Source organism: Homo sapiens, chromosome 17 (genome assembly GCF_000001405.40).
Source record: "Homo sapiens chromosome 17, GRCh38.p14 Primary Assembly".
Classification (NCBI taxonomy): Eukaryota; Metazoa; Chordata; class Mammalia; order Primates; family Hominidae; genus Homo; species Homo sapiens.
In genome coordinates this window covers 69,565,411-69,993,921 of record NC_000017.11, presented here as the reverse complement: position 1 = coordinate 69,993,921, position 428,511 = coordinate 69,565,411, and the positions used below count along the sequence as shown (strand labels likewise).

The following is a 428,511-nucleotide window of genomic DNA, read 5'->3' as shown; positions in this document are numbered from 1 at the left end:
TTCTCTCACATTCCTAGAACTGGGCCTTGTGGCCCAGGTATTATTTATTCAATATCCATGCAGAACTTTACCACTTACAAACTATTTTCATAAGTATTACATCAACTGTTCATCGAGATAAGCCCATGTTATTAGTCTCAGATAAAGGATAAAGAAACAGAGGCTGTGAAGTTTGAATTGACGTACCCAAGGTTAGCTACTAAATGGCAAATTCTGGCTTTTGTCCCTTGACCTCTGACTACAATTCCCAGTTTATTCCACTCTGCTGCACTGCCTTTTTAAATTTAGTTCCAGATGATTAAAACAGTGCTAACAAGCCACACTTTCAGTCCTTAGAAGGACCAGCTACATTCATTCTGCTCCTCATAATGGCAAAATGCCTTCTCTTTCTCTCAAAAATAGGTATGTTACTGGCTACAAGATGAAAATTATCTGCCAGTAGGAAAATTCCCATGGAAAATTCAAAGTCTCCTTTGGTTAATCATGGCTCAGCAGCGCATCCTTATCTAAAAATCAAGGTTTGAATTGCAGTTAGGAGTGTTACTAGCAGCAGCAGCAAAGACATAAGCTGACATTCAGAAACATTTACTGCATAGTCTACCCAAGCTTAATTGTTCATTCCTTAAAATAGCCGAAAATAAAAGGACTTTGGCAAAATCCCTTATGATAAAAGCCCAGACTCAAAGCCTTGTTAGAGATCAGAACAGATGGCAATATTAGTTAACAGATTTGTTTTTTGTAAACTGCTCTCTGCTTAAAAAAATATTTAAAAGTGATGCAAAAGACCTACAATTTACCTCTTTGTGAATGGTCATTGGTGGAATTCTATCTGTGAGGTCTGTTGTTGGTTTGATCCAAAGGCCAGTGAATGGCAAATGGCATATATGACAATCTCTTTTGAAATGGAGCAGAGCATTTTCTATGATGGAGATCAAAGGCGCTAGTACAACAAGTCATCAAAGTGGGCACCTGTAATAATACAAAAAAGAGTGATTGAAGTTTTCCAGCCCTTTTGTTTCACATTAGTCCATTTGAATAGTCATCATTAACATTTCTCTCCATATTTGTCTCTTTACTTAGACCTATTAGTATCATTGAAGCTATGAGAGCTTAAGAATAATTTTATAACAAATAAGAGATTGTTTAATGTTGCCAAACATTTAATAAGCTTCTAGAAAATATTCTGTTTTAGTTTGGCTCAAAATTTCGCCCAAGATGAGAGAATTTGTGTGATTGTTCGTGGCTTGTTTTTCTGAACCTACATTTTAAAAGACAGCAGCTTTGGAAATGAAGTTTGATCCTATGATTCAACCTTGGAATGCTCTTGCTGTGTGTCTGTGTGTCTTTTATCAGGGCCCTTGATTAGAAAGAGAAGAGAATGGAGCCCTTTTTGTTCCATCTCTCCCTGTTATTATATTCATTATTAATCTTTCCCTTTCTTTCTGCCAATTAGGACCGGTCCCAATATGGCGGGACCTCCAGAGTACTACCGCTGTCTCTCATGCATGATTCTTTCCAGAAATCCCTTGGCTTGAAATTCAATCCTTTTTTTTAATGAGAAAACACAGTACCACTGAATCCCAAAGCATTCATATTTAAATCTTCCATGACCTAAAGACTTATCAAGAGAAAATGAGAATGATGCTATTTTTACCCTTACCTAAACACATGGGCTCACTGCATGCCAAAATATTTTAAATACTTAGCCCTTGTTTCTTGACCTTGTGCAGAGAAGCTTCTTATCATAGTGTCACTTCAGGAGAATCAGGCAGAGGGACTTGGGTTCTAGTGCTGACTTCACCATTTACAAACTCCGAAAAAATTCAATATATTATGTAACCTCTTTTAAGGCTGTTTTCTAATCTATAAAATAGCAATAATAATCATGGCTTCTTGAGGCTGCTGTAAGGGTTGAATGAATAGTATGCAAGGCCTCAACCCATCATCTGAGACATGGGGAGTCATTGAAAGTGTTATTATTTCATGACTGAAAATAGCATATTTTTCTCCAATTGTCTTTTTCAAGTATTCATCAGTTCCCTTTGGTTTTCCCTCATTCTTATTTGATCAACTTTGCCATAAACATCTGGATTCTCTATCTAAATTGTACAAAGGAAAAGTAAAGAACTGAAAAAGGACCAGTTTATTCTAGTCATAAATTTACTTTGTAAATTAGGTTTATCTTCATTGATTAATGATGGGGGTTCAGGACACACTACTCCAAAATACGTCCCCTTGACACTTGAGAAGACTGCAGAAGTAAGATCTCTCTGACCTTCTCCCAGACCTTCCCCTTTGCAGGAGGTCATAAAAATTAGGAAGAGTTTGTTAGAGTTCAGAAACCAATATCCCCAAAATATGCCATTTTTACATTTATAGAGTACCCTTGACATAACTAACTCCATTTTATATTTCATAGGACACTTTGCCCTCAAGGGTAAGATGTTTTGCTTAATAAACAAAAAAATAAAGAACTGCATCTAACCAGATAAGGACAAAAACAAGTACACTCTTCCATGATCATTTCTCACCGGAGGACTCTTTAACCATAAAGGAGCAGGCCTTCAGCAGCCCAGATCGGCCATCTTAACTGACACCACATTCCAGTCACCTGTGCTAAGAACTCAGCATCTGCCACCAAGGCTCTGCCATATCAAAGATTCTTCCTTGCAATATCCAGGGACTTCCAGGCCCAAACCAGGACTCCTTTTACTTCTTCACTCCCCCTGGATCAGTTCATTAATGCTTTCTCCTCTTTTTCCTTTTGATGCTAAATATTACTTTGTTGTGGAATGTTTAATCTATAACATTTACACATTGATTAAGTATACTATTATGTATGGTTTGCAATATTGACAGACTTGTGGAGTGGCCTGAGCCTGTGTGTCTGCAGCACTGACTACCAAGTGAACGGGAAGTACTAAGGAGGGTTACCTCCTTGGGAACTCATTGCAATGCATGACTTTTGTGATTGAAACAGTATTAATAAAAGCCTGACATTGTCAAAAGACATAAACATGTGTAGAACTAGTTATCTCTAACCTTTCACTGCTCATGACAGACATACTGAAATGAAGAAGCTTCAAGGTCTCTCTGACAACTTTCCCTCCATACCATCCCTCTCGTAGAAGATGAAAGTTCCTTTAGCTGCCTAAGATCCAGACCCACCAAGCAGAATAATTGTTTTTTCTTCCTCTCCTTGTTATCTCATTATCTATTGCAGAAAAGACCAAGAATGTAACTGCACCTGAGCCGATCCTTTTACAAGTATAATGATGGTCTCCAAGAATTATTAAAATTCCAAAGAGAACTACTGCTTATAAGTTAATATCTTTTCCTGGATCCATTCATTCTCCCTAGTAATTCTCTCAACAGAATTCTTCTTCTCTCCCCTCCCATAATCTGTTTTATTAGGTTCCAAGCATCCATTCTTTCTGTAGCCTCAAGATGGTATATACGATTTTGCACTTCGTTGGGAGGTAAGATCTTTATTCTTAAGGCTCTCATGTGCACACATTAAATAAATTTGTATGCATTTTCTCCTATTACTCAATCTACCTTATGTCAGTGATTTTTCAACAAACCTTTTGGGGACCAAGGACCTTGGCTTCCATAGTTATTGTGCCTTGGGCAAAATCACCAAAGCCTGTCTGTTCTTCTGGAAGCCTCAATAAAAAGACCCAGGAACTTAAGAAGCCAGCAAAAGGGGTAAGAATTTCTTACCAGCTATGGTCCTGCTCTCTCTTTTGGTCAGTCCAGTAGAGTAGATGGTAAAAATTACTGTTTCTCTCCTCTGCAAGGTTTTTATTAATGAGAAAAGGGGGCCTGTGTGACTAGTCTTGGGGTATAGCAACTCTAGTGTACTTTTTGGCATTTTGTGATATGAATATTTATATTGTTTGATCCCTTTCTTCCCAGAAATCTTTTTGTTTGTCTTTGTATTTATGTGTTCTGCCATAAAGAGGGGTACTGGTTGAGGTTCTGTCTCCTCTTGTTTATGTCCTTAAGAACTCGACCTGTGATCAAGTGAGCGCTTTCTCTGTTGGTTCCCACCATCCGTGGGGCATGATTTCTGGGTCAGGTCAGGTGGCCAGTCTGAAAATGGCTGGGAATCCGTGACTTTTTCTGTTTCAAGCGTGTCAAGCTCTTGGGAGTTTGTCATAAGAAGTGCCATTCATAAAGGGGCTTTTGTCATCTTGACCTGTGCTGCCTGGTTAGTGCTGAGCAAGTCTAATCACAGGAGGGCCTACCCAATGTGACAGATTAACTGGTCTGTGACTCACAGCCCCCAACAAATTTCGGGGTACAGGAGGAAAACACCATTTTTAACTGTCTATAGCAAAAAGAATGTTTCACTCTCTCAGCCTATTTCTGGGAAAATGGGGGAATCTTTGATCTTTGGAATCACTTCTTCTCTGAGAAAGGGTATTGGATTGAGTTGCTATTGGAGTTAAGTACACCATTCAAAATTCAATGGCTAAAAGATCCATTCCTTAAATTAGACTCCTAAAAATGAGAAATAAAATAAAATAAAATAAAATTTTAGAGATCCCTTATTCCAAACAATGGGAAGATAGTATTAAAAGAATCATATTAGTGTCATGGCAAACCTTAAAAATTCTTTCAACTAAATTAAATAGCAAAATCTGAGGTAAAACAAAGTTACACTCACACAGGCCACTTTGGATTCCATGCAACGTTCACAGTGGACACTGCTCCATTTTGTAGTCTGTTGGTTACAATTCCCATTGTGGCTTAGGTTAGCTTCCTGCTCAGGGAATTAGTCCCTCTTGATTTGATATTTGTGTGACTCTTGGGATACCAATTCATTATTAATCTTTTTTCCTTCCTTGGACAGTATTTGATTTCCCATCTTCTTCCATCTGTGGGAGGCACACGATGTTTTGGGGCCTTTGTGTGTAGATGAACAGCTGAGAAGCTGAGACCCCTAGAAAAGATGGCTGGAGAGACATATGAGTTGTACTCCATTTGTAGCTGGTGAAACTTTCCTTTCTTTAAACTGTCTTTAGAATGGTTCTGGATTTTGTGCAAAGGCCAGAAATATCAGCTGTTTATCTTGGCTAAAATCGGGTAATAAGATACTTGAAAAGATGTTTTAAAGAATTTTAGGGTTAAAACTCAACTTAATTAAAAGCTAATATCCACACTATATTATACACTATATATAGTGTATAGTGTATAATATGTACACTATATATATAATATATACACTATATATATACACTGCATATAATATATACACTATATATAATATATACACTGCATATAATATATACACTATATATAATATATACACTATATATGTATTATATATATTATACACTATATATATAAAATACACTATATATAGTGTATTACATAGCATGGATATTAGCATGGGTATATATACATATATATAATTAAAAGCTGATATCCAAGACAAGTCACATATGTGTGTGTATATGTATATTTTACACACACACATATACACACCCACACACACACATATATATAAATACACATATATTTTTAAGGTCATTCTGCTTTTCTCTTTAAATTCTGTTTCTGGGATTTTTTTTTTTTTTTTGTGAACTAAAACTTTCCCCCCACAAAAAAAAAAAACAAAAATAAAAATATGTGCTTGTATATTTGTCTGTTCAAACACTGCTAATAAAGACACACCCAAGACTGGGTAATTTATTAAGGAAAGAGGTTTAATGGACTCACAGGTCCACATAGCTAGGGAGCCCTCATAATCATAGCGGAAGGCAAATGAGGAGTAAAGTCACATCTTACATGGTGGCAGGCAAAAGAGAGCTTGTATGGGGAAGTCTTATTTATAAAACCATCAGACTCGTAAGACTTATTCACTACCATGAGAACAGTATGGGGAAAACCGCCCCCATGATCCAGTTATCTCCACCTGGCCCCACCCTTGACACATGGGGATTATTACAATTTAAGGTGAGATTTGGGTGGGGACACAACCAAACCATATCATTCAGCCCCTGGCCCCTCCCAAATCTCATGTTCTCACATTTCAAAAGCAATCATGCCTTCCCAACAGTCCCCCAAAGTCTTAACTCATTTCAGTATTAACTCAAAAGTTCACAGTCCAAAGTATCATCAGAGACAAAGCAAGTCCCTTCCACTTATGAGTCTGTAAAATCAAAAGCAAGTGAGTTACTTCCTAGATATAATGGGGGTACAGGCAGTGGGTAAATATACCTGTTCCAAATGGGAGGAATTGGCCAAAACAAAAGGGCTAAGACTCCATGCAAGTCTGTAATCCCAAGGGGCAATCATTAAATCTTAAAGCTCCAAAATGATCTCCTTTGACTTCATGTCTCATATCCAGGTCATGCTGATACAAGAGGTGAGCTCCCACAGCCTCGGGCAGCTCCTCCCCTGTGGCTTTGCAGGATACAGCCCCCATCCTGGCTGCTTTCAGGGGCTAGTGTTGAATGTCTGCAGCTTTTCCAGGCGCATAGTGCAAGCTGTTGGTGGATCTATCGTTCTGGAGTATGGAGGATGGTGGCTCTCTTCTCACAGCTCTACTAGGCAGTGCCCCAGTGGGGACTCTGGGGCATCCAACCCCACATTTCTCTTCCACACTGCCCTAGCAGAGGTTCTTCATGAGGCCCCACCTCTGCAGCAAACTTCTGCTTGGACATCCAGATGACAGGTATGCAATGCATATAATAATCACATCAGGGTAAATGGGGTATTCATCTCCTTAAGCATTTATCCTTTGTGTTACAAACAATCCAATTACATTCTTTTAGTTATTTGAAAATATACAATTAAATTATTTTGACTATAGTAACCCTGTTTTGCTATCAACTACCAGGTATTATTCATTCTTTCATTTTTTTTAACCCATTAGCTATTTTCATCTTCCCTATCAACCCCAACTACCCTTCCCAGCCTCTGGTAACCATCCTCTACACTCTATGTATACGAGTTCAATCGTTTTAAATTTTAGCTCCCACAAATAAGTGAGAACATGTGATCTTTGTCTTTCTGTGCCTGGCTTATTTCACTTAACATAATGATCTCCGGTTCCATCCATGTTGTTGCAAATGACAGGATCTCATGCTTTTCCGTGGCTAAATAATTCTCCATTGTGTATAAGTACCACACTTTCTTTATCCATTCATCTATTGATGGACACTTAGATTGCTTCCAAATCTTGGCTATTATGAACGGTGTTTCAGCTAACATGGGAGTGCAGGTATCTCTTCAATATATTGATTTCCCTTCTATTGGTCATATACCTAGGAATGGTATTGCTGGATCATATGGTAGCTCTATTTTTAATTTTTCGAGGAACCTCCAAACTATTCTTCAGAGTGGTTATACTAATTTATATTCCCACAAACAGTGTACAAGCATTCACTTTTCTCCACATCCTCACCAGCATTTGTTATTGCCTGTCTTTTGGATATGGACAAGTGGGGTCAAATCAAGTTTAAAAGCTTCTGCAGAATGAAGGGAACAATAAACAAAGTGAAGAGACAATGTGCAGAGTGGGAGAAATTATTTGCAAACTACCCACCTGATGAGGGATTAATAATTAGAATATATAAGGAGCTCAAACAATTTTACAGGAAAAAATCTAATAATTTGATTTAAAAAATGGGCAAAAGATTTGAATAGACGTTGCCCAAAAGAAGACATACAAATGTCAAACAGGCATGTGAAAACGCATTCAACATCATTGATTATCAGAGAAAAGCAAATCAAAACTAAAATGAGATATCATCTCTCCCCAGTTAAAAATCTTTTGTTAATTTTGTTTATAAATTTTCTAATTTAATTGCTTTTTTATTAGTCAAGTGCAGTAGTGAGAAGGGGGGAATTGTAGAACAAAGAGTAAGATCCTTAACGAACTGTGAACAATCAGTTGAGATACTTCGCTATCTTCAGACCAGCCTGCTTATTTTTCTTTTAATGTTCAGCTTGAGAGCTCTTTATATATTCTAAGTAGAAGCCCTATGTTGAATCTTGTGATTTGCAAATATTTTCCTCTAGTCTGTAGATTAACTTTAGATTAACTTTTCATTCTCTAAATGTAGTCTTTCACAGAGCAAAAGTTTTTAATTTTTATGAAGTCCAATAGAGTAATTATATTCTCTTATGAGTTGTGCTTTTGGTGTCATATCTAAGATCTTCTCATCTAGCCCTACTTCCTAAAATTTTTCTTTGTTTTATGCTAAAGTTTTTTAGTTTTACATTTATATTTAAATCTATAATACACTTTGAATTAATTTTTGAATGAAGTATTAGGTTTAGGTTGAGACTCAATTATTTGCCCTTGGACATCTAATTGCTTTAACATCATCTGTTGAAAGAACTGTTCTTCCACTGAACCGCTTTTATAACCTTTGCAAAAATCAGCTGGGCATATTTGTGTTGTTTAGTTTCGGGTTATCTCTTCTGTTCCATTGATCTATGAGTCTATTCCCCCAACCAATATCACACTCTCTTGATTATTGTAGCCATATATTAAGTCTTAACATTGGATATAATAATCTACCCAACTTTATTCAATTTCAAAATAATTTTACTTAGTCCATGGCCTGTGCCTTGAGATATAAATTTTAAAATAAATTTTACTATATCTGCAAAAAAATTTTTTTGGAATTTTGATATGAATTGAATTGCCCCTGTTGATGAAGTTGGAGAGAATTGACATCTTTATTATGTTGAATCTTTCTATCCATTACAAAGTCATCTCTCCATTTATTTAAAGGTCCTTTGCATTTGTTCCTTTGGGTTCTGTCATTTTTGGCATAGAGGACCTATGTGTACATTAGATTTGTATCTAATTATTTCTCTCTTTTTTGAAATAATTGTAAATAGTCTTGTATTCTTAATTGTGTTTTCCACATATTCATTGCTAGCGTATAAAAATATGATTGATTTTTGTGTGTTGGTCTTGGATCCTATGATCTTGCTAAACTTATACATTAGTTCTGGGAGTTTTTAAAAGATTGCCTGGAATTTTCTATGTATACAATTAGGTCATTTGAAATAGAAACAGTTAAATTTTTTTCCATTCAAACTGGCTATAGTTTGAATGCATCCCCCAAAGTTTTTGTATTGGAAACTTAATCCCCAGTGCAACAGCGTTAAGTGGAACCTTTAAAAGGTGATTAGGTCATGAGGGCTCTGAATGGATTAATGATGTATTGCGGAAGTGACTTAATTATCTCAGGAGTGGACTCTGGATAAAAAGGATGAGTTTGGCTCCCTCATATCAACCTTCCCCCATCCCTCTTTCTCTTTCTATCTTGTACTCTTGCCCTTTTGCCTTCTGCCATGGGATGATACAGCAAGAAGGCCCTCACCAGATGTGGGCCCCTGCACCTTGAACTTCTGAGCCTCCAAAACTGTAAGAAATAAACAATTTTCTTAATAAATTATCCATTCTGTGGCATTCCGTTATAGCAACACAAAATTAACTAACACAAATTTCAGTGTCTTTATTTCCACTGTGTGCCTTATTGCACCAGTGAGAACTTCCAGCACTATATGGAATGAGAGTGATGATAGCAAACATCTTTGCCTGGTCCTGATCTTAGGGGGAACTAATTCAGATTCTCACCATTAAGTGTAATGCTAGCTTTTGTGTTTTCTGTAAATGATCTTTATCAATTTGAGGATATTTCCTTCTATTTTTTATTTTTAGAGAGGTTCTTTAAAATTATAAATAGGTGTTAAATTTTGTCATAGATTTGATCTTCATCAACTGATATGATCATGTGATTAGCCTGTTAATATGGTAGATTATATTGACTTTTTTTCAAACATTTAAAAGCATTGCATACCTGGAATAGATCCCACTTGGCTATGTTGCATAATTCTTTTTTACATATTTCTGGATTCAAGTTGCTAATATTTTGTTTAGAAATGTTATGTCTAAGTTCATGTGAGATATTGATCTATAGCTTTTTCTCTCGTACTGTCTTTGGTTAAAATATCAAGGTAATTTTGGCCTCATATAATGACTTGGAAAGATGCCGTGAAAAATTTCTATTTTTTGGAAGATGCTACATAGAATCAGTGTAAGCCTTCTTTAAATGCTTGGGAGAACTCTAAATATTGGAGTGACTTGGATCTTGGTCATAAAACCTTGATTCTTTTCTGTCTACATTCTGTCCTTAGGAAATTTAATTTTAGTCTATTTTAAAATATGTTTCACCTGCCAGTAAATCCAAAATTTATATCCCCAGCTCCATTCCATTGCACTTAGAATAAATCAAACTTTCCCAACCATAGAGTATCAAATTCCTCACTGGCCTCATTTTTAACCAGTTCTTAAGCTAGGTCCCTGTTTGTCTGCTAGGGTTGCATAACGAACGACCACAGGCTGAGTGGCTGAAACATCAGAAATTTATTTTCTCACAGTTCTGAGAAAGGCTAGAAGTCCAAGATCAGGGTGCCAGCAGGGCTGGTTTTTGGTTCCAGTGAGATCTTCCTTCCTGCTTTGCATATGGTCTCCTTCTCACTGTGTCCTCACATGGTCTTTTCCCTGTGCATGGAAAGACAGACAGAGAGAGAGAGAGAGAGAGATCTGGTGTCTCTTCTTATAAGAACACCCATCATATCAGATTAGTGCCCTGCTCTTAGTCTTCATTTAATCTTAATTACCTCCTTAAAGGCCATATCTCTAATGCAGTAACAGTGCGGATGAGGGCTTCAACATACACATTTTTAAGAAACACGGTTCAGTCCCTAGCAGGACCTAATCTTACTTCCTAGAGTACGCACTTTGATTTTCTTCTCTAAATCAAGGACACCCAGCCCATTCCTATCTTAGGAATAGGATTTTGTGATTACAATTCCTGAAGTAGTCTTTCCCTGAATCGACATGTTTAGATCATTTTTATTTATTATATCTCAGCTCAGATGGAATCTCTCTAGTGAGTGTCACGCCCTGACAGCCCAAGCCAAAGTTTTCTCTACATCTTGGTCATTGTTTTCTATCCCATTGCCTTGTTTAATTTTCCTTATATAACTTACTGCCATCTAAATTATCTTTTTCTCTTTATTGGTTTACATTCTTTGTGCCTCTGTCTGCTACACTAAAATATAAGCTTCTTGAGGACAAGAACTGTTTCTTTGGTTCACCTCTATATTCTGCGTCCCTTGTCCTGTTTCTGGTACATGGTAAAGGATAAAAAATATTTGATAAAGTTTGAATGAGTGGGTTTGGTTTAGTCAATGCAGGCAGATTGCATGAGACCTATTCAATATATGGGTTTCACTGTGCTTCATGGTCTTATGAAGTCCTGAGAAATGAGCCATGAATAAGAACCTCTGGCTTATATTTGTATTTTCAAAAAGATTAGTGAAAATAACTTTATAATTTGTTGATTATAGAAAATATATTTAAGGACTTTAAATTCCTATTTCCTAGGGTTCAGGGGGAAAAAAATCATAGCAATACTAACCATCTTAATTTCCTCTAGTTTCCCAAATCAGAAGTGAGGACAAATAGCACAACTTCATTCTTTGGATTTTTCTTTTCTAATTTATCATCCAGAAAGTGCAAAGGACAATGGGTATTCATCTCCATATATACAATCTAAACAGTGCATGTGAAAGGAGAAGAGAAGAAAAATATATACATATACCACATTATTTGCAAAAAGGAATCATATTCCTTACCCACAGAGTGTCCTCCGTTGTGAATTTTATGATTAATCATCCATGCACCTGAACGTAATTGGCCTTGTTAGTACTTTACTTATATTTGGCTTCCCTTTACCTGCAAGATAGTTGTTAATGGATGAAATTTGTTCTAAGTGAGGTGATAGGGCTTCAATCTTTGAATAAAATCGGGATTCATAGGAAATTTACATTTGCATCTTTCAGAGTTATGAAATATTCAGGGGCTTGTGAAGAGTACAGAATTCCATTTAGATTGAAGTCAAAAAATAGTTTATTTTTCTTATGCTCCGTAAGAGATTTAAACCTTTAAGAGATTATCTGCATGAGAAGCTTTGCTAAAAAATTCAATGCTTTCTTGAAAACACATGATCAGAAATGCTGAGGAAAGATACAAAAACTTTGCTGGGTGGTCATTTTCAGGTTATTAAACTCTTAAATCATGTATTTTTAAATGATTTATATTTGTGGAAATTTCAGTAATAAAATAAAATTCAGAAACATCTGCTTCAACAAGCACATTCTCCTGAATTCAGAAAACTGAAATAATTCGTGAGCCAAAGTCTATGTTCACATATTTTCTATTTCAAATGTAAATTAAATATAACACTTGGGAGATTATGAAGAATGTAATTTGGCCCAGAGAAAGTGACTGCCTCAATTGAACGTTCTTTCTTAGACTGAAGCTGCGTCCGTGTTCCTCGGTAGGCAGCAGAAACAACATAGGTCACTGTGTGATTTCCCAAAACCAGGAGATCTTTTGCATGGCATGCTCCCCCAAAGTGAATAATGGTTGGCTTCCAGAGCTAGATTTTTTGAGGACATTTTTTTTGTAGCACATCATAAAAATGCAACCCAATCTTATTACTTACCTTAAGTACATTTCTTGTCAGATTCATGGCTTTGTTTCCGCATATTGCTTCCCCAACTACTTCTCCGGGTGAGGGGTGAGCCCTCTCCTCATGATCAATATATCTATATCATGGAAGGAAGAAAAAGGTGCTGGAAGAAGAAGAAGATGGAAAACCCATCCTGATGAGACAGTTGTTGGCTAGCTCTTGAGGACAGCTGTACATAAGACTGTATTATCAGCAAATATATTTTAAAATAGTGACATGATCACACATGAAGCTGGCCCAGCAAAACACTGTTCCTGAACTAAGATCCAAGATCCCCTGAGTGATGTAGTAAAGGCAAGAAATTGTTTCTATCAATAATGAACAGACAGCCAACACATTAAAATTGGTTTTCAAAATATAACAGACATACACGGTACGTTGTAAGAGTTAGAAAAAAAAATTACGTTTAAGCCAATCTTCACTTTCTTTTAGTAGACTAATCAAAGAGCTTAGAGAATTGCATATGAATGACAAAAACTATCTATAAGAGAATATAAATATATATATCCATATATCCTAGATAACTAACATATTAAGCCTTAGAAGTAGTAAAGTATTATTGTTTTGCAAGATTTACAGTAACGATTCTGATCCAAGGGCTATATCCCCCCCAGGGGCCATTTGACAATGTCTGGAGACATTTTTGGTTGTCACGATTGAGGTGGGGCTTGGAGAAGCTACTGGCATCCAGTCAATAGAGGCCAAGGATGCCACTAAACATTCTGCAATGCACAGAACACTCCCTCACCCACATAAAGAATATTCTGGCTCAGAATGGCAATAAAGTCAAGACTGAAAAAATCTGATTTAGATGTATTACTTGGGCAGACATACAAATGAACTTTTAAGAAGTCTTAAGTCTATGGCTGAGTTTATTTAGAGGGAAATATCAGATACCTGCAGCTAAATAAAGAACATTCTTTCCACCTTAGTTCTCCAAAAAATCAGTCAATATATTCATGTTCCCACGGCCACATACTAAAAGATATATTTGTTTATTTAATTTCCTAGATGAGGGAGAATAAGAAAATTTCAAGTTATCTCAATTTCCAGAGGACCTCAGCAACTAGGACATTATACCTCTCATCTGAGGGAAAAAAAGGGCAAACGTTTCAGAATTTTTCATTTTTTTTTTTTTTTTTTTTTTTTTGGCAAAAACGGAAAGGCTACAAATGCATTCACTTTCGAACTGAGATGTAAGGGCATTTTATGAGTCTTTTGAATGCCTCTCCAAGTTTTTCAGGAGTTTCTACATTGAAAGGCTATAAACTTAGTTGCAATAAAATAGACATTATTTTTAATTGTTTCCTCTCAGCCTTATCATATATATGTACCAAAAAAAAAAGACTGGCATGGAAAATCATTATTTACAGTTCTGAACAGCTTTCATACTGTCATCATTCTGTAACGTAAGGTGTTTCTGCATTGAAAGAAAATATACTGGGGCAGCAGTGTGAGGGAAGAAAAGCTAAAAACTACCAGGTGTTCTTGAAACCTTGTACAGATACTTATACAAATAATGTATATCTTTTGTAACTTCACTGATTCCAGGTATCATTATCCATGTGGAAGACTAGGCTGGAAGAGCTTGTCTCCAACTTTGAAGGTCAGTGTTAACCTCACCACATCCAGGCTCTCTGAACAATTGAGGCTGCCTAAAGAATAGTTCCAGGAACCAATTTGATTCGCTTTTCCAATATTAAAATTTGGATTTTTTTAACTGAACATGCCAATTCCTAAAAAAAACAATAGCATAAAAAAGAAAACCAGGGCTTCTTGAACTAAATATCTGGAGATGCTGAACCTGCCCATCAATGAGTTGGGCCAAATATCTCTGAGCTTGAAGTTTTGTAAATAGATAATTATTTTAGCTGGGGATGATTCTTTTTGTCTATGTGTTCCCCTTGTTCCATCTAAACTTTTGGCAATCTAAATGTATATTTTGCAGGTTAGTTCACTTGATAATAATGATTGCACTATACTTCTTATTTGATTGATAGGCTCAGGACTTAAAAAACTGTATGAATGTTCCATTTTCAGCCGCTATAGTCACAGTATATATTATCCGGGTAAAATTCAACTGTAAATACAATCTTAGAAGTTTTCCTGTTGTAAAAGATTGGGAATTTCAGGAATGCATGATCTGAAACTATGAGCCATGGTATTATGTCTTGTTTGCTTTCATGTATAAACTAAAACAAAGCAAAACAAAAACTGCAAGAAGAAAATAATATTATATAAATAAATTTAGTAAACCAAGTAAACAAGTGATTTTCTATTTTCTGGCATTGTCACTTCTCTCTTTATCTTGTTTATTACTAAAAATGATATTGTGTTCCCAAAGAATTTCAGAATAAAGAACAAGGTGAGTGACTTAAAGTACAGATAATACTGTATCTTACAATATGTGAAAATTGTTTTATAATGATTGGTTTCTTTTCGTTCAGACTTCAAACCAGGGCACCAAACAAGACCTTCAAGGTTCAGAACAAAGTCAGTGTTGACTGACTTTGAAAGACATATAAAATTTGAAGGACAATAAAATTGAAAGACAATAAAATTTTTTCATCACTGAAATATGAAGAAACATAAAACTGAACATTCATGTTAGAAATGTTTAATCACAAAAAGATCATATTCACAGTTTTTCCATTAATTTGTTTCTGTGGAATCTTTGCTGTATAATTTGTATCTTGGTTACTGATTTTCATTTGACTGAAAAATAATTAGAATACATCTTTAAAACCACCCATTGAGGTTCTTTCACATGAGAGGCAAATAATTTAATAATGACTTTCTAGCATAAGCTGCATTCCAAGATGTTTACTTGACCTGTTACCCCCCATGGGACCTGTATAATCTCCCTCAAAAAGTATGTCTTTGGTCTCAAGACACAGTCACAGGAGCACCAGGTGAATGTGTGGGAATGGTTCATGCTAACACACTTTCAGTCCTGGGAATGTGATCAAAATCACACACCATTAGCTGCTTGGGAGTTGCTGTCATCTGTCTGTAAGCATCACAGCAGATTCAATCTGATATTGAAACTCATGAGGCTGATAAAGCCCTTTTCTGCAGCAACATGCTAACTAGAAGAAAACAGATCAGGACTTGCGTGTAGCAACTTGAAAAGAGAAATAAAACATGTTGGGACACACTTGATTGTTCCAAAGGCTTTGAACAGAAGAATTCACCCACATATTGGGTTGTAGCAGGATTAATTAGTGAAGCTGCTGTAACAAAGCATACTTAGAAAAAAATGATGTATGACAATCTCCCTCTCCTTTTCCTGTTATATATTCATAAAAACAGAGGAAAGAGCGCAGGTGCCCCACGGTTCTAAGTGTCTTTGTTCACTTTATGTTAAAAATGAATCAGGAGGGAAGGCATCCTTCATTTTCAGTTAGTTATAGTTCATTTTTATTTTCATTTTTCATAATGGGCTTTTATTAATCATCTTCTATATTTTGAATAATTTATCTCACTAAATTCATCACATAAAGGAGGAAGCCATGGATCTGACAGCTTAGGGTGACAGGCTAAGCCTTGGGTTAGAATTGCATGAGTATTTCTCTTTCCACTATTCCACAGCTACTTTCAAACAGGTTAAAATTTACCTTTCTAAGACCTTTGTCTTCTTCACAGAGGATAAAATTTTTCTGTGTCATTGTGGAGCTTATTTGTGCATGGAGAAAACTATAACCTTCTGGTGAATTACATTAAGAAATTAGATATAAATCTAACTCATACAAACACCAACAGCAAGTGGAAGGCAACTAACCTTGGTGAGAGCCCTGCTAGATATTTCACTTCCCAACATCCCTTTAATTTCTGTCCTTGTTTCAGAAGTGAAAAAACCAGATGTTTGGGGCAATTCAGAAGTCTGTGGAAGTTGAAGGTGTTAATCAATGGCACTCAGGTCTGCTTATTCCAAAGTCTCTTCTTTTCTTTCTACACCACAAATTCTCCTATGTAAAACTAAAAGAGGGCAACACTAATTCCTGGATGCCTTGTTCTGGCAGAGGCACTAAATCACATCATAGAGCATCCAATTACTTGGCGATCTCCTTGGACTTTAGAAGCCTGCTCTTCCTTTGTCCAATCCACAGCATTGTCCACACCATTGAAATCTTACAAATGTTTTTCCATGGGTGGATTTTGAGAATTTCAACATGTAAATTTTATCTAATTGTTGATAGGACTATAGTATGTGTTTACAAAAAAAAATTATTTAAAAAAATGGAATTCCTTTGGGTTTATTCATTATATTCCTATAGATTGTTTTTTTTCCTGCAGAAACCCAGTAATAGAACCTAGTCTTTCTCTGGGAAGTCCCCATCATACATTTGGTACTTGTTCTTTAAAAAGGAACAACCATTAAGGGTAATAAGAATGGGACTAAATGTCCGCTATGAAAAGATTCTGGAGACCGTGTCAGTGCTTTCTTAAAACATTCCCTTAACATTCCTCAGAAACTATTATTTTTTAAGGCAATAACATGCCATTTGAAGCAAAATTGTAGTAAAAAGCTTTTAATTTGTTATCTTCTTAAAGTGCAAGAAAGGTAAAGACAATTGTTAAAAACAGAGTCAAGCCTACCGATGCATAAAGCTATGGTTTGAAATTCTGATAAAAACAATTTTTGTCATGCTGGATCAGCTAACTTTAATCTCATAAGTGTTCTTGATCTAAGTCTAAATAAAAATAAAATGCTTCAGAAAAAGAAAACACCCAGCATTAATAGTTCTTCTGAAACATTTTTAATTTTTTCCATCAGGTTACTTCCAAGAGAAACTATTCAGGATTTCCAAGTAACGAAGAATCAAGCTAGGTAAGTCCTACTCACGGAATTTCAGGAAAACTACCAGAGGGAATAAAAAGTGCTCTTAAATTTCAAAGGCACAAGTTTTTCCCCACCAACTCTAGCACATTGCATGACCTTATAACCAAGGTCATGCAAATAGATGGTCCACCAGAACAGATTATCACAGTGGCTATGCAATGTTTCTAGCTTTTTATGACAATCTTGGCCAAAGCAGGCTAGATGGCAATAAGAAAGACTAGAATTGTTGCATGGCTAATTTTCAATCATATCCAGACTCTTACTTTAACAAGCACAAATATCCACACAGTAAATTATCCATTTCACATTTATATTCTTCAGATAATTAAAGGCATTATTTTTATAAAGAGAAAAAAAGTTCCTCTTTGATCCTCTATTATAAGCTCAAATGTTGGGAATAAGCAAGAAATTGGAAATGCCTATTCCAATAAGTGATGAAATTCTTTATCTAAAACTGCCTTTGTATCCTCTTCCACCCATGCATGCAATTGACGTCATCATTGTCACAACTTAGCTGGATTATCAAATTTATTGCACATATATTCTATTTTATATGTAACTGCAAATGACAATGTTTCTAAATTTGCTACCACTGCATGACAAGAACACCACTTCTTTCAAATTGAAATAACTTTTGACTCACATACCTGCAAGCATATCTGTCTATCTATCTATCATCTATCTACCTACCTTCCTATATATCTATCTCTGTAGAAGTCATTTAAAATTTGTATCAACCCTATGGGAAAACACTATTATTTTCTGTATTAGTGAATGAAAAAATTGAGTCACGAAAGGTAAAGTAATTTGCTAAAGGTACTACAACTAATAAATGGTGAAGCTTGGAATCAAAATTCTGTGATCTGACTCCAAAAGTCGAAGTCTTTAACCACTTGTAATTTTGACTCTCATTATGATATGTAGGTACTCTATTACAGCAATTAATGTATAAAGTAATTTTTAACTTCTGCACAGTGGTGCATCCCTTTATGATGAGGATACATTCTGAGAAATGTATCATTAGGCGATGATGTTATCTAAACATCATAGTGTGTACTCGCAAAAAACCCAGATTGCATAGCCTACCATACCCCTAGACTATATGGTTTAGCCTACTGCTTCTAGGCTATAAACCTGTATAGCATGTTACTGTTCTTAAAACTGTAGGTAATTGTAACACAGTGGTAAGTATTTGTGTATCTAAACATAGAAAAAGTACAGTAAAAATACACTATTGTAATCTTATGGGGTCACTGTTGTATATGCAGTTTATTGTTGATGAAACAAAATTATGATACATAACTGTGTATGTTTATTTCCCTAATAGTTTGTAATGTCCTCAAAGAAAGAAACATTTTCATTTCTACATGACCAGCAGCTATCATAGGGGCTGGCACACAGGTAAAAGAGATTTTTTTAAATAACTATATAAATAGTCAACTAAACTAGTCACATTAAAGTCATTTTTGTTTCTCTGATAGCTCTGGATTTTCAAGGTTGAAAAAAATACTATTTGTCAAAGCCAGCCTACCATATTGTTCTCCCAATGATCCTTATCTCCTAATATTGTATAGTCCTTCCATATACTGTATCACAGTTTGTGTGACCAACAGAATATGGCAGAATTGATAGTTGGTACTTCTGACACTAAGTTATAAAAGGCTGAAGCTTCCCTCTTGGACATCTCTCTCAGATTTCTCATCCTGGGAGAAACCAGCTGCCAGGTCTTGAGGAACACTCAAGCAGCACTGTGGGGAGACCCATGTGGTGAGGAACTGGAGCCTCTGGATAACACTCAGCAGAAACTGAGGCCTTCCAACAACCCCATGAGTGATACTGAAAGCAGATCTCCCAGCCCCAGTCAAGCCTTCGGATGACTGCGGCCCAGTAACAGCTTGAATGCAACCTCACAAGAGACGTTGAGCTAGAAGCAGCTAGCCAATCCACTCTTGGATTCCTGACCCTCAGAAACTGATAATAATAAATGTTTGCTGTTTTAAGCTGCTAAGTTTTGTAGTAATTTGTTACAGAGCAACATGTAACTATCATATGTTAATATTAACAGTGAGATGGTGGCAAAATACCAACCCACAATGTGGAAGTGGCTTTAGAACTGAGCAATGGGCTTTGACGAAAGGGTTAGTGACAGTCTGTAGTGCCTCGAACACACCGTCAATAGAAGCCTTGTGGTTTTTCCTAAAGCTACAGGTGAGGGCTCACAGGTAAATGAAGCAAATGTTGGAAACTAGAGAAAGAGGGAATTCATTATGTTGTAGTAAAAAAATTAGTAATGCTTTTGCCTGAAGTTATGTGGGAAGTAGAAAAAGTACTCAATGAACTGAGTGATCAATAAAGATATATAGATATCAATAAAAATAGATATTTCAGCAAGTGATAGTTATATTAATTATTGTTGTAACATAGTAAAAGAAATCTTTAACAGGAAGACAAAAGGGCCACTTCTGTGGTAGATTTTGATACTCTTCAAAATATTTACTGCCTCACATTGAGATGTCCTTCTCTCTTGAGGAAGAGTTTTACACCTTCATCCTGTTGAACTCTGACATGTATATGTGACTTGCCTCAGCCAGTGAAATATGAGTGTGGTAGTGGCAAACACAAGTTTTAAGAGCTAGAACGTGCTTCACTATGTTTATTTTCCCTAAGGTGAAATAAATAGATAAGATTTACTCCATTAGTCTGGGTCCTGGAATGAAGAGTTCTAAAACCAGTCAGCAATGGGGATGTAATGTAAGCAAGAAATACATGTTTGTGGTTATAAGCCACTGTCATTTGCTTCCTAACCTAGTGTCTCCTGACTGGTTCAATTTCAGACAAGAGGTAGAATTGGAGGATCAGGAGTACTTTGACTCATGGACCATTGGAAGAAGACACTACAGATAGATAATATTGCAGAGACAGGGGCATCAAGGTGTATGAAATCATGAGAGGATCATGGATGTCTAAAATGTAATGCAGAAATTAGAGCAGAAGCTCTAACCCAGCTGCCATAAATTAGAAATCAATGCTTATATTTGTATGATATGATACTCAGATCTTATTGTTTTCTGGCAAAACTTGATTGATATACCACTTGATATGGTTTGGCTGTGTCTCCACCCAAAATCTCATCTTGAATTGTAATCCCCATAATTCCCACGTGTCAAGGGAAAGCCCAGGTGGAGGTAATTGAATCATGGGGTTAGTTTCCCCCATGCTGTTCTCATGATGGTGAGTGAGTCCTCACAAGATCTGATGGTTTTATAAGGGGCTCTTCCCCCTTTGCTCAGCACTTCTCCTTCCTTCCACTTTGTAAAGAAGGTGCTTTGCTTCCTCTTCACCTTCCGCCATGATTGTAAGTTTTCTGAGGCCTTCCAGCCATGCTATGAGTCAATTAAACCTCTTTTCCTATGTAAATTACCTAGTCTCAGGCAGTTCTTTATAGCAGTATGAAAACAAACTAATATACCACTGAACTCTAATTCCTAAAAATCTGAAATGTTAATAACCTAATACCCCCAACTCTATGTTCATTTTAAAATAGTTGACCACAAGGTTCCAGACAAAATTCACAGTCTTTTTAGTAATAAAGAATTAACAGAAGAAAATTCTCAAATATTATATTTAATAGGTTTTTATTTGGGGGGTTATTTTTTAGTCATTTTTCCATGTATAAGTTAGTTTGACTGGGTCACCTATTCCACCTTAAGAAAATTTGCCCACCTATTATGATAAGGAGTCACTGAATTATAAGGAATAGAATAATATGCCCCAATTTTACAATACAGAGTTAACGACAGTATTTTAGAAGATGAAGGTTAAGTCCATGAAAGCACAGGGAAGGAGATCATTGGAATAGTTTAAGGGAGATATGTGGCATTCGTAACCCAAGAAACTAGAGAAGTAGGAAGAGACATTAAAGAGAAAAGAAGCAGGAGAATTTAGTCATTGGGTGGAAATGTTTATGACAACATTGTAGGAACATGAAGTACAATATGTATCACTTGTGGGAGATTAAATTGTTATTCAGGAATGGTCATTCCATTCTTTCTCATCTCTCAGAGAGGAATAGGCATTAGCAATACTTGGGCATGTAACTTACAATAATGGGATGGGAATGGCCTACATTCCAGGCCTAGGCCTTAAGTGGCATTTTTTTTTCTCTCATCACCTTTGGGACCTTTCATCCCACATCATGAGAACATTCCCCATCCAGCCTACTACTCTCAAAAGCTGAGAACACTTGGAGCAAAACTGATCCAAATACGTGGCTGGAACCAAAGACCAGCTGATCTCAGCCAAGATGTACCCTTCCCACCCAGCTGCCGTAACTCAGAAATCAATGCTTATAGTTGTATGACACTCAGATCTTAATGTTTTCTAGCAACATTTGATGGATAAACTACTGAACTCAAATTTTTAAAAATCAGAAATATCAATGACCTACTACCCCCAATTCTATGTTCATTTTAAAATAGTTGACCACAAGGTTCCAGACAAAATTCACCGTCTTTTAAGTAATAAAGAGTTAATGGAAGAAAATTCTCCAATATTACGTTTAAAATGTTTTTATTTTGGGGTTTATTTTTAGTAGTTTATCCACGTGTAACTATGAAGAAAGACACGTAATTGCACTTGTTCAGATTTCACCTCAAATCTGAGAATATGGATTTTAAAAATTATTTTAAGTTATCACGAGAAGCAACAGCATAAAGCCATATGAGAAGTACATATGTGAATAATAGTTTTACTTAGTCTTTAAGAAACAAGCTTAGGTGAATCAATTATATATTTCTGGGATATGGTCAAGGTTCTTGTCCAAAACCCACTAAAGGAAGCACTTTTAAATTTTCAACCTTTACATCATTTTTCAAAGTTCTCTTTGGCTCTCTTATTGGTTTGAAATAAGGCACATAATGTTTTCATCTTTATTAGTCCAAATAAGAGCAAATAAAAGAGTGATAATATATAGGGAGATAGTTTATTTGCAAACTTTCAAAAGTGGTTTACTTTAATACCCAATTCATTTGCAGATTATAGTCTAGATAATAAGTGCATATCAAAAACTGTAATAAAAATTATCGAATGGTTTGCAAGATATACTCTCTTGTTTGAATTAAGCCTACTTCAGGGGGTTGTGATTTTTCCCTTTTTATCTAAATGCTCATAAACTGGATAATAGCCCTGGTTTGTTTCTGAAATATTTTATTTGGGTTTTGTAACTTGACAGAAATGGACTACAAAGAAAGCAAAGTGAACTGCTGTAACGTATGTTTAAAATCTATGCCAATGATACCCAGGTGATACAAAGGTTACTAGAACATGCCAATTGGTTGGAATGAGCATTGAATTGATTGGTTAACACAGTATCTTGGGAAAACAATTTTGTCTGTGATATATGAGGAAGCCTCAATTTGGTGCAACCTCCTGTTTAGATGTCCTACATGTTTGTGGGTTGGTGTCACCAATATATTGTCCCCCTACTGTTTAGCTTTTTTAGTTTGTTTTTAATTATGGAAGTAACAAAACAGCATTATGGGAAGATTACAAATAATGTAAAAGAATTTTAAATCATTTTAACATCACTCCTATTTTCATTTTTGTGTGTCCTTTTCAGTCTTTCAATAGAGCTTTTTAATTAATTACTAAGTGCCAGGCAATGCTTTAGCGCATGTAAGTCTCATGAAAACAACAGAAAGTATTATCTTCTTTTTAGAGAGATAAGTTGGAGACTTTAAATAATGTCCTTAAGGTTACCGAGCTACCAAGTTCCAGGGCTGTGATAGACAACTAGCTGTTTTATTTCCTGACCCAAACCTCTTAAATATGTACCTTACATAGTTATAAACATAGTGTAAATACAATTTTATGTCTCATTTTTCCAACTCAATGTTGTATTATATTTTCCTGCACAATAACATAGCTCATTATTTTAGAAGGCAGGTTTTCTTTAATTTAGATATGCCCTTTCTTAACTATTCTCCTATTATGAGATATTGGATTACTTTCAAATTCTCATTTTCAAATTTTATAGTTTTCAAATTAACACTATAATTACTATCTTAACGCACCAAGCTTTTACATAATTTAGTTGTTTCTGTTTTCTTCCCCTAGAGGCTAAAAGTTTGGAAATTCTGAAGATTTTTTAAAATGTGTAACATCTAAATGGGACTTTTCCATTGTCTCAGTTTGGGCTACGATTTCAAAGCTCAAAAGTGTATGCAATAATTACTGTACCTTCTGAAGAGAGATGCCCGATCTTTTAAATGTGAGCTGCAAAAGGGCTTTCCCAAAACAGATTCAGCTGCTCTTAGTCCATCACCTGCCTTCCCTTATACAACAAAAGGTAAGCATTCATTAGGGGAATTGATCAATTATTTTTTTGGAACAGTTGTCAGCATTACTCAGCATTTCTCTTTCCTTCCTTCATACTTTCTTAACTAACCTCAGGCCAAGTGAGGGAATTTAGATCTTGATATGTGAGGGATTTGGAAAACAAAGAGGCCAGCTCTTGCCTGCAAAATTTAAAGACAGGAGATTGGCTGGAAATAGTCTTGATGGCTGAACACGGAGAAAAAGTGGAGCCAGTGTGGACCCTACAGAGGGTAGCGAGGCATAAATTACCTAGAAAGGATCCCAACATGTGGCTTACCTGCGAGGGCTAACAGACAACAGCACTAAGAGGCTATAGAAAGATTACCCAAGAAGCAGAGGTTCAGGTGGATGGCATTCATAGCCAGCTAGTTGGGGCACTGCCCAAGACAGTGAATAATATAGCAGATTGTTTTCACTGGCTTTTTTGAAGAACCTACAAAATATCTTCAGTAGGAAGACAGCATTTAGGTATCTGTCTGGCTCCAGATTACAACTGTGTTGATTGATAAATAACTTTTCCACCCTGGTTTCTCTTATCTACCCAACATCACCAAGACGGGGTCAAGAAATAACATCTTGAGTAAGGGAAGATGAAAGAATAAAGTGGGAAAATAATGAAGTATCTACTTTCCTTACTGTAATTTTCCAAGTCCCACATCAGGGGTCCAGGGGAGAAGCTTAAAAGAGGATGAGACAATAAAAGATTTTGTGGTTTGGTTTTGTTTTGTTTCTTAATTTTGACTAGGCTTTTGTACATCAGCTCTACTGGTAATCAGCTCTACTGATTAATTTATCAGAAGTTTTTGTCGGGGGGCAAGGATGGAAAATTCAACACAGAATTTAACAGGCTGTTGCAGAAGAAAAATACAATCATTTCACAATTTCATCCACTAAATTCAGCTTATTCAATCAACAAATACACACGTTTTCAAGTTGCATCCTAAAACAGTTTTACCAATTTATAACATCATCATCAGTGAAGGATAATCAGGCCGATGATACTCTTGCTAGCTTTAAACATTCTCTTTCTGTGTTTACCATAATTTAATATGTGAAATAACATCTTAACTTATGATACTTTCTTATTATTAGCATAATTAAACAGTTTCCATTAGCATATCTGCTATTTTTATTTGTTCATTTATACATTTACTATAACATCGACCAATAAATTATTGTTAATTATGCTAATTATTTTCTTATAAATTTGCATGAGGCATTAAGAGATGAACTCAATCCCCTATGTAATGTAACTATCACTGTAATATGTGGTTTGCATTTCAACAGAAAATAAGTTTTTACATTAGAAATTTTTTAATGTATTGAAATTTCAACTGTGAATTTTTTCTTTAATTTCAACTCTTAGGAAAGAAATGTCTATTTGTTTCTCTATTCTTTTGTCATGAGATTTCTAATGTTTAAATGTTTGATTTATTTTCCATCTAAAGTTTATTTGTATAAAGCTCAGAATCCGATCGGCATGAGTTGAGTATAACAAATTGGCTGGAAAAAGCCTGTTGTTTGTAGGATATTTCACTTTTCATCAATATTCATATTCTATTAATATTTTAAAGCCCAATTATTCTCACTCTCTAGCAAAGGCTGAAGTGACTTTTAACAATAGATATTCTTTCCAAAAAAGAAAAAAAATCCAAACAATTTCTCCCTTTGTAAGTATAAAACTGCCTAAGCTCAGCCTCTCTTTTTCTGCCACATCCAGCCTCTTCCTCCCACCCCCACCACCATTAGATTTTACACACCATCCATTGTCAGGGACGCAAACTCCTCTACAGTTTGTTAATGTCCAAGAAAGGCCATCACCTCTGAATCATTTTTTCCCCACACATAAATCCTTGAGCCAACAAAGAAAAGTGGTATTTTTCCATTTCCATAATTCCTGTTATTTTAAGTCTATCCCTTAACCAAAGTGGCTTTTTGTTTTTTTTTCCTTGATAACTCACAGGTTCAAATGTAAAAATTTATTATTACAAGGAACAATTATGAGGTTCAAAGCATACTGTGTGCATTCCATGCTCCTAGCTTCTGGTACTGATATACGGAATAAAATACTTGTGGTTGTCTACTTGCATGAAGTGGATGGGATCCAACCACTGGTGGTGAGAGGCTTAATGAATGTCTGCCTTCGTCAGACCCAACAGGGATCTAGCATCATGGGAGGTTGCCCAAGTGCCATACTGCAGGCATCTCAAAAACAAACTTTTGACCATTTAACTTATTCTTTCCAGTTACTCTTCAACGTCAACAATAACAACCACCAAAGAGGAAAAAATGGCTTTGCTTCTTTTCTTACTTTAAATATTGTTCTGGATTTTAAGATTTCAAGATATCTTCCCCAAAACATTGAATTAGACAAACCACTGACCTTTTTGAACACCTTTGGGTTTTGCTTCTTCAGGGCAGCATGTTCAGCACTTTTTTTTTTTTTTTTTTTTTTGAGACAAAGTCTCACTCTTGTTTCCCAGGCTGGAGTACAATGGCGCAATCTTGGCTCACTGCAACCTCCACCTCCCAGGTTCAAGCGATTCTTCTGCCTCAGCCTCTCCCAGGTAGCTGGGATTACAGGCGCCTGCCACCATGCCTGGCTAATTTTTGTATTTTTTAGTAGAGACAGGATTTCACCATGTTGGCCAGGCTGGTCTTGAACTCCTGACCTCAGGTCACCACCCGCCTGACCTCAGGTCACCGCCCGCCTCGGCTTCCCAAAGTGCTGAGATTACAGACATAAGCCACCGCGTCCAGCCATGTTCAGCATTTTGATAACTCCCTGCTCATAAAGTCTTCCTTATTTGATGAGATACTTCATTTACATAGTAAAACCAAACAAAAACAAAAACAAACCACAGCATTCTTAATAGTTACTATTTTCTTGCTGTCTCTGTTTTCTTTTGTTTTTAAATAAGACTAGACATAGTAGTTCCCTCTTCTGTGCTCCTATATAATGTTTATAACTGCATAATAGAACAAAAAAATGTGTTTTAGTTACTTGTGTGTATGTTTGCCTCTTCTGGAATACTGAGAGCTTTTTGAGGTTACAGATATATCCTGTGCTTTTTCTTTGCATAGCACATAACATAAAGTCCAATACATAATAGGTAGTCAATAATGAGCTTAAGTAAATGAATTGCCTCTGATTTGTGTATGATAGTTGGAATGCCTCAAGATTTTTAAATCGTCTGCACATTGATATCATACTATCAACAGATCTTTTGCTGTTAAATGTTCAGTAACTATCAATAATAGTTCATAATGCTCTAAGCAATACCGTCTAACAATATAGCTGAATTTGGCATACCCAGATACTTAGTTTTGTACTTTTTGGTGTGACAGAGACTGCACATATGCACTAAAATCCATTGCCATTTCCCACTGGGCACACACACACACACACACACACACACACACAAATACATTTTCTATCACACTTTGCAATTAAATATGGCCATATGACTTAATTGTGACCAACAGAATGTGGGCAGAAAAGATGTTAATCAATTTCAGGCCCATTTTATCACAATATCCCACAAGTGATCCTTGTTGTTTTTTTCCATTTGTCCCTGAAAAGGGAAGGATCCCAGAACCTATAATGCAGCCTTAGGATAGAGATCAGATTAAGGAAATAAGTATTCACAAATATTATTTCAGATAGCCTCATGGAGGCTGATAGATGAGGTTGGAACAATGAAGGTTCAGGTCATGTTGTTTCATGGCAAAACATATGGTAAAACCACTTCATACATTAAATAGAAAGGCACAACACACCTCATGAGCCTATAAGCCTGTAGTTTTTGGACGTGAGGACAAGAGATTGATATGAGAGTAACAGTGCCTATTTGCTACTATTGGCCTTTCTTAGCAATGTATTACAAGAAAGAGATGAGCACAGACAAAAACAGACTTATTTTGAAGCAGAAATTGAAATGGATATGTATCCAGAGATCAATAACTTTTAGAGTTAATAAACCTGAGTGCTTCTGCATCCTAATTAAGATAAATTGAAAAAGGCTCTGAATGACAACAATCAAATAAAATTATTGTTAAAAAACAGACAATTTAATATAAGGATTAGACTAAGGAAACAGTATTCAAAAATATTATTTCAGATAGCTTCAGGGAGGTTGGGAGTGGCTTAGAATGGTGTATATGAGGAAGCAAAAAATAAATCAGTCATGAGAATTATCACATTGAGAAAACTTCAAATGTAGTTATTGGCACATGTAATTGACTAGAAACAAGACAATTTCAATGTCTGTTAGTTTGGGGAAAATTGTTTCCCTAAGGATTCTATGAGCATGGACTGAAAGTATTGACTTCTTAAGCTTTAAGATTAGTGCTGGGTCCCCCAGCTTTTATCAGCACCAAACATAATCTCCAATCCCACTTCCTGAAGGTCATGGGAAAGATAGACAAAGAAGAATCTCTCAGAGGCTGGAATCAGTAACCATGGAGAACAGTGAAGAAAGGAGATTCTAGGGAGCATAATTTAGGAATAAACGAAAGATTTTTTCCCAGCCAAATAATAGGACCCTTAATATGTGCCTAACATGATTTCAAAATTGCTATGGTTCAGTAACAGCTGCATGCCTCTCATTTTTTCCTTTACCAAACAGGTGTCTAAAATGTTTTCCCGTATCTATGTATCTTCCCTGCATGGTATATGTATGCATGTGTGTGTTTGTTTGCATGTGTGTGTGTGTGTGTGTGTGTGTGTATAAATATATATCATTTGTAGGCTCAAAGAAGCCACTTCAATTCTGGTCTAGAGAGATGAGCATCACTCAAGGATGCTGGACTTTAAGTTTTCTGCAATGACTTGTTGGGACCTTTAGTTTTCCACCTTCAGAAAGGACACCCGTGTGTTCCATGTGTGGCAGGAAAAATGGAATAGATGTTTGGTGAACAAATGGACAGAATTGGCACAGACTGACTAGCTCTTCATCAAATGTATTTTCTTCATGTCCCAAGCACATAGATAGACTATATTTCCTAACTTCCACTGTACTTAGGTATAGCCACATAACTGAGTATTGTCAATGAAAATATAGGTAGAAATAATTTTCACTGCCTCCAAGCCTGGTGCATAAAACCACACACACAAAAGCCTCTCTCTGTTTCTTCATGTATTAACCGGACAGGGAAGGCTTTCAAGCTCAGTAGGAAGGCAGATGCAGAAGATGAAAGGAGCCTAAGTCCCTGAATAGTCACTTAGAGGATTGCTCTACCAGAAACTCCCAATGTTAATAAGAGATAAACTTATTATTTAGTTAAGTCATTGATATTTGTAGCTTTTCTCTTACACTCCATGTTAAGCAGAATGATGACACACCCTCAAAGATGTCCACTTCCTTATCTTTGGAACTTGTGAATATATTAAGTTATATGGCTGAATGGGGGAAATTAAGGTTGTAATGGAATTTAGGTTGCTTGACAGCTGATATTAGAAGAGAGGGGTTATCCTGGGTTATCCACGTAGGCTCGATGTAATTACACGGCCCTTAAAAATGGAAGAAGGAGCAGCAGAGGAGATCACAGTGATGCCATATCAGGACTCAACTCACTGTTGCTGGCTCCGAAGATGGAAGATTGGGGATAAAAGCCAAGGAATGCAGGTAGCCTCTAGGATCTGGAAAAGACAAGGAAATGGATTCTTCCTTAGAGTCTCCAGAAGGGAAGGTAGCCCAGCCAACACCTTGATTTTGGTCCAATGAAAAACACTTCAGACATCTAACCTAAGAGCAAGAAGATAATAAATTTGTATTATTTAAGCCTCTAAGTTTGTGGTAATTTGCTACAGCAGCAATAGAAAACTAATACACAGCCATTAACATTACATTTATAAGTTTAAATTAAATGGCATTGTATAAATCCCTCATGCATCTCCTCCTTTCAGCCTATCAAAACATACTCTCAGATTGTTAGTTCATACTCTGTATAAATGCCTAAATAAGATAAAATTAATACCTCCCAAAGAGATTTGAACTTCAAGGGGAAATCAAGTATTACAGTTAATGCATAAATCTCTACCAGATGGAAATTCAGTCTGGCCTAGAGACTAGGAGAATTATTATTACAGCTAAATGGCAACATATAGTTCTCTTACTTTACCTTCCAATGTTTCAGAACCATGCTTTCTCTGATTTTAGATTACCATTTGTTAAAGAGTAAGGAAGATGGCTGGGCGCAGTGGCTCACGCTTGTAATCCCAGCACTTCTGGAGGCCGAGGCGGGTGGATCACCTGAGGTTGGGAGTTTGAGACGAGCCTGACCAACATGGAGAAACCCCGTCTCTACTAAAAAAAAAAAAAAAAAAAAAAAATTAGCTAGGAGTGGTGGCACTTGCCTGTAATCCCGGCTACTCAGGAGGGTGAGGCAGGAGAATCACCTGAACCTTCAACCCAGGAGGCAGAGGTTGCAGTGAGCTGAGATGAGCCATTGCACTCCAGCCTGGGCAACAAGAGCGAGACTCCGTCCAAAAAAAACACACCAAAAAACAGAATAAGGAAGCTACTAAAACTGGGGAATTGAGCTCTAGGATATCTAAGCTACAACAGAGATGGTTTATCTGAAAACAAAAATTACTTAACCACTCTAGCTTGTTTTCCTTTCTCCAAGATGAAAGGCATTAGAGTTATACTAACTGGCCTGGTAGATCTCTGTCTGTTCTAAGCTGCTGTAAAGCAGATGAGTCTATATTTCTCTAATGGCTCCCACGCAAATTAGTTTATTAGCAAATATAAATTTTTACATGTTTGACTTTTTCCCACTCTAATTGTTCTTATGACTGATATCCAACTAAGAAGAAATGTGACAATAGTGGGTAGTGACAGAATGACCATTTAGGTATTAAAATTCTTTCTTCACTTAATTGTCAACTGGTTAGGAGAAGTGGGATAACTTTCTCTTCTGACGGAGGGAAAAAATGACCAAGGTATTGTAAAGAAAGTTTAATCAGCAGACATCAGACTTGGTTGGAATCATACACATGGTAGTAACAGTCAAGCAAAGATGGAGGAAAGATAATAGACAGCATCTGGGAAATGGTACTGAAAAAGAAGTGGGACACAAAATCTCCATTAGCAGAGAGACAACAGTAGTCTTTTTGTGTGGTTTACTGTTATAAAATTCTGAATAGGAATTCTGTTTCACAGCTGTTAAAAGAGAATTGAAATACAACTGTGTCCAATAATTGAAAAGCAGCTGTTCATTCGCCATGTCTAAAAACAATTGTATAGGAGAAATTGGCTTGGCAGTACAGCAAAAAAAAAAAAAAAAAAAGTGTAATTATTTTTAATTGCCAAAGTGGGGAAGCAATCTGACAGTGGAATAGGACATTGTATGACATCATGAAATCTGCTTTTCTGAGAGTTGAAAAATGGTTAACATTTTCTCTGCCTGATGTGCTATCCGAAGGCAGGAAGGAGTCCCAGTTCATCCCTTATAGGCCCTTAGAGAGAGCATTGTGATGCCAGTTTCCTTTTTTTGTCTATTTTTCCTCCATATATGTACACATATTGTGCACATAACTGATATGTTTTCTTAAGACTTCCCTTTACAGTAACTATTTCCCACTCTGCTGCAGACTAACAAAAACAGAAAACTAAAGGGAAATCAGTGTGAGTCCTGAAAGTTGTGTCCTGCAGTAGGGATTCTGCATAAAACACAAAGAGAGGACACAAAATACGCCACTTTTCAAGTCACATTTACAAAAGGCTTCTCTTTTATCATAATTCACTCGCCAAAAATATAATTGGACAGTCCTTTAGCATTCTGCAGTATTTCTCAGCACCAGCAAAGAGACAGTAAGGAATTTTTCACCAAGAGCCATGAGTAAAGAGAGCTTGTAGCCTTCTACAAGGATCTGGTTGCTCTGAATGGTCAAGTAATCGTGGGAAGTTTATTGTCAATGCCCGGGTAGCAACTCTTTCAACTATGTGATGATCCGCTTTTTTGCTTGCTTTCTATTAAAAAACTGTATTTGATTCTGTGCAAATTCATAAACCAAACACAAAATTCAGGGGTTAAAGAAAACAGTTCTGTAAACAGATGAGACAGACATGCTAATACATTGGAAACATGCTATTTAAATTCAGACTAGTTAAACAGGATGCCCTTTTGTCACTGACCAAATTGTTAAATTGGTGCCTTGGCAAGAGCCTTTTGTACTCTGAAGATTCCCGGGATCCAAACCTCTGTGGTATTAAAACAAACAGAGTAAATATTTTCCTTGAAGTTTACATCCAAGATCTAAATATTTCCAAGCATGTCAAACTCACTTTTCTCCACCGCTCCCTGCAGGGTCCGTGTAGACTTCGGCTGCCAAAGAACCCAGTTGAACTTGCCTTGGGAGGGGCTCCATCCCTGAAGACAAGCAAAGCTCAGAGCCAGAAGCAGGGTGTCTTGCAGCTGTGCTGCTCTGCTTGGCAGAAGGAACTCACGCAGCAGCAGGTGTGCTATCTGCTGACTTCAACACACAGAGACGGGGAAGGCTCTGTCCTTGCTGCTTGCTCCCTAAGCTTGAATATCTGCCATTCCCTTTTACCTATTTGCAGAGAAGTGCCAAGAACCTACCCCGGAAAACCTGCATTTCTCTTCATTAGCTTTAAGTGTGCAAGTCAGCTTTCTAGCTACATAACTTCTAGCTACATAACTTAAGCTAGTTGCAACTGCAAAATAAAGTGATTCCTCTGCAGAATCTAGCAGAGAATATTAACAAACTCTGTTTCTTCTCTCTCTCCCTTGTTTCATATTGTTTTCCATCCAACATGCAGCTGAAGTTCTCTTAGAAAGAGACTACAAAGAACCACAATTGAGTACCACATCAGTATTTTTTTTGGACCTTGTATCTTGGGGACTTACTCTGAAAGTGTCCCAGCATAATCGCGAAGACAATGCTCTGCTCTTTCTTTTTTTTTTTTTTTGGTAGTTACTGACAGTAAATTTTCAAACTGCCATCTCAAATTCAGTGTAATTGAACTCAACCAGAAATAATGAATATAACTGTGGGTATCAATACCTTTGCCTTTAAACTCAGTGAGGTACTTCAAAGTACCTCATCCCACCTCTAAGAAATGCACTTACATTTACCTGGAGTTACCTAATATAAATGAGCCCAGTGCTGCACTGGCCAGGCCTTCCTTCACTGAAGAACTTGTTGCTCTTCAGCTGTTGGCAGATGGCCATAAGCTGGCTGCCCTTCCAAGGATTGCCTCTGTTACAGAGAGCAGCCTTGCCCAAGGACACATCCCTTTGCAGGGAGCCCACATCCAAAAACTGATCAAGGAGGGAGTGTAAGGGCCTGTTCATTGCAAATCAACCTGAGAAAATGCTGAAGGGTCATTCTAGCTCTAGAAATCTCTATGAGATTCCCTGAAGCTGTGATGGGTCTCCGTGGAAGCTCAACTTCTTTCTCTGCCCTGTCTGCTTCCTTCCCCTAACTCGAGAGGTGTTGAATCCAAGGATGCACCTTAATTAACATAACGAGCTCTTAATTTCATCTCAGATTCGGCTTCCCAGGAACCCTAATCTTTGCCACATAGGCTCCTACAAAGCCCATTTTGGGGGGAGTCATGTCTGCATTTGATGCAGGCATCCAACCAGTCAAGTATTTGATTAAATAGGTACAATGTATAAATTTATATCCATAGGAAAATGAGGAAGGAATATTTACTTCTATCTTGGTAGAATATATAGTCAAGTTAGAGAGTTAGCATAAATATATGAAAACGTAACTCATTATATAACAAATGATAAGTATCCAATGGTTACATGGCATTGGGACTTATCAGAAGGGAAGATTGGTTTTAGGACAAACTAGTTGCTGGTTCTTTCAGGAGCAGTAAGTTTATTGTAACCCATTATTATCTGCAGGCTGTTCTTCTATGAAAGTCATCCCATCAGGACATACAAGAGTCTTCACCCTAGAAATGAGATTGATTCTGAGTAGCCTTCCTGCTGCTCTGTACCTCATGGTGAAACTGTCAGACAATTCACAATGGCAGTAGGTAAAAAACATACTTCCATAAATACTTTTTCCATGAGATCTGCTATCGTTGACCCTCTTCTTCCTGGGTTGCTTAGGTTCCCAGGGACTCTCCACTTTCCCCCTTCAAACTCCAAAGCATTGACCCATAATGAAGGTGCCTTGCCCCTCTTCTGGCTGAGCTGGTTTGCAGGGTTGGCCCTGCCAATCCAAATCCCCAAAGCTGGGTCTTGCTCTCACCTGTCTTGACTTTGCCTTTCTTGACATCTTCATTGTTTCCATTTCTACTTCTAAGTTCTCATCTCCATTTTGCCCCTTCTAGATTCTATCAACCTGCTGTGATCTCCCATCTCCTATGTAGAACTAACAGAATTTGCTCTGCCTTTTTACAAAATCACAGTCCAACATGGAGGCCTTGGGCAAATCATTTAATCTCATTCATCTTCAGTAGTCTCATTTACAAAATGAGGATACTAATTCCTACCTCCTGTAGATGAGAATGATAATGATTAATGAACTGACTTGAAAGCAGGAGTCTCCTGGGAAGAAGTAAAAACAAAACATAAACATAAAATCCTTGCCAAAACCATTACCTAGATTTACTGTATACCAAGCACTGTGTAAAGTGTTATATCATAATATATAACCCTCCAGTAGAAATTCCAAGGAACTGTGACAAAAAGTTGTGTCACTTGGGAATTAAAATGTGATTTATCTTTGGTTACTCTGACTCTATTCCAGGTGTAATCTGAAACAACACCCTGCCCATTCTTGCACAAGATCTCTTTCCTTTCTTTTTCATTCTCAATCCTACCCCATTCTAAGTTAAGCCTTAGCAATTTATAACCCGTCTAAAATGCTGCCTAATTGATTTTCATGACTCTGATTGAATGTATCTGCATAATTCCCTTGCCCCCTCAGGCTTGGAGCCAGGTGGAGAATAGTTTCAGGAGGGCAGTGTCCTATCTGCTAGGATGGGGCTCTTGTTATCCATAGTAGAAATAATAGCAACAAGACCTGAAGTAGTATCCTGGAGCAAGGCCACCATCAAAACTGTGATACAAAACAAGATTGCTAATCTGAGGAGGACATAAAGCATAAAACATGGGCCAATACTAAATCAAAACAGAGCATAAATAAGGACAACCAATGAACAAGCTATATCTAAACACATATGAAAAGGTTAAGTGGGAACTGTTTTTAAAGTGGAGAATATATGACTTTTTAAACACTTGCAAAAGCCACACAACCATCATTACAACCTAATTTCAGAACATTTTTAATCACCTCAAGAAAAAAAACATATCCATGAGCAGTCACTCCCTAGTTCCCCCTCGCTCCAGCTTCTGGCTATCCCTACTCTACCTTCTCTCTCTGTACATTTGCCTATTCTGGACAATGTGCTTCGACTTCTAGTTGGCATTGTTCTGCCGGATGTATTGAAAGAAATTGAAATGTGGTGCATTCTTTCCTGTACACCTCCATCGATAATTCGCGTCATATCTTACTCCAATTTTGCTATCCCTTTCATCAAGATTTTAACACTCTCTTCTCTTCCCTTCCTCTCCCCTTATACAACTGTTTCCGTTGCTCTTTGGTTTGAGGTTAAGATGCTTCAGCCTAAATTCCATCCAACAATTTTGCGCCCCCCTACTTCCACATGTGCCCTTTAATAGGAATCCCAAGTTTACATATTATTTACGACTAGATCTAATGCCACCTCCTCCACCATGTTTCCCTAGATCAATCCAAGAAGTTAGCTCTTTTTCTTTTATGATCTCCATCTCCTAGAGGACTCTGCACCATTCCTTGCTGGGTACAAATATGCACTCCTCTGCTGTAATTATTCCTCCCCCTTGACTGTAAGTTCCTTGATTAATGGTACCATGTTTCTTTCTCACCCACAGTGCTGACACATTGTGAACAATAGTAAGTGCTTGCTGAATAAATATACAAATAAAAAGGAAATCGCATGAAATACCCAATGTAACCCCCACTTAGATAAGTGTTACATAGAATTCTGGAATTAAAGACCAAGATAATACCGATTACCATATAACAAATACAGTGATTTGTCTAGATACTTCTAAACTTTGGATACAATAAAATGCGTTAGCGAGCATTATAAATTGTTGGAATACACTTAAAGGCACCTAAATTAATGGGAAACTTGTAACTTAAAAATAATATAATCATTAATTTTAAAGTGAATGAAGACCATTTGCCCAGTGACTTCAGATTGTTATTCTACTGAGATTTAGATTTTGATAAAAATTTGTAATGAAGAATCTGTATTCAATAGTTTCTCCCTTCTTTTCAAGCTATCTTCTTCAACCCCTCCATTCTATTTCCCTTATGTGAAAATGATAATAAATTGCCATAATAATTCTTCCCATATACACACAAATCCACTTATAACCTTCATTTTTCTCAACACAATTTGTCAGCCTGTCTTCCCAGCCAGTGTGTTTTGAAAGTGTGAAGTTCACCCAAACAGGTTTCTTTCTTTTGACACACATCTTAAAATGTCATTGATTAATTTATTGTGCAAACATTTAATGGAAATCCTGTCTTGTGTGAAGCACAGTGTTATAAAAAATTAATATGCTGAGGCCTCTGTCTTTATGGTTCACATGGTTTTGTAGTGGATCAAGATGCCTAAACATAAGTTAAAGAGAGATGCATGCAGAAAAGAGGTTTAGGTAAAGTGTCTGTGAGTTCAGAAAGTGTTTGGATGGTGAAACAATTGAGCTGTAATAAAACTGTCTTTTGACATGCTTGCTTTTATCTGATAGACACTATGAATCTGATCGATTTTCCTTTTTGGTCTGCCTGCTAGGAATCTCAGAACCATTTTTTGTGGTCCACCTTTAACTATAGTATAATTTGACCTACGGTATAAATTTCATGCATCAATGGAACCCCTTACTTTTTCTTATTTTGCCACTTTAATTTTTTCTTTGTCTACTTTTTGGTTTTTATTTATTTTTACTTTTATGTCTCTCTTCAAGCTACATAAAATACGTGTGTGTGTATGTGTGTGTGTGTGTGTGTATATATATATATATATATATATATATATTTTTTTTTTTTTTTTTGGAGATGGAGTCTCGCTCTGTCGCCCAAGCTGGAGTGTAGTGGCGTGATCTCGGCTCACTGCAGCCTCCGCCTCCCGGGTTCAAACAATTCTCCTGCCTCAGCCTCCCAAGTAGCTGGGACTACAGGCGTGCACTGCCACACCTGGCTAATAAATACATGTATGTATATTTTTAATGAGGTGAGACATAAGTACTGACTAAAAATAATTCTGAAAAAGGCATACTAAAGAGAGCTATAGAATTGCTTGATTGCTTGACCCTCTTCACTCTGAGTGTGTGTGTGTGTATATATTTGCACCTGAGACTGGGCAATTTACAAAAGAAAGTGTACAAAAGAGAGTTTAATGGACTCACAGTCCCACATGGCTGGGGAGGCCTCATAATCACAGTGGAAAGTGAAAGGCATGTCTCACACAGCGGCAGACAAGAGAAGAGAACTTGTGCAGGAAAACTCCCCTTTATAAAACCATCAGATCTCATAAGACTTATTCGCTATCACAAGACTAGCAAGGGAAAGACCTACCTCCGTGATTCAATTACCTCCCACCGGGTGCCTCCCACAACACATGGGAATTGTGGGAGCTACAATTCAAGATGAGATTTGGGTGGGGACACAGCCAAACCATATCATTAATTTTGTATAAATTTAAGGGGTACAAAAGCAGTTTTGTTACATGTATAGATTCCATAGTGGTGAAGACTGGACTTTTAGTGTAACCACCACCTGAATAATATACATTGTATACATTAAGTAATTCCTCATTCATCACCCCCATCCCATGCCCCCACCCTTCCAAGTCTCCATTGTCTATTATTACACACTCCATGTACATGTGTACCCATTATTTAGACCCCACTTACAAGTGAGAATGTGCACCTCCACATATGGCTTTTTTTTTTTTTTTTTTTTTTTGGTGGGATGACATCTCACTATGTTGCCTAGTTTGGTCTTGAACTTGTGAGCTCAATTGATCCTCCTGCCTTAGCCTCCCAAACTGCTAGGATTACAGGCATGAGCCTTCATGCCCAGCCCCACATTTTCTTTATCTACAGTTTTATTCTATTGTGATGGTTAATATTGAGTGTCAATTTGATTAGATTGAAGGATGCAAATTATTGTTACTGAGTGTGTCTGTGAGGGTGTTGCCAAAGGAGACTAACATTTGAGTCAGTGGAATGGGAGAGGCAGACCCATCCTCAATCTGGGTGGGCACCATCTAATCAGCTCCAGCATGGCTAGAATACAAGCAGGCAGAGGAACCTGAAAGGACTAGACTGGCTGAGTCTTCTGGCCTCCATCTTCCTCGCATGCTAGATGCTTTCTGCCCTTAAATGTCAGACTCCAAGTTCTTCAGCATTTGGGCTCTCAGACTTACACCAGTGATCTGTCAGGGGCTCTCAGGTCTTCAGCCACAGACTGAAGTCTGCACTATTGGCTTTCCTACTGATGAGGTTTTGGGACTTGCACTGGCTTCCTGGCTCCTTAGCTTGCAGCCGGCCTATTGTGAGACTTCACCTTGTGATCGTGTGAGTCAATTCTCCTAATAAACTCCCTTTCATATATTCATCTATCCTACTAGTTCTGCCCCTTTAGAGAATCCTGACTAATACAGCTATCTGTTATCTGTTGACAGAAACTTAGGCTGATTCCATACCTTTGCTATTGTGAATAGTGCTTTGATAAACATACAAGTGCAGGTATCTTTTTCCTTTGGGTAGATACCTGGTAGTGGGATTGCTCGATCTAATGGTAGTTATATTTTTAATTCTTTGAGAAATCTCCATACTGTTTTCCATAGAAGCTGTACTAATTTACATTCATTAAAATGATCATACTGCCCAAAGCAATCCACAGATTCAATGCAATTTCTATAGAAATACCAACATCATTTTTTTACAGAATTAGAAAAAACAATCCCAAAATTGATATAAAAACATAAAAGAGCCTGAACGAGCAATTATTTTTTTCTGTCATCATATCTTTCAGCTGAAAACTGCAAAGGTTATTAATTAGAGAGGAAACACTTTTATATACTTATTCATGGTGTACTGATTCAGATAGCCTAATTTGAATTGTTTGGTGTAATCATAAAGACATATTTGAATGAAAAGCAAAATAACCAATTCTAGGACATGAAAACACTAAATATGCTATCTATGCTCACTTTTTCTAGCACTCAAATACTAATCTGTATAAAGTTAAATTAATCAACAAAAGGTAACCTATGTAAAAGGAAAAGGTAATATATATAGATGTAATTTACATTAATGTCTCTTGAGTGAATCATTGAGTAAACAATGTTTTCTGAGTCGACGTTACTATTTAGAGTACACTGGCTAGATATTTTGCATACATTATTCAATATAATGCCCAGATCAATCTTAAAGGCATATATTATTATTCTCATCTTAGAGAGAATAAACTGGGTTATAACGAAATTTATAATAGTAATAGAAGCCCTGTTCTCAATGTTTTGCATGAGTTAATTCTTTAATCCTCTCACAAAACCAATGTGGTCAGATCTATTTATTTTTATTCTCATTTTATAAATGAAGAAATAAGGAACAGGGATATTACATAAATCACCCCAGGCTATACAGTTAGTCATGGAGCTGGGTTCAAACCCCAGCAGTCTGACTCCAGAGTGTTTACCCTGAACTAAGTAATTTCCCCAAACTGATTTTACTAAACAAATGGTAGACATTCATGTTTTACACTAAAATTTATACCATGCTGCCTCAGGATTCAGTTCAAACCACACACCTACTGTCTACATCTTTTCTGTTGGTTTCAGACAGAATTCGTTACTTCTTTTCCTGGGTTTCCCTAGAGATAGATAGATAGAAAATAGATAAGAGATAGACAGATAGGTATAAAAAATAGAATAAATACAAGTATACATGAACAGCACTTTCTATATTTTCTTTTAATATGTATATGTACTTTTTTAAAATAAGATTTCCTTAAATGTAGGGATTACTTAAGAATGAAATCTCTCTTTTAAAATTAAATATATTTTAAAAATATAAATAAGTCAATGAGTGAATAAAATAAAAACTTCACAACATTTACATTTGGCGCATTAAAATTTCATCAGTACCTGAAATTCTGCAATGAAAGATTTATTATTTTGGCTTAAATCCTTTTATCGCTTGGAAAGAAAAGATTCTGACAAGAATTGCTATATCAATTCATATCTGTCTTTAATGTTTTATTATAAACACATTTACTAGACCTTTTCCTAAGAATAATTTTGATGACACAGAATACAGACAGAACAAGAACACACTACATCTTTCATAAGGTCACCAGAGAGAACCACGGAAGGAAGTTAGGGACAATTGAGATGGATACCAGAAAATTAATTTTGAAAACTAGAACTTTTGGGAGGAAATCTCGACTTATTAACATTCTCAAATCTTATCCAAAGAAATATTATCTACAGATAAAATCCTTCTCTGAGTAAGGAAAGTAAGGAATGACAAATTGGGGGGGTGTTAGGTAGGTTAAAGTCAACAGACTCATAAGATTTCAAGTTGTTATAACCTGTACTGTCCAAACCTGGCCTGGGCAACAGAATCAGCTGTGGGCACTTGAAAAGAATATCTTACCTTTGTCCCAATAAATTTCATTTGAATCTCTATATGTTAAAAAAAATAAAAATATGGCCGGGCACCATGGCTCACGCCTGTAATCTCAGCACTTTGGGAGGCCGAGGTGGGTGGATCACGAGGTCAAAAGATTGAGACAATCCTGGCTAACATGGTAAAACCCCGTCTCTACTAAAAATACAAAAATTAGCTGGGCATGGTGGTGCATGCCTGTAGGCCCAGCTACTTGGGAGGCTGAGGCAGGAGAATTTCTTGTACCAGGGAGGTGGAGGTTGTAGTGAGCAGAGATGGCGCCACTGCACTCCACCTGGCAACAAAGCAAGACTCTGTCTCAGAAAACAAAAACAAAAAACCCAAAAAACCCCAAAAAACTCCTCCATGTGATTCTAACATAAGAAGTTTGGTGACAGAAAGCAGACCTATGTTTACACACCAATGTTTTAGACTGAGCATCACCAACCTCTTATTGATAGTCTATCCAACATGGACTGGGGGTGGACTAACTCTTCAAATATCTCTCCAACCTTCTAATGTCAATTTCAAGCCATCAAGACCCATGGTAGTGGTAGTGTTGGTGATATATGTGGCACCAGGGCCAGCCTCATGGGCATGCAACCTGTGCAGTCACACAGAGCCCTATAGTTAGAAAGGTCCTGTGCATGGTCTAATGATCTACTGTCACTATTTTTGGAATTCTTAATTTTAACAAAGGCCCTCTCTCTCTCTCTCTCTCTCTCTCCTTCTCTATTTTATTTGTTGCATTAGGCCTCACAATTACATAGCCAATCTAGGTGGCTCTCATTAAAGGGTAGGGGGATAGGTGGAACATTGGTGGACAATAATCATTAGCAAATTTTTGATCCAATTAATTAGATGAACAATGCAGTCACTAGTTAGGTGTTACTACATATCCAGAGGATTCTTGAGTGAGTCAGTTCATTTAGCGGACTTTATCTTGATCTTCAGAAAGAAAAGAGAATATTGGAGTAGATGACCCCTAATACCCTACCCAGTTCTAGTACTGTGGCAGAAATTGCTGTATGTTCAGCAAAACCTGTTTCCTTTTATTCCTCGACATACAGCAAGACTACATGTCCCAGCTTCCCTTGCAGATAAATGTTGCCATGTGTATTAATTCGTTGGGGCTGCTATAACAAAGTATCACAGACTGATACTGTGTTAAGCAAGAGAAATTTATTTTCTCACAATTTTGGAGGCTAGAATTCTCAGATCAAGGTAGTGGAAGGGCTGGTTGGTTTTTTAAGGTCTCTCCCCTTGGCTTGTAGATGGCTGACTTCTACCTATGTCTTCACATTGTCTTTCCTCTGTACCTATCTGTGTCTAAATTTCTTCTTCTCAGGACACGAGTTATATTGAATTAGGTTCCACCTAATAACTTCCATTTTAACTTAAGTACCTCTTTAAAGGCCCTATCTCCAAGTACTGTACAGTCATGTTTTGAAGTACTGGGAGTTAGGACTTCAACATATGACCCTGGGGGAATAAAAGTCAACCCAATACATCATACAATGGAGTTTTGACCAATAAAACATGGGCAGGAGTCACAAATACTACTTTCAGTTCAATTCTACGTACACATTATACACACAGTCCTTTAGTCTCTTTTTCCCTTTCCAGATGACCAGGATAGAGACCACCCTCTGGGCAATCTTGGAAGCCATGTGGTAAAGCCACACAATGGAAGGATCCTGGATCCCTGAGTCACTACTTGGAGAAGAGCCACTCCACCAGAAATGCCCACACAGAAATATGATATGAATGAGAAGTAAGTGATTATTGTTTTAAGCTCTGCAATTTGGGGGATTTTGTGTTATAACAGCTATACTATTATAGCTAAAATAATCAATCAATGAGGATTCAGAGAAACCAAGGTATCATATTTGCTTTACCTCAGGTAAGCAATTACTAGTTAATAAGCATTTACTCAGTGTTCAGATCTGTTCTCAGTGCTGTAAATTACAAAGAAATAGAAAGCACAGTGTCTGATTTCAATATTGCTTGTAAGGCACAGACCATAAAGACACCATTAAATGCTGAAGTGTGGAGAAGTACCTCTCTATTTGACAGTTTTTTAAAGTAGTTGATCTATGAAGGCTGAAGGATGAGCCATGAAAGGCTTCATTTGATAAGTTGAACTTTGACCTTCAAGGTAGCCTGGGAGGGATTTAGATAAGTGATGGGTATCCCAGCAGGGAGGATGATCATGAGCAGAAAGTCAATGTAAAAAAAAAAAAAAAAAAGCCAGGCATCAGTGGGAAATTGTGAAAATTCTGCCCAACAGAAGCAGAGAATCCTGCTGAGCTGTGCTGGGTAATAAAGAAAAGCAAGTCCCAGCCAGACTCAGGACAGACTAGAGAGCTAGGTAATTATTTTAAGCTGGTTTACTTCAGTACAATCCAGCCTCCAACTTGATTGGGAAAATCCTTCAGAAAATTATCATGTCTTTTTCTTTTGAGCTTTTACTTGGTGTCTTTTTCCCTTGGGCACTTTTTTTCTAGAGTCTGTGAACAGACACTAGGAGAGAGTTATAATGCACATCCCCCTTTCCCCCTCCCAAAATGGCTTATGATCTCACTTGTCTTTTGTTTTTATTATTTTTATTCTGCTATCAGTCTAGTTTCTCACTCACATTTTAATCTTAGGGGTTTTACAAAACTTTTCCTTATTAGAAATGAATTCCTCCCTTTCCTCATAGATAATGCAACTGGGGTTAATTTGGAATTCTTAAATAAAATATTGTCATCATCATCATCACTCCTGGCTTCCATTGGTGGCTACTTTAACTGTCTTGCTTCCCTCTTCTATGGGCCATTTGTTAGAAGACTCCAGCCAGCATTTCCTGCAGCACTCAGTAATCCTACAGTAATAGTTTTTCCATTGAAAAATACCACCAAGTACAATATTTCCAATGGAAATACCGCAAGAACAGTGTTTCCACTGAGCATACCGCAAGTAGAGTGCTTTTGTGGTATCTAAATTTTGAGATGAACTCGTAATGCTCATCTTGGATTCATTATAACTACAGCCCCTACTCTCTGGAAAGCACTGAAACAGGGATGGAATTTTTATTTGTAGTTAAAAAAATTCAATAAAAATAAAAGTTAGGTGATGCCAAGACAATTTTGCACTTGCTTATGTGAGTAAAATATAAATAGATTTAGCAAGTAAAAGAAGGGGGAAAAACTTTATAAAAATGTGCAGAGAGGATTAACAGCTGGCAAAGCAAGGATATGTGTATATGTGTGTGCGTGTGACAGATAACATTTAAAACAGCTCAGCAGCTGGGAAAGCAACAACCTGTAAAAACACTTAACATTTACAGCCACTCAGTGGCTGGAAAACCAACTTCTCATAAAATCGATTTAACATTTTTGTCGCTGGTGAAGACATTTAATGCATGCATGTTTATATATCTGTGTTTATACTGCAGCCCCATGGACTTCAGTGGGTTTTAGTAAATCATAAACTGGAAGAGAACATTTGAAACTATGGAGGGCATATAATATTTTTGCACCATTGGTCAGAACAATGACTATCAACACACATAGAGCTCTGTTAGATATGTTGGTAAGTGTGCCTAGAGTCCAATCAATGATAGTCTCTTTATTAACTTTTGTATTTGTACCATCTCACTGATCTGTAGTGCCCTACTTTAAAAAGTCATTTTAAAAAAAATTCCAGTTGGAAGCATTTTCTTATTTTCCAGGAGTTTAAGAGTAAGCCTCTTAGATCCTGATCTGCCTGCAGTTTGGCAAACAAAGTTATCTGTCAGGATAGTCCAATTTTTTCATTTCCCTTGTTATGTCTTAAATCAATTCAGTTAAAGAGAGTTACAATTTTCTTTTTTTTTTTTCTTTCAGCTGGTTTGGTTTGGTTTGGTTTAGTTTTGTTTTTTCTCTGGTTAGTTCCAGGTAATGAATTCAATTACCAACTGGTCAAAGAGAATTTCTTTTTTTGGTGGGGTGGATAATTTTAAAAAGTAAATGGAATTTTTAAAAATGTTCTTAAAATTTCTAAAGTTAATAATTCTGGAGCAAGTAATACTGAAAAGATGCCAAAATGCTAACACATAGGCCACTATTTTATAGATATGTGACCTTGGAGATGGAAAAGTCACAACACCTTGAACCCTCAAGTTTCTATTTTTAGGATATAAATCATCGTACCTGCTTTTTACCCACATCTCCAGATCGTTTTGAGGCTCAAATGATATAATATGTAGAAATATGTTCAGTTGATGTCAAAGTACTAGCCATAAAATATTATTGTAAAAATTATTAATAAAACTGTAACTCTCAAGCTTCACACATTGAAAACTTAAGCACATTTTAAGTAAAGCTTAATCAGAATTACAATGATGTATATGGTTCTAGACTCCCATTAAGTGACCATTTATTTGTCCCTCTGGAGGATGAAAGTTAGAGAAACTGGAAAATTAAGAGATAGGTAATAGATTAGGTTTGTGAAAACATAATTACAGGTTTTGTCATATTAAAAGTAATGGCAAAACTCGCAATTACATTTGCACCAACCTAATAGATAAGCATAAAACGATTCACTCTAAATCCAGGTGAGCATTTTCATCTGCTTCCTTCTCTAACCAGAGCCCACCCCTGAACAGACGCATTCATGTGGACAATTGCTCATTCACCTATTTCACACCCATTTCATTTTACTTAAAAAATATTTTTTGTTGTTGTTTGGAGAGAGAATTTGTGTTTATTTACAACAGTGTTTTCTAAAAGCAACACTGAGAGGAATAAGATCCTAGACTATTGTAACATTTCACTGTGTTGGAGCAAGTATGATGGAGCTGCTGCTCTTCTTCTTCTCTTCTTCTTCTTCTTCTTCTTCTTCTTCTTCTTCCTCCTCCCCCTCCCCCTCCCCCTCCCCTCTCCTCCTCCTTCTCCTCCTCTTCTTCTTCTTCTTATTCTTCCTTCTCCTCCCCTTCCCCTCCCCCTCCTCTTCTTCTTCTTCTTCTTCCTTCTCCTCCTCCTCCTCCTCCTCCTCCTCTTTCTCCTTCTCCTTCTTCCAAGGATAGAACTAAACAAAAAAAAAAAAAAAAAAAATGGACGGCAAACTCCTTTCTCCTACAACTCACGGACTGGAACCCAAATGACATTGTTACATTTAGTGTTATGATCTTAACTAAGGTTTTTCCCCCTGAAAATGAATAGAAACCCTTTAACAGATAAATAGAGAATTGAAATTTCAATTCTAACAATTCCCTGAATTTCTAGGCCACTGACTTGTCCAGATTAAAAACATATAACTCATTAATGTTTAAAATATAATGGACATTAAGACTAGAACCTCTAATTCTAGCCAAGTATGCCCAAATCCAAATCCATCCCCCTTTTATTGGCTTTATAACTGAATTAGGTTCAAGTGGTACTACAAATAAAACATGTAAAGGAAAATAAAAGTTATAAAATGTTAGTCATTTGGGAGAACTCCATAGAAGCCTTAATCGCTTCTAATAGAGTGGAAATAAAACAAAGATTTGGAGAGAGCTGTTATTGAACTTGCCCATAACTTCAGAAAGATACATATTGTGTGTTCAAGAATAGGAATGCATTTAAACTTCATATCAAGAAAAGAGCAAACATTAATGCCTTAGTGGTGAAGTCTGGATATTTTAACCTCATAGAAAACAACAACAAAAAGAAGAATGTTTTAAAAAGTTTAAACTAGAAGGCTGTGAGCTAATGCCACAAAAAGTCTTAATGAATGCCTGGGTTCTAGGTCCTTAGGCAGAGTTTCCAGAGGACCCCAAGCTGCTATTCTTTCTTCCCTCCCTGGTGATATCCAAATAGCGCAGGTCAACCACAGACCCCAGCACTGCACAGTCATCCTTCCTGTGCATAAGTGGCAAGGCCTTTGATAATAAAGAAACATCCAGCTCGGAGTGGTGGCTCATGCCTGTTATCCTAGCACTTTGGGAGGCCAAGGTGGGCAGATCACTTGAGGTCAGGAGTTTGAGACCAGCCTGGCCAACATGAGGAAACCCAGTCTCCATTGAAAAAAATACAAAAATGAGCCAGAAATTGGTTGAACCTGGGAGGCAGAGGTTGCAGTAAGCTGAGATCGTGTCACTGCACTCCAGCCTGGGCAACAGAGTGAGACTACCTCTCAAAAGAAGAAGAAGAAGAGGAGGAGCAGGAGGAGGAGGAGGGGGAGGGGGAGGAGGAGGAAGAGGAGGAGGAGGAGGAGGAAGAGGAAGAGAAAGAGGAAGAGGAAGAAGAGATGTCCAAAGCTCAACAATTGTAAACAAGAAAAATCAAGAGCTACTACGGCAGAATCAGAAGGAAATGAGAATGGAGAGTCAGTAGCACACCTGGCCCCAGCTTCTTCCCATTCCACTGCTGCTAAGGCCAAAGAGAGCTTCCTTTAGACACACGAATGCATTAGGTAATGGGTTAATTATACTTAGGCTTCCTAGATAGATGTTATAAAATAGTATATTCTTGGAGAAGCTAAATTTAAAAGGTAGAGGAATATGGAAGATGGTTGTATCCTCTTATTGATACTTCTATGACTTAAGGGAAAATAAAACTGTCATTATAGACAGGATATAAGTAATCAATATTTGCTAATGATTGTAATTAGTTTAATATCCCACATCTCAAACGTAAAGCGTTCAAAAAAATCTAAATGGTGGCCAGACACAGTGGCTCATGCCTATAATCCCAGCACTTTGATAGGCTGAAGCAGGTGGATCACTTGAGGTCAGGAGTTTGAGACCAGCCTGACAAACCTGGTGAAACCCCATCTCTACTAAAAATACATTTGAAAAAATGTGCGTGGTGTGTTGGTGGGCACCTGTAATCCCAGCTACTCAGGAGGCTGAGGCAGGAGAATTGCTTGAACCCAGGAGGTGGAGGTTGGAGTGAGCCAAGATCACACCATTGCACTCCAGCTTGGGTGACAGAATGAGACTCTGTCTCAAAAATTAAAAAAAAAAAATCTAAATGGTAAATAAAATGTTATTGAACAAAACAGGCAATTTACCCACTTGATGGATTGTTCTTAATTTATATGGTATTACTACTGGCCAAAAAATTCAAAATAAGCGAAGTACAGAGAGGAAAGCAATTGGCAGTATAAAAATATGAGGATAAGAAACAGCAAGAGGCTGTAGTAAAGATACAGTTGGATCTGGGAGAGAAAAAAGGAGCTTAAAAAAAAGAAGAAAAGGGCAGGGGAGAGCAGAGGAGAAACTTCTGGAAAAAGATACTCTCTTGGCAAGATGAATGGAAAATAAAACTGCAGAATGAAAGACTGCTTAAAGAGCAGTCCCTAATCTTCTGCCAACACAGGCTAATTTGTATTTCTGGAACTAGCAGAAAGGATGTCAGCTGAAGCTCATGTTAGAGTCACCTTGCAGCAAATGTTCCACTGCACATGTGCATTCAAGAGGGAGTGGGACGAATTTAGGTTTCACAGAGTGAAGAATGACTTTAGGAACTCCAAACATCCCATTCCTGAGCTTCGACTTCAGAACATATGCTCTCGCTTTCTAATTGCACATAGGAAATAAAGAGAACAGGGTCTGGGCTGTCAATTAAAATCTAAATTTGGCTCCATGTGAAGAGAAATAGCAATCATCCAGCTGTAAATTCTTCTTTAATGAGGTATGAAGAACTAAGCTTGTCACCAAGAAAAAATTTCCAGTGGAGAATTCTAAGAATTGAAAGAGGTGAACAAGCTACACACACTCCAGATTACCATTCTCATTCTTCAATTTGTTTTGGTTACTGTGAAAAGGAATCGGTTTAGGTTCTTCTTTTTCCATATTGTTTTCCATGTCATGATAATGACTATTAGATTGTAGATCCCTAGAAAGTAACTCTTCCTTTAGTCTTTCTTTCCTCCTTTCTGCCTTTCCTTATGTGCTTCTTCTTTCTCCTGCCCTTCTTTACAGCTTTCTTGTAAACTTCATTGAAAGTATAGAAAAAACAGTTTGCTGAATTTTCACAAAATAAGCCTGTAAGTATAATCAGCACTCAGATCACAAAATAGGAAATTTCTAACATTGCAGAAGTTCTGGATGTCCCCTTCCAGTTACTACCAAAGGTCAACATTGTTCTGAGTTGTAATAACATAGATGAAATTTGCCTACATTTGAACTTTATAGAATGAGAAACACCTAGTCTATTTTCTTTTGGGTTTGGCTTCATTTTGTCTGGCATTATGTTTGTAGGCATAATCCACGTTGCTGCCTGTCACAATAATTTGTTCATGCTTATTCATTCTCTATTGTATGGATATACAGCAACTTTATTTATAGACTCTTCTATTAATAAAAATTATCATATACATTTTTTGGTGAACATGTGTATGTACATCTTTTGGGTATATACTTAGAGAAATATAATTGCTGAATTATAAAATATAATTTTCTCAGCTTTAATAACCATTTGAATGCCCTCTTTGTCAAGTTCTTATTCAAACCTTATTCTCACTTTTCTATTGTATTTTTGCCCTTTTACTCTCTTAATGGTTTATTTTGAATGAACAGAGTTGTAATTTAATGTAGGTTGATTTACCCACCTTTTCCCCGTTATGGTTAAGGAGGTTTTTGGGCCTGATTTTAAAAAGCTTTGCCAACTTGAAGATCACAAAAATACCTTCCTGTTTCTTCTTCTAGAAGCTTTATTTCATTTTAGATTTAGATCTACATTTCATCTAGAGTTGACTTTTGTGTACAGTGACTTTAGTGAGGTAGAGGGTGGAGTAGAGACAATTGCATTCACGTAGTTAGTCAGCTGGACAGAGAACTGAGGGCACCTGTGACGTGATGTAACTATTTGCTCCAGGGAATTCTTGCAAACCAATTTCTCCCTGAAAAATACTTTCTTTAAGTACGAGAGTACCTCTTCTGTCAGGATAATTGATTTCTTAACAGCGCAAGCAGCTCATGTATCAAAAATCAGTTTCCTTATCGAGACTTATTTCAAGCCTGTCTTTGTGTTGACCAATCCTAAACTCCTATGAATCTGAATTTTCCTAATCTCAGTCAGTTCCTAGTCTTGAAACGTCTTGCTTTAACCACTTAGACCCAAACCCAAAGTCCCAAATACTTCTCTCTGACTTTTGTCAAATAGAATCTAATAAACTTTGCTCAATCAGTGAGTTCTTTGATGGTCTTTTTAGGAGTTGACAACAGAGAAGAAAGATGTTTATCTACTTAGAAAACCAAACTGACTTGGGCCCAATAACTGAAAAGGCCACTCTTTCTAAACTCTACTGCAGTCTCTCCTTTGTAAGAAATCAAATAACTGTAAATGTGTGTTCTTTTTATAGGCTTCTCATTTTGTTCTATTTGTCTACCTTACACCAATACCACACTTTCAAAAAACATTACAGCATTATTACTCTTAATATCTGAAACTATGCATCCCCAACTTGGTTGGTGTTCTTTGAGATTTTCTTGGTTATTTTTGGCCCTTTGCATTTCCAAATAAATTTTGGAATCAGCTTACCAATTTTCAGAAAGCACATCCAGTGATTGCATTCCACCTATTGATCCGTTTAGGATGAATTGTAATCTGTAAACTATTGACTCTTCCAAATATGTATATATTAATTTAGGTCTTCTTTATTTCTCTCGCTGATGTTTTACAGCTTTCCGTATAGACATTTTGTACATTATTCCTAAATATTTTGTTTTGGTTCAATTATAAATGGAATCTTTTTTATTCTATTTACTTGTTGTATCCAGAGACCTTGATAAAATAGCTTCTTAATGTAAATTCTTTATCTGTACATTTTTATGTACTGTCTACTTACACAGTCATGCCTTTGTGAATAAAAACAATTTTCTGTTTCTCCAGTCTCCCTGTGTGTATGTGTAAAAATTTTTTGTTGGCAAAGTGGCATTTTTTCTTATTGCAATAGGTTTGATCAATGTGTTTTGGCTAATCTTTTGTGGAATTTACAGTTGACAGAGGCAAGGTTTATCTAGCTCCTTTGAATTTCCATTTATAAACCCTGGGATTAGAAACAGAAGACCTTAATTCAAGTATGTTATAAGATAATTTTCAGAAGGATAAAATTATGACTTTTGTAAAAATATACAATAAACATTTGTGTCAATTTTTTAACTCATTAACTAATGAGGAAACTCATAAGATGTTAAAATCAGTCCAAAAGAAAATCTAAACACAGATGCAAATACAGGTAATCACAAGTTCTGAAATAATTTTGCTAATAGATGCAAAGTGGATCACTATCTACCAGTAAAAACAGATAATATTTGAATGATCTATTCTACAGAGTAGAAGTCAATTATAAACCTGCCAGACAAAATTCATTTGCCTGTAAACACACAAGAATCATTTGTGTTCCTTTCAGTTTTCCATAATTTACAGAGTTGTAAAGTGGCTGAGTCGATAAAAGGCTCAGATTCCTTTACAAAAAACACTCAACATTTCATTGAAAGGACACCCACAGATCACATATCCACTTTCAAATCATTTATGGTTGTTCCTGACAAATATAAAGAATATATGATTTGCAATGTAAATTAACACCTTTGAATCTCAACTTTTCCATCTGTAAAATGAGAATGATAATTTTATCTCACAGGGTACTGTGAAGATTCAGTGAGATGATGATCATGAATACAATTAAAATATATAAAGATATATAAACGCAAACCTATTATTTAAATCTACGATAATACTAATCCTTATAATAACATATTTGCTATAAGTAGTAAAAATTCAAACTTATTTCAGTTCTCCATTAGGCTGCCACATATTCCTCATTACAGCTTTCTCAAGTCCATAAAAATTCTCCCTTACTGTTTGCAATTCTTATTCTATTTGTCCATATAGAAACACCTTTGAGTAATAAACTAAGGGTAGTTCCTGTGGAGTAAGGCATGATTAATGAAATTAATGTGTATTGAGAATGATTATGACCCAACGATTGTGTCAGGGTTCCTACGCTGCTATTTAATTTAATTCAATTTAATTTAATTCTTACAACAATCCTGTAAGATATTTTTCTTCATTGTAAAGAATGAGAAACTAAAAATTGGCAAGTTTAAGTACTTATTATGAAATAATAAGTAGAAGAGTTGTTTTACAAATTAAGGCTATACAATGTCAAAGTCCATTTCATTTCCCTGTGCAAAGCACAGGGAAACTAAAAGAAGGTGAATTTGTAAACATTGGATGTCCTTATGCCCTTTCAACTAAAGCAAATTAAACCAATCTAAGTACCTTCTAATTTCCTTCTCCTTGAAAAGAAGACATATACTTTCTGAAATTCCAAGTCACTAAGGGTAGAGAATGACCTTAAATTGCCAAAAGGAGATCTAGTAGAGCCAAATCTTGCAGAATCTTTCTTTGCCTTCTCATTACCAGGAATGCAGCTCATTCTCAATAAGTGTATTTCTGATGTAATTGTTAAGTTCAAAAAATATGTTTCCAGTTATCATTTGCTTATATACGGATTCCCAACTTATTCTGTTGGTTTAAATACGACTTATTTCTTAATATATACTAGCTAGAGAAATCTGCACAGAATTATGAAAGGACTATACTAGTAAAACGTTGATCAGAGTTCCAATATTATAGTTCTTTATTTCAATATTTCTGCCACTTTGGCTTATAAATGTCTATAGTGATACTGTAATGAATTCTAGAAGATGGTTTTATAGATAGAGACCTAGACATACAGATGCAGCTATAGATGTATACATAGATAGTCCTGTATATTGACATATACACATACATATATACATATGAGATTACAGGTTATCTTAGAATTCTACAGAATGCCTTCAGGTCCTTCAGTCAGTACCATTTTTATGAGGATTCTAGAAGTTAGAAGTTCTGCTTTTATTTTTATTTCCATGAAGAAGAATAAAGTAAATGTAAATGTCTTTTCCAATTGACTAACTAAATTACTGTCCAAATGAGAAATAAAAGGCAGCTGGTTAATGGGCATTGTCCCCATTATTTAATGGTGTGGGAGCTTTATAATAACAATATAGGGTCATAGACTATGATGTAAAAGACACCATAAATGTCACACAAATTCCTTTATACTGTATATTCCTTCTGATCATAAGAGTAGTTTGTGGCCTGGCACAGTGGCTCACGCCTGTAATCCCAGCACTTTGGGAGGCTGAGGCGGGTGGATCACTGGAGGTCAGGAGTTCAGGACCAGCCTGGCCAACATGGTGAAACCCCATCTCTACTAAAAAATATTTAAAAAATTATAGCTGGGCATGGTGGCAGGTGCCTGTAATCCCAGCTACTCAGGAGACTGAGGCAGAAGAATCGCTTGAATCCAGGAGGTGGAGGCTGCAGTGAGCTGAGATCACACCACCGCACTCCAGCCTGGGCAAAAGAGTGAGAATCTGTCTTAAAGAAAAAAAAAAAAAGAGCAGCTTGCACCCTCTGAAGCAGTAGCACAGGCTGTATGTACCTGGGCCTGTGTGAGCCATGGCTGGAGCTGGAGTGGCTGGGATGCAGGAAGCAGTGTCCTGAGGCTGTGCAGGGAAGCAGGGCCCAGGCCTGACCAAAGAAACTATTCTTCCCTCCTAGGCTTCTGGGCCTGTGACGGGAGAGGCTGCTGCAAAGGTCTCCAAAATGCCTTTGATGCCTTCTGCCCATTGCCTTGGCTATCAGCATTTGTCTTCATTTTAGCTATAAAAATCTTTGTAGCCAGCTGGAATCTCCTCCCCTGAAAGTTGGGTATTCTTTTCTACCACATAGCCAGGGTGCAAATTTTCCAAACTTTTATGCTGTGCTTCCCTTTTAAACATAAGTTCCAGTTGGGGGTCATTTTTTTTTTGCTCATGCATATGAGAATAGGTTGTTAGAAGCGGCCAGGCCACATCTTGCATGCTTTGCTGCTTAGAAATTTCTTCTTGCCAGATACGCTAAATCATCATTCTCAAATTCAAAGTTACACAGATCCCTAGAGCAGGGGCACAATGCAGCCAACCTCTTTGCTAAAAGTGATCTTCGGTCCAGTACCCAATAAGTTTCTCATCTCCATCTCAGACCTCTTCAGCTTGAACTTAATTGTCCATATTACTATCAGCATTTTGGTCCCAACAATTTAAAAAGTCTCTAGGAAGTTCCAAATTTTTCCTCATCTTTCTGTCTCTGCCCATTACCCAGTTCCAAAGCCATTTCCACATTTTCAGGTATCATTATAGCAATGCCCCACTCTTTGATATCAGTTCTCTATATTAGTCCATTCTCATCTTACTATAAAGAAATACCTGAGACCAGGTAATTTATAAAGAAAAGACATTTAATCGACCCATGGTTCTGCAGGCTGTACAGGAAGCACGATACTGGCATCTACTCAGCTTCTGGGGGCAGGAGGCTCAGGAAACTTACAATCATGGCAGAAGGCAAAGGGGAGGCCAGTAATTCACATGGTCAGAGCAGGAGAAAGAGAGAGAGGGGAGAGGTGACACATACCATTAAACAACCAGATCTCATGAGAACTCTATCAAAAGAACACCACAAAAGGGATGGTTCTAAATCATTCAGGAGAACTCCATCCCCATGATCCAATCATCTCCCACCAGGCCCCTCCACCAACACTGTACTCTCTCCAGCTTATATTATACCTGGCCTCCCCTAATGCATGAACAATTCTAGCTGACTTCTTAGCTGTTTCTTGCTCTATCTGTCCCATGTAACCAAGTACTTGGATATATAGTGGCCGGGCTTGGTGGCTCATGCCTGTAATCCCAGCATTTTGAGAAGCCAAGGTAGGAAGATTGCTTGAGCCCAGGAATTCAAGAGAAGCCTGGGCATGGTGGTGTATACCTATAGTCCCTGCTTCTCAGGAGGCTGAGGTGAGAGAATCGCTTTGGCCCAGGAGATTTAGACTGCAGTGAGCCATAATCACACCACTGCACTCCAGCCTGAGCAGCAGAGAAAGACCCTGTCTCAAACAGAAAAAAAGAAAAAAGCACATGTATATAGTGCCCAAGCAAGTACCAAATTCTGTGCTAATCAGGGGATTCAACAGCAAATCTTATAGCGGAAAACAATCTTGAAAGTTATTGTAATTACTTACTAAGACAAGCCTGCTTTAATGCACATAGTGATTTATTCAATTGTTTAAATTTGACTTATTAGATTTTTAAAATATGTGACTTAACTCTACACCTTTGATATTTTATATAAAGTCAATGAATCAGAAAATAATAGTTCCTAAAATTTGTCCGGAATTTATGATGCTCTTACTTAATGGTCCATTAAATAATTACCTACTCTGTTCTCTAGCAGAGATTTCTATGGTAACAACCCTGCTCAGCAATTATATAGCTTATTCTTAAACACTCCCAATGTTGAAAAGTACATTTGCTTCCAAATCATCATCATGCAATTTTTGCAGGACTCAATGGGGCATGGAATCATTTAGGATTCTAATTAGAATAATATTTACATTCCTTTATCAATCCATATTCCAGGGCAATCTATAATTGTTAAATTATAATTGCTGATCGATATTTGTTTACCTATAATTGTTAAATGATTGCGATGTTCATCTCTTGCACCAGTCCTCGCCTCTGCCAAGTAGAATAAGCATCCAACTACTCATCTCTCCACTGTAGCTAGCAAAGTTCAATATGGGTAGGACTGCTAGAGGTTTTACCCTCTTCCCCAAAAAACCTTCAGTTTGAAAAAACCATCACAAATACTTTATGCCCAAATAATTATTCATTTCTCATTGACTCACATCTGCTTTCCGTAGTTGAGCTTTTTATTGAGTTTTATACTCTTGTATTCAACTGTTCAATGCACAATTTTGTGATTTTTATGAGAATCTCAGCATTATCTTTCCTACCCTATAACCCATTCTTCCTCATTCATTTTTATTTCAATCAATGGAACTAATGTTCCCTGAGCTGGAAACCAGATACCCATTGTAAGGCAGCCTTGTCCCTCAAGGGAACATTGAATCATAGTCCTGGTTATGCTACCTCCTAACTGCTTAACTATTTTTCAACTTCATCTTCATTCTTTTGCTCCAAGCTTGAGTTTGAGGACTACCACCCAACTGATCTCTTTGCCTCTGGCCTTGTTGACCTCAAATTGTCTTCCACACTCTTCAATAGCCACATCTAAGGAATGACCTTGATCATAACCTTTCCCTATCACCTACTATAGGATAAAACCAAGCTCCTTAGCATGACATAATAATTGCTTTCAGGTATTCCCCCTATGTATATTCCATTCATGTTTATGCCACTTCGTGTGCTACTTCCTGCCTTGAATTTATATCCAAATACCCAACAAATTTCAGTCTTTCCCATTCCTTGACACAAGCACACATATACATCTCACATATTTATTTGCAATATTTTTTCCTTTGCTTATGTCACTTTTAACTACAGTACTTTCTCACTTCTTTACTCTTTCTCTCTTTTTTGAGACAGGGTCTTGCTCTGTTGTCCAGGCTGAGTGCAGTGGCACAATCATGGCTCACTGCAGCCTCAATCTCCTGGGCTCAAGCAATCCTCTGGCCTCAACCTTCTGAGTAACTGGGACTACCGGCATGCACCACCACATTGCTTTTTTGTTGTTGTTTGTTTGTTTGTTTGTTTTTCATAGAGATGGGATCTTGCAATGTTGCCCAGATTGATCTCAAACTCCTGAGCTGCAGGGATCATCCTCACCTTCAGCTCATGCCTGTAATCCCTCCAAAGCACCGGGATTATAGGCATGAGTCACAACTTCTGGCCACTTTACTCTTATTAATCCTCTTTCCAGTTTTAATTCAAGTGCCATTTCCTCTAGGAAGCCTTCCTTGATTGTTCTAAGTTAAGTTAGGTAGCCCCTCTGTAGCATTTTGATATTTGACATTTATGCCTCTGCCACCTCCCTTTTTAGATTAAATGTACTTCTCAAGAATAAGGATGTTTCTTTTTTTTTTTTTTTCCTTGAGACACAGTCTTGCTCTGTCAGCCAGGCTACAGTGCAATGGTGCAATCATGGCTCACTGCAACCTCAAACTCCTGGGATCAAGCGATCATCCTGCCTCAGTTTTCTGAATAGCTGGTACTCTAGGTATAAGCCACCATGCCTACTAGACTCATTTTTTAAAAATATTTTTGTAGAGATGGGATATCACTATGTAGCCCATGCTGGAAGAATGAGATTATTTCTGATTTAATCTTTATCGTCTCCGAGCCTACCATGGTGCTTAGAGTAAAGACTCAGCAGATTTTTGTTATTGAGTGAAACAAGTTCTGCAACTCTTGATTATTTCTGGGGTAGTCATCCTTCTTGCCCAACCAGATTCTAACCAACCTGGTCTCTTATATTCCCAGGATTTACCTGGCCTGCCAGCCCCAGAGTGCTGGATACTGGAGGGGTCCTTTTCTGTATTCCAGCTTATGATCTTCTCTCTTTTCCATATCTCTAGAGTCTGGAAATTTCTGAAGATCTGTGCTTTGTTTTTGACAGAATTTCCCTCATGATCTCAGTTCATAACTGTCCCTCCAGTGCCATACACCATGGTTAGATGCTCTTTGTTTTCAACAGCTGCCCCAGTACTAGAGCTTCTGAGCCTTGCTGAGTTTTGTCTTCTTTTGTTCCTTGCCCTCTCTTCCCAATGCCATCAGAACTGCAGTCATTTTCCTGCCATCCCAGTAGTTTCCTGCTAAAGTCTATAGCTTGATTCTCTGCTCCTCTAGAATTGCCACGTGTATTAGTCCATTTTCACACTGCCGATAAAGACATCCCCGAGACTTGGTATGCCTTCCACATGGCTGGGGAGGCCTCACAATCATGGCAGAAGATGAAAGTCACGTCTCACATGGTGGCAGATGAGAGAAGAGAGCTTGTGCAGGGAAACTCCCCTTTATAAAACCATCAGATCTTGCGAGACTTATTCACTATCATGGGAATGGCATGGGAAAGACCCCCCCCGCCCCCCACCACGATTCATTTACCTCCCACCAGGTTCCTCTCACAACACATGGAAATTGTGGGAGTTACAATTCAAGATGAGATTTGGGTGGGACAAAACCAAACCATATCACCACGTGACTGTCACCACACTGCCACACATAGAGCTAATCCTGGATGCCATGCCTACTTAGGCACTCTTAGCTAAGAGTGAAAAACCACATCTTCTGTACCTGTCATCAACCAAACTTTTCCTAAAGTCGTGATAGCTTTTGGAGGCCTCTATCTTTTCTAACTTCCCACAGAAAACCTTCAGTATTGCCAAACAAATCTGCCTCAACCATAAATTACACTTAACATTATCTATATAACCCTGGCTAGATCAGCATGGGTAGGCACTTGAAACATAAATTGGTTTTACACCTGGATTTGCTCTGAGAGTATGGGCAGCTTTTTTTTTTTTTTTTTTTTTTTTTTGCAATCTGCTTGTATTCTACCTTACCAAGTTGCAGGGGTGTAAAACTTCTGTCACTTTTACTGACTAGTTTATCTGAGTGGTAATTAGGCTTCCTGTGGAAGTAGTTTCTCTGGTTTAGAGTCTGGGTGAAAGATGAATTTCCAACATTAATTAATCATCTGAACATGCTTGTTATAATATTATGAGCATTGTTAACAACCAGCCCCTATGGTAGGAAAAAATAACACCTTTTAGGACTAATCTATTTCTACCACAAGATATATCTTAAAAGGTGTATTGAAAATGTATTACTTATTTCCAAAATACCTGCAAAGAAATAACTTAATGTTTAATTCACATGTGAATAGGACTATTTCTTAGTATGAGATTACTCCCTCCTGATTCCAGACAATTTAGTTGTTGGTTAATAGTCTCTTTTTACTAGATCTTCAGTATTTCACCCTTATTAAAGAAAGAAATACCTAACATACATAATGAAAAGTTATGTGCTCTAGCAGCTTGTTTTTGTCCATTCCTCATTTCATATCCACCTGTAGCATGTGTTCTTTTGGGTAACTATGATCAACATTCTCTGATCGCTTTTGGTGAAACAGACTCTCACTAGGGAGACCAACTTGCTCCACACACAAGTTTTCATAGCTCAAGTTACCAAATAATTTTAATATCACAATTATGCAACACATTCTGTAATCTTGTCAGAGCCATGATATTTCACAGCCTGAAGAAACTCTCAAGATCACCTAACACACTATCCATTTCTTAGATCAAGATATTCAGGAAGGTGAAGTGACTTGCACAATAAGCTGGCGGTAGAATAAGAAGTCTTCTCAGGGCCAGGCATGGTGGCTCATGCCTGTAATCTCAACACTTTGGGAGGCAGAGGTGGGAGGATCACTTGAGACTAGGAGTTCAAGACAAGACTGGGCAACACAGGGAGACCCCATCTTTACAAAAAAAATTAAGAAATTAGCCAGGTGTGGTGGTGCATATCTGTAGTCTTTGCTACTCAGAAGGCTGAAGTGGGAGGATTGCTTGAGCCCAGGAGTTTGAGGCTGCAGTGAACCATGATCACACAACTGCACTCCAGCCTGGGTGAGAGAGCGAGAAAACAAAGGAAGAACATTTCTCAGATCTCCTGACCCACCTACATCCCTTGTAATTCATTTATTTTTTAATCCATTCACTTTTCTATACAAATACTTACTAAGTACTACTTTATGAAGTGGACCCTTCCAGAGCTTTGAAAAGACGAGGAAGAGAGATGTGACTCCTGCCTTCATTACCTGTGCATTCTAGGTAATTCGGCTAAACACACAACGTTGGTTTCTCCATCAATCACAATAGAAATGTAGGTGTATAATACATGATGAGGTCAATGAACTCTTAAGACTTCTTATAGCACAGATAAGGATCCACTCAGAACTATTGCCTTTTGTGGATACATTGCCCTCACTCCTTCTAAAGCATAACACTCTCTCTCCATCTTCCAATTCTAACCTTGAATTAAATCCCCATTATACTATAGCTTCCAACTAGCATGTAACCCTCTCATCTAATTAAGAACTTATTCGGGACAAGGACTTCCATACTCCTGGTCCAAACAGTCATAACCAGTAAAGAAGAACATTTTCTCTGGGGATGAAAGTTCACCTCCCTTTATACAGTGGTTCTCAGTGGGTGGGCAGTTCTGCCCTGCAAGAGACATTTAGCAATGTCTGGAAACATTTTGGGTTGTTACAACTGGGGAAGGGTGCTACTGGCATCTAGAGAGGGGAGACCAGGGATGCTGCTGAACATCCTACAATGCACAGGACAGCCTTCCTCCCTGCAATAAAGCATCATGCAACCACAAATGTCAGTTATGTCCAGGTCAAGAAACCCTAGGAGCCACCTACAAAAGGAAACCGGAAGTGGAATCATGCAGTATTTGTCATTTTGGGTTGCCTATTTCACTTAGCACAGTGTCCTCTGGGTTCATCCATGTTGTTACAAACAGTAGAATTTTTTTTATCTGAAATAGTCAAACTTATAGAAACAGAGGACAGGATGGTGGTTGCCAGGATCTGGAAGGGAGGGGGAAGTGGAAAGTAGTTTAATGGGTGTAAAGTTTTATTTATGCACAATGAATAAATTCTAGAGATCTGATGTACAACATAGTGCCCTCTATTTCACCAATATGGCATTGTGTAGTCAAAAATTTGTTAAGAGGTTAGATCTCATATTAAGTGTTCCCACATACACATGCAAAAACACAAAGGGGAACAATAAAACGTTTGGAGGTGATAGATACGTTTAATATTTTGATGATATCATGGGAATGTGTATATGTTCAAACTCACCAAATTTATACACTAAACATGTAATTTTGGGGGGATATCAATTATACCTCAATAAAGCTGTTAAAACCAAGTAACCTACAACCCAGGAAGCACAATTGTCCCTTCAGACCCACTCAGGATAATTGATTTCAATAGAATCAAATGCAAAGCCTTTAGAGAATCTTCAATCACCTTGATTGTTCTAGTTTCTTCCCTAACAAGGAACTGGAATGTTATTTCACTCAAATATATACTCATACAAAATAAAAAACTCTAACCATTAACATGCAGTTTATGTGCCATCATTAAATTTCTTGGTAGTCTTCAATAACTTATGAAAGTATTATCAATATTAGCTACATTTTCTGTTTTCAGTGTGAATAAATAAATTACAGGTTCAATGACTACCACGTATAACAAAGATACTTTCCCCGCAAATCTGGAAAAGAATTTCATAGGAAACCAAAAATAAAGTATAAATTATCCCTGAAGAAAAAAGATAATCTCATTTTAAAATATTTTAAATCAATCCAAGATATGAAAGACTAAGGTATATGCTCTAAATATTATCAGTTCAGCTTTTTTACTACTCAAAACCTTTATGCTCTATTTAACAAAAATATTAACAAAATCGTAGTGTCATGGCAATATAATTAACAAAAATTAGTTATTTTAAACCAATAGCTAAGGCAGCAAATAATTGTCATATAAACATCTCACCCAGTAAAAAGTATGATATGCATAATCATAACAACCATCCCTTATTGAAGTCCAATCCTGTCTCCTTCATGGTCTCCAAAACTAAGGCTCATAACTTTGAGAAGTAGGTTATTATTTTCTCCAGTTGAATTATAACAATATAGGTTTGTTAAACAGATTGACTAATGTATTCGTTCATTTTCACACTGCTACAAAGATGCTGAGACTGGGTAATTTATAAACAAAAGAGGTTTCGTTGACTCATAGTTCCACATGACTGGGGAGGCCTCAGGAAACTTACAATCATAGTGGAAGGCAAAGGAGAAGCAGGCACCTTCTTCACAAGGTGGTAGAAGACAGCAAGAGTGAGTAAGTGCCACACTTTTAAAACCATCAGCTCTTGTGAGAACTCATTCACTATCAGGAGAACAGCATAGGGGAAATGGCCACCATGATCCAATCTCCATCTACCAGGTCCCTCTCTCAGTACATATGGATTACCATCTTGATGAGATTTGGGTGGGGACACAGAGCCAAACTATATCAGTTAACATACCCACGTCATAACGAAGGAAAACCAAATGCAGCTAAATATAGCTCAAAGTTTCACACCACTTTCTCTACATCCCAGTGTTCCCAGAACTTCACTTTCAGATAAAGTCTCATCTCTTGCCATTAGCATTTTACAGAAGCCAAAAATGACCTCATCTGTTCACCCTTCCTCAATTCTTAGGTTGCTGTTACATATCCCATGCTCTTTCTTAAGAGTCTTCAGGCTAAAGTAGACTAGAAAAACAAAAGTCTAACAGGGCCAGGTATCTAATTGAGTTCAGTCATATTAACTCACCAAACACTGCTTAATTTTGTGTCTACCTTCTTCAGAGTGGATGATACCATCTTATTGGGAATACTAGCTGTACCCATCCCATTCAGTCAGTGACCTAGAATTGCCTTTGATCAAAAGCAAACGTGGTTTGTGGAACTGACTGTTTTTAGATGCCAAAAAACAAATACGATGATTTTTCTGGAGCTAGACAAACACTGGGAACGCTTACTAGCAACCACAAAGTTAGTGTATTTGATCTTCCATGCTTGACGTCAAGACAAGGTTTTTAAATATCCTAGTATTTGGCTTGCTCTCAATTTAACATTTGAGATGTTTATAGATATTGTAGTTAATAACGTTGACACATACAAGGAGAGAGGATCACTTATATGAAGAAAACATGCAGTTTTAAATAACACACAAGTATGAAATGCAGTACTTTTCAACCGTGACACACAATAGGCAGTAACAGGGGAGACTATTCTTTAAAAATGCAAATGCCTGATTCCCACCCAAGACCAATTAAATCAGAATCCCTGGGAATGAATCAAATTCGGGAAGCAGTGTTACTGTTTTTAAACTTCTGGGATTGATTATAATGGACAGCGAGTGTTGAAAATGATGATATCAGAGAAGGTTTGGGACTGGCAGTTTGTGTGCATATATCAGTTCTGATATTACCAACTGCATAGACTTTGATGAAACCCACAAATTCTCCACCTTTATTTTCCTTACCAATGATGCGGCATAAATGGCACATACCACGTATTGGTGTTATAAGGATTAAGGCGAGATATGAAATGCACCTGCCACATAATAAGGGGTCAATAGTATTATGATTCTAAGATTCAAACATTCTACACATATTCTCTTAAAATTAAAGAACTTTATTTCTGAAATAAGTGAAGAGAGCATTCTTAAGAGGCCTAACTCATGAACCGCTCATCTGTTTCTGCTTTCTTTGTCTAACTGGGTGAGCGATCAGGAAATCTACTCTGCTTTCATTTAATCTGAAATCAAGTCACTTCGCATTGAAGGACAAAAGAGAAAGGTGCTCACTCTGTGTTTATGTGATTTCTAGGCCAGAGGCGGAACAGTTTGAACATTCCCTTACCATCATATATGCTCTTTTCACAATCCTGAACAGAATAAGCTCCTATTAACCACAGAAGTGGATAATGACCGCATCAAAATATCTCCTACAAAGTGACTGCTGACGATGAAACTGGAAGAATGCTAAACACTTTTCACTCTTTCATTCATTAATTCCTCACATTATCCTAGATATATCATAGGTATGAGCTCAATTTCACCAACAAACTTCTCCCAATTAGAAAGTGACATATTCTGCATCTGAAGCCATATTTCTTTGATGCACAAATCCCTCTTTTTTTTTTTTTTTTTTTTTGAGACGGAGTCTTGCTCTATCGCCCAGGCTGGAGTGCAGTGGCACGATCTGGGCTCACTGCAACCTCCGCCTCTCGGGTTGACGCCATTCTCCTGCCTCAGCCTCCCGAGTAGCTGGGACTACAGACACCCGCCACCACACCTGGCTAATTTTTTAATATTTTTAGTAGAGACGGGGTTTCACCATGTTAGCCTGGATGGTCTCTATCTCCTGACCTCATGATCCACCTGCCTCAGCCTCCCAAAGTGCTGGGATTACAGGTGTGAGCCACCGTGCCCGGCCAAACCCATTCTCTTAACCAATCAATCACACCTTGAATTAAAAGAAACACAACACAGCAAGAATGAAAGTGCCTACCCAGTCAACATCTTGCCTCCTAGGTTTTCTGCTTTGTGGGTAAGCTAACCTATGCATTTATGGCTCTGTAGTGGTAGGAGTTCTCAAGTTTGTACAAAATGGTCTCCAGGGATGATTATTAATATGCAGATTTCCAGGTTTTCTCTGTTAGACATCCACAAACTTGAAGTCTGAGACAGGAGCTCTGAACCTGCATTTACAGCATTCATTCTAGGTATCTCTAAGACATGTTTTTTTTTTTATCATATTTCCTTTAAGAAATACCTTTCTAAATGATATTCTATGGATTTTATTTTATTGGTCGAAACTTACTGTCATAAAACAAAAGCCTCAGGCCAAAGTGGTCCTGCTGTCTGCTTTTATAAATAAAGTTTAATTAGAACACAATCCCTCCTATTTCTGCATCATCTATGCCTGGTTTTATGACTGCACAGTTGAATATTTGCAATAAAGACTGCATAGCCAACACAAGCAGAAAATATTTTCTATCTGAACACTTAAAGGGAAAATTTGCCAGACCCTGTCCTAAAATGACTCTACTGCTAAATTTTGGCAAAAGTGTGGGCCACTGATTAATTTGGAAATATTTTCTATATCTAACATCATCTGAGTTGTTCAGCTTCTGGGATTCAATGAGTATATAAAAAAATATTTTATGCATGAAAAACTTGTCATTCATTATGACTTGGAACATGCTTGTCAAACAAGTACCTAGATGAATTATATTATCTCCTTTTCCTACTTTTTGATTAGCTGCAAATTCAAAGGCAAGGGACACAGAATTTTCCCTAACTCTCAGACCAAGAAAAGCAGGTGTTCTCTGCAAGACAAATGGAGAAAAATCTGAAGAATCCATTATAATTCCTCTTAATTTATTTACTTGAAAAAAAAGTTAGTAAAGGCACAGACCTTTCCCTGTTGCCATACACTTAAAAAAAAAAAATCAAGACTAAGGAGAAGAGCCAATTGACATTGGTAGAGGTGACTCCTTCCAGTTGCTGACTATTAGGAAAGTTAACCCACCTCTTCCTTCCCAACCCATCATTATGTAAAGGAAATAGTTGCCACATTATGTCAAGTTCCTTTGGACCAGAGAGGGAGAAAGGGACAAATCATCAAGCCAGAGAAAAGAAAAGAAGATGAGTAAGAAGCAGTCAAGTGACCAGAAGGTTGTAGTTTGAAGTATCAGAGAAAGACAATGACCAAGAAGAAATAGATCAATTTGCATTCAGAGACTGTAAATGAGGACCTTACATGGTATAGGCATGCAAAGGATGCTCAATGTTTGTTGAATGAATGCACTTAGAAAAATAAAGTTGAACTGAGGGTTCCAAAGAGAAAAGTAATGCAAGGAGTTTAAAGAAGGAAAATAAAAACATTATTTTTACACATAATCATCTAGTATCATATGAATGATCTCTAAGTATTTTCCCACTAGGGAAAATAAAAGCCCAAATTCCTCACTTCGAGCTCGGGTTCCTGGAAGAGCTAAAGGCTTGACCAGGTCTAGACTACATTTTATATGCAGACCTTTGCCAGCTCCTCTGGCATAAGTGGCTGGGTTCCAGTGACTGCTGTTGCTCTCTCCACATTGGCTTGGTGTGTGCGGATTTCTCCATCTGGTTCAACAGGAAGTATGTACTGTTTGCAGGATGCTATTGAGCTATTTTTAACAGCTAAGCTACATACAGGTATTTATGACTCTAGATCTGATTTGGAGAAACAAAATATTTGCCAATGTGAGTGCAACGAATATTTTTAACAGCCAACCATATGGCCTTGAGATGGAAATGGTCAGGGTGAACAATTGGAACAAGGCTCTTTCCTTAGCACTGCAAAAGCCATCGTTTCCTTTTGCCAGGCTGGAGTGTCAGAGACTGAGAAATGGTCATTGGCTGGCAGAAGTGGGGCTCTTACCTGGAAGAAATGGCACTGATTTTTAACCACTATTTTTCATACCAAGGGGCTCATAGAGATCCCGTTTTTGTGTATATGAGAACTCAGAATCCTACAAGGTTTGTGTTAGTCTTCTCCAGGGAACTGACAGGATGTGTGTGTGTGTGTGTGTGTGTGTGTGTGTGTGTGTGTGTGTAAACACATTTATAAGGAATTTTGATTCACATGATTATGGAGACTGGCAAGTCCAAAATCTGCAGACCAGTGTCCCAGTTTGGCTACAAATGCCAGACTCTGCTGCAGAAACAGGAAGAGCTGATGTTTTAATTCAAAGGCCATGGGGCAGGAGAATTCTCTCTTACTTGGAAGAGGATCAGGCTAATGCCTTATTAAACGGACTAGATGAGGCCCATTCACATTAGGGAGGGTAATCAGCCTTATTCAGTCTACCAATTTAAATGTTAATTTCATCCAAAAACGCCCTCACCAAAATACTCAAAATAATGTTTGACAAAATATCTGGGCACTCTGTGGCCCAGTCAAGTCAAGTTAATGTGTGAAATTAACCATTACAGGGTTCATGCCAATTGGATGGTCAAGTAAGTATTCTGGGCCCAATGCTGAGGCAAATTGTTTAACCTCAGCAGAAACTTTGATTTTTGCATTGTAACCCACATCCAAACCATTAAAAAAATGGATATTTTGAAAACAATTTAGCCAATTTACACTCCATTAGGTGGTACAGTACATATAAACAGAACATAAGAACATTTTCAGAGTTTTTTCAATCTTTGTCTTTTTTTTCTCCTTAATATTCAATACAACTAAATTTGAACAGTTTGGTGTTTTTATACACTCTTTGGGCTCTCTTACCTCTATACTTTTTTCATACTGTCCTCATGGCTTAGAGGGCTTTATCCTACATTTCTAGATAGTTTATTCATTTCTTCGTTCATTCAGATTTGCAACTCAAATTCATTTCTCCACTAAGAAACTTCTGAACTTCCTCACTAAACAACAAAAACAAAACAATTCTGACTGCACTGAAACCTAATGCTAAATGACGAGTTAATGGGTGCAGCACACTAACATGGCACATGTATACATATGTAACAAACCTGCACGTTGTGCACATGTACCCTAAAGCTTAAAGTATAATAATAATAAAATTAAAAAATAAAAAATAAAAAATAAAAATAAAAAAAGAAAGACCACATATTTCCACCTTTTGAATTCCATTTTTCTTTTTCTTTTTTCTTCTTTGATGTATTTTTAATATCCAAACTAAGTCTGTAAGCACTTGGAGAACAGAAATAGTATATTATTATCTATATATCTTTTCTAAGACCTAGCATAGTGCCCTAAACCTAAGTACTCAATGAAAATTGAATGAGTAAATGAATAAATAAATGTGAGTGAAAATGAAGTGAAATAATGTTTTTTACTAAGCAGTTATCTTAATAAAATATCACACGCCTCCTTGACTTCCTTTTCATCCTCTGACTTGCATATGCCTCATGAATCCTGGCAAGGTTTTGGAAGGCATTCAGCCTGCTAGTTACTACAACTGCCTAATCTTACCCACCCTTGCCATGTCCATCCTAAGTCACCATCAGAAATGTCTGTTTAACATTTTCATACTGCAACATAAGAGATAGCATATTTCATATCTGGTGAAATGAACTCACATAAAATCCATCTATGTCTCTTTAATTGGATTATTTTGACCTTTAAGACATTCAGGCACATCTCCTACAACTAGCTGTGTTCAGTTAAAGGAATGTAAATTATAAAATTATAAGGACACATCTATTTTTCTTTTAAGTTTTTCAGATTCACATTAAACTTTTAATTATCTGAAAATATACTATTTTAAGTCTCCTCTTACTGCCTTTGAAAGCAAAGAGAAGGTGCCAGGTCTCTTAATTCTTATATATAAGCAAGCCACCCACAAGGATATAAGAACTATCTTCATTAAGTTTTGTTGGAAATTCAGGTTCTAATTTAATATTGAAAGTGCACTGGTGGCAGTACCAGAGGATTAAGTGAAATTATTCCTAGAATGAAATGATGGAAATTTCATTATCCACCTGACTTTGATCTTTGCTACCGCTGAGCTAAATGAGAGAGTGTGAGAGAATATATATCCATTCAGTTAGACATACATATTAGCTGTAACTGCAACTCATTTTGAATACATTTTCCAAGAACATCATAGGTTCTAGGTAGAGAATGATGTTAATCGCACGGGTTCTCACATCATACCTTGAGGCACCTCAAGGTAGCGAGAAAAACATTAACCTGACTCAACCAATCCGCCATGCATCTTTGAATTTACAACATTGAGGAAATTAATGTAAAATGAATCACCAGAAACGTGAGAGAAAATCTCTGAGACCTTGGGTTATGCAAATGTTTCTTAAATTAAAAGGATAATGCATAAAGAAAAAAATGGATATACTGGACTTGAGTAAATTTTGTCTTAATATCTGCTTTTTAAAGGACATTGCTAAGCAAATGAAAAGCCAAGACATTGACTGGGAGAAAAATCTATGCAAAATATTCATGCAATAAAGTTCTTTATCCAAAATATATTTAAAATCTCTCAAAACTCAAAAATATTTTAAAAACCCAATGAGAAATGGGCAAGAGATTTGAACTGTTATTTAGCTATAGAAAATATGGAGATGTAGTTCTCCTTGAAAAGGTCCTTCACATGCCTTGTAAGTTGGATTCCTAGGTATTTTATTCTCTTTGAAGCAATTGTGAATGGGAGTTCGCTCATGATTTGGCTCTCTGTTTGTCTGTTATTGATGTATAAGAATGCTTGTGATTTTTGTACATTGATTTTGTATCCTGAGACTTCACTGAAGTTGCTTATCAGCTTAAGGAGATTTTGGGATGAGATGATGGGGTTTTCTAGATATACAATCATGTCATCTGCAAACAGGGACAATTTGACTTCCTCTTTTCTAATTGAATACCCTTTATTTCCTTCTCCTGCCTAATTGCCCTGGCCAGAACTTCCAACACTATGTTGAATAGGAGTGGTGAGAGAGGGCATCCCTGTCTTGTGCCAGTTTTCAAAGGGAATGCTTCCAGTTTTTGCCCATTCAGTATGATATTGGCTGTGGGTTTGTCATAGATAGCTCTTATTATTTTGAGATACGTCCCATCAATACCTAATTTATTAACAGTTTTTAGCATGAAGGGTTGTTGAATTTTGTCAAAGGCCTTTTCTGCATCTGTTGAGATAATCATGTGGTTTTTGTCTTTGGTTCTGTTTATATGCTGGGTTACATTTATTGATTTGCGTATATTGAACCAGCCTTGCATCCCAGGGATGAAGCCCACTTGATCATGGTGGATAAGCTTTTTGATGTGCTGCTGGATTCGGTTTGCCAGTATTTTACTGAGGATTTTTGCATCAATGTTTATCAAGGATATTGGTCGAAAATTCTCTTTTTTGGTTGTGTCTCTGCCTGGCTTTGGTATCAGGATGATGCTGGCCTCATAAAATGAGTTAGGGAAGATTCCCTCTTTTTCTATTGATTGGAATAGTTTCAGAAGGAATGGTACCAGTTCCTCCTTGTACCTCTGATAGAATTCGGCTGTGAATCCATCTGGTCCTGGACTCTTTTTGGGAACTACAAACCACTGCTCAATGAAATAAAAGAGGATACAAACAAATGGAAGAACATTCCATTCTCATGGGTAGGAATATTCAATATCGTGAAAATGGCCATACTGCCCAAGGTAATTTATAGATTCAATGCCATCCCCATCAAGCTACCAATGACTTTCTTCACAGAATTGGAAAAAACTACTTTAAAGTTCATATGGAACCAAAAAAGAGCCCGCATCGCCAAGTCAATCCTAAGCCAAAAGAACAAAGCTGGAGGCATCATGCTACCTGACTTCAAACTATACTACAAGGCTACAGTAACCAAAACAGCATGGTACTGGTACCAAAACAGAGATATAGATCAATGGAACAGAACAGAGCCCTCAGAAATAACGCCGCATATCTACAACTATCTGATCTTTGACAAACCTGAGAAAAACGAGCAATGGGGAAAGGATTCCCTATTTAATAAATGGTGCTGGGAAAACTGCCTAGCCATATGTAGAAAGCTGAAACTGGATCCGTTCCTTACACCTTATACAAAAATCAATTCAAGATGGAATAAAGACTTAAACGTTAGACCTAAAACCATAAAAACCCTAGAAGAAAACCTAGGCATTACCATTCAGGACATAGGCATGGGCAAGGACTTCATGTCTAAAACACCAAAAGCAATGGCAACAAAAGCCATAATTGACAAATGGGATCTAATTAAACTAAAGAGCTTCTGCACAGCAGAAGAAACTACCATCAGAGTGAACAGGCAACCTACAAAATGGGAGGAAATTTTCACAACCTACTCATCTGACAAAGGGCTAATATCCAGAATCTACAATGAACTCAAACACATTTACAAGAAAAAAACAAACAACCCCATCAAAAAGTGGGCGAAGGATATAAACGACACTTCTCAAAAGAAGACATTTATGCAGCCAAAAGACACATGAAAAAATGCTCATCATCACTGGCCATCAGAGAAATGCAAATCAAAACCACAATGAGATACCATCTCACACCAGTTAGGATGGCGATCATTAAAAAGTCAGGAAACAACAGGTGCTGGAGAGGATGTGGAGAAATAGGAACACTTTTACACTGTTGGTGGGACTGTAAACTAGTTCAACTACTGTGGAAGTCAGTGTGGCGATTCCTCAGGGATCTAGAACTAGAAGTACCATTTGACCCAGCCATCCCATTACTGGGTATATACCCAAAGGACTATAAATCATGCTGCTATAAAGACACATGCACGCGTATGTTTATTGCGGCACTATTCACAATAGCAAAGACTTGGAACCAACCCAAATGTCCAACAATGATAGACTGGATTAAGAAAATGTGGTACATATACACCATAGAATACTATGCAGCCATAAAAAATGATGAGTTTATGTCCTTTGTAGGGACATGGATGAAATTGGAGATCATCATTCTCAGTAAACTATCGCAAGGACAAAAAACCAAACACCATATGTTCTCACTCATAGGTGGGAATTGAACAATGAGAACACATGGACACAGGAAGGGGAACATCACACTCTGGGGACTGTTGTGGGGTGGGGGGAGGGGGGAGGGGGGAAGAATAGCATTAGGAGATATACCTAATGCTAAATGACGAGTTACTGGGTGCAGCACACCAGCATGGCACATGTATACATATGTAACTAACCTGCACATTGTGCACATGTACCCTAAAACTTAAAGTATAATAATAATAAAATAAAATAAAGAAAATATGGAGATGAAAAATAAGCACATAAAAATGCTAAGCATCTTTATTTCTTAGAGAAATGTAGACAATTAAAGCCATGATAAGATACCACTACACATGTAATTAGAATTCTACAACAAGAGGCCGAGCGTGGTGGCTCAAGCCTGTAATCCCAGCACTGTGAAAGGCCAAGCTGGGCTGATCACTGAGGTCAGGATTTCAAGACCAGCCTGGCCAATGTGGTGAAACCCTGTCTCTACTAAAAATACAAAAATTAGTTAGGTGTGGTAACACAAACTTGTAATCCCAGCTACTTGGGAGGCTGAGGCTGGAGAATCGCTTGAACCCAGGAGGTGGAAGTTGCAGACAGCCCAGATTGTGCCACTGCACCCCACCCTGGGCATCAGAGCAAGACTCTTCTCTAAATAAATAAATAGTTTAAAAAAAAAAGAATTCTACAACAAGAGAATAACCATAACAAGTGTTGGTAAGGATGTGGTGTTGTTGGAAATCTTGTATAGGGTAAAAATCCAAAATGATATAACCACTTCATGAAACAGTTTGGCAGTGTATGAGAAAGATCAACATACACATACTGTATGATCTAGTCATTTTACTCTTTGTATGTACCCAATATAAATTTAAAATATGTCCATACAAAAATTTGTGCCACATTTTCATAGCAGCTTTATTTGAAATAACTAATAATTGGAAATAATCCAAAGGTGATTATACAGGTGAGTGGATAAACAAATTGAGATATACCCATGCAATGCACTACAACTCAATAAAATCAGCTATTGATACATGCAACAACATGGGTGAATCTGAAAATATTAATGTTGAAGAAAAGAGGTCAGTCAAAAAAGACTACAGATCTTATAATTCCATTTGTATAAAATTCTAGAAAATGCTGTAGGATAGAAGTCATATCAACGGTTGTCTAAAGATGTGGGAGGGAAGGAGAGTTAGGAAGGGAAATCATTTTTGTCCCTTTATAATCCGTAGAGGGAAACAAGGACACTTTAGGGGTGATGATTATGCTAATTCCTTTATTGTGGTGGTTTCACTGATGTATAAATATGTCAAAACTTAGCACATGTAGGTATGTTAAAATTTCTATCATTTATAGCACAGCACAACTGTTAATATAATAAAAGATAATATTTGGGAGTTTTGGACTCAGGAATAATATATCCAGCCTACAAATTTTAGTCTTGATGAGTAACAGGAATATATGAAGAACAGATATGTACAAAAATGTTTGAAAGGAATAAATAAGGCTGGAGACAAAACTGATAATAAATCTCCTTTAAAATAAAAAGTGAATGAGATCAAATGTTTTTAAAAAGAAAACAAGAGAAGAAACGTGATGTGAAATTCAGAGAAGGTGATTTTTGAAATGGCTCAGAAACTGTTGTTGGCAGTGCATGCTCATAAATAATTTTTAATCAAAATGTAAAAAACTAAAGACAGATATGAAAGGTCATTCCTGCTATGTTGACAACAACAAAAGACAAGACCCAAACCAACAAAAACAAAAACCCAGCATACTTTTGAATGGGCTTAGCGAGGAGTGATGGACTAAAGGAAGCTTTGGTGAACTGAATTCCAGAGAGAAACAAGCCCTCCATAAGTGAGCTAGAGTCACAGCAGCTTCCACACCTGCAGGAAGGCTCCTGGGCTGGGTACAAACAAGGAGGAGCAGGTGCATTGTAGACAAGGGATCCCTTTGGAGGGATGAAGAGAAATCAGCTGCCTTACATAACAGTGAGGGCTAGTGAAAAAAAGAGCTTCAAACACAAAAACAAATCCTTTAACCTTACAAGAGCTCCATCCCAGTTGCAAACTGTGTGGGGAAAAAAAAAAAAGCAGTAATTGAGGGTGGGCTAAAGGGCAAAGAGAGCTCACATAGTCCTGTGCATTCTTGCAGTGCTTGGATTCCAAAGTCCTGCCAGAATGGAATCTAAAGGTGAAACTGTATGTCAAACACCTTCGACACCATAAAAGGTGATGATATTGGTGGAGCTTTGGGGTTGGGCTTGCCACAGATGAAAAAAATCTAATAAGAGTTATGGCTCCCAGCCCCACTTTAGGAGGAATTCAAATGATCAACCCCTCACCTTAACCAAAGAGAATGAAGAGACTAGCTACTCCTTGAGAAATGCACAAATCATTTTTTTAAAGATTCTTTAGTCTCCACCATTCTTTCATACAAAATGTTCAAATGCAATAAAAAATGATGACACATGCAAAGGAACAAGAAAACTTAACCCTTAAGTTCAAATCAAGGAAGAGCAGTCAATAGAATGAGAATCACATGTGACTCAGTCATCAGAATTAACAGATAAGCACAAAAAAAAAACTACAGATACAAAATAATTTATAAGAAAAGATGAGTGTAATAAATAGAGTATTTCAGGAAAGAAATGGAAACTAAAAATGAACTGAATGGAAATTCTAGAACTTAAAAATATATTTGTTTGTATGGGTTATTAACAGCATAAATGCTGAATAAGAAAGCATCACTACAGTTGAAAATAAATCAATGGAAATTGCCAAAAATAAAGAATAGTGACACAGATGTTTTAAAAAGATAATCAGAACATTAGTGACCTGTGAGATAATATCAAACAGTCCAATATACAGAAGATGAGAGATAAAATGGGGTAGAAAATAAAAAATATCTGAAGAACTGATCAAAATGTTCTAAATTTGATGAAAAATATTAACACAGTTCAAAAAGTTTCATGAACATAAGCAGAATAAATACAAAGTAAATCACATCTAGGCAAGTTGCTGAAATAAAATGATAAAAAAAATCTTTTTTTTTTTTAACTTTTAAGTTCAGGAGTACAAGTGCACGTTTGTTACATAGGTAAACTTGTGTAAGGAGGTTTGTTGTACAGATTATTTCATCCCCCAGGTGTTAAGCCTGGTAACCATTAGTTGTTTTTCCTGATCCTCTCCCTCCTTCCATCCTTCACCCTCTGAAAAGCCCCTGCGTGTCTTGTTCCTCTCTATGTGTCCCATGTTCTCATCATTTAGCTTCCACTTATAGAATTAAGAACATGCAGTATTTGGTTTTCTGTTTCTGTGTTAGTTAGCTAAGGATGATGGCCTCCAGCTCCACCCATGTCCCCAAAAAGAACATGTTCTCATTCTTTTTTATGGCTGCATAGTATTCCACGTAGTACATGTACCACATTTTCTTTACCCAGCCTATCATTGATGGGCATTTAGGTTGACTCCATGTCTTTGCTATTGTGAATAGTGCTGCAATAAACATATGCATACATGTGTCTTTATAACAGAATGATTTATATTCCTTTGGGTATACACTCAGTAGCAGGATTGCTGGGTCAAACAGTATTTCTGTTTTTAGGTCTTTGAGCAATCACCACACTGTCTTCCACAATGGCTGAACTAATTTACACTTCCACCAACAGTGTATAAGCGTCCCTTTTTCTCCACAATCTCGCCAGCATCTGTTATTTTTTTGACTTTTTAATAGTAGCCATTCTGACCGGTATGAGATGGTATCTCATTGTGGTTTTGATTTGCATTTCTATAATGATCAGTGATGTTAAGCATTTTTTCATATGATTGTTGGCCATATGTATGTGATAAAGAGAAAATTTTAAAAGCAGCTAAGAAGGAAATCTATATTTTACATGCAGAGGAACTGTGATGGCAATAACTATATTATCACTCATCAGAAACAAGGCTAGCCAGACGATAATGAAACAACAATGTTAACATGCCAAGGCAGAAGGAAGGAAAAACAAAACAAAACTTTGTCACTCTAGAATTCCTTGTCTAGCTAAGAGAACCTTCAAAAAGGAAGGTAAACTGAAGATATTTCACATAAACAAAACTTGAGCAAACTTGTCACCAGTCAACCTGCAGTACCAAACATATACAGGAGTTTCTTCAGGCTCAGGGGAGCTCATACTGGTGGAAAATCAGGCACTGGAAATATTAAATAGGTGAATAAAGATAGAAAAGTCCATTTTATCTTTTTATTTAGAACAGGTAACTTACTGTTCTAAAGCAAAAATAGCAACAATGTACTATAGGGCTTACATCATAGGTAGAGTTAATTAAATCAGTAAATAAGTAAGTAAATTCAGTAAGTAAATAAAATTTTTTGTAAATTAATGACAACAGTAGCACAATGGATAGAGATGAGGTATAGGTGACAATATGCAATGTAATGATAATTGAGAGATGAGAATAAATTAATTGTGCATATTATAATTTTGATATCAAATACGGAGAAAGAGAGAGAGAGAACAGGCAGGAAAAAGAGGCACCTCAAAAATTTAAAGCAAAGAAAATGAGGCTAGTAACCTAGTAGATGAGATAAAATGGAAGATTAGAAATACATGATTGATGGCTGAGCATGGCGGCTCACGCCTGTAATCCCAGCACTTTAGGAGGCTGAGGTGGGTGGATCACCTGAGGTCAGGAGTCCAAGACTAGCCTGGCCAACATGGTGAAACTTCGTCTCTACTAAAAATACAAAAATTAGCTGGATGTGGTGACGCACGCCTGTAGTCCCAGCTACTTGGGAGGCTGAGGCAGGAGAATAGCTTGAACCTGGGAGATGGAGGTTGCAATGAGCCGAGATCGTGCCACCACACTCCAGCCTTGGCAACAGAGTGAGATTCCATCCCTGCCCCTCCAAAAAAAAAAGGAAAGAAAGAAATACATGATTCATCCAAATGTAAGACTCTAGCTCATTAGTTTCTAACAATTTTTATAACTAAAAACATTGCATGTAACTCGAATTTATACCCAACTCATCAAAAATACTGATGATTTGACAATTCATTAGAAGTCTTTTAAATCCTTTGAATTTTCTGAGGTACACACAATAATGTGTTAATTTATTTATGAATCCAAGTTCTAAAATATGCAAGCAAACTCTGACTTTCTACTCCATGTCCTAGGAAATGGAAGTGACTTTATAGGCAAGCAAGTACTTCATAAGATCTACGAATGCTACATCTTGGTAAAATAGATCTCATCAAGGTTTAATCCTTTTCCTATTTGGTATTAGGAGGAGAAAAGTACGGTTTTGATTATTTCTTTTTAAATTGTTCTTTGGGAGGGCACCAATATCTTATTCCCAGAAAATGGATAAAATATATCCAACTGTAGGCACTTTTCTCCTACATAAATTGAATTGTGGCTTATTTGATTTACAAAATTTTTAAAGGAAAAAAAGACAAAGATACTGTAGCTACAAAACTAGTTTTTAAAGGATTGAAGGGAAATAGCCTCAGAATAACCCTAAATGTTCTTTGATGGTGCATTCCCAAGGAAAATTTTTTAAAAATAAATAATTGTATATGTATTTGGTTAGTGCAAAAGCTGATTGTCTTTTCAGACATCCTTCTTGATGTGGTTGGAAATTGGAACAAGTTTGGAAAGCAATTTGACATTTTACAGTTTAGATATTTCCTCCTTTGCTTTCTACTTTCAGAAATGGAACGCTTCATGATAGAGAGAACAGCCAGAGGCATGAAATTCAACCAGGAATAAATATTTTAAACTACAGGTAGCCTGTACCCTTCTGAATTATATCTCTTCATATGTTTTGTGCATTTCTTTCCCTTGTTGTTCTATCCAATTTCCTTTGAAATGTATAGCAGGGCACGATGAAGAAAATGTTTTACAGTATTTCCAGAGGTACCAATGAAAAATATGTTTTGTATATTCACTACTGTACTTTGATTTTTTTTGGTTGAACCAGGAAAATTACATTGATTTGGTGGTTTTTCTGTTTTGTTTTGGTATAAAATTACTTTTTCCAAACAAGTCAAGAGGAGATGAAAGAAAACAATATTCTATTAACGTAGTATTATTCCTTTAAATAATCATCAGAAGAAACGTCTAAAGTGTTTGTGGGGAAGTAAAAATTGCACCCTACATTACTGAGGATTTTGCATGCCAGAAAGCTTAACTTACTTACCATCCCATTCAAATACCAAACAAGAACCCATGGAAAATGTTCAACTTCTGCAAGGGGAAAGTCAATTTCAGTGATTGAATGGGCCAGGGACTTGTCCAGTTTGTGTTACTGCAACCAAAATGTACTGCAGATGTGTCTTTTGTATGTTAGAAAGGCCTTTCTTTCTAGTACTTGAGCAGATTTAACTGAGCCATGAAGCTCTTTCAAGGATTTCTCCTTGTCAAGTATTCCAGTTGCTTCATTGAGAACAAAAGCGGTGAGTTAGCATTCCTTTATAACCTCAGCATGTGTCTGCCCATCCAAGGGCCAGCCAAAACCATCTCTTCCCATCTCTTCACACCTTCCTTTAAAAAGGTTTTTTTAAGAAGAAAATAACGGAATTTATTGTATTTTTTAAACCTAATGAATGACAACATATTTGTCATTAAAATTATTCCACTGAGCTACATGGATAACACTACAATAATAATGCGATAACAATAATCACATTTTGCTCCATACTTTATTCTAGAGACTGAACCATCTCTGAATACATTTGCTTTGTTTCTCAACACTCCTCCGTTTTACAGAGGATTGAATGAAATCTTAGGGAGGTAAAGCAACTTGCCCAATCAAGTTCGTAAGTGGCAAAGGCTGGACTGGTCCTTCAACATGTCCAATTCCAAAGCCTATGCTTAAATTGAAATTTAATGCAGAAACTCCAATCACCTTGACACGTTCTTACACTTTTCAGAAACTAACAGCCTGTTTAGATTAGGACAAATCATCAAATGTCACAAGATAGAATTTCCATTTTATCCACGAAAAATTAAAGAATTTTTAACTTATTGTATTTCCTGCTTTAATTGTATCTGATTCTGATGGCTCCATTATTCTGTCTCCACTTTGTATAAATGTACACATTCTGCATTGCAGAGAAATTAACTCAGACTCAGTTGGAATTTGTGATAATTTGACTGAGACTGGATGGGTTTAAATTAACTTTCCTATTATCTATGAAAAAAGAACTTTTGAAGAAAGTTAATACTATGAAAATGGTTTCCTGAAGTTTAATCTACCTAAGAAAATATAGCAATTCTCAAGAACCTGGCAGCTACAATTTGCATATAAATGATTAGTTCTCAAATATCTCATATGAAGTTATCAAAGACGGTTCCAAAACCTTGTCAGCACTCAAATATTAGTTCAAGTTAGCCTAAAGAACTTACAAAAATAAAAATTAAAGAGCTCACCTATAATAACACAAGCTGTCCCCTTTCCCAATTATTTTCAATTGGTAAAAGTGTTTTACAAATTCACTTGTTCTCTACATTGTTTGTTTTCAAGTCATGTCTTGTGACCATCTTTGCAATTAGTGTATGTAGCCTTTAGAAAGCAGGAGTTAGGTACTTTTAAAAATTTTACTGATACATAACAATTGTATATATTTAAGGGGTACATGTGATTTTTTTTTTTTTTTGGTAGAGATAGAGTTTCCCTATGTTGCCCAGGCTGGTCTCAAATTTCTAGCCTCAAGCAATCCTCCTGCCTCAGGCTTCCAAAGTGCCAGGATTACAGGCCAGAGTCACCATCCCCAGCCCACATGTGACATTTTGATGCACACATACAATGTATAATGATTCAATCTAGGTAACTGGAATATCCATCATCTCAAACATTTATCATGTATTTGTTAAGAACATTCTCATTTATTAAGAACAGTCCAAATCATTTCTTATGAGTGATCTTGTTTGTTTTCACTTGTTTTAACCTAAGAATTTGACTGAGAGACAAAGATTCTAATCAGGCTTTGCTTTTAATGCAGTTAGAATTCAGGCATATTATTTTGTCCCTAAGCCTATTTCCAGTAAAAATAGATAAAATACCCAACTTACATGCAGCGGTAGAAACAAATGATATTAAGCAAATGAAAGAATTTAACACTGGACCTGGCATATTAGTAACAGCATCATGAGAGGAGTTTGCTTCTCTCCATCCTTCCCTTGTACACTATACAAGTCTCAGCATCCACGTGCAAGAAAGATGGTTGTACAGTGACTGACCCACAAGTGCCAGATGCCTATATCTACCACCTGGTGGCTGGCTGTGTCTTCCCCGCTTCCCAGTTCAAGCCCTGTCCTGCCCCTTCTCTGTCCCAACCACGCCCTCTGGAAAGGACTCTCAAAGACTCAGAAGGGTCTTGGAGTCTTCGAGAAAGAACAAATCATAGGCTCTAGGACTAAAATATAATGGCTAAAACATAGTGATACAATCATGGAGGAATACCTGACAAAGCTCTTCCCCTGTTCCAAAGTGCAGGCCCCAGGCACCATGAAAAAATGAGGAAAGGGAAGCATGAAACTAAGCCATTTCAGGGAAAAGCATTATTCATTTGCTGCCTGGGACCCTGGGGCTGTGACAGAAACTGTATCTTTCCTCTTGAGCAGGCCTAAGGGATTGGTTAAGTGACCATGCACATCCTGCCAATCAGATGAGAGAGAGTCTGTTAATGAGGTTCAGTCTGCAAACCCTCTCCCTACCTTTTTTTTTTTTTCTTTAGACAGGGTCTCACTCTGTCACCAGGCTGGAGTGCAGTGACACAATCTCCAGCTCACTGCAGACTCTTCCTGGATTCCAGTGATTCTCAGGTTCCCAGCAAATCCCAAGTAGCTGGGTCTACAGGCGTGTGCCACCATGGCCAACTAATTTTTTTGTATTTTTACTACAGACAGAGTTTCACCATGTTGGCCAGGTTGGTCGTCTTGAACTCCTGGCCTCGAGTGATCTGCCCACCTGGGCCTCACAAAATGCTGTGATTACAGGCGCGAGCCACCTGTGCCTGGCTTCTGCAACCTTTTTAAACAGACACTTTCAGAATCTGGGAGGTGTTGTTCATGCCATTGCTATCAGGATGCATGGCAGATTCATGAAGAAGTTTATAAAGATGTAGACCTGCAATGTGATTTGTGCCTCAAATTCTGGGATGTATGGATAAGGACAGACATTAGGATGAGTCAAGGAGAGCTTATTTGCATGTCAATTTGAGCAATTAGGAAACCTGCCAGTGAAGTTATAAAAGCTGCTCTTCCCTAGGGCAAATAGCCAATAGGAATAGGGTAAAAGGCAGCAAACTAGAAATCAGATGCTTATAGGTCGTTGCTCACATTAAGCTTTGCAATCAATGTAATTGCACTGAGGTAGGAACTATTATCATCACCATGTTCATCCTCCTTCCTCCATCCATCCTCCTGCATCATCATCATCATTGTCTTATTTGATCTACAGACAACATGGTGAAGAATTTGAGACCTTGAATCCTGTAAGCCATAAGCTCAAATTCCTGTGGCTGGTACTGTAGGAACACTTCTGGTTTAAAGAAGGCAGGCCTGGCATTTGAACTTGCTTCTGTCAATCATCACAGCTATGTCTGTGGGTACGTGGGTTACTGTCTTACGACATCAGTTTTCTCTGAAACATCAGAGGCTTAATGGAGAGAATAAATGCACAAGATCTAGAACTGTGTCTCACACAAAGAAGATACCCAAAGAAATACCTTCCACTTATGCTTACCCCTGCTAGCTGCCTTTTTCTCTTCCAGTGCACAGAAGAATTGTGAAAGGAATAGGAGTTGACGGCATACAATAGTATTGCTGCCAGTGCTCAAAGTTTGGAGGCCCAGTCTTCCTCTTTAAAACACTCAAGGAAAGTAAGAAAAGAGATTGTATAAACAGCTCTGATTTTCTTGTCTCTTGCTGCACTTCTGAATTTCACCAGTAAAGAAGTCCGAGAGCCAGTGCAAACTGAAACTGCTTTCTGATCTGTGATCCAGCACAAACACAGGGACCAAATTATATTTCCAACCAATCAATCCAGGTCCTCTGAAAAAGAAAAGCATTTCCCCAGACTGATGAATGAACTTGAATTAAAAGAGAATGCCTTACACTGACAGGTGAGCCAAGGAATTCACAAACCACAAGACAGGGGCAAAAGTGTCTACCCCCAGGATAACCCTGATTTGCTCTCAAAGCATGAAAGAAAAGACGTAGTACAATGCTTTTAAAGAGCAATGTTAAGGTACCTTTATAAGGGACTGAATATCTACAGACATCTTTAAATAGAAACATCGGGACCTCAAGAAACATAATTTATCATATCCATTTTTGTCTATAAAAAGGATTCTTTGGCAGTCTGCCACAAAATCAACATATTCATATCACTCGGGATCTATTAATCTGACAAAATGTCAGCAATACAGAATGATTTGGGGCAGATATTTGGCAGCAAATATAAATATCTCCAGACTAATGTGTGGGGCTGGTGGTGGGGTGAAGGAAGATTCTGTTGGAATCTTTATAAGCTCAAATATCTGGCACTTATAGAATTTTCCTACTTGGCTACCAACAGAATAATAATATTAGTAGGACCATTTGTACCAGAAAGATACGCTGCTTAGCTCTTTTCAAAAAATTTTGTGGCCGAGTGCGGTGGCTCACGCCTGTAATCCCAACACTTTGGGAGGCCGAGGCGGGTGGATCACCTGAGGTCAGGAGTTTGAGACCAGCCTGGCTTTCATGGTGAAACTCTGTCTCTACTAAAAATACAAAAACTAACAGGGCATGGTGGTGGGCACCTGTAATCCGAGCTGCTCGGAAGGCCTAGGAGGGAGAAAATCTTTAACCCTGGAGTCAGAGGTTGCAGTGAGCCAAGATCTCACGACTGCACTCCAGCCTGGGCAACAGAGCAAGACTCTGTCTCAAAAAAATAATAATAATAAAATAAAATAAAAATAAAAAAATTGTAAAACCTAGAATGTTACATAATAACTGCAGTAAAATCAGAAAGTAAAAATATTCAAAAAATAAAATGAGGCCAGGCCCGGTGGCTCATGCCTATAATCTCAGCACTTTAGGAGGCTGAGGCGGGTGGATCATGAGGTCAGGAGATCAAGACCATCCTGGCTAACATGGTGAAACCTCGTCTCTACCAAAAATACAAAAATTAGCCGGGCATGGTGGCAGGCACCTGTAGTCCCAGCTACTTGGGAGGCTGAGGCAGGAGAATGGCGTGAACTTGGGAGGCGGAGCTTGAAGTGAGCCGAGATGGCGCCACTGCACTCCAGCCTGGGCGACAGAGCAAGACTCCATCTCAAAAAATAAATAAAATAAATAAATGAATAAATAAAATGAAATAACCTATAATACCATTAATCCAGAAGTAACAACTATTGTCATTTTGGTGTATATCCTTCCAGACAGTTTTATATGTGTAACTATCTAGATTTCATTATTTATTACTAATGGGTCACCATATTTGTCTTATAAAAATGGAATCTTACTATATATACTCTTCTACAACTAGCCACTCAAGACCATCATAGAAAACAAAAATTCAAATAAACGAAAAAGAAAATGTTTTAAATCATCCAGTTCTCCAGTACTTGGTATCTGTCTTCTCTAATATTTTCAACACGTTTTTAATACATTGACTAAAATATTTTGTATAAATGTCATTATTCTGTAAGACGTGTTGTATTACCTCATTTCCTCATTAACCCTATACAATCTTTCATGTCAAAAAATGTGAGTATATGTTATCATTGTTGATGGGCTACTAGTCCATCTTTGAATATTTTTTGCATTTTTAGAAAAGATTTTTAGGTCAGAAAATATATAATTCACCTCTGCAAAACGCTGTCAGATAGCAAGCATTTCCCCTTCACCTAGCTAGTGTTGGACCCTATCATTCATTTTATCATTGTCAGTTTCATAAAAGAAAAATGCCATTTGCTAAATAAATCAAAATTCACCCTGAAAGATGTCCATGTTCATATGTTTAACAAATGCTTCTACAGCCTTTACTGCTTTTATTCCAATAAAATGCTTTTATACCCAAGCATCATTCTAATACTCAATAGCTATTAATTAATCTAGTTCTCCTAACAACCCTATAAGATAGATGCCATGATAATTTTCTCCATTTGATAAAAGGGGAAACCAAGGTATGAAAAGCTGAGGTAACTAGATTGGGAGGATACAACTAGTAAGCAAGGGAGCTGGAATTCAGACCAGGCAGCCTCTGACATTCACCTCCAAATTTTGACACTTGGGTCCCTCACCCTTGTCCTTGGAGCAAACAAAATCTCTTCACAAACTGGTCTCTTTTAGTGTCAACAAAGCACTTACCAAATATTCCTCAGTGGATTTTCCCTTAAATGATGATATGGTTTGTCTGTGTCCCACCCAAATCTCATCTTGAATTGTAGCTCCCATAATCCCCACGTGTTGTGGGAGGGACCCCGTGGGAGGTAATAGAATCATGAGGGCAGGTTTTCCCCACGTTGTTCTCATGAGAGTGAATAAGTTTCATGAGATCTGATGATTTTATAAAGGGCAGTTCCCCTGCACACGCTGTCTTGCCTGCCACCATGTAAGATGTGACTTTGCCCCTCCTTCGCCTTCTGCCATGATTGTGAGGCCTCCCCAGCCATGTGGAACCGTGAGTCCATTAAACCTCTTTTTCTTTATAAATTACCCAGTCTCAGGTATTTCTTCATAGCAGTATGACAATGGACTAATACATATGATAACAATGTCCTAAGGCCAAGAGGGAAGCTTGGAAAATAAACAGGGGACAAAAATGACTATGATTACTATGATTGGGTTACAAAATGATAAATTATCCCCTGGGACTGGGTTACTGTCATTCTGAGCAAAATTCAGGGTTCTGTTTGCAAATAAAAAGTGAGAGTGGTAGTGATGACTATTGATTAACCAACAAAAGGTGTCTGCCACCACGGTTGTCAGTGCTTAGTGTCAGCAGTGACAGGTGCACATCTTCTGCTGGCCTGGGCTGCAGTGATAGCAACAGTGGACAGTGGTGGCAAACAGAAAGAGGAATCTCTATGCAAGAACACGGGGTCCTCCAGCTCAAGAAGAACATACCAGAGTTCTGGTTCGAGTTTCAGGATGAATGAAAATGGGACAGGCCTTTTGGTATAAGCCAGTTCTATGTTGTGCGTGCAACATTCCAAATGGAGGAATGGGACTCTCACAGAGTATGGAGAGCCTGAGAAGGGGCTGACCCGGAGATGAATCACACTAGTACATGGAAAGGCTAGAATGGCACACAGCAGAAGTACCATCAAGGGGACATTAAACTGGCAATAAAAGCAGTGTCCTAAGTGGTATGCTAAGCTAAGGACAAAACTAAGAATCAGAATCTATGTAGATGGTTTGAGGATGACATTCAGAAGACTAAACTTGGCTGAGTGTAAGAAGAGACATGTCTTAAGTTCAGATATCTAAATGGGCCAAAGTGAGAATTTTAACGGATGTACAAGGCACAGGTCAAAATCTTGGGTCTTTAATGTATAGGAAAAAGGAAGCACAAGAGAATTCCAAGCAGGAACAGCATCTCAAGTTCAAAGACAGGTACATCTGCATGCTAATGTAGACCAGAGCTGTGTGCCTACTGCCCTGGATTGTCAATAACCAATAAAGTCTAGACAATATGAGCTCCTTTCCAGGGCAAGTCAGGGCTCTGCAGATGGGCAGCAGAGCTTCTCTCCAGGGAGTGTTCTTCTTACTCATTGCTCACTGCACCCATGTGCTTGCTGAGGCTCCTGTGGTTTGCAAGCCTGGGTGACTTTTTCAAATGATGCACCTTTTTCAAAGCTGTGAGCTGGAATTCATGCAGTGTCCTTTTCATTTGCACCCTTGCCTGCTCAGTCTTACATAAAACCTGATTACACAAACCTATTTTGCTATTCAAGGTGCAAATCTGCTGCCCAAAGCCCTAAGGAATTTTCTTCATGCTTAACCAGTAAGGAACTTAAGCAAAGAGATTAATGAAATGATGTGCCTCTTTCTCCAATCTTAGGTCATTAAAGCTATATAGTAACTAAACAAATCATAAATATGGCAAGATCTTTGTCCCCAAGACAGAAAGAAAATCCAGATCCTAAAGAGCCATACACACAAACACACATGCACACAAACACACACACACACACGTACATACACTTCTGCTAATTTAAGCCAGCAGGGAAGCTTTTCTTCTGTCACTCACCCTTTCATACTTTACTTTTAACCTTTAAAGGATCAGAATATGTTTCTTATTGGAAAATGTAAAAATAAATCCATAGAAATGTCCCCCATGATTGAAAACAGAAGCTGGCCATTAACACATCCTCGTTGGAAAATAAAAGAAAAAAAAAACTAATGGAAAGTCAAATGAAATGGAACACCACCAATGCATTTTATCAACTGCATGCTGAGAAACCACACCCAACACATTTTATCAAAGGAATGACAGACATGCCGGACTGTTAATTACCTACAGGTTTCTCTTCTAAATTTATATCCCTCATGGGACAAAGGCTGAATGAAGAATATGCTGGCAACAGAGAGAGTGGTGGGGAGGAAGGTGGGTTAGCCAGTGACTCAAAAATCCATGAACCTTCATTTCTTCATCTCTAAGTGAGCCAAAGAACAACATGCCTACATAGAGTGGAGTTGGTACAATATTGGCAAGGTTATGTTCTTACAATCAAAACAACCTGATATCAGCCCTGAGCTTGGCTTATTTTTGTTGTTTTGCCTCCAGTTTTAAAGAAAAATCAAGGGAAAAAAGAAGTCATGAAAGTCTAAATTAGTCTCATGAGAGCCACACATAGCTTATTTTTTACTCTATTCTGTCTCTACTACTTGGGGACTAATCTTGGTTCCAGAGGAGCCTACAGAAAGTATTCATAAAGTCTTTCTTTCTTTCCTTTTCTTTTTTCTTTCTTTCTTTTTTCTTTCTCTTCTTTCTTTCCTCTCCTTCCTTCCTTCCTTTTTCTCTCTCTCTTTCCTGAATTCCCAGATATAAACAGAATTTAAAAGTCAACGTAAGATGATAATGGTCTTTTGAGGATATTTATTTATGGTTGATAACAACAGCAACTTTTGCCAGTGGCTGTGAATTTGGGGAAGAGTGCAGCTGAAAAGCTGAGCAAAAAGAAGAGTGTTTATACATGTGGGTGAATGCAGATGTGTGGTGCAGGGAGAAGACAAGGAGGGAGAAAGTGATATAAAAATCTTCTTGCTCATTGGGGATCTATTATGAGCATGCATTCAAATAATGGAGTCTAACAGAAGGTGTTAAGCCTGGGGGGTACTGGAGTTTTGTTCTGCAAACTTCTCTTTATCCATCATGGTTACCATTATTACCAATGCACACTCTAACTCTAACTGGTTTTTGGAACATAATGTGAGAAATTCCTTGAGAATATCTGATAATTGCAATCATAAGCAAGTGTGAAATACGGATTTTTTATGGAAAACCACAGCACACTTCATTTTCCTCACTTCTGGGAGAGAGGGAGACACATCTAACTCTCAAAGTGCCTTGATTCTAAGGTCAGGAAGGAGTTTTCTATCATTCCTCCTTTCAAACAGACCTGTACAAGTATCTCTCAATTTTTCCTCTTAAGAAGCAGAGGCTCTGTGGGCTCTGCTCTGTCTGGGTTTATCAGGTTGGCCTCTTGCTTGGAGCAGATATAGCTTCTTCCATCAGTGGGAGCGGGAAGTTGGGCGCCGTGAGATGGAAGCAAAAAAGGCGCAGCCAACAACAACAACGGAACTTTGTGTCAACACTGTCCTGTGCTGATGTGAATGAAATATAAATATTGCGCAGTAAGCCCTTTTTTAAAATTCTTCAAAATATTACACTCTTACATTACGGATGGCTAAGTGGAGGCAGCAGCCTTCTGTTTCATCCCAGCAGAAGTTAATAGTAGTCCAGGAGCTGGAAAACCAACTTCAGAAACACTTAATGTTTAGATCCACTTAGTGGTTGGAAAAAAAAACTTTAGAAAAAAAAAAAAAATGTTTAAGAGCTGCTCCAGCAAGTGGAAACAGCAATTCCTTGTAAACAAACCTTTAACATGAAGCTATTTCTCAGTGGCGGAAAACCTAACTTCATAAAGTCGGATTTCTGAGATTTTTTTTCAGCTCCTCGGAGACTACAGAAGTAACCACATTCTGTCAGTTGATGCATCAAGTAAACAAATGCGAACAAGAGATTTTTCCATATCCTATGTCAACTAATTGTGTGTTGGATAAAGCACATGTGAATCTTAGATACACGTTAACTGTGGGGAAAATCATAAAGAAAATTAGTTATCATAAAAAGCACCCATGCTTTCAGCTTCGTAAGCTACTCCATGAGGGACACGGACAGTTTTAAATGTGATGTAAGCAATTTGGGGGCTGTTTCCAGATATATCTCTCCCTTTCCAGCTACCACAGTAGTTCTAATTAACCATGTCAGTCCTGAAGTTCTGGGTCTGACCGCAAGTTGAAAATTCTCTGCTCCTACCACTACCAGATCCCAGAGAAGCAGGGCGGTGTCATGAGACAGGCCAGACCCCACTTAAGAAATCATGCCCCTAACCTCAGAATCCTAGGCCCTGTCTCTATGCAGAATAGAAACAATTCAGGTTTATACATTGAGTGGCACTAGGATAGAACTCCTTGCCGAAAATCTCATTGAAATTCTACGATTAGAAATCAATACTATTCAATTTTGCTAAAGAGCTACTCTTTAATGGAAAATATCCTTAGAAATGCCTTCATTAGGTTGTAGCAAAAATTTCTTGTTGTTCTACCATTGTGCTAGCTTTACCTATTTTCTGCTAAGCAAATAAGAGCAGGTTATATAACCTAGCTGTGCCTCAGTTTTCCGATCTGCAAAATGGGACAATTATACCTACTGCACAGTATTCCTGTAAATAATAAATAAGATTTATGTACGTAAGAAGCATTGAGCTTAGTGCCTGACATGTAGTAAGTGCTCAATACAAGGAGGATGATGTTCCCTGAATTTATTTAATCAGTTGTTTTTAGAAAGTATGCTTAGCTCTCAAAGAAAATGAGTATTTTTCTGGAAAACGGGTCAGTGTTTAGGAGAGAGTTAGGGAGAGTTGCCTGTCTTGAGTTCAGATAAGTGGTATTCAATGGGGTAAACCCAAGTTAGAATCGCTGTTTTATTATCTGAGCTTGAATTTCCATTTTGAATACATATTGCGTATGTTTATATAGCAGCACACATATATAATATATAAGTGAGTAAAGCAAACACATATTGTGTACTGTTTTTTTTCCAATGGGAACATGTTTGGAGATGGGAGACATCCAGATAGCAACCACAGGTCTTTCGTATTGAGGAACACAAAGCAAAGAGGGAAGGGGGTATTGAGATGTAAGTGTTGGGAGACAGTCCTAGAACACAACGAAAGAAGCAAGTTCAAAAATAGACTAACCAGAGGTTCAGATGGGTCAGGGTCTTAGAGATCATTTGGTTCTGTACCCCTGGAGCTAAGGAACCCAAGTTTCAAGGCTGAGAAGTGATGCATCCAAGATCACCCAAGAGCGGAGGTGGGTATTGAATACAGGTGTGCTTCATCCCATTCCCCAGCTGTCTTTCATTACCTCATTTTACCTAGTCATTCTTTGACCTAGCACTGCTTTTATAAACAAACCCAAACAATGAAATGGTTCTTAAATTTTAACTTGTATCAGAATCACTTGGTGGGCTTGTTGAAACATTGCTGGACCCTTCCCCAGTATGTCTGATTCAGTGGCTTTTAGGTGAGGCCCAAGAATTTGCATTTTTTTTTTTTTTTTTTTTTTGAGATGGAGTCTCGCTCAGTCACCCAGGCTGGAGTGCAGTGGTGTGATCTCGGCTCACTGCAAGCTCCGCCTCCCAGGTTCATGCCATTCTCCTGCCTCAGCCTCCCGAGTAGCTGGGACTACAGGCACCCGCCACTATGCCCAGCTTATTTTTTTGTATTTTTAGTAGAGATGGGGTTTCACCGTGTTAGCCAGGATGGTCTCCATCTCCTGACCTTGTGATCCGCCCATCTCGGCCTCCCAAAGTGCTGGGATTACAGGCGTGAGCCACCACGCCCAGCAAGAATTTGCATTTCTCACAAGTCCCCTGGTGACCATGGATGTGATGCTGGTCTGGGGACTCCACTGCCACAATCACTGGCATATGTTTCAAAGTTAGCTGCCTATCATTGGCCACAGATCTTTGAAATGAAAAGAATTGTAATTTAGAAGCCCAGCCAGCTAGCTCAGTTGGTAGAGCACGAGATTTTTTTTTTTTTTTTTTTTTTTTTTTTTTGAGACAGCCTCCCTCTGTCGCCCAGGCTGGAGTGCAGTGGCACAATCTCAGCTAACAGCAATTTCTGCCTCCCAGGTTCAAGCGATTCTCCTGCCTCAGCCTCCCAAGGTAGCTGGGATTACAGACACATGCCACTACACCTGGCTAATTTTGTATTGTTAGTAGAGACGGAGTTTTACCATGTTGCCCAGGCTGGTCTCAAACTCCTGACCTTCTGACCTCAGGTGATACACCCGCCTTGGTCTCCCAAAGTGCTGGGATTACAGGTGTGAGCCACCGCACCCAGCCGAGGTTCTTAAAATAATTTTAATTCAATTCTAATAGAGTAAATAAAATGGTGTGGTGGGGAAAATTTATTTCTGATGAGAAAGAGAAAGGAAAGAAGAAAAGGAACTTCAAAGTATTAGACATGCACTGTAGATGGGGCACCTTATAAGGTGCTGTGGATACAGCAGTGAGCACAATTCTTTGGCTGCTATTGTGGAAAACAGACAATAAACAATATAAATAAATAAATCATATGCTATGTGGTAATGATTAGTGCTAGGGAGGAAGATAACAAAGGAAAGAGGAGTAAATAGGGGGCACGCAATTTGAATTATATGGTTAGGGAGGACCTCACTTAGAAGATGCAGTAAAGCAATGAAGAAGTTGCCCTGCGGCTATCTAGATGAAGAGTTTTCCAGGCGGAAGAAGCAGGCCTGAAGGCTGTGAGGTAGGAGCTTGCCTAGTGTGCTTGACGGAGAGGTAGAGGGGCACTGGCTAGAGAGGAGTGCGCAGGTCAGAGAACCAGAGATGAGATCGCAAAAGCAGGGAAAAAGGGTTGCAGGAGAGGAGGCAGATCATTGGCACCTTGAAGGTCATTGTAAAAACTTTGTTTTTTTCTGTGAAAGGAGAAAGCATGAAGAATGTCATGGTCTCACTTATTTAACAGGGTCTCTATGGCTGCTGGGTTGAGAACAAACTCAAGGACCTGGGAGACCACGTAAGGAGGCTATTGCCGTAATCCAGGTCAGCTACCATGGAGGCTGGAGCTTAGGTGTTAGTGTTACAGAGTCCAAGGACTTGCTGCCCGGTGCACTAGAAACCAAAAATATGACATTGGGTTTTTGAGAAAAGAAAAGCTTTTCATTGAGCTTTTCAAGGAGACAGGAGTTTAGCTCAAATCTGTCTCCTCATGCTGGTTTTACGGCAGTCATTTTATTACAAAAGGTTTACAAAGTGGATTCTGGGATTCATCTATGATGGGTAGAAGCAAAGGGGAGGTCTGGAAAGTCTTCTAGCACATGCACTTCTCCATGCTACCCCATAGATTGTATGTGTAAATTTGAGGGTGGAATTAGTATAAAACCTGCAGTGGAAATTTGGGTTGTGATGTCAACAAGCTGGTTCTGTGTGCAGACTCTAGCTGGCCAAATTGGTTTTAGCCAATTTTAGTCAGTTTTGACATCTTGCAAGCAGAAGGAGTTTCAGCCTTTCGGCAAGTTGTTTTTCTTTTCCTTCTCTGCCATCCTGCAAACTCAAGAATATTTGCTAGTCATTTTTTTAACTCTTTGGGGCACGGTTTCATTAGTGATCGAAATGAGAATTGTTCAGATTCCGGATGCTTACTGCATACAGAGACAGCAGGTTGTGCTGACAGATTGGTCATAGGTGTAATAACAAGAGAAGAATCAAGGAGCACACTAAAGGTTTTTCTCTGAGCAAGTGGAAGTATGGAGTTGCCATTTCCTGAGATAAGCCAAGACCAGTGCAGCTCCTGACGCACACCATGGACCAATAAATGTGAGATAAGTAAATCTCAGTTTTAAAGGATGAAAAATCGGAAGCTCATAGAGGTTAGTCTATTTGCTTGAAGTCATACCAAGACTAGGTGGCAGAGCTCGGAGGAAAAAAACAGGCCAAAGGTCCGTGTTTCTCCATGCAGCCATCTAAGATGTTCCCAAAGAAGTGAACCGGGGCCGGAGGGGGAGACCAATGGGCGGTCTGGTTTCCATTCTCAGCATATCATCGTTTCCCTTGCCCAACCTGGTTGAGGATCGGTCCAAGGGTCACAAACCAGCAACCTGTTAGCCTAATAAGAACTGCTGACATGTTTTGTTTGACTCGCACGGCTTTAAAAAAAACAATTCATGTTTGAATGCCCTTAAACTGGGCTTGTATTTTCCACTTCAGCCACAACACACACCGCTCCCTCTGGCTTAGAGCGGCGTCCTTCGGGATCCTGCCGGGTCCCTGAAGACATTTGATTTTTCAATCGGTGATTCAGACCAACAATCCAGTGGGAATTTAGCTGTGAGGCAATGCAGTGTGCTAGAAAAAAAAAAAAAATCATAATATCAGACAGCTATAGATTCACACCCAGCCTTATCATTTACCATGTGCGTGACCTTGAACAAGCTTTTCCTCTCCTTCCCCATCTGTAAAGTGGAGAGAACAGTATCCACTTTGCACTATTGTTGGGAGACCTGAATGAGAAAAGCTATATAATGTACACAGCATAGGAAACACTAAATGTATGGCCATTATTATAAAGCAGGGATCAGTAGGCTTTTTCTGTAAAGAGCCAGATATTTTAGGCTTTGTGGGACGCGTGATCCCTATCAGGACTCCTCAGCTCTGCCTTTGTATTATGAAAGCTGCCATGGAAAATACACAAATGAATAAGCATGGAAAAGAAAATCCCAGTGCAATTATATTTACAAACACAGGTGTGGGGGGTGGGGGAGGATTGGGGCATCATTTACTAATCCTTGTTATAAAGTGCAATGGTCTAAATGTTTGCATTCCCCCAAATTCATACGCTGAAATCCTAAAGCCCAGGGTGATGGAATTAGGAGGCCAATTTTAGAAAGGTGATTAGGTCAAGGGGGCAGAGCCCTCAGGAATAGGATAAAAGAGACCCCCAAAAGACCCTCACCTCTTCTGCCATGTGAGGGTACAATGAGAAGAGAGTCATTGTATTAGTTCATTTTCACACTGCTATAAAGAACTGCCCAAGACTGGGTTTTTTAATAAAGAAAATTGACTGACAGTTCTACATGGCTGAGGAGACCTCAGGAAACTTACAATCATGGCAGAAGGTGAAGAGGAAGCAAGAACCTTCTTCACATGATGGCAGGAAAGAGAAGAGTGAGTAAGAGCAGGGAAAACTGCCTTATAAAACCATCAGCTATTGTGAGAACTCACTCACTATCATGAGAACCACATGGGGAGAACTGCCCTCATGATCCCATCACCTCCCACCAGGTCCCTCCCTCGACACCTGGAGATTGCAATTCAAGATGAGATTTGGGTGAGGACACAAAGCCTAACCATATCAGTCATGTATGAGCAAGTAGGCCCTCACTAGATATTGAGTCTGCTCGTGCCTTGATCTGGACTTCCCAGCCTCCAAATCTACGAGAAATAAATTTCTGTTGTGTATAAGCCTCTTTGTTGTGATATGTTTGCTGTAACAGCCCAAACGGACTAAGACATAGAGGATTTTTATACCCCTCCTTATTCTGCTCTGTCACTTCCCCTCAATACCTCCCCACACCCCAAAGGAGCCCTTTAGTTATGGGGCAAAGACTTTTATACGCTTTTGATATAAGCTGTAAGGTGACATTACAATGATACTAGCTGCCATTTTCAAGTGTGCCCACCAGAAATGAGAAAGAAGGAAAAATCTTCAGTGGTCTTATTTCTTCCATGAAATAAACCAAAATTGATTTTCCTAGGGAGTGAGGCATCTCCAGCAAGGCCAGCCTTTCTTGGGTCAGATGTCTGCAATTACAAATTGAAGTGCTCTTCCCTGGACTTCCAGAATCTTAGGGACTCAAAGGCTTCCACGGGAAAACTGCTTCTCCCCAGCAGATTCAAGGACTCAAAAGAGATGGAGCAAGGTCTCCTGAGTGAAGCCTGCCCAGCGGCTCTGTCCCAACATCTGAAGGAACAGGAAGCTTCTACACCCTTGGCATTGAAGAGCCTCTGAGCAGCGATATAGCCACATTTCCCATCCTTTGACCTAATCAGGGCTTTGATTTGCAGGCCGTGAGGGAGAGGCTGCTGTGTTGTTCCCACTGGGCTATTTTTGGGACCTGGCATCAGAGGGAAGGACAGAGTTAGCAATCGGTACTCCTGGGCAGTGCTGAGCAGGACCTCTGCGTAAGCCCCGTAGTAAACTTAGGTCATTTCCTCTTACAAATCTCCAGAGTTAAACAGCACCAGAAACTCTGAACGAGGGTCAGATATGGAGGAAGCCGAAGGCTTCATTTTTATCAAGAAATCTTTTTTTTTCTCTCTACTTGCTTTCATCTCAAATTATCAGAAATAAAATTTGTAAAATAAAAGAACTTGCGGCCGGGCGTGGTGGCTCACCCCTGTAATCCCAGCACTTTGGGAGGCCGAAGCGGGCACACTATCTGAGGTCGGGAGTTCAAGACCAGCCTAACCAACATGGAAACCCCGTCTCTATCAAAAATACAAAAAAATTAGCTGGGCGTGGTAGTGAATGCCTATAATCCCAGCTAGTTGGGACCCTGAGGCAGGAGAATTGCTTGAACCCCGGAGGTGGAGGTTGCAGTGAGCCGAGATCATGCCATTGCACTCCAGCCTGGGCAACAAGAGCAAAACTCTATCTCAAAATAAATAAATTAATAAATAAGTAAAATAAAAGAACTTTCATGTTTTGGGAGAGCATAGAATGGAGACCAAATTAATACACAAAAGGACGAAACCTTGGGTTGGCAGGGAGGCAACAAAACCACTGAAACACTCATTGAGTTTCACTAACTCTTTCATTTTTTACCCAGGTATTAGCAGTTTGTTTCTAATCTAGGAAAAATAGGCTAAACTCGGCAAAAGGTGGTTCTACCTTCCTTCCACACTATGGGCAACAGTCCTAATGATGAGGGAGGTTACTAAGAAAGGAGACATCCTGAGTTGTCCTATGATACCCCTCAGAAGAGTCATCAGAGACACCACAGACTGCCCGTCATCAGGGCTGCCTTCATCAGTGTACATGCTGGACAGTCACACAGGAAGGATCTGGAAATCAGAAGGGCTCCGTGCTTGGTTTCCTGCTCTGCCATCACATCTTGAAACCCTTTATTATGTTTGACCTGTCTTCTCTTGCCCTTCCTTTCTTTTTTTTTTTTTTTTTTTTTTTTAAGACAGTCTCACTGTGTCACCCAGGCTGGAGTGTGGTAGTGTGATCTCGGCTCACTGCAACCTCGGCCTCCTGGATTCAAGCCATTCTTGTGCCACAGCCTCCCAAGTAGCTGGGATCACAGGCGTATGCCACCACACCCAGCTAATTTTTGTAATTTTAGTAGAGATGGGGTTTCACCACATTGGCCAGGCTGGTCTTGAACTCCTGGCCTCAAGCGATCTGACAGCCTCAGCTCCCAAAGTGCTGGGATTACAGGTGTGAGCCACCATGCCTGGCCTGTCTTCTCTTGTTCTTCTAAAACAGTGTTTCTCAACCCTTTTTTCCCCCATTTTCACTCTTCCAACAAGGCTTCTTAGGCATTTTTTTAACTAATCAATCCTCCCATGAAATTGTAATATAAGTACACAGTATTTCTGTTTATATATTTTATGTTTATGTTTCATACATTAAAAGAATAAGATTTTTTTGTTTCCCAATAAACAAATTTTTTTCCCTATTGGGAATGATATTGCACCCAGTGAGAATGCAAATTCAAGATCTAGGTAACACAACTCAACCACAAGCATCTATGCAGGAACACGAGTGAAAGTAATAATAATAATAATAATTAATATTAATAGATATATGTTATTGAGTCAGGCACCATTCTAAGTGCTTTACATTTATTAACTCATGTAATACTATTTTAAAATTTTATTCTAATACCCATTCTGCAAATGAGAAAACTGAGGCACAGAGAATTTAATAACTTGCCCAAGGCCAGTCACATAGCAAATGACAGAGCTGGAATTTGAACATGTGTTTCCTGGCTCTGGAACCCCATGAGAAGTGCAGGTTCAATTATTGAGCACACACCAAAAGGTGTACATTTCTCAGTATGCAGTATGCCGTTGGTAGACAGAGACCTTTTGAATAAAGACACGGTGACAGCTCATTGGCACGTGCTGGTAAATCTTCAACTGCACTAAAGCCTCTGCAGAAGAAGCAAAAGCTCTCCATGGGCCTAATGATGCACAATGTTCATGGTGATTTCTAATACTCGAAAAATGCTAAGTTTTCCTCGAGACGGGAGGTATGGATTTACAGCAAAATATTTCCAGATTGTCTCCTGGGACATGAGTTGGCCAATTCTTCTTTGCTTTCATTCTCAAAGAAATGCTGCAGGGCTTGAATTGGAAGAATCTTGAGTTTGGGGTTTTAACAACTTGTATGAACCTGGCAAAGTCACTTTTGGGAGCTTCAGTTTTCTCTGTAAAATAGGTGAATTAAATAATCTCCAACATTCCTTTAGGCTCTGAAGGAGACTTCGGTTAAACATACACAAAAGCAACAAAAACACAAGCAAAATAATTGTCATTACATAATTCTAGCAAATGTTTACTATGGGACTTGTAACCATAAATGGCAGAGTGAAGCAGTTGACACAAATGAATAAACAATTAGACAAAATCAGAGAGGGGAATAATAGAAACTCAGGGAGCATGTCTAACCAAAGGGGGTTGTCAATAGCCCACTCCTGCGGGCTGATGTCAGGTGAGAATATGGCCCCAGTGTCTACTCTGATTCTTTTTTTTTTTTTTCAAATGAAAGTGAAAGGCCGGACTCGGTGGCTCACGCCTGTAATCCCATTACTTTGGGAGGCTGAGGCAGGCAGATCACGAGGTCAGGAGTTTGAGACCAGCCCGCCCAACATGATGAAACCCTGTCTCTACTAAAAATACAAAAAATTAGCCAGGCGTGGTGGTGGGCACCTGTAGTCCCGGCTACTCAGGAGGCTGAGGCAGGAGAATCGTTTAAACCCATGAGGCAGAGGTTGCAGTGAGCCAAGATTGTGCCACTGCACTCCAGCCTGGACGACAGAGCTAGACTTTGTCTCAAAAACAAAAAAAGAAAAGAAAAAGAAAAAAGAAACTGAAAAACTAAATTCTGTGCACTTTGCTAATTTGTATATGTAGTCAACTGTGGTGGGCAGACCCAACAGAAGCTCCCATGATTCCTGATACGTTGTGTGACCCCCTTCCTTGGCTGTAGGATGAACTTGTGACTTGCTTCTAGCCAAGAGAATATGACCTAGAGGGAAAGTCTTTTTCTGGATGTAATTAAGATTCCAAGCCAGTTGATTCAGAGTTAATCAAAAAGCAAAGAATGATGGTGGATGAGCCAGACTCAATCAGGTGAGTGCCCTTAAAGGAGAAACTTGTCCCTCCCCGAAGTGAGATGAAGTAAGCAGCCATGGCAGAAAAGCCCACAGGACAAGCAACTGTGCCTCTAGGGCCCTTGAGCAGCTTCCGGCTAGCAAAATGTTAGAATCTTCAATCATACAACTGATAGCTGCACAAAGTGAATTTCATCCACAACCTGATTGAGGTTAGAAGTGGCTTCTTCTGGCCGGGCGCGGTGGCTCATGTCTATAAACCCAGCACTTTGGGAGGCCGAGTTGGGAGGATCACAAGGTCAAGAGATCGAGACCATCCTGGCCAACGTGGTGAAACCCTGTCTCTACTAAAAATACAAAAAATTAGCTGGGCGTGGTGGCACGCATCTGTAGTCCCAGCTACTCAGGAGGCTGAGGCAGGAGAATTTCGTGAACCCAGGAGGCAGAGGTTGCAGTGAGCCAAGATCACACCACTACATTCCAGCCTGGGCGACAGAGTGAGACTCTGTCTCAAAAAATAAAAAAAAGAAAAAAAGAAGTGGCTTCTTTCCCCTGGCGCCTCCAGATGAAAATGCAGCCTGGCCAGCCTCTTGGGTTGCAGCCTGGTAAGACCCTGAGCAGACTCGGCTAAGCCGTGCCTGGACTCTTGAGCCGTGGAAATGATGAGATAATAAATGTATATTGTTTTAAGCTGCTGAGTATGTGGTAATTGGCTACACAACAGTAGAAAACTAATACAGCAGCTTATTCAAATTTCCAAAAACTCTCTGTAGGCCCAACAAACCTGAAAAAGAGATGTGGTCCACGGGTAGCCATTGTGTGCTATGATTGCAAAGTGTCCCTAAAATGTTACGCATTGCATACAGTATTAGTCATTCAGAGATGAAAGGCAGAGTAGTGAGACAGAGAGAGAGATTTCACAATTCAAAACATTGTGATAACTGCAGGACCCTGGACTGTGGGAAGATGGACCTCAGGGAGAAACAGCTATTGGAACCTAATTGCAAACTGCATGAAAGCAGGAGCTGGCATTTTCCCATCTGATCTGGGTGCCTTTTAGAAGAACTGCCTTATCTCCAGTTTCTGTTTCTTGCCTCATCCTTATTATTTTCTTTTTCCCCATGGCTCTATCTGCACTTTGCTTTAAAATTTACTCATCAGTGATTCCCAGTTTTGTTTTTTGTTTGTTTGTTTTCTAGACAGAGCCTTGCTCTGTCGCCCAGGCTGGAGTGCAGTGGTACAATCTCAGCTCACTGCAGCTTCTGCCTCCCTGGTTCAAGGGATTCTCCCACCTCAGCCTTCCAAGTAGCTAGGACTACAGGCGTGTGCCACCACGCCTGGCTAATTTTTGTATTTTTAGTAGAGACAGGGTTTTGCCATGTTGGCCAGGCTGCTCTTGAACTCCTAACCTCAAGTGATCCATCCACCTCGGCCTCCCAAAGTGCTGGGATTATAGGTGTGAGCCACCGCACCCACTCTGGTTCTCAGTTTTCTTAAAACAGACAAAGGTATTGCCTTTGAGCCCAATGGTAAGAAAATTAGGCTTATCCCTTACCTTGTTAACTCAAGAGTATTTACACAGTCTTTCAATTTTGTTATCAACTATCCAATGTTAGAATTTTCCTAGTTCAAAGATTACAACAGGATGGGGAGAGAAGAGGTGAGGTTTGGGCAAGTAACACGTTCTTGGTGAGAGGCCATGTTCCCTAAACTTTCAGATGGCCAGCACTGATTGCATTATGACATCTGGAAAATTGGGACCAAACTTCAACAGTGTGGCTTGGAACCAGGCATGTAGATTTTCTGAGCCCTGGTAACTTTAGGCCTAATTACCCCTTGTCTGATCTCAAAAACAAAAAGCAAACTAACTGGACTCCATGTTTCTACTGATCCCTCCACAAGTACCTTCTCAGCACATCAGCTGAAGTGCTCTTCTTCAAATATAATTCAGATCATACGTATCCAGTGGTGCTCTATCATGTTCAGATTAAAATCCCAACTCCTTCCCGTGGCCTAGGTGCACTGGGCCACTACCTACTTTCTATCCTCTCCTAACACTCTCCCCTCCATCTCTCAGCTCCTGCTGTACTGCCTTTCTGCTCATGTAACATGCCACAGTCCTTCCCACCTTGAGGACTTTCGCACATAGTGTCACATCTGCCTGGGACTCCTTCCCCAGAGAGTTGATGGCCTGTTTCCTCTTTTCATTCAGGTCTTTGCTCAAGTGTCAATTCCTCAGAAAAGTCTTCCCTGACGCCTAATCCAATACCCTTTCTCAAGCCTTCTTCTCTCCACTGGCCTGTTGTGCTTTGTTTTTCCTCAGCACTTATCACAACCTGAAATCACATCATACATTCTTTTTTCCCTTTTTATTTGTTGTCTATCTCCCCTACTAGAAGATAAGCAGGAATTTCTTTTTGTCGTATTCACCAGTATCTTACCAGTACCTTGATAAGTGTCCAACATATAGTGGATGCTCAATAAGTACTTATAGAATTAACAAACGTGAGAGATAAGGAGACTGTATCAGTTAGTCATCAGGGTCTCTCTGTAGCTTCAAGTATACTGGTCCCGTCACCACATTCTAGAAACAAATATCAGCCTTGATAATGAGCCAGTATGCACTGATATGAGCATCTCAGTATAGTAAATATTTCTCAGTATGTAAATATTTCTATACCACTTGGTAAACTAGCTGCTACCCTGAATCCCCTTACCATATCTTCTGCAGCCTCTTGAACTCACCACAATCCCACAATTAAACTGTTAACCTTTGGGCAGAGCAGAGGGCCCCTTGTTTTCTGCTCCAGATTAAGGTCGATGTCCATTCCAGTTGTTCCATACCTGAGATGCATTGGTTGTTAAGTATTTTAGCTATGATTCCTGATGGTAGCTGTGCTATTGAAAGAAGATGACACATGGAGGGGCACCCAGTCACCAAACAAAGAAAGGGAGGATTGAAAAGAAATAAAAGGAAAGGAAAAAGCTTCCTGAAGCCAAGAGCAGCTATCTTTCAATGTGGTGGAATAAAACTTGCACCGTCACTCTGTTTGGGGAACAATAAATGGGAAATCTGGAAAATAAATACAAAGTACACACTTGTTTTTTGCACTACCAATACCACATGAAGAGCAGAGTAATTATGTATTCGAATATCATTGCTGGGAAAAACTCTGTGTGACCCAAAGTTCAATACTCAAACACATTGGTTCCAGGCAGGATTGCTTTTCATGGTAGTATACCCTTTCTCTTCTACTGCCTTGCTTCCAAAGGAAATTAGATACTGCTCCTATTTACCAGAATGGGAACTAATAAGGGCGTCTTCTTGATTATAGAGCTACAAGATCAGCACTTTCCCTCTTGCTCATAAGAAACCACATAAAGTAAAACAACAGAAACCTGTAAGCATGTCCCCAGCTAATCACCCTGACCCAGCAGCAACTTTCTAGAGGAAGGAAAGTGACCAGAGTGAAACAAGTTGATATCAGCACCATCTTCATTTTTTTCATGCTGCGTCTCCCGGTCTGGATAGATCCAGATGGACTCACATGGCGTCCCAGCCCCTACAATTGCTTTACCAACTTCTCCAGGGTGGTGAAGGAGGAGATTAAAAACAATTCAGTGTTCTCACCCCCCAAATCTCGTGGTCCAGAGACTAAATCTAGACTCCTACATTGTGTTCCAACTCCCCACTCCCTACCTAAGTCTCCTTTATTCACCAAACTTCTATCCAGGAGGTCAAACGGATGACCTGAGTCTCTTTGGAAGTTCTTTCCTCTCTCCAACTCACAGCATCCCTTACATTTTTTTCTATTTTAGGGCATGGTACTGAGCTTTTGCCTTGGGTCAGTGCTAAGCAAACCAACATCCATATTTATCCTTGTGAGTGAAGGCCCTATTCCAACCCCTGGATTTCATAGCTGGCATCCTATTATGTGACCTGGATTTGTCAATCCCCCTAAATGGGATAAAATCCTTAAAGTCAGAGTTCCCACAACACCACCTACAACACACCTAGACTGCCCACCACATGTGCTCTGTCATCCAGAGTGGACTTTCTGGTGTGACTCGCTGGATCTTAATTTGGCTTTTTTGTCCTTTGGAACCTGGACTTGGGACTGCCCAGCTGCCATTACCAGGATCAATCTCCCCAGCAATCTCTTAGCCCTGTCTCACCTGCCTTTTCTCAATAAATAGGTCCCAACGTGATTCTAACTTTATGAGCTCCCCAGCAGCCCCTTGCCTCTAACATCCCAACATATTTCATCTTCCAGCCCCTTTATTCTGGACCATGAAGCACTCCATCTACTTGAGTTGATAAAACACACCTTGAGGATTTTTACCAGTTGGGAGAGCCCAAAAATTACTCATAATTTTATTACTTACAACCTCATCCCTGAAAACAAAAAGGGAAGATGTGCTCTCCACACTATTAACAGACGGGCTAAGTGTCATTGTGTAGCCCAAGCAAAAGTTGTTTACCTCTTAGTGCCTCAGATTTAAGTTTTTATTTGTTTCATCTTGTTACGATAAAATGTGACTGGAGCATTCTGCTTTCACATATATTTATTTAAGAGGATTTTACTCCATTATGTAAAATAAAACAAAAAAGATCAGTTGGGGGGAAATGTAACATAAGTCCATCATTTAGTAAACTTTTCCAATTATATCTATTTGACTCTGACTTTCTGCCCAGATACGAATGGAAAGGTTTTTTGTTTGTTTGTTTTGTTTTTTGTTTTTCCATTTAAAAAGCAACTATTGGCCAGGCGCGGTGGCTTACGCCTGTAATCCCAGCACTTTGGGAGGCCAAGGCAGACAGATCACCTGAGGTCAGGAGTTCAAGACCAGCCCGGCCAACATGGTGAAACCTCGTCTCTACTAAAAATACAAAAAATTAGCCGGGCGTGGTGGCGGGTGCCTGTAATCCCAGCTACTCGGGAGGCTGAGACAGGAGAATCGCTTGAACCCAGGAAGCAGAGGTTGCAGTGAGTCGAGATTGCACCACTGCACTCCAGCCTGGGCAACAGAGAGCGAAACTCCATCTCAAAAAAAAAAAAAAAAAAAAGCAACTATCTTCCACTGAAAATAGTGCAAACCAAAAATGTATCTTTTTTTTGTTTTGTCTAGCCATATTTGCTGTCTTTATCTCACAATGACCTTTCCCCAGCATATTTTTCTGTTTCTCTTTAATTAATGCCCAGTTTCTAAAAATAAAATGGCTAGTGGATCTTTGGATAATATTATTATTTCATTGGTACATACAATCAGGAAACGTATTTCTGTTTATACTCTTAAATCAGTTGAGAGTTGTAGATGAAGCCACATTCTGTCAGCACATTTTTTTTCCCAAAACCTGGAAAATGTAACAAAATCCAAAACAGCTGTAGGAAGTAGAGTATACACTCCATTTGCACTCAGCAGGAGAACTAACAGGAGGTAACGGGATAGTTTCCACATGAAAAAGTTACAAAGAATTTAACCTGTAATGAAAACTCTGATAATCTCTAGGAATGAAAGGTGCTTGGATGATGGGTTAGGGGTTTTTCATAAGTTCAAAGATCTGGTTTTCCCTATAAATGCTATGCAGGAATCGGAGACGTCCATGTGGTCATTGTTAACGTCTGATGGCCAACAAAAGTTCAGGCTTCATCATTAAGCCATTAAACTGTGACTGTGTGTGCATTTTAAGACTATGGATTACCTGCCCAAGCCTGTGTTTTCGAAAAGCATAGAAAGCAGAATCTCATCAGCTTATCACCATCTGCTCCAAGATAGAGACTCCGGTGCGTGGGTGTCAGTTTAAAAGTAGTTTCCTCTAAGATTCATTATGTGAAGCTCCTATAGCCTAGAGCTTCTCAAACGTTGGTATGCACATGAAGAATCTCTGGACCTTGTTAAATGCAGATTCTGATTCAGCTGGCCTGGGTGGGATTGGACCTGAGATGCTACATTTCTATCAAGCTTTCAGGTGGTCTTATGCTGCTAATCCGTGGGCCACCATTGGGGTAGCAGGAGCGCAGAGGATTTCTGCCACAACACCACTATCACATCTGTGGTAGGCAGTCTCTGAAATGACTCCCAGTGATCCCACCTTCCTGATATTCAAGCCGACATGAAATCCCCTTCACTTGAGTGTAGGCTGGACCTATTAATAATGACTCACTTCTACTGAACTGAATGCGGCAAAAGCAATGGTATGTTTCTTCTGAGGTCAGGTAATAAAAAGACTGTAACTTCAGTGTAGGTGTCACTCTCTCTCTCTCGAACCCCTGCTCTCGATAAAGCAAGCAACTGTCTACGTTGTGAGTGGCCCCTGGAGGGTCCCATATGTCTCCAGCCAATAGCTAGTAAGGACCTGGGCCATATGAGCAAGTTGGGAAGTGGATCATCCACTAGTCAAGCTTTGAGATGAATACAACCTCTTCTAACACCTTGTTTGCAAGCTCAAGAGAAATCCTGAGCCAGAGGTACCCAGTAAGGCCATGCCCAAATATCTGATACAGAGAAACAGAGAATAAACATTTATTGTTTTAAGCATCTAAATATTGGAACAATCAGTTATGCAGCAATAGATACTAATACAGCATCACTCATAAAACGCTCTTTACAAAAGTTAAATTTTTAAAAATCGGTACTTAGAGAATATTTTATTAGCCATGACTAAGGGCCAAACATTTTGGATGCTCAAAATCCACACTTTTGTCACCCTGCTTCTGAGGGTATCCATGCACCACTGAGGCTGGACTCATCTTTCCTGATCGCTTTGAAATTGGGATTGAGATTTATAGACTCTCTTTACTTTGGGATTCAAATCAGTTTAGTTAGAGCTAACTCAGAGAACAATTAGTTCAGGATCCTTTTATAATGTGAAATCCTGATCTTTTGAGGATAGCTTAAACCAGAACGCAGTGTGGGATATGTGAGATATGGCCCTCTAGTCTACCAACTTAGCAGAAACTCGTTGATTTTCTAGAGCTTTCTGAGGCAAGAGCAAAGTAATTCCACTGTAAGAAAGACAACGCGTATGTACAAAAGAGGCAGGGCAGAAGAGTTAAAAATAAACCAAAGATAGCTGTTCGCCGCCTTATTGACTTGCTTTTGATTCCTGTTCTTGGACACAGAGGTTCCCACCCCTTTGTCTTAATCTGCACTTGAACTGACCTAGGTTCCTCATGAGGACTCAGTTTCAGAGAACTGAAATTCTCTGGCTCTTAATTTCAGCTTGTGATATCTGCACTTACTTTTTTCTATATTTACCTTACTTTCGTGCAATCAGATTTTTTAGAAGGGAGGAGAGATCAAAGAAGAAAGATGTATTTGGAAACTTAAGGCAAAATTGTGATATGTTTTGATGGCTTGAAAGGATATACTATATGTATATCTGATTTCAAAATATGCCCACATAACTCTTTTCCTTTCCGTGTCCATGGATATGACAGCAGCTTACTTAATTATTACCACATCTGGACTATGCTGCACTCATTAGTCTCCAGTCTCTTGATTTTCTGAATCACAGTGTCACTCTTCTGCACCCCAAAACTTGGACAGTGCTGCAGGATCCATAGGTTAAGCTCACCGTTCACATCTCCCTAGATGTCCCATTCAATATACCTTTCCAACATTATCATCCATTGCTCTTGTCCTTGGACCGTTCAATCCCGCAAATCCTTTTCTATACCATTGTTCATGCCATTCCCCCTTCATATTCCATCTCTCTTTTCTTCCCACATAAAAAAAATTATCCTCAAATCATCCAGATCTAGACCAAATTCTGCCCACTCCAGGCCACAATGGTATCTCCCTTCTCTGAAGAAGGTGTGTTTAGTTTGTATGGCACTTGCTTAGAATCTTTCTTTGCCCCTTCCTTCCACTGTTGTAGGCAACTGTCATTTCCCTCTTGCATCACTACATCCTCAGGTGCTCATGTATTATTATAATGCACTGTCATTCAAGTGTTCACAGATTCCTTTCACAAAGAAATTGTTAGTTCCAAGATTAAAGGGACGCTGTGTTTACGTTATTTACTTATTGATTAAACATCTAATTTCTCACATTTTAGAAACTCACTTAATTGATGCTCAATCAATATTTGGAGGGGGGAATCTAATTTATTTTTCCAAATTTTTTTCTTATTAACTTATTTTAATTTTAGTTTTAATTTAAATATGTATTTATTTAGCTTATTTTTCCAAATGTCTTGAGCCTACCCAGAAACTTCTTTCTTGTACTAGGTAGTACAAAAAACACAGTAACTAAATCAGTGACTAAACAAGACCATGAAGCGGCTAAATTATGTATATTTTAAAAAATCTGACCACACTCAAGGTGACTTTTTTCTGTCTACATGCTTAATTAGCCTATCTCATCAGACTCTGTATTTACCGGTGTGTGGGCACACCTACTTCCATGGATTTCAACCTGCCTTATCTACAGATAACAGTCAAGTTTAAGGAGAACGAAATATCTCACATTCTGAATATACTGCTTTAAAGCTTAGATTCACAGATTGTTAAAACTAGAAATAATCATCAGGACTTGTTTTCCCGTATCCTGATTTTATTGAGGACTGGAATGGCTGTGGCACTTGCAAATACTCATAGGGATATGCACAGTAGGGCATGAGCTCCTGATTCCCAGCCCTGGCGCTCACAGCCTCTCTGTGCTACTCCTGGTCCTCCAAACGCCAAGATACACCATTTAATCTTTTTTTTTTTTTTTTAATTGAGATGGAGTCTCACTCTGTCACCCAGGCTGGAATGCAGTGATGAGATCTTGGCTCACTACAACCTACGCCTCCCGGAGTCAAGCGATTCTCCTGCCTCAGCCTCCCGAGTTGCTGGGACTACGGGCATGCATCACCACACCCGGCTAATTTTTGTAATTTTAGTAGAGACAGGGTTTCACCATATTCGCCAGGCTGGTGTCAAACTCCTGACCTTGTGATCCACCCGCCTCGGCTTCCCAAAGTGCTGGGATTACAGGCGTGAGCCACCGTGCCCGGCCACAATTTGAATCTTTAATAAGCCTTTATGTGAGGATATTATTGATAGAAGCTGAGAAAACTGATGTTAAAGGTAAGTCCTGGGAGGATTTACTAACTGGCGTCAAAGGCTAGGATGGCAATGTGTATTAAAATAAGTCTTTGAAAAACAAACAAAAAAAGGCCTTGAAAGGCAACCAGAATGAAAGGGCACCCACTTAAAATATGAATTATTAGTGTCCACCCTACTCACGCCACACAACTGCTACACATGTGTATACACGCACACTCACAGATGCTGATTTTGGCACTGTGTGGCCTTAAGTATTGATTGATCAAATTGAGCTAGGAAAAAAAAGTCTACAGTCCTGAATTTTTGATTTGTCAATCAAGGAAAGGGAATTATGTCATTATTCAACAGTGAAGATTATGTTCAACTCATTTATGTACATAGACAACTCATTTATATTGACTTATTTTAATACACATTGCTGTCTTTTCCTTAGACGCCAGTTAGTAAATCTTCCCATGCTATATGACAGCCAGTCCTGGAGAAGAAGAAAATCACCTATCCCAGGAAAAGTGGGTAGGCACTGAGAAAGAAGAAAAATCAACACACAAGATGAAGGCCATGGACCTTTGAAAGGCTGTTGCCCAAATTGAGAAGGAAATCCTATTTTTGCTTGCTAATTTCAGGGAGAAAAAAAATAAGGCAGTGTAACTATACATAAGGTGAGTGGGTTTTTGTTGTCGTTGTTGTTTTTGGACATAGAATCTCACTCTGTTGCCCAGCATGGACTGCTGTGGCACAATCTGCATTCATTGCAACCTCTGCCTCCTGGGCCCAAGCGATTCTCCTGCCTCGGCCTCTCAAGTAGCTGGGAATACAGGTGCATGCCACCATGCCCGGTTATTTTTATTTTTATTTTTTTGTATTTTTAGTAGAGAGTGTTTCACCACATTGGCCAGGTTGGTCTCAAACTCCTGGCCCCAAGTGATCCACCTGCTTTGGCCTCCCGAAGTGCTGGGATTACAAGTGTGAGCCACCCCACCTGGCCGAGGTAAGTGCAATTTTAAAATCCATGTCACAAAGGATTTTCTGGGATCAGTTTGCCCTGCTTGTATGCTTAATGTTTGATATAGAGCTAATTTAATATTTTCTGTAGGTTATGAGACAATCTCAATGATGGACTACTTGTCCGCCATTTGAAGAAGTCAAAGAGGATTAGGACACGCATGCATGCATACACACACACATATTTTCAAACTGGTATCACAACATCTCAATAATTCATAGTGAAATTGAGTAAAAGTCCACCAATACAAGTGTGACAAGAACATCAGTAGTGACCTTAAATACCATCATTTTAATCATTCCCAAATACATCAGACTTAAGGATTAATTTATGTCAATCCCTGAAATTGTATTATTCTCTTTATCTGTTCCTAAAAGGAAACAAAATAAAAATTCCCCTCCTTAACTCAAAGACCTCAGAAGATAAAACTATGGAATTTTCCCTGACCACCTGGAAACCTTGGGCATGTCTTCAGAAATACCATGTTCTATCGCCATCTGCCACCAACAAGCAATCAGGCACATTGTCACCCTGTCGCAGGGACATGTGTGTATATATGCCTCTGGGTGAGTACGCATGAGAATCTGTGCGTGTGAATGTACATGTGTGTACATGTGAGTGTGTGCAGGGGTGTGTGAATGTGTGAGTGCATTAAGAAAATCTTCCTAAGAAGGAAATGGAAAATTACTGGTCTAGATGGAAACTAAAAATAAAAACTTAACATATGAGAGGTGTTTTTTTTTTTACAAACAGAAACATTTTATGTATGCTACTTTGCTCCAAGAATTTATGCCACAAAGATTCCTGTTTTATTGAAGAATATCATTTGTCCCCAGAACAATGTGAATTTGAACGATGGTAAAAGGGAGATCTCAATCGTTTCTATCTTGGCCCCCAAGTCCTGTGACATCTGATGGTAATGTAAGCGTCCTGGAAACAGTAAACTATCTCATACATATTTATATTGGAAAATGTACCCATAAATATTCAGTTTGAAGCCCCCATCTGTACTGTTCTTCTGAGGTAGGTAAGATTATGCTAATCTCATACAGGTAGCCACTAAAGTGCAAAGTGATTGGTTTAGCAAAACACAACTATTTTACTTGCAAAATATTATATTTAGAGAAAAAGCTCTGGATTAAAATCTTGACTTCACCACTTACTAGCTCTGTGATTTGATTAACTTCTCCATGCCTCAATATCTGCTTTCCAAACATTTAGTTGATAGTATGAATACCTGCTTTACAACATTATGGGTAAAAAATGAGTTAATGCATGATAATTTTAAGCTCTTAATAAATGCTTATTATTATTACTGTAATTACTACAAATTTAGAACTAGCAATAGTACTTTTGACGCCTAGTCCTATATCCTTCACATTGGCAATGTGATATTGAGTGCCTTAACACTACAACCTACAAATATAGTTGTTTTCAGAGGAAGAAAACTTAGGTAACAGTCAGGCATTTAACAAACATGCATTGAGTGTCTCCTTGTGGCTTGATGAGTGTTGGAAATGGTGAACAAGATAGACATAGACTCTGCCTCTTTGAGCTATTGTTTCTGTAACCTATAAGAAACTTATTTATTGATTCTACTCAAAGAGAACAATGGTGGATACATTGGGATTTTAAAACATCATTCTTCAGTATTAACATCAAGTACATGGCTTAAGGACCATTCAGGTATGCTCGATGTCCTTTTTCTAAATCTCAAGTACTTAAAGAAAAGGTAAGGTAAGAACAAGATCTCTAAGGTGGCAAATATTTCTTGAATTCATCAATCTTTTCAAGCTCTTTTTCTTTACCTTCAAAGAAACTTATCCAGCCAACCAAAACTTTTCAATAAGAAAGTGTGGTGCCCCAGAAGAAATACAGAATGATTTTTTTCTTTTTCTAGAGGTTTACTGCTGATTGCTCTAAAGATAGGGGAAGAAGTAGGGGAGGAAAATAACCCCAAATTCTCTTTGGATCAAGATGAAATGCTCTAGCAACATGAACCAGAGGGAGGCATCTAAGGGAAATGGTAATAAGCAACTCTTCATTGTTTTGGAACAAGTGTGCCTTCTTTGCTCACTAACAATCTATCGTTGAGTGCCACGGTGCTGTTTCATATCAAGATTGCAAAAACCATTACAAGCTGCATAGGTATTGGAGGCTCAACCAGATGTGATGAATTTCCATTGTTTTACTTAGTGCATGGAAAATATTACTAATGGCTGGTGTCAGGGGAGGCTTAACTGACCCCAATTGGCCAAACTCATCTGGGCGCATTTCTGTAAGTCAGACCCTTTAAATACTCTCTCCTGTTATTTCACAGGCCCCTCTCCCGTTTTATGAGATGTTTGACTATATAAAGCTCATTTTAGTAAAGGAGAAATTCCATGACTGCATGAACAGGTGGTCTGGGAACCTGGGAGAGGAGAGGGATATCTTTCCTTGAGACCGAATTTTATTTACAGCCAATTCTTGATTATCTTTGGACACACAAGACACACTTGAGCACAATGAAGAAAATAAAGTCTGAAAAATTCCATTCAGTCTTTTTCCCTGCCATTATCTTCACAAGAACTGCTAAAGGTTACAACAATTACAAATCTAATTGAGCAAAATTTCATCTCCTGTTGCAATTCAGGAGATGAATTCACTTCCTATTCCGTTTTTCCAATGCATCAGCTGAGCTACAATCAAGCAGTTAGAAGAAAAAGAGAGAAGGCCTTTGAAAATCCCTTATACCTATACCTAGAGTTGACATTCAAGTTTTGATTTTAATATATGATTTGCACTTTGAATTTTCTTGGAGATATTGATAATAACACATATCAGATAAATACCTGACTTCCACTTTCTTAATATATCAAGGTTTCCAGAACAACCCAGTTCTTGCTACAGTCACAGACCTGTTCTTTCCTTTTAGTTTAGAAGGCTTCAGAATGTGTCAAATTCTTCATTTTCTGCCTCTAGAAGTCTCATTTACAAAAGACATCCTCTTTTGTAAACTTGACATTGTCTTTAGATATTAGCTCATCAAGACCCAGAGTCCAGTTTCAGTTTAGAGGAACATGGAAAAATTTAAATACTTTTCTAAACCTTGTGTAACTTTATCTGAACTCCTGTGTCTTTATGTGAACTCTTCTTATTGGCAATGAGTTGGAGATCCCCTGAGTATAAGTTTCCTTGTAAGAAGTTTTCTGGCATCTAAAATTTAGCCTTGAAATTATAAGTTAAAGAAAAGGTTAAGACAATAAAATGTGACTATGAATTTGGAAATGAACAACATTTTAGTGAGCTTCCTATTTTTTTTTCTTAAATGTGCAGCTCATTAAACAGAATTTTAGTGTGCCGTGGCATTGAATTTTGAGACCTTCTTAACAGCTATTACATAAATGTACAATGGGCATTATTTAAAAAAAATCAAAACTCACACACCTCTAGCCTCTGAATGATGGTTTTAAAATATAGAATAGGAGTATCATTGGCCAGGCGTGGTGGCTCACGCCTGTAATCCCAGCACTTTGGGAGGCCGAGGCGGGTGGATCACGAGGTCAGGAGATCGAGACCATCCTGGCTAGCACAGTGAAACCCTGTCTTTACTAAAAATACAAAAAATTAGCCGGGCGCAGTGGTGGGCGCCTGTAGTCCCAGCTGCTTGGGAGGCTGAGGCAGGAGAATGGCATGAACCCAAGAGGCGGAGCTGGCAGTGAGCAAAGATCGCGTCACTGCACTCCAGCCTGGGCAACAGAGCGAGACTCTGTCTCAAAAAAAAAAAAAAAAAAAAAGAGTATCATTAATGAAAAACAAAGCCCTTCACCATGCATGACAAGTACCTGCTTTTGCTGTGCAGTTGATGTATTTTCATTGGCTTCTTAATTGTTTCTGTTAATAGTGTGGGTCCCTGCAAAAGATTACTCGTTGCTAAACTGGGTACTCAACTGGAGGTTTTGCCTCAATATTATGAAAGTTGACAGAACTGAAGAAGGGAAAGAAAACAGAGTGACTTGTCTCAAGAGAACCACTACCAAGGCTGAAAACATCAAACGTCATCACAAATAGTTGGTCTGAATTCCGCTGGGTCCTGCAGTCTTGTTTTTAAATGATCCTGAAAAACCAAGGTCTCAGAGCCGGCTTCAATACTTAGAGCATGGGATGAGTTTAAAAACTGAAGGGAATAAATGAATGTGGCATGGAAGAAAGCCTTACTCGAGAAGTACCATGAGTATTTCCCAGGGCATGCTGCTGTCAGAAATCACTGCAGAAATATAATGGAATTTCTAATTTGCTTTAATTAGAAAAAAGTAAACACCGCCCTCAACATGTCATCATGTTTATATAGAAGCCCAACCAGCTGATTTTCTGCTGGGATGGCCCTGGAACCACTCAATTAAATCTCAGGGCACAGTTTCTTTTTATGAATGAAATACCATTAGTATGAGGCCAGAGAATTTTTTTTTTCATCTGCTTCATTGGCTGTGTCTCTACAAGGACAAGTGACCAAACACAGCACCTTCCGATTTTAATTAACCAATTATAATTTCCAAGACTAGATCATTTAGGATTCTTCTTTTCAAGGCATTTACTTTTTTATTTTATTTATCTATTTATTTATTTATTTATTTATTTATTTAGAGATGAAGTCTTGCTCTGTTGCCCAGGCTGAAGTGTAATGGCATGATCTCAGCTCACTGTAACCTCTGCATCCTGGGTTCAAGAGATTCTCCTGCTTCAGCCTCCCGAGTAGCTGGGATCGCAGGTGTGCACTACCATGCCGATTAATTTTTGTATTTTTAGTGGAGGTGGAGTTTCACCATGTTGGCCAGGCTGGTCTCGAACTCCTGACCTCAAGTGATCCGCCCGCCTTGGCCTTCCAAAGTGCTGGGATTACAGGTGTGAGCCACTGTGTCAGGCCTGACTTCTTTATTTTAAAACTTTCCACTTTGCAAGACTAAGGAAACAAAAATACTTTATTTCTAGCATCCAATGATAACAGCAAAAAAATAAAAATTAAAAAATAAAAGAGAGAAAGAGAAGTTTACTTCTTAATATTTCAGGTATTTAATAGTTTTATAAAGTAAAACCGTAGGACTGTCAGATCCCATGAATTAAAATATTGATAGAATTTCTGTGGAGCCGGAAAGAACCTTGGAAGTTATCTTCATGTTGCAGATTTTACAACAGATGCTCATTTTTCATAAATGTCATTGTTGAAGATATGGCCATTTAAAAATAGCTTTGAGTCAGCCCTACAGTTTTTCAGATCTATGAAACATGAATCAGAGTTGAACAAATTGGGAATTTTTTTGTTTGAGAAGCTTAGAAGTATTAATAAATAATCCTACACATTTTTCCCATGAAAAAGGAATGAGACTATGGCAAATATTTCTAGTAATTTAGAGCAAGGTAATATTATAAATTGTTATAATAAAAAGTTTTTCTGTTATTAATATGAAAGGAAGCAATAGTATTATGATTCTCAAAGTCCCTCAAACACCTGCATACTTTAAGCAAAGTGACAAGAGATAAATCTAATTCTGGAATGCTGGGGACTTTTTCTCCAACTCATCAGCTCTACACCTATTTCAACCTCAAGGTGAGTACAGCTGTATTATGTGCATCCCAGTGGGGTATGGGGAGGGGACCAAGGGAGCTCTTGCAATGCCCAAGTTCAGTCATTGAGATTTGCTAAACACACGTGAACAAGATCCACACTTGGGTTTTGGAAACACTCTCAACCAACACCTCTGATCTCAAAGCTGTGTTTCATACAAAAGACAGGGACAATTGCCTTTCGAATTGTCCTTTGCCTAGTTAATTTCAGAACTTCAACAAGTCACAATCATATCACCTTTTTTTTCCATTTTTTTTAAACATGAGGAATACTAATGTTTGCCCTACATAAAAGGTTCTTGCAACTCAAAGATCCACACATGGGCATGCACATTCATAATATTTGTATAGTTTCTTTCAAGTTTTGAATACTCCATCAGTGCAGAGGTCAGGTCTGAAGAAAATTGGGCCACCCAAAAATGAAAGATAAACAATAAACAAAACAAAGCTGAATATCTTTTATAAGAAAGTACATATAATATTCTTGATATATTTCACATCACCTTCCAAGTGTCTAACCTACACATGTGTACTTGAGTTCTGTTCATCTTTCATTTCAAAATCCAAAATGGACTTAAATTGAAAGATTCAAGAGCCAAATTTACCTAGAATAAGTGATAAAAACAAGACAATGGAGTCGCTTCTACAGGGGCTTTTGTGTATAAAATGAAAAGTGAAGTTCCACCTATCACACACACACACACACAAAATTATTTTTTAGCCTGTAGTATTCAAATTTTATTTTACTTCCCATATTGAATCTTAAATTACTTCTTCCCTGAGAAACAGTAATAATCTTTACTGGTTTTATGGCAGAGTTGATTGTATCCAAGGCAAAATGCACCATCCATCAACATCAGATCTTACCACTTTTGATCGTCAAGCACATTGCGTCTTAATTTATCGGGACTGTCAGATCCCAAAAGGGCAGCTTGTAAAATTTTTTTTTAACCACCCTTCACACTAGACATCTCCAAACATCTTGCTTGGGAGGAGAAGTTCTTAAGGCATTTCTCCAGATAAATCAGGATAAAAATCCAGAATTAGACTACATTTCTGGTCTTTGAGCCACACAATCAGGATGAGTGGGGAATACAGTGAGTGCTTGATATTTCTAGAACCATGAGTGTACTAGAGATACGTGGGTGATGGCTAGTGCTCCGCGGCCCACACCGTCACTGCAGGCCAGCTACCACCTCAGATGGCAGCTGCTTATGTGAAGGACCAGCTTGTGTAAATCCTGATACCAGCTCTTTGTCAGTGCCTAATGGTTATCTTCAGCTCAACATGAACATATCTAAAACTATCACCTTCTCTCTAAAACTTATCCAACATTCCCCATCTCAGTAAATGTCCCCAGCACTCATTCAGTTTTACAAGACAGATGCCTGGTAGATTTCTTAACCTTCTATCCTTTTTCACATTCAATCCATGACCAACTTTTTATGTTCATTTTTCTGAGTTAACTATCATATTTGTCTATCTCTTTCTCTATTGACTGTCTCATCATAGTTAAAATTATCTTCCTCTTTCCTAACTTTTCTTCATGTACCAGTCTAATTCCATTGCAGTTCCCTGTAAATAGGGTGACTGTATGTCCTAGGTTGTCCAGGGCAGCAAGAGTTTTAATACCCGTAGTCTCAGCATAATTAGCAATGACACCACTTTTTATTCTCCAAACTGCCCTGATCTAGATAATAAATTATGTTATTACAACACATACAAACAGTGTCTCCTTTCAAAACTGCAAGTCTAATTATACCATTTCCTACCTAAAACTCTTTAATGGTTTCTGCTAGTCCTTGGAACAAAGTCTAAACTCCTTGACCTGGTTTTTAAAACTCTGATTAGCCAGGGTTCTACCTTACTTGCCAGGCTCATCTTGGGTAAATCTTTAGCTGCCTCACATTCTAGGATTCTGTATTTCTCCTGTGATCATTCTAATCTCAATTTTTTTTGAATTTCTTGGTGGTTTGTTTATCCCATAGAGTTTATAACTTAAATGCACAGATGATATCTAACTGCTCATTATTATATTCTCAGTACACAGTGCCTATTAGTCATTCAAATATCAGGGTCATAGCAGAAAAGAATACCTAGTTGCAAACATACAATTAAATGAGAGATAACAGCCCCAGCAACCTGACCCTATTTGGTCAAAGTCGGATGACAAAGGATGCTATATATAGCCAGAATTCAATTATAAAATTTTATGCAAATGTAAATAAGCTTCACCAAAAAGAGAAAATGGATGTCATCATTATTAATTTATCCTTGTATTATTATATATTTTCATTATTGTCATGTCATCACTAAATAGACATCAAATGCAATCATTTGTCAATTATCTATATGCAACATCCTCTTAGAATAATACCACAAGTATTTTACCACTTGGCCTTCCAGCATTAGAAGATAATGGCCTCATCCTACACAAACTTGATATAACTTAATTATATGAAGAAAAAACAATGAAGAAAATCTGCTGCTTAAATTGCTATATATTCTAATGCATTTTAAGGTCAAATATGAATTTTCCTTTTTTATTAAAAGTTAAACATTAAACAACATTAAAAATGTCATAGAAGCATTAAAGATGCTATTCCAGATTATATATGCAATGAATAATGCCCCTTTTAGTATGTCTTATTATTACAGATAATTTTTTACATATGAATACTTTAAAAACACAGATCAAAAAGACAATTGTTTTTGATCTGGTCCTAACGAGATCAAAATTACTCTATTCTTTTTGCAGAACTCCAAACTCCATCTTTGCTGGCTGGGAGCTCTCTAGTCTGCCAATGAGCTGACACCAAAGCCTTCTTTTCCCAGTAGCTCATCATTCATCATGATCTTTAAGATGGCATTACATGTCAACCTATATATTTCTGGTTCCAAAAATAAATATTGCTGGTAAAGTAACAAAAACAAAACAAAAAAAGCTATCTACACATTTTCTTCTCAAAACATATGCCAGCCCTTTCTCAAGACTGCAGAGGCTGAGTCTTGAAAGAATACCATACCTAGATCCCTGTAGCACATTTCTCAAATATGACGACCCCACTCTAAGGACGCTTGCTTCTGGTCAATTCTCTGTCTTTCATGTTCAAGCACTGAGAAAATCCAGAAAGAAGACAATGAATAATGAGTAGTATTATTTCTTAAATAAAACACATCATTTTTCATTTCCTCTTTAATAGTTTTCCAATGGGAATTGAGTCATTAACAAAAGAATTGTTCTAGGAGGTGTCATGACAAAAATTTCCTGCATTATGTAAGAATAACAATAGTATGAACCAAAGTATGCAAAAAAAGCTCTTACTACCAAGCCTGAAAGCTTTTGAGTAATTGACAAGTTACATTTTTGAGATATAATTCACATATCATGAAATTCACCCATTAAACTATATAGTTTAGTGCTTTTTAGTATTTTCACAAAATGGTGCAACCAACACCAATGTCTAATTCCAGAACGTTTCTATCACCCCCTAAATAAGCACTGTACTCATGAGCAGTAGTTCCCCATTTTCCCCTACCTCAACCCCTAACAAACATTAATCTTTCTGTCTCAAAGGGTTGGAATATTCTGGAGATTTCACATCAGTGGACTCAGAATGTATAACCATTTGTGCCTGGCTTCTTTCACTTAGCACACTGTTTTCAAGGTCGGTTCATGGTGCAGCATGTGTCAGTACTTCTTGTTATGACTGAATAATCCCATTGTATGGACATAGCACATTTTGTTTATCTGTTGATCCATTGATGGACATTTTGGTTCTTCCTAGTTTTTTGGCTATATAAATAATGCTGCTACAAACATTCATGTCCAAATTTTTGCGTTGACATGTTTTTCAGTTCTCTTGGGTATATACTTAGGAGTGACATTGCTGAATCATCTGGTAACTTCATATTTAAATTTTTGAGGAACCACCACAGTGTTTTCCATAGCAGCTGTACTATTTTACATTTCCACCTGCAGTATATGAGTTCCAATTTCTTTATATCTTCACCAACAATTGTTATTTTCCTTTTAAAAAAAAACAATTATAATCATTCTAGTGGGTTTGAAGGGGTGTCTCATTATGGCTTTGATTTGCATTTCCCTACTGACTAATGATGTTGAACATTTTTTCATGTTTATTGGCCATTTATATATCTTCTTTGTAGAAATATCTATTCAAATACTTTGTCCATTTGTCTATTTTTAAATTGGGATTTTTATATTTTTATTGTTGAGTTGCAGGAATTCTTTACATATTCTGCATGTTTGTCCCTTTTGATATACATAATTTGCAAATATTTTCTTCTGTTCAGTGGATTGCCTTTTCACTGTCTTGATGATATCCTTTGAAACACAAAAGTCTCAATTTTAATGAAGTCCAATTCATCTATTTTGTTGTTGTTGTTGCCTGAACTTTTGGTATCATATCTAAAATCAGTTGTCTAATCCAAGGTGAAAAAGATTTATACTTTTTTTCTAAGAGTTTAATAAATTTAGTTTTCACAATTAAGTATTTGAGCCATTTGGGGTGAATTTTTGTATATGGTATGAAATGGTTTGGCTGTGTCCCCACCCAAAGCTCACCTTGAATTGCAATAATCCCCACGTGCAATCCCCACGTGGGGCCACGTGAAGATAACCAAATCACAGGGGTGGTTTTCTGTATACTGTTCTTGTGATAGTGAATACGTCTTACAAGTTCTGATGGTTTTATAAATGGAAGTTCCCCTGCACAAGCCTTTTGCCTGACTCAATGTAAGATGTGCCTTTGCTCCTCCTCTGCCTTCTGCCATGATGGTGTGAGGACTCCCCAGCCATGTGGAACTGTGAGTCTATTAAAACTCTTCTCCTTTATAAATTACCCAGTCTCAGGTATGTCTTTATTAGCAGCGTAAGAACAGACTAATACATGGCATAAGGTAGGAGTACAACTTTTCCCAGAGCTATTTTTTTGAAAAATCTATTCTTTCTTCATTGAATTATCTTGGCACTCTTGTCAAAAATTGACCATAAATATAAAGGATTATTTCTGGGCTTTAAAATCTATTCCATTGATTTATATGTCTCTCATTATGCTACCACTTCCTTTTTTTGATTGTAGTTTGTAATAAGTTTTGAAATTGGGAAGTTTGATTCCTGCAGCTCTGTTCTTCTTTTTCAAAATTTTTTGTCTAGTCAGGGTGCCTTGCATTCCCATATAAATTTGAGGATTCACTTGACAAATTCTAAAAATAATGGTAGCTAGGATCTTCAGAGTGATTGTATATCATCTATAGATCAATTTGGGAAGCACTGACATCTTAAAAATGTTTTCTTCTAATCTATGAACACAGGACATCTGCCCATGTATTTAGGTATTATTTAATTTATTTCAACAATGTTTTATAGTTTGCAGTAAACAAGTTTTACAGTTCTTTTGCTTAATTTATTTCTAATTGTTTTATTCTTTTTAATGTTGTCATAAATGGAATTATTTTCTTAATTTCATTTTTGAATTATTCATTTCTATTATATGGAAGCACAGCTGATTTTCATATATTGATGTACCCTGCAACATTTCTGGACTCATTTATTACCTCTAATAGCCTTTTATTAGATACCTTAGAATTTTCTATATACAAGATCGTGTTGTCTGCAAGTACAGTTTTATTTACCCTTTCTAAAATGGATGCTTTTTAAAAATTGCCTAATTACCCTCACTAAAACTTTCTGTATGTTAAATAGAAGTGACAAGAGTAGATATCCTTGTCTGTTTCTGATATTTGGGAAAAAGATTTCATTCTTTTTTCATGAAGTATGATGTTAATCGGAAGTTTTATCAGAGTGAGGAAGTCCCTTACTCTTCCTAGTTTGAGTGTTTTTTGTGTGTGTTTTTTTTTAACATAAATAGTTGTTGAATTTTGCCAAGTGCTCTTTCTGCATCAATTGAAATGACCATGTAAAGAAGTTTTCTTTTATTTTATTAGTTTGGCCTATTACATACTGATTTTCATTTTGTGATCCCCCTTGCATTCCTGAGATAAATCTCACTTGATCATGTCATACAATCTTTTTTATATATTGCTGGATTGGTTTGCTAGTATTTTGTTGAGTATTTCTGCAATTATATTAATAAGGGATATGGTCTGCAGTTTTATTTCCTTGTGATGCTTTGTGTGGTTTTGGTATTTGGTATAATGCCCTCATCGAAGGCGCTGGGCAATGTCTCCTCCTCCTATGTTTCTTGAAAGAGGTTGTGAAGGATTGATATTCATTCTTTTTTAAACACTTGGTAGGATTCATCAGTCATTCTTGTCATCATGTCCCAGGGTTTTCTTGTGAAAAATTTGTTATTACTAATAGTCACTTTATTGTTATAAGTATATTTAGCTTTTCTATTTCTTCTCAAGTCAGTTTAGGTAGTTTTTGTCTTTCTAGGAATTTGTTGACATACAACTGCTTATATTCTTTTTATTTCTCTAGGTTCAGTAGTAAGTACTCCCATTCATACCTGATTTTGATCATTTACATTTTCTCCCTGTTTTTCTTGGTCAGCCTACCTAAACTTTGTCAATGTTGTTGATTTTTCCAAATAACCTACTTTTGATTTTATTTATGTCCTCTATTGTTTTTCTATTCTCTATTTACTTCTACTTCAATCATTTTCATTTCTTTCTTTCTGTTTACTTTGCATTTAATTTGCTTTTGTATTATTAGCTTCTAAAAGGAGAAAATCAGGCTATTGATTTGCGATCTTTATTATTTCTTAATATAGGCATTTACCACTATCAATTTCCTTCTAAATGACTGTAATAGCTGCATTCTGTAAGTTTTAGTGTGTTGTGGTTTTGTTCTCATTTGTAAAAATAATTTATGTTCTTTATGCTGTCTCTTTTGGCTTTTTGGTTATTTAAGAGTGTTGTTTAATTTTCCTAAATTTCCTTTTGTTATTAACTTCCCATTTCATTTTCTTATGATCAGAGAACATGCTTTGTATAATTTTAATTTTTTTACATTTATTGAGACATTTTATGGCTTCACACATGATTCATCTTGGGGAATGTACCTTCTGCACATGAGAAGAATGTAATCTCAAGTTTTTGGGTAGGGTGCTAGCTATATAGATCTCTTTTAGCTTTGCTATTCAGACATTCTATTTTTTACTGGTCTCTGTCCAGTTATTCTAGCCATTATTAAAAGTGAAATATCAATGTCTCCAACTATTAACGTTGAACTATTTATGTCTTCCTTCAATTCTCTCAGTATTTGCCTCATGCATTTTGGAACTCTGTTGTTCAGTACATATATGTTTATACCTAGCATGTCTTCTTGATTAACTCTTTTATCATTAAAAAGTATCCTTCTTTGTCACTAATGACAGTTAGTCTTAAGGCACATTTTGTCTGATATTAGTATAGTCATTACAGCTCACTCTGATATTAGTATAGTCATTGCAGCTCACTTTGGCATTTTACAACTCTGACTTAATCTTCACTTCCTGCTTGCATAGAGTCTCCAAGTAAGCCAGAAGTGAGAACTCAGACTTTCTAAGAAATTTTCTGGAAATTTACAAAATTCTATGTAGACCTATTGCCTCCTAGAGTCTCAGAAATATGTTGGAGGTCTTCCAAGTCTCCATGGATATCTCATTTTCCAGCTTTTCTTTTTCTTTTTAATTCAGCTCCTTGTTTGGCCCAACTGTTATCAATGCCTCAGGCATCTGCAATGATGAGTAATTACTGCTGATTGTTTTCAACAAATGCCTTGAGAAAAAGGCCTTTCACACTGGCCAAGCTTTGAGTCAGGTCAAATAAAAACAAGTGCTGTCAATTGCACTTCCAGTGTACTGCCCTACAGAATCAAATAAAGCTCAGGGATTGGGGTTTAGGGGAGCTCCACACTCATTCTTCCCCTTCTAGTGGTTTCTAGGCTGCTAGTTGTCACCATGATTGCAGGGCTATGTTTTCAATGCTGCTGTAAATCCTGGAGGAGAGGATTTCACAGGGTAACTTACAACTGCACATAGATTGCTGTTTTTCCAAGAGATGCAGCAGGTTTTTTTCTGAGTAAATGCTCCTTGGATTTCTGCGAGGTTTCCCAGGTCTGGAAAAGCTGATTTTGGAAATTTTGCCAGTGTTCTTATTGTTTTTATAGAGAAGCAGATTTTTAGAAATCTTTACTCTTCCATTCACGCTGATGTTACCCCCATTACAGACATGGAGGTAGCCTATTCCTAGAAATTTTAGGAAAAAAAAACCTTGTCGCCAAGTAACCTGGAAGCCTGGTGTATGTTTCTATGCCTTCATTTCCAAATATACTAAAAATAATGCAAGTGACCTCTTACAGGTGAGAAAAGGCACTAATTTAATTGGCAATTAAATTCCCTTAACTGACTTTGAGTAGGAATTACTGTGGATAGAAATGCGAGAAAGGTGAGCTCCAACTTGGTTTCTGTTCTCAGAAAGCTTTTAGTCAGTTTTATGTGCTTGTAGCACGTCTTCTATGGGAGTCCACATATTTCCATTTTAAAAAGTTTGTGGTGTCCATGTTCCCAAGATGTTGGTTTGGCAAGGCGTGTGAGAAAATCTAAAGGGCAAAGTGCAGAGATGAGAGTTGTCAATTATTCAATCAAGTTGTATAGACACCAATGTGGACTCTTCTGGCTTGAAAAGGCAGGGAAGAGTTTCAACTTGGAAGGTGTTTTTCTATTTGAACCTGAGGATCAAGATTAACATCTTCTCTTACCAATACGTTCTGGATAGTTGTATTTTATTTTCAGGCTTTGATAAACCTGGAATGCCACTGCTTTATGGGTAGCCACAAGGCTGGACTTCACATGAGAATTCGGCTTTTGTGAGTCTAGCCTTAGCGCCTTTTCTTTCCCTTCTCTTCATTTTGCAAATGAACGTAAACAATTCATTTCCCATTTGAAAACCTACCTATAAAATCAAGGAAAAAAAATGTGTTTAAGTTCCCTTAACTAGTATCCTCTACAGTTTCTCTTAAGTCTTGATTTATATTGCACAATAAGGTAGGCTTTTTCCAAACTACATTAGGGTGATAAATACAACAATGTATTTTATCCTAGAAGAAGTTAATTCCTATCTGGTAGCTTTGATAAATGTGCTTCTGATACCTCTTATTCTAATTATGCAATAAAATAACTAGGCTTTTTCAATTCACTTTTCTCAAGCAAACTTTAGCTTACTGTCAGAGGCATGTGAACCAGAGCAACTCCATCTTGAATAGGAGGTGGGTAAAATGAGGCTGAGACCTACTGGGCTGTACTCCCAGATGGTTAAGGCATTCTAAGTCACAGAATGAGACAGAAGGTTGGCACAAGATACAGGTCATAAAGACCTTGCTGATAAAACAGGTTGCAGTAAAGAAGCCAGCCAAAACCCACCAAAACCAATATGGCCACGAGAGTAACCGCTGGTTGTCCTCACTACTACACTCCCACCGGCGCCATGACAGTTTACAAATGCCATAGCAACATCAGGAAGTTACCCTATATGGTTTTAAAAGGGGAGGCATAAATAATCCACCACCCCTTGTTTAGCATATAATCAACAAATAACCAGGGCAACCAGCAGCCCTCTGGGCTTCTCTGTCTATGGAACAGACATTCTTTTATTCCTTCACTGTCTTAATAAACTTGCTTTCACTTTACTCTATGGATTTTCCCTGAATTCTTTCTTGCAGGAGATCCAAGAACCCTCTTTTGGGGTCTGGATTAGGACCCCAGTAAAATTACCACACACCACTAGAGTAATTGACTTATATTCTCTGTCCTCAAGATGGGAGGTTCTTGAGAACAGGAACTTGGTTTTATATTTCATTATATCTCTGATATCTAGCATAAAACCTGGTGCATAATACGTGTCAATAGGTGTTGAACAAATTGTTGCAATTAAATTTAGTAAACATTGATTGAGTGCTTGCCATTTGTCAGCTAACGTTTTAGTAACGGGATACAGGGATGTGTTTAGATTCTCATTGAGAAAAGAAAATATAAGTGCACAAATGACATTAAGCAATGGTAGATGATGCTAATTCCTGTGAAAAACGTAAAACGGATAAATGGAGTAGAGAGTAACAAAAGGAGAATTGGGAGAGTTCTTTCAGTCCAGACAGTTAGAGCCGGCCTCAGTGAAGAGATAACAGAGGAGACAGATTCATGATCGTAGGGAAGATTAATCCAGGCAGAAAAAGAAACAATTGCAAAGGCTCGGAATTGAGCCTGTTTTATTATGTCACACCCAACATGGAATTTCTTCCTAGAATTAGAGGAGAGGAGAGAATTTTTAGATTATGCATTTCTTTAATTTTTTTAATTGCAAACTTCTACTGCTGAAGAATAGGAGCTCTCAGACAACAGGATATTTTGCCAAGACATGAAAACAGCTTTGCTCCTGGAAAATTATTTTAATTGTTCTGGTGGGAGGTATTGAAAAAATATTTACTGGAGATTCACTTTAGGGCCACAAAATTAAAACAGCAATTTAGCAACAGGATCATAGTTAGTGATGTTCGGAGACGTATTTGGTTGTTTCGGTTTATTTTATTTTATGGTAATTTAGCTGAGGTAGCTTTTATTTATTCAGAAATATTTACCCCTTTTCATTAATGATATGTGCTCTTACAATGAAATTTTTTTTTTGCTTTTTTTTTCTCCCAAGTACATCTTAATTAAAGTTTAGCCAATTTTATGCATTGAAAAGTGTAAAAGTATTCCCTGAGCTGAAATTCCTCTGAAAGAGTGGAATAGAGCATGCTTCTTACTGATCCCAAGTGTTCCAAATTCTGACCCAAATAAGACCTTTGGGGGTTCAAGCTCATTTACATTTCATAAAATGTAACTTCCTATTTCTGGAGAATAAAAGGCTTTGAAAGTCACAAGGAAACGGCTCAAAAGGCATCCAGGGCATGAAATAGCTTTAACAAATCCTGCTTGATGAGTTAAGTGTAAAGGAATCAGAAACATATGGATTACATTTCCCATAAAATACACATAGGCTTAATAGCGAAGAAGAAAAAGTGGCTGTGGCCCAATGTGATTCAGGTTTTTTCGAACCTAAAACATTTGGAAAATAGTTCAAGATGGTTAATAAACCCCAAAGCAAGCCCAGTCTGTCCTTCCTACTGTAGGGAGGAATGTGCTGGATTTCAATGCAGTACAAGAGGGTGTCTGCTGGATTACTGACAACTCTCTTTGTCACACAAACAGTACCTCCTAGGGAGACAGAGAGAAAGGCAAGGCAGGTTTGCACTTGTCTGAGATATGCAGAATACTTTGGACCCCACTGGCAGAAAGTGCATGTTTCTTGGTCCTAACTCCTCCTAACAGCCATAACCTTCTGACTCGGTCATTTCAAGTCATGGTTATGGAAAGCCTCCTCCTCTCCTTTCTTTCCATGGCCACCTCCATCCTACTCACTCACCCACCCCCTGTAAAAAAAAAAAAAAAAAAAAGAAGAAAAGAAAAAGAAAAACATCAACATTTCTAAAATTGTTCTTTAAGAGATTGTTCTAATCTGAGCTCATTTAGGAAATGAGGAGTTTGAATAAATTGCATTCCCAGGCTTAAATTACTGTGTCATTCTTGGTGACACAATGAACCCTTTCACCTAGCATTGTGTCCTAGGAAATTACAATTCCTGCCTTGAATGGACCTGCTAGAGAACAAGCAGAGGGTCAGTTGCAGATCATTAGTCAGAGGGGATCCAGAGCCCATGAGTCAGGACCTCTCACTGTTGCAGGAAGCAATCCTGACCACTTACCCCCAAGTCTCTTCAGGCCCACTGCCCTGGGGGAGCTACCACACACTGCAAAAGAATGTCCACACTGTGACTGCAGTGTGGGGACCAGAGACGCACTGAGTCAGGCCTGCTCTTTCAGGTGGAGGTCAATGCTGTTCTGTCAGGCAGAACCAGTACTCCTTTGAGATGCAAGATTTTGAGGAAGTGCTTTCCAGCAAATGCTCCACTTTCTTCAACTTCACAAATTCTTTAAGGTTATCATCTACTTTCCATTTTCACAATCACAACCATTATTCGGGGATTCTTATTCTACCCATTATGTCCACAGTCTTCAACTTAAAGCACCAATCCAACCATATCACCTTTCAGTAACTCTTTCTTCAAACATTTGGTCATCTAACTACTGACCTGTCAGATTCTTACCAAAAAAAATGACCAAGTAATATTGAAACCTGGGGAAGCCTTAGCATTTTCAATCTTAGAAGGCAACTGAAAACAACCTACAGTGAGTAGTTATGTAAATGAGGTGTGTTTAGATTCTGAAGATGATCAGACCAGGCTATCTTTGCCAGACTTCTGCAGGGACTCTGGAGTCTAGAGAGAAGGCAACTGAATATCCATGTGCTGCCTTAACCTTGGAGTCCTCAGGATTCTAACTTGCAAGTTTTCTGCTTAGAACTCAGCATTTGGGGCAATGGCTTCCAGCATTTTTTTTTTCCTTTTCCTTTAAGTTCTGGGATACATGTGCTGAACATGCAGGTTTGTTACATAGGGATACATGTGTCATGGTGGTTTGCCGCACCCATCAACCCATCATCTAGATTTTAAGCTCCGCATGCATTAAGTATTTGTCCTAATACTCTCCCTCCCCTTTCCTCCTACCCTCCGACGGGCCCCGGTGTGTGATGTTCCCCTCCCTGTGTCCATGTGTTCTCGTTGTTTAGCTCCCACTTATGAGTGAGAACATGCGGTATTTGGTTTTCTGTTCCTGTGTTAGTTTGCTGAGGATGATGGTTTCCAGCTTCATCCATGTCCCTGCAAAGGACATTCTTTTTTGTGGCTGCAGCATTTTTGAATATAAAAAATCTTACAGTTCACTATATTCACTTCCCCATTTTAGATCAATACTCAAGACCGAAGGCTTTCTAGTTATCTAGCCTTCCTCATCTTGTCCGCAGGATTATCTGTACTTTCCTGTCATTAGACACCTCTTCCACAGATTACCACTCACTCAAAGCCACCTCTGCAACTCTGTGTTGTGTCTTCTGCCTGACAGACTCTTCCTAGTGCTACCTGCAATATCTGTTCCCTCTCTTCCCCCAGTGCATAAAGCCACTCCTTAGCAAGTTTAACTTCTTCACTTTCTCTCAAAATCTTGTGCCTTCAATTTACCCGGCTGGATGTTTTGTTTGTTTGTTTGAGACAGTGTCTTGCTCTGTCGCCCAGGCTGGAGTGCAGTGGTGTGATCTCAGCTCATTGCAACCTCCGCCTCCTGGGTTCAAGCGATTCTCCTGCTTCAGCCTCCCGAGAAGCTGGGACTACAGGTGCCCGCCACCACACCTGGCTAATTTTTGTATTTTTAGTAGAGATGGGGTTTCACCATGTTGGCCAGGCTGGTCTTGAACTCCTGACCTTGCGATCCACCTGCCTTGGCCTCCCACAGTGCTGGGATTACAGGCGTGAGCCACCGCACCCGGCCTGGATGTTTCTTTACTAAACTCATCTCTACCTGATGCGGTTTGGATATTTGTCCCCTCCAAATCTCATGATAAAATGTAGTATCCAGTGTTGGAGGTAGGACCTGGTGGGAGGTGTTCAGATCATGGGGGTGAATCTCTTATGAATGGATTATCACCACCCCCTTGGTGATGAGTGAGTTCTCACTCTGAGTTCACATGAGATCTGGTTGTTTAAAAGTGTGTGGGCCCTGCTCCCTCTCTCCTTTTCCTGCTCTGGCTGTGTGATACACCAACTTCCCCTTTTCCTTCTGCCATGATGGTAAGCTTCCTGAGGCCTCACCAGAAGCAGAAGCTGGCACCATTCTTCCTGTACAGCCTGCAGAAGCATGGGCCAAATAAACCTCTTTTCTATATATATTACCCAGTCTCAGATATTTCTTTACAGTAATGCAAAAACTGGCCAACACACCACTTGACATATTGTGTACAGGTCAGCCATCTCTTATTCTTATTCTTATTCTTTTTGTTTGGGGTTTTTCTTTTCTTTTTCTTTTTTTCTTTTTTTTTTTTTTTTTTTTTGAGACAAGGTCTCACTCTGTCACCCAGGTTGGATTGCAGTGGCACCATCATGGCTCACGGCAGCATTGAACTTCTGGGCTCAAACCATCCTCCTACCTCAGCCTCCTGAGTTTCTGGGACTACAGGCATGCTCCACTATACCCAGCTAACTTTTTGCTTATTTGTAACGATGAGATCTCCCTATGTTGCCCGGTCTGGTCTCGAACTCCTGGGCTCAAGCAACTCTCCCACCTTGGCCTCCCAAAGTGCTGGAATTACAGGTGTGAGCCACCATGCCCAGCCACCATCTCTTATTCTAAACATATAAATCCAAACATCCTTTTGACAAAGTTCTCTTTTTTTGCAAGTTCTCTTCTTTTGCAACTCCTATTAACATCTAATAAAGACTAAGTTTATCCAAGTTAGTAAGATAACGTGCAATTTATGAATATGCAGTATATATACAATATTACTTTGCTACAATTAGCAAAACAGCAAGAGGATTGTAGGTAGGTATGTCTGTGTATTTGAATATCATTCTATGTGATTTTCCTCTATCTCCCTCCAACTAGAATGTAAAAACTTTATGGATACTGTAAATTAGCTTATTTTGTTTACTTCTGTATACCCAGTTTCTAGAATAGTAAGCCCCCCAAAAATATCTTTCCTGAATGATTAGATGAAATCCATTCTTCCATGGGGGTAATCCCATAGCAAAATAAACTCCTACATCTTTAACCTTTCTACTCTATATTTCTCTGCCTCACTGTGGTGATTACGACCTGATTCTCCCAGAGGTAAAATTTCTTCTGCAGATCTTCCAAATCCATGAGTTTATCTGCCTGGGGTAAAACCTCTTTTCCCTTTGAAGTTCCTGCATTTGACTCTCCTCTGCCCTGCCATGTTGTCCTCATCAATCCACTCCCCAGTACCCACTCTTCCTTCATCAAGGACTTTGGCATGTGGCTTTCCATCTTCATTGCCATCACAGTTCCTACCAACACTCTGCGAGTCTCCAATAGGCACAGGGATGACACCTCTGATGCCCGGCCCTCTTGGTTCCTCCACACTCTCAGCACTCCAGTCCCCTTTCCCTGCACACTTCATTAGCTCCTTGTTCCCACAGTCAAATGTCATCCTTATTACAGTAAATGCCACCGATACTTCTTGGACGGACGCCTACAGTTTTAGCTCCCTCTCGGGTGCTTCTCTTTACCTGTACTTCCCCTGCATACAATCTCCAACCCTTTGAGCCTTTACTTATTCCCATAAGCCCCTCCTTCCTCACTTCCTTCCCTATGCAGCTCACTGTTCACCAGCCCAGAGACTTCTGTGAACCCCAAAAATCTGAGACAGGTCTCGGTTAATTTAGAACGTTTATTTTGCCAAGGTTGAGGACATACACCCATGACACAGCCTCAGGAAGTCCTGATGACATGTGCCAAAGGTGGTCGGGGCACAGCTTGGTGTTAATACATTTTACGGAGACATGAGACATCAATTGATATGTGTAACATACACATTGGTTTAGTCCAAAAAGGTAGGACAGCTTAAAGGAGGGGCTTCCAGGTCATAGGTAGATAAGAGACAAATGGTTGCATTCTTTTGAGCCTCTGATTAGCTGCTCCAAATACATAATCAGATATGCATTTATCTCAGTGAGCAGAGGTGTGACTCTGAATAGAGTGGGAGGCAGGTTTGCCCTAAGCAGTTCCCAGCTTGAGTGATTTTGGGGGCCCAATATTTATTTTCCTTTCACACTTCTTTGTCAGTACCTTGACCTCCCTAAGTTTAATGTTTTTGCTTTTTTTGTTTGTTTGTTTGTTTTCTGTTCCAGCCACCCAGATAAGTCAAAATGTCACCTTTTTCCCTGCTTAGAGAAAATTATGCTGTCTTACAGGTTGATGCCTTAAAAACACCTAACCTCTAACCTCAAGCCCCTAACCTCAAGGCATGCCTGATGCTGTCCAGCTCTCTCTTGAATTTCTTTATTCAGCCTTCATTTTCCAAAGGAACTATTTAAACCCTCTTAAGCCCTTCAACATTTTAACCCTGTCATTTGCCCCAACACTATGCAGGTAAACACATCTTCCTGTTTCACAGAATAGCCAGCACACGGGAGCTCTTGACTTCCTTCTAGGCTTAGGAGCTAACCAGGGACAGATTCTCTTCATTCCATTCTAAAGGAAGAAGTGCTGTCCCCAACCTGCATTCTAAAACCCAACCTTTGATCCTTCTGATGGGCTTGGTTATCTTGATTATTTCATTTCTCTTCCAAGTTGTTAACTTCTCCATATATGTTGGCTCCTTTTCAATAGCATTTAAAGATGGGCAATCCTATCTTACCAAGACAAAATAAACTCTCCTTGAAACCCACAACTTCTGCCATACGCCTCTTATCTCTGCTCCCTTTCATTGATAAATGTCCTTAAAAGAGTGTTTAGAGCTGGCCAGGTGTGGTGGCTCACACCTGTAATCCCAGTACTTTGGGAGATCCAGGCGGGCGGATCACCTGAGGTCAGGAGTTCAAGACCAGCCTGGCCAACATGGTGAAACCCTGTCTCTACTAAAAATACAAAATTAGCCTGGTGTAGTGGTGCTTGCCTGTAATCCCAGCTACTTGGGAGGCTGAGGCAGGAGAATCACTTGAACCCAGGAAGTAGAGGTTGCAGTGAGCCGAGACCATGCCACTGCACTCCAGCCTGGGCAACGAGAGCGAAACTCCATCTAAAAACAAAAAACAAACCAACAAAAGAGTGTTTAGAGCTGCAATAACCACCCCCTCACTTTCCAGGGGACCACTTCTTCCTCCTGGAGCTCTCTTCCCTTGCAATCTCCACATTTGCCACCTGCTTCTCTAGTTCGTCTACTCAGTGTCCTCTACAGCTGTCCTCTTCTAACCCTGCCTGTCTTCCTGATGATGGTGTACCTCAGAACACCATTGTAGCAGAGACACATCTGTTTGCATCCCACCAACAATTTCAAGGTCACCTTGACATTTCCACAATACCCCCTCTTTATCCACAGCTCATTACAATGAACATTTTCTAAATGGCAACCAGAATTCAAAGATGAAAAAAAAAAAAAAAACATGATCGCTGCTCCCAAAAATCTCACAGTCTAGTGGAAAAAGCAAAAATGTACACATTGAATTAGTGTACATAGCGTGTGGTAATCAGATGATTTCCTAGCTACCTAAATTGTAGGGTAATTATGCAGATTAACCAATCTTGTTTCCACATTTTAATGACTCAATTTACAAAATAAGCTTTCATACAGTTTCTCAGGATTACAGTTCAAACAAAAAATTTTTTGTCTTTGAAAGTTATTCCTACTCATAGCCTATTGCATTAGTGAAATAACTATTTATTTTTACGTATGACTAAAAGATTGCCACACATATTCCTAAATTAAACAACATACTTTTCAAAATATATCATTTTTGTTTCTACTTTGCAATTGGAAACAGATAATGAGACAAATTTAGAAACTAGTTGGCTGGCAAACTAATTTATCTGTCTCCTATATTAGCAAGTTTATAAGAATTTTGACATACCATAACATATGTATGTATTCAATCAAACCAAATTGGCCCATCAACAAATAGCAGCATGGGTTGAGAATAGCACTGAGCGTTGTTACAAATTATATTCCTGAGAAAACATTAAAAACAATTCTGAAGAAACTAAGTGAATGAATTACAAAAAAGAAAACATTTATAAACTAAGCAATAATATTTAATATTTGTTATAGAATTCCTTTCCAATGTTGTCGTAAACTAGCTCCAAGCAAGCCATCAAGCCAAGCTTTCAGTTTTTGCCATCTTTTTACATCTTTAAAATAACGTTTTCCTTAAATAGGATCATCATTTTACTCACCTTTTTTTTTTTTTTCCTTTCGTTTTGGAGAGACAGAGTCTCACTCTGTCACCCAGGCTGGAGTACAGTGGTGTGATCTTGGCTCACTGCAACCTCTGCCTCCCAGGCTCAAGTGATTCTCCTGCCTCAGCCTCCCGAGTGGCTGGGACTACAGACGCATGCCTCCATGCCTGGCTAATTTCTTTTGTATTTTAGTAGAGGTGGGGTTTCACTGTGTTGCCCAGGCTGGTTTCGCACTCCTGAGCTCAGGCAATCCATCCACCTTGGCCTCCCAAAGTGCTAGGATTACAGGCGTGAGCCACTGCACCCGGCCATTTTACTCACTCTTAAAGGATTAACTTTTAGTGACAGATATATTGTGTTCACTTGAAGAACAGAAACCCAGAGCCTAGAGGCTGCCTGCAGAATAGTCTAGCAGGTCGCTTTCTCTAAGAGATTGATTTGGATCTTTAAAGATAGGTCTCATCTCAACTTACTTCCTTTTCATGTACACTACCATGCATGTCACAATATATAAAAGGTTAGTGTCATGCCTTTTATCTAAAACCACATTTTTGACTTTATGAATTACCTGTTAAACATGTAAGCAATGCTACTACAGAAGAAAAATGATCATTTTGTTTCACTCAAGAATAACTCCAGATAATAATAATTATAAATATTAGATAATACTTTGGTGTGTTGATGATAGATGGATAAAATAGATATATAAATCAATATATAATATTTACCTATATATCACTATATGATTTACACCAATATATAAATATGTAATATATACCTATATATTATATATAACATATTAATATATAACATATAACATGTTTTTGATGGTTAATATTGAGTGTCAACTTGATTGGATTGAAGGATGCACAGTATTATTCCTGGGTGTGTCTGTGAGGGCATTGCCAAAGGAGATTAACATTTGAGTCCGTGGACTGGGAGAGGCAGACCCACTCCCAATCTGGGGGGGCACCATCTAATCAGCTGCCAGTGCCGCTAGGATAAAGCAGGCAGGAGAAGATGGAAGAGCAGATTTGCCCAGTCTTCCGGCCTTCATCTTTCTCCTGTGCTGGATGCTTCTTGTCCTCAAACATCAGACTCTGAGTTCTTCAGCTTTTGGACTCCTGGACTTACACCAGTGGTTTGTCAGGGGCTCTCGGGCCATTGGCCACACAATGAAGGCTGCACTGTCGGCTTCCCTACTTCTGAGGTTTTGGGACTCAGACTGATACACTACTGGCTTTCTCGCTCCTCAACTTGCAGACAGCCTATTGTGGGATTTTACCTTGTGACCATGTGAGTCGATTCTCCTTAATAAACTCCCTTTCATATGTTTACAAAAAGAGTGGAACTCTGCAAAATATTTGAAGAGATTTATTCTGAGCCAAATGTGAGTGACCATGGCCCATGACACAGCCCTCAGGAGGTCCTGAGAACATGTGCCCAAGGTGGTCCAGGCGCAGCTTGGTTTTATACATTTTAGAGCGGCTTGAGACATCAATCAAATACATTTAAGAAATACATTGGTTTGGTCCAGAAAGGCGGGACAACTCAAAGTGGGGAGTGGGCGGGGGGCGTGGTGGGGGTGGGGTGGGCGGTGTTCCAGGCTGTAGGTGAATTTAAACATTTTCTGGTTGACAATCGGTTGAGTTTGTCTAAAGACCGGGATTAATAGAAAGGGAATGTTCAGGTTAAGATAAAGATTGTGGAGGCCAGAGTCTTCTTTTTTTTTTTTTTGAAACAGAGTCTAGCTCTGTTGCCCAGGCTGGAGTGCAGTGGCGCAATCTCGGCTCACTGCAAGCTCCGCCTCCCAGGTTCACGCCATTCTCCTACCTCAGCCTCCCGAGTAGCTGGGACTACAGGCGCCCACCACCATGCCTGGCTAAATTTTTTGTATTTTTAGTAGAGATGGGGTTTCCTCGTGTTAGCCAGGTTGGTCTCGATCTCCTGACCTCATGATCTGCCCCCCTTCGGCCTCCCAAAGTGCTAGGATTACAGGCGTGAGCCACCGCGCCTGGTCCAGAGTTTTTTTGAAGTCTTATAGTGGCTGCCCTTAGAGACAATAGATGACAAATGTTTCCTGTTAAGTTCTTAATCTTTTTAGGATTGGAAGAACCTGGGAGAAAAAGATCTAGCTATATTAATAGAGATTCTTTACAAATGCAGATTTTCTCCCACAAAGAACAGCTTTGCAGGGGCAAAATAGGGCAAAGAAACATGTTTTGGGGTAAGATATTTTGATTTTCTTCCTTGTCTGATAATGTTATGCCAGAGTCAGGTTGGAAAATAAGTCATGATATATAGGGTTAAATAAAACCCATCTGATGAGAATTTATGGTTTGTAGGGCCTGACTCCCCAGACCTCTTAGAAAGGAATTTGGGCAAGATAAAAAAAATCAGAGTTTAGTCCATATATGTATATATATATCTTCTATTAATTCTGTCCCTCTAGAGAAACCTAATACAATGTTATATGTAATATATACACACATATATAAATGGATACACACACACATACACACACATATGTATATACACACGTCTCCATTTCATAGATGAGGACACTAAGGCATAGAGAGACTGACAAACTTGCCCAGAGTCATGAAGCTAGTATATTGTGTTGCTGGGATTTAAACCTAGGCTTTCTGGTTCCAGAAATAATGTCTTTCTTGTTCTAAAAGTGTCCATTTTCCTTGAATATTTAAGCAAATATAATATCTCTTAAGTTTTATCCTTCTCGGAAGTTTTATCAAACTTGGGAGCAAGTTAGCTTAGCTGAAACCGACTTGTCAGGATCAGCCAACTTGGTTCTATTATTGGTTTTGGTTTGGTTGTGCTTGTTTATTTATTGTGATGGTGGTAATTGTGTGTGCATATGTTATTAATGATGGTGAATTTTCTGTGAAGCAAAAGAAGTTTGCATTTCAGGGCCTCTTATTTGTCTGGGTCTTTTCTGTAATCAAGGTCCCTAGTAATATGGTCACATGGTCATGTTTTCATAAATTTTATAAAATTAATATATTGTGACTATAAACAGTTTAGGCCACTGTGTCTATCCACTCTGATTTCTCTTCATATCAGTTGTTAAGTGGCCATAGACATTTTGGTAATTCAAATAAGAAGTTAAAATCAAAATACAAAAAATCTGAGCTGTGGGTTTGGGGGCTATGTAGATAATTCAGTCATGTCCATGTATGCCTAAATTATTGCTAGACATCCCTACATAAGAATAGGTTCCAGGAAAATTTCTACAGTCATCTCTACTGACTACACAATGTCATCACACGAAGAATGAGAGCAGAGGTTTAACAGGAATAGAGCCAGATAATAGGCAATATAAAGTCCTTCCAAATAATAGAGTTCAATATGTGAAAGAAAACATGATGGAGTTTTTCTCAATATCACAATAAGCCTAAAAATGTATATGCATTATTAATAATTAATTAGAAACAAAACTGTTCTAAATAATAATTTTCACAAAGTTTGCCTTTCAAGTAGGATATAGTATGTTTGGCAAATATTCGCTCCTACTAAAACAACTAGGGAGAAAAAAGGATAAATTAGAAAATTATATTGTTAAAGTCATCAGAAAACTATGGAAGCAATGAGAACTAGATGCAGTAAAATTCCAAACAGAGAAGAGCCCTTCCTAAGAGGGCTGGCAATCAATAGTTGTTTCTTCTGTGAGGGCATTTGCAAGTTTGGGCAAAAGCTGAGGCTCAGGCTTGGCACAGGTGGAGGAATTCCACTGCAGAAAACCAAGACGAATAATGCTTCTGAAAACTTCCGAATGGTAGATAGAGATCTGAAAGAGCGCAGACACATGACCCCAAAGGACATTTGCTGAGTGCTGAGGCAGTATAGGAAGTGGGGTGTTTATCTGTTCAGGGTGCTTAGGTGACAAAATCCTTCTATAAATACAACAGATTTGCAAGGTTATGAACCTGTTTGGGTGGAAGGTTAAAGGGCTTAATTTAAAGGATCCAAAAGATACACATTATATTACTGAAGAAGTAGAGACTCATTAGACTTTTCATCAAAACCCTGGTAAAGCCACAGTCAAAAAGGATGGGGCTGAAAGGGAGAGTAAAATTTTGCTCAATTTCTTGGTACTTAGGATAAAAGGTCCTGTTTTAAACCATGGCTCATCTCTTCCTCAAGATGTTTGACAGATATTGAAGCTACATGGGGCTGGAGGCTAAATAGTTAAGCTCAAACTCAGAAAAATTGAATTGAAGGGTTTAAGGTCTGAGGAGACACACATCTACCAAGATCACAATCAGAAGATCAGCGATATAGCAGAGGTGGGCTGAATCTATCTAAAACTACAATCCAGTTCTGACCAAGCTCAATTACTGATTAGATTTAAATGACCTGGCCAGCCACTGTGGCTTATGCCTGTAATCCCGGCACTTTGGGAGGCCGAAACAGGCAGATTGCTTGAGCTCAGGAGATTGACACCAGCTTGGGCAGCATGGCAAGACCCTGTCTCCACTAAAAATACAAAAAACTAGCCAGGCATGGTAGTGCATGCCTGTAGTCCCAGCTACTCAGGAGGCTGAGGTGGGAGGATCGCTTGAGCCTGGGAGGCGGAGGTTGCAGTGAGCCAAGATCACACCACTGCACTCCAGCCTGGGTGAAAGAGTGAGGCCCTGTCTCAAATAAAATAAAATAAAATAAATGAAATAAAAAAACCTTCCCCTCATATTATCTTCCCAAGAAAAGAAAGAACAATTCCCCTTGGGGAAAAATGACATTATAGTCATTATTTATAGATTTTTAAAATCTGTCATAAAATTTAAATTTAAAAAACCAAGAAACAAGATAATTTACCTCATAGTCAAAAGAAAAATTAAGCAAGAGAAGTAGAACCTCAGTTTATCCAGATAGTGAAATTTGTAAATAAAAATATTAAAATAACAATTATAGCTATGGTAAAACAGAGGAAAGGATGGTTAAAATAAAGAAATGAATGAAAAGATGCATAATGTAATAAACAACTTGAAGCTATAAGCATCAAATATACCTCCTAGAAATGAAAAATGCAATTATCTGAAACAAGGAATCCATTAGAACAATCTAGGCAATGCAAAACAAAAAAGATTAGTGAACTCAAAGACAAACCAATAGAAAAACATTCAAGCTGAAGAATGGAGGGGGTAAAGCATAGAAACAACAACAACAAAAGAGAAGAAAATTCATATGGGAGACATTCAATTGTAACATATTGTATTTGGATTTCCAGGAAAGGGTAGAAATGGACCAGTGAAGTATTCAAAGAAATAATGCAAATATTTTTTGGACTGATGAAAAGGAATAAATTGCAGACTTATAAATTCAGTAAACCCAAAGCAGGGTACCGTTCTTTTACTCTCTCCCTCTTTCTGTCTCTGTCTCTCTGTCTCTCTCTCTCTTTATCTCTGACACACACACGCACACACACACACACACACAGAGACACACTCCTAGGCAAAAGTAGGTTAAAACCATAAAGATCACATGGAAAATACAAAACATGAGCTACCAATATCAGTAACGTGAAAAGGGACATCACTACAGATGCAACAGATCTTTTAAAAATAATAACAGGATAATTGTGAATGACTTTATGCCAGTGAAATTTCCAGTAAAGTAAAATTTAAAAATTAAAAAAAAATCACAACCTATGAAACCTGACAAAGGAAGAAATTTAAAAATCTGAATTAAATATGTAATTATAAGACCTTCCTATGAGAATGACCCAGATCTGGAATGATTCACTAGTGAATTCATACATACATTTATGAATAAAATAGACCAATCTTATACAAACTTTTTTTAGAAACTAAGGGGAATAAAGGAAGTACTTCCTAACTCCTTTCTGAGAGCTTGGGACAAAACTTGATTCCATACCCTGAAAAGAAAATTTTAAAAAGAAATACTACAGACTAATCTTACTCATAAACTTAGAGGCAAAATTTTTTTTAAAAATTGGAAAAGTGAATTCGGTAATATGTAAAATGAGTAATACACCATTTAAACAAGGCTTATTTCATGTAGCCAAGAGTGTATTAATATTCAAAACTTAATGTGATTTACTTAACAGTAATATTCAAAACTTAAAGTAATTTACTTACAAAAACTTAATGTAATTTACAACACAGTAGAAAATCATGCAATCATCTTAATGAATGCAGAAAAAATGTGACAAAATTTAACACCTGTTTATGGTTTTAAAAACTTATAAAATCATGAATAGCAGAAAGCTTGTTTAAACTGATAAGCACATCTACAAAAAGAAAACCCCTCATATTTAATGGTAAAATATGGAAAATTTTCCCCAACAACAAAAATGAGGCAAAGACTATTACTATTTATGTTCAATGTTGAAACAGAGATCTTGGCCATTTGAACAAAGCTATAAAAGTAAAGAAAATAAACACTCAAAAGGCCTATTATAAAACCACAGTAATTAAGACAATGTCATATTGGCACACAAATAGACAAAATGACTAATGATACAGAATGGCATTGATATAGACCAACTCATGTATGCTTCCTGATTTATGACAAGGCAGCACTGCAGTGAAGAGGGGGAAAGGTAGCCATTTCATTAAATGGTGCTGGGTCAGTTAGATAACCATATGGACAAAATGAGTCATCCCAGAAGGTTGGAAAGCATGGAGCTGTTGTGACCTGGCTTGTTATTGTTACATCAGCCAAGTCTATTGCATAGTCTCAGCCACCCAGTGTTTCCAGCTTAGATGATCCAATGTTGTTAAAATAGTAAATTTTTTTTTGCATCAGGATGAACATATGGTGGTCTCTTCCCTGTTCATCAGGATGTACATACAGTGGTCTTTTCCATGCTCACTTCAGAATTCTACTTGAAATTATTTCAAAAATTGCCTGAGTACCTGCAGTGTTCTATTATAAATTTGGCATGAAAGAACAAAAGAGAGGGAATAGTATCAAACAGATACACACAAAGTGAGTAATATTTGTCTTGCCAACATAGACTGCACAATGAAAGAAAAAAAAGGAAGAAAAAGAAAAGAAAAATTTGTCAAATTTCCATGAATTTGGAATTCAATCTGAACCATATGTAGCTCCAGATTAGGTCATATTCTCATGATAAAATTACTAATTTTGTCTTCAATTTTGTCTGCTACTCAGTATTTCCATGATCTCTTATTAGCTGATCTCATGCATTATTTATTTGGTCTGTATCATTCGAAGATAAGGGACTTTGAAGCCCTGAAGTTTCACCAGGAGGTTTGGTACTCAGTGATTAAGGTACAAGTGGAAAGGTAAGAGAGTTGGGTACAGTGGCACACAGACTCTGGAACAAAGTCCCCTTACTTGCTAGCAGTGTGATCTTGGGCAAGTTACTTCCTCTCCCTGTGCCTCAGTTTTCTTGTCTGTGGAATGAGTTTAATAATAGGACCTACTTCATTAGGTTGTTGAGAATATTAAGAGAGTTTGAGGTTAAGGCACTTAATATATAGTGCCTGACACATAATTAGTCCTAAAAAGATATTAGTTACCATTTTTAGGTTGTAAGAACCATACAGAAAATTCTTGTCCTTTAGACACTGGCTTTTTCTAATTGCATATTAACCCAGGCTTTCCACAAATTGTGGTGATTTGGAACGAATTAGTATTTGCCCCTTTAAGCTCAGTTTTCCCATTAGCAGAGGGCAACTATGCCTTTCTGGTTTCCCATCAGAGGCCAGTTGAGAATAAGAGGCAGTAGAGCAGAGTAGCAAAGATCTTAGGCTTTGGAGCCAGTGGCCTTAGTTTAAAACTCCTCTGATGGTTTCCAGCTGTGCTACCTTGCAGTGAATGATCTAATTCCTCTTCTCATCTTTAAAATGGGGACGTAATGGCATCAACTTCATAAGATTGTCAGGAGAGTTAAATAAGAATGCATTTAAATTGTTTAATGATCAGTTTATGTGATTACTAATAGTCATTGTGCTATTATTATTATTATTATTGTTAACAACATTGGTCCCAACATAGAAATGCTTTGAATTCACTGGTAAGGATGCATTTGAATAATTCAAAGAACATTATTATCTTTCAATTTTCAATAGCAGAGACTTCTTTTTTTTTTTTTTTTTTTTTTTTTTTTTTTTTTTTTTTTTTTGAGATGGAGTCTTGCTCTTGCTTTGTCACCCAGGCTGGAGTGCAGTGGTGTGATCTTGGCTCACTGCAACCTCTGCCTCCTGGGTTCAAGTGATTCTCCTGCCTCAGCCTCCCAAGTAGCTGGGACTACAGGTGCGTGCCACCACACCCAGCTAATTTTTTGTGTTTTTAGTAGAGACGGGGTTTCACTGTTTTAGCCAGGATGGTCTCGATCTTCTGATCTCATGATCCGCCTGTCTTGGCCTCCCAAAGTGCTGGGATTACAGGTGTGAGCCACCGCACCCAGCCTGAGACTTCACTTCTTTTAGCATGGTGTTGGTTATGCTCCAGGCACTTGAGTCTTTACCCAATTAAGATATTCATTGCAGACTCTTTGCAGTTATTTGTTGACACAGGTAATGTACAATATTCAGGCTCTCACCTAGTTAAATATTAGACGTGGTCCATAAAATATGTGTATAAACCAAACTCTCTTTAAAATGTAGTGTATCATTCATTTGCTCCAGAGTTTATGGACTATTCTTACAGAGGATCAAAGCTGATGATTTATATGTAAATAATTGAAATTAATCTTATTACCTTGTGATTTTAGGCTTTCTCCCAATCCCTATTACATTTCCATGACTCTCCTGATACTGATAGTCCAGTACTTGACTATGAAAAAAATACAAAACAAAATAAAATAACAAAACAAAATAAAAACAAACACCTCACAGGGCTCAGTTCTATCAGCTGATTATGCAGCAGATGTCCATGAATAACAGAGAAGAAGAAAAAGAAGAATAAGGAAAAAGAGGTTTCACAATTCCAAATGGAGTTAATTAGGAATGAAAGTTGCAATGGAATGGAGTGGGAAAGTCACCTGGACTTACCAAGGGCTACCCTAAGAGGGTGTCCAAACATCATTGAACTTCTCTCCAACTAGTCTCTAGACGGTTGTTAGCACCCGATTCCCTGGTAAGACAGCAGTGCAGTGGGTCATCAGTAAGACCAGAAGTTCTACAGACAGTTATAAATTATGAAAGTAGAGATTTACTTGAAAGAGTAAGCCAGAGTGGCCTCCAGAAATTTTTGAAACATCACATTGGAGCAGACAGTGAAATCTAGTAGTTGTTAGTAGCATACAAAGGGCCTGAAGCAAAGTAATCAGAGAAAAAAATTATAAGGTAGTGGGTATATTGGCTCAGACCCAGTAACATAAGACATTCATTACACCGAGACACTGTAAGTCTCTGAACGCTCCTCAACTCTCTCAGCTGTTAATATAAGATGAGAGTGAATGTTTGGGTCAATAAAATTATCTGCTATTTCCATATCCAAAAAGCAGACGGGGCTCACTAGTGGAAAAATGTAGAGGTTAACAGTGAGCTTTTAAATAAACAATTTGGCCTTATGTCATTCTATGCATAAGTCTTTCACTACCAGCAAAGAGTGGCTCCTTCAAAAAGTTACTGAGCCTTTGAGTTTTTCCAGGACAGAGGAGGCTGAATTTCTCACAGGTTCAAATGTCAGCCACCACTTGCAGAAAGGGTATTTGAAGGATGAGTGTTGTATAACCACAGGCTGAGGCTCAAAAGCCAATTCCAGTTAAGCCTGATAATAGTTTTTGACATTTAGTGACACTTTATCCTTCAAAAGTCTTGGGTAGCTAAACTGCTTGCCTGCATTTTCTGTTTCTATGGCAACTGGAGATTTTAAAATGTTAATCTTAGTTGACCTCTTTTATTCTTTTTTATTTTGTCTCTTCCCTAAAAATTCAGCCCAGGGCTAAATGATTATCTGTTCTCTAGCCTCAATTAAATTTTCATCTTACAGTATTGCAGTGGTCTCCCAAGTGGGCTACTTATACTCCAGATTTCCAAGACAATTCATTGTGGGTATAGAAAGAACATATTAGAACTTCTATTTGTATTTATTTTTAACCTAAAAATAAGGAAACTACATTTTACTAAGTCTTAGCATTAGTGTAGACAGGCATACGCAGTGATTTCTTGAATCAGAAAGGGCTGTGCTCAGCTAGAAAAAGTGAGGTTTCCTACAGAAAGGGGAAGTGTTCTGCAGAACTGGAAGAAGGCTGACCGTGGCAACCTTATCCTCATGTTTTCTTTTATCTTATTGCAATTTATCACAATTTACTTGCTTCTAGTTATGAATTCTCTTATCTAGTTTTAACTAAACTAATCTTCACAAAATGGACTAGTAGCTCATACAATCCATGCAAAGAAACCATGGCTTGAAAATGCATTGCTAATGCAAACACAAGAAAAGAAAAACAACAACAACAAAAAACAGAGCCAAAACAGGACAGCATGGGATAAGAATGCAATTCTGAAGCCAAACTGCCTGGCCTCGCATTCCTGACACTGCAATATGTTAAAGTGACTTTGGGCAAGTTACGTAATTTCACTGTGTACCAGTTTCCCCTTGTCACATAAGAATGTAATATGAAGTTCTCATCCTTACAGCAATGGTTTGTTGGGCAAATTAAATGAGCAAAGCCCATAGTGTATAGTTAATGCTTTAAAAAAACAGCTTTTATCATTATTCTAAGAAGGGCAAAAGCACTGATGATCTAATGGTTTAGATCATCTAAAATTATCAAGACTAGTTGTAACATGGGTTCCCATCTACTATCATTAACAATAAACCTCTCACTATGGTTATGTAGGCATGTGACATAGCTAAATAATAGCATGTATCTGAATATGCATGTATGTATGTATGTGTGTACTGATACATATATACAGTCATGAGTCACTTAGCGATGGGGATATGTTCTGAGATATGCATTGTTAGCTGACTTTACTATTCATGCGAATATCATAGAGTATGCTTACACAAACCTAGACTGTATAGTCTACTACACACCTATGCTATATAGTAAGGCCTATTACTCCTAGGCTACAAACTTCTTAGGCCTGTTACTTTAGTGAATAGCATCAACAATGAAAACACAATGGTAAGTATTTATGTGTCTAAACATTCTATCTAGAATTCTGACATTTCTAGAATGACATTCCATTCTATTTCTAGAATGTCTAGAAGACATTCTATGTCTAAACATAGAAAAGGTACAGTAAAAATACAATATAAAAGAAACCTGGCCGGGCGTGGTGGCTCACACCTGTAATCCCAGCACTTTGGGAGGCTGAGGCGGGCGGATCACGAGGTCAGGAGTTGGAGACCAGCCTGGCCAACATGGTGAAACCCCGTCTCTACTAAAACTACAAAAAATTAGCTGGGTGTAGTGGCGGGCGCCTGTGGTCCCAGCTATTCAGGAGGCTGAGGCAGGAGAATCGCTTGAACCCATGAAGCAGAGGTTGCAGTGAGCTGAGATGGTGCCACTGCACTCCAGCCCAGGTGACAGAGTGAGACTCTGTCTCAAAAAAAAAAAAAAAGAAAGAAAGAAAGAAAGAAATCTGGTACACCTGTATAGGGTAGCTCCATTATAATCTTAGAAAACCACTGTTACATATGTGGTCTATTTTCGACCAAGACGTCATTACGCAATACATGACTACATCTGTGTGTATACACACACACACACACACACACACACACACATATGACAGAGTGAAAAGCATCTGGAACAAGAAAACAAACCTACAATTTTCTCACCATTTCTAAAGTCATACAATGCACAGTAAATTGTACAAAATCTCACTGAACTTGATAATGAATGTTTAGAGGCCCCATTTACTAGCAAATGACTAAACAGCCATATTCCATGGGAACAACTGTGTTGTTCCCAACAGTGTTAAAAACAGCTAAGATAATACATAGAAAGCTTTTCTTTTTTTTTTTTTTGTCAAAAGGTTCTTTTGGCACACACAGAGAAATTTAGCTAAACATTTGAAGAACCAACTGTTAGATTACTATAAAAGTGATTTGCTATACATCAAAGGAACTAAACCACTTTAGCATGTCTTTGCTGAACGTACTTGATAGGTTAAATTCCAATAATGATACATGCTTTTTTGAATCAATAAAGGCAAGATGCAATTGAGAATATATATTCTCAATGATAAATGACTACTTAATTTAAAAGAAAAAGTTTATGGGAATGCCACGTAAGAAAACACTGAGGAAGAGGATGCTTTGAATAAAATCTTGGGAATAAAAGATCATAAAGTAAGCTCACGAAGACAACGTGACACTCAAAATAGATTCACAGCAGAGAAATTGGAGTCAAAAGTGTACAAAGTAGTACCAGATGTCTTTCCTGAGCTTATTTTTACAGACGTAATACTTCTAAAACATAATACTTCTAAACTATAAATTATTTTGTATCATAGTTTAATTATTTTTAGCCAGATTTAAAATAATTGCCATATTTAAATTTGAGTTATGGGATTTTTGTTTACAAAATTATATGCCCTTTTCCGTGTTAGCAAATGTCTAGCAGGGTTCTATTTTGTACATTAGGGACACATTCTCAAACATGGGTCAGAATTATTACAGACCATTGTTTAAAGGGCAATAGAAATTCCACATTTAATAAATTTTAAAGAGACTTACTCTTTTTTGAGGAAAATGGTCTATAACAATTCTCCACAACTTGTTTTAGTATTTAACATTTGCTGGATGAAAGACATTTCTCATATCGAGCTTAAATCTCTCATATGCTACATTTTGAGTGCATTGTTTTAGTGTATTTTTTTTAAGTTGTACATTGTCCTCATGAGGAAAAAAATTCACATACCTAAGGGAGTGCTATCCTTCATTAAATGTTTTTCTGGGCTTCACTAAAAAGAGATCACCTTAGGCCAAAATATTGAGTTTTAACTACAAAGATAGAAAGCAAATGTGAAAGTCTGCATACCGATATTAGTTTGAGGGAGTTATAGAATCAGGATCCTTTGAAGGAGCTGCTCATGGTACAACATAGCTTGGTAGAGCCATGTAGATTTGGAGCTGTAGTTGACTGTGTATTTGTACCAACATCTTGGCAGCCAACTGCATGAGCTTTCACATGTCGGCGCAGCATAACAAAGACAGAGACTCTTTGGTAGTTCTGGGTAGTACATTCCACATATTAGGAGTAATCTTGAAAGCAGGTGAATGTTGCTTTCTCTGGGGGATAAAGGAAGAGGTGCGGAAAAGAGAAAAAAACGGTGCAATTTCTATTGCTGAAGTTTGAAAAGTGAACCTGAAAGACATATGCAAATGGCCAATATCCACATCCAAAGATGCTCAACATTACTAATTATTAGGGAAATTCAAACCAAAATCACAATGAGATATCATTGCCCACCCATTAGGATGGCTATAATAAAAATAAAAAAATAAATACATAAAAGCAAAAACAGACAATAACGATTGTTGGTAAGGATATAGAGAAATTGGAAGCCTTGCAAACTGTGGGTGGGAATGCAAAATGGTGCTACCATTAGGAAAAACAGTACGATGGTTCCTTAAAAAAACTAAACATAGAATCACCACATGATTCAGTAATTCCACTCTTGGTTACATACCCAAAAGAACTGAAAGAAAACCCTCAAAGAAATATTTGCACGCTTATGTTTATAGTAGCATTATTCACAATAACTGAAGATGGAAGGAAGCAACTCAAGTGCCCACAGTTAGATGAATGAACAAAATATGGTATGCACATGCCATAGAATATTATTTGGCCTTAAAAAGAAAGGAAATTCTGATACATGCTACAACATATATTAATCTTGAAGATATGTTAAGTGAAATAAGTTGGTCACAAAGGGACAAATACTGCATTCTTCCACTCATACGAGGTATAGAGTACAAATTCATAGAGACAAAAAGTAGATTTCCAGGGTCTGAATGTGAAGACAGAAATGAGAAGTTATTGCTTAATGAGTACAGAATTTCAATTTTTCAAGATGAAAAAAGGTTCTAGAGATGAATGATGGTAATGGTTGCACAACAATGTGAATGTATTTAATGCCACTGAACTGTACCTTTAAAAATGGTTAAAATGGTACATTTTATGTTATGTATTTTTAAAATCACAATGAAAAGTAATTTTATAAAAGTCAACCAGGTTTTCTAAATTGCATAGTGTGTTCCTAGCTAATTTTACCGATGCCTTGAGTCACACATTAGAGATCACTTTCAAACTCATTTTTAGTGTTTTCATTGGCTTCTTCATTCAAAAATGAGCATTTATTGAACCTTTTATTAAGGATCAAGGACAGAAGTTGATTTTAAAAGGAAATACAATTCTGATTAAGACACAGTCCCCAGTAATAAGAGAAAAAGCAAATGAAGAACAGGATTAATACTTGGAGAGTCACCCTCACAGTTTGCAATTTTATGTACATTATTTCAGTTGTTCTGACTCAGGCAATTATAATTACACTCTTTGGTTCATGAAACTGAAGCTCAGAGAAGTCCAGTAACCTGCCAAGGTCACACAACTGGTAAGAAACAGAGCCAGGACTCAAACTTGGTGCAACTCCTAAATCTTTGCTCTTCTGTTACACCAAGAACTCTTAGATCCATCCTTGATTCCATCCCGCCTGGGCAAGTCACCCTATACACATGTTCTAAATCCATTAGATCATTTTGGGCAACGTCTTCCTCTCATATTGGATTTGCCTTCGAAAACAGGTTGCAAAGATTCTACTTAAGCTTGAGAACCTTTGGACTTCTCACTTCTATCTCATTTCTAAAATCAAAGCTAAAGATACAGCCTCCTTACATAAGAATCATCCATGATATTCCATATTGGCTCTCATTCAAATTCTTATTTAGGCATACCCAGGATCATGTGTTCATTCATTCATTCATTCACAAGGATTATTATGTTTTTGTAATTTCCCCAAGCATCAGAGTCTGACCCCTAGTGTATTAAAACCTACTTAGTACAGGCCATGTTCTAACTAATAAAATACTTTGCTTCTTTAAGCATATAACATCTTGTTTAACGAATAATTACAAGGCTGTTATGAGTTTCACAAGTTGCATGGTAATTATCTAGATTCTTACCTAATCACCCCAAATGCATACTTGCTGATACATTTTTAAAAAGATCTCTCTGTAGTCAATTATCACCCTCAATTATCTTTAACTAATCAGAATGCACCAATGAATTTTGCATCCATAATTCCTAAGGCAAGCTGTCCACATTTCTATCTTCCAGTTTCTGTGACATTCTGTTTAATTCAGACCTTTGCTGCCTAATTCATGCCTTTCTTCGCATCAAGGTTACTAGCTAAATTATTTCTTAAACTCCTAACTGACCGTTAATCTTAACATAGGCCTTCGGGTCTAACCAACAATGTATCAGGAAGCCTGAGTGTCATATTTCAGCAGTATTCTCTTAGTTTACATCACAGACACAATTTGGGGGCTTGAAGAGGAAAAAAGAAAAATAGCAAATTTAGGATGTTTAATCTTAATAACTAGTCCTAAAAGCAAGAAAAAAAATAATGTTTGAATGTGGGATTACATAGAAGAAACTATTGGTGTTCTGATTTTGGAATTAAATAACAGAACATTTATGAGGAAAATGTGGTTCACAGTGAACTATAATGAACATTTGGGATGCACCCATTATTAAGTATTGCTTTTAAGTATTGTTAATGTCCTTCTGAGATGACACCTCGATCCACTGTGAAATTGGAAAACTGCTATGGAATAGGATTTTGAAGCCTCCTGTTTTTTAGTACCTGGTGCAGAAAGAGCCGGCCCACAGCACAGATTGTCAGCTATAACACCTTTTTTTTTGGTATTAACCCATTTTAATGAAATATTCGGAAGAGGCAGATCTATAGAGAAAGAAAATGGATTTGTGGTGACAGGGTCTGAGCGGCAGGGGGAAGTGGAAGGTACCTGCTTAATAGATACAGTTTCCTCCTGTGGTTACGAAAATGGTCTGGAACTAGACAGTGGGGTTGGTTACATAACATTGTGAACCTACTAAATGCCATTGTATTGTATACTTAATATGATTATTATGATACGTTTTGTGTTCATGTGTATTTTTTTAAAAAAATTTTATTTCCATAGGTTTTTGGGGAACAGGTGGTATTTGGTTACATAAGTAAGTTCTTTAGGGGTGATTTGTAAGACTTTGGTGCATCCATCAGCCAAGCAGCATACACTGAACCCAATTTGTAGTCTTTTATCCCTCGCCCCCTTCCCATCCTTTCCCCCGAGTCCCCAAAGTCCATTGTATCATTCGTATGCCTTTGCATCCTCATAGCTTAGCCCCCACTTATGAGTGATAACAAATGATATTTGGTTTTCCATTCCTTAGTTACTTCACTTAGAATAATAGTCTCCAATCCCATCCAGGTTGCTGTGAACGCCATTAATTCACTCCTTTTTATGGCTGAGTAGTATTCCATCATATATACATACCACGGTTTCTTTAACCATTTGTTGATTGACGGGCGTTTGGGCTGGTTCCACATTTTTGCAATTGCGAATTGTACTGCTATAAACATGTGTGTTACAAGTATCTTTTTCACATAATGACTTTATAGCACCTTTTTGAACTAAATAATTGACTTTGGAATTTATTTTTGTTGGTGTTGCAAAGGAAGCAACTCAGATCCAGCATTACGCTCCCTCTGAGCAGAGCATTGAGGATAAAATTGACTAACAGAAAGACTACACTAGCCTTGGCTCCCTGGCATGGTAATTGGTCGACCTAGGGCCAAGTTGTATACAGTCTTTGAGCTATAGACTTTTCAGCATGGCTGTAACAGCTGTGTGAACTTGGGCAAGATATTTAACATGTTTGACTCTGTTTTCTCATCTGTAAAATAGGGCTATTTATGTAGAATCCCTAGTTCTTTGATCAATGTGAAAATTAAATAAGATAATACATGTAAAGATCCTACAAAGTAAAATTATGCTGTTAATAAAATATTATTATTAATATAGTATAATAAAAATATTATTATGCTCTTAGTAAAGAGCATAATAAGAAAGTAAAAGAGCATAATAATATTTTACTTACTCAAATAATAGAATTGGTATAAAGCTCAAATGAGTTTTGGCATCCATAAATGAGGAAATAATCAATGTGTTCTATCCCATAGGATAGCTGCGAAAATAAACATGTTAATATATGCAAAGCATTCATAACAGTGCTGAGCACATGGAAGGTGCTCAGTTAATGAGGTAGTAATACTTGATCTACCTTGCAGGGTTGTTACAAAGGATACAAGAAGTAATGTATAACTTTAAGTTACCTTGAAAATTTAGAGAAACACATAAAAATTATCTAACCAAAATGTTAGTTTTGAGGCTTTTGCCGGGTGTTTTATGTTCCCATTATTTTTTAAGAAAGTTTTATTTTGGTTTTAATTGACAATAATCATACACATTTATGGAGTACAATATGATGTTTTGATACCGCTACTTTTCAAAGTCTTTCTTGACAACTAAATCTGTTTAAAAACTAATGTTATGACTGAGAATTTACAGATATGGATTTTTTTAAACTGTGCTCAGAGGAACCCCCTCTGTAGCTGCCAAAGAGAAAGATATAGGAGGGTGTATACATTAACCACATCCACAGTAATGCTGCACAACAAACAAAAACCCAAATAGTGGCATACAACAATAAGCATTTATTTAGCTCATGCATCTGTGATCAACCAAGGGCTGGCTTATCTCACTGGACTCGGCTAGATGGTTTTATTGACCTTAAATGGAGTCACTCATGCTTCTGGGTGTTAGCTGGGAGTTGGATGCTCTAAGCTGGGGTCTCAAGAGCAGGTTGGCTGGGGCAGCTCTGCTCCATATGTGCTCCATCTTTCTCCTGGGCTAGCCTGGTCATGTTCTTCTCATCATGATAGAAGACATATAAGTGAGCAAACATTTTAAATCTTTTGTCATTTAACATTTACTAATATTCTCTTGGTCAAAGCAATTCCACAGACAAACTTAAAGTCAAGTTTTAGGAAAACGCAGTCCACTTCTTTAATGGGAAAACTTCAAAGTCACATGGCTAGAGTCAGATATTCAAAGAGAGGAGAATTGAGGCCATGAATGTAATTTATCATTGTAGAAGAACATGGTGACTGGCCAGACCTTTGGAAACCCCACATCTGCTGTAATAATTTGTATGTTTTATCGGCATATACATGTTGATAACATATAAATTTAATTAGGAGTACCCCAGCTATAAAAGACTTGAACACAGTTCAGAGAAATTTTAAAAACAAAATTAACATATACTATTTGGATGATATGGAATTAGTACTAAAAAAAATAAGCTTTGATAATGAGGGCCTAGCCATATCCATGGGATGTTCCACTGGAAAATTGTTGGGAAGTTAGAAGAAAGTGTAAAAGCTCAGGGCATTGGCCATCTGGTAGGGTAGCGCATTGAACAATGAAGAAAGGCTAAAAGTGAAAGATGATTAGCAATTTTTAAAAAGCCAAACTTTGGCCCAAAGACAGCCCTAAAGGCAATTTTCTGTCAAACCTATCTGGCCATCTAATGTCATTAAAATGGAAATGCTGATGGTATTTTCAGTGAAAAAATTTTCCTCTTGAGATAAATATATAGCTACCTCTGCAACAGCTGAATTTTATTAAGGAAGTTCCAAAAATATTAGGTTGGTGCAAAAGTAATGGAGGTTTTTGCCATTAATAGATGCTTACCTTCAAAGTCAGAATGTTCAAGTTTATTCTCTCTCTCCTTTGGGCACCTGGACAAATAAAGGCCAAGAAAACCAAAACAAATGATAAAATGAGAAATGGGCAAACAACCTTTTGTTCATTCAGATTCAAAAAAATCTCTTGAACTGGTTTCAAAATATTTGATTCAGAAAACCTAAACCATGTTTGTCAACTGCATTCTTGTTCTCATTTAAAAAGAAAAAGAAAAAGACAAAAGGGCCTCCTATCTTCCCATGAGTATAATGGTGGAAATTCAACCTGTATGTTTTCTGATTCATTTACACTTATCTCATCAAAATATTTTGTAAGAGCTGAGCTCTTTGGTGGCCAAAGATGTTTTGTGGTCCTTTTCCCTTGCAACAGAAATATTGTGGTTTATCATCAGCTTACACAAATTCAAAAGAAGGTTGAGGAACACTCCTAAATTTATTATCTCATAAGGCTGGAGTGAGTTATAAGCTTGGAAAATCTGTTTTCCTAAACTGGCTTCCTCTATCTCATAATTTATCATAATATTTCAATTCTACCTGTACGGTGCTGATCTCATTTTCACCATTCACGTTAGTACCAATGCTCTCACTGATAAGGACAAACCAAATAGCAAAGGATCAAAGTCTCAGAAACGATCCAGGAAAGAAAGGAGGAGGCTTTGTGCAAAAATTTCCGAGAAATTTTGGAGGAATATGAATGTTTTGGAGTGTAGTATGATTCTGTAGTCAGATTTCAAAGGTAAAGAGCATGTCTTCTATTCATCAAAACTCAAACGGAATGGCTGGGCTTTTCATTACGTTTTGGGGCCCAGAATTAATGCCAAAACCTAATATGCATTTATCAAAAGAAAAGAGAAATTTTTCCTTTGTTTTATGTAACTGATCTGTGGCCCTGTCCAGTGAGGTGAACAGCTTTTACTAATAACATGTCAGGGGGAGATTTTAGGGAAATGCAAACAAAGTCAGAATAGAAATCATTCTACAGGTAGAAGCAATAGAGAACATAATTGAGCAATGGTACAATAAGGGAGCAAACCCAGGTTATGAGACACCATATACATGATTTTTCTATGCAGCATATACTGCTGAAAATTAAGTCAAAATATTTATGATGAATTCATTTATATTATTACTTTGTCTTATGATATTCACTTAGAGTAAGAAAAGCTTAATAACAGGTAGACAAAGTCAATAGTGATACAATTGTTGACTTTTCTTCTTTTATGTTACCCATCCATTGATAGGCAATGCTCTTAGTCCTACATTCTCAAAAATCATGTAATCTCTGATCTTGAGTTGCTACCTTTTGTTATTTTCAAGCCTAACATTGTATACAAGTCCCCATCCCACATCTTCAGGTAACTCTCAGTAATATCAGATAAAAGGGTTCCTTTGGTTTTGGACTGCATCAACAAAAGAAGCCTTCTTCAAAGCTGGTCAAGTGACTTTCTTTGCTCTTTTTCCCACGAACTAATTTTCTTTGCTCCAGTGATGAATAAAGTTAAACTCAAAGTTTCATAACAAGAAAAATTCAATGATGAAAGTTATCTTCTCATCCCAGGTATATTGTTTCAATTTGGTGAGGAGCACTGGGGACAGCAAGTTTGCGATTCTTTTTTTTTTTTTTTTTGAGGCAGAGTCTCGCTCTGTCGCCCTGGCTGGAGTGCAGTGATGCCATCTCGGCTCACTGCAACCTCCGCCTCCTGGGTTCAAGCAATTCTTCTGCCTCAGCCTCCTGAGTAGCTGGGATTATAGGTGCCCGCCACAACACCTGGCTAATTTTTTGTATTTTCAGCAGAGACGGAGTTTCACCATGTTGGTCAGGCTGGTCTCAAACTCCTGACCTTGTGATCCACCCGCCTCGGCCTCTCAAAGTGCTGGGATTACAAGCATGAGCCACCACACCCGGCCTCTTTTTAAAACACCATCCACACAGAAATCAGGACTTTGGAGGCATGAATCCACCAGAATGCAAGCACTGTTTGTTTTGTTCAGTAGGGTACCTACAGTATCTAGAACAGCGTTGCTATGGTTTGAGTTTTCCCCTCCAAAATTCATGTTGAAATTTGATCCCCAGTGTGGAGGTGTTGGGAGATAGGGCCTAATTGGAGGTGTTCCGGTCATTAGGGTGGATCACTCATGAATAAATTAATATCCTCCTATGGGAGCAAGTGAGTTCTCACTCTCATGCATCTGGATTACTTAATGGAGAGAGAGTTGTTATAAAAGTGAGTTCAGCTTCCAGAACTTTTGCTTCCTCTATCAGTGATCTCTTTGCACACCTGCCCACTTTCCTGCTTCCACATCGTGTTTTGACCCAACATGTGCCCTTCCCCAGAAGCTGGCCAGATGTGGTGCTATGCTCTTGAACTATTGCAGCCTGCAGATTCATAAGCTAAATAAACCTCCTTTCTTTATAGATTACTTAGCCTCGGGTATTCTCTTATAGCAACATAAAACAGACTAAGACAAGTGCCTAGCTTATAGTAGGTGCTCAATAAATACTTGTTACATAAAAAAGTTAATTCTAAGAGAAATTCCAAGGAGATCAACAGGTCAGTACCCACATGACCTTAGAGCTTAAACTTCTTTTCTCATTATAATTTCCACCACCCAGCATTTGACCATGAGTGCCCTGGAATTGACCCATCCTCATAAGCCCTCTTCCTTCTTGGGTGTTAAATGACAATAAGGCTCTTGCCATTCCCTGCTATTTCAGACATATACTTTCAGGGCTGCATCTTGGATCTTGTCATCATCTCAAATTCTTTCACTTTCAAAATCCTCATTCATGAGTTCCTTTTCTCCCAACTTGCTTTACAGTCACTTCCACTATGACAGCTTTTCAACTTCATCAGGACCTCCAGTACCCTGGACCACCTGCATTTCCAAATCCATCCATCCCTTTATTCAGTTCCTTCTATATACAGCTTCAACTCCTACTTTCTGTTTTATTTTTGCCTACTGCCAAGCAACCAAGAGATGCTAGGAAAAATACTGCATGATAGGGCAAATATAATCCATTAAAAATATATGGTCACCCAATTTAAATGGACCCATAACCTTGCTCAGCAATTCTACTACACTCTTGGTACTGGAAATGTCACCTAAAGACCAACAACATCGGTATCACCTAGGAACTCAACAGAAATGAAGAATCTTGGGTCTTATCTCAGATCTACTAAATCAGGATAGAAATTTTAAACAAGATCCTCAGCTGATTCACATGCGTAAGAAAGTTTCAAAGCACTATACTAGACCATCTATTATCTTTTTCTCTTATGTAATCAAGATCTTCATCTCAGCTGGATTCTTCCCATGGAAAGAAGACATGCTCAATGCCTATAACTACACATCTCCCTTGAACTACTGTTCTTTCTCTTCCGTCATTTATGGCCAGCTTACTCAAAAGAGATATGTATAATCACCAACACCATTTCTTCCTCTAACACTCCTCTGAAGCAAATTCCTGTCTGGCTCCAATTCTTATCACTTTATGGAGACAACTTTTGATAAGTTTGCTGGTAACATCCATGTCACAATACCTAATGCATGTTTATCAGTTTTTATCTTACTTGATCTCTGATGAGCATTTTGACATTGTTAACGTTTCCTTCCTTTTCTAATAGCTGTCTTCCCTCCACTGCTACATCACACACTCTTGGTTTTCTTTCTATCCATGTAGTCACATACTCTTTCTCTGTCTCTTCCATAGGCTCACTGCCAGCCCCTCAACATTGTATTTTAACATCTAGCAGAGTGCCTGCCACCAAATAGTAAATCAATAAACAATTATTGGATGAATGAATGAATGTGTTCTGTATTGAAGAGGTGCCTATTGTACTCCAGAGGCCACTCTTCTATTTGCTATTTGTCTCTACTACTCAGTTTGAAACATAGCCCCCTGCTGTTGTGTATTAACCTTAAATCTTCTATATTTCTTGTCTTTTTAATTAGGTATTACATTTCTTAAGGATAATGCACTGAGTATTACAAATCCTTATTATTTACTCTTTTAAAAATCCTTCATAACCATTAAAAACATCCTTTTCTTCAGTAGCATTGATAGTGCATGGAAAGGAGAGAGAGCCTGAGAAGATGAAAAAAGTTATTCATTTAATTTTTCCAGAAAATTGTTTGAGAAATAAAAGCCATTGGCCTGTGTTGTTGAATGATACATGCTAAGCCATCTTACAGATTTCAGACCCATAGATATTGTAATTGAAATAGATTTGAGCAATCATCCACCCAACCTCTTCATTTCCAAACTAGACAATGGAAACCCAGACAGACAAAATCATCTGGTACATGCAGCAGTTTTTGTAAGATAAAATGGATGTAACAGAAACAGTATGAGCTATTCTTTAAAGTCTGTCTCTGAAAATCATAATGAAAACTTTTTTCTATCAGAAGTAATTCTTTCACAATTCTAGGAAAATAAAACCAGGCAAGCAAACATATTTGGCACCCAAACTAAGTTGGGCTTTCTAAAACCAGGTACGTTTCCCTGAAAGCTTTGGTGTCTATGTAGAAAATGTTTGATTTGGTAGTAGGTAGTAGGAATATCCCAGTACGTATGCCTATTTCTTCAAATTGTTGTTTTCTCATATACCTAATAATTAATTAAATTTACAAAGGATAACCCGATTGAAGTAATGTTGATAATTCTGCATCATTGTGAATCAGTGTCTGTCACTCTTCTGAACTGCGTGGAAGGCTGAATCATATGGAAGCAGTAAAAACTTCACCAAAAATGTATTGGTGAGATGTTCTCACTTCATTTTCTGAAAGTATGGATCCAGTATCCAATACAATTTCCATCAATGTTGAAATTCACCAGCGAAGGAAGAGAGAATATTACACATCTGCACTGTAACAGCCTCGCCACTTAAAAGGTGACCTGTGCCACCAGTGGTATCTGCCTCGTCTGGAAGTTTGTCAGAAATGGGACCTGGAAATCTGTTCTTTAAAAGCCTTTCAGGCAATTCTTGTATATGCAAAAGCTTCAGAAACACTGTGTCGAAACACAAGTTTCTATAACATCAATTAGCTCACCATGTGGAGGTTGTACTGATTCAGATGCAGTTTTGTTAGGCAATAGGAGAAAGAAATAGTGAAATGAGAATCATAAACTTTAGCAGAAAGGAAAAAATTCCCTCAGCTCATCTATAGAAGAAGTAGAAACACTTTCAGAAAGCTCTATTATTATTATTATTTTCTTTTTTTTTTTTTTTTTTTTTTTTGAGACAGAGTCTCGCTCTGTCACCCAGGCTGGAGTACAGTGGTGCGATCTCACCTCACTGCTGCAAGCTCCGCCTCCCGTGTTCATGCCATTCTCCTGCCTCAGCCTCCTGAGTAGCTGGGACTACAGGTGCCCACCACCACGCCTGGCTAATTTGTTGTATTTTTAGTAGAGACGGGGTTTCACCATGTTGGCCTGGATGGTCTCGATCTCCTGACCTCGTGATCCACCCTCCTTGGCCTCCCAACAGAAAGCTCCATTTTTAAAAAAATTAAAAATGAATGCTTCATTCAGGGCCTCCTTCCAGAAAAACACACACACTGACCTTAAAAAATTAAAAATGAACGCTTCATTCAGGGCCTCCTTCCAGAAAAACACACACACTGACCTTGGCAGTTGCATTTCCTCCTGTTCTCACCTTTAAGCAGCCCAGCTGATCAGAGCTCCTCTTCCATTTGCGTTGCCTCACTGCCTGTGTTTCCATTTTACTTACTCTGTGCATTTTTAATATTCTGTGAAGCAGCTCCAGGCATGCTGAGTTGCTGCCTGCCAGTGTCCAAGGTACCAATATTCATTTTTGTGAGTGTTCTGGTTATAAAATTGCATAAGTTGTGTGTGGTCTCCCCAGCTCTATTTCCCCCAAGAGTCTTGTTATTTTTACCATATAATTTTGCACAAAAAAGTTTTTTTTTAATTTTTCAGGAATACAAATATTGTGTATAGTAGAAATCCTAGTGCTTATATGAAATGTGAATAATTTTTTCTATAATAATAAACTACATTGATAAAAAATCAGATCTTACTTTTCTACTAGTCACATAGAAAGTTAATAGCTGCCATAAATGACTACTAATTCAAATAAGTGTTACTGTTAAATCGTGTATATGTATACTCATATCTTACCTGAATATAGCTTTTGAGCTTTGTTCCAAGAACTGTAACATCAGAATGAAAAACTTAAAAGTCACCTTATTTAACATTTTGAGACACTTAGAAACATCTATTTTTTTAATCTAGATGTTTGCAAACACACAGACACAACTGAAAAAACACTTAATAGAAAAACGGATGTAATGCAGTTAACAATGTCTGTTAATAAGTAGGCACCAGGAGGAATGCAGAATTTACAAATTGAGCACTCCAGGTTAAAAAATATAACTGAAACCAAAATGGAAATAAAAATAATATTCAATATTATATTTGAACGAATCAATATCATTCAAAGAAATCTAGTCATTTAGATCTTGCACATCAGAAAATGAAGGCTAAATTTTCTTAAAAGTTACTTGTTCTGGCAAGAATATACCATCCGTATTTCCTTAAAGTGTAATTTAAATTTTCTAATTGAAAAAACTTGTATATATTTATTGGGTACAACATGATGTTCTGAAATACGCATACATTGTTGAATGGCTCAACTAAGCTAATTAACATATGTATCATCTCACATATTTTTTGTAGTAAGAACATTAAAAATCTACTCAGCCATTTTCAAAATACAATACAATATTATTAACTATAGTCACCATGTTGTACAATAGATTTCTTGAATTTATTCCTTCTAACTGAAATTTTGTATCATTTGGCCAACATCTTTCCAACCCCCGACCCCAACCACTGATAATAACCACCATTCTTTTCTCTAACTCTATGAGTTTAACACTTTCAGATTTCAAATATAAATGAAATCATGTGGTGTTTGTCTTTCTGTGCCTGGCTTATTTCATTTAACACAACGTCCTCCAGATTCACCAATACAGTCACAAATGACAGAATTTCCTTCTTTTATAGGGCTTCACACTATTTCATTGTGTATATGTGTCACATTTTCTTTATCTCTTCATCCACTGATGTACACTTAGGCTGATTCCATATCTTGGCTATTGTGAATAATGCTGCAATGAACATGGGCGTGCTGATATCTCTTCAAAATATGAATTTCATTTTCTTTGGATATATATTTAGTAGTGAGATTTATGATGTTAGGGATCAAGTTCATTATTCTGCATGAGGATATACAGTTTTTCCAGCACTGTTTATTGAAGAGACTGCTGTTTCCTCATTGTGTGTTCTTGGCACCTTTGTCAAAAATCAATTGAGCATAAATGTGTACATTTATTTTAGGGCTCTCTATTCTGTTCCATTGGTCTATGTGTGTTTTTTATGTCGGTATCAGACTGTTTTGATTATTATAGCTTTGTAGTATATTTTGAACTCAGGTGGTATGATGCCTCCAGCTTTGCTCTTTTTGCTCAAGATTGCTTTGGCTATTCAGGGTCTTTTGTTGCTGCATATGAATTGTAGGATTGTTCTTTTTCTATTTCTGTGAAGAATGTCACTGGTATTTTGATAGGGATTGCATTGAATCTGTAGATTGCTTTGGGCAGTATGGACATTTTAACAACATTAAAGATAACTTTGGATAGTATGAACATTATAACAATATTAATTATTCCAATCCATGAACATGGGATATCTTTTCATTTATTTGTGTCTTCTTCAATACAATTCTTGTTTAATTTACTGTCAGGCTAGTCCGATTGGTAGATTATACAATATAATAATTTACTTGAAAAATAAAAGAACCATACATTTTAATAGATCTAACAATCCAGAAGAAATAATTTTATGATTCATGGAATTAAGAACATTTTGGCCGGGTGCAGTGGCTCATGTCTGTAATCCCGGCACTTTGGGAGGCCAAGGTGGGTGGATTACTTGAGGTCAGGAGTTCAAGACTGGCCTAGCCAACACGGTGAAAGCCAGTCTCCACTAAAAATACAAAAATTAGTCAGGCATGGTGGTGTGCACCTGTAATCCCAGCTACTCGGGAGGCTGAAGCAGGAGAATTGCTTGAACCTGGGAGGCGGAGGTTATAGTGAGCCGAGAATGTGCCATTGCACTCCAGCCTGGGTGACAGAGTCAAATTCCGTCTCAAAAAAAAAAAAAAAAAGGAATGTTTTGTGTTGGAGGCAACTTCAGAGACTCTCTAGTTCAACATTTTTTCCTTAAGGATTACTTAAAAATGTTTCTGACAGATAGTGACCCAGCTTCTTCTTGAACACAAACACTACAGATTTGTGTGTGTGTGTGTGAGAAACTCTATTTGGGGGAATGCTTCATTTCTTAGTTTTTCCTTCCATTAAGACAAAACATGACTCCTCATATCTTCTAGTTATTAATCCTAGTATTACTTCTTTATAATGTTACATTGATGAATCTAATTCTTTTTCCATAGATTGCTTTAAGTGTTTGAGATAATTATGATTAGATTCCTCAGCCTTTGAATTTTTCAACTGTCCATCATCTGTCTCTATTTTTTTAAACTATAAATAATGTTCAGTCATCACCACCTGCTAGCCCTTTTCTGTATGTGGTTCAATTTAAAGTCAATGTATTTCTAAAAATGCAGCATTAGAATTAAACACAAAATTAAAGATGTGATCTTTCTGATAGGGGGTACAAATATTCTGTTATCTGCCTACTTCTAGACTAGTAAACTTCCATCCAAGCTGTTTAGTGTTAGCTGTTTTTAAATTTACCATATTAAAATACTATTCATAAGTTCCTTACAGTTATCTAAAACCTCCAGGATTATTACTAAATTATTATAAATTATTACTATGCTATTAACTTTCTGATACTGTGTAAGTTAATAGCCGTTTGTAATGCTATTAAGGATATTGAGACTGTCTTCTCACCCATCCACCCCGCTAAAAAAAAGCTGAAAGTGGTTCATTAAGAAAACTTATTTTGGGCTGATTATCTTCCCTACTCTTTTTCTTGGAACGAGGCAATGTAGACGGTCATGTTTTTTCCCACCATATAATTATTTCATGCACATTACTTTACCTGGCCTACAGAAATATCCATGAGGATCTTTACTAAAATATTTGTATAAATAAGATTTAAAGCATTTGTTCAATCTATCAATATAGTATTACTTGAAAGAAAAGAAAATGGGAAGGAAGGAAGGAAGGAAGGAGAGGGAGGGCAGGAAGGAAGAAAACAGGAGGAAGGGCAAACATGTGTCAGGTTTCAAAAGATTGGATGTTAGTAAACCCTTAGCAGCCCCTAAAGATCCTCGCTTTCTTTCTAAGTGTTCATTAAATAGGCAGTTTAAAAAAAAAGTTAAAGCAAACACATAAACAAAAAACAAAGAAAACAAATAAAAAGTTAGTACTTTTTATAAAGCATCACATTTCCAGATTAATAACCTTGGTTAAAAACTTTGCATTCTTGTTCATTTTCAATTTTTGTACTCAAAGAAGTATAGCCTTTGAGAAAAAGGATACAAAAGTCACAGACAAAGGTAAACCTCCTAGGATCACCCCTTGAAAGAGAAAGCCAAGCCCTCACCCCAAAATTCACTTGACCGCCACTTTTGGACAGGGAACTGAACTAAAGAAGTGACTAAAATTGCAGTAGGTAGAAATATATTAGCAAGCAGAACTATTTGCACATTGTATGTAGCCAATTAGTTCGTATTCTGAATAGCACTTTTTGAAGAAGAACAAGTCACAGTATCATGATCTTTTCTTTAGATCCCTTTCATTTGTCATTTTTGCCTTGGGACAATCTGAGCTAATCCTCAATCAAGGCAATAATGTTAGATAATGTTTGTGATTTTATTTCTCAGGTAAAATTTCAAATACCTAACATAATACATATTATATTTAGGATTATTAAGGAGATATAAAATAGCATTTAGGTCTTGTTATCTGATTCTACATGTGATTCTTAAAGAACCCAGCTTTGCTACCAAAGGGAGGAAAGTATTTTATTACTTAGAGAAAATTCAAATTTGAGTCTTCTCAGTGCAAAGTCAAGTTGAGGGTCATGTAGTCATGGGAGATTGGTTGATGGTCAAGAAGGCTTTCAAAGTTTTAGAATTATGTAGAGAGTGTGTTGACTTGTGTGAACTGAAAATAGCAGGACACAGATTATAGATAAAATATAATAGCAAAATGATGGTTAAGAACTTGTACTATAAAGTTAGACTATCTCAGTTTAAATCAGAGCTTCACTACTTACTTTGTCACACTAGGCAGGTTATTTTAAAATCTCTATGCCTAAATATACCCACCTGCAAAATGGGATAATAATGCTACCAACCTCATGTATTGTTCGGGGGATTAAAATGATTTAATGCACATAAAGTACTTAAACAGTATCTAGTATACCATAAACATTCAATAATGGTAAGCTGTATTCCTACAATTTTAACCATGTAACTTATGCTTTTAAAAAGAGTAGACAGAAAGACATATAAATCTGTGTACAATGTTTTGCAATGTCTACAATGGTTTATACAATAAGTTCCAATTGTTTATTCAATGGCTTTTGTAATTGTGTATAAAAGCACATGTTGCTTTTATAATCGGGGTAGGGTAGATGGGTAGGTATTTAGCAAAAATGTTTGTTATTCTTCTTTACTCCAGAGTTTTGTCTTTGGGGTTATATGTGTATTAAGATGATATTTAATGATCGGCTTTGTCAGTGGTAACTAGGCACAACAGCAACAGAAAAAAAAAAACCAGCTTATGCAACTCAAACTCACATGAGACTGATTTGTGTCAAAGAACCAACAGAGTAATTTATGAGGCTCTGACTGCCAAACAGACTGATATTCATGTTGGCTATTCAACACATTCTCTTCTTAGTAGAGAAATTTACTCCAGAAATGACATGAAGATCAAGCTGCCTGGTGAGTAAGAACTGGGAAGAAATCTACAGCAATAGCCCCGCTCACGCAACCAGAGGTTCTACCAGTTAGTTAGGATAACTTCTTCCCTGAAGGGCCATGAAGACATACTCCTTCAGTCTTTTCCAAGTTTTCTTTTCAGTTATTGGATAATATCAACATCAGTGTCTTCTGTTTACTTCAGAGAGAACAGCTCTAATCATTTGTCTTCAATTGCAATTGACCTCCTATCAAGAAAGCTGTGACTGTACCTCCTAAGACACTAATGGAACCCTTGGTTCACCATGGTTCCCAAAGAGTAAAGATAATGTCTCTAAAGAAATGATCCTATCCCATTCATTATTTGCTATGCTGTGCCATAAGATGTATCGCTAAATGTCTTTACACATAATCACAAAATAGAGAATTAAAGATATCTCTAACAAAGATATACAAATGCACATGGATGGAAATGTTTATAAAGTGATGAATTCAACAACAATCTCAGTATATCTGAGTACCTTCATTATTTCCAGAAGCTCTACTAATCTTAAATTCTGCAGATGCATAAAAATTTATTCTGAAATCTGAAGGTGTTGAATTCACCTCATGAACTCACCCTACCTGCCTTCCATCACAGACCACAGATTGAGCAGCTCATCCTTCTAAAAGATAAGAATCTGAAAATCCATACACTTGATAGGAGAAAGGTACAAATGAGATGCATGGAAAAATATGTCCACAGACAAATTAACTGACCAAAATACAATGGGAGGAGAGAGAGGTTAACACTGGCCCAGTGAGATTTCAGCCTCAACAGCGTTAGACAGTATACTGAAATATTACAACAATGATATGGCTCATGCTGAATCACAAGAAAAAGAATATCTGAGTAATTATTCTGAATGTTCTTCATTTTAAAAAATTACATGCAGAAATATTCAGAAAATTCTGGAAAATTAACACTATTTTTTGTATGTTTGTAAATATTTCCCAAAAAATCTCCAGGATGTATGGTCTTCTCATTTTTGATTTGGTTAAATATGCCAGTCACACTTCAACCAAAGCTGTTTGCATATTACACAAATAAATCTTAATACCCCCCACACACTTGCATTTGAGAAAATGTTCAAATACCAGATGAAGCCAACTGTTAAATAACAAATCATAATATTTGTTAACTAACTTTTAAATTGACCTGCTGTTTTTCCCCTCTAAGCTAAATGAGTTCCCTGTATCATTATTTTGCATGTGCTCGAGAAACACATTGTGTAATGTCTACAAAAACATGGCTGAAGGTTTTTAAGTTCTTAATTTTAAAAAAACTAGTGACACTACTGGAGAAATAAACATGATGTCTAGGAACGGGCTCTTTTAACAAATATGAGGAACAATTTTCAAGTTGTTGTAAGTGATTCAAAATTCTCAACTTACATAACACTGATCACTTTGCAAAGAGTTTAGGAAACATAACACATTCAGCTTTGGACATTTCACAAGGCAAAATGTCAGATCCCCTCAAACCAAATATGATAAAGGCAAGCACTTTATTTTCCATAGATCATAATACAAAACAGTTCATGGATTTCAAAGGGAAACTAGGGGTCCCAGTGTTTTTGTGTGTAATGGGCCAGATGCTGCTTCTGTGCCCAATTTTGGGGCAACCTCCCTGAGAGATTTTTATGCAATTCCCTAAACTGGATGAATATTTGTTCTCCTAGACTCTCACACCAGTTTATTTTCCCAGTGGTAAAAAATATTTTTTGTGTGCCTACTTGTGTACTTCATCTCTTCCTTAGTAGATGGGATGCTTTTAACAGCTGAAACCCTGTCCTATTCATTTATAACAAGGCTTCCTAGAGGTTTTCCATTGGCAGAGATATTCAGTAGTTTACCTTTCAACCCCCCAGCCACCTCATGCTTCATTTTATTCCTCGCTCATTTTGATATCTTTGTACATCCTGCTCCTCTTCTCCAAAAGATTGCTCATTTCCCACACTCTATTAGCCTCGTTCACACACATACTCTACTTCAGCACTTCTCATGTTTACGGTACTTTGTTCATACATCTGTCTCCCCGTCTCCAATTTGTTAGCTCATTGATGATAGAAAACAAATAAAATTTTATTTCTCTTTACCTAGGGCCAGGTGCATAGTGGTCATTCAATAAGAAAACAAGTTACTATAATGGTTAAGAAATCAGGCTCTGGGATCAGACTAGACATGTAAAACTCCAGGCTTTGCCCTTTCTAGTGGTATGAACTGGACCATTTAAAAAATTTCACTAAGCCTGTTTCCTCATCTATAAAATGGGGCAAGTTATAGAGTCTACCTTATAGAGTTGTTGGGAAAATACAATGAGAAAAAATAAAGCAGTTAGGAAATGCACAATGACTCTTAGATATTAATACATTCATGGAATTAAATGTAATTTCATAACCTCTGCCAAATCACCTATACTCTAGGATGCTATATCCTCAATAAAAAATAATAATATGAAGGGTATAAAAAACTTTTATTCTTATGCCATTATAAAAAAATTAAAATGTTATTAGCTAGAAGACAGGACCAGCTACTAAGTAGTTAATACATGTTTAAAATGCTTTCAGCCGGGCGCAGTGGCTCATGCCTGTAATCCCAGCACTTTGGGAGCCTGAGGCAGGGCAGATTCCTTGAGCCCAGGAGTTTGAGACTAGCCTGGGCAACATGGTGAAACCTCGTCTTTACAAAAGATGCAAAAAAATAGCCAGGCATGGTGGCGCACACCTGTAATCCCAACTACACAAGAGGCTGAGATGGGAGAATCTCTTGAGCCTGGGAAGTCAAGGCAGCAGTGAGCGAAGATCGTGCCACTGCACTCCAGCCTAGGCAACAACTCTGTCTCTCTCTCTCTCTCTCACACACACACACACACACACACACACACACTCTCTCTCTCTCTCTCTCTCTCTCTCTCTATATATATATATATATATATATATACATATGCGGTCTGTTTTAAATATTTTAATTAAGACAAATTATTTCCTTCACTTCAAATTTGCCTTAAAAAAGAAAGAAGAATATATTAAAATAAACCAATATAACAAAGGAAGTCCATTTTAAAGCTGTATGTTACATTTCTGTTTTCACCATGAAGGAATAACTGGCACCAGATTGATCTTCCCATCACAGAAAACTAGAATGTAGAAAAAATGTATTTGTAAAATGGCTTTCAAACATTTGGCAGCTGGCTGGGAAGGACTGTGGTCTTCAAGAAAAGAGAAACAAATGAAATGATTTCTCTGATCATCCTGGCTTTCTATCTTGCTATCTTGAAGGCTTTACTGAAAACCAGCACATAGCTCAGATACCCAGAAAGGGCATGACATTCTCCATAAGCTGGAGAGAAATGATGAGAGGGAAGGGAGGGAAAAGGAGAGGGAGGGAGGGAGAGAGGCAGGCAGGGAGGGAGGGAGAGAGGGAGAGAGAGAAAGAGAGAGAGAGAGAGAGTGAGAGAGAGAGAGAGAGAGAGAGAGAGAGAGAGAGAGATCGATCTCGGAACTCAGGAAAGCAAAAGCAGCTAGAATTTGTGGAGCTATGTACCTGAGAAAACTAGGAAAATACCTCCAGAAATCTTCATAAGAGTCTTCTTAAGCCTTTGGCTGAACTCTAACCTGCACGTGCATAGGGTGAGACTCTGAGATTGGATAAAAAACAAGCAGTTGGAAAAGAACAATTATTTCTGGAGCTTAACAAGTAGGAGTTATATCTGTTCTAACCAATCAGTGTAAAGGAAACTTGTTGATCACTAGGGCATTCAGTGGACATTCATGAAAGACTATGTTTCAGAGGAGGACTAAATTAAGCCTATACCCAACTCTACATAAAGTAATAATATAAAGCATGTGGAATAGTATTAAAAAATTCAAGGACCAAATATACAGAAAAATCTGCAGACTTAGAATAAGCAAAGATTTCTTAGCTAGGGCATAAAATGAATGAACAATGAAAGGAAAACAATATGTATCAATTAGACTTCATCAAAATGTAGAATTTCTGCTCTTGAAAAGACACTGTGAAGAAAATAAATGGCAATTTAGAGACTAGAATAATTTTCAATATATCAACAGAGAGGTGGAATACAGAGACTAGATAATCTTTAGAAGATTTGTATCCAGAATGCATATATTTATATATACATAGTCAAATATTACAAATGGCTCATTAAAAAATAGGTCAAAGATTTGAACAGATATTTCACAAAACAAGATAAAGGAATAGCCAATAAGCATATGTTCAATATCATTAGCTATCAGGAAAACACAAACCAACAGTGACACTTCACACATATATAATGGCTAAACTGAGAGTCCTGAGTGTTGGCAAGGGTATGGAGCCATCCAAACTCTACTATATTGCTAGTGGAAAAATGATAAAATCACTTTGGAAAGCAGTTTGACAAGTTCCTGTAAAGATGTACATCTATACATTTACCATGTGACTTGGTAATTTTAATCCTAGAGAAATAGAAACCTATGTCTACACAAAGAATTGTAATTCAATGTTTATAGCAGATTTAAACATAATAGTCAAAAGTCTGCAAACAGTCAAAATGTCCCACCTCAAGGGAATAGATGGCAAATTGTGGATATTCATGACATGGAATACTAGTCAGCAGGAAAAAAGGAACAAGCTACTGTTTTGTGCATGTATCTTGTACAGGAATGAATCTCAGAAATATGCTGAGCAAAAGAAGACAGAAGCAAAAGAGTACATACTATATGATTCTATTATATAACCTTAGAATAGGCAAAACTAATCTAAAGTTATGTAAATTAAACCTGATTGCTAAAGGTGGGAGACTGCAAACAGTCATAAAGAAACTATTTGCAGTGACAAAAATATTCTGTACCTTGATTTAGAAGGTGGTTATACAGATGTATACATTTGTCAAGTTGAACTAAACATTTAAAAGAGACACATGATTATGTGCAATATTGTAAGTTGTATTTGATTATCTATAAGCTATAGTTCAATAACATTAACATTTAAGTTTTCATGAAGAAAATCCTCTTGTGTGAATAAAGAAATAATCCTCTTGTATGAATAAAGGAAAAAATAATAAATAAGATTTTCTTAAATTTATCTTTTTTCTTTTTCTACAAAAAAGGCATTATATCATAGCTATTTAATACAAAGCTTTAGGAATGGAAAAGACCTGTGGTCAAAATCCTAGCATTGTACTTTACTAGATACAGACTTTTGGCCAAGTTACTTTACCTCCCTATACCTCTGCTTTCTCATCTGTAAAATGTGAATAATATTACCTCCTGGGAGAATTATTGTACAACTTCATTGAGACAATGCCTCCAAAGCATTTAGCACAATGCTTGCATATAAGTACTCATTACCTATAGCCATTATTATTTTAAATGCCATTATTAGTTATTTCATCATAGCATGATTTCAGGAGGAACTTATAAGTAAGCATATACGTCAAGTCTATTTATCAAGCCAAAGTAAATAATAAATAATGACTTGATCTTATAATGATATCAATAACTAAAGGCTTAAGCAACAGCTCGAACTTTTAATATCACTTGTTTGCCCCCACTGAAATTACAATCAATGAAAGAAGAATATGGATTTTGATTTCTGAACAAACAAGAATTACTCAGCAGCTCAGTATAACAAAACATAGAACTTCATCTCCAGCAGAGGATGTCCCTGTTGCTAACTAGAATTTTCACACCTTAATAGCTGCAGTGTCTAAAGCTCTTTTTTAGATCATTGTATTAATGTTGCTGGCTTAGATGTCAATTCAATACATGGCATGGAAAAACATTGTCCAACGCAGCGTTTCTTACCCATGGGAGTCTATAAAGCCCAGGGCTTTTCAGGAGTTCTGCTACTTACCTGAAACTGTAGGCAAAGCTGGGCAAATGTATTTATGAATGTATTTTGAGGATGTGGTTATAAGTCAGACATTTAAAAGAGTCTATGAACCAAGCAAAGATAACTTAAAGCATACTTGAGAGACAAACACATTAGTAGCCCTGAAGGTTCCCCAGAAAATATCCAGGAAAACGTCTGAACACCACTATTGTTTTCCTATTTTTAAAAATGGAATTTCATTTGCTATAGTAAAGTGTCTTGGAAATTCCCTTGATGTTGATGATACTAGATTAGTCCATGTGACTGAGTGATCATACGAAGGGTAGCCCCAGATTAAAAGCATTGCATAGAACAAGCTGATCGGAAAGGAATTCTATTTTTAGCCTCCAGCTTTGTCATATGTCTAATTTTCCCTGTGGTTACAGTGGCCCGTTGCCAGTGTCCTCTGAGGATGACTGGGCTGAGGAAAATAGGGATTCGCTTCCTACTGCTGACCACCAACAAAGGCAGGATATATTGGAAATCCTGGCATGAGATGCTATTCTTTATTATGAATATTATTACGTTATTTCATTATTTTTTAGGTGCTGAAGGGCACAGTCTATTTTTGAAACACAGAGGAAGAAAAACAGAAATCTCATATGCTACAAATTTGTAGACTTCAGAACCCAAACAGGACTAACATGCTTTCTCCTTCGCCTTGGAGGTGGAGGGGGTGCTTTGAAGGTTGTCCTGGCATGTTCTAGGCTCTGGACTCCTAGAAAGTTTAGTGACATAATGGGCACCTGTACCTTCATAGGGTTTATCTACCACCCTGTGAAAGTTGTCAGAAGGAGTCACTAATGTTAAGAAAATCCTGACAGATAGGGCCAGTGAAGGCCATGAAGAGAGGATTCTCACACTTGTATGCTTGATAACAACAACAACAAAAATGAGACAATCCACAACCTTCACAAAGACCACAATAACTTTACACAAAATATACTTCTGCCAGGACATCTGCCCAGCAACTGCCTCCCTAACCTCGACTGTCGTCACTCTTGTTATTGATCTTTGTTACAAAGGATAATTATTTCAAAACAATTAAGTAATACTCCTGAGTTTTTCCCTTTAAAAACCTTTGTCTTCCTTTACCTCCCTGAATATGCACATATTTACTATGGCATGCATATATTCCCATCGCAATATTTTATTCCCAAATAAGTGTTTTCTTTTAGAAAGCCTCTGTTTGTTTTTTAGGTTGGCAATCCTTTCAAGTGCATATATCTTACCAAGACTTCCAATAGATTTTCCATTTCCTGTTCATCCATTCCAATAATAACAGTATCACCCATATAGCTGACCAGTGTAATGTGCTGCAAAATACCAAGGTGACCCATATCCCTTCAGACTTTATTCTGATTATGGGAGGAAAATTAGTTTGGCCTTGGGACAAGACTATAAATATATACTGTTTTCTATCCCATGCAAATTTGATTCTGTACTGTTTCTGGTTGTCCTTCCTAAGAGTGATGGAAAAAAAAATGTATTAATTAAGTCAGTGGTCACATGCTATGTACCAGAAGCCATATCAATCTGCTCTAGCAAAGATACAGTATCTACCACCACTGCTGCCATCAAGAGGCTTCTAGTTGATGGAGTCTGTGATATCCTACTGTCGTTCAACAGAGTCTGTGCAGCATTGTAGCAGGCCCGAGAATGGTGGGTTAAACAGAGACATGATGGGGATCATCATTCTTGCAGCTTTTAGCTCTTTAAAGTTGGCATCAATTCTGTCATTCCCCCTGGAATTCAGCAGCATTATTTTTCATTTACCTCGAGTAACATTTACTGCTTTTGGTAGACAGATCTGAGTTTTTATACACACATAAATTTTTGTAACTATACTGTATGTAGGATACAGGATAATTCCAACACACCGAAGAATTCTCTTGTGCCGTCTCTTTCATTCCAATCCCCCACAACATGCACACATAGACACATAGACACATATCTAACCTCTAACCTCTGGCAATCACTGAGCTATTCTCTCTCTTGCCTTTTCCAGAATGCCATGTAAATGTAATCATACACAAGTAATTTTTTGAAACTGGATTTTTTCACTTAATAAAATGCATTTAAAATTAACCCAAATTGCATATAACAATGATTCATTCCTTTTTCATTGCTGAGTAGTATTCTATTGTGCAGATGCACCATAGTTTATCCGTTCATCTACTGAAGGACATTTAGATTGTTTCCAGTTTGGTAAAATTATACATTTTAGAGCTGTTTTAAACATTTATGTACTGATTTTTATGTGAATCTATTTTAAAATTTTCCTGGGTTAATGTATTTATCATCTATTGCTATGTAACAGATTATGCCAAAACTCAACAGCTTAAAACAATATGAATTTATTTCTCTTTATTTCTTTGATCAGGAGTCTGGGCATGGGATGGCTGTGTCTTCTACTTCAAATCTCTCACAGGATGCAATCAAGTTTTATCAACTGGCCTAGGGAAGGATTCAATTCTTAGGTCTTCCATGGTGGTTAGTAAGACTGTTCCATGTGGCTTTTGGATGGTCTGAACTCATTCAACATTGTCAGTGGGTAGGTTTTCTGACCTTCAGTTGCATATCCAATTGGCATGTCCACTTCTCTGAGCCTTTTGAACCCTTCCTCTACCATTTTCCATGGCAATCCTGGCATTGCTACTTCACTTAGTAGTGGCTATCACCTTTTACTTGTTTTCTTTTCTTTCTTTCTTTTTTTTGAAATGGAGTCTCACTCTATCACCCAAGCTTGAGTGCAATGGCGCCATCTCAGCTCACTGTAACCTCTGCCTCCCAGGTTCAAGTGATTCTCATGCCTCAGACTCCCCAGTAGCTGGGATTATAGGTGTGCACCACCACACGAGCTATTTTTTTGTGTGTGTATGTATTTTTAGTAGAGACAGGGTTTCACTGTGTTGGCTAGGCTGGCCTCAAACTCCTGACCTCAAGTGATCTGCCAGCCTCAGCCTCCTAAAGTGCTGGGATTACAGGCGTTAACCTGTAAAAGGAGGCCCGGCTTCCTTTTACTTGTTTCCAAAAGTCATTCTAGCAGCATATTAGTACCATCTCCCAAGGTTGCTACCAAGGTATAAAATCCTACACTACAGGAGGGATATCCTGTATCAACACACTCTACTTCATCCAACTTTACATATTATCCCCCTTGATCCACTACCCTCAAGATCCAGACCCAGATATACTACCCTGGCTAGGTCCTGCAACTCCTTCTGTCCATAGTCAGTGTCTTCCTTAACTAATTTATCACTTCCTCAGCTGGGCCAATGCCACATTGCATTTCAAATCTATTAGTCTATTGGCTAGCAGAAGAGGTGAGAGTATCATCTGAGATTAATCAAATGCAGATAAACCTCATCAGTAAAAAGTGGGCTACTTCTGCAGGGCCAGAATGTCCAAAGAGATTCAAGACACTCATGTGCATCAGCCCAGGTATAACCAACCCAACTTTCAGGGTCTCACTCTTTCCCAATAAAGGCCCTGACGATGGCATAATAGATCTGTTGGGATTAAGAACTTGACTTTCTCTGGAGCTTAGCTACTCTTGAAATTAAGTTCTATGTTATAATCACCTTTTTCTGTCCACTAGCTAGAGATGTGAAACTTTATATGTTGCTATGGAGACTGGCTTTCAAGCTTTACCTTATATTGATTATTCATCACAGGCTTTTTGTTATTTTCTAATAAATTGATAACCATCATAAATAAACATCCAATTCCACAGTATTTATAATTAATACCCTCCTCCAACTTCTAAAATGGATAAAACAGTGTTTCTCTAAGGACATTTTCTTTCACTGATTTCCCATCACAGTCAGCTTCCTGGGTCCACTTTCAGTGCAACTTCTAATACCAACTGTCATAGGTCAGGTTCACTAGGAAATAAACATTGAGATTCTGAGTTTTATGTGTAGCAAGTTCATTGGAGAATAAGGAAAGCAGGATTTGGGATAGAGAAGTGTTTAACTGTGAGGCAATGCAAGAGATGCCTCAACCAATCCAGTCGGGGGTTTTAGAACTTGGAGAGTCCTTCAGAGTGATCCCCTTGGAGCAAGAGGACAGAGCTTTGTGCTCTTATGTCAACCAGTCATTGGATATGGGTCAACCACAGGGATGGAGCATAACCTGGGATGAGGCAGTTTTCTTACACTGAGGACAGTTTCTAGAGAATAACTATGCTGCTGGCCATTAATGGGCAACACCTCTGGCAGCTAGAAGAATGAGTTCCTTGGTTCTGAAGTGGGGGTCAGGGCAGTGTTTACTGAAAGGCAAAATCCCAAATTGTTTTAAGTACTTATAACTTATGCAGATGGAGTTAAAGAATGTAATAGAGAGCCTTATTTCCATTGGAGATTTGGGAATTCCTCTTGACAATAGGCATTTACACTAGGGGGTAGGGGTGTTGAAGGTAAAGCATGTGTGATGGTCCTGGGGTAGGAAGAGCTGGGCAACTCGAAATCTAAGATTTCTGGAGCACTGATTTCAATTGGGAGAGGATGAGAGTAAAGATGTAGGAAGGTAAAGGTCACATGGAAATTTATAGACCACTTAAGAGATTTTGGATTTTATCAATGGCAATAAACTACTGAAGAGATTAAAGCAAGAAAGTGTCATTATTATTACTGCAGTTAGAAAAGCTCACTTTAGCTAGCTATTGTATGCCAAATGAATTATAGAGGAGCATAAATAGAAGTTAGGGAACTAAGAGAGTTTGTAATAACCCAAGTTAGAGATGTTGATTTAGTGTGACAGAAATAGGTTTGGAATAAGTGGACTGATGTGATATGGATTTTGGAAGAAGACTTGTTGCTTAATTACAAATGGAGAATGAGAGAGTGAACCTTGTTAGGAATGACGTCCCAGTCTCTTCCTCCTCTGTAGCAAAAGAGAATGAGGAGAAATGACCTATAAGATGAACTAAAAATAAAGAATTTTACATTATGTATTCCCTCATAAAGATACTAGATTGGTACCAAGAAAGAAACAACATAGTTTAAGGACATTATTTTTTTCTAGACTCAAATTGGGCAGAAAAGAAAAATATTTTGTCTAGCTGAGCCACAAACTGTTTCACCTTCACTTTTGAAGAAACTTTAGGCCGGGCACTGTGGCTCATATCTGTAATACTAGCACTTTGGGAGGCTGAGGCGGGTAGATCACCTGAGGTCAGGAGTTCGATACCAGCCTGGCCAACATGGCAAAACCCCGTCTCTACTAAAAATACAAAAATCAGCCAGGCATAGTGGCGGGTGCCTGTAATTCCAGCTACTCAGGAGGCTGAGGCAGGAGAATCACTTGAACCCGGGAGGCTGAGGTTGCAGTGAGCCAAGATCACGCCACTGCATTCCAGCCTAGGTGACAAGAGCGAAATGCCTTCTCAAAAATAAATAAATAAATAAACAAACAAACTTTAGCAAATCCATGAGGTTTTCCTTATCTGCTGGTTTGTTTAGGACTAGGTTTGGAGACTTACTGTAGGTGGCATTTAGAGAGATTTTATGAACAAACGTGATCCCTGCCCTCTAGAAGCTTATTAGAGAAATGAAGTTATCTATACACTGGATGTGTAGTGAGTATCCTAGAGAAGGAAAAAGAGGAGGGAAGGCATGGGCTGTTCTTATAGCTATCACTCCCGTGTTTATTTCCTCCTTTCTATTTTTTTTTTTAAGAGAAGATAAAAATGTTTTTTAGTGAAAGAAAAATTGCTAAAAGGCCATACTGAAAAGTACATAGAAAAAAATGTGGCTTTAATGGCAACCAAAAATATCAAGTCCAAAGACTACACTAGTGTTACAGGATTCTTGGGGTGTCAATTTTTGGCCAGAAACCTCTGTGGCCAGTGGCACCTTGGCCCGGGTTTTTCTCGGGCCTGCTGGGTTCGTTCTGCCCACTTAGCCTGGTGGGCTGCGCTTAGCTCATGCTACCAGTCTGGATCCCACGCCTGCCAAGGGCAAGTCAACCACAGAGCGGCGAGGGGTGTGTGAGTGAGCATGGACTCTGGCCACTGCATAATCAGACATGCCAGGTGCTGCAGTGGGGTGGGCAGCTCCAGGTGCTGGCATGGGTGCCAGCTCTCTGTGAGGCTGTGGCTGGATCAGACACACTGCAAGCAGCTTCCACAGCTAGCACTGGGGAACGTGGTGGTGCACAGAAGCTTGGAGATGCCAGGAACCACAGGATTCCAAAGAGGGAGTCACAGCTCTGGGGAGTTCCCAGATCTGGGCTCCCCAAAGGGCTGCAGCTCTTCTTTCCTTCTCTTTACCCACAATGTGGTAAGCAAGGGACATGTTTCAACCCTGTTTGTGTTATAGCTCCTTTAGCCCCACCATTCAATGGGTTCTGAGTTCTTGTCCTGTGACCATGAAGAATGAGGTACACAGAGAAGTGGAGGGTGATCAAGGTGAAGAGGACCATGTTGAGTGATAGAAGAGCTCAGTGGAGACCTGCAGTGGGTAGCTCCTTTCTGCAGCCAGGGTGTCCCAAAAAGTGTTCGGCTCCTAGCAGAGAAGAGACCCTGAAGTGAGAAGCTCCTCTCTGCAGGCAGGTCATCCTGTCATCTCTGCAGCTCTCAGCAGAGAGGAGGCCCTGGAGAGGGTAGCTCCTCTCTGCAGCTGGTTGTCCTGACATCTCTGCAGCTCTCAGCAGAGAGGAGGCCCTAGAATGGGTAGCTCCTCCCTGCAGCTGATCATCCCAATGTCTGATGAGGTCTATCTGAGCCTGGAGCTTTTATGGGCCTTAGATGTGAGGAAGTGCATGCCAGTTGGTCCATGAACGGCCATGGGCAGGCCCAGAAAAGGTACCACAAGTTCCTACTCCAGTCTGCAGGACTGGCAACCCAGGCACCAGCCTTGAGGCCCTCCCTGGCCTGAAGGTGAGGCCTCACCAGGGACCCAGCCCCTTCCACCCAGAAACCTGTTAGCCTCCTGCTGCTGTTCATGGTGCCCAGGCTGTAGGTGCCAAGGGGTGCCTGAAGGCCAGCACCAAGCTGCTCTCAGTTTCCCCTAAGCTTCCTCCCATGCCCATTGGTGCCCAAAGTTGGCACCGTTGGGCCAAGGTGCCAGGGAGCTGGTGTGTCAGCACTGCCCTGTGTGTGCACACCTAGCCAGGCTGCAACAGTGCCTGAGTACAGCCTCGACTTTGCTTCAGAATCGGAGTGGATGCCAACAGCAGGGAGAAGCCAGGCAGTGGGAGCAGGCACTTCTGAGCCTGCAAGTGAAGGGGGGCTTTCCCAGGCCCCCAAGAGTGCAAAGATACCTGGGTTCACAGTCATGGTTTGGGCAGGTGCCACTGTGCAGGAGTGAGGCGGTGGGTGGCTAGAGTCGGACTCCTGCCTGCTCCGTGGAGGTGGAGGCCTGGGTCTACAGCCATGACTTGGGTGGCTGCAGCTGCACCTGGGAGGGTGGGCCTCCTGCCTGCTTCTGGGCCCCAGGAGCACAGAAATGCCTGGGTCTGCAGCTGTGGCTTGGGCAGCTGAAGCAGCACCTTGGGAGCCTCTGCCCTAACACAGAAGGGGCGGGGCTTTGCTTGTTTCCAGCTACCACTGGCTCCATAGACTATGCAGCCAGGCCGCACCTCCCTGCTGCAGCTGGCATGGTGGCAGCAGCTGCTCCAGATGGCCTGCCACTGTCATCACTAGAGTTTTATGTAATGGCACTTACGAGGTTATGATTTGTTTCAGGAGTTTTCTAGGAGTTGAGGTTCCCATCAGAAAACTCAGAGGCCAATAGACCTTCAGCCTTTCCAAATCCTGACTCGGTGCATCAAAGCACACGTCCAAGCAGGCTCTACCCAGCCTTCTCTTCACAAACTCTGCAGATGAATGAGTAGTATGAAGGGGAAAGAAATAAAAGGACCCGAAGTTAGGTTTATACAGTGCATGTCCAGGAGTCTACTTAGGCAGTATTAAAGGCACTGTAGTCCAGTTTTCTCAAATCCCATACTCATTCTACAACTGGCTATCTACGTAACCTCAGAAAAGTTCCCTAAGCCTCCATTTTCTCATCGGAGAAATGAGGACAATAATGTTGTTCCATTAGAGTTCCTACAAAGATTAAATGTGACCACTGATACAAAGAGTAGAGGCTTGCTCCATCAAGGCTTCTCAATACATGTTAGCTGTTATTACCAGTACCACTAGGCAGAGAAGGAGGATACAAAAGTAGTAAAACAGAGTCCTTGCAATTCATTAAGGAAAATAAAACATTCATATAAAATAATTTTATGGCCAATAGAGGTAAGTCACCATAGGACTCAGCGATATCAAACCAAAAAGGTAGGAATGAATAAGTGGAATGTTTAGGATTTCCAAGTAGTGACATTTGGTCATATAAATAGAAAAATAAAGAAGTTCACTCAACACATAATATAAATTATTCACCAAGTCACCCAAGAAGACCATAGATATTCAATAATGTCAATTACCTCTACATCTATGTTCCAGTTACTATAAGTGGTTTCATAGACTATCTTACAGGAGAAGAAAACAGGTTTGGGGATAGAATGAGTTGATACACAACAGTATTTTCTGTGAAATAACTATTAACTTGGTAGCAGCGGGATTTCTCTGTGACCTTGGTTGCTTGCAATGCATGAAGAACAGGAAGTTAATTAGCAAATGAGGCAGAGAAAAAACCATATACTGATTTTCTTTTCTACATGTGCTCAAAGGTTAGTAGGAGAGGGGAGAAAATGGACTGACAGTCCCGTGATGGTGAGCCAGACCACTCAGCCTTTGCTGTTTGGAGCAGCAGCTGTGGCACAGAGTGAGCAGCCTGTCACCAGAAGAATGCAGCAATTCCTGGGCATAGAAAAAATGTTGTGAAAGTCTCTTTAAGGGAAAATGTACACCCAGCCATTGAAAAAAAAAATGGAAACAAAACATAAATAGATTCAGAAGTGTGGTATTTTGATTGCTGAAGTTTAGGAAATGTGGAAAATAAGAAAATGGAGATGAAATTAAAACTGAAGCAAATTATCCTTTTTAATTTATCCATATACAGAAATTAGATGCTGGTGGACTCCCAGGGAAAGTTCAGATTCCCACAAATGATTCAGAGTTTGGTTTTAAGTAGCAGCCGATAAAAAGGAGCCATGTGGCTATTTTGGTGTTCGTGGTTAAGGGAGGCTTCAGGGCTACAAAACAGTCCAGTTTTTAAACCACTTTAAAATAAATAATAGAAAATGACTTTACCAACTTACCCAAATCTGTTGACATTGTTTCAGAATTCCTTAAATATCTGTGTGTAAGAAAATTCTTGTGAACTTAAAGTGACGCTTTTAATAGTATTAGTTATTTTTTGTTAAAGTGCCCAGGGACCTTGATTGCCTGTGAGATCCAAAGACTTACAATGGGCTATCCTTTCAGTAGAATCAGGAAAATCACCATTTTAAGAAGAAATTGAATTTTTCCACCTTAAAAATTCATGTACTAAATTGCATTTACAGAGATTTGAAGAGTGTTGTTCTACTGCATGTAGAAAGCCACGCAAATGATTTTGCTGCCTTAACTATTTGCCATCTCTAAGCAGTTTCACAAGGAGATTGACCTGGGATACACACCCACTCACCTGGCAGAACTCTGAATGGGGGTACTTACAGAAGGCAGCTACTATAAAAATGTTGGATTTAAACTGTTACATGTAAATAAGAAAAAGAAAAAAATGAAAATATTTTCAAATGTACTAGAAAATGAAAGTTCTGAGTGCACTAAGCTAGCTTCTTAAAAAGTTGTTTTGGTAAACAGTAATTTCAAAAGAGGCTTGAGGAGGTCCATACCATATCCCACCTCTAGAATTGCAGGATCCTCCCAAGTCAATAGGGTTCACTCGCTCGGTAAGGTATCTGGAGTCAGGACACACAGGAATCAGCCTGCTGTTCTCTTTTTCATCTCAAGGAAAGCGAAGAAAGTGCAAAGTTATTTCACTAGTCCCTGGAAGCATGCCCACATTTTTACGGAAACATCTTTAGACACGAGTCTCCAAAAAGATAAGAAGTTCTTATGCATGACTCTTCTCCACTCCTTTATCCCACTCTGAATGTGTACATTTGGAAATGATTGAAAATATGCCACAAATGTGTTTTTGACCTGGATGTCTTTGAGTTGAGGCATCCCTCCTTTGAACAAGTGCCTAAGACACGGGTTGAGCACTGTGGGTAAATGTAAATATAAATACACACTGTCCATGCATATTATGTAACATTTACATTTACCTATGGGAACCAGATGAGAGGGCAGACTGAGGATCTTAAAAGGAGATACTTCTTGGAGACAATGACTTCATAAAGAATATGTGAAGGAAATATCACAGGCAGGATAACAAATTTTGTACTTCAGAAGCCTGATGTCAATCAGCCTTAATTAAATCAAGACCTCAGGATTTCTGATGTTTCTGTGAATGAGTGAGCAGTAGATATGTTTTAAATATTGTAAAAAGGTTCCTTAAATAAAGACTTTTATGTCAGTTCAAGGCATGAAAAAGATTCAGGATATATCCAAGGACAGTTTTCCCAGTGGGACATACCACATCAATCTTTTATTGTTTCATGTCAACCTGTCTTCTTTTTTGTTTTGTTTGGTTTTATTATTATACTTTAAGTTTTAGGGTACATGTGCACAATGTGCAGGTTAGTTACATATGTATACATGTGCCATGCTGGTGTGCTGCACCCATTAACTTGTCATTTAGCATTAGGTATATCTCCTAAAGCTATCCCTCCCCCCTCCCCCCACCCCACAACAGTCCCCAGAGTGTAATATTCCCCTTCCTGTGTCCATGTGTTCTCATTGTTCAATTCCCACCTATGAGTGAGAATATGCAGTGTTTGGTTTTTTGTCCTTGCAATAGTTTACTGAGAATGATGATTTCCAATTTCATCCATGTCCCTACAAAGGACATGAACTCATCATTTTTTATGGCTGCATAGTATTCCATGGTGTATATATGCCACATTTTCTTAATCCAGTCTATCATTGTTGGACATTTGGGTTGGTTCTGTCTTCTTATAAATATTGGTAAATAGTTAACTGAGACTCAGAAATAAAAGAAAAAATATCAAAATATAAGATTACAGGCTATGTTCTAGAAATGCCACATCAAAACCATAGACAAAGCCAGCTTTACAGCTGTGAAATCATACTTAAAAAATACTTTATTTTAGTCACCAAACTCACAGATAACTATGATAATTTTGTGTAAATAGTCAATGAACACATAAGTCACCTCTATTGACTCAAGTTTATTTCCCAATTTCCATCGGAGCAATGGATGGATGATATGTGCTTAATATTTGTTAATTGTGATTGAGTTTGATTAACAAGATAAAATAGCGATTGAAAGTGAAGTTATTTTTTGTCTGCACCCATCAACTACCCATTCTCCAACTGACTTTATATGATCAAAAATATGTAAAATGTGAATCTCAGTTAAAATTGAACATAAGGTCAGGCGCCGTGGCTCACACTGTAATCCCAGCACTTTTGGAGGCCGAGGTGGGTGGATTGCTTGAGCCCAGGAGTTCAAGACCAGCCTGGACAACATGGCGAAACCCCATCTCTACAAAAAATACAAAAATTGTGCAGGCATGGTGGTATGCACCTGTGGTCCCAGTTATTCAGGAGGCTGAGGTGGGAGGATCTCTTGAGCACAGGAGGCGGAGGTTGCAGTGAGCGACGTCACACCATTGCACTCCAGCCTGGACAATGAGAGTGAAACCATGTCTCAAAAAAAAAAAAAAAAAGGAACATATTTTCCCATCCAAACATTAGCCCTCTGCCAAACTTAGAAGAAAGTGCATCTTATTCTTCTACTATAGTCTCCAAAGGCAGCCGCAAGATTATAGTTCTGAATGTAGACAGAACTGAGAACATTGTGTTCACTTTTCTGTTCTCTTCATAATCATTGCAACAGGGATAGTTATCAGTGAGAAATAGCTGGACAATCAAATGACAGTAATCACAAGAGTGTAAACAAATCAAGGAAGGCAGGAGGGTGGGGAATGAAAAATGAGGTTTTTTCTTTCAGGGAGTTCATGCACTTTTTGAACATCAGTTGAGTTTAAATAAGTGGATTAACAGGACACCAAAGATAAAACCTTGAAGATTGCTAAGGTCTCAAATAATGTCTCAGGTCACACACGGATAGAATCAGCAGGAGAAAATTTAATCATATATAATAGTTAAATTTTCTGTGTGTGTGCATGCGTGTGTGTGTGTCTGTGTGTCAAGTCAACACCAAATCTCAAAGAAATTTCTATGACTTCCCTTTCAGAAAATTTCTTACCACCTTTCTTCTATGAAGTGTTAAAATCAGTATTGTCTAAATAATTTTATTCCAAAGAAAATTGGTTCTTTGGATTGAAATCAATTGGGGACACACCAGTTCCCTGAATATCAAGACAATTTTGGCTAAAATGGGAAAGATCACCTATTATTTTTATGTAACTAACCAAAGAAACAGGTGGATGATTATGAAAATATCAGTAGCATCCAAGAAAAATAATAATCCAACATTTTAAAAGAAAGCCCAAGGAAATTCTGACACCTGAGTGCACGTCATGCGCAAACTCTATTTCCCCTTCTGCCTATCTGCATTGACATTTTACTTCACTTTCAAAGGCCCCATGTCTTTCCTCTATAGCACAACCAAAGCACCAAAGTTCATTTGCCTTCTAAATATTTCAAATTTACATTTCAACAAACGAAAACCATCAACAGAGTGAAAAGACAACCTACATAATGGGAGAAAATATTTGCAAACCATACATCTCGTAGTGGAATGAATCTCCAAAATGTCATATATGTAACTCCTACAATTCAACAGAAAAAAAGAAACCTAATAACCAGAATTTTTTGAGGAGCTAAGGGCTTGACTAGATAGTTCTCTGGAGAAGACATATTAATGCCAACAAATATATGAAAAATGCATATCAAAAGCACAATGAGATATCCTCGCACATCTGTCAGGATGGCTATTATCAGTAAAACAAAAGACAACCAGTGTTGGACGAAGATGTAGAAAAATTGGAACCTTTCCACACTATTGGCGGGATTACAAAATGGTGCAGCTGCTATGGAAAACAGTGTAGAAGTTCCCCCCTTAAAACAAAAATAGCACTACTATATAATTCAGCAATCCCAGTTCTGGATATTTATCAAAAATAATTAAATTACAATGTGGAAAAAATATTAGCACTTTTATGTTTATCGAGCACTACCTCATAGTAGTCAACATTGGAAATGACCTAAATGTCTTTTTTTTTTTTTTTTTTTTTTTTTGAGATGGAGTTTCACTCTGTTGCCCAGGCTGGAGTGCAGTGGAACGATCTCGGCTCACTGCAAGCTCCGCCTCCCGGGTTCATGTCATTCTCCTGCCTCAGCCTCCCGAGTAGCTGGGACTACAGGCACCCACCACCGTGCCCGGCTAATTTTGTTTTTGTATTTTTAGTAGAGATGGGGTTTCACCGTGTCAGCCAGGATGGTCTCTATCTCCTGACCTCCTGATCCACCCACCTCGGCCTCCCAAAGTGCTGGGATTACAGGCATGAGCTGCCACCTCCCGGCCCCTAAATGTCTTGAGAGATGAAAGGCAGATAAAGAAATGTGGTATATACATACAATGCAATATGATGCAGCCTTAGAGAAAAGAAGAAAATTCTGCAAAGACAACATAGTTGAACTTTTATGAAATAGGCCATCCACAGAAAGACGCATACTGCATGATTCCATTTCTATGAGGTACCTAAAATAGTCCTATTGATAGAATCAAAGAGTGAAATGGTGGTTGCCAGCTGCTGAGGGGAGAAGGAAATGGGGAATTATTAATCAATTGGTATAAAGTTTTAGTCAAGCAAGATGCATAGGCTCTAGAGATCTGCTGTACATTGTACCTAGAGTCCATAATAATATATTGTACACTTAAATTGTTAAAGGAGTAAGATGTCATGTTAAGTGTTCTTATCACAATAAAATGAAATAAAATTTACATTTGATTATGATGGAAATGAGATATTACAGGGTGAGTAGCTGATACCTAAAAATTCATGCAACTAAGTAAAATTTTGAAGTATAGTGTATGTTGAAGTATTTTCAAATCATTATAAAAACTAAGGAAAATGATACAGAATGAAAGTTGGCTAACAATTTAAATGAAAATCACATCCTTTAAAGACAGCAAAAAGAGATAGATGACTAAAACATAATTAAAGACTAATCATTTTAATTGCTTCTGTCTTATGGCTGGGCAAAATGAAGTGAATCCATGGAATTGTCAGGAATTCATAATCAAATTAACATCTTTGCACTTGGAGAGTTCATTGCATGACCTTATACTTCTTCATTCCCAAAGTCTGAAACCATGTCTCTGTTACGATGAAGCACAGACTTGGCCCCTGCAGCATTTTGAAATGTGTTTGGTCTGAACATGCACAGGCTATCAGAGACCCAACCTTAAAACCACAGAGGATTCTAGAATAACCTAATGCTTTCACCTGTCTCTAATCAAACCCTTTCCACATATCCAGAGTTTGGTTTTAATTTTCTAGTGCAATCAGGGAAAACTGTTGAGATTTTATATTTTTGGTCTCTACACATCAGCACGAATGGTAATACATCATCATTTCAGTTGGTTTTTATTATTAATCACCTTCCTGCTTACAAATGCCTCTTGTAATTTGTGTTCTCCAAAAGAATCCAATAAAAATAAAGAATGGGGTGAAGTAAGCAGGCTTCTGAGAAACAAAGCAGATTAAACGCTGTGCTTTCATGACCAGTAAATATTTTCCAACAGCATATATGTTTTTGAGTTGTTATAAAAGAACTCATAGCAATCATTGGAACTCATAGGGGCTCTTTGTTTGTCTGCAATTACATTCTCCTGAACTAGTGTAATACTTCTACTTTGTGGAGCCACTGTTTTGATCGTTCTGGTGAGAGGCCTGATTCTTAAACTATAACATTTCACTTGTAGATGTTTGTGGTTTCTAATATTAAATCAATTGAAAAATTAATATCAAGAGCAACTAATTTTGGTTTTGTCTCTCTCCTCTGTCTATCTGTTTCTTTTTCTCCTCCTCCTCCCCTCTCTCTCCAGATACCAACGTGCCTGTTGGAAGCAAAGTGAAATGTCTTATTAAAGTGACTTTTTTTCTATATTTTAATCTTACATATAACTTTATACACTCTTATGATGATTTTACATTTAAGAGTACCTTATATGGCATTAGTTCCTTATCTTTAGCTGTTTCATCCCGCCCATTACATTCATCCAAATAAGATTAATTAAGTCATTATTATATGCAAGTCATCCCTCACTAGCAATTGCGGGATTGACTGCAGGATGCCTGTAGATATCAAAATCCAAGGATGCTGAACTCTAGTATATAAAATGGCAAAATATTTACATATAACCTATGTGTACTCTCCTGTATACTTTAAATCATCTCTAGATTACTTATAATACCTAATACAATGCCTACACATGACTTCATTCACAGGGATTCAACATAGTAGTACGTTTAGCATGGCAAATTCAAATTTCACTTTTGGGAACTCTGGAATATTTTTTCTAAATATTTTTGGTCTTCAGTTGGTTTAATCTGCAGAACCCATGTATATAAAGGGCCCACTGTACTAGCACTGGGTGAAGCACTGGAGACGTAGAAGTATAAATAAGGTATCACTGACCTCCAGGAACTTACAATCAATCTCCTTCATAAGCACATCTATTCAAGAGAAGCCTTTGGAGAATGCAATTATCTTACCTCCATCAGCTTCTAATATATAATCAGGCACTTACGGGTTTATTAAAGAAGAGTGGTAGTGATACCAGTGTGCTAAGGGAGGTCCTCAAACACCAGTGGGATGTCAACCCCAGTGGTTTCAAGGCTCTTGACACCATCGTGAGAAGGAATTCAAGGATGAGTCAGAAAATAGTGAAAAGTATGGAGATGTATTGCAAAATGAAAAGTACACAAGAAATAAAGAGGGGTGTGGGTGCACTCAGGAGAGTGAGTTGTGCAATGAGGTTTGAGGTTTCTACCTTTATGGGTTTGTTTAACCAAGGAGTGGAATATTTATGAAGATTCTTGGAAAAAGGTAAAGATTTCTTGGAAGTACAGTGCCACCCATTTTTACACTAGATATACGTGTTCCCAGAACTGTCCTGGTGCTGGTGGGTGTGTAATTGAGAATGTTAATGAGCAGATAATGAGGTCCTAGGTGAAACCTAGGTCAAATCTAGCACTATGTAGGGACCAGTCAGTCTTAGCCAGCTTGGCCCACACTCTGGTTTTTTAGGGGTTTATCAGCTATTACCTAACATACACAGCTATTTCACCGGCTTCCTTTTGCTAGTCATGTAAAACTGCTGCCTGAAATTTTCTATTCTCCTGCAATCACCCTGTATTATTCCTGTCTCAGTAGAGTAAAATGATAACTCACTCTTACCCTCACGCTTACATCATATGCATTTTTTCTGGTAACCAAGTGGTATCGATGCTGTCAAATTATTATACATTATATCATAACATGTAAGGTATAGTGACAAAAACTGAAGTTTGGAGTCAGACACAGCTTTTGATGCTGAATCTGTATTTTTGTTTTACCTGGGCTGGCGCTGCCTTTAGAAGGAGTCATCTGTACTTGATTGTACTTCACTATCTAATTCTAAACTCATAAGCAATCAAAACTCATTTTCTCCCTGATCATATCTCATGTTCAAGCAAATCCAAGTATTTTCAGCCTCAGGAAACACACCTTAACTTCTAATCTCCATGACTTTGCTCATGCTATCTCTTCTGCCTAAAACATCTTTCTAATCACCTGTGTCTGGCTACTTCTTGCTCATTGTTTAAGATGATGCCTAGATGTCACCCTCACAAAAATTTTTTTTAGTCCTGAAGATTGATTTTAGTACCCTTCCTATGTACTCTCATAATAACTACCAATTCTTTCTCATTGCAGTCTAAATGAAAAAAAAGTGATTTATTTATCTTTTCTACATAACTTCATGGTTTTCTAATCTCTATACATTTGATTTCTAATATGAAGGTAAGATAATCAGCCTAGAATCAGTAGGCCATATATAGTATCATTATTTTAATAACAATGATGAATTTGCCTAAGCCAAATATATACCCAATCAGCAGGCTTAAGGAAGAGGAGTGGCCTCAGAGAAAAGGTAAATATTTCAAAGAGTCCTACATAGTTCCAGCTAAAGAGAAATAAATCTCTAACTAGATAGTAGATAATGTAATTTCGACAATGATAAAGAAATTGTATTATCATGATAACCAGAGTAATCTCAGAAAATAGCAAAGACTAAAACTGCCCATGAAGACATAATGGAGAACTAAAAGAAGTCTGTTTGCGTTACAAATTCATCAATTTTTAGAGGTCGTTCAAAGTTTTTATTACACAAGTTTAGAACCTCAGGCCAAGAGATGATATGATATTCGGAACTGCCTACTGTTTTGATGAATTATATTAGTCAGAGTTATCTGGAGAAATAAGATAGATAGGATACATATTATATATCCTATTTTATAATATAAAATAAATAGGATATAAATATTAAATATTATATAAATATTTTATACATAATGAAGATTATAATATACAGTATGCATAGAACCAATAGTGTGAATGTGTGCATATACACATGAGATTTATTATGGGAATTGGCTCACAGTCTTATGGAGGATGAGAAGTCCCATGATCTACCATATGCAAGCTCAAGACCTAGGAAAGTCAGTGATGTAATTCAGTCTGACTCAAAAAGCCTAGGAACAAGGGAAGATGAGGATGTAAACCCCAGTCTGAAGGCAGGAGAAGGTGAGATCAGATGTCTCAGCTCAGTGAGCCAAGAAAAAAAAAAAAAAAAGCAAATTCCTTCTTCTTCTACCTTCTGTTTTATTTCTTCTTTTTCAATGGATTAGATGATGCCCCCCGCCCCCGCCCCATTGCGGAGGGCAATCTACTTTACTGAATCCACCAATTGGAATGGTTGTCTGATCTGGAAACACCCTCACAGATACACCCAGAAAGAATGTTTACTCTGAGCATCTCATGGCCCACTCGAGTTGACACATAAAATTAATCATCACATGAATTCGACTTTGTTTCACAGGCCAAGCACTCTACAGTATCAGCCTCAACACTAGGTCATCATAAACAAGAAAGGTACCAGCTAATACTCAACCATTTCAGTGGTTCCTACTCTTGGCTGAATGTCAAAATGAAATTGGGAGTTAAAAAATAACGGATTCCTGGATCACATCTCAGATCTTACAAGATGAAAATTTCTTGAGCGTAGACACCAAGCCTAATACTTTTTAAAGTTCCAGGGTATATTCTTATATATCTTTTCTCACCTCAGTCACTGGACCAGCACTGGGGAACCCTCTTATATCTGAGACACATTTTGAGACACAGCCCTAGAAAGAAACCTTAAAGGCATGAAGTAAAGAAAATAGGTGAGGGTCAAAATCAGAAAGATCTATCAAAATGGTAACAATAAACAGTAAATTTGAAATTAGTAAATAGATATCTTTTACATGGCTAAAAATAAGCCTTCGTATTTTAATAAATTGTTTTTATGAATGCAATGAGAAAGCTCTCATAGATAAGGTCTCAATAGCATGCAATACTACAATATAGAGGAAGTTATATGAATATTTGTATGCTAAATTTGTCTCAACTCACAGATACAATGGTGTATGAAATACAATACAGTACTTATTTTTCCACTTCGTACACACAAAAATACAGGATTATTGGCATGTTAAGGTTTTCCTTCCATTTTCAATTGATGGTCACCAAAACAGCTGTAAACAAACTAATCTTTCAGAAAAGTTTTTAACAAAGCAAAAAAAAAAAAAAAAAAAAGGAAGAAGTCTCACTCAGAGAGGCATTCTCCCAAATTACTAAAATTATATTCATTTCAGAATTAAATACTGAATCATCTATTGTGCCAGCACATTCAGCATTTCAGGCTTAATGTGATTGTATTTGTTTACAATTCTTGTTATTACAAAACATAATGCTACTGAGACATGTTCTAACATTTCAAGCAATGTCTGGACATTACCCCCGTAGTCACAGACTGGCTACAGTTTCACTCATAGCTGAGTTATGTGCTATGCCAGCAAGAGTGGTCTGTTTTCTGAGCAGTAGGAATCTACATTGCTTGTCTACATTTTTGTAAATTTTCTCTAAAGATAATAATTGATGGCTACATGTCTTCAGCCCAATAAGAAGAAAATTGGAGAATCTGTTCATTTTAGGCAAAAACAATGATGCTTGATGCTTTAGTCAAGGTTGTTTATGACCTTATTTTATTTAATTTATAGTGCATATAGGTTATCAGTCTATGTTATTATATGACAAAATTAGTTGACAAGACATTAGAATACTGATCATCAATCAAAAAAGCAACCCAAATAATGAATACCTAGATATGCTAGTTAGCTTGGGTCACCATAACAAAATACCAGAGACTGTGCAGCTTAAACAACAAACATTCATTTTCTCAAAGTTCTGGAAGCTAAAAGAATGAGATCAGGATGCCAGCATGGTTGGGTTCCGGTGAGGGCTCTCTTCCTGCCTTGCAGACAGCCGCCTTTTTGCTGTGTCTTCAAGTGATGGCGAAAAGGAGGGGAAGCAAGCTTTCTAATGTCTCTTCTCATGAGGACATTAATCCTATCATGAGGGCCCCACATTTTTGACCTTACCTAACCCTGATTACCTTTCAAAGGCCCCATCTCCAAATACCATTTCATTAAGGGTTAGGGCTTTCACGTAAGAATTTGAGGGTGAAACATTCAGTTTATAACCCTGCAGTATATCAACAAGGCCACCCAATTATAGACAGATTATTGGGCCAAAATACCCAGGCTACTATTACTCAGTGGAGATTGAGGTAAGGATTCATGTTTAACGGCTTTAGACAAGTTAAGCCATGTTCCTGAAGAATGGGTAATCCATTTGATTGACACATGCTAAGCAGAGAGATTTATCTTAAAGGGTTTTAAACATGACTCTCATGGCCTTGGCCAGATAATTATTAATACTGCATAGAAAAGGAAAGCCCGGGCCGGGCGCGGTGGCTCACGCCTGTAATCCCAGCACTTTGGGAGGCCGAGGCGGGCGGATCACGAGGTCAGGAGATCGAGACCATCCCAGCTAAAACGGTGAAACCCCGTCTCTACTAAAAATACAAAAAATTAGCCGGGCGTAGTGGCGGGCGCCTGTAGTCCCAGCTACTTGGGAGGCTGAGGCAGGAGAATGGCGTGAACCCGGGAGGCGGAGCTTGCAGTGAGCCGAGATCCCGCCACTGCACTCCAGCCTGGGCGACAGAGCGAGACTCCGTCTCAAAAAAAAAAAAAAAAAAAAAAAAGAAAAGGAAAGCCCGGAGTGATTCTGTTAGAGAAGCAGAAAAATAGAGCTCTGTCCTGCCATTTTCTATAACAAGGAGAAAAGGTGGCCAAAAATTAGCAGAAAATATTAGATGAAAACAATGGCTTCCCAGGAACATGGTTAATATATTCAATATAAACCTTACACAGGTACATAAGCAAAGATTACGAATGCTTTAGTAGTTAATAAGTGTCCTGAGCAAGAATTGTGTAATTGTATTAGACTAAGTGGACTATCATAACAGATTCCAAAAATCTATAAGAAAATTTCAGTTCTGGCCTGAACTGTATCTGTAATGTTAATAGTTAAGAATTATCACCAAATTTCTAGGAAGGAAAAACTGAAGATTCATAATAGAAAACAATTTCAATGCCAAAATTTTCTTGAGAAAGTTGAGAATATTTCTGAAGTATAAATTCGCATATTAAATTATGTATAGTTTCAATTACAAACTATGCTATTAGTGAATGTCAATACATTTCTTTCACCTTGATATGAAGTCCTGAGTTAAAATACCACTCTAACATTTCTTATCCATGAATAGCTGCATCAGGTGAACGCTTCCTATTAGATTCAATTTTTAGGAACCCAGAGTGAGCAAAAACAAAGCAGGTTGCTCTCCTTACAATTTTTTTTTACCCAAACTTATTTCATATTTATATGATAATAACTGCTCAAAATAATAATGTTAATAGTAAGGATTAAAATAAAAAGTGCTAACAATTCTAATTTAAAAACAAAACAAAACAAAACAAAACAGTGATGCCGATGATTTAGTTGTAAAAGATGCTGGTGGCCAGCGATAGAGATGTCTGGAATCCTACTACATGCCTAAGTTGCTATCTGAAGACAGCATACTGCAGAGGTTAGCAAATACTCTTAGATTATAACACTCTCAGTGTTTCAGAAGCTTTTTCAAGGCAACGATAGGCCAAAAGAAATAGCAATTCCATGTACTAAGTCAGGTTTAAATGACTTAGATATAGTCATCTATAGTGTCTAATAGATGTTGCTGTGTTTCTCTAGAAAAATTAAAATATCCCAAAGTAACTCCAGGAGTTTGCTTACATTATCCAAGAGTGTCTCAGTACACAGTTTGAGAACCATGGGTATATTGCATAGGTTAATTCAGGTTTTCGAGCCACACTACCTGGATTTGAATCTGGTCACCACTAACAATTATATATGTAACCTTGTGCAACTTGTGTGACTTGTAGTTAAACTTTCATACTTTGGTTACTCAATTATAAAATGGATTTGATAATAATACTTTATGGAGTTGTTATTATGATCATTCAATCAATAAAATCTATGTACAATTAAAATGCCTGGAACTTAGATCAATAAATATTAGCTATTTTGTTATTATTGAGCATGATATATCAAATAATATTCTCATTCTTGTGATTGCAATAGATTTATAGAATACAAGAGATTCTTAGAAAAAGCTGTACATAAGAATGGATACAAGTTTTCACCTCTCCCTTATTTGTAACAAGCTGGAGTTACAAAGTTCTGAAGATAATCTTACCAAGGGATTCTCATGGGTATTTCCTCCCAAAACATACCAGAAGTGGAACTAAGTCTTCCATGCTGTTCCTCCTTGAAATAAAATTCTTGTGTATTTTGTTTTTTGTTTTTTTTGAGATGGGTTCTCTCTTTGTTGCCAAGGCTAAAGTGTAGTGACATGATCACAGCTCACTGCAGCCTCTACCTCCCCCGGGTTCAAATGATGCTTCCACCGTGGCCTCCCAAAGTGCTGGGATTATAGGCGTGAGCCACCACGTCCAACCCCTTGTTTTAATTAGTGCTTGAGTCATGCAAATAGTTGGAGTTTCCTCAACTATAATGTCTCTATATCTTTAGCATCTAATTAAATGCAAAAAGAAATGCAAGAAGTTAGCCAAGCTTTTGACTGTAGACGTGAAGATTTTCCAGCCCACTCAATGAACTAGCATTTCACTCCTGCACTTTTATCAGCAGAAAAAGGTAGTGAGATTATGATGCCTTTGAAAAAAGAAATTGCCAATAAAGGAAAAGAGTAAATGTAGTGAAATTTTGCAGATATGTGTGTAGTTCACTGCATGTACTTTGTTTTGTTTAACCACTTAATTGGTTTATAGTTGTAGGATATAGCTTTAGAGAATGGAAAGCACATGAATTCCAAAGTGTGGTCATTGCCTAGCTCATTTTTAATACTAACATGATCTTTTGGCAATTTTATGATGATATAAGCTATATATTTCTATTACAAAGATTGTCTTTTTAAGCTTTGGCAACTGGTTTACAATCTTCCTCTTCAAATTAGGAACCCATAACATTTGTAACAACCTCATTATCTGTATTATCAACCACGGTAGATTAAATTATTTGTTCACCATGTTTCCGTAGAAGCAAAATGTACTTATTTTGCCCCATTGGTTTTGGGGTAGGTCCTGTAACTTTCTTTGACCATTGGAATTTAAATGAATAGGAGGTATACTGCATATGGGCTGAACCTCAAGGTACAGCTTTATTGTTTGATTCTGTCTCATTCCTTTTGTCCTGACCAACAGAACAGCATATTCCAAACACTGGCTGCTTAACGGGTTTGCACACAGACCTGAGCCCAGCAGAGCCAGGTCATAACCAACTTCATCCTGACATCAATGAAAGAGGATGTCTTTTTTTGCAAGCCCCTGAGATATTGAGGTTGTTTGCCACCACCGCAAGAGTTGACTAATACCCATTAAAACTCTACTTGAAAATTACTCTAATCTCCTCTCCCTTCACGGCATTCATCTCTATTATTCAAAAGCTTACTATACATGTAATCATTATTCCCCAATTTCTTTACTTCTGAAATTTTAATTTCCAGGATTTTACTCCCTTTCTTACTACAATGTCCTGACTCTTCAGATTCTCCAACTTTTTCACTTCTTTGCTCCCTCTGCATGCAGCCTTAAGATGAATTGAGATTTCTGTATCTTTAACATCTCATATTTTATTCACTCCATTACCCAGTTCATGGGCCCTACTTCTTCCTCTTCCTAGCCTGGTGCCAATGGTGCTTCCTTCTATACTATTTATGCCATTAACTCTCCAGGGAACAATCCTACAATTGCCCCCTCTCTTTTTCTATATCCATTCTAATTTATTCTGGAAAAAGTCCACACACCTATTTCTATCAATGGTTACTATTCTAGTTACTATTGCTACATGTCGAACTGCTCACACGGTTTTATTTATTGTATCCTTTGGATCAAGACGTTGCCCACACAGTTTTATTATTTATTGTGTCCTTTGGGTCAAGAAGTCAGGAGTAGGACTCAGCTGAGTGATTCTTCCTAGTGTTGTGTAGTTTATTGGTTACAAATAAGACATAAAGCCAGCCTGAATTCATGAGGAGGAGAGTTAGACGTTACCTTTTCAAAGGAGGATGGCAAGTGTTACTGAACCAAACTAGGTTATTTTGTCTGCACTCATTGGAAAACCAAACACCAAAGCACCAGTAAACTGGGAAGGACATAGGAAGAAATGCTCAAATGTGTCTCCTTGAGCAGGGCTGGGTCAGGTTTTATAAGCATAGGCTGAGATGTGATTTGATTGGATCTCACAATGAGGTGATGCCAAGAGGCATGATCTGACTGGATCCTCCCATGGGGTGACAACAAGGCTCCATTTGATTGGATCCTGGGTTCTGCTATAGGGCATCTGTTTTGTAATTCAGTCCCCACTCAATGTGAGCACTTACATTCTACCCAGGGTGCACTCTTGGTTCATCTGGGCATGCTCAGGTTATGTGACCTTCAAACTGGGGGCACAGGGCAACTGAAAAACATCTCACTGCTTCATGACATAAAAGTTGAACCAGATTGGTCTGGTGTGGTTACACAAGGCCACATCTCAACATTGCACGTAGAATGGTTAAAATTGTTGAAACCATCTATGGAAAATACAAAATGCCATTCTAGCCCCCCAAAAAGTGGATAAATGGCTTTAATAAGTTTGAATGATGATATTATATTCATCTCATATTTGTCTCAAAATTATTATGCTTATAATTTATTCTGCTCATAATTATTTGGGTCATAATCTCATTTCCTAACAAAATTTAAAACAAATGTTAAGTAACAGTCCCGAGTATTGAGAAAATCAGTAGAGTCCACTTATTTTCTAGGGGCATGGGAACAGCAGGCCACACAGACAATGTTCTACAGGTCAGGAGATCTGAATTAGAGCAAGTAGACCTGAATTTGAATAAAAAATAGCAAAGAAAAAATAACAAATCTGTGTAGGAGACTTTATTTTTATATTACATCTCATATTAGAATCAGCGGGGAAAGTCTCAATAACTAAAACGTGCTTTCTTGAAGGCTTGCTTTCATTACCTTACATTCATGACTGATAACTGTGTGTCCCATCACACCAGGCAATTTCACACACACCATTTCATTTAGTGCTGAGTTGCGTCAGGTGAGAATTATGATCCTGACTTCCATCGAAAAACATTGTAGTGAAAATAGAGCATGTAGACACACTGTAGTGTGTAGTGAAAATAGAGCATGTAAACACACTGTAGTGTGTAGTGAAAATAGAGCATGTAGACACATTGCAGTGAAAATAGAGCATGTAGTTAGTAAGTAGAAAAATAAAGATTCAAAAATGACACCTTTGTGACCCAAACCCAGTGCATGGTCTACAAACATAAGATTCATTCTGAAGAAGATGCAGAGAACTCTGTGAGTAGTAACACTAAGAGTGACAGGATTATATACACAGGGTAGATAACAACTGAAATAGCATAGTAGCAACTGCTAGAGAAGAAGTACTCTCACTGACCCACATGAAGGGATTTCTGGGCTAAAGGGATGCATGTTCAAAATAAGATTGCATATTCATGAGCTAGCCCTGCCAAAGGGCTGTACTAACTTATTTGGTCACAACTGTGAAGGAGCGTGCATCTTTCTCCCACCCTCACCAACACAGAGTAGAACAAATTATTTTCTAACATGTATCCATCTCCTAGACAAAATATATCTCATTTTATTTGTAGTAAATTGGCTATTATTGATAATGTGCACCTTATGTTTATTAATCACGTGGATCTCCATTTTTATGTATGTATACTTCATTCTTCCTGGTGCTCTAGTGAGAATACCTCTCCAGCAGCACACTACTGAGAAATGTCTTCCAAGTCCAGTATCTCAAAGGAAGTCTCTCTTCATCTCTGAGAACAGTGGGCCATTCAGTCTCCCTACACTTTCCAGCTTAAAATATTCATAACCCCCCTCTAAAACTCCATACAAAGAAAAGCCTCACATCTCTCATCACCCTAGTGTTACAGATCTTTGGGGTGTCACTTTTCTGACTGGAAACCTGTGGCCAGTCGTGCCTTTGCCCAAGTTTTGCTTGGGCCTGCTGGGCTCATTCTGCCCACTCAGCCTGGCGGGTGGTGCACAGCTCACGGTGCCAGCCTAAATCCCATAGCTTCAAAAGAGACGCAAGTCAGGTGTGGAGCAGCAATGGGTGTGTGAGTGGGTGTGGGGTCTGGCCACTGTGCAGTCAGACCCACCAGTTGCCTGCCAGCTACCATGGGGCAGGCAGCTCCAGGTGCTGTCATGGCACTGGCTCTCTGCGAGGCTGTGGCTGGACCAGGTGGACAGCAAGCCACTTCCCTGGCTGGCCCCGGGGAATGCAGTGGCACGTGAAAGCTTGGAGATGCCAGGAACTGCAGGGCCCCAGAGAGAGAGTCACAGCCCTGGCTCAGGGAGCTCCCACGTCTGGGCTGCCTGAAAGGCTGCAGCTCTTCTCTCCTTCTCTTCACCCACAATGTGACAAGAAAGGGGCATGCTTCAGCCCTGTTTGTGTTACAGCCCTTTTAGCCTCACCATTCAGCAGGCCCCAAGTTCTTGTCCTGAAACCAGGAAGAATACATTATGCAAAGTGAAGGGTGAGCCAGACAAAGAGGAGCTTCATTAAGCAATAGAACAGCTCAGTCTCCTGAAGGGGGCAGCTCCTTTCCACAGCCAGGGTGCCTTGTTGAGTGTTCAGATCCTAGCAGAGAGAGTAGCTCTGCTCTGCAGGCAGGTTGTCCCAACAAGTGTTCACTCCCAGCAGAGAGTGTAGCTCCTCTCTCCAGCTGGTCATCCCACCATCTGTGTAGCTCTCAGCAGAGAGGAGGTTCTGTAGTGGGTTGCTCCTCTCTGTAGCTGGTCATCCTGATGTCTGCAGCTCACAGCAGAGAGAAGTCCCTGGAGTGGGTGCCTCCTCTCAGCAGCCAGTCGTCCCAATGTCTGCTCAGCTTTGGCTGAGCCCAGGGCTTTTATGAGCCTCAGAAGGGAGGAAGTGTGTGCCAATTGGTCCAGGGGCAGCCATGGGCAGGCCTGGAAAAAGCACCACAAGTTCCCACTCCAGTCTGTGGGACTGGCATCCTGGCCCCCAGCTTTCAGGCCCTCCCTGTCCTGAAGGTGGGGCCTCACCAGGGACCTGTTCCCTTCCACCCAGGAACCTGCCTCTCTCCTGCAGCTGTTCATGGCTCCCAGGCTGTAGGTGCCAAGGGGCACCTGTAGGCCAGCATTAAGCTGCCTTCAGCCCCCTCATCAGCTTCTCTCCTATGCTCATCAGCATCCCAAGTCCGGAGGTGGCCAAGGCAGCAGAGGTCTGGCATGTCAGCATTGCCCTGAGCATGTGCACACCTGGCTGGGCTGTGACAGTGCCTGGGCTTGGCCCTGAATTTGCTCTGAGATTGGAACGGACACCAACAGCAGGGAGAAGCCAGCAGTGGAAGCAGCTACTTTCGAGCCTGCAAGGGTAGGGGGAGCCTTCTCAGATCCCCAAGAGTGCAGCAATGCTTGAGTCCACAGCCATGGTTTCAGCAGTTGCAGCTGGGCCTGAGGGGTGCAGGACTCCTGCCTGCTCCTAGCATCCCCAAAAGCACAAGGAGGCCTGGGTCCGCAGCCACAACGTGGGCAGCTGCAGCTGTGCCCAGAAAAGTGGGGCTCCTGCTGTTCTTTGGAGCAGGAGGCCTGGATCTGCACCCATGACTTGAGTGGCTGCAGCCCTGCCTGGGAAGGTTGAGCTCCTGCCTGCTCCATGCAACAGGAGGCCTGGGTCTGCAGCCATGGGTTGGGCAACTGCAGCTGTGCCCAGGAGGGTGGGGCTCCCACCTGCTCCTGGGCCCAGAGAGCACAGGGGTTCCCGGGTCCGCAGCTGAGGCTTGGGTGGCTGCAGTGGCACCTGGGGAACTCTCGCCCCAACTTGGAAGGGGTGGGACTCCCACATGTCCCTGGCTCCCACTGGTTCCATGGAGCAGGCAGCCCCAGCCATGCCTCCCTGCTGCAGCCAGCATGATGACAGCAGCTACTCAAGACAGCACACCACTGACATCAATAATCTCTAAGACTCCAGCATGAAGCCTCATCCATCTTCACCTGGAAACATATCCTTAATCTGCTAATCTAACCTTGTATCATGTCATCTTCCCTATAGTCCCAAACTCTTACTTTGACGTATGGAACTTGTGGCCCAAGCATGGGTAAGCACCTCTATATCTTCAATCTCTATTCTGATTTGTTCTTTCACCTTTTTTCTCCTAAGTCCACTTTAGGTCTCCCTGAGAACAGTGCCAGCTTGGCAGTTCTTTCACTGAAAGTTGATTTTTGTTTAAACCCCAAGTACCTCAGTGTCTGGAGGTGAAGGGATTATGCTTTCTTCCCTCCTAGTTGTCTCTTCTAAACTCTTTTCTCTCCTTCCTCCTTTTCTTTCCTTCCTTGTTTGAATTGAATGCAGCCAGAACATACCTATCCCCTGCCTTTATTATCATCATCTATGATCTCTCTCTCTCTCTCTCTCAATTTCTCTCTCTGTCTCCCATTTGTTGGATATTCTATTCATTGATTCACTATTTTCCTCCTTACTCCTACTTCTGTCGTTCCTGTGTGACTTCAACATGAATCCACGTGAATGCCTCATCAACTACCTTTTCCCCTCAATCTTCACTCCTTTCCTTCAATAATCTTTTCTTCAGCCTTACTTCAGCACTCCCAGGGTCCCAACCTTGGTTTTGTCATTCCCAGTAACCTCATGGTCTTCATAATTTTACTTTTAAGCACCCTACTTTCTCATTTCCATGCCCTATTCTTCAAACTTACTTGTACTTGTTTTCTCATGCCAACCATTCTGTGTGTGGTCAGCTAAACATATACTTTGTTGATCCAACAATCTTTTTGTTACTTTTATTATACCTTTCTGTGTTCGTCTGCTAGTGCTGTCCTGACAGTATCACAGACAGGATGGCCTATGCAACAGAAATTTTTTTTTTTCTCACAATTCTGGAGGCTAAGACTTTGAGGTCAAGAAGTCAACAGGGTTGGTTGGTTTCTTCTGATGCCTCTCTCCTAGGCTTGTAGATAGCCATCTTCTCCTTCTGTCTTCACATGGTCTTCCCTCTATTTGTGGCTGTGTCTTAGTTTATACTTCTTGTGAGGAAATGTGTCTTTTTGGATAAAGGCTTTTCGCTAATGGCCTCATTTTAACAGACTTGCTTTTTTTTTTTTTTTTTTTTTTTGAGATGGAGTTTTGCTCTCGTTGCCCAGGCTGGAGTGTGCAATGGCACGATCTCAGCTCACCGCAACTTCTGCCTCCTGGACTTGCTTCTTTAAAGGCCGTGTCTCCAAATACAGTCACATTCTGAGGTACTGAGGATTTGCATTTCAATGTAGAATTGAGTGGGACACAATTCCACACATAACACTCTCTCATCTCCACAGTTCCCTCTTTATCCAGCTTAGATTCCATGTTCTGTCCCTTCAGTCACTACTTTGCGAAATCCATCAGCCCCTTGCCTCTATCTTCCTCTGCTACAATAACCTAGGAAAACCCCAAACTCTGTGAACCCTGTTATTTCTTTATTCCATACTTATGCCCATGTAGTATACCTGGCAGGAAATGTATACACACATACATACAGCCACGCCATTTGGCCTCCATTTAAATTAATAACCACGGGTCATATAAGCACTTAACACTAAGCATCTTACCACATCTAGTGTTCTTCTGAAACAATTCGTTTATACTTTTTTGTATCACCTCAATTTCCACCACCTTCTTCTCTCACCACGGTTTTAGCCTCCAGTCTCGCCTCTAACTACGCTGTAGGGGAAAATAGTTATACTTTGAGGACTTCCTTAAAGAATACCACCAAGTCTAGTGGCCTATGCATGTCTGGTGGACACTGCCCGCCATACTCCCTGGCATAACCACATCTTACAGTCGGCCCTTCCGCTTCTCTTCTGGGTTCCAGCTCCTTTTACCTAATCACCAGTGAGGCTCCTTGGTTTTAACTGACCTCTCTTTCATTATCAATTTCTTTCTCCCTACAGGGTCACTTCCATCAGAGTATCAGCAAGTTTAGAATATTTTATTTTTCGGCCAGGAGCAGTGGCTCACACCTGTAATTCTAGCCCTTCAGGAGGCCAAAGTGGGCGGATTACGAGGTCAGGAGTTCAAGACCAGCCTGGCCAACATGGTAAAACCTCATCTCTACAAAAATACAAAAATTATCCAGGTGTGGTGGTGGGTGCCTGTAATCACAGCTGCCTGGGAGGCTGAGGCAGGAGAATCACTTGAACATGGGAGGCAGAGGTGGCAGTGAGCTCAGATTGTGCCATTGCACTCCAGTCTGGGCAGCAGAGCGAGATTTTGTCTCTTAAAAAAAAAAAAAAAGAATATTTTATTTTTCAAAGTGTCTTGCCCTTTATGCACTGCCACATTTTTTCTCCCCATAAAAGTAAAATTTCTGAAAGAATTGGCCATTGTGGACTTCCTTGTAACCTAATCTCTCCTTAACCCTCTTTGACCAAGACTCCATCTCCACCACTCTACTTAAACTGCCTTTCTTAGGGTCACCAGTGATGTCTGTGTTGCCAAATCCAGGAGACACTTTGCTGTATTCATTTTACTCAGACCACAGTAGGAATTTACACAGTTTGCTGGTCTTAGTTACTAAAACACCACCTCTTCTCGCTTCTGCGATACTCATGCTCCTGGTTTTCCTCCTACCTCACTGACTACTCCTGCTTAGCCTCCTCTGATGGCCACCACCCCCTTCTGCTCAGTCTTTAAACCTTTGAGTGCCCCAGGGACTAGTCCTAAGCCCCCTACTTTTCTCTTTCTATACTTTCTTTGTAAGTTTTGTCTCCAGTTCCAAGCCTTTAATACTACCCTTCTGCTGATAACTCATTTCTCTAAGTGTTTATCATTTCCCTAAGTTCCGAATTCAGATATCCAGCTGCCTGATGCATATCCATACATGTGTCTAAGAGGCCCTTCAAGTTTAGTATGATGTAAGCATATTACAGGTTAAGAAAAGTATTCCTAATCCATAACCCCACTTCACAAAACTCCTTGGTCCAACTCCCCCTCGGATTACTGAAATATACTCTGATTCATTTCCCTGTCCTCTCTCTTGACCCCAAACCTCCCCCAAACACACATAGCAGCTGGGACAATCCGTTTAAACTCACGATCTCAATATAAAACTCTCTGTTGGCTTCCCAATGCGGTAGGATGTTAGCCCTAACACTTTACAATACATACAGTGCTTCACATGACCCGGCCTTGACATGCATCTCAACCTTAATCCCCTGCCGCTCTCCCCACGTCCTGACATACAGGAAGCCAGACATACTGGCTTTCTTCCTGTCCCTCGAACAGGCCAAGATCTTTCCTATTTCAAGGTCTTTGCACTTGTTTTTCTCTCTACTTGTAGTGCTCTGCCTTCCATTTTTATACATGAGTACATATTTTCACATTTGGGTCTCAGCTCAAATAGTCCCTCCTTATTGAAGTTTTTCTGTCCACTCCCTCTAAAGTGAGCTACCAATTACTTTTAAAATAATCACCTTATGTTATTGTTGCCATAACACTTATAATCTGTTGATTGTTTGTTTGCTTATTTATGATGTTCCTTGCTTCGAAAAATGTAAGCTCCACAAGGAGAAGGTTTTTTCTTTCTACCCCTGTAAATCCCCTGTGCTTAAGCTAATACCTATCTTTCTGTATAAATGTTTATTGATTCAATGAACAAATAAATGAAAGAACGAATTCTGCCTCAAGAAATTTATCCTAATAAGATAATTGAACTACACATACAAGGATGTCTATGATAGTACTATTCAAAAGTAGCAAAGAATTAGAAACAATCTAAATGACCAACAGATCAACTCCATGACTTGTATATTACCTATGTCACAGAATAATGAATAAAAGAATAAGAATTGAATAGATTTATATTTATTGACTCGGGAAAATGTTAACTAGATATTGTTGAATGAAAAAAGCTATGTAACCAAAGCCCAAAGTGTGCACCCATTTATATAAAATTATGTCTACACAACATTATATTGAACTATGCATTAATACAATGTATGTACGGACAGATGTCCAGAATTATGTCTGGAAACATTAACAGTGATTATCTTTGAGAAATCTGGGACTGATTTTTACTTTGTTCCTATACTTTTTTGAATCATTTCAATTTTTATATGAGCATCTATTGTGTTCACAATTAGAAAAACAAAGACTAAAATTTCTACTACTAGCCTTTGGCTCATCAGATTGACAATCCTAGGATTTTTCCAAGTAATTTTTGAGAAAAAAAAAGAAGTTTTTCAATATACTTCTTCTAAAGATCTCTATTTAAAGTTTATTTTTCCTGTCTTGCTTTTCTTATTGTTATTTGAAATGTGGAAACACTGTAAGCATTGCAAAACAATAATAATAAAATAAATCAAAAAAATATTATTAGGCTAAGCTTTTCAAAGTGTATTTTAATGTAGCATCAAGCATGTTCCCATTTTTATTACTGATTATAATGTTCAACAGTCTGTGACACAACAATTCAGACTTCTTGGCAGACAGACCCCTGTTTCCATTTCTTTTAGTACAAGATGTAGGGTGTGGAAACTTTCTACTTCCTTGGAAACTCTTCTGAAAACGGGTTTTCACTCAATGCAGCCTCTAAGTGTTTAAGAGGTGACTGAATTTCTGAAAGTGGTCTGACTGTTTTAGTGCTGCTGGCAACCACTGTAACTTTCACACTATGTGAAAGGGGGAAAAATCCATATTATTAAAAATTTGCCCTAGATCTCTTTCCCATTTCCTTCTTTTTTTTTTTTTTTTTTTCATACAGAGGCCAAAATATCAGGATAATTTTTCTATGGAAACATTTAAGCTCAGCATCAAAATATTTGCTTATATGACTACACCTCTGAATAATAATGATCATATTAATCACTTAATTGTTATTGAAAAGGCAGCTACAAAAAAAAAAAAAAAAAAAAGATGCCTAAATTCCATGCAGGTTTTTCTTTTCTTTTTTTTAACCTCTGTACTGCCAAATAGAATATCCATTTCTATTCAATTTCCTGAGGCTCAATAGGATACCTAAACCCTATATATTTTTTATGGAAGAAAACAAAACAAAACAAAAAACCACTGCCTTTAATTAACTTTTTAACTGGGAAAAATATATTATAGCAATTTTTTTCAAATTAAAATAGTCTCTGTCTGCTCCTATCATTCAGAAGTTGGCTGGTGTATTAGTCCATTTCAGCTCCTATAACAAAATACCAAAAACTACGTGGCTTGTAAAAAACAGATATTGATTTCCCACAGTTCTGTAGGCTGGTAGATTTAGTGGCTGGTGAGGGCTGTGACATTCTGGCTCACAGAGAGTGACTTGTTGCTGTGTCCTTACATGGTGAAAGGCATAAAAGGGCTCTCTGGGGTCTATTTTATAAGGGCACTAATCTCATTTATAAAGTCTCCACCCTCATGACCTAATCACCTCCCAAAGTTCCCACTTTCTAATACCATCACCTTGGGGGTTAGGATTTTAACATACTAATTTGGGGGGAACACAAGCACTCCGACCATTGCAGTTGGCTTCCTAGGACAAAATCCTAAAACTAGGCAACTTTTATGTCTGATCTGGATGTAGCTATTTGCTTTGCTGGAGTAACAAGTTAGCGTTCCAACTTCCTAGAGAGTCCTTTTGCATTCTCTGCTGATGGAGTTCAGGAAGAAGCTGGCCATGAACTTTTGGGGACACTGTCTCTGTCCTCAAAGCTATCTTTCCCACTCCCTTAGCAGGGGGAAGAAGATAGGTAGACTGTGGTGAAGGATCCAAATTATCCAACATGTTTTAGGGCATAATCAGAGATGGAATATAGGTTTCCATCTGTGTGTATCACTGATTTTTTTTTCAATTCCAAAATCTCATCAGCTCCTATGACTTTGATTATCAAGTCATCATTGATGCACTATACATCTTAATCCCCAGCTTCATTTCTCACTTCATTCCTGAACTTCAGGCCCATGTTGACAAATGCCTTCCTGAAAATTCAGCTCATCACAAATTGAATCTGTCATGTTCTCCACAAATTGGATTGCTCTCTTTTGAGTTCTCTATATTGGTTGATATGCATCACTCAATATCCATCAGTGCTGATATCTAAAATTGAAACTTAAAAGTCATGGTCAACTCCATCATGGTCAACAGACCTTCCTCAAGACCTGTAAATTCCACCCTGGTGATGTCTCTGGTATCTATTCTTAGCTTTTTATTCTAAGTGTCATTTTCACAATCAAGTCCCCATTATCTCTTGTCAATTCCAAGAATTGGCAGTCTCTGGCCTGTAGGCCAAACTTTAGTCCACTGCCTCTCTTTGAAACAAAGATATTGGACTATTTGTGGCTGCTTTCACATTACAAAGTCAAAGTCGAGTAGTTGTAACAGGGACTATGTGACACATAAAGTCTAAAATATTGACTATTTAGCCCTCACCTTCATGGTCTAAACCATAGCAAAAGCCTTCAAAAAGTTTACATTGCTTATGTAAAATACTCAATAGGAGGAACCAATAGATAGTTACGCAGAGAAAAGGAAAGAAACAAACACAACCTTTCAACCCACAATAACCACTATAAATCTTTCTGTGTTTTTCCTGGGCACATAATATTATTCTTTACAATAATTGAATCTTATTGTACATACTATGTTTCCCAAGTTGAGTCTTATCTCTTAGTAATATTAAATGAGTTTTGTCCTGATAAGTTTTTACAGTTATGTAATATTCAATATTATAAAGATTTTAGGGCTCTGAACACTTTCAATAGGCATTTTCAAATTACTTTCTGGACAGGCTGTATATTTACATCACCACCAGGATTGGGACTTAAAGCTAAACCAAGTTTTAGCCTCTTCAATTCTAGCTAAATATAAGCATCACTTTTTATGATATGGTAACTCAATGCTATTTTTATTTTTACCTCTGTGATTAATAGTAAAATTGAGTATTTTATAATATGTTTAATAACCACTTGCATTTTTCTTCATGTGAATTGATTAGGCTTATTATTTTCCACTTTGCAATTTCAGTGAACATCTTGACCTTAATTACTTACTAGTATTTCCAATAAAACAAAAATAATCGTGGTCCACAAGATCACAAGGTAATGTACAGTGATGCACAATATCAAGATTCTAGATATGGTTCTTCTCGATTGACAGACTTATGAACTAAATAACTAGTTGTCTTATTGTATTAGTCAATTCTTGCACTGCTATAAAGAAATACTTGAGACTGGGTAATTTACAAAGAAAAGAAGTTTAATTGATACACGTTTCTGCAGGCTGTACAGGAAGCAAGACACTGGCACCTGTTCCACTTCTGAGGAGGCCTCATGAAACTTACAATCGTGGTGGAAGGCAAAGGGGGAGCAGATACGTCTTACATGGAAGGAGAAGGAGCAAGAGAGAATGAGGCGGGAGGTGCTGCATGCTTTTAAACAACCAGATCTTATGAGAACTCACTCACTATCATGAGAATGGCACTGGGGGGATGGTGCGAAACCATTCATGAAAAATCCACCCCCATGATCCAACCACTTCCCCTCAGGCCGCATTTCCAACATTGAGGACTACAGTTTCACATAAGATTTCATGAAGACACAGATCCATATCCATATCACTTATCCACAGACACCCAATATATGCAACAGTCATTGTTAATAAAACAGCAATAATAATGTAAGACTTTACATACATTTACTCACTTCAAATCTCACAACAGTGCCATGAGCACGTATCATCCCCATTTTATAGATAAGAAAACTGAGGCACAGAGCACTTAAGAGATCCAAGGTCTCGCTTGGCATCAAAAGCCATCCTTTTAACAATACACTACGCTGCCTCCTATGCTGATAGTAAAAGTAGGAATCCTCTGTTTATCTTATTAGCCTTAAATATTGTGGACAGTGGCCCTTTAATTTTTTTTTTGTTATATGTGTGCTTGAAGGAAATTTTTTGTTATATAGAAATTTCCTATGAATACCTATGAATACATAGTTAAATATAATCATATTTTCATATTTATTTTTTCTTTCTTTTTCTTTTTCGACAGAGTCTTGCTCTGTCTCCCAGGCTGGAGTTCAGTGGCGCGATCTCGGCTCACCGCAACCTCCGCCTCCCAGGTTCAAGCAATTCTCCTCCCTCAGCCTCCCAAGTAGCTGGGATGACAGGCATGTGCCACCAAGCCCAGCTAATTTTTATATTTTTAGTAAAGGCAGGGTTTCACCATGTTGGCCAGGCTGAGTCAAACTCCTGACCTCAAGTGATCCGCCTTGGCCTCCCAAAGTGCTGGGATTACAGGCATGAGCCACAGCACTTGGCCACGTATTTATTTTCTTTCTTTCAGATTGTTTAGAAAGACATGCCCAAGAATAGAATTTACTTATTTTTTTCTATTTTGACTATAGTTGTATTTTCAAATAATTGTTACATATCTCTGATTGTAGAAAACTTAACTCTACGTTGTCAATTCCAAATCATCACTCACTGAGGCATCATGTGTATTCTTAAAATCTCAATCTAGTCATGCAACATAGCTTCCCCAAAATCTTCAGTAACACCCCAGATCATACAGAAAAAAAAGATAATTTTTTTTTTTGAGATGGAGTTTCACTCTTGTTGCCCAGGCTGGAGTGCAATGGTGCATCTCTGCTCACCGCAACCTCCGCCTCCCGGGTTCAAGAGATTCTCCTGCCTCAGCCTCCCGAGTAGCTGGGATTACAGGCATGTGCCACCATGCCTGGCTAACTTTGTATTTTTAGTAGAGATGGGGTTTCTTCATGCTGGTCAGGCTGGTCTCGAACTTCTGACCTCAGGTGATCTGCCTGCCTTAGCTTCCCAAAGTGCTGGGATTACAGGTGTGCACCACTGCACCGTCTGATAATTTTTGTTTGTTTCTTTGGCTTTCAAGATCTTGTAGGATCTAGTTCCAATCTACCTCTAATACTCTCCTCACTATTTCTCCAATTTTCACTAGATAAGCTATTCAGCATTTCCAGAAGACACCCCATATTTCCTATCCTCCTGCCTTTTCTTATTACCTGTTTCATTTTTAGAGGATGACCTCCCAAATTGGACACCTTATTTGCCATCAAGCTCAAATACTGTATCTTCTCTGCAGACTTCCTGAGTCCTTACTAGGAATTATCTCTTAGGTTGTCATTTCATGGTATACATGATTATTGCATCAATTACATGGAATAATAAAGCCCACCCCACATCCTCACAAATGTTCATTAGCTCCCAAAGGGCAAGGACCAAATCCTACTCAGTTATCTTTCCATTACAGAGCTCAGCAAATGAGCAAATACTCAATAAAAACATTGTGCAAATCAAATGGAATGAAAATGCTTGTGTCAGTTCACTCATTTGTCTCTAATGCAGTTCTTTCATCTCCTATTTTATCTCTTCTCTATTCACATCATTGTGTACCATATGTGAAGTTATCTGCAGCAGCATTGTAATGCATTATTCATATCCTAGAGCCCTTTTATGGAACGATTAATTTGAGGAATAAAAATATTTGGAAGTTTTCAGCTTTCTCTTTTACTCACATTTTGACTAAAAACGTTGGATAGCTATTAGCAGCAGGACTCTTAAAGGTAATGACATCTTATGAATGTGAATAAACTGTAGTCTAAGACATTTTAGGCAAAAAAGGTGTTTTGAAAAGCTGACTTTTCCTGAATCAAGTTGTTTTAAAAAATACCCACAATAACATGGTCATAAATATTTGCCGGCTGAAAGCTATACCTCTATGAAAATTGAGTGTTCAAAAAAAATGCTGTATGTATTTTTCAGGAACCTGAAGTCGTACTTACCTTATTTCTTTTATTAAATAGCCTAGTAACAAAACGTGTACTCCTTCAGAAGATGTAGGGTATTAGTTGAAGCTGTACTAGGCTTCCAGAATTGCAGTTCTCTTCCAGCAGTACTTCACAATTAGTATTCAAAAGCACTCATATAATAAAATAGAGATTATCTTATTTGAAAATACTATTTATGTCTTTTTCTAAAGAGGGCTTCCTTTTAAAATTAAGCATCAATCTCTGAAGTGAAATATGCATGTAACGGGCATAAAGCAGTTAACTGGAAAATCTTTTGTGACCACAAAACAATTTGGGAATACTAAGAGAGCACACATGTGAGAGCATCTTGCAGTCAAAATTCAACTAAGATGAATTTCAAAACTACTGTAGACAATAAACATCCTTCTCCCAACTTCAGCAACAGATATTTTAAAGCAGTAAGAATACTTTTAGGAAAGTTTAGCAAAAGAGAGTAAGTAGCAGAAATGGACATTTCTGCATTGCACTCATTGGATACATTTCAGGATCTCTGGTTCGGCACATGAACTTGCCACAGCCTCTTTCTTCCATATCATCATCTTCTACCGTTCACCCTTCATTCCACCCACACCAGTTTGTGCTTTTCTTTTTGCCTCAGCGTATTTTGGACTAAAAGGGCCAGAGACATTACAAAATTAAAAGAGGGTTTGGGCCTCTGAATTCTATCGACAGGAAACAGGCTGAAAATACTACCACTCAATTGCAAACACAGGGCAATGCTCATTGAAAAGGAAAGATGACCGGGTGTGGTGGCTCACGCCTGTATTCCCAGCACTTTGGGAGGCCGAGGCTGGCAGATCACTTGAGGTCAGGAGTTAGAGATTAGCTTGGCCAACGTGGCAACACCCCGTCTCTACCAAAATTAATACAGAAAATTAGCTGGGCATGGTGGCGGCTGCCTGAAATCCCAGCTACTCGGGAGGCTGAGGCAGGAGAATCGCTCGAACCCGGCAGGCAGAGGCTACAGTGAGCCAAGACCGCACCATTGCACTCCAGCCTGGGCAATAAGAGCAAAACTCCATCTCAAACAAACAAAAAAAAAAAAGGAAAGAGTACTCAGAGGTCAGAGCCAAGAGCCATGGAGAATCATTTCTAGGATAGAGGACTAAACCCTAACCTAGAAAGCCATAACTGTGTCCAGATGGATTTCAGAATCACTATGGACTAGGGATGAAAGTGTCTTCCAGTTTCTTCCTTTTTGAACTGGAGTGACTATAGCAGTTATCCTATGCCTAGCCCACATTCCATCATTGTATGTTGAGTGTGTGGTGAGCAGATAATTTGTCTTCATTGTTCACAGGCTCTCACATTGACAAAAACTGTATTAGAGGATTTGTAGTCAGTGAACTGCAAGGAGCCTCATGGACTTGGATCTAATGCACTTGGACCTGATTTGGATTGTGGGATCCTGGACCATGAATTTGAGCATAATGCCATAACAGAATGAGATAAGGGGAGCCTTGAAGAGGATAGGAGTTTATCTTACCAGTGAAAAGGTTTGAATTGTGTGGCCAGAGAGCAGACTGTATTTTCAGAAAATGTCCACAGCAATTCTTCCAGGCCAGAATCTTGCCAACCCACCAGAAAGCAGTAAAGCTGTATTTTCCCTACCCTTGGAGCCAAAGAGCCTTTGTGACAGCTTCAAAGAACAGAATTTGGTGAAGTAATGATGCAAAACACCTAAGGCGAAGTCATAAACAGATACAGCTTCTGCTTGACTCTCTCTCTCTCTCTCAGGATACTTACTGTTAGGACTCAGCCACCCTGTTGTGAAGAAGCCCAGGCCACACATGGAGAGGCCACATAAAGCTGTCCCAGGCAACAAACCCAGCTAAGTTCTCAGTTGACAGCCAGCCTCAAAGGGCAGATGTATGAATGAGCAGCCATTAGCAACTGCTAAATGCCCTTAAAGACTCTTCACTGGCACTGCTGCTTTTGGAAAGCTTTCTCTTACGCCCATGATCTGGTGTGGATTCCCCTCCTCTGGGTCCCTAGCATCCTGTGCCATTTCTAGTGGCACAAATCACACATACATTGACTGTTAGGTTAGTATCCATCTCCCCCATCAGAAATAAAGATCTTATTGACAATACCTGCCTTTTTTATTTATATTCTCAGCACTTAGCATAATGCACAGTGGATAGTTGAACAATGGTAAATAAATGTGTTGGACCAATGAGGTAATAAATATAAAACCAGAAATAATAAAAATAGCGTAAGTGATTAACTAAGATAGTTGAACGAGGACACCAGCAAACCATTAAATTTGTTTTTAGTAGACAGACAGTCTGAGCGCACTCTGCAAACAGACAATAAGACTGATACCAAAGTCTGAGGTACGGATGAGAGAGGGATGCCAAAATGACCAACTCAGTGTTTGCCGCCAAGGGGTTTTTTATACCTTGAAAGATCATTAGGAGTCCCAAAGAGATTTTGTTTGCGTGGGTTAAGATTTTCGGTATCTGCTACATTAAAAAATTAACACTGAGAATTACAAAATATATTTGTTTACTTACTCATCTTCCAATAACAATAAGAAACCAATTACATGCTAATATAAATAACATTTTATGAAAAATAACTATTATTCAAAAATAATTTAGTGAGAAGAGTGGCATTGCTTTATAATTTTGAAAATTCCTTTAATGTCTGGCAGAACAGAGAAAGCCAGATTCTCATACCAGCTTGGGCATTCCAACTGCTATGATATATTGTTTTGGTTGACGTATATAAAGAAAATCCATCCACACACAGCTATGTAGTTGAAAAAATTAACTTTCTCAGATAATTGTGATACTTACTTTGATACCTCATCAAAACCCAAGTGATAATTTCCTAAGGGTTAGTTGCAATATGGAATCTAAAACAATATTAATGACCTTTCACTCTCAGTTATATTAAAATCCGTTGATCTATCCTGCACTTTGAATCGATCTTTTAGTTGTCCACAAGTTTGTAACATCATATATTGGTCATTTAGAAAATGTTGATTCATTGAGTTATACAGATTCTTCAAGTATTAACATATTTTATAATTCAATATCAAAAATTCAAGCTTGACACTTTCCCAGTATTTAAAGACTTAGCTGATAAGATCAGAAGTGATATTAACAATGATTAACAAATATTAACAAGGATATTAATAATGTTTAACAAATATTAACAATGATTAATATTAACAATGATATTAACAATGATTAATAGTAACAACGATTAACAATGATATTCACAATCATTAATATCTCTGATTGTATCAGCTAAGTCTTTAAATACCAGGAAAGTGTCAAACTTGTAGTAACAGGCATGGTTTTTAGAAATTCTAATTTTGGTTGAAAATCTGAATTTTTAACATTAGCATCAGATATTGTTAATTGTTTCCCTTGAAGTGAAAGACTCACTTGATCCTTTTCAAGAAAATGTCACTTAAATACTCAAATCTGAATATCCACAGTTTATCTCTCAGCTGTTCTTTCAAGTAAAAATTGTGTTCTGTGAACAAAAAAGTGTCTATTCCAGCTCACAGCCCAAACTATCATGCACATACTTCTTCTTGAGACAATCATCATGCTTTGGAATGCAGCAGAGGTGCTTAATGTGAATTTCCCATTTCATCACACAGACTATTGGGGGCAAAGGTAATCAAACTTTGAGATGTAATAAAGTCAATAATTATTACAGCTTTATCAAGGACATTTGTTAGTAAAACCGATTGCTTTCTTTTTTCCTTCCTCCCTTCCTCCCTCCCTCCCTCCCTCCTTTTTAAATTGTATATTATTGGTATTGAGGTTTCAGCATCAGTAGCTTAACTCTCCATTGCTTTTGCAACACCAGTAAAAATGTCAACAGAATAAGAGAAAATATTGTCTCAGTGTTAGAAAAATAGTTTCAGCCTCACAAACCTCCTGCAAGGACTTGGAAAAAAATATACTTTTTGCTTCTTCTTCCTTGCCCAAGGCTCCACGGAACACACTCTGAGAACCATTGTACCATCTTTACACAGTCCTCATTAAGAGCTTTATTTGTTTTCTAGCATTGAAAAAAGGGTAAATTGCAGAAATGCTATGTAGTTAAACCTCAGATTTTAAAATTCAATGTACCTGTCATCATTTTTAGAACAACATTCACATAACTCTGTTAACAGAAATTAACATTTGCATCTCAACTAACTAATTTGATGTGAACAATAATATTATATTAAAATACAAACAGAGAAACAGGATAGGGAAAAAAGAAAGACGAGTAAGTCTGCGAGTTTGTAAATAATAAAGAAATTTGATACTGGCACCTTATTACAAAAAATGTGCTAATTCTTCTCAGATATTAGGTATTACTATATATACCTATATATGGGTGTATGTGAATGAGTCTAAATAGACATATAGTTGTAACCATATGTAAGTTTGCGTACAATTCCTCCCATAATGTGAGTTCAAATCTTTTCAAGAAGACTCTTTCATCTTTACACAGTTGCAAGGTAAAGTGTCTGTATTGGTTTAATTGTGTTCTCCCTAAATTTCCATATTGAAGTCCTAACCCTTTGTACTTCAGAATGTGACTCTAATCCAAGATGACTTGTGTACTCATGGAAACAGGAGATAAAGACATAAACATACAGAGAAAGGATCATGTCTTCTGTGAAGACAGACGAAGTTGACTATTTACAAGCCTGAAAGAGAGGCCTCAGGAAAAAAATCAACCAGGCTGACACCTTGATCTCAGACTTCTAGCCTCCAGAATTGTGAGAAAACAAATGTCTGTTGTTAAAACTTCTCAGTCTGTGGTATTTGTTATGGCAGCTCCAGCAAACTAACACAGTGTCCTTCAAGTTAGTTGAATAGAGGTAGTTCAGTGGAGCAGACTAAATAGACATGTATTATGCCCTTAGTGTTCTCATCCGGTAAGACCAGTTAAGGGAGGATACTCAGAACCAGCGGAACTTCACATTTTGAAACCTCCAAACTCTAAACCTCAGCTGAAACTTTTCCAACATGGAAGTTTCTTCTTTGGGGAAGTGTATTAGTCCGTTTTCACACTGCTAGTAAAGACATACCCGAGACTGGGAAGAAAAAGAGGTTTAATGGACTTACAGTTCCACATGGCTGGAGAGGCCTCACAATCATGGTGGAAGGCAAGGAGGAGCAAGCCAAGTCTTACATAGATGGTGGCTGGCAAAGTGGGAGCATGTACAGGGAAACTCTCGTTTTTAAAACCATCAGATCTCGTGAGACTCATTCACTATCACGAAAACAGCACAGGAAATACCCTCCCCCATAATTCAATCACCTCCCACCAGGTTCCTCCCACAACAGGTGGGAATTGTGGAAGTTATAATTCAAGATGAGATTTGGGTGGGGACACAGCAAAACCATATCAGGAAGTAAGCAAGTTCTCATATATAGTATTTCTCTGACAACTCTGTTTTGTTTGATCACAAAAAGAGAATCCAACCAGAAATATGCCATGACTTTCTGTCACCTATTGCTTCTCTCCTATCTACTGTGATCTCTAAATTACTTACATTTAATGAACCAATGAGCTTGAACCTATTTCACATCTCTCATTCATTCATTCATCGTCTTTGTCATTTAATAATTTGAAAAACCTACCGAGAGCTAACTAGAATTAAAGAACTATTCTATATGCTGGCAATACAATTAAAAACATAGTTCCTGCCATTATGGAGCTTACATTCTATTAGGGGAGACAGAAGATAACAACAATATCAATATCAAAGAGAATAATATGCCAGCTACTTAGATTTTTCTTTTTTAGACAGAGTGTCGTTTTTGTCACCCAGGCTGGAGTGCAATGGCATGATCTTGGCTCACCGCAACCTCCACTTCCCAGGTTCAAGTGATTTTCCTGCCTCAGCCTTCTGAGTAGCTGGGATTACAGGCACCTGCCACTATGCCCGGCTAATTTTGTATTTTTAGTAGAGACGGGGTTTCTCCATGTTGGTCAGGCTGGTCTCGAACTCCCGACCTCAGGTGATTCACCCGCCTCAGCCTCCCAAAGTGCTGGGATTACAGGCGTAAGCCACCGCGCCTGGCCTCGCCAGCTACTTAGATTCTATGAAGAAAAGTAAATTATGCATAGGATGGAGACCAGGTGAAGCAATCCTATGTTACTTAGAGAGGCATCTCCGATGAGGTGAGAGTTAAGCCCAATCTGGAAGGAAGTACAGGTGCAAGTCAGGCAGATATCTAAAGAATTTCATTCTAAGTAGAGGAAGCAGAAACTTCTAAGGCCCTGAGGTGGAATTTGTGGAAGAATTTGGGGACACCTGGATTAGAGTATGCAAGAAAGAGAATAACAAGAAAATAGGTTTGAGATATTGGGAGTTGGCTTTGGAGGTTACTCTAAGGAGCATTTGATTTTTATTCTTAGTGAAATAAGAAACCATAATGCAGAGAAGTGATCTAATCTAACATTTTCTTAATTAATTAATTTATTTATTTATTTTGAGACAGAGTCTTGCTTTATTGCCCAGGCTTGGGTGCAATGGTGTGATCTTGGTTCATTGCAACCCCCACCTCCTGGGTTCAAGTGATTCTTGTGCCTCTGCCTCCCGAGCAGCTGGGATTACGGGAGTGCACCACCATACCCAGCTAATTTTCATATTTTTGTAGAGATGAGATTTTGTGGTGTTTCTCAGGCTGGGTCTCAAACTCCTGACCTCAGGTGATCCAGCCTTGACCTCCCAAAGTGCTGGGATTACAGATGTCAGCCACCGTGCCCAGCCTCTTAATTTATTTTTTTAATTGACACATAATAATTGTACATACTTACCTGGTACAATGTAATGTTTCAATAAATGTATACATTGCATAATGATCAAATGAGAGTATTTAGCATATTCATCACCCCATACATTTATTATTTCGTTGTGGTGAAAACACTCAAAACCCCCTCTTCTAGCTATTGTGAAATATGAAACACAATATTGTTAACCATAGTCTCCCTACTGTGCAATGGAACATCAGAACTTCTTCTAATTGTAACTTTGTACCCCTTAACTAATCTGTCCCTATCAGCCCCTCCTCTCTCCCTTCCCCATCCTCTGGTAACCGCTGTTCTACTCTCTACTTCTATGAGATCAATTTCTTTTGCGTCCATGTATAGTGAGATCAGCTGGTATTTGTCTTCCTGTGCCTGGCTGATTTCACTTCACATAATGTCCTCTAGGTTCACCCATGCTGCCACAAATAACAGGATTTTATTCTTTCTAACGGCTTGCATTTTCTGGCCCAGTGTGGTGGCTCACGCCTAATAATCCCAGCACTTCACGGGGCTGAGGAGGGTGGATCACTTCAGCCCAGGAGTTCAAGACCAGCCTGAGCAACATGGTGAAACCCCAACTCTACAAAATACACTGCACTCCAGCCTAGGCTACAGAGTGAGATCCTGTGACAAGCAAACAAACACATTTATAAAAAGAATACAAAATAAAAATAAGAGCCTGAATAGTATTCCACTGCATATATATACCACATTTTTTTATCCATTCATCCATTGATGGACACTTAGTTTGATTCCAAATTTCAACTATTGAGAATAGTGCTGGAATAAACATTGGAGTGAAGTTATCTCTTTCACACACTGATTTTATTTCCTTTGGATATATACTCAGTAGTGAGATTGCTGGATCATTTGGTAGTTCTATTTCTAATTTTTTTAAGGAACCTCCATACTCTTTTCCATAACAGCTTTCCTAATTTTCGTTCCAACCCCTAGTGTATAAGTGCTCCCCTTTCCCCACATCTCTCCCAGCATTTGTTATTCTTTGTCATTTTGGTAATAGCCATTTTAATTGGGATAAGGTGATATCTCAATGTGGTTTTAATTTGTATTTTCCTGATGATTGGTCATGTTCAGTATTTTTTTCATATACCTGTTGGTTGTTAGTAAAAATATCTCCTCAGGACTTTTGCCCAATTTTAAACAGGATTATTTGCTTTTTTCTGTTATGGAGTTAGTTGAGTTCCTTCCATATTCTGGATATCAACCCTTTGTCAGATGCATAGTTTGCAAATATTTTCTGCCATTCTGTACATTGTCTCTTCACTTTGTTGATTATTGTCATCATTTTTTGTTGTGCAGAAAGCTTTTTAGTTTGATGGAATCCATTGTCTATTTTTGTTTTCATTGTTTGTGCTTTTAAAGTCTTATCTGAAATATCTTTACTCAACCCAATGTCTTGAAACATTTCTCCTATGTTTTCTTCTACTAGTTTTATCAGTTCAGGTTTTATATTGAAGGCTTTATCCATTTTGAGTTGATTTTTGTATGTAGTAAGACATAGCTTCAGTCTGCATATAGATATCTAGTTTTTCCAGCACTGTTTATTGAGGAGGCTAATTATTTCCCCAGTGTACATTCTTGGCACCTTTGCCAAAAACCAGTTGGCTATTAGTGTATGGATTTATTTCTGTGTTCTCTATTCTGTTCCATTGGTCTATGTATCTGTTTTTATGTCGGTACCATGCTGTTTCTATTTCTGTACCTTTGTAGTATATTTTGAAGTCAGGTAGTGTGATGCCACCAGCTTTGTTCTTTTGGCTCAAAATTGCTGTGGTCATTCAGGGTCTTTTGTGGGTATAGGTGATTTTAGAATTCAAAAATCAAGCAAGAACACACACACACACACACACACACACTCAAAAACAGAAAAGAAAACTACAAGCCAATATCTCTGATGAATATAGGTGCGAAAATCCTTGACAAAATACCAGCAAAACAAATTCGACAGCACAGTAAAAGATCATTCACTATGGCAAGTGAGACTCATCCCATGGTTGCAAGGATGGTTCAACACACAAATCAATAAATGTGATTTATCATATTAACAGAATCAAGGACAAAACTCATACAACCATTTCAATAGACATAGAAAAAGCATTTGATAAATGTCAACATCCCTTCATGATAACAAAACAAAAAAACTCTCAACAAACTCAGAATAGAAGGAATATACCTCAGCATAATAAAGGTCATATGTGACAAACCCACAGCGAACATCATACTTCACTGGGAAAAATAGAAAGCTTTTTTCTAAGATCTGGAATAAGACAAGGATGCCCACTTTCACCACTTTTATTAACATAGTACTGGAAGGTCTAGTCAGAGAAAGAGAAAGAAATAAAAGACATCTAAGTTGGAAAGGAATAAGTTAAATTATTCCTGTTTGCAGACTACATTTTCTTACAGATAGAAAACTCTAAAATTGCTACTATGAAACTGTTAGAACTAATAAACAAATTCAGTAAAGTTGGAGGATACAAAATCAACATGCAAAAATCAGTAGCATTTCTATATCCCAATAGCAAACTCTCTGAAAAAGAAACAGAAAGCAATTCCATTTACGATGGCTACCAAAAAAAGATACCTAGAAATAAATTTAACCAAAGATGTGAAAAATAACCTGCAATGAAAACTGTAAAACCTTAATGAAAGAAACTGAAGAGGATATAAATAAATGGAAGACAATCTGTGTTCTTGGCCTGGAAGAATTAACATTGTTAAAATATATGTACTACCCAGTGATCTATGGATTCAATGCAATCTCAGTAACATTCTACACAGAAATGACCTAGCTTTTTATTAGGACCCCTTTGATTGCCATTTAGAAAATGGACCAGAGCTGAAGCTGGAAGATCGATTAGAAGATTTTTGCAACAAGCCAGGTAGGAAAAATGACAGTGGATTTCTGCAAATCTCATACTTGCTTGACAAGGGTCACCTTGGACCCTTTACAAACTTTGATTTAATCATTCCACATTGTATACATTTATCAAAATATTGTATTGTTGCTCCATAAATGTGAGCAACTATAATTTGTCCTTTAAAATATTATCCATTTAAAAAATAGACAAATAAAAAATACAAGACTTGCAACATTTGAAAAAATTTGGATTCAATACGCTTGAGATGGAGCTCAGCAATTCATGTATTCAATAAGTTTCTCAAGTGATTCTTCTCACTGGGCAAATTTGGAAGCACAGGCTTGGAGCAAGTGGCGAGGAGAGAGGCAGAAGACATCAGAATCTGGATAGATATTTTGAAAGTTGAATAGACAAAAATAGATGCTGACATGACAAAGGACAAAACCAAGGCTGATTCCAAAAGCTGGGGCCATTTAGAGCCACAGAACTGGGCAACAAATATGGGTTTTCTTTTGGCAGAAACATTTGGGGAACCCCTAGCAAGGACAACCTACCTAAAAATTTTAAAAGATTTGCTTGAATCCCCACCTCCAATCCACTGAACCCAATAATTTGTATTGACTCTTGACCCACCCTATCCATCACATCCACCCTGCTTAGAAGCATGGGCGAATAGACAAGGCTGAGGAGCTTGTTGGAGGGGGTGGAAACAATGGGTTCAATAACTTACAATAACTTTTATGCATTCTTCAGGCAAAGCAAAAATTATCAAATTAAGTGACGTTTAGTAAAGCATTTTCTCACATTCTTTTAAAACTAATCTCTTTTTCTTATTGTGAATCAACACATTGGAACAATACATTAGAATCAACACACTGGAATTCAATCCATTACTATCAATACACTGGAATAAACCATGTGATGGCTGATTTTTGTCAACTTGACTGGGTTAAGAAATACTCATAGCTAATACAACATTATTTCTGGATGTTTGTGAGATTGGCATTTCAATCAGCAGACTGGGTAAAGAAGATCTGCCCCCTAACGATGCAAATTAGCAGCATCCAATTGTTGAGGACTCAAATAGAACAAAAGACAGAGGAAGGGCAAATTCTCTCTCTCTCTCATCTTCATCTGGGATGTTGTTTTTTCTTGACTTCAGAAATCAGGGCTTCAGGTTCTCAGGTCTCTGGACTCTGGAACTTAATAGCAATGGTCCCACCAGTTCTCAGGGCTTTGACCTCACACTAAAAGTTACATCCTTGGCTCCCCACGTTCTCAGGCCTTCGAAATCAGGCTGGATTACACCACTGGTTCTCCTGGTTCTCCAATTTGCAGACGGTAGAAGGTGGGACTTCTAGGCCTCTGTAGTCACATGAGTTAATTCTCAAAAGAAATCTCCTCATAGATATGCATAGATCCTATTGGTTCTGTTTCTCTGGAGAATCGTGACTAACACAAACAATAGTACAAGTTGCTTCACACTTTAACTTTGGGTAACCTTCTTTACGTAACAAAAGCCTGACTGGACAAACTAACTGAGTAGTTAAACAAATAATTCCTTTTTCGCATAGGAAATAGCTAAAATTCTTCTTCTAACCCAAGAGAAAGAAACCTTAAATTTGATATGATTTAAAAAAGAGATTTATAAAGTGATTCATGTTTTCCTAGTGAAGAAAAGTAAACTTATCCATTATAACTCTGATATATCTTATTTATGGAGAGGCGCTCATTGTTTTGTTCCTCTGTGTCTTTCTGTACAAAGGCCAACGCAGTTTATACCATCAAGAGCTGTCTTTCTGAATGTAAATCACATTTAATGGTATCACTTACACATAGAAAGTTTTCCATTTTCTTTAACTTACAGAAAATAAGATGAAAAGAAAAAGACTCCATTTCCCAGAAGTCATGATCAAATTTCAGATGACTTTTTCTACTCCATAATAAGCAAATATCAAATTTAAGCCAGAGAATCATCTGAAAAGGCTTGGCAACATTATAAGAGATCATAGTTTTGAGGAGCTTGTTGGAGGGGGTGAAAATTCCAAGATTGATAACTTACAATAGCTAGTACGCATTATTCAGACAAAGCAAAAATTGTCTAAGTGGTGTTTTATAGAAAAATTGTTATCAGGTTAGTTTAAAATGTTGAATCTCTTTTTCTAATTGTGAATCAACACATGTTTACATGCAGATATCCAAATTTTACACTTGATCATAGGAGTAGCTAAAGACAGATTACAACATTTTATTCCCAGAAGCCATTTTTCTTCCATTGCATTGGCAATCTCTTCAAGTTTTTGTGGGGCTTTTTAAGCAGATGCTTTAAGTTGCAATTTGAGTTACCGTTCGCATTTCATTCTACCATTGATTGGTAGATTCCAGGCACCCAGAATCTGCTAGAACATTCCCACCTTTCATCACCTTTTGCTAAATATTTGATGGACACGAAAGCATCCCATAATAGTAGAGAAGTAATCAGCTAACAAAAGGAAAAAATTATCCTTCCCAGCATCATTCCCTTTTTAACTCTTCCATGGGCATGTGCTTCTTTTCAAAATTCATGAATAAACAACATGCAGGCCATATCAGCCCTGCCTTCTAGGAGCATTTATCCATTCCTTTCTTCAACAAATATTTAGCACCTTCTCTATGCTAGACAATTTCCTGAACATTGAGGGCCTAGTGACAAGAAATAAATTTGTTACCTTTACAGAGATTATATGCTGGTGAGAAAATGGAAAATTAACAAATAAAAGTAAACAACAATACAATTTCTGATGGTAATGTGACATGACAAAAATAAACCATAATCTTTTTAATTTTAATTTAATTTTGTTGTTGTTGTTGTTGTTGTTGTTGTTGTTGAGACAGAGTCTCGCTGTATTGCCCAGGCTGGAGTGCAATGGCGTGATCTTGGCTCACTGCAACCTCTGCCTCCAGGGTTCAAGTGATTCTCCTGCCTCAGCCTCCCAAGTAGCTGTGACTACAGGCACCTGCCACCACATCTGGCTAATTTTTTTTTGTATTTTTAGTAGAGACGGGGTTTCACTATGTTGGCCAGGTTGGTCTTGAACTCCTGACCTCATGATCTGCTCGCCTCGGCCTCCCAAAGTGCTGGGATTACAGGCGTGAGCCACAGTGCCTGGCCTAATTTAATTTTTTTTTTTTTTTTTTTTTGAGACAGGGTCTTGCTCTGACACACAGGCTGGAATGCAGTGGCTGGTATGATCACAGCATGATCACGGCTCACTTTCCAGGTTTAAGCAATCCTTCCACCTCAGCCTCCCCAGTAGCTGGGACTACAGACACACACCACCACACCTGGCTAACTTTTTTCTTTTCATAGAGACAGTGTCACGCTGTGTTGTCTTGGCTGGTCTCAAACTCCTGGGTTCAAGCTATCTGCCTGCCTCGGCCTCCAAAAGTAAAAGCAGAATTTTAAAACAGAGAAAGGCCATTAGTGAAAAAGTGGTGAAATTTGAATAAAATCTTCGGTTTAGTTAATATTACTGAAACAACATTAATTTTCTGTTTATGATTATTATACTATGGTTAGGCAAGATATTAACGTAAGGGGAAGTGGGATAAGTGGTATAGAACTCTCTTTTTACTATTTTTGCAACTTTTCTCCAAGTCAAAATTAGTTCAAAATAAAATTGAAGCAAAAATAAACAAAGTAGAATAAGAAGAAAAAGAGTAGGCCTGGCGCGGTGGCTTATACCTGTAATCCCAGCACTTCAGGAGGCCGAGGAAGGAGGATCACAAGGTCAGGAGTTCGAGACCAGCCTGGCCAATATGGTGAAAGCCCGTCTCTACTAAAAAAATACAAAAATTAGCTGGGCATGGTGGTGGGCGCCTGTAATCCCAGCTACTCAGGAGGCTGAGGTGGGAGAATTGCTTGAACCTGGGAGGTGGAGGTTGCAATGAGCCAAGATCGCGCCACTGCACTCCAGCCTGGGTGACAGAGCAAGACTCCATCTCAAAAAAAAAAAAAAAAAAAAAAAAGAAAAAAAAACAAAGAAAAGGAAAAAAAAAAGACTACTATTATAATCCTTGAATTATACAAGGAACAAGAGGTTTCCAGAGTTCATATGAGTCATCCGTGGCAGAGTTGGGAGCAGGATGGGGAAGATTTTAAAGAAGGAAACAAATATAAAAGACAAATATAAACAAGCTTCTATTAACTATAGAACTATGGTAGTGCTGGTATTTGAAGTAGGAAGATACGTATGAATAGATACAGATACTGATAAGGAGATAGATGTAGTTGTAGATGCAGACATAACCTGTCCTGTAAAAGGTAAAACTATTGAGCCTGCACAGCATTTTCACTGATATGCAGTCACACGATGGCTATTAATTTGCGGGCAGAGGACAAAACAGGTATAACTAGACTTCTTCTAATGTGAAAAAGCAAAGGAGAAAAGGGTGCACTCTGAAGAATCCATTAAGACATAGAACCAGAGCTGTGTGTATGCTAAAAGAAGTTAGAAGTTCACGGTTAAGGAACAGAAAACCCTAAGTCAGCCTTAGTCAAAGCCAGGCAAATTTTTTTAAAGAAAAAGCTGCAGGGTTTAGAAGCACGGTGTTAGCCATGCAATCAAAAAGATGTGTATGAAGGACATGGGTTTTAGAGTTAGAAGCCTCACTTCAAATAGCAAGTCTGTTACTGTCTTGCCTTGGTTAAGGTTTCTAACTTATCTGAACCATAGATTTTCAACTGTAAAATGATCATAATAATTATAACCATTTCTTAGCATTGTTATGATGAATAATATGAGAAGATTTAGGAAGTGCGCCTACACAGTATCTAGAAGTTTAGTAACTGATAATATCCTTTTGCTTCCCACCTTCTCCTTACCAATCACACGTCTGTATACCTCTCCTATTCCCAGAACTTACACCAAATTTTCAGAGAGCAATGCTTGCCATACAGCAAAAAATGACATGATTACAGAGGCTCTGGGGCAGAAGGCCAAGAGAAAGCAAAGGTGCACACCTCATAGATTCTGACAGAAACATCCTTTTCTTCCAGATAGCTACCAACATTGCCACCGACATTGAATCACATATCACGTGGGGCACTGCAACGTGGTTTTTTACCATGAAATTTATAGTGTTTGTTGGCTTTTTTTTTTTTTGAGGGGGGGAGTTGTTTCTTTTCTACCATCTCAGATTAAGAATGCAAGAAAATAATGGTGATTAGTTTGTACAGGGATTTATTTTATGTTAATTCCTGGTTTTCCAAGTGTTTGATCAAATAAGAAAAAATGTGATAACTCCCCAGAATAAGAAATTATTGTGATATTATACTCCTGTGTACATAAGGATGTTCCATGCTACATATCAGAAAAGATGAATTTAACACTAAAAAGATGAAATGTTATGTGTAAGTCCTCACTTCTAATTAAAAGTACAAATTTCAAATATAAGAGCTGATATGAAATCAAATCTCCTTAGAGAAACTAATTAAGGCAGCACACCACCCCATTTCATTTCTCCAAAAATATGTTTAGTGCCCCCTCAATTACGATTTTCATTCATAAAAATAACAGATGAAGTAGGGAGTTGATACAGTTACCTAATTCATTTGGACTTCAAACTTACAGAACAGACAAGACCATGTAAAATTCCCATGAAATAGGGGCATGTCATCCATAACCCACAGAAGTGATAGCTTTCCATTCCCTACCACATGCATCATTTTTGCTATTCTCTTCCTTCCCGTATAGTCTTCTCCTAATCTCACCTTTCGGGCTAAGGAGTATAAATGGAAATTAGTGTATAATAATGGGAATAATCTCAGGAGTTCTATTTGTGTAAATGAACATGTGTGAGAATGTTTGGTTTTTGGCTATACAAAAGAGAAATGCAGATGGCACAGGAGAAAAAAAAGGACTATTTTTGGAAATGGCATTTTTTAAGTTTGAGGCACACAAAGTGTTCCATGGAATCCTTACAAAAATATGAGAGATTGAGAGATCAAGGTTTGGGAGAAAACCACCTGCCATCACAGACCTTTATTTCTTCTTGACAACTCATCAAAACAGAGGTGCTGAGGGAATGCAGGGGGAGCAGAGTTGGCAGTGTGAGGAAACAGACAAGGCAGAGGAAGAGAAGACATGATTGTGGTTATTTTGTGATCATTGTTGGTGCTGCTGCCCACCATTGAGTCTCACTCCAGTGGCAGGAGCACCCTGTATTTGCTTTAAGGGGAGTACACTCCCTTACTTTCAGCCTTCATGTTTGTGGTGGAGCTAATACCAGTTCTCAGCTCCAAGAGTGGAGAATGACGCCAGGTGAAGGCAATCAGTGCATTTCATCTCCCAGGCCACAAATTCAGATGTAAGCACCTACCCCAGGCTAGACCAACCAGAGCCCCAGGCTCCATTTGGAGATTCTACTTGAGCTTTTGAGGAAGTCAACTCTCCCTTCAAAATTTCCCAAAATATCATGTTGGGTAGTTGCCACCACCAAAGTGTGACAATAAAGACATCCTAGAGAAACTGATGCCGGCCTTTGAGCCTAATTCAAGTGATGCAATAAGGTACAGGCAGACCTCAGAGATATTGTAGGTCTGATTCCAGAATACTGCAACAAAGTGAATATTGCGATAAGGCACGTCACACAAATTTTTGGTTTCCCAGTGCACATAAAAGTTATGTTTACACTATACTGTAGTCTATTAAGTGTGGAATAATATTGTATGTAAAAGCACAGTGTACATATCTTAATAAAAATAATGCTAAAAAATGCTGATCATCATCTGAGCCTTGAGCAAGTCATAATATTTTTGCTGGTGGAGGGTCTTGCCTTGTTGATGGCTACCGATTGATCAGGGTGATGATGGCTGTGGCAATTTTTCTAAATAAAACAACATTGAAGTTTGCTGCATTGATTGACTCTACTTTGCATGAAAGATGTCTCTGTAGCATGCAATGCTATTTAATAGCACTTTACCCACAATAGAATTTCTTTCAAAATTGAAGTCAAACCTCTCAAATCCTGACACTGCTTTATCAACTAAGTTTATGGAATATCCTTTTCCATATTCCATATGCCATTTCAAGTACGTTCACAGCATCAGCAGCAGCAGTTTCCATCTCAGGAAATCACTTTCTTTGCTCATCCATAAAAGCAATTCTCCCACCATTCAAGTTACATCATGAGATTGCAGCATTTCAGTCACATCTTCAGGCTCCACATCTAATTCTAGTTCTCTTGCTATTTCCACCTCATCTGCAGTTACCTTGTACACTGGTCTTGAACCCTTGAAAGTCATCCATGAGGTTTGGAATCAACTTTTTCCAAACTCTGGTCAATATTGATATTTTGACCTCCTCCCACAAATCATAAATGTTCTTTTTTTATATAATTTCAACTTTTATTTTAGATTTAAGGGTAAATGTGCAGGTTTGTTACATGGATATATCACACAATACTGAGATTTAGGGTACTATTGATCTTGTCACTTAGGTACTGAGCAAACAGTCCAAAACAGTTTTCCAACCCTTGCCTCCCTCCCTTCTCCCCGTCTAGGTGTCCCCAGTTGCCATCCTTATGTCCACAAGTGTCCACTGTTTAGCTCCCACTCATAAGTGAGAATATGTGGTATTTGGTTTTCTGTTTTCACATTAATTCGCTTAGGATAATGGCCTTAAGCTGCATCCATGTTGCTGCAAATGACATGATCTCATTGTTTTAATGGCTGTGTATTAATCTACACATTTTCTTTATGTAATCTACTGTTGATGGGCATCTAGGTGGATTCCATATCTTCACTATTGTGAATAGTGCTACAATGAACGTATGAGCATGTATTCTTTTGGTAGAACAATTTATTTTCTTTTGGATCTATGCCCAGTTAAATAGGACTGCTGGGTTAAGTGGTAATTCTATTTTAAGTGATTTCGGAAATTGCCAAATGGCTTTCCACATTAGCTGAACTAATTTACATTCCCACCAACAAGGTATAAGTGTTCGTATTTCTCTGCAGCCTCACCAGCATCTATTGTTTTTTGACTTTTTAATAATGGCCATTCTGACGATTATGAGATGATATCTCATTGTGGTTTTGATTTACATTTCTGTGAGGATTAGTAATGTTGAGCATTTTTTCTTATGTTTATTGGCTGCTTGTAAGTCTTCTCTTTTGAGAAGTGTCCACTCATGTCCTTTGCTTACTTTTTAATGGGGTTGTTTTTTGATTGTTCAATTGTGTAAGTTCCTTACAGATTTTGAATATCAGACCTTTTTTGGATGCATAGTTTGCAAATATTTTCTCCCATTCTGTAGGTTGTTTGCTTACTCTGTTGATAGTTTCTTTTGCTGTGCAGAAATTCCTTAGTTTAATTAGGTCCCATGTGTCAATTTCTTTTTCTTTTTTTTTTTTTGGCAGTTGCTTTTGAGGACTCAGTCATAAATTATTTCCCAAGGCCAAGGTTCAGAATGGTGTTTTCTAGGTTTTCTTCTAAGATTCTTAGAGTTTGAGATCTTACATTTAAATCTTTAATTCATCTTGAGTTAATTTTTGTATGTGGTGAAAGATAGGAGTCCAGTTTCCTTCTTCTGCATATGCCTAGACAGCTATTCTAGCACCATTTATTGAATAGGGAGTCTTTTCACCATTGCTGAGGTTGCCTTTGTTGAAAATTATATGGCTGTTAGTGTGCAGCTTTATTTCTGGGTTCTCTATTCTGTTACATTGGTCTATGTGTTTGTGTTTCTGTACCAGTACCATGTCTATTTTGGTTATTTCTACCCTTCTATTAATAGTTTGAAGTTGGGTAATGTGATGCTTCCGGCTTTGTTCTTTTTGCTTAGGATCCATTGGGCTATTTGAGCTCTTTTTTGGCTACTTATGAATTTTAGAATAGCTTTTTCTAATTCTGTGAAAAAAAAATGACATTAGTAACATGATAGGAATAGGATTGAATTTGTAGATTGCTTTGAGTAGTATCGTCATTTAAATCATATTAATTCTTCCAGTTCTTGGAATACTTTTCCAATTTTGAGTCATCTATGATTTCTTTTACCAATGTTTTGTAGTTCTCCTTGTAGAGATCTTTCCTCTCCTTGGTGAGATGCATTCCTAGCTTTTTGTTTTGGTAGCTTTTGTAAATGGGACTGTGTTCTTGATTTGGCTCTCAGCTTGAATGTTATTGGTGTATAGAAATACTACTGATTTTTTTATACATCAATTTTGTATTCTGAAACTTTACCAAAGTAGTTTATCAGTTGCAGCAGCCTTTTGACAGAGTCTTTAGGGTTTTCTAGGTATAAAATTATATTGTCAGAGAAGAAAAATAGTTTGATTTTTTTCTTTTCCTATTTGGATCCCTTTTATTTCTTTCTCATGCCTCATTGTTGTGGCAAGGATTTCCAGATCTATGTTGAATAGGAATTGTGAGAGTAGTAATCCTTGTCTCTTTCCAGTTCTCAAGCGAAAAGCTTCCAGTTTTGCCCATTCAGTACAATGTTGGCTGTGGATTTGTAATACATGGTTCATATTATTTTGAGATATGTTCCTTTGATGTCTAGTTTCTTGAGGGTTTATATTATTAAAGTATGTAGACTTTCTGTATGGAAAGCTTTTCCTGTATCTATGGAGATCATCATATGGTTTTTGCTTTTAATTCTGTTAATGTGGTGAATCACATTTATTGATTTGTGTATGTTGAGCCAACTTTGTCTTCCAGAAATGAAGCCTACCTGGTCATGGAGAATTAACATTTTCATGTGCTGCTGGATTTAGTGTGCTAGTATTTTATTGAGAATTTTTGTGTCTATGTTCATCAGGAATATTGGCCTGTGGTTTTCTTTTTTCATTGTGTCATTGCCAGGTTTTGGTATAAGGGTGATGCTGGCCTCATATAATGAATTAGGAAGGAGTCGCTACTCTTTGATATTTTTTGCAGTAGTTTTAGTAGTATTGGTACCAGCTCTTCTTTGCACATCTGATAGAGTTGTTGTTGTTGTTGTTGTTGTTAGTAGTAGTAGCTTTTTTTTTATTACTGGTTCAATTTCAGAAATTAATATTGGTCAGTTCAGGGCTTCCATTTCTTCTTGATTCAATCTTGGGATCTTGTGTGTTTCCAGGAATTTATCCACTTCCTCCAGACTTTCTAGTTTGTGTGCACAGAGGTGTTCATAACAGTCTCTAAGGATTTTTTTGCATTTCTGAAGGACTGGTTGCAATGTCACTTTTGTCATTTCTAATTGTGGTTATTTGGATCTTCTCTCATTTTTTCTTTGTTAATCTAGGTAGCAGTTGATTGATCTTGTTTATCCTTTCAAATAACCAATTTGGGGTTTTGTTGATTCTTTATATAAATTTTTGAGTCTTAATTTCATCCGTTCTACTCTGATTTTAGGTATTTCTTTTCTTCTGCTAGCTTTGTGGTTAGTTTTCTCTTCTTTTCCTATTTCCTCTAGGTGTGACTTCAGATTGTTAATTTGTGATATTTCTAACTTTTTGAGGTAGCCATTTAATGCTATAAACTTTCCTTTTAACACTGCATCCCAGATATTTTGGTATGTTATGTCTCTGTTTTAATTTACTTCAAAGAATTTTTTAATTTCTCCATTGAAAATGAAGGAAGAAATAAACATCTTAAGAAGAAATCAATCAGAGCCTCTGGAATTGAGAAACTCACTTAAGAAATTTCAAAACATAATTGAAAGCTTTATCAATGAACTAGACCAAGTAGAAGAAATTGTTTTACAGCTTGAAGACCCATCTTTCAAACTAAGCCAGTCAGGCAAAAATAAAGAAAAAAGAATTCAAAAAAATGAATAAAGTCTTTCAGAAATATAGGATCATGTAAATCAAAACCTACAAATTATTGGCATTCCTGAGAGAGGTGGAAAAAAGAAAACAACCTGGAAAATATATTTGAGGGAACAATTTTAAGAAAATTTCTCCAATTTTGCTAGAGGGGCAGACATCCAGGTACAATAAATCCAGAGAACACCTGTGAGATACTATACAAAATAACCATCACCAAGGCATATAGTCACCAGACTGTTCAAAGACAATGCTAAAGAAAAAAAACTTACAGGCAGTTAGAGAACAAGGTCAGATCATATACAGCAGGAACTCTATCAGGCTAACAGGGGACTTTCAGCAGAAATCTTTCAAGCCAGGACAGATTGAGAGCATATTTAAAGCATTCTTAAAGAAAAGAAATTCCAACCAAGACTTTCATATCCCACCAAACTAAGCTTCATAAATGAAGGAGAAATAAATTCTTCCTCAGACAAGCAATCCCTAAGGGAATTCATTACTACTAGACAAGCCTTTCAAGAGGTCCTTAAGGGAGTTCTAAATATGGAAACAAAAGAATAATACCCACTATCAAAAAAACACACTTAAATACATAGTCCACAGACCCTATAAAGCAATCACACAATGGAAACTACAAAGCAACTAGCTAACAACTTTGTGATAAGTTGTTGTTATCACACCTCAATATTAACCTTGAATGTAAGTGGTCTAAACACAGCACTTAAAAGGCACATAGTGTCAAGTTGAATAAAAAATAGGAACCATTCATCTACTGCCTTCAAGAGATCCATCTCACATGTAATAACACCCATAGGCTCAAAGTAAAGGGTTTAAGAAATATCTATCACATAAATGGAACACACAAAAAAGCAGTGCTCACTATTCTTATATTAGATAAAACAGACTTTAAACCAACAACAGCAAAAAAGGACAAAGAAGGGCATTACATAGTAATAAAAGGTTCAATTCAACAAGAAGGCTTAACTATTCTAAATATATACACCCCCAACATTTGAGCACCCAGATTCATAAAACAAGTACTTCCAGTCCTATGAAAGGACCTAAACAGCCATACAATAATAGTGGGGGATTCCACCACCCCACTGATAGCATTAGACAGTTCATCAAGGCTGAACACCAACGAAGAAATTCTGGACTTAAATTCGACACTTGATCAATTGGACCCAATAGACATCTACAGGGTAACTCCAACCCGTCAGACACAGAATGAACATTCTTCTCATATGCATATGAAACATACTCTAAGAACAACAACATGTTCAGTCATAAAGCAACTCTCAATAAATTCAAAAAAACAAAACCATACTAAGCATACTCTCAGACCACAGTACAATAAAAATAGAAATCAATACCAAGAAAATCTCTCAGAACCACACAGTTACGTAGATATTCAGTCTTGCTCCTGAATGACTTTTTGGTAAAAAAAAAAATGAATGTTTTTAATGAAATCTAAAATGGTGAAGTCTTTCCAGAAGGTTTTCAATTTACTTTTTCCAGAACCAACAGAAGAATCAATATCTATGGTAGCTATAGCCTTACAAAATGTATTTCTTAAGAAACAAATTTTGAAAGTCAAAATTACTCCTTGATCCATGGACTACAGAATGGATGTTGTGTTAGCAGGCATGAAAACATTAATCTCCTTGGAAATTTTCAGCACAGTTCTTGGGTGACTAAGTGCATTGTCAATGAACAATAAATTTTGAAAGACTTTTTTTTTTTCTCAACAGTGGGCTTCAAATATTCAGTAAATCATGCTGTAAATAGACATGCTGCCATTCAGACTTTGTTGTTTCATTTACAAAGCACAGGAAGGGTAGATTTAGAATCATTCTTAAGGGCTATAGAATTTCTGAAATGGTAAATGAACATTGACTTTGACTTAAAGTCACCAGCTGCATTAGCTTCTAACAAGAGAGTCAGCCTGTCCTCTCAATCTATGAAGCCAGGCATTGACCACTCCTCTCGAGCTATGAAAGTCCTAGATGACATCTTCTTCCAATAGAAGGCTGTTTTGTCTACACTGAAAATCTGTTGTTTAGTGTAGCCACCTTCATCAATGGTCTTAGCTAGATCTTCCAGACAACTTGCTGGAGTTTCTATATCAGCACTTGCTGCTTCACTTTGCACTTTTATCTTATGAAGATGATTCTTTGATTAAACTTCATGAACCAATATCAGCTGGCTTCCAACTTTTCTTCAGCTTCCTCACCTCTCTCAATTTTCGTACAATTAAAGAGAGTTAGGGCCTTGCTATGGATTAGGCTTCAGCTGAAGAGAATGTCATGGCTGGTTCATCTCTTATCTAGACCACCCAAACTTTCTCTTTATCGGCAATGAGGCAATTTTGCTTTCTTATCATTTGTGTGTTTGCAGAGTAGTGTTTTTAATTTTAAGAACTTTCCCTTTGCATTCACAGCTTAGCTAACTGTTTAACACAAGAAGCCTAGCTTTTGGCCTTGCCTGGCTTTTGACATGCCTTCCCCATTAAGTGTAATCATTTTAGCTTTCAACTTGAAGTGACAGGTGTGCAATTCTTCCTTTCACTTCAGCATTTAGAGGCCATTTGTAGGGTTATTAATTGGCCTAATTTCAATATTGTTGTGTCTCAGGGAATTGGGAGGCCTGAGGAGAGGGAGACCAATGGGGGAACAGCCAGTCATTAGAGCAGTCAGAACACATATAACATTTATTGATTAGGTTTGGTGTCTTAGAGGGGCACAGTTTGTGGTTCCCCAAAAGAATTACAATAATAACATCAAATATTATTGATGACAGATCACCATAATAAATATAATAATAAGTTTGGAATATTGTAAGGATTACCAAGATGTGACAGACGGACATGAAGTGAGCATATGTTGTTGCAAGAATAGCACTGACAGACTTGCCCGATGCAGGGTTGCCACAAACCTTCAATTTGTAAAATCACATATTATCTGTGAAGTGCCTTAGAGAAAAGTGCAATAAAATGAGGCATGACTGTAGTCATAGTCGTAGACTGTAGTAGTTCGAATCGTTTCTTTTGGTTAAAGCTAATTTGAGTTGGGTTTTCTAACACTTGTTAGAGAAACAAACCATATTCTCAGAACTCCCCAAGTGGTACCCACTTCAATTATTCAGTATCATCAGTCTCAGGAATGATCATATACCTCTGTGGTCATAGTGAGTGCAAGCACCTTCTACAGACTCCTGTATTGGGATGAGGGGGAGGTGCTATTAAGGACTCTAGAAATCTAAAAAGTAGGATGTCTTGGGAAATTTGAAGTCCTTAAATGGAAATATAAAACATCAAAGACCAATTCTGCCTGACTCAGATGTTTCCCTGGAGCCAACTCAGTGTCACAACTTAATTCAAATTGCCAAGAGAAATAGCTGTCAAAGACACGTAGATTCTTAATAGCAAACTGGGACTATGTGACATTATAAGATCTGTCTATGTCTGTTCAATGGGTTTAAAGCCCAAATGAATCAGATAATTAGATCAACTCTCTGCTCTAGCTGAAAACCCTGAACTAAAAAAAAATTAAAGCTCTCATATATAGTAGAAATGAATTTCCTAACCTTTAAAATGCCCTAGCATAAACAACATAATTGCTGAAGGTGATGGTTGAAAACAAAGGTATAATTGAAGAAGTTTAGTGATTAGTATCACTGAAAAATTGGGAGCATTTCTTTCTGTTTGTTGATGTAAAACTGAGTTAGGCAAATTGAAACAGCATTTTGCAATAAAAGTAGAAAATTTAAAATTGATGTTAAAATACTGATCCTTTGATGATTGTCTTTGAAATAATAGCACACATGGAACAACAGAAAATTAAAACATCAAATATTAAAAAAAAAAAAAAAGTGGCCAGGCACAGTGGCTCACGCCTGCAATCCTAGCACTTTGGCAGGCCAGTATGGGCAGATCACTTGAGCTCAGGAGTTCCAGATGAGCCTGAACAACATGGCAAAACCCTGTCTGTAATAAAAGTACAAAAATTAGCTGGGCATGGTGGTGCATGCCTATAGTCTTACCTATTTGAGGGGCTGAGGCAGGGGGATTCCTTGAACTTAGGAGGTCAAGGCTGCAGTGAGCTGAGGTGGTGCCACTGCACTTCAGCCTGAACAACAGAGTGAGACCTTGTCTCAAAAAAAAAAGAGAGCCCTGAGGGTGAGGACAAGGGTTCTGTTACAGAAATCTAGTTCATAAAACAAAAAGGCAATTTGGTAGATTGTCTCCTAAATGGTCACCATCAATTAATTCCTTTCCTCCCTGTACATATGTGCCACATCCCGTCAAGCTCATTCCTTCCATCTCCTTGAATCTGGTCTGGCCTTAGTGACTTGTTTGACCAATAGAATATGGTAGAAGTGACATCCCAGGACTTCCAAGACCAGGTCACAAGAAGTCTTGCAGTTTCACCTGGGCCTTTTCATGCTCCCTCTATGGGAAAGCTTCTTCTGGGAGAAGCCAGCTGCCATGCAAGAAATCTGACTTCCCTGAAACCACCATGCTGTGAGGAAGCTAGTCATGTGAAAAAGTCACATGCAAAGAGAGAGAGACAGAGGAGGAGAGGGAAGGGGATTGTGGAGGGGCAGGAGGGGAGCAGGGAGGGGAGAAGGGAGAGGAAGAGAGAGGGGAGGGGAGGGGAGGAAAGGGGAGAGGGGAGATGAGAGGGGGAGGAAAGGCGTAAGGATGGGGAGGGGAGTGGAGGGGAGAGAGTAGAAGGGAGGGGAGGGGAGAAGGTAGAAGGGAGGGGAGGATAGAGGGGAAAGGGAAGGGAAGAAGGGGAGGGGAGAGGAGTGGGGAGGGGAGGGGAGAGAGGAGAGGGGAGGGAAGAGAAGAGGGGGAGGGGAGAGAGGAGAGGGGAGTGAAGAAGGGGATGGAAGAGAAGAGGGGGAGGGAAGAGGGGGAAGGGAGAGAGGAAGGGAGGGGAGGGGAGGAAAGAAGGGGGAAGTAAGAGGAGAGGGGAGGGAAGAAGGGGGAAGGAAGAGGAAAGGGGGAGGGGAAGGGAATGGAGGGGAGGAGAGCAGAAAGGAACGGGGAGGGGAGGAGGAGGAGGAGGAGAGGGGGAAGGGGAGGGAAGAAGAGAGGGAGGGGAGGGAAGAAGGGGGAGGGGAGCACAGAGGAAGGAGGGGAAGGGAGGGAAGGGGGAGGGAAGGGAAGGAAGAGGGAGGGCAGGGGAGGGGAGCGACTGGGGGAGGGGAGGGGGAAGGGAGTAGAGAAGAGGAGAGGAGAGAAGAATGCCTGGCCAGCTTTACCTTTTCCAGCCATTGCAATTCAAGTTCCAGACACATGAGTTAAAAAGCTATTGTGGACATTTCAGCACAGCAGATGTGTTATAGAGAAGAAGTAAGGAAGGCAACCACCATCCCATACCAATATCCTAGTCTAGCCATCCCAGCCAACTCCAGCCATTAAAGCCATAGCCATATGCCACCTGAGGTCCCAATCAGTATCGAGCACAGATCAGCAATCCCAGATGTATCCTGCAATTCCTGACACACAAAGTGATGAATATGATAAAAATGATCGTTGTTTTGTACCACAGTGTTAGAGTCATTTGTTACACAGTAATAGGTAACCAGAGCAACAACTGTCAGCTGAAGTCAATATTGTTCATCTGAAATTAGCACTTTCAAAATTGATGGCTCATGAAGGTCTAAAATATGCATCAAGAAGCAGGAGAGTCATATGTTTAACAGAAGCAAAGTCAAAAATGAGGTACCAAGTTTTTTAAATGGTCATATTGCACTTTGTTAAAGCCAAGAGCAAATAACAGAGATCTTATAGAATATTTTAAGGAATAAACAAATAGAAAGCAATACTTACAAACCTGAGTTCTGAGACTGCGTCTTAAAATATTAAAGATTATGAAGATCATGCAATCAGCAATTGATGACTTAAGGAACAAAAGCTTCTCACCATCTGTTTCAGTTAATTTGGCCAAGTTAACACATCTGAGATTAAGTAGTTTTGCCAACACACACTTTGTTTCAGATTTTCTAAACTTACACTACCTCTGACCTTTATGATTAAAATCTAATTAAAAATGTAGTTATTTTTAAAAGATAAAGATGGTGTAATTGTCTCATCTATTAAAGTTATGACTAATTGTTAACCTTCTTAAATTGCTGATTCACTGCCATGCCTTTCATTTCAACCTTTTCAAAGCAAAGTCCAAAAAATTCAGATTGCAAAACAAACTCTGCTGAAAAAGAAATGCAATTCACTTTCATTGCATGATCAAAGCAATTTGAAAGACTTTTACAGATTTACGGGTCTAACCTTCAGAACCATGAATTAACTGAATCTTTGATTCACTTACCCAACTTTTCAATTTAAACTTATTAACCAAAAATATGTATTTTACAACTGCTGTATGCCTATCCCTATCCTAAGTGCCATGAAGAATTATAAAAGAATTAGAAAGCATTGCCTCTTGCTATCTTATTGGGAAAATAAAACTGTGAACACAAATCAATCTAATAATAACATGAGACAGGTCTGCTTTCTTCCAGGGACATAACTTACCTACAGATGGAAGAGGAAAATCATATATGCAGATGGCAATCTTGTAACCCACTGAATACCACAAAGTTTTTCCCAGTGTTTTCTCTGGATACTAGTTGGCCTTCTCTGCTAGGCACAGAAGGATCCTTATTTTTAAGTAAGTCCCTCTCTGCTGTTACCCTGGATCATAAAGTTGCCCAGTGAGAAACAGCTGTCACCGAAATTCCAACATTTCAGGCTTCGTTCTTGAGACTTGATTTGGGGCCCATGTGAGGACCCACCATGTTCTCTGTCCATGGTCCTCAGTATAAATGCCATGTCTGTTCTGAACCAGGCCTCTTGTCAATCTTGGCTTTAAACTTTTCAAGAAGATGACTCAGTGTCTCTTTGATGTATTTCCCAGGGAGTCTCTAAAGTTAATTCTTTGTACGCCACATAACTGTATGTGAAATTAGGTCACAGAAAAATGCTGTGCAAATTTGATGAAAACACTTCACAGCCATACTCACATAAAGCACTAACAAATACAATTTTCTTAGTTTTACTTGTTAAAATACATAAAGCATTTTAGGAAGGACTAGGTGTATTTGAATTGCATTTGGCTTCTAAAAAGAGTTAGGAAAGATTGTGTATTTGCTCCTCAAATAAGGTTTTTCTTTGTTAAGTGTAAGTGCTTTCAGAAAAAAAAAAATCCTAAGCAGAAGGTGAAAATAAAACAGATTAATTAGTATTGTTCTGATGCCCTTTAAAATACCATCTACCTTGTCTCCAACCACTTGGCTCAAAGGCTTCACACAGAGCCCCCACTGTACAGTACTCCCCAGAAATGCTGAAACGCCACTGAACCCCCCAACTACATATTCTCTCCTAATTTCTAGCTCATTCCTCTCTCACACATGTGTCATTGAATTAATGTTTTTTTCTTTAGAACCACCATAACCTCAGATTCATCTCTCCAGAGATCAAAGATAGGCAAATTAAGAATGTCAAAAGACTTTGCTGAATGCAGCTCCTTATAAAGTATGTCAGGATTAAATGTTCTAAAGCCAAGATTATCTAGCCCCACCTCCACCCTCCAAAAAAGGAAAAAAGACAAGAAAAAAAGGCACCAATCCTTTAACAGCATCTGTGTATTTACGGAGAACTTACTTTGCTTTCTCATCCATCCGATTCAAAATTGTCCATGTGGATTTTAGTTTTGTGGAAGAAAGCTCATTTTTTTTGAGACAGTACCCCTAAATGTACACATTTAAGCCCCTGACACAGACAATTTGTATCATTAAAATACTTCATCTGAAGCACAGGGCTTTGATTCTTTGATTTGATTTGACCTGTATTTACCTCTTGCTTTCCCTGTCTCCTTTTCTTCCATTTAGCTACAATTAACTATAACATGTCTAAGTCTTCTTCATTCCTGGGCTAGCACGTCCAAGTATGACCATCCATCATTCCATTCCTGTAAGTTTTCCTGTCTCTTGGTATCCACTTGGGTAAAACTTGAATTAAGAAAAGTGATTTTTGTTTTACATCATTGGGCATCTTCTATTGCTTCTTTAAAAAATGATTCTTAGAAGTCTTGTGTACCTCACCCCAGTTATGCTGTTATATCTGAGATATTTTTCCTCTCCAAAACTAAACTGAGTCTTTTAAAAAGGAATAGAGACCTTTGTAGAAAAAAAAAAAATCTATGGTCCCAAGAATGGGTAAACATTCCAGAGAGGTTCTTGTTTTTCCCCCTACAGGTCTGCCCATCCCTACAAATTGCATTCTTGTAAGAATACTCTCAAAGTGAGTCACAACAACAAAGTAAACAGAGGGTTTCTCAACGTGACAGAGGAAGAATTTTTTTGTTTGAATTTGCATGTTGTTTATATTTTCAAGCAGGAACTGGAAGAAAGAGGTTTCACTCTCATTGAGGATATCCAGTCATGAGTTCTTTTTAAGCTTTGCTGTTGGCTCAATTCCCTTCAGCAGTGCATATTTGGACTGGGGGACTATGACTCAATTTCCCTTCCTTTCACCTCACTTACTCTTTCATCCATCTTTCCCAACACGCCATGAGGAGATTCTTTGCCAATGTTCATTCCAAACTTCTGTTGTAGCCACATCTCTCCACCAATCTATTCCTACCTTCAAAAGTCCAAGTTTCCACCCTTTCAAAGTTCCTCATAGCCCTTCCTCATTCTCTGCTCATACGCATCCTCTGTTGCTCCCCTCGCACACTGCTACCCCAGCTAACCTCCTCTGTGTGTCTTTCTTCTTGCCTAAAACAATATTTTTCTAAAATTCCTAATTCCTTTCCCCTTTATTATTTGGTCTCCAGGTCCATAAATAACTATTCTGAATTTCACCTCTAAGAATAATTCTTAGAGCAACACCTTTGCCCTCAATTATTATATTTTTCATATTTTTGCCAAGTACATAAAATACTGCCTTTTATGGCTAGGCTTCCCATATTTCTTAAATCAATATATAAATAAATCATGTTTGTCCTTGTTGTTGCCAATTTTATCAACAATTCTCTCTCCTTGGGTCAAGAATAATGAGAATTCTGATTGTATATCCTACTGCCAAGATCGACGTGTAAGGAACACATTTGGTATGTTATAGTGAAGCATGGCTATGTAGTAGCCCAGAAGACGAGAAAAAAGGAGTTCTGTACCTGGTCAGATTTGAGAGAAAAGGGAAAGGAAGGGAGGTGTTAGATAGAGAAGCAGGAGGACAGGATGAGAGCAACATGGTGGGAAAATGACTCAATCTAAAATAATTGTAATTCCCAGTCTCATTTTAGTCAAGTGATCTGTGCCAGAGTTGCAAGATGTAGTAGAAGGACATCAACATGTAAGGAATCCTGGTGAGGCATCAGGCATAGGAGCCCAATTCAAAGTATAGAAGAACTGCAGCAGAGAGAAGTATAACATGGGGGAAATTCTGGGTCATTCAAAATAGAAAACTTTAGGAAGCCTCACAGGTTATGTTGGGGTGGATGGGATTGGGACTGGCATTTATTTAAATACTTCTTAGGTCAATATCAATATTAGGGATGTACAGTGAGACTGGTCCTATATATGAGAAAATTAGTAAGCCCAGCTTTGGAACTAGGAAGCATAGAGAAAAAAAGAGAGTGAGACTGACAGTAACTTTGATTACTCAGACATTTCATGTGCAATGTGTGAAAGAGAAGAAAATCTTCTGTGTCATTCAAGCCCTAGCTGCCATGCGTTTGTGGTTTAGTTTTGGGGAGATTACCACTAGGGCCTCAGTTTTCTCATTGGTCAAATCTGGTTGTTGAGTCAGGTATTCTCCAAGGGTTTTCTAATTTCTAGAGCCCTCTAAGTCTGTGAAGAGTCTCTCTAGCCCTGTTTACACCTCAATCCAATTCACCATCTCAGCCAAACTAAATTAGTGCTTAGAAAGGCTTTGCTCTTTCTTTGACTATTCTTTGGTATACATGGTCCTGCCTAGTGTTGTGTTGGTAAACACTTAACATTACCTGATTTAAAATGTTTCCCAACTTTTATGGTGTGAAGATTCCCATCATAGCCAATGTCAAGCTACCAACGTGAGGTCAACTGACTGCATGGCAGTGCCCCACCATATAGCATTTCTGCCACATGAATACATTAGGCATCAGTAACCTCAGTGACTAGTTTTGAGTATTCTTTACCTTTGTCTTTAATATCATCTATTTATATAATTTAACTTTTAATAAGGGCTCACAGTTCTCCCTCCTCCCCCCACACTGCTGAGTTCAGGTGGGTAACTTACTACAAGTCTGGCTCTCTATATAAGAAAATGAACAAATCAAGCTTTGGATCCAGGAAACACAGAGTGAGGACAAATGAGAGCAAGACTAATAGTAGCTTTGGTTAACGGGTGGTTGTATTCCTCTGGTTCCATTTCTTACTCTGTAAAATGGAGAGAGTAAGATTTGCCCTTTTGCCTAGCTGGATTTTTTTAAAGTTCAAGTGAGAAGAATGTGAAAAGACATTGAAAGCCAAAAGATAAATTATTATTGTTGCTATTATTTTCTCTGTTTGGAATTGAAAGTTTCCATTAGAAGTCTAAGTCTGACACAAAATGGTAATATAAAATCAGGAATATTAGAAAACCCCCGTGTAGTAGAAAGCAGTTAATCAACTCAGAGAGGCTGAAGACCTAGTTTCATCCACTTGGTTTTAAAGCTCTATGATGCTCAATGGTTTGACAGAAGTTTAATTTGAGCTCAGAACCACTGCTATAAAAAATACCACACTGGATGCACCTGTGTTCATTGTATTAAAATAAAGACCAAAAAAAAAAAAAGAGGGCTTTTTGGCATTTCTGTATTTCTGGCCATTTTCTAATGATTTATGCAGCTGCTCACTGAATAGGAAAACTTATTTAAGGAAGTAACGGTTAAGAATTAAGGGAAAAAAGAGAAATCTGGAGGTAGTGATAGAAGCATTATTTTCAAGATCTTGGTAACTTTGTCAATGTTTTTGTTGTTGTTGGACCATTATGGTACCAGCTTACTGAAAATTAAATAAGTAAATGATGTGTGATGCTACCTGGATGAAAGCCAGGCTCATATGGATGAATGAAATATTCAAAATGATATCCTGACTTTTATTAAAGTAAAATATGTTGTGGAAAACAATTCTAAGACCATGAAAACCATTATCTCATGTTCAGTCACTTTGCATGATTGAAACTGATGGTGAAATTTCACTTGGAAAAAGTTACGATCATTCGCTGTGTTTCTGTTACTACCCACATATAGGTGGTAGGTTACCAAAAAAATGTAGTACAGTTTGAACAAGAGGTAACAGTTTATAGAGCTCCTCCCAATCCACATTTGCAATAAGCAGGGTAGCTTTGATCAAATGAGCAACTTCTCACAACTAAGTCAAATACGTAAGATGTATATTTGATAAGAAACCATGAAAGTGGGAAGAAATGATAACTATGTAACATTCTAAAAAGGCTTCATGTACTAACAGAGCTCCATGGGAAACAGTCTCTGACTCTATTGAAAAACATTATTTATTTGAACTAAAAGATTAAAACCTTTTTCTTGGAACTTAGAATAAAGTATGCTTGTTTATTTTAATAAAGGTCCTAAGGTTTCTGTGGGCATGGCATTTTTGATTGATATTTTTGTTGCACTGTATCTAAGGAAAGGCAGTACAACACGTGGCTATGTAGGCTTCCAAATGCATGCTTAACCCCTGGAGAAGGATCAGACAGAGGTGGTGTATGTACAGCCCAGGTGCTTACTTCTCTTAAGCAAAATGAAATTTAATAATAGGAAGAATTCTGATGAAAATTTAAAAGTTGTGTTTAGAACGTAAAATAGGAGTTGATATTGATAGTGTGACTTTTTGAGAAATGGACAAAGGAAAATATGTGTAAGACTGAATTAAGGCAGATTAATGGGGAGGCAGGTATATGATACACAGAAATGGGTTTTGGAGTTAGTCAAACTTGGATTCAAGTTACTAGCACTGTCAATTACAAATTAGATGACCTTGGGTTAGTTAGTTGACTAAACTGTCTTGTTTTTAGCTTCCTCATCTACCAAATGGGAATTTAATGTCCAACAGAACAGGACAATTATGAGGAATCAATGCAGTGATAATTGTGAATTACCCAAAACTTGGTCACTATGAGGATAAAAAGAAATTGTATAACAATCTCCCACTTGCAATTTCTGTAGAGTCCATGGGTATGAGGCACCCACCCTAGAATGAAATCGAAAAATACTTGAGCTAGGTCACATACAGTACTGTGTCTTTCTATAAAGAATGGGATAGTTGAAAGTGATTAAACGCAACAGTCTGGAACTAAAAAATGGAAAGATTGGGCAAGATATTAAAAACAAACCAACCACAATAACCTCCCAAGTCGTAACAAGAATTGGGCAATAGAAGGGTAGCCTGAGTCACCATGAGGAAGATGCAACGATAGGTTAGAAAGTAGATGAAACCACTCTGGAATGACTACAGATGAAGACTGCTTGAGGTCGATGATATGAAATGGATTTTCCAATCCCAATCTAGTTTATTTTTATCTTCCTCATGAAAAGTAAAATAATTCACATGACATTTTGATTGAGACCTTATGAGTACCATTTCCATTGTGCAAGACAGGAACGTTTAGGGCAGAAAGCTTTTGCCAAATAGTAACAGAAGATGGCCAGTATGAGTGAGAGTCAAGACGAGAGTTGAGCAAGAATTTAGTGAATTTGAGAGAAAAGGCCACCAGGGTAATCCAAATCAAAATGTGTCACTGTCATCATTAAAGTCTCCTTTCATTTGTGTCACTCATAGACTTAATGAGGGAGGAAATAATAAAAGCCTAGAAGTCAGGACCTTTATCAATGCCCTCTGGTCTGTATTGTGGGGTTACCCTTCAGGGAGTGTCTGCATATTATATACTAAAACAAAGCCCTAGGCAGCTCTCAGATGCCCCCAAAGCCTCTGTTTCTATAGCAATTCCTGAAATCTATGGGAAATTGCAAAATTAATAAATTTGGCTTACAAGTCACTAGCTGTGTGTCCTTCAGGATTACTACTTGGTACCTGTGACAATCTAGATGAGATTTTAAATTCTCTAAAAAAAGTCCAAAGACCAACGTAGACCCAGTTTTAGACAATCTGTTCCTAATTTTTCTTTGCCCGTGGAGGACTGTTAAGAGTTTTATAAAAGGATTGCCATTTCAGTAATGGCAAGCTCAGACAGTTTACGTCTCCAATGTATGGTTGAGAGTGAGAATAATTAGAGTTATGAAAAATCAGTCTCTTCCATCAATTTCCAGGTACAAGCTGTACCATTGTTGGGCAATTTCATAATCTCATTTGCACATCTGTGTTTGTTTAATGTTTGAGTGTGCTTGGATATGCTGGCCATCTATAAATCCCCATCCATTAGGTAGCCTGGACTTTCATTAGGAGATCCAAAGACCTAATGAAAAGAATATTTTGGTACCAATTCTTTGTTTACAGAGAGCATCTTTTTCTTTCCCCCAAAGAGCTCAAAGTACTTTTCATTAAAACATTACTGCATGTCTATGAAATAGGTAGTAGGTTGGAAGCAGAAGCTCTATATTTTATAGATGAGCAACTAAGCCTCCAGCCAGCATGACAGAATCCTTAGAAGACAGAACCCAAACTTCCAAGCCAGCTAAGCTCAGTTGTTTTCCACACAGTCACTTAGTAATACACAAGCCAAACAAAATTTAAGTTTAGACTAACTGCAGAAAAATGAAGACTTAACCTGAAAAAAAGTGTATTTCCAAAGCATTTCCATGATGTTTCCTTTTCAGATGTGTATTTTTAATGCTATTCTATTAATAATAACTATCATGGAGTTCTCATTTACCTTTCAGAAGTAGGGAAATACCTCTATATACGGTAGGGAGATAAGACCTGAAAAATCAATCATAAAAATGTGAGAACAAAAACACAATTCTAAATACTCATTTTCAGGGAAAATTGTTATTAAGACATGTTTTATAAAACACATCTGATAATGTTCACCATATGTATGCAAATGTGTGTGTGTGTGTATAATTGTAAATGTAAGAAGAAATGGCTTAAGATAAAGTAGGGAAAACTTCTGTTTGATACAAGAAAAATATTTCAAATAACAGAATGACAACCACTAGAACAAGTTACCGAGAAAGATTGTAGGCAAATCCGCCCTTAGTATTTTCAGGGCTCGAGCAATAGTAAAAATGATGCTTGATTTAAATATTCTATTCCCCAACTTTGACAAATAGACCTTTGTAATCACAAAATAAGAAACGCATTAAGTTATGGTTTGTCATAAGACTAAGAATTGACCAAATATCTAAGAAGATTGAGCATGGACTAATGGAGTAAAACATAAAATGTAATTGTATTCAAAGTATTCAAGTTTGAGTGTATTTTCATCTAAAACTAAAATTATATGTAAGATATAAAAAATAAATTGAATATATTTTTTAAAAGTCATTTTTCTTTAAGAATTCAAAATTATAGAGTAAGCTATACAAATAAAATTACAAATTAAAAATATTTTTGTAAAAATGAAATTATTTGCAATTCTAGTATTTGGGACCTATCTAGTCAGCATTATAAACACCAGTATCACACATCATGCATGCTATTTACATATATGCAAATTTAAGAATAATATGGATTGTTTAATATAATAAGATAATTTTTGAGCTAATCCTTGCAAATCTTGCACTAATTTAAGAGTTTCTCTGGAATCGCAAATTAAAACATTAAGAGAAGCAAGAAAATGAATAGTTGGCACTGTTGAGAAATGATATTTTATCATGTTATAATCTAGTATTCCTATTACATAATGCATCATATTATTGGACAAATTAGTTGATTTGTCTTTCCTCTAAATCAAGCCCTTCTACTGCTCAAATTCTCCCTGCACTCTGAAGCAGTGTCCATCTCTGATGTCAACAGGGTTGCAATCCACAAACCTGCATGGCCTTTGGACACAACTTCTTTTGTTTTGTGGACACACAGCAAGGAATATAGAGGAGCTTTTCTCTGGGATTTGGACAGTGTTGGTTAAAAGAGTAGATGTTTAGGATTATTGGTCACACTATGCCAGCACCAAGTGCTGGACCCAAATGACAAAGAATCCTGTGTGTTCTTTAATAAATTTTGTGTGTGTGTGTGTGTGTGTGTGTGTGTGTGTGTGTGTGTGTGTGTTATGTAGGACCCTCTAAAGTTCAAAGCTCAGAAGAAACCTTTTGCCTGGGTCTCAGGATGTTATTGGTTATAGAGTCTTAGCACCATCAAAACTTTCAAGAAGCTTTTTATAGAGCCATAAGTTATTCAAGAACTTTTGTAGGGCTAGGGGAGAGGAGAACCTCCATATTAATGCTGATTTGTTTTTCTCCTTATAACTGGATATGTGGGCAATGCACCTCAGATCTATAAACCAGGTTGCAGGACTAAAACATTTGCATGCAATCTATATAAGGATCTTTGTAAGATTTGTAAAATGGGTATGGTGAGGTGTCCTGGTTTAATGGTAGCAAAGGAGAGATCCTGTTTTATTTTAATCAATTAAGACCATACTCCATGATAACAGTGTATACCTAAATTCAAATCTCTCTGTACATCCACAAAACACCAGGTAGGTCAGCAAGCAGAGTAACTAAAATCTACCATAGTTCATGCCTCTAGCATAACGATAAAACAGAAATGCTACTGACTCTGATGTTCATATAAGTAGATAAATATCCATTGAGACCAGTGGTGAAAGATCTGGAGTCATGCCCGAGCAAAGAATCAGGTGAGGGCTATGTAATAAAGAAGAAAGTGTAATAGGGTTCAAGTGGCGAAAGAAACCAGACAATGTCACTCACAGAAAGAGAGGAACCAGTCCTGAGTGGGAAAACAGAGAACAGTTCTGACACCCGAGGAATCAGAATTCTGGCACTGCAGCTTCTAAAGGAAGAATACTTGAGAATGTGTAAGATCAGAAGTGGCCCTGTGAGAAGGCAGCACTCCTTGGGGAGAAGGAGGTGACATATAATGGAAAAGCTTAGTATCTCTATTGGATCAGGAGAAGGGAGGGAGTGCTGGACAATTGGGATTCTGGGCTAATGAAAAGCATTCAAATGGAATAACATGCTAGTTCAGTAGGATGGTTTACCAAGTACATTCTAAGCAATTGAGTAGAGAAGATATTCCAGATGCATGTAATATCATCTGGAATATCTTCCAGAGCATGTAGATGGCCAGGGTTGCTCTTGCCTGCTAAACACACAGCATACCAAGTACTGTGATGTCAAAGAGTAATCTGCTTTATTTTCTCTTTTATACTGACAACTTTTGGGATATTAGACATTCAATAGACGCTCCTAAAGAGATGATTTGAGATGAAGTAATAATTATTATCACTTCAAATCAAAGGGACAGTAGGTATAAGCGAACCCATTTATAATCCTCTTTGTGTTTGTTTGGTTTTTTTCATTTGTGAGAATTCTGACACTAGGACAGAGAATAGAAGCATCCCTGCAATCACAGAGCAAGTAATCAGATAGTTAGAACTTTGAACAACAAGAAAAAATCATCTGCTCCCTTCTGAACCAAATTGTCATTTTCTGTCATAATGACCTCAGAATTCTGCTGATAGAGGAAATAAAACACTTTGGACTAGGGTTCTTTCCCTCTTAGGAAAAAAAGAAATCTGCTTCCAAATTCTGCCAAATCAATGTTGATCCAAAATCCAAGAGAAGAAAACCCAACGTACTTGGAGTATTTTAAAAAGACATTTCTACTTTTGTCTACCCACCCCCACCACTTCAAAAAGCAAACACATTTGAAAAAATCATGAGAACAAAAAGCACTAGCACTAGCAGGTTATACAAGTTGCTTCTGGATATATTTTGCCTAGAATTCTGCGTTCTTTTAACAGATGTTTGACTTCCAGACAGTTTTATTTTGCAAAAAAGCTTGGATGAGAGCTCACATTTATACACATGTTACCTTTGACCCAGCTGTTAGATAAACCTGGAACTTATTGGCAGTTTCATCACCTGCCATTACTGAGATCAAAATGGAAATGATCTTCTCCAGAATCAGTTGAGAGAATGATGGGGAAAGACAAACTTTCGCCTCTTTCTTCCTTATCCACCAATTCAAGAGTGAAAGAGCAAAGCGTCCATCAGCAACCAGGCTTCCCAGCTAACTATAATGACAAGCCATCAAGCTCATCATGGGTCAGAATGAAAATAAGGGTGACTTGCTATTCTCCTTTAATGTCTGAGACAAGAAAATGGCAGTAATTAGGGCTGGGAATAATTTGATTTAGACTGAAAAAGGCAAGCTTCTAAATACATGAAATTTGGAACCATTGAATGGATCCAAGATAAAATGGAAAGCTTCTTACCCCAGGTCCTTTAGCAGAGAAAGAAACCATATTAGTCAGCAATAAGAAAGAATGAAATCTTGTCATTTGCAGTGTCATGGATGGAAATTAAGGACATTATCATGAGTGAAATAAGCCAGGTTCAGAAAGACAAATACTACACGTTCTCACTCATATGTAGGAGCTAAAAATGTAGATCTCATGGAGACAATGAGTAGAATGGTGATCACCAGAGGCTGACAAGGGTATGTGGGAGATACGGATGAAGAAAGGTTGGTTAATCAGTACATGCAATTACATAGAAGGAATAAGTTCTGGTGTTTAATAGCATAGTAGGACAACTATATTTATCAATAATGTATTGTGTATTTCCATATAGCTAGAGGACAAGTTTTGGAGTGTTCCCAACACAAAGAAATGATAAATGTTTGAGGTGATGGATAGCCCAATCACTCTGACTGGATCATGATACATTGTATGCTTGCATCAAAATACCACATGTACCTTGTAAACATGTACTCTTATGTAGATAAAAAATTAATTTCAAGGGGAAGAAACCAGAAAATAAAAGATGACAAGAAAATAATGTAAAATGAATATCTAATATGTATTGATTACTTACTAAATATGAGATACAATGATAATTATGTACATGCATTATTTCATTTAATCATTACAATTATCTTTATAAGGCTGATATTACTATTTTCCAAATGTCCATATAGGAAAGTTAAAGCTCAGGGAGGTAAAACAACTTGTCTAAAATTAGAGCTGAAACTCAAGTCCAGAACTTTCTGATACTACAGGTTATAATGATTCTCATTACTATATCCTATGGGGGAAAAAAAAGACTACACACAAAAGACTGAAAAAAAATTTATAAGACAAACAATTGGAGAAAATATTGGCAACATGTGACTGAAGAATGGTTAATATTCTTAATTTATAAAGAGCCTTTAAAAAGCCATAGGTAAAAAGTTCAGCAATAGAAAAAAATAAGCTAAGGGTGAAGGGGAAAGCAAATATGAAAAGAAGAAAGAAGGCTGGAGCAAGTTACCACAAAACAGTGGATTCAAAGAGCATAAATATATTATCTTAGAGTTCTGGAAGTGAGAATCTAAAATGGGTCTGCAAGAGTGTTGATATGGTTTTGCCTTTTCCCTCCCCAAATCTCATCTTGAATTGTAGCTTCCATAATTCCCATGTGTTGTGGGAGGGACCCAGCGGGAGGTAACTGAATCATTGGGGCAGGTCTTTCCCATGCTGTTCTCATGATAGTGAATAAGTCTCATGAGATTTGACGGTTTTACAAGGGGGAGTTTCCCTGCACAAGCTCTCTCTTTGCCTACTGCAAAGAGAAAAGACTTGCTCTTCCTTGCCTTCCACAATGGTTGTGAGGCCTCTCTAGCCATCTGGAACTGTGAGTCCATTAAAGCCTTTTCCTGTATAAATTACCCAATCTTGGGTAAGCCTTTATTAGAAGCATGAAAATGGACTAATAAAGATGTGTTCCTTCTGGAGGTTCTTTGGGAATCTGTGGCTGGCCTTTTCCAGCTTCTAGAGGATGCCCACATTTATTGGTTCATGGCCCCTTCCTCCAATTGCAACAGCATAGTATCTTCTCTCACCTCTGACCTCTGCTTCCATCCTCACATCTTCTTTCTATAACTCTTGCCCTCCTCTTTTCCCCTTATAAGGACTCTAGAATTACACTGGCCCCAACAGGGTAATCCAGGATAACCTTCCCATCTCAAAATCCTTAATTCAATCACATCTATAAATTCCTTTTTACTATATAAAGTAACATATTCTTTATTATTATTATTATTATTATTATTATTATACTTCAAGCTCTGGGATACATGTGCAGAAAATGCAGGTTTGTTACATAGGTATACACGTGCCATGGTGGTTTGCTGCACCCATCAGCCCGTCATCTACACTAGGTATTTCTCCTCATGCTATCCCTCCCCTAGTCCCCCACCCCCTGACAGGCCCTAGTGTGTGATGTTCCCCTCCCTGTGTTCATGTGTTCTCATTGTTCAACTCCCACTTATGAGTGAGAACATGCAGTGCTTGGTTTTCTGCTCATGTGTTAGTTTGCTGAGGATGATGGTTTCCAGATTCATCCACATTCCTGCAAAGGACATGAACTCATCTTTTTTATGGCTGCATAGTATTCCATGGTATATGTGTGCCACATTTTCTTTATCCAGTCTATTATTCATGGGCATTTGGGTTGGTTCCAAGTCTTTGCTATTGTGAATAGTGCTGCAATAAACGTATGTGTGCATGGGTCTTTATAGTAGAATGATTTATAATCCTACAGTAACCAAAACTGCATGGTACTGATACTAAAACAGATATATAGACCAATGGAACAGAACAGAGGCCTCCGAAATAACGCCACACATCTATAACTATCTGATCTTTGACAAACCTGATAAAAACAAGCAATAGGGAAAGAATTCACTAATTTATAAGTGGTGTTGGGAAAACTGGCTAGCCTTATGCAGAAAACTGAAACTGGACCCCTTCCTTACACCTTATACAAAAAATAACTCAAAATGGATTAAAGACTCAAACATAAGACCTAAAACCATCAAAACCCTAGAAGAAAACCTAGGCAATACCATTCAGGACATAGGCATGAGCAAAGACTTCATGACTAAAACACCAAAAGTAATGGCAACAAAAGCCAAAATTGACAAAGGAGATCTAATTAAACTAAAGAGCTTCTGCACAGCAGAAGAAACTACCATCAGAGTGAACAGGCAACATACAGAATGGGGAAACTTTTTGCAATCTATCCATCTGACAAAGCGCTAATATCCAGAATCTACAAGGAACTTAAATAACTTACAAGAAAAAAACAAGCAACTCCATCAAAAAGTGGGCAAAGGATATGAGCAGACATTTCTCAGAAGACATTTATGCAGCCAACAAACATATGAAAAAAGCTCATCATCACTGGTCGTTAAAGTAACATATTCACAAGTTCCAGAGATCAGGACATAAGCAGTTTTTTTGGCGGGGGGAAAGGTGGGGGAAGTATGATTCAGTCTACCACAGTTGAAACCAAAATCTTTAAAACAGCAAAGAGACGCCATTTTTTGCCAATTGAATTGGCAAGAATACAGAAAATGAATACATTCACACTCTATTGGTAGGAGCACCAACTGGCACATGTTTTTTGAAAGGCAATGTGGCACTATATATCAAAAAAATTAAAATTCTACTGCCCCTGACTCGGAATTCAATTTGTTGGAGTTGATCATAAGGAAATAATCATAGCCATTAGCCAAGGATGATAACATAATTGGCAAAAATCCAAATTGCTTCAATACATTATGGTTTATCATTCAATGGTACTCAAAGCTGTTTTTAAAATCATAATGTAGAAAAATACTTAAAGATATGGGAAATGTCATTTTATATGAGAAGGGCTATAAGCAAAAAGATATATTTCCTTTTTAAGAAGAATATTAATAAATAAAAATTTGCATATTTGAAGTTATTTTTCTATTCTCCAGCTTTTCTTCAGTAAGCATGTAAGACTATTATAATGTAGTAATATCAACGCTATTTATCAAAGAACCCTCTTCAGCTTGATACCGAGCAGGTAGAGTTTCTGTCTTGCCAGGTACCAGGGAGAAGGATGTGATCACCTTCTGGGTCCTGACCAGCCTTGGATTTCTCTAATTTTCCTCACTATCAATAAAGTCTATGACAGTTCATGAGGATGAAACACTAGAAGCCAGGAAAACAGTGGAAAGAGAAAGGACCTTGAATCAATGACCTAAATTGGAAAGTCAGTTTGGCTATTTATGAGCTGTGTGATACTGGACAATTTATTTAACTTATCAGAGCTTTGGTTCATGAGTTGCAAAGTGGTTCTAATGATACTTATCTTCAGGATTCTCATGAGGAGTACATGAAATTATGAAGAATGTAGAAGTCACACACAAGTGCTTTGGGGTGAGGCAGCTGGTATTCAGAGCCTGGGTTTTTCCTTTACTGAATACATGGATAAATTAAGTATGATTTTGCCCTTTCTTTCTCAGCTTTCTCCATTTTTTATAGAGCTAATAATACTTAGAAAATAAATGTATAAAGCACTTTAGAGTTTAGCACAGTGTCTGGTCTCCCATACATAGTGAAAAAATAATAATAACTGATATGGTTTGGCTGTGTCATCACCCAAACCTCATCTAGAATGGCAGTTCCCATAATTCCCATGTGTCTTGGGAGGAACCAGATGGAGATAACTGAATCTTGGGGGTGGTTTCCCCCACCCTGTTCTCATGATAGTGAGTTAGTTCTCACAAGATCTGATAGTTTTATAAGGAGCCTCCCCCTTTCCTGAGCACTCATTCTCCTTCCTGCTGCCCTGTGAAGAAGGACGTGTTTGCTTCCCCCTCCACAATGATTGTAAGTTTCCTGAGGCCTCCTCAGCCATGCTGAATTGTGAGTCAATTAAACCTCTTTCTTTTATAAATTACCCAGTCTCAGGTATACCTTTACTAGCAGAATGAGAACTAACACAATAGCAAATATATCAGATATTCAGGCAATTATCATGTTTTTGTTATTTCTAATTATTATAATGTTACACAAGCATGTTTTGACAGTTCTTGGTTAACATCTTGATGACAAAAATCAGGTTACTTATGTCTTGTTTTATTTTCTATTTTTCCTACTGCCTGTATAATTGCAGAACAGGTTACTCATCTCTTTATCACTTAATTTTGGAATAGCCAAGCGGCTGAAGCTTCATATTGGTCAGATACATGGCTTGAGAAAATATATTCTTTCAGACTCTCTACAAGTCTTCCTTCTGTGTCAATGAAGATGTGAGTGTTTGGTATAAATGTTCCTAAATTGGTTACCCATGGTAATAAGCCTAAGAAATTGCTTATGGAGATCCCTGCAGGAATAACTATTATTATACTCTCTACCTCCATGAGATCAATTTTTTAAGCTCCCACATATGAGTGAGAATATGCAATATTTGCCTTCCTACATCTGGCTTATTTTACTCAAAGTAATAATGTCCAGTTCCATCTGTGTTGCTGTAAATGATAAGATTTCATTCTTTTTTATGGCCAAATAGTATTCTATTGGCTGTGAATAGTATATATTGGCTATATATATAATATATATCACATTTTCTTTGTGCAATCATCTTTGATGAACACCTTTGTTGATTCTATATCTTTGCTATTGTGAACAGTGCTGCAATAAACATGGGGGTAAATGCAATAGCTTTTCAGCCTACTATTTTCTTTATTTTCTCCCAAAATATCCCCTTTCATTCTAATTCTCACTCATTTTCAACAGTAATTTTTGCAAAATTTGGCCAAGCCATTTCCAAGCTATCTCTACAGAGAATCCTTGAATAATTCCCCTTCATGCTTAGGATGAAAATTCAAACTCCTTATAACAATATGCAAGGTTCTTTAGTAAATCACCAGGTCATCTATTTAGTCATATTTCCTATCATGGTTCTTCATGCATCTTACCCTTCAGAGTTGCAAAATTACTAAAACTCTACAAGGCAATTTCAATGTCCTGGTCTAGGATGCTTTTCCCAGTTTCTGACTCTTGCCATAATTCACCCCAACATTTACATGACTAATTTTGAATTGTTTTGCAAGTCATCTCAGTTGCCACCTCCTCTATGAAGCTTTTCTCAAAGAAGACTCTTCTTGAATAAAGTCTCACTTCTAGTCATGAACATTTGCACAGACTAGAGAATCACTGTTAATAAAATTTTCTGTGATGATCATAATATTCTACTTCTGTCCTATCTAAAATGATAGCCACTAGCTACATGTGGTTGTTGAACACTTGAAAGGTGACTATTGCAACACAATTGAATTTTAATTAGATTTAATTCTAATTGATATCCATTTAATTTTAATTGATGACACTTATCTTGGGCTGCACAGGTCTAGAGGATAATTAGGTACTTACAGTCTATATGTGACCCTGGATACTTTCTACAAGTTGCAGCCATACCTTCTTGGAGCAATGTTTTCTCATTATAGGGGGCCTCTCTGACTTTGCAAAGGGATAGACAAAATCTTTAAATCAGGAACCCTTTTACCTTAAGGAGAGTTCCCATTTGCCAACTGTTGTTCTGATCTCAACTATAGGTTCTTCCTGAGAGTATGCACACTTGGCCAGAATTGCATAGACACACAGGACATCTAGTTGCCCGTTCTTATCTTACTGCCCAGGTGTGCCTCAAATTCTTGTTTCTTTGTCATTTCAGGTGGCTTGAAATTTGAAACACCATATGAAGGTTGGGGAGTCTCAGGGACAGCCCAGCTGGGGATCTGAAGTTGCTGGAGAAGATTTTGCCTAGGCTGGCCAGCAACTGGCAGACAAGAGTCATCCTTTCACAATGCTGGAGACAGTAGACCTTCTTCAGGACCACAAGCAAGTCACCATCTCTGGGTCACAGCTTCCTCAATTAAAAAGTTAGAAGATAGAATCACATTGCCTTTGAAGTTCCCTTTACCTCTAATAAAACTTTACCAATAGCCACTCCTAGGTTTTACCCTATTTCCATTTTAAGAAGTTTTCTTTTCCACACAAAGTAAATCTCCTTTCCAGATGTGCTTTACATTGGAAAGAACAGAAGAGCTGAGAACAGAAAGATCTAAGTTTAACTCCTGCTCTCTACTTCTTAGCGTTATGATATCTGTTAGGTTTCTAGCTCCATTTGATTTGTCTGGAAAATAGGATGATAATGTTGTAGGAAACAATGGCACTTAATGTCCTTAGTATGAGACACATAGTAAGTACTAAATAAATATAGTTTATTATCATTTGTGTTATGGGAAAACCACTCAAGTTTACAGGCTTTCCCCTAATGCACAAACTCCTATTTTTTCTGGTTATCTTTAATATCTAAGAAATCTGAGATAACCAGTTTGGGGCCATCATTTTATTTCCACATTTGAAAGATTCTTCCTTTGTCTACTTATGATTCCCAGCACTAGCTGTGCAGTCCGGACCAACAGATAAATTTTCTTTCAAGGGAAAAAGGGTATTTACAAAACAGAAAGAAACCATTTGAGAATGGCTGCCTCCCTTACTCTTCCAAGAAAAGATGGGTCAACCCCTTGATTCCTGTAACTTAAAATTATAAGTCATGTGTATACTCAACATTTAATTATTATTCTGAGCTCGATTTAGTATTATACTCAAGCATGAGACCTGGATCACATCAGCAAAGTCGAAAAGCATAATGTCTATCTTATTCAAGATACCAGACTATGGAAGAAATATTTAAGATATACTAGAAGGCACAGGGTTCAAAAATCAGGCCTGGAATCTTTCATATGACTGACATTTGTAAGAATTCCCTCACTGCTACTCTACCAGAACTAAGATCAGGATATTATCAAAACCCAAGATGGAGATCTCTCTGTTTACCTTTCATGACTTTTTCAAATGTCATATGGTTCTCCAGAGAAGGAAGATTTCAATGAACAGAAAACTGGGGACTCTGGGAAGATGAGCCCTACTTATCTGGCAAAGTACTTGAGAACCCCAAGATACGCTAACTTTACCAAAAGAACAAATACAGTCATTAATTCTGGGTGGAGGAGAGAGAGTGCCCTCTGCACCTAGGACAGAATTAGCCATGAAAACCTAGGCTGCTTACAGATTAAAGATACCACTTAGCTCTTACCCAGTGTCTGAGCAACATGCTCCCTGTGTTGTTATTAATGAAAATTTCCAGGTAGCTTTTTCATCCACAGCATCCCTGGCCAGAATAGTTGATTCCTACCTGTCCCAGCTATAACCCAAATCTGCATTGACTGCATCTATGGCCCAAGTCCTGCTAGTAAACCTAATTCGCACTGATGCCTACCTTCCCCACCAGGCCTTTGTGTCCAGTGTAGGCTCAGCCCTTCTAAATTTCAGTGTGCTGTCCTGGTACCATCACACAGCCCAAGAGGTAAAAGTTCAAAGCCAAGATTTCTTCTAACATTATATTCAGATAAAGCAAAAATGAATTAATTAGATCATATTCCAACACCAGTTTTAATACTTTGTTATAGATTGAGTACTCCTGGAAATGAGAAGTTAACAATAACAGTGGGGCAGGCCAAGAAGGACCATCCCTGAGGATGGACTCCTGCCCACTCACACTGCCAAGAGTGTTAGCACACAACACCCCTGTTCCCTCAACCTCACCTCCCAAGATGTTGATCTCAGTCCTGACCCTCAACACATCTGGCTGAGATCTGATTGCCCTGGGCTTTCTGAGAACAGCAATCTGAAAAAAGAACACGTCGTCCAACAGTTTCATGGCAGGCAAGAATTTTTGCCTTTGGCATCGTTCATAGGCCATCAGAAGATTTAAAGATCTTTCAACCCAAATGTACTGCTCTGACTTTCCCACTTTTTCAGAACTCCCTTCTCACACTGTGCTCTCTGGCTTCCATCCCCCAACACTCCACTAACACTGTCCTTTCCAAGGTCATCAGCGACCTCACTCTAAATAAATCTCAAGGCGATTTCTCTGTTCTCATCTTCCTTCACCACACCCTTCTACTTAAAAGTCTTTCTTCTTTTTCTTTGCAATTTGCAAGCTCTTCTGTTCTTTTATCTATCTATCATCTATCTATCTATCTATCTATCTATCTATTTGTGTGGGTACATAGTAGGTGTATATATTTATAAGGTACATGAGATACTTTGATACAGGCAAGAAATGTGTAGTAATCATGCAATCATGTAATAATCATGGAGAATCGAATATTCATTCCCTCAAGCATTTATCCTTTGTGTTACAAACAATCCAATTATACTCTTTTAGTTATTTTTAAATGTACAATTAAATCATTGTTGACTATAGTCAACCTCTTGTGACTAGTAGGTCTTATTCATTCTTTTTTTTTTTTTTAGTACCCATTAACCATTTCTACCTCCCCCCAACCCCCACACTACCCTTCCCAGCCTCTGGCAAACATTCTTCTATTCTCTATCTCTATGAGTTCAATTGTTTTGATTTTGAGATCCTATGTTTGTTGCAGCACTGTTCACAATATCCAATATTGGGGAACAACCTAAGTGTTCATTAACAGATGAATGGATAAAGAAAATATGGTACATACACACAATGGAGTACTATTCAGCCATAAAAAGAATGAGATCCTGTCATTTGCAACAACATGAATGGAACTTGACATTATATGAAGTGAAGTAAGCCAGGCACAGAAAGGCAAGCTTTATTCTCTTGACTCAACATCTTTTTGCCACCTCTTTCCTCTTCCTTTACTCCCTTATTTTTCTCTGACACATTTGTGCTATAAATGTCTTCCCAAGTATTAATCTTTTTTTCTCCCTGTACATGCACACCCTCACCAAACACTTCTATGGTAAGACCACTCAGAGCTCCCTAGAGGAACTTTCATTTGCCACCATCCACAGCTCTGGCCAGGCCCTCTGCTTTGGCCACCAGTGTTACCAGGCCCTTTCTGCCTTGGTCACAGGGCTACAAATCTTGATCTGTCCACACTTGGACAGAGCAAACTGTGACAAAGAGAAAATGCTCTTGAACAGGGCAAGAAGCCCTCTGGCCAGAACTTGGGGGAAGGCACAAATCTGGTGTGCAGACTCCACAGGCAGGGGAAAAACCAAGCCCTTTTATTTTGCAGCTGGGAGACGGGTATCCTGGGGCAAGTTCTCAATCCCACCTTGCTCACCGCCTGGAAACAGACTCAGGGCTGTCAGGGCACAGTGGGAGTGAGACCGGCCCTTCAGTTTATGTGGGAGCTGAGTAAGGCCTGTGACTGCTGGCTTGCCTTCACTTCCCTGACAAACTGCATGACTCAGCAGAGGCAGCCATAATTCTCCTAGGTACACAACTGCACTGACCTGGGAACCTCACCCCATCCCTCACAGCAGATGCAGTAAGACCCACCCAAGGAGAGTGTGAGCTCAGACATGCATAGCCCTGCCCCCACCTGATGGTCCTTCCTTACCCACTCTGTTAGCTAAAGACAAAGGGTATATAATCTTGGGAGTTCTAGATCCCCGCCCACCACCGGTTCCTCTCCACACTGCCACAGCTGATGCTCTCTGGAAAGTGCTGCCTCCCATCAGAAGGCCAGCCAGCATGAAAATAGAGCATTAAGCCACCAAAGCAAAGAACCCTCATGGAGTCCACTTCACCTCACTGCCACCTCCACCAGAACGGGTGATAGTATCCACAGATGAGAGACCCAAAGATGGTTCACATCACAGGACTCTGTGCAGACAACCCCCAGTACCAGCCTGGAGCTGAGTAGACTCACTGGGTGGCTAGACCTAGAAGAGAATCAACAATTATTGAGTTTAGCTCACAGGAAGCCACATCCAAGAAAAGTGGGAGAAAACTACATCAAGGGAACATTCCATGGGACAAAAGAATCTGAACAACAACCTTCAGCCCTAGACCTTCCCCCTGACAGAGCCTACTCAAATGAGAAGGAACCAGAAAACGAATTCTGATAATATGACAAAACAAGGCTCTATAACACCCCCTAAAAATCATACTAGCTCACCAGCAATGTATCCAAACAAAAAAGAAATCCCCTTTTTACCTGAAAAAGAATTCAGGGGGTTAGTTATTAAGCTAATCAGGGAGGCACCAGAGAAAAGTGAAGCACCATGCAAGGAAATCCAAAAAATGATACAAGAAATGAAGGGAGAAATATTAAAGGAAATAGATAGCTTAAAAAGGGTATTCAATTAGGAAAAGAGGAAGTCAAATTGTCCCTGTTTGCAGATGACATGATTGTATATCTAGAAAACCCCATCGTCTCAGCCCAAAATCTCCTTAAGCTGATAAGCAACTTCAGCAAAGTCTCAGGATACAAAATCAATGTACAAAAATCACAAGCATTCTTATACACCAACAACAGACAAACAGAGAGCCAAATCATGAGTGAACTCCCATTCACAATTGCTTCAAAGAGAATAAAATACCTAGGAATACAACTTACAAGGGATGGGAAGGACCTCTTCAAGGAGAACTACAAACCACTGCTCAATGAAATAAAAGAGGATACAAACAAATGGAAGAACATTCCATGCTCATGGGTAGGAAGAATCAATATCGTGAAAATGGCCATACTGCCCAAGGTAATTTACAGATTCAATGCCATCCCCATCAAGCTACCAATGCCTTTCTTCACAGAATTGGAAAAAACTACTTTAAAGTTCATATGGAACCAAAAAAGAGCCTGCATCACCAAGTCAATCCTAAGCCAAAAGAACAAAGCTGGAGGCATCACACTACCTGACTTCAAACTATACTACAAGGCTACAGTAACCAAAACAGCATGGTACTGGTACCAAAACAGAGATATAGATCAATGGAACAGAACAGAGCCCTCAGAAATAACGCCGCATATCTACAACTATCTGATCTTTGACAAACCTGAGAAAAACAAGCAATGGGGAAAGGATTCCCTATTTAATAAATGGTGCTGGGAAAACTGGCTAGCCATATGTAGAAAGCTGAAACTGGATCCCTTCCTTACACCTTACACAAAAATCAATTCAAGATGGATTAAAGACTTAAACGTTAGACCTGAAACCATAAAAACCCTAGAAGAAAACCTAGACAATACCATTCAGGACATAGGCATGGGCAAGGACTTCATGTCTAAAACACCAAAAGCAATGGCAACAAAAGACAAAATTGACAAATGGGATCTAATTAAACTAAAGAGCTTCTGCACAGCAAAAGAAACTACCATCAGAGTGAACAGGCAACCTACAAAATGGGAGAAAATTTTTGCAACCTACTCATCTGACGAAGGCCTAATATCCAGAATCTACAATGAACTCAAACAAATTTACAAGAAAAAAACAAACAACCCCATCAAAATTGGGCAAAGGACATGAACAGACACTTCTCAAAAGAAGACATTTATGCAGCCAAAAAACACATGAAAAAATGCTCATCATCACTGGCCATCAGAGAAATGCAAATCAAAACCACAATGAGATACCATCTCACACCAGTTAGAATGGCAATCATTAAAAAGTCAGGAAACAACAGGTGCTGGAGAGGATGTGGAGAAACAGGAACACTTTTACACTGTTGGTGGGACTGTAAACTAGTTCAACCATTGTGGAAGTCAGTGTGGCAATTCCTCAGGGATCTAGAACTAGAAATACCATTTGACCCAGCCATCCCATTACTGGGTATATACCCAAAGGACTATAAATCATGCTGCTATAAAGACACATGCACATGTATGTTTATTGCAGCACTATTCACAATAGCAAAGACTTGGAACCAACCCAAATGTCCAACAATGATAGACTGGATTAAGAAAATGTGGCACATATACACCATGGAATACTATGCAGCCATAAAAAAATGATGAGTTCATGTCCTTTGTAGGGACATGGATGAAATTGGAAATCATCATTCTCAGTAAACTATCGCAAGAACAAAAAACCAAACACTGCATATTCTCACTCATAGGTGGGAACTGAACAATGAGATCACATGGACACAGGAAGGGGAACATCACACTCTGGGGACTGTTGTGGGGTGGGGGGAGGGGGGAGGGATAGCATTGGGAGATATACCTAATGCTAGATGACGAGTTAGTGGGTGCAGCGCACCAGCGTGGCACATGTATACATATGTAACTAACCTGCACAATGTGCACATGTACCCTAAAACTTAAAGTATAATAATAAAAGAAAAGAAAAGAAAAGAAAAATATAATCAAAAATTCAGGAAACATTGGACACACTTATAGAAATGCAAAATGCCCTGGAAACTCTCAGCAATAGAAGTGAACAAGTAGGAGAAGGAAATTCAGAGCTCAAAGACAAGGTCTTCCAGTTAACCCAATCCAACAAACACAAAGAAAAAAGAATAAGAAAATATGAACAAAGCTTCCAAGAAGTCTGGGGTTATGTTAAACAACCAAACTTAAGAATAATCGGTGTTCCTGAGGAAGAAGAGAAATCTAAAAGTTTGGAAAACATATTTGTGGGAATAATTGAGGAATACTCCCCTGGCCTTGCTAGAGATGTAGACATACAAATACAAGAAGCACAAAGAACACCTGGGAAATTCATGGCAATGTGCCTAGGCACATTGTGATCAGGTTATCCAAAGTTAAGACAAAGGAAAGAATCTTAAGGACTGTGAGACAGAAGCACCAGGAAACCTATAGAGGAAAACCTATCAGATTAAGAGCAGATTTCTCAGCAGAAACTCTACAGGCTAGAAGTTACTGGGGCCCTATCCTCAGCCTCTTCAAACAAAACAGTTATCAGCCAAGAATTTTGTATCCAGTGAAACTAAGCATCATATATGAAAGAAAGATACAGCCTTTTTCAGACAAAAAAATTGCTGAAAGAATTTACCACTACCAAGCCACCACTACAAAAACTGCTAAAAAGAGCTCTAAATCTTGAAACAAATCCTGGAAGCACATCAAAACAGAACCTCTTTAAAGTATAAATCACACAGGCCCAATAAAACAAAAATACAAGTTAAAACGCAAAAACAAAAAACAAAAAAACCAAAGTACACAGGCAACAAATAGCACAATTAATGCAATGGTACCTCACATCTCAATACTAACATTGAATGTAAATGCCCTAAATGTTCCACTTAAAAGATGCAGAACTGCACATGGATAAGGACTCACCAACCAACTATCTGCTGCCTTCAGAAGACTCACCTAACACATAAGGACTCACATAAACTTAAAGTAAAAGGGTGGAAAAAGGCATTTCATGCAAATAGACACCAAAACCGAGCAGGAGTAACTATTCCTATATCAGACAAAACAAACTTTAAAGCAACAGTGGTTAAAAGAGGCAAAGAGGGACATTATATAATGGTAAAAGGCCTTGTCCAACAGAAAACTATTACAATCCTAAACATATATGCACCTAACACTGGATCTCTCACATTTATAAAACAATTGCTAATAGACCTAAGAAATGAGATAGACAGCAACACGAAATAATGGGAGACTTCAATGCTTCACTGGCAGCACTAGACAGGTTATCAAGGCAGAAAAGTCAACAAAGAAACCATGGATTTAAACTATACCTTGGAATAAATGGACTTAACAGATATATACAAAACATTTCATTCAACAACCAGATAATACACATTCTATTCAACAGCACATAGAACTTTCTCCAAGATAGACCATATGATAGGCCATAAAACGAGCTTAAATAAATTTAAGAAAATTGAAATTATATCAAGTACTCTCTCAGACCACAGTGGAATAAAACTGGAAATCAACCCCAAAAGGAACCTTCAAAACCCTGCAAATACATAGAAATAAAATAACCTGCTCCTGAATGAGCATTGGCTCAAAAACAAAATCAAGATGGAAATTTAAAAAATTGAACTGAATGACAATAATGAAACAACCTATAAAAACCTCTAGGATACAGCAAAGGCAATGCTAAGAAGAAAGTTCATAGCCTTAAACACTTACCTCAAAAAGACTGAAAGAGCACAAACTTGAATTCTAAGGTCACACCTAAAGGAACTAGAGAAACAAGAACAAACCAAACTGAAACCCAGCAGAAGAAAGGAAATAACCAAGATCAGAGCAGAACTAAATGAAATTGAAACAAAAAAAATACAAAAAATAAGTGAAACAAAAAGCTGATTCTTTGAAAAGATAAAGTTGATAGACCATTGGCAAGATTAACCAAGAAAAGAAGAGAGAAAATCCAAATAACCTCACTAAGAAATGAAACAGGAAATACTACAACTGACACCACTGAAATACAAAAGATCATTCAAGGCTACTATGAACACCTTTATGCACGTAAACTAGAAAACCTAGAAGAGATGGATAAATTCCTGGAAAGATAACCCTCTTAGCTTAAATCAGGAAGAATTAGATACCCTGAACAGACTAATAACAAGCAGTGAGATTGAAATTGTGACTAAAAAATTACCAACAACAAAAAAAAAAGTCCAGGACCAACAGATTCATAGCAGAATTCTACCAGACATTCAAAGAAGAATTGGTACCAATCCTTTTGACACTATCCCCAATACAGAGAAAGAAGAAACCCTCCCTAACTCATTCTATGAAGCCAGCATCACCCTAATACCAAAACCAAGAAAGGACATAACTGAAAAAAAAAACTACAGACCAATATCCTTGACGAACATTGATGCTAAAATCCTTAACAAAACACTAGCTAACCAAATCCAACAACATATCAAAAAGATAATCCACCATGGTCAAGTGGGTTTCATACCAAGGATGCAGGGATGGTTTAACATATGCAAGTTAATAAATGTGATTGACCACATAAATATACACACATAAAATCACATGATCATCTCGATAGATACAGAAAAAGCATTTGACAAAATCTAGTATCCCTTTATGATTAAAACTCTCAGCAAAATTTGCATACTAATGTAATAAAAGCCATCTATGACAAACCCACAGCCAACATAATACTGAATGGGGAAAAGTTGAAAGTATTCCCTGTGAGAACTGGAACAAGACAAGGATGCCCACTGTCACCACTCCTCTTCAACATAGTACTGGAAGTCATAGCCAGAGCAATCAGACAAGAGAAAGAAATAAAGGGCATCCAAATCAGTAAAGAGGAAGTCAAACTGTCTCTGTTTGCTGACAATATGATCGTTTACCTTGAAAACCTCAAAGTTTCCACCAGAAAGCTCCTAGAACTCACAAAAGAAGTCAGCAAAGTTTCTAGATACAAGATTAATGTACACAGATCAATAGCTCTTCTCTACACCAACAGCAGCCAAGCAGAGAATCGAATCAAGAACACAAACCCTTTTACAATAGCTGCAAAACAAAAAATAAAAATAAAATAAGTAGGAATATACCTAACCAAGGAGTTGAAAGACCTCTACAAGGAAAACTACAAAACGCTGATGAAAGAAATCATAGACAACACAAACAAATGGAAACACATCCCATGCTCATGGAGGGGTAGAATCAATATTGTGAAAATGACCATACTGCCAAAAGCAATCTACATATTCAATGCAATCCCCATCAAAATACCACCATCATTTTTCACAGAATTAGAAAAAACAATTCTAAAATTCATGTGGAACTAAGAAAGAGCTCACATAGCCAAAGCAAGACTAAGCAAAAAGAACAAATCTGGAGGCACCACACTATCTGACTGCAAACTATACTGTAAGGCCATAGTCACCAAAACAGTGTGGTACTGGTACAGAAATAGGTACATAGACCAATGGAACAGAATAGAGACACAGAAATAAACCCAAATATTTACAGCCAACTGAATTTTGACAAAGCAAACAAAAACATAAAGTGGGGAAAGGACACCATTTTCAACAATGATGTGGGATAATTGGCTAGCCACATGTAGGAGAATGAAACTGGATCTTCATCTCTCACCTTATACAAAAATCAACTCAAGGTGGATTAAAGACTTAAACCTAGGACCTGAAACTATAAAAATTCTAAAAGATAACATTGTAAAAACCCTTCTAGATATTGGCTTAGGCAAGGATTTCATGACCAAGAACCCAAAAGCAAATGCCAAAAAAAAGAAGAGATAAATAGCTGAGACTTAACTAAACTAAAGAACTTTTGCACGGCAAATGGAACAGTCAGCAGAGTAAACAGACAACCCACAAAGTGAGAGAAAATCACAATCTATACATCTGACAAAAGACTAATATTGAGAATCTACAATGAACTCAAACAAACTAGTAAGAAAAAAACAAACAATCCCATTGAAAAGTGGGCTAAGAACATGAATAGACAATTCTCAAAAAAGATATACAAATGGCCAACAAACATAAAAAAATGCTCAACATCACTAATAATCAGGGAAATGCAACTCAAAACCACAATGCAATATCACCTTACTCCTGCAAGAATGAGCATAATAAAAAAATCAAAAAACAGTAGATATTGGTGTGGATGCAGTGAACAGGGAACACTTCAACACTGTTGGTGGAAATGTAAACTAGTACTACCCCTATGGAAAACAGTGTGGAGATTCCTTAAAGAATGAAAAGTAGAAAACCATTTGATCTGGCAATCCTACTACTGGGTGCCTACCCAGAAGAAAAGAAGTCATTATACAAAAAGATACTTGCACATGCATGTTTATAGCAGCACAATTCGTAATTACAAAATCATCAGACTAACCCAAATGCCCATCAGTCAACGAGTGGATAAAGAAATTGTGGTATATTTATATGATGGAATACTACTCAGCCATAAAAAGGAATGAATTAATGCCATTCACAGCGACCTGGCTGAGATTGGAGACTATTATTCTAAGTGAAATAACTCAGGAATGGAAAACCAAACATTGTATGTCCTCACTGATATGTGGGAGCTAAGCTATGAGGATGCAAAGGCATAAGAATGATACAATGGACTTTGGGGGAAGAGTGGGATGGGGCGAGGGATAAAAGACTACAAACATAGTGCAGTATATACTGCTTGGGTGATGGATGCACCAAAATCTCACAAATCACCACTAAAGAACTTACTCATGTAACCAAATACCACCTGCACCCCAATAACTTGTAATATATATATATATTTTATATATATTTGTATATATATGTAATATATATGTAATATATAAATTATATATAATATATATCATATAAATATTAAATATATATTATTAAATATATATAATATATTTATATATCTGTTTTATATATATATATAAATAAAAGAAAATGCCCTTTGTTTGGAGATGAGTGATCCTACCTCTCTAATGCTGTCTCTGAACCCGAGTCAATTTTTAACTTCAAAATGAAGTTCAGAGCCTGCTTCACTGGAAATTCACATCTTGTCCATCAGCTCCTTCAAACTAAAATTGATACTGATCTTGACTTGTTTGCTTTAAAGCCCCTTTAGAATTGTTTTCCTCAGTTGCTTTTCATTCTGCTTCTTTTTAACTTTAAATTTGGCACCTCCTTCTTGACTTGATTCATGCTTTCTTTGCATAGAGTTCACCACGGTCTTCCTCCACCAGGGTCATGATAGTGCTGGAAATAGAGTCCTTGTCTTTATTGAGGAGGAAAAGTAGGCATCAGCTAAGTACTCCCTACAAAGTCATCCTACAAAGTCATCTTGTAGGATGACAGATTGTGATCAGAGTTAAGAAGGAGATTTACAGATGCTGTTTGAGGGAGTGACAGGGTAATCTGAGTAAGTCTGGAAATTAGGGAAGAGAGTAAGCATGAGCTGAGATTTGAAGGATAAGAAGCAGTTAACTTTTACAGAGACCAGTGGGAAGAGCATTCCAGGAAGCTGGAATGGAATGTGCAATGGTCTTGTGGCAAGAAGAATCACATGCATTAGACAATCAGAAGAAAAGACCAGCAGAAAAGACTGAATTGTGGAGAATGGGTTTGTGAGTGCCTGAGAGATGATACTGGTGCCAAATCAGGTAGGACCTTTTCGGCCATGCTAAGAAGGCTGACCTCAGGAAGCACGTGTGATCTTTATCCCAAAGATAATAGGATAGTATTAAATTAATTTAAGCTTGTCATGATTAGAATTGCCATGTATATAGAACAGATTGAGGATAGGGGAAAGGGACCCAGGGACGGATGCAGGGAAATCAATTAGGAGGCAAGAGATACAGAAGGCACAGTAACCACTTTTGAGGTTCTCTGAGTTTATATGGGAAAATTATTAGCAATTAATAAAGCAAGACTGCACTTCTCCCACTCACAAGGAAAGATTAAATGATCTGTAGTAATAGAAATCACTATCTCCAACATCAACTACAAAGTTAACTTTTTATGTATTTTCCTAGTAATTTTTCCCTTCTGTATGACAGAAATAACCCCTTCCTTAATGTCCACACCTAAATATTAAAGTATAATTACACAACGATCATAAGAGAAAATGCCATAAAAATATGTGACATTGCTGCTGCCTGTGATGACATTTCAAATTGGAGCCTGCACTGGAGATAGTAACATATTTAGGGAAACTATGTACAAAAGCAAGCTGGAAACTATTGTGTCTGTGTTCTCTTAAATGCAGCAACAACAGTAATAATGGTCTCTATAATGCCACACCTGAAAGAGAAATTTGGGGAAATAGCCAACCTTGGCTAGGAAGCAAATTGTAGAGGGTGGTACAGTCAGTTTGTCCAAGGCTGTGGAAGACTGGCTCCTGGCTGCCCACAATCTCATAGTCACATGTTGCTTCAGGCTTCAACAAGCTTAGTACAGTCATAGGCAGGAAATAGCAAAGTCAAAGGGATTAAGTGACTCTGCTGCCTGCATGTGTGTTGGCCCTATAGCAGACTCAGGAGCTGCCAACTGGCACTCGAGCTGCAGCTTCCATCTTAAAGAGAAGCAAGCTGTCCCCTTACACAAACCCAAATTTCCCGCTTCTGAATTAACCTGTCCTGGAAAGCCATCCTTGGCTTTGCAAACATTGGTAAAAACACAGCCCATCTTTTCTCCTCTCCCCACTGTGCATCTGCAAATCCCTACTGGGCACAAATGCAAAACAGTTGCCAATGTCCTTTTTGGGATTTGTAGGGCAAGCAGCCAACTGGCTGCCTGTAGGTTATTCACACTGCAATAGGGAACAAATTTCTTGCTGCAATTATCCCTAAAGTTCTACTGTTTACCCCAGGAATAAACTAATTGCTGCTGTAAAACACTGTTTCCCACACTGTCCGGCACACATCTGTAAATTCCAAGAGGAATGAGGGTGAGCAGGTTACCAGTTCAACACTTTTGGGAAGGAATGGAGATTGGCCAACTGGAATTCAGCTTATTATTCATGGTGGAATAGAATTTGAGCTTCTTATTGCAAATACTCTTGCATGTTTCAGTGCTTACCTGTGTACTTAACCCAACTTGGATCTCAATTTGTAATATGCCCTTGTTTACTACTGGCTGTGAACTGGAGGAAATGAAAAATAAAGACAATATGCACACCTCGAATATTTACTGAATACCTGCTAAATGCCAAGTAGTGTGTTTGGTGCTGAAAATTGTCCACGGGAATTTTATATTACTTAAAGAATTCAGTAAGGTATACTTTTTCCATCACCATCAACTATTTGACTTGTAAGTGGAGATTTCATTCCAAATAGCTTTTCAACTTCCCTTCACTAAGCTTCAGTCATCAAGCTTGGTGGTCTTCTTATTCCCAGCCAACATTTCATACAGTGTTTACTGAAACCACCTTCTGAAGTAGCTCGCCTTTAGAATGCTTATGCTTCTGTCCCTTTAAATAGACTATTGTTTTTGCCTGGAATACCCTTCTCCTGCCTCTCTGACCATGAAAAGCCTACAAATCTTTGTAGACCCATCTCAAGTATGAGGAGGCAGGGAGAGACACTGATATCCCTTAAGGGTGTGGTAAGAAATTTCACAGGCAAAGACTAAAATGAATACAGAGTTGCAAAGATTGGAACTGGGAAGCCCCTTAGGAATCTATATTTTTAAATATGCCTTTCAAATATTGTGATCTGTTTCTCATCTGCTTTCTGTCTGCCTCTCTTCTGATTCTTCTTTTAGCTGACCAACCACCTCTGATTGCACAGTGTCCAACATAAACAATAGCCTCATGGCTTTATCATCTTCAAGGCTCAGTGATCACCATTAATGATTACATTCTCTGTGTTGTTTAACTAATGTTTAAGGGAGATTCTAATGTGTTCCTGGTCTATAATGGCTCCAGCCTGGACCAGTGTCTCACCCTGGATGAATTGCCTATGTCTGGGAAACTGGGTTCCATGGTACTAGCCAGCTAAAGCTGTCATTTCAGTGAGACCACAGACAGGTTCACGGAGGAAGATTTTGTGAGCAACGCAGAAAACAGTCTGTTGTGTAACTTACCACACTTATGTTGTCACTAATGGATGTGTCTTTCTTCCCCCCACACACACTCCAATCTATTATGCTATAGATGCCTCTCCAGAGCCATATGTTATTTTTCTGCTACAATATCACTTGGCAGAGTCCTTGGCAAATAAATAGATTTTCAATCAACATGTGTTGAGTAAGCCTTTTAAAAATATAAATTGGATTAAGTTGCTCTTTTTCTTAAAAACTTCAGCGACTTCCTACTGTATCTAAAATAAAATTCAAATTTCTTTCCATGACCCCAAAGGCCCTGCAGGTTCTGATCCCTCCTACCTCTCCAAGTTAGTCAGGTGCATCTCCCCTACCTCTCCAAGTTAGTCAGGTGCATCTCACCTCTTCATTCTCAGTGGTCCCACTAACGGAATTTTTTTCCTTTTATTTCCTCTAACACATAAAAATTGTTCCAGGCTCAGCACCTTGACAAATATTGCTCCCTCTGTCTGGGATGTGGTTCTGATCTTCTCAGGGCTGGCGCCCTCTCAGTTCCCCTTTGGGATGCAGCTTAAATTTTATATCACCAGAAAACCCTTTCCTGACTCTCCATGTTTCCAACACCATTCTCTATCATTCTGCTCTGTTGGGTTTGTTCAAAGTGTCTATCACAATTTTGGATGGTTAGTTCACTTATTTACTATCTTTACCCTAGGTTAGACCATAAAGGCCACAAAGTTGAGGGCATATCCCTTTTGTTTTCTTCCATATATAACAAGCGTCATATGGTGCTTAACACTCAATACATATTTGTGAATGGATGAATGTATCAGAAAAAAAGTGGTTCCAATTCTCTATTGCTCACTGATGGTGATTTTAGGCAGATAGCTTTTCCTTTCTAAGCTTCAGTTTCTTCTTCTGCAAAATCAAGAGATTCCAGAACTGACAGAATGGTTATTTCTCTTCACCTAAGAACTTCTAAGGCTTTCTCTTCTGCGATGCTTTCCCAAGCTAACCGATCTCATTCTGGGCCCACTGAATGCCTAACCTGAAATACTATTTTGCAGTGGTTGTCTTAGTTACTGTAAGGTCCCTGGAGACACGAACCGGGGGCACTTGGAGAAAGAGAGAAGGCTGGGCCACATAGAAATTTTGAGAATCCTGAAGAATCTTTTAAGAATGAAGAAATACCCAAATATGGTAACAAAAAGTGTCAGAAATGTAACCATTTTAATTTTGATGAAAAAAAACTGTCAAAATTTCCTTCAACAGAAGTACTATTCAAATGTTTACTGAGCATTAACTACATGCATTAAAGACCATAAAACATTTTTCATCTATTATCTCATTTAATGTGACATTTGGGGGATCCCATTGAACGATGACTCTCAGATGCATACACTTGTAAGTCTCTATCCATTTGGAGTCTGACTTGGCCCTGTGACTAGCTGTGACCAATAGGATGTTAGCAAGAATAATGCAGTGGAGGTTTGAATACGTGCTTGCACACTGGGGCTTGTCTTCTTGAACTGTTCCTCCATGAAACCCAGCCACCATGCTGTTACTAAACCCAAAAAGCGACCTGCAAAGGCCCACAGAGAGGAGAATCAAGGGCCCTGGTCCATAGCCCCAGTAGGGCTCCCAGGCCACAGCCAGCACCAATTGCCAGCTATGTGAGTGAAGACATTTGGGGCCTTCCAGACATCCCACAGTGACACTCCATGAAGCAGGACTGCCCAGTCAATAATCTGTAGAATCATAAGAAAAACAATGATTTCTTTTTCTAAGCCACTAAATTTGGGGGTGATTTGTTACTACCCCAAGCAGTCTCAAGACTAGATAGTATCTCACTTATACAGAAGAAAAACAGACTCAAATGGCAAATGATCAAAATCCGATTATTATTTTAATTCTGGTTTATATTTGCCACCTTCTCTGGAGACTAGTGAAAGACCCTTCAAAATAGCTGATTTACCTAGAGCTCCAATTGAAGAGGAATCCTTGTATGGATCACATGACCCAGTTCCCTCCACCTCAAGCCACAGGTGACTAAAACAAATTGGCAACTAACTCAAAAACAGCCAAATCATCAGCTGGCCAGCAACCTACAGTGTGGCTTGGAGTGCAAGTCAAAATAACAAGTCAGACTAAACCCCATCAGGTTTCCTGTCTGAAGAATTTTAACTGAAAATTCTGAATGACTAAGGCAGCTAAGCAGTAGAACCTGAAGTCAACATGACAGCATGTGTTAGGCAGAAATATGACATATTGCAACACACCAAAGTTATGAGAAAGCATAATATAAAGTAATATGAGCAAGCAGAAAGTATAAAGAAAAACAATATGTAAGAATACAGGTGAATATTGTATTGATTGATACCCAAAAGCAGAAGGAGGCAGAGGGAGCTGTGCAAAGACACAGAAAAAGGAAAAACAGCCATGTGTCAGGGCCTCCATATGACCCCCCATACCTGCCTAGTTTCCCAGTGGTTTTTCAGTTATGAATTTAATTCGTTGTCTTTTAATGAAGCCATCTTTCCTTAAAATAATTTGAGTAATTTTCTGTCTCTTGCAACCTTGACAGCCAAACTAAAACAAATTTCAAACAGGAAATAATTTCCACCATGAAAAATTTACCTAGGAATGATTATGATTTTTTCTAGTTCCTTTTAACAAGCATTTATTTAATTTTTAACAAGCAGGCTTTTGCAATTGTTAGATAGAGATAACGGAAATGGGGAACCCTGAGAAAAATTTATGTCCCAAGATAATTTCTATCCAGAATGACTTTAAGCTATGCAGAATAATTTGAGCTATTTGATTACCAAAACGTTCAATTTAGAGTTCAAGGCCCCAGCACCTTCTTCAGACACTTGCAACCAACAGCTTCTCATTTGACCCAATTTGCCTTGTGAGTTAGTATGCACATAAGCATGATAACCAGCCCCCCAAAATTTATATCATCCATGAGTAGCTGTATCAAACTTTACAAGTCTAGAAAAGAAATGAATAAACTAGTCAAAGGAAGAAGGGAAATGTTAGTGCTGCAAAATAAGTTAATTCTACAAACAATTTTTTATATAATTTTAAACCTGATTTTGATTAGAAGATTTAAACCCTTAGAATTATTTACTTTGGTTATTCTTTGTCAGATTTATGAAGTTCTGTCTTTAAAAAATGTGTATATTGCTGAAAGATTGTAAAATTTAATAGCAAACAGATTACGTACTTAGGAATAGACTAAGCACAATTAGCACTCACATTCCTCCCACTCCTATAAATAACTCAGTTTCCTTTCCATGTCTGCAAATTTCATTAGAGTAGTGGAAAAAAAGAGGGGGGGAGAATAAAAAGGGAAAAAGAAAAGGCTTCTGATTCTCTTTTACTGCAAAGTACAGATCCAATCATTCAATCGGGGTCTTTGTACAGCCCTAGGAAGGGGCACAGGGAAGGAGTGGGGGCAGAGTAAAATGATTCTGTCTCTGGGTCTTTGGGGAGAAACTTTTCTACATGTGGCTTTGGAATTAACCTGCTAAAAAAGTGTACTGGCCTTTCCAGCAAGCAACCTGCCTCATGGACTTCTCCAAGATGAGCTTCAGTGATCTCAGAACAAAACACTTTGTCCCTTGCATAGTTTCAAGTTATATTTACTTTAGAGATTCTACTTAATTTAGCAGTTTAGTGTTAATCGTGTCTATAAAAAGAAAAAGACTGAGACAGGTGTTAGAGGAAGGTATCTGGAAGAAGTGAAATTCTGGAAGCATGAAATGTACAAGTTCCTTCAGAGACTCTTGTGCCCCACCCACCATGTCACTCCCCTCTAGGGAAAAGTCTGTGCCTAAACATATTTTAAGCACCTGGGTTTATGTTCAGTTCTTGGAGAGGTCTGTTTGTGTAAGGTGAGGTGGAGAATAGAGAATTTTCTTCATTTTTGTACTGTGTGAAGGAAAAAACTCTCTGTTTTCATAATCTGGATATTTCAAAACACTCTTAGGTGAAAGTTTGTATTTAAAACGTGAAAAAAAAAATCTAGTTTAAAAGTGGGTAAAGGACTTAGTAGATATTTCTCCAAAGAAGAGATAGAAATGGACAGCACGTATATGAAAAGATTCTCAACATCAGTAATCATTAGGGAAATACAAATCAAAACCACAATGAGATACCACCTCATACCCACTGGGATGGCTATTATTAAAAAAAAGGAAAAAAAGAAAAACAGAAAATGACAAGTGTTGATGAAGATGTGAGGAAACTGGAACCCTCGTGCATTTTTGGTGGGAATGTAAAATAGTGTAGCTGCTGTGGAAAACAGTATGACAGTTCTTTAAAAATTAAAAATATAATTATCATATGATCCATCAATTTCATTACTGGATATATACCAAAAAAAAAATTGAAAGCAGGATCTCAAAGAGATATTTACATATCCATATTTATGGCAGCATTGTTCACAATTACCAAAATGTGGAAGCAACTCAAGTATCTACTGACAGACAAATGGATAAATAAAATATAGCATATACATATTATTCAGCCTTTAAAAAGAAGAAAATTTTGTCTCATGCTACAACATGAATGAATCTTGAGGAGATTTTTATAAGTGAAGTCAACCAGTTACAAAAAGACAAAAACTATATGAGTCCACTTATATGAAGAACCTGGAGTAATCAAATTTGTAGAAAGTAGAAGGGTGGCTGACAGAGACTGGGGAAGGAGAGAATGAGGAGTTGCTGCTTGATGTGCAAAGAGTTTCAGTTTTGCAAGATAAAAAAAGTTCTAGAGATTGCTTGTACAACAATGTGAACTAATTTAATACTAGTGAAGTGTATGTTTAAGCATGATTATGATGGTAAAATTTATGTTATGCCTATTTTTACCATAATTAAAATTTTTCAAAACTATTTAAAAGAAGTAATTACCATAAAGTTACTAGAAGATTTTTATAGGACCCACTTTCTGAGAAGTAGAGTCTGATCCCTCATGATAATTAGAAAAATCAATAAATCAAGGTTTCTTTCTTCTTCCTCTTCCTCTTCTCCTTCTCCTCCTCCTTTATCTATACTCGCATCCCACCCCCTTCTCTCTCTCTTTCTTCTTAGATTTTCTATTTCTGCTCTGTGGCAGACACTCTTTAAGATGACCCTCAATATGACCCCTGGCTTCTAATAGCCACACACTTGTGTAAGCACCTTCCCTTGAGTGTGGGCACAACCTGTGTCTTGCTTCCAATCAATAGAATATTGCAAAGGTGATGGGGTGTCACTCCTAAGATTACATTACTGTATATTGTAACTCCTGTATTGCTTGCAGATTCTTCCATTGCTGGCCTGATAAAGCAAGCTGCCATGCTGTAAGCTGCCCTAAGGAGAGACACACATGGCAAGAAACTGAGACTCTCAGATGACGGTGAGCTAGGAACTAAATCCTGACAACTATGTAAGAAAGCTTGGGAGTGGACCTTTCTCAGAGGAATGTTTGGATGAGACTTCAGTGCCAAGCTGACATCTTGATTATAGCCTTGTATAATCAGAAAACTCTAAAACAAAGAACCTAATAATCCCTGCCCAGATTCCCAACTCATAGAAAAAAAATGAGATAATAAACTTATATTGTGTTAAGCTACTAAATGTATGATAATTTGTTACAAAGTCATATATAAAAAATACATGCTCTATTCCCCTCCACAGACTAGCTCCCTTGATAGGATTTTAGTTTTTATGAATATGCATAATGTGATTTGCCCCAGACCTTGTCAAGGATTGCCTCAGCTCCACTATTGCTTCTCGTAAGCAACCTAACTGATCTCTGGGTCTCAGGTCCTAGTACCTAGGAGCATCAGCTAGCCCAACTAGGATCACACCCATTCACCATGGCAGATGAGCACCTGCAGCTAACAGATCTGCCTTCCCATCAGTCATCAAGACTGTAATTGAAGGCAGATATTTTATAAAAGGGAGAGTGGCCTGAAGGCCCTGACCAGTGTCTTCAGCACGTTATACTGGCCCTCTCTCTGTTTTCTTTTGAAATGAAGTTGAGGGTCAGATTATTGTAAAAGTTGTCCTGAGACTTCAGAATTCTTCCATATAGATGGAAGAAATAGTATAAATAATAGTAATTATCTAAGCTTTGCAACTCAATAAATAAATTTTTAAAACTAAAACTATATAAACAATATATACAGTATTTAATCTAGCAACTAAAACCCAACATCTCTGACATTTGCAGATTATGGTGGCCTTCACAGGTGCCTGAAACTAAATTTGCATCCAAACTAAGTTTTCATATTGGAAAAACACTAAATAGTGAAATATTCCCAGTGCGAGCAGTTCAATTTCAGTTAGAATAATTATTTGTAACATTTATCAAAACCTTATTTTGCTAAACATAAATACTGAAAAACCATCCAATAAACCTCTGTATAATTATTTTTTCTTTGGTATGTATTTTCATTAGCTGCCTGAATTTTTTTGAAACAAGGTTATATTTATAAAATAAAGGGAGAAAAGTTATTCTCTTTCTCTAAAGTCTTGTTATTGGGCCATCAACAAAGGATCAAGAAGATATTTTGGAATTCTAGCCAGTGGAGCAGCAGAATTGAAATGCTTGGGACCTTTGGCTTGCCTAAATGTCTTCTAAGCTACTCGTGAGTAGAAATCAGCTGCATATATTAGCAAGTGAGATAAGTTTTTCTTAAATCAGGAGGTAAATTGTTAAATTCTTTGGTGTTTCCAAACATGGAGCAGACTTCTATCTCTTCTCCAAAAAAGTTGCATAATTAATAAAATTCATATCATTGAACCAATTCTTTGCTCTCTTTGCTTGCAAAAGTCAAAGTTTATTTTCCTACTCTCCCTTTGAAGAAAGACGCTTGTGATAGATGGTGGATGACAGTCCAGGAATCCGACCAAAATGACAGTACACGCCCTATAAGCAGCTGTGGGTTGGCTATGATTCTGTTTTTTGTGCACATGTAGTACAATGCAGCCAATGGAAAGAAATAGTCACATTTGATCATGCCACTAATCCAGAAGGCATTTGCTTTGGGTGTCAAAGACACACAAGATGCAGTCAGTAGAGGTCACTCCAGCTTACAGAAATGGGAAGACAGGTAGGACAACTTTGATAAACTAGTTTAAAACTTCTCTGCATATATGTCTAATTCAACTGTATCTAATTTTAACCATTTAAAAATTGTGGTACATAAAGGTGGGCCATGGAGAGAAGGCATGGGAGGGTGGCTTAGTTGATGTAGAGCATGTACGTGCAGATGGGGAAGAGAATCAGGTCGGACTCCATATAAGGAGGTATGCAAGAGTCACCACCGTGCCCACCTTCTGTGTTCCAGTGGCTTGGCTTGCCCGACTGCTCTGGGTACACCAGCATCCTCGCTTGGTCTGCACGAAGCCCCACAAGGGGTAGTCACTTACAAGTGGTGGCAGGGTTGGGATGGAAGACAGCTGTGTTTGCTTTTTCCTTCCCACAATGAGTAGTCTCTTACAGTCTGGAGAAGAGATGGAACCTCAAATCTGAAGGTCACCACCTATGATCTCATTATTGGTAATTTACCTAAAATCACATAATTCAGTGGTGTGATACACCCATACCCATGATCTTGAACCTTTTGTAGATTTATATCTACAATATTCAGCTGAATCCCAGGTTTTGTTGTTGGTTTTGTTTTTCCTTTTTTCTCCCCTAAAGAACTGATGTAACATAAAAAAGGTATTTTTTAGCCAGTGGCTCGAACTAGTTGAGAAAAGATGAAACAGTATCTTATTATATTTGTAAAATGGTGAATGTAGTGCAAGCTCAGCATATTTGGGGTCCTTTGTTGAAAAAGGCATGTGCCCTGGCCCCATATCAGAGGAGTCTGATTCAGTCCATCTGGGCCTGAAGCCCAGAAATCTGTATGTAATACAGTGCCCTCAGGTGATTCTGATGCAGCCAGTCCAGGGACCCATATTATAGAATTAGCATTTAGAGCCCTCCACCACTCCCACACCATTAGATTATTACAGAAATATAATATTCTGGGCTTTTGAAAGCCTGTTGTTTGGGAGAGTTCCCCTGTTCATTATTTCCTGATTCTACCAAGTCAGAGAAGGCAATCTATAGCCCCTGGCAACATTGTTGACATCTATCCTTCCTCCCTATTCCCTTCCCTCTTTTACTTTCCATTTCTTCTATTTTTGTTCCCTTCTCAAACTCTTTCTTGTTTTTTATTCTTTTATTTCTAATATATTTCCCATGCTTCAGCCATGGGACCATATGGGTTTTTCTGATATAGCTGCCTAGTCAAAGAGTGAGCTGGCCTAGAGTGTTGGTGCCCTAGAGTGTTGCTCTAGAGTGCTGCACTCTGCTGCCCTAGAGTGTTGGTGTAAGGAAATGCATTCTCAGGAGTAGAGGGATGTATGGTCCCAAAAAGCTATTGTGAGGATCTGGCATAAACTTCAGTGGCTGCCATTGCATTGTCCAGTGTGTCACTCTCTCACTGGGATTCAATGAGAAGTCAGGAAATTATTCAAACTGATGACCCACACAGTTATAGTGCCAGGAGTCTCATCAGAGTTTCTCCATAGCAAAGGTGTCCAGGACAAAAATTCAGCCTAAAATCGGTCCAGCTTTCATCAAAGGCAGAGTTCCAGAGCAGGTAATCACTGGGAGGCAGCCTAATATCTGTTGAAGGTTGTGGACAATTGGATTATAAGGGCCAAGTCCGGCTAAGATCACACTAGCAAACTGAGCCAGCCACATTCAAGGGGATGAGAGAAAAGGATGGAAGACTGCCAGTTGAACCCTGCTGTGTGTCAGGTGCCATAGGATACATTTGCATAGGTAACGCCCCATGTGATCCTCATGAGGGACCTGTGAGGGTGAGTGGTTTTGTCCTGTTTCCCAAATGAGGGACATGAGACTCAGAAAGTAAGTATAATTCACCCAGGGTGACACATTTACTAAGTGGAGTGGACTAGCTCCAAATTCAGAGCTCTTTTTATTCCATGACACTCTCCCTCCAATATCTCAAAGGTTCTGGGCTTCGGATTACCATCAAGTATTAAAAGAGAGATGGCGGGGGGATGGGGGGAGTTGCCTTGTTCAAATTCACTCCTCTGTGAGGATATTTTGGATTCTTCTCACATCACAAAATTATGGAGCTAGAAAGGATCCTAGTGGTAATTTAGCTATAATCCTCATATTTCAGATGAAGAAACAGAGACCCAAAAAAGACAAAGTGCTTTGCCCAAAGTCACATGGTTACTGATAGATCTGAATTAAACCCAACTCTTCTAATGTGCACTTCAGTATTTTTCTTCTTGTTGCAGCGTTTTCCAAAAGACTATCATACACATTTTGAAAATACATCAGAAATTAAAATGTGGCCATGTAAACTTTTCCCCAAGTTTCTATCCTAGTCCCAGCATGAAACTTGCTTAGCATCTTTTGAAATACATGCTCTTAAAATCCCATTATGTGAAGCTGTGTGACTCTGTCTCTAGGTCTCTGTTCCAGTTGGAACTATCTAGAATTGCTATAAATTCTATTACTCGTTTTAAGGATCTTGCCACATAGATGCTCCCTGCCAAAGCTTGACCTCCCAAATTAACAAGACATTAGTCATAGAGATCTCTAACTTTAGGGAAGTCCTATGCCCCTTTTATGTGAATGTCGCTGGCATCAATAAAATGGGAAGCTTACATAGTGGTACCTGCCCTCTCTAACTCTCAAATCCCAAGACAAAAGATGAGAGAGGGAGGACTTAATGATCTTCTGCCACTTACTCTTCCTCACTCAGTCCTTAATCCCTGCAGGGAGTCAGCCTTGAGATAGATAGATAGATAGATAGATAGATAGATAGATAGATAGATAGATAGATAGATAGATAGACAGACAGACAGACAGATAGATAGATAGATTTATATATGTTTGTGTGAAGTATATACCAGGCAACTCCTAAAGTTAATCTTCTCTTGCTCCTTTCCTATACCTTATTAGCAGAAGGGGTTGGGAGGCTGAGTATATTAGATGTTAAAATCCCTGCAGGGAGTCAGCCTTGAGATAGATAGACAGATAGATAGATAGATAGATAGATAGATAGATAGATAGATAGATAGATTTATATATGTTTGTGTGAAGTATATACCAGGCAACTCCTAAAGTTAATCTTCTCTTGCTCCTTTTCTATATCTTATTAGCAGAAGGGGTTGGGAGGCTGAGTATATTAGATGTTAAAATCCATGGGATTTAAGTATAACTCTTGCATGAAAATGATAGCTTTAGCATCTGTCTTTTAGCCCAGTATGTGCATTTCTCCTTCCCACTTGTTCTAACTTGTAATGACTAACTTGATGCATATATTTCTTAGTAGTTGATGGACTCCACCAATACAGAGACCAACCTGTCTGATGTTTTAAGAGACAGCGTTTTGCTCTGTCACCCAGGCTGGGGTGCAGGTACATGATCATAACTCAGTGCAGCCTCAACCTCCTGGGCTTAAGTAATCCTCTCACTGCAGCCTGCTGAGTAGCTAGAACTATAGGTGCATGCCACCACACCTGGTAAATTTTTATTTTTTTTATTTTTTGGAGAGATGGGGCCTCACTATGTTGCCCAGGTTGGTCTCAAACTCCTGGCCTCAAGTGATCCTCTTGCCTCAGCCTTCTCAAAGCACTGGGATTACAGGAGTGAGCACTGCACCTTGCCCTGTCTGATCTTTTGATAATCAATCTTCAACACCTAGAACAGTGTCTAGAACTAAGGAAGTAGTTAATAAATACTTCTTGAGTGAATGAATAAGTGACATGGCATAACATGGTATGACACAATATTGAATAGCAAAATGTATTCACTAATCCCACATGATCAGTGTCTCAAAACCCAAGACTCAGTTTTCCCAAATTAGCCCACGTTCAGTGAGTAAAACAGGTTAACACCACTCTCACTGCTAACTAGTGTCAGATCTAAGAGAACTTCATAAAGATCTTATAAAAAATTAATCAAGCATCTCTGAAGTCAGAGATCAGGCAATATATAATAATTAAATTAGAACAAAGAGAAAATTTCCAACATGCAGTTGAAATTCAACAAGCTGATTCGAGGAAAGAGAAAGGAACAATACTCATTTTCATGTTAGAAAAAAATTTACATGTATTTCATATGATTATAGTTATATTAATTTTTCTTCTCCATATTTTATATTTTAAATGTTCTATAGTAACCATTTGTTACCTGGGATGGAAAAAGAATAAAATGTGTTAAGAAATAAAAAGAATGAAAGGGATGGAGAGAGAGAAGAAGAAGAAAAAGGAGAGAGAGACAGAGAGGGTGAGAGAGAGAGAGAACGGAGGGTGGAAAACACCTCATGAGATGAAAAAGGACAGTCTATTTCCCCATGACTGTAAAACCACTGATTGAAAATGGAGAAAAGTCAAATCAACTGGTTGTTTTGTCTCCATGACACTAAACACTACTGGTTTTACTTTTTCAAAGGATATCTTGAAATGATTAGCTATTTTGGCATCATGGAGACACACCACCATGTAAACAAGGAAAACAACATATGAGCAACCAAGGAGGGCCATAGCCCACGTTGAATGACTTAAAGACACCACAAAACACATTGGTGTATCCTCATCTTGAGAAATTGACACAATTAATTAGTTTCTCCAGAGAATCAATATGGTTCAGTCAGTGGAAAATATTCGAGACTTAGGAATCTGAATCCCTGGGTTCTATTGTCTACCCTTTCAACAAGTAAATCTGGGAACTAAAGCAGGTGATTTAACCACTCTTCCTCTTCTATGAAAATTAGGATAATAGCTTCTGTCTTATTCATTCTCACACTGTTGTAGGTAGAAGTGTTTAGAAAATTACATTTTGTAAATTAGGGAAAAGTGGCATTTTAAATATAAAATAGTTAATATAAAATGGTTGCATAAGTATGACCTTACCATGTGCAATCAATTGGATACTTTAAAGTGCTCCTCATGAAATGATAATGTGAAAGTCTTTATAGTTGTTTGTTAACATTTGTTTCACAGAGAAATGGCAACGGAATTAAGTGCAGTAGCTACAAGTTAAAAGCAGTATATGGTCGACAGACATGAACAAAGCTATAACCCTACATGATTGGCTACAGATTATTAGTTTCTGGAGCACAAGCTTTGCACTTACACTCATTTGTATTCCTTTAGTATGGCTTTGATATAGTAAAGTAAGGACTGAATGTTTTGACACTTAATGATATTTAAAATATCTTAATAAAATAAAAGGGTTAAAGTAGCCAGTCTCTACTATACAAGAGGATTTTCAAAAGGTATTTTATCTGAGGACAATGGTAAGGAAGTAGGTAGCACCTTAGTGATTCATGTCAAAAGGAAACTAAGAAAAATAGGTTTTCCCTGCTGCACCTGACCCGATAGCATCTCATTAAGCCAGTCCAGGTCACGGTCGTTCCTGACGTCATCTCAGGACAATCTTCACAAATGTGTTTGTGTGTTAGGCTCCTCCACGGACCAACAGAAACTGATGCCCACGACTAACCAGATGCAGCGGCAACCACCCCTGCTTTCCACAAAATTCTGTAAAATGCTGATGGAGCAGGAAATAGCTATAAAAGTTCCCCTGAAATCCTCTAGGGATGTCCTGTAACATTTTCCATGGAAATGTCATAAAATATTCCATGCAATTAGTTTCACTTAAAGAAACATTTGTCAACTTGTTTTACCTTCTTAAAGGTGACTTTTTTTCTTTAAATATGTGTCATGTATAAAAAGGTTTTTGTTGTTTAACAAAATACATCAACAGCATTACCACCGTGGGATTCTGACTGACAGAAAGATAACAATGGCAAGATTAACTTCAACAAAAACCAAAGTAAAATACCATAAATGAGGAGCAGAGTTGGGGGTGGTGGAGTATAGAATGTGGACGAAATTTTTTTAAAGATTTTTTTAAATCAAAGTCCTGCCTTTTTATGGGGCTATTTTCATTTTCAGAAAATATGAAATTACCTAAGAATAGAAAGACTCACTGTTATCCATGTAACCCTAGAGAATTCATATGAATTAAAATTTATTCCCAGGCTCCTAATCTGACATTAAGAAAACATGCTACAAATCAAACTATATTTTCCCAAGAAGACAGTAATGTTACCATGTCGTCCCCACATGCTTGGGATGGAAAACAGGTGTATGGGTGAGGTTTCCTGAATGCAGCTATTTGACGCTCAATCCCCAGGTGGCTCATCTATACCCTGCTCCACACATAGGTCACTCCAAAATCGGCATAGAGTAATTTTCCACTGGGAACCCCAGGGTTTTCAGAGTGACTGTGGAAATGCAGGATTATCCCACAACACTTTCCCTCCCTGAAGCCATGACACCTTTATATGTCTTTCCATTTCACCAGAAAGTCTGCCATCTGCAGGCCCCCATGACCTTGCCGGGTTCTGCCCAACAGCAACCAAAAGCTAAAAATTCCCCCGTCTGGACTGATTGGGTTGTTTGATTAGTAGTTGTTGCTCAAATGCCTTCATTTCACCAGTTTCCCAAAAGTCTTCTTGCTCTTCTTCTGCGGTTCACCTTTACCGTATAAGGGGATGATATGACTAAAAAGAATTATCCAGCTTCAAAAGGCATTTTTAAAAGTTTAGAGAGATTGGAACAATGGAGAGGGGGAAAAAGAGGTAGACGAAGGAAGAAGTACCAGATAGAAGTCTTAGACTCTGTGTACACAGTCTTTAGAAGGAGTCACTGTTGAGCAAGGTGCAGGAAAACTGGAAATATAACTTATACACAGAACTGAAATCAGTCATCAAAAGACATGGGCAAAAGACATACATCAAAACTTACTTTGTGAAGCAAAAGCAGACTTAAGGATGTGACAAACCAGGAGATACCCATCTGAGGTGAACAAAGGCAACATTTAGAAGATATAGAGAAAGGTAAGATTTATTAAGAGAATGAGCTCAAAAGTCATCATGGGCACATAATTTTTTCAGACAAATTTCTAGAGATTAATCCCATGTCTGCTTTTAGGTTCTTGGAGGGAAGAATAGTATGAGGCACTCTCTGTACTACCAGATTCTGGAACAGAAGTGACTGGCTTTCCTTCCCATTTAAAAACTTAATGAGACTTTTAAGGCCTATTATTGTACTTTTCTTATTTGTATGTTCATATCAACAGGCCCCAAATCATTTTAGTCCTCCCAGCATGCTGGACATGGAAAGTTCTTTTTATCAAGGTCATTAATGAATTCACACTAACAAAGAAGCTTTATCTGTGTTACACTCAATATTTGCAGAGGCAAAATAGTGAGCTTCTCTAGAGAAACCCTAGCAAGTGATAATCAAAAGTATCGAGGAAACAAATGAGAAAAGAAGATAAGTTGGGCAAATCACATTCGTATTTTAGAAAAGCGAAGTTGAAAGAGACAGATTTAAGGCGAACTCAGAATTATACAATGGAAAAATACTGCACTGAAGATTAAAGGCCTGCCTGGCAAATAGATAATGCCAAATTTGATGAGAAAATACATTACATTTCCTTTTCTTTGAAATCTTAGTTGATATTTTCCACTTTAACTGGAAAGAAATAAGCTCTAAGATGTCAGTCAACACTTGGAAAGAGAGGCCTCCCTTTCCAGATACAAAAACATGGAGGAAATGCCTAAATGTTTTTTCTATGAAGCACAAACCCCTGGAAAGTTCAAGATCAGCTCACAGGCTGTGAAAAAAAAATCTGCTTCGGGCCTTTTGTTTGGCTGTTAACATTTTTTTCTCTCTAAGGAAAACTGCTGAAGGGGCTGGAAGCAGGAGAGAGAGGTGGGTGAAAAGAATATACTTTCCCTCTGCTTTTCAGACAGGTCCTCTCCCTCAGGGCCTTTGCTTTGATCTTGCCTTTGTATTTACTTGTTACCTGGGCTTTAATTTACCACCAGGTAACTGCTGACCTTGCTCTGTCTAACCTACATAGATTAGGGGAACATGCTCATGAACTTAGTCAAAATAATCTCAGGAGACCTGAGACATTTTCTCACTACTCTCACCTGGACCGTCTTGGATCACTGGACCCTTTGCTTGTCATCTATAACTCTGCAACTAAACTGAGTTAAACTCTCAGCTCTCTGTTATTTTCCCCCATTTTAGAAGCACCACAAAGATTAACCTGTTCGTTTCCAGCTGGATGCTATGTGCTCTGTGATCAGAGTCAATTTCATATATGTGCTACACAAGTCTCCAATCTTAAAAGGGCTCTGCTGATGGTTCCTTGAAATTCTTAATGTTTGAATAGTTGCACACAAGGCCAGCACGAGGCCCTGCAAATTATACAGCTGGTCTTGTGTGTAACTCTTTTTCCCTGCCTGAAATCCAAAAGCACAATCACATTCCTGATGTGACGTGACAAAATCCAGTCTAATGGGGTAAAACATGCATTATCAGTTGAGAAAGCACCTAGATTAAAAAGCTAAGCATAGCCAGCTGCAACTCCAGCCACACAGGCTGTCACGCTTGTTAAATATTCAGGAGCATGCACTCATTTGCTTGGTCACTGCACTAAGCAAAATAAAGGCCTCCAGTCATGTCACATGCTAACATCGAGGAGAACCAGAGACTACGGTTTGTATTAATTGAAAAGTCATGTCCGGACTTCAGCCCTTGCTTCCAGAAAGTTCAGGGCAAAACTCATGAATTCCAGGAATGCACGGAAAGAGAATCAAAGAACAAAACTGGATTTCTACCTAAGTTTAGAAATCAAAGGCTACTGATCTAATGCTTTAGCTGAAATCTTTTATTAGAAATGGCAATAAAACCCAACTAAACAGCTAGAACACAGATCATGTTTTATTCCTTTACATAATCATTTCTTAACTTCATGTTGACAAGAACAACGTGATCATGAGTTATATTATTTCCTGGCTTAGAGTAAAAATGCCTACCTTTTTACAGCTGGGGAATGATTTGTCACCCTTCCTCTCCATACCACACTTCTTCTCTTCCACCAGAAACCCATTATCTGTTGGAGGGACTGAGGCAAGGAGCTGAATCATATATTTTCCTAGTGTCCTTTACTTGTTACATCTGTCTTGTTAAACACAGAATGGAAACTGTTATGCTTTGGCTCTGTGTCCCCACCGAAATCTCATCTCGAATTGTAATCTCCATAATCCCCACATGTTGAGGGAGGGACCAGGTGGGAGATGATTTGATCATGGGCACGGTTTCCCCCATCTGTTCTTGTGATAGTGAGTTCGCACGAGATCTGATGGTTTTACAAGGCAGTTTTCCCTGCTCACTCTCTCTCACCCACCACCATGTAAGATGTGCCTCTTCCTCTTCCGCCATGATTGTAAGTTTCCTGAGGCCTCCCCAGCCATGTGGAACTGTGACTCAATTAAACCTCTTTTCTTTATATATTACCCAGTCTCAGGTATTTCTTTATGGCAGTGAGAAATCTGACTAATACAGAAACCTATGAGGCACTTGCTTCTGAGGGACCCAAGGGACCCAAAGGCAGGTTTCTATTTGAAGAATTTAAGACAAAATTGTTGTGGCAAGATTTTCAGAGGGGGTCAACTACATCTACCAACCTTATCACACGCTTGTACCTCAAACTCTTAGTGTAGACCTGTGTTAAAATCACAGCCCCATAATCAAACAAATTCAGACACCAACTGGATATTAGATGGTAGTTTTTAAAAATCATTGTTTTAATTTAGGTATAAAGTGATGTTTTCACTATACATTAAACAAATATTTCTCTTTTGGAAATATATAATGAAATATGCTATCTATAACACATCATAGCATCTGCTATGTGGGGAAGGACTGGAGTAAGGCTGGTAGAGATGAATAGAATTGTTTATGAGTTAATAATTTTTGAAACTCAGCGATGCGTTCAGGAAAGTTAATTGTGATGTGCTTTCAACTCTTCTATGCATATGAGATTTTCCATAGTGAAAATTATAAAAAATATATTTTGATGTGTTACATGTTATTGTGGTCCTGATGCTACCATTTCTCAGCTGTGGAATATCAGGCAAATAGCTCTCTGAGCCTGTTTCATCTGTGTACTTTTCATAGTCATAGCTACCTCTTGGAGTAACGAGAAATGAATGAGATAGTATGTATGAAGTGACCAGCAAAGGGTAGTTACTCAGTGAAGGAAAAGGCATCTTCATCGTGGCCCGATTTCTTCTTCCACTCCAGATCATCCTTCAAGTAGAGTCTGCTACTGGCCCTCAGCTGAGTGTATACCTTTCTTTTGTCTGCTGGTCAGCCAGAGTCTAGACTGAGCTCCAACTTCTGCTTACTTTATGAAATCAGATAGGACTTTAAGAATTCAGCTTGCCGAGTGGAAAGATAAAGTCTTAATCTCCTGTGTGAGCTCCCTTCCAACTCCCACCCCTTCCAAAAGAACACAAATATACATTTGGATTTTCCATAAACAAGAGCACGTGCCAAACAGGTTTGTGTAGATTGCAGAAAAATGTTCTTTTGATTCAGATCCTGAAAACACATCACTGAATGACTGTACTAAGAAACAGCATTCACCAGTTCAAAGTTGCAGCTGCCTGCAAAGAGCTAATACAACAGATAAAGCTATAGAAGTAACTTGTGACTATTTTAATCATGCTGACCTGAATATTTTTAAATTAATACTTTTTTTTTTTAACCAAACACAGCATTGAATCTCCCTGAATGTTAATGGCGTAAACCAAGCTTGTCCAACCTGTGGCCTGAGGGCAGCATGTGGCCCAAGACAACTTTGAATGTGGCCTCACACAAATTTGTAAACTTTCTTAAAACGTTATGAAGTTTTTGTTTGCAATGCTTCTTTAGCTCATCAGCTATTGGTAGTGTTAGTGCATTTTATATGTGGCCCAAGACAATTCTTCTTCTTCCAATGTGGCCCAGGGAATCCAAAAGATTGGACATCCATGGCTATAAGCAAAAGTGAACAGTGACCTAACGGTGTTTGCGTAGTGGACCTTCTACTATGCTGAATTTCCTTAAGGGAGGTAAATCATTGTAAACAAACACTGTGTTCTTCCAAGAGAGTTGGTAGAGAGAATTGTAAATGGAAAACTATCTCAGGTTAAGTTACACAGAAAAGGTATTTTTCCAGCGTTTTAACCCTAATTTCATCTTTGGAGGATTGGAGTATTATTTTCCCTCACACAGCATCTTCTTTCTGTATTCTAGCACTGTGCTGGGTATTGAAAGTAGAAAGACAAACAAAGTCCTCACTTTAAAGAAAAATTACGCAAACAACCAACATTGACTAAGGGTTTAATGTGTCCCAGGCATTGCAAGGAACACTACATTTATCCACTCCTTTAACAAATATCAAGCATCTACTTTGTGTTAGGCAGTGTTCTGGCACTGGGGATGCCGCAGTGAATGAAATATAAAATTGCTTCCCACGTGGTGCAAACAGTAAGAAAATAAAATGAATTTACTTATTAAAAAATTTCTATGAGATGGTGCTTTATAATTCCCGTTTACAGATGAGGAAATTGAGGCACAGAAAGGTTGAGTCATTTCCTTAATATTCTAGCAAACAGTAAACCTGGATTTTGTATCTAGTGATTCTCTCTCCAGAACCCAAACTCCTTATTATTCTATTGATGATTCCTCTGGTTCTGTTTTGCCACCCAAAAATGGGCCCAATGAGACTGGACCCAGTGGGGTGCTGCAGCTAGAACACCATGCCACCCAGAGTCACACCTGGACAAATTACTAGACTAATGAACTGGGGGAGATATTTCGGAGGCAGGGTCAGGTCTGCTAAAACCCATCCTGGCCACTCTGCTCATCAACCCAGGCCAGCCTCACCAATTTGGCCTTCTGCCTCTGACCTTTTGCTTTTCGTCTCAGTCATTATTATCATGTAATCTTAAACCCTTAAAGATGGGAGAAATCTGAGATCATTCTTAATCTGGTTTAAACTGAGAATGAGCCCGTGGTTGGCATCTCTCTTCTCAGAGCTAAAATTAAATCTGCAAAGCCCTGTATCAAATTTCTAATTTTTTTTCTCCCTACCCTTTCTGCCACTTTAATCTCTTAACCCCAAATCACAATTGGTGCAACAGCTTGGGGCCAAGCCACTTCAATCAAATTCCTACTGGTGATAGGTTTTGCAATATACCAAGACTGCAAGGGCAATTAACTTTGGCAAAATAAGGGTCACACCTAATTTCCTGAGAAACTCATAAACTTCATGTAATCCTGAGTAACTGGACATCTATCAAAGGGTTCATACAGTAATTCTCTTGAGAGATCATTGTAATCTGCCAGTTTGATTAATTCCCCAGAAATATAAAGCTGAAGTTGATAAGCTTAGCCCTCATCCTGCTGCACGGAGAAAAACTTGAGCTGTGGCAACCTTCTAAGACACTGCTTAGGCCCTCCTTTCCCGTGGGAAATTGTTTTCACACTTTTGTAATATTTTCCATTGACTCTGTGCTCAGGGGAAGAATCTGAAGCTGTATAGACACAGATTCACTATGTTTACTTCTCAGCTTCATGAGATCTCCGACTTCACCTTTAAACAACACCCATCTATTTGGTAACTCCAATATTATGAAAGAACTGGTGTTGGTATAAAGATGTGAGTTTCCTTGTACATATTGTTAAAGTCAAAGAAAATCATCCAAATTGTGATAAGAGAGAATATACGCCAGTTGAGCTCTCTGCTGTCAGACAGCGGAATAAAGACATGATATGAAACCAGGAAAGATACCTAGAAGCCCACTGCCTCCTTGGCTTGATGCTTGGATGTTCTGGTGTTCGCCTATTACTTGATTCCTCAAGGTTGCTCAGAAACTTACACTTCTGTGTCACCAGGAGACACTTTGAATATTTTGCTACTGTTCCTCATTCAGCTTTGACCTTCCTAGCAGATAAAGGACAAGAACATACCACATTTTAGGTATTCACCAAATAATCTCAACATAGGCTGTTTGCTCAAGCAATTAGAAACATCTGTGCTGTTTTCAATGTGTTTTTGTTTGGTTGATAGTTTTGCTGGTAGTGGAGGGGGCTGTGTTTTCTTTTTTTAAATTTCTTTCAGCAATTATACAAACCTTGATACATTTCTTCGTCAAAGGATTTGAATCAAGTATTAGGAAATTGCATGGAATATTTTGGGCATCAGCTCCTTCTACCAGGACTGATCCTTAAAATCAAAGGCAAAAACTGCTCTATTCCCTTTTCATGCTTGTTTGCAGTCTGTTTGTCAAATTATCTGTTTGTTTTTAGCAAAGGCTATTAAGAATTATTTTTAGTTTAGATACACAGACCCTTCTTAAAATGTGGTGATGTTAGTTTCCTGGATACTAGATATGACATTTGCAAGTAGACATTGGTTTTCCACACTATATTTTTTAAAAAATTATTATATCATTACCCATGATTTATTCCACTCCAAGGGGCCTCCCAGGCATTAGTAAGTGATGCTTGCCCGAGCCAACTTTTAAAAGTCATAATGCCCTTCTAGTATTTATTCAGGGACATTCCATCTATTCTTTCCCTGAAAAAAAAAGACCACATTGCTTTTCTTCTGCGTTTAATAGCCCAACACAAATCACTAACCAGTGTTAAGGCTGACAAGCTCAGCGAGGGCCGTCCATTCAGCAGCCAAGCTCAGCAAAGGTGCATCTTCCACAGCAAACAAAGGGCCCAAAATTGAAAACATCTGCTGGCTGCTCTGGTCCCAATCTGTTAATATTGTGAAATGAATGATTAAAACCACTTCATTAACTGTAGGTACTAGAAATGCTACATATAGGTGCATTATCACTCAATGTGTGGTTTAATTTAATGTCTTGATTCCACTGGGAAAATGCCTAATCCATAGGCTATCAGTGATTTATCACTATCCTCAGATATCTACAGTATTGCTAACATTTTTTAAGTTAAAACATTCTTTGTCAATGATGTTTAAAAGGAAATGGTATGGAGCTGGTTAGTGGAGGAGAAAATGTAGGATAGAGGATTACTAGATATTGATGGCTTGCTTACAAAATCATACGGGTTTTTTTTTTTTTTTTTTTTTTTTACAATATACAGATCTGCTGCTTTGGACATCAATGATGATATTTTGCACAAGTTAGTCACCTGCCCTTGCTGCTGACTTTGCTTTGATTCACCTCTCAGTTGACTCATTGATTTTTGGACTCCAGTGCAAGCAACAACAAACTATGAAAATACCAAGGTTTAAGGCACTAGATGAATTAGTCAATGATTCTCTATTACTGCCACCGAGGCTCTGAGCAAAATACAAAGTATAGAAGTGTAGATTCCCCAGTTCAGTTTGTGTATTTGATCAGTTTCTCAACAAAAGCACACTTAGCCTGTGGGCATGACAATTATTTGTGTCATCTTACTGCAACTGTAGGATGTTTAGTATTCATGGCCCCAGAACCAGACGGTAGTATTCCCCTCCCAAATGCACGCACACCTACAAACTCAGTCACACCCCGCATTTCCAAAATCCTAAATATCTCACTCTTTCTGCCATCTTGTAGCTGTCCAAAGTACACACCCAAAATACTTCATTCTCCCATGTTTTCCCTCCCTTTTCCATGCCCCTTCCCCACCCTCCTCCCCGCCAAAAAATTGCCTAAGTCCTGGTAAAATGCCTCAGCCCAAATTGTTCACTATAATATTTGTTGATTTAAGGATCAATACGTGTTCTGATCCTTGCCATTTGTAAAGATAAAAGCAATTTAATGATCCAATTAAATTAACTCACAGTAAGGTCTCAATGACTAATAGACGTAATCTTTTTAGGGGTAATTACACATGAAGAAAGAATAGCCCCAACTACAGCCTTCTCCCAATGCCTGTCATGCAAGACAAAAATCATGAACTCAAGACTCCCTTTATGAAAGGTTGATGACTCCCGGTACAGTGGAAAACTCAGGAAACCCTCTTTTTGACTACAAAAAGTTTATAACAAAGAGATTTCATTTCTCCAGTGTCATCAAAAACACCATATCCAGATTAGTGTTATTATTTTCCCATTCTCTAAGAGCAAAGCAAAGTTAAAACTAAGGGAGAGGAATAAGAGGACTTGGATTTTCTGGTTGTACCTTGATTCTGACAAGTCTTTCTGACTTGTCTTGTGACAAACTAACCAGAAACCCCAGACATGTCTTCTCAGCAAATCTCCTAAGTTTTTATTTTATTTGGCTGCAGAAAAAAAGCAGTTTTATTTAAGTTTTTAGGTTTTACTAAATGCAGTCCCTCTTCCCATAAAAATTACAGCAAAATTCAAAGTCCAACGAAACGACAAATGGTGTTGCATAAATTTTAGTACATAAATTTTCGGAGGGAAAAACAGGTTTGACTTTCATTTTATAAAAATTTCATAGTCAGGACTTTCTTCTTGTGGAATTGCATTGCTGTCTTCAGCATTACCTCACAAATACTCAGAGAAAACACTGGTGCTCTTAAAATGATTTGAGTTATTTGTCTTTCTTGGTACGCCTTGGTACATCATTACGTTGAAGGATTTAATTGCAAGTGAAGAAACTCAGTATGTTCTCGGAGTTATTTTCCATTTTTCCCTTAGCATGGGCATTTTACTTTGACGTCACTAACAGTCAGTGAGAGCAGAGACAGGCAGTGGTTAAAAGAAACCACAACTAGCGGAAAATACACTGATACTGTTTCTTTTGTAGTTGTCATTCATTGGTGGTGTCATTCATCATGCACTATTGTATAAGTAGTCATTTTTAGCCCTACTGTGCAAGAACAGAGGCAGATTATGCTGTTATTCCTCGAAAACTGGTACAAGAAAGAAGGTTCACAGCTCCCCCTTGGAGCTGCTGATGATAAAAACCTGTTCACAATGTTTAGCTGCAGCTCTGTGACTGGCTCGTTTGAGGAAAATTCATCTTAATAGTGCTATTTTTGGAGACATTTTTGTAAAAATTACTTTAATCATTTATTTCTCTAAATTCTGTGATTTTTGCCTTCTATAATCCTTTGCAAATGGAAATTACAACTCACTAGTTAATTAAAATATTATTATTGGGGCTTCAGTATAGACAGCAAGAAAGATATAACACATGAGAATTATTTCCTTACTGTTGTCTTATGTCAATATATGTGTATACATGTGTGTGAAAAAAATAATTTTTAAATCATATTGTAAAAACCCTAAGTTGAGTTTTTTTTAATCAATAGAACATCATGTTTAATATAGCTGATAATTGACTATTATGCATCTCAAGAGAGGAAATTTCTAGTGCTCTCATTACAAAGTAGGTGAAGTATTTGAGTGGATAAATATGTTAATTCACTTAGTTTCCTCATTCCACTTTATATTGAAAAAATCATAACACCAGTTTGTGCCCCATAAGTATATGCAACTATGATTTGTCGAATACAGTTAAAAGTAAAAAACAAAACAAAAAATCCCTCTAAAAAAGAACCTGTGGAATCAACTTAGCTAGTTCTCATTCTTCTATTTATACCCTGAGTCATCAAGTTCTATGCTTTAACATGTTTTAAAACATATCTTGAGTTCATTTAGAAATGCCAAAAATGTATAATTACAAAATGAGCAGCAATGTACCAACCACCCAGCTTAAGAAATAAAGTGGGCAGGGTGAGGTGGCTCATGCCTGTAATCCCAGCACTTTGGGAGGCTGAGGCAGGCAGATCACCTGAGGTCAGGAGTTCAAGACCAGCCTGGCCAACATGGTGAAACCCCATCTCTACTAAAAATACAAAAATTAGCCGGGTGTGGTGGCAGGCAGCTATAATCCCAGCTACTTGGGAGCCTGAGGCAGGAGAATAGCTTGAACCCAGGAGGTGGAAGTTGCAGTGAGCCAAGATCGTGCCACTGCACTCCAGCCTGGGTGACAGAGTGAGACTCTGAAAAAAAGAAAGAAAGAAAGAGAGAGAGAGACAGGGAGAGAGAGAGACAGAGAGAAAAAGGAAGGAAGGCCGGCCAACATGATTGAAGCCCCAAAGAACCACTTCCCAATTATATCTCCTCTCTGTCCCTTAGAAGCTAATTATTGTCCTGAATTTGGAATTTATTATTCTAATAAGTTTCTTTATACTTTTGCTACCCACATCACACAATGCGTGTCTCTAAACTATATGTAAGTGGCACGCTTTTACCTTTATATGGCATTATACCATATATTTTCTCCTGCACCTTGTCCTTTTTGATGCTCTATGCTGTATTTGTGAGATTCATCGTAGTACAGTACATTCTTAGTATGGAATAGTATATAGTAGTGAAAGAAAAAGTGTAAATGATGTTCTGTATTTGTTCTTCCTCTGCATTGTAATGACCAGTGCCTTATTGCAGCCTCTCTGGCCTTTATACTTGGACCATTATCACTGCCTCAGGTCTCTACCTACTCTAAAGTAACTTCCATTATACTGCCAGGCATGTGCTTAGAAACACTACTTTCAAGATACTAAAGTGTGCAAAAATATTTAGTGAATCTCTGCTCTTTAGCACATCAGGGCCAAGCTCCCATGCCTAACTTTCAAAATGTCAGTGCCATGCACACATCCTTCAGCCCACCCTGAAGGTCACCTGCAGCATCAGGGGGCAGTTGCCACACACATTCATGGTTTTCTGCCTCAACTGTCTGCACCGCTTCCTGCCTGTGGCTCTGGCTACAGGTGTGAGCTCAGCCTGCAGGAGGACCGGCCAGGTAAGTTATTGCCCCAGGCAATAAGGAAGCACAGAAGCTGGTAAATATACGGTGGGGCCCAGGTGAGAAAGGCCCACCTGTGTCCTGGCTGAGGGTCTTCAGGGTTCTTTAGGGCCCGAGGATTCCTGAAATAATGGATCACCCACCTATGCTTTAAGACATGCTTTAATTTTTTTTTTTCTGGAAGCCCTGTGACTTCCCTAAAAACTGAATGAATTCTAGAACAGACCTGCGGTGCCAATGGGTCATGTTTGGTTAGAAGGTGATAATCTACAGAATTCTATGGATTCCAGGTACTATGGACCTATTCCGTATGGACTAATAAGAGGACGAATCTTCTTTAAGATTTGGCCTCTGAGTGATTTTGGATTTTTACGTGCCAGCCCTAATGGCCACAGATTTTCTGACGATTAGTAAGTATTTATTCTTTTGACTTAATTATTGTCTCCTTTTCATGTGAATTTATTACTCCCGTTGAAATCATGTACTTACCAATAAACTATTTGCTATTCAAAAAAAAAGAAGCTGGTAAATAAAGACCCAGCTTTTTTGCCCACAGTGGAACACTCCTGAGATATGCTCTGTGTGGCCTTTTAGAAAGTCTCTAGGATGATGGAGCCCCAGTTGTCCATAGTGATAACCCATTCATTCACCTAAACTGTATTGGCTTTTCTCCCTTCCTGTCTCACCTCCCCACTGTCCACGTGTGCCTCACAGGTTCACCTCCCACAAAAACTACTTATACTTGAGTCCTTTCCTGAAGGTGTGCTTTTTAGACAATTGCTACCAAAATTGGCCCTTGATAGTTACCCTCAGGATAAGATTCTGCAATTGAATCACTTGCCAGTCAATGGCAAGGGGCATCCTCCTGCTGATGGTAAGTGTGGTCATGATAAGCCTGGCGGGCTGCAGCCTCACACTTACTAAGATGCTCACCTGTGGTGGGTCAAGTCCAGGTAGAAGGTATCATGCGTTTACTCTGGCACTGGAAATTTATAACACTAGCTTATGGGAGTTCTCTAGCTCTGGAAAGATATAAGAGCAATGTAAATTGTAAAGATTCTAGAGTTAAAATAGTTTTTGTCAAATGTCCTAAGCAGCTTAAAGAAAGAAAATTACAGTCTGGAATAGCTAGCCATCAACTCATGGCAAGCTATAGGAGCCAGAAAGCCTACAGGCATCTACAGAGTTGTAGGGAAACCTACACATCCTGCAGCCAGCAGACAGACTATGCTGAAAGGCATGCCTAAGCTTTGATCTTAAAAGTGGCGGAGTTACAAAGAGATTGAATTCACAGCTTACAATGTTCCCTAGATAAAAACCCAAAGGGCTAAAAAGGTAGCAGTAGGACCTATAAACTTAAGTGGAAATTTTGTAGGCTGATGACCTTAGGAATTTTGAACTACCTAAATGCCCTTAGGAACTTTGAACTTTGGAGTCTGATGAACGCTCCAGGTGTTCAGAAACAGCACCTTGCCCTTACTAGTAAAGAAGAGCATACCACGACCTGAATACTATCGCCTAAGACAAAAGCCATGCAGGATGGTATTTGACTGCTCAAAAATGAGCCTTGGCTCCCCTCATTGTTTCTAGATCAAAAACTAGGGTCAATTCTCAGTACAGCCCAGGTGAGGAAGTGCATTGCTGCTGTGGGAGGAAATGAATTATCACCAAAATAGCTGAGGGATATGGCTTCTCTGTACTTGGGATAACCAAGAGAAAATGCCTGGAAATTGAAATGAGGACACGGGACTAAGGATGGTGAAGGGCACAATATAAGCTTGGATAGGAGTTAATTTACTGGTAAAAGGGAACTTTTGTTTGACTTAAAATTTAACCTCCTGGCAAAGACTCCTCGAGCCTTTCCTAATACATTGCTGGAATAATAGCCCCTTGATGACTGGAGAGGATAATGGCCTATAGCAAATTAGGTGGAGATGCCAGAACAGGCTTAGCAAAGTTTTAAAGGGATCAGAAGGTCTAGTTTTAGCATCAGCTTGGGGTTAATATCCTAAATGTTGGGGTATTGTCCTTCAAAATGTGGTATATATGTTGATCAGACAGCCCATTATATGGTGCTATCTCCCCAAGAGCTAGAATATATGGTCTTGGAACCAAAGTTCTGCTTTATCTTATTAGAAATTAAAACTGAGATACTTATAATAAATTTATTTCCTGATTTGTAGTGATATAAGCCTATTACATGTTAATAAAAATAACATTTTATTAATAATAACTGTATTTGCCTAAAAAAATTTAGTGAGAAGAGTGGATTGTTCTGTTTTATAAATCTGTCATGTCTGGCTTGATTAAAGACATTTAGTCTTTGTTAATAATGTAAGGACCTTCTATTCTGCCTTTCATTGCCCATGTAATGTAACTGTTGATAAAACTCATCATCGTAGAACCAACAACACATCCATGATGTTGTTCTCAAGAAATTCAATCAGCTGAGAAATGCATGGGAAATGGAGAAGTGAAACTTCAATAGAAGACTTTCAATTGACTTCCTTAGAACTCAACTTATGGACTCCATAAATGATCTATTTCTATTTTTGTTAAATGACTCAATTATTAATTTACAGATTATTTGCTTCTGTAGTCACTTGCTAAAAAGCTGTATTACAATTATTCATTTACATATTTATTAATCATCATGAGTTTATTTACACATCTGTCAAGCACATAATATATTCTGGATGTTCATTTTCAAAATGAATAGTGCATCATTTCTACTTCTGAACAGCACCAAATCTAGCCAAGGTAATAGACTGCAAAGAAATCATAACAGTAAGTGGATATAGATTATACTAGCCATAGGAACAATGGAAGCCCATTTAACTCTACATTTAATATGTAAATGGTAAACATTTAACGCTACCTGGAAAGGTCAAAGAAGGTTTTGACAAGGAAGCAGACTTCAAGATGAAATCAGAAAGGACTAGTAGATTATTTTTCAGGTTGATAAGATAAAGAAGATGGCAAAAGACGTTTTATGAAGAGTTAACAGCAGGTACGAAATCATAGGGGCTTGAGGGACCACTGCAATTGCAGACATACAAGCAATTTTGTGGTTGGGATATAGGGAGAGAAAAGAGGGAGATGGGCACTGAGAAGATCATAAAGGCCTTGCACAGCATAATGAGGAGTTCCTACTTTGTCCTGTAGAAGTGGGTTTCATGACCAGGCATGGTGGCCCATGCCACCTGTAATCCCAGCACTTTGGGAGGCCAAGATGGGAGGATCGCTAGAGCCCAGGAGGCATAGGTTGCAGTGAGCTGAAATTGAGTGACTGCACTCCAGCTTGAGCAACAGAGCAAGACCCTGTTTAAAAAAAAAAACAACTTAATTTTATAAGAAAGAAGTGAGTTTCACATCTGCCCACACATTAGCCTAACAACAGCACATGCATTTGTGAAATTGCTAGGGTATGAACATGCAGATATTCTTTCAGATATTCCTTAACTTCTTACACAGAACATAATGATTGTCAATCAATAAATTTACATTGTCTAAAAAAAAATATGTGGTGGGACAGTGGTAGCAGCAGGAAAGAGAAGGTGGACATGGTAGCAAAAATATACCATATCACAGCCCCCATCACAGCAGGTGAAAGAGATTTACAAGGTACTCCAGAATGTCAAAGGATGTCAAGATGCAAGATCGAGATTGCAAGAGCTCAGGCCACTGCTGTTTCCTTACATCTGGAGTGGGGTGGGTGGGACTGATACAAATTCTCACACAGACCTACACTCAAAAATTCACAAATGCCTATTCAGTCTTCCCCAAGTTAGCTATGACCACTAGAAGGGACAGGTCAGGAGTGGTGCCATGGGAAAAAAAGAAAAGCTGCTCTGTTTTTTGTTCATGCTCCATAATCAATAACCACATCACCATGGTGTGCTGCTCTGTGCCCCATAACATGGTCCCTTATTTTAACTTTAATGTTCCTCAGACCCTTCCAATTTACCAATAATAACATTATAAGTTTCTAATGATTCAGTAGATGTTTCTATGGAGATCTTTGTAAAAATTTCTTCAATTTGTGAGGCCAAATAAAGAATATAGACATGCACTTTTGGGAGGCCGAGGTGGGTGGATCACCTGAGGTCAAGAGTTCAAGACCAGCCTGGCCAACATCTCTACTAAAAATACAAAAAATTAGCCAGTTGTGCTGGCATGCACCTGTAGTCCCAGCTACTTGGGATGCTGAGGCAGGAGAATTACTTGAACCCAGGAGGCGGAGGTTGCAGGGAGCTGAGATCATGCCATTGCACTCCAGCCTGGGCAACAAGAGCAAAACTTCTCAAAAAAAAAAAGAATATAGACATGAATAACTTAAATACATGTCATATGAAAATATTGAAAACAAAAAAATTAAAGATTATTCATATTCCTATCATTTTTAGTAAAATAATACAAGAAGTAGAACTATCCTCCATGTTCATACTATGATGGTGGTTAATTTTATGTGTCCAGTTGACTGGCCACAGGGTACCCAGATTCAATGTTATTTCTGGGTGTGTCTGTGGAGGTGTTTCTGGATCAGATCAGCATTTGAATCAGTGGACTCAGTAAAGTAGACGGCTCTGCCCAATGTGAGTGGGCATCATCCAATCCACTGAGGTTCTGAATAGAATAAAAAGTGGAGAAAGGAAGAAGTCATTCTTTTTCTTTCCTCCCTCACAGTTTGAGCTTGAACATCCCATCTCATCTTCTCCGGCCCTTGGACTGGGATCTACGACATTGGCTCCCAGGCCTTTGGACTTGGCCTGAGTTATACCACTGTATTTCTAGGATCCCCAACTTGGACAGCTGATTCTAAGTCTTCTCAGCCTCCTTAATCTGTGAGCCAATTTCTCATTATAAACATAAACACACACACACACACATACACACACACAAACACATACATATCCTACTTATTCTGTTTCTCTGTAGAATACTGACTAATACTAATCATTTAGGACAACCTCCTAATATTACTCTATTTATAAACATATATCTATCTAAGCTCACATGCATTTTTTAAAAGAAAGAGCAACAGCAAAAAGACTGTTTTATACCTACAGACATGTCCCATCCTATATTTTTTCCTCCTGATGATTTAATGTACATACTTCCAGGTCTCTGTACAGTAATCCCCCCTTATCTGCAGTTTCTCTTTCTGTGTTTTCAGTTACCCACTATCAAACAGGGTCCAAAAACATTAAATGGAAAATTCAAAAAATAAACAATTCATAGTTACAAATTGCATGCCATTCTGAGTAGATTGATAAAATCTCAAGCCGTCCCTCTCTATTCCACCTGGAACATGACTCATCCCTTTCTCCAGCATCTCCACACTATAAACACTACTCACCTGTCAGTCACTTAGTAGACACCTCAGTTATCAGGTCAACTGTCCAGGTATTGTGGTGTTATGTTCAAGTAATCCTTGTTTTACTTCATAATGGTTCAAAAGTGCAAGAGTCTTGTGCCTAATTTATAAATTATACTTTAACATAGGTAGTAAGTATGCATAGGAAGAAACATAACGCATAGAGGGTCTCATGTTATCCAAGGTTTCAGGCATCCACTGAGGGTCTTGGAATATATTCCCCATGGATTAGTGGGGGACTATTGTACATAGATGTGCCTCTTCTGAAGATTCAACTGATTATAAAACACTGTCTTTGGGGCTTAAGAAATGGGGGAGAAGAAATGGAGGAAAGAGAAAGAGATTCATTGAAAATAAGAATTCTTATATGATATTTACTACATAAAGTATCTCATTTTGTTGCTACGTAACTATACATATTAGTATCCCAGATTTATCAATGAGGGAACTGAGGCATAAAGGAGCTAAACAGATATTAAATGATAAGGTTGGGTGGGATAAATCTTAGGCAGTGTGATGGTTAGTATTGTCAATCTTGATAGATTGAAGGATATAAAATATTGTTCCTGGGTGTGTCTGTGAGGGTGTTGCCAATGGAGATTAACATTTGAGTCAGTGGACTAGGAGAGGCAGATCTGCCATTAATCTGGCTGGGAACCGTCTAATCAGCTACCAGCATGGCTAGGATAAAAACAGGCAGAGGAACTTGGAAAGACTAGACTGGCTAAGTCTTCTGGCCCTCATCTTTCTCCCTTGCTGGATGCTTTCTGCCCTCAAACATCGGACTCCAAGTTCTTCAGCTTTTGGACTCTTGGACCTACAGCAGTAGTTTGCCAGTGGCTCTCTGCCCTTCAGCCACAGACTGAAGACTGCACTGTCAGCTTCCCTACGTTTGAGGTTTTGGGACTCGGACTGGCTTCCTTGCTCCTTAGCTTGCAGACGGCCCGTTGTGGGACTTGACCTTGTGATTGTGTGAGTCAATACTCCTTAATAAATTCCCTTTCATATATACATTTATCCTATTAGTCCTGTGCCTCTAAAGAACCCTGACTAATACAGGCCGTCTGTTTCTAGGATCTTAACAATCAATCTCGGTACTGTTCTACCTTTGAAAAAGAAAGTAATCAATATATCTGATATTATGGCAAAGAAGAAGTCATATCACACTTGGATTTAAAAAGAGAAAACACTTAAGATGTATTTTGGCAAACACTCTCAGTACATACAGGTTTGTTTGTTTTTAAGAACTATTACTAACAGCCTTCAATGGAACACAGTCTTGTGAACACTATTCTGGAAATCCATGTGTTATAACGGAATACTCGATGCTTGTTCAAGCTCCTGCTTTTCACCTTTCCTTGAAGCCTCCTAGAAGTTTATCATCTGGGGCTCTTGCTCTGGCCTTTGAACTAAGGCTGAAAGTTGGGAAACAGGACATTTCAGGAAAACCTAGAAACTGTGTTTCTCAGAATATTAGGACTGTCCAGAGGTAGGCAGTGCTCTCACCAAAAACCGTCACCTCCCCTGGAGTCCTAGCTCCATTCTAGACTTTACAAGTTGAAAACAAAGAAACAGTTCCCTCTTCTCTCTAATCCTCAAAAGGTTGGCACCCAGAAAACCTCTGGGACTGAATAGAGAAGCTTGGTGGGATACAGGTGAATTCAGAACCTCTTAGAAACCAAGACTTCAGGTTGCACCAGTGCATTGGTGAGTTGATTCTCTGCTGGACTAAAAGTGAGTGTATTAGTCCGTTTTCATGCCGCTGATAAAGATATACCCAAGACTGGGAAATTTGTAAAGAAAAAGAGGTTTAATGGACTCACAGTTCCACGTGGCCTGGGAGGCCTCTCAATCATGGTGGAAGGTGAAAGGCACGTCTTACATGGTGACAGACAACAGAGAATGAGAACCAAGTGAAAGGGATTTCCCCTTTTTATAAAACCATCAGATCTCATGAGACTTATTCACTACCATGAGGACACTATGGGGGAAACCACCCCCATGATTCAATTATCTCCCCCGGGTCCCTTCCCACAACACACGGGAATTATGGGAGCTACAATTAAAGATGATATTTGGGTGGGGACACAGCCAAACCATATCACTGAGAAACAAACATAAATTTGAAAAAATTGTTCTCAATAAATCCTGGCCAGAGCCTCTCTTTCCTGAATATCTCATATTTTGAGGGAAGCAGAGTACAAGTAACAGGATGACAAAAAGAGCAAAATAAAGAAAAAAGAGGAAATGACAGGGATAACTGATGCATGGGTGGGAGAGAGACAGGGGTGGTCAGAGAGAAGACAAAGGCAAAGAAGAGGTGTAAGAAAAGTCAGAGAGGAAGGAGAGTGTAGTGAGTATTTGGGATTGCTTATCAACTTACATTTCTCCCTTTTTCCTGGTTGGCAAAAGCCTCATTTTGTTAAGGTATCTAATTATTACCGCCTCCATCCCACCCCACATGTATGATTCAAAAGAGGGTCGGCTATTCCTGCTGAGGGGGAGCCCTGATTGACACGGGTCAGTCATGGTGATACTGTTTTCCTTGCCAATGATGAAGTTCAGGGCAAAGTTCTACTAACTGATGCTCCAACAGAGGCCTGCCATGTGGCATCTGCAAAATGTTTCCACTCTTAAGGAAACACAGAATGAGACAGTCCCTGATATGGTTTGGCTGTATCCCCACCAAAACCTCAACTTGAATTGTATCTCCCAGAATTCCCATGTGTTGTGGGAGGGACCCAGGGAGAGGTAATTGAATCATGGCAGCTGGTCTTTCCCATGTTTTTCTCATGAGAGTGAATTAGTCTCACAAGATCTGATGGGTTTATCAGGGGTTTCCACTTTTGCTTCTTCTTCATTCTCTCTTGCTGCCACCAGGTAAGAAGCACCTTCTGCCTTCTGCCATGATTCTGAGGCCTCCCCAGGCATGTGGAACTATAAGTCCAATTAAACCTCTTTTTAATCCCAGTCTAGGGTATGTCTTTATCAGCTGCATGAAAACAGACTAATACCGTACATTGGTACCAGTAGAGTGGGGTGTTGCTGAAAAGATACCCAAAAATGTGGAAGCAACTTTGGAACTGGATAACAGGCAGACGTTGGAATGGTTTGGAGGGCTCAGAAGAAGACAGGAAAATGCGGGAAAGTTTGGAACTTCCTAAAGACTTGTTGAGTGCCTTTGCCCAAAATGCTGATAGCAATATGGACAATAAGGTTCAGGCTGAGGTGGTCTCAGATGGAGATGAGGAACTTGTTGGGAACTGGAGTAAAGGTGGCTCTTATTATGTTTTAGCAAAGAGATTGGTGGCATTTTGCCCCTGCCCTAGAGATTTGTGGGACTTTGAACTTGAGAAAGGTGATTTAGGGTGTCTGGTGGAAGAAGTTTCCACTTAGCAGCAAAGCATTCAAAATGTGACTTAGGTACTGTTAAAGGCATTCAGTTTTATAAGGGAAGCGGAGCATTAAAGTGGAAAATGTGCAGCCTATGTGATAGAAAAGAAAAACCCATTTTCTGGGTAGAAATTCAAGCCTGCTGCAGAAATTTGCATAAGCAGCAAGGAGCCTAATGTTAATCCCCAAGACCATGGGGAAAATGTCTCCAGGCCATGTCAGAGACCTTCATGACAGCCCCTCCCATCACAGGCCTGGAGGCCCAGGAGGACAAAATGGTTTTGTGGGCCAGGCCCAGGGTCCCTGAGCTGTGTGCAGCCTAGGGACTTGGTGACCTATGTCCCAGTTGCTCCAGCCATGGCTGAAAGGGGCCAACATACAGCTTGGACTGTGGTTTCAGAGGGTGGAAGCCTCAAGCCTCAGTGGCTTCCATGTGGTGTTGAGCCTGCAGGTGCACAGAAGTCAAGAATTGAGGTTTGGGAACCTCTGCTTAGATTTCGGAAGATCTATGGAAACACCTGGATGCTCAGGCAAAAGTCTGCTGCAGGGGCAGTGCCCTCATGGAGAACCTCTGCTAGGGCAGTGTGGAAGGGAAATGTGGGGTTGGTCAGAGGCCCCACATAGAGTCTCTACTGGGGCAGTGCCTAGTGGAGCTGTGAAAAGAGGGCCACTGTTCTGCAGACCCCAGAATGGTAGATCCACCAACAGCTTGCACCATGCACCTGGAGTAGCCACAGACACTCAATGCCAGCCATGAAAGCAGCTGGAAGGGAGGCTGTACCCTGCAAAGCCACAGGGATGCCCAAGACCATGGGAACCCACCTCTTGCATCAGTGTGACCTGGATGTGAGACGTGGAGTCAAAGGAGATCATTTTGGAGCTTTAAAATTTGATTGCCCTGCTGGATTTTGGACTTGCTTGGGCCCTGTGACCCCTTTGTTTTGGCCAATTTCTCCCACTTGGAATGGCTGTATTTACCCAATACCTGTACCCCTATTGTATCTAGGAAGTAACTAACTTGCTTTTGATTTTACAGGCTCATAGGCAGAAGGGACTTGCCTTGTCTCAGATCAGACTTTGGACTGTGGACTTTTGGGTTAATGCTGAAATGAGTTAAGACTTTAGGGGACTGTTGAGAAGGCATGATTGGTTTTGAAATGTGAGGACATGAGATTTGGAGGGGCCAGGGGTGGAATGATATGATTTGGCTGTGTCCCCACTCAAATCTCAACTTGAATTGTATCTCCCAGAATTCCCACATGCTATGGGAAGGATCCAGGGGGAGGTAATTGAATCATTGCGGCTGGTTTTTCCCATGCTATTCTCATAATAGTGAATTAGTCTCAAGAGATATGATGGATTTATCAGGGGGTTCTGCTTTTGCTTCTTCCTCATTCTCTCCTGCTGCCACCATGTAAAAAGCACCTTTCACCTTCTGCCATGATTCTGAGGTCTCCCCAGCAATGTGGAACTGTAAGTCCAACTAAGCCTCTTTATCTTCCCAGTCTAGGGTATGTCTTTACCAGAACATGAAAACAGACTAATACAGCCCCTTTCTGCCTCTGGCTATTGTCACATCTGGAGGTGATGCTTGAATCTGCTCCTGCCCTTCTCCCACCACAAGGAAAATGAGCTTTAGAAAGCAGGCTTTACTGGCAGTGACAGAGATGGAAGTATGGAAGAACATTGGATTCTAAAATTAGCTTTTCCTGCAACCATAAACAGCTCCAATGTGTTAGTGGCTTAAGGCAACACACTACACACTTTTCTTTCCCTTTGTCATGTGAGGGCTGTGGGACTTCTGGCCTCCATTCACCCCCAAGTGTCTTCTCATTTCAGACCCAGGCTAAACAGCAGCCACTACTGAGACCTGCTGCTCTCAATATCCAGAGGCAGAAAGGGGCTGTCTCATTCTGTGTTTCCTTAAGAGTAGAAACATTTGGCAGAAGTCGTAAGGCAGCAGCTTGCAAAGGGAACTGGGGCCAACCTACTCCAGAAAACTTTCTACATGGATGTGTCATGCTTGCTGTCTCCCTACTGTCCAGAGCATGTTATGTATGGGCTAAGCCCAAAGTCAATAAGGTGAGGGCTAAGGGGGTTGGTGGGGGAGTGAAGAGAGTGGAGAATCCTCTTCCCATAAGGACAGGGCAAGTCATGTGACCATAGGCAGAAACATTTAATCCTCTTACAGAGAAGAAATAAAAATTTGGGAACAAAAATCCAATCAGCCAAAGTCCTTGGTGGCATTATTGAGCCACTAGTGAAAGTACCCCCAGGACCCTATTTCTGGATTTCCACTTCTGTGAGATAAGATACTTCCTTATTAAGTCTGAGTTTTCTGTGATTATGCTTTTTTAGAAAAGAGCACCTTAATTATGCAGAGAAAACACCAAATGATTTGCTCATATTCAGAAGTGGAGGAAGAAAACGCAAACTGTCAATGGACCAGGCAAAAGACAAAATGCTAGGCACTGATTCTCCTTCCCAAACAGATCAACGCTTTTCTCTCCAACTGTGAAAAGAAAGACAAGGCTTCCTAAAATGTTGGGGTAGTTCTGAGGCTAGATAATGAAGAACAAATACAGCCAGGAGGTTCAGGCAGTATGATGGGTGTGTATGAGTTTTTACAGGTTTTGTTCCCATTCAGTTAAGTACATGTATATGTGCCAATGAATCTGAGAAAGAAAGAAACTCAAATTGACATTATTTTTCCTTACCAGTTCAATCAGATATATCTTACAAGAAGAAAAATAAAATGTATCTCTTTATATCTTCTGTGGAGTCCTAATTAGGAAAAAAAAAAAAAAAAGTCAGGCTGGTGGGACCGAGGAAAAGCAAAAAGAGAAAGCAGATAGGCTATGAGTCTGTCTTGCCTTTCTTCATGGTCCAGGACATGCCCTCCTGCACAAATAACTCACCATCTTCCGGCGCCCAGCTATCACCAGACCCACGGCTGATAGAAAATTGTAAGTTAGCTCACTGCAACCTTGGCGTTATCAGTATTGCACAAAGCCCTCTTCAGCACACAGCACCATCCTATAAAATCCCCAGCAAGCCTTCGTCTCCTCACAGTCAGCCCCTCTCTTACTCATCTGCCCATTGCACCCTTGCAACATATTTTCATACTTTAATAAATCTTTCTTTTTCTTTTTTCTTTTTTTTTTTTTTTTTTTTGAGATGGAGTCTCGCTCTGCCACCCAGGCTGGAGTGCAGTGGCACAATCTCGGCTCACTGCAAGCTCCGCCTCCTGGGTTCATGCCATTCTCCTGCCTCAGCCTCCCAAGTAGCTGGGACTACAGGTGCCTGCCACCACGCCCAGCTAATTTTTTTTGTATTTTTAGTAGAGACGGGGTTTCACCGTGTTAGCCAGGATGGTCTCGATCTCCTGACCTCATGATCCGCCTGCCTTGGCCTCCCAAAGTGCTGGGATTACAGGTGTGAGCCACAAACGTGCCCGGCCAATAAATCTTTCTTTACCTACAACTATCTTGGTAAATTATTTTACCACCCACTCCATCGGCCTCAGATAGTCATGAACCACCTGCAACATTTTCCACTTACCCATTCCTTCATTTCAATATGCTCCAACATGGTCTCTCTGCCAGGCTAAAAAAGTATATAAATATATATCCATACATATCACTAAATATATAATTGTAGTTATATGTATGGTATACGCATATATGTAGATGGATTGATTTTTATATCTGTGTATGTGTTTTTTAACATATATGTACAATTTACATGAGAGAGGGCAGATTTTAGAGTCTATCTGATAAAACACAATCTTTTTTTATTATACTTTAAGTTTTAGGGTACATGTGCACAACGTGCAGGTTTGTAACATATGTATACATGTGCCATGTTGGTGTGCTGCACCCATTAACTCATCATTTAGCATTAGGTATATCTCCTAAAGCTATCTCTCCCGCCTCCCCCCACCCCACAACAGGCCCCAGTGTGTGATGTTCCCCTTCCTGTGTCCATGTGTTCTCATTGTTCAATTCCCACCTATGAGTGAGAACATGCAGAAAACACAATCTTATCATACGGAGTCTGGGAAGAGAGGTAGACCTAAATGATCTGCTTAAGCTACTGCTACAACCTAAAATGGCCTGGTAAGAACTTTTACTGAACTCACTGAAAGAAAAAAAAATTAATGAAAACATTCGAGCTGTACAAGAGGACAGAATCTAGGGAGTTACAACAATCATCTTTTGTTTCATTTTGCTTTATTATTTTTCTTTCTTTTTTTAAGAACATTGAAGCTGTGACCACAGAGGTGATTGGAGAATCACAGCCCTCCTGAAATGATATCCAAACAGAAAATTTTCCAATACATATCCTAAAATCACAGAGCATGTAATTCCACATCAGCTCCAGGAAAGCAGCATCTTTGCTTAGGATATGGAAATTTGGAAGCTCATTGCTATAATCTGTGGTTATGATTTCAAGCTCCCCCAGTGATGCCGGGAATCAAACCACAGACTCCTAGTGCTAGGAGCCTTTATTGTAATCCAATAAAACCTTAACAACTAGTCTTCATTTTTATGATAAATTAAGGGCCTCATTTGCTTTAAAGCAGCCCCTCTGCCCTGGAGTTTACCTCACTGTGGAAGCAGTCCTAGAGAAACACTCAATTCAGATGGGGTAAAGACGGTGGGGGAAAAAGAGCCCAGATTCCCCACCTTGGTTGGTTTCATGGGTTCAGAAACTTCAAAACAAGTGAAAAGCTCTCTTTCAAAAGAACTGATCTTTTAGTATGAGACTGTGCTTGGGATTTTTGACAATGTCTTATGGACACTGACTTCTTAACCTGGCACTTCAGTCAGTCACAGAATGTCACCTTGAAATCATAAAAGGGACATCTGGAACTGAGGCCATGTGTACTATCCACCCACTTTCAATTTAACTTTTTTATTTTATTTTATTTTGGCTAATTTGAATTTTTATTCAGAAGCTCAAATTCTGCTCCAAGTGCCACTATTTGCTTTGCTGTTATGTCATCTTTGTGAACTAATTTGTTGCAGAATGACCTTTAAGTCCAAAACAAACTTAAAACAAGGATCATATTTATTTCACAACATGAATTCCTTTCTAAGATCCAAGGCACTGGGACATCAAGCTACCCCAACATCTACATGTGTGTTTTTAAAGAATTCCAAAGGTCAGCTTAGAAGGGTCAAAAATGTTTAAAACCTACATTAGAGAGAAAATAAATTATGGCAAATTTGAAATGAAAAGTTTTTCAAATTTAAATTCAAGGTCTCAATTAAACCTTCCCCAAATTAAGAACAAAGTATAGGCAGCCATCTTTGCATCTCCCAATTATTCCATAACCAACACCTTAAAAAAAAAAAACATTTTAACGTTGAAGTTTCTGCATTTATTCAATTACTAATTAAATGTATTCATGTCATGTATTCATTCATGAGTAATGCATGTAGTAGGAAATGAATACGTTACACCAAAGAAGTTTCAAGACCAATATTCTAGTTCTAGGCAGCCAATTCACCAGCTCCGTATTCTCAGAAAATCAATCATTGTGAGAACTTAAAAATGAGGTAATTACTCTAGAGCTGATCTTTAGAAATAAGGTCTCCTTTTCAATACTACTAGTCTATTATTGAACACTAAGATTATCGATTAATATTAAAATTTGAATTTTAATTATATAAAAACATGTTAAATAGAAACATGGAGAAAACATTACTAAAGCATGCTCAGTTATCTATGAATAATCCAATTCACATTTAGATGATTCGGAGTCACTTGTAAATAATTATAATAACGGCTAATAGTTAATGCTCACTCTGTGATAGGCGCTGTTTTGTCCTAAATGCTAGACACACATACACTCATTAATTCTCATCCAAATCATGAGTTACATTCTATTAATATCTCTCATTGTACAGATGAGGATGCTGAGAAACAAAGAATTGAGTACCTGCTTATGTCTCATATTGCTATAAAGTTAGCCAATATCTAAATCCAGAAAATTTCATTCCCAAGTCTATGTCCTTAATCTACATTTAATGTCCCCAGTAAGTGAAGGGGAACTAGATTAAAGCAGTAAATATTGAATATGTTTCAGCAACACAGTTTATTCTGAATGCATACATTTAAATACCTATGTTTCTATACCATTCATATTTGGAGGAGATGTTTGTGTTTATTCAGAAAGTAGACAGTATAATGTATAGCTCTCCAAGCTTATCTCAGAAGCCCATTGATCCCTAGTAAACATGTCTTTTCTTCTGTTATTGACATATTTTTGGATGAAAGTATTCATAAGATAACTCATTTATAAAACACATACCACTTGTCAGGCAGTATGGATGGCAGTCTACAAACATGGTCCAAATAACTGGTGTCCCTGCATCAATGCTCTCAGTTAGTCATCTCTTACCCTCACTCTGGGCTTGGTGATGTGACCTTCCATGGCCAGTGAAATCATAGCAGTAGCAAATGGGATACTACCAGACTTGAAAGGTACTTACTCATTGGGTACTAGCATATCCTACTGTTCCTGGAAACACTGCTGGTTGGTAAAAAATTAATGGTCAAGTCTTCCCTGTTACCCCAACTGAAAACAAACCAGTCACCAGATATGTGAGTGAGGCCATCCTACACCAAAATATTCCAATCAAAAGACCCACCCAGACAATCCAGAGATTCTTAAGAAATAATACATGTTTGTTGTTTTAATCTACTAAGTTTTGGAGTGGTTTGTTATACCAAAAAGGCTAAATGATACATGCATTATGCCAAGTCCTTAACAAACATCATCTCATTTAATCCTCACAATAACCAGGCAAGGTTAACATAATGTGATTATGTTGTTTTCAGTATAAATAAAGTTGTGTCAATGAGGTACTTTAAATGTAGTTAAATTGCATGGGATCATAGAACTTAGTGTATCTCAAACCATAAGACACAAAGCATTTACTCATGACATTTGTCACTTAAGAGCTACACTGAGGTTGATACTACAAAGGAAGAATTCTATATAAGTGTATCCTGCCCCATTTGCTTGTTTCTTACCATGCTAAACTTTGTGTAAAAATTATACTTTGAATAATTTCCAAAAATCATACTTTGGATAATTTCTCAGTGAGTAGTAAATTGGACACTATGATTACTAATTCTTTGGCAAATTAAAGATGTTAACTTTCTGCAAATGCTGAACTGTGGCTGATATTTTGACTCTGCTTATGTATGATAGCAACCCTAGTGCAGATAATTAGTTCATCTATCACTACTGTTATATTCTAATTTCTAAAATGTTTTTTGTCAAATACCAATTAATATTCTCTCTATAGCTATGATGTCTCAAAAAAGTAAACATAATAAAAATGTTTTTAAAAAGATAAAATACCCTAATGAATAAACTATAATAATAAATCTTATGGGGCCCAAAGGTTCATCATTGACATTTATCGCATTAGTTAAAAGTAAATCTAAAAGATGATCACCTATTAGACTCTTTTTCTAACATCCTTAAACCTAGCAGTGGCCCTAAAAATAAATATTCATTTCCAGGACTTTCATTTTAATATTCCTAGTTATATTAAAATGAAAAGGAAATGGAAAATGAAAGCCTAAGAATATGGAAGAAGGAGACAAAAGAGTTTGAGGGAGAGAAGGAAGATGAAAATGACCTCGTGGCTAGCATGAAACTCAATGTTCAGCTCCATCTTCTATATCCAAATATCAGGAATGGCCAGTGATAAATTCAGCCCCTGGGAACTCAGCCCAGTTCCTACTGCACTTGTTAGTAGGTAGAAACTTGATATATACATTTAAAAACCTGGAAACTCTTTTATGCACGCACAGCTTTTCCATGTCCAGTTTATTCTCAATTTTATGATTTTCAATAAATGGGAGAAGAAAAAAGGAGAAAGAAATGAACTTATCCAAGCTGTGAAATTTTAAATATTATAAAATGCTTCAAAATTAGTGGTTTGAATGAGGTTTATACTGGTTTATGCTTTTTTCCTTTCCACCATCTCCCCAACAAAAGAAAATCCCACATTGCTGATTCCAAGGAGGTAATGTTTATTTAAAGATAATTGACAGCTTCAGCCAATCATTTCCCTTCTCTTTCCAAAGGAAACAGTGGATTTTGTAATTCCAGATGCCTTTCTTTACACACTGCAGCAGTCATATGATTTTTCAGTAGTAAATTGGACATTATTATTACTAATTCCTTGGCAAATTAAAGATGTTAATGTATTAAACTAGAGCACAATATTTTTACTTTACAATGTATTCGCAATTAGTAGCTTTTCTTGCTCTCCCTATGATTCTAACTTAATTATCAGTTGACATATCAAGTCCATTTTATTTAAATAGAAATTCCATTTGAAAATAACATGTATTTTCTGGGTTTTATCATCCCATCAATATTTGCTCAACTGAGAAATCAAAACTTTCAGTTTAATTTGGTTGTATTTATAATCCTAACTATTCCACTCCAGACCCTCTTAAAATAATAATTGTTAACATTGTTGATATTAATAACAAATTATCGTGCTGACAATGGCTGTCTCATCATATTGGTCTCCCCACATTTGGTTCTCATCCTGCCTTCTCTTTTAGAAATGTAATTTATCATTGTCATATATTCATGTAGTATAAAAAATTAAATGGGTCTACAGAACTCATTTTGAAAATCCATGTATTGTATTCCCATTCCCCAGAAGCAACTACTTTACACTCTCTTAGATGTTTCTTTTGGTATTTACTTTCCAATATCTGAGCAACAAATAATATTATTTCTTAATTTTCAGTTTTAGAGATCTGCCTATTGGCTTTTGCTATAAGAGATATAAAATCTTAGCTATATTTTATTTTATATTTATATTTAATTTTATATTTTATAACTATCACTCTAAAATCTGAGGTTTTAACTCCTAAACTACCTCTACCCCCAACAACTACTCTCCATATGCTCACCCTCCCTGCAGTCTCTCAACATTGCTATATCAAAATTTGTTAGATTAGTACTCAGTCATGATATTATTATTACTATGCAAAAATTTTTCACAACTAAGCCATGACATATAGGTCAAGCATATTATCTTTGTCTCATACGTGTGATCATCATGGAGTTGATGTTTATTTTGTTTTGGTTTGTTTTGTTTATATTGTTGGTGCTTATTTTTATACCAATCAATCACGATTTTATATCCAAATTCTCCATCAGAAATATTCTCTCCTCAATTACATTTCAGGTATTCTACCATTTTCAGCCACTTAAAGACTATCCCTGGGATTCTTTGTTCTGTAGTTGCAACTGAGACCAGTTGCTCTCTACATTCACTATTTTGCTCTCATCCCGGACTCTTCTTTCACCACCTTCCCGGAGATTCCTTTTACCGCCTTGAATTGCAAGCCCTGTGTCCCCCTTTGTGTTTGTTTACTACTTTAAATTGTGGGAGTACATTCTTTAGTAGCACCAATGAATAAAAACGAGGTAAACTTTTTGAGATTTGAATGTCTAACATTTTCACTTGATTCATGGATATAGAATTCTAGGTGCAAAATCATTTTCTCTCAAAAATTTAAAAACACCATTCCATAATTTTCTAGCTTCCAGTTTAGCTGTGGAATCTCAAAGTCACTTTGCGTTTTCCCAGGCAGTCAGCCACACAGTCTCATTATACATCAGGAGTGTCTCTTGAATTTGTTTTCTTCTCCTTATGCTGCTGTCACTGCTCCAACCAAGACATTTGCCATCTCTTCTCTATGCTGCTATGATAGCCCTCTCGTGGATTTCCCTGCTTCTAGACTTTCCTTCTCCAACAGTTTTCTATTTCCAAACACAGGTCTGATCATGCTACTCCCAAGCTGAAAACTGGAAGGTGACTTTTCATTGCTTGTTTTTTAGAATAGCAGCCAAGATCCTTCCCCTCGTCCTACTTTACCATCACCTCCCACTCCCAACCATCATTATTCTCTCCTCTAACCACAGTGAAGAACATGATTTTCCATTTATCTACATCATACATGCTTTCATGCCTTGGAAGATCTTTGTGGAATGCCAAGCTGTCTGCCTTTTCTATCTGGTGAACTACTTATCCCTAAATACAACAACGTGGTGTAGAGAAAAAAGCACAGACTTTAGAACCCCAGCTTTAATACCAACTATCTGCATGGCCTTAGGCAAGTTAAATAATTTTTCTGAATATACTTCTTTATTTGTAAATTAGTAATAATAATGCCTCCTTCATAGGATTGCTACAAGATTCAGTGAAATGATGAATGTAAAGAAATTAGCGTGGTGAGAGGCTTTTCATGAATAAATATTGTTTTTTATTTTCATTTATTCAATCTGACATCTTTTCTGTAGAAAACTGAATTCCCTCATTTTTATTCTCATTACCAATTACCTTCACTCTCTTTCACTCATTTTTATTCTCATTACCAATTATCTTCACTCTCCTTTTACTCCCATTTTTGTCCACTTCATAATAACATTTAAACTCTCTTATCTTTAAAAAAAATTCATGGTGCCAACATTGTCACTGGTATGAACATGTGAACAGACACTGGTGGGCACCCCCCTGCAGCACCTACACCCCCCTGCAGCACTGCCACTGCTGGAATGACTGCCCAGAGGCTGGAACCTTTGCACCTGCCAGCGTTCCACAGCAGCCAACTAGAATGCATCCCACCACACTGCTACCACTGCTGGCACATGTGAATGAGCATGGATTCCACTGCCACTGCCTGATGAAGAGCTTTGGCTGGCACCACCCATCAGAGTGTTGTGACCAGTGGTCTGTGACCACCTCAGACCCTGCAGTGCAGCAGGTTTGTAAACTCCAGGGGCTGAAGAAAAAAGTCAGGGTCCAACAGCAGCCCTCCAGAGCTACAGTATGCAGCCCAGGAATCCTGAGCTGAGCCTTGGTCCCTTAAAGTCTTCCAGAAATAAAGCCAGTTGATGGAATTCATCTTATACCATAATCAAACCCCAAAGGACATCAAAGAGGATAAAAGAAAAAAAAAACCATCCAAAAAAACAGCAACTTCAAGGGTTAAAAAAACACCAGCCCACAAAGACGAGAAAGAACCAGGGTAAGAACTCTGGCAACTTGAAAAGCCTGAGTGTCTTCTTACCTCCAGACAACTGCACTAGTTCCCCAGCAATGGTGGGGAACTAGGCCAAAACGACTAAAATGACAGAAATAAAATTCAGAATATGGATAGAAAATAATATCATTGACATTCAGGAGAAAGTCAAAACCCAATCCAAGGAAACTAAGAATTAAAATAAAATGATACAGAAGCTTATAGATGAAATGGCCATTATAAGAAAGAGACAAACAGATCTGATAGAGCTGGAAAACATACTGCAAGAATTTCATAATGTAATCACAACTATTGAGAGCAGAATCAACCAAGCTGAGAAAAGAATACCAGAGCTCAAAGTCTGGCTCCCCAAAATAACTCAGTCAGACAAAAATAAAGAAAAAACAATAAAGAAGAATGAACAATAAAATATGGGATTATGTAAATAGACCAAATGTATGACTCCTTGACATCCCTGAAAGAAAGGAAGAGAAACCAGCCAATTTGGAAAACATATTTCAGGGTATTATCTATGAAAATTTCCCCAACCTTGCTAGAAAGGGCAACATTGAAATTCAAGAAATGCAAAGAATCCTTGCAAAATACTACACAAGAAGACCATCCCCAACATACATCGTCAGCAGATGCTCCAAGGTCAAAATGAAACAAAAAATACTAAAGACAGCTAGAGAGAAGGCGTAGGTCACCTACAAATGGAAGCCCATCAAGCTAACAGCAAACCTGTCAGCAGAAACTCTATAAGCCAGAAGAAATTGAGGGCCTATCATCAGCATTCTTAAAAAAAATTTCCAACCAGGAATTTCATATTCAGCCAAACTAAGCTTCATAAGCTAAGGAAAAATAAGATCCCTTTTGGACAAGCAAAAGATAAGGGATTAGTTACCACCAGACCTACTTTACAAGAGGCCCTGAAAGGGACGGCTAAACAGAAAGGAATGACTATTACCAGCCACTACAAAACATACATTTAAGTAAACAGCTCAGTGATACTATAAAGCAACCACCCAAACAAGTCTGTGTAATAACCAGATAACAACACGATGACAGGATCAAATCCACACATATCAATACTAACCTTTAATGTAAATGGACTAAATTCCCCCAATTAAAAGGCACAGAGTGTCAAGCTGGATAAAGAAGCAAAACCCAATGGCATGCTGTCTTTAGGAGACTCATCTCACATGCAATGACACTCATAAGCTCAAAGTAAAAGGATGAAGAAAAACCTATCAAGCAAATTGAAAACAGAAAAAATACAGGGATTGCCATTCTAATTTCAAACAAAACAGACTTTAAAACAACAAAGATCAAAAAAGACAAAGAAGGGCATTACATAATGGTAAAGGGCTCAATTCAACAAGAAGACCTAACTGTGCTAAATATATAGGCACAGAAGCACCCAGATTAATAAAGCAAGTTCTTACAGACCTATGAAAAGACTTAGATAACCACATAATAATAGTAGGAGACTTCAACACCTCACTGATAGTATTGGACAGATCATCAGGGCAGAAAACTAACAAACATATCTGGGACCTTAACTCAACACTTGACCAAGTAGACTTAATAGACATCTACAGAACTCTCCACCCAAAACAACAGAATATACATTCTTCCCGTCTGCACATGGCACATACTCTAAAATTCACCACACAATTGGGCATAAAACAATATACAGGACATTTTTAAAAAAAACTGAAATCATACCAACCACACTCTCAAACTATAGTGCAATAAAAATATAGAAATCAATGCTAAGAAAATCACTCAAAACCTTACAATTACATGGGAATTAAACAACCTGCTCCTGAATGACTTCTGGATAAAAAATGAAATTAAGGCAGAAATCAAGAAATTATTTGATACTAATGAGAAAAAAGGTACAACATACCAGAATCTCTGGAACACAGCCAAAGCAGTATTAACAGGGAAGTTTATAACACTAAACGTCCACATCAAAAAGTTAGAAAGATCTCAAATTAACAACCTAACATCACAACTAGAGGAATTTGGGCCGGGTTTGGTGGCTCACACTTGTAATGGCTCACACTTATAATCCCAACACTTTGGGAAGCTGAGGTGGGCAGACCACTTGAGGTCTGGAGTTCAAGACCAGCCTGGTCAACATGACAAAACCCCAGCTCTACTAAAAATACAAAAATTAGCTGGGTGTGGTGGCACATGCCCATAATCCCAGCTACTCAGGAAGGTGAGGCAGGAGAATTGCTTGAACCTGGGAGGCAGAGGTTGCAGTGAACTGAGATCATACCACTGCACTTTGTCCTGGGTGACAGAGATTCCATCTCAAAAAAAAAAAAAAAAAGACTAGAGTAATTAGAGAAAAAAGAGCAAACAAACCCTAAAGCTAGCAGAAGACAAGAAATAATCAAAATCAGGCCAGGCATGGTGACTCATGCCTGTAATCCCAGCACTTTGGGAGCCTGAGGCAGGAGGATTGCTTGAGCCCAAGAGTTTAAGAACAGTGTGGGCAACATGATGAGACCCTGTCTCTACCAAAAAAAAAAAAAAAAATTAAAAAACAAAGAACCCAACTCAGAGCTGAAGAAAATTGAAATGCACAAAAGTATGCAAAATATCAATGAATCCAAGAGCTTGTTCTTTGAAAGAATTAATAAGATAGATTCAAGCTAGACCAATAGAAAAAAAGAGAGACAATCCAAAATCCAAACAAACACAATCCAAAATGACAAGGGAGATGTTACCACTAACCCCACAAAATACAAAAACCTTCAGAGACTATTATGAGTATCTCCATGCATGTAAGCCAGAAAACCTAGAAGAAATGGAAAAATACCTGGAAATATGCAGTCTCCCAAGATTGAACAAGGAAGAGAATAAATCTCAGAACAATCAATACGAGTTCTAAAATTGAATCAGGATTAAGTAAAAAGCCTACCAACCAGAAAAAGCTCAGGATCAGATGATACATAGCTGAATTCTACCAGATATATAAAGAAGATCTGGTACCATTCCTACTGAAACTATTCCAAAAAAACTGAGGAGGAGGGACTCCTCTCTGACTTCATAACCAAGTAGGCTTCATTCCTGGGAGACAAGGTTGGTTCAACGTACACAAATCAATAAATGTGATTCACCAAATTAACAGAATTAAAAGCAAAACCCATATGTTCATCTCAATAGATGTAGAAAAAGCTTTCCATAAAATCCAATATCACTTCATGATAAAAACCCTCAAGAAACTAGGCATCAAAGGAACATATCTCAAAATATGAGCCACCTATGACAAACCCACAGTCAATATGCTGAATGTGCAAAAGCTGGAAGTATTCCCCTTGAAAAACAGAACAAGATAAGGATGCCCTCAATATTCCTATTCAACGTAGTACTAGAAGTCCTAGCCAGAATAATCAGGCAAGAGAAAGAAAAAAAAGTATCCAAATAGAAAGAGAGGAAGTCAGACTATCCCTGTTTGCAGAGGATATGGTTCTCTTCCTAGAAAACCACACAGTCTCTGCCCAAAAGCTCCTTGATCTGATAAACAACTTCAGGCAAGTTTTGGGATATAAAATTAATGTACAAAAATCAGTAGCATTCCTGTATACCAACGACACCCAAGCTCAGAGCCAAATCAAGAATGTAATTTTATTACAATAGCCTCAAAAAGAATAAAATACCTAGGAATAGAGCTAACCAAGGAGGTAAAAGATCTCTACAATGAAAGTTACAAAATACTGCTTGAAGAAATCAGAGATGACACAAACAAATGGAAAAATACATCATGCTCATGGATAGGAAGAATCTATATTGTTAAACTGGCCATAGTGCCTAAAGCAATGTCCAGATTCAATGCTATTCCTATCAAATTGCCAATAACATTCTTCACAGAATTAGAAAAAACTATTTTGAAATTCCAGTGAAACCAAAAAAGAGCACAAATAGCCAAGGCAACACTAAGCAGAAATAACAAAGCTGGAGGCATGACATTTCCCAACTTCAAACTATACTACAAGGCAACAGTAACCAAAACACCATGGTGCTGGTACAAAAGCAGACACATAAGCCAAGGAAACAGAATAGAAAGCCCAGAAATAATTTCACACACCTACAATCATCTGATTTTCAACAAAGCTGACAAAAGTAATCAATAGGGAAAAGACCCCCTATTCAATAAATGGTGTTGAGATCATTGGCTGTCCATATGCAGAAGACTGAAATGGGACCACCCTTTCCTTACCCTATATACAAAAATCAACTCAAGATATTTAGATTAAAACCTAAAACTATAAAAACTCTGGAAGATAACCTAGGAAATACCATTCTGGACACAGAACTTGGCAAAGATTTCAAGATGAAGACACAAAAAGCAATTGCAGCAAAAACAAAACTCAACAAATTGGATCTAATTAAATTTAAGAACTTCTGCACAGCTATCAATACAGTAAACAGGCAACCTACAGAATGAGAGAAAATATTTGCAAACTCTGCATCCAACAAAGACCTAACATCCAGAAACTGTAAGAAACTTAAACAAATTTACAAACAAAAGCAAACAACCCCATTAAAAAGTGAGCAAAGGATATGAACAGACACTTTTCAAAAGAAGAAGCTGGACATGGTGGCTCACACTTGTAATCCCAGCACTTCAAGAGGCTGAGGAAGGTGGACCCATTGAGACCAAGAGTTTGAGACCAGCCTGGGCAACATGGTGAAACCCGATTGCTACAAAAAATACAAAATTAGTCAGGCATGGTGGTGTTCACCTGTAGTCCCAACTACTATGGAGGCTGAGGTGGGAGGATTACCTGATCCTTGGAGGTTGAGGCTGCAATGACACCTGATCATGCCACTACACTCCAGCCTGGGTAACAGAATGAGACTGTGTCTCAAACAAAACAAAAAAGACATATGCATGGCCAACAAGCAATGCTCAACACCATTAATCATTAGAGAAATAAAAAAACCACAATGAGATACCATCTCACACCACTCAGAATGGCTACTATTAAAAAATCAAAAAATAATAGATGCTGGCAAGGTTGTTGAGAAAATGGAACACTTATACACTGCTGGTGGTACTGTAAGTTGGTTCAGCCATTTTCAAAACCAGTTTGATGATTTCTCAAAGACCTTAAAACAGAATTACTATTCAATCTATTTTTTTTTCTTTTTTTTTATTATTATACTTTAAGTTTTAGGGTACATGTGCACATTGTGCAGGTTAGTTACATATGTATACATGTAGACATGCTGGTGCGCTGCACCCACTAACTCGTCATTTAGCATTAGGTATATCTCCCAATGCTATCCCTCCCCCCTCACCCCACCCCACAACAGTCCCCAGAGTGTGATGTTCCCCTTCCTGTGTCCATGTGTTCTCATTGTTCAATTCCCACCTATGAGTGAGAATATGCGGTGTTTGGTTTTTTGTTCTTGCGATAGTTTACTGAGAATGATGATTTCCAATTTCATCCATGTCTCTACAAAGGACATGAACTCATCATTTTTATGGCTGCATAGTATTCCATGGTGTATATGTGCCACATTTTCTTAATCCAGTCTATCATTGTTGGACATTTGGGTTGGTTCCAAGTCTTTGCTATTGTGAATAGTGCTGCAATAAACATACGTGTGCATGTGTCTTTATAGCAGCATGATTTATAGTCCTTTGGGTATATACCCAGTAATGGGATGGCTGGGTCAAATGGTATTTCTAGTTCTAGATTCCTGAGGAACCGCCACACTGACTTCCACAATGGTTGAACTAGTTTACAGTCCCACCAACAGTGTAAAAGTGTTCCTATTTCTCCACATCCTCTCCAGCACCTGTTATTTCCTGACTTTTTAAGGATTGCCATTCTAACTGGTGTGAGATGATATTTCATTGTGGTTTTGATTTGCATTTCTCTGATAGCCAGTGATGGTGAGCATTTTTTCATGTGTTTTTTGGCTGCATAAATGTCTTCTTTTGAGAAGTGTCTGTTCATGTCCTTTGCCCACTTTTTGATGGGGTTGTTTTTTTCTTGTAAATTTGTTTGAGTTCATTGTAGATTCTGGATATTAGCCCTTTGTCAGATGAGTAGGTTGCAAAAATTTTCTCCCATTTTGTGGGTTGCCTGTCTAGTAATCCCATTATTGGGTATATACCCAAAGGAATATCAATTTTTTGCCATTAATACACATGCATGTGTATGTTCATGGCACCACTGTTCACAATAGTGAAGACATGGAATCAACAAAAATGCCCATCAACAGTAGACTAGATAAAGAAATGTGGTACATATACACCATGAAATACTATGCAGCCATAAAAAAGAATAAGATCATGTTCTTTGCAGCACCATGGATAGAGCTGAAGGCCATTATCCTAAGCAAACTAACACAGGAACAGAAAAACAAATAGTGAATGTTCTCACTTATAAGTGGGAGCTAAACATTGAGAACATATGGACACAAAGAAAGAAACAACAGACACAGGGGCCTTCTTGAGGATGGAGAGTGGAAGCAGACAGAGGGTTAAAAAAGTACCCATCAGGTACTAGGCTCATTACCTGGGTGACGAAATAATTTGTACACCAAACCCCCATGACATGCAATTTATCTATATAACAAACTTGTGCATGTACTCCAAACCTAAAATAAAAGTTATTTAACAAATTAAAAAAATATTTATCTTATCTCCCCCTCCCTCTTGCTACTGTCCTTCCTATTAGGTTGGTGAAAAATAATTGCACATTTTGTGTTTTTTGCACTAACCTAATACTTTCTGTTACTGCCAGGCCTCTTTAATAAACAGATTCACTTCACTGTTTCTATTTCCCCTCCCACTAGTTACTCCTTATCCCACTACGATCCAGTTTCTGTACCAACAGCCTTCTGATACTACTGTCTTCAAGGACATGAATTTTGTCTGTGTTGCTGAATCCTATATATATATATTTACATTTAGATATGCTGAATTTCATGTAACATAAAAGTGGAGATGCTCATTATGTTGTTGAAAAATGAGTCTCAGGCTCAGGAGAAAGGTTCAAATTGAAGATATAGACTTGCAAGTCTTCAGGATATAGGAAGTAAATACATCTATATCTATCTATCTATCTGTATCTATATATCTATCTATATCTCTATATATCTATATCTATATATCTATCTATAGTTTATAGAAAATGAACAGACAGGTAGAAGGTCAAGCTCTTGCTTTGCTTGATAGATATATAGACAGACTGTTCTTTCTAGTCTACATCCAGGCTCCCTCCAAGAGGAAAGAGATTACATTTGTCTTTATCATCATTTTAACCCCCAATGTCTTACACTGTGCATGCTTTTTACATGAAGAGGAGGTCTTCTAACACATAAAGGCTGTAGAGTATAATGATTACAAACAGGCCTCTGTGCCAAACTGCCAGAGTTCAAATCTCACTTACCAACTGTGTGAGTTGGGCTCCATTTATAGAATTAGGAAATAGTCTTACATTTTTAGATTATTGCAAAGATTACATGAGTTAATATACAACAAACACTTGGGAAGAATCTGCCAAATTGTAAATACTTTAAAAAGTAAATTTGCTATTATTATTTATTGCATTGAGTTTGAACTTTGATATACCTATTTTTTTCTAGACTTTGAAAGCACTCGTTTTATTCTGACACATTGAATACATCTCAAGGATAGCTTGTGTAATGACGCGTGAATGAAAAAAAATGCAAGATTCATATACTCGAATTAGGCATGGATGAAAGTCATGGTAAATCCAATCCATCACAGCCAAGCCATACAATTTCAATGTGATGAGTAAGTTCCAAAATGTGAATCTTTGACATTGATGAGATGAAGTTCACAAGTAACAACGACAAAAATTCAGACAGACTCATTGCATTTTAATTTCATTGTAGCTAATTATCTTGTTGAGGATGCATAAATAGCAAGAAAGCAGATTTTTTTTGTAAAGCTGTGCCTAGACATCCATTCTCCATCATAAAACCAAGAAACTTCTTTCAAATAGAAAAATGAAAGAAAAGTACCCACGATCTTTGCATTTTATTGAGTGGACCACTTTGACTTCCGAATTATGAATAGAACCAAATATAGAAAAACTGGATTATAAATTATTGTTAAACAAATGAAATTATGCTACAAATCAAACCGTATCACTTATATTAATATATATCCTATATTTTTAAAAGCCTTAGGCTAAGATGTTAAACTTGACGATTAACACTAGAGCTAAAACAAATATTTTATGATTATATATCTCTGATTTTTAAAAATCATATTGCTACAATTTTTTGTTATGCATCAATATAGATGTCTATTTAATCTAAACTAATTTATAAATTTATGCAATTCCAACAAACGGTATCAGATTTTGCTTTAAAGCCGGACTTTATGAGTTGATTATTCAGGTTATTTGGAAAAACAAATAAGCAAAAATAGTAAAGAATACCATGAATAAAGATGAATATGTAGTAGTGAGAGAAGAGAGCCCTGCCAATATCAAGGCGTACTATGAATTCTCTAGAATTAAAACAGTATACTAACAATACAAAAATTGTCACAAACTAATGGGAGTTATTAGAAAATCCAGAAATATACCCAATTAAAGGTACAAATTTAATATGCTGTAAAAGCAGCATATCATATCATTGAGTTAAAGATGGACTATTTAATAAGTTGTGTTGAGCTAACTGGGTAACCATTTGAACAAAATAGCACTGGATCCTTTTCTCATATCATACTCCAGGACAAATTCCAGATGGATAAGCTATTTAAATGTAAAAATTTAAATCTGTGGTACTAGAAGTGAATTCCTTTACAACCTGAAAGTAAGAGAAGCTTTTCTATGACTGAAGTCTTAAAGACATAAGAAATTGGAAAGATAAATTTGATAAAACAAAAATTAAAACTTTTACACAGCAGAAGATTACCAGAATTAAACTAAAAGACAAATGACAAAATATTAAAATATTTTAAATTTTTAATCATAAAATTTTAACATGAAACACTTCTAAACATAGGGAAATTCAAAACACTAGCAATCCAATAAAAAAAAAATGGGCTAGATTAACGAAAAGAAAGTTCACAGAAAGAGAAATGCAAGTTACTCTTGACTACCATAACAGAAATACAAACCTACACAAAAGAAATCAAAGCTACATTGAGCTACCTCTTCTCAATTATTTATTTGTCAAAAGCCAAAAGTTTGAAAACACTCTGTGTAGAAGTCGTGAGGAAACAGTCTCAATGTTGTTGGTGAGAATAGAAAACAGAGGATAATTTTGCAACATATGCCAATATGATATATGCATCTACTGTTTCACTCAGCAATCCCACTTCTAGGAAGCTATCCACAAAGCCACACTTACACAATACACAAGGGGTACATGCACCAGATTGTACACTGCAAGACTTTCAAGTAGCAAAACACAGGAAACAACCCAACTGTCCTCTAGGAGTCTGACTGAATAATCTACAGCACATTCACACATGTAAACTGTGCAGTTCCACAAACGCACAGGGAGTCCCTCTATATAATACCAAGGCATGATTTTGATGTGTATGAAGTAAAAAGAACAAGATGAAGAAAAGTTGTTTTGGTGTATCACCACTCATATAAGACAGGTTGATATAGGAATACATTAAACTATCTGCTTATAGCTTAAAACAAACAATAAAATAATAAATCTTAATTTTTTAAAAAATCTGCATATATGACAGGAAAAAAAAGAATGGAGTGGACAGACCAAGAGAAGAAATTAGCTTTGTATGAATCTACCTCATTCTAGATATTTGCCTTTGAAACCATGTAAATGTTTTACATAATTATAAAATACAGTTATTTGTAATGCAATGTCAAGAAATTTAAAAATAAATAAATAGTCTTAAATATATAACAGGTACAAATATAGTTGGTGGCATAGTCACATGCAGAGAAACTAAACTATGTGACTCTAAAACACAACAATTTGTCTGCACATTCTGGAAGGGTGTACTCTAACGCTGTAATATGCTGAGGACAAAGACAACTTCCAAAAAATAAAGTTGTATACTCTTTTCTATAATTATATTGTTGGTATTAGCATTGATGTTGTTATTTCCAGACTGTTGTGTGTACATTATAGGAACAAAGAGATGAATATTTATGTGATACTCTAATTCTATAATCCCCTATATTATTGAGAACAGGATTACTGAATTGGAGAAAGAAGATAAAGACGTGATATCAAAATAGGTTAAGTGAAAACCTCAAGTAGTTGTGAATTTTAATTGGAAGATCGATACAAACTCATGATTTTTTATCTTTAAAACATATCTATATATTTCTTAGTACTGCCGACTAAGAAAGCCAACCCAGTAGCAATGATGACCCCTACAGACTAGACTGTAGCGTCCAAATACTTTTTCCCACTGAAACGAACCAGGGCTTCTTGTAGAAATGGTTGTGTACAGATATAGAACAGGAAATGTACAAATTAGACTGGAATTCTACCATATGAAAAGAACCCTCTAGAAGACAATAGATGTCTTGTAAAAGCACTCAGGAGCCACCCGAATCAGCTCCCGCTGGTCAAAGTGGGGGATAATTTGAACACCAATAAGGAGAATAACTGCAATGGATTGGCACATCCCAAGGATGTATTTCATGTATGCATGCCTGCATTTTTATATGTATGTATAATATATGAGATCACAATAATCTCCCCAAAATAAATAATCACACTAATTGATCATAGTTGGATGATGCTTACTACCTCATTATTTTGAAAACTAAAAAATACATAGAAAAAAATTCAGCATTTATTATTTTCCTATAGAAACTGTACCATTTGGAAGAAGAGTTGTAAATGAGGCATTTCTCTTTATAGAAGTTCCTAGCTAATGCATGAAAAAAAATGTTAGAATTAGACTATAAGAATTTTTCAAACCCCAATGAATTCACCTAGGATGTAGGTTGCTAACAACAGCATCTACAAACATCATAAAAAGAAAATAAGTCTCCCTCCAGAAGAAACTAAAGCTACCCACAAGCCTCCCCCTGCCCACAACCATACCACCAATTAATTTTCAGATTTATTTGATGAAGTCTTTACACATAACTATCGATTTATAGGAAGCTCAGAGGACAGAGCCGTGTGAAATACTATCTGCAAAATCCAGACTACAGACAGAATAGCCCAGTTTATTAAATGAATAAATTGCAAAGAGAGAGAGAAAGAAGCAGAGAGAGAGAGCAAGAGAGGGAGCCTATAAATTAAAAGTTATTTGAAAGACTTCAAATATCAACCTATTGTAACATGGAAATTATTTGGATCCGAATTCAAAGAATTTGTAAAAATTTAAAATACAAATAGTCACTGACTAGATATTTGATGATACTAAGAAACTACTGCTAATTATTTTTAAGTGAGATAATGGCACTGTGGTTTTATATTTTTGAGACCTTGTCTTTTAGAGATGCAAGCAGAAATATTACGGATGACATAATATGATGTCTAGGATTGCTTTCAAAATAACATGGGAGGAGGGTATCAGTGCAGAGATAAAATGAATTTGGCCATGAATTGTTAGTTGTTGAAGCCGGGGGTTGAGTACTAGCCAGATCACAATAGTGGTCTGTTTTCTTTTGTATGTTTGGAATGTTCTATGATTAATATTTAAGCAAGGAAAAAGATCTTGAATGTGAAGTATTTAGACAGTACCTGTCACATAAGAAACAATTACTTAGGGCCGGGCGCAGTGGCTCACGCCTGTAATCCCAGCACTTTGGGAGGCCAAGGTGGGCGGATCACCAGGTCAGGAGATCGAGACCACCCTGGCTAACACGGTGAAACCCCATCTCTACTAAAAAAAAAAAAAAAAAAAAAAAAAAAAAATTAGCTGGGCATGGTGGTAGGCGCCTGTAGTCCCAGCTACTTGGGAGGCTGAGGCAGGAGAATGGCATGAACCCGGGAGGCGGAGCTTGCAGTGAGCTGAGATTGCGCCACTGCACTCCAGCCTGGGCGACAGAGCGAGACTCCATCTCAAAAAAAAAAAAAAGGGAATATTCATTTAGTTATTGGTAATTAACTATTAATATTATTTTATTACTTTATAGATGAGAGTTCATAAGGTTAGTTTTCCCAAAGATATTTATTTTAAGTAAGGTATATACATGTGTATAAAACATACAGCAATTCAGTAAGTAATACATATATATGTATACCACAATAAAGCATTATTATCAGTATCACCTCATGTTCCATATCATTGGGCTCTTCAGAGGTATGGGTTATTGAGTTCAAGACTAGCAACCCACTTCACAAAATGGCTTTTGTAAAAAGATATTTTAGAATTCATTTATTGAAACATCATAAATTTTAACAAACACTATAATGAAATGTAATTGACCAATTTTATTATCTCTTTATAAGGAGATAATTACTCTTTATAAACAGTAATTTACTGTAATTTTACTGTAGTAAATTATTTTGTAAAAAGTAATAAATCATGAGAAATTGACATGTTTTGTTGTTCAGTTGCATAACCACTTTCTCTATTTGTCTCACTCCAACTGAAAATAAACAAGGTCTACCCCATGCAAAGCCCTGATGTATTGTTGCTTGCTTATATGCCCAACTTCCCCTTTCTGTACCTGTTTTCCCATTGTCCTGCCTGATAATCTTTCTTACAAACTCAGTCATCCAACACCCTCCTGCAATCTTCAGTCCCTATGCTATCAAAAGAGATCTAAGTGGTTTTCACTGGTCAAATTGGATATACTTTGATTCACACTAAATCATACCAAAAATCCTGCTTTAATCTGGTATTTACATTTTAAAGATTTTGTTTCTTTGTTTTATAGAAGAATACACTAAAGCACTTCTCTACTTTTATTAAGGGGAGATTTGGTGATCAGAAAAGATCTATTCAGGCCTGGCACCCTCTGTCCCAGGTGGTGGAGACAAAGCTCATCTCTAAGTCAACATAGGTAATAAAAATAATTTCAGGAAGGTGGCAATGGAGATGACATTCTAGGCAAAGCGAAAGGCAGACATAAGCACACAGCTGCAGGTGATATGCAAGTGCATAACTTGTTTGGGGAGAACGTTGTAAAGGATTTGGTGGTTGGGGGATTTATGCTTTAAGCTATAGGTCAGCAAACTGGAGCCAGAGGCCCAAATCCAGCCTGCCACCTGTTTGGGAACCATAAGCTAAGAATGGTTTTTACAGTCTTTAATGGTTGGAAAAAACATAAGAATAGTATCTAGTAAGATGTGAGAATTATATGAAATCCAAATTTCAGTGTCTATAAATAAATTTTCTTTGAGCACAGTTTACCTGTATTCTATGGCTGTTTTGTGCATGACAGCAGAGCTGAGTAATTGAAATAGAGACGACGTGGCCCGCAAGCCCTAAAATATTTTCTATCTTGCCCTTTACAGAAAAAGTTTGATGATCCCTGCTTTAATTAAGAGGGAACCAACAGAGGATTATAATGCAGAAAACCATGATCATGTTTATGTTTTAGGATAGGTAAAATAATATAAAGAGTTGAAATTCTGAATGCGTATATTACCAAATTGGCCTTTAGAAAGTTATACCAATTTGGGCTAGGTGTGGTGGCTCATGCCTGTAATCCCAGCACTTTGGAAGGCTGAGAGGGTCGGATCACCTGAGGTCAGGAGTTCAAGACCAGCCTGACCAACATGGTGAAACCCCATTTCTACTAAAAATACAAAAATTAACTGGGTGTGGTGGCATGTGCCTGTAATCCTAGCTATTCCTGAGGCTGAGGTAGGAGAATCGCTTGAGCCTGGGAGGCGGGGGTTGCAGTGAGCTGTGATCACACCACTGCACTCCAGTCTGGGTGACAGAGCAAGACTCTGTCTCAAGAAAAAAAAAGAAAGAAGGAAGGAAGGAAGGAAGGAAAGAAAGAAAAAGGAAGGAAGGAAGGAAAGAAAGAAAGAAAACAAAAAGAAAGTTACACCAATTTCCAAGGCAACAAGAAGTTTAGAAGAATGCCTGCTTCATTAATTGGGCACTTGATTTCAATGGGTATCATTATTGAATATATTCTTCCTGTTTACGCTATTTACTTTAATGGGCCCAAAAATAATGCTGTCATATTACTTTCATTAGAATTACTTGCTTGTCAGAGTGAACATTTTTTCAAATGTTTAATAGTAATTCCACATTTCCTGCATGTCTGTACTCTATTTCCAACAAACTTTTAAATTGATGTGTAAGAACTCTCTATGTGATGTTTAACCTTCAGCCTCAAGTCTGAGCAAATAGGTCAACCAATGTCTCCTGGAAGGGAAGGTCTCAGTAGGATGTCCTAGTGTGATGTCCCCTTGTGGGATATCAATTTGGTGAGCTCATGCTCTCAATAACACTGATACAAAATTGCCATCTGGAGAGTTAGACTAAAAGAAATAATGCACATATTCATCTCTTTGACTTATTTTCCTTTGATTTTGTATATTAAGAGACTAGTTTGTTCTTGTTTCTGGTTTTGCTGTTTGTTCATTTGCCTGTTTGTTTTTCCTTTGAACACAAAATTTGTTTCAAAAAATTCCAAGGCAATAGAATCAGCACCTTCTTAATGTATCTTATCTGCCACTAACCATCTGTCTGGGCCAACTTGGATGCCTTGAACAAGCTCAATGGCTTACTCATCAGGAACACATTTTCCTGCTAGGACACTGATAAGCCATCAGCAGTACAACTGATCTTAACTTCCCCAGACTAATTCCAAGGAAATTTACCCACATTGACTACTTGCAGAAAGCCATTTAACTACTCAAAGACAGTGAAATTGGCATAGAAACACTTTGCAGGAAATAAACGTAAACCTAAAAAACCATCCAGTCACAGTTAAAGACTTGGCTCTGTATAACTCCAAACCTGAAGTTCCTATTTTCCGACCTCTGGGTTTTCTTTTCTGCCAAAGGACTAAGAAGAATAAGTGATAGAACGAGAGACAGAGACAGAGAGAGAGAGAGGTATTTTCTTTCAATAATTATCAATAAAAATCATGAATAGAGTTATGAAAATTGTATGTTTACTAAAGAAACTGCAATGTGACATCTCACTTCAGACTCCTAATCTTCAGTCCCTTTATTCCAAATATTCAAATTTCATTAGAAAATAACAATTCCAAAATCTAAAATTCTTTAATTAACATGTACTTAAAATTACTAAATAATAGGAAATTTGAAGATAGACTTTGCTGCATTAAATTTTCTCAGCTTTTGTACTCTGTCATGTTGCATAATTTGAATTTTAAACTTTCTATGGAAAAGCTAATAATCTATTGAGATAAAAACTCATCTAAGTTTTGCAGCCAAGGACATTGAGGTAAGCACATTCTATTCTGTAGAAGAGAAATAAAACTTTACAATATTCACTAGAAGGAATACAGTGAAAAACTAGCTGCATGAAACTAATTCCCCCAACCCAGAAAGAAGTATGGACAGTTGAGGCTTAATTGCGGCAGTCATGAAGAAAAAAGGTCAAGTCAAATTTACAATGGTAACAATTTTTAAGGGAACTCTGAAAGTTCATTGATTGTATTAGAAGAGTATTGCTTATGTGGCCCTCATTGTCCAGGGTGGAAATCAAAAGCTCAGTTTACTAGGGGTCTCCACGTTGACACCATGTAGGCTCTCTTCTCTACCCATTCCCACCCTGTAACTATACACAAGTGTTTCTAGGCTTCCAACGTAGCCAGGTTTCATGGTGCGATGAAAGTATCATTCCAAATTCACAGTTATTCAGGAATAGTGAGAAGCCCCAAATCTCCCGGTTCATTGCCCCAGACAAAAGCATTGGCTTCCTCCTCGGTCCCAGGAAACTATACTGCTTGGGCAATTGGAGGGTGTAGATATACTGCATTTGGATCTCAATCATTGTGCTCAGTGGTTGCTCTCCCCATTCAGAGTTCCCAGGGCACTCAGTGGTGGCGTGACCCAACATCACTTTCTCAGACCATCTGTAGAGGCAGCACCTGCTAATTCCCTGCTGAGATTTCTATTGGCAAGGCTTGCTCAAAGCACTTGTTCAAAGCTCTGGGAAATTGCATAATATTGTGTTAACTTTCTGACTGCACTTTCTGCTCCTGTCTGTGGTTCTTTAAGGTAAGGTACATTTTCATTCATCTTCTGTTGAGTGAAAGTCATACAAAATTCGAATTTCCTTACGCATTCATTCAACTTCTGTTGAGTGAAATTCATACAGAATTTGAGTTTCCTTAATGGCCCTCACAGACAGCAGCAATATATAGTTTATCAGTCACCTCTCCTGGGATAGAATGCTGTATTATAGTCCCTTGCTGTTGGAAGGGTAGTCTGAGGACCAGTAGCATTGGCATCACCTGGGGGTTGAATAGAAATGCAGAATCTCGTCCCCCACCTCAGCCCCATTAAATCAGAATCTGTATTTTATCAAGAACTCAATGTGATTCATATGCACCTTAATGTTTAAGAAGCATGGCATGCTGGTGGGGCTGTGGAGAAATAAGAACACTTTTACACTCTTGTTGGGAATGTAAATTAGTTCAACCATTGTGGAAGACAGTGTGGCGATTCCTGAAAGACCTAGAACCAGAAATACCATTTGACCCAGCAATCCCATTACTGGGTATATACCCCAAAAAATGTAAATCATTCTATTATAAAGATACATGCACAGCTATGTTCACTGCAGCACTATTCACAACAGCAAAGACATGGAATCAATCCAAATGCCCATCAATGATAAACTAGATAAAGAAAATGTGGTATGTATATGCCATGGAATACTATGCAGTCATAAAAAGGAACAAGATCATGTCCTTTGCAGGAACATGGATGGAGCTGGAAGCCGTTATCCTCAGCAAACTAACAGAAACAGAAAACCAAACACCACATGTTCTCATTTATAAGAGGGAGCTGAACAATGAGAACATGTGGACACAGGGAGGGGAACAACACATACTGGGGCCTGTTGCGGGGAGGTAGGAGGAGGGAGAGCATCAGGAAAAATAGCTAATGCACGCTGGGCTTAATACCTAGGTGATGGGTTGATAGGTACAACAAACCACCATGACACACATTTACCTATATAACAAACCTGCACATCCTGCACATGTACCCCAGAAATTAAAATAAAATAAAATGAAGTGTGGCAAAAAGAAATGTTTACTTCAGTGCATCCCACTTACATATGAAACAAAGGAGCATACATCCAAAACTCCTTTTGGAAATAGCCCTTACTTTTATCCAGTAAATTTCCAAGGGAAATGCACAAAAAACATTCTAATATGTGTGGGTTATACCTAAGTGAAGAATCCCTTGAGGTTAATCAATGGTTTTCTGTGCAAAAATGGAAATCAATGGCATTTGATATGAGCTGATTTAACTTGCAAATGATACGGCATATTTATGCAAATAATGGCAAGTAGGCCCCTAGTCGTCTCTACCAAAACCCACACTTTATGTCACACCTGATTTTTGTCTCATACTCATGGAACTGTTCATGATGACACTTTCATGAAACTGTTCCTAGTGAGAGGAAGAAAACCTGAAAATAATTTTTAATATTATTTGTGAGTTACCTATAATAGTTCTTCAATAAATGCCAGAAATTTTCCAAATTTGCCTCTTACCTCAATATTCCTCACTGGTATTAACTATGATAAGAATAACTCAACATATAAATCACCCGGTTTCATCTCCACTCAGCATCTTTAGTAAAAGGGCCTAAAAGGCTGAATGTTTAACAAGCACCAGCATGATTCTTAGCAACAAGGAATTCTGAAAAACTTGGCAAGTTGTTCCACACTCGAGAGGGTATCAGATTCACCAGTATGCACTCTGTTAAAAAGATCAGGTTTCTGGATCCCAGCCTGAGGTCCTGATTCAGTAGGTTGATGGAGGAGCACAGGATCTGCATTTTAAACAAATAGCCGAGGTGATGCTCAACGAACTATTCCAAAAACCACCCCCTGAAGGGCATTGCATAGGGGTATTACCCTACTGCAAATTTGTCCCCATCCTGTTGTCTGGGACCAAAGCCACTCTCAAGTCATAGTCTACTGGATCATATTTCCCATGGTTATGGTTCAGACCTTTACAGCCCAATTTAACACAAAATGTGTTCTTGCCTCAATGACGTTACTAACTAGTTCCCTGTAATTTTCCTATCAACAACTAAACTCCCTACCAGTCCGTTAGATCCTTAGTAGTTAAGGTTCCCGTCCTCAAAGCCCAAATTACCCCTGATAAGGTCATGGAAAAATTCTTCCGGCTCTGTCCAATGCCAGCTTCTTGAGCAGAACTTTGCTGTCTACCTGCTGCCTGCAATTGGGGATCCTTGTTCATTGTTGTGATCTTTTCTTTGCTTAATTGATCAGAGGTTTTCATATTTATTTTTAGCCACAAAACTTTTCCAAGAAAAATCTTACATGGAACTCCAGTAAATTATCAACCAAGCAAAACTGCTCTGAGATCGTGGGAGAAAGGAAAGTGCAGGCAGAATCTAAGTAGGCATTCTTCCCCCTCCCCAGTGCACACATGCATGCACACAGTCACATCCTCATTCACCCATTTACACACACACAACTATTTGCTCACATTTATGCACACTTGCATTTGCACACTCCTGTTCACACTTACACATACACAATCACATGTACATCCTCATTTATACAAATACACTCATATGCACACACCTTATTTGCTCACATTTACACGCACACATACACACACGACCCTGAGGCAGTTCTGCAGAACCTTGTGGATCTATGGAACACAGTCTGAAAATCTCTACTCTGGGTCACGGATTCAATTTTTTCGCCATTGTCTTATTGGACTGCCTTCCCAGACTTGAATTCCTGACTTTAAATCTACCTTCAAAAGATAAAATGTCTCTTCTTGAAAAACAACTAATGAAATTAGCTCCCGTGTTTACACTTCCAGTTCCATCTTACTCTATGGATTGGGTAAAAGTTCCCATCCAAACAATTCCTATTCAGGCCTACTCAACCATTTATCAAGCTTGGGCTGTTATATGCTCATAAATATTTTCTGGAAAAATAAATTAACAAATTAAAGTTAGAAATCATCATGTGCAACTGAAATACCTAAGTATTTAATGCTTTGGTACTATTATAAATTTTATTTTTTAAATTTAAATTTATATTTTTTCAATGCTAATATATTGAAATATGTTGATTTTTGCACATTGACTTTGTATCCTGCAATCTTGCCAGGCTCATTATGACTTTTAGTACCCTTTTGAAGATTCTTTAGACTTCTCTACACAGGCAATCATGTTGTCTGCAAATATAAACATGGCTAGTTCTTCCTTTCCAAGCTACATGCTTTTTATTTATTTTGCTTACATAATTGCACTGGCAAGGACCTCCAGTATGAGGTGGATTAGGAATGGTGAGAGCAGATATCCTTGTCTTGTTTTTAATATTAGAGGGAGAACATTCTATCATCAAGTATGATGTAAGCGCCAGGCCACCTTTTAGTATATGCTCTTTATCTTATATAAGAAAGTTTCATCCTACCCCTGGTTTACATAAAGAGTTTTTATCATGGGGCAAGGCGGGGTGGCTCATGCCTGTAATCCTAGCACTTTGGGAGGCCAAGGTGGGTAGATTGCCTGAGCTCAGGAGTTCAAGACCAGCCTGGGCAACATGATGAAACCCTGCCTCTACTAAAAATACAAAAAATTAGCTGGGAGTGGTGGTGCGTGCCTATAATCCCAGCTACTCTGGAGGCTGAGGCACAAGAATCGCTACAGGCAGAGGTTACAGTAAGCCGAGATCGTGCACTGCACTCCAGCCTGGACGACAGAGTGAGACTCTCTCTCAAAAAAAAAAAAAAAAAAAGAGTTTGTACCATGAACAGGTGTTAAGTATTATCCAGAAGATCATATGGTTTTCCTTCTCCAAGCTGTTGATATGATGAAGTTCATTGATTGATTTTTGCATATTGAACCAGCTTATATATTTGGCATAAACCCCGGTAGGTCATGATATATTATCCTTTTTATATAGCACTGGATTCACTTTGCTAGTATTTTCTTCAGAATTTTTACATCTATGTTTATGAGTGATATTGGTCTATAGTGTTCATTTTTTGAAATGTCCATGTCTGGTTTTGGTATCATGGTAATGTTGGCCTTATAAAATGAGCTGAGAAGTATTCTTTTCTTTTCTTTTTTTTTTTTTTTTTGAGACTGAGTCTCACTCTGTCACCCAGGCTGGAGTGCAGTGGTGCGATCTCGGCTCACTGCAACCTCTACCTCCCAGGTTCAAGCGATTCTTCTCCCTCAGCCTCCTGAGTAGCTGGGACTACAGGTGCCTGCCACCACGCCAGCAAATTTTTTGTATTTTTAATAGAGACAGGGTTTCACTGTGTTAGCCAGGATGGTCTCGGTCTCCTGACCTCGTGATCTGCCTGCCTCGGCCTCCTAAAGTGCTGGTATTACAGGCGTGAGCCACCATGCCCAGCCGAGAAGTATTCTTTCACCCTTTATTTTCTGAAAGACTTAGGGTATAATTCGTTTTTGGTTTTTTGTTGTTTTTTTTTCTTAAATCTTCAGTGTAACTCACAAGCAAAGACATCTGAGCCAGGAGTTTCCTTCATAAGAAGATTTTTAATTACTAATTCAGTTGCTTTACTTGTTATAGGTACATTCATATTTTTCTCTTTCTTCTTGAGTTGGTAACAATAATTTGCATCTTTCTAGTAATTTGCCCATTTTATCTAAATTGTCAAATTTTTAAATTTAGTGTGTTCTAAGCTGCTATTTTATTTAAGCTCTTTTTTCTAAAAAGGGTTACTCTATTACAATAATCAATAATGTTCTTTCTCAATTTTTTTAAGAAAAGATATAGAGTACATATATTTCATCATTACATTTGAGTATCTTGACTAAATTCACAGAAACTACATTTTCTTCTTTAAAAATTTATTTTTATAGAAGAAATATATGTCTATTATAGAAAACCTAGCAAATGATACAATCAAGATCTTACTCATTGATAAATATGGGACATCCTTCAATGTATATTCTCCCAGTACTTTTTCCTGTGAAAAATATTTTTCACCAAAATGAAAACATGTTGAACAAAATGCATTGTTGGATGGTGGATTAGTTTCCTATTGTTGCTACAACAAATTATCACAACCTTAGTGGCTTAAAACAAAGACAACTTTGTAATTTTACAGTTCGGGAAGCCAGAAGTCCCAACGAGTTTCACTGGGATTAAATTAAAGTGTCAGCAGTGCATGTTGGAGACTCCAGGGAAGAATCTGTGTCTTTGCTTTTTCCATCTTCCAGAGGCTGCCTGGTTTTCTTAGGTCATGGCCGCTTCCTCTATCTGCTAAATGAGTAGATGTTAGCTCTCTTGCCACAAAAAACAAAAACAAAAACACCAAAGGTAACCATGTGAGATGATGGATATGGTAATTAGCTTTTCTATAGTAACCATTTTACTATCCACATTTAACCAGTAACATCATGTGATATACCTTAAATATGCAAAATAAATTTTATTTTAAAGGCCATGAAATATTGCCAAGTTTTTGGCACGAATTTTTTACAGTATTTCTTGATAATCATTTTATTTTCTGCGGAGTTCATAGTGATGTCTCCTTTTTCATCCCTGATTTTGCTAATAGGTGGCTTTGCTCTTTAATCAGTCATTTTAGCTAAGCGTTTATCAATTTGTTGATCTCTTCAAAGAATCAACCTTTGCTTTTATAGATTTTCTCCACTGTTTTTCACTGTTGTTTTATTGATTTTCAGTGTAATCATTATTGCCTTTCTTCTGCTTCTTTGGTTTTAATTTACTCTTGTAATTTCTTATAGTAGAAGCTCAGGTTATTGATTACAGCTATTTCTTCTTTTCTAATACAGGTATTTAGTTTATAAATTTCCCCCTGGGCAATGCTGTAGCTCAGTCCTCAAGTTTTGATATGTTGTATTTTCATTTCATCTCATTCCTAATATTTTCTAATTTTCTCTGAAAATTCCTCTTTGACCATGGTAGTCTTTTTAAATTCCCAAATATTTAAAAAATTTCCGTATACTTTTCTGTAATTCATTTCAGGTTTAATTCCATCAGAGAGCACAGTTTGATTAATTTCAATTATTTTAAATATGCTAAGACTTGTTTTATGGTCCATCTTGAACTATCTTGGTAACTGTTTCCTATGTGCTTGGAAAAAACATGTTTTCTGCTGTTGTTGGGTGGAGTATTCAATAAACATTAGATAAGTTGATTGATAGTGTTGTTCTGGAATTCTATAGTCTTACTGGTTTTCTGTGTACTTCTTATAGCAATTCCTGGGAAAAAAGGTTGTTTATGTTTTCTTCCTTTTGCTTCTAACCTATCTATGTCTTGATATTTAAAGTGTAGGCATCATATAGTTGGGAATTATCTCTTTTTTAATTCAATTAGACAATCTGTTAATTAATTTGTTCAGGTCATTTACATTTAATGTATTTATTGATATGGTTGAATTTAGGCCTATAATTTTATTATTTGTTTTCTCTTGTCTCTGCTGTTTTTCCCCCTCAGTTTCCCTTTTCTGCCTTTTAAAAAATTGTTTGAGTATTTTAATATTCCATTTAGTTTATCTACTAAGCTTTTATTTATACCTCATTATATAAATTTGTATAGTGGCTACTCTAAGTTTTACTATATACATCTAACCTTTCATGGTTAGATCTAGAGTTAATAATTTAATATTTCAAGTAAAATGTAGAAGCCTTCCTAATATATAGATGCCTTTACCCTCCCACTTACATTCGTCAAACGTATATCTACATATACTGAAAAGCAAATCGGAAAATGTTGTAGATTTTGTTTTCAAGAGTAATGCAGACCTTAAAGAACTCAAGAGGAGAAAAACTCATTCTAATATTGACCTAGACATTTGTCACTTTTACTGTTTATTCTTTATTGTTTCTCTTCATTCTAAAGAACTTTATTTAGCACTCATTTTAGAGCAGGTTTATTAGTGATGAATTTTCTTAGTTTCACTTCATCAAATATGTTTTATTTTGCCTTCATTTTTAAAAGAAAGTTTCTCTGGGAATTCTGGATTAATAGGTTTGTGTTTTGTTTTCTATCTTTTGTTATGTGCCACTGGCTTACTGGTCCCAATGATTTTTGTTCATTCAGATTGCGTTTTCTCTTGCATACAACATGTCATTTTTCACTAGCTTCTTTCGAGATATTTTTGTCTTTGTTTGTATTTTTGTCCCAGCATTTTGACTATGATATGTCTGGGCATGGATTCCTTTGCATTTATTCAGTTTGGGGTTTGCTGAACTTCTTGAATCTGTAAATGTTTGTCTTCCCCCATATTTGGGGAGTTTTAAACCATTATTACCTTAGACATATTCTCTCAATCAACCTTTTTCCTATCATTCTGAAACTCCAATGATACATGAAAATTTTTTATATTATTCTATAGGTGTGAGAGACTCTGTTCATTAGTATCCTAATAAATTAATCTCCCTTTTCTTCATATTGAATAATTTCTATTAATCTAGCTTCAAATTCACTGACATTTTTTCTCATGCCCATTCTGGAATTGGGTCTATATGGTGGCTGTTTTACTTTAGATATTGTCTTTTACAGTTATGGAATTTTTATTGCCTTTTTTTTTTTTTTAACAGGGGCTCCGTTGCCTGGGCTGGAGTTCAGTGACACAATCTCAGCTCACTGAAACCTCTGCGTCCCAAGCTCAAGTGATCCTCCCACCTCAGCCTCCTAAGTAGCTGGGACTACAGGTGCATGCCACCGTGCCTGGCTAATTTTTGTATTTTTTATACAGATGAGGTTTCACCATGTTGCCCAGGCTGGTCTGGAACTCCTGGGCTCAAGCAATTCTCTCACCTCAGCCTCCCAAAGTGCTGGCATTACACTCACAGGCTACTGCTTTATTTGCCTTGGAATCATTTCTATTTCTCAGATTAGAATTTCTTTCTGTTCATTTCAAGTGTGTTTACCAATACTTTGTCTGATGCTTCCAACATTTATTTAAGCTAGAAATTTAATCGATTAATTATCTTTTCTCTTGAGAATTAGTCACCTTTTTCTGCTTCTTTCTTTATGGACTAATTTTGAATTATATCCTGGACATTTTTAAAATTATGTTGCTTAAGCTCTAGATTTTGATAAAAATCTATTGGGTTATGTTCATTTGTTGTAGCCAGCAATAAATGCAGTTGGATTTATAATGCATGTTGGTCTCACTTTTTGTGTTCAGTGATCTTAAACTCAGCTCTGCTGTCAAAGGCTGTGCTGTGCTGCTTTGGGTCTGTCCCGTAGATGCACCACTCAGGGATTAGCCTGAAACTTGGGCAATGGTTTAAATCTTCATTCAGTTCTCAAGGCCTTTGCTATGTTGTTTGGTCTATCTCTCAGATGTATCTCTCAGATGTGCTGCTCAGAGATAAGCCTTGGACCTTTGGGGGTCCAGACACAGAATTAGGCATTGTCTTCTTCAGCCATCTGCTCTCTGTGATGCCCCCACACCCCCATGAACTCATAGACTGTTTTTTTTCCTGGTTGCTCTGGCTGGGAAGATAAGACTTCTGTCTGAGTTTTAGCTGCCTGCACTGACAATTTCATGCTTCTCTGTCACTGAGGCCTGCCTTCAAAGCAAAACAAGAGAAAAAAAAAGAAATAAAATAGACATCTGCTCACATTATTCAGACTACAGGGACAGCTTTTTCTGCTCCCTTAAGGTAAATAAATAAGGTTGCTATTGGGGTTTTCACCTCCAATTGCACCTCCATTGCATAGTTCAGGACTATAAGAGTGAAGAACAGGCCAGGCGTGGTGTCTCATGCCTGTAATCCCAGCACTTTGGGAGGCCGAGGCGGGCGGATCACCTGAGGTCAGGAGTTGGAGACCAGCCTGGCCAACATGGCGAAACCCCATCTCTACTAAAAATACAAAAATTAGCCAGGCATGGTGGCAGGCGCCTGTAATCCTAACTCTTCAGGAGGCTGAGGCAGGAGAATCACTTGAACTCAGGAGGCGGAGGTTGCAGTGAGCCGAGATTGTGCCTTTGCACTCCAGCCTGGGGGACAAGAGTGAGACTTCATCTCAAAAACAAAAAAAGTGAAGAACAACAGCAGCAAAAACACATTCCCTTAAGGTTCACTTCTCCAGTGTTTTACTGTATTCCACAACACTCTAGTTTTGTTGACTTTTAAGTAACTTCAGAGAGTTGATTTTATTGTTTTGTTTTATCCAAACATTTTTAGTTGTCATCAGTGGAGGAGACAGGCTTACATTATTTCATCTTGGACAACACCAGAAGCCAGAGAAATCTATAAGTAAAACTTAATATACATGGTCCCACATGAAATATCAGGTTATCATAGGTCTTAATTAATCTACTTCTAAAGTGTAATGACCCTGGATTACAACTTTATTGAAAACTTTTAACAGCCTGGTTATTAAATATAAGTTACAGAGGACAATATAAGAACATACCAGAAGATACTCCCCAAGATTATTTTGGTAATGCTCAAGTATCTTAAATCATTTTCAAAAGGTTTTGAGAAGCAAAAAAAAAAAAAAAAAAAAAAAAACCTAAGACAGGCTGTGCCTTAATCCTCTCTTATACCTTAATTTCACAATTTGTGTGTATTTTGAAGGAAATCAAATCCATCCATATCTAATCCCTTAAACTTTCATCAATCAAATATTGCTTTTTAGAGCCATTTGATATTTCAGACCTTAGTAGAGGTTGTTTTTTTCTTCCTTATAAAAACAGGGAGTGGTCATCTGGCAAAAGTAAATTTACTTGAAAATTTTAAGTTGGTCATGCTGAGTTCACAACTTCAAATGCGTGGTTCATGGGCACATTCTTGACGTGCCAACACTAACTTATTTGTTTCCTTCAGTCCTAAAAATCACCTGGAATTAGATGTTTTACAGAAATTAGAATTCATTAATTTTTTTTTTTTTTTTGGAGTCTCGCTCTTGCCCCCCATGCTGGAGTGCAATGGCGCGATCTCGGCACATTGCAACCTCCGCCTCCTGGGTTCAAGTGATTCTCCTGCCTCAGTCTCCCGAGTAGCTGGGATTACAGGCGCCTGCCACCACATCCAGCTAATTTTTGTATTTTTAGTAGAGACGGAGTTTCGCCATGTTGACCAGGCTGGTCTCAAACTCCTGACCTCAGGTGATCCACCTGCCTCGGCCTCCCAAAGTGCTGGGATTACAGGCGTGAGCCGCTGCGCCCAGCCCACTAATCTTAAATAAATATCATTTTTTATAAAGGAAAGGGATTGGGTGGGCACTGAGGAAAAAGCATAGGAAATTTTCATTGAATATAAAAGCTGAAACAATCTGAGTAAAATAAATAACATAACACTGTTGACCTTTGAACAACACAGGGATTAGGGACACTGACCACCCATGCAGTTGGAAATCCAAGTATAACATTTGACTCCCTAACATCTTAACTACTAATTGCCTACTGTTGACTGGAAGCCTTAGCAATAACATAGATAGTAGATTAACACATATTTTGTATATATATCTCTAGATATAGATATAGATACAGTATTCTTACAACAAAATAAGTTAGAGAAAAGAAAATTGTAAGGAAGAGAAAATGTATTTACTATTCATTAAGTAGAAGTGGCTCATTAAAAAGTCTTCATGTTGAGTAGACTGAGGAAGAGGAGGAAGAGGAAGAAGAGGAAGACTGAGGAAGAGGAGGAAGAGGAAGAAAAGGAAGGGTTGGTTCTGCTCTCTCAAAGCAGAGGCAAGAGGAAATCCACATACAAGGGCCCATGCAGTTTAAACCTGTGTTGTTCAAGGTCTACTGTATTGAATTATTCCCTAACATGTAAAATAAATACTTATGAGTGCATACTGACATAAATATCATTGAATGAATGGATAAAAAAATAAACACATAAATATAAGGAAAAAACAAAATTGTTTCCTTTTCTACACTCACAACACTTCTAACACCAAATGTGTATGGGTTTTTTTCCACCACAAGAAATTTTTCAGGTCTCTGTGGACCCAAACAAGGTATCCTACAATTCAACTCAATTCTGACGCTATTCACCTGCAGTTAGCTCAGACCCCACAGGTTAAAAGCTCAGACCCATAAGACTGCCCCTCACTTCAGACACCAACCACAAGTGGTGGGTCCCCTGGTTACTCACTACTTCTATCCAATGGGCTACAAATCAGAGGTACCCACAACCCCCTTCTCAGGTTCAAGCATTTGTTAGAATGGCTCACAGAACTCAGGAAGACAGTTTACTTGCTGGATTACCAGTTTGATTACAAGAGATACAACTCAGGAACAGCTAGATGGAAGAGATGCATAAGACAGGGTATGGAGAAAGGGGCATGAAGCTTCTTTGCCCTCTCCAGCCATCCCACCCTCCCAGCACTTTCACCTATTTGAAACCAAGGGCTAACCTGATTAAGCCCATCAAACTTAATCTGCCTTGCTTGCCTTTAGTCACTTCTTAATCTTAAAACATATGCAGCTAAAAGTTACATAGCTAAGCAATCCACTAGCTTTCTTATAGATAACATCTCTGACATATACATCTCCATGGTAATGGCTGCTTAGAGTTGTTTTTCAGGAATTGGGGGTTGGGGGTAGGCTGGTTAAAGGTAGTTGAAACCACCAACTCTCTGAGTGGGCCTGCTCAAATGCCCAAGAGGTGACTTTTTTTGACATCAGAGGGCCAAAACGTGCTCCCTTGGAACATGCTAATGCCACCATTTTCTGAACACATGCTCTATTAAGAACCACGATGCTTGACTACACATGGCACATCAACAATTACCTCGTGATGTAGTTTGGATGTTTCATGCCCTCCGAATCTCATGCTGAAATGTAATCCTCAATGTTGCAAGTGGGCCTAGTGGGAGATGTTTGGGTCATGAGGCTGGATTCCTTATGAATGGCTTAGTGCCATCCCCTTGGTGAAGAGTGAGTTCTCACTCTATTAGTTCAAGTAAGAGCTGGTTGCTTAAAGAAGACTTATATCTCTCTCACTTCCTCTCTTACCATGTGACATGCCTACTCCCCCTTCAACTTCTACCATTATTGTAAACTCCTGAGGCTTCACGAGAAGCCAAGCAGATGCAACTACCATGCTTGTACTGCCTGCAGAACTGTGAGCCAAATAAACCACTTTTCTTCATAAATTATGCAGTCTCAGGTATTCTTTTATAGCAATGCAAAATAGACCAGTAGAAAATCGTAAGGAAGAGAAAATATATTTACTATTCATTAAGTGGAAGTGGCTCCTTAAAAAGTCTTCATGTTGAGTAGACTGAGGAAGAAGAGGAAGAAGAGAAAGGGTTGGTTCTGCTGGAAAAGCATACCTTGCTTTTCCTTGTCCCCAATCACCTTTCCCCGTGTTTTGGACCACTTTGCACCTTTATCCCAAAAATATCTTTAAAACCCTATCTTTGGGGAAGCAGATATGAGATTTGCTCTCCCTTCTCCTCGCATGGCAGCCTTGTGCATAAAATCTTTTCTTTTTTCCAAAACCTGTCATCTCAATAATTGGCTTGCTGCACACAGGCATCTTGAACCTGGTCACTAACATACTCACCATTTTGGAAGCTCTCTGAAAATTATCCTTGTGGGTTTCTATGGAGGCTTTATTATATAGTCATGATTGATTACATCATTGGCCACTGGTGGTCAACTGAACCTTCAACCTCTCACCTCTATCTGGAGGTCAGAAGATAGGGTTGAAAATTTCAGTCCTCCTTGGTTGGGTGTGGTGGCTCACGCCTGTAATCTCAGCACTTTAAGAGGCCGAGGCGGGTGCATCACCTGAAGTCAGAAGTTCAAGACCAGCCTGGCCAACATGGCAAAACACCATCTCTACTAAAAATACAGAAATTAGCTGGGCGTGGTGGTGCATTCCTGTAATCGCAGCTACTCAGGAGGCTGAGGCAGGAGGATCGCTTAAAGCCAGGAGGCAGAGGTTGAGTGAGCCAGGATCACACCACTGCTCTCCAGCCTGGGCCACAGAGCGAGACTCCGTCTCAAAAGAAAAAAAGAAAAGAAAAGAAAAGAAAAGAAAACCTCAGTCCTCTGATCACAGGCTTGGCCTTCCCTGTAACTAGCCCCCATCCTGAGGCTCCTCAGGAGCCACGAGCCATCAACCATCTCATTAGCATGCAAAAACACACATCAGTTAGGGGATTTTAAGAGTTTTAGGTGCCATATGCCAGAAAATGGGGATGAAGACCAAATATATATTTCTTTTTATAAATCATAATATCACACTAAATAAGGAATAAGAGATAATTTTCCCCTCAAAGAGATAGACCATAACTCCCCATCCCATAAGTGTAAGCTACATATATTGACTTCTTTCCAAACAGTAAAGAAAGGAAAGCTGGCTGTGGTGGGGAGAGAAGGAGAGCATAACTTTATAGTAGAGAAACCTAATAAACCTCATCTCAGCCAAGTGATCAAAGTTAGCAGCAACAGTGATGTCATGTTAATACCATGTACCTTTGATATGATTTAATAAGAATAGCCCTTTACCTCTGTGTTCTTCCTCCTCAAAATCTGTAACACCTGTATAACTGAAAAAACATCATAAAAATTGCATACGGATGCACCCTACAAACTGACTACTACTCCTCAAAACTGTTAAGGCTGGACCGATGTGATGGGTCACACCTGTGATCCCATCATTTTGGGGGGCCAAGGCAAGTGGATCACTTGAGACTAGGAATTCAAGACCAGCCTGGCCAACATGGTGAAACTCTGTCTCTACTAAAAAATACAAAAATTAGCCGGGCATGGTGGTGCACACCTGTAATCCCAGGTACTCGGGAGGCTGAGGCACGAGAATTGCTTGAATCTGGTAGGCAGAGGTTGCAGTGAGCCGAGATCGCACTGCTGCACTACAGCCTGGATGACAGAGCAAGAGCAAGACTCTGACTCAAAAAAAAATAAAAAAATTAAAAATTAAAATAAATAAATAAAAACTGTTAAGGCTATTAAAAAAAATAAGAAAAGTCTGAGAAACTGTCACGGCTAAGAGAGGCACTAGGAGACATGAGTAAGTATAATGTGATATCCTAGATAGAATGCTAAAAGGATCACTAGGTTAAAATGAGGGAAATCTGAATAACATACGGACTTTAGTTAATATATCAACATATTGGTTCATCAGTTATGACAAATGTCCCATGCTAAATGTATGATATTAATCATAGGGGAAACTGAGCACATGACATAGGGGCACCATCTGGACTACTTTCACAATTTTTCTGTAAATTTAAATCTATTCCAAAATTTAAAAGTTTACTTAAAAAATCCATTCTGAGTTATCTTCTCCAACTACCCACTACCAATCTTAAGTAAAGAATGTCTCTACTCATTTTAAATTTGTAAAAAGTAAATTGAAACCAACATTTTCAAAATGCCCCTTTTGATCATCCTCAATATTGGCATGTGGCAAGTTTATTGGCAATGATAAAAGTGTGTGTTTTGTTTATCTGTATTTCTCCCTGCAAGGAAATAGTCAAACTTTCATGCTCTATTGTCTGACAGTGTTCCTGTTGCAAGGCAGAAGTCTGAAGTTGTCTGAAGACAACTTCATTTTTTGGCTTGTGTCTTCAAAACCCTAAATTTTTTTTTAGTAGATCATAGTAAGTGTATTTCATATAGGGTGAAAGAAGTGAGAGAAGTATTAAAGAAAATGAAGTATTAGGAATAGAGAGAAATAGGAAAATGTATAGTTCCCCAAACTCAGGTATGTTACAGAGATCCTTGAGTCCTATGACTAGTAGGGATCCCAAACCTGTTTCCTCTCAGCTTCCTAGAAAATGACCAGGCCTCAGTAGACTGAATGGATCAACCTAGGAAGGCTTCACTCAGAACACTAGCAATCCTGATCTTTCCAAAGATGCCAATGCCCAGACAGAGAAGCAGCAGAGCCCCTCTACAAGGGCCCACACCAGGGTTAGCCCTTGAATGTTTTCTATACTGCCTAAGATGCCGGGAACTTTCCTTCAACTCCCTAGGAACCCCAGTTTTGATTGACAGTCAATTCCCTGCTAAGCCAGCAAGTTAGAAACTGAGAGTCAAATTTAATTAAATTTTTGTAAAAATAATCTAACCTTTCCTCTGAATTTGTACAGTAAGTTTTGCACCTGCTTCAGAAACAAAGTGTAGAGCTATCACTGAAAGAGCATCAAACACTGCACTTTGAGTTGAAGAATAAAATGTTGCATACGAATATCATACCAGATAGAAGGGAGACAAAGGACTCCTGAAAGATGCTCTCAGCAAATATTTTATAATAAATATAATATCATTTACTGAATCCCTAATTGGACACGTCCCTATGTAAGCTAAAAATCATCAAAAAAAAATCATCTACCAAAAAAAAGCCTACAGCTTACATCATACTTAGTCATTAATGGATTATATGATAAAAATATGCTAGGATTGTGCATACATAATTGCAGTTATCCATACTGTATGGAGGGAACCAGACAGAATTAGCCCACTTTGAGATGTGAGAAATGAGTCTCTATGCAGAAAAATAACTCACCCGAGATCGCACTGCCAATAACTGTCATAGCTACAGAGATAGAAGGAAACTCTAAACCTGTCCTCTCTTGAATGCTAAGGTTCACCTCCCTCTTTGGCCTCAGCTAGGTCTGCCATTTTTATCACGGGACTATTTTTATGCAAGATTTGCCAACCTGGGAAAGAGTGGCTTTGTTTTTATAGGTTGTGTCTTCTTCGGGTAAAGAAAGATTTGGGTCAAAAACAGTTCCATTTCATTTTGTAATCAGAAACGTTTCATGGAAAATTAAAATTGCTACACAAGCTATACTGCACACATCATGAAGTGTTCACTCATAAGAGATCATTGAGGCACCCCAGGACACTTTGCCCGTCTTCAGATCACACTCCTTTCATTCGATGTAGAACATTTGGTCTGGGCTTCAGAACCCATGAAAACCGAGCTGATACTTCAAACGGTGGATACTTCGGGTCAGGCAAAATAGCATGGAAACTTGTACATGCCATAAGCACCTCATCTATCCGAGCCAGAGGAAGACATCCACTGAATGTCTGCATTCAGCTCTAATCCAGCCTCCCTAGGACCCACAAAAACACGAGCATGTCCCTCCATTGTAATGCAGACTCTACCAAATAAACAAGCACCTATAGATTTAAAAACTTTTGAGATAATGTATCACATTTTAAATGATAACATAAATAAGCTGCTTCAAGATTAGGACCTTACATAAGTGGTATTAGAGTCACTGCAGCTGTTCAGTGAAAGTGTCTCTTTCTACTTCTTCCTGCTGATTTTTTTTGTCCTTCTCTGCCAAAAAAGCATTTACTACATTTTTTTTCAATATTTTCTCCGTGTCAAGTGGAACTTTTTCATCCAAATTTCACTGCTCAGGTCCATATGTCTCCTTTTTCTTCTTTTTGTATTTTTTTTTAAGATACCACATAACAAAAATGTTTCTCTTATATTAATTTTGTTACTCAGGCAAAGTAAACCATCAGTCCTTGGTATGTCATACAAAAGCCAGAAGAGTAGTGACTCACTCATGCAGAGATTTTATTTAAAACATTTGCTCTGTGGTCAGAGTAGATTAAAGACAGATCAGGTTACCCTCAGAGCAGTGCAGACATAGTGAGAGTGAGAGATGTTGCCACTTGGTAGATAAACCACACACCACTCACATGACAGTCACTTTCCTTGGTCCCCTCCTTCAAGACTGGAACACCTGCATTCAGCAGACTTGGGCTTTACTGACCTTGTAACTCTGAAGGGTTCTTGAAAGGATCTGACATTTTAATTTTGTGATAAAAAATGAAATGGCTGCTGAAAGATCTGAATGTCCCTTAGGGACTCCTGGTACATGAAGAAATGAAAAAGAGAAACTGGTGGGGAAGAAAAGGGAAAATAAAAAAGAAAAATGAGGGAAAGGAAATAAACCAAAAAGAGAGCACTATGACAAGTTTCCATTGTTCTTTTTCTGTGCCAGAGAGAGTGGAATTTTAAATGATTGCAAATTGAGCGGCTCATGGGTAATCGATTTGGTCTCCACCAATAGAGGTCAGAAACCCATGACATGTAAATAATATTTATGCAGTTGAAACAAGGAACAGATGAAGTCCATGGAAAAGAATGAATCTCTGCTTTTTGATTTTTATAGAAGAGCACAAATTTCAACATCTGAGACCGACATAGTAAGAAAACTGCTCATAGTAAAAGCTGATGTGTGAATGAATATCCGTAACTGCCAGTATTTATTAGTCTATGTGCTATTTAGCTCAGGTCTACCAACTAAAATTAGTTAATAGTCGACCAAATTCATTGGTCAATTCATAAAAATCAGCTAATTAACTGATTTTGTGTGTGCGCGCGCATCCATTTTCAAACATACTTGTCCTAGAGCAACTTTTCTTCTTCCCTTTCATTCTTCCTCCCTTTTTTCTTTCTTTTTTTAAATATGCAAAAAAACACTAATTCTTTCACACTTAAAACAGCTTGTGACCTGCTGAAGATGGAAACTGTCAAGAAGATCATAGGATCTGCGGATTAGAAGAAATTCCAGTGGTCATCTAGCTGGACCTCTGATAAGGGCAGGAATCCTTTCTACAACATCTGGTAGTATATGGTCACCAAAGAAAGCCTGCTTGTATATTCTCATTGATAAGGGACCTGCTATTTTGTGGGGCATTTAGTTTCATTGTTTATGCATCTATGTGTTAAATCCATATTTTTAGGTGTGGGTAATAAATTAATAAACAAGAAAATCATAAGATAGTGATAAGTATAATTCAAAGCATTAAAACAGAATAATGTGAGAGTGTGTAGATAGCTACTAAAGACTGGGTATTCAATGATGGTCTATTGCAGGATATGACATTGGGGCTCAGAAATAAGTGTTTTCCAAGCAGAAGGAATAGGTAAGATGAAGAGTCTAAGGTGGGAATCAGCTTGGCATGGAAAAATAAATAAGCAGGCTGGAGATGATGGGCTAGGTTCAGGGTACTGAAAGACAAGCCTGGAATGGGTGCAGAGATCATTCAATGCTGGGCTTTGTGGGCTGTGACGAGGATTGTGTGTTCTATTCTAAGCACAATCAGATCTATTAGGCAGTTTTAAACAACATATTTTAAAATATTGCTCATGTAGAGAGAATAGAATCCAAAGCAGCAGAAATAGAAGCAAGGAAACCAATTATAAGGCTATTATGATAGATCAGGGAAAAGATTTTGATAGTTTGGATTGTGGTGGCAATGCAAGAAATGGAGAGAAGTGGAAGAGTTTGGATTATGCTTTGGGGAGGTTAGATTGGCACAACTGGCTAGGTCGACTTTGCAGCATGGGGTGGAGATGAGTTAAAAAAAAAAAAAAAGAATCACATGCACTGTCAAGATACCTGGCTTGAGCACCTGAGCAGGAGATGGTACAAGTTACTGACATGTAGAAAACTGGGGGATGACTAGGTTTCCAGGCAATAAAAGTAACCCAAGAATTCTGCTTTAACCTCACTATGTTTGATGTCTGCCATGTAGGGAGTTGGCCAAACAATTCAGATGTTCCAGATAGAAGCCTGATATTTTTAGGCATCTGCATTTTGTAAGATAATTAAATTATTAGTAGGTTAGTCGTAATATTGAACTGAAATTTTCTCCTTGTAATTACTACCCACTAGTCCTAGTTTTGTCTTCAAAGGAAAGACCACTTCTCACATGATGATATGGTTTGGCTGTGTCCCCAGCCAAATCTCATCTTAAATTGTAGCTCTCATAATCCTCATGTGTCGGGGAGGAGGGACCCAGTGGGAGGTAATTGAATCATGGGAGCGGGTTTTTCCCGTGCTGTTCTTATGATAGTGAGTAAGTCTCACAAGATCTAATGGTTTTACAAGGGGCAGTTCCCCTGCACATGCTCTCTTGCCTGCTGCCATGTAAGACATGCCTTTGCTCTTCCCTCACCTTCTGCCATGATTGTGAGGCCTACCTAGTCATGTGGAACTGTGAGTCCATTAAACCTCTTTTTCCTTAAAAATTACCCAGTCTTGGAAATTTCTTCATAGCAGTCTGAAAATGGACTAATACACATGACAATTCTCCAACTATCTGAAAAACTGAAGGTTGATATTTACTGTACACCTGGTATGAGCCAATTATTTTGCTGATAGTCTCTTATTTGGACTTTCTAGGGTATATGAGGGCATGAATTATTTCCCCCTATTAAAGAAAACGGAACTGAAGTACAGAGAGAGTCTCTTGTCTAAGGTCACAAAGCTACAAAGTAGAGAAGCTGAAATTCAGTGCAGATCAGTCTTATTCCCAAGCTCATCATTGGACTGTATCTCTCAGACCCAGGTGAGTTAATACTAGTGCTCTCAAGTGTTTCTCAGATAGCAGGGCTTCCAGAATGTTTCACCATTCTCAAAGTCTTCTGCTAGCTTCCTACTTCAGCAACATCTCGCTTAAAATGTTGGTCCTTCCAGTGAACACATTTGACCTGACCAAGGAGGAATACACCCATTTTCTGAACAGATGCCTTCATAGAATGATGCTGGACATTGCATTAGAGTAACCACATCACACTGTTGGCTCATATAAAATTTGTGGTCAACTGCTGTCTAGCCAGGGCTCCCACATCCTATACTTGTGCTATAATTTTTTTTGCCTACATTAAAAACGTCAGGATATTTGAAACCTGAGTCTTTTAACTAGCAAATTAGTTGTTCCCTCCACTTTTCTTCCAAAAGCAGGTCTGATAAGTGAGCCTTTTGTCTTTGTCTCATTTATTGATTAAAATGACATTTATGTTATAGAATCAAAAATTTCAATATAATAAAAAATAAAGCTTAAGATTTATTGTGTGCCTACTGTGTTTCCAATATTATTTTAAGTCTCAGTTTTCTCATCTTTAAGATGGAAATCATAATAGTACCAAAGAGCGAATGACAAATTGCCTGTGAAATTCCTAACTATAAGGTCATACTTATCTATCACTCAAAACTTTGGAAGACCATCTTATTTTAAGACAATGTCCAGCCTTTGATATTAAGCCACTCTCTGATGTAACTAAGGAATATTGTATTGGGAAAGTATATGGAAACTAAAAATTAGACCGCCAAAAACAGTTTGCAATGGAAAACAAGAGTAAATGATCTTATTATGTCACTGAGAGTTGCAACCACTGCTTAATTGCCCACCGATAGTCTGGTAAGTAAGGCATTGTTAATGTGCTTCCCATTCTACCCCAACAAGGAAAGGGGCCTCCAGGAAGAAGATCCTAGGGAAGGACAGTAATGGAAGGAATGTGCTGAAACTCCCCCCTCTGCCCAAATCCAATACATCTATTTCTTTGTGCCCTGCACATAATCTGTGCTTCCCTTAGTTCAGATTCCCAGAAGCAGATCATGAGACAAGGGCTCAAGTGTAAGTTGTTCGTTTGGAGGAGATGCTAGGAAACGCCAGAAAAATGGGAAAGCGAGCCAGGAAAGGAAAATAAATAAAAGGTGCATTACTAAGGTAGTTACTACTGAGAGTAAATGTGACATAATCCTGCTGCGGAGCTCTAGGAGCCAGTGTAGAATTTGTGTCTCAGCGTTATCCCATCCTAGTTAGTTAATTATACACTAATTCCCATCAGTCATTGATTGAGACTGTCAAGGTAGGGAGTTATTTCTCAAGCACTTCCAGAATGCCCTGTGCACCAAAGAAAGCTGTCAAAGAGTTGGAACCATGATCAGGCCTGAGGGAATGTAGAGTGGGAATAACAGAATATGCTACACCCAGTGAAGGTTTTTCAAGACCTCCAAGCTCTCCAATAAGCTAGATGATCAAATGTATATTTTTCTGGCACGGTGCATGGCCAACAAGAGCAGTTAAAATAATAGAAGGGTGGCCAGGCGCCATGGCTCATGCCTGTAATCCCAACACTTGGGACCCTGAAGCAGGCAGATCATGAGGTCAGGAGTTTGAGACCAGCCTGGCCAACATGGTGAAACCCCATCTCTATCAAAGATAAAAAAATTAGCCGGGTGTGGTGGCACACACCTGTAATCCCAGCTACTCAGGAGGCCGAGGCAGGAGAATCATTTGAACCCGGGAGGTGGAGGTTGCAGTGAGCCGAGATTGAGCCATTGCACTCCAGCCTGGGTGACAGGGTGAGACTCTGTCTCAAAAAAAATAATATAAGGGTGTACTCTGGACAACTCAACAACAGCAACCACAAAAATTTGTAAATGGGCAAAAGGACTTAAATAGACACTTCTCCAAAGAAGATACACAAATGATTATTCACTGTGCTTATTGCACATGAAAAGATGCTCAACATTAATAGGGAAATGCAAATCAAAACAACGGTGTGGTATCACTTCATGCTCATAAGGATGGCTCTTATGAAAACAAAACAAAACAACAACAACAACAACAACAAAAACTAAAAATAACCTGTGGTGGTGAGGATGTGGGGACATTAGAACCCTTGTAAACTGGTAATACAAGTGTAAAAATGCAGCCACTATGGTAAACAGGAAGTTCCTCAAAAAGTTAAACATAGAATTATTATACTATCCAGCAATTTCACTCCTAAGGATATAACCAAAAGAACTGAAATTGAGGACTCAGACATATATGTGTGCACTAATGTTCCTAGCAGCATTATTCACAATATTCACATTATTTATATTATTGTTCATATTTTCCCACCAAAAGGTGGAAACAACCCAGCTGTCAATAGATTCATAGATAAACAAAATGTGTTATATACATACAAAGGAACATTATTCAGTTACAAAAAGCAATAAAATTCTGATACGTGTTACAACCTGGATGACCCTTGAAAACATTATGGTAGATAAAATAAGCCAGAAGGACACAAAAGGACAACTATTGTACAATTGCATCTAAATAAAATAACCTAGAATATGCAAATTTATAAAGACAAAAAGTAGAATAGAAGTTACCAGGGTTTGAAGAAGGGGCATTAGTGTTTAATGGGTACATAGTTTCTATTTGGGAAGATGAAAAAGTCTTGGAAATAGTTAGCAGTGATGATTAGCCAATACTGCAACTGTCTTTAATACCACTGAATTGTACACTTTAAAGTGGTTAACATGGTACATTTTGTTATATATATTTTACCATAATAAGAAAGGTCAAAACAACTTGATTTTCTTTTAAATTACAAGTTGAAGAATAGTTTTTCAAACACGGGCACATAGTGAGACCCCATTTTTCAAAATGAAAATAAAAGGGGAACTTTGGAACAAATAAATGCAATGCATTACAACTGGGACCTACATCCCTCATTGTAGATTATGCTATCTGAGTGCCAGAAGCTTCAGTGAATAAAAACATGAGTTTGCAAAGGATAAGATTTCAAATGTGTGAACACATACACTAAAAGACCAACAACTCTTATACCTATAACCAGATTTCTCTTTTTATTGCTATAAACTTGGTAATAACATTAATATTACCATTTTCTCCCAAAGTTCTGTAACATCTGCATTACTAGGTCTTTCTTGGTCAAAACGAACATGTCGTCAAGTCCAGAGTAAGTTCTTGCTAAACTATTTTTGATACAAATCTATTTTCAAAAGTTGTATAAACCAATAATTTATTAATGGCTCAACTTTCTATTTTGCCTGCTCCCTCTCTCTTATTCCTTCATAAAATTCTCTTACCCCTTGCATAAAATGTATCTCTTTTTTTTTCTTAGTTGAACAAATTTTGCCATGAACATGAGGCTTTGTGCATGAAAGGTACTCCAATGGCAAAGTTTGTCTCCCACTTCCTCTTCCCAGTGGCACAGTCTTTCAACTGCCAACTCCCCTGACTTGAACCTTGGTGCTCCCTCCAGAGTGGCAGCATGGTTCAGAAGGAAAAATACAACTGGTGGGTACAATCAGACCTAGGTTCAAATCCCAACTCTACCATCTACCATATGATCTTGAGTAAGAAACATGGCCTTTCTGAGTCTCAATCATATCTTACATAAAATGAGCCTAATACTACCATCAAAAGGATGATGAGCAGCATATATTACACTAAAAAGCATTTGGGGCTGGATGCCATGGCTTACACCTGTAATACCAACACTTTGGGAGGCCAAGGTAGTATGACTCCTTAAGGCCAAGAATTCAAGACCAGCCTGGGCAACAAAGCAAGATGCCATCTCTACAAAAAAATTAAAAATTAACCTGGTATGGTAGCACATGCCTGTAGTGCTAGCTACTCAGGAGGCTGAGGCAATAGAATCACTGGAGCCCAGGAGTTTGAGGCTACAGTGAGCTATGATTATGCCACTGCATTCCAGCCTGGGTGACAAAGCAAGACCCTACCTCAAAAAACAAAACAAAACAAACAAAAAAACCTGGTTTATTACATGCCATATTCAGTGCTTAATAAATTATTTCCTTTTTTCCATAACTTCCTTCCCAGATTGTAATTGTATTCTATTATCCTACAGCAGACAATGATATTGGACCCACGGTACTCATTTCCCTCTTCTTTAATTGTAATAGTATGTTTGGCTCGACATGGGCCATTCATAATAGAGATTCCATGATCCTTGCAGCCAGTTATGGTCAATTAAAAGGAAAAAGCAGAATGCACTCTCTGATATGAACCAGATTGTTAAACGAGTAAGTTCTAGAGATCTGCTGTACAGCGTAGTGTCCATAGTTAACAATATAATATTGTGTTCTTCAAATTTGTTAAGAGAGTAGATTTCATCTTAAGTGTCCTTACCACAAAAATGAGGGGGAACACAATGAAACTCTATTACCTTGTTTATTAGTCTGTTTTCACACTGCTATACAGAATACTTCCTGAGACTGGGTAATTGTAAAGGAAAGAGGTTTAATCAACTCACAGTTCTGCAGGTGTAACAGAAAGCACGGCTAGGAGGCCTCAGGAAACTTACAATCATGGCGGAAAGTGAAGGAGAAGCAAGTACATCTTACATGGTGGCAGGAGAGAGAGAGCATGTGTGAAGGAGAAACTGTTAAGCACTTATAAAACCATCAGATCTCGTGAGAACTCACTCACTATCATGATAACAGCATGGGGGAAACTACCCCAAGATCCAATCATCTCCCACCAGGTCCCTCCCTCGACATGTGGCGATTATGGGGATTACAATGAGATGAGATTTGGGTGGGGACACAGAGTCAGATTGTCACTTTGATTGTGGTGACGGTATGTGTCCCAACTCAGCAAATTGTACACATTAAATATGTGAAGTTCTTTATCAATTAAACTCAAACTCAATAAAGCTCAATATACACCTCAATAAAGCTATTTGTTATTTTTTAAAAAAAGAATGCAGGAAGCTTCCCTAAGAATGGTCGATAGATGAATGAACCCCTTGCTCTCTTCTTTTCCAGTCTGCTGACTGGGACACAGACACTGATATTCTGGAACATGAAGACAAAGGCTTGGGACAAGGGATCAGAGATCTGGAAGAAACCTACATCTGAAGATTCCATGGAGAAAAGCAGCCATATTGTCCTAACCCACTCACCCTCAAGCATTATTTATATGGGAGAAATAAGCTCTTTTCTTCTTAAAGCCACTTTATTTGGAATTATCTGTCACTCATAGACAAATTTTATACTAACTCACATATCTTTCTAGGAATCCTACATTTTCTCTTTTGGGTAATGAAAGAATCCTCCTCAGAGTTCTTTCCTATTTCCCATGAGAGGAACCATACAGGTGTGCCAACTGAGGCCAATCTAGCAGGCTGTGATGAACACTAAATGGCTGGGGACTTTTGCTCTGACATACGTCATCATCGAAGTGCATGAGCATTTTATGAGAAGATCAATGCTAAATAGCAGACATATTTTGCTACAGCATTAAATAGACTAAAACCGTCTTTACAAGGAGAAAATGATATATTGAAGAGGATTATCTAAGAATCTAAAGGAAAGTTATTTTTATGGTCATACTTGTTATGCTGTAGTAATGTAATATGCTGCTAAAATCAATTTCAAACTGCTATTTCTGTAAGAATCTGTCACACTAATTCTCACTTGCTATACACAAAGACAGAATTGAGTACTATTGATGCAATGAAGCTCTGCGGTAAAAGGAGTCAGGCTCCAATCTGTGTTGTGCAATGCTGTAGCAGTGTACTTTGGGGGAGTTTTCTTGTGTCTCAAATTCTTCATCTATTTTATGGATTTATAATAATCACTAACAAGATTAATATGATTCTTAAGTGCAATAATAATGTATAGTATTTAACATAGTACCTATAGAAAGCACTAAATACATGTTAGTTGTCATGTTTTATATATATATACACATATATACACATATATACACATATATACACATATATATACATATATACACATATATACACATATACACACATATATACACATATATACATATACACATATATATACACATATATATACATATATATACACATATATATACATATATATACACATATATACATATATATACACATATATATACATATATACACATATATACATATATACACACATATATACACATATATATACATATATACACACATATATACACATATATATACACATATACACACATATATACACATATATATACACATATATACATATATATACACATATATATACATATATACACATATATATACATATATACACATATATATACATATATATATACACATATATATACATATATATATACACATATATATATATATGGTTTTTTTTGTTTTTTTTTTTTTTTTTTTTGAGACAGAGTCTCACTCTGTTGCCAGGCTGGAGTGCAGTGGCACGATCTCGGCTCATTGCAACCTCTGACTCCCCGGTTCAAATGATTCTCCTGCCTTAGCCTCCTGAGTAGCTGGGATTACAGGCATGCGCCACCATGCCCAGCTAATTTTTGTATTTTTAGTAAAGACAGGGTTTCACCATGTTGGCCAGGATGGTCTCGATCTCCTGACCTCGGGATCCACCCGCCTCAGCCTCCAAAAGTTCTGGGATTACAGGCGTGAGCCACTGCACCCAGCCTAATATTTTTTAATACTTGTTTCTATAAAATTTCTCTGTTCAAAGAAAAAAAAATTCCACAAAATCTAGCATATCGTGGCACTAAAAATTGTAAAATATACTAAATACAATCTGGCAAATGAGTTATTTGAATATATTTCATCTTGAAGGTGACTCCAGCTAAAAATGTGCCAAGACCAATGAATGCTAAATTTGGTGAGCAAAAATTTTAGGAGAAACAGGATTTACATAGTCTCACTGTACCTCCTTCAAAGGTATTTATTAAGACCAAAAAGGTAAGATGGTAACTTTACAATCGGTATACCCAGCAGATATTACCTTAACCAAGTGATCAAGGTCAACATCACCAGCAACAAGACAAGTCAACATCATGAACCTCTTATTAATTCATGCTTAGAACGCAGTATCGTTTGTGTAATATTTTGCCAAAAATGAATAACTTCACTCCAAACAGGAGAAAACATCAGACAAACCCAAACTGAAAGAGACTCTACAAAATTTGTTCAAAATTGAAAGTCTTTAAAAATTTGGCAAGGAAACCTGGACGAACATGAGGTATAGATATTTTCATTGGTAACAAATATAAGTAAACCTATATTTGATAGCCAGCCTATATTTGAAAAATGTCAGAGAATAGATATCCGCTTTATCTAATGCTTTCACACCTTAAAAAAGAGAAATTTATTTTGGAAATGAAGTAGATCTATAAGTGTTGATTTAAAAAGATTTTGAGTGGAAAAAAACAAATTATTATAATTATATATAAGACTATGGTCTGGGCGCAGCAGCTCACGCCTGTAATCCCAGCACTTTGGGAGGCCAAGGAGGGGCGGATCACAAGGCCAAGAGATGGAGAACCATCCTGGTCAACATGGTGAAACCCCATCTCTACTAAAAATACAAAAATTAACTGGGCATGGTGGCACGCGCCTGTAATCCCAGCTACTCTGGAGGCTGAGGCAGGAGAACCGCTTGAACCCGGGAGGCAGAGGTTACAGCGAGCCGAGATTGTGCCACTGCACTCCAGCCTGGCAACAGAGAGAGACTCCGTCTCAACAAAAAAAAAAAAAAAAAAGAAAAACAAAAGGACTAGGCACACTATAATCTCATTTATGTAAAACATGATTTACATCTGCATGTGCATTTTTTACCTTTGTATATAAAATGTCTGAAAAGATAAAAAACACAATTTGTGATTAGCTCTTTGGGTGAAAATGGGAAGCTGAGAGATGAAGAGGGAAAGTTACTTTTCACCCTGCAAGTCTATGTACTATTTCAATTTTTTAGCATAAAGATGTATTATCTTTGTAACAAAAATAATATATTTATTAAAAATGAATGTAAATCAAACCTGGATCCGTTTCTCATTTTTGTCACATGTCTGCTAAGTTACTTAACCTTTTTGGACCTCATTTTTCTCTTCTGTAAAATGAAATTATTATTTTATATTAGTGATTTAACTGGAAATCCCTGCAAGCTTGTCCAACTTGCCTTATTTTGTTGTTATTGTTATTGTTGTTCTGTTTTGTTTTGTTTTAGGCTTTTAGCAGCTTGAAGTCATGGTTTTTAGTTCCTGTCTCTGGTGATAAATGGAAAAGAGGGATGAGGAAGGGGCTTTACTGGCCCAATCAAAAACAGAAACTAAGAACCTATGACTGTATTCTTTCCTTTGAACAGCTCTGCTAGGCTGTTGTGCAAATACAGATTCCTGGGCCCCACCTCAATTCCTATTAAATCAGACTCCTCAGGCATGAGGCCCAGAAGTGAAATCTGTAAAAGCTCCCCAAGGGATTTTGTTGGCCAATGATGGTTCTATTTCTAGATTACTTCCCATGCTTTGTTCCTTTCCTGCATTAAGTCATTCAACAATATCTCCTGAGAGCTTGCCATACGTATGATCATGTGTACAGAGTTAGAAGGAACTAACTATACAGACCTGTCATAGTTTTCAGTCTAGCAGGGAAAATGAATAAAGCAGAAACGACTTGAATGTACCAGAGCATGTACCATGTGCCACAAGATAAACTCATTTCAAATTAATTCTCCCCAAAGTTTCTTCTTCCTTATTCCAGCAGGGCAGCTTGGCCCATTTCAATCTCTCTTACCAGCAGATAATTCCTGACAGATTCTTATGTTTGTAAAGCCTGGAATATATGATGAGACTTTGTTAGAGGCTCTCAACCTGATGGGCACAGAGACAGAAGGCTAGTGATAAGAAGAGAGAAGGCAAATTCACCCAAATGGAGATGAGATCACTTCTCAGTCCACTTGACAGTCCACTGAGTGGTTGGGCTTGGGCACTGCTTGTTAGACAGCGAGACCTCAGAGGGTGTAACTTAGAGTGTCTTAGGAATGTTAGGCCCAAGGTGGAGAGTCTACAAGCCTTGGAAAAGATGCCTGTGTCCCAATGTGGCACAGAAATAGCAGAGGACAAGCTCTGAAGGAACATAGAGGCTGGGATAAAAGGTATCTTGGGGGTAACCAGTATTGACTGATTAGGAGAAGGAACTATCTATTTCCTTTCTCCACGTCCACTGGATGCTGTGCTGACCTTGGCATCTTTACGCAATGCTAATGAATGTGGATAAGAAGAGGGAAGAAGAGAATAGGAAAGACAGGGAAGGATTTCAATAATTAATGAGATATTATTTTTCTTTTCTTTTCTTTTCTTTTTTTTTTTTTGAGACGGAGTCTCGCTGTGTGACCCAGGCTGGAGTGCAGTGGCACGATCTCAGCTCACTGCAAGCTCCACCTCTTGGGTTCATGCCATTCTCCTGCCTCAGCCTCCCGAGTAGCTGGGACTAGAGGCGCCCGCCACCACACCCAGCTAATTTTTTGTATTTTTAGTAGAGACGGGGTTTCACCGTGTTAGCCAGGATGGTCTCAATCTCCTGACCTCGTGATCTGCCCGCCTTGGCCTCCCAAAGTGCTGGGATTACAGGCGTGAGCCACCGCGCCCGGCCTATTTTTCTTTTTTTATGGTAAAACCCCGTCTCTACAAAAAATACAAAAATTAGTTGGGTGTGGTGGCAGTCACCTGTAATCTCAGCTACCCAGGAGGCTGAGGCAGAAGAATCCCCTGAACCCGGGGGGCAGAGGTTGCAGTGAGCTGAGATCACGCCACTGCACTCCAGCCTGGGTGACAGCGAGACTCCATTAAAAAAAAAATAAGAAAAAGAAGAAGAATACTACAAAGAATACCACTGATTTTTTTGTACATTGATTTAAAGTATCATAAAACTTTACTGGAGATGTTCTAGGAGCCTTTAGGTGGAGTCTTCAGAGTTTTCTGTGTATAAGATCATATCATCAGTAAAGAGAGATCATTTGCTTTCTTTTCCTAGTTGGATGTCTTTTTTTTTAATTTTTTTTATTATACTTTAAGTTCTGGAGTACATGAGCAGAACGTGCAGTCTTGTTACATAGGTATGCAGGTGCCACAGTGGTTTGCTGCACGCATCAACCCATCCCCTACATTAGGTATTTCTCCTAATGCAATCCCTCCCCTAGCCCCCCACCTATATTATTTTTCTTTAGCAAAGGGCAAGATGAGGTTAGGGTCATAAGTAAGTTGGTTTAAGGAAAAGAAATATAAAATATTGTGCACACTGATTTTCTGACCAAATTAATGCACAGTGTTTAGGTATTACAAGGTCTTGGAAAAGAGAGAATATGCAAATATATTAATAACTTGAGAAATAAAGAATTTTAAAATATATGTTAAGTTTCTATTCATTTCACCCTTGCACAGTGGCTATATGCTCTTTGGAGTATCATCCTACTTTAAAATGTATGCTATTAGAGCAAAGTTATTATTTATCATTTATTTGAAATAAAATATTTCCTTCCTTTAATTATAATTTAATAAACAGACTTGAACTTCACCTAAAGTCACCTAATTTGTATTAATTTTAGAAATTTCCTATTCCCAAATCTTACCTTGCAAGTGTTTCCCCAGTTCCCCTTAAACAAATTGTCAACCTTTCAGAATATTAATTGTGCAAAGACATTGTTAATAGACATAACTTATTAACAAGCACCTCTTCATTTCACAGGCTGTATAAAAAGGTAAAGGCTATAGTTCCCATCTATAGAAAAGTTAGAATCAAATTAGAAAAACATGATTATTGGGAATGACTTAAGATTATTATCAGAATAGACAAAGCAGGGGAAAAAAGGAGGTGGCAAACGAAGCCAGTGAAGATATTCTTAAAACACAGTTTTTTAGGAAGTAATAAAAGATAAAGTAAATTATATATAGCTCTCAGAATAGCTATTCTCAAAACCGGGCATTTGGAATTGGAATACAGAGAGTATACGCTAGAGCAGGGTTGTCAGAGTCCTAGCAAACTTATATTCTCCTGCCTTGAAAGTTGTCCAGGTGTTTAATTCTGAACTTACTGACTCAATATCAGGAATCTAGGATTAAAGCTGTGTGATGATTGATTTTATGTGTCAACCTGAGTAGTCCATGGTATCCCATTGTTCGTTGAAATATAAGTCTAGATGTTTCTGTGACAGTATTTTTTTAGATGTCATTAATATTAAATCAGATGTAATTAGACCTTGAACAAAGCACATGACCCTCCATAATGTGAGTGAGCCTCATCCAACCAGTTGAAGGCCTTAAGGGAAAGGACTAAGGTCCCTCAAAAAGGAAAGAATTCTGCCTCCAGATTGCCTTTGGACTCAAGACTACAACATCAGTCCCTGTCAGAATTTCCAGCCTGCCAGACTGCCCTGCAGATTTTGGACTTGCCAGCCTCCAAAACTGTGTGAGCCCATTTCTTAATATAAACCTCTCTCTATAGATATAGATAGATACAGGTATAGATATAGATCCTATTATGTGTGGTTATACACACACAGACACACAGACACACACACACATACATGCACATCCCATTGTCTCTGTTTCTCCTAAGAGCCCTGACTAACACAAACTCCTTCAGGGTTAAGCAATACTGCAAGACTTAACATTCTCTTCATTATCAAGACAGCTACCCTGGGATACATTAAATTCTCTTTCTCGAATGCCATTTCCCTTGCCAATGATAGCTATGCCCAGTCTATGTAATTTTAAGTATTTGAACACTAACCAATTGATGCTAGACATACATAAAGGAGCTTTCCTAAAGCCAAATTGTGGAGATAAATGTTTCTAGACAAAGAATGTTCACAGTGAAATATGGAAAGTCCCCTCCTATGGCAACGATTTCCATGTTAAGGATAAAGGTAGCAGAGGTGGCCTAACATTTTTCAACAACCCTCTTTTTCTGGGTATTGGGAGGTGACTGAAATGTAAATAAAATACTGTAATGGGAAAAGGTTTTTTCTTTTTATTAGCATTGTTCATCTATTTCCGTGGAAGAGAGGCTCCTATTCAATCAAATGTTGCACAATCAACTAGATCTCCAAAGATTATAAGAACAGGATTGCATTTTGTTTTATTTCAGTTACCCAAGGATTCCAAATATCCATGGCTAATGAAAAAGAAGGTCCTGTTACCACTGAAAGTTTATATCTCAAGGAAGTGAAAATGATTACTGGCCCGCATGCTTGTGAATATTCCCCTTTAGTAAAGCCAAGAATTTCAATTCCAAGTGTTCAGGATATTCTGTATGCTTCAAAGGTTTTGTTTCTACATGGGTTAAAGAACCATTTATCCAAGATCACAAATGCTAAGCACCAAACAAACAGTCCAAACGGATGCTATGGTGCAGAAACACAAGGAGACTGAAGGCATAGAAGGGTATCTTGGGCTTTAGGTTGAGGTATGGAAGAAGAATATGACTTTTTTCCATGGAAAAATGTAAAAACAATTAAAAAATGGCCACACATGGATGATTAGGAATTAATAAAATAAACCAGTTTGGTTTGAATAAGGAGGCATGGGAGAAAATGATAGAGAGAAGGAAAAAGCCAGAACACAGAAGGTCTCGAATGCCCAATTTAGGACCTTCACCTTTGTTTTGCCAGAGAGATAGATCCATTGAAGATTGTGATCAGTTGACTGGCACATGTATGGTAGATTGCAATTTTGTGTTAATTCTTACTTCCTCTTTGTATTAAAATTTTATATCCACATCACTTTCCACATGACTTATCAGTGCCTCCCAGTAGAGAAAAAAGCATAATTATGCCTGCCATTTTTACTTTGGGATTGGTCACGGGAATTGACCAGTGAAATGTTAACTCCATGAATACCAGCAGGGATGTTCACATGAGTGCATGGATTGGTTTGTTTGCATGTCTTTATTTAGCCATGAGAAGAACATATACTAGGTAACAGCTGATCCACAAATAAGGAACTACAGGGAGCAGACTTGAATTCAATACATATGTGAAGTCAAGCACAGGTAAGCAATCCTAGGTAAGCCCTCCAAGACCGCTACTGACTCACAGACCTATGAGTGAGTAAGAAATACATTCATTATTGTAAGCCACTGAAGTTTGGGGGTGGTTGTTACACACACAGCATTGCTACAGCAGCAACTGTCTAATAAGAGTGGAAAGTGGAATTTTGGAGAAGTCAGTCCACCAGCAGATTAAACAAGGAATAAACTGGAGACAGGAAGACAATTTAGAGGATTCTTATAGACCCTCTAGAGATGGCTTTGTTCCTCTGAAACGATACTCTACAATGCTTAAGATGCAGTTTTTCTATCTACCTGGCCTCCAGAGTGAGGAAAAGTGGAACAAATCCCCTATTCAGTCCACACTGTACATATAGTGTATGCAAGAAATTAAAATTGCTCTTATAAACCACTATAGATACAGGGCTTGCTTATTTCTTTGGAGTATCTCAGACAATCCTGACTAATACAGGAAGGAAGTTCCAGGATTAATTCAGCAGTTCTGCAATGTCATGGAACATTAAGCTTTCCCTTTTTCCATTTTTCCTTGTTCTGCAGACCACTGTGTCATCCCTTAAAATTTCAAGGTGGCTGTAGCGGATCCAAGCCAGAATCAGGTAACAGGCCCATGTCCTGACTGTAAGAGGAGAAGCTAGAAAAACAAGTGGTTTTGCCTTTTCATTATATTTACTGGAAGACAAGTTTTGCCAGCCATGAAGAAAGTAGGAGGAACAGGTGTTGCGTAGGCAGCCAACAGGTTCTTTGAATGTAGGATGGGATACTATCTACATTTGAGATTCTACTATTTATTGAATGCTTTCTCTATGTCAGTTTATTTTCATAGCTCATAGACATTATTTCATCCCCCGCCACCCATTTTACTGATGAGAAACTGGAACACAGGGAAGCTAATTGGGAATCACAAAGACAAAGCAACATGTTTAAGATCACCCAGATTGTAGATGACAGAATAAAGGTTTGAACCCAGGCCTGACTGTCTATATTGAAGCCCTCTTATCCAAACACCCTTCATGTAAAGACTTCTGCTTCTCTCCATTGTTCAGTACTTCAAGACAGCTACTGATTCTGCTGCATGACTCTTCTGTACTACAAAAGAGGTGCAGGACACAGACACAATGACAAAGTCCCTCCCTGGGGCACTAAATTACACCCCCCCCCCAAAAAAAAAGACAGATGGTGATCTTTTTTCTTTTTTTTTAATGTGAAAGCCCATTCCAGTGAAACAAGTGCCTGCTGTCCCATGACTTATAATACCAAGTGATGTTCAGATTCTGTTGGGCTCCTGAGCAAGCATGCCAAGTCTGTTTGCAATTTCCGCAGCACATAGCATGCTTGTCAGAGGCTTTCCATTCATTTTCACTAACGCTTCCCTGGCCTTTTGAAGGCTTTTCAGCTGAAAGCCAAGAGTCCAGGCCCCAGATTCTCAGAGGCTGGCAGCCTTCTTAAATGCATTGTTCATGTCTCTGTCTCTGTCTCTCTCTCTCTCTCTCTCTCTGCTTTTTCCAAAGAAAGGACATCTTGGTACAACTCAAAAAGCTGTAAGCTGAAAACTCACTGAGAGTTTGGGCAGTAAGTCCCTGGTGTTGCTCATACCCAGAGCATTATTATCCCCTTAATCACCTCTCTCTCTCTCTGGACAGTGGTCTGTCTTGATCTTTCTGGGAGAGGCAACAAAGCAGCTGTGGTAGAATTTGATGCCATGTTGATGGCGTTGCACTGTTTCCTCAGATTCTCACATGGATGTGCTCCCTCGTGGCTGGCCTTCCATGCAGAACAGAGCAGTCTCTCTTCCCAGAAAGGCAGCTGAGCTTCCCAGCTGTGGTATCTTGGGGAAATGAAGCACATTCCCACTGCTGTAGAATCATCTTAGCTTTTTCCACTTTGAAAGCTGGTTCCCAGAGAAAAGATACTAGGCAATTTTTTTTTAGAGTGCTGATTGTATTACTGTCAAATCAATGGACTAATCACCTATATGCATTCTTCTCTCTCCAACTATGAAATTTTTAAATGGGAGAACAGAGAGCTTGGGAAGAAGGAAGCAACAAGGGCTTTATGCCTCGGTGGTAGAATTCTAAGATTGACCCTCAGTGACCCTAACCCTTGTATAATCCAATCCCCAGCCATTTGAATGTGGGTGGAACATGTGAATATGATGAGCGGTTATAAGGCAAGAGAGAGAGATTATGCAGTTGAGCCTGAATTAATCACACTAGCCCTTTAAAAGTATGGAGATTTCGATGGCTAATAGCAAAAGAGAAGTCAAACGACTATAAATTTCAGGAGGATTCTATTTGAGAGATCCTGCTACCAGCCTTGAAAAGTTAAGCTTAACTGATGAGAGGGTCTGGGAGAAAGTCCATGGCAAAGAGCTTGCAAGGGGCCTCTAAAAGCTGAGAAAGGCTCGCAGCTGAAAGCAAGTAAGGAAATGGGGTTCTCTGTCCTACAGCAGCAAGGGACTGGATTCTGCCAACACCCTGAATGGACCTGGAAATAGATTCTTCCCCAGGTCTCCAGGGAAGAGTCCAGGCCAGCCTTGAATTCAGTCTTGTGAAACTCTAAGCATAGAACCCAGTCAGAACCTCTCACCCACCCTTTTCATTTATATAACTGGGAGATGATAATTGGAAGTTGTTTCATGTGGTGAGTTTGCAGCAATTCGGTGTGCAGCAATAGAAAACTCACATAGCCTTTTTTACCCATTCCCAGGAATCACAACTTTCAATTGGCAACAAATTGCATTCAGTGAGTACAGGCTCTAAATCATATAGGCCCTATTAGTTACATTATCTTCAGGCTTCCTTATGCGTAGTAAGTATGAAATCAATCTTTGTTGATGAAATGAATGAGGCAATGCTTAAAAGCATAGGCTTTAAAGTCAGAGACACATGAGTCCAAATCTCAGCCTCATTACCTAGTAGCTCCATGATCTTGAGTGGGTCATTTAAGCTCTCTGAGCCTCAACCGTTGTTTCATTTGCAAAAAGAGGGTGAGCACAATACCTGCCCCATTTTACTGGTTCCACTACTATGAGACACAGTTGACTACTAGCTTATTTTTCGCCTTCTCCAGTGGATTTGACAAAATTAGACTCTACTAATTTCCCACCTACATGTAAGACCTTTTTTTTTTTTTTTTTTTCAGTCTCTTGTTGGAGAGCTTTCTTTCCCATCTATTCCTTATATGTTGGAGTTCTTCAAGGTTTGGCTCTTTCCCTTCTTATGAAGTTGTTGCATAAATTGCCATGGCTTCAAATGCCACACACTTATCAACCTTTCTCAAGATTCTTTCTCTATACTAGCTCTTTCTTTGGGGCTCCAAGCCCTGAACCCATATATCTAGCAACCTGAGAACTCCATTTGTATCTTACTAGTTTCTCAAACTAAAAGAAGGCCTATATTGAATTCATGACTTTTTCTCCCCAGAATTACTCCTCCCCTAATGTTTTCAATCTCCATAATGTCTCTACCATTCACTCCTACTGGAAACCTGGGAGACATCCTTGAAAACCTCTTCCTCAAACATTCACATTCAACCCAACACAAAGACTTTTCAGTTGTACTTCTTAAAGATATTCCTTATCTACCCTTTTCTGTCCATCTCCACAGCTATTCTTATACCCATCCAAGCCACCATGTTTTGCTTGGACCATGACAGCATCATCTAAATGATATCCCACTACACTCTCGTTTCTCTAAAATCCATTCTCCATTCTGTGCCCATGTGATATTTATAAAAGGAGAATCTAAGAATATCATTGCTCACATTAATATTTTTAATCTTATATTGGCCTTAAGATAAATTATTAATTATAGATTAAAATTCATGAAGTTATTAGTCAAATATTAGGTCAGTTGTTCTCTAATTTCAGCATAAAATAAAATACATGAGGTGTCTGCACAGCTCATGTGCTCTTATTTGGAAATGTTTTTGTCACTTTTGCTGAAGAAGTTGCCAGATTTTTCGACCTGGTTGTCCTGTAGTTCTGACCAGAACTGGCTAAATAGGAGAGGGAAGGAAAGAAAGAGACAGAGATAGAGAAGCATCTGATATCTTTGTAGTTCCCATGATGCCAGTAGTACTTCCCACAGCTGGCTTTCATGAAATTTCCCTTCTTTACTTACAATAAATTTCCTTTTGGCCAACGTGAGTTTGTTTTTCTTTCAACCAAGTAACTCTTAAATGGAAATAAAATTAGCCTTTTGCCTTTCCTTCTCAACATAATCCCAAACTTGCTTCCAAATTTTAATTTGCAAAGTCATCATAATTTGAAAAGTACTGGTGGATTTCCCAAGTCCAGGGATTCATTTGCTGAGTTCTTTAGAAGCAAGCAACCTTTTGCCAACAGAAACACAAATTACCCAAATCAGTGATATATTTTTAACTTTTTATTTTGAAATAACTTGAAATTTACAGATAAATTGTGGAAATAAAAATAATATGAAAATCCCCACTTACCATTTATTCACATTCACCTATTTTTAACATTTTACCCCATTTGTTCTATCATTAAGACTATTTGTCAATGTATATAGCTATCTAGCTACATCTAATTTCTTTTCTGAACCACTTGATGGTAAAGTAAATAGATCATGGCCTTCGACCTATTAATATATCAGTGCGTATTTCTTAACAATAGGAATATTCTGTTATATAACCAAGAAAAGTTGTCAACGTTGGTGAATTTAATATCGGCAAATGTTTTTCTCTATACTTTGTATTCCAATTTTCTCATTTGATCTAACAGGGCCATATATCACATTGCCCCACCCACCACTCCAGTACAAAATTTAGTCTAAGATCAGGTATTGTATTTACTTGTCATGTCTCTTTGGCCTCTTTTAATTTTTTATTAAATATCATCACCATGTTGTAAAATAGATCTCTTGAACTGATTTCTCCTGTTTAACTGAAATATTATATCCTTTTCCCCAATTCCATTCTCCCCCAACCCCTGGTAATCAGCATTCTGCTCTCTGATTTTATGAAGCTTACATTTCTGCATTCCACAGATGAGTGAGATCCTATGATATCTGTCTTTCTGTGCCTGGTTTATTTTACTTAACATAGCAACCTCCAGGTTCATCCATGTTGTTGCAAATGACAGACTTTCCCTCTTTTTTAAAGCTGAATAGTAATCCATTGTGTATAGATGCCACATTTCTTCATTCATCCATGGACGAACACTTAGGTTGATTCCATATCTTGGCTATTATGAATAGTGTTGCAATGAACATGGCAGTGCAGACAGCTCTTCAACATACTGATTTCACTCCCTTTGTTTATATACCCAGAAGTGGGGTTGTTGAATGATGTGGTATTTCTTTTTTTTTTTTAATTATACTTTAAGTTATAGGGTGCATGCGCACAACGTGCAGGTTTGTTACATATGTATACATGGGCCATGTTGGTGTGCTGCACCCATTAACTCGTCATTTACATTAGGCATATCTCCTAACGCTATCCCTCCCCCCTCCCCCCACCCCACAACAGGCCCCGGTGTGTGATGTTCCCCTTCCTGTGTCCATGTGTTCTCATTGTTCAAGTCCCACCTATGAGTAAGAACATGCGGTGTTTGGTTTTTTTGTCCTTGCGATAGTTTGCTGAGAGTGATGGTTTCCAGCTTCATCCATGTCCCTACAAAGGACATGAACACATCATTTTTTATGGCTGCATAGTATTCCATGGTGTATATGTGCCACATTTTCTTAATCCAGTCTATCACTGATGGACATTTGGGTTGGTTCCAAGTCTTTGCTATTGTGAATAGTGCCACAATAAACATACGTGTGCATGTGTCCTTATAGCAGCATGATTTATAATCCTTTGGGTATATACCCAGTAATGGGTTGGCTGGGTCAAATGGTATTTCTAGTTCTAGATCCGTGAGGAATCGCCACACTGACTTGCACATTGGTTGAACTAGTTTACAGTCCCACCAACAGTGTAAAAGTGTTCCTATTTCTCCACATCCTCTCCAGCACCTGTTGTTTCCTGACTTTTTAATGATCGCCATTCTAACTGGTGTGAGATGGTATCTCATTGTGGTTTTGATTTGCATTTCTCTGATGGCCAGTGATGATGAGCATTTTTTCATGTGTCTGTTGGCTGCATAAATGTCTTCTTTTGAGAAGTGTCTGTTCATATCTTTTGCCCACTTTTTGATGGGGTTGTTTCTTTTTTTCTTGTAAATTTGTTTGAGTTCTTTGTAGATTCTGGATATTAGCCCTTTGTCAGATGAGTAGATTGTAGCGCAAAATCTTCTTAAGCTGATAAGCAACTTCAGCAAAGTCTCAGGATAAAAAATCAATGTGCAAAAATCACAAGCATTCCTATACACCAATAACAGACAAACAGAGAGCCAAATCATCAGTGAACTCCCATTCACAATTGCTTCAAAGAGAATAAAATACCTAGGAATCCAACTTACAAGGGATGTGAAGGACCTCTTCAAGGAGAACTACAAACCACTGCTCAACGAAATAAAAGAGGACACAAACAAATGGAAGAACATTCCATGCTCATGGATAGGAAGAATCAATATTGTGAAAATGGCCATACTGCCCAAGGTAACTTATAGATTCAATGCCATCCCCATCAAGCTACCAATGACTTTCTTCACAGAATTAGAAAAAACTACTTTAAAGTTCATATGGAACCAAAAAAGGGCCCACATTGCCAAGACAATCCTAAGCCAAAAGAACAAAGCAGGAGGCATCATGCTACCTGACTTCAAACTATACTACAAGGCTATACTAAACAAAACAGCATGGTACTGGTACCAAAACACAGATATAGATCAATGGAACAGAACAAAGCCCTCAGAAATAATACCACACATCTACAACCATCCGATCTTTGACAAACCTGACAAAAACAAGCAATGGGGAAAGGATTCCCTATTTAATAAATGATGCTGGGAAAACTGGCTAGCCATATGTAGAAAGCTAAAACTGGATCCCTTCCTTACATCTTATACAAAAATTAATTCAAGATGGATTAAAGACTTACACTTACATGTTAGACTTAAAACCATAAGCACCCTAGAAGAAAACCTAGGCAATACCATTCAGGACATAGGCATGGGCAAGGACTTCACATCTAAAACACCAAAAGCAATAGCAACAAAAGGCAAAATTGACAAATGGGATCTAATTAAACTAAAGAGCGTCTGCGCAGCAAAAGAAACTACTATCAGAGTGAACAGGCAACCTACAGAATGGGAGAAAATTTTTGCAATCTACTCATCTGATGATGTGGTATTTCTATTTTAATTTTTTGAGAAACCCCCAATTGTTTTCTATAATGGTTGTATTAATTTACATTTCCACTAACAGTATACCAGGGTTCCCTTTTCTTTATAACCTTATCAACACTTATCTTTTATTTTTGACCTCTTATAATCTGAAACATTTCCACAGTCTTTCATGACATTGATGCTTTGGAAAAATACATTCCTATTTTTGTTTCATAGAATGTTTCTCCTTTGGATTTTATTGAAGTTATGTGTTCTCAGATGGAATACTGCATAGGTAATGTGGTGTCCTTCCAGGAGTGTCACACCTGGAGGGACACAAGGCCACCTGTTCATGGGTGATGGTCACTGGGACCACTGGTCAAGGTGCAGTTAAGGTGTGATCTGATTCTCCACTGCATAATTACTGTATTTTTTTGTCTTCCTGTATTAGTCAGGGTTCTCTAGAGGGACAGAACTAATAGGATACATATATATGTATATCTGAGTTTATTAAGTATTAACTCACATGATCACAAGGTCTCACCGTAGGCCATCTGCAAGCTGAGGAGCAAAGAGAGCCAGTCCGAGTCCCAAAACTGAAGAACTTGGAGTCTGATGTTTGAGGGCAGGAAGGGTCCAGCATGGGAGAAAGATGCAGTCTGGGAAGCTAGGCCAGTCTAGTCTTTCCACGTTTTTCTGTCTGCTTTATATTCTAGCTGCACTGGCAGCTGATTAGATGGTGCCCACCCAGATTAAGGGTGGATCTGCCTTTCCCAGCCAACTGACTCAAATGTTAATCTCCTTTGGCAACACCCTCACAGACACACCTAGGATCAATACTTTGCATCCTTCAATCCAATCAAATTGACACTCTATTAACCATCATACTTCCTTACAATAGATAAGCAGTCTGTAGAGAGACACTTTGAAACCATACAAATGTTCTGTTTCCCAACAAAATTTCCTCTAATATTAAGAATCCATTGATTATTCTTATCGGATCCAATCCATACCACGATGGTTGGAAAATGATAAGTTTTCAACTCCAGTGCTCCCCTGACACTTACCAACTGGCCCTCAATATTCTGCTATTAGCAAGAGCCCTCCTCTCCCACTTATTTATCTATTTATTTTTGGTATAAACCCATGAGTTTCTTTTTTCCCAGTGATTTATACTTTATTATTGTACTCCATTATTTGATGCTCAAATCAACCTAGATTTTCCCAGTGGTAGCCCCTTCGAGTTGAATTTTTTTCCTGGTGACAGGTCATGATAGGTAGATGGATGTAGTGCTTTTTTATTTTATGGCATAACAATATATTTCAGGCTCATCTTGTGCCCATCCTGCCCCAGCTCTGAAATCAGCCATTTCAATTATATTTTTAAATTGATGTATTGTAGTTGGGTTTTTATTAAAATGGTGCATATTTATATCTGTCTCATTCTTTGTTATCAGAAAATTTTAGTAATACATTAGAGCAAAACAAAGAAGTTTCAGTGGAAAATTCTTCTAATGGCTTATTTCCCCTCAGTTCTTTGGATAGGAAGATAGGCTGTAATATGGGCTGAATTCTACTTATTGAAAATCAGTGTATTATTATCCTGCTCCTCTGAGAGCCAATGCTTGGCAGACATCCTCAAATTTTATTGTGAGTTACAATGCTGGTGATCAACTAATCCAATAAATTGCTCAGTTCTTCCAGTTCACTTAGACAAAATACGATTTTTCTTTAAAAAAATGCAAACTTGTTGGAATTCATTTCTTCATCTACAAGTATAATGATTTTGACTAATTTTACACAAAAATATTGCCAAGTGTGGGCTTCATAAATCTGTCTCACTTTGTTACTTGCTACTCTCCCCAGCTGCTTTGAACTTAGCAGAAAACTGCCAAATTAAAAAAATAATAATAATAAGCTATCATGTGCTGTAATTTCCTCTTTGGGGGCATTTTTAATTTTTGTCATTGTACATCTTGTGCTTTAAAATATATTAAATACATCTGATCCAGTGCCAAGAAACAATTATTTCCAGTGTTAAAAACAGAATTGAGAATTCAGGGGATGGGAAGTTAGAACTTGAACTCTGTCTTAGATTTTATGTGACATGTGTTAGCATCTCATCTAATTACATTCATTAGATTATTCGTCTTTAGAAACAAAATATTAATGAAAACTGAAAGGACTGAAATAACAAAAAATGGATTTTTCTGGCCTTTATATTCATACTGAATGGAAGTGTACAATTCATTGAATGATACCCAGTTAGGTTGATGGGATGGGTTTTGTGATGGAGTTAGATACATTCAACAGGATATAATAAATAAAAAACACGTAATGGGTCTGGGCATGGTGGCTAACGCTTGTAACACCAGCATTCTGGGAGGTCGAGGCAAAAGGATTGCTTTAGCTCAGGAGTTTGACACCAGCCTGGGCGACATGGTAAGACCTCATCTCTACAAAAAATGTAAAAATTAGCGAGGTATGGTGTCATATGCCTGTGGTCTCAGCTACTTCGGAGGCTGAGACAGGAGGATGGCTTCAGCCCAAGAGGTTGAGGCTGCTGTGAGCTGTGATTATGCCATTGCACTCCAGCCTGAGTGACAGAGCAAGACTCTGTCTCAAGTAAAAACAAAAACAAAAATGAAAAACAAGAAACGCATAATGGAGTGTAAACGACTAAAAGTTTAAACTGGTTACCATTGGCTCAGAGGCTCCAGCACCATAATCCACGCTATCATTTGTCTAATTATATTTCAAAACTCAGAAGGGCTGAGATGAAAGGACGGTTATTTTAAAATAATACTCTCATGAAAATATAATTTACATGCCATAAAATTTACCCTTTTAATGTGTACAATTCAGTGATTTTTTTTAGTATATTCACAAAGTTGTGCATTGATCACCACTATCTATTTGCAGAATGTTTTCATCACCCTAGAAAGAAACCCCATAGTCATTAACATTCATTCTCCTTTCCCCCTTCCCTTCAGCCCCAGCCACTGCCGGCTTACTTTATATGTGTGAATTTGTCTATTCCGAATATTTTACATAGATGCAGTTATACAATGTGTGGTGATTTACATCTGGTTCCTCTCCCTTAGCATCACGTCTCTAAGGCCCATGCATGTTGGAGGATGTGTCAGTGCCTGATTCTTTATTATGGCCAAATAATATTCCAATGTTTATATGTATTATAAATATTTTGTTTGCCGGGCACGGTGGCTCACACCTGTAATCCCAGCACTTTGGGAGGCTGAGGCAGGCAGATCACGGGGTCAAGAGATTGAGACCATCCTGGCCAACATGGTGAAACCCTGTCTCTACTAAAAATACAAAAATTAGCTGGGCATGGTGGCGTGCACCTGTAGTTCCAGCTACTCAGGAGGCTGAGGCAGGAGAATCGCTTGAACCAGGGAGGCAGAGGTTGCCGTGAGCCAAGATCACACCACTGCACTCCAGCCTGGGGACAGAGAGAGACTCCGTCTTAAAAAAAAAAAAAAAAAAAAGAACAAATATTTTATTTATCCACTCATCAGTTGATAGATATTTGGATTGTTTTTACATTAGCAATGCTGCTATGAATATTTATGTACAAGATTTTGTGTGGACATGTATTTTCAGTTCTCTTAGGTATATACTTAGGAGTGGAACTACAGGATCATACAGCAAATCTGTTTTTAACCTTTTTTTTAATTTAATTTAATTTAATTTTTTTTTTTTTTTTTGAGACGGAGTCTTACTCCATCACCCAGGCTGGAGTGCAGTGGCGCGATCATGGCTCACTTCAACCTCTGCCTCCTGGAGTCAAACAATTCTCATGCCTCAGCCTCCCGAGTAGCTGGGATTACAGGCATGCACAACCATGCCCAGCTAATTTTTTGTATTTTTAGTAGAGATGGGGTTTTACCATGCTGGTCAGGCTGCTAACCTCAAGTGATCTGCCTGCCTTTCCCTCCTAAAGTGCTGGGATCACAGGTGTGAGCCATGGCGCCCAGCCCATGTTTAACTTTTTGACAAAATCCCAAACTGTTTGTCAAAGCAGCTGTGCCATTTTACATTCCCACCATCAAAGTCTGAGCCTCCAATTTCTCCATTAACTCACTGACGCTTCTTATTATCTGTCATTTTTATTATTCCCATCCTAGCAGGTGTGAAGTGTTAACTCATTGTGGTTCTCATTTTCATTTCTCTGATGACTAACAGATGTTGAGAATCCTTGTATGTGTGTATTGACCATTTGTATGTCATCTTTAGAGAAATGTCTGTTCTAATCCTTTGCCTGAATTCAAATTGGGTTCTGTGCCTTTTCATTTTTATTTTTTTCCTGAGTTGTAAGCGTTCTTTATATGCTTTGGATACAAATCCCTTATCATATACATGACTTGCAAATCTCTTCTCCCCATCTGTGGGGTTGCCTTTTCACTGATGGTATCCTTTGTAACACAGAAGTTTTTAATTTTGATGAAGTCAAATTTATCTATTCTTCCTTTTGTTGTTTTTGGTTATGTCTAATAAACTACAGCCTAATCCACTATCACAAAGATGTACTCTTCTGTTTTCTACTAAGAGTTGTATAGTTTTAGCTCTTACATTTAGATTTTTATCTATTTTTGGTTAATTTTTGTATATAAGATAGGGATCTAACTATATTCTTTTACATGTAGGTAACACTTGTCCAGCACTATTAAAAAAAAACTATTATTTTTGTTTGTTTGTTTGTTTCTTTCTGAGATGGAGTCTCGCTCTGTCGCCCAGGCTGGAGTGCAGTGGCACAATCTCGGCTCATTGCAAGCTCCGCCTCCCGGGTTAACGCCATTCCCCTGCCTCAGCCTCCCGAGTAGTTGGGACTACAGGCGCCCACCACCGCGCCCGGCTAATTTTTTGTACTTTTTTTTTTAGTAGAGAGAGGGTTTCACCGTGTTAGCCAGGATGGTCTCGACTTCCTGACCTCGTGATCCGCCCACCTCGGCCTCCCAAAGTGCTGGGATTACAGGCGTGAGCCACTGCGCCAGGACAAAAAAAAACTATTATTTTACCCTTGAGTTGTCTTAGTACCCTCATGAGGAGAAAGCGTTTTGGTTGAGTTTGTCTCCCACAAAAATGTAGAAGACCTTTGAAATTCCTTTAAAATCCACAGTAACAAGTTTCTGGTTTCCAGAGGATTGAAAAAAAAAGGTGTTCCCTCTCCCCACTAAGAGGCTAGGTGCTGGGTGTGGTGGCTCACATCTGTGATCCTAGTACTTTGGGAGTCTGAGGAGGGAGAACTGCTTGAAGCCAGGAGTTCAATACCAGCATGGCCAACAAAGTGAGACCCCATCTCTAAAAAGAAATTTTAAAAAATTAGCCAGGCAGGGTGGTGAACCCTGTACTCCCAGCTTCTTGGGAGGCTGAGGTGGGAGAAATGCTTGAGCCCAGGAGTTTGAGGCTACAGTGAGCTATAACTGCACCACTGCACTCCAGACTGGGCAATAGAGTGAGATGCCATCTGGAAAACTAATTAATTTATTAATTCATTAATTAAATTTAAACAAAAACTTAAAAACTAATATGTTTGGATTCTTCTTTATTGAATACCTGCAACAGATTATCATTCCATCTAGGAACTTATCACAATCACTGTTGTTCTTTGGCCACTGAAGACCATGAAAAAACTTGCCCTGCCACAGAACGTGTGTTTCAAAGCTTAGCTGAGGCTCCAGAATCACAAGAAATGCCTTTATTACTGAATCACTGGATAAGATTTGGAAAAAGTGGTGCTGTCATTGACACACTATAAGACTGCAAATCTACTGTACGATCGAATGTTCAAATAAGGATGAGACACTGAAAGATTGGTGAGGCCATTCTACCTTAACCAACACTTCAATTGAGAGAGAGTCAGGTAAGGTGCCAGGTAACTTCTTTCCAGAAAGCCCATTGAAGAAAGTGAATCAAAAAGGTCAATCTGAGGATGATAAATCATTCTACTTCCTTATAGATCCGAATGCCATGATTCATAACCAATTCTTCTTTTATGTCATGTTAAACTCTCTCTCAACAACTTTACCTCTAATTCTTTGTTGAGAAAGAGCAACTCGTTTCTGGTGAACCACTTTGGAGTAGACTACTTCTAAAATAGCCCCCAGTGATCCTTGCCTTCTGGTAGGTATGTTCTTGTGTAACCCCTCACCATGGGTGGCCTAGACCTAATGACTTCCTTCTAAGTAACAAAAGTGATGGGCTATTACTTCTGAAAGTAGGTTATAAAAGGCTGTGACTTCTATCCTGCTGGCACTCTCTTGCTCTTTCTCACTTTCTCACTTTGATAAAGTCAGCTACTCTATTGTGAGCTGCCCTCTGGAGAGGCTAAGTACTAAGAAACTGTAGCTCTTAGTCCAATAGCCCAGCAGGAACTGAATTCTGCAAACAGCATTGTGAGTAAGCTTGAAAGCAGATCTTGCCCCAGTTACGCCTTGAGATGACCGCAGCCTTGGCTGATACCTTGATTGCAGCCTTGTATGAATCCCTGGGCTGGAGGATCCAGTCAAGCCATTCCCAGATTCCTGATCTACACAAACTGTGTGAAAATACATATTCTTGTAATCCACTAACTTCAGGGATGATTTATTACATAGCAATAGATAACAATACATGATATTACTTGATCCACTGTTTTCTATTCTGTGCCCCAGTTCCTCAGCAAACTGCAAGTGATATCAAATAAACGCTTCCTAAATCCTGGGTTTTCAAATCCTTTCTTGAAACTGTATCTTTCCAACCTCTCATCAATGTTCAATTACTGGACCATTCTAACCCTACTCGCTCCTACTCAGTGTCAATGAAAAGTCTCATTTTCACTGCATCATCTGGATGTTCATTGTCTCACCACTAAATTGCACCTTTCTTCTCACAAACTCCTTCAATTTCCTAGTGTTAACCAAAACCAGGTTTCTTCAAAACCATATCAAAGCCTTCTTCAACGGAGAACATTCCTGCTGTCATCCGCTGCCCAACCCAGCATCCTGCTCTGTGTTTTTGCCATTTACTAATCATGGGAACTCGAGTCATTATTAAAGCCCTCAAAACCTCAATATCTTCATTTCTTAAATGGGGATAAGATCTAACTCACTGAATTGTTGGAAAATTAGTAAAATGGTGTAGGCAAAAGTGCCTGACATTGCTCATCTCTCAGCACATACCCGATTGATAATTGGTTTTTTTCTTTCCTGATATCCATTTCTCATTCATTTATGTAATAGTTTCTTACAGACTGTATTATGGACCTGTTTTTTTAGGCAGGTCCTGGTGATACAGAGATGAAGATACTCACCATCTTGAAGATACTCATCATCTGCCAGGGGATACAGCACTTTTATTGAAGTTATTGGTTGGTCCATGATGGACGCTCATATTCTGGGAAAACAAAAACAGGGTACTTCATTATCCCAACAACTCTTTAGTAATTCATGCCACTTACTTATGTCTGCCTCTTTTTTTCATCTTTATTATAATCTACAGAATTCCACAACATTTTTCATCTCTCACTCTCCAACTTTTGGCTTGGAGTCTTTATTTCCACTCTCATCTGGCCATTACTCCCTAATACAATCAGCTACCATGTTAAAATTATTTTAACATAATGATTCTCACAATTCCCAAACAAATCTTATTATTAGATCCCAAAGATCTAATTAATTCATTAATTATTATTAGATCCCAAAGATCTAATAATAATCCTACCTTTAGTATTGATTAATATGGCTATCTTCACTCTTCTCCCTTAGACCTCATCATCTTTATTCAAATCTACCTCTTCTTGCACTTGCTGTGTCTTCTAGAACATTTTTTCCTTCCCTATTTCTTGACTAATTCCTAATCATTCTGTCAGTCCTTGCCCTCCACTATATGACCCCAGCTAATCACCAAATCAATCATTGTTTCCCTACAGACACCTGATGCTTCAGGTCATTGTACCATTCCTGGTTCCCAGAGACAATGCATACCATCCTCCTTCTAAAATTACGTTCAATCATTTGCTCCATGAAGGATGCCTTCTCCCCTCAACCAATATTAATCCATCAGAATCTCAATCATCCTTCAAGGTCCATCACAGACACCCATGATGTTTTTCTTGTTTTAAATGCTTGTGCTCTTTCTTTTAACTTTCAAGGATGTTTACAACACTTTTTTTTACAGTATTTAAACTACATTCTTGAGGCTCGTGTGGTAATTTTATAGTTACATGTTTATTGTTTAAAGTATATCTCCTAATGTTTGTTGTTGTTGTTGTTGTTTTTGAGACAGAATCTCGCTCTGTTTCCCAAACTGGAGTGCAGTGGATCCATCTTGGCAAGGGTGACACCTCCCAGGCTCATGAGATTCTCATACCTCAGCCTCCTGAGTAGCTGGGATTACAGGCACACACTAATGCACCCAACTAATTTTTGCATTTTTATTTATTAAGTTTTTTTCTTTTTTTGAGACGGAGTCTCACTTTGTCACCCAGGCTGAAGTGCAGTGGCATGATCTCGGCTCACTGCAAGCTCCACCTCCCAGGTTCACACCATTCTCCTGCCTCAGCCTCCCAAATAGCTGGGGCTATAGGCACCTGCCACCACACCCGGCTAATTTTTTGTATTTTTAGTAGAGATGGGGTTTTACCATGTTGGCCAGGCTGATCTCGAACTCCTGACCCCAAGTGATCCACCTGCCTCAGCTTCCCCAAGTGTTGGAATTACAGATGTGAGCCACTGCACCCGACTGAAAGTACATACCCTAATGTTTGAAAGCCAAAATGATGTCTGTGGCAGCATGAGAATGTTCCTCACAGATCTTCCAAGACAGGAGGATAATAGAACAAGCTCTGGAATCCAGCATCAGGTTTGTGCCAAGGGTATACCTCCCATAGGCTGCTCCTGGCCAATGACTGATTGTATCAAGGCTAACCCATTCTTAGGACACAAAGGCTCTCCTCTGATGGCCAGCTTTGATTTAGGACCCCCCAGGGGCACTACTGAACTTCCCTCAGAAGGAGGGGGATATCCATTCAGGGTCACACTTGCTTCTCAGGGTCACACTTGCTTCACACTGTGAAGGCTCTCCAAGTCTATCTCAGTCCCCTCCCCATTTTCCTTCATATGGCATTTTCCCAGATGTTTCCAGCTGTTTCCCCACATGTTTAATCCAGTCTTGGCATCTACTTCCCAGAAGACCTGGAATAACAAAAGTGGTGCCAGGAGTGATCCTCAGAAACAGGCAATGAGTTGAGGATTAGAACTGGCTAACCACCACCCAGCAGAGGAAGAAGACAGCACCCCAGTTGGAAGGAGGGGCATGGATAGTCGCTGGCATGAGGTAGCCCACCATTCCTCTAATAAGGACTAGCATTTCCCACTGCAGATGCCCCTCTCCCATAAAACAACACATGCCAGTGGTAAATGAAATAATAGCCCCACGCCCTCCACCACCCTGCCACACACACAAAAAGATGTCAGGTCCTAATTTCTATAATCTCTGAATATGTTACGTTACATGGCAGAAAGGACCTTGCACAAGTAATTAATTAGAATACTGCGGTATGAAGATTATCCTGGATTATTTGGGTGGGCTCAAAGCATTCTAAACACTGATGAAAACAATTGAAGACGATGCAAACAAATGAAAAGACATTCCATGCTCATGGGTTGGCATAATTGATATTGTTAAGATGACCATACTTTCCAAAACAATCTACACATTGAATGAAATTCCTATCAAAATACTAGTGTCATTATTAACAGAAATAGAAAGAAAATCCTAAAATTCATATGCAATCAAAAAAGAGCCAGAACAGCCACAGCAATCCTGCATAAAAAGAACAAAGCTGGAGGCCTTACACTGCGTGACTTCAAAATATATTACAAAACTATAGTAACCAAAAAAGCATGGTATTGTTATAAAAATAGATACTTAAACCAGTGCAACAGAACCCAGAAATAAATCCACACATTTATAGTCAACTGATCTTTTGATAAAGCCATCAAGAACAGACACTGGAAAAGGACACCCTCTTCAATAAGTGATTCTAGGAAAACTGGATAATCATATACAGAAGAATGAAACTGGACCCCTATCTCTCACCATATACAAAAATCAACTCAAGATGGACTAAAGACTTAAACATAAGACCTGAAATTATAAAACTATTAAAAGGATATTGATCTAGGCAGAGGATTAATGGCTGAGACCACAAAAGCATAGGCAACTAAAACAAAAATAGGCAAATGGAACTACATTAAACTAAACAGCTTCTATACAGCAAAGAAAATAGTCAACAGAGTGAAGAGGCAACCTCTTGGATGGGAGAAAATATTTGTAAACTACTCATTCGACAGGGAATTAATATCCAGAGTATACAAGGAACTCAAACAACTCAACAGTTTTAAAAAAATCCCATTTAAAAATGAGCAAAGGACATGAATAGACCTTTCTCAAACGAAGACATACAAATAGCCAACATGTATATGAAAAAATGTTCAACATCATTAATTATCAGAGAAATGCAAACCAAAACCACAGTGAGATAACTTACCCCAGTTAGAATGGCTGTTACCAAAAGACAAAACATAACAGATACTGATGAGATTACAGAGAAAAGGGAAAAGGGAGCTCTTATACACTGTTAGTGGAAATGTAAGTTAATACAGCCACTATGGAAAACAGTATGAAGATTCTCAAAAAAATTAAAATAGAATTGCTATATAACCCAGAAGTCTCACTGTTAGGTATTTATCCAAAGGCAAAGAAATCAATATATCAAAGTGATTACCACACTGCCATATTTGTTACAGCACTATTCACAATAGCAAAGATATGGAATCAACGTAACTGTCCATCAATGGATGAATGGGTAAAAACAAAAAAACAAAAAATCTGTGGTATATATACACAATGAAATATTATTTAGCAATAAAAAAGGATGAAATAATATCATTTTCAGCAAGACGGGTGGAACTTGAGGTTAATATGCTAAGTGAAATAAGCCAGGCACAGAAGACAAGTATTCCATATTCTAATTCCTATGTGAGAGCTAAAAAAAAAAAAAATGATCATATAGAGGTAGTGAGTGGAATAATAGATAACAGAGACCGGAAAGGGTGTATGTGTAGAAGAGGGAATGAAGAGAGTTGGTTAATGGGTACAAACACAGTTAGATAGAAGAAATACATTCAATCTTTGATAGAAAAGCAGCGTGGCTATAATTAACAACACTGTATTATACTTTTCAAAATAGCCAGAAGAGGACTTGAAATGTACCCAACACATGAAAATGCTAAATCCTTAGGTGATGAATACCCTGAATACCCTGAATTGATCATTACCCATTCTATGCATATAACAAAATTTCACATGTACCCCATAAATATGTACAAATATAATGCATCAAAAAGTATTTAAATATAAAAAAAGTTCTTGTAAGAGGAAGGCAGTAGGGTCAGTGTCAGAGAGGAAGGCACAACAATGAAAGCAGAAGTCAGAGAGAGAGAGAGAGAATGGAGATGCTATGTTGCAGGACTTGAAGGTGGAGGAAGAAGCCATAACTCAAAAAAGGCAAGTGGCTTCCAGGAGTTAGAAAATTCAAAGAAACAACTTCTCTCTGGCTAGCATCTTGATTTTAGAACTTCTGACTTTCAGAACTAAAAGACAAAATATTTGTATTATTGTATGTCACGAAGCCTGTGGTAATTTATTTATTTTTTTTAATTTTTTTTTTTTTTGAGACAGAGTCTCACACTGTTGACAAGCTGGAGTGCAGTGGCGTGATCTCGGCTCACTGCAACCTCCGCCTCCCAGATTCAAGCAATTCTCCTGCCTCAGCCTCCTGTGTAGCTGGGACTAAAGGCATGCACCACCACGCCCAGCTAATTTTTGTATTTTTAGTAGAGACAGGGTTTCAACATGTTGGCCAGGATGGTCTCAATCTCTTGACCTCGTGATCCACCTGCCAAAGTGGCCTGTGGTAATTTATTACAGCAACCACGGGAAACTAATACAGTGCCCCACTCAGGAGCTGCCACATCTTCTCTTCTGCCTTCCGGACTGCTAAATAGGGAAAAATTTCATCATAACCAGGCTAGGGATATGCTGAGTCTGATAGGAGCAGAAAGCAATTATATGCCTAAAAGACTACATCCCTAAGAACTGGCAGGAGTCAGGGAAGTTCTCCTGTGATTTGAATTTGAGGATGCTTGATCAAGGAGACAAAAACGTAAAGCTGGATAAGCAAGATTTCATTGAATTAGAAGTATTTTATTTAACACAGTTTAATGTTCTAGCAAGGTATGGAGGGAATGAGACAAACTCATTGCTACTGTGGCTCTTAGAAACCTGGAAAAAAACAATGGTCAGCTTTCAGCAATGTAGAAATGCCTGCATTTCCCTAGCAGGTGATAGAGGAAGAAATAAAGGAGCTAAGGGAATATACTTGCTAAAATGGATAAATGACATGAGTCTAGAAGGTCCAACAGATAAGCATGTTCCATGGGAAGCCCAGAGAACACAGATAGCTTTCACCAAGATCGTCAGGAATGCACTGGTGACGAGGGGACAGACTGCCATCACTAAGAAGTTCAAAGGCAGTTTCTTCGCAGACTAGGGTTGAAGGGAGGTGAGGCAGTCACAGGTCTTAGCTTAGTAGCATGCATGGGAAGGATGGGACTGTGTAGAGGACTACGTTAGCACGTTCCATAACAACACTGAGGGTCTGATCTATAGTTTCGGGAATGGGGCTTCAAAGAAGGTGAGTTCAATCTATCAATAAGAAATGTAGCTAAAAAAAAAGGTTTCTATTTCACCCATCCTTTAGTAATACACCACTGTGTTCACTTCAGTAAAGTTTTCATAACACATCTAAAGCCTCTGTGAGGCTCAGAAATATTTGTGAAACAAAATTCTGGAACCGCAAATAAAATGTTAAATGGTTGCTTTAAATAGAAAATAACATATCTGGAAAATTTTCCTGTAACTGTGTGCTTTAATCAGCCTTTCCTTTTCTAAGCATTATATGTTTAAGTAATAAGCAATAGAAATATACTTTAACTAGGCTGGGATCAGTGGCTCACACCTGTAATCCCAGCACTTTGGGAAGCCAAGGCGGGTGGATCACCTGAGGTCAGGAGTTCAAGACCAGCCTGGCAAACATGGTGAAACCCCATCTCTACTAAAAATACCAGAAATTACCCAGGCATAGTGGCAGTTGCCTGTAATCCCAGGTACTCAGGAGGCTGAGACAGGAGAATCACTTGAACCCAGGAAGCAGAGGTTGCAGTGAGCCCAGATGGCACCGTTGCACTCCAGCCTAAGCAACAAGAGTGAAACTCCATCTCAAAAAAAAAAGAAGACGAAATATACTTTAATCTTTGGCAGTCAAATATTATGTCCTGTAGCCAGATCATAATCAATATATACAAATGTCTTGGAAGTTATATAGTGTGTAATCATAATATGTTGGTTTGACATCTCATATCTCATCAAAGAGGATGCCTACCTGCAATGCTCTCTTCAGTACCAGAAGCTGAAAGGTCAGATACTTCATCTTGTCCAGAGGCCTCATGGTTTAATGGGGAAAAAAAAGGGGGGGTGGGGTTTGGAGTCCTACAAAAAAAGATATGAATGTCAACTCTGCCACTTCCTAGTTTTGTCAACCTGGACATGTTTATTAACTTCTCTCACCTCTGTTTAATCATCTATAAATAGGAAATAGACACAGGCTTCTTGCAAACAATATATGAGATAATATCAACTGATACCTGGTCAACAAATGCTAATTCTGTTCCAAACCCCACCCTCTCTCCTTCAGTTTTCTTTCTTAAGCATCTCTGTGCCCCATGGTATTTAGCCTTATAATGATAGATTGTGAGGAAATGGACTAGAATAGATACATAGCCCCATCTTTGAAAGCCACTTCCATTCACAATGGTCAGAAAATATTGAATTTAAAGAAAAGAGGGGGCAGCCAAGAAGGCTAAATAGGAACAGCTCCAGTCTACAGCTCCCAGTGTGAGCGACGCAGAAGATGGGTGATTTCTGCATTTCCATCTGAGGTACCAGGTTCATCTCACTAGGGAGTGCCAGACAGTGGGCGCAGGACAGTGGTTGCAGTGCACCATGCATGAGCCAAAGCAGGGTGAAGCATTGACTCACTCAGGAAGTGCAAGGGTTCAGGGAGTTCCCTTTCCTAGTCAAAGAAAGGGGTGACAGATGGCACCTGGAAAATTGGGTCACTCCTATCCTAATACTGTGCTTTTCTGACGGGCTTAAAAAACCACGGACCAGGAGATTATATCCCGCACCTGGCTTGGAGGGTTCTACGCCCTCGGAGTCTCGCTGATTGCTAGCACAGCAGTCTGAGATCAAACTGCAAGGCAGCAGCGAGGCTGGGGGACGGGTGCGCCATTGCCCAGGCTTGCTTAGGTAAACAAAGCAGCCGAGAAGCTCGAACTGGGTGGAGCTCGCCACAGCTCAAGGAGGCCTGCCTGCCTCTGTAGGCTCCACCTCTGGGGGCAGGGCACAGACAAACAAAAAGACAGCAGTAACCTCTGCAGACTTAAATGTCCCTGTCTGACAGCTTTGAAGAGAGCAGTGGTTCTCCCAGCACATAGCTGGAGATCTGAGAACGGGCAGACTGCCTCCTCAAGTGGGTCCCTGACCCCTGACCCCCGAGCAGCCTAACTGGCAGGCACCCCCCAGTAGGGGCAGACTGACACCTCACACGGCCGGGTACTCTTCTGAGACAAAACGTCCAGAGGAACGATCAGACAGCAGCATTCGCGGTTCACGAAAATCTGCTGTTCTGCAGCCACCGCTGCTGATACCCAGGCAAACAGGGTCTGGAGTGGACCTCTAGCAAACTCCAACAGACCTGCAGCTGAGGGTCCTGTCTGTTAGAAGGAAAACTAACAAACAGAAAGGACATCCACACCAAAAACCCATCCGTACATCACCATCATCAAAGACCAAAAGTAGATAAAACCACAAAGATGGGGAAAAAACAGAGCAGAAAAACTGGAAACTCTAAAAAGCAGAGTGCCTCTCCTCCTCCAAAGGAACGCAGTTCCTCACCAGCAACGCAGCAAAGCTGGATGGAGAATGACTTTGACGAGCTGAGAGAAGAAGGCTTCAGATGCTCAAACTACTCTGAGCTACAGGAGGAAATTCAAACCAAAGGCAAAGAAGTTAAAAACTGAAAAAAAAATTTAGACGAATGTATAACTAGAATAATCAATACAGAGAAGTGCTTAAAGGAGCTGATGGAGCTGAAAGCCAAGGCTCGAGAACTAAGTGAAGAATGCAGAAGCCTCAGGAGCTGATGTGATCAACTGGAAGAAAGGGTATCAGTGATGGAAGTTGAAATGAATAAAATGAAGCGAGAAGGGAAGTTTAGAGAAAAAAGAATAAAAAGAAACGAACAAAGCCTTCAAGAAATATGGGACTATGTGAAAAGACCAAATCTACATCTGATTGGTGTACGTGAAAGTGACAGGGAGAATGGAACCAAGTTGGAAAACACTCTGCAGGATATTATCCAGGAGAACTTCCCCAATCTAGCAAGGCAGGCCAACAATCAGATTCAGGAAATACAGAGAACGCCACAAAGATACTCCTCGAGAAGAGCAACTCCAAGACACATAATTGTCAGATTCACCAAAGTTGAAATGAAGGAAAAAATGTTAAGGGCAGCCAGAGAGAAAGGTCGGGTTACCCACAAAGGGAAGCCCATCAGACTAACAGCGGATCTCTCGGCAGAAACTCTACAAGCCAGAAGAGAGTGAGGGCCAATATTCAACATTCTTAAAGAAAAGAATTTTCAACCCAGAATTTCATATCCAGCCAAACTAAGCTTCATAAGTGAAGGAGAAATAAAATACTTTACAGACAAGCAAATGCTGAGAGATTTTGTCACCACAAGGCCTGCCCTAAAAGAGCTCCTGAAGGAAGCACTAAACATGGAAAGGAACAACCGGTACCAGCCGCTGCAAAATCATGCCAAAATGTAAAGACCATCGAGACTAGGAAGAAACTGCATCAACTAACGAGCAAAATAACCAGCTAACATCATAATGACAGGATCAAATTCACACATAACAATATTAACTTTAAATGTAAATGGACTAAATGCTCCAATTAAAAGACACAGACTGGCAAATTGGATAAAGAGTCAAGACCCATCAGTGTGCTGTATTCAGGAAACCCATCTCACATGCAGAGACCCACATAGGCTCAAAATAAAAGGATGGAGGAAGATCTACCAAGCAAATGGAAAACAAAAAAAGGCAGGGGTTGCAATCCTAGTCTCTGATAAAACAGACTTTAAACCAACAAAGATCAAAAGAGACAAAGAAGGCCATTACATAATGGTAAAGGGATCAATTCAACAAGAAGAGCTAACTATCCTAAATATATATGCACCCAATACAGGAGCACCCAGATTCATAAAGCAAGTCCTGAGTGACCTACAAAGAGACTTAGACTCCCACACATTAATAGTGGGAGACTTTAACACCCCACTGTCAACATTAGACAGATCAACGAGACAGAAAGTTAACAAGGATACCCAGGAATTGAACTCAGCTCTGCACCAAGCGGACCTAATAGACATCTACAGAACTCTCCAGCCCAAATCAACAGAATATACATTTTTTTCAGCACCACACCACACCTATTCCAAAATTGACCACATACTTGGAAGTAAAGCTCTCCTCAGCAAATGTAAAAGAACAGAAATTATAACAAACTGTCTCTCAGACCACAGTGCAATCAAACTAGAACTCAGGATTAAGAAACTCACTCAAAACCGCTCAACTACATGGAAACTGAACAACCTGCTCCTGAATGACTACTGGGTACATAACGAAATGAAGGCAGAAATAAAGATGTTCTTTGAAACCAATGAGAACAAAGACACAACGTACCAGAATCTCTGGGACGCATTCAAAGCAGTGTGTAGAGGGAAATTCATAGCACTAAATGCCCACAAGAGAAAGCAGGAAAGATCCAAAACTGACACCCTAACATCACAATTAAAAGAACTAGAAAAGCAAGAGCAAACACATTCAAAAGCTAGCAGAAGGCAAGAAATAACTAAAATCAGAGCAGAACTGAAGGAAACAGACACACAAAAAACCCTTCAAAACATTAATGAATGCAGGAGCTGGTTTTTTGAAAGGATCAACAAAATTGATAGACTGCTAGCAAGATTAATAAAGAAAAAAGAGAGAAGAATCAAATAGATGCAATAAAAAATGATAAAGGGGATATCACCACTGATCCCACAGAAATACAAACTGCCATCAGAGAATACTACAAACAACTCTACGCAAATAAACTAGAAAATCTAGAAGAAATGGATAAATTCCTCGACACATACACTCTCCCAAGACTAAACCAGGAAGAAGTTGAATCTCTGAATAGACCAATAACAGGATCTGAAATTTTGGCAATAATCAATAGCTTACCAACCAAAAAGAGTCCAGGACCAGATGGATTCACAGCCAAATTCTACCAGAGGTACAAGGAGGAACTGGTACCATTCCTTCTGAAACTATTCCAATCAATAGAAAAAGAGGAAATCCTCCCTAACTCATTTTATGAGGCCAGCATGCATCATCCTGATACCAAAGCTGGGCAGAGACACAACCAAAAAAGAGAATTTTAGACCAATATCCTTGATGAACATTGATGCAAAAATCCTCAATAAAATACTGGCGAACCAAATCCAGCAGCACATCAAAAAGCTTATCCACCATGATCAAGTGGGCTTCATCCCTGGGATGCAAGGCTGGTTCAACATACTCAAATCAATAAATGTAATCCAGCATATAAACAGAACCAAAGACAAAAACCACATGATTATCTCAATAGATGCAGAAAAGGCCTTTGACAAAATTCAACAACCCTTCATGCTAAAAAACTCTCAATAAATTAGGTATTGATGGGACATATCTCAAAATAATAAGAGCTGTCTATGACAAACCCACAGCCAATATCATACTGAATGGGCAAAAACTGGAAGCATTCCCTTTGAAAACTGGCACAAGACAGGGATGCCCTCTCTCACCACTCCTATTCAACATGGTGTTGGAAGTTCTGGCCAGGGCAATTAGGCAGGAGAAGGAAATAAAGGGTATTCAATTAGGAAAAGAGGAAGTCAAATTGTCCCTGTTTGCAGATGACGTGATTGTATATCTAGAAAACCCAACTGTGTCAGCCCAAAATCTCCTTAAGCTGATAAGCAACTTCAGCAAAGTCTCAGGATACAAAATCATTGTACAAAAATCACAAGCATTCTTATACACCAATAACAGACAAACAGAGAGCCAAATCATCAGTGAACTCCCATTCACAATTGCTTCAAAGAGAATACCTAGGAATCCAATTTACAAGGGACATGAAGGACCTCTTCAAGGAGAACTACAAACCACTGCTCAATGAAATAAAAGAGGATACAAACAAATGGAAGAACATTCCATGCTCATGGGTAGGAAGAATCAATATCATGAAAATGGCCATACTGCCCAAGGTAATTTATAGATTCAATGCCATCCCCATCAAGCTACCAATGACTTTCTTCACAGAATTGGAAAAAACTACTTTAAAGTTCATATGGAACCAAAAAAGAGCTCGCATCGCCAAGTCAATCCTAAGCCAAAAGAACAAAGCTGGAGGCATCATGCTACCTGACTTCAAACTATACTACAAGGCTACAGTAACCAAAACAGCATGGTACTGGTACCAAAACAGAGATATAGATCAATGGAACAGAACAGAGCCCTCAGAAATAACGCCGCATATCTACAACTATCTGATCTTTGACAAACCTGAGAAAAACAAGCAATGGGGAAAGGATTCCCTATTTAATAAATGGTGCTGGGAAAACTGGCTAGCCATATGTAGAAAGCTGAAACTGGATCCCTTCCTTACACCTTATACAAAAATTAATTCAAGATGGATTAAAGACTTAAACGTTAGACCTAAAACCATAAAAACCCTAGAAGAAAACCTAGGCATTACCATTCAGGACATAGGCATTGGCAAAGACTTCATGTCTAAAACACCAAAAGCAATGGCAACAAAAGACAAAATTGACAAATGGGATCTAATTAAACTAAAGAGCTTCTGCACAGCAAAAGAAACTACCATCAGAGTGAACAGGCAACCTACAGAATGGGAGAAAATTTTCACAACCTACTCATCTGACAAAGGGCTAATATCCAGAATCTACAATGAACTCAAACAAATTTACAAGAAAAAAACAAACAACCCCATCAAAAAGTGGGCAAAGGACATGAACAGTCACTTCTCAAAAGAAGACATTTATGCAGCCAAAAGACACATGAAAAAATGCCCATCATCACTGGCCATCAGAGAAATGCAAATCAAAACCACAATGAGATACCATCTCACACCAGTTAGAATGGCAATCATTAAAAAGTCAGGAAACAACAGGTGCTGGAGAGGATGTGGAGAAACAGGAACACTTTTACACTGTTGGTGGGACTGTAAACTAGTTCAACCATTGTGGAAGTCAGTGTGGCGATTCCTCAGGGATCTAGAACTAGAAATACCATTTGACCCAGCCATCCCATTACTGGGTATATACCCAAAGGACTATAAATCATGCTGCTATAAAGACACATGCACACATATGTTTATTGTGGCACTATTCACAATAGCAAACACTTGGAACCAACCCAAATGTCCAACAATGATAGACTGGATTAAGAAAATGTGGCACATATACACCATGGAATACTATGCAGCCATAAAAAATGATGAGTTCATGTCCTTTGTAGGGACATGGATGAAATTGGAAATCATCATTCTCAGTAAACTATCGCAAGGACAAAAAACCAAACACTGCATGTTCTCACTCCTAGGTGGGAATTGAACAATGAGAACACATGGACACAGGAAGGGGAACATCACACTCTGGGGACTGTTGTGGGGTGGGGGGAGGGGGGAGGGATAGCATTAGGAGATATACCTAATGCTAAATGATGAGTTAATGGGTGCAGCGCACCAGCATGGCACATGTATACATATGTAACTAACCTGCACATTGTGTACATGTACCCTAAAACTTAAAGTATAATAATAATAAAATTAAAAAAATGATTATAAAAAAAAAGGAAAAAAAAACTGACCTCTTTTACCTAAAGGTTTTTTATTTTTCCCCCACAAGGTCATACATACTGTTTTTTTTTCTTTTTTAAATTTTAATGTAGTAAGGAACACTTAACACTTACCACATCTACCCTCCCACCAGATTCTTAAGTGTTCAATATAGTAATTGCTGTGCACATACAGAATGTTGCATAGCAGATCTCTGGGGCTTATGCATCCTGCATAACTGATTTTTTGCCCTTTGATTAGCAACTCCCCATTTTCCCCTCCCCTCAGCCCCTGGCAACCACGATTCTCTTCTTTGCTTTCTTGACTTTGGCTGGCAGAGACAAATTCTTAGTAATCACCTATAAAACTGCTAAATTTAGATTTCTGAAGGTTTTAAACTACTGAGAGGGCAGTTGGCAAGGCTTTATTCCTGATTCTCGACTGCACTTATATATATCTAACTACTAGCACCTGCCTTGGCCTTCCTCCTTTCAATCTTGTATTAGTCTGTTCTCACGCTCCTATCAAGAAATACCTAGGCTGGGCATGGTGGCTCACACCTGTAATCCCAGCGGTTTGGGAGGCTGAAGCAGGTAGATCGCCTGAGCTCAGAAGTTTGAGACCAGGGTGAAACCCTGTCTCTACAAAAAATACAGAAATTAGTCACGCGTGGTGGTACACACCTGTGATTCCAGCTACTCTAGAGGCTGAGGTGGGAGGTTGGCTTGAGCCTGGGAGGTGAAGGTTGCAAAGAGCCAAGATCACACCACTGTACTCCAGCCTGGGTGACAGAGCCAGACTCTGTCTCAAAAACAAACAAAAAAAAAGAAATAAGAAAGAAAGAAAGGCCTGAGACTGAGTAATTTATAAAGAAAAGAGGTTTCATTGGCTCACAATTCTGCAGGCTGTACAGGAAGAATGACAGCATCTGCTTGGTTTCTAGGGAGGCCTCAGGAAACTTACAATCATGGTGGAAGGCAAAGGGGAAGCCAGCACTTCATATGTCCAGAGCAGGAGCAAGAGAGAGAGGGACGGGGGAGGTGCCACATACTTTTAAACAACCAGATCTTGTGAGAACTTACGACACAGTACCAAGAGGGGATGATACTAAAGCATTCATGAGAATTCCACCTCCATGATCCAGTCACCTCCCACCAGGCCCCACTTCCAATATTGGGGATTACAATTTAACAGGAGATTTGGGCAGGGACACAAATCCAAACCATATCAAATCTGTGATGTTGCTTTCTTACCACCTATATCACTACCTACTCACAGCTATAAATAATAGAGAAAATAATGCATTTACAATAGCATATCTCATAGTTTCTATCTGCCTGCCAATGTAATGACAAGCAACCTCAGCAGAAACTCAAAGATAGCAGAATGCAATTCTAATCAGAAAAATGCCCCTAACAGTTCAGTGGCTCACTCCAATCTGTAGCAAGCTCACTCACATAACACTCCACCCAGAGATCTCTGCAGCTGATATGGTTTGGCTCTGTGTCCCCGCCCAAATCTCACTTTGAATTGTAATAATCCTCATGTGTCAAGGGTGGGACCAGGTGGAGGGAATCGGATCATGGTGGCAGTTTCTCCCATGCTGTTCTCGTGATAATGAGTGAGTCTCAAGAGATCCGATGGTTTTATAAGCATCTGGCATTTCCCCTGCTTGCATTCATTCTCTCTGCTGCCACCCTGTGAAGAGATGCCTTCCACCATGATTGTAAGATTCCTGAGGCCTCCGCAGCCATGCAGAACTGAGTCAATTAAACCTCTTTTCTTTATAAATTACCCAGTCTTGGGTATTTCTTCATAGCAGTGTGAGAACAGACTAATACAGCAGCTGTTATCCATCAGCAACATCAGCCTTACTTAGATGGTTAAAAATAAAATGTTGTATTTGGGGTGGGGGTCAGGGTGAATGGGGAAGGCAGTGGCTAGCCCAAGGCATTTTCTTGCTCAAGGAATGATTTTTGAAGATTTACAATTGTTTCTGTTCCTCTTCACTGGTATTTTCACCAGATGGATTTTTTGCTAAATGCCGCAGAGAAAATCATTAGCCAGCTTATATCCCTTGAGTAATGGTATTTAATGGTTTTATGCAGAAAAGTTACATTAATATAAATCAGTGGTCCTCGACAGGTGGCAATCCTTCCCTATCCCAACATTTAGCAAATTCTGGAGACATTTTAGGGGCAGGAAATTCTAGCGGCATCTAGTGGCAAGGGCCAGGGATGCTACTAAATACCCTACAATGCACAAGACAGTCCCCCACAACAAGGAATAATCTGACCAGAGGTAAATCATGCCAAGGGAAGGAAACCCCAGTCACTCCATAATTTAGCTATGAATGCATGTATGCCAAAAGGGGAAGGAGCTATAATGCAATATCAAAAAAAATCACAATGTAGCAAAAAAATTAAGCTAACACGATCTTTGTCATAGAAGAAAACTTGTGACATTGGAATAGGGAGCAAAAAGCCTTTGAAACACAGTAAGGGAACTTGCATTTATAACAGGTCACAAAATTAATTCAAAAGATAACAGTGCCCTGAGCTTGCCAAGTATGCCATCGTGACTGTAGCCTCATGGATTCATAGGCACGCCTGTAAGAATACAGAAATAGGTTTATTTAATCCTGACTTTCTTTTGAGCACTGGCAACAGATGAGTTCTCTGCGCCAAATCCTGCCCATAGAAAGCTAATGGGTGTTGCACGCAGTTATCCAAGAACACAAATTGGCTTTGTGGTTTCTTGTGGCATTTGGCTAGCTGAATCAGAGGAAACAACTAGAAGCTGAGGCAGATGGTTCACAGGCAATATGCTATAATGTCTTCTTACAAATATGTAGTTATGTATTAATAGGTAACCTCTTGGGAAACATGGACAAATATATCATTTTTTGCAATTCTCAGTTTCTAATACAGCTCTGTATGTTGTTGGTGCTCAATACCACTGGTTTCATATTTGTTAACTATCTCATACTCTATTCAAACTCATATCCTCATATCTTTGGAATGTGGAAGCAGACACAAACAAGCAGCTTAGCAAGGAGCACTGACTAAATACCAAGTACTGCATCAAGGGCCAGAAACCCAGTGATAAATAAGATGAGTATGTTGTCCACCATTTCTGAGCCTATTACTCCTCTGAGTTTATTGTGGCCCTTTCTATCTAAGTGAGGCTGAAGGCCACTCCTGTAACAGAAGTAAAAGTTGAAATTCTCAACTCCATGCTTCTTCCGTGAAGCCCTCCATCAGTAACATGCTAACAGGTTGGAAAAAGAGTTGACAAATATGTACACTGGTCAGGTAGAAGAGGAGACATGGTAAAAGAGGAGTAAAGGAGAATGGTATTCTTTCTCAGGTAAAGAAACTATCTTCAACAAACTCCTTTGACAGTAGGCAAGAGGGTGTATAACATGGTATTGAGTGGAGGCAGAAATATTAACCTAAACCAGAGCTACTGGTGCTGAAACAAAGATTCTAGCAATTCTGAGACCAATGGAAAAAAAAAAATTTTATAACCCGTCTGCCAGCCTGTAAGCCTGTTTCCACTTCAGAATTAATTAGTATCAACATTTTACCAGCCAATATGTCTCAAAAAAAAAAAAAATCAACAGTGTGCTCTGCTTTTTTTCTTGTGCAATAAACCCCTAGGGATTACAGATATATTTATACCACATCTTTCAGGACAGTTGGAAATATTAACCAAAAGTACGTACCTAATGATTGTTTTCATTGTAATGCATTTGTATTATTTTCAATGAATGAAATTTATTAAATGACTATATAAATGTGATATGTCTATATATAAAACAAGTTCCATAAGCATACATAAAGCAGAAAATTTTGTCAGACTATTATATTCTGACTTAGGCATGGTCATCTTCCACTTGTAAGATTCGTATCTCCCATACATAAGCTAAATGACTCTGTAGAAGATTATCTGGTCAGAAGATGTGACTAGAAATTCATAAATGTTCTATTTCTATTAAACCTGCCTCACTGACACAGCCCACTTTTGTTCTCTCCTATTCTGCAAGACTTCGAAGGCTGGTTTAACATTCCTGTGTTCTCAGCTATATAATTCTGGTCTTTCCACCAAAGCAGTTTTATTTCCTGACAGTCACTACAGCTTATGAAAGCCAGTGCTATTGGGAAAATATTCCAAATGCACAGGTTATGTGGTTGTGGAAAATAGGCATTAATGGAAAAGGGACTGAAACCAAGTTCTCTTCCGATTGCTATTTTGGAACTTCTGGTTTTTCTGTGGAGCTCCAAGTCAGTGGTGATTGCAAAACCAAAGAGACCAAACAGAATATTCAAAAAGCAAATGACCAGGAGGAGTTTATTTAGAAAATAGATAAATACAAATTGTGCTTTATGGGTTTTCATGTTTATGTCAGAAGGAATGGGTAATGTTGGACAGTCTGAAAGTGATGCTGTGGAATTTCTGTATTTCTCTTTTGTTTCAAATCATTCTCCCTGTATCTGATACTAAACTCTTCAGAAAGGTTTCACAGCTGTGTCCTTTGGGCACAGGGCATGTTCTGACATGCAGAGGATTATCTTGTGCAGCCTGTGGCCGCCAGCGCCACCTAGCTTCTGTATACATTTCCTCAACTCAACAGTTTTCCAAATTGTTCAATTAAATGAGCCAGTCTTCCATGAGAGCTCAGTATCGGTCTCACAGATTTTGAATGATGAAATTGAGGACGCGAGTTGGAACAGCCAAACTGCTCTGAATGGTTGTCAGGTAGAAAGACATGTTCTCTAAGTCTGTGGAACTTTAGGTAGGATTGACAACAATTCTCAATGCATTCATCACCTGCCTGTCTTTTATTTGACAAACCTTTGTGTGCCAAGCAGTTAGATAACGTGCACAGAGACCCAGCTTCTGAATTTTAACCACTATGTTTCAAATTAGGGAGGATTTCTAAGAAGAGAGTCTTTGCTAGGCTCACACTCAGGGACTGCTTCCCAATGAAGGAGATCAGAATATGTCACCCCAAAATATGCCGGCATAAGAATTATTTTGAGCTGGGGGCAATTGAGAAAAAGCAGACACAGAAGAGCTCTGCCGTCCCCCTCTGCTTAAAGCAGGGCATAAACTTCCCCTCGTGAAGGTGTTAAAAGAAAAACTTTAGACAAATTAGATTTAACAATTTAATTAAGCTCATGAATCAAGCAGCTCCCAGAAGCAAAATAGGTTCCCAGCGACTCTTGGGCTGCCACATGGTCAGATAACATTAATCGACAGGAAATGGAAAGTGAGGTTCAAAAAATAGAAGTGAGGTACAGAAACAGCTGGATTGGTTACAGCTCAGCATCTGCCTTATTTAAACGCAGTTTAGACAGTTGGCTGCCTGTGATTGGCTGAAACTCAGCTGCTGTGATTGGCTAAAACTTGGCTACTTGTTTCAAGAATAGGTTACAGTCTATATTTCCACAGCCCCTTGAGTTACAGTTCACTGTATATGGCGAAACCTTAGCTTTAGGCTAAACAAAGGTGTCCCCCACCCTCCCCTATTAGAAAGAGGAGAACAACCCTTATCAGGAGATGGAGATAGCACCAAGATGTGCTGTGTAAGCAAACTTTAGTAAATAACTCTTGTTTATTATTGCTTTTCCTCATAAATTTACCTTCCCACCATTCACCACCCCTGGAAGCCCAAACCCTCTTTCCTCTGTCATAGTCGCTTCTCCCCAGGTTATCATCCTTTGCTAAAATGTTATAGATGCCCTCCAGTTTACCTGCTTTTTGGGGGGTTTTCACCTCTTTTCTATGAAAACCCTGCCCACATAAGAATATTAACATCACATACAATGTGTACAATTTTCTTCCATTCATCTATCTTTGTCAGTTTAACTTGCAGGCCCACCCTCAGAATATAAGAAAGTAAAGAAAAACTTTTACCTCCCATACATTTAGAGTCAGTGAATGATTGATTACTAAACAGAAGAAAAGTTAGAAAATCTAGGGAAAATGTCATGAGGTCATTCGCTCTGTCTCAGAATGTCCTTCATTGTTCTGATGTCACCTTTGAATGGAGTTTATGATTCTTATCTCCTTAAAAGATAACAGAGATCTCATCCAAAGAATCATATGCTTCTCTCTTTGGGCTAACTTATGACTATAATGTGAGAAACAGAGGAGCACAGAATCATGGGTCAGGCTCATTCTTTGTAGATGAGACCAATTGCTTGAGGGCATGATTCGGTATACTTTAGAGGCAGTGGGTGTTTGAAATATATAAATGAAATCGACACAGATAAATAGAGCAGTTCGACAAATAGCCTGCTTGGATTGTCTAGAAGCCCTTATCGTTTTGTTTTATTTTGAAAGCCAGGACAATATGATTACCAACTATTAGTTTAATGACGAAATCTTCCAGATGGTTATGATGATTAGAATGATCAAGAAATTAGAAGCTGTTCAATCCTCATAGGAAGGCTTCAGTGGAATAGACTCCCTGCTGCCTCCTGTAGACTTGGACTTATTTAAGGAAAACCCTACAATGACTAGTTTCCAGTTGTAGAAATTGGAAGAAGAAAGAAATAGCACCTGCAAGCCTAAAAGTTCTCTTCCTTCCAATGAAAAAGGAGCTTAAACCTGTCCAAAGTCATGTATGTTACCTCGGCAAGTAAAATTTTATCATTCTGTGTACTGAGTGAGTCTTCTTCCCCTCCCAAGAGGCTTTAACTATAGAACCTTTAGGTTTTTTTTGTTTGTTTTTTAAGAAGGGGGTCTAGCAACAACCTCAAGTTCCAGGACAGTCATTCTTTACTGACAAAGGAAGCAAAGATGAAAGTCCAATTAAAAGCCCATGAAATTTCCATCATGTTTCTTTGAATTGAGTTTGGAGTCTTTGGAATTCTCAAAATAATTCACATGAAGATCTCAGATGCCAATGTATTTTCTGACTCCCTTCAAGGTAGCCATATGAGGAAAGGCAATGAGTTTTATACCAGCATTTGCTGACAGTAAAATATAATGAAAAACATTTATTTGTAATAATGTAGACCACATTCTAACTGCCATTTAATGTAACCACACTATATTTCATAAGGTTTCAATTTAGCATAGCTAATCACAGGGCCAGTTCTACTCTGATGTAGACCTTTTGCATTCTGCCTGAGAAAAATCTACTAAAGTGCTGCTTAGGAGAGAGACCCAGCCAAAGTCACATTTGGAATTAAACACGTTAGAGTTTTAAACTTTTTGAAATTTATAAATGATAAAACAGAGAATTTTTTTAAAAAAATTATTGTTAAATATAAACCATTAGCAAAGGTAAATGTTTGTTACTATATGTACTGGGTTAATTGGTGGCCCACAACAAAATATATGTCTACCCAGAACCTATAGAGGGGACCCTATTTGGGGAAAGGGTCTTTGCAGATGTAATTAAGAATCTCAAGATGAGATCATCGTAGATTAGAGTGGTCCTAAGTGCAAAGACAATGTCCTTATAAGAAGAGGAGAAAACACAGACACAGAGAACGAGGCCATTGAAGACCAAGAGAAAGACAGAAATGGTACTGCCACAAGCCAAAAATCACCTGGAGCCACCAGAAGCTGGAAGATGCAGGGAAGGACCTTCCTCCAGCACCTTTAGAGGAAGCGTGGCCCTGCCAACACCTTGATTTCAGACTTCTGGCCTCCAGAACTGTGAGAGAATAGATTTCTTTCTTTTTTTTTTTTTTTTCATTATACTTTAAGTCCTAGGGTACATGTGCAAAACGTGCAGGTTTGTTACATATGTATACATGTGTCATCTTGGTGTGCTGCACCCATTAACTCGTCATTTACATTAGGTATATCTCCTAATGCTATCCCTCCCCCCTCCCCCCACCCCATGACAGGCCCCAGTGTGTGATGTTCCCCACCTTGTGTCCTTTTAAGCCACCACATTTGTGGTCATTTGTTACAGTTGCCCTGGGAAACTAACACAGTACATTCAAATATCACAACAAAAAAATCAATTAAGAGGAATGAATGTTTAAAAACAAATCCTGGCCAGGTGCGGTGGCTCACGCCTGTAATCCCAGCATTTTGGGAGGCCGAGGCAGGTGGATCACGAGGTCAGGAGTTCAGGAGCAGCCTGGCCAACATGGTGAAACCCTGTCTCTATTAAAAATACAAAAATTAGCCGGGTGTGGTAGTGTGCACCTATAGTCTCAGCTACTTGGGAGGCTGAGGCAGGAGAATTGCTTGAACCTGGGAGGCAGAGGTTGCAGTGAGCCGAGATCGCATCACTGCACTCCAGCCTGGGAGACAGAGCAAGACTCTGTCTCAAAAAAAAAAAAAAAATCTTCTCCACCAATCAGTGGAGGAAGCCTTTCCTCACATCCATCCTCCACATCTACCAGCATGGGAAGCTGCAATGAGAAAGTTTACATCTTTTAAAGCAGTTAAAATTTAGAAGTATAAGAATCAACGAAACTATAGAAAGTACTATTGACTCACCATTTCCTAAACATGTCTTGTTCTGTTACATTTCCATAACTTTGCAAATACTGTTCTCTTAGCCCGGGATGCCTTTTTCTACCTAGGAAATCTCTGCATACCCTTCGAGATGGGGGACAAGTGCTGTCACCACTTCCACAAAGCTACGTTCTACACACACACACACACACACACACACACACTCACACACGAGGCTACCACTTTATTCTGGCTTCTACAACATTTTTTACTCACCTCTAGTACAACACACATTACAATGCTTTGTGGTTTTTGGTTTATGGAACTGTCTCCCCCACTAGACTGTGAGGTTTACACGTGCAACACTATGACCTACTTATTCTCAACCCCTCTATATATGGTCTCCAATCATTCAGTAGTCTAGCCTGAATTTCCTTACCGCATAGTGGCTAGGTTTCAAGGCCTAAGAAGCAGAAGCTGCCAGTTATCCTAAGGCCTAAATGCCAAAGTCCTAGAAAGTCATTTCTATTTTATTCTATTATGCAAAGCAAGTTATGAAGGTATTCTATATGAAGGGGTGGGGACATAATTTCCTCTTCTTAATCTGAGACACTGCAGGCATGTACAGAGATGGGAGGAATTGTTGGTGGCCATATTTAGAGACTGACCTACCTCACCTGAATTCTAATCCCAGCTCTGTCTCTTACTATGACCTTAGCCACAGATACATAATCTCTATGCCTTTACATGCTCTCCTATAAAACTAGGATAATACTATCTAGTTGAAAAGACTGTTAAAAAGACTAAAGGAGATATTATAATTTACTTAGTGTGGTTCTTTACACACAGTAACCTTCTAACAAATGATAACTATTTTTTCTCTTATAAAAAGGGGTGTGTTAGAAAACAGGAAGTTAGTAGACTGCTAAAAGGAAATGCTGAGAGAGACCTTCATGGGGAGAAAAAATGAAAGGCAGAAGGACAATAAAGACAGCCTTTATCTACTTCAATCAATTTTGACCAATTTTGTTGCTACTAGGCAACTGTAGAAGAAATACCCAAATCTGGCCGGGCGCGGTGGCTTGCGCCTGTAATCCTAGCACTTTGGGAGGCTGAGGCGGGTGAATCACGAGGTCAGGAGTTAGAGACCAGCCTAGCCAACATGGTGAAACCTGGTCTCTACTAAAACACAAAAACTTAGCCGGGTACAGCAGTGTGCGCCTGTAATCCCAGCTACTCAGGAGGCTGAGACAGGAGAATCACTTGAATCCAGGAGGCGGAGTTTGCACTGAGCTGAGATCGTGCCATTGCACTCTAGCCTGGGCAACAGTGCGAGACTCCGTCTCAAAAAAAAAAAAGAAAAAGAAAAAGAAAAGAAATACCCAAATCTGCAAAATGAAGTATTTTGAGTATTCACCAGCAAAGTATATGCATGTCTAGGAAACCTCACAGTTGAATTTCAGGGAATATATCATAGCTTTGCACGATTTTTTAAAAATCGTACTTTCCTTTAGAAATAATTTTGTTTCTGTCTTTTTGTTTGTTTGTTTGTGTGAAATAGTCTTACTTTGGAGTGCAGTGACATGATCTTGGCTCACTGCAGCCTTGACCTCCTAGGCTCAAGCGATCCTCCTGCCTCAGCCTCATGAGTAGCCAGGACTACAGGCCCATGCCACCACACCCAGCTAATGTTTTGTATTTTTAATACAGACAGGTTTTTGCTATGTTGACCAGGCTGGTCTTGAACTCCTAACTTCAAGTGATCTGCCTGCCTCGACCTCCCAAAGTGCTGTGATTACAGGAGTGAGCCACCATGCCCAGACTTGTTTCTGACTATTAAAGCAACCCATGGCCATTGAGAAAATTGTAGGTAGTATCAAAAAGTAGTAGGAAAAAAATAATAAACATCCATAATGCTATCAAAAAGGGTAGCTACAAGAAATATCTGAACGTATCTTTTTGTAGTAATTTTGTCATCAACATATTCATCCATAGCTGATTTTATGAGCATACACTGTGTAGTCAGATAGGGCCACACACTCAGAAGAATCCCATTCTTGGTTTAATCCTCTCCTATCACCGTCTTGAAATTCTTAATAATTTTTGAAAAAGAGATTTCAAATTTTTATTTTGCAAAGAGCCCTACAACTATGTAGCCAGAGTCCTGAATGCAGGTATGTCTGTTTCTTGGTACGTATCTGTGTATAAAAACATGGAAGCCAGGCACGGTGGCTCACACCTGTAATCCCAGCACTTTGGGAGGCTGAGGCGGGCGGATCACAAGGTCAGGAGATCGAGACCATCCTGGCTAACACGGTGAAACCCCGTCTCTACTAAAAATAGAAAAAAAAAATTGGCCTGGCGTGGTGGCGGGCGCCTGTAATCCCAGCTACTCCAGAGGCAGAGGCAGGAGAATGGCGTGAACCCGGGAGGCAGAGCTTGCAGTGAGCCGAGATCGTGCCACTGCACTCCAGCCTGAGCGACAGTGCAAGACTCCGTCTCAAAAAAAATATATATATATATGGAAGTAGCTATATATGTATGCATGCATTAGTATCCCAAGCATATTTAGAATTATATACTTTATTTACATATCTTTATGGTTACCTATATTTTATCTATGAGCATGTCATGTTTTAATTAACTATTCCATTCCTCTTACATTTTCAGGCTATTTACATGGAGAGATGCTTGTCCTCAAAAGTTATCATAAGATGTGCTACAATTTTAAATACAGTGTTCAGAGAAGCTTTGCTAATGAGATGACACTTAACTAAAGGAGAAAACTCTCTAGGAATCTGAAGGCAGAATGTTCTAGGTAGAGAAAACAGCAAAAGGAATGGCCCTAATCTAATAGGTGGTTAGATATATTCAAGTCAAAATACAACTGTGGAAATTGGATTGAGGCAATATCCCCTAATGTAATCCACAGATGCCATATGTCAAGAAGAGTTAATGGATCAGGGATGGAGGAGGATGGGGAAAATAATTGAATAATAAAAATGTGATTAAAGGAAGAAGGAAGCTTGCTTGGATTAACCATACGTATACTAACAACTCAGTCTTGTGGACATGAGGTCAAACAACAAAACAATGACAACCAGAGCAAAGGTATCTAGGATACTGGCAAAAAAAGTGAGTCAAGAAATGAAATGTGTGAAGCTAAGCTAAGCAAGAAGAGAAGTAAAGACCAGAGGGAACTGATAGAAATGTTCAAAGGACCAGAGGTCATGAGAGGACCAAAGAACAGGTATAATAGGAGCTCCTGTTAGGAGTTAACCAGAAGCTAAGTGATCAGAGTTAGAGAGAGGGAACTCTGGGTTTCTGAAGTGGAACAACTCGAATTGTCAACATGGCCCAAGGTACAGTCATTGAAAGTGGTATAGAGGAGGTCATTGCGTTAAAGAGGTTATCAAAATTAACAACCAGGGAAAGGAACTCAACAATTGGCAGATTTATTTTTATTGCTATTATTATAACTCATCACAGCATTCTTAAGGACTGCAAGGAAAATATAAAACTATATGTAGAACAGAATCAGAGTCTTAGCAAACAAATGTTATCTTACAAAAGTAGTAGCAACAGGTTCTGTCTCCAAAGCGAGCTTGTATTCAAATCTATGGTGTCCGAAAGAACAGAAGAGAAAACAGGATTTCAGACAGATCATGTATTAGACCATTCTCACACTGCTATAAAGAAATACCTGAGAATGGGCAATTTATAAAGGAAAGAGATTGACTCACAGATTCACACATCTGGGGAGGCCTCAGGAAACTTATGGTGGAAGGGGAAGCAGGGACATCTTACATGGCGGCAGGTAAGAGAGAGGAGTGTGTGTGAAGAAGGAACTGTCAGACACTTATAAAACCATCAGGTCTCGTGAGAACTCACTCGCTATCCCAAGAACAGCATGGGGGAACCGCCCCCATGATCCAATCATCTCCCACCAGGTCCCTCCCTTGACATGCGGGGATTCTGGGGATTACAATTTGAGATGAGATTTTGGTGAGGACACAGAGCCAAACCACATCATGCCACTAATTATGCTTTTTCATCTTTACTGATTTATATGGAAGGTGCTTCTCTGTCTTTATCTATTTGTTGCTAGTGTTTTTAATGAGGAAATTTCACAACTGATGGTGCAAGAAAAAAGAATAATTATGAGGTCATCCTGATTTGGAGGGTGGAGAGGAAGGAGAAAAGGAAGATTAAGAAGATCTTGGAAGGAAGATGGCTAAACAGCCCTCACACAACTATGAGATAGATGCACTAGTGAATCTCAATAGCTAACATAAAGAAAAAGGGACTAGCTTTCCATTCTTTCCCATTTAAAACATTTCTACTTTGTTCCATACAGAATAATCCAGTGAGATAAGTTTAAAACAACTGAGAATGTCTCTTTTCAGAATCACTCCCTGTACAACATTGCACATAACACATACTCTAACATCTAACACAATATAACATCATTTGGGATGTGCTTGACCAAGTGTCTAAAATTGTCATAATAAAGGAATTCAAAACTCCAATTTTTCTTTTTTTCTAATCATTTACATTTTCCATCACTCCCTACAAACTCCAATTTTCCTTCTTGAATTTCATCTTATTCTACCACTGAAAGTGTTTCAGAATAGAAAGCATAATTAGCAGCTTCGTTTTATTTATCCAACAGTGTTTCTTGCTCTTTACTGAGCCACTGGTTCCCATAGCCTGATTTTGGAGGAGGCAGGATAGCTGAAGGCAGGTTATTTCCCATGCATTCTCTGAATCTGTCCTACAGGCTGTTTAATACCAGTTGAAGGAAGCACATTCCGGGAAGAAAGTTCAGCATAGGATGTGGTACAGGCCTAGGGATAGCCTATACAAATGACACAAGGTCTTAGTGTGGCCGTCAAAACAAGGAAGATGGGAGGCTGGGTGTGACTCAGTGACTAACTCTCCACCTTGGGAAACCATGAGTTCTTGTGAGTAAGCCCTGCCCAAGATAATGAAAGTATAAAAATATATTTACACAATAGTCATTGAAGTTAAGTGTTTTTCATCTTGTTTTCTAGTCTCCTGGCTAAACAGGAAGTTTTTTGCAGGATGCTCCGATATCCTCTGTTCAGAGTAACAACTTTAGCACTTTGCTTTCCTTTTCTCCCACGATACACTTAATGTTTCCGCTCTAGGTCCTGGATTTAGTTACAGATTTCCTGCAGGAAACTAAGGCCCTTTAGCTTTTTTGCAAGAATCAGGCATACTCCACATAAAAGAGTCACAAGGAACCTTTTGTAGATAGATTCGTCTTATTGATGTGCCTTGGGGAAAGTCAGAGTGGGTGAGTTAAAACTGTGCAAAATACAACCAGCACCCCTGTCAATCTCCACAACACTCACTGGAAGTCAGGTACTTAAAATAGTTCCTGATCTTAGGGGAAGGATAAATGATTCACTGGGTTCACTGCAAAAGGAAGCTCTTTCTCCAGAGCTTATCTTGGCACCTGAAAATCATTACAAGGGCTAAATGCTATTGGCATATAAAGATGATGATGAAAATAAACTTAAGCCAGTGTGTGCTGGCTATATTGTATTAACATCTACAGTGATTATATTAACGGTTGCCAATTTTCCTTTAAACTAATATTCTATTCATCTGGACATATTTAATTGTAAGTTCTACCCTTCTGATTCAGTAGAGCATGGTGACAGATCATGTGGACTTGGAGTCAGGGGCCCCTTCGTTTCAATCCCAGTTCCAACACATTTATCTACATGATATTTAGGAAATCTGTTCATTGGTTGCGGAGTGGATTTCTCTTTTTCTTCATCTTTAAAATGGGAATAATAATTGTATTTGGTTGAATCAAAAACTTAGTCATTTTTGTAAATTAAAATCTACATAAATTTCTTGTAAAGATTAAGGAGCTAATACATGTAAAGTGCCTGGCACACTGCTAATACCTGTGAAAATTTAACAAAGCAATTATATTTTTATTATTATCATGTTCCACCATTTGTTCTTTTGATCTACAGTTATTGAGTAGAAATAAAATGTAGACCACTTAATAACACTCTGGAATATAAGATACTGGAGGACAGCAGTTTTTATATTGGTTCACTGCTGCATTCAACCCTGGAAAAATGCCTGGTACACAGCACATATTCAGTAAACATTTGCTACATGAATGGATGAATTAATAACATGAAGATGACTACAACAAGATAGAATTTAGCACCTGTCTTAAAATCTTGAGCTACTTTATCCCATTTCTTTTTAGAGAAATGTGCTATTTGTTGAAATAGTAACTTTTCTAATTAGACCAGGTGGGCAGGTGCATTTTCAAGATGGTCAGGTACATCTAGTTCTGAAAGACTTAATCTCTAGAGATTTCAGGTCGTCCCAGAAATGTCAGTGGCAATCCAACTGAAGAAACAGCTGAAGTCATAGGAGGGTTCTGCTCTGAATAGCAGGAACCAGCTTGGATGTCCACCATTCTTAAAATCTCATGATAGTTATACCTGTTCAGAGGTAAGAATGACACATTTACTTTTGACATTTCCCTTCTCAATTTGTCTTCTGCCTCAGTTTCTTTTCCTTGCAATAAACAAGGATACTACAAAGAAGTTCTAAAGTAGAGATATTACTTTTCATTTTCTTTCTTTTTATGTTATTTTTGTTTTGTAGAGACAAACTCAGGATGGTCTTAAACTCATGGACTCAAGCAATCTGCCCACCTTGGCTTCCCAATGTGCTGGGATTACAGACATAAGCCATCACACCCAGCAGATTTTTCTTGATAATTGATAGCAAAAGGTCTTGGGCCTGATCCTTAAAAACTATGTAGTGGCATTGACTGAAGGCCATAGAAATATTAAGGAAATGGCTTTTGGCATGAAATGTTATTGGTGTTTTGGTCTACAACTAAAGAGACATTGATAATTTGAAGAAACGAAATTAGCATACTGATCATGGCTTTTTAGTTACCAGCCACAGGGTCTTTTTAAAAGAGTATGGACACAATACTGATGCAGAAGTTTTTCTCGACCCCTCCCGTTGGACTTGCAACAGAGGTGCCCTGTTTATTTGGCTCACTGCACTCAACCTATTGTGGGAGGGAGTACATGAGTGAGTGAGTGTTCCAGACAGCCGCTTTGGGTGCTGGCAGGAGCATGCTCCATGCAGGCCCCGTGGCAATGCCAGGGTGGGGGTGCTTGTGACCCGTGAAGCCCCAGAGGGCATGTTACAATCCTCTCTTAGCTCTGCCGTCCATGGACGGCAGCGTGTTATCAGCTCAGTAGATTCCTTGACTCGTTGTGTAGGGCAGCTGCCCTCCACCAGTGAAAACAAAGAGCCAGTGTGACAGCCTTTTTTGGGTACCCGCATTCAGTGGGTCCCAAGCTCCTGTCTGGCATCCAAGAAGAATTAGGTTGCACGGACACTTGAAGGTTGGTGGAGGTAGAGAATTTTATGTAGCAATAGAAATGGCTCTCAGCAGAGAGGGATGATTGAGAGGGGACAGGAAGGGAAGATAATCTTCCCTGATGTCTGGCTGGCTCTGGCTGGCTCTTCTCCAAAGTTAAACTGTCTCTCCTCCAAAGTCCAGCCATCCCCCTGAAGTCAAGTCACCTCTCTCCAGTCAAGCCACTTCTCTCCTCTACTGACTGAGTCTGGGGTCTTTACAGGCACAAGATGGGGATCCTGGCAGGCCATAGGTAGTTTTGGAAAAGGCAATATTTGATTGTTAGAAAGACATTATTCAGAAAGAACCAGTTGAGAGAGAGTGAGCAAATAGGGATAGAAATTCTCATTTTTGGGCCACGGGTTTCAGGATTTTTGACTTGAAGGTGGGATTTTGCCAGGGACCCACCCCTGTCTGCCTAGAATTTCTCTGCCTCATGCCTCTATCAATACAATTCTTATTAAAATGTATAAATGGTTCTATCAATATAATTCTTTTTAAAATGTATAAATGGTACAGATAGGCAAGAGTGTAAAGGACAAGCAAGCCAGCTCTGAGCCACACTGCCTGGGTCTCAGTCCTGGCTGAGAGACACTAGGACTTACTAGCTGTGAGACACTAGGAGAGCTACTTACCCTCTCTGTGCATAACTTTCCAGAGTATTAAATGAGATGCTACCCAGGAAGCACCTTGCACAATGCCTGGAATGGCAAACACTTAATAAATGTCATCTTTACTAATCCTATGATGTTTAACAAAGATAACATCTGCTTTGGAAGAGATGCTTTTAGAGAGACAGGATCATCGAAACTCTTTCTTCTTTTTGTTTTGTTCCCATTTACATCATTTCCCTTAAAATAGTGTCAGTTCTGAGGTATTTAAATTTTTATTCAGCTAAAAAAAAAAAGTTCGACATTGTAGATATGGCATGGTTGGTCATACTCATGTGTTTAAAAATAAAAGATCAACAACAACAACAAAAAAATCCTTTTTGATGGTGTCCACTGGAAATCTTGACACTTTGATTCATCTTTTGACCATCTTCCTGTTTCAGTAAGATTCTCATGAGACTCTTGGAAGAATATAGTCGAACACACTCGAGAGTGAACTGTGCACTTACTTGTGTTGTAAGGATGTTGTTTATATTTTAGATCCTGTTTTCTTCCTGGATGAAGTGCCGCTGTTACCAGGTGCTTCTCCCACTGTTATCGTCTCCTCCTCAGGACTCAGACTGCTGGAAGCAGCTTCCTGCAGCCTCTTTGTGAAACTGGCCACTAAAGAATAGGAGAGAGCCTGTCAAAGGTTATCTCCCACCTGGGTTGCAGTTTCCATGAATATCAAGGTTCATCAGAATCTGGTGCAGCAATTTATAAGATGTGTCACAGGGCACATAGAAGAGACAGAGTTCTTGCTGAAGGAGAGCTCAGAAGGGAGAAAAAAGATAATGACGGTGGGCAAATGAGATGCTCAAGGGAATTCCTGCAGTCAGATGCTGTAGACACCAGTTAAAATACAATGCCTAACCCTTCTGGGGAAAATAATGAATGCATGACACCCTGTACAATTAATTCTAAATTGCTTTGCACATATCTGATGGTCATGTTGCTCCCAAGAACAACTTTGGTTCAGCTACACAAATAGAATGAACACCTACCTCAAAGAAAAAATGTTGTTACCTTCTTAGATAATTCACCTCCAAAACTGAGACAAAATGGACCAATTTTACTCTAAGGATTAAGAGGCAATTCATGAGCTAATCAGAAAGCAAGGATGCTTAATTATGCATTTAAACCTCCTGATTCAGCTATGCCATGCCACAGAGCCAAAAGGAAGACCGATCTCTGTCCAAGTCTACTTCCCAGACTGGGAAGATTAGCAGGAGAGCAGAGGCTCACAGGGGTACAGAAACTGACAATATGGAAGCTCCACTGAAGTCCTGTTAGATACTTCAATATCGGCCAAGAAGTAAGCATCATGCCTGTAGAATCCACTTACTTAAGGAAATGAATTACTAAGGTTGCATCCTCTGAGTTAGCAGTTATTGATGGTAACAGCAAAGACTTGACTTAGGAATGGGGAAAATATCACTGGTTACACTTCCTTTAAGCCAATCTCAGCTATTTCCTCTTCACTACTCATGACTTCCTTCCAGGCACAGACAGCCTCAAGTAACATTCCTATAATTCCCAAACCAGCCCATCCTACCCCAAACCAGTTCACTGATCTCAAGGGCAAATCATAAATGGTAGTCATAACAGCAAAACGCAAAGCATCAACAGGAATTTTCCCTTTGTTGACAAATTAGGGGAAAAAATGGAACCAAAGAAGGTGATGTTGAATAAGAGAATATCATTATCATTTCTTAGAAGTACTATTGTGATCAGTTTTTATAGATTTCAGAAAATAGAGATTTGGAAAATACATAGAACTGCTTTTATTCTGAATTAGTTGTTCTGGAGTCAGGTAAAAATCTTTCCTGAATCCCTAAGACAATCACTTTCCACCACTTGGATAACACTAAGAAGGTTTTAGACCACAAGGGAATTTGGAACACTTCCCACTAAGCGAGAACTAGAATATGTCTAGGGAAAGCCATGTTTCGGATAAAGAGATTTCAGTCTCAAAAGCAAGTGAGAAAAAATTGATTAAATTTTTAAAAATCAAGTGAGCCTCACTACTCAGAAAATATTAATCAAAAAAGAAAAAAAAATCATGGTTTTTGCTCACACTGGCTATAATACTGAAGCTATACTCCAACATATGCCTAATACATTGTCTAATCCAGTGTTTAACATTCCATATTTAGTGGTTTAGTCATTTGAGTTAGGACCTGCATTCAAAAAAATATTTATTGAATGCCTAACATTTCCATGCACTATACTAGGCAACAGCTATGCAGAGATGTTTGAAACACAGCGTTTGACCCTGAGTATTTCAAGTTACTACCTAATGAATCATTGTTAAAAGTAAAAATTGTCCTAGAACATTTTGAGCATCAAAATAAACAACGATAGTTATAGATTATAGACCACAAAATAAAATTAAAAATCCGTGGGATGAAAGAAATAAAGAGAGAGAGAAGAAAAAAATGGAGGGAGGGAGGAAGGAAGGAAGGAAGGAAGGAAAGATGTGAGGGAGGGAGAAAGAGAAGAAAGGAAAGAAAGAGAGAAAAGAGAAAGAGGGAGAAAGAAAGAGAGAGAAAGAAAGAAAGAAGGAAAGAGAAAGAAAAAAGAGAAAGAAAGAAAGAAAAAAGAAAGAAAGAAAGGAAAGAAAGAAAGAAAAGAAAAAAGAAAGAAGGGAGGAAGGAAGATCCTTGCTAAGAATAGATTTCACACTAGTAAATATGGAACAATAAAGGAATTTCACTATATTGGCCAGGCTGGTCTCAAACTCCTGACCTTGTGATCCACCTGCCTCGGCCTCCCAAAGTGCTGGGATTACAGGTGTGAGCCACCAAAGCGAATTTTAAAATTCCTTTATTCAGCTGGGCACAGTGGCTCATGCCTGTAATCCCAGCACTTTGGGAGGCTGAGGTGGGTGGATCATGAGGTCAGGAGTTCAAGACCAGCCTGGCCAATATAGTGAAACCCTGTCTCTACTAAAAATAAAAAATTAGCCAAGTGTGGTAGCAGGTGCCTGTAATCCCAGCTACTGGGGAGGCTGAGGCAGGAGAATCTCTTGAACCCGGGAGGCGGAGGTTGCAGTGAGCCAAGATCACGCCACTGCACTCCAGCCTGGGTGACAGAGCAAGACTTTGTCTCAAAAAAAAGAAAAATCGCTTTGGGCAACCACCATAATAGTAATTGTTATAGAGATGAACTATCAGTGGATGCTAAAACTACTGGTGGAAGTTTGATTTAAAATATGATACTTACATAAACTCAAAGCATTTTCCCACAAGATACGTATTAAGGACAAAGGGAAAAACAATTTTACAGTGGAGAAACCTTATCATCTTAACCAAAGGGATCAAAATTACCACCAATAATGAGAAAAATAGACATCATGTGCGCCCCATTAGATTGCACTAAGAAAGACAAAACATCACATCTGAGTATTGCCAAAAATGCTTAACATAAATCAAATCACGAGAAAAGTTCACAAACCTACACTGAAATGTGGTATACAAAATAAATGTCCTGTATTTATCAAAAGTATCAAGGTCATGAACAATAAAGAAACACCAAATAATTGTTTTACAATGAAAGAGAATAAAAAGACATAACAATCAAATATAATATGTGATCACGGACAGGATGCCAAATGAGAATTATTTTTTTTTTTTGCAGTAAAAGACATTATGGACAAATGATAAAATTCGATAAGATCTATCAACCAGATGAAGCCTCACAAGTGTTTCCTCTAGAAGATCAGATGGTAAATGTTTTCAGAGACTGCAGGCCATGTAGTCTCTACCACAACTATTTAACAATACCATTGTAGGCAGAAAGCAGCCAAGGATGGTCCATAAACAAATGGGCATGGCTATGTTCCAATAAACCTTTATTTACAAACATAACTGGGAAGGCACATTTGCCAACTGCTGGACTAAATTAATACTAGATCAATATTAATTTCCTAATTTGCTTATTGTACTGCAGTTATGTGAAAGAACATTTATTTTTAGGAAACATGTACTTAAGCATTTTGGGATAAAAGACATCATATTTGCAACTTACTCCCAAAAATTTCAGAGAAAGAAAAAGAAGACAAGTAATAAACAAGCTGAAATTTGAATATTTGGGGAAACTGGTGAAGGATATATGGAAACTCTCAGTACTATTTTTGCAAATTGTCTTTAAGTCTGAGATAATTTCAAAAACAAAGAGTTAAAAGCCAAACATGGTGGTACGTGACTCCTCTAGTCCCAGCTACTCAGGAGGCTGAGGTGGGAGGAGCCTAGGAGTTCAAGACCAGCCTGGGCAGCATAGGGAGACCCTCTCTCTTAAAAACAAATCAATTTAAAGTTGAGAAAATGAATTATGGGAGGAAGCCCAAGTGGAATAATGCCATGTAGATACAGAAGATGACTTGAGAGGTAGGAGTGTAATAGACAGTCAGCAGCAAGACATAAAAGTTGCAGTTGACAGAGATAATGGGGATAAAATTTCCTCTAGGGCTGCCTTTTAAAGACCAACTTAAATAAAACTGATTCCCATTTTCTTACAGGCCATAACTTTCAATGATGCCCCAAAGGCACAATTCACATAAATGTTCCGCCCACTATGCATTGTGTGCAAAATGCATAACTCTGAAGGGAAATTGCATCTACATTTTCTCCTCCTCAACTCCCACATTGTTGGGGTTGTCTGAGCATTTCAAATGCCACAGAAATACTTTGCAGAGCACAAAGAGCTGCCAAACACTGCAACCAAAGTTTGTCCAGACATATGCATAAGTAACTGGGATGTGAATTATGAGACTGTGGAAATAAAATCTTTACCTCTCAGACAGTTTCTAAGGCAATGCCTTAGAAATGATAAGAACAAGAGGCAGGAGGGTGGGGGTCCCCAGCAAAGGCCCTACCCTCAAGCCTAGATACCTGAGGCCCTAAATGGGAACAGGCATTCCAGTTTTTGCACCCAAAAGTTGCCTTTTGTCCTGCCACACTCCCCTATCCTTTGCCCATATAAAACACAAATCCCCAGCTCTAGGAGGAGAGAAGCAGACAAAGAGAAGAGCAGAAGAGTAGTAGAGAAGGGGAGAAGAGAAGGAATGTCGGGAGGAGTTTGGCTGGGGACGGTTGGAGAATCAGCCACTGGACAGCCAAACCCCAGGGAAAGATCATCTTCCCACTCCATCCCCTTCCCAGCTCCCCATCCACCCCCTAAGAAAGACCTCCACCACTCAATAAAACCCCTGCATTCACCATCCTTCAAATCCGTCTGTGACCCAATTTTTCTGGGATGCTGGACAAGAGCTCAGAATACAGAAAGCTGTCACTCTGGCCCTCCATCCTTGCAAAAAGGCAGAGGGTCCACTGAACTGGTTAATACTTAAGCTTCACATGGACGGCAAGGTTAAAAGAGCTCACTATAACACACACCTGCTTGGGCTCCTGCCCCTATCTGTCTGTGTGCTCCCCCTCCCATAAGGGGTTTGAGCAGTGGCAGCTACCGAACAGATGAGCCACACCCCTGTCACATGTCCTGCAAGGGGGGTCAGGGAACTCTCCCATTTCAGAACTATGATAAAAATTTGGACAGTCATCCTGATATTATACAAATTTGAAAAATTAACCTTCCCTCTGGTAAGGTAACAAGAGAAACCCAAAATATGGGGGGAGGGGTGCTCTACACCGCAAAGGTTCAATTCTTGCTCATGCTAAGTCCAGTGCAGAATTTTTTACAGGAAAATTCTCTCCAGGACTTCTCCATCTCATGTTGCCACCATTTCCCCATCTCAGCTCCCAAGGCCTCTGCAGCACAGGAGGAAAGAACCCAAGAGTCATGGAGGGATTTGGGGGGCAGAAATCAAAGGAGCAGACATCACTTCTGCTCACAACCCGTTTGCCAAAACGGGTCCACAGCTCGAACTTAATCGCAAGCAAGGCTGAGAAAGGAAGGCAAGGAAGCCCTGATATTTTGTGAGCACTAAATATCTCTGCCACCAAATCTCTTCTGGTTTTTGTTTAGTAAAAACCCATAAACTTTTATCAAGATTGTCATTTAATAGAGAATGGAATTGGATACATACCAAGACTCCCCCATACACATGTACTGTGTTTAATAGGACAAACTGACTGACATGTGATCAATAGGATCTTAAACTACTGTAACAATCCATCCTTTCCCCTACCCCCAACTTCAAGTCATGAAATAGAAACCAATTGAAAAGTATTTCCTTGGCATTTAGTCTCAAATGATCCTTAGCCACACGACTAAGTTTTAGGGCACTCAGGTCTCTGTTCTAAACCTAAGGTAAACCCTATAAATGTCACAATGCATTTTGGCACTAAATCTCCAGGCTTTGAGAAGGTTCATGTGACATTTTCTTTGTGACAGAAATGATTGCAAGAGTTGATTTTGTTGGTTGGCTTCTTGTTTCAATTGCAACAGAGGTCTCAAAAACCACCCGGCAACAAGTAAACAGAATACTGCTGTCCCCGTAATAATACTGCAAGAGAAAAACATCTCAGGGAGAAAGAAGTCAGTAAATTTCTGACATTCCAAGGTGTGAAAGGAAGCAATCTGACGTCTGAAAGCCGGAAAAAAAACAGTTCCTTGGCCCATGCTGTTCATACACACCAAGGTCACCTAGAAAGTTATCAGAACTCAAAAATAAATAAAATTCAAAGTCTATTTTAAATGATCTCCTGTATCCAAAAGCTGCAGACAAGCACGTGAAGATTTCAACATTTTAGCTCTCTTGTTTGAAAGTCCTCATTAATACTATATTATGCTGAGGGGTTATTGAACTCAGGTAAACACTAGAATTACAGAATGATTTCCTAACAAACACATTGCTCACTATATATAATGAAGACCATAAGAGAAAAATCCTGGGAATGTTGTTAACTCAAAGGTGCAAAAATGAGGAAATGTCATTACTGAAGAATAATTAGATTAACTGAAAAGACAACTCTTAATAGAACTAATATCATACGAAAGCAAAGGAAGTAAAGCAAGCTTTGTCTTGAAAGTCAAATGGTCTCCTTTTATATATGTTCATTTCTATGGGAAAGGGTGGTTTTAAGCTGCCAAATCAGTATAAATAAAAGTCCCACTTATGGCCGGGCACAGTGGCTCACGCCTGTAATCCCAGCACTTTGGCAGGCCAAGGCAGGCAGATCATGTGGTCAGGAGTTCAAGACCAGCCTGGCCAATGTGGTGAAACCCCGTCTCTACTAAAAATACAAAACTTAGGGCCCGGTGTGGTCACACATGCCTGTAATCCAAGGGACTCGGGAGGCTCAGGCATGAGAATTGCTTGAACCCGGGAGGCAGAGGTTGCAGTGAGCCGAGATTGTGCCAGTGCACTCCAGCCCGGGCAACAGAGCGAGACTGTCTCAAAAAAAAATAAAAAGTCCCACTTACATTAAAATTTGAAGAGTCCCAGTGCAGGTGCTCACGTGCACACATGCACACACATACACACACAAACTGTATATTAACTGGAATATATTTTTAATATATATTTAGTGTGGCAGATGGTAAAGATTATTGTATGAAACAACCAAAGAGGAGAGATACTAGAAAAAAATAGAAAAAAATCAGAAACACTAATAGCATGAAATGATGGAGAGTGTCCTAGCATATCTTCTCTGTACCTTGTTTTTGTCATTTGTTATTTCTGTAATCTGAGAAAAATCATACTTTATTTCTCCAAGCCCCTGGTTGATCTTCTGCAACATGGGAATGGTAGCATGGATTCTGGACGATACATGGAAGGATGAAATAACAAAATATGTGTATATGACTGGAGTTGATCAAGCACTTTCTCGCTTTTCTTACCTCAAGGATATCACTAATATGATTGTGACTGAAAAATTTCTAACCACTCACAGGTGTGTTAAACAATAGATTGAAACCAAGTAACAACTAAGTAATATACAAATAATTAAATGAAGAGTCATTGGCTGGCAAAGATATAAAGAAAGTGTAAGAAAAACAAGATGCTAGGAAGGTTGTATTGTGTTTAATAGGACAAATTGATCTACATGTAACCAACAGGATCTTAAAGTACTGTAACAATCCATCTTTTCCCCTGCCCCCAACTTCAAGTCAGGAAATAGGAACCAATTGAAAAGTATTTCCTTGGCATTTGGTCTCAAATGATCCTTAGAAAATCTACAAATGTGGACATCTATAGGCTCATGATTCTGAAAAGTTATTTGACTCAAAATTTTGGCTCTTGCTTTCCTCATATATAAAGTGATAGGCCAGGCACAGTGGCTCACGCCTGTAATCCCAGCACTTTGGGAGGCCGAGGCGGGTGGATCACGAGGCCAGGAGTTTGAGACCAGCCTGGCCAACGTGGTGAAACCCCGTCTCTACTAAAAAGTACAAAACTTAGTCAGGTGTGGCGGCGTGTGCCTGTAATCCCAGCTACTCAGGAGGCTGAGGCAGGAGAATTGCTTGAACCCGGGAGGCGGAGGTTGCAGTGAGCCGAGATCGTGCCACTTCACTCCAGCTTGGGTGACAGAGCAAGACTCCGTCTCAGAAAATAAAATAAAATAAAATAAAATGTGATAATGATTATCGTAAAAATAAGGCATTATAGAGAGAGAGCCCCTAGCACAGTGCCTACCAGAAGAATTGCCCTTCACTTCATCCTTTCCCTCACTTCATATATTCAGTTTCTGTGACCTGTAACTTCAACACATACCACACCACCCATTTCTTCTCATCTTTACTCTTGTCACTTTAGTCTCTCCTCCTTTCAACTTATTATTCATGTAGTGTATTAGTCAGGGTTCTCCAGAGAAACAGAGCAAACAGCATGTGTGTGAGAGAAAGAGATTTACTTTAAGAAATTGGCTCATGTGATTGTGGAGGCTGGCAAGGTGAAAACCTGTAGGGTAAGGTAGCAACCTTGAGATCCAGGGAAGCTGATGTTTCAGCTCAGGTCCAAAGACAGTCTGCAGGAAGAATTTCTTCTTCCAGAGGAGACACCAGCCTTTTTTCTCTTAAGGCTTTCTAGTGATTGGATGAGGCTCACCTGCATTTTCAAGAGTAATCTGCATTTCTCAAAGGGTTTTTTTTAAAGAATAACTTCTATTTTAGATTCAGGAGGTACATGGGCAGGTTTGTTACCTGGGTATACTGCATGAGGCTGAGATTTGAGATATGAATGATCTCGTCACCCAGGTAGTGAGCATAGTAACCAACAGTTAGTTTTTCCACCCTTGTTCCTTTCCTTTCCTCCCCACTCTAGTAGTTTCCAGGGTCTATTGTTGCCATCTTTATGTCCATAATTACCCAGTGTTTAGCTCTTACTTGTAAGTGAGGACATGCAGTATTTGGTTTTCTGTTCCTGCATTAATTTACTTAGGATAATGGCCTCCAGCTCCATCCATGTTGCTGCAAAGAACATGATTTTGTTCTTTTCTATGGCTGCATAGTATTACATGATATATATGCCCCATTTTTTATATCTACCACATTCTCATTTTCCAGTCCACCATGGATGGGCACCTAGGTTGAGTCCATGCCTTTGCTATTGTGAATAGTGCTGTGATTAACATAACAGTGCATGTGTCTTTTTGGTAGAACAATTTATTTTCTTTTGGATATATAGCCAGGAATGGGATGGCTGGGTCAAATGGTAATTCTGTTTTAAGCTCTTTGAGAAATCTTCAAACAGCTTTCCGCAGTGGCTGAGCCAATTTACATTCCCGCCAACAGTGTATAAGCATTCTCTCTTCTTCACAGCCTACCAGCATCTGTTGTTTTTTAGCGTTTTTAATAATAGCGATTCTGACTGGTGTGAGATGGTATTTCACTGTGGTTTTGATTTGCATTTTTCTAATGATTAGTGATGTTGAGCATTTTTTCATATATTTGTTGGCCGCTTGTATGTCTTCTTTTGAGAACTGTCTGTTCGTGTCCTCAAAGTGTATTGATTTACACAGAATCTCATCTAAAAAATATCTTCACAGCAACATCTAGACTAGTATTTGACTGAGCACCTGGCTACCATGGTGTAGCCAGGTTGACACATAAAATTAACCATCATACATACAACCACCAAACTCATTATTTCCTCTGGGCCTTAGAGCCGCTGTTCCCTCTGTTTGGAAAACTCTTCCTTACATGCTTCATCACTCTCACATGCTTCATCACTCAGATCCCAGCACAAATGTCACCTCTACAGAAAGACCTTCCCTGCCCAACCTATGTATTGCATTTTCCCTACCACCTTCCTCACCACAACATGATCTCTTACGTCTCCCAATTTTATTTTATTTATATTATTTATATGCTTATTACTACCTACAGTCATCTCATTTCTGCATTCTCCCATTTGTTATGTTTCCCCATTGGCTACAGGATAATTAGCTCTGTATGTGCAAGGATCTTATCTGCTTCCCACTCTATCTTCAGTATATAGAACCCTGTCTGACACATAGTAGGCACTCACTAAGTATTTGATGAATGAATCAATCAACCAATCAATCCTAAGTACTCAAATACTATTTGATTATTATTTTTATTAATAAATAATTTATATAGCTTATTATCCCTATTATTATTATTTGTACTCTGGGCTTTAAAAATCATACCCATCCTGCCAGATGTGGTGGCTCACACCTGTAATCCCAGCACTTTGGGAGGCCGAGGCAGGCGGATCACCTGAGGTCAGGAGTTCAAGACCAGCCTGGCCAACATGACGAAACCCCGTCTCTACTAAAAATACAAAATTAGCCAGGCGTGGTGGCACATGCCTGTAATCCCAGCTGCTCGGGAGGCTGAGGCAAGAGAATCACTTGAACCCGGGAGGTGGAGGTTGCGGTGAGCCAAGATCGGGCCATTGCACAACAAGAGCGAAACTCCATCTAAAAAAAAAGCATTCCCATCCCATATCTGGATTACATTTTAATGACAGATGCTGAATTTATCCTCAATCCCACTATAGTGATGATTTCAAATAAGTTTGTGAAATTTAAATTTTATTATATGAGAAGCAGGAGATAGATTATTAAGAAAATTGAAATAAGAGTTATAAAGCTTAATATTTCATACATTAGCTCATCTGATTATGGATATAAAGAATAGAGCCCTAAAATAGACTGTGCCTACACACACAAAATGACTTAGAAATGATTCAATAATTCTGTATAATTCAGGCTGAAATAACCAAGATTTTAGATATTCAGGTAAGTAAAGTAACAGTGAGCTCCTATTTCTTGGATTAGCTTGTTGGCTGGTTGTATTTCCTCCATTACTTTGTGCATGCAGACCTAACTGAGGAGTGTTTCAAAATTTACACTTGGCAGAGAAAAGGAGCTTCCCTGAAAATTTACTTTCTTTGCAAAGGATGAAAGTTATGGCTTCATTATTTTTGGAGAGAATGAAAAGATGTAGGTAGATGTTGGACGGTGAAACCAAGTAAATCTCTTACTGAGGCATCTTTTCATATTTCATTCTATCTATACGATATAAAACTAAAGTTTTTGATGTGCTAATGAATATGGTGGTTGTTGCAGAAACAGATCTTTTTTTAATGACTGAGGCTAGATTTTGTTAACATAAAGGTGTATGTAGAAATAATAAAGTCCCAAGGAGGTCTCTTCTACAGGGAAGAAGCCCTTCTTTCCCAAGAATCTCCTGGATGCCTCAGCTTCGTCTTTTCTCTCTGTTTTACCTGAAACCTTCACACGAGCATCTACATTTAATCTTTTTGGTTTTTCATCTTTGAGGAGAGTTGCATTTTGCCATGAGGCTAATTATTCTTTCAAAAAATGTATAACTTGATGAAAATACAGGAACAGAAATTACCTACTTTCTTTTTCCAAAAAAAAAAAAACAAAAACAATATGCTAAAGCAGGAAAGAGATAGGCACTGCCTTGATACCCATAGGACATCCTGAGAACCACTTCCCTGTAGAGCATTTATTAGTATTAACTGAAAGCAAGACAGTAAAAGAGACCTTCTCATCCCTGTTGTTCTCTTCTTTAGAGGAACTAAATCAGTATCCAGTTCATTTTGAAGATAAGAGGGAGAAAGGAAACTAACACCCTGCCCCTCCTTTATGACAAGCCTAGTCCTGAGCTCTAGACCCCTAAGCCTACTAGTTATTAAACAACACTGTGAAATATGGATTATTATCCCGATACACAGACCTGGGCAACTGATTTGTCCTCTTGGAGTCTCAGCCAATGTGAGACAGAAGTGAGGCTTAAGTTAGTCTGTCCAGCTCCAAAGCCTGCCTAGAAGCAAGCCTCATATCCAGTGACAGAAAATGCCATCCAACACAAAAAGCAGAAACCATAAAGGAAAAGATGAATATGCCTAGCCACTTAAAAACAAAGGAAAAAAACATTGTATGGCAGCAAAAATGCAAGTGACAAACTGGGAAGATATTTGCATATATAAGAGAAAAATAATTAATACCCAATAGGAAAGTGATTCTTATCAATCAATTAGTAAAAGATAACCTCACAGGAAAAAACAATGGGAAAGGATTAAACAATTCATGAGAGACAGATTTAAATAGCTCACAAATATACACAAAGATACTCAAGTTACCCAATAACAAATAGGACAGCCAAAGTAACAAAGATTGAGAAGCAGGCAAACAAAACCCTCTGTTGGCAAGAGTTTGAGAAAATGGAAATTTATATACACCTTTGTAGAAACTGTAAATTGGTACTGTCTTCCTGGAGAAATGGGTGTCTGTAGTTGATAATAATATACTGTGTACTTGAAAAACTGCTAAGGATGTAGATGTTAAATGTTCTCACAACAAAAGTAAGTATATTGTGGTAATGGAGATGTTAACTAGCTTCATTTAACCACTTCACGACGTATGCATATATCAAAACGTCGCATACCATAAATATATATAATTTTCATTCATCAGCTATAACTTAATTTTAATTTAATTGTGTATGCCTTGAGTCAGTAATTACACATTTAGAATTTAATCTGAATGATAATGATAGAAAAGTTCACTCATAAATGTAGGAGGAAATTAGTGGCACTAATATTGATAATACCTCTCCAAAAATAATATCAATAGGCAAGTGGTTGAATTATAATAGCCCAAAAATGAATTCCGATATTGAAAAAGATACTGCATGCTCATATATTTTTCTATTTTTATATATTTCTATTTCATTTGAATATATATAGATACATATATATTCATTTCAGAATCAGAAAAAACAAACTATAATTTTCGAGATCTTTAATATACCTAGCACTTTACAAAATTTGCAAAGCAATTTCTCATATTTTATTTCATAGTAAAAACTAAGTTTTCTGTCCAATGATGTTATAGTGTGATATGATTTCATGCTGAAAGCAATACTTTCTCGTTTTGCCTGTGAATTTCTTTTAATTATTTCAAATATTTAAAAGTAGGCAGGCTGCCCAGGTGTTTGGGTTCAGCAACCATGATCAAAAGGAGAGGGAAAATGTGGTTTTCTTTTATTGCATTTCCCTTGAGCATCTTCAAGACCCTTTGAAAGAACAGCTGCCTAGCCCAGGCAACCTCTCTTCTTAGCCTACACGGAAGAAATGAAATTCACTCCCAAAGTGCGGGTGTTTTCAGGACCCAGTGAACTGGAACTTGCAGCGTCTTCTGCAAGCTCCGTTGGGCCGGCCTTTCATGTGAGCAGGAAGGAAATGACTGACAACTTTCTCGTCTTTATGGAAGGCGGACTTTATTTCCAGCTCTCAGGTCAAAAGGCGGCGGAAAGAAAACAAAACCACTAAGAGATAAAGGCTAAAAATAATGTCCTGTGGGGTGAATCAACCCAGTTTGGGACCCTGAAGACAGCAACAAGGCAAGGATGTGCGTAGGGCTAAATCTGCGTCATCCTTCACAGGTGGTCGTGACCAGAATCAAAATGCCTGGGCAAGAGAGGAAGAAGTTCTGCAAACAGGTGTGCTGGAGGGAAGGCGTGGGGAGGGGAGAGGAAGAAGCCATTGAGTCGATCCTGGGCTTGAAGCCCACACACTTTCCCAGCAGTTCACCTCCGGGAGAGCCCAGGGACTGGACATGGCCTCGGAAGGAGCTAAAAGTTGATTTGGGGTTTTGTGGTTTGGGTGAATGCACTTTCAGTTTAAAATATAAATAGATGTGTTTATGCAGTTGGGCTTTCTTTCTCTTTGCTTTTAATTGTCACTTTAGAAGAAATAAGTCTATGATTCACAGGCTAATGCCAAAAAAAAAAAAAAAAGGAGTTCTCATTGGGTGATTTCCTACTTTATAGGAAGCAATGGGAGAATGGGTTTAAAAGTCACACGAAAGACATCCGCTAAGGACTTTGATGATGAGTATAAGAATGATTCATTTTATTTATATAGCACTTTAATTGTGTTTTTAGTCACATTCTAATTTGGACACACAACTATTCCAGGAGATAGATAAGGTGATTATTATTCATCGTATTTTACAAGTTAGAAAACAGAGGTCAGATAAGTTAAAGATTGCACGTTCCCTTATAGACTGAGCTATAATACACACACACACACACACACACACACACACACACACACACGAGGCAGAATCATTATCATTATTTCCCTAACTGCACCACTGGGCAAACCTCCAAAGGGGAAAACTGGTATTAGATGCTGCTAAGGAGAATAGCGCAAAAAAAAAAATACTGAGTACAAGAAGTATGAGAAGGATTCTAGCCTACATGGATTTAAAAACAAACTAAATCCCAACGGGATTTGAGCAGTGCTACCTTACAAGGTCTTTCCAACTGGCTGCTAAATATTTCCACCAGAATGTGCCACTAGTCCTAGATACCACGTCTATATGTACTAAACAAGACTGATCATCTTTCTTTATCCTTCTCCTTCCTTCCATTTCTATGTTAATGATGTCACTGTTTTCCCAGACTCCCAGACTCCAATGAGTTCTCCAATGTATCCACCTTCCCTGCCTTCTAAATTCAATCAGTCCTCTTGCTTCAACCACTGAAATGACTCTTACATGTTTTCTCTCTTATATCCTAATACGATCTAGGATTCCTCCTACCTAGACAAATGCAATAATTTGTTCTCGCTTCCCACTGCCTCCAGGTCTAATACAGCAGCTCCAGTTCATCTCAGGATCTATTCCAGCCAATCTTTCCTTAAATGTGACCTGATTATAACACTCTGCTGCTCAACACTCTCCACTTGCCATAGAATAAAGTCTAAATTTGTTGGCCATGACATTTGACATTTGAGATCATTCATACAATGGTCTCCAATTGTACATTTACAAAGATCCCCAATTTAAATAACACTGTAAGACCACTTTCCCCAAATATTTCCTCTTACCTCAATATCTGCCTGCTCAAGGTTACTTTACCCTAAATATGCCTTCTTACCTCAATATCTGCCTACTCAAATTCCTACATCTCCCTTCTTTGTCTTCAGAAATACTCACATCCTTCAAGGTCCAGTTCAGATGTCCTCTACTTGACGGAGCGCTTTCCAGTTCTCTGAGTCATTAGACACCCCATTCTTTCCTTCTGCTCCCACTAGACTTGGCATCTCCCTTGCACCATCTATCACATTTGGCCTCTTAATAAAATTGTTTTGTTTGTTTCCTAATAAATTGCAACCTCTTTCAAGGGAAATCATATTCTATACTTTACATCCTGGAAAGTGCTTGACATAACCCTTTGCTCATAGAAAATACCTAATATATATCAGTTGTAATAAATTAGAAAGACTAACCAAAGCTTGTAGCATAACTTCCACGTTATTAAAGCATGCAATAATAACTCCAAGCTACTTGCAATTCCCCAGACATTTATAGTGAAAGCAATAGCTATTATTTACTGAGCATTTATTATATGCTAAGGATATCCTATGCATCTTCTAGCTCACAACAACCCTGTGAAATTTGTCATGTTCAAATTTTACATACAAGGAAACAGAGGATTAATAACCCCTACAAAGCTACACAGATGGGAGGCAAAGGACAGAGAATCAAGGTTACCTAATTCCAGAATGTGCTCCTCACCGCCATGCTATTGCCACAACTAATGTCACGGATGTGTTTCCACAGGTATCCTGGACAGTATAACCAGTTTCCCTAAAGAGGTAATACTTTTTCACCAAGGCATACACATCCTCTTGCCCAGCCTCCCCTTGAAAACAGCTGGATAAAGTCATGATGGGTATAAACCATGGCTCAACACCAAGCTGTGAGCTAAAAGAAGGAAGAGAATCTAGAGCCCAAGAGTAGAACGGGGGTCACCAAAGCAAGGCCAAGACAGGAGCAGACCCAGTAGCTGATAGGAATTGAATCCAATGACAGTGAAGCTGGAAACCTGACTTGGAACAGACAGGAGCAGACATATGGACAAGTGCAAGGTCTGAAGAGGCCAGCAGTAGACAGGAACAAAACAAAAAGCTGACCTGCAAGGGGTCCAGAACACAGACATGAAGAATGGGCAAGGAGTCAAATTCAAGCAACCCCAAGGCCACAGCTCCAGATGTGCTGATGTTTCTGGGAAGGCAGACACAATCTCAAAAATTATCTGACTTGGGATTTTTAGGTACAGTTAAATGGAAAGTCCTGCCTAGAGAAGAGAATGGTGTTTGGGGGGAAAGTAATTCAGAAACTTCCGATAATTTATTTTTATGTCCCCAAAAGGGCATGGCACAATTGAAAGTGCACAGTAAACACTCCATAAACATTTGTCAATTACCTAATAGAGACGGAAGTTTGTTTATTTGTTTTTCTCTTGTAAACACAAAGTAAATCATACCCAGTCAAGTGCCCCTTGCTTAAACTAGCACAATAAATCCAAAGTACCCTAAAGAGGCCATTCTTTTGCAGAGTGCAGAGTTGAGTCCTGCGGGAGAAAACTGCTCTATTTCCTAAGCCTGAGTAACTGGAAATGCCATACATCGCTGCCAGGGAATAAGCAAAGATCCCCTGCCTACTTAAGAGCAGTACAAGCATTCTCCAAGATGTTATGATTTCAAGCAGCATTTGGGAAGCTAGCTTGAATCAAAACTAGACTCTTCCAGAAAGACCCATTCCATAACAACACTTCAAAAACTCATCTTTCCCAGATAAGAAAATTCACTATACATCATCATCAAATTTCCCAAAAAATCCAAGTTATCTCTGTTATAAAGGTCAAAATTCAAGGCCAATCATTCACTCCAAACAGAACTTTTTCAGAGGTCTGAAATTCCCAGATGAGTTAGACCAGACAAGATAAACTCTGCCCTTAGAGATTGCAGGAGAGGGGGGTTTATCTTCAGCAATTTTCCCTTGTAATCTTTGCTCTCAGATATCCTGAACTGAACCCATTATTCTATTTCAAATAGTATCAGTAACCAAAGTCAACAGAGAAAAGATTATTTTTATTGTTTATGAAATACTTAATATTGTATGATATTGAAGGCTTAAACAAAATATCCTTCTTCATGGGTTACTCTATAATAATAATACCACCTGTAATAGCTTCCATTCAGTCCTAAATAAATTCTCCCTTCCTGCTAAACAGGAATATAAAACTTTAAAACCCATGAACAAAATTAACATTTTTAACTAGGTCATTTTAACTAGCCAGTTCTCTATTTATCGAGGATGTTGTGATCTAATCATTATTTCCCATAATAGGTTTTGCTTCTTTAATGATTTTAGTAGGAAAATCAGCCCCTTTTATGGGAGCTAGGATAATACACACATCCCATAACCGGTATCAGCCCTGTCTAAGTCACAAAACAAAAAGGCAACACAGTCATTTAAATCACAAATGAATACTCACATTTAGGCTAGGAAGAATATGTCCTAAGCTTTACCATAAGCTAATGGCCAAACTGTTAAGTCTACATAGATGTTTCTATGAATCTACTGAAAAGTAATGAAAGTATGAATATAGGAGAGGGTTCTCACTGAAGTCTAAAACATAGGTTAAAAGTTTTTTTTCCTTTACCCTTACAGAAAGGAGAGGAAAATCAGAAAAATATTAACATAACGTAACTGTCCTATGGAATAAATGCAGGTGTCCCCTGATGGGAACATAGTTCCCTCAACACTGTAGTTAAGACATTTTCCTCTAAGGCTAAGTAGAAGCAACAACACGGGTCTTACGCGCTTACCCATGCAGAGGCAGAACCAAAAAGTGTGTTCAACCGTCCAAACTCTGCTGGCCAGCCAACCTTAGACATTCGCGGAATATCACTTCTTCACCTGACTGGGTAGAAAATAACTGACATTAAACACCTGGAACCCACAACATTGTTCTCATCTGGCAGGCAGCATCAGAAAAACCTAACTGTCTATTTACAGGAGAATGACCACATATATAGAGTACATCCTACTATAACATGCAATCTGCAGTTTAAAATTAAAAGTGGTTCTGAGTATACTTATACAGAAAGAGCTTCAAGAGATACTTGACATGTTACAAGCACGTTTATGTTTGGGTGTGCAGTGGGATACCATTTACAGAAAGCCCAAATCACAAAAGAGCATAGCTCATCTAGAAGGATAAGTCAATCCAGCAACAGTGCCAGGATTGAGGGTCGGCCACCAACAAGGGCTTTGGGTTTATTTTTATATTTTCACAATGAGAAGTGTTGATGTATCTTTTATGTAAATGCCTTCTGCTCTTCTCTCCTTCCTCCAGCAAGGGTTCTGGCCAGTCATGGTCGTCATGTTTAGTTGCAAGAAGGGCAGCCTCTCATGCAGCAAGCAGCCATGATGGGCCATGTGGCTTACTATGTAGGATACATCACCTGTGTCCATCTTCTTGGGAGATTTCTCCTAGCACTTAGCTCTGGCTTCTTGAAAGTTATTTTATTTTATTTTATTTTATTTTATTTTATTTTATTTTATTTTATTTTATTTTATTTGAGGCGTAGTCTCGCTCTTGTCACCCAGGCTGGAATGCAGTGGCACGATCTCGGCTCACTGCAAGCTCCACCTACCAGGTTCACGCCATTCTCCTGACTCAGCCTCCCGAGTAGCTGGGACTACAGGCACCCGCCACCATGCCCGGCTGATTTTTTTTTTTTTTTTTTTTTGTATTTTTAGTAGAGACGGGGTTTTACCGTGTTAGCCAGGATGGTCTCAATCTCCTGACCTTGTGATCTGCCCGCCTTGGCCTGTCAAAGTGCTGGGATTATAGGCGTGAGCCACCACGCCTGGCCCTTGAAAGCTACTCTTAAACTTTTTAGCTAAATGACAAAAAGTTTTATCTTTTTGACCCCATTGCCTTTCAACTTCTTAGAAAATGCTCCATTTCAATCAAACAAGGTAGTTTGTTGCTCATAGTACTATTTTCCTGCTTAAAGACCTTCCGGAGCCCCTCTGCTCCCTGAAGCTTCCTCTGGTGGTCCTCTGAACCAGTATCTTTTTTCCTGAATTAACAAACTTTTTAGTAGATTTCCAAAGCACTTTAGTGAGTACTGCAGCTCATAAACTAGGATTAAAAACAACAACAACAAAATCTATGCCTTTTTTATTTCCTCCAGTTCGCTAGGCTTCCCCACAGCAGAATGATAGCATCAATAATTTATAATAATTCTCCAAGTAAACTAATCATGCAAACCACACTAATAAAACATTGTAAGCCTAGAACTGTGCTAATGACAACACAGTGGTTACAAAATTAATGATCTCCCTCAACTCTTTATCCAAAAATATCCCACAGCACTTTACGGTTTTAAGATATCAAGAAGCATTTTCCCTCTGCACAAGCAATTTGCTGGCTTCCCCCAGAAAGCACAAATGGCCAGGATAGGAAGTGTATGCTCAAAACTGGAAAATTACAAATATGTGAACCAGCTCTTGAAATTCCCCTTTGCACTGGATTAGAGCCAGGATAACGAGTCTTACACTTCCAGCCATGCATGAAAGATGTTTGGGGCTTTTTCTAATCCAAGACCCAGAGCACTTTTTCATGTTGACTTCCAGGGGACAAGGCACTAAGTGAAAGCATATCTTGCCACATGATTGACTTTTCTATTTTTTCTATTTATTTAAATGTGTCATCACAGCTAACCACATCCTTCATTTTATCCCATCCCATTAAGAAATACGATAAGAGATTTGAGCCCATCATTGGTTTTTTTTAAGTAAGGATTTAAACAGTAGACATGAAACAGAAGGAATAGTCAGAAGGCCTGAAATTGAGCACTATTCAAACACAGGTAAAAAGCATGAAATACCACCAAATCTGACCACCCATCGTACATTCACTTATCAATATGAAAACACTTCATCCACGGTAAAGGGCTTTGAAAATGTAAGTATTATTTTAAAGGCTATTATAAAATGTCCAATGAGGACTTTGAGCTAAGCATATTGTATAGCACTAAATGTAGTGTTGATAGGCACTCGGGATTTTTAAACATCGTTACTCATTGTTATTAAGATGAATAATTAGTGTAGCAGCTGTTGGTGAGCCAAACACTGATCTTTGATATGGACTTACCAGGAAGAAATGCCCATTTTCTCAGCCTCTTTCCTCTCCCCTCCCCTTGGACCCCAAAGCCACACAGGATGAGCAAAGCAGATCATGTGTTTGATGCATTGTATATGTGCAAACCAGACTGTGTACACATCAGTCTTCTTTGAGGAACTTGCACTAAGAGGATGGTAAGGAAGGAGCAAAGCTGACTGTCCGAGTTGACTTCCAATCAGGATATCCCAGCTGGAAGCAAGCCAGCTTCCGCTCCTTTGAATAAAGCAAGAAAGACGTGATCTTTCTTATAAATGAATGAACAATACCATCGGTGTGACCCCTTTTATAGGCTTCAGCCTTCAGTGTGACTCTAAGTCATTTGGTAACAAGTGAATTCCCGAAAAAGACTGGTCTGGCAATAAAGTCTGAATGTTCCAAAAGGCAGAATTAAACTGCCTAGTCATTCCTCTTCAAAAATCCACTTTTAAGTATTTCCTTTAACTTCAATGATTACCCTCAGGAGTAGTGAGAATCTAGGCATCTCATATACTGCTGACAAAAGAATGTGTGGGTGAGACCTCTTGGTGTCTTCGCATTACTTAACAACAAAAGCTTTCAGAATGTCCTTAACCTCTAACATAGAAATCCTGCTTCTAGGAATTTATCCTAAGTAAACATTTGTAACGTCACAAACACTTGGCTACAAGAACAATTTTTATAAAGCAATTTATAAGAAAGAAAAAATGCAAGACATCTTACATACACAGTAGTAATAGCCAGTTACATTCACTATAGTACACTCATATGATCACATATTTTGCAGTTATTAAAGAATGAGTATGCTTATTAAGAGTAATAAGAGCAAATATGTTTTCATTTTGGTAAATTTATATTTGTATTGGTTGTGTGTAGGAGAGAAAGACACACACACACACACACTTTGAGAGTCTAAACCCAAAAAATATAACCAGAGTTATTTCTGAATGCTAAGACTGTGTTTCATCTTTTTCTACTTGCTTATCTACATTTTCCCAATGAATATCTTTTATTTTAATAACAATTTCTTAGTTATGTTAAAAACCTGCAACCCGGAGCAGTACAAGATAGTTTTTGTTTTTGTTTAGTTTGGTTATTGTCATTGTTAATATTTTGTTTCTGGTTCTTATGTATGCTTTTTACTTGTTTGTTTGTTGTTTTAAAGGCAAGGTTATTAAGGTATGTTTAGCTCATGGACAAAAAGAGTTCTCCCAGCACATTTCCAGATTATCCTGCTTCGTATGCCTTTCCCTGCTGACCTGATGAAAGAGTTCTCAACTGCACTGGGGAAGAAAAATAACTTCAGGATGGAGAGTCAGAATAACCCAGATGAGGTTTACAGCCTGGGCAAGGGTGAAGGTTGTTGTGTGGACCCTTATGAACACAACTGAAGTTCCGGACTGGTTGGTAGTTAGCACACACCCTCCAGTTTCCATAATTGTACTTCCTTAGGCCACTGGTGTGAGATCCTTACTCTACCCCTTCTCCATGGGGTCATGAAGTTAATCCTGTTAAAACACATACACAAGATTAAATCATCTTTTCATTTTTCAGACAAGCACATAACACCACCCTGACACTGAGCAGATCATCTCCAGCTCCCTTCATATTATGCTACTGGAGACCAATCTTTATAACCAGAAGAGGAGGAGGAGGAGTTATTCTAACCTGTCGTTTTCTTCCTTTACATCACTTTTTCCTTTTAGGTCATATCCAAAAAAGGAAGGTAAATATATGTTTTAAATCATCTGCAGCAGTGTCTTAAATTATGTCATTTCTTAAAGGAGGAGGAAGAGGGAGTAGAGGAAGAAATAAGAAAGAAAACGGGAAAGAGAGGGAGGGACGTGGAGGAGAGGAGAGGGGAGGGAGGGGAGGGAAGAGGGGAGGAAGAAAGGGGACAGGAGGAGAAGGAAGGAAAGGAGAGGGGAGGGGAGGAGAAGGGAAGGGAAAAAAGGGGATAGGAGGGGAGGGGAGGGGAGACGAAGGGAGGGGAGGAAAAGAACATTAGTGATTATCTTTCTGGTTCCTTTTCTGCTGAAGCTTCACCTGTGAATTCTTTCTATGAGATCCACTACTGGGAAATTCTGGGAGCTCCAGGGAAGAGCTGCACAGCACATTTCTGGCTAAATAAATAAGGTTTTCTATCTTGATTTATTCATTCAGCGAGTACATGTCTCCATGTCAAAGGCTGACCTAAGAATCTTCCTTATAAAAATTCAGCAAGCATATCATTGCATTTTTTTTAATTAAAAGGATTGTGTGACAAGGGAAGCAGTATTCTACAGTTTATCAAGAATGAGTAGAGGAATCACTATACAAAGTATAATTTGTGCCTTTTTTCATATCTGACTATTCTATGTACTTTTTTTTTTTTTTTTTTGAGATGGAGTCTCACTCTGCCACCAGGCTGGAGTGCAGTGGCGCGATCTCAGCTCACTGCAAGCGATTGTCCTGCCTCAGCCTCCTGAGTAGCTGGGATTACAGGCATGCACCACCACACTCGGCTAATTTTTGTATTTTTAGTAAAGACAGCGTTTCACCATGTTAGCCAGGATGGTCTCAATCTCCTGACCTCGTGATCCACCCGCCTCGGCTTCCCAAAGTGCTGGGATTACAGGCATTGAGCCATCGCGTCAGCCTTTCTATGTACTTATTTTGTAGAATTCCTTCTCATCTGCTTAAATAACCATAAGTGATGAGAAATCTACCAAGTATAATATGACTTTTCATTTGCAAGTGTGTACCGCCCCAAGAAACATCATGGCGCCTTCTTCAAAGTACGCAGAGAGTACTCTTCAGATTGTAAGTCTGGCTCAAGAATAAAGAATGGAGAGATGTTCCTAGGCAAGTTGGAGGCTTCTAATCCCCACCCACACACTGCCACACCTTACCCCACATTCTGACACAGTCACCCAGACCCCTTGCTCTGTAGACAGACAAATTCACAGAAAGTCAGTATGTGCCTCAAGGCCCACCCTCAATAAGAACAAACGGGGTCCACTTAGAATTCTCCCCAAACCACAGCAATTTAATATCAAGGGCACCAAAGAGAAAAACAAGACAATTCCCATTTAGGACATAAATGAATACTACTGTTAAATATGATTTTTAAAGTCAACAGATAATTAAGAGGATATTTTAAGAACATTTGCCATTTAGATCTAACCTTTTGAAATTGGTGTCACAGTGGCCAAGTGCCAAGGGGCAGTCTCAGCAGCAGACTATTTACCAAGAGGGATCTTGCTCAGACTCTGTTTTACTCTGTGATGTTCACTGTATTACAGGAGTAAGTGAGGATCTGAGGATAGCTTTTTTTCATCTTGAGGGACCCCAAAGTTTCTATAAAAGAACGTGGGAAAATCCATAGGTACTAAAGGGAGTATCTTCTATCATTTCCATATTGTCAGTTGAAATAAGGAATAAGCATGTATATAGGTCAGCAGGCTTTTTCTTTGTAATTCTCTGCGGTCATCTCTCTTAGGGGCGTAACTACTGCTCTACAATAACAAAGAATTGGTGGATAATTAAGCTGCTTTACACAGAGAGGGTGTTTTTTGTTTTGTTTTCTTTTGTTTGTATGTTTGTATTTTTAATTTAAAAAGTGCATTCACAGCCAGGTGCGGTGGCTCATGTCTGTAATCCCAGCACTTTGGAAGGCCGAGGTGGGCGGATCACCTGAGGTCGGGAGATCGAGACTAGCCTGGCCAACATGATGAAATCCTGACTGTACTAAAAATACAAAAATTAGCTGGGTGTGGTGGCACATGCCTGTAATGCCAGCTACTCGGGAGGCTGAGGCATGAGGATCGCCTGAACCCGGGAAGTAAAGGTTGCAGCAAGCCGAGATCGCGCCACTGCACTCCAGCCTGGGTGACAGAGTGAGACTCTGTCTCAAAAATAATAATAATAAAATAATTAAAAGTGTATTCAGTGTGGTTTCTCAGTGCACATGGTGAGGACATGCTTCTGTAAGCCTGTTAAGTAAGAGTGCCTTCTCCAATTAAACATGCAAAGAAGGGTCTTTCCATTTCCATATTGAGAGAGAGCAAATAGAACAAATTCTATGCACTTAAATGATTATTTCAAGACTTAAAAACCTCGGGAACATTCTGATTCCAGACATCCATATAGCTCTTCACCATAGATGAGTCAACTCATTTCAACAATCACTTGCCCCCATAGACAAGGATGACACTCGATGATGTAGGAGATACACAAATAAGTGCTCATGAGTTTAAGGTATGTTGCCTTGGAGAGATTTTTCCAGGTGAGACTGATTTGGGTTTGAGACATGGGGGTAATACTTGCTTCCTCCATGATTACTAGAAAGTCTTTCCTCTCCTCCGTCCCCACACCCTGGTCTGATTAGTGCATGAGAAGACTCATGCGATCCTGCCTTGTGCTGGCCTAGTGGAACTTCTAACTCATTCCAAGATCTATTAGGTGACTTCAGGTGACTTTAGGAGTTACCAGGAAGAGGGGGAAAAATATGATGGTAGCCTACCTACACAGGTGTGGTTGAAAGTACCTGAGTCTGGGAGTCAGAAAAACGATAGGTTCAAATCCTAGCTTTTCCGTTTTATTTATATTAGGCAATCAGTCCTTTTGAACCTCAACTTCTCACCTATAAAAATGGAGAGAAATAAAACTGGTCTCTCACACTAGTTGTAAGAATTAAATGAAATTACATATAATCATTTAGTTACCAAGAAACAATACTGAGTAATACCACATGCCACTCATGTATGATAGTAATTTTATAACTGTTAATTCAATTCTTATCATATGTCAGCCACTGAGCTGGCATATATTATTTTACTTAATCTTTAAAGCAACCTATAGAATTAGCCTCATCTTACAAGTGAAGAAACTAAGACATCTAAAGGCGAAGAAATCTGCCCGAGCTTGTACAGTTTCACACCAAGAAAGCCTGACAATAAAATCCAGGTTCGACCAGTACCCTGGACTCTTCCCTGTGGAACAGTGCCTGATAATTGATAAGTGATTCATAAGTATTTACTGCTTCTGCAAGAGGGTCTGTTTCTTATTTTTAAAAGTTAAATCTAACTGATACTTTACCTATTGTTATTTGCCCCTGGAATACAGAGAAATCTTTATAGGAGAAGGAGGAAGAGGAATTTACAATCTGCTCCACTGGTAAGTATCATGAGCCACTGACAGGTTTTCGCCCTCCCTGGGTGCAAATCACAGTAGCCCTTCATAAGAAATACTTAGAAAGGGGCCGGGCACGTGGCTCAGGCCTGTAATCCCAGCACTTTGGGAGGCCGAGGCGGATGGATCACCTGAGGTCAGGAGTTCGAGAGCAGCCTGACCAACATGGTGAACCCTCCCCACGACTCTACTAAAAATACAAAAATTAGCTAGGCGTGATGGCGGGTGCCCGTAATCCCAGCTACTCCGGAGGCTGAGGCAGGCGAATCGCTTGAACCCGGGAGGCGGAGCTTGCAGTGAGCTGAGATCGCGCCACTGCACTCCAGCCTGGGTGAGGGAGCGAGACTCCATCTCAAAAAAAAAAAAAAAGAAGAAAAAGAAAAGAAATACTTAGAAAGTTGGTGTCTCATATATTATTCAGTTAGGAAGTATAGCGTCTCCCCTGCCGGCTTCACTGTATTGGTACTAGAAATGCCAGTGTTTGAAGACGGCTCAAACGCCAGGTACTTTAATTCGTTCTTTCGTTTGCCTTCGTAAGACACAGCGAAATGTTCCTGCGTCAGTGGATTCAGGGAATCCTGTGTGTTTTGCTGCCCCCTTGTGGCTATTTTAAATGTCTCTCAAGTGATTTATAACCTGGATTAAAATTTTCCAATTCAAACTCCTCACGGCGGAAGGTTAAGTATGCATTCTTGGTACCATTGCCTTTGATGTAAAACATGCACATACACTAGCACACTGAATTTTAATTTATCTCTGAATGATAGAGTTATGGCTAAATTCTCAACTGCACTTGAAAGAGATCTTTTAATTCAAACTTCCACAAGGTAGGATATTACTTGTCTCCAAAGTTTAATATTGGAGCTTGATCATTCACCATATTACCAACATAAATTGACCCCTGTATACAAAGGGACAGGAGGAAGATTGTAAACTTACCATTGTGTTACCTGCTTCCTAGAAAGATGTTAAACAATTTTAATACTTTAAATTGAGAGAGAAGAGAGAAGACCACACAAGACACAAGATACAGTCATTTTAAAAGGGTTTTTTCATCAATGCTGTGGAGATGCCAGAGATCGCAGCCACAGCTGAGAAGCGGATCAAGAAAGGAAAAAAATAAAACAGGAACCAAACTGATCAAAATATGCCTAACTTTTTAAGAGAAATATTTATTGGATAGTTTAAAATCAAGTTTGTTAATTTAAACATTTATCAACCCCTTCACTCCAGCTTTTCCGCGCTCATCAAAGAATTCCTACATAGGAGCCTTAACATTAAAGGGTTTTTTCCAAGAAATATGAAACAGATAAACTAATATTGTAAGGAACTACAATTATATACTATGAAACAATAATCAAACATTTGAAAAGAACTTTTTGCTGTTCCATTTTCTGTCAAAATTTACTCTCCTCCACTTCCACTTAAGTTAGTAAACTCTAAGTTTTGAAATAAATTGCCTTTGGATTAGCCAAAATGTTATAAAGTATAATTATTAAGGTGTTATATATTAACATACTTCATATATAACATATATGAAGTCTATATAATACCTCATATGCATTATATTATATAATAATATAATATATATCTTATATAGTATATATCATATATAATATAAACTTCCACAATGTAGAATATTTCTTTTCTCCGAAGTTTATTACTATATTATATATTGTTATATATTATATATAATAGCTCACATATAATACATTATATATGAAGTATATATTAATATATATCTATATATTTATGTCGTTATATATTATATATGAAGTATATAAATAATATATTCTATATGTAATATAGTTATATCATATATTATTTATATAACTAGTCTAATATATTAAATATTAAGCATATGTTAATATATTATGTTAAATAATATATATGATTATGATTATTAAATAGTATATTATATATTTAATACATTATAATATAGTATCACATAATATAAATTATTATATAAGGTATATGTGAAGTATATTATATATACCAAGTGTAATATACCTATATATTATATGTTAATTTATTAAGGTATAATTGTAAAACATTTAAGGAATGTAAGGTATATTTAATATGTAGTCAATGCATACAGAGACCTTGTTTTACTTTGTGGAAAAGTTGACACGGATGTTTGGGTATTAACAGGTTACAATCATTTAGTTACCTGGTCTGGATAGGAGATGGGGCACATTACTATAATTTGTAAATATTAGGGTACCCTTTATGAAAATTGCATTTCTTTTGATAGGAGTAAAGCAATAGATTTTATCCTTTAATTTTATTGGTTGCAAGGTTTCACTGCTATGGATCTTCTTGGGAAAATGTGCACACAATCATATACACGCAATTTTGCATTTAATTTTATGAGGCTCACAGCTCCTTAGAAGCCATCCGTGGGTCCTAGACACCCACGGCCACCTTGATCTGAATGCTATCCAGAGCTGTCCATTCAGCACCAGTGAGGCCGCTTGCATTGATGGAAAGAACACAGGTCCACCAGGCTGAGGGAAAGAGTAAAATTTCAGTTCCTATTATGTGGTGATGGGGATGTACAAAGCTGAGCACCTAAAGTGTCATTCTTGGGATGCCATATTCAAATTTCACTCAGGATTTTTTGATGTCAAAACAGTCTGATTTCCCTAGCCATAGGTCCATGAGAATACTGCCTATAGATTTTATTACATAGATATTATTACTGTCAACACTAATGGTACACCAACATAAATGTATCATTTAAAGAATGCACTACACCCTCAGTAAATTATTAAAATCAGGATATGTTACCAAAGGTAATTTTACAATTTGAAAGAGATGCAGTTTTCTGATGAAAAAAGATGGTTATTCCATTTCCTATGAGCTTGATAATTTCTTGCCTCAAAAGACATAATTCCTTTGGGGGTGAAGAGAAGAAATTTGCTGCATTAGCTGAATTGTTGGCGAAGGTTAGAATTATCATCTACCTGATATGAAGCAGATCATGACCATGGAAATACAATGGGAAGAACTGAAGCACAGCTTTTGTGCTGCTCATGTTCACAAATGAGACAGTTGCTTCTAAACCTTCTAGAAGCCATAGTATAAAATATGATTTCCCCTTTTGGATTTTTGCTAACTAATGAAGGATAATGCAGCACTCCACTGGGTTCACTTCTGTAAGGAAAATGAAAATTCATGTTACAGGCCCATGTGTATTATAAATCTTAAAATATTTCCATCTGCTTCTGAAGTTTCCATAAGAGAATGCCTGAAAGTCTTTTACAGATTAACAAGAGAGCACATGTAGAATTTCAGTGGAGGTTTGTCCCACCTCCCCCTGCCTGCCACCTCACACACACCTAGTAAATGTTTGGTATAATTTAGCTCTATTCACATGCAAAAGTTATTACACTTACATTTTCCATAACTTACTCTGACCACAAAACATTCATTCACTAACACCAGACTATCCAGAACACAGACGCTGTTTTCCTGTCTTCATCAGGACAGAATTGCCTTCACAGGTCTTCCAATCTGATGTTAGAAAATGTTGCCATCTCATGAATCACTGTAACTATTTAAAGGAGCTAAACCTAACTGGGTACTTTTTCAGTCCAGAGGCATGATTGCATTTCCAAATAATGGTGGAATCCGTCTTTGACATGGCTCTTAGAGAATGAATTCCTTTCTTTTGCTCCTTTGAATTGAGGCATAAAAGTAGTTCACATGCTCTATAGCTACTGGTTTCAACAAGTGAACCTGATTTTTTGCACTCTACCTGAATGGCATGGACAGTGCTGCCTACAACAACCCCCAAGTTTCAAAGGGAAAAAGACATCGTGCCAGGTGACAGCCCTCACCTTTCACATTTCTTAAGGAGTTCCCAAAAGGGAGGAACACATGGCCAGAGATCTCTTTTTCCCAATCCTCTTGTCCTACACTTTGCATGGAGTCAGTATGGGATCATCCATTCCCTCCAGCTGGGAAATAGAATTTGTTGCCACTGCTACAAGCTCAAGTTTATAGGTTCTGGCTCCTAGCCCCTCAATCCCCTACCTTTCCTTAGTTGGCTCCGCCAGTCCCTTTCACCTTAGGTCTCAGTCTCAGCCTGCCAGTCGTGGCTGTGACTGGCCCCTCTCCACCCCTACATGCTGGGGAGTTGGCCTGTAGCCCTGCTCTCAGACCTGGCGGCCCTACTATCTTGACTGCCGGGCCGCTGGGTTGCCTCTGTCTGGCCCGATGTCCCATGATCTCCTCCACTGCAATTTTTTAAAGTAACTTCAACTTTCATTTTAGAGTCACATGATGCATGTACAAGTTTGTTACATGGGTAGATTCCTTCACCGCCATTTTTATATGAGATCAAGTATAGAGGGAAAAGTTCAGGTCTCCTACTTACTCTTCTCTGTCTCCCTT

General features: G+C 38.4%; 2 long non-coding RNA genes across 4 annotated transcripts, besides 8 other annotated features; both read right to left on the bottom strand.

Annotated features, from left to right (window-relative positions):
- Positions 1–10,377: 10,377 nt before the first annotated feature.
- On the bottom strand, positions 10,378–32,215 carry LINC01497 (long intergenic non-protein coding RNA 1497). 2 transcript variants are annotated; one of them, NR_110874.1, is made up of 5 exons: positions 32,085–32,215; positions 29,370–29,540; positions 12,549–12,678; positions 11,460–11,593; positions 10,378–10,537 (listed from the first exon to the last, which is right to left on the bottom strand). It is a non-coding gene; the product is annotated as a long intergenic non-protein coding RNA 1497 (long non-coding RNA). The 2 variants fall into 2 exon arrangements; NR_110875.1 differs by having other exon boundaries at positions 12,549–12,651.
- Positions 32,216–90,921: 58,706 nt separating this feature from the next.
- Positions 90,922–399,935, bottom strand: LINC01483 (long intergenic non-protein coding RNA 1483). Of its 2 annotated transcripts, NR_109971.1 has the most exons (6): positions 399,857–399,935; positions 398,982–399,135; positions 369,170–369,252; positions 148,436–148,482; positions 114,867–114,956; positions 90,922–91,180 (listed from the first exon to the last, which is right to left on the bottom strand). It is a non-coding gene; the product is annotated as a long intergenic non-protein coding RNA 1483 (long non-coding RNA). The 2 variants fall into 2 exon arrangements; NR_109972.1 differs by lacking the exon at positions 114,867–114,956.
- Positions 115,507–115,707: a silencer, noted in NCBI's record as "peak2973 fragment used in MPRA reporter construct". NCBI's record gives its function as "represses an SCP1 promoter by STARR-seq MPRAs in K562 erythroleukemia cells {active_cell/tissue: K562}" and the evidence as "EXISTENCE:reporter gene assay evidence [ECO:0000049][PMID:32103011]".
- Positions 175,127–175,327: a silencer, noted in NCBI's record as "peak2972 fragment used in MPRA reporter construct". NCBI's record gives its function as "represses an SCP1 promoter by STARR-seq MPRAs in K562 erythroleukemia cells {active_cell/tissue: K562}" and the evidence as "EXISTENCE:reporter gene assay evidence [ECO:0000049][PMID:32103011]".
- Positions 190,806–191,767: an enhancer, noted in NCBI's record as "H3K27ac-H3K4me1 hESC enhancer chr17:67798296-67799257 (GRCh37/hg19 assembly coordinates)". NCBI's record gives its function as "activates a minimal SCP1, AML or CMV promoter by ChIP-STARR-seq in naive H9 embryonic stem cells {active_cell/tissue: H9 hESC(naive)}" and the evidence as "EXISTENCE:reporter gene assay evidence [ECO:0000049][PMID:30033119]".
- Positions 191,768–192,730: an enhancer, noted in NCBI's record as "H3K27ac-H3K4me1 hESC enhancer chr17:67797333-67798295 (GRCh37/hg19 assembly coordinates)". NCBI's record gives its function as "activates a minimal SCP1, AML or CMV promoter by ChIP-STARR-seq in naive H9 embryonic stem cells {active_cell/tissue: H9 hESC(naive)}" and the evidence as "EXISTENCE:reporter gene assay evidence [ECO:0000049][PMID:30033119]".
- Positions 231,146–232,345: an enhancer, noted in NCBI's record as "P300/CBP strongly-dependent group 1 enhancer chr17:67757718-67758917 (GRCh37/hg19 assembly coordinates)". NCBI's record gives its function as "activates an origin of replication core promoter dependent on BRD2, BRD4, P300/CBP, MED14 and CDK7 cofactors, with strong dependence on P300/CBP, by STARR-seq in HCT116 cells {active_cell/tissue: HCT116}" and the evidence as "EXISTENCE:reporter gene assay evidence [ECO:0000049][PMID:35650434]".
- Positions 385,785–386,984: an enhancer, noted in NCBI's record as "MED14-independent group 3 enhancer chr17:67603079-67604278 (GRCh37/hg19 assembly coordinates)". NCBI's record gives its function as "activates an origin of replication core promoter dependent on BRD2, BRD4, P300/CBP and CDK7 cofactors, and independent of MED14, by STARR-seq in HCT116 cells {active_cell/tissue: HCT116}" and the evidence as "EXISTENCE:reporter gene assay evidence [ECO:0000049][PMID:35650434]".
- Positions 386,440–386,709: an enhancer, noted in NCBI's record as "active region_12659". NCBI's record gives its function as "activates an Ori minimal core promoter by ATAC-STARR-seq in GM12878 lymphoblastoid cells {active_cell/tissue: GM12878}" and the evidence as "EXISTENCE:reporter gene assay evidence [ECO:0000049][PMID:35858748]".
- Positions 424,325–424,826: an enhancer, noted in NCBI's record as "H3K4me1 hESC enhancer chr17:67565237-67565738 (GRCh37/hg19 assembly coordinates)". NCBI's record gives its function as "activates a minimal SCP1, AML or CMV promoter by ChIP-STARR-seq in naive H9 embryonic stem cells {active_cell/tissue: H9 hESC(naive)}" and the evidence as "EXISTENCE:reporter gene assay evidence [ECO:0000049][PMID:30033119]".